This window comes from Candida oxycetoniae (genome assembly GCF_023343755.2).
Source record: "Candida oxycetoniae strain CBS 10844 chromosome Unknown scaffold2, whole genome shotgun sequence".
Lineage (NCBI taxonomy): Eukaryota > Fungi > Ascomycota > Pichiomycetes > Serinales > Debaryomycetaceae > Lodderomyces > Lodderomyces oxycetoniae.
Window position 1 is genome coordinate 1 of NW_026055369.1, and position 485,000 is coordinate 485,000.

At 37.5% G+C, this 485,000-nt stretch overlaps 178 protein-coding genes and 2 pseudogenes across 180 annotated transcripts in view; 102 read left to right on the forward strand and 78 right to left on the reverse strand. All coding sequences in view use genetic code 12, as the record gives it.

Moving 5' to 3' along the window:
- Positions 1-434: 434 nt before the first annotated feature.
- Positions 435-1,910, reverse strand: GWT1 (glucosaminyl-phosphotidylinositol O-acyltransferase; the record flags this gene model as incomplete). Its single annotated transcript, XM_049322412.1, has 1 exon — positions 435-1,910. The coding sequence occupies one exon, from the start codon at positions 1,908-1,910 to the stop codon at positions 435-437; it is 1,476 nt and encodes a 491-aa protein (XP_049181441.1).
- Positions 1,911-2,408: 498 nt separating this feature from the next.
- Positions 2,409-4,085, forward strand: SPO7 (Nem1-Spo7 phosphatase regulatory subunit; the record flags this gene model as incomplete). Its single annotated transcript, XM_049322413.1, has 1 exon — positions 2,409-4,085. The coding sequence occupies one exon, from the start codon at positions 2,409-2,411 to the stop codon at positions 4,083-4,085; it is 1,677 nt and encodes a 558-aa protein (XP_049181442.1).
- A 362-nt stretch (positions 4,086-4,447) lies between these two features.
- KGF56_001304 (uncharacterized protein) lies at positions 4,448-5,752 on the forward strand (the record flags this gene model as incomplete). The annotated part of the gene is made up of 1 exon (XM_049322414.1): positions 4,448-5,752. The coding sequence occupies one exon, from the start codon at positions 4,448-4,450 to the stop codon at positions 5,750-5,752; it is 1,305 nt and encodes a 434-aa protein (XP_049181443.1).
- A 94-nt stretch (positions 5,753-5,846) lies between these two features.
- KGF56_001305 (uncharacterized protein) lies at positions 5,847-6,179 on the reverse strand (the record flags this gene model as incomplete). The annotated part of the gene is made up of 1 exon (XM_049322415.1): positions 5,847-6,179. The coding sequence occupies one exon, from the start codon at positions 6,177-6,179 to the stop codon at positions 5,847-5,849; it is 333 nt and encodes a 110-aa protein (XP_049181444.1).
- A 759-nt stretch (positions 6,180-6,938) lies between these two features.
- MKK2 (mitogen-activated protein kinase kinase) lies at positions 6,939-8,468 on the reverse strand (the record flags this gene model as incomplete). The annotated part of the gene is made up of 1 exon (XM_049322416.1): positions 6,939-8,468. The coding sequence occupies one exon, from the start codon at positions 8,466-8,468 to the stop codon at positions 6,939-6,941; it is 1,530 nt and encodes a 509-aa protein (XP_049181445.1).
- Positions 8,469-9,046: 578 nt separating this feature from the next.
- Positions 9,047-11,677, reverse strand: RFC1 (replication factor C subunit 1; the record flags this gene model as incomplete). The annotated part of the gene is made up of 1 exon (XM_049322417.1): positions 9,047-11,677. The coding sequence occupies one exon, from the start codon at positions 11,675-11,677 to the stop codon at positions 9,047-9,049; it is 2,631 nt and encodes an 876-aa protein (XP_049181446.1).
- Positions 11,678-11,999: 322 nt separating this feature from the next.
- On the reverse strand, positions 12,000-13,508 carry KGF56_001308 (uncharacterized protein; the record flags this gene model as incomplete). The annotated part of the gene is made up of 1 exon (XM_049322418.1): positions 12,000-13,508. The coding sequence occupies one exon, from the start codon at positions 13,506-13,508 to the stop codon at positions 12,000-12,002; it is 1,509 nt and encodes a 502-aa protein (XP_049181447.1).
- Positions 13,509-14,881: 1,373 nt separating this feature from the next.
- KGF56_001309 (uncharacterized protein) lies at positions 14,882-16,657 on the forward strand (the record flags this gene model as incomplete). The annotated part of the gene is made up of 1 exon (XM_049322419.1): positions 14,882-16,657. One exon carries the CDS (start codon positions 14,882-14,884, stop codon positions 16,655-16,657), a length of 1,776 nt encoding a protein of 591 aa, XP_049181448.1.
- A 1,619-nt stretch (positions 16,658-18,276) lies between these two features.
- Positions 18,277-23,286, forward strand: KGF56_001310 (uncharacterized protein; the record flags this gene model as incomplete). The annotated part of the gene is made up of 1 exon (XM_049322421.1): positions 18,277-23,286. One exon carries the CDS (start codon positions 18,277-18,279, stop codon positions 23,284-23,286), a length of 5,010 nt encoding a protein of 1,669 aa, XP_049181449.1.
- A 74-nt stretch (positions 23,287-23,360) lies between these two features.
- Positions 23,361-24,725, reverse strand: PZF1 (Pzf1p; the record flags this gene model as incomplete). Its single annotated transcript, XM_049322422.1, has 1 exon — positions 23,361-24,725. One exon carries the CDS (start codon positions 24,723-24,725, stop codon positions 23,361-23,363), a length of 1,365 nt encoding a protein of 454 aa, XP_049181450.1.
- A 1,419-nt stretch (positions 24,726-26,144) lies between these two features.
- On the forward strand, positions 26,145-27,693 carry KGF56_001312 (uncharacterized protein; the record flags this gene model as incomplete). Its single annotated transcript, XM_049322423.1, has 2 exons — positions 26,145-26,191; positions 26,310-27,693. 2 exons carry the CDS (start codon positions 26,145-26,147, stop codon positions 27,691-27,693), a joined length of 1,431 nt encoding a protein of 476 aa, XP_049181451.1.
- A 297-nt stretch (positions 27,694-27,990) lies between these two features.
- Positions 27,991-29,412, reverse strand: KGF56_001313 (uncharacterized protein; the record flags this gene model as incomplete). Its single annotated transcript, XM_049322424.1, has 2 exons — positions 27,991-29,287; positions 29,378-29,412. 2 exons carry the CDS (start codon positions 29,410-29,412, stop codon positions 27,991-27,993), a joined length of 1,332 nt encoding a protein of 443 aa, XP_049181452.1.
- A 950-nt stretch (positions 29,413-30,362) lies between these two features.
- Positions 30,363-31,628, reverse strand: KGF56_001314 (uncharacterized protein; the record flags this gene model as incomplete). The annotated part of the gene is made up of 1 exon (XM_049322425.1): positions 30,363-31,628. The coding sequence occupies one exon, from the start codon at positions 31,626-31,628 to the stop codon at positions 30,363-30,365; it is 1,266 nt and encodes a 421-aa protein (XP_049181453.1).
- A 279-nt stretch (positions 31,629-31,907) lies between these two features.
- HIS3 (imidazoleglycerol-phosphate dehydratase) lies at positions 31,908-32,582 on the reverse strand (the record flags this gene model as incomplete). Its single annotated transcript, XM_049322426.1, has 1 exon — positions 31,908-32,582. One exon carries the CDS (start codon positions 32,580-32,582, stop codon positions 31,908-31,910), a length of 675 nt encoding a protein of 224 aa, XP_049181454.1.
- Positions 32,583-32,995: 413 nt separating this feature from the next.
- On the forward strand, positions 32,996-34,396 carry MDM10 (Mdm10p; the record flags this gene model as incomplete). The annotated part of the gene is made up of 1 exon (XM_049322427.1): positions 32,996-34,396. The coding sequence occupies one exon, from the start codon at positions 32,996-32,998 to the stop codon at positions 34,394-34,396; it is 1,401 nt and encodes a 466-aa protein (XP_049181455.1).
- Positions 34,397-34,633: 237 nt separating this feature from the next.
- On the forward strand, positions 34,634-35,704 carry KGF56_001317 (mitochondrial 37S ribosomal protein bS1m; the record flags this gene model as incomplete). Its single annotated transcript, XM_049322428.1, has 1 exon — positions 34,634-35,704. The coding sequence occupies one exon, from the start codon at positions 34,634-34,636 to the stop codon at positions 35,702-35,704; it is 1,071 nt and encodes a 356-aa protein (XP_049181456.1).
- A 107-nt stretch (positions 35,705-35,811) lies between these two features.
- KGF56_001318 (uncharacterized protein) lies at positions 35,812-38,724 on the reverse strand (the record flags this gene model as incomplete). Its single annotated transcript, XM_049322429.1, has 1 exon — positions 35,812-38,724. One exon carries the CDS (start codon positions 38,722-38,724, stop codon positions 35,812-35,814), a length of 2,913 nt encoding a protein of 970 aa, XP_049181457.1.
- Positions 38,725-38,932: 208 nt separating this feature from the next.
- On the reverse strand, positions 38,933-41,596 carry KIC1 (putative serine/threonine protein kinase; the record flags this gene model as incomplete). Its single annotated transcript, XM_049322430.1, has 1 exon — positions 38,933-41,596. The coding sequence occupies one exon, from the start codon at positions 41,594-41,596 to the stop codon at positions 38,933-38,935; it is 2,664 nt and encodes an 887-aa protein (XP_049181458.1).
- Positions 41,597-42,397: 801 nt separating this feature from the next.
- Positions 42,398-43,936, reverse strand: KGF56_001320 (uncharacterized protein; the record flags this gene model as incomplete). Its single annotated transcript, XM_049322432.1, has 1 exon — positions 42,398-43,936. The coding sequence occupies one exon, from the start codon at positions 43,934-43,936 to the stop codon at positions 42,398-42,400; it is 1,539 nt and encodes a 512-aa protein (XP_049181459.1).
- A 1,188-nt stretch (positions 43,937-45,124) lies between these two features.
- Positions 45,125-45,862, forward strand: KGF56_001321 (uncharacterized protein; the record flags this gene model as incomplete). The annotated part of the gene is made up of 1 exon (XM_049322433.1): positions 45,125-45,862. The coding sequence occupies one exon, from the start codon at positions 45,125-45,127 to the stop codon at positions 45,860-45,862; it is 738 nt and encodes a 245-aa protein (XP_049181460.1).
- A 67-nt stretch (positions 45,863-45,929) lies between these two features.
- Positions 45,930-47,318, reverse strand: KGF56_001322 (uncharacterized protein; the record flags this gene model as incomplete). The annotated part of the gene is made up of 1 exon (XM_049322434.1): positions 45,930-47,318. The coding sequence occupies one exon, from the start codon at positions 47,316-47,318 to the stop codon at positions 45,930-45,932; it is 1,389 nt and encodes a 462-aa protein (XP_049181461.1).
- Positions 47,319-48,161: 843 nt separating this feature from the next.
- RPS8A (40S ribosomal protein eS8) lies at positions 48,162-48,773 on the reverse strand (the record flags this gene model as incomplete). The annotated part of the gene is made up of 1 exon (XM_049322435.1): positions 48,162-48,773. The coding sequence occupies one exon, from the start codon at positions 48,771-48,773 to the stop codon at positions 48,162-48,164; it is 612 nt and encodes a 203-aa protein (XP_049181462.1).
- An 842-nt stretch (positions 48,774-49,615) lies between these two features.
- KTI11 (Kti11p) lies at positions 49,616-49,882 on the forward strand (the record flags this gene model as incomplete). Its single annotated transcript, XM_049322436.1, has 1 exon — positions 49,616-49,882. One exon carries the CDS (start codon positions 49,616-49,618, stop codon positions 49,880-49,882), a length of 267 nt encoding a protein of 88 aa, XP_049181463.1.
- A 3,995-nt stretch (positions 49,883-53,877) lies between these two features.
- Positions 53,878-55,842, forward strand: KGF56_001325 (uncharacterized protein; the record flags this gene model as incomplete). Its single annotated transcript, XM_049322437.1, has 1 exon — positions 53,878-55,842. One exon carries the CDS (start codon positions 53,878-53,880, stop codon positions 55,840-55,842), a length of 1,965 nt encoding a protein of 654 aa, XP_049181464.1.
- A 1,529-nt stretch (positions 55,843-57,371) lies between these two features.
- VPS35 (retromer subunit) lies at positions 57,372-60,263 on the forward strand (the record flags this gene model as incomplete). The annotated part of the gene is made up of 1 exon (XM_049322438.1): positions 57,372-60,263. The coding sequence occupies one exon, from the start codon at positions 57,372-57,374 to the stop codon at positions 60,261-60,263; it is 2,892 nt and encodes a 963-aa protein (XP_049181465.1).
- Positions 60,264-62,794: 2,531 nt separating this feature from the next.
- PNG2 (Png2p) lies at positions 62,795-65,992 on the forward strand (the record flags this gene model as incomplete). Its single annotated transcript, XM_049322439.1, has 1 exon — positions 62,795-65,992. The coding sequence occupies one exon, from the start codon at positions 62,795-62,797 to the stop codon at positions 65,990-65,992; it is 3,198 nt and encodes a 1,065-aa protein (XP_049181466.1).
- A 185-nt stretch (positions 65,993-66,177) lies between these two features.
- On the reverse strand, positions 66,178-67,029 carry KGF56_001328 (tRNA splicing endonuclease subunit; the record flags this gene model as incomplete). The annotated part of the gene is made up of 1 exon (XM_049322440.1): positions 66,178-67,029. The coding sequence occupies one exon, from the start codon at positions 67,027-67,029 to the stop codon at positions 66,178-66,180; it is 852 nt and encodes a 283-aa protein (XP_049181467.1).
- Positions 67,030-67,261: 232 nt separating this feature from the next.
- Positions 67,262-69,178, reverse strand: CNT (Cntp; the record flags this gene model as incomplete). Its single annotated transcript, XM_049322441.1, has 1 exon — positions 67,262-69,178. One exon carries the CDS (start codon positions 69,176-69,178, stop codon positions 67,262-67,264), a length of 1,917 nt encoding a protein of 638 aa, XP_049181468.1.
- Positions 69,179-70,819: 1,641 nt separating this feature from the next.
- On the reverse strand, positions 70,820-76,678 carry SPO72 (Spo72p; the record flags this gene model as incomplete). The annotated part of the gene is made up of 1 exon (XM_049322443.1): positions 70,820-76,678. The coding sequence occupies one exon, from the start codon at positions 76,676-76,678 to the stop codon at positions 70,820-70,822; it is 5,859 nt and encodes a 1,952-aa protein (XP_049181469.1).
- A 767-nt stretch (positions 76,679-77,445) lies between these two features.
- On the reverse strand, positions 77,446-78,873 carry LAS1 (rRNA-processing protein; the record flags this gene model as incomplete). The annotated part of the gene is made up of 1 exon (XM_049322444.1): positions 77,446-78,873. The coding sequence occupies one exon, from the start codon at positions 78,871-78,873 to the stop codon at positions 77,446-77,448; it is 1,428 nt and encodes a 475-aa protein (XP_049181470.1).
- A 919-nt stretch (positions 78,874-79,792) lies between these two features.
- On the forward strand, positions 79,793-80,956 carry KGF56_001332 (uncharacterized protein; the record flags this gene model as incomplete). The annotated part of the gene is made up of 1 exon (XM_049322445.1): positions 79,793-80,956. One exon carries the CDS (start codon positions 79,793-79,795, stop codon positions 80,954-80,956), a length of 1,164 nt encoding a protein of 387 aa, XP_049181471.1.
- A 566-nt stretch (positions 80,957-81,522) lies between these two features.
- On the forward strand, positions 81,523-82,581 carry KGF56_001333 (uncharacterized protein; the record flags this gene model as incomplete). The annotated part of the gene is made up of 1 exon (XM_049322446.1): positions 81,523-82,581. The coding sequence occupies one exon, from the start codon at positions 81,523-81,525 to the stop codon at positions 82,579-82,581; it is 1,059 nt and encodes a 352-aa protein (XP_049181472.1).
- A 519-nt stretch (positions 82,582-83,100) lies between these two features.
- Positions 83,101-86,930, forward strand: KGF56_001334 (annotated as a pseudogene). The gene is made up of 3 exons: positions 83,101-83,949; positions 84,708-85,485; positions 85,879-86,930. Coding segments are annotated over exons 1-3 (2,679 nt in total).
- Positions 86,931-87,330: 400 nt separating this feature from the next.
- Positions 87,331-89,403, forward strand: VPS33 (tethering complex ATP-binding subunit; the record flags this gene model as incomplete). Its single annotated transcript, XM_049322447.1, has 1 exon — positions 87,331-89,403. The coding sequence occupies one exon, from the start codon at positions 87,331-87,333 to the stop codon at positions 89,401-89,403; it is 2,073 nt and encodes a 690-aa protein (XP_049181473.1).
- A 1,815-nt stretch (positions 89,404-91,218) lies between these two features.
- COX8 (cytochrome c oxidase subunit VIII) lies at positions 91,219-91,524 on the forward strand (the record flags this gene model as incomplete). Its single annotated transcript, XM_049322448.1, has 1 exon — positions 91,219-91,524. The coding sequence occupies one exon, from the start codon at positions 91,219-91,221 to the stop codon at positions 91,522-91,524; it is 306 nt and encodes a 101-aa protein (XP_049181474.1).
- A 439-nt stretch (positions 91,525-91,963) lies between these two features.
- Positions 91,964-94,303, reverse strand: KGF56_001337 (uncharacterized protein; the record flags this gene model as incomplete). The annotated part of the gene is made up of 1 exon (XM_049322449.1): positions 91,964-94,303. The coding sequence occupies one exon, from the start codon at positions 94,301-94,303 to the stop codon at positions 91,964-91,966; it is 2,340 nt and encodes a 779-aa protein (XP_049181475.1).
- Positions 94,304-96,314: 2,011 nt separating this feature from the next.
- IDP1 (isocitrate dehydrogenase (NADP(+))) lies at positions 96,315-97,607 on the forward strand (the record flags this gene model as incomplete). The annotated part of the gene is made up of 1 exon (XM_049322450.1): positions 96,315-97,607. One exon carries the CDS (start codon positions 96,315-96,317, stop codon positions 97,605-97,607), a length of 1,293 nt encoding a protein of 430 aa, XP_049181476.1.
- A 3,482-nt stretch (positions 97,608-101,089) lies between these two features.
- On the forward strand, positions 101,090-103,348 carry KGF56_001339 (uncharacterized protein; the record flags this gene model as incomplete). The annotated part of the gene is made up of 1 exon (XM_049322451.1): positions 101,090-103,348. One exon carries the CDS (start codon positions 101,090-101,092, stop codon positions 103,346-103,348), a length of 2,259 nt encoding a protein of 752 aa, XP_049181477.1.
- A 620-nt stretch (positions 103,349-103,968) lies between these two features.
- Positions 103,969-106,437, forward strand: KGF56_001340 (Golgi transport complex subunit; the record flags this gene model as incomplete). Its single annotated transcript, XM_049322453.1, has 1 exon — positions 103,969-106,437. The coding sequence occupies one exon, from the start codon at positions 103,969-103,971 to the stop codon at positions 106,435-106,437; it is 2,469 nt and encodes an 822-aa protein (XP_049181478.1).
- A 70-nt stretch (positions 106,438-106,507) lies between these two features.
- On the reverse strand, positions 106,508-107,708 carry KGF56_001341 (2-(3-amino-3-carboxypropyl)histidine synthase; the record flags this gene model as incomplete). The annotated part of the gene is made up of 2 exons (XM_049322454.1): positions 106,508-106,514; positions 106,573-107,708. The coding sequence occupies 2 exons, from the start codon at positions 107,706-107,708 to the stop codon at positions 106,508-106,510; spliced, it is 1,143 nt and encodes a 380-aa protein (XP_049181479.1).
- Positions 107,709-108,235: 527 nt separating this feature from the next.
- Positions 108,236-109,885, forward strand: KGF56_001342 (Hsp90 cochaperone; the record flags this gene model as incomplete). The annotated part of the gene is made up of 1 exon (XM_049322455.1): positions 108,236-109,885. The coding sequence occupies one exon, from the start codon at positions 108,236-108,238 to the stop codon at positions 109,883-109,885; it is 1,650 nt and encodes a 549-aa protein (XP_049181480.1).
- A 39-nt stretch (positions 109,886-109,924) lies between these two features.
- On the reverse strand, positions 109,925-111,346 carry KGF56_001343 (uncharacterized protein; the record flags this gene model as incomplete). The annotated part of the gene is made up of 1 exon (XM_049322456.1): positions 109,925-111,346. The coding sequence occupies one exon, from the start codon at positions 111,344-111,346 to the stop codon at positions 109,925-109,927; it is 1,422 nt and encodes a 473-aa protein (XP_049181481.1).
- A 1,158-nt stretch (positions 111,347-112,504) lies between these two features.
- On the forward strand, positions 112,505-112,963 carry KGF56_001344 (uncharacterized protein; the record flags this gene model as incomplete). Its single annotated transcript, XM_049322457.1, has 1 exon — positions 112,505-112,963. One exon carries the CDS (start codon positions 112,505-112,507, stop codon positions 112,961-112,963), a length of 459 nt encoding a protein of 152 aa, XP_049181482.1.
- A 191-nt stretch (positions 112,964-113,154) lies between these two features.
- On the reverse strand, positions 113,155-113,885 carry RHO3 (Rho family GTPase; the record flags this gene model as incomplete). Its single annotated transcript, XM_049322458.1, has 2 exons — positions 113,155-113,672; positions 113,855-113,885. 2 exons carry the CDS (start codon positions 113,883-113,885, stop codon positions 113,155-113,157), a joined length of 549 nt encoding a protein of 182 aa, XP_049181483.1.
- Positions 113,886-114,322: 437 nt separating this feature from the next.
- Positions 114,323-115,198, reverse strand: KGF56_001346 (uncharacterized protein; the record flags this gene model as incomplete). The annotated part of the gene is made up of 1 exon (XM_049322459.1): positions 114,323-115,198. One exon carries the CDS (start codon positions 115,196-115,198, stop codon positions 114,323-114,325), a length of 876 nt encoding a protein of 291 aa, XP_049181484.1.
- Positions 115,199-115,710: 512 nt separating this feature from the next.
- On the reverse strand, positions 115,711-117,116 carry KGF56_001347 (glucose N-acetyltransferase; the record flags this gene model as incomplete). The annotated part of the gene is made up of 2 exons (XM_049322460.1): positions 115,711-117,005; positions 117,104-117,116. 2 exons carry the CDS (start codon positions 117,114-117,116, stop codon positions 115,711-115,713), a joined length of 1,308 nt encoding a protein of 435 aa, XP_049181485.1.
- Positions 117,117-118,812: 1,696 nt separating this feature from the next.
- KGF56_001348 (proteasome regulatory particle lid subunit) lies at positions 118,813-119,061 on the reverse strand (the record flags this gene model as incomplete). Its single annotated transcript, XM_049322461.1, has 1 exon — positions 118,813-119,061. One exon carries the CDS (start codon positions 119,059-119,061, stop codon positions 118,813-118,815), a length of 249 nt encoding a protein of 82 aa, XP_049181486.1.
- A 235-nt stretch (positions 119,062-119,296) lies between these two features.
- Positions 119,297-120,160, forward strand: MRPL10 (mitochondrial 54S ribosomal protein uL15m; the record flags this gene model as incomplete). The annotated part of the gene is made up of 1 exon (XM_049322462.1): positions 119,297-120,160. The coding sequence occupies one exon, from the start codon at positions 119,297-119,299 to the stop codon at positions 120,158-120,160; it is 864 nt and encodes a 287-aa protein (XP_049181487.1).
- A 22-nt stretch (positions 120,161-120,182) lies between these two features.
- KGF56_001350 (uncharacterized protein) lies at positions 120,183-120,992 on the reverse strand (the record flags this gene model as incomplete). The annotated part of the gene is made up of 1 exon (XM_049322464.1): positions 120,183-120,992. The coding sequence occupies one exon, from the start codon at positions 120,990-120,992 to the stop codon at positions 120,183-120,185; it is 810 nt and encodes a 269-aa protein (XP_049181488.1).
- A 1,677-nt stretch (positions 120,993-122,669) lies between these two features.
- On the forward strand, positions 122,670-123,659 carry CKA2 (casein kinase 2 catalytic subunit; the record flags this gene model as incomplete). Its single annotated transcript, XM_049322465.1, has 1 exon — positions 122,670-123,659. One exon carries the CDS (start codon positions 122,670-122,672, stop codon positions 123,657-123,659), a length of 990 nt encoding a protein of 329 aa, XP_049181489.1.
- A 314-nt stretch (positions 123,660-123,973) lies between these two features.
- Positions 123,974-124,405, forward strand: KGF56_001352 (uncharacterized protein; the record flags this gene model as incomplete). Its single annotated transcript, XM_049322466.1, has 1 exon — positions 123,974-124,405. The coding sequence occupies one exon, from the start codon at positions 123,974-123,976 to the stop codon at positions 124,403-124,405; it is 432 nt and encodes a 143-aa protein (XP_049181490.1).
- Positions 124,406-125,873: 1,468 nt separating this feature from the next.
- CYT1 (ubiquinol--cytochrome-c reductase catalytic subunit) lies at positions 125,874-126,740 on the forward strand (the record flags this gene model as incomplete). Its single annotated transcript, XM_049322467.1, has 1 exon — positions 125,874-126,740. One exon carries the CDS (start codon positions 125,874-125,876, stop codon positions 126,738-126,740), a length of 867 nt encoding a protein of 288 aa, XP_049181491.1.
- Positions 126,741-127,838: 1,098 nt separating this feature from the next.
- Positions 127,839-129,506, forward strand: ITR1 (myo-inositol transporter; the record flags this gene model as incomplete). The annotated part of the gene is made up of 2 exons (XM_049322468.1): positions 127,839-129,006; positions 129,085-129,506. The coding sequence occupies 2 exons, from the start codon at positions 127,839-127,841 to the stop codon at positions 129,504-129,506; spliced, it is 1,590 nt and encodes a 529-aa protein (XP_049181492.1).
- Positions 129,507-130,217: 711 nt separating this feature from the next.
- Positions 130,218-133,121, forward strand: CRK1 (cyclin-dependent serine/threonine protein kinase; the record flags this gene model as incomplete). Its single annotated transcript, XM_049322469.1, has 1 exon — positions 130,218-133,121. One exon carries the CDS (start codon positions 130,218-130,220, stop codon positions 133,119-133,121), a length of 2,904 nt encoding a protein of 967 aa, XP_049181493.1.
- A 330-nt stretch (positions 133,122-133,451) lies between these two features.
- FTH1 (Fth1p) lies at positions 133,452-134,723 on the forward strand (the record flags this gene model as incomplete). Its single annotated transcript, XM_049322470.1, has 1 exon — positions 133,452-134,723. One exon carries the CDS (start codon positions 133,452-133,454, stop codon positions 134,721-134,723), a length of 1,272 nt encoding a protein of 423 aa, XP_049181494.1.
- Positions 134,724-138,110: 3,387 nt separating this feature from the next.
- Positions 138,111-140,297, forward strand: KGF56_001357 (ferric reductase family protein; the record flags this gene model as incomplete). Its single annotated transcript, XM_049322471.1, has 1 exon — positions 138,111-140,297. One exon carries the CDS (start codon positions 138,111-138,113, stop codon positions 140,295-140,297), a length of 2,187 nt encoding a protein of 728 aa, XP_049181495.1.
- A 1,827-nt stretch (positions 140,298-142,124) lies between these two features.
- KGF56_001358 (ferric reductase family protein) lies at positions 142,125-144,257 on the forward strand (the record flags this gene model as incomplete). The annotated part of the gene is made up of 1 exon (XM_049322472.1): positions 142,125-144,257. One exon carries the CDS (start codon positions 142,125-142,127, stop codon positions 144,255-144,257), a length of 2,133 nt encoding a protein of 710 aa, XP_049181496.1.
- Positions 144,258-144,363: 106 nt separating this feature from the next.
- KGF56_001359 (sulfiredoxin) lies at positions 144,364-144,747 on the reverse strand (the record flags this gene model as incomplete). The annotated part of the gene is made up of 1 exon (XM_049322473.1): positions 144,364-144,747. One exon carries the CDS (start codon positions 144,745-144,747, stop codon positions 144,364-144,366), a length of 384 nt encoding a protein of 127 aa, XP_049181497.1.
- A 1,075-nt stretch (positions 144,748-145,822) lies between these two features.
- KGF56_001360 (ferric reductase family protein) lies at positions 145,823-148,156 on the forward strand (the record flags this gene model as incomplete). Its single annotated transcript, XM_049322475.1, has 2 exons — positions 145,823-146,943; positions 147,307-148,156. 2 exons carry the CDS (start codon positions 145,823-145,825, stop codon positions 148,154-148,156), a joined length of 1,971 nt encoding a protein of 656 aa, XP_049181498.1.
- A 1,956-nt stretch (positions 148,157-150,112) lies between these two features.
- KGF56_001361 (sugar porter family MFS transporter) lies at positions 150,113-151,768 on the forward strand (the record flags this gene model as incomplete). The annotated part of the gene is made up of 1 exon (XM_049322476.1): positions 150,113-151,768. The coding sequence occupies one exon, from the start codon at positions 150,113-150,115 to the stop codon at positions 151,766-151,768; it is 1,656 nt and encodes a 551-aa protein (XP_049181499.1).
- A 210-nt stretch (positions 151,769-151,978) lies between these two features.
- KGF56_001362 (25S rRNA (adenine2142-N1)-methyltransferase) lies at positions 151,979-152,989 on the reverse strand (the record flags this gene model as incomplete). The annotated part of the gene is made up of 1 exon (XM_049322477.1): positions 151,979-152,989. One exon carries the CDS (start codon positions 152,987-152,989, stop codon positions 151,979-151,981), a length of 1,011 nt encoding a protein of 336 aa, XP_049181500.1.
- Positions 152,990-153,700: 711 nt separating this feature from the next.
- MAK5 (putative ATP-dependent RNA helicase) lies at positions 153,701-156,100 on the forward strand (the record flags this gene model as incomplete). Its single annotated transcript, XM_049322478.1, has 1 exon — positions 153,701-156,100. One exon carries the CDS (start codon positions 153,701-153,703, stop codon positions 156,098-156,100), a length of 2,400 nt encoding a protein of 799 aa, XP_049181501.1.
- A 217-nt stretch (positions 156,101-156,317) lies between these two features.
- On the reverse strand, positions 156,318-157,637 carry ERF1 (translation termination factor eRF1; the record flags this gene model as incomplete). The annotated part of the gene is made up of 1 exon (XM_049322479.1): positions 156,318-157,637. One exon carries the CDS (start codon positions 157,635-157,637, stop codon positions 156,318-156,320), a length of 1,320 nt encoding a protein of 439 aa, XP_049181502.1.
- Positions 157,638-161,207: 3,570 nt separating this feature from the next.
- On the forward strand, positions 161,208-164,675 carry CTF1 (Ctf1p; the record flags this gene model as incomplete). Its single annotated transcript, XM_049322480.1, has 1 exon — positions 161,208-164,675. One exon carries the CDS (start codon positions 161,208-161,210, stop codon positions 164,673-164,675), a length of 3,468 nt encoding a protein of 1,155 aa, XP_049181503.1.
- Positions 164,676-164,788: 113 nt separating this feature from the next.
- On the reverse strand, positions 164,789-166,285 carry KGF56_001366 (uncharacterized protein; the record flags this gene model as incomplete). Its single annotated transcript, XM_049322481.1, has 1 exon — positions 164,789-166,285. The coding sequence occupies one exon, from the start codon at positions 166,283-166,285 to the stop codon at positions 164,789-164,791; it is 1,497 nt and encodes a 498-aa protein (XP_049181504.1).
- Positions 166,286-166,512: 227 nt separating this feature from the next.
- On the forward strand, positions 166,513-167,130 carry KGF56_001367 (uncharacterized protein; the record flags this gene model as incomplete). The annotated part of the gene is made up of 1 exon (XM_049322482.1): positions 166,513-167,130. One exon carries the CDS (start codon positions 166,513-166,515, stop codon positions 167,128-167,130), a length of 618 nt encoding a protein of 205 aa, XP_049181505.1.
- Positions 167,131-167,185: 55 nt separating this feature from the next.
- KGF56_001368 (uncharacterized protein) lies at positions 167,186-169,531 on the reverse strand (the record flags this gene model as incomplete). Its single annotated transcript, XM_049322483.1, has 1 exon — positions 167,186-169,531. One exon carries the CDS (start codon positions 169,529-169,531, stop codon positions 167,186-167,188), a length of 2,346 nt encoding a protein of 781 aa, XP_049181506.1.
- An 825-nt stretch (positions 169,532-170,356) lies between these two features.
- KGF56_001369 (putative acireductone synthase) lies at positions 170,357-171,082 on the forward strand (the record flags this gene model as incomplete). The annotated part of the gene is made up of 1 exon (XM_049322484.1): positions 170,357-171,082. The coding sequence occupies one exon, from the start codon at positions 170,357-170,359 to the stop codon at positions 171,080-171,082; it is 726 nt and encodes a 241-aa protein (XP_049181507.1).
- Positions 171,083-171,433: 351 nt separating this feature from the next.
- RAD23 (Rad23p) lies at positions 171,434-173,083 on the reverse strand (the record flags this gene model as incomplete). The annotated part of the gene is made up of 2 exons (XM_049322486.1): positions 171,434-172,672; positions 173,018-173,083. The coding sequence occupies 2 exons, from the start codon at positions 173,081-173,083 to the stop codon at positions 171,434-171,436; spliced, it is 1,305 nt and encodes a 434-aa protein (XP_049181508.1).
- Positions 173,084-173,425: 342 nt separating this feature from the next.
- Positions 173,426-175,453, forward strand: RAD7 (UV-damaged DNA-binding protein; the record flags this gene model as incomplete). Its single annotated transcript, XM_049322487.1, has 1 exon — positions 173,426-175,453. The coding sequence occupies one exon, from the start codon at positions 173,426-173,428 to the stop codon at positions 175,451-175,453; it is 2,028 nt and encodes a 675-aa protein (XP_049181509.1).
- A 69-nt stretch (positions 175,454-175,522) lies between these two features.
- PRP39 (Prp39p) lies at positions 175,523-177,712 on the reverse strand (the record flags this gene model as incomplete). Its single annotated transcript, XM_049322488.1, has 1 exon — positions 175,523-177,712. One exon carries the CDS (start codon positions 177,710-177,712, stop codon positions 175,523-175,525), a length of 2,190 nt encoding a protein of 729 aa, XP_049181510.1.
- A 233-nt stretch (positions 177,713-177,945) lies between these two features.
- Positions 177,946-179,703, forward strand: KGF56_001373 (uncharacterized protein; the record flags this gene model as incomplete). Its single annotated transcript, XM_049322489.1, has 1 exon — positions 177,946-179,703. One exon carries the CDS (start codon positions 177,946-177,948, stop codon positions 179,701-179,703), a length of 1,758 nt encoding a protein of 585 aa, XP_049181511.1.
- A 484-nt stretch (positions 179,704-180,187) lies between these two features.
- On the reverse strand, positions 180,188-183,322 carry MSB2 (Msb2p; the record flags this gene model as incomplete). The annotated part of the gene is made up of 1 exon (XM_049322490.1): positions 180,188-183,322. The coding sequence occupies one exon, from the start codon at positions 183,320-183,322 to the stop codon at positions 180,188-180,190; it is 3,135 nt and encodes a 1,044-aa protein (XP_049181512.1).
- A 4,441-nt stretch (positions 183,323-187,763) lies between these two features.
- Positions 187,764-188,357, forward strand: KGF56_001375 (uncharacterized protein; the record flags this gene model as incomplete). The annotated part of the gene is made up of 1 exon (XM_049322491.1): positions 187,764-188,357. One exon carries the CDS (start codon positions 187,764-187,766, stop codon positions 188,355-188,357), a length of 594 nt encoding a protein of 197 aa, XP_049181513.1.
- A 4,531-nt stretch (positions 188,358-192,888) lies between these two features.
- Positions 192,889-193,407, forward strand: KGF56_001376 (uncharacterized protein; the record flags this gene model as incomplete). The annotated part of the gene is made up of 1 exon (XM_049322492.1): positions 192,889-193,407. The coding sequence occupies one exon, from the start codon at positions 192,889-192,891 to the stop codon at positions 193,405-193,407; it is 519 nt and encodes a 172-aa protein (XP_049181514.1).
- A 2,498-nt stretch (positions 193,408-195,905) lies between these two features.
- On the forward strand, positions 195,906-196,250 carry KGF56_001377 (mitochondrial 54S ribosomal protein mL60; the record flags this gene model as incomplete). Its single annotated transcript, XM_049322493.1, has 1 exon — positions 195,906-196,250. One exon carries the CDS (start codon positions 195,906-195,908, stop codon positions 196,248-196,250), a length of 345 nt encoding a protein of 114 aa, XP_049181515.1.
- Positions 196,251-196,458: 208 nt separating this feature from the next.
- On the reverse strand, positions 196,459-197,208 carry KGF56_001378 (kinetochore-associated Ndc80 complex subunit; the record flags this gene model as incomplete). Its single annotated transcript, XM_049322494.1, has 1 exon — positions 196,459-197,208. One exon carries the CDS (start codon positions 197,206-197,208, stop codon positions 196,459-196,461), a length of 750 nt encoding a protein of 249 aa, XP_049181516.1.
- A 210-nt stretch (positions 197,209-197,418) lies between these two features.
- Positions 197,419-198,596, forward strand: KGF56_001379 (uncharacterized protein; the record flags this gene model as incomplete). Its single annotated transcript, XM_049322495.1, has 2 exons — positions 197,419-197,650; positions 198,106-198,596. 2 exons carry the CDS (start codon positions 197,419-197,421, stop codon positions 198,594-198,596), a joined length of 723 nt encoding a protein of 240 aa, XP_049181517.1.
- A 48-nt stretch (positions 198,597-198,644) lies between these two features.
- HSK3 (Hsk3p) lies at positions 198,645-198,929 on the reverse strand (the record flags this gene model as incomplete). The annotated part of the gene is made up of 1 exon (XM_049322497.1): positions 198,645-198,929. One exon carries the CDS (start codon positions 198,927-198,929, stop codon positions 198,645-198,647), a length of 285 nt encoding a protein of 94 aa, XP_049181518.1.
- Positions 198,930-200,223: 1,294 nt separating this feature from the next.
- On the forward strand, positions 200,224-202,542 carry HAP42 (Hap42p; the record flags this gene model as incomplete). The annotated part of the gene is made up of 1 exon (XM_049322498.1): positions 200,224-202,542. The coding sequence occupies one exon, from the start codon at positions 200,224-200,226 to the stop codon at positions 202,540-202,542; it is 2,319 nt and encodes a 772-aa protein (XP_049181519.1).
- Positions 202,543-202,744: 202 nt separating this feature from the next.
- On the reverse strand, positions 202,745-203,341 carry KGF56_001382 (succinate dehydrogenase cytochrome b subunit SDH3; the record flags this gene model as incomplete). The annotated part of the gene is made up of 1 exon (XM_049322499.1): positions 202,745-203,341. The coding sequence occupies one exon, from the start codon at positions 203,339-203,341 to the stop codon at positions 202,745-202,747; it is 597 nt and encodes a 198-aa protein (XP_049181520.1).
- Positions 203,342-204,714: 1,373 nt separating this feature from the next.
- On the forward strand, positions 204,715-207,678 carry KGF56_001383 (uncharacterized protein; the record flags this gene model as incomplete). Its single annotated transcript, XM_049322500.1, has 1 exon — positions 204,715-207,678. One exon carries the CDS (start codon positions 204,715-204,717, stop codon positions 207,676-207,678), a length of 2,964 nt encoding a protein of 987 aa, XP_049181521.1.
- Positions 207,679-207,874: 196 nt separating this feature from the next.
- Positions 207,875-210,094, forward strand: STT3 (dolichyl-diphosphooligosaccharide--protein glycosyltransferase subunit; the record flags this gene model as incomplete). Its single annotated transcript, XM_049322501.1, has 1 exon — positions 207,875-210,094. One exon carries the CDS (start codon positions 207,875-207,877, stop codon positions 210,092-210,094), a length of 2,220 nt encoding a protein of 739 aa, XP_049181522.1.
- Positions 210,095-210,789: 695 nt separating this feature from the next.
- On the forward strand, positions 210,790-211,359 carry KGF56_001385 (uncharacterized protein; the record flags this gene model as incomplete). Its single annotated transcript, XM_049322502.1, has 1 exon — positions 210,790-211,359. One exon carries the CDS (start codon positions 210,790-210,792, stop codon positions 211,357-211,359), a length of 570 nt encoding a protein of 189 aa, XP_049181523.1.
- Positions 211,360-211,662: 303 nt separating this feature from the next.
- Positions 211,663-213,249, reverse strand: KGF56_001386 (mRNA (N6-adenosine)-methyltransferase; the record flags this gene model as incomplete). Its single annotated transcript, XM_049322503.1, has 1 exon — positions 211,663-213,249. The coding sequence occupies one exon, from the start codon at positions 213,247-213,249 to the stop codon at positions 211,663-211,665; it is 1,587 nt and encodes a 528-aa protein (XP_049181524.1).
- A 331-nt stretch (positions 213,250-213,580) lies between these two features.
- SLA1 (cytoskeletal protein-binding protein) lies at positions 213,581-220,260 on the reverse strand (the record flags this gene model as incomplete). The annotated part of the gene is made up of 4 exons (XM_049322504.1): positions 213,581-217,135; positions 217,241-217,462; positions 217,949-218,946; positions 219,798-220,260. The coding sequence occupies 4 exons, from the start codon at positions 220,258-220,260 to the stop codon at positions 213,581-213,583; spliced, it is 5,238 nt and encodes a 1,745-aa protein (XP_049181525.1).
- Positions 220,261-222,469: 2,209 nt separating this feature from the next.
- On the forward strand, positions 222,470-222,835 carry RPS26A (40S ribosomal protein eS26; the record flags this gene model as incomplete). The annotated part of the gene is made up of 1 exon (XM_049322505.1): positions 222,470-222,835. The coding sequence occupies one exon, from the start codon at positions 222,470-222,472 to the stop codon at positions 222,833-222,835; it is 366 nt and encodes a 121-aa protein (XP_049181526.1).
- Positions 222,836-224,123: 1,288 nt separating this feature from the next.
- On the forward strand, positions 224,124-225,827 carry CDC55 (protein phosphatase 2A regulatory subunit; the record flags this gene model as incomplete). Its single annotated transcript, XM_049322506.1, has 1 exon — positions 224,124-225,827. One exon carries the CDS (start codon positions 224,124-224,126, stop codon positions 225,825-225,827), a length of 1,704 nt encoding a protein of 567 aa, XP_049181527.1.
- A 501-nt stretch (positions 225,828-226,328) lies between these two features.
- COX13 (cytochrome c oxidase subunit VIa) lies at positions 226,329-231,754 on the reverse strand (the record flags this gene model as incomplete). The annotated part of the gene is made up of 4 exons (XM_049322508.1): positions 226,329-226,710; positions 227,276-229,405; positions 230,658-230,797; positions 231,746-231,754. 4 exons carry the CDS (start codon positions 231,752-231,754, stop codon positions 226,329-226,331), a joined length of 2,661 nt encoding a protein of 886 aa, XP_049181528.1.
- A 1,802-nt stretch (positions 231,755-233,556) lies between these two features.
- Positions 233,557-235,014, forward strand: CAT1 (catalase A; the record flags this gene model as incomplete). The annotated part of the gene is made up of 1 exon (XM_049322509.1): positions 233,557-235,014. One exon carries the CDS (start codon positions 233,557-233,559, stop codon positions 235,012-235,014), a length of 1,458 nt encoding a protein of 485 aa, XP_049181529.1.
- A 2,416-nt stretch (positions 235,015-237,430) lies between these two features.
- On the forward strand, positions 237,431-238,066 carry KGF56_001392 (uncharacterized protein; the record flags this gene model as incomplete). The annotated part of the gene is made up of 1 exon (XM_049322510.1): positions 237,431-238,066. One exon carries the CDS (start codon positions 237,431-237,433, stop codon positions 238,064-238,066), a length of 636 nt encoding a protein of 211 aa, XP_049181530.1.
- A 2,265-nt stretch (positions 238,067-240,331) lies between these two features.
- KGF56_001393 (uncharacterized protein) lies at positions 240,332-241,585 on the forward strand (the record flags this gene model as incomplete). Its single annotated transcript, XM_049322511.1, has 1 exon — positions 240,332-241,585. The coding sequence occupies one exon, from the start codon at positions 240,332-240,334 to the stop codon at positions 241,583-241,585; it is 1,254 nt and encodes a 417-aa protein (XP_049181531.1).
- Positions 241,586-241,797: 212 nt separating this feature from the next.
- Positions 241,798-242,832, forward strand: KGF56_001394 (uncharacterized protein; the record flags this gene model as incomplete). Its single annotated transcript, XM_049322512.1, has 1 exon — positions 241,798-242,832. The coding sequence occupies one exon, from the start codon at positions 241,798-241,800 to the stop codon at positions 242,830-242,832; it is 1,035 nt and encodes a 344-aa protein (XP_049181532.1).
- A 19-nt stretch (positions 242,833-242,851) lies between these two features.
- On the reverse strand, positions 242,852-244,582 carry KGF56_001395 (mRNA splicing protein; the record flags this gene model as incomplete). The annotated part of the gene is made up of 1 exon (XM_049322513.1): positions 242,852-244,582. One exon carries the CDS (start codon positions 244,580-244,582, stop codon positions 242,852-242,854), a length of 1,731 nt encoding a protein of 576 aa, XP_049181533.1.
- A 309-nt stretch (positions 244,583-244,891) lies between these two features.
- Positions 244,892-247,156, reverse strand: PSP1 (Psp1p; the record flags this gene model as incomplete). Its single annotated transcript, XM_049322514.1, has 1 exon — positions 244,892-247,156. One exon carries the CDS (start codon positions 247,154-247,156, stop codon positions 244,892-244,894), a length of 2,265 nt encoding a protein of 754 aa, XP_049181534.1.
- Positions 247,157-249,159: 2,003 nt separating this feature from the next.
- On the reverse strand, positions 249,160-249,463 carry KGF56_001397 (uncharacterized protein; the record flags this gene model as incomplete). Its single annotated transcript, XM_049322515.1, has 2 exons — positions 249,160-249,338; positions 249,433-249,463. 2 exons carry the CDS (start codon positions 249,461-249,463, stop codon positions 249,160-249,162), a joined length of 210 nt encoding a protein of 69 aa, XP_049181535.1.
- A 1,577-nt stretch (positions 249,464-251,040) lies between these two features.
- Positions 251,041-252,300, reverse strand: SMT3 (SUMO family protein; the record flags this gene model as incomplete). The annotated part of the gene is made up of 1 exon (XM_049322516.1): positions 251,041-252,300. The coding sequence occupies one exon, from the start codon at positions 252,298-252,300 to the stop codon at positions 251,041-251,043; it is 1,260 nt and encodes a 419-aa protein (XP_049181536.1).
- A 958-nt stretch (positions 252,301-253,258) lies between these two features.
- On the forward strand, positions 253,259-255,142 carry PRM1 (pheromone-regulated protein; the record flags this gene model as incomplete). The annotated part of the gene is made up of 1 exon (XM_049322517.1): positions 253,259-255,142. The coding sequence occupies one exon, from the start codon at positions 253,259-253,261 to the stop codon at positions 255,140-255,142; it is 1,884 nt and encodes a 627-aa protein (XP_049181537.1).
- Positions 255,143-255,181: 39 nt separating this feature from the next.
- On the reverse strand, positions 255,182-256,897 carry TOS4 (Tos4p; the record flags this gene model as incomplete). Its single annotated transcript, XM_049322520.1, has 1 exon — positions 255,182-256,897. The coding sequence occupies one exon, from the start codon at positions 256,895-256,897 to the stop codon at positions 255,182-255,184; it is 1,716 nt and encodes a 571-aa protein (XP_049181538.1).
- Positions 256,898-257,599: 702 nt separating this feature from the next.
- Positions 257,600-258,403, forward strand: RPL37B (60S ribosomal protein eL37; the record flags this gene model as incomplete). The annotated part of the gene is made up of 2 exons (XM_049322521.1): positions 257,600-257,606; positions 258,135-258,403. 2 exons carry the CDS (start codon positions 257,600-257,602, stop codon positions 258,401-258,403), a joined length of 276 nt encoding a protein of 91 aa, XP_049181539.1.
- A 242-nt stretch (positions 258,404-258,645) lies between these two features.
- KGF56_001402 (uncharacterized protein) lies at positions 258,646-260,883 on the reverse strand (the record flags this gene model as incomplete). Its single annotated transcript, XM_049322522.1, has 1 exon — positions 258,646-260,883. The coding sequence occupies one exon, from the start codon at positions 260,881-260,883 to the stop codon at positions 258,646-258,648; it is 2,238 nt and encodes a 745-aa protein (XP_049181540.1).
- Positions 260,884-261,915: 1,032 nt separating this feature from the next.
- On the forward strand, positions 261,916-262,758 carry NEP1 (18S rRNA pseudouridine methyltransferase; the record flags this gene model as incomplete). Its single annotated transcript, XM_049322523.1, has 1 exon — positions 261,916-262,758. One exon carries the CDS (start codon positions 261,916-261,918, stop codon positions 262,756-262,758), a length of 843 nt encoding a protein of 280 aa, XP_049181541.1.
- A 987-nt stretch (positions 262,759-263,745) lies between these two features.
- On the forward strand, positions 263,746-264,450 carry KGF56_001404 (uncharacterized protein; the record flags this gene model as incomplete). The annotated part of the gene is made up of 1 exon (XM_049322524.1): positions 263,746-264,450. One exon carries the CDS (start codon positions 263,746-263,748, stop codon positions 264,448-264,450), a length of 705 nt encoding a protein of 234 aa, XP_049181542.1.
- Positions 264,451-264,598: 148 nt separating this feature from the next.
- Positions 264,599-268,675, reverse strand: GIN4 (protein kinase; the record flags this gene model as incomplete). Its single annotated transcript, XM_049322525.1, has 1 exon — positions 264,599-268,675. One exon carries the CDS (start codon positions 268,673-268,675, stop codon positions 264,599-264,601), a length of 4,077 nt encoding a protein of 1,358 aa, XP_049181543.1.
- A 3,364-nt stretch (positions 268,676-272,039) lies between these two features.
- Positions 272,040-272,438, reverse strand: KGF56_001406 (uncharacterized protein; the record flags this gene model as incomplete). The annotated part of the gene is made up of 1 exon (XM_049322526.1): positions 272,040-272,438. The coding sequence occupies one exon, from the start codon at positions 272,436-272,438 to the stop codon at positions 272,040-272,042; it is 399 nt and encodes a 132-aa protein (XP_049181544.1).
- Positions 272,439-272,602: 164 nt separating this feature from the next.
- KRR1 (ribosome biosynthesis protein) lies at positions 272,603-273,820 on the forward strand (the record flags this gene model as incomplete). Its single annotated transcript, XM_049322527.1, has 1 exon — positions 272,603-273,820. The coding sequence occupies one exon, from the start codon at positions 272,603-272,605 to the stop codon at positions 273,818-273,820; it is 1,218 nt and encodes a 405-aa protein (XP_049181545.1).
- A 2,007-nt stretch (positions 273,821-275,827) lies between these two features.
- KGF56_001408 (uncharacterized protein) lies at positions 275,828-278,011 on the forward strand (the record flags this gene model as incomplete). Its single annotated transcript, XM_049322528.1, has 1 exon — positions 275,828-278,011. The coding sequence occupies one exon, from the start codon at positions 275,828-275,830 to the stop codon at positions 278,009-278,011; it is 2,184 nt and encodes a 727-aa protein (XP_049181546.1).
- Positions 278,012-278,061: 50 nt separating this feature from the next.
- On the reverse strand, positions 278,062-281,697 carry GIN1 (chromatin-modulating protein; the record flags this gene model as incomplete). The annotated part of the gene is made up of 1 exon (XM_049322529.1): positions 278,062-281,697. The coding sequence occupies one exon, from the start codon at positions 281,695-281,697 to the stop codon at positions 278,062-278,064; it is 3,636 nt and encodes a 1,211-aa protein (XP_049181547.1).
- Positions 281,698-283,953: 2,256 nt separating this feature from the next.
- On the forward strand, positions 283,954-285,111 carry SAM2 (methionine adenosyltransferase; the record flags this gene model as incomplete). The annotated part of the gene is made up of 1 exon (XM_049322531.1): positions 283,954-285,111. The coding sequence occupies one exon, from the start codon at positions 283,954-283,956 to the stop codon at positions 285,109-285,111; it is 1,158 nt and encodes a 385-aa protein (XP_049181548.1).
- Positions 285,112-288,696: 3,585 nt separating this feature from the next.
- PHO84 (phosphate transporter) lies at positions 288,697-290,370 on the forward strand (the record flags this gene model as incomplete). The annotated part of the gene is made up of 1 exon (XM_049322532.1): positions 288,697-290,370. One exon carries the CDS (start codon positions 288,697-288,699, stop codon positions 290,368-290,370), a length of 1,674 nt encoding a protein of 557 aa, XP_049181549.1.
- Positions 290,371-291,760: 1,390 nt separating this feature from the next.
- On the forward strand, positions 291,761-292,411 carry DPP1 (Dpp1p; the record flags this gene model as incomplete). The annotated part of the gene is made up of 1 exon (XM_049322533.1): positions 291,761-292,411. One exon carries the CDS (start codon positions 291,761-291,763, stop codon positions 292,409-292,411), a length of 651 nt encoding a protein of 216 aa, XP_049181550.1.
- Positions 292,412-295,205: 2,794 nt separating this feature from the next.
- Positions 295,206-296,396, forward strand: IPT1 (inositolphosphotransferase; the record flags this gene model as incomplete). Its single annotated transcript, XM_049322534.1, has 1 exon — positions 295,206-296,396. One exon carries the CDS (start codon positions 295,206-295,208, stop codon positions 296,394-296,396), a length of 1,191 nt encoding a protein of 396 aa, XP_049181551.1.
- A 2,651-nt stretch (positions 296,397-299,047) lies between these two features.
- Positions 299,048-300,997, forward strand: KGF56_001414 (uncharacterized protein; the record flags this gene model as incomplete). Its single annotated transcript, XM_049322535.1, has 1 exon — positions 299,048-300,997. One exon carries the CDS (start codon positions 299,048-299,050, stop codon positions 300,995-300,997), a length of 1,950 nt encoding a protein of 649 aa, XP_049181552.1.
- A 1,107-nt stretch (positions 300,998-302,104) lies between these two features.
- On the forward strand, positions 302,105-303,136 carry GRP1 (Grp1p; the record flags this gene model as incomplete). The annotated part of the gene is made up of 1 exon (XM_049322536.1): positions 302,105-303,136. One exon carries the CDS (start codon positions 302,105-302,107, stop codon positions 303,134-303,136), a length of 1,032 nt encoding a protein of 343 aa, XP_049181553.1.
- A 38-nt stretch (positions 303,137-303,174) lies between these two features.
- KGF56_001416 (uncharacterized protein) lies at positions 303,175-304,455 on the reverse strand (the record flags this gene model as incomplete). Its single annotated transcript, XM_049322537.1, has 1 exon — positions 303,175-304,455. The coding sequence occupies one exon, from the start codon at positions 304,453-304,455 to the stop codon at positions 303,175-303,177; it is 1,281 nt and encodes a 426-aa protein (XP_049181554.1).
- Positions 304,456-305,164: 709 nt separating this feature from the next.
- Positions 305,165-305,503, reverse strand: KGF56_001417 (uncharacterized protein; the record flags this gene model as incomplete). Its single annotated transcript, XM_049322538.1, has 1 exon — positions 305,165-305,503. One exon carries the CDS (start codon positions 305,501-305,503, stop codon positions 305,165-305,167), a length of 339 nt encoding a protein of 112 aa, XP_049181555.1.
- Positions 305,504-307,121: 1,618 nt separating this feature from the next.
- On the forward strand, positions 307,122-309,347 carry KGF56_001418 (Zn(II)2Cys6 transcription factor; the record flags this gene model as incomplete). The annotated part of the gene is made up of 2 exons (XM_049322539.1): positions 307,122-308,481; positions 308,584-309,347. The coding sequence occupies 2 exons, from the start codon at positions 307,122-307,124 to the stop codon at positions 309,345-309,347; spliced, it is 2,124 nt and encodes a 707-aa protein (XP_049181556.1).
- A 763-nt stretch (positions 309,348-310,110) lies between these two features.
- Positions 310,111-311,079, forward strand: KGF56_001419 (uncharacterized protein; the record flags this gene model as incomplete). The annotated part of the gene is made up of 1 exon (XM_049322540.1): positions 310,111-311,079. The coding sequence occupies one exon, from the start codon at positions 310,111-310,113 to the stop codon at positions 311,077-311,079; it is 969 nt and encodes a 322-aa protein (XP_049181557.1).
- A 251-nt stretch (positions 311,080-311,330) lies between these two features.
- ARO7 (chorismate mutase) lies at positions 311,331-312,125 on the forward strand (the record flags this gene model as incomplete). Its single annotated transcript, XM_049322542.1, has 1 exon — positions 311,331-312,125. One exon carries the CDS (start codon positions 311,331-311,333, stop codon positions 312,123-312,125), a length of 795 nt encoding a protein of 264 aa, XP_049181558.1.
- Positions 312,126-313,363: 1,238 nt separating this feature from the next.
- Positions 313,364-315,748, forward strand: BTA1 (Bta1p; the record flags this gene model as incomplete). Its single annotated transcript, XM_049322543.1, has 1 exon — positions 313,364-315,748. One exon carries the CDS (start codon positions 313,364-313,366, stop codon positions 315,746-315,748), a length of 2,385 nt encoding a protein of 794 aa, XP_049181559.1.
- A 748-nt stretch (positions 315,749-316,496) lies between these two features.
- CCS1 (copper chaperone) lies at positions 316,497-317,255 on the forward strand (the record flags this gene model as incomplete). Its single annotated transcript, XM_049322544.1, has 1 exon — positions 316,497-317,255. One exon carries the CDS (start codon positions 316,497-316,499, stop codon positions 317,253-317,255), a length of 759 nt encoding a protein of 252 aa, XP_049181560.1.
- Positions 317,256-318,168: 913 nt separating this feature from the next.
- SOG2 (Sog2p) lies at positions 318,169-320,718 on the forward strand (the record flags this gene model as incomplete). The annotated part of the gene is made up of 1 exon (XM_049322545.1): positions 318,169-320,718. One exon carries the CDS (start codon positions 318,169-318,171, stop codon positions 320,716-320,718), a length of 2,550 nt encoding a protein of 849 aa, XP_049181561.1.
- A 251-nt stretch (positions 320,719-320,969) lies between these two features.
- On the reverse strand, positions 320,970-321,869 carry YMC1 (organic acid transporter; the record flags this gene model as incomplete). The annotated part of the gene is made up of 1 exon (XM_049322546.1): positions 320,970-321,869. The coding sequence occupies one exon, from the start codon at positions 321,867-321,869 to the stop codon at positions 320,970-320,972; it is 900 nt and encodes a 299-aa protein (XP_049181562.1).
- A 1,374-nt stretch (positions 321,870-323,243) lies between these two features.
- ZCF23 (Zcf23p) lies at positions 323,244-325,190 on the forward strand (the record flags this gene model as incomplete). Its single annotated transcript, XM_049322547.1, has 1 exon — positions 323,244-325,190. The coding sequence occupies one exon, from the start codon at positions 323,244-323,246 to the stop codon at positions 325,188-325,190; it is 1,947 nt and encodes a 648-aa protein (XP_049181563.1).
- Positions 325,191-327,021: 1,831 nt separating this feature from the next.
- On the forward strand, positions 327,022-330,114 carry RIA1 (GTPase; the record flags this gene model as incomplete). The annotated part of the gene is made up of 1 exon (XM_049322548.1): positions 327,022-330,114. One exon carries the CDS (start codon positions 327,022-327,024, stop codon positions 330,112-330,114), a length of 3,093 nt encoding a protein of 1,030 aa, XP_049181564.1.
- A 1,824-nt stretch (positions 330,115-331,938) lies between these two features.
- KGF56_001427 (uncharacterized protein) lies at positions 331,939-332,373 on the forward strand (the record flags this gene model as incomplete). Its single annotated transcript, XM_049322549.1, has 1 exon — positions 331,939-332,373. One exon carries the CDS (start codon positions 331,939-331,941, stop codon positions 332,371-332,373), a length of 435 nt encoding a protein of 144 aa, XP_049181565.1.
- Positions 332,374-332,509: 136 nt separating this feature from the next.
- Positions 332,510-334,486, reverse strand: KGF56_001428 (uncharacterized protein; the record flags this gene model as incomplete). The annotated part of the gene is made up of 1 exon (XM_049322550.1): positions 332,510-334,486. The coding sequence occupies one exon, from the start codon at positions 334,484-334,486 to the stop codon at positions 332,510-332,512; it is 1,977 nt and encodes a 658-aa protein (XP_049181566.1).
- A 314-nt stretch (positions 334,487-334,800) lies between these two features.
- On the reverse strand, positions 334,801-335,631 carry KGF56_001429 (uncharacterized protein; the record flags this gene model as incomplete). The annotated part of the gene is made up of 1 exon (XM_049322551.1): positions 334,801-335,631. One exon carries the CDS (start codon positions 335,629-335,631, stop codon positions 334,801-334,803), a length of 831 nt encoding a protein of 276 aa, XP_049181567.1.
- A 332-nt stretch (positions 335,632-335,963) lies between these two features.
- TAF145 (Taf145p) lies at positions 335,964-339,467 on the forward strand (the record flags this gene model as incomplete). The annotated part of the gene is made up of 1 exon (XM_049322553.1): positions 335,964-339,467. The coding sequence occupies one exon, from the start codon at positions 335,964-335,966 to the stop codon at positions 339,465-339,467; it is 3,504 nt and encodes a 1,167-aa protein (XP_049181568.1).
- Positions 339,468-340,156: 689 nt separating this feature from the next.
- GAP4 (Gap4p) lies at positions 340,157-342,153 on the forward strand (the record flags this gene model as incomplete). Its single annotated transcript, XM_049322554.1, has 2 exons — positions 340,157-340,540; positions 340,681-342,153. 2 exons carry the CDS (start codon positions 340,157-340,159, stop codon positions 342,151-342,153), a joined length of 1,857 nt encoding a protein of 618 aa, XP_049181569.1.
- Positions 342,154-343,049: 896 nt separating this feature from the next.
- On the forward strand, positions 343,050-344,357 carry DHH1 (DExD/H-box ATP-dependent RNA helicase; the record flags this gene model as incomplete). The annotated part of the gene is made up of 1 exon (XM_049322555.1): positions 343,050-344,357. The coding sequence occupies one exon, from the start codon at positions 343,050-343,052 to the stop codon at positions 344,355-344,357; it is 1,308 nt and encodes a 435-aa protein (XP_049181570.1).
- A 1,032-nt stretch (positions 344,358-345,389) lies between these two features.
- ADE4 (amidophosphoribosyltransferase) lies at positions 345,390-346,982 on the forward strand (the record flags this gene model as incomplete). Its single annotated transcript, XM_049322556.1, has 1 exon — positions 345,390-346,982. The coding sequence occupies one exon, from the start codon at positions 345,390-345,392 to the stop codon at positions 346,980-346,982; it is 1,593 nt and encodes a 530-aa protein (XP_049181571.1).
- Positions 346,983-348,207: 1,225 nt separating this feature from the next.
- Positions 348,208-349,218, forward strand: VRG4 (GDP-mannose transporter; the record flags this gene model as incomplete). The annotated part of the gene is made up of 1 exon (XM_049322557.1): positions 348,208-349,218. The coding sequence occupies one exon, from the start codon at positions 348,208-348,210 to the stop codon at positions 349,216-349,218; it is 1,011 nt and encodes a 336-aa protein (XP_049181572.1).
- Positions 349,219-349,862: 644 nt separating this feature from the next.
- Positions 349,863-352,859, forward strand: KGF56_001435 (importin-alpha export receptor; the record flags this gene model as incomplete). Its single annotated transcript, XM_049322558.1, has 1 exon — positions 349,863-352,859. The coding sequence occupies one exon, from the start codon at positions 349,863-349,865 to the stop codon at positions 352,857-352,859; it is 2,997 nt and encodes a 998-aa protein (XP_049181573.1).
- Positions 352,860-353,198: 339 nt separating this feature from the next.
- On the reverse strand, positions 353,199-354,245 carry HAP2 (Hap2p; the record flags this gene model as incomplete). The annotated part of the gene is made up of 1 exon (XM_049322559.1): positions 353,199-354,245. One exon carries the CDS (start codon positions 354,243-354,245, stop codon positions 353,199-353,201), a length of 1,047 nt encoding a protein of 348 aa, XP_049181574.1.
- A 1,426-nt stretch (positions 354,246-355,671) lies between these two features.
- On the forward strand, positions 355,672-358,299 carry KGF56_001437 (uncharacterized protein; the record flags this gene model as incomplete). The annotated part of the gene is made up of 1 exon (XM_049322560.1): positions 355,672-358,299. One exon carries the CDS (start codon positions 355,672-355,674, stop codon positions 358,297-358,299), a length of 2,628 nt encoding a protein of 875 aa, XP_049181575.1.
- A 17-nt stretch (positions 358,300-358,316) lies between these two features.
- On the reverse strand, positions 358,317-359,219 carry KGF56_001438 (uncharacterized protein; the record flags this gene model as incomplete). The annotated part of the gene is made up of 1 exon (XM_049322561.1): positions 358,317-359,219. The coding sequence occupies one exon, from the start codon at positions 359,217-359,219 to the stop codon at positions 358,317-358,319; it is 903 nt and encodes a 300-aa protein (XP_049181576.1).
- A 317-nt stretch (positions 359,220-359,536) lies between these two features.
- MTO1 (tRNA modification protein) lies at positions 359,537-361,597 on the forward strand (the record flags this gene model as incomplete). The annotated part of the gene is made up of 1 exon (XM_049322562.1): positions 359,537-361,597. One exon carries the CDS (start codon positions 359,537-359,539, stop codon positions 361,595-361,597), a length of 2,061 nt encoding a protein of 686 aa, XP_049181577.1.
- Positions 361,598-361,858: 261 nt separating this feature from the next.
- KGF56_001440 (uncharacterized protein) lies at positions 361,859-363,058 on the forward strand (the record flags this gene model as incomplete). The annotated part of the gene is made up of 1 exon (XM_049322564.1): positions 361,859-363,058. One exon carries the CDS (start codon positions 361,859-361,861, stop codon positions 363,056-363,058), a length of 1,200 nt encoding a protein of 399 aa, XP_049181578.1.
- Positions 363,059-363,105: 47 nt separating this feature from the next.
- On the reverse strand, positions 363,106-363,879 carry KGF56_001441 (uncharacterized protein; the record flags this gene model as incomplete). The annotated part of the gene is made up of 1 exon (XM_049322565.1): positions 363,106-363,879. One exon carries the CDS (start codon positions 363,877-363,879, stop codon positions 363,106-363,108), a length of 774 nt encoding a protein of 257 aa, XP_049181579.1.
- Positions 363,880-364,163: 284 nt separating this feature from the next.
- Positions 364,164-365,066, forward strand: KGF56_001442 (nicotinate-nucleotide diphosphorylase (carboxylating); the record flags this gene model as incomplete). Its single annotated transcript, XM_049322566.1, has 1 exon — positions 364,164-365,066. One exon carries the CDS (start codon positions 364,164-364,166, stop codon positions 365,064-365,066), a length of 903 nt encoding a protein of 300 aa, XP_049181580.1.
- An 81-nt stretch (positions 365,067-365,147) lies between these two features.
- Positions 365,148-366,809, reverse strand: KGF56_001443 (anaphase promoting complex subunit; the record flags this gene model as incomplete). Its single annotated transcript, XM_049322567.1, has 1 exon — positions 365,148-366,809. The coding sequence occupies one exon, from the start codon at positions 366,807-366,809 to the stop codon at positions 365,148-365,150; it is 1,662 nt and encodes a 553-aa protein (XP_049181581.1).
- Positions 366,810-367,183: 374 nt separating this feature from the next.
- Positions 367,184-369,112, reverse strand: SMI1 (Smi1p; the record flags this gene model as incomplete). The annotated part of the gene is made up of 1 exon (XM_049322568.1): positions 367,184-369,112. One exon carries the CDS (start codon positions 369,110-369,112, stop codon positions 367,184-367,186), a length of 1,929 nt encoding a protein of 642 aa, XP_049181582.1.
- Positions 369,113-370,112: 1,000 nt separating this feature from the next.
- Positions 370,113-372,491, reverse strand: GCS1 (glutamate--cysteine ligase; the record flags this gene model as incomplete). Its single annotated transcript, XM_049322569.1, has 1 exon — positions 370,113-372,491. The coding sequence occupies one exon, from the start codon at positions 372,489-372,491 to the stop codon at positions 370,113-370,115; it is 2,379 nt and encodes a 792-aa protein (XP_049181583.1).
- A 1,137-nt stretch (positions 372,492-373,628) lies between these two features.
- On the reverse strand, positions 373,629-376,031 carry ADE5,7 (bifunctional aminoimidazole ribotide synthase/glycinamide ribotide synthase; the record flags this gene model as incomplete). Its single annotated transcript, XM_049322570.1, has 1 exon — positions 373,629-376,031. The coding sequence occupies one exon, from the start codon at positions 376,029-376,031 to the stop codon at positions 373,629-373,631; it is 2,403 nt and encodes an 800-aa protein (XP_049181584.1).
- Positions 376,032-377,830: 1,799 nt separating this feature from the next.
- Positions 377,831-378,412, forward strand: COI1 (Coi1p; the record flags this gene model as incomplete). Its single annotated transcript, XM_049322571.1, has 1 exon — positions 377,831-378,412. The coding sequence occupies one exon, from the start codon at positions 377,831-377,833 to the stop codon at positions 378,410-378,412; it is 582 nt and encodes a 193-aa protein (XP_049181585.1).
- A 288-nt stretch (positions 378,413-378,700) lies between these two features.
- Positions 378,701-379,822, reverse strand: MRPL3 (mitochondrial 54S ribosomal protein mL44; the record flags this gene model as incomplete). The annotated part of the gene is made up of 1 exon (XM_049322572.1): positions 378,701-379,822. One exon carries the CDS (start codon positions 379,820-379,822, stop codon positions 378,701-378,703), a length of 1,122 nt encoding a protein of 373 aa, XP_049181586.1.
- A 1,502-nt stretch (positions 379,823-381,324) lies between these two features.
- On the reverse strand, positions 381,325-382,632 carry ERD1 (Erd1p; the record flags this gene model as incomplete). Its single annotated transcript, XM_049322573.1, has 1 exon — positions 381,325-382,632. The coding sequence occupies one exon, from the start codon at positions 382,630-382,632 to the stop codon at positions 381,325-381,327; it is 1,308 nt and encodes a 435-aa protein (XP_049181587.1).
- Positions 382,633-383,753: 1,121 nt separating this feature from the next.
- On the reverse strand, positions 383,754-384,596 carry KGF56_001450 (uncharacterized protein; the record flags this gene model as incomplete). The annotated part of the gene is made up of 1 exon (XM_049322575.1): positions 383,754-384,596. One exon carries the CDS (start codon positions 384,594-384,596, stop codon positions 383,754-383,756), a length of 843 nt encoding a protein of 280 aa, XP_049181588.1.
- A 215-nt stretch (positions 384,597-384,811) lies between these two features.
- Positions 384,812-385,528, forward strand: KGF56_001451 (uncharacterized protein; the record flags this gene model as incomplete). Its single annotated transcript, XM_049322576.1, has 1 exon — positions 384,812-385,528. The coding sequence occupies one exon, from the start codon at positions 384,812-384,814 to the stop codon at positions 385,526-385,528; it is 717 nt and encodes a 238-aa protein (XP_049181589.1).
- A 1,033-nt stretch (positions 385,529-386,561) lies between these two features.
- IRE1 (bifunctional endoribonuclease/protein kinase) lies at positions 386,562-390,734 on the reverse strand (the record flags this gene model as incomplete). Its single annotated transcript, XM_049322577.1, has 2 exons — positions 386,562-390,302; positions 390,714-390,734. The coding sequence occupies 2 exons, from the start codon at positions 390,732-390,734 to the stop codon at positions 386,562-386,564; spliced, it is 3,762 nt and encodes a 1,253-aa protein (XP_049181590.1).
- A 487-nt stretch (positions 390,735-391,221) lies between these two features.
- On the reverse strand, positions 391,222-391,914 carry KGF56_001453 (uncharacterized protein; the record flags this gene model as incomplete). Its single annotated transcript, XM_049322578.1, has 1 exon — positions 391,222-391,914. The coding sequence occupies one exon, from the start codon at positions 391,912-391,914 to the stop codon at positions 391,222-391,224; it is 693 nt and encodes a 230-aa protein (XP_049181591.1).
- A 2,353-nt stretch (positions 391,915-394,267) lies between these two features.
- KGF56_001454 (uncharacterized protein) lies at positions 394,268-395,611 on the reverse strand (the record flags this gene model as incomplete). The annotated part of the gene is made up of 1 exon (XM_049322579.1): positions 394,268-395,611. One exon carries the CDS (start codon positions 395,609-395,611, stop codon positions 394,268-394,270), a length of 1,344 nt encoding a protein of 447 aa, XP_049181592.1.
- Positions 395,612-397,220: 1,609 nt separating this feature from the next.
- Positions 397,221-400,325, reverse strand: KGF56_001455 (uncharacterized protein; the record flags this gene model as incomplete). Its single annotated transcript, XM_049322580.1, has 1 exon — positions 397,221-400,325. One exon carries the CDS (start codon positions 400,323-400,325, stop codon positions 397,221-397,223), a length of 3,105 nt encoding a protein of 1,034 aa, XP_049181593.1.
- A 1,071-nt stretch (positions 400,326-401,396) lies between these two features.
- PHO100 (Pho100p) lies at positions 401,397-402,374 on the reverse strand (the record flags this gene model as incomplete). Its single annotated transcript, XM_049322581.1, has 1 exon — positions 401,397-402,374. The coding sequence occupies one exon, from the start codon at positions 402,372-402,374 to the stop codon at positions 401,397-401,399; it is 978 nt and encodes a 325-aa protein (XP_049181594.1).
- Positions 402,375-403,214: 840 nt separating this feature from the next.
- Positions 403,215-406,052, forward strand: PEX3 (Pex3p; the record flags this gene model as incomplete). The annotated part of the gene is made up of 2 exons (XM_049322582.1): positions 403,215-403,257; positions 404,665-406,052. The coding sequence occupies 2 exons, from the start codon at positions 403,215-403,217 to the stop codon at positions 406,050-406,052; spliced, it is 1,431 nt and encodes a 476-aa protein (XP_049181595.1).
- A 251-nt stretch (positions 406,053-406,303) lies between these two features.
- Positions 406,304-406,798, forward strand: SKP1 (SCF ubiquitin ligase subunit; the record flags this gene model as incomplete). Its single annotated transcript, XM_049322583.1, has 1 exon — positions 406,304-406,798. The coding sequence occupies one exon, from the start codon at positions 406,304-406,306 to the stop codon at positions 406,796-406,798; it is 495 nt and encodes a 164-aa protein (XP_049181596.1).
- A 540-nt stretch (positions 406,799-407,338) lies between these two features.
- On the forward strand, positions 407,339-408,976 carry KGF56_001459 (uncharacterized protein; the record flags this gene model as incomplete). Its single annotated transcript, XM_049322584.1, has 1 exon — positions 407,339-408,976. One exon carries the CDS (start codon positions 407,339-407,341, stop codon positions 408,974-408,976), a length of 1,638 nt encoding a protein of 545 aa, XP_049181597.1.
- A 130-nt stretch (positions 408,977-409,106) lies between these two features.
- Positions 409,107-410,792, reverse strand: KGF56_001460 (uncharacterized protein; the record flags this gene model as incomplete). The annotated part of the gene is made up of 1 exon (XM_049322586.1): positions 409,107-410,792. One exon carries the CDS (start codon positions 410,790-410,792, stop codon positions 409,107-409,109), a length of 1,686 nt encoding a protein of 561 aa, XP_049181598.1.
- Positions 410,793-413,661: 2,869 nt separating this feature from the next.
- Positions 413,662-416,058, forward strand: KSP1 (putative serine/threonine protein kinase; the record flags this gene model as incomplete). The annotated part of the gene is made up of 1 exon (XM_049322587.1): positions 413,662-416,058. One exon carries the CDS (start codon positions 413,662-413,664, stop codon positions 416,056-416,058), a length of 2,397 nt encoding a protein of 798 aa, XP_049181599.1.
- Positions 416,059-419,810: 3,752 nt separating this feature from the next.
- CPH1 (homeodomain family transcription factor) lies at positions 419,811-421,841 on the forward strand (the record flags this gene model as incomplete). The annotated part of the gene is made up of 1 exon (XM_049322588.1): positions 419,811-421,841. The coding sequence occupies one exon, from the start codon at positions 419,811-419,813 to the stop codon at positions 421,839-421,841; it is 2,031 nt and encodes a 676-aa protein (XP_049181600.1).
- A 302-nt stretch (positions 421,842-422,143) lies between these two features.
- Positions 422,144-426,184, reverse strand: KGF56_001463 (uncharacterized protein; the record flags this gene model as incomplete). Its single annotated transcript, XM_049322589.1, has 1 exon — positions 422,144-426,184. The coding sequence occupies one exon, from the start codon at positions 426,182-426,184 to the stop codon at positions 422,144-422,146; it is 4,041 nt and encodes a 1,346-aa protein (XP_049181601.1).
- Positions 426,185-427,528: 1,344 nt separating this feature from the next.
- NUF2 (kinetochore-associated Ndc80 complex subunit) lies at positions 427,529-428,689 on the forward strand (the record flags this gene model as incomplete). Its single annotated transcript, XM_049322590.1, has 1 exon — positions 427,529-428,689. One exon carries the CDS (start codon positions 427,529-427,531, stop codon positions 428,687-428,689), a length of 1,161 nt encoding a protein of 386 aa, XP_049181602.1.
- Positions 428,690-429,414: 725 nt separating this feature from the next.
- Positions 429,415-435,122, reverse strand: KGF56_001465 (GPI8; the record flags this gene model as incomplete). Its single annotated transcript, XM_049322591.1, has 3 exons — positions 429,415-430,424; positions 430,698-432,606; positions 433,197-435,122. The coding sequence occupies 3 exons, from the start codon at positions 435,120-435,122 to the stop codon at positions 429,415-429,417; spliced, it is 4,845 nt and encodes a 1,614-aa protein (XP_049181603.1).
- A 359-nt stretch (positions 435,123-435,481) lies between these two features.
- Positions 435,482-436,543, reverse strand: LHP1 (Lhp1p; the record flags this gene model as incomplete). The annotated part of the gene is made up of 1 exon (XM_049322592.1): positions 435,482-436,543. The coding sequence occupies one exon, from the start codon at positions 436,541-436,543 to the stop codon at positions 435,482-435,484; it is 1,062 nt and encodes a 353-aa protein (XP_049181604.1).
- A 500-nt stretch (positions 436,544-437,043) lies between these two features.
- KGF56_001467 (uncharacterized protein) lies at positions 437,044-437,778 on the forward strand (the record flags this gene model as incomplete). Its single annotated transcript, XM_049322593.1, has 1 exon — positions 437,044-437,778. One exon carries the CDS (start codon positions 437,044-437,046, stop codon positions 437,776-437,778), a length of 735 nt encoding a protein of 244 aa, XP_049181605.1.
- Positions 437,779-437,882: 104 nt separating this feature from the next.
- Positions 437,883-440,603, reverse strand: IST2 (Ist2p; the record flags this gene model as incomplete). Its single annotated transcript, XM_049322594.1, has 1 exon — positions 437,883-440,603. The coding sequence occupies one exon, from the start codon at positions 440,601-440,603 to the stop codon at positions 437,883-437,885; it is 2,721 nt and encodes a 906-aa protein (XP_049181606.1).
- A 1,626-nt stretch (positions 440,604-442,229) lies between these two features.
- Positions 442,230-445,676, reverse strand: BBC1 (Bbc1p; the record flags this gene model as incomplete). Its single annotated transcript, XM_049322595.1, has 1 exon — positions 442,230-445,676. The coding sequence occupies one exon, from the start codon at positions 445,674-445,676 to the stop codon at positions 442,230-442,232; it is 3,447 nt and encodes a 1,148-aa protein (XP_049181607.1).
- A 539-nt stretch (positions 445,677-446,215) lies between these two features.
- SWD2 (WD-repeat containing protein) lies at positions 446,216-447,355 on the forward strand (the record flags this gene model as incomplete). The annotated part of the gene is made up of 1 exon (XM_049322597.1): positions 446,216-447,355. One exon carries the CDS (start codon positions 446,216-446,218, stop codon positions 447,353-447,355), a length of 1,140 nt encoding a protein of 379 aa, XP_049181608.1.
- Positions 447,356-448,421: 1,066 nt separating this feature from the next.
- Positions 448,422-455,207, reverse strand: KGF56_001471 (annotated as a pseudogene). The gene is made up of 4 exons: positions 455,190-455,207; positions 452,105-454,997; positions 450,143-450,938; positions 448,422-449,562 (listed from the first exon to the last, which is right to left on the reverse strand). Coding segments are annotated over exons 1-4 (4,848 nt in total).
- A 567-nt stretch (positions 455,208-455,774) lies between these two features.
- Positions 455,775-456,299, forward strand: ATP7 (F1F0 ATP synthase subunit d; the record flags this gene model as incomplete). Its single annotated transcript, XM_049322598.1, has 1 exon — positions 455,775-456,299. One exon carries the CDS (start codon positions 455,775-455,777, stop codon positions 456,297-456,299), a length of 525 nt encoding a protein of 174 aa, XP_049181609.1.
- A 1,262-nt stretch (positions 456,300-457,561) lies between these two features.
- KGF56_001473 (phosphatase PAP2 family protein) lies at positions 457,562-459,139 on the forward strand (the record flags this gene model as incomplete). Its single annotated transcript, XM_049322599.1, has 2 exons — positions 457,562-457,603; positions 457,664-459,139. The coding sequence occupies 2 exons, from the start codon at positions 457,562-457,564 to the stop codon at positions 459,137-459,139; spliced, it is 1,518 nt and encodes a 505-aa protein (XP_049181610.1).
- A 433-nt stretch (positions 459,140-459,572) lies between these two features.
- PIR32 (Pir32p) lies at positions 459,573-460,625 on the reverse strand (the record flags this gene model as incomplete). The annotated part of the gene is made up of 1 exon (XM_049322600.1): positions 459,573-460,625. The coding sequence occupies one exon, from the start codon at positions 460,623-460,625 to the stop codon at positions 459,573-459,575; it is 1,053 nt and encodes a 350-aa protein (XP_049181611.1).
- Positions 460,626-462,413: 1,788 nt separating this feature from the next.
- Positions 462,414-464,090, forward strand: KGF56_001475 (monothiol glutaredoxin; the record flags this gene model as incomplete). Its single annotated transcript, XM_049322601.1, has 2 exons — positions 462,414-463,079; positions 463,671-464,090. The coding sequence occupies 2 exons, from the start codon at positions 462,414-462,416 to the stop codon at positions 464,088-464,090; spliced, it is 1,086 nt and encodes a 361-aa protein (XP_049181612.1).
- A 407-nt stretch (positions 464,091-464,497) lies between these two features.
- Positions 464,498-466,893, reverse strand: KGF56_001476 (uncharacterized protein; the record flags this gene model as incomplete). The annotated part of the gene is made up of 2 exons (XM_049322602.1): positions 464,498-466,831; positions 466,879-466,893. 2 exons carry the CDS (start codon positions 466,891-466,893, stop codon positions 464,498-464,500), a joined length of 2,349 nt encoding a protein of 782 aa, XP_049181613.1.
- Positions 466,894-470,373: 3,480 nt separating this feature from the next.
- On the forward strand, positions 470,374-475,422 carry KGF56_001477 (uncharacterized protein; the record flags this gene model as incomplete). Its single annotated transcript, XM_049322603.1, has 1 exon — positions 470,374-475,422. One exon carries the CDS (start codon positions 470,374-470,376, stop codon positions 475,420-475,422), a length of 5,049 nt encoding a protein of 1,682 aa, XP_049181614.1.
- Positions 475,423-476,427: 1,005 nt separating this feature from the next.
- On the forward strand, positions 476,428-478,485 carry KGF56_001478 (ATP-dependent 5'-3' DNA helicase; the record flags this gene model as incomplete). The annotated part of the gene is made up of 1 exon (XM_049322604.1): positions 476,428-478,485. One exon carries the CDS (start codon positions 476,428-476,430, stop codon positions 478,483-478,485), a length of 2,058 nt encoding a protein of 685 aa, XP_049181615.1.
- A 1,164-nt stretch (positions 478,486-479,649) lies between these two features.
- Positions 479,650-480,642, forward strand: KGF56_001479 (uncharacterized protein; the record flags this gene model as incomplete). The annotated part of the gene is made up of 1 exon (XM_049322605.1): positions 479,650-480,642. One exon carries the CDS (start codon positions 479,650-479,652, stop codon positions 480,640-480,642), a length of 993 nt encoding a protein of 330 aa, XP_049181616.1.
- Positions 480,643-482,325: 1,683 nt separating this feature from the next.
- On the forward strand, positions 482,326-483,393 carry RBT4 (Rbt4p; the record flags this gene model as incomplete). Its single annotated transcript, XM_049322607.1, has 1 exon — positions 482,326-483,393. One exon carries the CDS (start codon positions 482,326-482,328, stop codon positions 483,391-483,393), a length of 1,068 nt encoding a protein of 355 aa, XP_049181617.1.
- Positions 483,394-483,808: 415 nt separating this feature from the next.
- Positions 483,809-485,000, forward strand: part of PUT3 (Put3p) — a gene marked incomplete at both ends in the record, with an annotated part of 2,748 nt that continues 1,556 nt past the window's right edge. Inside the window, one exon of the mRNA XM_049322608.1 lies at positions 483,809-485,000. This exon is cut by the window's right edge and continues 1,556 nt beyond it. Within this exon, the coding sequence (XP_049181618.1) occupies positions 483,809-485,000 (1,192 nt within the window).

Here is a 485,000-nt window from a genome sequence, read left to right on the forward strand (position 1 = left end):
ACGAGAATTCAAAGTTTTACTCTGGGCACTCGGTGGAGATACCTTGACAACTTTTAGCAATGCGCATTAAAAATAAAATATATTCCTCAACTCCGAATCGACACTATCAACACTATCGAGCGGAACGAAATAGTGGTGCAGCACTGACTAGTTACTATCGACACTATCGAGCGGAGCGAGATAGTGGTGCGACACTGACTAATTACTATTGACACTATCGAGCGGAGCGAGATAGTGGTGCAGCACTTAATAGCAACATTATTGAATCTCTCTCTCTCTCTCTCTCTCCATTTTTCTGCTTCAAGAGCTCACTTACTTTCAAACGTTTTACATTGGTGGCAGCTAGTGTGCTCCACTATCTCGCTCTGCTCGATAGTGGGTGGCAGCTAGTCTCTATATACATTCTATTCCACCACTATACAACTCCGACTATATTACAATTTCAAGTAGATTCTTTCATGGTTTAAAAATATTGCAATTGTACTCCATAAGATACTGTACCCAATTAAAACCACCAATGCCGCTGTATTCGACATTTCGAGCGTATTAAAGCTCATATTAACCAACCCAGTCAACAAGTTTCCCAACAAGAATATCAACAACCCATTGTTATTGATACTGTCCAACAAATAGGAGGACTCTTGTTTCTTGTGCGTTGGCACAAATTTATCAATCAAGTTGTATCCCAATAATAAAGTAGAATTATATGAAACTACCCAAAGAATATATGAAAAGTTGGCTAATCTTCTGCTAATACTAGTAACTGTAATAGACTCATTCACTAAATTGAAAACCACTTGATAAAAGACCGTTGCAAAGATTAAACCTTGAGTGGGGGTCACCGTTAAAAGCGACGACAACAACGACGTTTTTTTCTTTCTAGTAACAGTAACTTTAGTATTACTTATCACTAGTAGATTATTCTTTGTAGGATATTCAGTCAACACAAACGAACCAACAGACTGTCCAAACAAAAATATAGTAAAGTAACCCAAAAGCGAATAAATTCCTTCTTTGTTCATAGTAATCCAGTTGTCTAAGCGATTATCACTCATGATGATAAACTGAATAATATTTGTTTTCTTTAAAAGATACTCATTTACTAGGGCAAGCGCAAAAGCAACAACAACTCTAGGCACAAGATTCAAAATGGGATCAAGTATTCCTATAAATATTGGTAACAACCCCAAAGTAACGAAAAAATTCCAATGTACACCATACTCAGAAACGTGCTCTTGGTAATCCAATTGCTTCACACTGACAATTCTAGCAATACCAAGAACCAAAACCGGAATTGCCTTTATTGTATTGGTTTTAATGACATTTAAATAAGTCTTTACATCAAACCTATATTTGGTATGGTTTTTAATCAATTGTCTTGAATTGAATAGTCCCATGGAAAACACAAACGAGCCAACGCCCAAATCCATCATTGAGGTACCCCATGTTTCTACTTTTGCAAATCTACGTGGAAACACTTTAAAATCAACTGCTAATATAGACAAATTGGTTATTATCAACATGTGTGACCTATACGTAGTGAGGAAAGATTTCTTCGGTAAGATTGTAGAAACAGCTTCATGTTCTTGTTTAGCAGCAGCAGCAGCAGCCGATTCGTTTTTCCTTGGTTGCGTTGTATAGTGGTTTATTAAATATATAAACAATGATGGTAGTAGAATGGAATAGTGTAAAACAACTGGCCTGTTGCTATATATCGTGATGGCAGATAAAACAGTTAACACATTGATGATATAGTCATAAACAAGTGGTAGCTGTGATATAGAATCCTTAATAAATTTGTGTGCTAAATATGATGTCAATGCAACTGAAGTCACCAAGTAGATTTCTCCAATTGATCCTCCTGACAAATCTGATACAAATTGCTCCTTCAAATGTTTCAATGACGACATATGAGCTGATGATCACACACGTTTATGAATCGGCTTCTTTCTTTCTTGCTTTTCGTTTCTTTACCCTACTAACAGTATATGTTAAGAAGTTGTGAGGAATAACTTCACTGTGCTAATAGTACAAACCTCCTTATATTCTCCTCTCTTTGGAGAATTTTTCAGACATAAACTTCTTTTCCTCACGTGATGCTCATACATTCTTGTCCCCCCCCCCCCCCGTCTAAACTGAGCCACATCAGACAGACAGACAAAACTTTGAAAAAAAATCGAGATGAAACAGACAGACAAAATAATTCTCTTTTTTTTTTTTTTTTTTTTTTTTACTGAAGGAGAAAAAAGATTAATAAAGATGAGAGTACTATCATTGATTGATTACTTTACTTTAATATAAACCCTTTTTATCTTCATATTATTGATATAGAGACACTAATACTCCTTGTTGAAGATATTTGCCGCTTTCCTATTGAGAGTATAACTTGATATCATCCTTCAACAGGTATGACGAGTACAGCAGATCCAGTCAACAAGGACGAAATGGATGATGGTAACTATGTAACCGATCAAATGTCAAATAAGTCACATGACTCCATAATATCAGATAACCCTAATGACATTAGTGGGCACGTATCCAGTGCTAGTTCAATAGATTTGCAGCATAAGGGGAGAGTAGAAGATGAGATGTTTTTGTCGAGTGGCGATAATAATAATAATATTTCAGAAACCCCCAAATCTCCTCGTTTAACAAATTCAAAAGCAAAAGCATTTGATATTGGGACGCAATCCACTTCCAATAATGAGTTTGGGGTATATTCTGACTCTGATGATTGGGGATCGCAAAGCTCTCTAGACTTGCAAAGCGAACGAGAGCATCCAAGAAGGAATATTGGGCAACAATTACGTAAGTTGGCACGCAATCAAACCTCAGAAGAAGAAGAAGAAGACGAGGAGGAGGAGGAGGAAGGAAGACGAGGAGGAGAAGAAGAAGATGGGGAGGAGGAAGAAGATGGGGAAGAAATCAATGTATCTCAATCGGCAGCTAGACTGGCAGGAGAATCGGAAGCTGGATCCAATAAAAAGCACAAGGTATCTAGAAGAAAAAGGACAAAAGACTCGAAGCCAACATTTTCAACAGACAAGACTCCCAAAGGAAACAAGTCAAAAGAAAATGCAAATGCAAAAACAAATACACATGCACATGCACATCCGCTTGGTCCTCCTTCTTCGCCAAGGAGGAGAAGAAGAAGAAGCGGTAGTATACCAGATTCCGAGGATACACGAAATAGTGGTAGCGGGCTTACCAAGTCAAGAACTAAAACCAGGAGAAAGTCTCGAGAACCCAGCGAAAAATCACATAGATCATATGAAAAGCCTGGGATAGGATACACATCCATGTCTCCGTCTGGTAAAGTCTTTAGAAACTTGTTAATCTTGGAAGAAAGCATGAGAGAACAAGTTATTCAACAAAGAGCCATGAGACGAAAGTATTTGATATTTTTGTCAATCTTGTGCTCTATTATTGCCGGTTTGACCCATCACTTATTTTTTTTGGACAGTGCAGTATCGTCAACCGGTACCGTAAGGTTGATCATGCAGTTTTTTCTTATTTCAACTATTATTACATTGTTATTATACCATCTCTCTGGGGAGTATAAAAAAACAATTGTGTTACCACGGAAATTTTTATCCTCCACAAATAAGGGTTTGCGACAATTGAATGTGAGACTAGTGAAGATTAAAACCCCATTTACCGATAAGGTAACCGACTTGATACGAGAGGTTTCATTAACTATAGTGACTTTTATTTTAGAAGTTTTCCATAAGATCTCACCTGATTCCATTCAAAACAAGGACTCAAAGATTGAAGTATTCTTGGTAACCTGTCAATCACAATGTCAGCCAAGAATAGGTGTTACCGATGTCAAATTATTACTTAATGCCAGGGCTTTCAACATAGATATAAGAGAAGGATGGGAACTTTATAGAAGTGAGTTTTGGATAAATGAAGGTGTAAGAAGAAGAAATAACATGACTGCTTTTATCAACGGTTCAAAGTTGGAAAAGAGTAAACTTGTCAAAAGAAGAAAAAGAAAATCGAGTTCAATACCACCACAATCAATTCCATCAAAATTGAGTGAACAGAACTTGATGAAGTTGTCCTCTGGAGATGGTATATAAACGAACAAAAGTTAGAGTTGATAATCGCATCCTCAAACAGAGCTGGCTCTCTTTTTGAACGTTTGTAATGTCATCAGCTAACTTGTAGTGGTACATACATACCATACATACATACATACATATACGTATATAATATATATATATATATATATATATTAAGTGCATTTCATTGACAACCCCCTTAAGTAGCTTTGTAGATAAGGGGGAGAAGAAAACCCAAAAGAAAAAAAAAAAAAAAAAAAAAAATTCAGGTCATCGGGTCTCATCTCTAAATTTTTCACTTTTGGAAGCACACTGAATAACGTGCTTTGAAGAACGTGTTTAGAAATAAACTGGGTCAGAGTAACTTGTGAAAGCCCAAAATGAGTGAAGTGAAAGCCAAAAGACAAACTTCAAGGAAAGGCAAGAAAGCCTGGAGAAAGAATGTTGATATTCAGGACATAGAACTGAAACTTCAAGATATTCGAGATGAGGAGATAGTCAAGGATAGAAATTTAGAAGAAGAAGATTTTATAATTGATACCACACCAAGCACCCAATCTGTGTCGATAAAAGCGCCAAAGAAACTAAAAACTCATGAGATATTAGCAAATAAGTCCAAGGTACCAGCATTGTTAAACAATAGAACTAAAAACTATCATGGTAAAATTCAAGGTGTGAAAAAGACAGAAATGTTGAGATTGATAAGGATGCGTGGTGGGAAATATAAAGACGAGAATATAGAAATGAACAGGGTTGAACGGGATGGGTTGATAAATGGCGGTAACAAAGGTAATGAAGATTTATGGGGAGACGAAGGTGACTCTGAAGAGCCCAAACGAAAAACACCAAAGTTTAATAAATCTACTGCAGAGGTTACCAAAGCAACAACAGTACCAAAAACGTTACGTGAAAAGCCCATTCAAATAACTAAGAATGAACTTATTGAAAAGGTTGTACATCCCGGTAAGTCGTATAATCCATCTTTGGAATCATGGAAAGATTTGATTAATCAAGAGTATGGCATAGAATACAAAAGAGAGTTGAATAGACAAGCAATGGAGGAACATGAGTCAAGGATCAGGGAGTTAATGGTTATCTTGAAAGATGATATGTTGTCAGACGATGATGATGATGAAGATGAAGATGATGAAAATGAAAATGAAAATGAAAATAGACAAGAAGGAGGAGGAGAAAAAGAAGTAGTGGGGTGTGTTGAAGAAAATTATTCCTTATCTGTAAACAAGCCAAACAAACTAAAAATCAAGACAAGAACAAAGAGAAATAAAGAAGTTAGGCACAAACAGAGAGTTCAAATAGAGATGGAAATCAAGGATCTAAAGAAACAGTTGAAGGATTTATCCAATTTGGATACGATTTTACAAAAGCAACAAGAAAAGGAAAAACAGGAAGCAAGCAAGACCACGGGACCATTATCGAAGAAGCAAAGGAGCGAAAAGAAGAATAAGCTATTCAAATACACTCCAGTCGAAGTGCCTTTAGAATTGAAACTATCGGATGAGTTAACAAGTAATTTAAAGAACTTGAAACCTGAAGGAAATTTACTTTACGATCAAATGTTGACTCTACAATCAAGTGGGAAGATTGAAGCTAGAGTTCCTGTTAACCGTAAGAGGAAATATGCTAAGAAGGTGACAGAAAAATGGACATACAAGGACTTTAAATAAATGCATCTACATAAACCCCAACCTATTTTATCAACCTCTCCCTTGCTCTCTTCCTCTCTTTTTCTCTCACTCACTCACCCACTCTTTTCCTCACTTATGAAAAATTCCAATCTCCGAAAACGTAACCTCTAAATAACCTATCTCTCAAACTAAAGAATTGGCCTCTATATGGAGTGTCGTATCTTTGCTCAATCCGGTTCGCGGTCTTGAAACTTTCCGGTGCTATGGGCTCACTAGTCTGTCCTCGATATACTCCCGTTAGATAAAAGTCTCTCTGCATCATCTTTTGGTCCCATTGGTCTAAGAAATAACGATCATTCTTCCAACCGTTATCCCAATATCTAATGGCTTGCACACCATGACCTGCCAATCCGAAAAAGGCAGTCATTATTGCATAAGGGATTAGACCTTCAAAAGGAACTGGCATCGTTTGATATCTCTATTCTTTTACTTTTGGGGGGGGGGGGTTCGTAAAGCCTAGTCAAATTATACCGCTCTAAATATTCTCCTCTGAATACTATCGAGGTATATGGGGCGTATGTTGTATCTTGGTCAACACTTGTGCGCTATTGTAGCTTCTTCTTTCAATCCACTAAGATACCTCCTGGTTATACCTATGAAGAAAATTTACCTTTTCTCATTTTGATTGGCTTGTAAATAAAATTCTTACTTTAATTTTTTTTTTCGCTTGGTACATCGTACACTACCTAACATCAACAACACTATCGAGCGACACTATCGAGCAGAGCGAGATAGTGGAGCACACTAGCTGCCACCGATACTATCGAGTGAGATAGTTTAGTGCACTGACTAGCTGTCATCAACACTATCTCGTTCTGCCCGATAGTGTTACACTCTTCACTACTCTTCACTGACAAAAAGAGTTGAGGAAGTGAAAGAAAAAAGAAGAGTATGGATGAGAGAGTGTGTGTGAGGGAGAGAGAAAGAGAGAAAGAATGTGTGCGTCGGTGTCTGTATGTCTCTGTGTCTGTGTGCCTGTGTATCTCTGTGTCTGTGTGTCTGTGTGTCTGTGTGTCTGTGTGTCTCTGGGTCTGTATAAGAAATGATAGAGACTAAGTTCTTTTCTGTATCTTCATCAAATTATTTTGCATTAAAATGTACCCCAAAAAAAAAAAAACATAAAGGGTCTAACCAAAGATCTAACTCAAAGATCTGACTTAAAGATCTAATCATTTAGCTCCCATACAACTTTGACAAATTTGTCCATCTTTACTTTTTCTTTCAGTTGCAATAAACACCATTCGTCATGAGCTAGTAACTCTCTCGGCACTGGTCGTGCTTTACAATCTTTGATTAAACATCTCGAAATAAACTGTTTAAATTGTTTCGACCAATATATCTGGTCCTCTTCGCTATCTTTCAACGTCAACTCACTTCTCAGCACCATCTCAACAACCTCAATTGGTCCTAATCTCAAGTCTATAGGAAATTTTCCATTTGCCACTTCTAACATGGACATTCCTAGAGACCATATATCGCTTGTTATAGAATATGTCTTACCCGTTATTCGTTCTGGTGCCATGTAATATTGTGTACCAACAAAAGTGGAGGCTAAGGAATTGACTGCTTCTCCACTAACACCAAAGTCGCATAGCTTAACGTTTCCTTTTGAATCAAGTAACACATTTGACGGTTTTATATCTCTATGAATAATGTTTTTCAGGTGCAAGTAATCCAACCCTGATAGCATTGAACGTGCAATCTTTCCCAAAACTTTCTCATTGATTCTATTAGTTTGATCTCTTTTTAAGACTTCTTTATATAGAGAGTCTAATGACTGACCATCCATATATTCCATCGTGATACCAATCATTGATAGTTTTTCCAATAGAAAAGTGCCATAATACTTGACTATATTTGGATGTTGGCATTTTCTTGCAATTTCCAACTCCCTGATAATTTGCTTTTGTACTTGAGGATCTGAATCTGTAACTATTAGTTTTAGTGCAAAAATTTGTGTGGATGGTATTTGAGGAATGAGGCATTTGCTCACGGCTCCACCGTTGCCCTCCCCGAGTTTACAAATCTCTTTGATTTGATTGTTGTTTGCTAAAAAATGCCAGTCGTAGGGCGTTAGATTCTCCAAGTGGTGTTTATTTGAAACGGCAGAAGAGCTCGGGAGGTTTGGTGGTTGCTCATAATGAATGTGACTTTGCGAGTTCTGCTTCAACACATCATCAACACACGTGTTTCTTACTTCGTCATCCTGCTCAGACATCTCCATTGCTACATCGTCAACCAGTAAATCGGACGGCTCTGCTGGTGATACTACACTTTCGTCGCCAATCAGCGGTAGATCTAGTGTGGTACATGGCGGTGGTGGTGGTTTCCTCTTTAGTTTACCAGAAGCTGAAGAAGCTGTAGATTGTGCAGTTACTGGAGTTGTGGACGACGTCAAGGACGAGGACGAAGATCTTGAATTCGTATTATAGCTAGGTTGCGGTCTTTGTGGTAAGTGGTATTGTGCATTCTTGGTATACAAGTCGGCTAAAGCTGTGTTTCCTCGGTACGCTTCGTCGTCGTTTGGACTGATAAATTGGTCGAGCTGCGATTCAAAGATGCCGTCTTCTCGTGTATTCGACAGTAGTTTTGGTTTGGTATTATTGTGTTTTGCAGGTATTGAGAGCGAGGGAAGCGGTGTGCTATTAAGATGCTTCCTCGTATTAGGTATATTAAACATAGGTACTCCTGACATTTCTTGGGAGACTCATCTACACACGGGGTTTGATTGTATCTCTATAGTATGTAAAAATTTATTGCATCTATGTTTGAAAGGTGCTTTCCTTTATTTAATGTGTGTGTGTGTTTCGGAATAAAGCAATATACGCCTGACCCTAGTGTTTGGTGATATCGAGAGAGATCGAACGAGTAGATTTAATAAAATAAATTCGTTAACTAGAATCTTAATATATCACTTCTCTCTTTTACAAAGATAGTTAAGAAAAAATTAGTTTTTCTGATTTTCTATGACTTTTTCTCTGTACTAGTTCAGATTGCCGTAGCAGCAGAGATAACTGAGTTTACAACAAAATGACTTCGCATTAAAAGAAGGAAGAAGGTGCATAAGCCTTAAATGATCAAGGGAAAAAAAAAAAAAGAGAGACTAGAGAAGCCAAAGGCGACTCTAGTCGAAGGGATATTAAATAGAATAAAACTTAAAAGAGCCAGAAAAAAAAGAAAGAGGAAAGAGATCCTTCTTCAAATGTTGGAATTGATATCAAGTGTCAGTATCTTCTTTAAAGAGGTCCTATTTCCTTCTTCTTTGAAAAGGTTTTATTTCTTTGCTCTCTTTTTAGGTGCTGCCGTTTTAGTAGACTTTGATCTAGCTTCTGGTTTTTTCTTTGATGTCTTCTCCTTGATTAACTTGTCCTTTTTAATGTCAATACTATCGCTAGTTTCATCTTCGTTGTCATCCGGAACATCCTCCATGTCATCGTCAACTACTTCTTCGTAATCAACTTTTGTTGCAGATCTCTTGCCTCCAGTTGCCAAAGAATCACCCGTTTTGTAAATTACTGTTGGATGTGCAACGCTATTGTATTTACGAGTAAACATTGACTTACTCTTGACTCCCAAACATATTGTCTGCTTCAACATTTCTGACATGTTGTCAAGATCCTCCTTGGTAAGATAGTACTCGTCCATTATCTCTATAGTTTCGTCAATTCCATCATCTCCGCGCTTCTTGAGTGGAGCGTCCAACTTCTCCCACAATGGTCTTAAATAATCGAGACGCAATTCCTGTTTTGTTGTCGAGGTTTTAATCCTAGTATGATACTGCAACTCCTGCAATATTCTTTGAAACTTCAACTGCTTCGAATTTTGACCTAACCAACTACTGAAATTTAATCTCCCCATTACCGCGCCCGCGACTTCATACGAGGGCTTCACTGAAGACATTATACCGTGAAACGGTAACAAACTCCATTGCTGCTCACTTGATCGAATTAAAGAGTTTATCGAATCTGAAACACTAATGTCATCTGCGGCTTGTGCCACGTGTTTGAGATGGGAGCCAGGTAGTCTTGGCTTGGTGCAAAGATAGTTTTCTTGAATCATTAATGGTGCAAAATCAATGTCATTAAAATATAAATCCAATTTTTCATTGATATTTTGCTTGGGAGAAGTCCATATCGCCGATCCTAATAAACGATGTGCTATATCAAATGGTTTCAAAATAACTTGTTTTTTCCAACCCGCCCGAATTTCTTGGACGTTGTTGGCACCAATATCCTTCTGAGTTTTTGAAACTGTGGATAGCAAGTTGATCATTTGACGAATATCATTTGATGTAAGTTGCACCAATTGCCCAATTATATGAGGGTCTAGTTTTATTCCTTCTCTCAAAGCAATTGTCATCAATCTGCTTTTCACTTCGTTTTCAGAAGGTCTCTTAAATGGCAAGTCAAAAGTAACTCTATCAAAAGTCCTCATTTTGGGCAAAGATTTGTCGTTACAAATCAAAATCATTGGCGTGTTGGTAGTTCTGCAAAATTGTGATAAAGCCCCCGCTCCTCCATGATCACCACTCGACATCCCATCAACTTCATCCATAATCAAACATATCTTTCTGGTATTTTCATTCTTCTCAGCATCAGCATCATTGCGGTGCTTAAAATAGCCAGCAACGGAGGTATTATTCAAGACAGACTTGACATTTGCATTCAATAGTGACTTTGAACGAACGTCTGAAGCATTTTTTTCCAATACATCGAATCCAAGAGAATTTGCAACCATGTGTGCTGCTGTTGTTTTACCAATTCCAGGTGGACCGCTGATCAAAACAGCCCTAAAGTTTCCGGGATCATCCGTTCTGCTGTTTTTAAACCCTCTTGCTTTGTTATCAAACCAGCTGCCTAACCATTTTCGTAACTTTTCAACTTGACCCTTGTTACCACATAATTGACTAAAGTCTTTGGGCGCGTGTTTGTCAGTCCATAGCTTGTTTTTTGCAGAAATCTCTTGTTTTGGTATAGGAGGAAGCCTAGTTTGAGACCCAGTTCCATTGATATTTACTTGACTAAAAGAAACTGCTGCTGCTGCTGCTGCTTCTTCTTCTTCTTTCTCCCGTTGTTGTTCTCTCTTCGCATCCTCTAAAATTTTCTTTTCTTCTGCTTCGCGTGCCAATTTGGCCTTCTGTGCAGCTTCTCCTGATCCTCCATCCGCGGGCATTTTAGACAATAACTGCAAAAACCCATCTTCATCAATGGCCTTGATTTTCAATTGTTTGATTTTCTTTACTTTGGAAGGACCTGCATCTGCTCCTATGACTACAAGGCTAGTTTTTCCAGAAATAGATTTTGTCACTTTAGCTCCATACTGTTGAGCAATTTGTTCTGCAGTTGTTCTATCCAAAGAGGGCATTTGTCCAGTAAACACGATAGTCAACCCCGATAAACAGTCTGGTTGAGCCTGGGGCAAATCAATTGGCTCAGAAACTACTGTAGATTTCTGTTGAGCTTTTAACGCCATAAAGTTGATCTTTTCATTTTCATCAATCTCTGGTAATTCTGCATCGGGTACTGTGGCAAGGATCTCTGCAGCGGTTTTTACATCCGAACTCCTTTGTGTTTTACTCGAATCAGTAGTTTTCTTACTTCGTTTCGGTGAGCTTGTGATTGAATCACTTTGCTTTGATTCGTATTTGGAAGTTGTTTTTTGGGGGGATAACAGCGGTTCCTTCCTTTTTTTTGGCTTCTCGATCTCTATAATCTCCTCATCATCAAATTGAAAGTCGTCATCACCATCATCTTCATCTTTATCAACATCAATCATCACCCGTTTGGGTTTAGCCGACTTGCTTCTTTTTGCACTTGCTCGAGCTTCAATGTCCGCAGTATTAGCCTTACGCTTAGATCCTGCCTTAGCGGGTTTATCCTTGAAAAAATCCAGTATATTAACCATCTTGAGCTTGGCATACAATGGTTTTGACCAAGATAAGGATAAACCTTCAGATACAGTAATATATTCAAGAGTAATGAAGCGCGCGTTTCTATTGAAAGTTTTTTTTTTTCTGTTTTTTTTTTTTTTCATTCACAATTGGCTTTACTTTGCGTAAGAGAAGAAAATGTACATTATTGCAAGAACTTATTTAGACCAGACCGTGTTGACGACGCTATCGAGCAGAGCGAGATAGTAGAGCAAACTGACTAGCCCTCGATTTCTTTTTAAAGAAATTGCTTGTTCTAAGTAATTGCTTTTTTTTTTTTTTTCCCTCTCTCTCTCTCTACTTTTTACTAGACTCCTTTTCTAAATACTCCGTCCATAAAGACACAAAACTTTGTCGTACAGGAACTTCATTACCTTCGGAATCCAATTTCGTTTGGGCTCCACCCTTGGAAGTAGGTACGTGCTGTAAACCAGCGGCTATCTTTTGCAGATGATCCCATTCTAGCAACGCACTTATTAATTGTAATGCCTCGAATTTTTTTGAATCTCCCCTGGGGAATTGCAAGAAACTTATAATCACATTGGATATTAATTCTCGATCAACCAGCTTATTTGATCCATTACCTCCTTGTTTCAACATTGTCAATGCTTTTGTAAGATGTTCATTCAAAATAATAGCCTCGTGGCGTAATTTCCCTATTAGAAGCTGTTTGTTGTTAATTTCGTTTTTAAGCTCGGGAATTTGTGTCATCTCCTTATCTGCTTGAGAAAGCTTCTCTATAAAAGTGTTAGCCTCTGCTTTCAAAGTGACAATCTTTTCGTTTTGTTCATCAATAGTCTTTGCTGCCAACTTCACCTCATTTTTTAAAGCATCTATATTGTTTTCAAATTCCTTCTGGTTCTCTAAAATTATTGTTTGTAACTCTTTTACATTTCTTGCAGCCTCTTTCAAAGCTTTCTCGCTCGATTCTAACCTGTCCTTATAATCGCTAATTAGTTGTTTACTGTTTTTCTGCTCTAATTCAACTTCCCTTTCTCTTACAGTTAAATCATTGATTTCCTGTTTTAGTTCATGGATCTTTTTGGATAATTTTGAATTGGAATTTTCCAAATTGTATTTTTCATCTTGCAATTCTTCAATGGTCAGAGTATACTCTCGTCTCGTTTTTGTCAAGGTATCGTTTAATTTTTCGCATTCAATATTCAATTGGTTGTTCTCTTCTCGTAGCTGCGCTAGTATCGAGCGGTCTACTTTATTTTCTAGTTCACGGTGAAGTTGTTGTTCTAAATCTTGATTCCTCTTCTTCAACTCCTCTTTTTCCTTACTCAATTTCTCTACTAGCTCTGTTTTTTCTTCCAACTCAATTTCAGATTGCTTCATTTTGCCAAACACAGACTTCATTGTCGAGAGTCTGCTTACCAAATTATTATATGAATGCTGGATCTCATCCCTCTCTTTCTCCACTTGTTTTAATTTGAGGACGGAATCTGTATCAGCAGCACTCGGTTGAGGTTTTGTAGCGGTATCAGCAGTAGTATCGGCAGTAGCAGTATCGGATGCAGATGTTGTTGTTTGTAGTGAATCCATTTGAGCTTGAACGGATTCCAATTCCACGCTAGCAACCTCCTCCTCCTCCTCCTCCTCCTCTTCTTTCATTGTCTTTTCCAGCTCAGTATTTGAAGCATCTGGTTTCAAGCCTACACCGTTTTCGTTTGCATTTGAATTTTCCAGATCCCGCACTGACGCCGTGGTTTCTTCCTTAGAATGACCATTTGAAATGGTCTTTGATGTATTGGTTGAATTTCCATTATTAGTATTATTGTGTTTTTTCCTATTTTTGCCCATTCTTACGCAACCTTCACTTTGCAATTCTTAGCTCCCTAATGGTTTTACAATTCTGTATTAGTCCCCTGGGTTCAAGTCTGTTTCTTAGCTATCATGGGTATTCCCAAATTAAATATACCTACTATTCAATATTGATTTAATCTTTAATTTATTAATTTTTTTTTTTTTTTTTTTTTTTATTTGGTTTCGTTGTTAAGTTTTTTTGCACTAAAAATTATTCACACTTTTTGCAGCCGTTAAAGCAGCAATATCAAATGGAAAAAAAAATGAAAAATGCAACATCGAGCGACACCAAGAGCAGAGCGAGACTATCGAGCAGAGCGAGACTATCGAGCAGAGCGAGACTATCGAGCAGAGCGAGACTATCGAGCAGAGCGAGACTATCGAGCACTGACTTCCACCGACACACTCGAGGTGTAAGTTTTACGTTCGACACTACCTAGCTGAGCGAGATAGGGGAGCAGCAATGACTAGCTTCTACTCCATCATACCGTATAGAGTTGGTCTCTATATAATTGAATGCGACGCTAGTATTGTAAAGTAGAGCAGAGTTCCTTTTAGAGTTGAATGCGACGCTAGTAGTGTAATGCAGAGCAGAGTTCCCTTTGATATAATCTACGCATATCTAAACAAATCAGCCACATCAATTAAATCAAATTTCATCTCTTAATCAAAGTAACTAATTTTTCTGTACAATTTAGTTACTGTTTTAAAAACAATAGGAAAAAATGGTAAAAAATGGCTAGAAAATGGCTAAAAGGGGTAGAAAAAGTATAAGAAATAGATTTACTTGTCAATAAACTCATTATAAGAAAGTGTAGACAAAAAATACTGCTCTGCTCTCTAATGTTGTTGAGACATAATTATTTATTTTGTTTATTTCATTTGGTTTCAAATGGTAACAATCTTACCCAAATTTTTTTTCTTTCTTTTGCTTCTTTTTTTTTTTTGAACCCTGCTATTCATCGATTTAGTCGCTTAGTCGCTTAGTCGCTTAGATACTTTTTATACTTTTTTTCATTAACACTTTCGCTTGGACTTTTATTCGATGATGACTTTGATTGCACCCTTTTTTTTTGGCTTTATATCTTTAATTATTTCTGTATATAGAGGGAATTAGTTCACGTATCGCCCGCGGCGACCAACTCGTCTCTTACGGTGGCCTGCCTTACTTGAAGAGAGTACAGTTAATACTCGCCTTTTCGTCAAAAGTTAATTGCAAAAGAAAATATTATTAAAATAGGGGTGCACACTACAATTCAAAGGTATCTTTTGCTCTTTGACTTTGATCTCTCGTTTGCATTTGAGCTCTCGTTTGGATTTGCATTTGAGATTTGTGATCACAGTCACCCCCTCTCTTGGTTACGAGTAACATGTCATCGACAAATGCACATTTGGACTCGCAGGATGACAAAAAGGCAAAGGATCAATTTCAATTACATCTTCATACAGAAGAAAGCAGTACGTCACATGCAAACGTCAAGGAACAACAACAACAACAACAACAACAACAACAACAGCAGCAGCAGCATTGGCAACGTCAGCCGATGTTTCATACACCAATTCAAAAATCCATACCGAGCGGTCAAGCTACAGTGCGACGACCTTCACAAACAGATGCATCTATTCCTTCGGTATCAATCCTAAATGAGTCCCAACAAAGATCAGTCATCCCTTCTGCACCTTCATCTCCCCAAAAGCAAATCACCGATCCTGGTATTTTAGCATTGTTGGGACCGAATATTGCTCATTTCCCTTTTTCCGAAGATGCCTTTGTAGAAACTATGAAATTGAGAGCTGAGCAAGAACGAACCAAACAGGAATACTACAAGGCAGAACTTGCAAATAAAAACTTGAACATTATTCAGCATGCTATTCAAGCCCAAATACCAACTCATTTAATCCCACACTTGTGTGTTGGTGGCAGCACCCCTCCAGTAGATTTAAATTACGAAAGAGAAAGAGCCAACTTCATAGCAAGAAACTCGGCATTTCCTCAACCCCAGCAACAACAACAACAACAACAACAGCAACTACCACAGCAACAGCAACAACAACAACAACAACAACAACCGCCACCATCACTACAACAGCAACAGCAACAACCACAATATGCATTACAGCCGCAACAGCCATTTATTCCACATGCTACACAAAATGTACAAATACCGCTACCGCGGGAAGAACATCCAGAGGTTATGCAAGGTCAAGGACAGCAAGATTCAACACAGGAACAAAATGTACTGGGTTTTCGATTGTCTCAGTTTCCCGTAGCTCAAAAACAATTGGGCAGCGCATTACAACGCGATCCATACAATTTGAATCCAATATCTCCCATTGGTTTCAAATTTGGAGGTGGAAGCACTAGCACCTCTCAGAGCTCCCTCTCCCCTGCTAAAATTGGAGCCGCTGCAGTGGCAAATTTGGCCACACCAACTGCACCATTCCGGCGTCCCTTGTTATCGTCATCCAATTCTCCTGCAAAAAAATCGCGAGGTCATCAGCGTCACAACTCTATGCCGGCAAATATGTCAATGACGTCCGGTGCTGCTGTCAGCAACAACAGCAGTTTAAGCAAACAGCGCCGAAATGTTCACAATACCCAATTCCCCAATAGGCATACCGAATCGGGGAATGTAGCTGGTACACAATTGCTACAGTCTCCACTTGGTGCAACATCAACTTTGCAAGTAAGACCAATACCAGCACAGCCTTTACACAAGCAGAACAAACTGTCAGTTCAACCGCTGCAAGAGTCAATGACTTCGTTTCAGCACATTATTCAGTTTCATCATTGGAAACCCGAGGGTGAAGATCATCCTAGTGCCAATATGCAACTGCCTGCATCTAAACGGCACAAGACAATGTCCAAAGAAGAAAATTCAGCATTACCTTCAGTGACTGGAAATCACTCAAAGACTATAAAAATGGAAAAGGGTTACCAGGACGAAGTGAAAAATATTGAAGATGGAAATGACGACGATGACGATAACCCCGATGCAGATTTATCGGCGGACACCACGATGTATTGTGCTACGACTAGTGAGCAGAAAACCGGAACAGACGCACACCCTCCATCACAGGGTCATTCTCGTCAGGAGCTGAATATTGGTAGATATCCACATAATATTTTATCGACAAATAAGTGATGCACCCGCAAAAAAAGGCAGCACAAAATCATAGCACAAAAAGTTACCCTTTTTTATATATATATATATATACTTCATCACATTTCGTTTCTTGCTTTGGGTTTGTTTTGTTTTTTATGGCATTTACGAAAACATTTTATTGGGTTTATTTTTCTTTTATGGCATTTTACGAAAACATTTTATTGGGTTCAGGTTTTATATAGGTTCTTTTCTCTTTTCATTCATTCATTTTGATGGCACTTCAGTAGACCAATTTATAGAAATATTAAATATTTAATCCAAGTACTTCATTTGTTCCTTTTTTGATGGCTGCAAAAAAAAAAAAAAAAAAAAAAAAAAAAAAGAATTGGAAAAACAGATTACAAAAATAGAAATGACACAAACAAATTATCTCTTTTTTTTAAAAAAAAATTTATTATAGTTATATTTTCGCAACAAAATAATGTCTTGAACGATATTTACCAAAGTTTTCATTACATCTTAGTCCCTCTGTAATATGTTAATGCATTTAGATGTTTTTCTGCAAGAATCTAAACAGTGATATGGGTGAGGGTAACAACTTGCAAAGCCTTTTTTTATATAAGGAGTGAGAAAAAAAAATAGTGTAAAATTGGCTCGAATTTTGGACAAAAAAGAAAACAAAATAAGGAAAACCAAGCAGACTTTATTTAATTTAGAATAAAAAGTAAAGATCTAAAGTAGTGAAAAGCATTTCAAAACATAGAAAAGTCTTTTTCAGACTTTATTCAATGTAGAATAAAAAGTAATGGATCTAAAGTAGTAAAGAATCCCAAAACACGATAGAGTTTTTCTTCTAGTGTAGTAACAAGCTACAAAGTGTTGCTCGATAGTGTAAAAAAAAAAAGGCTATTTTGAAAAAAAGATTAGTTACTCCCAGACAGGGAATTGAACCCTGGTCTACCATGCGACAAACGGTAATTCTAGCCACTAAACTATCTGGGACAAGTTGTTGACATTTTCAGCTCTTTGAAATAGTCAATACATGAATATTGATCTTTTATGAAATTATCAATGAGCTAGAGATAACTGACATTTTCAATAGGTTAATTAACCTAGTTATTGAAGAGAGAATATATGTATTTATTATTAGAACTCATCCATTATCGACAATAGCAACACTATTGAGCGGAGCGAGATAGTGGAGCATTAACCGTTACTGACAATAGCGACACAATCGAGCAAAGCGAGATAGTAGAGCAGTACTTGATAGCAACACTATCTCGTTTCGCTCGATTGTGTCCACTCTCTACTCTCTACGTACTTCTCACTAGTGTCTACTCTCTACTCTCTACATGCTGCTCCACCAACTCGCTTCGCTCACTAGTGTCGCTTTTCTCTACATGCTGCTCCACCAACTCGCTTCGCTCACTAGTGTCGCTTTTCTCTACATTCTGCTCCACTAGCTCGCTTCGCTCCCTAGTGTCGCTTACATACTGTTCCACCAACTCGCTTCGCTCACTAGTGACAAAATGAGAGAAAGAAAAGCGCAGCTCTCTGAAAAAAAAAACAAACAGTATAAAACAAAAGACTATAAATCTTTATTTTGACATTTGAGTCAAACAATTCTATACAAGGCTCTTTTGCTGCAAACCAGCAAAATGACCTTGAAATATTTCACGCCCGAGGTGCTAGAGTATCGTGATTGGAATGGGAGTTGTGACATTTTAGAAGTTTTTGAGTGCTACGAAGTCGACAATTTGGAGAGCGAAGAGGAGGTAGTTTTGGTCTTCACCGAACTAATCATTTGTTATGAGGAAGAGTTTTTGAAGGTAGAGGAGCTAGTTGAATTTTTAAGTTCAGCTATTACCAATGATGACTTGGCAAGACTATTCTGTCAAGTGTTGAACTCATTTGCAATAACAGAAAAGAGTCGAGACTTGTTGTCAACATTGAGCAAAAAAGAGAAAATACTTAAGCAAGACACCATAGCCGCTTATGTCAGTACCGAGTTTATAAAAGAAGCAGATATAGTACCAACAGCTGTGCTAACAAAGACCTTAAACACGAGACTTCGCGATAAGTTGTACACCCAAAATAAATACAATCTTTTACATGAGGAGATTGAAGGGTATTCCAAGCTTGTAAATGAGCTACAAGATGTTTTTATTAGCGAAAATACCGATTTGCAAATAGACTACGCTTTACAGGTGATTGATAAATTGATTGGGCACTATAGCCTAGATCCCAATAGGTGCTTGGATTTGTTGCTCGAGGTATTGACAAATTGGATTTTCACGAGGACTGAATGCGCTGTGAAATTATTAAGAAAAAGTAGATGGTGGCCTATAGAGGAAAGCGACAACTCTTCAATCTCAACCTTGTCAAAGGGAGGCAATGCGGCAGCAGCAAAAATATTTGGCTTGAAGTTGATAAACCATTCCGATTATAAGGGATTATTGAAAAATATCAAGAGTTCAATAGTTGTTCTTATCAATGAAGGCTTTTTAAGTTTCGGATCCATCTACAAATATCTTCATCCCGACGATGATGGAATGAAAATTTTTGAAAACGAACATGATCGTAGATTACAAGAAGAAGTACTAAAAGCTGGGGCAAACGCACTTGCCCTTGCAGCTCCTCTTGCTGCTGACGACGAAGAAGGAACCCTGAATAAAAAGACTGCACCAAACCCGAGTGCCTCAAACTTGGAAACCAATGTCAAACTTCAGTTTTTAAAAGCATTTCTGAGCAGTGGACTTTATTGGCCAACAATATATATGTTGACACACTATCCCTTTCTTGCAGATGTGGACCAAGAGATTCTGGTCATATTGTGTCACATGTTTGAGACTATGCTAAATCCATTAAATGACGAACTCAGTGATTTCAGCAAGGAGGATATTCTTCAATCAACATGCGCCAAGGGTACCCATCTTCCGCGTCCATTGAATAATGTTTCGGTTGAACCACCCAAATTTACCGATACATCCAGTTTCAAGGTAACGCACAAAGATTCTCCTCAGAAAAAGTTTCATTATTTTTACACTTCATCAAAAAATCTACCAGTGATTAATAGTTTTGAATCCTTGTTGCAAGTTTCCCAAGAGTTTTTGAAATTCGTTGGCCCAAACATATCCAAGAGCACTACCTTATTTATTAAACTTTGCGATGTCGTAATCCATTTTGCAGATCAAGAGCAGTACAAAGAACAGGTTTTTCATTACTTTAGAAACTACATTTTTCCTGCAATGCCATTGATGCAGGAAAACTCTATTGCAATTGATAAGGCCTTTGCCATACTTGCCAAATACCCGGTGGAAGATAGATTTAGTGTTTATGGAGAGTTGTACAACAACTTAAGGAAGAATAATACATTGGTGAAAATAGCTTATAGCGTGGCAGAAAAATCCACCAAAGATGTATTGAAAAGATTATCAAAGGAGAATTTGCGGCCCATGATGCGAAGACTTGCAAAGATTAGCTTTTCAAACCCACTCCCCTGTTTATTGACGATACTACAGCAAATTGAAAGTTATGATAATTTGAATACGTTGGTGGTTGAAACCGCAAGGTATTTTAACGCATACGCGTGGGATAATTTGACGGTAGCCATATTGATTCGATTAAGCTCTGATAGAAGTACGAGCCACGGGAATGGGATGATAGATCGTCAGTGGTTACAATCGCTTGCTTCCTTTATCGGCAAGATTTGTCAAAGGTATCCTAAAGCTATCGATATAAGAACAATCTTGACATATATTTTGAAATCGTTTTTTATGGGTGATCGAACAGGGTTATTAGTACTCAAAGATATGCTTAGTTCAATGGGTGGTATTCAAACGACTTCAGACTTGAACTTGGAACAGATTAATATGATAAGTAGTGGCTCGGTTTTGCAAAAGGTTGTTTACCGTGTGATTGATGATGCAAGATACGATAGAATACCTTCGGGAAGCCAACTATTGAAATGCTTTATTGAGCTAGGTGCAGTCAACGAACTTGTTATATTGCTATGCAGAAGCTTGAATGACTTGATTTATGATGACGCGGAAAATCATTTGAAAGTATTAGCTAGCAGAGCTGACGATATAACGGAGGTACTACGGTTATTCATTACTTTAGTCGGATTCTTTGGCGATCAAGACATAGACGTTGAGCTATTGTCGATTGAGCAGTTGCACAAGACCTATGGTGTTCCCGTGGAGTGGGTATTTGATTTGTGGAGAACTCAAAAAAAACGTGAATCTTATGAGACTTTGGAATTGCAAAGCTCTAATATTTGCCCGAATGATTTCCCTGCGAGCTTGTTTACTATTTTCTGGTATTTGTCCTTGCAGGACATCAATTATTCAGCGCGACTTTATGAGGATGAGGCAAAGAAATTGGAGTCAAGAATTAGAGGGTTAAAAAATACCATAAACCTAAACCTGAAGGATCCAGATTTTTCAAGAGCAACAATAGAGCAATACAAAAAAGAAATTGAACAAAATAGGCTTTTCATTGAACAGTTGCCTAACGATAAGCTTCGTCATGAACAGCTAAATGAGAAGGTGAGCAACAAATTGATACTGTTATCCACTGATTGGTTCAAGGTCGAGAATACAGACAACACGATAAAAAGTTTTTTACAACATTGCGTACTTCTTCGTGCTGTTCATTCTTCGTTCGACGCGGTGTTTGCTGCTCAATTTATCTTTAAGCTTCATTACTTGGGCGTTGCAAATTATTCCTTGCTCGAGACTTTGAATGCGTTGATAAATTCAGATGTATTGTACAGGACATTACACTCTTCAACACCTTCTGAGGTAGAAAGCATTGGGTTTTTTTATGCACATATTTTGAAATCTTTGCAAGATTTATTTGATAAAGAGAGCTTTGAAAAGAAAGATGTCAATTTAGGGAAAAACTTTGACGAGTACAGAAGCTTGGTATATCAATATCATGCAGCTATCTTGAGTCAAGTTGAAAGAGCGTTTTTGCTTACTGATTACATGTTGCGAAGCAATACCATCTTGTTTTTGAAAAGTTTACTTGGAGTGTATCCGTTGGTAGAGGATCACGGAGAAAGAGTCGTTCATTTGGTAGAAAAAATATCTACAACTGACGAAAGGGACGACATTAAATTGTCGTCCGGTGCATTGTTAGGTCATGTGAGGGCAAAAAGCAGGAATTGGATTCCACTCTGGGACTTTATTCCAATGAGCGATGAACAAAAGCAGGAAATGATTGAGACAAAGGCAAGGTTGTCAAGAGAAAAGAGAATAGCTGAGAAAAAAGCAGCAGAAGAAAAAGCAGCCAAGGAGAAGCAAGAAAGAAAAGCAAAGGAGGAAGGGGAGTTGCTCAAAAAGAGAGCATCTGCCATTAATTACTCATCTACACAAGCTCCATTGAGTAGACCGATGTCTAGAAACACCGCAGTCAATTCAACTGGAAGATACGAGGAGTACCTTCTGAGTGATAAGAAAGAAGCACTACCTGTTAGTGGGAAACAAGACCCGCTACCACCAGTTCCTAGCGAGCCCAAGGCTGACAATGCAAAAATGACACAGACTCGCCAATTATCTGAAAACCATCTCAAATCACCAAAAGAAGAAGAAGAAGAAGAAGAAGAAGAAGAAGACAAAGAAAATAAGGAGAGCAAGAGCAAGGAAAAAGTGATGATCAATGATGATGGAAAGAAAGAAACAGAGGTTCCCTCAGGTACAATAAATGGCATGGTTGGTGATAAGCAAAAAAATACTAAAAAGAAAGAAGAGGTTCAAGAACATGATGTTGTCAAGGAGAAAGAAGTAAACTTGAAAAATGAGAATGCGGATAAGGAGGTTGTTGTGGACAAGGAGGAAACTAAGAATGACAACAATAATAATGTTGATGATGATACCAGGAAAGAAATCAGAGCAGATGAAATTGCAAATGAACAGGAGGCAGTTGCAGAACAGGAAAAGACCCAAAAAGAAAACCTTCCTGAAAGAAAAGAAGAGGAGACAGAACAAGCTCGTTCCATATCAAAACGAACCCCGCTCCCTTCTCAAAAAGAGACGATGAATCGCTCAACACGGCAAGATCATAATGATCCACGAGCAATGACACCGCCACTTCCTCAAGAACCAAGAGCAAGAACCCCCAATTCAAAAAGACAACCACCACCTCCTCAAGAAAAATTGGGCTCAAAAGATGAATTTTCATTCAGGTCTCGTGGAAAACACAAAACTTCAACGGCACCTTCAGTGCAATCCAAGGGTTTTTCAAGCATACCACCGCCGCCACCGCCGCCACCACCGCCTCCACCTACTTCTCTGTCTCAACAACAACATGGCGGAAGACGATCAAATTTCGGATCAAACTATAATCGTCACAGTTTTGGTGACCGTGAACAATCCGACTATTCTATATCAAGAACAAGATCATTTGAAGGAAGGCGTGGTAGGCTGAATATCACCAAGGGACCAAAGATCTCATCTCCGTATAATGATCGCAATGTTCAGAGGGGAATAAACCTGGATGATAAAGCAGATACGAAGCCCAACAACAGAGATAGAGATGCTGCGTATGAAGGTAATGCCAATGGCAGAAGGGCAAATGATACTGGACATAGTGGATCATACGATAATAAAAGAAGAGCTGAAAATTACGGTGGAAGAGGATATGATAAAAGAAGTAGATATTAAAGGAGTTTTCATATTGAAGGGTTCTAATTTTTTTTTTTCCCCCGTTATTTATAACAGCAGCATATAACATTTACTCAAGTATCTATTGTTCCTTTTAATTCGCTATCAAGCAATGCATCAAACACAGCATCGTCGTCATCGTCGTCATCGTCGTCGTTGTCATTGTCATCATAGTCGTTATCATCATCATTAAGGTTATAATTGTCATTAGAAAGTTTCACTTTCTTTTGAGCTGGTTCCGGGTCAGCTTCCTTTCCAGGAAGGGTCTCTGGTAAGTTATTTAAAAAGTTTTCAATTCTCTTCAAGTTTTCCTCATGCCATGTCAAATGACGTTTGAGATCGTAGTCTCTTGAAAAAGTCCTTCCACATTTTCGTTTTGGACAGATTAGTTTCTTGGATAAATCGTTCAGAATTAACTTGATAATATCTTTTTTCCCATCAAGCAAAGATGTATTGAGTGAAGTGATTGACTTATATGCTTGAGCAGTATCTGATCTAATGTCAGCTCCAAAACAGTTTTCTGACCCATTCTCCTCCTTCTCCTCCTTCTCCTTTTTCTTCTCATCAATAACATTATCAGTTGAAAAAATAGAGCCAAGATTTTTCAAATTAGCATTATTCGTTATCTCCTCGTTATTTTCCTTCTTTTTGAACGTACTCAATTTCAAATCGTCAGGTAAATTCCCATCGTGAAATTCGTTATAATGGGCAACCAAATCTAGCTTTTTGTTAAACTTACCTATATCACAGTAATTACATTGCCATGTCTTTGCTGATTCATCGTGACTCAACATATGCGATTGCAATCCTCTTTTTCCAACACAACCTTTACCACACTTTGCACACCTTAACTTTGGATGTTCTTGCTTAATATGAAACTGTAGAGCCGACCATGTTTTGAAATTCATAAAGCACCCTTGCTGGTCGCACTGATAAGCGGGAGATTCTCCGTGATGCTTCAATTTATGCTGAGCTAGTTTCGAAGGTCGCATAAAGGTCTTATCGCACACTTTGCAAGTCAAAGTTTTTTCATGAACAGAAAGTATATGATGCCTTAGTGACTGGTGCTTGTAGAAGGATTCATTACAATTTGGATACATGCACTTGAAAGATTTTGTATGGGTTATTTCATGTCTCTTCAAATGCTGAGCGGTATTAACGCCTTTTCCACACACTGAGCAGTGGAAGGGCTTTTCTCTCGAATGGGAGATCAAATGAGCATCTAAATGCGATTTACGAAGAAACGTCTTGTCACACTCGGGATACGTGCACATATAAGGTCTTTGCCCCGTATGTATCCGTTGATGCTGCTCTAAAAGAGAGGGTCTATTATAGGCCTTATCGCAATTATCAAAAGTGCATATAAACTTTTTCGGTCGGGTAGATGTTGTGGTTGTAGAAGTGTGGGACGTTAGCGATTGTATATCTTCTTCACTCATTCAAAATTACCTGTTGATATACTGAAAATCATCTACGGGGCAAAAGTTATAAACAGTTTTAATGAGATAATTGAAAAATTTAACCTGTATGAAAAACAATAAATTTTACGAGATGAGATGAGATGAGAAAGAAGAGAGGGAAAAAAACAAACAAAAAAAAACAACTGATTATCAAGTAACTTTTTGGATTTCGAAATCCATGTTGAGGGGCTTTGTACTGAAGAATCCGAATTGGGATATAAGTTTTTGATATGAGTAGTTGAGGGGGAACAAAGAGGAACGCGGTTATGTTTTGTTATAGGAGGCTCAACTTCTAATCTTTTTTTTTTTTTTAAGTTTCTCTTTCTTTTCCCCAAGACTGGGGATTTATGACCCCCTTTATATAATTTATTTATCGGTAGCACAATCCTAATTTGAAATTAGTATGTGTAACCTGTTACCTATCACATTTCCTAATCGGTCTAGCAAAAAAAAATGGTCTTGATATCTTTGATTAGCTTTCTCAAATTTGTTACATATAACATTTTTTCATTTATTATATATAGTCCTTACTTGAGCAATAGTATGGGTGGATGCAAACAAAACAACTATTACGAATAATGACCAGAACCTATCAAAGTGGTATCAAAGTCATCCCAATTAAACAATTTTTTTTCCTATGCTATGACGTAGGAAACATTAAGGAATTTCTTCTCTCTTATCAAGATGCCAAGTAAAGTGATTGTATTGTAAGCTACCGCCATTTTACGGCCATGTTATTGTTAGGTTACGGCCATGTTACTGTTAGGTTACGGCTGGAAGAAAGCTGCAGGTTGTTTACAACTAATTCCCTTATTCGGCGGTTCCCTACCCTTTCCCACTTGGGAACAGCGACTCAACCTAAATATCTGCAATGAGCTTGTTTTCTCCGATATATCCAGAGGGATAAAACAAAAAAAAAAAAAAAAAGAGTGAGAAAGACCAGCAAAACACACACTTTAACGTAAATTACACAGCTTTTTGCTATCCTCTAGCTAAATCCCTAAATACCCCCATAACCTGTTCCTCTAAACTCTCAAGAATAAATTTAAATTACTTGAATAAAAAAAACTCATTGTTACCTAATAACAAGTGGTAAACTTTACATGGAAAACTCGGCAAAAGTTATCTTTGAATTTGCGCAAAAAAAAAAAAAAAAAAAAAGCAAGAATTCATACATAGTCATACATAGTGTCTCAAGGGGAAAAAAAGATTGAAAATAAAAATCGAGGGATTGTTCACACCACGCACTTTGTTCGAGCAAAGTTGAGTCTGGTCATTTGATTGAACACCTATTTTCTGTTAAGCTTAACAACAAATCAGACCAATACTTGCACTTTTTATTTATAAAGCCCTTGCGCTTTACTAGTTAACACGATAATAGAGTAATTTTGCTTCATTATGGGTATTAATAATCCGATTCCAAGGAGTTTGAGGAGTGAATCAAAGTATGTAAATATAAGTCATCATTTTTTTTTTTCATTGCATTCCAGCGATCAAGATATCAAGATACCAAGCATATACTAACATGGAACCCCCCCATTCTTTTTTCCCCTTCTTTTAAAGAAAAGCAGCAAAAGTCTTATCATCTTTTATCAAACCAAACCAGCTTGCAGGGCCCGATGAAATAATCCCACCTAGAATATTAAAGAATGCCAAGGGTTTGGCTGTAATAACGGTTTTGAAAGCAGGGTTTCTTTTTTCGGGAAGAGCAGGCTCAGGAGTTGTTGTTGCACGTTTACCAGATGGACAATGGTCAGCACCCTCCGCTATAATGACTGCGGGTGCAGGAATGGGTGGTATGGTTGGTGCTGAATTGACCGATTTTGTGTTTGTCTTGAACACAAAAGCAGCAGTAGATTCTTTTGCACAGTTGGGTTCGGTCACTTTGGGAACAAACGTATCGGTTGCCGTTGGACCACTAGGTAGAAGTGCAGAGGCAGCTGGTACAGCCTCTTTAAGTTCAGTTTCGGCAATTTTTGCTTATTCCAAGACAAAAGGTTTGTATGCTGGTATCTCGCTCGAAGGATCAGCAATTATGGAAAGAAGAGATGCAAACAGAAAGTTCTATGGTGAGGATATCAAGGCTAGGGATATTCTAGCCGGTCGAGTGGAACCACCTCCAGCGTGCGATTCTCTTTTGAGGGTCTTGGAATCGCGAGTATTTAATAATAGAGAGGAATGGGACGACGAAGATTTCTATAACGACGACTACTATGATGATATCCCAGACGAGTTTTCCGATACAACTTCAACTTACTCGTCACCTAGTAGAAGTAGAAGACGTGGTGTATCGGCTGTGGGTAGACGCTCAAGCCGCAGAAGAAGGCAATCAGATAACTACTATTCAGATGAAGAAGATGATTATTCAGATGAGAGTGATGATTATGGTGGAAGAAATAGAAGAAGACCTAGTACACGAGCAACATCAACGAGAGGCTCCAGTGCAGGAGGCTACTCAAAGTCGAAACATGATGCATCATGGGAAGACGATGTATACGATTCGGGATATAATGGTAGATCAAGGGCAAGAGGAAATAGTGATGCGTATGACTCAGGATACAGTGGAAATACAAGAGCAAGAGGCAATAGTGATGTATATGACTCAGGATATAATGGTAAAACAAGATCAAGAGGGAACAGTGACGTTGATAGATTGAATGCAAGATTGGGAAATACAAGGTTGTCACCAAATAAGGGTAACGGAGCACCTTCTAGACCCCCAACCGCTTCGAAACCAAATTTTGGTGGGAGTCAAAAATCAAAAGCCAATGCATCTCAGGCTATTGCTTTATATTCTTTTAAAGGTGAACAAAGTGGAGACTTGCCATTTAAAAAGGGAGATGTTATTGATATTTTGAAGAGAACGGAAACTGTAGATGATTGGTGGACAGGTAGAAATAACGGAGTAACAGGAATCTTTCCTGCTAATTATGTGGAGTTGATTTAACAAAGAAGCTGATATGAAATTGAAAGTATGAAACAAAAAAAATGTAAAAATAAAAAGAGAGAGAGAGAGAGAGAGAGAGAGAGAGAGAGAGGATATGATAAAAATAGTCTTTTTGTATATTATTGGTGGTGTAATCAATAAAAGTGATTAATAGAGTTAGCTTTGTAAAATCCTCTTTTTTCCTTTTTCTACTGCAGCAGATAAACAAGGTCCTAGATATTCATGAGTTTATCAGCTAAAAAAGAAAAGAAACTTACATGGGTGCAAAATTAAATAGTCTAAATTTTCCAACGGTGTCTATTCTAATCTAAAAGTTTCGTGTAAAAGGTGCTCCACAACCACTTTTCCTTCGTCAAAAGTAGGGTCAGGATGTCTCACTACTGCTGCTGCGTGTGTCGCAGGAGTATGTCTTATAATAATTGGGTATTTATTCCACGAAAGTGTGTTCAATTTGTCTACTGCGTACTTCTGCAGTTCGCTTAATTTAATTTTGGGGAATTTTGCAGAATGCGACGCTCTCCAGCTCATGGCATCATACATATCTTCAACCAATGTTTCTTGTTCGTCTTCCAACTTATTCGAAAAGTTGGTCAAGAGTGATGTTTCCTCGTGGTACTCGTAAAGGTTTGCTAACTTGTTAGATAGATCCAAATCTTTGTTATATTTACGTAATCTTACCGTCATTTTGATTCTTTGAACAATCGTGGATATAATAAACGATAGTGCCCAAAATGGCGTATACACAATAACTGAACTGATTATTTTGAGCCATCTCAAACTCTTCCAAAACCAACTATAGTTTGGTTTCTCATTTACAGCTACTCCTCCTCCTCCTCCTTTTCCTTTTCCTCCTGCTGCTGCTACTTGATCTTGTTTCTGATAATGTAATGGCTTTGAATAATCTATAATTGTTGGCTCATACCCTTTAATATAATCGCATTTTATGTTTTCAGCTATTCTATTATACATTGAGTTTACTGGGTCTTCACTTGATATAAATGAAGTAAACCAAGAACACCTCTTATCGTTTAATACATTTGCATATAGCGACCTATATTTGAACTTCTTCAATATGGCGTAAAACTTTGACTTTGGATCGGCCATCCAAACAATCAACGGCTTTTGGTCTTTGCCGACTTTGTCCTTGAGGAAGAATTGCGAGCCTGTAATCAATAACATATATGGAGCCACTTTGTTGTAAATACGTACAGACAAGTTGTGGGTCTGTGGATTCAGAACACCTATATGCGGGGTGCAAATGGTAATGTAATTAATTGGTTCAATGTGGTTGAAATAGCCCAGAGCATCTAATAGTCCAATGGCATACCTTGCCAATAACCCACCCATTGAGTACCCAATAATGGAAAATTTAACAACCTTATTGCCGCTGTCACTAATGAGTTGTGTTTGTTCAAGTATTTCGTCACTTATCCTTTTGCCATTGATATCAATTCCATCGTATGTAAGGTATCCGGCATGGGTCGTGGTCTTGTATACAAGAATATTATCTCCCTTAGTGGTTGTGGTGGTAGCTTCAAAGTGCTCATTGAACTGTTTTTCAATATAGGCTAGATGTGACGAATTACCCCAAATTCTAATAAGCAAGTTAGTAACACTTCAATACACATTGCTGTGTTGCGGGGTCTCCTCCTCCCCCTCTTCCTTTTCCCTTATGTTAACATACCCGTGGACAAGTATTACTAAATGATAATCAACCATTTTCGTCTCTTTCGTCTCTTCTCTCTTCTCTTTCTCTCTTTCTCTCTTTCTTTTTTCTATTGACAACGAGCTTTTTTCTTATCTTTCTTTGACACCAGGATTCCGATGAAAAGAGAGATATTTGTCGCGTTTTTAAGATTTTCTGGTGGTTTCAAGGGTTTTCTTTCACGAGCAAAAAATTCGTTCCCTTCTCTGGTGGGTTTAAAAAGAAATAGAAAAATCAAGGGGGGGGGGGGGGGGGGGGGGGAAGACCCTTGTTTTTATAAATTTATATTTCAAAGAATTTCACCATTCTTGTATATTAATACAATTACATAAGTTATTACATAATTTTACCTTAATTCCGTAAAAAAAGAGATATCTTAACTGTACACTATAACTCATATTAGGTTTTGGTAACAGCTTTGTTAAGTACTAAGTGGAAACCGAGTATGGATTCCATTTAATACAAAGGAAAAGATTCTACAAAAAAAAAAAAAATAGTTGATTCAAGTAGTAAGCCAATGACCTGGTGGGCAATGTCTTGTTAAGAAATCACCTTGATAAGTTATGTTCTTGGTAACCTATTACCTCGGTCAACAATGCCTCATAGTAAAGTATCTGAGTTTTCTCTTTTATCACAATAACCCAAAAGTTTTCAACGCGGGAACCAAAAAAAAAAAAAAAAGAAAGTAAGTAAATTTTCAGTTTGTTTAACAAAATCATATGCATATAAGGTTTTTCAACTTAGAGGGGGTTATGGAACTAAAAAAAAACAAAAAACAACAACAACTAATACAAGGTGTTAGAGCTCTTGGTCTATTTATTGATAACAACATTTGTTCATCAATTTTGTTCTTATCATTTTGAGAGGCAATTCTTCTGTATTTAGGTCTCTATATATCGATGCTCCTCTAATTGCATTTAGTACTATGATCAGACGTTTTGGGATGAAAATGTGTGCAACTTGTCTATAAGCAACTTTGGATCAAGATTCCTGTAGCTACTCCCACATTCAACGAATCAACAATCTTGTCATTTTCTCCAAGTTGTGGTATACCAACTAAATAATCACTGGTCAACTTGATATTTGTTCTTACACCTTTTCCCTCGCTACCAATCACTAACATAACAGGAGTCCTTTGCAAAGCAGTCTTGAGGCTTTTCAAATCAATAAACTTGTTCCTAAAGCTTGACTCGGCGGGTTTCGCGCTAGTGGCAATAACAGTCCATCCATTTTTCTTAACATTCTCTAAAAAACTCAAACTTTTCTCTACTTGGTAAATGTTCATCAAATCCAATGCCCCCGACGAAGCTTTATTCGCAACAGGGCCCAATTTTGCACTCGAATGGCTAGGTATCACTACAAAGTCAACTCCAAAAAAGTATGCACTTCTCAATATAGACCCGATATTCTGGGGATCGGTAATTTCATCCAAGTATAACGCAAGGGGATATTTTTCTTCACCATCCTCTTTAAGGTTTCGACATCTCGTTACTTCTTCCACAATCACATCAGTGTCCCCATATTTATCCTCCACCATCAATGTATAGTCACGGTTTTCAGCACGCCCGACTTCCTTCACGTACGGCACAACTAAGGACTTGGTCTTCAACACTACTCCATTATGTACACCGTTTTTGGTAAGTATATTTAAGGCATTTTTATCCCGAACACTCTGCACTTTTACTCCATATTCTATTTTTGCTTTTTCAATGATACTAGAATCTTCGCAATTGAACGTATACAATCCAAAAATCAGACGCTTTCTAGCAAGAAGGACGGATTTGACCAGGTGTGTACCATAAACATATTCAAAAAATGTTCCATATGTTCCAGGCCTTATTGTTCCATTATCGGCCTTTCTGTGATTGTACATGATTTCTTGAGCACTTAAACCATCAAGATTACGTCTCCGTCTGCCAGATTCATCCATTGCATCCATTGCATCCTTCTCTTCCTTTAGTTTCTGTTCTTCGTGAGTTTTTTTCATTCCTCGGTACCTCCGTTGCCGAGCTATTTTTTCCTGCATAATTTTCCATCTCCAGTCACTCATCTTTCCATACTTCCTCTTGAAAAACCTTTCCTTGGTGATACCTAGTTCCTCCCATGGCTTGACTTCTACTTTGGTATATGGTAGATTCTTCTGAAACGACCTTGGTTCATTCTTTTTGTTAGGATGGTGTGGCTTCAAATACGGCCTTATCTCACTTGCCTGTAATAGCAATGAAATCATAGAAAACAGTCTTTGTTGCAACATAACGCAATTGGTCATTATTTATGTACAAAAAGGGAGATGAGATGAGATGAGATGAGATGGAGAAGATCAACATTTTTTCACCTGTTCATTTTTTTTTCTTCTTCCACCCCAGACCGATGCGATACTAACTTAATTTACAATTTTATTATTGCATATCTTAAATACATTCTCACCCCGTTCTTTTCTATTCTACTTTTGAAGATAAATAGATGGACTTGTGATAAAATAGATGGACTTGTGATAAAATAGATGGACTCATGATAAGACACCTTTGGTACTTGGCACATCGTCCTTTCCTGTTTTTGATATTGCCTCCTTTATGGCGATGGCCAATGCCTTGAACGCGCTTTCAGCTCTATGGTGATCATTAAGCCCTCTCAAACAATCAACGTGTATCGTGATTGCTGCCAGCTGAGCAAAACTTTCTAGAACATGAGGAATCATTTCTGTAGACAAGTCACCAATTTTTTCTCTTTTTAATCCTAAATCGACTACAGCGTATGGCCTATTGGACAAATCAACAACAGCTCTGCTCAAAGCTTCGTCCAAGGGTGCATATCCATGCCCAAATCTCTTTACCCCCCTTATCGGTCCCAAGGCATTCTTGAAAGCTAAACCCAAAGCTATACCAACATCTTCACTTGTGTGATGGTCATCAATGTGTAAGTCACCTATACATTCAACTAGCAAAGACCAGCCCGAATGTTTGGCCAACGCATGCAACATATGGTCAAGAAACCCTACACCCGTTTGAACATTTATAACTTGACCTCCACTTGTTTGTGAAGCGTGCTCCTCACCTTGAGCAACTTTTTCCAGTAATATTGACTTTGGAATTTTCACCGAACCTCCATCTAGACTTATTGCAATCTGTATCTTCGTTTCGTTCGTATCCCTCTTAATAAATGCCTCTCTTCTCTCTATAGACATTATAAATATTCAAGTCTGTCAATCCCTTCGAAGTTACTGAAAAGAATGTGTGAAAAATTTAGGGGTCCTCACATAACAGAAAAAAAAAGAAGCTTAATAAGATGAAGATGGAAAAAAAAAACATAAACAGATATAACTCATAAAGGAAAGATCAGCATAAACAGATACAGCTCATAAAGGAAAGATCAGCATAAACAGATATAACTTATAAAGGAAAGATCAGCTTGCAATTCAATTGTATTATAGAGAATACTAGAAAATCTATAGATTTCCAGGTGTGTTCAAAATTTAATTCTATCACAAAACACCCACAATTTATATCTATCTATCTATCTATCTTAATTTTTTTTTTTTGTTTTGTTCCCTCCCTACCCCAGCTTTTTCCCCGACGGAAAAGAGTAATGTATACCTATATGGAACATCTTCAGAAATGCTTTCTCAAGTCGACAAATTGGAATGAGGACAATATATTTTCAAACATAACAGCTACTTCTCAAGCGCTCCTAGATTTCCCTATACCCAATGGCTTTAAAATCGATACATCTTCCAAAACAACAGACTTTCTGGCATCTTCATTTACACTATCTAATTTCCATCAAATCAACGGGTCGATTGCTTATCTATACTCGCTGAAACCATTGACTAATATTATGGGGACAAAGGAGATTTCGTTGCAAGATGCTATTGCAGGCTTTAGAATGATTGAGCCATTAATGGTGTTGCGGAATCAAAAAGTGCAAGAACTGAACTTGAAGAAAAGAAGGTGGCACAATACCGAAAAGAGCAATAAAAAGCATCTGCTTTTATACGGGCGAATGTACTTTCCTGGATCCACTTTAGAGGCAATGATTATCAAGCGCATTACTGAAAATACTCAATTATTGATAAAGTGCGTGAACAATCCGCATCTAGATAAGAATGGAACTATGATTGTTTACTTGCAAAACAACACTGCGAAATATCTGCGAGAGCTCATATATTCCACCAATGAATCCTTGATTGGGCTCCGTTGTTTGTACAACTTGGGTAACAGTATAGCTAAAAATAAAAATCCCAATTTGATTCCCAAATTTGACAATTCGGTAGTTTCTGTTGGTACAGAGTTGTGGTTTGCGGCAAGGACGATGAGCCCGGGATTGTCCTCTGCGTTAAGGTATTCAACAAGATCAACAGCAACAGGTAAACCATTAACAATGACTCTTGCCGTAAACCCCATCCTTGGACACATCTCATCCACTTATACTGTGAAAACTTCGGTGGCTTCTACCTTTTGCTCCAAATACGACTTCAATTTCTTTTCGTATGCTAGTAATTTGTCCCTTGGCTTTGAATTGTACAGTTACGCACGAAAGAATGCTGCAGGGAACGCTATATCATCATTATCGCGATCGAATCACTACGCATTTGCACCACAACACATCAAAAAGGGGAAGAGCTTAGAGGAAGGACAACACCCTGTTCAAGTCAAATTGTACAAGCCTTATTCTAGTATCAACAACGATGCACGAGAGACAAATGTTTACAATGACCGGTTTCCTTCAAAGGTACCAGCAGTCATAGAGAAACGAAGTGAAGATCTCAATCTCAGAACCAATGAGACCGTTACTACTGCTTTTCAAAATCTAGTGAACGAAAGTGATTTCTCTAGTGTTTTGAAAGTGTCAACTAGTTTACGAGATAAAACAGTAAAATTGCTTTGGGAAGGCAGGGTTCAGGATTTCTTAGTCAGCACTGGTGTCAGAATTTCTTTGAACTCGCTAACCAACACGCCTGAACTCAATAAATTTGGTATAACATTCTCATATGCCTTCTAAGTGATGAGAAAGCCAGTTATAGACTTGTAACCAATAGAGATAGATTGAAGTGAAGTTTATACATAGAGGTTTATTAGAAGATTTAATGATAGTTAGCGGTAGCGCTTAACATTTGGTGAACGCACGCACAATTGGTTTTTTTTTTTTTTCTTTTCCAATTTTTCAGTTTGACTTGAGAAACTATGAAGGTTGTTTGAAGAACCAATAAGGAAATAGCACTTGTATAGCTCCATATAGATGCCGACGATGACGACGACGGCGATGTCGGCTAGTAGGGAGTTTTTTGATTTGATCAAAAACTCAAAATTGGCTCAAGTTGCCAAACCTCAGCTGAAGAGTATCAGAGGTAACTCAAACAAGCCTACGCATCAAACAATCTTTACACCATCATCAAGTGCACATAGATCCAATTATGGGTTGAAGACCATCTTGCCTAGCAAGATCGGGAAATCGTATATCTCGTTCAATGATATAGACAATCACAAGGGAATGCCAGATGTTGAGAAGAATTCAGGCGATCACTATACCAGATTGATTTTCCAAGAATTGGGTATGCCTTTAAAGAATCATTTTACTAGTCATAATCCGCTATTTCCTCAGGCGCACAATAAGAGCTCCAAGAAGCCGTACGATAAAACTTTGACAAATTGCTTGAATTTGGAGTTGAGAGCTAACCCGCGAGAGGTTGTAAAAATTTTGAGAAAGAATCCCAAGTTGTATCTGAATTTTAGGTCGTACGTTATAAAGAAATATCCGCAAGTGTATTTGTCCAACACTCCATCGATAGAGTTGTACAACTTGATTAAAGAATATTTGGGCCAAGCTGAAGATATTGAAAAGAGGAAAGTTTCCCTTGAGTCGAGAGCGCAACTTAAAAAGACTGAAGCGGTTCAAGGTACCGGTGGATTTTCATATAACCAAAAGGGTAGACTTTGTAATACGCCCAATGGGATTAGATACAATACAATTGCTCCAGGAAGGATTGTGGGTACAAAAGAGGCAGCAATAGGAGGTATGGTAGCAAGTGTAATAGACCGCTCAATAGCATTGCAAACGAATTACGCAAGGAACAGCCCTGGAAAACAAGAAAGACAATTTACATTACCGTTCAAGATCAACGAAACCGAGTTAGTTGAAGAAGGATCAGTAAGAGTATTTGCCGAAGGTATCAAGACTGGTAATTGGTCTGAAAATGACGAAAGATACCTTACTGCAAGGAATACCATGAATAGTAGTTCAGATAGAAGTAACTCTGATGATGAAAGTTTGGAGAGTTTGTTAAATTTGATTCTTCCAAAGAGATCGTGAGCCTACTGTTACTGAGTTTGTTCTCTCTGATTTCATCATGTATATATTTGTACATATATAGCAGAATAGTGAGTTTCCACAAAGCAAAAGTCAATGATTTATGCTTGTTACTCTTTATTTTCGACACTTTGTTCAATAATTTCATATGTTGCCTGATCTGCTTCAATGATTTCCTCTCTCTCTTTATCTGTTGAGTGGTGAATTGTAGAGTCAAGTTCTACCTTGTCCTTATCCGTGGTTTCAGGCTCCTTGTCACTGGTTTCTTCTAGATTCTCCTTGATACTAGTTTCCTCTAGATTCTCCTTGATACTGGTTTCCTCTAGATTCTCCTTGTTACTAGTCTCCTCTAGATTTTCCTCGTTACTAGTTTCTTCTAGATTCTCCTTGTTACTGGTTTCCTCTGGATTCTCCTCGTTACTAGTTTCCTTTCGATTCTCCTCATTACTACTCTCCTTTGGATTCTCCTTGTTACTGTTCTCTTCAAGATTCTCCTTGACTTTCTTCTTTTTCGGGTACTTCTTAGGTTCAGGTTTCTCTTGCGGTATACCAACCATCTTTCTCTCCTCATTTTTCAATTCAACTCTTGTATGTTCGGCTAACTCCTCATCAAGTTTGCCATCGACTTGATACCACAATTGATAAGGAGTTAGGCGTATACCAACATCCAAGATATGATTCATCTTGGCTTGTACTTCCTCTACGGATCGCACACTGTTTATCAAGATTGGTAAAAACTTTTTAGGCATTCCATGAATAGTAAATGAGACACTTGAATATAGATAAACAGGTTCCTCAGGTGGCTGTAGTGGTTTTGGAACCATAGATTTTTTTGATATTGGCCCCTTTCGTTTCTTTTTGCCCCGACGAGGAGGAGGGGGTCCACGTCTCTTTACAGGAGGAGCCGCTTGTTCCTCAAACTCTGCTGTGTTATTCTCTGGTTGAATAACGTTTTGCTCAGATTGTCCATCAACATTGTTCTTATTTGTTTCTGTGTCCACCATGTCATTTCCATTCTGAACCTTTTCTGCTAGGGTTCCAACGTCCTCACTGGAAACATCTCGGGATACTACTAGATTTCCATTCTCCTTCTCCTTCTCATTTTCAATTTCATTCTCAATCTGATTCCCATCCTCAACCTTTTCTGCTGATATTCCTACGTCTTCACTGGCAACTTCTTGAGCCGCCTTCTCTTCCTCAGCCTTTTTAGCTTTCTCTTCGTCTTCTTTTCTCAATTTTTCTTTGTAGTCTTTTAACGCTGCCTCATATTCATCAACTTTCTTTTGGTTATGAATCCATAGAAAGCTCATCAAGATATCGCTAGTATCTGAGTTATCACCATTTTCTGCATTGATCATGGTTGATGGTTCTAAAACTTCGCAAATAGCATAAGTTGGAAATTGAAATCGAACATTCACATTTTCTAGAAATTCAAACAAAACAGTTGCATTGACCAGATATTTCTCTTGAAATGCGGTTAGTTTTTGGTCTTTAGATATTTCTAATTTCGACTGTTTCTGGCTTTTATGATCCTTTTTAGTGTCAGTCATAACCATCTCTATTTTCAAATCGCTCTGGATATTTTCCTGAGAGTCAACAGCGGGAGAATCACTTGTTGATAGTTCAGCTGGGGAGTCCTCTTTTTGCTTGTCTTGTGGTATGGTATCAACCACTGTCTCCAATAGCTGTTGTTGCACAGGTTCTGTCTCCACTGACTGCTGTTGCACAGGTTCTGTCTCCACTGACTGCTGTTGTACAGGTTCTGTCTCCACTGACTGCTGTTGCACAGGTTCTGTCTCCACTGACTGCTGTTGTACAGGTGTCGTTTCAACCTCCGTCTCCAGGACGGATTCGTTTGTATCCTTTTCTTCTGCTGATCTACTATTTAGCTCTGAAGTTTCTTTCGTTTCCATATCATCTTGCAGATTATGCAAAGGTTCATCTAAATCCATTGGATCTTTTGCTGCGTCCTCAGGAATCTTCACTTTTTCAAGAAACACAAGAACTTCTTCATCTGCGTGAGGTGGCGCCCCAAGGGATTTTGCCTTTTCAATGTATTTCTGAAACAAAATAATCTCACCCACCAGCGCATTATTATTAGCTACCCTGTTCATCAAATCATTCAAAGAAGGATCTAAACGCGCAAGGTAATTTAGATTATCAATCATTAACCTATTTTCCACAATGCTCATATCAACAGACCTCAGTTGCTTAGACTTTGGAGTTTTTGCTTTTGCTTTTGCTTTCATCTTCTTCTCCCCTCCACTCAATTTAAAAGACCCCTCCTCTACTGTTCCCCACATAGCAGAATTTGAATTCGTTTTTTTCAAGTCAAGACTACCTTTTGGCGACAAGGACGTCCCACTTTCTTTTGGCTCGACTTTTGCTTTGGCAAGTAATGCTTCTCTCTTTTCAATTTCCCTCCTCCTCTTCTTTTCCTCTCTTTCCCTTGCATCCCTTTCTCGTTTTGCTCTTCTCTCCAACTTCTCTTTCTCCCTTTGCGCCTTCTTCTCGAGTCTTTCTTGTTTATTCCGTAATTTCTCCTTCTTCGTGTCACTTCTCTCGTCTTTTGCAATAAAGATACGTATTTCGAAAAAATGCACACCGATAGTCATTCCGCAGTCCACCAATTTTACCATTATATCCCTTGCGCTTATATCATTATTCAAAACACATGATCTACCAGCATAGACATCGTCTTTTTTCAAATGCAGCGGGACAGGCTTGTCCTGTTCGAGAAGCTTTTTGATATAGCTGGACTGTTTGACCCAATATAGCTGAAACATGGGACATAGACGCAAAATATTGTATCGTGATTTTATTATCGACAAGTAAAGTATACCTGTATCTTTAATAGTCAAGGGTTGGCTAATTGATGAAATTTGCGAGGTTGCCGAATACGACACAGGAAATGAATGCACATCCTCAAACGGACGAATTATTTTATGACTTTGCTCCTCTTGCTCCTTCTCAATCTCATCTCGTTGAGACGACGTGATCCTTCGTCTCACTCTAGGTGGCATTTTCAAGCGGTTAACTACAGTGAATTGAATTTGAAAAAAAAAAAAAAAAAAAAAATGAACCTAAAAAAACAAACTTACATAGCTTTTGATTCAATCCTGTTACTGCGTAAGAACTCCATAATGAATGTATATATTACCTGAATTTAGTATTGAGTTGATTTGTATAAGTTTTTCGTTTACGAATTTTGTTATACTATAATAGTCTTCTCTATAAATTCTCCTCTAAAGCGTCTAAACCTTGGTTGAATAATTTAATGATTGTGTCTAGTTCATATATCAATTTGGATTTGTTAGTAGTCGAGTCAACAAATAAATCTCCCTTGAAAGTCGGTACTAAGGGAAATGAAGTAGTAGTAGAAGCAGCAGCAGCGGCAGTAATTGCAGCTGCAGTTGCGGCAGTTGCAGCAGCAGTATTTGTGGAAGTTGTAGCAGCAGTGGTAGAAGTAGCAGCAGGTGCTGTAGCAGTGGTATTGCTACTACTAATACTAGTAGAAGTAGTTGAAGGCGCCGTTGACACACCATTTGTTGTCGATTGCTGAGTCAAACCCGTGACCTTGCTCAGTAAAAGACTCGTGTTAGTATGTAAGGGCGGATTAGGTAAACTGGTATTCAAATTGGATGGAGAAGGCTGTGATTTCTTTTGAGCCAGAATGCTATTCTGATGCGGTCTACCTGCAGTGATCGGAGGAGCAGACGCAGACGTAGACTCCTTCAATGAAGTTGATCTTTCAGCTTGACCATCATTTTTAATAGGAAACTGTAGTGGCTCCTTTTCTGTCACTGGTGTCATAGAAACTGACATTTGTGCCGCTTGAGCCGGATTGATACCAAACTGGTTAACATTTTCGTCGTCTCGGTGATCGTCTGTTAGAGCAGCAAGGGTATTGAGACTTGTAGATGGCGTTGGCATTTGAATAAAGCCGGGCTTGTTTCTCCTTGTTTTGAAATTTAATGCTGCTTGCCCCGAAGAAGAAGAAGAAGAAGAAGAAGTGGGAGGGGGGAGGGAGTGACTATTCTGCTGTGGTAATACAGGCATTGAATGCTGCTGAATTAATGTTGGAGGCGCTTGCGTTGGCGGATGCGATGATGATGATAACGACAATGTTGGTTTGTTTGGACCCTCGCCTCCCCCGGATTTGAAATTTATTGGTTGCAAAAGGGGATTAGAATTGTTTTGTAAGACTTTCATTTTTGAAGGTGAACCGGATTTCGAAACACCGCCTGTTAGGTTCAGAAGACTTAAGCTCGTAGGAGGCTTTGGTGACGGCGTTCGTATCGAGTTGTGAGTTGTATAAGGAGGTGTATGTGGAGCAGCTCCATTGGGGGAAGGCGACAAAGCAGAGGAGGTCGATATGCTCATCGTGCTTGAGTTTGTCTTTTTCCTGGGCCTATTCTCTATGGGAGAAGTATTCGATTGTGTATAACGGCATTCTAACATGCCAGATGCAGACTGTGTGTGGAGTAGTGCTGGTGGTTTATTCAACACAGAATGGTGATTGATAAGCGTTGATGATGAAGGAAAGCTCGATAATGCTTCCATATCGGGTATTTCAATTGTAGGCGACTCAGTCCCGTTGTCCAGGTTATTGAACATCGAAGGAGCAGTGAGAATCGTGTGATTGATTCGGTTCTCGTCTGGGTCTTCAAATAACATTTGTAAAGATCTAGGGATGTCTGCTGTCGATTTGGCAGTAGTGGTGTTTCCTTGACGGCTCAAAGTCTTTGTGCTATTGTTTCTACCAACTGTTGATGTTTCAGTTTTCAATGTGGTCAACGTTGGATAAGTATTTTCTTCATTTTGGGTTTCATTGTTATAATCTATTTTGCTCAAATCAATGTCATTCTCCATTATGTATTCCTTAGACTCAAGCGAATCAAAATCCCATTTAACTTGTATCTGATCATTGCCATCGTTAAATCCATTAACGTTGAATCCGGAAAGTTTGCTCAGAACAATCTCATCAATACTATCCTCTTTCTCGTTCTCTAAATTAAGGAAAACAGAGTCCCTTGAAGAATTTCGCTCTCTCCAAATCAAATACCTTGTGATAACTTCTTTGAGAATATTTGTTGAATAACCTTTGTATGCTTTTATTAGTTTACACCGAAACAAGCTATCAGCTGTCGGTCTCTCTTCTGGATTTTCATCTAAACACAAAGCAATGCACTCCTTCAATGCTGGCGAGTATTCCCTTCCCTCAAGTCTGGGCGGAGTCGCCTTTGATATTAGTTGCATAGCCCACGATGCATCTTTGTCACAATATGGTGGGTTGCCTGTGGCAATCTCGTATATAGTGATGCCCAATGACCATATATCGGCTTTGCTATCATAAGTCTCTCCTGATTTGATCACCTCAGGCGCCATCCAATAAGGTGTTCCCGCCATAGTTGTTCTTTTCTGTGCGTTTGACAGAATCTTTGCCGCCACGCCAAAGTCGCATAATTGCACGTTTCCTTCTTTCGATATGAGTACGTTGGCAGCTTTCAAATCACGATGTATCACTCCCATCTTATGTACTGCGCTCAATGTTAACAACAACTCCCTTGTGATGACTGCAATGTACTTCTCTTCAATGACTCCTGCCTTCAAGAGCGTTCTCAAGGACCCACCAGCGCAGTAGTCCATAATTATCCAAAGCTTAGTGTCTTGGAGAATAGAACCATGGTAATGTGTTATATTAGGAACATTTTTCAATTCGGTTAAAAACTGTATCTCTTGTTGGACATCAACAATGTCTTCCTCTTCGCTGTCTAGATTAAGTACTTTTATAGCATAAACCTCTTTTGTCTGTTTGTGATAAGCCTTGTAAACAACTCCAAATTTACCTCTTCCAATGACTTCCGTTCTTTTGTATTGCAGAATAGAACTCATTTAAGATGTACCAAAGAAACACCAAGTGATACCGATTCATAAAACCTGCCGAAATCACAACTATGCACCTCTCTTTTTTCTTTCTTTCTCTCTCTCTTTCTCTCTCTTTCTCTTTCTCTTTCTATCTCTCTTTCTCTCTCTTTCTCCTTGTTTCTCCTTCTCTCTTTGTTTTTCTATTTTTCTTGTCGTCTATTCTCAAATGGTGAGATCCGTAGTGCAATTTATCGTGTTATAACTGATTAGTTAATTTTAATAATAAAAAAGAAAACAATTTTGAAATCTATTTTGTTCTCGCTTTCGATTAAAGGAAGAGAGTCTTTGACAAAGTTAAGCTACTAGTGAGCCAAGCGAGCTAGTGGAGCACACTTTGTAGTGACCCTAGCGACACTAGCGACTCAAGCGAGCTAGTGGAGCGCACTTGGAAGCTTATTACGACCATTTGGCTGATACTCAAACCCGTGTGTAAGGATGCATTCAACCTCTTGTGTCGCTCGACAGTGTTGCTACAAAGTGTTGCTACAAAGTGTTGCTACAAAGTGTTGTTCCACTATCTCTCTTCGCTCCATAGTGTTGGTACATTGTTAAAAATCCAATGTACCGCGATATCTACTGGTCTACGGCTTTCCTTCAATCCTCATAGAAGCAGATTGTTCAAGGAAAAGAAACCTCTCAATTGTCTATCAAAGATCTGAGCAAGAGCGTCTGCCTCAACAGTCTATCAAAGATCTAAGCAAGAGCTTCTGCCTCAAATGTCTATCAAAGATCTAAGCAAGAGCTTCTGCCTCAAATGTCTATTAAATTTTACAAGTCAGGGGCGCCTTGTCTGAGTTGACTTAATAACTGATATTGTTCGTATGTAAGCAGTCGTCGACGATTCAAATGATTGTCAGCGTTATTTTGCATGTCTATTGTTGATTCTGTAGACCCATTTTCTTCACAGGTGTGATCATTGCTCGTGCCAACAAGTGACCGAATACTAGCAGAATCTCCCGAGTTGCTTATACTTTGGTAATTTGTTGAATCAAACGAGTTATCAAGCGATCCCGTGAGTGCTCTCGACTCCGACGAGCACATTTTTTTATTCAAACAAGAGTAGTCTTTTAAAGTCAAGATGTTGTTGTTTTCATCAAAAAATTGACCAAAAAGATTGTCTTCAGTTTGAGCTTCATGTCCACATCCATCGTCTCTTGCGCTATCCACGTCCCTCCCTTGAAACGCACTATCCCAACTCAATATGAGAACACCACATAAAACGCCAAATAGTCCCACTAGGATCCATGTGAACTGACCATAGGACATCCTATGATCAATGAGTAGCTTACTGAAATTCAAATCATTGATCAAGTTTACCAAATTGTAAACCAAAAAACACAAAGGATATAGCACAGCTGTAGTAATTTGAGCAAGACCTAAATTGAAAGCGGTCAACTGCAACCCCACAATCGCTAGCATCACCACGAGAAGCAAATATGGTGTAAGGTTGGTGAGGTTGGCAAGTTCTTTAGTACCTTTATCCATAATAGTTTCGACAATCACATCGATGAGGGACTTTGCGAATAAAAAAGTATGTGCAGTCAAAGTTCCACTAATGATTCCATAGTTGATGCCTTTCCAAAATTGATACTTGTTAAATTTGACAAAAAGTATTTCGTTATTGCCATTTCTTATCGCGTAATTTCGAAGACGCTGATGCGATTGTTCAATTTTCTTGTTCAAATAAAAATAGTTGACTGCTAGCAAAATACCCATTACCAAGAAGGTTGTTATAAACCAAACAAAAAAAGAAGCGTCCAAGAATTTGTGGATGATATCGTTGAACCTTTCATCTATGGGGACTTTTATAGGCGTATCTGGAAATGGCTCAACTGCTCCATTGTTGGCAATTGTAAAAGCTCCAACGGCAATGATTGCAGTTCCAAGCCACAACTGTTTTGTAAAGTTATCTCCAGGGAGTAGTAAACAGCTGAAGATGGAATTGAAGATTAGCCCGATACTCTGAAGCGGCGATAAAATGATGAGCGGCAATGTAGATATCTGAATTACTGATCCAAGCACATTGGCAACGATAAATAGTGCAAATCCAAAGTACCACATGCTTCGCCTGTATCTTTGGAGACGCTGCTGCTGCTGCTGCTGTAGTTGTAGTTGTAGTTGTTGCTGTTGCTGTTGCTGCTGCTGCTGTTGCTGCTGCGTGTTCTGGGATTGGCCATATTTTTCTGGAATCCTCAAGTGAAGTAAATGAGACTTTCTCTGTAACGTTATTCCTAGTGATTGAATTGCAGACGAAACGACTGCCACGGTGCACCCTAGTACTATAGCTGAACTTGAAGACTTAGGCATAATCTATTTTAGGGTTTTAAATTGTTAAATTTGTGTAAAATTGGACTTTTGAGTGTAGATTGGCATGTGTGATGAGAAGAATGAGGGGCGGTAGATCTTAGCAAAAGGACAAATGTACAGGTAATAGGTGCAGGCACAGGTAATAGGTAATAGGTGCAGGCACAGGTAATAGGTAATAGGTGCAGGCACAGCTAACAAGTAACAGATCAAGACAAAGTCGGTGGAGGGGAAGGGGGGGGGGGGATGTGTGTGGGGGAAGGGAAAGAATAACACATAGTAGTTGAAAAACTTTAATTACCCAAAACGTAATGAAAACAAAATTGAGGTGTCACGCATAGATTGACGCTACCAAACGTGGAGATTTCAGCCCCCTAATCAATACCACCTTGACACTATCGAGCGTAGCGAGATAGTGGAGCACACTGACTAATAACACCATTGAGCGGAGCGAGATAGTGGAGCAACACTTGGTACCTTGTAGCGACAAAGTTAGATTCGAGTGCGACACTATCGAGCAGAGCGAGATAGTAGTGGAGCAATACTTGGTACCTTGTAACCACAAAGTTAGATTAAAGGTCAAAGTTAGATTAGAGTATACATCTCTACACATCTCAATCTCCAAGTACACATCTCAATCTCTTAGTACACATCTCCTACCTTAGTACATATCTCCTACCTTAGTACACATCCCCCTTTTTTTCTCTTATTTCCTCTTAATTCACATGCCATTGTATCTCTTTCATACACATTTCTTTTCCATCTCCCTTGCTGTAGAGTATATAAGTAGTCACTGGCATCGCCTTCGACTCCGCTAGTGGATGCTTCCATAGATAACACATAATCTATGCGCTGCTAGCCTGAACAGATCAAGGTCACTATCGAGCAAAGCGAGCCTCCACTAGATAGTAGAGCGAGCCTCCACTATTTTGCTCTGCTCGATAGTGTCGATAGTGTCAAGAGCTAGTGTGCTCCACTATCTCGCTCTGCTCGATAGTGTTGATAGTGTCGATAGTGTCGATAGTATCGCTTTAAATAATGGGTGCGAAATTTTTTTATTAAGTTGACACGATGCACATCAAAAAAAAGTACTTTACTATGAGAGCACCATCTCTTCATTTCTCTTTTGTTAAAGACTCGGGAGAGTGAAAACATATATAGGTAAACAAACAACACTAGAAGGACCTAGTTATGAATAATGAGGAGATCATTTTCATTATAGACAAACTTGACTCCTCAAATGAGGATGAAATCTTACGTGGTCTAAATCTTTTAGATAAATATCTAATACGTTTAGTCACGGAGCTTGAAATATGTTCAAGTAATGGTGGTGGTAATTGTTTCTTGACTTGTGAGTTGGTTGAAAATTTTGTTCAACTACAAAATAATCCTGCTTACAATATAGCATCATACTTGGTTAGGATATACGACTGTAATTTATCCGATAGCAACCTTATTCTACTCAATAGGATGCTTCAAGGGTGCTTGTTATTGCACCATTCGTCGAGATCAAACTTCAACCATGGTAGAAATATGAAGAGAATTTTGACCAAACTCGATGAACATCGAGATATTCCAGCTATAATATCGGTCATATCAACTTTGATTCATATCTTACTCAAGAATTATGAGAATTATCGTAGTTTTGAAACCAATGGTGGTTGTACAAAGTTAATCCAACACTTGAAGTTGAATTCAATCGACGAGATACCACAACAGAAACCAAAAAATTCAACCATGTCGCCATCCTTAATTTCGAACCAACAAAAATTGAACTTTAAAATAATTGAGTTCTTAATGCTCTACATGATAGAGGAAACAAACAATAAAAATGGGAAATCAGTCGAAGAGAAGGCTCGGCTATTTAAACAAGACTTTCCAGAAATTGACTTATTAGTTGAGAACTTGAATGAATTAAGCAAACTATAAACCAAAAAACCGCCTATTTTCTATTCTATTCTACTCTATTCTACTCTATTCTATTCTATCTTCATTTTCAAAATTTCAAATCGTAATGTTTTGAAAACTCAGATTGTGCTTGCTCGATTTTTTTCAGTGAGTATCTTCTTTGCGGATTCGGCGTGGCTAGTTCACGAAGTTCTTGAGTCGTATTATTATTGTTATCATTATTCAGAATAACAGCGGCATAGGGTCGTTTATATGCTAAATTTGTCATCAGTTTTCTAGCAGAAAACAATGATTGCCCTTCAGCCTTGTCTTCCTTTAGCCTTGGGATAGGCGCGATATTGAACATAGAATAATCATTCAACTTGCGGTATTTAGGTATCACCTTATACGGTTCAATCTTATCGGCATCGTATTCCCTTCGTTTTAGAGTTAATTCAGCGTCTTCTTTGCCATCTACTGATAATGGTTCAGCAGTTTCAACCACCTTCAAACCAATAAGTTTACGCTGAGTTGAATTCAAAGGCAAATCCCAGCATTGATCTTGACCCTTGAGTAAAGTGAATGTGGAGATCAAAATGCAAATTATGGACGGCACCAAAATCAATCGCTCAATAAGTAACAAGTATGGACTATTCAACATCCGGCTGATTTGCTGATTCTCTTTTATCATTTGCACATAGATAGGTTGAGCCTTGAGCTTAATATGATACATTAGTATAATTTTCTCGAGTATTGACTCAAAAGATAATATCAATGAAAAATAAAGCAAATTTCGAAGTAGCATCTTGATGTAGTATTCCATATTAATTTGTCTTTTTATTGCCTGTTTGACAATTGGATTTTCCCACTCACCTGTAGGATTGTCAATATTTTGAGCCTCAATTAGTTCATCCTCTTGTAAATCGTTCTTGATACTTTCTATCACCTCTTTCATATCATGATTATTGGCGAAATAGGTAGAGCTGTACTGCTTGGGTGCCCTCGCGCTTGATTTTCCACACGGAAGGTTGACATTGGGGGGTACGAAATTTTTTATTTCATCGTTGAAGTTTTTCACACTGCTGCTATTTCGTGGTTGGTAATATAAGGGTCTATCGTGAATTCTGATTTCATGAGTTTTCATCTTTTCTTGTTGATTTTTGGCTCTTAAGCTTAATCTGGTTTGGAGAAGCTTGAAATCCACATCATGTAAAGAAGTTGAAATTGGAGTTGAAGTTGAAGTTGGAGATGAGTCAAGTTTCAGTTGAAGAACTTGCTGTTCCTTATTAGATGACGAGGTCAGAGATGAGGCAATTTGTTGAGTCAGCAGCAGCGTTTCAAAATGCATTCTAGTGGTTACATCACTGGGAAGCCTGGTTAAAGAATTATATTGCTTCTTAGTAGTTTGAGTATCGGACCTGGGATACGTTTTCTTGTACAGGTTCAACTTATCCAGAGCATCGTTGTGGAGTATACCAGGCACAAAGGTTGTAGACATTTCGTACCGTACTATGCTATCAATGCTATGTCGCCGGTACTGGTACTGTCCAATACTGATAATACTGTGCTATACTTCTACTCAATCTCTAATTTCGTGCTTCCATAAGAACCAACTAAAACCTTTAACTCGAATCACGTGACCTAAATACTCGTGATTTGTTTTTCTTTCTCATCTCGATGCAAATTGAAAAAAAAGTTTCTTATATCCACCACATTCTTCTTTAGAAAGGGGGTCTTTTAAAAAAGGAGGGTGTTTGTATGAAAATGTATGTTTCTAGAAGATAACTAAGATTTAATGATGAATAAAAATGTTTACACAGACCTGTACTGAGTGGAATTGGCAATTGCCATTTTCATCTGAAGGATAACGACATGCCTCTTCTGAATAAATCAATAAATAAAGTACTCATGATTTACTAACAAACCTCAAAAGTGGCTTCAGTATAGTTAGGTTTATATATCCATTTTCAATACAAGGCTCTTTTTTATAACGCTCAACACTTTGTTTAGTACACTTTGTAAACAAAGTTGTATAGACACTGTTTTTTACAAGTTAGCTCGCGTTAGCTTATATTTTCCCTCCTACAAGCATCGGTGACAGTCAATGTGCTCCACTATCGAGCAAAGCGGTGTAGTCAATGTGCTCCACTATCGAGCAAAGCGGTGTAGTTAATGTGCCACACTATCGAGCAGAGCGAGATAGTGTGTAGACACTGTTTTCTACAAGTTTTGTTCCTTAACGTTAAATCTTTTTCTTTTACTTAATATACATTAACAGATGAAACCCTAAACAAAAAAATAAATGCTACTATATTTTGGTTGTTACTTCTATCCCAATCATTTATTTCTTAGCGGTTAATCTTCTCAAGTAGAAGGCCAATTCTTCACCTTCTAAAATGTATCCATCACATCTACCAGATTGACCTGGTCTTGATGAAATGATAGCATATAATCTACCAGCACCGAATTGAGAGTCAACAGCTTGTTCTATAGCAGCAGCACCTGATCTTCCGGCTAACTTTCTTTCCAATTTTCTTGATCTTTTAACTTCTTCAGTTTCAGAAGCAGCTGGTTGGTTCTTCTTCTTACCTAAAGTAGCTCCGTAATGGTTTTCGTACCATTGTCTGAATGGTGTGGCATCAATCTGGACAACAGCTGATTTAGTTAAAGTGTTGGTTCTAACCAACTCGTTATTCGATGGATGGTAAACAACATTTGCAATTCTGGTCTTTTTAGCAACACCTTCAGAAGCCCATGAAAAGTTACCGGTTTCAACTCTCAAAGCTCTGAATTTTTCATTGCCACCTCTAGTTCTGACAGTGTGGATTCTTTTTGGTCCAATCTTGGTGTTAGCCGATTGTCTACCCAATTCAAACTTTCTCTTTTTTCTGAATTGGGCTCTTTTAGCACCTGTGGCTGATCTTTTGTGACGTGAATCTCTAGAAATACCCATATTTGCCTTGAAAGAAAAAAAGTTAGTATTCAATACGATATTCCTACAACAACAACACCCGCATATGTATTATCAAACATAGCTTGGTTAGTGATGACAATAATTAAACGTGGTTCTCTTGTGTTATGGTGGAATATACCCTTCTTTTCGACTTCCCATCTCACAGCCCCTTCCCCTCTCCACTTCATTGCTTCGCACTTTGTAAACTTTGTCAATACTATCACAATCGTAAATCATTTGTCATATCTCGAGTTCTTGGGTCTCTCCATGGCACCTAAAGACATTGGTTCCTTTCCATTGTTGAACAACATAGACGAGTTATAAGGGTTGTTGTATACACTTTGTTGTTGATAACATACACTTCAATATCACTGTTGTACTATTAAGAAGAATTTCGAAAACCAAATTAAAAACGAAAATTTTTTAATAAGGTGAAAAATTACTTTGTATGAAAGATTCCTTAAGAGATTGTATCCTTGTTAAGTATGGGCAATGTTTGTGTGCGACTATACTGAAAAATAAATTGGTAGCACTGATAATTGGTAGAGTTTGGAAGTATCCGTTGTGCGAAAAAAAAAAAAGAAAAACACACACACACACATACACACAGAAATCTTGCCATAGCTTGAAGAGATATTTCCGAGCACGTGCCGAATTCAAAAAGTATGGCTATAACCCTAATATTATTTGTTCTTATATTTAAGTTTTCTTTCCTCCTTTATTAAGGCTTTATATTGATTTCCGGATTTAAAAGGTTTACATATACGAGAGTCCATCGCGTTATTTGGTTTTGAAAAATAATAGGTTATACAAAATCTAGAGTAGATGAGTTACACTATATAATGGAAACTATATATGATGAGATAGAGATTGAAGATTTTACATTTGATTCTGTTACTCATTTATTCCAATATCCATGTCCCTGTGGCGATAAATTTGCCATTTCGTTAGAAGATTTGCAGGATGGCGAAGACGTTGCAGTTTGTCCCAGTTGTTCGCTTATGGTGAAAGTTATCTTTGATCCCGAGGATTTAGAACAATATGTTGAGGAGATTAGTACACTATCCAGCGACACTACTGAGCGAAGCGAGATAGTGAGCAGCACTTAGTACCTTGACGACACTAGGGAGCGAAGCGAGCTAGTGGAGCAGCACTGACTACACCGACACTAGGGAGCCGCAATGACTACACCGACACTAGGGAGCAACACAGTACCTTGCCACAACACTGACTATTTTGCTACAACAAGCAACACTATCTCGCTTTGCTCCCTAGTGGAGCAAAACGTTTTACATCGGTGGCAGGTATTGTGCTCTACTATCTCGTTCTGCTCGATAGTGTATATATGCTATATATTCATATTCATATTCATTCAAAGTGGAAACGAGTTTCTGCAGAGTATTATGACACTCCGCTCCTTGGCTTATTGTGAAGCTATTGCAATTTTCATTTTGAGTATTGACCAAATGGACGCAAACAAAACACCGTTTGCGAATTGCGCCAAGTGGTATCAAAATCAATTCAAATGCATTGCTTTTACTCTATCAAGCAATACTCAGTACTTTGTTACTACACTATTGAGCAACACTATCTTGCTTCGCTCGATAGTGTCATTAGTGTTGCTCCACTATCTTGCTTCGCTCGAGAGTGGATTAAGGGTACTGATTCAGTTTGATTTACCAACTACATTTTGGAGATATTTAATAGTTCATCTTAGAAACTACTATACATTTGCTAAGGATGGTTAACAAATTACAGGAATGGTCATTCATCGGCATTTCAACAAGACCCATTTTCTATGAGAGACAAGGTCAGTGTCTAAAAGTAACGAAAAGCAAAACTTTTTTTTTTTAAAACTCTTCAGAGACTTTGTTCGTTAAATAGTGAATATACATGTATCAGTCTAATTGAAACAATAGTGTTGAAACCTGTGTGGTTATGTTTCTATTGTTTAGTCACGAAATGTTTTTTTCTCCCATATATTCCTCCGGGTTATCAATCCAATGGTTGAATGAGCATGACACGGGTTTGACTCTTTTGTCAAAGAGACAACCCCCTAACGAACTTTTTACCGCCTAAGTTACAAATCGCATAAATATTGCGCCTCCCCCGAAGAATCGTGGAGTGCCATTTTTCAACTAGGTATACAAAGGGCGCTCACTAGTCAATACTGCTCCACACACTAACTAACTGCCCACTATCGAGCAAAGCGGGGGTTGTCTCTTTGAGAAAAGAGTCAAGCCTGTGTGATGCTGCTCCACTATCTCTTTCTGCTCGATAGTGTCCACTCTCTTCTCTCTACATACTACTCCACTATCTCTTTCTGCTCGATAGTGTTTACTCTCTTCTCTCTACATACTACTCCACTAGCTCGCTTCGCTCACTAGTGTAATGCTGCTCCACTAGCTCGCTTCGCTCACTAGTGTAATGCTGCTCCACTATCTCTTTCTGCTCGATAGTGTCACATAATCTGGGGCCAAGCAAGATGAAATACAGCGACGTAGCAGTTGTCAATTACTCACCCTTCTTTCTTTATAAAGCTTTATAGGCAACTCGTTTCACATTTATTAAAGATCAAGAAATTTGAGTTGTTGTTAGTTCATTTCTTTCGGGTATGTGGTATTTCAGAGTAACGCATATGTAAATGCACAACGTGGGTACACTACCCATACCTCTTATTACCAGAGCTTTATCTAATCTATAGATCTGCGTCATCCCATAAAGATGACGAAAAACTTTCCCACAAAGAAAACAACAAAACTAGATACTAAGAGAAGACAACTAAGAGAAAACAACAAAACTATAGATACTAAAAGAAAACTATAGATACTAAAAGAAAACTATAGATACTAAAAGCTCCTACACACGGGTTTGTTAACGGATAGTTACAAGTTCATATTACATATTGAAAAATCAAATCACATATTGAAGAATTATATTTACTAGTGTTGCTCCACTATCTCGCTCTGTTCAATAGTGTCGTTAACCCAATCAAGTATCAAAGGAGTCAAAAATGTTTATTTTTTTTTTTTTTAAAATACTCCCTGCGCTAAAATTTTTTTATATTACTTTGATTTTAATTCCCAGTTAATTGCTACAGCGGCTATTGCAACCCCCCTCTCAAAAAGACTTATACTAGCGTTTAAATCCGATCGATTTTATTATGCTGCATGTCTGAAAACATTAAGCACTTTAATATTTATTTTTTTCTTTGATCGAATTTTTAGATTCAGACAATTTTGTAAAAGTCAGTCAGTCTTTTGTCTGTCAAGCACTTGCAGGTACCCTGTCAAGGACTAGAAAAATATAAGAAACTAGATCATGAGATAAAACTTTTTCCATATAAAAGTCAACTAATATATCTATTCAATCAACAAGGGGGGGGGGGCTTGAATAGGGAAGTCCTTCAACAGCAAGTATAAACATGATTTTGTTAACATAATCTATTGATATAGCCTATAAACTCTCTCGAATTTACCGTGACTTACTAACATAAACGGTTTTTGCTGTTATAAAAGTAAACTCAGAATTGTCAATCATGAGGGGTAATATTATAGCGGGGTTAACCGTTGTTTCATCCCTTACTGCTCGTGGCAATACCTTAAAACGTATCCTACATATGCCCTTATAAAACCAAAGATTTTTTTTTTAGTGAGTACGGTTTTGAGCGTTTAAGATTCTGCTGAAGCTTGCATAAATTTGAAATTGGCGATTACATGACCAGTGGAATATTATTGGACCTAAGAAGAGTCTAACCTAAGAAGAGTCTAACCTATGAAGAGTCTAACCTATGAAAAGTCTAACCTATGAAGAGTCTAGCATTAAAAGAAGAGGCTAACCTAAGAAGAGCCTGGCATTAAAAGAAGAGCCTGGCATTAAAAGAAGAGCCTAGCATTAAAAGAAACTCGTGCGTATACACTTAAACCTCACCTGTGACTGTAGCCTATATGCCTGTAGACTATATGGCTGTAGGCTGTAGACTGTAGACTATATGGCTGTAGGCTGTAGACTATATGGCTATAGGCTGTAGATTCCATAGTTCTTTGTTTGAATTACAGCTCCCCCACTAATCTGTGTCTGAGAAACAATAGTCGGTAAAGTTTTAGTGGGCAAAGCTTTGGTGGGCGGCTAAGTGAAAAAAAAAAAAAAAATTAAATGCAGAATCTATACAATACACAAACTGCAAACAAGGAAAGCTTCCTAATTGAGAGCTTGTGGTTAATGACAGTAACTCTGTTGTTGGTTTCCCAACAGTCGCAGTGCATATAGGCTATTTAAAAAACGAAAAGCACATAGAGTAGAGCAAAATAAATATTGGGTATACCTCTTTTTGGTTCCTATATTTGAAGTATATATGTGTGTCTCTATGCCTTGTCTTATTTTTATTCCTAATTATTGATTAAACAAAATTAAACAAGGAACAAATTACGGAATTAAATTGATCACCATATTCCTTTAAAGTCATACATAACATTCTTGTAATAGCTTGTAACTCTGTAATCTTGGTGGCAAAAGACTGAAAAAAACTCAGTACTGGACTTTATATACTATTAACCCACTAAAACCCACTAAAAACCCACTGAAACATCCAGTTAAACCCACTAAATCACATGATCAAGGCTTAATTTCAACGAAAAAGTGAAAAATAAAGGACAAATAGTAAATAAGAGGAAGGATTTTGAGAGTAACAGAGCATAGCCAAGAAGCTTATAACAGCCAAAGAGCAAAGGATACATATCCAGCAGACTTTTCGAAGCCCTTGTCTCAGGTTGGTTTTGTTTTCCTTGCATCTTTTGTATCCATTATTTCAAGCAAGCTTCAAACAAACCATCATCAAGTTATTTAACCCTATCATTTGAACAAACCTGGTTGGGATACCTTTATAAGAGCTGGTCTCTTCATTGATACCATTTGACACATTTACACACTTACATCTACATCTACGCCTTACATCTACACACACCTTTATCTACACGCACCTTTATCTACACGCACCTTTATCTACACCCACTTTTATATTTACATCTACATACATACACGGGTTTGATTGACAATGTACGATAAGCCCAGCAATTTCCACTATACTCAGGGCAATCACGGCATAATGATATCTAATCATCAGCATCACCCTCACAACCCCGTATCGAAACCAATACACCCGCCGCAGCCGCCTCAGCAGCAGCAGCAGCTACCACCACAACCACCACAACCACCACAACCTATGCAATTGCCTTCACTTCCGCACCACGTTTCTACATACTCGTCTACTCCTGGTCAACCACTTCAACACATTTATACTACTCCACCACATCAAACCCAATTGTATCACTACAATCAGCCTGATATCCCTCCGGCAGGGTATATCATCCCAGCACGACCTTTGTCACAATACGAGCCGTTATCACAACCGCAATCTCAACCACAGTCGCAACCACTATCACAATCTCAGCAGCATCCTCAACATGCAATGGCCACAAATGAGGAATCCAACCATGGGAATGAATCATTGACTGTGTCAAATAGAAGAGGACCGTGGTCACCACTTGAAGACAAAAAATTATTGGAACTAATATCCATCTATGGACCAACTAATTGGGTAAGAATATCCAATAGTTTAGAAACTAGAACGCCAAAGCAATGCCGAGAAAGATACCACCAAAACTTGAAACCAAGTTTGAATAGAGCACCTATAACTCCAGAGGAAGGCGATATGATTGAAAAACTAGTTGCACAACACGGCAAGAAATGGGCCGAGATTTCTCGCCATCTTAATGGAAGATCAGATAATGCAATTAAAAACTGGTGGAATGGCGGTGCAAATAGAAGACGTAGAGCTTCAACTAATCCCGCTTTTACTACTTCAGATGTAGCAACTTTAGCCTCGACTGTAAAGATAAACGAAAATAAAAGAAAGTCAAGCTCAAGCAATAACAATGTTGAGATTGCCCAGCCGTTGAGTACAAAACAAGCTTCAAGCTTGCCACAACCACAACTGCAACCACAATACTCAGCAAGTGCATTACGGACTTCATCTAGTCTCTCCAACATGAATCATCACTATCAACAACAACAACAACAACAACAACAACAGCAACAACAACAACATCAACAACAACATCAACAACAATCACAACCACATCAACCACATCAATTAAGCCAAGTGTCGAATGCACCAAACCTACCACAAATTGCATTTAATACCTCCATATTTGGCAAGGCTATCAACGAAAAGACTCTTCCTAGTCTTCGAGATTCAATCAACAGAGCATCTGTTCCACCGCCTGCAACTATTAATATCCATTCTCCCAAAAGGTCATCCAATTCTAGGTCAGCCAGTTTTGATGTAAACTCATCGACATTACCACCTATTATTCAGAATAATAAAAGAAGATTAATTGAAGATCAATTCAATCGCCGACACTCAAGCGCTCATTCCATGTTAATACAAACGAATTCGAATGGCTCGCATATAAGTTTGGTGCATGCTTTTCCTTATTCCAATCAGTCTGTTAGCGGGAATGTCCTGCCTTCATATCATGGATCGCCATTAATGTTAAGCACAGCCATTTCGAGAAACAATTCCGTTAGTCATCTTGAGTTGATGAACAACAACAACTCAGCTAATGATGCATCCAGAAGATCTAGTTCGATTGCGTTTGAACTATTCCCCAATCCTTTGAACAAGAATGGAGATACTCTCTCGCATAAGAGAAATGTGTCACAAAACTCGTCATTCAACTCACCTCAATTAACTCCACTGACGAGATTTTCGGTTTGCTCCACCAATTCAATATTGGTTCCTACAACAACGTTGAATAACTCCTCAGTGACAACGTCACCGGCGCAGTCTTATAAGTACGAGCATGCAAGAAGCACTGTATCTGTGAATGAGCCAGTGAAGATCGAAGTGGACGAGAAACAGAAACAGAAAACAAAAGACATTAATGGGAAAGATGAGAATACGAGAATTTTACAAAAACAAGAATCTTCTTTTGAAAGGAAAAACAGCATAAATGATAGAGACAATCTGTCAGTAACTAAGGTATCCGTGTCTTCATTACTCGACTAGAGTCTAACTCAATAGAGAGCAATACAGAGCAACCAAGACATTTTACAATTTCGGGTTCTTTATCTTTGAGTGCGACACTATCGACACTATCGAGCGAAGCGAGATAGTGGAGCAGCACTGACTGGTCTGTAGAGAGAAGAGAGAGTAGATATGGACTATCTCGCGTTATTCGAAGATAAATAGCTGAAAAGAATATTGATTATTTTTTAAATGCTTATAGACACTATCGACATCGACACTATCGAGATCGACACTATCGAGATCGACACTATCGAGCGAAGCGAGATAGTGGAGCAGCACTGACTGGTCTTTAGAGAGAAGAGAGAGTAGATATAGACTATCTCGCTTTGCTCGATAGTCTATGCTCGATAGTCTATGCTCGATAGTCTATGCTCGATAGTCTCTGCTCGATAGTCTCTGCTCGATAGTCTCTGCTCAATAGTGTCGTTATTTTTTATTTTCACTTTTTAATATATATTAGTTGTCTATAGTGATGGTCAGTGTGCTCTATCTCGCTTCGTTTGATATAAGAGAGATTAGATATAGACTATCGAGCAAAGGGAGATAGAAAGAAAGTAGATATAGACTATGGAGCAAAGCGAGATAGTCTATAGTGATGGTCTGTGTTCTCCACTACCTCTCTTCGTTTGATATCAGAGAGATTAGATATAGACTAGCTTGCTTTACTCGATAGTGTTTAGTGATGGCCAGTGTTCTCCACTATCTCGCTTCGCTCGCTCTGCTAGATGGTCTATATCTACTCTCTCTTCTCTATATAGACCAGACAGTACTGCTCTTCTATCTCGCTTCGGCCGATAGTGTCGGTTTAGTCAGTGCTGCTCTTCTACCTCGCTTCGCTCGATAGGAGAGAGAGTAGATATCGACTATCGAACAAAGCGAGATAGAAGAGAGAGTAGATATAGACTACCTCGCTCTGCTCGATGGTCTATGCTCGATAGTCCATGCTCGATAGTCTATATCTACTCTCTCTTCTCTCTATAGACCAGACAGTACTGCTCCGCTATCTCGCTTCGTTCGATAGTGTTTAGTGATGGCCAGTGTTCTACACTATCTCGCTTCGCTCGATAGAAGAGTAGATATAGACTATCTCGCTTTGCTCGATAGTGTCGGCGTAGTCAGTGCTACTCTACTAGCTCGCTTCGCTCGATTGAAGAGGGACTAGATATAGACTAGCTCGCTTCGCTCGATAGAAGAGTAGATATAGACTACCTCGCTTCGCTCGATAGTGTTTAGTGATGGCCAGTGTTCTACACTATCTCGCTTCGCTCGATAGTGTCGGCGTAGTCAGTGCTGCTCCACTACCTCGCTTCGCTCGATAGTGTCGGTGTCGTGTCGCAATTAACGACATTGCCAAATTTTATGACGAAACAAATTTCACGATATTTCATGAACCAGAGGTTTAAGGGTTGGGATAGTAAGCAATATTGGTATAGTAGGACGGTTTGTGAGGGCAAAGGAGACAGAGCAAGGTATATATTGGGTAAAAAAAAAGCAATTTGTTATTTCCAATGGCATTGACTTACAAAGAACAGGATGAGATACTTCGAAGCTGCATGAGTAATATCAAGCATCAATCTAATTTGATGAAGAATGATTTGGATGACAATAAATTGTTACAAGCGTTGAAACACTGTTCTAATCTCCTCAGTGAGTTGAGAGTTAGCCTGTTGACTCCAAAACAGTATTATGAGATGTATATGATGGTGTTTGACTCCTTGGAGATATTGAGTGGGTATTTGTTAAGTAGCTATAACTCAAGAGTTAAACGCAAACCTCAAATCGAGAATGACAAGGCTTCAGACAAGGTTTCAGACAAGGCGAAGGAAAAAAGAAGGGAAAAGGACTCTTCTTCACAGAACAACAATAATATTGCATCTAGTGCCGCGGGTGCGTTTTTGGCTGACTTGTACGAGATTGTCCAGTACTCTGGAAACATCATTCCTCGTCTTTATATGATGATTGTTGTTGGAACAACGTATATGAAGGTCAAAGGAGCTCCAGTGAAAGATTTGATGAAGGATATGATTGAAATGTGTCATGGAGTACAACATCCCATACGTGGACTATTCTTACGATACTATCTATCACAAAGGACAAAGAACTTGTTACCTTTTGAAACAGCTGCTGATTTTAAAGAAACTATTGAGTTTTTGATTACCAACTTTATCGAAATGAACAAGTTATGGGTCAGATTGCAACATCAAGGTCACTCTTCAGAGAGGGAAATACGATATAGAGAACGTAAAGAGTTGAAAATTTTGGTTGGATCAAATTTGGTCCGCTTGAGTGAGATAATGGATAATTATAAAGGAGGCAGCGATGAAAACGGTGAGATTTATTCATCAATCAAGTTTTATGAAAACAAGGTTTTTCCTACCATCACCGAGCAAATTATTCAATGTAAGGATCATTTAGCACAAACGTATTTGGTTGATGTAATGATTCAGGTTTTTCCTGATGAGTACCATTTTGCTACTTTGGATAAATTGTTAAACCAGGTGTTTGCTAAATTACACCCTATGTTAAAAAAAACCGAGTTAATAACTGCTTTGATTGAAAAGTTTATCACCTATCACAAGTTTTCTGATGACATGTCAAGTTTGAAAGTAAGCGATGAAACTAATGGGGAAAGGGTTGACAATGGAGAAAGAGTAGATATCGATGCATATTTTGAGATATTCTGGTCTTTTTACGTAAAATTGAATGAAACGGATCCAGATTTACAACTACAAGACCATACTAAAGTTTTGCAATCGTTTATCAACTTCTCGCTTACTTTCAATCCTGAGAATTTTGGTATTTTGGATAAAATATACAAGTATGTTGCAGAGAATTTAGTTGCTAAGCTAGAAAAGGATGGAGATCAGCCGGAAATGCTTTTGCAATTATTGCTTGAGTCAGTTAACCATTTTACTTCAATAAAGACAATTTTAAATTTTGAAAACTTTTACACATTTTATGAAAAATTGGATAATGTAAATCTACAGCGAGAAATTTCAATAGCTATTATCGACAAGATTTTAGAGGTTCACAATGATGATTATTTTTCAACCCCAAGCGAAATAGATGGCATAATTAAGTTTGTTACCGTGTTGATGAAACAGAATGTCAATGACGATAAACTTGACACGGCAAAGGACTTGGGGATTACGAGGACCTTTGGAATAAATCACGGTAAAAAATTAGTTACTCCTGAATATCTTGAAGCTCAAGAGAAGGTGAGCAAATTAATCCAATTGGTCGATGACCCAAATGACTTACAAAAAAGTGTAAGTAATTTAATCTACTTGAGAAAGAAAATCCTGAACAAGAAATCAAACAGTTTGATTATATACATTTATCCAACGTTGATTTCCAAAATATTGTATAAATTGAAATTGATTGGTTATGCCAATTTAAGGTTAAAGAAAAAAGGGACTAATAAAACAGCTGACCAGTTTCTTATTGCCAATTTCAAGAATTTATCAGTGATTATTGAAGAGTTGTATCAAGTGCATTATGAGTATTCGTGTGAACAAATCTTGAGTTTATACTTGAACATGGCATCTGTTGCAGATCAATTGAAATTGAGTCTGATTAGTTTTGAATTGTTTAATCAATGTTTTGTCATATATGAAGAGAATATAGTGTTATCGTCACATCAGTATAAACCATATATTGAAACGAGTCCTTATGATTCGTTGACAAATGGATCTGTTCCTTATCAAGCAATAATTGTCATTGCTAATACATTGATTAGAACAAGGTATTTGAGTAAGGAGAATTATGAGAGTTTGATAACTAGGTTGACGCTATATGGAAATAAATTGTTGAAGAAACAGGATCAATGTCGTGCAGTTTACTCGTGTGCACATTTATGGTGGTGGAGTGAAGCATTGTTACCACCAAATGAAAAGTCTCCAACCACATCTACCGATATCGATGAAAAAGAAAAGGAAGGAGGCGATTTTGAAAAGGATAGTGAAGAAGGAGCCAAGAAATCAGTAGCAAAAGAACCAAGCGACGACCAACAAATCACTCTCTACCAAGATGCAAAAAAAGTTTTGGAATGTTTACAAAAATCGCTCAAGGTTGCAGATTCAAGTATGGATCCTTATTTATCCTTAAAGCTATTTATTGAGATATTGAACAAGTGCTTAGTTTTCAACGTATATGGAAATCCCATGATAGATAACCGATATATCAACGGGTTGATCAGTTTGATACGGACCAACATTGACAATTTACGCGATGAAGAAGATCAAAACTTGAATAACAAGGATTATACCAATACGGAAGAGGAAGATGCTGATACCGAGGCTGGAATATTCAACCAGAGTCAATTTTACTTTAATGAGACAGTGAAATATATTTCAGCTCAACAACAATTAGAAAATAGGTTTGCAGGTGTTTATGTATAGTTATAGTTATCAGTATCCTAATTATAGACACTCAACACTATCGAGCAGAGCGAGATAGTGGAGCGCTTTGCTCCCGTGGAGCAGCACTGACGATTAAGGGCTCCACTATCAAGCAGAGCGAGATTATTTTGCGCAGCTAATCAGTGATCTAGCTCTGCTCACTAGTCAGTGATCTAGCTCTGCTCGATAGTGCCACTAGTCAGTGATCTAGCACTGCTCAATAGTGCCACTAGTCAGTGTCGCGCACTGACGATTAAGAGTTGTCTCCATTGCAGAGTGATTTGTCATTCTGCAGCAGGAAGAAGTAGTTGCGGGAATAGGCACAAGCCTAATCGACTTATAAAGAGTAAAACATTCACTGATTCAATGTATTTAGGGGTAAGACTCTATACTAGTATCCCTCCACTATCGAGCAGAGCGAGATAGTGTCGGTGACAGCTCTATACTAGTATCCCTCCACTATCTCGCTCTGCTCGATAGTGTTGGTGACATCTCGCTCTGCTCGATAGTGTAAGTTGTAAATTCTCGGAACGAGTTCGAAGCGAGAAAGGCGGCGCGAATCGGATGAAAATACACAAAAAAAAAAGGGGGAAACAAGACCAATTTCAGGCGGCAAAATGTCTCATAAAAAACAATACAAATGTCATAAAACAAGTTTAAAAGTTCTACGACATGTTTAAGAAAAAGTCGTAAATTTATGAAATATATTCCGCAATTTGTGCATGATGGCGGATATCGTTTCCGTTTAGCTTATCTCCGACTATCGAGCGACACTAGCTGTAACCGACACTACCGACACTATCGAGCAGAGCGAGATGTCTCCAACACTATCGAGCAGAGCGAGATAGTGGAGGGATACTAGTATAGAGCTGTCACCGACACTATCTCGCTCTTTGTATGAGTGTGCTCCACTATCTCGCTCTGCTCGATAGTGTCGCCTCGATAGTGGAGGGATACTAGTATAAAGTGCATAATCGCTAGTATAGAGTGCATAATCGCCAGAGTCAAGTTTATCAAACAAGTTCTACTTAATATCCTAGAGGAGCAGAAGGTGACTACTTTATATCCTTCAGTTCCTCTAGTCTGCTCTAGTCTGCTCTAGTCTGTTCTACTTAATATCCTTCAGCTCCTCTAGTCTAAACTTTTTCTGAAAGCTGAATTAAATTGTTCTTAAACGACACCTTGTAAAGAAAAGCAGCTAGTAAGATACATATGGCTAAATCTAACATGGCTTTGATTAACGGTTGCCATGAACAGAGTAAGCTGATTATAGTGCCAATAGTAATCATGAATGCTATTACCCATCTCAGCTTTCCTTTTTGTTCACCTTCTTCCTTTCCAAAATAGTAGACACAATACACTAATATCTCAGTAAAGTGAAATATTAAGAGACTCACAGTAAATTGCACAAAAATGGCAGAAAGCAAAATATAATCTTTAATAGATGATGAATTGAAATCAAACTGTTTTATAGCAAAAGTAACCAAGAAGGATATTGAGTATAGGATCCAACATAAAATTACCTGGTTTTTTGGTTTCTTTACCAACCTAAAGATCATTAAGGCGCAAACCGAACTGAATATGGAAAATATAGGAGAAAACGCTCCAACATATAGTGGTACATTTTCCTCATGGGAGAATATCTTTGCAAGAAACCCCAGACATCCATAAAATGTTGCTACAAGCGAACTAAATGTAAGCAACAGCAATGTCCCTACCTCATAGTAAATCCAACGTCTCTTTGCACACAATTCCGCTATATCAATACCATAATCGAGTAAAAATGCCTCTCTCTTGGATAAGATCTCCTCTTTTGTCAGCATTATCGACTCAATAATTATTATAAAACAAGAAAAGCATATACCAAGAAAAAAAACAAAAAAACAAAAAAAAACTTGTAGACATTTCTATTGGCGAATTGATTGGTTCAATGTTTCGCTCCAGTTTTTTTTAGTTGTAAGAATGTCAAAGACTGTACCTATTATCCATTAGCAATGTTATAGCTGAATGTGGAACTCTACAAAGACTTTTAAACTGAGAACTCTACAGACTTTTACTCTACAGACTTTTACTCTACAGACTTTTACTCTACAGACTTTTACTCTACAGACTTTTACTCTACAGACTTTTACTCTACAGACTTTTACTCTACAGACTTTTACTCTACAAAGACTTTTAGACTGAGAGTTGCTTCATGGTTCTTCTCCACTTGACTCAATAAGCAAATGATTTTTTTTAGTTACCTTGGCATTTAAACAGTATCCATGTAAAATGTCGCACATTTTTTTCCCTCTATATATAACCCCTTTTAAGGTACCTCTAGATTCTCATAGTGTCTCATTTTATCTTGCGACATTATCTCCTACGTTAATGTCTCCCCAATAGTAAGCCCAGTTCCTGAGCAACCTTGAGTGACTAATTTATTAGGGGGTCTATTGAACTGGCCAGATTCGCTATATATAATTTTGCTAATAGCAAGCATTATATAAAATTGACCAGCTTCTATACCTTTTTCTCTCTCATCTTTAGATATGAGTTATCGTTCTAGAGACTCTAATCTTTGGAATATGTTGAAGCACGGTACGGTGAGAGCAGAATCAGAAGATGCTGATGCTGATAAGAGACTAGTAGGTGCTGATGATAAGAGACTAGTAGGTGCTGATGGCGATGGCGATGGCGTTGGCGATGGTGTTGGCGTTGCAGCTAATCTAGATGAAAGTGGCTCCGATGACTCCGATTCAGACGAAGACGTTGCCGAAAGCAAGCCATTGTTGAGAACGACATCGACTATGACCGAGTCGGAGTTTTCACCTGATGAAAAGAAAGAAAAGCCAGAGTTTATGGATTTAGAAGCTAATCCATTGAAGCCAAATGCAACTAATGGAACCCATAGGAAACGTTCAAATTTGAAAAGAAGGATTTTTTATTCTTTAGTACCTGCAATTTGTATTATTTGGCTACTTTGCAGTTTCTACAATCCTAAACACGGGTTTAATTGCAATAAAGTTGAGGTATTCCAGAACCCAGAAGTTTTCTTTAAAGCAATTTTAGACGTGGATGATGGCACGGTACAACATCCTCTGACCTTTTATAGAAATCTGTTGAATTTTGTTGAAACCGTTTTCGAATATGGAGAAGAAGCTAACAAGGCTAAAGAAATCCAAGAAGTTGCTAATCCATTTGTTCCAAGTCCAAGATATGGTAAACCTGTTTATAAAACTATTTTGCTTGATCGCCACTCATTTGGCAATTCATATGGACATCCCAAAATTGTCAAGTTTACAATTCCTCAAAATGTTACGTTCAACGCAGTTGTCTTGAATTTGTTAACCGAAATTGATGGAATTCAACACGATAGACTAGCTAATATTTTTGTCAATGGTGTTCAAATCTGGAGATCGTCAACAATCGAACCTAGCGGAGAAAAAGTTTTTAGTATTGTGAATAAGGATGTTTCAAAGTATGCTAAATTATTTGAAGGAAAAGATAACGAACTTTTATTTGAATTGAATAACATTGTTGATGATCATTATACCGGTGCTATCAATATTACGTTGGGTGCAGAGTTTTTCCATTTTGACCCAAAGCATCATCTTCAAGGGCACGCCGAAATTTCCCATATGAAGGGACATCATGGGAAAGAAGAGGAGCAGTATGGTTCTGGTTTGGTTTCCGACTCAGACTCAGACTCAGGCTCAGGCTCAGACTCAGACTCAGATGTAGAGGATAATGAGAGAGAAAGTCATAATAGAGAAGATAAGGAGCATGATAAACCACCTCACGGTAAACCACCTCATGATAAACCACCTCACGGTAAACCACCTCATCACAAACCACCACACCATGAGCCACCTCATGGTAAACCACCACACCATGAGCCACCTCACCATGAACCACCTCACCATGAACCACCTCACCATGAGCCACCTCACCATGAGCCACCACACCATGAACCACCTCACGGTAAACCACCACATCACAAACCACCTCACCATGAGCCACCTCATGGTAAACCACCACATCACAAACCACCTCACCATGAGCCACCTCACCATGAACCACCTCATGGTAAACCACCACATCACAAACCACCTTTCCACAAAGATCTCCGTCTTTTCAAGATTATGAGACCTGCGGATTCTATTCACGCATTAACCACTGCTGAGAAGGGTCACGCTCCGGTTGATTATCTTTCATCCAGTAGACTCAAGGTCAAGTTACCAACAGTTGCTAAAAATACAACTCGTTTACAACTTTCGGTCTTCACTTCGGGAAATGCGGGAGAAACGTTTTGGTACAATAATGTTGTTGATGAATACAAAAACATCTTTAAAGAAGAAGGAAATGAGTTTATTGGTAAGGGCCCCTTAAGATTGGTTAATGTTTACTTCAATGGCCAGAAAATTGCATCACAAACACCTGAACCTGTTATATTTACTGGAGGTATTTCGCCGGCATTATGGTCACCTGTTGTTTCCAATTCAGCTTTTGATGTTCCATCTATTGATCTTGATGTTACTCCACTATTACCATTCCTTTGGGAACACCAAAGTCCCGGTGACCAGTTTTTGGAAATCGAAGTAAGCAATGGATTAGGTGAAGTTGGTTTATCAAACACCACTGCGGTCAACGAGAACTGGATTACGTCTGCTAACTTGTTGGGTTTCCAACATCCAGACGTTGTTGACTCTTCTGGTACTTTAATCAATGTTGACCATTCAAATAGAGCCCATGTTTTCCCTATTGCGATTCCATTTTCTCATTCTTTTCAACAGATTGTTAATGGTATTTTCAGCGCCCAGCTCATTAGTAATTTGAGCTTTACTTTGAGGAACAACAAGACTTTGAACACAACGTTTAGTTCATATTCCAAGGGTGAGATATCAAATATACAGCATTACGCATTCGACGGTAATGTTCAAGCTCTTGTTCATGTTGGACATTCCTCCAGCTCGATTTTGATTCAGGACAATGATATTCCAGCATATCCGCAAAGCAGGAACTGTCACAAGAGGATACCAGAAAACATCATTCATTCAGTAAATACATCATTGAGCTATCCATTAGTATTGAAAACAAATACGGTGAAAAAGGAGGTTGGAAACGATGCTCAGTATGATATTGAGTATGATGTAAAAATTGTCAATGTTAAAGACTTGAGTATGAACTTTGACGTTGGCTTTGGTGATATTAATGTGAAGAGCATTCAAAATGGTACATCGAAATACTTTCTTTCTAGCGAAGGAAATCATGGATTTGGTAGCTTAACCTCGAGATACAAGAATAGAGTTAGTTTTGGCGAAAACTTTAGAAGGGGATTTAGAAGAAGAGTGGATGCTGTGAATGGGACAATTGTTGATGAGAGGTTAGATTTCGGTCCAGATAAAACCTGTAATCCTAACCGTCATCACTATAAATCCGGACACCATGATGATGGGTCGGATAAGCACCGTGCCAAAGGTGGTAGACATCATCCTAAATCAACACACCACAATCAACTAAGTAAAACCCAAAGGGAAAATCATCCTCAAGCTTTATTCCATATGTATAGGCATATGATTTTAGGAAACAACCTTATTCATAAAGGGGAAAGTGCCATTGATGTTATTAAGTCAGGTTTATGGAAGGATGATCCTGTAGAGTTGGCTTATCAATTGTCCCCAACTCTTTTTATCAATGAGAGAATTGAGTCAATCATAAATTCAAAGAACGTCAATGCTGAAGAATAGAAGGATGCTATTGTATGATTCTTGGGTATAGTAAGACTACTGCGTAACTTGCATTTTTGACAAGTGAGATATTTGGACTGGATTCTTTATATATATATATATATATTACTATATTTGTTATTGTTTAAGCTAATCAAGCCAGTAATATGGTTTGATTTTTTAGTTTTCGTTTTTTTAATTTCACTCTAGCCAAAACCAGCCCACTCAATAGAGAAACATAATGGCACTTCATCCTCAAACAACTCCTCAATAAATGCATCATCAACAACAACAGTATCCGCACTCTCTCCTACTCTATCTTTACTTTCACCTTGCTTACCCCTCTTTTCTCGAAACCCCATAATAATCATATTTTTCTTCACTGCAGTAGCTAATCTACCACCAGTAATAATATCATACATATCAGCAAACTCAAACTTGACAATAGAATACGAATGAAACCGTAATGGATCGCCAGGGTATAATACCAAATCGCCACCAAACCTCAATCCGGGGTTAATGTAAAAACCTTGTTTTTGCAAGAAATCATAATACTTAAAATCCCTAATGAGTTTAGCAAGTGGCATTCTTGATGCGGGGTTTTTGAGGTAGGCTTGTAAATATTGTTTTACATCAATCTCAAATGATTTTGCCAACTCATAATCTCGATCTATATCTGTGTTTGGTGTAGTTATCATCAGATCCACAATATTATTGCTTTTATTTTGCTCCGCCATGATTTTTCTTGATTTGGCACTTCTATAAGATAACTGGTCTATTAGCACAGCAACGTCATGCTTTAGCAACCATAGTGTTTCCCATACGTTCAATTTCAAGGGAACGGATAGAAACAAATTCTGCTGTGGGAACTGCGGTAGTGTTCCTATAAGTAATCCTAAAATGTGATAATTATTCCGAAGTTTTTTAATGTCATCAAGGTTGAATAGTAAAACTTCGGGATTGTAATTGGGGCTAACTACCGGTAGTTGGATTTTCTCGCATTTTTTTCCTTCTCCTGAAACAACAGTTAACGCAGCAGTGGTTATAGCATCTTCCATTACTTACCCTCCTTCAAAACTAGCTGAGTCTTTTCATCGATTCATATCGTTTCGATGCTTTTGATGGAATTTTTTTTTTTTTTGGTTCCAAAAGCTACCAAGTGTTCATTTTCTTTTTGCAGCCATTAATTAAATAGTACAACTTATTTTACACGGTTAGATAGATACATAGATATATACAAATAACAAACAGATTATCATTACTATTGAGTGACCAAACAGATTATCATTCCTATTGAATGAATTTACTCAAATCGTGCATAACCATTCCGGAAATTGCAGCTGATATAAGTGTAGTAATACCACCGCAAAATAAGGAAGACATGATACTTGAAGTAATATCTTTTGTTCTCGAGTTATTGGTTAGGGTATTCAAGACACCCAATGTAATTCCCAAACTACCCAAGTTGGCAAATCCACAACATGCATAAGTTGCGATCAACTTACCTCTAGAAGACATCTCATTATATGGAGCACTTGTCATTAGTAAATTGTAAGCGACGTATTCATTTTGAATAAATTTATAGGCAATGAGTTTTGTTACTATTAAAATTTCGTTCCTTGGCGTACCTAGCAAGAATCCAATGGGGTAGAACAAGTACGACAACATCAATTCTAATGTCAACTGGTGGATATTCCAGTAGTTACCAAACCATGTCAAGATACCGTTGCACAAGGCAACAAGGCCAATGATACACATACACTGAATCATCATTGTCCCCGCAATTCTCAAACCTAATGTAGCACCATCAGAAAACGCTTGCAAAACATTATGTGGCTTATTCTTCTCATCCGATTCGGCTTGTTCGCATTTAGGAATCATGACTTTCCCACTTGATACAGGTATTTCAGTTTCAGGATACCTCAATTTTGATACTGCTAAAGAAGCAGGTATCGACATAACACAGGAACTTACCAATGCCTGTGGACTTAAACCCAATCCAATGTAACCAACTAAAACAGCGCCAGATATAGTGGAAAAGCCAGATGTCATGATTTGATGTAATTCGGCTTTCGTCAAGTACGGCATCAAGTCCTTAATCAAAATCGCAGATTCTCCAATGCCAATAAATGGGGAAGCTGCCGCAGTCATTGCTTCAGCACCCGATACTCTCAATGTCCAAAAAAAGAAAAAGGCAAATTTCCTAATGGCCCATTGAATAACTCCAAAATAATACCAAATATGAACAAATGCAACAAAGAATGCCACTGCTGGTAAAACAGTGAAAAAGAAGTAAGGAAAATGAGCAATCTCTTGATTCAATAAAAATGCAACACCATCTTTACTAAAGCCCAATAGTTCTCTAGCCAATGTTGAAATAAAATTGAAAATATCATAACCACATTTTGTTCTCAATACAAAAATGGCAACAATAAATTGCATTAATAACCCACCAATAACTGTATTCCATTGAATCTTACTTGGATTCTTCGAAGTTACAAACAACCCAAATACAGCAACAATACAACCAAAAAAAGAAACGGCACGATCTTTTCTCTTGGAAAATTCAGTTTCCGCTGGAATAAACGTACCCAATAGTACAACTGAGATAAGTATAGCTGCTCCTGCAAGTAATCTTTGATACCTCTGCTTCAATACTTTTATGTATATGAAATCTGTCGCATAATCCCATACTAGTTTGGCATACTTTAATATCCAGTTTAATATTCTACAATAGAATGTGATTAGTCTAACCATAATCATACCCCAGATTACTGTGGGAATTAACCATTGGTGTCTGTGTTTTTCTTGTATGACTATTGATAACCACCATGAGGTAAAGAAACAACCTAAAAAGATGTGAAATGCTATTTTATACCACGGAAATCTGATTTTCATGCGTTGCCAAAATGATAAATGTGGTGTGACAGCACCATCATTGCTGTTATATTCACTGTTCCCACCACCACCACCACCACCACCACCACTTGTTGATTCCTTAGAGAGTTCACGAATAGTAACCTGATCTTGTTCACCAAAAGGGAGCTTTTCTTTATTCATTTCCAAATCAATTTTTGCAGGTCTATTATACATATCTTTAGTCTTTTCAACTAGTTCGGAATCACTCACTGCTTCAATAATTGAGGCAGTTGACGATATATTGTTTGGCTCAGCGTGTTGGAGCTGGTGAGCTTGTGGGGTAGACATTATCTATTCTTCTCCTTTTCTTAGTTTTTTTTTTTTTGGCTTTTATGGTTGATGTAATATCAGAATTTTACCAGTTAGTGGACTGATTGAAGGTAAGATTTAATATTATGCGTTAACAAGTAATATGACATGGACGGCTAAGTAGTATCAGCCATCTACAGAAAGAAAAAGAGAAAAGGAGAAAAGAGAGAAAAGAGAGAAGGAGAGAAGGAGAAAAGGAGAAAAGAGAAAGATACACAATGAATAAAGATGCCTTCTCATCAGACGATAAGAAAAGGTGTTTTTAATCTCATCTTGTATCAATTTTTTGATGCCCATACATAATTTGCCAGAAAAAGAAAAGGAAGAAAAGGAAAGTGAAAAATTTTTTTACCAAGCGATTGCCCTTGTATAGCTAAGAGATAAAAAGTTTAACCTAATGACACAAAACCGCAATGTTTTTCCATAAAAGAAATTACGGATAAAAAATTTCAACGGGTGTTGCAGAGATATTCCGAAGACAAGGTAAGATATTGATCCGGTAACGTTAGAAAATGTTGATCCCATACCTAAATATTAGATCACCATACGGTGATTGACTTATCCTCCCATCACAAGTTTCACAAGTTTCACAAGTCCGTGAAGACCCCCGGTACTAAATTTGCTTTTTCTGGAGAGGCTAAGACCTTTCAAGCCTCTTCTTTATATAGTAAACGTTCTTTTTCTTAAATATCTGTGCGCCGCTTGAAAAAAAAAATCATGTTTGGCGTTATTTCACAGATAAGAGCCCGCCCCCGTTTCCTTTTGACAACACCAAGAAAGTAATGAAACTAAAAAAGCTAATAAACTAATGAAACCAAGGAAAAAGAAAAAGGAATTTTTTGATACGAGGCAGATGGGAAAGTTTGTTCCATTTTACATCAAGGCAACAAAGGAAGGGGAAAAAAATTGTTTACCAAGGAAGAAAGAGACTTAGTTACCAAGGAAAAAAGAGACTTAGTTACCAAGGAAGAAAAGAAAGTCAGTTTACCCCGTTTGTTTTGCAGATGAGGAAATGAGATAACATACGCCTCGTTTCAAATTGGTCTTTTTGCTAGAGGGATTGGCGATAGCCATCGGGGCTTGTTTCCCATGATATATGTATATAGAGAGAGAAAAATACATAGATAGATACATAGATAGAGATACATAGATATTATAATATATATAGCGAGATGTTGCGGTTGATTACTCAAGCTAGTGGTGGCAGCTAGTGTGCTCGATAGTGTCGATCAGCCCTGGACAAGGCCTCGGTAGCACGACTAATAAAATTACTCTTTCCCATTTCGCTGCACACGAGCACTAAAATATAGTCACGTGATTATAATTGAAGTTTAGTGTTGGTGGCAGTCAGTGCAGTGTTTCTCCACTATCGAGCAGAGCGATAGTGTTATTATCGGGCAGAGCGGTAGTGTTATTATCGGGCAGGGCGATAGTGTTATTATCGGGCAGAGCGGTAGTGTTATAAAGTATTTCTCCACTATCTCGCTCTGCTCAATAGTGTTGCTCCCTAGTGACTAATTCAGTTTACAAACAATCAAAAATGATATATCATTTATTTATTGAAAATACAAAAAACAACTAAAGATGCTCTATTTCTCTCTTTTCTTCAATTTTTTTCTCCTATTTGTCTTCGTCACTGGCCTCATTCCTATATTTGTCCCTATTTTCAACCATATGCTTTGAATCTATAATATTTCCAATACCCATCAACGTTTTTGATAAAGCTTCCGTTGTACCAATAATTGGTCTAATTATTATAACAGGTGAGCTTTTCAATACAGTGATCAATGTATCTTGAACTGTTTCCTTACTTTCTAACTCCTTTACTAAATTAGTTAGTTGCTTTTGGGTCACTTTGAAATTTTTGCCCAACGATTTATAAGCTGATATCAAGCCTTGTTGAATTGATGTTGGTTGATTAGAGTATAAACTAATCATTTTTTCTCGATACTCCACCTCCTCCTCCTCCTCCTCCTCCTCCTCTTCTTCTTCTTCTTCTTCATCTTCCCCTTCTTCTTGTTCTTCCCCTCCTAATACATCATCATCATCGATAGCATACACATCGAATGCGACATCTTCTTCTTCTTCTTCTTCTTCTTCTTCTTCTTCTTCTTTCCCTTCTTCTTTCCCTTCTTCTTCTTCCCTTTCGTCTTTTTCTTCTCTTTTTTTGTTACTTTTACTTCCCTGTAAAATCTTATCAATATTGGTTTCACGATTGCCATTATTTGGAGGAGCCAATATGAAAATTGATTTGCTTAAAAGCTCCTTGTTGATACCACTAATTGAATCGTACTCATCATCTAACTCAATATTAGAATACAACTTTTCTCCAACATATTTGTTCCTTTCTTCATACTTTGATGCGGCTTTACTCAATATCTCCGAACTGATCAATATATTGTTAGTAAAGTCGGTACCATCTCCCACCTCAAATGATTTGTCAGATGCATCAGAACTTCTTCTAGATTGTTTAGGGACTCTTGCAGAAGAACCTTCACCACCTAATAGTTCTTCGCCTTGTTCCAAAAGAACTTGTGTACCGGAAGCTAGTTTCACACCCATATTAATAAGTTCGTAACCTGTAGTTTTGGCAAATGATTTTGTTCCCTTTTGAAGACTTCTCCAAAACCTACCATCCTTCTTATACTCCTTTTTGGAGATAACAACCAAGTTTCTGAATCCACTCCCAATGTTCACCACAGACCGAAGGGCGGAAACTCCCGAGATAATACCCAATACCTGTGTCAGCTGAAAGATAGGAGCCCACGTTGTACCCAATCCAAGTCCCAATTCAGAAAGCCCCAAAAGCCCATACAACTGAACACTTGGTAACGTTATACTTGATCCATCAAGGACAAAGAAATTGGCAAATTCAGCAGATTTCCCCGATCTTAATCCGACATAATCTACTTTTTTAGGTTTGTAATCAACTTTCAACTTTACTGGATCCATATTGAATTTTTGTATGTACAATATTTCATCGGGAGGTAGTTCAAATCTAGTATCCTTGAAATCAAAAAAACGAGTCAAAAAATCCAAAGTATCTTGATCAATGTGTAATCGCAATGGCAAAACAGATGCTTTGATTATAGCTTCGGTGGCCACCAATGACGGTTGAGGCCTCACATTCAAAATATTGATTTTGAACATACTGGTTCCAACTTCTCTCTCACCAAGAATATTCATATACGAAAGAAATTTGTTCCAAGTCGATGTAGGCACATTATCATATACATCAATTGTTCCTAAACTTACCTCGACCAAATTCAACAACTCGAATTTCATTTCAGGATCAGTTTTGTCGCGTCGTGGATCTCGAGTGGAGTAAACAACTACCCCAATATCAATATTCTTCAAATCTGCTAAAACTTTATGGTCCACGGACCTTCTAAGCTTTAAGTTCTTGTAGTTTCTTCCATTTTGTATATTCGCCTCCATTTTCTCGTCATCCTTAGCTTCTTCATTCTGCATTCGCAAATTAATACTCTTTGTTAAATCCGACCCATTGGCAACTTTTGGAGCACTTACATGTATGGATTGGAAAAGTGTTTCCTCAATCATTGACGACTTCCTTTCTTCGATGGGGGGTTTATCTGAGAAGGACGCAGATTGGACAGAAACCTCATCAACGTGTTTATGTTTATGGTTATTTTGCTTCAACTCAATGTTTTTTACAACCTTTCGTATAGCCTTCCTAGTATCTTTCCAATCATACCCATCATGCAAATAAAATTTCACTTTAGATAGATTCACATTGATCTTGAGCGGGTCCACTTTCTTATCACTAGAAATTATAGAGTCGAATCCATCAAAATGCTCTTCTTGAAATTCTAACGATTCTTCCTGTAATTGACTTTCATTGACAAAACTATCGCTCTCAATATTCAAATCGATTAGCGCTTCGCTAATATCCGTGTACATTTCATCATTCAAATCTTTTAGTATGTCGACTTCCTCCGAAACATTCACCCTGATTTTATCCTTGTCATCAAAATCATAAGGTAACTTGAGGTCATTCACCAACTGAAGAAATGTGTTTGTGGAATCGGCGCACAAATCTAATTGGATATCGTCAGCATTAATCTTCAAATCTATAATGGACAAGCTATCTCTGATACCCAACTCTTGATTTCTTTTTCTAACCTCTTCCACGTTTGTATTAAAAGTAAGCCCAACATGCGCCACATTGATAATTCCAATTTGTAAATACCCCATGTCCAAAATATAATCAACATGAGCAGTTTCAGGATCTTGCATAGTATTAGATTGAGCACTACTTCCATTAGTAGTAGCTGCTGTCAAGTTCTTAACATCGTCAATTAATAAAATCGCAATTTCCCGAAATGAGCTTTTGATATAAAACTGATTAGCAGCAAAAACAAAATCCATATTACCTTTTGACACTGTCAAAACACTCTTGCATTCGAGTCTACCCGGAGAAAGACCAATCATACAATTGTATAAAGTAATCCTAACATCAAATCTACTGGTTGTTTTCACAGGGTCCACAGTTTGGGGAGCGGTTTTGTCTATCAATTCTTCTTCAACAGCCTCAATTATTGACTCGTCTTTACCAAGAAATGTTAGCCAGAGGGTATAATACTCAAGTAAAAAATCATGACATGTTACTTCAAGTGTGGATATCCTCTCAGCCAACTTAAATTTGACCAAAATCAAAGGCAAAAGGGGTGGAGAAGGAGGAGAAGGAGATGATGAAGAAGAAGAAGAACTAGCTGGTAATTTTTTCTTGTACCTGGAAAGTAAATGCTCTGTAATTGAATCTTTTGAGCGAATTATATCCAATGAATGGAATGAACCAAGAATTTCCTGGTTCAACTTGAAAAAATTAATACCGCTAATCTCAACTTTGGCATCTCCAAACTTGGGTAATACCTCCTTCAATCTAATGTGAATTCTTTGAAGCATGATACTGAAGCTAGCAGTGTTGAGTCTAGTTGTTGTTGTTATTGATGATGTTGTTGTTGATGATATAGCTCCATGCGGGTAACCGCTGGGACCAAGCCCAATCCTTCTTTCCCTTCGTACATTTCGAATCGATGAGGACACATAAGATGACGAGTGATTGATCTTTACTTGTTTTTGATTCCTGGATGAAGTTGAGGAAGGAGAAGAAGAAAATGATGATGATGATGATGATGATGATGATGCCGTTGTTGTTGCCAGAGTACCTTCATTCAAGAACTCCAATATTTCATGTACAATGCTTTGTGTCTTCTTGATCATGATCTTCGATTCTTCTACAGAAGCCGTATAGCTGATATCCTGAATGTTTAAAGTCATATTCGCAGTCATTCGCATGGCGCGTGGAGTGATATAAATACGACTAGGATTGCTTGGTGCAGGTTGCACAAGTGCTGTGAAATCTTTCAGCGTAAATCTCAAAACAATATCATTTATACTAAGGATATTGTCAACTCTTTCTCCTTTGATAATTCCATTACATGTGATGGCAGGTATCAGCATTTCATTCTTGTTTGAATCATATTGCACCGGCAAAATGCGCATATTGAAAATAAAATCATCAGCCATGGCAACGCTGATTCCTATGGAAGCAGTTTGGAAAATAAGTTGGCTTCTTTGTGAGATATTTTGTTTTTGCATTTGCTGACGGGACCCACCTCGTTGACTTTGAAACTCACTCAAAGCATTTTTGAATTTTGTAAACTCGGTTATGGCTAGGTTAGCTTCAACTAGGAATTTTGTAATATTAGCCAAACCCTTTGCATTAAACTGGAATTGTGCCGTTTTAGCGAATAAAAATGTCAATTCCAATTCTGAATCCTCCTCGGCCTTTTGAAATACCTCAAATCTAAAATCCGCTTTTGAGAAAGAGCTAGATCCTGTGGCATTGGACAGAACACTATTGGGCGAAGCGGACCTCTGGGAACGACCTGCATCCCCTGGACTTTCAAAATAAAGAACTTTTGTTATTTGACCTTTGCTTCCATGGTCAATTGAAATTTTCTCTACTCCACCGAATAACAATAATTCGTTTTTGTGCTTCATATTGATATTCTCAAACAGAATAGTGGTCCCTTCTGTGCTTGAAAACTCGCCAGTCGCATTTATCGAAGACTCTGTGCTGAGGTTGAGACTACTTATTGATATTTTATTTAATAGTGGCTCATTATCGTCAGTTTCGGGATCAGTGTCAGTGTCAGTGTCATCAGACAATTTCCCATCAACTAAGTCATCTTCTTTTGAGTATTGGGGGAACTTTTCATTTTTGAGAGGCTGTTTTGAAGAAGAAGGAGAAGAAGCCATTGGTTTTTTGAGCTGCTGATATTTGATTTTCAATGTTCGAGTAAATCCAGCAAATATAGACACTAAAGTCGGTGTGATCAGGGTGGAGGCCAAATTTATTCTATCAATTTCTGCTTCCAAATTGTTAATGTTCTGTAAGCCTTCAAATGCAATATCGCAATTGTTAATATGGAGAATAGTGGGAGGTACATATTTCAGCTCATTGTGGCTTTGTTTATTGTCGATGGGACCTTCCGAAGCAGTGGGTTTTGGGAATGACTGCGAGGTGGCACTCATGTAGATAGAACTGGCTTCTTCATGGGTAAATACCATGCTATTCATCAAAGATTCTTCTCCGTAACCATCATTATCAAGAAGAAGAAGAAGAAGAAGAAGAAGAAGAAGAAGAAGAAGAAGAAGAAGAAGTGCTTCTGCTTCTTCTTCCATCTCTTTCTTCTGCTCTTCCTCTTCTTTCTCCTCACTAGGAGAGTCTCTACCTGTCCCCTTGCTTCCCACATTCACTATTGGTCTCAATGTCTTTAATTGAACACCTTGAATACTAATGGTTCGCGTTCCATTCACCGTATTTATAAATACTTCATCAACTTCAAGTAGCAAATCGGTCAGTTCAGTAACCAATTTCAAAGACAAGTTGGATATATGTATCTGTATTCTCAGGAGAGCCATTTCGACTGCCTTTTGCATAACACTTCCCAAAGTCGATGATTTATTTGATACAGTCGAGCTTCGCCTTCTTGCGGTGTTTGAAGAAGGCTGTGCTATTAGTTCATCGTCGTCGGTATCACTATCGCTGTCAACAACACCATCATCCTTCCTTTCTTCATTAGTCTCCAACATTATCGTATTTGCCAAATCTGCGGTACTTTGCGCTAACAGGAACTGCGACAGACTTTGAGAGATTTCCTTGTCGAAATCAGGCGACACCACTACTTGTGCATTTTTGATGTCGACTCTAACTCCACTGATACCAGAAACAGTTGTCAATTCCAAAGAGCCCAATTTGCCAAAGCGTAAGTTACATCCTGGAAGTTTCCCCAATTTTTCTGGATCAATAGTGACATCCTTCAATGTTATATTGTTCAAAGATACTTCTTCAAGATTGGGTAAATCCACCTCAGAAAAAAGGGAAAGCTGGTTCAATACGTATAGTAGAAGCCGCTTTTGGATATTTTGGGGGATCCATTGGGGACTCATTGAATGCTCATATAAATTTTATGCTATCGATGCTAGAAGGGGGGGGCACAAAAACAAAATGCAAATAATAGCTGGATTGTATAACCTAGGTGAATCTATAGGGCACAACCGTGAACAAGTCTAATGATATAACGTCAACAAAACCAAAAATGCAATCAAACCTTATCACTAAGGGTAACAGCCTTATCACTAGGGGCAACAGCCTTATCACTAGGGGCAACAGCCTTATCACTAGGGGTAACAGCCTTATCACTAGGGGTAACAGCCTTATCACTAGGGGTAACAGTTTTACCAATCTAGGGCAACAGCTTTATCAATCTAGGTGTAACAACTTTATCACTAGGGGCGACAGCCTTATTAATCTAGGGCAACAACCTTATCACTAGGGGCTATAGCTTTAAGTCAACAAAATTATCCATAAAAGAGCTACCAGCCTAGCTCTCTCTCCTTTCTTCAACACTCTATATGCCAATAAACTGCTGCTAGAACTATTTCAAACAGTAATACCTTAACCCTCTTGATATAAATTACTCATTGATAAATCAACTTTTCGTGACGTAGTCGACCCACAGTATTATGTAATGTAAGAATGCGCGCGAAAAAATGTTTTCCAAATTGATTCAAGGATGATAAGGAGAGGGATAAGGATGATAAGGAGAGGGATAAGGGTGGATAAGAAGAGGGATAAGGGTGGATAAGGGTGGATAAGGATGAATAGAGATAAGAATATACAATGATTGATATAAAGGGCAATTTTGGGGGCTCTTTTAAGAAGATATACCAAATGGTGTTTGCTTCCAATCTTGATCTTGATCAAACAAAAAGATTCTTTTCTCAATCTTTTGTAATTTTTTGTTATAATCTATATCGATATCCTTTCCATCTATATCGATATCCTTTCCATCTATATCGATATCCTTTCCATCTATATCGATATCCTTTCCATCTATATCGATATCCTTTCCATCTATATCGATATCCTTTCCATCTATATCGATATCCTTTCCATCTATATCGGTATCCTGTTTCCTTTTTCTTGGATTCTCCTCGGCTAATAGCTCATCTAGTGAAGGTGGTAGTTTGAAATTTTGCCTTGTTTTCTCTAGAGCTTCCCATTCTTTAGCTCGTTGACAAACTTGTTCAATCAAGTTTTTCCCGTAGATTGGTTCATTATTCTTGATAATATTGGACAATAGTAAGAATAATTTTGTGCTCGGCATCGGCGTGTATTCCTTTAACAACTCAATCTTGTCTATCAAGAAATCAACAACTTGTTTAGTAACTGGCAAAAGTTCCTTTGATGTGAGAATATATTCAACTAACTCGGGTAACCATTCTGCTAGCTGCGCTGTTTCCTCTTGAGACAATTGTAAAGCAAATCCTAGTCTTTTAAATACTCGCTTATTGACATTGCTTAGAGGCTTACCATCAATCAAATCAACAATTTTCTTGAAAAGTTTAATATTAAACTGTAATCCAAAAAGATCAAATAATGGCTTGTACAATTTTTGAAATAACGGATTATACTTGATATTCTTGCTCTTTAGTTTATCACGGGGGTATATTATAACAAACTTTCTAATCATGAGTTCTGCCAAAAGATCAGCATCACGAAGATTGAGTTTTTGTAAATTTTCAAGGCAATTCTGTATGGAGCTTGCGTCACTGTTATCCTTAGCAACTAGCGGTGAGTTAAGATCAACTTTTCTAGTCTTTTTATACAATTTCAAATTGTCATAAACCAGAAACTGCACTATTAAATGCTCGTAATCAACAATTCTCCAATTGACAACTTCGCTATATACGTCGATTTCTCCATCTCCATCAAAATTGGTCTTTTGTAAGAAATTTCCACTATTGACATGGCACCAATAATGATCATATAGCCAATTCAAGGCTCGTTTGCAACCAATTCTGAGCATCTCCAAAGTGGGCAAACTCTCATGGGTTCCCATATGTCTCAATTCTACAAAAAAAGAAGGTAAATCCAACTGTTTGGCCAATAATTGCATTGGTACAGCAAAGCTAGATTGCTGGAAAGGATCCAACAAGCCATTTACAAATCTAATCAATGCCATAGTATACGATAATTGTAAAACATTTGGGTCCATATTTGGACTTTCTTCATCAGTAATTAGCGTCGACGTCAATATTGATGTAGCTTCGATCCCATGCGGTAGCCTCCCCCTGGTCATAAAAACTTTTACTCTCTCAATAGCATCCTTACGATGATCCTGCTTCTCGTCAAAGTCGTAAAACCAATTCTTCAACTGCGAAAGATCCTTCTCCGATCTATATGTTACTACAACAGGGCGTGATTTCATTTACATTTACATTTACATTACTCCTTTTATTCTTATTCTGTTTTTTTTTTTTTTGGCCCATTATTTTTTTCAATCAAACCCGTGAGAGAGGACAAGATGTATCTAGAGAAGATAACTACTCGTGGTTAACCATTCAACTAACAAACTCAATTTGATTGGCAAAAGTAATTGTTGGTTGCATAATGGTTGCTCTATATAAACATGAAGACTGGGAATATGTATCCCTTCTTCACATGAAAATGTCATCTCGTCTTATCTTTATCACCTCTCATCTCATCTCATCTCATCTCATCTCATCTCATCTCTCTTGTACCAAAAAAAGTAAAAGAAATTTTACTTACTGAGTAGTTCTTAAAATGGTAATTAAGTCACATTAAATTCCGTTACTACATCTTCTTTAAATTCCGTTACTACTTGTCCTTTAAATTCCGTTACTACTTGTTCTTTAAATTCTGTTACTACTTGTTCTTCCCGCTGTACATTTGCCCCTCCTTCCCTCCCCTCACGTTTCAGCTTAGCCTAGTAGTATGGAGTTAACGATGTGTTTTTTTTATTGTTAACTCCGGTTGGTCTGGAAGAAAAGGGAAAAAAAAAACTGATTTGCGGGGGAAGAAAAAGGAAGAATAAATTTGTCACAGTCTCTCTCTAACAGTGTGAGTATATATAGATATATACATATATATATATATATATATACGCATTAAGGTTATTGTTAGTGGGCGCGTCTTGATTTGTATTGTGTGAGAGTCGTTCAGTTTGTATAGTGTGAGAGTCGTTCTATTTAGGCAAGATGATTGAAATGTTAACTAAGGAAGAAAATCCGCTACCAGATTTTGAAGAAGCATTAAGAGTTATCAAGATAGATGATACTCATTATGTAGGGGCTCACCCATTGCGGCTCCCAGTATCTGCAGGAAGAGGTGTTTATGGAGGTCATATGATTGCGCAATCGTTGCTAGTGGGTATCGAGTCATCGCGAATTAGTGAAACTGGAGAATATATGGTTCCTGATTCTTTTCATTTATATTTCATAAATGCAGGAAACTGGAAGTGCCCCATGGAGTATACCATAACAAATCTATATGACGATGGGTTAATTAGCAAAAAATACATCATTGCTTCGCAGCGTGGTAAAAACAGAACAACTTGTTTAGTAACTTTGCGGAAAGCGGGTACCAAGACTTTACACTCACACTCACACTCACACTCCTTTGATGAAAGTATACCTCCACCGGCACTACAAGCAAAGTACCCGAATCCAGACGAGTTACATCAAATACAGCATACGGATTTTGTAAGAAATGCTGTTGGCGACGAATTCTTTGATCATAAATTATGTCCCGAAGAGAATAAGATGGCATTTTCCGATAGATGGGTTACTGTCTTTTCCGGGTTAACAAATATCCCTGAACCGGGCTCTCTGCGTGAGAAAATAATCGATATCTACCCTGATGCTCTTGGCGAGCTCCACGAAGTTGAAAAGGATATCCTTCGACCAAAAGATTCTCAATCTATAAAGAACCCTATTTTCAATTTTATTGGTTTGGCTGATATCTCGGATTCCGCATTCATAACTACAATTGCACGTGTCTTGCATTTACCGTGGACTCCCTCTTTGGAAAGGGATGAAACTTATGATGCTACTTCAGATGCTACGTATATTGCAAGATCAACACTAAATGCAATACATATTTTCCATTACAATGCCATGTCGTTGGACCACCACATATATTTCCACAACGATGAATACGAGCCGACTGATGGATCAGCGTTTGATGTTTGTAAAGATTGGCTTGCATTTACTTATCAAATGAAGAGATTGAGTAATAATCGATTGGTTGCACGCGGTTTCATATTCAACGAAAACAAAAAGTGCATTGCAACAGTTGTACAAGAAGGCTTAACCATTATGTTTGATGGTATTGGAAGCACAGCTAATAAAGCTCATTTGTAGCAACCCACCAACGTTTGTAGCAACCACCCACATTTTTTACACGCTTCTTTTACTTTTATAAATAGATATAATAGATACACATATGTGAAATACATATGTGTGTCTTGTTGTTCAAGAAAGTGGCAGTGGCAGCTAGTGTCGATGATGGCTAGTCGCCCTGCTTGACAGTGTGCTCCACTATCTCCCTCTGCTTGATAATGTCATTAGTCAGTGTGCTCCACTATCTCGCTCTGTTTGATAATGGTTTTTTTCGTTCCACAGAAAGCGGACTTCTTATCTCGTAAAATATTTTCCGTTACCCTTTTCTGTTCCTGTCTTTTGTTTCCGCCTTTCCTGTTTCGGTTACTGTTTCTGTTTTTTTTTTCCGTTGGAATTTTTAAATCCTCGGTAAAACTTTTTGGCTACAAAACACAAAACCGTTTATATGGTATATATATATGAAATGCTTTTCGATATCGGGATCAAAACTCAAACTCATTCTACAAAACTTTTTTGCCTTCCTTTTTTTACTGGTTCTTTGGTGTAGGTTTGTTTAGGTGTGTTTGGAGCTACTAGTTACAAGAGAAATGGATAAATTAAAGAAAGAAGTTTACAATGAGGATAATCCAGTTGCCAAGATGGAGGCCAAGGCTTCTGTTAGATTTATTAGGGATGAGGGCAATAAAGTGATATATGAAGGCGTATACCCTGTTGAGCCATTTAGAGAAGATGCTAGAGGCACGTATGGAGGAGATTTCATAACCCAGGGTTTAAACGCATGTTGGGAATCAGTAGGAAGAGGCACTTTTCAACCACACTCATTGCATTCATATTTTGTCAAGCCAGGATCAGTTGAAAGTAATTTGAGATGGGAAATTTTGAAAATTAGTGATAGCAGGAATTTTTCCAACAGATTGGCATTGGCTTATCAAATACATACAAATCAATTGGTCTTCACATTGCAAGCGTCATTCACAAAGGAAAACGATTTGAATAAAAAGGAAGAAGATTATCTCAAATTATTATCATCAGGTGGTGAAATTAAGGCAATTCCCTTCCACTTTAAAAGAAGTCCCAATAAAAGGTTTTTTAAATATAAAGATCAGATCGATGACCTTATGTACTTTGAGCACACCAATAACAATATAGCCCATGCTGTGCCATTGGAAATATTTCAGTATACCAAGAACTTCAATATGAAAGATGCGGGAAACGAGGAGCTTGCCCTTTTTGTCAAAGTACTAGATGACTACAGTTTGGGTAAAGATCAAACAAGACAGAGTTTTCTTGGCTTGGCTTTTGAATCGGATGCCTTGTGGTTAGCAACACTTGTGAAGGCTATTGGTTTACCCTTGGGAGCAGACGACAAGGATTTTTTCCGAGTAAGCTTAGACCATTCTTTATATTTCCATGACTTGAATTTCGATTCAAGTAAATGGTTATATTTGGATTATAGATTTTTAAGCATGGGGAACAATAGGATTTTAGCAGTGGTCAATTTTTATACGTTAGAAGGTAAGGCAATTGCTACTGCCGTCCAAGAAGCTTATGGGTTTTTACCAAAGCAGATGATTGAACGGTCTCGTAAGTTGCATGAAAAGTATAATTCTGCAAGAAATGAAGTAACTGAAAGTGCTAAATTGTAAGTGAAAAAAAAGACAGCTACTAAACTATAAGTGAAAAACAAGATAGCTGCTAAATTATAAGTGAAAAACAAGATAGCTACTTAGTTGAAAGTAATGGAATAGCAATTGCGATAGGTAATTTAATCAATTTGCTTTCTTTAATTTTTGCTTTCTTTATTTAAAATATTATAGAAGACCCAATTAATAGAGTAAATGAAAAATGAAAAAAAAATGCTCGCGCAAATCACCCAATTTTTGAGTTGTGATTCTTGTCCAACAAGAGCTAGTCCTTGTGGCAAAAAAACTGGGTTTTGTACCTACAAGACTTGGTTTCAATTATATGGAACTTGTTTGAAGTTTGACTGTTACCGTTACCTTCTCTTTTCTCTTCTTTTCAATAAACCGAGGAAATTTTTTTCGCTCTCCACAAAACGGCAGAGAGGCAGAGGAAAAAAAAAAAATGGGTTAATCAACATGGATTATTTCTGATATCAGAACCAACATTAATCTGTTAGAGATAAAAGGTTCACTTGGAAATAAATGCCAGTACCCAAAACCAGGAAAGAGTATCCGCCAGTAGATATTAAAGCCCTATTTGATGTTCAAGAAACGGGGTCTCACACATATGTTGGGGTCAAGCCACTAAGCAAGCCAAGTAAACAGAGTAGAGGTGCATATGGAGGTAATATTGCAGCACAAGCAGTCTTGGTAGGTATTCGATCCTCGCCACCTGGATTCACGCCAAATTCATTGCATTCATACTTTATCCGACCAGTCAGTGATGCGTTGCCGGTGACCTGGAAAGTAGAGGAAATATCCAATGGTCGGACTTTTGTTAATCGATCGATTCACGGTTTGCAAAATGGCGTGGTTGTTTATACAGCAAATATATCGTTAACTTTGCACAATTCAACTAACCGTTCCGGTCATCGGGATAGGAGCTTATTAAACTTTAGCCCGCCACCAACGGAAACCATGAAACAGGAAACAGAGGATTTGCCGACATATTACTTTATTGAATCGTCATTTGTTTATCAAAAGATATATCCGTTTCAAAATGATGACAAGAGCGTATCGTTTTTAGTACGATTGGGAATAACCGATGATGCTAAGTACAATAGACCCTTGATCAACAGTGATGAGCAGTTTAAATATGTAGGGGTAACCGTTTTCACCGATTGGATTGCACTTGATCTATTGTTGCCACATTTGGATATTGACATCAGACCCAAATTCCAAGCTTCTATTGACCATTGTGTATACTATCATGAGGATGATTTTATACTTGACCAATGGTTTATCTATGTTTTGAGATTGAATTGGGTTGGTAACGATCGCGCTTTGGTTACTGGTGATATATACACTATGGACAAAAGACACATCATAACGGTGGTGCAGGAAAGATTATTCGTTACTAGTGCAAAAATATAAAAGTTACATTACTTGCATATTAAAGATTGAATTCTTATAGTATTTAAATTTCTATCAATAGAATAAAATAATTGATATAATAATAACTGATATAATAGTAACTGATATAATAATCATGTAAAAAGGTTTAAATATATGTATCCCATTTATTTTTGGCGAAAAACAGATTATTTTTGTACTCTTTTCTCCTTTTGGAATTTTACAGCGGAAAAGACAGAAAAACACAAAAATGTAGTTGGGATGTGAAAAGTCGTTCAGTATCCATTGATTCAATTGTAGGTTTCTTTTGGGTGTTTCTTTTTTGGGTATTTCTTTTTCGGGTGTTTCTTTTATTAGGTGTTTCTTTTATTAGGTGTTTCCTCGTTATAGCAATAATTCGTTTAAACTTTCTTACTCTTTCTGTCACACTCTCACGTGATGAGGAATGAAATCGTAGGACTCTTTTGTGGAAAAAATATGGAATTTACTATAAAGTTTCTATGGCGTTTCATCGGCTGTAATGGTATTTTAAAACCGTGGTTTTGTATGGTTTTATTATATGCATATGTATATTTATCTCTGTACATATAAATATATATATAAATATATATATATATATATAATTTACATGTAATCGATATTTCAGCTTTCCATTCTACGGAGTCTCAAGACCCAAGTATTCACCTGATTTCGGCATGTCTAGTCAAAACATGGTAACAGCGCTGATTTCCAGACAGCCCCACCAACTTACTGAGGTGGATATAACTCGTGAGATTGATGTCGAGCAAATCTCCGAGTTTCAGTATCGTGGCATAAAGCCCTTGAAGAAACCATCTCAAACTCGTCGCGGGGTATATGGGGGAGCCCTATGTGCTCAAGCAGTACTTGTTGCTATCAGGTCTTCACCAGCCAAATTCAAACCACACTCGATTCACACTTTTTTTGTCAAAAAAGTAGATGAAAGTTCAGTGATTGATTGGAAAGTTGAGAAATTATTAGATGGTAAAACATTTGCAAATAGAAGCATACAAGGATTGCAAAACAATGAAGTTGTCTTTACAGCCAATATATCATTAACTACAAAAAACTCAACCAAGCCAAATAAAGACGGATCAATGCCATTTGGATTTCAAACGACTCCACAACCGGAATTGAAAAACTACGATTCCAGTAAATTAAAACCTTATGATAACACAAATCTTCATTTATCAGTAAGGTTTTTCCCAGAATATACTACCAGTGATGTCTACACCTATCTATCCAAGTACGGTGTTGACGGAGAAGAATATATAGCTCCAATACCACTGGAATATAAATATGTCGCATTTACATGGATAACAGATTGGATGAATTTGGAGACTTTGTTAGGAAATATGGGACACCCGGTTGATCCGTTGTTCAATGTGTCCTTAGACCATTCCGTATACTTTCATGATGATGATTTCGATGCTACAAAATGGATAGGCATGTGTTTACGTACAACTAGACTAAACCATAATAGAGCGATGCTTTTCTGTGACTTGTACAATGACAAGGGTGTACAAGTCGCAACCGTAGTTCAAGAACGTCTTTTTATTGGCGACTACAAGCCAAAGTTATAGACAAATACACATATTTATGGAATCTCATATGTCCAATCTAATCTCTTATACATCCAATCTCTTATACATCCAATCTCTTTTGTCATTTTACCTTTGTTGATTTCTCCGTCAATAATTTCCAAAACTCGGATTTATATTTTTCTCTCTTTCTTTTTTTTTTTCCGATGTTCCGTTTTGCGGGGTGTCGATTAACTAACCGAACCAGGGAATAACTAGAACCAAGTATTAAAAGCCATACTTTTACTTTGGTTATTTGCAAAAGACACAAGGTTCGTATTACAATAAGGTTGAAATTTGAGGATGATAGAAATAAACTACAAGCGAGGTGAGGTTGTTGACGTACAAGAGGAGTTTGGTGTTGTTGAAATTGGCAAGAATAAGTTTGTGGGAAAGAAACCATTAACAAAGCCACATGCCGATTCAAGAGGAGTATACGGTGGAAATCTTATTGGTCAAGCTTTGCTCGTGGCTATGAAATCGGTAGATCCGGAATTCAAACCGCATTCCTTGCATTCGTATTTTGTTAGAGCTGCGAGTCCAGAGCAGCCTGTTGAATGGCAAGTTGAAGAGATCTCGTCGGGGAAAAGTTTCTGCAATAGAACGGTTCGAGGTTTACAAAATGGGTCTTTTGTCTTTTTTGCAAACATCTCATTGACAAAGCGAAACTCATTTAGGGAAAGTATGCAAAAATATGAGGAACATCATGCTAAGATCCAACAAAAGGCTAAAGCTGAAGATGATAATGACGAAGAAGATGACGACGACGATGATGATGACAAAGGTCCTACAAAACCGTTTGGCTTTCAAACGCCTTCGCATAAATGGCTCAAAGAACGTGATATAAAGGAATTGCCAGTCTCAGCGATTGAGTCGAATTTGTTGTCATATTTCAAATTTTTCCCAGAATTTTTACATTTAGATTTATCAAAGTACGAAGACGAAATACCTGTGGCAGAAAGAAGATTGGCATTTTTGGTGAGATGGGGTATAGACGATGAACAAGGTTTTAACCAGCCATTGAAAAACGTTGATGAACAGTTTCAAGTAGTTGGTTTGGCCAATTTATCAGACGCATTGTTGTTAAATGTCCTATTGAGAGTGCTCAGAATTGAAGATGTACAGTTGACAGATTATCACAAAACATTTTTTGGCGTTAGTTTGGATCACATTTTGTACATTCATGATGACGATTTCGATGTAACTCAATGGATGGGATACTGTTTCAAAGCTATACGATTCAGTCATGATAGAATTATCATGGAAGGTGAATTATATAACCACAAAGGTACCCATATTGCAACAATCATCCAAGAAGGTCTCATCAAGTTTGAAGGAAAAGAAAAGGGTGCTAAGCTTTAGAAAAGGGTGCTAAGCTTTAGAAAAGGGTGCTAAGTTTTGGAAAAGGGTGCTAAGCTTTAGAAAAGGGTGCTAACCTTTGGAAAAAGGTGCTAAGCTTTGGAAAGGTGTTTGGTTGGTTCCTTTCTTTTTCAATTCTTTTTTAATCTTTCTTTTAGAGCAGTATTCATTTGACGTTAGCCATCGCTTTTACTTTAATTTGGTTAGCTTTCCGTTTTATGTAGGTTATTTATCTCTCATCGGGGGCCCGATATTGTACCTTGCACCGTTTGATACTATACGCGCGAGAAATTAATTTGAAAAATTATTGTACTAACTAACGATATTGCCGTATAACGTTACAGGTAAGTAAACCCCCGTGTGTGTGTGTGTGTGTGTGTGTGTGTGTGCTTTTCCTAAAGCAATGACAGAAGAGGACCTGCAGCCAGATTGGGGGCGGTTTAATGAGGGGACATTGAGTAACCTACTTGATCAACTTGATAGGATATATTCTTCCAATAATTTGCTTGTTCTCGATCCAGTACTATCGCCATTACTCAATCGACTAACATCTTTTCTGGTGATAAAGGAACACGGGAAATGTCAAAACGTAACATGGCTAGATGACGAGTCGGTTGTCATACCGGCTAATGTTTTATCGAAATATTCGAGTTTGGTCTTATTGATATCCGAGTCGATAGAGAACCTTGCAAAGGTTAAAAAGTGCATTCATGCAATCCAGAAGAACGTACATGCGTTGAAATATTATGTTATCGTTAAAGGTTTGACTAGATCTTTCTTATACCAAATCAATCAAGCATTCGATGGTATTAACGAGTTTGATAAAATTTTGAGCTTGCCCGATTTGTCCAAACCAATTGCCATAACATCAAAAATTAAAATATTCAGGTGGGCCAATGAGCCAATATATACAGATGGCACATTTATCACTGATTCTGGATACCTCGCAGGAATTGACGACTACTTTGAAAAACCTTTGAGACAAAACAACCAATTAACAGATGCCTTGGTGAAATTGCTATTTATGGGCATACATCATGGAGAAAAGCATCGTCATTTGTTTAAATTACGAAACGTATATGGAAAAGGAAACAACTCTGAGCTACTTATAAACATGTTGATGAAATCAAAAATCCCGAGCTTTTTGAATGAGCATATGTCACAGACCGAAATTGAATTCTACAAAGATAAACTACACAGTAACACAGATTTGGTTGTTCTAGAAAGAAATCTCGACTTTTTCCCTGTGCTTTTCAACCAGTTGAACTACCATGGTATTGTTGATGATATGTTTGGTATAAACTTTGAAAATATTGTCAAAATAGATAAAGAAGTGTCAAAGGATTTATCGCGTGATGAATTGTACAATCAAGACTTGAAGCACTTGAATTTTTCAACAGTTGGTGCAAGATTGAACAAACTTGCCAAATATATCAAACAGAGATTTGAAGACACGGGGCACAAAAATGACCCGAATATAAGCGAGATGAAGAACTTAGTTGCAACTTTGGGAACTCTATCGGTGCAGCAAGATTTGATAAAGAAGCATACAATTATTGGCGAGAGCATTGTTGGCATGGTTGAAGGTGAATATGAGAGGTTTTTGGCATTTCAAAATGATATCTTTGAAATGGATTATAAACTACAAATTTCCAAGCTAAAGTCCTTCATCAACGGCAACTATCCTATTGAAAATTTATGGACTATTCTCTTACTAATAGGGTATACCAATGATGGGATTTTGAATAAAGATATAGAAAAAATATCTATGGAGATGCAGGATAACTATGGGTTAGAAGCAGCTTTATCTTTGCAGAAGTTGATACATCTCAAATTGATAAGAGTGATCAATGACTCAAGTAATGACTTTTTTACGTCGCTTGGGTTGACTAGTCAGAAAAAGAAAATCGCAGTGCAACAGTCTAGCGAGGAAGATGACGGTGATATGGGGATAAGTGGGGGCAAAGACGTATTCAAGAGCAATTATACATTAATTAATAAATTTTGGAACCTACATCCATTACAGGAGGATGAGTTTGACACCAAAGAAAGTACTTTTGAGGCATCCGAAAGCAAGCAAGAACTGACATCTCTTATGAACTTATACCCAACACCATCATTCACCCTACCTGGAAACACGGTCCCCTTGATCTATCGATTGGTTGAATCTCTATATTTTCGGGACTTTTTGAAATATAAACCGACAAACAACATAAAGAGAAGGCCCAATTGGGATAATCTTGGACTAAATGCCATGTTTGCGGGAAAGATGGTGGATATGGATTTAGAGAATGCCAATGACGACAAGCTGAAATATTTGATTATTGTTGTAATTGGCGGCATCACCAGAAGCGAACTTACTTGTTTGAAATATTTAGAGGAAAGGTTCAAAAGAAAAGGGACACCAAAGGAAATTATAGTATTGACCAGTGGAATTATCAACCATCATAAGCTATGGCGGTATCTAGACCAATAGATCAAGATTCAGACAAGACAAAAAAGGCACCATTAAAGAGTCTAGAAAAAGGCACCCTCAAAGAGTCTAGAAAAAGGCACCCTCAAAGAGTCTAGAAAAAGGTATTGTCTTGGTGTCTCTTGGGAATAGAAAAAGGCACCCTCAAAGTGTCTCTAAGAGTCTCTCGGGAGTAGTAAAAGGCACCCTCAAAGTGTCTCTAAGAGCCTCTTGGGAGTAGAAAAAGGCACCATCGAAGTGTCTCTTCGGAGTAGAAAAAGGCACCATCTAAGTGTCTTTCGGGAATATAAAAATTCCTCGTCAAAAAGTCTTTTGGGAGTAGAAAAAGGCACCCTCAAAGTGTCTCAAAGAATCTTTTGGGAGTAGAAAGAGGGCACCCTCAAAGAGTCTTTTGGGAGTAGAAAGAGGGCACACTAAAGAGTCTCTCGGGAGTAGAAAAAGTCCTCATCAAAGTGTCTCAAAGTATCTCTTGCGAGTAGAAAAAGGAACCCTCAAAGTGTCTCTAAGAGCCTCTCGGAAGTAGAAAAAGGGCACCCTCAAAGAGTCTTTTGGGAGTAGAAAGAGGGCACACTAAAGAGTCTCTCGGGAGTAGAAAAAGTCCTCATCAAAGTGTCTCTCGGAAGTAGAATAAGTCCTCATCAAAGTGTCTCAAAGTATCTCTTGCGAGTAGAAAAAGGCACCCTCAAAGTGTCTCTAAGAGCCTCTCGGAAGTAGAAAAAGGGCACCCTCAAAGAGTCTCTTGGGAATAGAAAAAGTCCTCATCAAAGTGTCTCTCGGGAGTAGAAAAAGGCACCCTCAAAGTGTCTCTCGGAAATAGCGAAAGGCACCCTCAAAGTGTCTCTAAGAGTCTCTCGGGAGTAGTAAAAGGCACCCTCAAAGTGTCTCTTCGGAGTAGGAAAAGGCACCATCAAAGTGTCTCTTGGTAGAAAAAGACACCCTCAAAGAGTCTCAAAGAGTCTCAGAGTCTCTTAGTAGAAAAAGTCCCCATCTTAGTGTCTCTCGGGAATAAATAAACGTATATTCATTGAGCTCATATATATTGATAAAAGGAGCTAATGCGACAAAACCCCCCATTGACATAGATACAACAGCAGCCTGTCTTGGTAGTCTTTTCCAGTACCAAAGTCGTCATCTACTCTCATGTGTGTGTGTGTTTCCCTCCCCCTATGCCTCAAGCCGCATCCTCAGCATCCTTTTGCTGCTTCAATTGAGCATAGAATGCTTCTCTTTTGGCAACGATTGGGGTATGTTCAGTATACCAATAAAAAGTAGCCAACGAGAACCCAACAACAAACGAGAGGGTAATATCAGTTATAATCTTCCTTTTCAATGAACCTGTAATTGGTGCTAACGCCATTGTGTATATATATCCTAAAAAACTTTGCTAATTTCTACAATATATCTATATAGATATAAACTCCAATACCTTTTTTTTTTTTGGTCCTTCTAATTGGTGACTTGGTAACAAAAATCCATCCATCGCTAACAAAATCTTTCTTAGCCGCTGTCTCTCTCTATTTGTCTCTCTTTGTCTCTTACTTAAGGCGCGCTCCCTAACTTACTAAAGGAGAAAACAAACCAAAGAAAAAAAAATCACCTTATTTGAAATGACAAAGTTGCTACCAATTATAAAACTACTAACCTATCGAATACTATTGGCTATAATTGATATTTGTTTTATTTTGCACTACCCTCTATATAAGAAGTCGAAAGCCAAGTTAACAAGATAAATATTGATTGGTAATTATCAGATAGCCAGTAGGTTTATAGACAAGAACAAGAACAAGAACAAGAACAAGAACAAGTTTGTATTCAGTAATGTTCTCCAGATCGCTTTTACAGAGATGTGCTAGATCTCCAGCCCAGCAATTGACCCAAATGATGGTGCCAAAAAGATCCTTCCAAAGGTCAGCTATGTTGTTAAGTGGAAATTTATCGGAAAAGATTTATGGTGTTCCTCAAGAAGGTGTTTATTCAAATTTACCTTTCAAGGTTAAAAACAGAAAGTTTATCCCATTCGCAGTATGGTACTGGGGCGTATTGGGTTTTTTCTTTGCCTTTCCATTCTTGAGCACTGCATGGCTGATGTACAAGTCCGGTGCTTTGAAAAGATCATCGGCTTAAAAATGTTACCATTCTATCTTTGTAACAACGTTTGACCATTATTTGCTTGAAAATGTTTGTAACAACGTTTGACCATTATTTGCTTGAAAATGTTTGTAACAATGTTTTCACCTTTTTGATATGTTTTTGACAACTCTTACTACGTGGAGTGAAGAGAGAGGGAGAAAGAGAGAGAGAGAGAGAGAAATGGTGTTCACGAGTCTTGTGGATGCGTTATATTTATTCAACGCTGTAGGAAAATATATGATGCTAAGTTTATTTTGAAAGCTACTTTTTTTTTTTATTAGTAAATGGATAATTTTACAATAAACTGATTTCAAAATTTCTATTTGTTCATTAGTCATGAAATGAAAGTGAGGGAATATGTCTGAATGGGACGAGTGGTGAAATGTGCTAAACTACGGTTTTGGCATTAAAAGCTTAACCCACATTCCAACATTCAATCATCAAATTTTACTCTTTTAATTTGTCTCACATCTGAAGATTCTCTAAGGTCTCTTCTCTTTAAACAAGACCTAAGTGGTGGGTCTACCTTTTGAGGTATGCGTGATGGTGGTGGGTCTGCTATCGTTTGAGGTATGCGTGATGGTGGTGGTGATGATGAATTGTAAAGTGCAGGCAGATCAATAGCTTCCAAACTCGAGTCCAGCAAAGGTACTTGATGCGTAGAGGATGGAGGAGCAGGGGGGAGTGTTGGTGGTGAGCTTGGTTTAGTGTTGTCTTGTGCTCTTGATTTATAATCACTGAAACTCATTTTTTTCTTAAAATTGAGTTTGTCAATTGATTTGGCGTTATCACCAGCTATGGCAGATGGAGTGGAAAGAGATGTTCTTTCGGAGCCCGGGATAGTGTGGCTCGCATGTGGAGGGGTAGGTGCACGAACTGGGAGCACGTCTGTTGAGTCTTCAACTGCATCATCTGTTTCAACTTCCTGAAAACTCAAAGATGGCTTTGTTGCAAGCTTGTGAGGGCCATCATTCTCAGCCCCTGTTAGTGAATCGTCTTCTTCGTCATCTCCTCCTTCTCCTAGGGTAGATATTGCGAGCCCGTGGTTGAAGGTGTTAAACTCAATATCGTTACTGCCACTTTTTCTTTTAGTACCAACGATTGTTGAGACTTCTTTATCAGTTTCAGTATTTGATTCTTTCTGCTGAACCTGATCTAATAGAGCTGGACCAAGTTGGCTCTTTTTTGCTTCCACTATCTGTTGAGATAATGGCGGCGCTTCGCCTTTTATTCTCTTGTTTGAATCTGATAAAAGTCGTAGTTCTTTGACTCCACCGCTTTCCTTATCACTATCATTATCCTGTTTCTCAGAACCACCTGTGCCAGTTTGATCCGCCATAGAAACTTCAACTTCGTGTGAGCTTGGATTTTGCGTGTAAGAATTGTTCTCAAGTCGAGGCGATAAATTTTCTTTTGATTGGCGGCTGATTACTTCTTCATTGCTAGAGTATATTTTCTTATCTTCATCATTTCCTGTTGAAGCTGCTATTGTTGTACTACTCTCAGAGACTGAACCCAAAAGTGACATGGGCTTGTTTTCATTCGAAGCACCAAATAAGCTACTACTCCTTGTACCCCCTAAAAGCCCCAACAAGTCTACTTTGGGAGTTGGTGCGGTACTCTGTACATCATTAGTTACTTCTTCAACTGGTGACACATCTTCAACTTTCTTCAACGGCTTACTCTGTTGAATCTCCAACAATTCAAAATCTTTATTGTCTGACTCCTCAATGTTGACAAATACAGAGTCAACAACAACTTTTTCTTTGCCAAAATTTTTCACAACCAGTTCAAAATCGATTGATGATTCCATTGGTATGAAAAACTCCTTTTTGGGTTTTGGATCAATATCAACCTTGAATTTTTGTAAAAAATCATCCAATTTGGCACGGATCTCAATTTTGTTATCGCGTTTTTTCATCTTAATTTTTATCTGAGCCAACTGTCGTCTTGTTTTCTTGACAAACTCTTCTTGTTGTCGCCTTTGATCATCTAGTAGTTTACGAACTTCCTGTAATGTTACATAGTATTGTGAGGCATTATCACGGAAATTAATCAACCCAGATGCTTTAAAAGTTGTTGTTGGGTTTTCACTCAAAGGATCAGGTTGGATATCTTGCTCAATCAAGTCAATTGTCCGATTTATCTTATCTATACAGTCATTCCCGATCATTTCAAATCTGCGGATTTCACGCTTTTGGTTCCTAGTCAAATGATCCTCTTGAAACGTCAATTGATCTAATGCCTGGTTTAGATAAACCACATATGATAATAGTTTTCTACCTTCAATTAGTAAATCTTCCGGAGTTAGGTTCAACCCTCTTGACAAGGCCAAATTGTCTTTTCTCAATAATGCTTCTGCTTGCACTAAGAAATTGTCTATCCTACTCAACTGGGTCTTATCAAATCGGCTTTTTTCTCCACCTTCTCCGTACCACATATCTTTTAGTTCCTGTAATGCTGTTCTCATCTTCTTATCTGGTTTCAAATACTGGTCTCCAACACTCGTATAGGCATGACAAAACAAATCATATATCTCGGCGTTAAATAGCAAATCATAGGGGTTTCCAACTTCTACGCAAAGATAGTGGATAAAGTACATCACCCATACTTTCCGTTCGGGAGGGGAAATGTACAATTTGCGTTTGATGGCATCCTTTATTTCATTCGCTTGGTCAACATACTTTACTGCAAGACCTGCCAAATGGCTAAGAGTTGATGTTTTAATTGATAAATGTTCAAGTTCCTTCTCAAAGTGTTCCAAAGCTGACATATTAAAACGTTTGTTTGTTTGTTTTTGTTTTTTGTTTTTTTCAATGACGCAAACAATATTTGACAAAAAAAGTTTTGCGACAATAATATCTTTTTCTCACCGCCCCCCTTTGTTTCCACCAATACAGAAAACAGCGCCGGTTTGGGACTCTTGCACCTCCAATGTATCGTCTTTCTTCAGAATGTACCTTAGTACCTGTCCTCCTTGTAGAGACAAGTATGCTTCTCGTCTGGATGAAGAAGAAGAAGAAGAAGGGGGTAAAAAAAAATAAAAAAAAAAAAAGACAAAAACACAAAAAAGTTATAAAAGAAAGTGTTTTACAGGCTCTGTTGAAAACTCTTTCTCTAAGGGGTAAGTTCTCTTGATGATGGTATATGTATATACGTATCAAGTCAGGAGAAGGAGTTACTCAGCTCTGCTGGAAACTCCCTTATAGTAGAAGAACAAAAACTAATAAAAAACTATTTCAAGAGATTTTTTCAATAAGATATTCTTTTTCTTTTTCTAACTGGTAAATCCCTGTCACTTTCTCTAACTGGTAGATCCCTGTCACTTTCTCTAACTGGTAGATCCCTGTCACTTTCTCTAACTGGTAGATCCCTGTCACTTTCTCTAACTGGTAGATCCCTGTCACTTTCTCTAACTGGTAGATCCCTGTCACTTTCTCTAACTGGTAGATCCCGGTCTCTTTTTTTTGTATTATTTTCGAGACCAATATTATTGATACCTATACCTGTGGTCTTGTTTTCGTTGTTGTTACTAGTGAAATGTGCCCCAATTCTAAAAGGAAAAAGAACTTCTTTTGAGAGAAATCAGATTTTTTTTTTTCTTTATTAAGCATTTCAGAATTTTTGCATCCATACATATATATATATGATTAGAACAAGCCTTTTATTTCCTCCTTCTGAAGCAGCACTGACCAACACTATCGACAAACACTATCGACAAACACTATCGACCGACACTATCGAGCAAAGCGAGATAGTGGAGCAGCACTGAATATCTTGTTACAACAGATAGAGAGTAGAAAGAGTAGATAGAGTAAATAGATAGAGTGTAGATAGTGAGAGTAGTGTTGTCTTTTCACTCTGCTGGATAGTCTTAGTGTAGTTAATAGACTATCGAGCAAAGCGAGATAGTCTATTAACTTGAATGTATAGTATGTCTATTCAGTGCTGCTCCACTATCTCGCTTCGCTCGATAGTGTCAAAAACAATTAGTTTTTGACAGATAATTGAAATATTTGAAAACTGTGTTTAATATCGGTTTGGCCATTTAACTCCTTTACAAAATAGTGGTAAAGTGGGGTCGGTTTCCCCTCCCCCAATATCACCCCGTCGCTGTGCTTGATAGAAAAGGATCCTAGATTCTAGATCCTTTTCGCTAGTCAATGTGCTCCATTAGACTATCGAGCAGAGCGAGATAGTCTATTGACTACACTAAGACTATCCAGCAGAGTGAAAAGACATCACTACTCCTCTCTACACTCTATCTATTTACTCTCTCAACTCTCACTATAGACTATCGAGCTGCGCCCGATAATATATATCTACAGAGAGAGAGAGAGAGAGAGAGAGAGAGAGAGAGAGAGAGAGAGAGAGAGAGAGTATTTAAGACAATATATATATTTATTTAATCAGTAATATAAATCAATAAACATTCTATGAAGTAGCTATAAAGATTTATGTTAATTGGTTGTTATAATTCTCTCTCTCTCTCTCTCTCTCTCTCTCTCTCTTTTTCACCTATTCATGTTTACCTAGTAGAATGCCCCAATGAGTCAAAGTTAGTCTTATAATTTTTGGCCGTTATCGGCGAAACCACAAACTGATTTTTTTTTCTCTCTCTTTTCATTCTCCAAAACATCAATCTCTAATCGGATTTGAAATTTTTCAACCATAATCTCTTGCCAAAATCTTGTCAAAAAAAGAACCCTTTCCCTTTGTTTTTTTTCTGCAACGGCTCTCTTTTTTCCCTTTTATCTTTGGAGTTCAATTAGTGTAGCTAGAATATGATTAGTGTAACGGCTATGAATCGTACTGCAATGTTGCTGAGACATCTTCGCACATTCTCCACATCATCCAAACTTGCAGAAAAGATCAAAGTAAAAAATCCAATTGTTGAATTAGACGGAGACGAAATGACAAGAATAATCTGGCATAAAATCAAAGAAGAGTTAATTCATCCTTATTTGGATGTTGATTTAAAGTACTATGACTTGGGTATTGAATCTCGTGATGCGACAAATGATCAAATCACTATAGATGCAGCTCATGCTATTCAAAAATATGGTGTTGGTGTCAAATGTGCTACTATCACGCCAGATGAGGCTAGAGTCAAAGAGTTTGGATTGAAGAAGATGTGGCTCTCGCCAAATGGTACAATCAGAAACATTCTTGGTGGTACTGTGTTTAGAGAAAGTATCATAATTCCGTGTGTTCCCAGATTAATTCCTGGTTGGGAAAAGCCAATTGTTATAGGTAGACATGCATTTGGAGATCAGTATAAAGCTACTGACTTGGTTATCAAAGAACCAGGTACTTTGGAATTACGATTCACTCCGGAAAATGGCGGAAAAGTTGAAACTCATACCGTATACAAGTATTCCGGTGCTGGCGTTGGATTAGCCATGTATAATACAGATGAATCGATTCGAGGTTTTGCTCACGCATCATTCAAAATGGCCTTGAACAAGAACCTTCCATTATATATGTCTACCAAAAACACCATCTTAAAAAAGTATGATGGTAGGTTCAAAGACATTTTCCAGGAAATCTACGAGAATGAATACCAGCAACAGTTTGAGAAAAAGGGTTTATGGTACGAGCATAGGTTGATTGATGATATGGTTGCCCAAATGATCAAGTCAAAAGGCGGGTTCGTTATGGCGTTGAAAAATTATGACGGTGATGTTCAATCTGATATTGTTGCCCAAGGCTTTGGTTCATTGGGGTTGATGACTTCAGCATTAATGACACCAGATGGATCAGCTTATGAGTCGGAAGCTGCCCATGGCACTGTAACAAGACATTTCAGACAACATCAACAAGGCAAGGAAACCTCAACAAATTCGATTGCTTCTATTTTTGCATGGACAAGGGGTCTTGCTCAGCGTGGGAGATTAGACAATACTCCCGAAGTTGTTAGTTTTGCAGATAAACTAGAAAAGGCAACTATTGATACTGTCCAAGAAGATAGAATAATGACTAAAGATTTAGCTTTGGCAATGGGCAAAACTGACAGATCAAGCTATGTCACTACTACTGAATTTTTAGACGCTGTGGCAAGTAGATTGAGGAAATGAGATGGTGTTATTCTAAAAAAAAAGAAAAGTAGTAGCAAACCTTTTTATAATGTTGTTTATTTCAATAACTACACAACCGCTCTCAATCTCTGTTGCTTTTTAATAATATGATTTGAATGGAGCTGGTATAATAGGTAGACTCCCGACTCTATGTCTCTTTCTTCTTTTGGGGAGGTGGGAAGAAGGGTATTTTGCACAAATCGCATCGGAAAAACTTTTAACCGCGTGTATCTGATTATACTGCTAATTGTTTTCTATCTCGCTTCAGATTATTTTACAGCTTGCTACTCCTTTGAAGCTGGTGTTTAGAAACTTACAGAGTAACACTATCGAGAAACACTATCGAGAAACACTATCGAGCAGAGTGAGATAGTGTTGTAACAAGCTAGAGAGATTTTCTCGATTGTGATGTAACAAGCTACTGGGTGTTGCCACACTATCTCGCTCTGCTCGATAGTGTTTCTCGATAGTGTTTCTCGATAGTGTTTCTCTGTATGGGAGAGTGCGACCCCGAAACAGCAAGGGGGAAAAAAAAAAGAGGATACGATGGTAAACCATTTCGGTGATGGTGATGTCAATAACCATACTTTTTTTTACTAACTGCCCCTTTCCCCCTTTTCGTCAATGCATTACTCTCGACCAGGCCTAGGAAACTGAAAACCACTAAATGGTTTTGGAAATTTAAATAAGGATCAACCAAATTACAAAGTCGTTTTGCCCTACTCAAATTTCAAATTTCACTTTCTTGACCCAGAGTAGTCAGTGCTGCTTCACTGTCCAACTCTCATCACCAATGTCTTGCCTGAAAAAAAGGGGGGTTTCAAGATAAGACAAGTTTTTTTCATAGTTTCCATGCTACCATCTTTTAAGAGAACTATTTATTGTTTCGAGGAAGATGCATATACTTGCATTACGCAAAAGAAGTAAGATCGGTAAAAATCTCAAGTATACTTTCTCGTCATAGTTTTTCAACGGCATTTAAGTGTTCTAATCAATCCCTTTGAAAGCAGTAGAAGCTACCGATTTTCTGGGTTATTTGTATTAATAAGCCAATTCCTCAACCTTGTTTTTTAAGCCATATGAATGATTTCAAGTACATTTTCTTTGTTTGTTTGTTTGTTTGTTTTGCTTCATTTTCAAGAGTATACGTATACGGTTTACATACAAATTTGATGCTTATCGCTATTTATAATGCATGTGCCAATATGCCTTTCTTGAAGATATAAAGCAAATCTGTTAATCTAAAAAAAACAAACCAAAAATAACACACTAATTTTATCTAGAACAAGTATCAAAACTCTTTTTCTCCAAACTCTTCAAGCCAAGGTTCTACGGGGTGTTATCAACAAAAACAAGAGCGTAACACAAAAAAAAAAAGAAATGAAAGAAAGAAAGAAAAGAAAAGAGAAAAAAATGTATTATTTGCTCAAACATTGCTACTTCCATATAACCCCTTCTGATCGTGTAATTTTTATCTTGCAGATTAAGCAAGAGAGCAAGAGAGCAATAAATTGAGGGGTTTAAGTGTCGAATCAGAGTAAAATGAACGAGTCCTAATAAATAAATCAAAAAAAAAAATCGGAAATGGTTTAATGGCTCGATAAAATTTTTCTCATAATTTTCATTTGAAATAATAATAATAATAAAAATAAAAATAAAAACAATATGGTAAGGTTGATCTATGAATCAAAAAAAAAAAAATTGAGAAAACTTGGGGATTGGAAACTAAAAGAGCCATGGAACAATGGAAGTCTCAATCGACGTGAATTCCATATTGTGGATTATAGATTATAATCAGTTAAATGCGAAAAAGAAAAAAAAAATCAATAGAGATATACGCCACGCTACTTTATACCATCTTTCTCTCACACTTGAAATAAAGACGTTTGAAGTTGAATTCATTCAGCAAAAAAGTTTGAAGCATGATTTGTCTATCTTCTAGCTAGAACATCGTTGAAGTTCAACATCAAAAATCTTTACCGTTGTCACCTTCTGACATGAAGGAAATCGGAAAGGTATTTTTCTGTGTAGGCAGCAATTCACTTCAGCCATGACTTATAATACACTAAACTAAAAATCTAAAAATAAAATAGAAAAAATAAATGAGACAATTGTCAAAATTTATTTTTGAAAACAACGCAAGGGAACACTTCAATGTCAATTAGTGATTCTCGAACCGAATTCGTGTGTGTATCTTTTTTCAAGAGAGAGAGAGAGGGTGCAAAAAAAAGAAGATTTCATGAGATAATTTTTGAAAATATTTAAGGAGAAGGGTGAATTGCTTCCTGTTTTTTTTCTTTTTCATTACCAATCGATTCTGAAATTTGCATTGGTTATTAGGAAAATTAAACTGATCATGGTTCAACATTTGCTTTCACCCTGAATCTTTTTTTTTTCCTCTCGTTCTTGCTGCTTTGATGGATAAGAAATGCTACTTGGATTAAAAGAATACAGTTGGTTAACTTCAACTACTGAAATTCCTCATTTACCCCCTTAAATCCGTAGAAACCCAATCTAAACCAAACTTTGGAAAGAGTTTTTTTTTTTTGACGTTTTGGATAAAAATGTTTTTTTCCTACATATGATAAACATTGGTTTAAACCTGATTATTGTTATTATCTAACAACTCAATGGAAAAGAAAGTCCTGTACATCTAAAACAGTTGTTCAAAATGATATTTTTTTGGCTTGTTCTTCCTCCCTAGCCCCTTATCTGCCCTTACTTTAACGGTGCAAATATCCATACCTTGGTGCATGTTTCATTTCCATTACAATTTCAAGAACTTCATATATTAATAAATCAAATGACTGACTAAACGGGTTTCTCTTTTGTTATTCCAGCAATCATATATCTGCACGTAACACCATTCCCTTGTTTTTTTTTGGTTCTGTTTTTTGGATTATCTTTATCTCTACTTACAGCTAGTGCTTAATCTATATTATGCATCTGTACGTTATTAAATGACCTAAAAGGGGCCCACCGTGGGTAGTCCTCGGTTTTGAAACCTGTTACAAAAAATAAAATAGTCAACTCTCACACAAAACCACCCTCTATCTTTATTTTGTACAGCACAAAAAAATGGTATTACTATATTTTTAAAGAGATTGCACAAAACAACGGTGTACCGGCTGCTACCACATGTCTTGGTAATTCTAGAAAATATACTGTGCACAAAAGCAGCCTTTATAATACGTCTTTTAACACACTGAACATTTGCATTTAAATTTGATTTGCAACTAAATCTGAATTGAATATATGTCATACAATGTCCACCCACCCCCCTCCCCCTTGGTTTACTAGACTTTTGGACAATATAAAAACTTCCTTTTGGTCCAAATTTTCTTAAAGATATATATAAAGAGGCATTAAGTTTCAACAGGAAGGAAACTGGCTTATATTCGTTTTCATTTCTTTCACTACTTTACATATTTGTTAGATGGTAACAGCTAAGTTATCCTGATTATTCTAAAGTATATTCGTAGATGATACCACAAATTCGATCTCAGCAATGGTCCAATAACAACAACCGTATCAGTTCTCCATCATACCCATTACCTTCAATATCTCTGTCTCTTAATCATTCACTTGCAGAGAAAGATGCATTGCCAAAGCTTCCACCTATACATTTTCTCACAGAACAAGCAAACTTTTATAGCACACAGCAACAGCAACAACAACAACAACAACAACAACAGCATGTTGTTGTTGTTGTTGTTGTTGTTGTTGTTGTTGTTGTTGTTGTTGTTGTTGAATTACAACTACAACAACTACAGCCGAGCGTTTCCCATCGTCGGTTACCAATAAAACCAAATACATACTCTATTCTCTCCCATTATCCTCAAACTACAGGACACACAAGTACCTCACCAAAAGCTTCATCATCATATATCGGGGAACAATACATATTCACACAATCTTCTCCTACTTCGCCAATATCTCCCGTCTTTTCTCCATACCAAGTGCAACAAAATCAGCAATATCAACAATATCAGCAGAATCATCAATATCAGCAAAATCAGCAAATCCAGCAAATGCAATTTCAACATAAACTAGGGAACTACTCACAAACACCACCACCCTCACTACCTCTTCCTCTACCACAACCTTCTTTTAAAATGACAAGTCATTTATCTTACCTGTCAAATACTGATCACACAGCATTTCAAGCGCCCTCGCCTAACGTACCACAAACAGTGTCTCCTGTAACAAGCACCAACTCATATCTGGATCAACGAAGAACGAAGAGAAAGTATACTAAAGCAATTAGTAAAGGCGGTTCCAACTATTCTAGATTCCATTCCAAATCCACTGCCTCTTTATCTTTTTCACCTCCATCGCAAAATTACAATAAAAGAAAGCCTAGACAAAGTCTTGTTGTCGATGAAGAGGCAATTCATTACCCAATTCATAAAGATGTTTTATTAGCCAATGTTCCCAGTGCAACTGTTGAACAATTAAACACATTTATTTACCCCAGGATTGAAACCAAAAAATATTCTACTTCAGCTATAGACCCTGTACGAAATTTCCTCACTGTTTATGAGTACGTGGTGAATGATCATTGGATTATATGGGATTATGAAACGGGATTTGTCCATTTAACAGGAATTTGGAAAGCTTCTCTTTCAAGTGTTGAGGATTCCAACCATGCCATACCATCAGCTAATCATTTAAAAGCCGATATTGTCAAATTATTGGAATCAACACCAAAAGAATACCAGGCATATATCAAGAGAATCAGAGGTGGGTTTTTGAAAATTCAAGGTACTTGGTTACCTTTTGAATTGTGCAAAATACTAGCACGAAGATTCTGTTACTATATTAGGTATGCTTTAATACCTATATTTGGAGTTGACTTTCCTGAATCATGTCTCGATCCAAATGAAAAAGGGTTTGGTGAGTTGAAGTTGGATGATTTAACTGATTTTGAGCAAGATTTGTTGCCCAAACCTGTACCACCGCCTGCCTCAATTGCATCACAGAATGAATTGGCTCAACAGGCAGCACTTGGATCACCCCTTAGCCTTGGAAAGAAGGACAATGATGTTCAACTTGGTAATGGTGAAATTCCAGTAATGGGCATTTTCCATTCGACCCCGCAACCACAAGAAAGAAAAGATGATGATGATGATGATGATGATGATGATGATGATGATGAGGGAGAGGGAGAGGGAGAAGAACGGCGGCGGCGGCAGCAACAACAACAACAACAACAACAACAACAAAAGCGAATTGACTCACTGGAAATACCATACCACCATTACCAATGCAATTCAGTAGGCAGTGAATCTTTGCAAAAGCCAGCGACTCCTTCAACTGGCAATATGACGTCTGATAATGGTGAGGGAAATAGCTATAGCGACTTGCTTGAAATAATGAATGCTTCCAAATGTCTTCAATCTTTAGGTAGAGATTGCAAGATTCGAAAATGCAAGAGCCTCTCTGAGATTTGTACCGAGAGAAAGATCAATGATAATAACAATAATAATGATGACGATGCAGCTACTGAAAATGAAGATGAGGAAGATATCAATTATACTGTTTTGCTAAATAAGAAACTTTACAATGATGCTACTGGAATCTCTTCAATTTTGTTAGCTGCAAAGTTGAAAGAAGGCAATAATGATGCCTCCTTGCTGCTTGACAAATACCTAATCAACAATGAAAAACTTGATAACCCAAGACCGAGTATGAAAATCGGTGACTTGACTGCTCCACTAGCGAGCAAAGCAAGCTTGTAAAGAGGTACTCAGCTGGTTGAAAGAAGTGTTGGTGGCAGCTAGTATGCTCCACTAGCGAGCAAAGCAAGCTTGTAAAGAGGTACTTAGCTGGTTGAAAGAAGTGTTGGTGGCAGCTAGTATGCTCCACTAGCGAGCAAAGCAAGCTTGTAAAGAGGTACTTAGCTAGTTGAAAGAAGTGTTGGTGGCAGCTAGTCAGTGCTGCTCCACTGTCTCGCTCTGCTCAAGAGTGTCGATACTGTCGATAGTGTCGATAGTGTCGGTGGCATCTAGTATGCACCACTATCTCGCTTCGCTCGATAGTGTCGATAGTGGCGATAGTGTCGATAGTGGCGATAGTGTCGATAGTGAATTGAAACTTGTTTGTTTGGTTAATCTTTTTTCTTTACGCTCTTTACATTGGTGACATAACCTAAACATAAAAATCAACTCTTCTTCTTCATCTCTTTTCACTAACAAGAAAGAATCTTTTTTCTCTTGTATACGGGTTTGAAAAACTTGGTGATATAATAAGAATAGAGCTAGCCTCTTGTGAAGCCAATTTCTTATGGAGTAGAGCTAGTTTGTTTATATAGAGCTAGTTCGTTTATATAGAGCTAGTTTGTTTGACGTTTTATGGGACAATGGACTTTATAGAATTTGATACATTCACAGCTAACGATGATACTTTACCACAACCTCAGCCGGCATTATCACTCCCTATAGCTTCCAATTTAGAACTGCTAAGTAAAAGGTTGACTAATTTCACATTGGCCAATGCCATAAAGACAAACACCTCAAAGGAGAGTGGTTTCACCACAAACACTCAAAAGGAGAGTGGTTTCACCACCAGCACTCAGCTTCAAGACGGTGGTGGTTCAATGGACAAATATGCTCAAATATCCCTATCCTTATTGGAAAATAGCGCCGATTCTGGCCTCCTCGAAAAAGACGAGTCCCTTCCGCTGACCCAACAGAATCATATTGTTGATTCGCTAGGTCCAAGACTAGCAAGGGTTTTTAATGAGACTATGAGCGATGCCACATTGAAAGAAATATTCACAAACATTGAAGAAAACGCTGAAAACGACGATAGGGAAACGTATTTCCAGAAATTGGTCGAACCGGGCTTTGAAGGAACAACGGCAAGAAAGAAACTAAAAGGGAGGATAGAAACTGATTTAATCAAAAGTCAATCTCAATTATTGAAGGATTATCAACCGATGATCAAGCAGTTGAAAGCGCTTGCATTGAGGTTGAAAAAATTGAATGACTTGAACAAAGAAACAAATAATAAATTAAATAAAAATCTACACTCCTTCAATGACTTTAATGTCAAAGTGAATGAATTGAATACAACAAAAAACCTCGTTGAAATTAAACAAAACTTGTTGATTGCGTTTAAAAAGAAGTTTACGCTAACAGAATATGAAGAGGTTATCCTAACTTCGGGCGACTTGAATCAAGAATTCTTTCAGGCATTAAGTAAAGCTGAAACTATTGTTGAAAATTGTTCAATTTTGCTTTCCGAAGATAACCTTCAATTAGGGTTGAAAATAATGTCCAAGAATAACCAAATTATAAACAAAGCAGTTGAAAGGACAGTAACTTATTGTAACAAGACTTTGGATAACTTATACTCACTTAATTCCAAATCAAGACTACTCACTTTACACGAATGTTTTAAGTATCTTAAAAAGAGACAGAATTATCTTTCAATTATTGTGGATAAGTTCACTGACTCAAGATCAAAAGTGATATTGGAAGAGTTCCATCAACAGATTCAAGAAAATCAAGAGCTAACTAGTAAAGCACCTCCTCTGTCTTCGTCTGCTTTATCTTCTTCTGCTCAACAACAACAACAACAACAACAAAAAGTACGTCGACGCTCGAGTGCAAAGGGAACGGGTTTATTCTCCAACGCCGATGCTCGGCCTGTCTATATGTCGGCTCATGACCCTGTACGATTTGTAGGTGATTTTTTAGCCTATATTCACTCACTAGCAGTCAATGAATCAGAAACTATAAAAAATATATTTACAATGGGAAACGATAGTGATCAGGAGTTTGATGCCATAATTCGAGAAATTACAAACAAGATTTTGAAATCCTTAGCACGTCCAATAAGGTCTAAAATTGAACAAATAATCTCAACAGAGATAAAGTTAAATACAATTTTTCAGATTTTCAACTTGGTGGAGTTATATTCAATGATGTTTGCTAAGCAGTTGAGCGAGTCTGATGATTTGGTTGAAACAATGAAAAAGTTAGTTACAAGTTGCCAGGACCGTATTTTCTCCATTGTTTCGAGTAAGTTGGCCACAATTGGCTCTAGCAATCTGGCGAAACTTGAATTGAATCTGGATCTAAACCCGCCGGAATGGATTATTTCTTTTTACAGCGAAGTGTTGCACATGATCGACCAAATCATAACGCCCACTATATTGAATTTATCTTCTGGGGATCATGAAAAATTTTTGAATCTAATTATCAACCAACCGATTGCTATATTCAAGGAACATGTGCTCACCTGCAATAAGCAATTTAAAGATAAAAGAGATTTGTACATTATTCAGTTCAACTTTTTGGACCTCATACAGTCGAAAATTATGCCGATTTCTTTGTTATCCGATAAAGTTTTGGAGATAAATGACATGAATTTGGAATTGACTAGTAAGATAACAGAGTTGGAATATACTACTATCCTAAAAAGCACAGGCTTGTTTGATTATTACAACATTGTCAATATGATTTGCCCCTTTAGTGATGATTTTTTTGAGGTTTCCATTTATGAACCAATGAAAGAGAACAAACTATACAATGCTGAGCAGTTGGAACTTGTCAATGACAAAATACAACAATACTTGCCCAATGCAATGATGGACTTGCAACAGGCTTTGCTAAAACTCAACTCCCCAGTCACTGTTGACGATGTGATCAACAATGTCTTTACAGCCTTTGTGAAATTTTACAAAAAATTGAATATTATCAATGAAGAATATTTACAATACTCCTTCACTTGGTCGGATTATGACTTGGCGACGATGTTGGGTATTGAGGACCTATATATAAATGCTGTTTATGTTGAAGAGGAAGGCAACATCTCCTCGTGATTTGGAAGTTGTCCTCTTCCATAACCATCTTTTGAGTAATAATCCATTGGATAATACGATTCACTCCACATTACGTCCTTTTCGAGCATAACCATTGCCTCATATGGTGTTAAAAGTGGTTTATGGAAAGCATACCCCCAGTCAATAGATAATCTTGGACAAGCCACTTGTACAAATGCATCAATATCATCAAACATTGCTAATTTCTGGGGAAATATCTCACTCAAGATAATCTTTACAACTATTATACCTTTTTCTAACAATTTTTCCTCTAATTTTGTCAATGTTACTGGGTTTCCTTGTCTTCCCAATGCACCTAAAATCAATCCAATCTTCTTGGCTCTTTTTGAAGTAACCACTGCGTCTTTTCTTACACTAGTCATTTGCTTTTGATCGTAGTACTCTCTAGTGAATTTTTGACTATATGGATCATATCCAAAAGCGGGGATATCTGGATTATGGATCATCGAGCTTTCAAGGTGAAATCTTCCATCTCCAACATATATTGTTGCTTTAATGTGCTCTTTATTTAACCTCACCGACGTGCATCCTAATAACTCACCTTTTGACAATGGTCTAGTTTGAGGTGGGATTAGATAAATTGGTTTTTCTGCATCGTTTTCCAAGATGGACTTAACACTGTGTATAGCTGGATTGAATTGTATTGTTCCAAATATGGCAATTTGAGTCCCTCGGTCAAAATTCCTCTTTATTGTTTTGACAAGATGATCTTCGTTTATGTTGATAGTGACAAAAACGTATAATACTTTGATCTCGGTGACATCAATAGGCACAAGACACGAATGAGCATAATGAACTATAAAATCGCAGTCTAAGGAGCGTGCAGTAAAATCATCAATACAACAAGCACCATATGAAACATCACCCATCACTACGGTCTCAACTTGGCAGAATTCCTCAAGAATATCTGAAATGATGAGTGAAAATATTAATAATCCCTCGGGCATTTGCAAGGCTACTCTTTTTGCATTCTGTTTCCTGATATTCCATATCGTCTTGTGTATCTCAAAATTGTAATTCGAAGGTAGTAGACTTACAGCTTGGTTGATATCTTTGTCGTTTAATATGTCTTCTGGGATCTGGTTTAACACTCGTCCTATATGCCGATTGGGATTTACTTTCTTAATAACTGCTTGATCTTGTGACGGTGATAGAGTTGTGGGGTCTGATAAGGAAGTTGTCTTTTTCCCAACAAACCTCCTCTTTGCAATTTTTGGTCTTTCATTGGGCGCCTCGTCAATGGGACTCATAACTGATTTTTAGAGATGAGATGAGATGAGATGAGATGAGAAAGAGAAAGAGAAAGAAACAAGAGTTTAGTAGAAAATGCAAAAAACTTTTCTTTTAATAACTTGCCCAACACATTTTGATTATATGAAAGGCCCCAAAAGTAGCCTCACCAAAGTGACTATCAGAAAATGAAAATAAGCCGATATTTACTAGCTGTATGATAGTTGAAGCGGTCATTAGAGGTAAGTAAAGAGAAAAAGATAAGAAACGTTGAAAATGACCAAAAAGAGAGAAAGAGAAAAAGAGAAAGGCCTTTAAATAGTGTGGAGGAAACAGGTGGATACTTCACAAAGGCCCGATTATCGCCAAAGGGCCCAGTAATCCTCATGAACTCAGCTGTCTTCATTAACTTATTAACTTGGTGATCTTCTTCAACTCAAGGTATACATTGGTCACGTGATGCTCATCGAGCTCATCGCCAAAAAAAAAAAGAAAGTCTGGAACCGATTTGCCTAAAGGGTCATTTTTCATATCATCATCCAAAGTTATGATAACCCCATTCTTCACAATAAGTCAAGATGACGAGTTTGTATACGTTGATGTGAAGATTCTGCATATACGGTTCAGTGCTTCCAATATAGAGATGGTTATGGAGGGGGAACTTTTCATATTTTCGTTAGCACCATACTATTTACGGTTGAGACTACCATATCCGTGTGTGGACGATGAGCGCGCAAATGCAGTGTTCGACTCCAAGTCAGAATGTGTGAAAGTTAAAATACCAAAGGAAAACAAAGGACAATTTTTCCCAGATTTAGACTTGACAGCCAAGTTGTTGGCCAGAACAAACGAACCCGGGAACTTGCACCAGCTGCTGCTGGTGCCGCTGCCGCTGCCCAAGAAACCATTGATTGAAGAGTTGGATGTAGACAATCAGATTAAAAATCGTCAAGCTGAAAGAGATTTAGAAGAAGGAGAGAATTTTGATTGGGAGGTAAAGCAAGAAGTGCCAAGGAATCCTACTTTGGAAGTGGGAAGAGGTAGTGGTGATGATGATGAAAAAGACGAGGAAGGTATAACTCTCAATATCTCATCTGGGTTTAAATATGGCTTCAACAATCAATATGACGGTATTATTGGAGTCAGTGTTTCCAATGGAAATGACATCAATAGTCTAGGCGATCCCGAGGCAACCCCAGCAAATGATAGAATTATAGAGCGATTGATTAAAGAGAATATTCAATTTGATCCAGAAATTTATGCAGCCGATTATATGATGGAAAAGTATCCAGTTGAAGATGATGATAAATCATTTAAAGAGATTTTGGAATGGAAAGATCCTGCGGCTCAGGAATATGTGAAGTGGTATGCATCTCAAGCAGAATTACATGAACAGGAGCGAACTGCAGTGGTACCGGTTGAGTTTACGAAGAAGGAGCATGAGCAGATGATGAATCTACCTAGAAGATCGTACTTGATAGAAGACTCATACAAGCGGGAAGTACTAGTAAGTATGTGTTGTCTACTTTTTGCTTATCATTTTGATTTGAGAGAGACTGAAGGTGAACATAACGTTGAAAGTGCTTGGACAGTAGGCAAGATTGCTCCACAGTTTTCTTTTTTGGATTCGAAATTGATCTTGCAGAAGCATGAGAATCTCTTGAAATCGGCGATAATAACATGTATAAGAAGAGCAGTCACACTTCCGCTTCATAGAAGTTTTGAAATGTGCAAGAAGGTCTGGCTCGACGTATCCTACATTATCCGGGGGGGCAAAAGGTTAATTCTCAAATCTTTATTGGGTATGAAAGAATTGTTCAGATTTCATAGTATTTACTATGTCTATGATAAGATATGGTTAGAAGACTTGTGTTCGTACTTGATAAGTGAAAATGTCACTGAGGCTGAACTAAAAAACCTCGGTTACAAACTATGGTGTCAGTTGTGCCAAGTAAACGAATCTGAAATAACTTTTGAAAAGATTGCGAATGAGAAGGAGGAGGAGGAAGAGGAGGAGGAGGAGGAGGAGGAGGAGGAGGAGGAGGAGGAAGAGGAAAAGAAAGTAAAGGATGGACATGAAAGTATTGATAGTAATAAAAACGAAGAGGTGACGATTGTGTTGTCTCTTGAAGACATCCACAAAATGGTCGAAGAGCTGTATATAAATATTAGAAACAGTTGCGGTGAGATGAGATGAGTATTGTGTTGTATTGTGTTGTGTTGTTGTTGCTGCTGCTCATTTGATCATATAGCTAAATCCCCGACCAATTAAACCTCTTAGTCTTTTTGGATTCAGTCTCGCATAAACCACCAATGTAGCGAAACTCAAGCTAAATGCCAAAGATTCGAATCTCAAATTTTTCATGGTTGGCGTGGAATCGAAAAAAGTGCCTAATGCTTTAGGAGCTAGAATCATAAGCAAATCACTTGTTCTCTTTCCAGTCTCAAACCAAATCCCCATACCAGCCAAGGCAGCACCAATTCGTGGACCAAGTAGATCCCAGAATTTTTGATCATATATGTTTGGATGATAGTTTCTTACTAAACAAATACAAGACCATTGGATAGTTGTCAATGAGCTTAAAAAGAGAGAATATTTCACCGTTTTTATTAGCATGGCAATAGGACTTGCATACAATTTCTTTACCAATATGTATACAAACAAGTTGATTGAACCATAGAATTTGAGGGCCGTTCTGAATTGCATCATGAATTTGTAAAATGCATTTTGCAAACAACTTTCGCTGACAAACTGATGTAACACCACGCAAGGTAACTTCTCCTGAATTGTCAAATCACCCAATTTTGGATCTTTTGAGTACTTTTCTGCAAACTTGATAAAGTGGTCCTGGTGGGAAAGTTGAGAGTTGGGTTTATAATCCAAATAACCATCACGCAAATATCTCATTCCCGCTAGCAAATCCTCGTCAATATGCGACATTTTATTCAACCTTTTCAGGTATGATGGATTCAATTTCTCTGTATTAAAGAACCAGGCATCCATTAAAAAATAAATAGACAGCATCACCAATAAGGAATCGATTACTTTGCTTGTTCTACTTGGTAAATCAATAAATTTTGGAACAGTGGACGATATGATTGTGTCAAGAGCCTTTGTGACTAGAATAAGAGTCCAATCAAAAGTATAATATCGATCTTTTAAAACACGTTGCTTTTGAAATTCGGGAAAATTCAAAAGAGAAGACGTCAAAGCCGCTAGGAAACTGGAAACAAATGGAATACTCCAAGTGTTTTGTTCATTGCAAAAGGGAATAAGGATCTTGGTAAATAAAGGGTTCAAAACATTCATGGTTGCAGTTAGGCGAATTAAAAACATGGAAAGTTTATCCGATTTCAAGGGAAGTATCAATGTCTGTGCAATATCTCGAGGTAGATTCCTCACTTTTAGCTCCAAGACGCTGGTTGTTACAACCCTAAATAGTTTCGGCAACACTTCACTCAAGTACGCAACGGAAAAGATAAATATTGTGGATCTTTGAAGGAAAATAGCTTTGAAAACACGAATCGAGCCTTTCGAGATGCTTCGGATGTTAATAATTAGTCGTCTCACAAGTGCCAACACTAATGCCCTCTTTTTAACGTAAAAGTTGCGTAATATCTTGAAAAACAAATCATTCTTGTACCTGTAAACATTCATAGCTATAACGGGCTTTCTTACTTGTCTTGAAGACCTTACATTTGTCAACAAATAATTGAAACCAAACAAGTTGCAATTTGTTCCTTTTATTGTATTTGTCATTTTTTTTATTTTTTATGTTTCACTTTTCATATTTCCTTAATAAGTAATGGCTTTAATTACATGCATGTATATTTTTGATTTTGTGCAAAATGTATGGCTTTCAGAGAAAGTTGTGTTAGGTATTGTTGATGTAGAAGGTTTATGCTACACAATTTATAAGGCCCAATATCTCCCAAAAAGACTGTTTGTGTGTTTTATAAAGATGTTTCTATAACTAATTTAGATGTGGGGGGGGGGCAGAAGGATCCTCTTTGTATGAGAGATGGAAGTCAAAAATCGTATTGTTTTTTTTTGTGCAGGTTCAGGTGTGTTGCATTATTATTGTTTTTTTTTTTCTTTTTTCGCAGCCAAGTGCAATAATTTAATTTACGAGTAATTGATAGCTCCACTATGGAGCAAAGCGAGAAAGTGGAGCACACTAGCTGCCACTGACACTATACACTAGCTGCCACTGACACTATAGATAGTGTCCATCGATAGTGTAACTAATCAAAGTTGAACAAGAAGAACTTTCAACCAAATTTTCTGATTCAAAAAGTAAAACTTTAATCACAAGATTCTATTATAAAAAATTGGTATAAATTTGACTCAAAGACAGCATCTATTTTATAATCTACAATATTTCAGCAATACTCTAACCAAAGCAACTTTTGTTTGTAATAGAATATTCAACCTTCAAGTATACTAGGTGTTGTTTTGATTTCCATAAACAATCTCTTTGTGATTGTCAATAATATCTTTCTATCCATCAACTTCAATACTAGTATAGGATGACAGAAATAAATATCTCTATCAAGGACTCTATATTGGCAACAAACAACATGAAATTGCTCTTATGGCCAAGTTGGTAAGGCACCTCACTAGTAATGAGGAGATCGTAGGTTCGAATCCTGCTGAGAGCATTAAAAATTATTTTTTTGTCTCATCTCCATCAGCCTTCTTAGTTGATTTTTTTTTTTTCACTATGTCTCCTCAATTTTACATCTTTATTTCAAAATAAAAAAAAAACTGAACCATATTTGGACACTTGTGAATTGGGCACCTGTTTTTATCATCATGCTGAAAGAAAAAAAAGACGACGACGAGGAGCTTCGTAAGTTATGGGAACAATTCCAGGATTCTAGCGATGCCCTCGATGAGAAACGGAAGCAAGTTATAGAAACAATCGACAGGAATACAGGTTTAAACGACTACCCATGTAAACTATCCATAATGACTGCGTTAGACGAGCTCATTGGATGTTTTGCTTTGGGAGGACAATTCAAACATTATTATAGATACGGCTCATACGATTTGTGTGAGAAACAACGAAAGAAGTTTTGGTTTGCATTGAAACATGGGTCGTTATTTGATCAAAAAGACAAACAGGTGGAAAAGTTGAGTGAAACGGAGTTAGAGAATCAAGTTCAAGTGCAAGAATTTTACAAAAAGAGACTTTTACAAGAGAAAAGTAATGGAAGTTCAGAAGATGTATGGGATGCTAGGGAAGAAGCAAAAAGTTATCCATTTAGGTGAGACGAGACGATGAATATTTAATCTTTTTTTTTTTCTTCTTTTTCCTTTTTTTTTCCTTTCCTTGTTTTTTCTTTCTTTTTCAACATCGTTTTACCTTTGAATAACAATAGAAAAAGGGTACGTTTGTTACATTTGTTACTTATTACTTTGTTGCTTGTTGCTTGTTGCTTGTTGCTTGTTGCTTGTGCTTGTTACATTACAACACAGCTTTTCTTTCTGGGTTCGTTATCATTTGCACCTTTTGGTTTTGCATTAAGTGCACACCTGGCTGCTTCTGAGAATGCTTCGTTAACACCTCTATTCTTCTTTGCCGAGCACTCTAGGTATCTCAAAGCTCCGATTCTTTTCGCCACCGCTAACCCTTCGTCGTAAGTAATCATTCTTTTCTGTTGTGACGACGAATATGGGTTACCAGAAGTTGCCTGAAAATTCTCGTCGCTTGTGTCCTCGTTGTTTCTTAAATCACATTTCAATGCCACCAAAACTAGCTTGACTCCTTCACAGTGGTCGGCTATTTCACCTACCCACTTTGACTGGACGTTTTCTAGTGAATCTTGAGAATCCACTGAAAAACACAACATTATACAATGCGTATCGGAATACGAAAGTGATCTCAACCTATCAAACTCCTCTTGACCAGCTGTGTCCCACAATGATAGTTGCACCGATTGGCCATCAATAAATATATCGTGTACGTAATTTTCAAAAACTGTCGGCTCGTATACTTGAGGAAAGTAACCTCTGGTAAACACATTCAAAAGGGAGGTTTTTCCACAAGCACCATCCCCTAGAATCACTATTTTTCTATGAACTTTTCGTCTCGTGTTAGCATAATGACAAAAGACGTGGTGGGAAATATATATATTCAAAAAAGAATGGGCATATACATACTAGTTTTAGGAGCACTCCCACAAAATGGCATTATAAATTCAATGAATAGTACTGGATCCTAATGGGACCAAACGGCGTGGTCAAAAGAAAAAAAAAAAAAGAATACGGGCTCTATCTCTTATTCAAAAAGAACTGTTTTACTGAAACAAAAAATCTGATTATTCAACCTGATTAATTTTTTACGTGGTGTTTACTTTTATTATTTTTTGGACTTTTTTTTTTCTTTACTTTTTTGTGGTTAATGTTCCGCATGTGGATTAATCTTGGATGATGCCACACAGGTTGAGAAAAATATCTAGTGGAGCTGTATGTAGTGTCCCCCCCCCAGACATAAAGATTGGTGCTTCTTGTGGAAAGTCTACCTGAGAGTTGAATAAATATGACTTTACAGTGTTTTATTTCGAGCAAATCCATAATATATATATATATATATATATATATATATATGTGAATAGTAATTGTTTAGTATTATTTTTTGTCGATCAAGTCTTCAAGGTACATTGATGGCACGGGAGGTCTAGGTCTTATATCGTTTTGGTCAAGAGCTCCTTGCTGGTGCGGAAACTGACTTTGAGCGAGCGAGTAGTCGCTGTTGTTCATCTCGTTATCTATATACAAACTTGGCACTAGTTGAGAGTGTCGGTTCGAAGCAGGTGACGGATTCGACAAATTAGACGTTGATCCGCCAAATGCCAAGTTTGTTAACGACTGATTGTATGGCGCTTTGAATCTCTTTTGTTGCATAACCTCGGCTGTTGGGGAAATGAACATTTTGGTTAAATCGTGTTTTGAGGTTGGGGCAGCGATTTCTGACTGGTAAATGGTAGAATTATCGCCTGCCTGCGAACCACCACCGACACCTTGGTAGGCAAATGATTTATTCAACAATGGTAATTTGGAAATGGAGCCTGCTTGATGATGATTGTTTGAATATTCATTGACAAAATTACTAAGCGTCGAAGTGGGGGTAACCTTAGCAAACCCATAGGCATTGTTATTATTATTTTGATACTTCTCGTACATATGTCTATCGTATGCACTAGTTCTCTTGGCCATTCTAGATGCACTCAAGGAAAGAATCAAATGGTAAAGTATGAATCCAAGTAAGATCAGCCCAACAATAGCTCCTACCGCTATAAACACCGTACCTGATGGATTGTTTTGCCTAATTATAAAAGGATTATTGTTATTTGGGGGCACTGAAACAACAGGTGTAGTGAACGAACCTGAGTCTGTCAACGTGGGCATATCCATCGCAGGCATACCCGTCGTACTAGGGCCATCATCTCGTTTGGTCAACATTGTTGTAGCTCCCAGAAGGATAGTCGCCACAGGATCTCGCATTTATACTTGCTTGTCTAACTTGAAAGCTGATGAATCTTTGGCTCACTCTTGAACTAAATGATCCAATATATTCTCCTGATTCCTTTTGGTCCTTTCTTTTTTTTTTTTTTTTTTTTTTTTTTTTTTTTTTTTTTTTTTTTTTTTTTNCCAGTTTTTTTACTAGTTGTTGTTGACCTAATCTATGATATTCTTTTTTTTTTTTTTTTTCTTTTTTTTTTTTTTTTCTTTTTTTTTTTTTTTTTTTTTTTTTTTTTTTTTCCGATTCGTTTCTATAAATAACATGCATGTTGCTGTACTGCACAATATTTGGATCTATGATCTATACAAAAATGCAACGGTATGACCACCGAGGCAGCTAATAAAAAGGGAAGGGAAGGCGGGTGTGGGGAGAAGAGGAGGGGAAGAAGGGCCATGGCTAACAAAATAAAGACAAGACAAGACAAGACAAGACAAGACAAAATAGAATTTATCAGCATCCTCATACTGTTGTAGCTTTAAATGGACAATCAATTTCACCCAGCATACCACAAATCTTTTCTACTCACCTCGAATTGAGTCCTAAACCAGTTCCATATTTCAACACTTTCGCAGTCTTCTACTAGTCGCGGCTTATAGTTAGGGTACTTGATATTGTACTCAGTCATGTTCCAACTCTTGCAAAAAATCTTTTTTGTATTATACGGATATTCCTTTTCGTGCTCCTCCCAGGGTTTTGGAATAGGACTATCGGAAAAATGCACCAATTTGATCTTGGACAATATTTGCATTGGGTTCCACCCTTTGTTAGATTGCTTCTTGACAAAAGGTAGATATTGAGGCTCAGCCGTAAAACGCCCGTGCCATTCCTCTCGAAATTCTCCGGTTAGAACTCCATATACTCTATGTGGTAAAATACCAACATTCAAATGTCCCTTGTGCAATTCAGTATCCAAAAATTTATTCAAAATTTCCATATCATAATCGGACAGTTTTCTCAAATTCTTTCTGTTTGTAAATCTCCAATACCATGGATTATACACGTATTTCATGATCTTAGTAAATAGTCTCTTTGATGGCTTGACTACCATGATATGATTGGCAAAGAAATTATCAACGTTGCTAAACTTGTGCAGATCATACAACAACAGTGGAAGCATTTGCCAATTATTTGTTGTTGATAGATCGTAGACTAGTTTTTTCATCTTTAGCCTTTGCCTTCTTTCATCTGGAATCTCAAATTTCTGCTTGTACTTCAAAGGCGGCGCTTTTCCCTCTACAACGTTGTTCAACCAATATGCCTGAGGCAACGCCAAGGTGAGTTCCTGAGGTAATTTGAACAACTCATCTATGTGGCAGTTTCTACCAACAGGGTCTATGGCACCACCTTTAATCGATGCATTAACAAACATGGAATCAGAGTCGAAAAACACAATTCGTTCAAAATCATCTTGATTGAAAACATGCAATTTTGTAAAAGACGCCGCCCACGGCGAATCATCCATATAGTTTGTCTTAAGTAACGGCGTAGACCTCAAGGTTATGTTGTAATGGTTTGCCACTAGGTACAATTGGTTCCACACATTACTAGAATAATATTGAAGTATCTCATCAAATAGTATAACCAAATTAGGAATCTGCGTCTTTGCATTTCTTAGCTCAACAAAGTTCAAAATTGCTAAATTCAAGTAATCGTAGTTTGTTGCATATTGCATATAAGCTAGTCGATCAGTATTCTCCAATGGGAATGTGTCGTAATAATTGACCACCTCCTCCGGTAGAATTTTCAAATGACGTTTCAATGCGCTATCATTAGTAAATGCATTCTGATCTTCAAAAAGCGTATGTACAAGTACAAAATACGCTATAACAAAAAATGAAATCTTAAACTCCCAGTTTTTCAACAATGACTTCCAAGTATTACCATACTCATTCCTTTCATGCTGCATTTTATCAACCCTGAAACCCTCCTTCCAATCACCTCTTTCTTCCTTTCCTTTTCCTTTTTTTTTCAATTTCAATAAAGTCCGAATATTTTATATTCTAAAACAAAATTGACAGAAAAGGCTAACTTTAAAAAAGAAGGGAAAGGTTGCCTCACAAGGGATGCTAACACACTTTTGAGCCCACTGAGCAAGTTCAAAGGGTGTTTAAGCAAAAACAAGACATGTTGTTGGGAAAAAAAAAGAACTGCGCAAACCCGGAATCGAACCGGGGGCCCAACGATGGCAACGTTGGATTTTACCACTAAACCATTTGCGCTTGTTGTGTTAAATTGTTGAGAATCATAAAACTATTAAGATATGTATAATTGCCCTTATGAATCTAGAACCGAGAAAGAGATAGTTTATCCCTATACCTTTAATTCATTTATTCTAGCAAAACTGTTTCCTAGATATAATTGTGATTAGGGATGTATAAAAAACTTGTGTTCCTGACTCATAACCACTACTCAAGTAAAGAACCCTTATTACGTAAAAACAATGGAAAAATCTAGTGAAAGATAATTCATGGAGGAGAATTTGTCCCACACAAAATAGATCAGAAAGTTTGCATCTTCAGCGGGAACTCGGTGCGGCCAAAGAATGATAGAGAGGCTTCCGACTTCAAGAGTACTGTAGAAGGAACCTTATGTAAGGATAGCCATCAAACAAAGGGAATGCGTATGGCGGCAGAGAGTTAGGAAAAATCTCTCTCTTTCTCTCTCTCTCTCTCTCTCTCTCTCTCTCTCTCTCTCTCTCTCTGAAAAGCTGAATAATAGGCGGAACAAACAATAAAGAAATAAACTGCAGCGCATGGCATCCATACCAATGAGTTACATTATCGGGCCTCTTGAGGCCCGATATAGGCCATACAGTTTCGTGTTTATGAAGCTGGTTCAAAATCCAGCGAATACTTTTTCTCATACCTCTTATCTTCTCTTCTTCATCTCTCTCATATAGTGTATGTAGAGACTGACTCACTATTGAAACCTACTGTGTAATTTTTTTCGGAAAGGTTGATGAAAATATGACCTACATTTCCTAGCCTATTAGGACAAATTTCTTGTATTCTTTAGCAAAGGTAAAATCTCGGAAACATATTACAAGTAGGTACACACATATCTGCCAGCAAACGAGAAGGTGAGATGGGGGAGGGGGAGTTACTCGCCACTCAGCGTAACTGATAACCCAACAAACATAGCAAAACCAATATCAATTGCAACCGACACTATCGAGCAAAGCGAGATAGTGGAGCAGCACTTAGCAGCTGCCACCAACACTATCTCGCTTCGCTCGATATAAGAGATACATGGCAAAAGTTGTAAAAAACACCTTTCAATGATACAGTAACAGCATGGTTCCAGTTTATCTCATTGATGATTTCAATACTCACTTCCGGCTCTTTACCTCACCAGTGCCACCACTTCTCTCTTTTTACCTCGCCAGTGCCACCACGTCTCTCTTTTTACCTCGCCAGTGCCACCACTTCTCTCTTTTTACCTCGCCAGTGCCACCACTTCTCTCTTTTTACCTCGCCAGTGCCACCACTTCTCTCTTTTTACCTCGCCAGTGCCACCACGTCTCTCTTTTTACCTCGCCAGTGCCACCACTTCTCTCTCTTTTTTCTTCTTTTGTTCTTGTATAAAACTAATCTTTTCATTTAGATTGGGCAGGTTTTTGAGACCTGAGTAACTCTTCCTTTAACTTTTGTGAAAACTGATCTTGATTATCATCATCATCCCAGTCCTGTTCCCATAAAATTTCTTCCTTTATTTTGCTATCGTTTGACCATTGCGTTACGTCTTCTGGAAAATCCTCAAACTCATCATCTTCTTCTAAAGATTTAATATTTTTACGATCCTCTTGTTCGGATTCAGAAACTTGATTCTCTTTTGCAGCTGACATTTTGGACTGTAGATTAGTAGTAAGTTTTCAACCTAGCTCTCTAAATTTGAATCTATAGCTTGGTGCTTAGTATAAAGGTTCTTTCTTTTCGTTTTTCTTTTTCTACAATCCACATTTTTTTTTTCTCCCTCTTGTACAAAAGTTCAAAAAATTTTCCACATATACTCAACCTTTGTCAAAAGTGCCTTTGCCAACAACTAGCTCATTCTTTTTTTATAGTGGTAGTGAGACAAAAATGCTTGGAAGGCTTTTGTTTCCAAAGATTCTTGCCTTTGAGATTAATACTACAAAGACGTTAGTACGAAACGTATCTTATTTAGGACGCTTGAAACCAAATGATGGTTCGACCAAAAATTATAAACGTTTAGGACGTGGACCTTCTTCAGGAAAGGGTAAGACTGCTGGACGTGGGCAAAAGGGTCAAAAGGCAAGAGGGAAAGTGCCCATTTGGATGGAAGGTGGACAGACACCCTACTTCAAGCAACTTCCCATGGTTGGATTCAGTAATAAACACAATGCAATGGATTTCCATGAAGTGAACTTGAGCAGAATTCAGGATTTATGGGACACGGGGAGAATACCTTTGCAAGCTGGAGAGACTTTGACAATACGAGTTATGAGAGAATGTGGGCTCATAACGGGCTCGTTAAAGGACGGAGTAAAACTTTTGGGGCTGTCCTTGGGTAAATATACTGTCCCCTTGAACATAGAGGCTTCAAAGGCAACTACTGAGGCCGTTAAAAAGATTGAAGATGATGCAAAAATGTCTTTTACAGCAAGGTACTTTACAAAATTGGGATTGAGAGCTCATGTGAATCCCGCCAAATTTTTATTGAAAAAAGGATATGTGCCTCAACAAGCAAGGCCAACCAGTAAGAAAAACATTGCTTATTATAGCGATTCTGAAAAAAGGGGATATTTAATCAAGGACAAATCGATACTACTTGAACCATTGGAAAAAGCTAGGGAAGAAACAAAAACGGCCAAACCGAAAAAGAAAACATCTAAATTCAAGTCCTTATATGAACAATTAAGCGAGGCATCTTCAATCGGCTACAAACCAACAAATAGAACTGTAAATATTCAAGAATTAGCTTAAAAGACAATTTGAAAAGCCATGTTCATTCCAAGTCAATGAACAAGTGCAACAAATTTTCGACAATTTCCTGCAACTCCGATAGCGTTATTGGGTGTCTCTTTGAACCTGGTTTCTTGACATTTGTGTCATTGTACTTTCTTAGCGAGAACAATGTTGCTCTTTGCGTCATCTGGTAAATCTCTTTTATTTTGAGTTTTTCATTAACTGACGTAGCCAGACTCACGGACAACCCACGGATCCTCAACCCTGACAGAATAATTTTGGTCACTGCGGTATTGATTTGTTCAGGCGTCGACAATACCAGCGAGTTTGAATGCTTCTTCTTCTCGTTCAAGATGAATGGATTTGGCTCTAGTCTTTTTTCCAATGCTTTATCAAAGCTTTTCAATATTGCTTCATTAGGGGCTTGTCTATCGTTAGTGATAAAAGAGTTTAAAGTATATTTCTTATTTGCTATGAATTCTTGAACGGTTTCCAAAAAATTGAAATTTATAGTAAACGATTTAACTTGCAGATCATCATAATAAAACACACTGTATTCACCCTCTGTAGCCCCTTTTTTTGCAAGAAGACCAAGACCAATTTGATTAATCAATGATTTCTGAACCAACTTTCTCTCGAAATAGTTGCTCGTATTAGTATTATTGGTAAATATTGAAAACGGACGGCTACTGATTAAATATACGGGGATCTTGTCGTAGCGAATATAGGCAACAAATGTTAACAAGTCTGTTTTAAACAGCGGAATTTCCTCTTTATTATCTGACCAAAATTGAATATCACCTAGACTCTCATTTTCATCAGCTAAGCGCGCATTAAACTTGTGATTCATATAATTGAAACTTGTAAAGAGGTAACCATGATGATGTGGAGATGAAGGAAAAAAAGATTTAAAAAATATCGACACTATCAACACTACACTATCGAGCGAAGCGAGATAGTGGAGCACACTAGCTGTCACTGACACTAGCGACACTATCAACACTACACTATCGAGCGAAGCGAGATAGTGAAGTATACTAGCTGTCACTGACACTAGCGACACTATCGCCACTATCGCCACTATCTCGCTCTGCTCGATAGTGGAGCACACTAGCTGTCACTAACACTATCAACACTATCGACACTATTGAGCAAAGCGAGATAGTGTAGCACACTAGCTGCCATCGATTTTCTTTTTCTTCTTTACTGTTTCGCAGATATATCTTGATATCATGTTGGTATATCACCAAGCAACCTATACCATACTCTTTCCATACAACCACATCATATTGATGAGCTCCTCACATTATATTCACGAGCCTCTCACATTATATTCACGAGCCTCTCACATTATATTCACGAGCCTCTCACATTATATTGATGAGCCTCTCACATCGTATTGATGAGCCTCTCATCTATATTACTACACTTGATTTTCTTATCTATATTTCTACACTTGATTTTCTTATCTATATTTCTACATTTGATTTTCTTTTTCTTGTTTATTCTTTTGCCTTTTCAGTATATATTGTCGATAGTGTCAGTGACAGCTAGTGTGCACTATCTCACTCTGCTCGATAGTGGCGATAGTGTCGCTAGTGTCAGTGACAGCTAGTGTGCACTATCTCACTCTGCTCGATAGTGGCGATAGTGTCGCTAGTGTCAGTGACAGCTAGTGTGCACTATCTCACTCTGCTCGATAGTGGCGATAGTGTCGCTAGTGTCAGTGACAGCTAGTGTGCACTATCTCACTCTGCTCGATAGTGGCGATAGTGGCGATAGTGTCGCTAGTGTCAGTGACAGCTAGTGTGCTCCACTATCTCGCTTCGCTCGATAGTGTAGTGTCGATAGTGGCGATAGTGTCCAAACAAAAAAAGTAGTGAAAAGCAGGTGGATTGGGCGATGCGTAAAGTACGCGCCATAAATACCGTGGGATCTCCAACTTATATGTCTTATTGATACTACACAATTTTAATTAATATACCTTATTAATACTACACAATTTCGCACCGGTTTCTCTCTCTCTCCATCTCTCTTTAAAATATACTACTTTGTGAGTCTTTGAAAAACATCTCGGCTCTTAAACATTATTACATTCACCCCCCCCCAGAGAAAAATTAGACACGACTAATTTTATGTCACATTGTAAAACAGAAATTTATGAAAGAACATGGTCGATATACGTCCACTTGTTTTTTTCTTCATTTTCTTTCGTATTTGGGGAAGACTTTAATAAAGAAGAAAAAAAGAAAAATTGAGTTTTGAAAGTATTAAGGTAACACATTAAAGCCACTAGGATAAAATTTTGAGCCTTGAAGAAAGATAAAAATTTTGGGCAGCCTTAAAGAAAGAGAAAAATTTTTCATCTTTGAAAGAAAAGGTATAAAAAGCAAAGAGAGTTTAGAGAGTGAGATAGAGAGAGAGAGAGAGAGAGTGAGATAGAGAGAAAGAAAGTGTGAGAGTGAGATAGAGAGTGAGAGAGTTTGGAGAGAGAGACACGGGTTTGATAGAAAATTTTCGAGGCAAAATGACTACTAGAACGAGAGTATACTCGATAGCCAGAGTATACTCTGATGTGAATAACACCAAGCCGTCAGAATATTGGGATTACGAAAACCATAAAATCGTATGGGGGGATATAAAGAATTACGAAATTGTTAGTAAAATAGGACGAGGCAAGTACTCGGAAGTGTTCCAAGGGCTAAATGTCTTGAACGATGAGCCGTGTGTGATCAAAGTGTTGAAACCTGTAAAGTTGAAGAAGATTTTTCGAGAAGTGAAAATATTGCAGAATCTAACAGGCGGGCCGAATATTGTTGGATTATTGGACGTTGTTCGAGATGAACAGTCTAAAATACCTGCGTTGATATTTGAAAAAGTCAACAATGTTGATTTCCGGGTCTTGTATCCGAAATTCACAGTCAAAGATATTCAATATTATTTCACACAACTATTAATTGCACTAGACTATTCTCATTCCATGGGAATAATCCATCGAGACGTGAAACCGCAAAATATTATGATAGATCCAATGAACAAAAAACTCAGATTAATAGATTGGGGGTTGGCAGAGTTTTATCATTCAGGTATGGATTATAACGTGAGAGTTGCTTCGAGATATCACAAGGGCCCAGAGTTGCTAATAAATTTGCAACAATATGATTACTCGCTCGATTTGTGGTCTGTTGGGTGTATGTTGGGAGCAATAATTTTCAAAAAGGAGCCGTTATTCAGAGGCGATTCCAATAACGACCAATTAGTCCAAATTGCAAAAGTCTTGGGAACCGATGGGTTGATGAGGTATGCAAACAAATACAGTATAAAGTTGAGCTCGGATTATGATGATATGTTGGAGAACTACCCCAGGAAACCTTGGAAAGCTTTTATTAGTAACGAAAACCGACATTTGATAAGTGAAGAGGTTTTGGATTTGATAGACAAGTTACTTCAGTATGATCATCAGCTTAGGCCGACAGCCAAGGAAGCCATGAATCATCCCTTTTTCAAGTTGCAGTAACTTAGAGCCAGGAAAGTATATATATATATATATAGGTAAAAATTAATTGTTTTCTTTTTTTTTCCTTTCTTTCTTTTCTTTTCTTTTCTTTTCTTTTCTTTTTGGAAGGAAGAGAGGGGTTGCAAAAGGATACCTTTTAGTGGGCAACCGTTACTTTAGTGAAGGTTCTGTGGAGTTAAATTTTGACAGAGCTTCAACAAGAAGTAGTGATATCGGAGTTGAGGAAAGGAGAGAGAGAAAAAAAAAATTAAAATATTAAAGAAGCAAAAAAAAAAAAAAACAAAACCATAATTAGTTTTACTTCAGCGCACCCCATGTCAGAAGAAGAGCCGCTAACGTCGAATGTGCGTCCCGCAACCGATGCGCTTATAACCGTGAGAATTATTAAATCCTTTCCTTATCGTAATGTGAAAAATCTAATAATCAAAGACATTGATTTGAAGAGCACAACACCTGCGCAACTTTTCACCAAAGTGATTACGGAAATAAATACTTTAGGAGCATTTAGGCCTTTTAGAAACGTAGTTTATGATTCGTTAAAAATATACTCTCAAGCGCATGGATCCAAGTCTATGAATTTGGTTATTAATTTTGATAACGACAAAGATTTGGTTCTTTTAGAAAAGGGGGAAAGTATATCGGATAAGGGATTATGGGACTTGGGAGTTCGAAATGAAACCGAGATCAGCATTTTCAATTGGGAAGAATATATCGAATATAAGAAGAATCCTAAAGAGGAATGGTAAACACTATCGAACAACACTCTCGAACAACACTCTCGAGCAGAGCGAGAGAGTGTTGTAACAAGCTACTGAGTGCTGCTCCACTTTCGAGAAACACTATCGAGAAACAATACCTCGCTCTGCTCGCTAGTGTTGTTACAAGCTACTGAGTGTTGCTCCACTATTACAGTTTATAGAGAGATTTGAAATGATATAAGCGATAGAAAAAATAAAAATTAAACACTATCGAGAAACAATCGCTCTGCTCGATAGTGTTGTAAGTGTTGTTCCACTATCGAGAAACAATTGCTCTGCTCGATAGTGTTGTAAGTGTTGTTCCACTATCGAGAAACAATCGCTCTGCTCGATAGTGTTGTAAGTGTTGCTCCACTATCGAGAAACACTATCTCGCTCTGCTCGATAGTGTTGTAAGTGTTGCTCCACTATCGAAAAACACTATCTCGCTCTGCTCGATAGTGTTGTAACAAGCCACTGAGTGTTGCTCGATACTAGAAGTTAGTTAAAAAAGACTCGAGTGAAGCGGGGTCAATTATAGACATTTTGGCATATAACAGTTATTCAATTTTACTAATTCGTATCAAAAACTTTTTTTCCTCACTTTCCATTCTATTCGCATTTCAATTGTTATGTATCGAGTTATTGTTTTTAATATAGTTGTGCTTTTTTTTTTATAGTGTCGTCAGTGTCAGTGTACTAAGTGCTGCTCCATTATCACTCTCCGCTTGATAGTGGAGCAGCACTCAGTAGCTTGTTACAACACTATCTCGCTCTGCTCGATAGTGTCGATAGTGGAGCAGCACTTAGTAGCTTGTTACAACACTATCTCGCTCTGCTCGATAGTGTCGATAGTGGAGCAGCACTCAGTAGCTTGTTACAACACTATCTCGCTCTGCTCGATAGTGTCGATAGTGGAGCAGCACTCAGTAGCTTGTTACAACACTATCTCGCTCTACTCGATAGTGTCATAATTACTGTCGCAAACGTTTTCAAGACACATAACTAACGACGTCTCTAAATTGTCAATAACGATTTTCTTTTTTTTTTTTTTTAATAGTAAGTTATTACATAATAATTTTTTTCCCTAATAACCAATAACAGAGCTTGTTTTATAAATTTGATAATTTTCTACCTATGAAAAATACCTGCAACTACCAAGTGTATTCAATAGGATGCCAAAAAATTCATTCCTCTCTCGATTTCTTTCCAACTAAGTTTTGAAAAAAAAAAGTGCTACTACGTTTTGTAGATATTGAAAAAGAAGCGGTAAAAGGAAGACCCATTTGCCATCAATAGTTTTCCAGTGCGGTACAAAAGCCCAGATATTCATCTCAAAAAAAAACGGAGCAGTGGTTTTTTCTTGTGCAACTGAGTTTATTAGGGGGTATCATACAAAGCAAACTTGTTTATAAACTTACTTGAGATATAAGGTTGAAGAAGTGACATTTTGAGACAAGGTTCATATATCAAAATCATGTTTAGATCGGCATTCAAAACTGCGAGCCAACCTTTGGTTCAGAAATTCATAGCTGGTGGTGTTGGTGTAAGCGGGTTGACTGCGTCGTATTTATTATACCAAGACTCAATGAGTGCTAATGCCATGACAGCGGCAGAACACGGATTGCATCCTCCGGCATACAACTGGCCACACAATGGTATGTTTGAGACCTTTGACCATGCTTCGATTAGAAGAGGTTACCAAGTGTATAAAGAGGTTTGTGCAGCATGTCATTCTTTGGAAAGAATTGCTTGGAGAAACTTGGTTGGAAGCTCTCATACCACATCCGAGGCTAAAGAAATGGCTGAAGAATTTGAATACGATGATGAGCCAGATGACGAAGGTAATCCGAGAAAAAGACCAGGTAAGTTGGCAGATTACATACCAGGTCCATATGCAAACGAACAAGCTGCTAGAGCTGCTAACCAGGGAGCTTTACCACCAGATTTATCATTGATTGTCAAAGCCAGACACGGTGGATGTGATTATATCTTTTCTTTATTGACCGGTTATCCAGAAGAAGCACCAGCGGGAGTAGTATTACCAGAAGGATCTAATTACAATCCATACTTCCCTGGTGGTGCTATTGCGATGGGTAGAGTTTTATTTGATGACTTGGTGGAATATGAAGATGGTACACCAGCTACAACTTCTCAAATGGCCAAAGATGTGACTACGTTTTTGAATTGGGCATCTGAACCAGAACATGACGAGAGAAAGAAATGGGGATTGAAAGCTCTTATAGTGCTCTCGTCATTGTATTTATTATCTATCTGGGTAAAGAGATTCAAGTGGACTCCAATCAAGAATAGAAAGTTTAGATTTGACCCACCAAAGAAATAGACAATTGTTTTTTTTTTTTTTGCTAGAAAGTAAAGAAAGAAAGCAACCAATCAAAAACTCGAGGAAAAATTTTATAAAGTAGTTGACACATATATGATGCTGCCCTTTCCAGAAATTTTTTATTTTTTGCAAAAATGTGAAATAAAAAAGAATCCTTTCCCTCTTCTGTAAAGAGGAAGAGGAGGGGAAAAAGAACAATCAGAACAGATCTTAATTCATATATATACATATATCTATCTATAATAGCGTACTCACTTGATTTGTATAATGTATGCACTAAAAAGAAAAAAAAAAAAATTTGAATTATATCATTTTACTTTATTTTATTTTATTTTTTCTTTTCGCTTTAAATTGTCAACACACGGGAAAATTCAATTCCTACATAATAATATCCAGTCACGTGATACATTATTGCCTTTTTTAGTTTTAGTTTTAGTTTTTTTTTTTCGGTCCGGCTAAATTTCGGTGAAACTAACCCTCCACACGACTAGATGATTTTCAATGTCAATTATACAATTTTAAAATCTGTAAAACGAGAGGTGGGTTTGTTAGATTAAAGGAACGAAATTATTCACTTGTTCCTCAATAAGTATACGCCTCTTTTCTATTCTTAAGTAGGTTATAGTTTTGTTCTTTTTATTTCTCTTTTTTTTTTCTTGCCCGCTTCGAGTGGGATAAATGTCATGCTCCCCCACCCTCCTCTTTAATTGATGCTCTAAAAAAGTTTTCGGCGAAATGTTGGCCTGAAAAAGGTATACCCACTTATTCTATTTTGAGACAGAGGGAGAGAAAAAAAAGAATGAAAATACAAGAAAAAAAAAACATATATAAAAGATATAAGAGTAGCAATAATAACAATTATTTCATTTGCTTCAATCTTTCCTCTTAACGAACATCTGTACGTTTTGATTTTGGTGGGTTATTAGGTTTTCTTGCTTACCAAGTGAAAAGTTCTTTTTCACTTTTCGTTCCTTATTTCTCTTACCTAAGACAAGGTTCCCCTTGTATACACTAGGCGGTACTAAGCAGTCCCCTTGAACATAATAGGCAGTCCTCTTACCACTAGGCAGTCCCCTTACACACTAGGCGGTTCCCATCATGAAATCAAATACACCATCCAAACCCTCACAGAGCCAGAACGAAACAAGAGTTTTCGAAGCAGATATTGCTAGTCTGTCTGCTTCTGTTGCATCAACAACCTCGTCAAATGCACTACTATCGAAATCAGGAATCAACACCTCTTTTGAGTCTACCTCAGTGCAAATCTCCGAGTCGGATTCACGACCTTCGAGAACAGTGATTGTTTTAGCATTGGTATCGTCGATTTCGGGGTTTATGTTTGGATATGATACAGGATATATATCTTCAGCCTTGGTTCAAATAGGGACAGACTTGTCAAATAAAATACTCACAAATGGAGAAAAGGAGTTCATTACTTCTGCAACTTCTTTGGGCGCTTTGCTAGGGGCAGTGATAGGAGGTATATTGGCCAATATGATTGGAAGGAAACGAGTTTTACTAGTTTCAAACGTTATATTTGTTGTGGGAACAATTGTCCAATTGGTCTCGAAAACTGTTTGGACAATGATTGTTGGTAGGTTTATATTGGGATGGGGCGTAGGAATTGCGTCCATGATTGCTCCTTTAATGTTGTCTGAGCTTGCACCTTCAAAGTATCGGGGCAGACTAATTGTGACAAATGTAATGTTCATCACAGGAGGTCAACTAGTTGCTTATCTCATAAATTGGGGATTAACTCGTGTTGCTCACGGATGGAGAGTATCTGTAGGATTGTGCATGGTCCCCCCCGTTCTACAGTTTGTTTTATTTTGGTTTTTACCCGATACTCCAAGATATTACGTAATGAAAGGAGACGTGGTAAAAGCCAAGGCCGTATTGAAAAAGATTTATAATAGTCCTTCAGAGGCTTTCGTGGACGCCACGATTGAAGATATGATGAATTCCAACTCAACTATTTCTGGCCATAGCCCATTGCACAAGGCTTGGGAGTCCATCAAAGTTGTTCACACTTCTCCCGGAAATTTTCGTGCATTGATTCTCGCATGTGGACTACAAGGTATCCAACAATTTACCGGTTTCAATTCCTTAATGTACTTTAGTGCAACAATTTTCGAAACAATTGGATTTAACAATCCAACAGCCGTGTCGATAATAATATCCGCTACTAATTTTGTGTTTACTGGAATAGCACTTTGTATCATTGACAGGGTAGGCAGAAGGAGAATTTTACTTGTCGGGATGCCGTGTATGTGCATATCATTGGTGGTTTGCGCAATAGCGTTTCACTTTTTGAACGTGGATTTTTCCTCGGGAGTTGAGATAGTTACAAGAGGCATAAATGGATGGGGGATTGTTGTTATTATTGGTATGATTTTATATGTGGCATCTTACGCAGTTGGAATAGGTAATGCGGCATGGGTTGGTGTTGAATTATTCGCAGATGTGAATGTTCGGTCTATTGGTGCAATGTATGCAACAGCTACAAATTGGGCAGGATCCTTAGTGATTGCGTCTACTTTTTTGACCATGTTGCAAAAGATTACACCCACGGGAACGTTTTCATTTTTTGCAGGTTTATGCTTAGTTTCATTCTTTTTTGTGTATTTCTTATTACCAGACACAGCTGGTTTAGAGTTGGAGGAAACTACAAACTTTTTAGCTAATGGTTTCAACGTGAACCAATCCATTGCATTATCGAAAGCACGAAAGAAGCAATCCAAATATGCAAAACCTGTTTCTGCATGAAACAAAGAGAGAGAGAAAGAGAGAGAGAAAAAGAGAGAGAGAGAGACCTATAGACCCCGATTCCTTTATTTATTCAAGCTCAACTAGAAAATGTTTGTTTTGTTGTTTTCCAATATTCAATTCTTCAAGAAAGGATTGCTCATACTAATTAAGTTTTGTATAGTTCTTATTTGTTTGTAGTGTAAACCATACTTTTTGAAATAATCAATTATCTTATATTAAGCGTTATGCATGGAAAAAAGAAAGAAAAGAAAGCCCATTTCGTGCCTATTTGCTCTCGAGTCAGTGTTGCACCACTTTCTGGTCCTGCTCGATAGTGGAGCACGCTGACTAATGACACTATCGAGCAGAGCAAAATAGTGGAGCACAATGACTAAATACAACACTATCACGCTCTGCTCGATTGTGTTGACTAGTCAGTCAGTGCTGCTCCACTATTTTGCTCTGCTCGATAGTGTCATTAGTCAGTGTGCTCCACTATCTCGCTTCGCTCGATAGTGTAGTTAGTCAGTGCTTTTCCATAATGTCACATTAAAGAACAAACGCTTTCTCAAGCATGGAAAGCATTTTCAATAAAGAGCGAAAAAAAAAAAGGAAAAAATGCTTATCAGAGAAATAAAAAATCGAGTTTGTAATTATCAGATGCCTTCTTGGTAAACAGGACATTCCACAAACCTCTAACCAGAGTCAAAAAAAAAGGTATAAGAAGGTATGTCAGACTACAAGAATCAATCTGCTACAGCTGATAAGGGTTGCGAACTGCTAGTAGTGGCTGATGGTGGGGAAGAAGAAGAAGCAGAAGAAGAAAAACAAAAAGTGCTAAGCGGCGGGTCGATACAAGAAATGTCAAGATTAAAGGACTATGAAATTATACATAAGTTAGGTCAAGGTACTTTCGGTGTGGTGCAGAAAGCGAGATCAAAGGAAACAGGAGAACTTGTTGCTATCAAACAGTTACTAAACCATCTGGCGAAAGAAGGGTTCCCTATAACGGCCATGAGAGAAATAACCATTTTGAAGCAACTACATCATCGCAACGTGATGAATATCAAAGAAATGATTTTTGAAGAGGCCCATGTGGCAAACCCATCGGACTTGGTATCGCAACGAGGATCTTTCTACACGGTGTCGCCTTACATATCCAGTGACTTGGTGGGCATTTTGGAGAATCCCAATATAGATTTGAAGTTGGACGAAATAAAATGTATTATGAAACAGTTACTCCAAGGTACACAATATATACACGAACAAAACTATTTGCATAGAGATATAAAAGCGGCAAATATATTAGTCGACAGTAATGGAGTTTTGAAAATTGCAGACTTTGGTTTGGCTCGAGTATACCATGGAGACGTACCACGACTAGGAATGGGGCCTGGAGGTGGCGAGAAAGCTTATACAGCGCTTGTGGTTACCAGATGGTACAGACCCCCAGAAATCTTACTTGGTGAAAGGAAGTATACAACCTCGGTTGACCTCTGGGGTATTGGATGCGTGTTTGCCGAATTGTTCACGGGCAAGCCGATTTTGGTGGGGAAAACGGACGCACATCAAGCACAGCTTATTTTCGAATTGGTGGGACTGCCCAAATCTTGGCCAGAAGCGGCAAAGCTACCGAATAAGAACGATTTCAACATTGGTTTGAATTGCAATCGAACCTTGGAAACGAGATTTGAAAAAATAATGCCCCCATCAGCTATTAGATTATTGAGCGGGCTTTTGACATTAGATCCGTTTAAAAGATTCAACGCGTTGGATGCGCTTGACCACGATTTTTTCAAAACTGAACCGTTACCATTGAGTCCAGAGCAAATGCCGCAGTTTGGAGAGTGTCATGAAATTGATAAGGAAAAGTTTTCAGCATTGCGAAACACAGCACGACAAACAACAAAAAGTGATCATTACGCTACACAAGGCATCACTGATGACCCGCGCCAAAAAAAGCGCTATGAGAAAAAGGTTATCAAGAACGAGGCGGGTGTTGCTAGTAATGAGCATTATGGGAACTTTCTGATTACACACGGACGAGACTCACCACGAGGATACAATGACCCCAATAACCAACACCGGTACGTTGCGAAGGAGCCTGTATCTCAAAATGGTTACAATTTCAGAACAAAGCATAATTATCGAGATGAGGGTGCTTCATATTACGATAATGAATATCACGAGGAAAAGGAATACGAGGGAGATTACGAGAAAGGCCATGAGTACCAGTCCGGAAGACTGAGGTATTCGAAATCATCTCTGTATGATTATGTTCCCAGGAATCAGCAGTCACTTGCACTGCGGCGGGGTCAGGGTACACATTCTAGATCGCTAGGATCCTCTTTTTATGATAAGCAGATGCGGTACACAAACCGGGAATCGACTCGAGATGAAAATTCACATGCACGATCAAGGAACCCTAATAATTACCAACCAGAAAGGGAATATATTTCAAGATCGAGAATGGATTTTCCTTCATTTTCAGGTAGAAATCGTTTTGAACAGCAAACAAGTAAATTTCCTCAAGATCCACCAGTAAGATCTGCTGTGGGAAAAGGAAAGATATTGTACAAGAGCGCTAACTTTGACACTGTAAGAAATAGACCAGAACCGCTGGTTGTTGATAGTGCTCTGCTGGGAAACCGACATGATGGCTATGAGTGGACAAACAAAAGAGGTCCATCCACTCGTATAGGTGTGACACCGCATGATGCTGTAAAATCTAAGGAGACTGACTTGGAAATCAAGGCGAATGATTTGCAGAGCAACAAGGATATAGAATATGGTTCGGAAGCAAAAGAAGGCTCTTTTGAAAAAACTGATACAAAGAACTCCTTTTTTGAACAAACTGAGGAACTTCGGCTGATGAATGCTAAGTCTGTAGACAAGAGCCCTCATTCACATCAAAAATCAGGAACAAGTGAAAATCAAAATAGATCTGAAGGGAAGTCAAGGGTAAGTACATTGACTAAGGATCAAAAACACTTTTCTGAAGCAGACACAAAAGCAAAGTTGAATGATTCTGAAGAAGTATTATCGGTAGCAAAAGGAAGCAGCAGGAAATATTCGTCCTCCATTGTTACCAGAAACAAAGCATCAGATGTTACCGGACTGTTCCTACCAAAAAGCGGGTCAGCACCATCGATCGATGAAGCATCAAAAAATGTGAAATCAGAAAATTCACCAAGCGTGGCCAAAACTACTTCATTGAACCCACTTACAAAGTCAACAACCGGTACTTCAGTAAGTTCGAAACTATATAATAACAAACTAGCGACACATACTCCTGATGGTATGCTGCACAAACCAGCAAGAACGGAAGGAGTTGTTGAAAATGATATAAACAAAAAGAGGTCCCGCCCAATCGGAGAAGAGCCATCTTCATGTTTTCTACAACAAGCAAAGAAAAAGCTAAAAGCAAGTGCTACTGTATATGTGAACAAAGAAACAGTTAAATATATTCTGGAGCAAGGCAGTGATCTAAGCGAGTCCGAGGAATCAGCTGAAAATAAAAAGAACACTCATCTTTTAGATGGATTTTTGAGAAAAGAGGAGCTTATGAGGGATCCAAATTTTAGAAAATTTCAGAATGAGGTTTTGAATTTCAATAAACTGGTGGATCACTGAAATGTTTCAAATGTGTAAATATATAACCCCAGTGTCTTTTTTGTTTTTTTTTCCTTCTTCTTAATAAAACCTTTATTTTTCTTTCTTTTCTGGAAAAGAAAATGAATTCCGATTATTAGGAAAAAAAAATCTAAGCCTTGTTAAAAGTATATTTCTAAACGGCCTTAAGAAAAAAAACCTATCTCGTTTTCTTATTGTCTTCTTTTTTTTTTTTTAATATTTTTCCCTTGTCTTTCACTGATCTTTTAGATAACTTTTTATTATGTTACTTTATTTTTTTTTTATCTATTCGATCAGATCCGTAAGCTTTGGCAACAACCACCTCAAAAAATGTCAACGCTTGAGGATTACTTTTCCATCAAGACATTTCTCATAGTGTTTAGGGAGTCCCTAGAGACGGCTATTATTATATCTGTTTTGTTATCGTTTTTGCATCAAACTTTCAAATCAACTGAAGAAGGCGCAAATGAGGTACCAGCTGATACTTCAAATCACTTGTATGAAGCAATAACCAACGAGCCAGTTAGTTCTTCAAATGAAATCAAAAAGGATGATGAGCTTTACAGGAATTTGCAGATGCAAATTTGGATAGGAGGACTGTTGGGACTTTTAGTTTGCATGTTGGTAGGATGTGTGATACTTGGTATATTTTACATTGTAGGAAAAGACTTGTGGACTATTGCTGAACATTATTGGGAAGGGACTTTTTCCATTTTGGCAAGTATAATTATATCTGTAATGGGAATAAAAATCTTACGAGTCAGCAAAATGCAAAAGAAATGGAAGTTCAAATTGGGACAAGCACTAAAACAGTCAAAGCATTTTGGTGGTACTCAAGATCAGCTGAATCACGGGGAACTGACGACATCCTGGATGGATAAAATAAAAGCATTGCTCGAGAAGTATAATATGTTGATTTTACCATTCGTAACCACTCTAAGAGAAGGACTTGAGGCTATTGTATTTATTGGTGGGATTGGAATTAATGAAGAAACCTCAATGTGGGCAATTGCAAACTCTGCGATTCTGGCAATAATAATGGGCTTTCTTGTTGGTTTTGTTTTGTACCGCTCTGGAAATACGTTATCATTGCAATGGTTCTTGGTCATATCCACTTGCTTTTTGTATTTGGTTGCTGCTGGACTATTCTCCAAGGGAGTATGGAATTTCGAACTACAGCAGTTTATCAACCAATGTGGAGGATTAGATGTTAGTGAGACTGGGCACGGACCAGGTTCATATGATATTGCCAAAAGCGTGTGGCATGTAAACTGCTGCAATGGAGAGCTTCAAGAAGATGGCGCACTTTGGATGATATTGGCCGCCGTCTTTGGCTGGACCAATTCTGCAACGTATGGAAGTGTCATTGGCTACAATGTATACTGGATAATTGTAATCATCACTTATACCTCATTATTATTTGAGGAGAAAAACGGATATTTACCAATTGTGCCCATATCGTGGCAATTGCAACGTATCACTAAACGACTGAATTTGTATAAGCCTTTGGACAGAAGCGAAGTGGTTGAGGGAAATGATGAACTTCAACGCCAAAGTTTAGAGTCTGTCGATTCGGGCACTCCATTACAACGGTCGTTTTAATTGAATAATCCATTAAACTTTGAGATTTGAATAGCTTAGCGCAAATATGTCAAAAAAAAAAATTAATCACACTGTGTTTTTTTCTTTCTGACCAACAACATCCAAGTTTTGGTTCTTGATGAGTGTTTGATTTTTGGGTTGGAAAAATTATTTGTATCCTACACTTTTTTATAGCAATGGTTGATAATCTCTATAAATCGTTTCAGCATGTTATTTCTACTAGTTTTTACAATAAAGAATTGGTAGAAATAAAGCGTGTGTGCTGTGTACATCTCCAATTTATCCCTACTAAACAAATAACCTTGTTTTTAATATTGCGAAATATTTGCTCTTTCCTACCGAGCCAAATGTGTAATAATAATAATTGAAGGTTTTTTATCGGCTGCTTCAAAGCTTTACAGTCCAATATTTTTTTTTTTTTTCTTTGAGCACCTTTTGAGAGGGACCCAATTGGCTTTGACAGAGTACGTTGTGACAAAGAATAATTTGTAACAAGTATTTGCTACAAAAGCGGCTTTCACCACCTGTTCTTCCCTCCCCCCCTCCTCCCTTTCCTTATTTCTCTCAATTTCCTCTAGAAAAAATTGGTTGTGCCTGGTATATTTTAAAGTAATCTAAATCTGGGATCGACAATTGGTCAAAAAAGTCTGCGCCTATTACCATAAAAAAAAAAAAGAGACGAGAGAACAATGCTATACAAAATACGTTCTAGACATTGTGATGTACTACCATTAAATGCATATTTTTTGTTGAAGATGTAGATTAATCTGATATGATCAAATAGTCATTTAGGTCAAGTCGCCTTGCTTAAATTTAGCTAAGTTTCCTGAATTAGTTTAAGTTTAATCACTTTTACATTTTTTAGCGCAGTATGGCGTTTTTCTTAATTAGAAGCTATGCATCGCATATTCTTTCATGTTTAATAACACAAAAGTCACATACGCCTTTTTTTTTCCACTCCCGTTCCGTTCCTCTCCTGTTCCCCTCCTGTTCCTCTCCTGTTCCCCTCCTGTTCCCCAACCGTTCCTCTGCGTCCCCTGTGTCCCTCTTCCCCTAACAACATACTTTTTCCCCGTGCGACTCCACTCATATCTCACTTGTGAGAATACCACTTGTACCTTTCGTTACATTTTTACCCACATTCTGTTTTCTTTTCCCTTTATTCTTCTCATACTGAAAAGAAATTTATTAAGCAATTTTTTTTTTGTCAACTCCGAAAGCTTAATTAATACTCAGAAAAAATATCAAGTGAAATTGGCACAAACTTTTTATTTGAGGTTTGGTTGCGAAAAGTAGTAGTTTACAAAATGATCTATAACAAACACAGTATACAAGGGGTTTTAGAAGTTTCTTTTTTTTTTCTTGACCATCATTCCCTTCATTTAGTTTCCTTGTCTGTATCTTAATATCATCTCTTGATTGAGCTTTTCTTCTACACTATCCCGCTTGCTGTCAATACTTGAACTCTTTGTTATCCACAAAAAAGTCTGGACTAATCAAAAAGTGTGACAGTGGCCATAGAGAATAAGAAAGCATTGAAAATGAAGGATTATTAGTTGTTTCACATTGTTAAGGTACGAGAGAGCCTTAATGAATAAATTGATGCTATTAATTTGGAGAAAATAACAATACAAAACGCCGGCAAATGCATCGATTGGTTATAACTCCAAATAGCTGCTTGGTTAATGTTGCGTTTTTGTGTGCAGAAGCATCTCAAAAATTTCATCTTCATTACAGATTCTTGTACTCTTTTTGCTGCTCATAACGGAAATTACGCAAAATGCAAAAATATGTTTCAAAAATATTTTGGCTGGCATTTCATTCTTAGCTGCAGTGTTCTTGTAATATATAGTTATCCTAGCTTGATACTACAACGCTACATGCTCAAGGGGCTACACGCATCGATCAAAAAAAAAAATCTTTATCTATTCCATCAGACAATTTCTTGGCTTATGTACATTACTGATTGATTATAATGATTCTTCACCCTTTATTTTGCTTCTGTTGCTAATTGCATTTGTGTTATAATTTCATCCAATGAGAAGTGCCTTGTTATATGGGTACCGGCTCAGTTCCGCATGTAGAACTGTTTTCCCTTTTCACAATGCGTTGAAAGATCTCCCATTTATCATATGTGATACTAATTTAGTCTTCCTAAATCGATTTTTTTTCATAACCAAGGTGGTTGGATTGAATAGTCACCTCTTTAATATAGAACTCATGTATAGTTTTTTTTATCACTTCATTGCCATGCAATACAACTTGGCAGACCAAAATCCAGAAAAATCTGCTCGTTGCACATGACTGCATAAGAACGCTCTTGTAATCATACTCAAGCGCTGTTTTCTTTGCCATTGAAAATTGCTAAATGCCTTTGTGAATGTGCTCAGGTTAACGTTATAAGAGAGAGGTTCATGTAGTAATTAGAAGGAGCATGCAACATGTATTCTCCATATGTATTTATTTTTTCATATGAGCTGTTACAAAAATGACCCAATCAAGGAGTAACAAGGTGCTCTTTATTGCTGTGTTCTGCAACAGCTATTTTTCTGGTTTTTTTTTTTCCATACTCTCCATTCTTTTGCTTGCAAAATATGAGCTGATACCAAGTCACATTCTAACAATATATCAAAGCATCCTTTTCTTTAAATGGTTTACAAAGGAACTTTTTGTTGAGGTTGCTTTCATATGCATGTGAAGAACAATGCTAATCATAAATTGAAAATGAAGAATAGTTAGCTCTGGCGTTTCCTTTCAAAACATAATAGTTATTCTAATGGGAAAAAAAATATTTATAGTTGATCTTTTAGATTACAAAAGTTTCATTTTGTGAAACTGTTTTTTGCAAAGTTTGTGTAACCTATAATTCCAATTATAATATTAGCCAGACACTCACATATTGAATTGAATATTTGACTGCAAAAAAACTTTCTTTAATCTGATTTGCTTGAACCATAATAGCGTGATACAAATGAGTTTTCTCTCTCTTTTCATTTACGATCTTTTAAGATATGATCAGCCCTTTAAAGTAAAGATACACCTTCTGTGTATTTTGAATAGTATTTGTTACAATATCTACTTCAACAAACTGAATATCGGTCTGTAACATGGCCCTGATCTACCCGCAAGCGAAACTTAAAAAAAAAAAAAAAAAAGAAAAAGAAAAGAAAAAAAGCACCTCCTCTATGGACTCAATTTCTATTGTTTTTAGTAAAAAATAACAGGATGTACGTTATTCCGGATGGCATTTTCATCCTTAATGAAACCGTCCAGATACCTATATAAATATGAAGGTTCCTACAAACTATTCGGAGGTAATATATGCATTAATCAATTAGCTTTCAACAATAAGGGCCCACTCCAAAGTAGCATTAGAAAAAACAGCATATGTGGTCAAAGTCGCTTTTTCAGTTGCTTTTGTTGGTTCAAATAGTTCCATATGTTGCAGCTTATGGGACCCCTTTTGCATTCAAATTGTCAAAAAGATATTATTCTGGCTGTTCATTGCAAATAAAAAATGAAGTGACAATTTGTCTGCCTCGTAACAGTACATGCACATGCACAAACCCCAACTATTTGGCAACGTTGGCTTCCTGCTTGGAATTCGCTGGAGGTGCAAGTAAAGAAAACATTAAGCCGTTCATAGATAGTTGTAAAGAAAATAATATTACGCTTCCAAGTGATTGGTTTGCAAATGCTATCCTTTATTATAATGAGAATGCCAGGTCAGCATCTACTATACCTAATTTCAACCAATCCAAAAAGATTGATTACCCCTTTGTTTTGAACAAAAGCATGACCCCACTTTACCAGGAATCATATAGAAGGTTTTTTGGTAACTACGATCATTCTTTATACTATGGAGCAGGTTTGCTAGGATTTTGGTTAGCTGTTATGGTTTTAGGGGGTATTGCTAACTGGAGTAAGATACTTTTCCCAAGCTTCACTAAAAAATTGACCAGTCCGGTAGTCAATTGTTGGAGAAAACATGTTACAATGCCTGCCACATTTGGTAAGAAGAAAATGCAAGACCAGACGTTCTTGAGATATTTTGGGTTCTTGATACCTTCGAGATTCGAATCTTTAGTGATTGCCTTGTTCTATGGAGCTACCATACTATGCAATGCACACAACATGGAAGCAATTGAAGGTGACCCAGTTTTCTATTTCAGCAAATATAAAGCAGAACTAAGATATGTGGCAGATAGAACTGGAATAACTGCAACCATGTTTATGCCATTGATATTTTTATTTGCCGGAAGAAACAACTTCTTGCAATGGTTGACTCGCTGGAATTACAGCACGTTTCTCGCATACCATAGACATACTTCTAGGGTCATGTTCATTTTAATAGTCATCCATGCGGCTTTGTTCTCCTATTTGGCGGGAGAGTATTATAGTTCATCAGTCATGAAACCATATTTTTACTGGGGAATCATTGCAACTATTGCTGGGGGTCTCATCATGATTCAAGCAATGTTGTTTCTCAGAAGAAGATGGTACGAGATCTTTTTACTCTTGCACATCGCATTGGCTGTGCTCTGGGTAGTCGGTGCTTGGTACCATCTTGTTGAAATGGGATATATACAAATGGTATACCCGGCAGTTGCAGTTTGGGCAATAGATAGAGTTGTTCGGGTTGCACGTTTGGTCAGCTTTGGGTTTCCCAATGCTGATGTGACATTGTTGTCGGACGAGACATTGAAGGTTGTTATTCCAAAACCAAGCTACTGGCGCTCGATACCAGGAGGTCATGCATTCATACATTTCTTGAAACCAACATACTTCTGGCAGTCTCACCCATTTACATTTACTGACGCTGTTGATAAGAAGGATTGCATTGTATTATTCTGCAAAGTCAAGGGAGGTATCACTCACAGTTTATACCAGTTGTTGGTGACTGCACCTGGAAGAACATGCAAGATCAGGGTTGGTGTCGAGGGACCATATGGTGAAGCGACTCCTGCCAGATACGCAGACACCGCTGTGTTTATTGCAGGTGGAAATGGTATTCCTGGTATCTACTCTGAGATAATGGACATTGACAAAAGAAGCACACAAAAAGAAAGGAGATCATTGAAGTTGATCTGGGTTGTCAGAGAATGGAGGTCGTTGTACTGGTTTTATGAGGAGTTAATGAGCCTAAAAAACACCAGTATCGAAACAACAATATACGTAACTCAACCATCGTGCCATGACTATGTTGAAAACTTTGCATACAAGCTTACCGCAATGGACGAGATATCAGAAAAAAGTGCCGACTGTTGTGAGAAACAAAGCTCGATAAAGGAAGTGACAAAACTTGAAGAAAGCTCATGCGAAGAGAAATCTAATAAACATTCAATTATTGAATCTACCAAAAGAGAACTATCACATATTAGTTTCAAAGAAGGAAGACCTGACATTGCTGAAATTGTTCCACAAGAGATTTGTGAATCCAATGGTTCTGTTGCATTCGTAACCTGTGGTCACTCTGTCATGGTTGATCAAATACGTTACTATTGTTCTGAAAATGTAGACAACAAAGAAAGAAAAAGAGTTGATTTTTACGAACAAGTTCAAGTGTGGGCTTGATTAGAAGAAACTTATTGCTTTTCCTTGAAGGGAAGAGTTCTTATTTATTATTGTAAGTTTCATTTATAGTTGTAAAGCGTTACTTTGTGTAAGCTGAAAAGAATAGCTTTTTGTTTTTTTTTAAAAATTTTTCTCTAAACCATAAATAAAATAGATGAAAAAGTTTTTTAGCATCATCAAAAGTCTTTGTAAAGACTGTTATCCTCTAGAAAAATAACTAAAAAGGCTTTACTGAAAATAGGGGTGGGGAGGTGGGGGGTGGGGGAGGCAAAGAAAGGCAGTGGAGCACTTGTCATTTAGTTTTCTTCTTGGTAGAAAAGGTTGACGAATATCATATGTATTGTATGTACTGTTTTCATAGCCGTAAATATAGCGACACCTCCCCATAACCTTTAAAAATATACAATGCAAGGAAAAAATTATTCTCAGAGTTACAAGATTCAAAATTATTAGTTTTCAGATCTTTGCTTTATCCCCCAACCTACAATGAAGTTCTCACCTCTAGTCAGAAACGATCTTCAAGATTGAAACTACTGTAAAAAAAAGAGTTGATTTCTACAAACAAGCTCAAACGTGGGCCTGAGTTGTGTGTAATTGTGGGCGAAAGGCTTTGATTGACTTTAAGAAATTATTTGCTTTCCAAATATTGAGAGTTCTACTTTAATCAGTTTAGTTGTATGTTTTGGTATCATTATCATTTTATTTTTCAATATAGACAAATCTCATCTTTCAAGTGAGAAAAATTCATCTTCCTAATGTGTAGCATAAACAACCACAATATATTACTAGTTATTGTTGATAGGACTCATCAAAAAGTCTTTGACAACAAATGAAACTAATGCAGTATTGAGCCCTACCGCTGTTCTAACTTGTACCATCATAATTTGCTAAGAGTTTGTACAGAAGGTTAACCTTTGGAGGTATTTTTCTGTACTCTACACGACTTTACCCCCTTGCAACATGCATGCATGCATTTTGCAACCTTTGTACATGACTCGCTTTACATACAAAAAATTGGTTGAGTGCATTACACCCTCATTTAAGTTAAGTCGAAGCAACTACTTTATTGGAGTTTTTCTTGATGGGTATAAACTACAAAAAGTATTGAAAAAGCTTGTATCTCAATTCAGTGTGCTTTTATTCAGTCCAAATTGCTTGTTAAAAAGTCTCTCGTTTCCTACTTTTTACTTTCGCAAAGGACTTCATTTTTATAGAGCAAAGAACTTCATTTTTATAGAAGAAATAAAATAACTCTTTTGAGTTGGACCATGGTGAATGTAAACATTGCACTTGAAAAAGCCATCATATCAAGCTTGACACGTTTTAGTGAGGAAAAATAAGTAATGTTTGACAACACTTGAATTTTTATTTTTCTTGTTCTTTTCTTTTTTTATGGGTTATCATTCAATTACCAAACTAGAGGGTGTGTGGGGAATGGGGGAAGTAAAAAAGGAGGGACCTGACCCAAACCAAGAGAGACGTTTTGTGATAGTGATAATGCATTTTGCTTACTATCGTAATATATACACCCACATAAATGTAAAATGTGACTATTATTCTAGATGACGAGTTTGTTGAAACTTTTGGCAATTTCTCATGGTTAAGTGTTCTCCTTTTTTTTTTTTTTTTGTTTTCTTATTATTTCACTTTTTTGGAGAGATTGAATCAAGTGTAGTTTTGATAAGACGAAATCTGGATCTCATTCACCATAAATAATGTTGAAACTTTGCTGTCACTAATGTTTTTCATGATGAAGGGCTCTAGCGAATCAATCAATCAAAAAAAATGAAGCTCATTTCATTGGCGGTTTTCTTTTTGTTTTGGAACATGCTACATGCATCGTTGAGAAACTTGGCGTATCCAAGGTATGAGTATATGAAATTTGCCTATGCTTGTAACTTACTAGTCAATGATAATGCTAGGTACTGTGAAAGCATATCACCTTATAATACAAACCATACATGCCTTTGCAACAATCCGAACTGGCTTGCATCCGTAATGGGTTGTCTTTCATATGGAGAAAAAAACACATCAAAGTATTTGAATGGGTTAATTAGATATTGTATGCTCAATGGTAAAGTTGAATTGTCACCAGAGCAATTAGCAATAGCGTATCAGAATTATCTTTCAAATACCAAAACTGTTACTACTACTGCCAACACCAACACCAATACATCCAAGATAATCGACCACCCCGTGGTCCTAAATTCTCAAGACAGCAAGTTATACAGAGATGCTTATGATAAGTTTCTTGGCAACTATGACGACTCGGTTTATTATGGGTTAGGTATATATGGCTACTTTACAGTTATCTTTATTATATCTTCAATTACTAACTGGACGAGGTATTTAAAACCAAGGACAATCCGAAAATCCACATCTCCTTTTGTTAACTTTATTAGGGCAAAAATTACTGTGCCAGCCTTGATTGGCAAGTGCAAAACCCAAGCAAAATCCCTTGGTCGAGTTGAGTTTCTCATACCATCGAGACTTGAAACACTTGTGCTTTTCGGATTCTTGATCGTTGTTGTTATTATGGTGTTCACAAATACAAACACTATCGAAAACGACCCTGTACTAGGTACTGAGACAGCTGCTCGCTTGAGATACGTTGTTGACCGTTGTGGTATTATGTCAATTATGATGATGCCGTTGGTTTTTCTATTTGCAGGAAGAAACAATATTTTGCAGTGGGTGACTAGATGGCAGTATTCAAGGTTTGTAACTATACATAGATGGACTGCAAGAGTTATGTTTTGTTTGATTATAGTTCATGCATTTGGCTATATTAACTTGATGGGCAAATTCTTCATGCATGAACTAACAAAGGAATATTTGCAAGCGGGGACATTGGCAGCAGTAGCTGGTGGAACAATGCTCATACAAGGATTGCTTTACTTGAGAAGAAGGTTTTATGAACTTTTTCTTTTGTTACATATTGTTTTGGGAATGGTATGGCTTGGGGGGATTTGGATTCATGTGAATGAATTGGGATATGCATCTTTTGTCTACCCAGTTGCAGCTGTGTGGCTTTTGGACAGATTTATTAGATTAGTCCGTTTGTTTCTTTTTGGCTTTCCCTTGGCGGATGTTACTTTGGTCTCAGATGAAACGGTGAAAGTGATTATCCCAAGCCCAAGATATTGGGTAGCAGCAGCACCACCTACCAGTTACGCTTTTATTCATTTTATTCGTCCCGCTTGCTTTTGGCAGTCACATCCATTCACATTTATAGACTCTGTTGTAGAAAATGGATTTATTCACTGTTATTGTCAAGTCAAAGGTGGCATGACTAATGGTTTATATCAATATTTGGCAGACCATCCAGGAAAGTCAGCAAAAATCAGAGTAGGAGTTGAAGGACCTTATGGAATTAGTACACCAGCAAGTCATGCCGATTCATGCATCTTTATATGCGGTGGCACTGGAGCTCCCGGTGTTTTCAATGAGGCGATAAGAATGAGCGATGTTGCTGCCCACAGTATAAAGATGGTTAAATTTATTTGGATTGTGAGAGAGATCAAATCGCTCCAGTGGTTTTTCGAGGAGTTACGGATATTATCAAAAACAAATATCCATGCTACTATTTACATAACGAGACCGCACACCTCTTGCAATGGTAGTGATTGTTCTGGCCCAGTTGAAAAAAAAATTGAAACCAAGCAGTCTGGGGAAATATACAGAGACAACGTTTTTTACTCTACAAAAACTAATAATAGTAATCAACTATCCTCAGAAATAGCCAGAAAGGAATTAAACCATATTAGGTTTATTGAGGGAAGACCAACAATTTCGAAATTAGTAGCTTTTGAAGTTGATCAATGTCTACATTCGGTGGCATTTGTTGCTTGCGGCCATCCCTTGATGGTAGACGATGTGAGAAGTGCAGTTGCTCAAAACGTGAACAATGCTGGCCATAAACGTGTTGACTATTATGAGCAACTTCAAGTATGGTCGTAAGTAAAGTGAAACTGAATACATACAAACATCTTTAACAAACTCTATGATTATTGATAAGTCCTTTATATAGAAGGAGGAAAAAAAAAAATTAAATAATCTATAGGCACTATTTGATATCATTGAACATTTCATCTACCGATGAACCAAGGTAGATTTTCAACGTTTTCCTAGTTGCTGGTAGAATTCGACATTTTACAAGTACTTCCTTACCGTTTTCCTTGCTAATTTTGTCATAAGCTTGAAATCGATGACAACCACCAAATGCAAAATAATAATTTTTGCCTTCTTCTCTTATTTTAAAAACATCAATTGGAGGAAGTTCTCCACCTGTTATATCCTCTATTTTACATGTAGCAGATTCCATGGGCACACCCTTTAGCGTGGATACCATAGCATCTATTTTCTGGTGATCTAGTACTGGTGGAATTGGGCGTCTTATTTCATGAAGTGGTACAAGTTCGTCTTTTAACCCTCTTGTTTGAATCGACATGGTGAATTACTTGTAAACCAATACAGAGAGGTATATTAAGAGATTGGTGCCATTTGAACACATACTTATATATATACATGTGCAAGCAATTTTGCCCTTATCTAACAATAATTGTAAGCAGATCAGCACTTCCAGAATTGCTACCTTATTAGTAAAGAAGAAAACGAGCGTGATAATCACGTGACATGTCTTAAGGGGGACTGAGACTGAAAACAGTGTAAACAAGGAGGAAGATAATGAAGAAGAAAAAGAAGAAGAAGAAGAAGAAGAAGAAGAAGAAGAAGAAGAAGAAGAAAAAGCAAGGGAGTAGAAAGCAAAAGTCTGGTTCTGAAATTAAGCCAGCCTTGCTGATTAATTTCCATAATTCAGGGACATGAGTAATGCAATACTGGATTTATGCCTCAAACACACACACGGGGTTGGACTCCACATCCCGATATTCGGGATTGGTAGCAGATTTTAATAAACTCGATGTGTTTTTTTTTTTTTGGGTTTTTTTTGGGTTTTTTTTTCTCGGGTATATATAACTCCGAAGCAACTACCAAAAAAAGGGTCCTTAATATGATTGTCTTTGCAAGATGACCTATAAATCCGTTAGCAAGTTATGGCCGATATTTGTGATATAGTTTTAATAGAAAGTTACCCGAGTGTAACAAGCTACTAAGTGTTGCTCCACCATCTCGCTCTGCTCGATAGTGATGCACACGGGATTTTATCTTCCTTTTTTTTTTTTTTTCTTCCATTTTTTTTATCTATTTCATCAGACAGATTTGTTGCACACTAAAACTAATTCCCTTACTATAGATCAGTCATATTTACTGCATGCAGTTTTTTCCCCTTCACAGGATATAAGCTCACCCCTTCGTTTATGGAAGAAGCTCTTTGATAAAACTTGAGGGAAAAACTTTTCTTTTTATTTTATTTTTTTTTTTCTTTTGTTGCTTATCTATTTGATCTACAATATCAAATGACAAATATTAAATGCAAAGAAATATTGTGACAAAAACCAACTACTTTAAATACACATTCTACATTAGCTTTTCACTGTTGTCTTTTTATTTTGGAGTAGCTTTCGATGTATGCCCCAGCACTATACGTTGCAATAGGGTTGCTAATTCTACTATTCCCACTTTCAATACAAATCAGATCCAAATCTATACTACATAATCGACTAAAAAAAGCAATCAGTTTATGCTTTCTTGTATCTGCATTGATTGCGATTGCGCCAGAAACTGCTCAGATTGGAGCTCCTTTCCATAAATACGGACAATCCAAAATTGCATTTTATGGATGTAACTATCAAATACAATTAACGAGAGCAAAATTCTGCAATGAAAATAGATCGTTTGAATGGTGTTATTGTAATAATTTTAATGCCTTTTCTACAATTGCTCACTGCTACAAAACAGGTCATGAGAGCCAAGTAGATTCCTTATTGACAATGTGTCAACAATACAATAAAACGATTGGTTTAGACATTTATCGGAAAGCTACTCTTTACTATGACACTCATGCAAGATCAATCGAAAATACTGCAAACACTTCCCTGTTGATAACCTTCCCCGTTAAACTCAACGAAACCGAAACGCATATATTTGAGCGTGCTTATCAGAACTTCTTGGGGAATTTTGATTTGTCGGTGAATTATGGGGCGTATTTGGTACTATATTGGGTTGCTGTCTTTTTTCTTGCAGCTTTAGGTAATTGGTCCAAAATCTTGTTCCCCGGATTACAAAAGAGATTGACAGATCCCTTGACTAACTGGTTTAGAAAAAGGATTTCATTACCTGCAACGGGGAAAAAAAACAAAGCCAATCATCACTCATTCTGCAACTGTTTGGATATGTTGGTTCCTACACGAGCAGAAACCTTAATTATCCTAACATCAGGTGTTCTTTGTGGTTATTTTTTTACAGCAAACATACTGTATGTTGAAGGAGATCCGTTATTCCATACTAAGACGCTAGCATTATTGCGCTACTACGCCGTTCGTGCAAGTATACTTGCAAGTTCCATGATGCCTCTACTTTTACTTTTCGGAGGTAGGAACAATTTTTTACAGTGGTTGACTAGATGGGACTATTCAACATTTATTGCCTTGCATCGGTGGGTGTCGAGACTTGTAGTGGTGTTGATACTCATCCATTCTGCAAACTACTCATTTTACTTGCGGTTGAACAAACTGATAGTACACAGGTATGTTTATTTTGGAGTTGCAGGAACAATTGCGGGAATAATAATAATGGTTCAGGGTCTTTTAGTACTACGGAGGAGATGGTATGAAATTTTTTTACTACTACACATTTTACTCGCCGCCGTCTTCATATTTGGTGCTTGGATTCATGTTGAAAACTTGTATTGTGTATGGTTCTATTGGGTTTCGGCTACAATTTGGGCGTTTGATAGAATCATTAGGATATGCCGACTTTACTCATTCGGGTTTCCATATGGAAAAGTATACTTGATGTGTGATGAAACACTAAAAATAGTAGTTGCAAAACCAAGAGATTGGGAAGCCGTGCCTGGAGGACACGCGTTTATACATTTTTTAAAGCCAAGCTGTTTTTGGCAATCACACCCATTTACATACATTTCTACTGAAAACGAACTTGTAATGTTTATTAAAGTTAAGAAAGGCGTCACTTTGGCTTTGGCAGAATATTTGAAAACACACAAAGATAGATATACACAAATAAGAGTAGCAGTTGAAGGAAGCTATGGAGAGACAACACCAGCAGGCAAATATGATAGTGCTGTATTTATTGCTGGAGGCAGCGGTCTGGCTGGTATATACTCCGAGGCATTAGATTTGACGAAAACGGAGTCTCAACGCAAGGTCAAATTTATATGGATTATAAGGGAGTACAAGTCGCTTTTTTGGTTTTATAAGGAGTTGATAGCATTGAAAGATACCAAGATTGAGAGTACTGTGTATATCACGCGACCTAGCATTCCTATAGAGCGAGAAGATTTTGAGCTGCGAATGGGAGTACTGGAATTTTTGGATGAATGTAACGAGTTGACTCCAGCGGCAAAACAAACACAGAAATACATCAAAAGCAATAGCCAATTTTGTCAAGATGAATTTTTGGATGAATGCAACGAGTTGACTCCATTAATTACAGCGGCAAAACAAACACAGAAATACATCAAAAGCAATAGCCTATTTTGTGATGATTTTTTGGAGAAAATAAAGTCTGAACTACGGCACGTTACATTTATAGAGGGCAAACCTGACATTGAAAAGTTGGTACAAACTAACATTGAAGAGTCAAAAGGCTCTACAAGTTTCGTTACATGTGGACACCCCGCCATGGTTGATGATATTAGAGCATCAGTTGTCAATAATATTGCCAATGATGGAAAAAAGAGAGTCGATTATTTCGAACAATTACAGGTTTGGGCATAGATCGACACTAGCGAGCGAAGCGAGATACACGACACTAGCGAGAGAAGCGAGATACACGACACTAGCGAGCGAAGCGAGCTAGTGGATTAGCATGTAGAAAGGTTTGGAGCGCTTCGCTCCCTAGTGGAGTAGTATGTAGAGAGGTTTGGAGTAGCATGTAGAGAGGTTTGGAGCGCTTCGCTCCCTAGTGGACCAGTATGTAGAGAGGTTTGGAGTAGCATGTAGAGAGGTTTGGAGCGCTTCGCTCCCTAGTGGACCAGTATGTAGAGAGGTTTGGGGCGCTTGCAAAAATTATTAGATTCTATCGAGCAGAGATGGAGCATGCAGATATTATTAGATTGCTATCGAGCAGATGGTGGAGCATGCAAACATTATTAAATTACTATCGATCAGAGGGAGTAAAAATAAAAATAACGAGGTGATCAGGTTCAAAGTGAATGGTAATAGAAGTACTGCAAAAGATGGCATGATTCAAACAGATACCTTTATACGACTCCCAGGAAATTGTGAAACAAAATCGAGGGCATCAGTAATCCGTCAAAGAACCAACAAAAACTCGAGGGACAGACCATGAGATGATTTTTTTTTCGGTTCCAACCCTTGGCAAAATCTTGGCTCCTAGGCTACTTGTCTGTATCTTTCAAAGTTTTATTTTTTTTTGGTCGCTTTCAAAAATTTTATTTTTTTTTTTGGTCACATGGTCTTTTCGTAATTACGGATTTTGAACGAGGCGCTTGATCGCAAGACCTAAAATGTAATGTAACAGCCTAACAATTTTGCATTTTTCTCACACAAAATTTTTCATTTGATCAAATCAACCCTTTCATTACTCAAATTTAATTCTGTTTTGAAAACTATTGCTAGCAATATGGTAAAATGTTGGATTGAGTTTATTAACTAAAAAACGTTACTTGATCAAGAACTAGAGGGAAATGAAAGAGAGGGAACGGCGGGGAGAAAGGAGGGGAGTGTTAAAATATACGTATATTTTTTTTTTCTTGTTTTTACTTTCCTTCTTTTCCTTCATTTCTTCTATCTTTATGCCAGACTTTACAGTTTTGGCTTTTGAAAGCTCTTTGTTGCATTGTGACTGACTCTCTTTTTTTATTTTTTTTTTATTTTTTCCGGAAAAAATAAAAAATTAAATTCAAATTAAATGCAACACTTTAGATTTTTTGTAGATCTTCCCACTCGTTGATGATCTAGAAAAAGGCTTCCTTTGGCTTGGAACTTTTCATAACATACAACTTTGTTAACTTAAATTATACATCCAACAGCAACAGTAACGGCAACAACCGTTAATCGTAATTGCAATCATGTCCCCACGCATGACATTTGTTTTGTTTTGTCGATTATTCCGGGGGAAAACATGTGGGGGGGGGGTGGGCCCAGTCAATGTTGAAGCCGTATTTTTTTTTGTTTTTTGGGGGCAAGACAAATAATTTACCCGGAAAAAAATTTTTTTTTTTTTTTTTTTTTTTTTTTGCAGCAATTTTTTTTTTTTTTTGTTGCAAGTGGAACATCTAGAAAACAAATACGGGTTATGTGTTTCATTCTTTTCTTTTGCTTACTGCACTTTTATTTTCGTTACTGCACTTTTCTTTTCGTTACTGCACTTTTTTTTTTTTTTTATCTTAGCTTTTGGTCATTTAGTGTAAGAGGTAAATAGGTCATTTAGTGTAAGACGTAAATTGGTAATGATCACCAGAGACGAGAAACTTGTATCGAGTGTTGTAAAAGAAAGAAGTAGGTGGTGTGTTTTTCTTTTTTGAAATGCCTGGGGAAACAAATATCAAACCAAGGTATAAAAACAGTGTTAAAGTTTTCTTCAGTCGAGTTTATAGCTTCATTCTTTTTCTTTCTTGTTTTTATTCTTTCAACAATCAAGTTTTATCAAATCGAAAAGTAATATAGTTTAGCTCTAATCCACTCATTCATCCCCTCACTTCAATAGATATGACTTTAGTGGAAGAGAACCAAGGCAAAGGCAGCCTCAATGATGGAGAAATTACTCCAAAGGCCGAGTCAATCACTAACAAGGAATCTCCAAGTTTACAAAGTATTTCTGATGACATTATTATCGACAAAACATGGAAAGATTACATCTTTATCACGATTTTATGTTTATTAGTCGCTTTCGGTGGATTTGTCTTTGGTTACGATACCGGTACAATCTCAGGTTTTGTTAATATGCCAGATTTCGTTGACAGATTTGGTGAACTTAACGATTCTGGTGAAAAGTATTTATCCGATGTCCGTACTGGTTTGATTATTTCCATTTTCAACATTGGTTGTTGCATTGGTGGTTTAGTGTTTTCAAAAGTTGGTGATAAGTATGGAAGAAGAATTGGATTGATGTTTTCCATGGTTATTTACGTTATTGGAATTGTTATCCAAATCACATCCCTGTCCAAATGGTACCAAATCAGTCTTGGCCGTTTTGTCACTGGGTTATCTGTTGGTACCGTTTCAGTCATTGCACCAATGTTCATCTCCGAATCCGCACCAAAATTGTTGAGAGGAACGTTGGTTTGTTGTTTCCAATTGTGTATCACATTGGGTATTTTCATTGGATACGTTACAACTTATGGTACCAAACAATTGAACAACTCAAGCCAATGGAGAATTCCTTTAGGTTTATGTTTCCTTTGGGCTATTTTCATGACTATTGGTATGTTGTTTATGCCTGAATCTCCAAGATATTTGGTTGAGAAAAAGAGAATTGAAGATGCCAAAAAGTCGATTGCAAAATCAAACAAACTTAGTGTTAATGATCCTTTTGTGTACTCGGAATTGCAATTGATCCAAGCAGGTATCGATAGAGAGGAATTGGCTGGTAATGCATCATGGAAGGAGTTGATTACAGGAAAACCAGCAATTTTCAGAAGAGTCATTACTGGTGTCTCCTTGGCCTCATTACAACAATTGACCGGTGTAAATTACTTCTTTTATTTTGCAACCACCATTTTCAAAGCTGTTGGAATGAGCGACTCCTTTATTACTTCAATCATCTTGGGTGCCGTGAATTTCCTTTCCACATTTGTCAACATTTGGGCCATTGAAAGACTTGGTAGAAGAGTGTGTTTGTTAATTGGTTCCGCTGGTATGTTTGTTTGTTTCATCATATACTCAGTTCTCGGATCAGTCAACTTGTACATCACCGACGAGTCTGGTGAGGAAACAACTGACTTGACTACAGGAAAAGCTATGATCTTCATTACTTGTTTGTACATCTTCTTCTTTGCTTCAACATGGGCTGGTGGTGTTTTTACCATCTTATCCGAAATTTATCCATTGAGAGTCAGAGCCAAGTCCATGTCTGTTGCCATTGGTTCAAATTGGCTTTGGGGTTTCCTTATCTCATTCACATCATCATTCATCATTAACTCAATCCGTTTCTACTATGGTTTTGTGTTCACTGGTTGTCTTGCTGTTTCATTCGTATTTGTTTACTTCTTCATTATGGAAACTAAAGGATTGAGCTTGGAAGAAGTTGACGAGTTGTATGCGCAACGCGTATTACCATGGAAATCATCTTCATGGGTCCCACCTTCGGCAGAAGTCATGGCTACTTCTACTGGCTACGCTAAGCCAGTTCACGAACACGCATAAAAGAAAAGAGAGGATGGTAAAAGGTAATTGAACCTTATCCACCACCCACCACCCCTTACTACTGTTCTTTTCTTTTTCCAACCTTTCTAATATATTAAATGTATATCTAAAATAGACAAAAACCCCGTGCATTATTGTTTGACATGAGTTTAATGAAAAGGATAAGTTATATTGAAACTTTGAAACCAAAAAAGGTTATTAATTAATTAATTATATAGTAATACAAAAATTGTTACCATTTGATCTTGAATGTAACTCTCTTTTGGAGAATCTTGCTCTTTTGAGTTTCCCATTCCAATCGAATAGCCAATATGCAACTTTTTTTGCTTCATGGTAAAATGTTTGTTCAAATCCAATTGATTCCATGATTTTCAAGAGTTGGGTATTATCGAAATATCTTGAATTTGAAACACAAGGGAGTGGTAATACCAAAAACAAACTACTCATAATCAGATTATCATCCTTGGGCTCCTTTAAAAACTTTGTTATCCTCTTCAACATCTTGCCTCTTTCTTCATGCGAAGGAACAAAATTAAGAACTAAGGAACACGAAATCAAATTGAATTTCTCAGTTTTGTTTTTTGGTAGGGGCCGCTTCATAAAGTCTTGTTGTAAGATTAAAGGATCCTGTGAATTCAAATCAATCTTGATGACGCTTGTGAAAATCCCACTTGTTGATATAGCGTTTCGAGGACTCAAACACCCAATTTCTAATGCAGTAACATCATTGCCTATCTTAAAGGCGTATTTCTCAGTGCGCAACCATTCAATTAATTTTTTTGAAGAGTCTCCACCTCGCTTACTGGTTTGGCCCTGGGCGGACGCTGTTTGATACTTTTCTATGCCTCCACGTTGTTCTATCTCGGAATCAATTTTTGCAAGAATTTCAACCAAATCTGATCTGCTCAAGGTACTATCAATTTTGTATATCTCATTATCACAATACTTTGCCGGTATCTTGAAACTGTTAAATGACTCCCTGTATAGTTTATCCTGTTTGATAACCTCGTATTTACACCCGCTAATATCATAAAACTGTCGTAATCGCGTTAATATCGCATGCTTATTCTTTTGCAATTGATGAAATCGTCGTATAATTTGTCGAGTCTGTTGAGGCTTGAGACTTTTCCCAGTACGTAAGCCACCACCATTATTTCCAGTAATTGTTTTTGCATGATGTAACAACCCCAATCCTCCTCCTCGTTTTCTTTTCCCAGTCATCAAGTCTATAAAATTAGAATAAGAACAATTGTATTATACTATCTCGTATGGAGAAGAGATGAACAATTGTATTATACTATCTCGTATGGAGAAGAGATGAGATGCTTTTTTTTTTTTCTCCTTTCAACTCTTATATTAATCGACTAAACTTGTTTCGTAAACCTTAGCAAATATATACATATATATATCTATATATATACGTATGGGTTTGACTTTCAATATACTTGATAGATATGTGGTCATCAAGAAGAGATTTTGAAACTATAACAGTTGTGATTACCTTTCTTATCCTATTAACATCCTCATTCTTACTTGGATGAAATATTGGGTGCAAAAAAAAAACCCCCGGAAAAATTAATGTTGCATTTTACAAAATGAGCCAAAAAGAAAACTCATTTAATTTTCTCCCAACCATCAAAAGACACTATATGACTAAGGTTTGCAGATGGGTCCGGATTAATCTAGCATTGTCAAAAGAAATAAATTGAACGTTTGAAACTAGATAATCATGGCTAAAGTGGCTCTTTCCACTTTTATTTTATTGTAATGATTAAGAAATATATATATATATATATGATGTCACGTGACTTTCACTTTTTTTTTCATCTCATCTCATCTCATTCGAGAAGAGAAGAGCTTTGTCAATGCTTCCACAAACAGGTTTAATTGCAGTAATATTTTTGGCAACGAACTAAGAGACTTGAGTCAAGAATGGTACAGAGCAAGGCTAACAAAAAGAAGAATCAGGCTCACAAGGTTGGCAAGTCTAAACGGAAGCCAACGTTGAAACAAAAACTTCAAAAGGAATCTAAAGTTGTCAAGATAAATGATCTAGCATGGAAACCAGTGGAGATACCAGATAATATGGGTGATTATGGTGGATTCTTTGGACTAGAAGAAATAAGTGGAGTTGATGTAGAGGTTATAGATGGGAAACCTCAATTAGTCATGAGAGAGGACAAAACAGAAAAATCCTCTACTGAGAAGTCAAAGGTTCTTAGCAAGAAGCTAGCTGAGGTAACTAGTGAGAATGAGGAGGAAGAGGAGGAGGAAGAGGAAGAGGAGGAGGAGGAGGAGGAGGAGGAGGAGGAATTCACCGGATTTGAAGATGAGTATGACGACAAGACAAAGGAAAATGGGAATCCCACATCATCTTTTGAAGATGATGAGCTTCGGTATAATGCCTTTGCAAATTTAGATCTACCGTTACCTGACGATAACGAAATCAACTTGCCTGAATGGGGAGAGTCTGAGCTCAACACAACATTAAGCCCCTACATTTTGAATGGATTATCTCATTTGAATTTCACGAGACCTACGCCTATTCAAAAGCAAACAATACCATTGGCCATAATAGGCAAGGATATAGTAGGTAAAGCCACCACAGGTTCGGGAAAAACATTAGCATACGGAATACCAATACTCGAGAAATACATACAATCATTGGATAAAGTCAAGGAAAATATCAGGAATAAAAAGATAAATCATCCAACAGGTATCATCTTCACTCCAACTAGAGAATTGGCACATCAAGTTGTTGATCATTTGAACAAGCTAGCACAGTACTCTCCACTTTCCACCAAGGGTATAGTCAGCGTTACAGGGGGACTATCAATACAGAAGCAGCAAAGGTTACTACAATTTGGACCAGGTATAATTGTTGCTACTCCTGGACGTATGCTAGAGTTATGTCAAAATGATCAAGAATTGGTGAGAAGATTAAGCTTGACAGATACAATTGTATTAGATGAAGCAGATCGTTTATTACAAGATGGACATTTCGATGAGTTTGACAAAATATTGGAGTTGTTTAACAAGACAAGACCAAGAAATGAAAAGGGTATGGAATGGAAATGGCAAACCTTGGTTTTCAGCGCCACTTTCTCAAGAGATTTATTCGGGAAATTGGATAAACAACAAAAGAATAAAAAACGCATCAATGAGAATTCCTTGGTACAGAACGAGGAGATTGTAGAGCTATTGAATGAAAAACTAAAATTCAAAGATAAGAAACCGGCATTAATAGATGCAAATCCAAAGGAGATTGTCTCTGGTCAAATCACTGAAGCGTTGGTTGAATGTGGTTTCCTTGAGCGTGACTTGTACTTGTACTATTTTATATTGATGTATAAAGGGTCTACATTGGTGTTTGCAAATTCAATTGATTCGGTAAAGAGACTAGTGCCATTCTTAAACAATTTGAAAATACCAGCTTTTGCAATACATTCATCAATGATTCAGAAACAGAGATTGAGATCATTGGAGAAATTCAGAGAAGCAAGTGAAAAGAATCAGACTGCTGTTTTAGTGGCATCGGATGTTGCTGCTAGGGGATTAGATATACCCAACATCGATCATGTGGCACATTACCACTTGCCAAGGTCTGCAGATGTCTACATTCATAGATCTGGAAGAACAGCTAGAGCAGGAAAAGAAGGTGTCTCGGTTATGTTTTGCTCCCCTCAAGAAGCATCAGGACCTTTGAAAAAGTTGCGCAAACTAGTTGCTAGCAACGCTTCTAGTAAAAATAGCAACAAGATCAATGTGCATAGTGATGTAACATTACTCCCTATTGAAATGGATATACTTTCTCAGTTGAAACCAAGAGTGGAATTAGCATCACGACTAGCTAATGCAAGTATTGCATCAACAGCAACAAGAAAAGAAGGTTCATGGATTAAACAAGCAGCGGAAGAGTTGGGCGTCGATGACCTACACGATCTTGATGATTTTGAAGATGATATCATAAAGAAACAGAGGAAAAGACAGGAAGGTAAACTGTTGACAAAAGAAGAACAAAAGAGACTTCGATACGAATTAAAAGAGTTGTTTGCAACTCCAATTCGGAAAAGTAGTAGGCGGTCATATATCACTAGCGGCTTACAAAACTTGGCTCATCAAATAGTTCAGGGAAACCATCATGAGGATGTTCTTGGTTACAAGAAAGTAAACGCCTTAAATGATTTACAAAAGAATGGGAAAAAGTTTAAACCTGTCAAGAATGATAAAATTGCAAAGATTGCCAAAATCAATGAAAGGAAAAAGAGCAAAAAGGATGCCAAAAGGGAAGCTAAACGAAAACAAGTAGAACCTTTAGTCAAAGATATGTAGGTTGTTAGAAACAGTAAAGTGATTAAAAGAAAAAAAAAAAAAAAAAGAAAAAAAAAACTCTATGTAATTTGTATGCCTCCTGACTCTAGCAACAAAATAATATTTACTTCTAATGCCATTGCCATTGCTGTTGCTGTTGTTGCTGCTGCTGCTGTTGCTGCTGGTGGTGCTGTTACTATTGCTGCTGCTATTTTAATTGATATGAGCGCTATTACCCTTAAATAAAGTCATCGTCATCATCATCGTAATATTCGTCTTCATCTTCATCTTCATCACCCAATTGATCAAAATTAACCTTGTATCTCAATACTGCACCGATACCTCCAAAACCTTGAACAAATTGAGCACCTTCAGAAGATCTATCAGAGACAAAATCCAATTCTGCACCGAAATTCTTGTAATTTTCAGCTAACCATTCCAAAAACAATTCCTCTTTCAAAATCTCCATATCTGTTCCTGTTTTCTTATCTTCTTGCCATGACTTATCTGGTAACTCTGGGTTAACATGTTTTATTACTTCTTCACCTTCAATATCTTTCAAAGTGTACCTTATAATGTTTAAGTTTTCATAAACTATTACTCTTTCACAAGCACCTAAATCCAATGCCTTTAATGTATCTTCAATTCCATAACAGTATTTCCCAGAGTCTTGAGAAATTTCTTCGAAATACTCATTTAACAATTTCTTCTCCTGGACGAATTTAACGTTTGCTAAAGTTTCAGCCGACAATTCAATAGCCTGGTTGAATCCATTTTCACCACCATATGAAATATCAACGATTTTTATAACTTTAGCTTGTAACCTATTATCAAACAAGTCTGACTTGGACAACTCAGTTTTGAAATCAGCAGAACCGGCAAGAATTAAACCTTTGACATTGACCTTGTCAGCAGTAATGAAATTTTGCACCGCTACTTCGGCAACTTTACGAACATAATTGTGTCTCTTTTCTTCTCTCAAACGCGAGAAACGTACAGCGGATTGACCACCTCTACCGTGCTTTTTTGGTAAATCTACAGTGAACTTGTGCAATACTTCTCTAGTATTACCGCTCACTGCACCAAACAAGGCACCATTACCATCCATTACAATAAACCCAAACCGATCGTCATTTTCCAACAACTCATTTAAAGCCTCAACGTGGAATTTGTTATCGCAAAGGTACAAGGAAGTATTTATAGGCTTGAATGGCTCAAAATCGATATTCAATTTCTTTTCCTTTCCCTCGTCTGTTATGACATCACCACAATACACCACCAACCCGTTTCTAGGTACACTATTATATAATTTCAATTTTTGTTGAGTAGATGTAATGGCCGATAACACAGATAGTCTATTAACTCTAGATTTGATGTTTGAGGCTGTACCGTACTCTTCAGTCAACATCTTTTGTATTAATGATATTTGGCCCTTTGGTGGTATAACTAACGAAATCATCGATGTACCATTACCTCTCGCCATTTCCAAAGATTTGATCAACTTTTTGACTTTCCAAATCTCAATGTTCTTTTCAGCTTCTGACTCTTGGCTTGACATTTTGAATATGAAACAATAAAAATATATATATATATATATGAGAGCCCCTTCTAAAATAGCCTCTTACTCCACTGGGTGTTTGAAAAGCAACCTTTGGAGCTACACTAACAAGAAAGATGGATCCTTCTTTAATAACCCGTTTGTTATATTTCCGCTACCAATGAAAATTTTAGTTACAAAATTTTTCACTTCTGCCGCTTCTCTTTTAGGCACGTGACTTGGTAGTGTAAGCAGTTCAGAGCCCTCTTTTGTTTGATTTGGTTTGAAATGATATGCTTAGAGGGAGGAAGGGGGAAGGAAGGGGGGGGGGGAGGGAAGAGGGGGAAGGAGAAAGGACTAGATCACGTGCCAAGTGCGGGTACAACACTATTGACCAACACTATCGAGCAGAGCGAGATAGTGTTGTAATAAGCTACAGAGTGCTCAGTATTGAGCAACACTATCGAGCAGAGCGAGATAGTGTTGTAATAAGCTACAGAGTGCTCAGTATTGAGCAACACTATCGAGCAGAGCGAGATAGTGTTGTAATAAGCTACAGAGTGCTCAGTATTGAGCAACACTATCGAGCAGAGCGAGATAGTGTTGTGACAAGCTACAAAGTGCTCAGTATTGAGCAACACTATCGAGCAGAGTGAGATTGTGTTGTAACAAGCTACTGAGTATTGCTTGATAGTGGAGCACATTGACTAGGGACACAACACACGACTTTAATAAAAATCACTGCAAATATATTCATACACTACCTAGTAAGACACTGCAAATATATTCAAATACTCTAGTAAGACACTGCAAATACATTCAAACACTATCTAGTAATACATACTGCAAATGTATCAAATACTTTCTAATAAGCTACACTGCGGCTTTATTCATACAGAATTTTTATTTTTTGACATTTCTCTAATAAAGGGGTTATTATTTAGAGGGCTAAACTAAAATGAAGTTGTTTCCACAAAAACAAGGAACTTTATTGCTAACTGGTAATGTAAAGCCACTATCGAGCGAAGCGAGATAGTGAAGCACTTATAAATATACTTGAATTTATATAGAGCCCCTATCGAGCCACCGTCGAGCCATTATCCGCTTCGCTCGATAGTGGAGCACTTGTAAATATACTTGAGTTTATATAGAGCCCCTATCGAGTCACCGTCGAGCCATTATCCGCTTCGCTCGATAGTGGAGCACTTATAAATATACTTGAATTTATATAGAGCCCCTATCGAGTCACCGTCGAGCCATTATCCGCTTCGCTCGATAGTGGAGCACTTATAAATATACTTGAATTTATATAGAGCCCCTATCGAGCCACCGTCGAGCCATTATCCGCTTCGCTCGATAGTGGAGCACTTGTAAATATACTTGAATTTATATAGAGCCCCTATCGAGCCACCGTCGAGCCATTATCCGCTTCGCTCGATAGTGGAGCACTTGTAAATATACTTGAATTTATATAGAGTCCCTATCTAGTCACTATCTCGCTTCGCTCGAAAGTGACTCATTAGTATAGTATCCCACACTATCGAGCCACTATCGAGCCACTATCTCGCTTCGCTCGATAGTGACTCGCCTCGTTCTGCTCGATAGTAGAGGTAACAACGCTAGGTCTGGGGCCTGTGTTACCGCTTCTGTTTCAAGATTGGCGCTACCGTAGTATTTAAATAAGCCAGGATAGCGCTACCATCTCCGTTCACCACCACTCTACTACCCCCACTGCCAGTACCCTACCACCCCGCTCACTTTGCTCGCTGTGCTAGCTTTGCTCTCGCAACACTATCGAGCAGAGCGAGATAGTGGAACACACTAGTTACCACCGACACTATCATTACCACCGACACTATCGTGTGTGTGCATGACACTAGTTACCACCGACACTATCATTACCACCGACACTATCGTGTGTGTGCATGACACTAGTTACCACCGACACTATCATTACCACCGACACTATCGTGTGTGTGCATGACACTAGTTACCACCGACACTATCATTACCACCGACACTATCGTGTGTGTGCATGACACTAGTTACCACCGACACTATCATTACCACCGACACTATCGTGTGTGTGCATGACACTAGTTACCACCGACACTATCGTGTGTGTGTATGACACTAGTTGTCACCGACACTATCGTGTGTGTGTACTCGCTGTTCGCTGTGCACACTAAGGTGGAGCTAGTAACTTATAGATCTGACTAGCTCGACACTATCGAGCAGAAACAATATCAAGCAAAAACCCTATCGAGCAGAAAACCCTATCCAGCAGAAAACCCTATCGAGCAAAAAACCCTATCCAGCAGAAAACACTATCAAGCAGAGCGAAATAGAGTAGAGTAGTATAGATTATAGAGTGTAGTGTAGTGTAGTGTTGTGTAGTGTAGATAAGAGAGCGTTTGCAAATATACTTATATTTTTATAGCAGTATTTGCATAGTACAATTAAATAGAATAATTTACATAGTATAATTTGCATAGTACAATATGTATAGATGTATAGAATAATTTATATAGTATAAATTGCATATTATTTTTTGCATAGTTTAATTTGCATACAATTTTTTGTATAGGATAAGTTGTATGGTATAAGTTGTATGGTATAAGTTGTATAGTATTTTTTGTATGGCATTATTTGTATAGTATAAGTTGTATAGATAATGTGTATAGAATATTTGTATACGTATAATTTGTAAAAGTATAATATGTATGGCATTATTTGTATAGTATAATATGTATGCGTTATTTGTATGGCATTATTTGTATGGCATTATTTGTATGGCCTTATTTGTATGGCATTATTTGTATAGTATAAATTGTATTGTACAACTTGTATGGCATTATTTGTATACTATTTTTTGCATACTATTTTAATTTCAGTATTCAATTGATAGAAATCTTTTTTGCAGTAAATTAAATTGGTTTAAGAACCCATTACACCCACTATCGAGCCACTATCGAGCCACTATCTAGCCACTATCGAGCGAAGCGAGATAGTGGAGCACTTGTAAATATACTTGAGTTTATATAGAGCCACTATCGAGTCACTATCTAGTCACTATCGAGCGAAGCGAGATAGTGGAGCACTTGTAAATATACTTGAGTTTATATAGAGCCACTATCGAGTCACTATCCGCTTCGCTCGATGGTGACTCTAGAATGATATATCTCTTATATTCTAAGTTGTAAGCTGTGTATATCCTCTACTTGTAATCTACATCTCACCTATATACCTTTCCCTCTACATCTCACCTATATACCTTTCCCTCTACATATCCCTAAATGTTACTGTTCCTCTAAGGTTAGTGTCAGTCAGTGGTGCTCCACTATCTCGCTTCGCTCGATAGTGTCGCTCGATAGTGTCGCTCGATAGTGTCGCTCGATAGTGGCTTGATAGTACCCTTATTGTCCCCGGTCCCCCGGTAGCAAAAAAACAAACTCGCCGCGGAGTTTGGGGAAAAAAATTAAACCAAAAAAAAAGGGACTTGAAAAACTAAATCTATTAGATTCTTTATACTCTTCTTTCTGTATTCCGCCATTACTTGAAAAAGAGGCATATTTTACTGGCTTTGCAAGGATGCTGGAAGAGAATACTCGACTGGGAGTAGAAGATATTGTTGAAAATAGACAAGGTACGTCGTCCCAACCCTCAACAACAATGTCACCGCCAAATACAACTAAAGAAGAAGAAGTGAGTGATGAAGGAAACAATGTCACCAACACCACTGAAACACAAGGGTCCCAAGCTGCAACAGAAGCAACAGAAAAGTCTCAAGCTGCAACAGAAGCAACAGAAGCAACAGAAGCAACAGAAAAGTCCGAAGCTTTAGGTGAAAAACCAGAAACTTCAACAGAAAAGCCAAAAGCGTTTACGATAAAGTATAAACGTCCTCGAGGTTCAAGAGCATGCACAGTTTGTAGGTCAAGAAAAGTCAGGTGTGATGCGGAAATCCACATACCCTGTACAAACTGTATCACATTTGGTTGTGACTGTATATTGCCAGAAATAAGAAAAAGAGGTAATCAAACGGGAGAATCAAAAGCAAAAAAACAAAAGTTGGCAGCAGCGGCAGCGGCAGCGGCAGCAACAGCAACAACAACAACAACAACAACAACAACAGAAACAGCAACAACAGCATCTCCTACTTCTACTACAAATGTTTCAGATGCAGCAGATGCTTCTGGGGAATTACGTGACTCTAATGAAACCAATAAGAAAGAACCCTTGAAAAAAAGTAAATCTTCATCAAGAGAGAAGTGGGGCTCAAAAAGGAAAGGCGTCAAACAAGAAGAGGGTCTAGCATCAGGGGAAGCTCGACATTCACAGGATTCTTCATCACATCCTTCCTTGCACCACTCTTCTCATCATCATAAGCAACTGGTCATCAATGAACCAATATTAAATATATCTCAAGTAAGCGTGCCTCCTTCTCTTACTTCAAACTACAAAAATAGACCATCCATGCACAAGAGGGAACTACTCACCTCCAAGATTAAACCATCAATGACTTTTCTAGGTTCAACTTCAGCTGGTGTTCTTCCACCAAACTCGGGAGGTAATCACGTTCAATTGACAGAGGATGTGTTTGAAGTAACAGACAACGGTCTAGATTCAGTGGAGTTGGAGATTTTGAAACTAAGAGGTGCATTTTTATTACCGAGCAAGGAACTCGCGACAGAATTGGTTAATGCCTACTTTGAACATGTTCATCCATTAATGCCTGTATTGAATAGGAGCTTGTTTATGAAAAAATTCAACGATCCAAACGATAGTCCTAGTTTAATGGTGTTGCATGCCGTTTTATTGTGTGGTAGCAGAATCTCAAAAAGTCCATTACTATTGGATTCTAACGGCTCAAGTAATATGGCAAGTCTCACTTTCTTTAGGAGAGCTAAGGCTTTGTATGAAATGAATTATGAAAGTGATCCAGTGTCTATTGTACAAACGGTTATTCTTATTGGTTCCTATTGGGAAGGACCTGAAGATGTCACCAAAAACTCCTTTTATTGGACAAGAGTAGCCGTTGGATTGGCTCAAGGTTTTGGATTTCAACGAGATGTCTCCAAATCCAACAACTTGACCATTCTGGAAAAGAGGCTATGGAGAAAAATCTGGTGGTGTTTGTTTGAAAAAGACCGTAACGTTGCTATTGCTTTTGGAAGACCAGTGGTTATTGATTTAAATGATTGTGATGTCCCCATGTTGACACTAGAGGACTTTGATGAGAACGACCCAGAATTAGGTATTGTTTCTCCATATCCTGTTAATGAAGTACACGCCTTATATTTTATTTATTTGATCAAGTTGGCAGAAATCACGGGAATTATTATCAAGCATCAATATAGCGTCAAGTCTGAATCTATGAAGAGAAAAAATGCATTTTCGATTATTGAGCATTGCGATATGTTGATGGGTATATGGTTCACTAATCTACCACCCCAATTATCTTTTTCCTTAGCTGATAGTTCATCACAAAACTTTTATGCTTGCTTGTTAAATGCCCAGTATTACAATAGATTATTCCTAATTCATAGATCTAATTTAATCAGAATGGCAAGATCTTCATCAACTAACCCGAATAACTACAAATATCCAAGCTGGGGTATTAGTTTCCAATCGGCAAGGATGATTTCAATTATATCGAAAATTTTGTTGGAACGAGATTTGCTCATTTACGTTCCAGCAATGTACGTGTACATAGCGTTCAGTGCATTGATTATGTTGATTTATCACATTGACTCAACAAACGCTGTTATTGCTTCAACTGCAAGTGAATCGTTATCTGTATCAAGAGCTGTATTGAAAAAGCTATCATTGTACTGGCCGATAGCCGGAGTCTTGATTAAATTATTTGACAAATACGCAGATAATAAAAGAAAAAGAGCCAGCGTGATTGAAAATGGTTCAAGACGCGTGGAGGAAAGGGAACAGAATCTTAATGAAAAGGATTCTTCAACTGGTCGTAGTAGTAGTTCAATAAATGCATATGGGGGGAACCAAATAATGCAACCTCAACCGCGAGCTCAAACACAACCGCTTATTGCACCTGCTCATCCACATTCTACTAGACAGCAGCACCAACCACTTCAACAATTTTCCCAAATACAGCTGAGACAGCCGCTTGTAAATACAAGGTATTCCCCTGACTCTAATACCTCTGGAGTTTCACCTGGAGGGAATACTTATAATGAATACTATTCACAACAATCACAACTTCAACAGCAGCAGCAACAGCAGCAACAGCAACAGCAACAGCAACAGCAACAGCAGCAACAGCAGCAACATCATCATCATCGTCACCATCCACAACAGTCACAGTCACAACCACAACTACCAACTGCCTTGCCAGTGCATGCATATTCTAATGTACCTTCAGTCTCGCCAAGAATTAGCAATTCTAGAACTCCCCAAATTGAGCAATTAATCCAACAATATAAAGTACCGATGAAACTAGCCAACGGTGATGGAAGTGATAAGCACACTTCAGATGCATCACCTTCATCATCAATAAAGTCATTCCCAGATATTTCTCTTGTCACTGAGAATATTCCAAATAAGCAAAACTTTTTTGAAAATTTTGAACCTACACAATTATTCCCTACGTTTAGTGTACCTGTTACAAGAGCACAATCACCAAGCAATGAGCACAACGAGAGTCATGATCTTTTCTACTCCATGGAATCTGCAACAAGTCCACGGCAGCCTGATCAATCAGATAACGCACAAAGACAACATGATCAAGAACATGATCAAGAACAAAAACAAGAACAAAAACAAAAACAAAAACAAGAACAAGAACAAAAACAAGAACAAAAACAAGAACAAAAACAAAAACAACAAGTACAAGTGGAGGGTGCCCAGCAGCAACAGCAGACTACGCACAATCAACCCTTGTCTCAACCAGTTCATGATGATGCACTTGTCAATCCTTCTACTCCGGGATTTTTGACTAATTTTGTTAATTCATCCTTCATCAATATGAACCTACAATCAGGAATCGATATGAATGATGATTTCAATTCATTTTTCAATTTCATGAACTAGAAAACAATGTACCTAAGGGTCAATGTAGTTTAGGAGGAAAACAAAAAAAAAAGGGATAATAAAGAAAAGAATCAAAAACAGAAGGAGCAGTTATCTATGTATCGATACTCATCTTACTTTTTCCATTGCAATTTTCTATTCCGTTTTGACATTCTTGTTCTTTTTAAATTTTCCAATAATTCTTCACGGCGTAATTTTTGACTATACCCAATACAGCTCTGTACCACGCTCTCGTAAATTTCATAATCCTTTCTTAATTCAGTTAACTGGTTCTGCCATATGCAGCTCATAGTTAATAATCTCTGATAATTCAGTCGAAGTTGTTCCAATTTCATATCGACTAAATCATCTTCACGAGATTCTAAATACTGTTTGCTTGAATTTTCCATAATATCAATCTCAAATTTTGATAGTGTTGCTGAGGTGGTTTCAAGAATTTTTGAAACAGCTTCAGATGACAAGTTCAAATCTTCAAATTTTGGAATAGGAAAATCCTTCCAGTTTATATCTTGCTCACTCATTGATCTTCTTCTTGCATGTATACCACCTCGACTCCCTGACCGTGTAAGGTGTTGTGATGTGTTAGTTGGTGATGACGATGATGTCAAGGTGTTGGCAACAATGGGTTTCAGGTCCAGTAACTCATCCAAGTTTATAGGTATACCCAATTTGATCAACAAGTTATGGCGAATGTCCAGTTTAATCCAATTGGGAGGTTGTAAATACGGTATTTCGGAGATTTGTTTATATATAGTTTTGACTCTATCGTTAGATAGCAATGACTCCAAAATATCACCCTGTTGCTGTTGGTGTGGTGGAAATGACTCCGAAATATCATCCTGTTGCTGTTGGTGTGGTGGCATTCTAGGACTTTGCTGCGTATTTTGTGGTACAACTATAAATAATTTGGACATGAGCTGTTCTAACCTTGTTTCAAACTCTGACTTGTTGGAAAATGCACTTTCGGGAATCGCGATTGACTCAAATAAGGTGTCCAAGGATGTAAATCCCAGTTCAAATGGTTGTTGTTGAATAGGTGGTGGAGACGGTGATGATGGTAGCTGTTGCAGCCGCAGACTCTCAAAATCGTTAAATTCGTCAAAATCCCCAAACTCTTCCTCTTCTTCTTCTTCTTCCACTTCTGCTTCATCTTCACATTCTGCTTCACCATCTGCTTCTGCTTCACCTTCTGCTTCTGCTTCACCTTCTGCTTCTGCTTCCCCTTCTGCTTCACCTTCTACTTCACCTTCCGCTTCAACTTCTGCTTCACCTTCTGCTTCACCTTCTGCTTCCACTTCTACCTTCCCTTCCCCTTCCTGATCAATCGCGTTGTTTTGATTGTTTTCTTCAAGCCCATCGAGAATGTCTCCATTTTCACCAGCAACATGACAATCGCTCCCCTTACTTCCTACCCTCTCCAAGTCCGTTTTTTCAAGATTGTTACTTGAGTCGCTTACTTGAACTTCCTCGTGACCCCCATTCCCATTAATGTCAAACAGCATATTCTCGTCTTCGCTTTGAGTGTAATTCTCAGCTACCCCTTCATCTGCCATATACAGCTTCAGCAGAGACCCTTCAAGTACTACCTCCTGATAACCTCCATCTGACATTGGTCAGTAATATATACAAGCCAAACCTATTACCCAACTGTCAATACCAATCCCGGCGTATCAAAATCTTACCAGGTCGATTCGTACCAGCTCAATACCAAAGTGCAATTTTATTTTTATTTTTATTTTTTTTTTTATTTTTCAAATTTCGCAATCATTTTTTTTTTTTCATTTCAATGCCAATGGATAACGTTAAGGTTAAGGTTGTTACATCGTAGACGAAGATAATGATGACACCAGTAGTTCTCTTTTCGATCGGAAACCCAGGTCCTTTAAACCGGCATTCAACAGGACACATGGTTTTGAAAGAGTTGATGGAGAATTATGACATCAAACAACCAGTAAATAAGAATCTCTACGCAATAGCTAGTAATGAAGATTCAAGTTTGATATTTGTCAAGTCAAATACATATATGAACGAGAGTTCGAAAGCGTGGTTGAAGTTGCGAGATAATGAGAAGATACCTACGGGAGCAATAGTCATTGTACTATACGATGATTTCGAAAATGATATACCAAAAGTTAAGTTATCAAAGTTTGGCAAGAAAAGCGAAAGTCATAACGGTATAAAAAATCTACAGTCTGTAATGATGCAAGACGATGGTGTGAGGTTCAAGTTTTTCAAATTAGGTATAGGGATAGGCCCAAAACCAAGTGGTGCAAATAAAGCAAGTATGAGTTCATGGGTCCTTTCGCCATTTACTTTGCAACAAAAGCAATTAATTGTCGACAAGAGCCTAGATTTGTGTATTACACACTTGAAGGAGATTGCCTCCTTAGATGGCGAAATTGACAACATTGATAAGTATAATTCTAGAGTTATAAAGAAAAATATACTGGAATAGTTATTATATCAAGTAGAGTCTTTATGTTTTAGAAAATGCACCCTCCTATTGTCTCTTAAAAAACAGTGTTCCGTCTTGGTTTCTTGAATGTTGGTGACTCTAATGCGTCACTTTCATACGCGTATTCTAAATCAAAATCCTCGTCGTCTTCTTCTTCTTCTTCTTCCTCCTCCTCCTCTTCGTCTTCACCCTCGGGGAAACTATCCAACATCTCCAAATCTTTATTAGTTATGCCAATTGTATTTTTGAACTTGGCTAAATCGTAATCGCTTGGTTCAAACTCGTCTTCATCTGAGTCCATCTGAATATTCATTTTCCTTCCTCTCATTGCTAAACTTGTAATTTTACGACCTTTATCAATTGCTCGTTCTATTGATGATCTATTCTTTATAAAGAGAATCTTGGGGTACATGCTTCTCTCACCTTTCTTCATAATCTCTTCCATCTGCTTTTCCGTGGGGTCCGACAAGATGTACCAGAAATCCTTTAATTTGTTTCTTGGCCATATTGTTATTGTGCCTGTAAAATTCTGTAACCAAACATTAGACCAATCTTGTTGCAAAACATGCGGTAATAAGTCGAGTGACTTGATAATGTGTAACCATTTCTTGATTTCCAACCTAAATAGTTGTTCCAAAGCCGTGGCAACAAACCCACCTCTAAATGAAGCAAACTTTTCACTTGCTGTTCTCCTTTTGGAAATAGAAACAGGTCTTCCCACTGTTCCCTTTGGTGCAAAGAAAAATAATGATATATGTGGATTGACTTGAGAAACAATGGTAAAGTTAACGTGGTAATATGTGTTGAGCGCATCAATTGGAATATCGGTTCTCAAGGAACCATCTCTCCATTTACTTCCCAATGAAAAAGGAACAATTGTTCCGTCTACTCGATTTTTCATCATCAAAACAACTGGATTTAATATGCCTGGAACTGCTGAGGAAGCCAACAATGCTGACCAGATAATACAATGAGGTGACGTTATGTCATTACACAAAATCACTGGCGAGTGTGGATCTGCTGGAACAGTGCTGATATTCAATTTCCTACCCGTTCTAACTGCTGCTTCTTCAAAAGTGGTTGACCCTCTAGTGAAAAAATTGGATTTTCTGGCCCATGCAACAGCATTGAATCTTGCTCCGGTTTTGATAAGCCTAGGAATCCAAATATACCATGGATCTTCGCATGCTGTGATCTTTCTTGCTAATTGAGGAACTAACAATTTCTTCAATTCCTCATCAGTCCGAGTACAAAGCAATGAAGCAATCAAACCGCCACCAGAGGTCCCTGAAATGATATTGGGTAGCAAATTTTGATCAAGTAGTGCCTTTCCTATACCGAAATGTGTGTATGCAAAACAAGCTCCTCCGCTCAAACATAATGCCGATTTACCAAAATTCTGCAGCACAGTTTTAAAGAATTTGTACTTGGTTTCCGGATTGATTTCGGTTGACTCTATTACTTGATCAATACATAGAACAACCTCCTTGTAAAATTCTTGAACTAACTTCTTAGTGCCGTAGTACATATGAGAATATAATTGGCGATTTTCGATACCAGCGAAATTTCGCTTCAAACAACTTTGTAACAACAACAACAATTCGCTCTTACTATTCTGCAGTCTTGCTTGTCTTAGTTTGGTTATCGTTAATTTCACTGTTTGTGAATCATAGTATGAGAATTTAGGGTTATCGGCCCATTTATTCAAACCAAGATACTGGTCCAATTTTTTTGCATTCTCAACCCATTCTTCATAAGTGTTGGAGTTTCTCAACTTATCTCTCAATCTCTTTCTTTCGCCTCTCCATGTGATAAAGTACTCCAGGAGGGCAACGTATACTCGTACGATGAGATATAAAAATGCTAATAGAGTAATCCATGCAAAGACAAAGATTAGAATTGGCCATCGTAGTAATGTAAAGCTAGCGCTACTTCTAAACTCATTTTGTAGTAACTTCACGGCAGAGTTGGAACTCGAACTTGAACTTGAACTCGAACCCGAACGCGAGCCCGAGCCCGAGCCCGAACTTGATCCTCTCTGTTTTTTGTTATTTTTGGACTTTGTCTTGGGAGACTCGAGGTCTTGACTATTAATAGGAAACCAATCATTCTTGGACGTGACAAAGTTTGGTTTTGTCGTTGGTATTGCTCCCAAGCCTGCTCCTTCGTCAATAAGCATCCGGAGATCCCCTTCTTCCTCCTGCTGGTGCTCTGTGCCTTCGCCGTTATTGCTGTTTTGGGAGAGAGCGCCCTGGACAATCATTTCATGCGTTGGCGTTGTTGGTGATGTACTACTGGTCTCATCATAATCTTGCCACACCAAGGCTTTGGCAAACTCACTGATATCGTTTTCATTTATGTAATCCTTTTCCTCCTCGAATAACGGAATCCGCTCTGACATTTTGCAAGGTCCCCAACTACTTAGCGTCTCAGTTTACCCAACTACCTAGTGTCTCTTACTACTTAGTGTCTCCTAGTTTATCCTACTACTTAGTGTCTCTTACTGCTTAGTGTCTCCTAGTTTACCCAACTACCTAGTGTCTCCTACTACTTAGCGTCTCCTAGTTTATCCTACTGCTTAGTGTCTCCTACTACTTAGTGTCTCCTAGCTCTACTCCCTTTGTTAAAATTGCTCCATTATATTTTTGTGCATCATCAATCGACTTCACAATTTTTTGTTTCTTAACAAAGTATTGGGTCACGTGATAGAAGAACCCTGTGGATTCCACAGCACGGAGATAAAAGTCAAATGGTCAACAATCTTATGCCGTTATTTAAAAAAAGCACTGATGCATTTTTACTAATAGCTTAATCTGGTCCTGTGATTATATTAAGAAGGTGTTAAATGAACTAAAGGAATTATTACACACACACACACATATACTCACTCACCTCTTTCGGAAATACGGGTAATTTTTAAAAGAAAAAAAACCACTCGCCTCCCCCTCCCTTGGCACGACAAAACCCCATGTTGTTGTTGTTGTTGTTGTTGTTGTTTTTTTTGGGCGGGGAGTAAAGGGGGGCAAGGGGCAAAAGGGGCGGGCAAGGGCCCTAAGGGGGGGCAAAAAGAGCTCTGGTCACGTGATGTCTCATAACGGTGTGTGCGTCATCTTTTATGTTTTTTATTTTTTCGCTCTCTCTCTCTCTCTCTCTCTCTCCTCGCTAGTTGTTGATATGGCCAGTTTTGTTCCACTAGCTCACTTCGCTCCCTAGTGTCGCAAGGAAGATGTCAATTGATACGGTAGTATTGGACATTGAAGGAACAATTTGTCCAATATCCTATGTAAAAGAGATATTGTTCCCCTATTTCGTCGCAAAACTTCCCTCTTGTCTAGACTCAATAGAATTTCCCTTGGATAAAGCATCAAATGATTTAGTAGTCAAGACTTTGACCCAGCTTTCACCCGATATCACCACTTCGGCAAAGTCGACTTTTGACTATCTCAAAAAGTTGGTGGATAACGATGTCAAGGACCCCGTCTTGAAATCATTGCAAGGCTTGGTGTGGAAACAGGGTTACCTCTCTGGCGAATTAAAGAGCCCCATTTACAAAGATTCAATTGAGTTTATACAAGATTTTCCAAATACAAGTCAAAAAAAAATCTACATTTACTCATCGGGCAGCATTAATGCACAAAAGCTATTATTCAGTCACGTTGATAATGGCGATAATACGATTGATTTGAATCCCCAATTGAGTGGATATTTCGATATAACTACTGCAGGTTTCAAGCAAGAACCTTGTTCTTATTCCAAGATTATCGAGAAAATCAACAAAAGAGGTAAACAACTGTCAATCTTGTTCTTAAGCGATAACATCAATGAAGTTAAAGCAGCAATTCAGGCAGGCATGCAAAGTTTTATCGTGGTGAGAGATGGAAATGCACCCATACCAGAAAACGAGTTATCCTCACACAAGGTAATCCACTCGCTAGCTCAACTCGATTTATAGACTATAAGCATCACTATCGAGAAACACTATCGAGAAACACTATCCAGAAACACTATCGAGAAACACTATCGAGAAACACTATCGAGAAACACTATCGAGAAACACTATCAAGAAACACTATCGAGCAGAGCGAGATAGTGTTATAACAAGCTGGAGAGCTTTGCTCGATTGTGTTGTAACAAGCTACTGGGTGTTGCCACACTATCTCGCTCTGCTCGATAGTGTTTCTCGATAGTGTTTCTCGATAGTGTCGCTGCTCGATAGTGTTGCTGTTAGAGCCTTGTCTACATCGACATCTAATTCAAAAAAAAAAAATAAAAAATACATAACTTTACTACTCTTCTTTTATTTTTACATATCCCTGAATAATATATCAGCAGCAACCTCTTCATTCTTGTCACAAGCCAAATAGACTTGTATTACAAGGTCGCGCTCAAATCCGAGCTCACATAATCTATTAATTGCATTTTGGTCCAGTTCAGATAATTGTATGCGTACTGTGCCTTCAGCATCAGCTCCCTCACCACTTCCACCACCGCTACCACCAAGAGCATCTGCATCATCACCTTCAATTTCAAATCCCAAATCTTCACCGCCAGCACCTAAAAAGGTCCTTATAAACTCTTCTGGGTCCTGTTGAATCATGCTTGCAATTTGTGGATTTGATGCAGACAATTGTTCCAATAACGGCTGGATCAACTCTGGATTCGATTGTAATGCTGCTCTTAATAATTGCATTTGTTGCTCATCACCGCTGCCACTGCCCGTTCCTTCGACACTCAGTACTGTACCAAGTGCCCCGGACTCTGCTGCTGCACTACCTGCTGAACGGTCACCTCTTCCTTCTTGTGCTGCTGCTGCTGCTGCTTGTTCAAATAAATTTTCTCCACGGTGACTCTCATCTGCATCGTCTTCCTCGTCATCATTATGCGTGGCATTAGCTGACAGTTGCTGCTGCTGATGCTGCTGCTGCTGTTGTTGTTGTTGTTGTTGTTGTTGTTGTTGTTGTTGTTGTTGTTGTTGTTGTTGTTGTTGTTGTTGACGAGGCTGCTCAGAACGTAATGTCTCCGGTATTCCAGTAATCAAATATTCAACTGCACGGTGAGGATTGTTAAAAGCCGCTCTCAATGCGGCTTCTACTTGGGGTCTATCGTAGCCCATTTCCATTATATTGGTAATAGTTGTTTCTCTCTCGCTTCCTAGGGCAAACGTAGATTCATCAGCAACAATACTAGCATTAGCGGTGGGATTAGGATCAGTCGTCATTGCATTGGCCGCTGTTTCCCCAGGTGCAATTGAGGCATCACGTGACGTAGATGCTGCAGGCTCTACCTTTGTCGAGTCTCCAGTTGATGCCGAAGCAGTCTCTAAATTAGTTGGAGTCGAGCTCAGCGCAACCTCAGGCACTGGTGGTGTAGCAGCAGAAGCCTTTTTAGTCTTTGAGATCATAAATATGACCGAAGATCCTTCCTTCAATTTAAATGACTCTAAACTTTTGTCATCGTGCAATACTTTTCCCGAGTATACTAATTTGATTTGCGACACATCACAATCCTTTTCCTTGGCCAATTTTTCCTTAGCTGACAAAACCTAAACAAAGTAACACGGGTTAGTTTTCTGGATACAAAGTGGAGCAACACTATGGACAAACACTATCGAAAAACACTATCGAGTGACACTATCGAGTGACACTATCGAGCAGAGCGAGATAGTGTTATAACAAGCTAGTCAGTGTCGATGGCAGCTAATCAGCGTGCTCCACTATCTCGCTCTGCTTGTAATAAGCCATTCAGTGTGCTCCACTATCTCGCTTTGCTCGAAGTGTCACTCGATAGTGTTGTAACAAGCTAGTCAGTGTGCTCCACTATCTCGCTCTGCTCGAAGTGTCACTCGATAGTGAAGCTAGTCAGCGTCGCGGATAAAACTTTTACATACTGTATCCGAAAGTTCAACATCAACTGGCACGGTTTGCTTCTTAAAGTCTTTAAAAATTATCTGCATTTTTACTCTTAAACGCCCCTTCGTTCTTAACCCTAAAATCTACCTAATAATGGTCAATTTCTTGCCACGTATTTGGTCTATCCTTCTTCTTATAGTTTATAGATGGGCCTTTTTTCAACTTTTTTTTCTTCCAAACTGAGGGTCAGCGGCTAATTTCAAAGTGGCAATGGAAAAAAGAAAAAAAAAAAAAAAAGTTTGTGACAAAAGTTGCATATGGTAGCGTTTGAGAAGAGGTGAATAACCCTCGGAGATATATATATATATAAGGAGTATTGAATTACTGCAAAATTTTCAATAATAGGAATTATCTTGTTTCAGAAGGACTTTATTGAGTATTTGGTTATGGCTAGGAGGTCTAGAAGATCAGAGGGTGTAAAAGGCCCTAGTTCGGCGCTTACTGAGTTTTTGAAAACTGAAGGTATTACAGATGCTTTTAGACAGAGACGTGAACGCGAGGTTAGATTACAAAGTGAAACGCCAGAAGCGCAGGGTGAGCCTGATGTGCCAGATGTGCAGGATCAAAATCGGCAGGCGGTGCACGAGGATAGCAATGAAGAGAATGGTGATCTTGGGGTTGCTCATGAGAGTCATACGTCGTCATCTAGACGGACTCCTACTAGATCCTCAAGGATACCTCAAACCCCTTCTAGATCCTCAAGGGTACCTCAAATTTCCATCGACGACGAGGAGGAAGACGAAGAAGAAGAAGACGAAGAGATCAAACAAATGAAAATTGCTGCGAAAAGGAAATTGAGAGCTGCAACACGCAGTGCAAGACGCGGTGCAAGACGCAGTGCAAAGCGCACGCGTCCGGGAAACAGTAGTAGTGATGATAGCGATAGTGACGATGACAACGATAGCAACTACAACCTGGATGAAGAAAACGAGTTGGGTGACGTCAATATGAAAAAGTTTGGAGAATATGACGTTTGTGTTGACTGTGGTGACAAGTTCGAGCTAACGGTGTTTTCCCGATTTATTAAGGAAAAGACTGGGTACTTGTGTGATTCGTGCAATCGCGTTTTAAGAGAAAGGGAACGCAAGGCAAAAGCTAATCAATTAAATGCAAGAAAGAGGAGAAAAAAAGTGGCACAGGCCTTGTTGAATAAAACTACTGTTAAACTCCCAAAATTGCAAGATGTTTGTATAAAGAAAATCACTCAGAATATTGAAGATGTTGATGCCTTGGGAGACATTGGACAGATGAATTTGAACAAAATCTCAAAGATACTATCCAAAAATAGGTCACTAAACGATAAAACCATTTCATTGTTCTTGTTTCCTGATTTGAAGAGTTTAGAGTTTTGGGATTGCTCAAACGTTAATTCCGATTCTTTAAACAAAATCGCGTCATTTTGCCCCAACTTGGAATCCTTAACCCTATTCATGTGCGGACAGTTGCATAATGATAATTTAGAATATTTCGCATCCAAATTAAAATACCTAAGTGCATTATCACTAAACGGTCCATTCTTGATTAGTGATCGTATGTGGCAAGCATATTTCGATAAAGTCCAAAAAAGACTTTCCAAGTTTGAAGTTAGAAATACTCATAGATTTGGTAATGAGTCCTTGATAAGTTTATTGGTATGTTGTGGAAAAGATTTGACATCATTGAAATTGTCACGATTGGACGGAATCACCTCAGCTGAGGCATATAGTTATATTCCCAAGTATATTTGCAATAATAGCTTAGTTGATTTGGAGATTTCATATCCAACCAACGAGGAACTAGTTACAGATGATTTGATCATTGAGATCTTGGCAAAAACGGGCGAGTCTCTCAATTCATTGAATGTCGACGGTTGCTCAGCATTAACCGAAAAGTTTTTGATTTACGGAGTAGCAAAATATTGTCGCAGCTTAACAAGCCTATCGATGAAAAATTTGGATCAAGTATCAAATGATGGATTTGCTGAAGCTTTTCATCAATTTTCAAAAATTAATGCTGGTGGACTACTTGAAGTAAACTTGATGAAATGTTCTAATCTCGGTGATGGGGCTATATATTCACTACTTGATCATTCATGTCATACGTTGGTTGAGTTGAGTATAAATTCCTTGTACAAAGTAACAAAGGATTTTTTGTCCCAAATTTTCACCAGTGATAAACATCAGTATAAAGCTGCTTTAAAGAAAAAATCACAAGAAGAAGGCAATATCGCATATTATCATCATGTGAGATTACCGTTATTGACATACTTGGATTCTTCTTTTGTTAGAGCTGTTGATAATGAGATATTGTCACTAATAGGAAACAGTTGTCCCAAATTGCAAATCATCGAGGTGTACGGGAACAATAGATGTAACGGTAGAGCCTCTTTCAACGAGGGTCTAATGGTAATTGGTCGTCAAACTGATGATCTTTGAGGTAGCTAGAAAGGCGTGTCTATGTATTTATGTGTGTGTGTGTTGTTTATATTCGTTCTACTTTTTCTCCTAGTCTTCTAAATATCTAACGGCAGATGCAGCTTTTTCAACGTTTTTAAACGTTGGATATGTTGGCACTGGAACATCTTTCTTTGCGAGGTCAATAAAGTTACTTTCTGTCATAAAATTATTTGTGATTTCTGGAGTTCCATCATGAAATGCGCCAGGATGGCCAGCTTGACTGGCGAAATAATCAAGCACAGCTTGATCCATTCCGTTCTCTGTTCTTGTTTTCGACAATTTGATTCTATAGTTATTTTTGGATTGACGGTTGCGAAGGGATTTATTATAAAAGATGGAATTTGATTGGTTCAAATCTTTTAAAATCATCGTTCTATCTGAATGACCCTTATTCAAGTCCAAAAGTCCCTTAACATTTGCTGATGCAAAGTCGTAATACCAATCTGAAAACGCATCCACAAGGGCTTTTGGTAGCTGAGCTTCGGTTTTGATAAAGTTATAAACTGTTTTGAGGTTTTGCAAGTGGCCTTCGTGAATGCCTTCAAACTTAAACATAAACTTCCAAAAAGCTGCTGATTTTTTAAGGCTGTATTCGTCATAGTACTCATTGAATAGATTTCTAATTCTGTCCCTGTCATTCTGACTCTTGTAAATGTTTAAGCAAGATACAACCACTAGAGGTACAGAGTCATCATTCAAAAACTTTGCAAAAAGCAAAATAAAATCTTCCAGGAGATCAAAACTGGTTGTATTCTCCTTCGCTTTAGGCTCTCCATTGGATTCATTATTACTTACTTTTAATTTTTTGGCTTTGCTCCCTTTTTGAAAGTAAATTTTAATCAAAGATTCTAGCACATGTTGGTATTTAGATGTACTTAGTAGCCTTTTCCACAACTTTAATAGTTCTTGTGACATCTGAATGTATGGTGATTTATAATAAACTTTCAAATTGCCACTAAACAATTTAATCCAGTCAAAAAGATACTCATTGGCCATGTCTGGTTTATCATTTTCCAACAAGAATTCCACATACCTTATCCGTAGTTCATTTTGGTCTAAAGGTATAAATCTGGAGTTGGCTCGCAAATAAAGTTCTTGTTGTAAATCAAACTTCCTATCGAGTGGTAAATTTGAGGAAGATGAGGAGGAAAACGAGGATGTAATGAAGTTGATATACTTGAGCCAGAGGTTGCTATCGAAGCAGTTCGGCACCAAGGCTCTTTCAAATAAATTGCAAACGAGATTAAATTGATCTAGATCATGTGATACTTCATAAGCACCGATTTCTTTGTCAATGTAGTTTATCCAAGTTTTCTTTTCCAATTCAATTTCTATTCTATCAGTTGAGAACTTTTGATTCATCAAGGATTGTTCATACTCCCAATTTGCGCTTACTTTAGCTTGTGTCGAAGCAAAAACTCCAGCAAAATAATCGTCTATAATCTGATGTTTTTCAATAAGAGATAGATCCTCAAGCTTTGGTTTACCAAACTTCTCCATGTACTCGCACAAGACATTTTCACTTATCAAGTTTTGTATATCAAAGTTCTTATTAATTTCTGAGAATTGGGTATAGTATTGAGCATATTGATACAAGGGGATCCTTATAACTTTGAGATATAGCTCCAATAGTTTGCTTGAGCTATTCTGCAGTTGTTTAGCAATGGCCGTTTCAAATTCAATGGCTTTGTCCCATATTGGATGCGAATTGAAATGATAACCATTATGCTCCAAAGCTCTTGTAAAAACAAATCTATATTTTTGCTCCTCCTCCTCCAAATCTTCATTCTTCTTTGTTGTTGTTTCCCCCTGATCCAAATCTTCATTTTTCTTTGTTGTTGCTTTCAATGCAGCTAGATAGTCCACCCATAGATCAACAGAATGAGGGAAATTTTCCACTGCTATTCTTAGGACATCTACCGAAGCCTCGACTCCTTCCATCTTGAACTCAACAATCAGCCATTTCTTCCAAATCTCTTCTAAATTGGGGAAACGTGATAAAAGGCTTTTATATACGTCTCGTATTTTCCGTTTGTGTTCATCCAGTAATTTGGATTGGCTACCATCAACTTGACTCGAACTTATCCATAAATCAAACGTACTCAATAGTTGATTCCATGCATCCATATTATTAGCATCCTCACTAAGAATGCTTTCTAATTCGCGCACCCGCAAGTCATTTATAGATCCCAAGTCATGTTTCTCCAAGTCATGTGGTAAACGTACCGTTAGCGACATAAGGAGCCAATACAATTCAATACAAACCTAGCTTCCCCCCGTGAATAACACTAGCTTCTATAACAACTCTCTATGGGTGCACTGAAAAATTTTTGAATTTTTCCGCTGTGATTGAAATTAGCCGCCGACTTAAACTCATCTCATCTCATTGCAGCTCATCTCTTCTTATCTCTTCTTTATTGCAGCTCATTGGACCTAAGGGTAGGTGGGTTTGGTTTTACAAGAGGGAAAAGATGGTTACTGTTGATAGGTCGGGCTTAGCGTTAACGTTTGTATCGCCGTATACGATCCCTGCTTCCAACCATTCGAAGCTATTATCGCTACTATTTTCAAAGGAGGAATCGAATGATTTTCAAAGAGAGTTGGAGCTGACCCCCCCATTTAATTTGAATCTTCCTATAGTGAGTCAATTTGATGCATCTGAATTAATTGAATTGAACAATACCAAAATCCTCAGTCAAACAGCTGCTGGACAACGAGCCCAAGTGACAAATAGAAACGAAGAATCTACTGCCGATATTGTCGTTGATGAAAACCAAGAGCCAAAATTGTACATTGATATCGAGTCAATACGACCGAAAACTTTGAAAGACCAATTATCAACTATAATTTTTAATAACTTCCCCAATTTGAAAAGCATCGTTGTTGAAAAAGTGCTACTCAGTCTAATAAACTTGAATGTTGATTTCGAAAGGAAATTCAATTGGTCAATAGTCAACTATGAGTTTGTTGACCTGAAGGTGATTTTTGTCAAATTTCAAAAACTCGAAGATGTAAAATGGTTTGTGGAAACGTTTTTGGATATGATGCAGGTTATCCCTAAAGTTGAGATTATATACAGCAATAAGCTTGACGAATTATTATCTGAGATAAAAGTACAGCCAGGTATCATTACTGATCACTTAAAGACCCAAATCAAGCTTATATTATTCAATTCCAAAAACTATGCAAGTTCAAAACAGAGAGGGTTTGAAGACCTAGATCAAGCTATGAGGTCTTACAGCAATTACAAGGTTGACAAAAATGACTTGATTGATGTTCCAAACGACATGAAGGAAGGAATCATACGAGATATCATCAGATTCAGAACTAAGATGTTGACCATTGAGAAAGAAAACCGTCAAAAACAAATTGAAACGGAGAGACACAAGACTAAACACAAGTTGAGTAAATTATTCGAGAAAATACAAGAGGCTGCTGCTGAGGCGCAGACAAAGACAAAGACAAAGGCCGTCGATGAGTCGTCGTCGTCGGCGACGGCGACGTCGACGTCAAAACTTGTTGAGGACGACATTGAGATACTAAACGAGCACGAGGAGTTGAATGATACAGAATACAATGCGATGATCAAAGCAGAAGAAACTGCAGAGGATACAAAGGAGTATGAACAACGTTTAGCAAAATTGAAGGTAAAGGAAATCAATGAAAGAGCGCAACTTTATCATGAATTGGAACTTGCCAACAATTATGAACCTCAACTCTTGGAAAACAAACTCGATTATATCGATAAGTTTAAGAATTATTACCAGAATGGACTTGCTACATTATATGAACTGAACTATAATGAATACTTGAAGCAGAGAAATGCAAAGAGATCACTAGAAGAGAAGAATGATGAGCTTGACGAGGAGAAGGAGAAGAAAGAAGTAGCAAAAGTTACTCTACCAAGTTTCAAGAAATCTAAAGTTGAACAACAACATGAAAGAGAGCAAACGAAAACAAAGGTTGAACCAAGTGAAGAGAATAAAACGATAGTAATAAATGACTTGTCTCCTGAACTAAAAGAACAAATCAAATCAAAAATAGACGATCTAGTAGAAGATTGTCTTGGTGTTAAAGATGATGTCCTTCTCGAAGTCATTTACCAAAACCTTCAAACAAATAATCTCAAAGGCAAGAAAACTTTGGTGAGCGATCTTGAAGAAGTTCTTGATGAAGATGCAGAAACATTAATCAACAATTTGTACGATTTCATAAACTCGGTTGCATAAAATTTGAATTTTTATATATATTTATATATATGTAAATGATGTCAACTCTTTTAATGTTTTTTAGGAAAAGGTATAGTGTACAGTAAAAACTATTCAATCTAACGAAACTCGAATAAAAAATCAACTTATTGTGGGGAAAAATTAAAAAAACGTCTTTTTGATAACTTTTTCTCTTTTAGTTCTTTCCAATTGTACAAGAGTAGCTCAATATATCTTATTGATGAATGCTGAAGAAAAATTTTGGAAATGGGTGGAATAAAAATGGACTGGATGAGGGGGGGGGGAGGAGGGCAAAAGGATTTCTGTTTCTATTAGTTTGAAAACCTTGTTGTTTTTTTGTTGTTTTTTTGATTTTGATTAAAGCCCGTTCTCATACAATCAATACTGATGCTTATCACGAGGATGGATACAAAAAAAAAACTAACTAGTCTGACCCCTTAAATGCCTTTCTTTTCTTTTTTTTTTTTGTTGTTGTTGTTGTTTCTTAATGATACCAACCTAATGAATTAGATGCTTGAACAGGCTCTGAAATATTTTCTCCGCCATTTCTGCCTAGTTGCACCATCGTTTCACGATCTGTATGGTCATCATGAACACTCATTATTCCACCATGGTTAATTCTTGAAAAAATTGCTGAAAATCCGGATCCGCTCTCAGTAGTCACAAGTGAACCTTCATCAGATAAGCAGAAATTCAGTTCTGAGTCACTCACGGGTAATGTGATATTCTTGTTACTCTTTCTGAATCGTCTAAATAGCAAAACCATCAAACTCATATATATACCACAACCGGCAGCTGCCCCAATGGTTATACCTGCTACTCTTCCTTTGTTGACTGATTCTTGGTCTGTGTAGGTGGCATCCATTGATCCATTAGGGTTGACAGTTACCCCATTATGTGAAGAAGAACTCGATGTTTGTTCACTGCTTTCAGCTAAACCAGTCAAGGATATTCTACTATCAATCAACGACGCTAATGTGTTCCTCGTAGGATCGGGATTTCTATAAATTAAAGAACCCTCAGTTGTAATATAGTGACTCAATGCACTGATACTATCCGTTGGGAAGTAAACCTCTGCAACAGTTATTGTGTAATCAATGTTTGAAGCTTGGTATGGTATCAACCGAATAACTGCAACATTATCAAATTTCTTGCTATCCTTGAATGGAAACTTCAAAACATCAGGCAAAAACAGGAATATTTGAGCTGATGTAATTGTATGATTAACAACAAACGGATAGTTCAATGCCGCTTTAAATCCAACAGTTATCACGGAATAGCCGTCAACAAAACTACCTGTGACTTCGGGAGTGATAGCTCTTGGTAATCCAGATGTGGAATCGGGTGTGGGTGACGCTTGCACGTTGTTTGTTTGTGAGGCAGTAAGTAAACCACTTGAAGGTGTTTCAGCCATGACCAAAGATGAAGGCAACCAATTCTTCGTAGACGAAGTAGAAGTAGTTGCGGGTGCTTCTGCTGCTGCCGCGACTGGCTCAGATGTCGACAATGAAGATGCGGGTGAGGAGGATGAAGATAAGTATTCGGGTGCTTTTGATACCTCAGATGGAACATCTTGTGAACTTGTTGACTCAGCTTCTGAAGCAGTAGTTGACACCGTGTTGTCTGACGCAGTGGTGTATCCAACTTGACTCGATTCATCAGCACTGCTTTCTCCAGTAGTTGTGGCAACAGATTGATCATCACTGGTGGAACTTCCACTCTCAAATGCAACAACGGACGTGCCTGTTTCAAATGCATCCGACTCAATACCCTCAGAACCATCTGATGATGTAGCACTGGCTTCAGTGCTTTGTAACGCATCCGACTCTATACTTTGAGAAGTGGTAACAACCTCTAACGATTCATCGGAAGATTCTGTTGAAGTAGCAGTCGCAGTGTCATCATCAGCATCGGAACCAATGAAAATGTCAGCGGAGGTCTCCGAAGAAGAAGATGCCTCAGTAGTAGTGGTGATAGATGTATCCAACGTAGCTTCATCTGATGATGCGCCAGAAACAGCTGAAAATGAGTCAATTGTTTCTGAAGAATCAGCAGATGCAAGAGATGTAGAAAGTGCGGATACTGTTTCCAAATCGGTTGAATCAGATAATTCAGTAGTGGTGACTTCTAACAATGAAGATGTCGAGTTGGTTGCTGATCCTGTAAACGCAGTTGCGGTATCTTCTTCTGGTTCAACAGGACTTGCAGTGCTGGCTAATGCAGAGTCCAAGTCAATAGTAGTACTTGAAGCGGCATATATCGATGAAAAGAAATCGGAATAAATCAAAGTAGTCTCATAATCAAAGGCGTCAGCCGTAGTGTTGACGCCTGTAGATTCGATAGAAGTGGTGGGAGCATCGATAATTGTTTCCGAACTTGAAAACGCACCAGATGAAACAAATTGGGATTCCATGCCACTTTCAGTTGCCCAAAAGAAACTAGTAGTGGCAAAGTCTTCGAAATCAAACGAGGTGGTACTGGATGCCAGGTCAGAAGCATACCACGAAGATTCTCCACTTGCTATTGCTGTTGATTCCAGAACTTGTTCACCTGAGGAAGCAAAGTCTGACTGGTAAGATGTCGGGGTAGATGTATAAAAGGATGAACCACTTTGAGTTTGTTCGGTATCGGATTCAAAAATATACAGCTGACTTGCTATTGAAGGGAAAAATGAAACTTCAGAAGCTAATTGAAGGGAAAAGGAATTAAATGAACTTGGGTATAAAGGAACTACTGTTTCGGACGAGTCAGACGAACTAGATGCAGTAGTAGTAGTAGTTGTAGCAGTAGCAGTAGCTGCTGTTGCACTTGATGATCCAGAAGCTGAATTTACCAGAGCACTGGTATAGGTATCGCCTCTTGATGAACTTGTTATTATACCTGTTTGTAAAGCAGACATCAAAGATGATAAAATGTAACTTGGTGCTGCAGCTGAATTTGAGTCAATGGAGGAGGACTTTGATGAAGAGTAACCAGTGGAAGAAACCGCTGTTGTTGATGGTTCAATTAATGAAGTTTCTTCAGATTGAAGTTCATTCACCAGAACCTGCTGGGAAGTAGTTGATGCAAGAGCAGTTCTTTGACGAGAAAAGATATTCCCTCTGCTAGTATCACTTCTAACAACTGTTGGTGAACTACTACTTGTCGAAACTTCACTATTCACTGGTGAATTGTATCGTATAGATTGCAGAGTTCTTGGTGAATTAACGGAACTTTGCGATATTGAATTTGGTGATGTGTAATCTTGAGCAATTGCTTGTGCCCGTTGTATTGATGGTGATGATGATGATGATGGTGACGCTACTTCAGTGCTGCTTTGAGCCGCCTCTAATGTAGTAGTTGGGCTGAGAATATTGTTTACAATTTCTTGAAATGAATTCAAAAATTGATTTGGTTCTTCTGATACTGATCTCGCTTTTATTGAGTTAGACAGTGTATTTATATCGCTCTCCAGGGAATATGTATTGGTTGCGGGTGACGCAGTTAAGGATGGTGACTCCTTCTTGCTGTTGTTATCCCTAATTTCCAAATGCTGAGGCACATGTAAAGCATTGGTTGAAGAAACGAATGAAAGCACATACACGGCTGAAGCGAGACTCAATTTTATATTTGACAACATTGCTTAAAATAGCAGTAGCTTAAGATTAAAATAGGAGGCAAAATGGGGTAACTGGGAGGTAACTGGGATGTAAGGGCAGGCAAATGGGCAAATGGGCAAGTTATTGTAATGAGTGACTATAGTTGGTAATTTAGTGAAAAAGTGGTGGTGGAGGATACCGATTAGATGTCTTATTTCCTTTTTCTTTAGTTGGCGTGGTTATAATAAAACGAATGAATGACAAGGGAAATAGTTGGTAATAAAGGGAGGAAAAGAAAAGAGTTCAACGAATTTTGGTGAATCTGATAATCTCTTCCCAAAAAAAATTTTTTTTTCTTCAAAATTTTTTATCACCACGGGTTTGAATGAGTTTCCTCCTTTTAGTAATGAAATCAAAAGTAATTCAATATCTCAAAGTGTTGGGAACGCTGAAATGGGGAGGGAAAAAAGAAGTTGAAATAGGAATATAAAAAAAACTGTTAAAGGGGAGCAAGAAGAAAAACAAACACGCACAGACAGGAATGGAAAAAGAATGGGTGACTTGTTGTCTATAAGTTGTAAAGTGACGACAAGGGATAAAGGGATCTTTTTTTTTTCTTACAATCTGTGAGTCTAATACTCTCTTTGTCAGTCTTTTACTCTCTCTGTCAGTTTTTCACTCTCTCTGCCAGTTTTATCTGTTGGTGGACGGTTCAACTTACAGGTTAGTTCGTTGGTTGTAAGGTTTGCTAGTTGTAGGGTTCGTTACCTGAGTGGTTGTTAGTTAAACAAGTTTGAAGTGAAGATAAGATGTATAAATAATATATAGGAAATATAAGAATTCGTATTCTATATATTAATTATAACCCTTGCCGATGCTACCACAAGTACATCAAAATTCAACTACTACACGAACAACAACAACAACAACAACAAAAAAAAAAAAAAAAAAAAATTAGAACAAATAAGAGAAGAAAAGGCAAAAGAAGAACTAGAACTCTTGATCATCTCAGAGATACCGCGCGCTCCCCTCTAGAGTTGTAGCCCTTTTTCCTGAAACTGTAGCCTTTTTCCTGAAATTATAACCTTTTTCCTGAAATTATTACTTTTTCCTTCGTAAACAAAACAAGTTTAAATAGGAATAAATCACTGCAAAGTGTAAAATTAAGCTTCTCTTTTCTGCTTGATCGTTTTCACCTCAAAGTCTCAAGCCATACCAGCAATATTTTTATTGTACAACCTTATACCCAAGCTCCATTAGTTATTGTGGTCAAAAAGTATCAAATGATAAACACTATTTATTTTTACCCTTACCCATAAAAGGAAGAAAATAACTATAAGCTTTACACGAGACATAAACAAGCGCGTCTAAATAAATAAAAAAAAATATTTAAGCTTCTGTATTTTTTTTTTTTTTATCACTCTTTACATTTTCTCTGACACAACCACACACAACCGCACACCCACACCCACACCCACACCCACACCCACACCTCTAGTAATGACATTTGGTAGCGTTTATATTATCATTAGGCTTTTTTGTTTTCCATTCCTTCTTGAAACGAGCTTTAATGTTCATAATAGGCAATAAAAATCCAAAAAAAAAAAATTCCATCGTGTAAATCTAATGGATCTGGAACTAGAACCTGGCGGATTCAAAAAGAATAGATTATGAACTGGCAATTTTCAAAAAGAATAGGTTATGAACTGGCGAATTTCAAAAAGAATAGGTTATGAACTGGCGGGTTTAAAAAGAATCCGTTACGAACTTGAAAATCGTTGTTACTTGTGATCAGTCACGCCTCAATCATGGCATACTCAGGTATAAATCAGCCTATACCCTTTCCTTTCTCAATTGGAAAAACATCCTCAACATATTATTTTAAAACTTGTAAGTAAAAAAAAAAAAAAAAAAAAGCTTACTTTTGCAAGTCCAAGTTGTCAGCGTCACTCTTTTTACTGGGCATACACTTTGTATGAAACACTTTTATATAGGCGTGGCGCTAGCAAGACCTTCACCATCGAGTAGAGCGAGATAGTGGAGTAACAATCTAGTCAGCGTGCTCATGAAACTCGACACTATCGAGTGGGGAATTATTAGCTGGCATCGACATAAAACACTTCACTATCTCGCTCTGCTCGATAGTGGAGTAACAATCTAGTAGTGTGCTTCAGGTGCAAATAATGGACCATGGCATGATCTTTTTAAAGAGTGAGGAAACACTAGACACTGAAATCTCAAAGTAAAGCGTTAAAAAAAATTATTATTAAAGTTGGTTACAAATTGATACTGTCCAACACGCGGTTATCTCAAGCGCCAACGCCAACCATGATTACCACTATCTTCCTCGGATGACAAGAAACACAACTTGAATCTCTTAATATAGATAGAATTTGTATGAAAACAGAAATTACGGTGGAGTGCAGAATATGCATAAATACAGAAATTAAAGTGTTTGCAGGATTTGCAAAAATTTAAAAAAAATATATATATATATGGAGGAGCTGAGGGGATGGAGGATTGGCCTTAATGGGAATAAGAACCTTGATTTGTTCATTTTTCACACTAACTAAGCCTATTCAAAAGTAGTGACCTTTCCCTTCCTCTTACGCCTGCTGTTTCGATACTCCTCTAATGTGTATGACCAAAGTGGTTCATTTATCGTCAATGTATTTGACTTTACAAGTAAACCATTTATGATTACGAGGTGAAAGGCTTTTACTTTTCCAAAAAAAAAAAAAAAAGAAAAAATTTGGACTTGTTTATTTTCCGTTTTTATGTTTGTTCCCTCCTCTCCACACCTAAATGATGCACGAGGTTGATACTATATACTGCTCTATTAGAACAATCTACTCAGACACTATCGAGCAAAGCAAGATGGTTTCGTAACAAGCTACAAAGTGTTCTCGAGCAAAGCGAGATGGTTTCGTAATAAGCTGCAAAGTGTTCTCGAGCAAAGCGAGATGGTTTCGTAATAAGCTGCAAAGTGTTCTTGAGCAAAGCGAGATGGTTTCGTAACAAGCTACAAAGTATCCTGATAATCGAGGATCATTTAGATCTATATCCACTAGCTCGCTCCGCTCCCTAATGTCGGGTTTGTAAATTCTTTCTTGACTCTATTGCTGCGCCTCGGTTTTTCTGTTTCTTTTTTTTTGGTACTAAAACTATGAGTTTATTTTAAAAGACCCTTTCTCTTCGTCAAAACATCGTTCAAAAAATGAATGTTGCCATGCAAATAGTCTCAATTCAAGCAAACTATTTGGTAAACAATAAAAAAGAGATTATGGTTTGTTTGGTTTTTCAGTTTAACGAGTTGTTTATTCTAATTTGGCAAACACAATTACTTACTTGGATGCACTGAAATTAGCTCAGATTCAAAAGAAACTTGAGTACAGCTCAAAACAAGTTTGAACATTAATCGCTACCTCGATGTATAATGGTTCAGCCAATAAAATACTGACATCAACAGGCCTGAACACCCGTTGCTTGAGAATTGAATCTGGACATGTACTGTGTATACATTCATTATTAAAAACGTTTTTTACCGAATCGGGTATTTGGTAACACAAAAGAATAAATGAAACATGGAGAAAGTGTTGGTAAATTTTGGTGCTTTTTTTTTTCCTTACTCATTTTTGCCAAATGAGTAGTTCAAGAAATATATTGAATCCTGTTAAACCAATGACAATTTGAAAATACTCGCTAAACTTTTTAACTATTTCATTTGCTACAAAATAAGAGTGAAAAGAAAAAAGAAAGAAAAATCGTTTATCTGCGTATCTCTACGTATCTATGTCTTGACTTGATTTGTCATGTTCTTTGTTGAGAGAAATTTTCTTGTCTTGGTCTTTTCTATCCGTAAATTTTTCATCCCTATAACTCGAGGAAAAGCTTCTTTCACTGTTTATTTTCCAAATCCATAAAAGAGGAATTCGCCGTCTAGAATGAATTACTTTCGCGGTTGTCATTGTGATGGTAGGTTCGGCAAAAGAAAGAACCCAGAAGTTTATTGAAACCAGAAGTTTATTGAAATCAGAAGTTTATTGAAATCAGAAGTTTACTGAAACCAGAAGTTTACTGAAATCAAAAGTTTATTGAAATCAGAAGTTTACTGAAACCAGAAGTTTAGTGAAACTTTTGGTATTCCTCCTGTATGGGACCATTGCGCAGAACATTAAAAGCAAATGCTCACTACTGACTTGTTTGCAAACGAGTTGGAACTTAGACAGAAACGGTCTAGTTGGTTACACCTAAATTCAAATCCCAACCTGTTAAGCAAACACGTTTTCTCACTTCTACTTCCCTCTAGATTATTTTCAATCCCTCTCTTCCTAGCCATCTATTATACAAGACGCCAAAATACGACCCGCTACTAATGTGTTTCAATATTTTTTTTTCAACAATCATGCAAAAGAAAAAAAAAAAAAAATAAGTAAAATGACATTATACGCCACAACTCTATATACATCTGTAAAACTATAAATGACCACCACCAACAAGGGCAACGACTCCTATATTAGCAAAAGTGGCAAAAATAGCGGTAGCAGTAACAAAAAAAGTAGTAGCAGTAGTGGCAGCAGGCTACGCAAATTGGACAAGCTAGTTCTAGATCAATCCTCTTCGGCATTACTAGACGAAGAAGACCAAATAGAATACATCAAAGAATTGAGTATATACAACCAGGAGCAATACTCTAAACGCAAAAGACAATTGATTTACCTTTACATAATTGAAATAATTACAATCACCGTAATTTCATTGAAATATCGGAATGCTGCGGCCGATTTGGATAACTTGACCAGTTTATTGCTCTTGTTGAACATTTGTTTGAATATAATTACTACAATTGAACCACCATTTCAAATACGCAAATTACACAAATGGATCACTGTAATAAGTGGTTTGATTTCTCTACAAATAATATGGATGGATCTTACGAAGAAACAAGTTTACTATTTTGCCGTACTATCTAGTTTGAATTGGAGTTTGCCAATTTTATTCAAGTATTGGTTTCAAGAGATTGGTGAATCAGTAGAGGATTTGAATCAGTTAAAGTACAAGTACAAGAGTGCGTGAAAATGGAGAGATATTACAAATACATAAATATGTATTGTAGCAATAGTGTTTTTCCAGAAGTTTAATCAATGGGGAATACGAAAATATTTGAACGACTTGTCCTTGATAAAGTGAAACCTAAAGAAAAGAAAATGTCTCGTTTCTCTTCTTCTCTCTCTTTTCAGACCTCCTGTCGATAGTCTAACCGGACATGAGCAAACTGGAAAAGTAGAACCAGAAATAAATGTATAATTAAAAGAGATCTATATCACATCTAAAGTATGCTTTTTAAATGTCAACTTGAATAAACACTCCAAACTAGTGTGACATAGGCATAGAAATGCGACAAATGGTTTACAAATGAATCCGCTCTATATATCAATTATACAAAGACAATTAATCAAGACAGTTGATAAAAAAATATTAATCATGTGCCTGACCGAAAATACAGTTGTTTTTTCTTCAATATGGTTATAACAACTGATCTAATATGATTTTCAATTTATATACTAGTTTAACAATTTAGATAAGAGCATAAAGTTTCCTTTACCATTCACACCAGTCCCCTCTATTTTCTAATAATAAAAGTGCGTTTTTATCAGAAAGGAGAAAAAATATTTTTGGGGTGTTCTATTTTTAGATTTTTGACGCATTTGTCCCTAATAAGCATAAGGGGCTATATGGTAATCTTTTTGATCTTTTTGATTGTTTTCTGCACTCCATCTTTTTTTTTTTTTGGCATACAGAAAGGGAGAGAGAGAGAAGTATACTGATTTTGGAGTCAGTTTTTTAAAGGGCCTCTCTTTTCTTTTCTCAAGCTGTTTTTTCCGAATGCCCCTACCACACTATTGGTTGCTTTGATTTTCAATATCTTTTCTTTTCATTTCTTTTCCATCTTCCTTAATTATAAATCTATCGATTATATTAGGTACATATAATCACCTCCTCTTTATTTTTCGGCCCTGTGAAATAATTAATACCATTTTCCCCTCTAAAGAAAACGAGGCAGTGAAGATGGATAAGCAGGGAGCTTTTGTTGGTCATACGTATCTAATATATTGAAGTTAACATGTAACGGCATAATGAGTATTTGTGCTCAAATTGTACACACTACTATATGTATACCTTTGCATTTATTTCTTTTAGATACCCAGGCGCTTATTTAGTTTAGTTGCAAATTTAGTTGGAATCATAGCGTAATATTACAAGAAGCGCAAATCATCCAACTAAGCTTAGAGGGCAAGTTCAAGAAAAAAAAATGGACTCTTTTTATTGTACATACGAAAATAAATAGTTTCAAAATCAGTCATACACTTTTGTCAACTAGTTCTAATGCGGTATTCATCCCTCATCTAGGAGTAAGAGCAACGAATTGTTCATAAAAACGCAGGGAGAAAAAAAAAATGTTATACAAGTACTGCGAAAACTATCTGTTTTTCAATGAATGATATTTTTTTGTATTGTTTACTATTACGGTATTTCCCTTTTCTATCATATTCACAAACAAAAGGGAACAGGAAGGTGAAGGTGAAGGTAAAGGTAAAGGTGAAGGTGAAGGTGAATAGGAATGAAAAAGGGGAAGGGAAAGACAAGTTGGCCTTTTTTCCCTTTTTCCTTATTAGGAAAGTCGGAAGTATAGAGTAATATACAGTAGGCTTTTCTTTTACTATCTTCCCTCCCCTTCTTGGACACACACTCTCTCCCTCCCACTAGGAACTAAGAGTGAGAAATTTACTCATGCTTGGCTTAATTAGTTGTTGTTTTCTTGATTCAGTGACTTTTTCGGCACTAAAATACACACCTTCAGTAAAAGAAAGAAAGCTAAAGACAATCAAAGAAAGCGCGCTGCTACTTGATTGATTATGTATGGCGAGAATGATATAGATGTAGGAAATTGAGGAAGATGTGAAGAATCGGAACAAAGTAATTTTCATTTATGTAAATAGCATTTCGTCTTTATCCCTTTCCCCCAAAAAAAGCGAAAAATAAAAAAAATCATTACCATCCTTTCCTCTTTCTCCCATTTACTAGAGCTTTTTTTTTTGGGAGGGTCGTTTTCATTATGTGGAGGTCGAGATTAGTAGAAAAAAAAAAGCTTCTCATTTATAAAAGTAAAAAAAAAAAAAAAAAAAAAAAAAAAAAAAAAATGGGNAAAAAAAAAAAAAAAAAAAAAAAAAAAAAAAAAAAAAAAAAAAAAAAAAAAAAAATCAGGTGGTCACAGCGTGGTTGGAATAAGATGTTATCCTTAACTTTTGTTTTAAACTTAATATAGTGCATTTTTAGGCAATACAAAAAGAAAACGTGAGAATGAAGAAAAGGCAAAAACGGAAGATATGATCAAGAAAAGAGAGTCAAGACAATTGAATAAAAAAAAAGTCAAGACAATTGAATAAAAAAAAAGTCAAGACTGAATTGAATAATCAAGAGCAAACTAGGTAGGGAAATAAAACGTTGGACCGTTTGGGTCTGCCTGTAGGTTGCGATGTTGGTGGTACCAATGTCGGCGAGGGAAAAAAAATATATATATACATATGTATAATATGTATGTTACTATATTGATTTCTTTTTTTTTTTTTTTGGTACCTATAAGATATTGAATCTAGAACGAAATTGGTACTCCGTGGTGTGGAGACAGTGATTAGGGCGAAACAGGCATAATTTTTGCCGAGACGTTTCATCCTGAGGAATATTTCCGTCTGGTGTTAACCTCTGGAAATAATACGGATATTTTTATTTTGTTGTTCGTTTTTTTATTTTTAGAGCTACCTAACCACGTGTTGCAGAGAGGAGCAAAAAAGATAGACAGACCTATTATGCACATTGGGGAGGTTATGCAGTTATAAGAATGGGGAGTTCGGGGCACGAGGTTAAGGGGGTAACATGCGTGTTTCTACCCTAGTATGTGACTAACTCAAAATTGTGAAACATGACATGGCGTGGCCTCGTTCTTCCCAGGGCCATTATGGCAATGAGTTTTTTTTCATTTTTTGGTAAGCCTACTTTTGTTGTGATAACTTCCAATTAAAGGAAGAAATATTTTTACTTTTGATTGTTTACTCAAAGCACATCAGAATGAGGGGATGATATGATAACTTTTCTAGACTTGAATTTACTTGAATAATGAGGAGACTACCACTTCTGAAAGACTCCTTGGCTATTAGTGGAGAGCTTTCTGATTTTTTTTTTATTGCTTGCTAGACACAAAATAGTGGTAATAATAATAAAAAAAACGTCACTTTTGGCAAAACTAAACTTTGAGTAAACGTGCACTACCCTAGATAAACGCAAATATTGCATATTTGCAAATTCGTAGTAGGAATGAGAATGAGAAATGAAAAAGTAAACGTAAACGACAAACGAGGAGAGGGGAGGAGGGGAGGAGGAGGGGGAGGAGGGGACTTAAGAGTAGATGGTTAAAATGGTTTACAGGGTGTTTCCAAGGCGTTGTTTTGATAAATACTAATCACTAAATATTTAATTTGGATCACCACCATGAGAAAGAAGAAAAATGAAAAGGAAAAATATGTAACGATGTCACCACTTGCACTCTGTTCGAACCATCTTTTTTTTGCCTATAAAGGTTTTTTTATTTTTTTTTTTTCTTATTTAATAAATATTTATAAGCGATGGTGGTGGGTCTACAACCGACTTAGTGGGAGGAGTAATGCGCGGTCTGTGTAAGTGCAAATCCCGTGCATAAAATGAATTTTGAAGCAAACATGAAACTCAAAAATATCGCTTGAACATACATATGCGATCTGGACTTATTCCAGTTCAGTTTTTAATCTTGCAACTGAAAAACAAGGGACTAAACAAATAACTGGGGGACTCTTAACCGTATAACGTTTCCCACTGTGATTTGCTACTACCACTATCACTCACTTATCACCCTCAACCCCCCCCCCCCCCCCCCTCCCCCCTCTCCAGTACTGCTTCGTCCGTGCACTTTTTCCTCTTCTTCTTCTTCTTCTTCTTACCTTGGTCCTAAGTCCTTCTTTATTGTAAAACTTTTGCTATTGGCACTAATCCACAAAAGCCAAAGCCGAGATTGAAAAACTGTGGTTTTTCCGTTTTGTGTACTCCACTCAACCTAAAGTAGGCAACAATTCATGACCATGAAAAACTTTATTCCTTTAAAAAAAAAAAAATAAAAAAAAAAAAAAATAAATAAACTATTACTCATTATGGCTTCCCCCTTTGCATATTGCATACTCTAGCCATAGTAAACGAGCATATGGTAGCATAATACCAATTGAACTTGTATAAAGTCTAGTAAATATCCCTCAGATTTATGAAAAACTTTTCAATACCTAGTTTTCTATCATTTTCTTTAATTCAATACCGACTTACCTCCAAGAGTCATTATACAAGCGTTACCTACACCCTTTCACAGACCATTCTCAGGTATAGGCTTTTACTGCTATTGCATTTTAACTTCAAGAAATCCGTGAAGTACATACACTTTTTTTTATACACGTTTCCCTACCTTTATTTTTTTTTTGTTCATTAGCATTTCATAAACTTTTATACACATCCACATATATACGAATCAATGTCGGACTTTGCATTTAACAACTACTGTATACACTGCGACAAATTGTGTCCAACAAATCTGGTGTATTGCTCCGAAGAGTGTAAGATGATTGAATACCAATCATCACTAGATTCGGCCACCACCAATGCCAATACAACAGGTACTACATCTTCATTGACATCATCTACAACGTCGTCAGCTTCGTCAGTACGCCTATCTAATCCTTCAACGTCGGATCTTTCTCAAACTTCGTCGGAATTAGTCTCTCCCTTGTTAACACCAGCCTTATATTTGCAGCAACAGCAGCAACTACATTTGGGTCCAGGATCATCGCCATTCATGCAGACACATTTAGTTGATGTCGAAGGCAATGACGATTATTCCGATTTGAATTATTTTGACTTGAATTACTCTGTAAGGTCCAATATCAATTATACTCAAACTACAAATAACTCTAGTGACAAGAATGAAAAATCAACAAGTGATTTGTTGAATTCAACTTCACACAATTATAGAAAATGGTTGACTGCTTTGTGAGTGTCGGTTGGTACTATAATACATTCACCACTAAAAAAAAAAACTACAGTATATTTTTACACCCACGGCTACACTACAATTATTTGTCGTAGTCTTTATCAACGGAATACCGTTTTATCCGTTTTATCTTTTTTTTTTTTTTTTTTTCCTAAAGATTTAAACAAAAGTGAGAGATGGCTTGGCTTTTGGTTAACTAAGTTGATTTTGATACCTAACAAGTCTTTTTTTCACACCAGTATATATATATAGGTTTACAAAAAATAAATGTAATACATGTTTATTTTCAATTGATCTTTTACCAAAAAAAGAACACATCTTTTGTGCGCAATCTTTTCGTAGTCTTTGATCCACTGTTACATAACCAACCAAATTTCTACACTATCCACACCTTATCAGGTCAACATCTTATAACTCGTATTAAGCTCCATAATTCGGTTTTCGGAATTTATGATGTGTAAGTGCATAAAGCAAAACCGGGAACGGTATCACAAAATAAATAAAAAAATTGGAATGTCTAAAATGAGCTTTAGTGATAAAAAGCAATGTAATGAACATGGCTGAAATATTAGGAAAAAAATCTGCTCATAATTTATCCGTCCCATACAGGACACGGGGGGGGGGGGGGGTATACGTCCCACCACCGACCCACGACACTATCGAGCAGAGCGAGATAGTGGAGCACATGGACTAGTTACGACATTATCAAGTAAAGAGGTATAGTGGAGCTGCCACCGACACTTTCGATCTACACTATCGAGCGGGGCATGATTTTCTGCTAATATGGGGCGTGTTTTTCTATTAAGATGGGGCGTGTTTTTATATTAAGATGGGGCGTGTTTTTATATCAAGATGGGGGCATGATTTTCTACCAAGATGGGGCGTGTTTTTCTTTTTTTTTTTTCGGCCCGGTTCTTCTCAGGATCTTCTTTAAAAAATTATGTCTAGTTTTATTAGAGAATTTTAAAGCAATGATAAATTTGAATATCTAATCACATAACCTCTTTACTGTTTTATAACAAGTTTCTCATTAAATACCATGTCTCTACGAAAAAATAATGGAATATTTTTATTTAAGTCGCTTGTTCTACACAATACACACACACTCTTTTTCTCTCTCTCGATAGTGTTCTAACAAGCTACAAGTGCTGCTCCACTAGGGAGCGAAGCGAGCTAGTGTCGCCTAGTGTTGCTACTAAGTGTTGTTCCACTCACTTCGATCACTAGTGTCTCCCCGTGTGAAATCAAATAAGCTGAAACACGCAAAAAAAATTTTTCAAAAGGCTTAAACATTTTGACTCTTAAACGGTTACAAGGATGCAATATTTTGACACAATGTCTCTTGCATATACTGCATACCTCTATCAACTAAATAGGAATACCCGTTTCAACCAAGTTGATTTCAAATAAATGTACTTTTTACAATAATAAAAGTCCTTATAGAAAACTCAACTTGTCTCGTATTAATTCCCTATTCTTGTCCAGTTTACTTTTATTCCCACTCACCATCAACGTCAAATTGCTTCAGTTTTTACCCCTCAAGCCTCCTTCTTTTTGGTTCATAATCTTTTTTTTTCTCTCCACCGATCAAAAAGAACAAAAAATATTTTAACCTTCTATTGCATGAAAGAAAAAAAAAAATCTGGAATTGCTGCAGATCACGTGTTATGTGTTATAAGAAAATTTTTCTATTGTTTTTTTTGACATATTTTATCCTTTTTAGTAAAACTAAGACGAACGAAATTGGACCAGTTATTTTATTAAGTAGCAGAGTAAAGTCTGATCTACTCGATGTATTGACCACTATTGACTAGTGGATCATACTAGTTGTCACCGACCCTGGCTTTAAGGATATTGAACATGTCTTTTAAAGATATTGAGCATGTCTTTTAAAGATATTGAGCATGTCTTTTAAAGATATTGAGCATGTCTTTTAAAGATATTGAGCATGTCTTTTAAAGATATTGAGCATGTCTTTTAAAGATATTGAGCATGTCTTTTAAAGATATTGAGCATGTCGTGTTTTTGGTAGAAGAATAAAAGCAGCTTGACAAAATTACAGCTTCCTTGTAGTAGAAGTCTTCAACGATTTACAGCTGGTTCAAGGCCGTCCCCCCCCCTCTTGGCGTTATATCACAATATAGTAGTTCTTACAGACTAATACAAGGTTTACGTGCTGCTCCACTATCTCGCTTTGCTTGATAGTGGAGTGTTGATAGTGTCGATAGTGTCACTAGTCAGTGCTGCTCCACCATCTCGCTTTGCTCGATAGTAGAGTGCTGGGTGGCCTTGATATTCTTCTTGTCTCGCTTGAGGCCGTTCATGTGGTAGCGCCACGGTAGCACTGAATATTTTTCTTTTCTCTTTTCTCCCACCACTCACCGCCCAATGAGGCGCTGGTGGAACAAAATTTTTCACGCTTGATATAAAGAGAAAAGCAAATTACTTTGGATTAGTTACTACAACAGCAACTTTGCAACCCAGTTTTACACTGATCAAGTATGATTCCCTCATTAGTTAGATCAGGAGGAACTATATGGAAATTTACTCCACGCATCACATCAACACAGCGAGCCAAGTTGCGCAAGAGACTGTTACAAGTCGATGAAAACATTGAACAAATATATCAAGGGTTGATTCAATCACAGCCCGATAAAAATGATGGCGATAAGACTGATCTGGCCAAGATCAATTATTTGAAATTCGAATTTCCAAAGTACAACGACTTGGGTAAGAAGGATCGATTTTTCACCTTTAATAGAAATCTGAAGGACTATAGAAAACCTGTGCAGCGGGTACCGAAATGGACAAAATTGTCATTTAGAGAGAATCCGAAATATTTCTAAAATAGCTTGATGAGGAGAGAAGAAAGAGTGAGGAGAGAAGAAAGAGTGTGTGTGTGAGTGAGAGTGAGTGAGTGAGTGAGTGAGTGAGTGAGTGAGTGAGTGAATGAGTGAGTGAGTGAGTGAGTGAGTGAGTGAGTGAGTGAGTGAGTGAGTGAGTGATTGAGAGAGTAGTTATACTGTATATACGATAAGAATTTTGTTTCCATATTCATAGATTGTCCCATATGTAATCAGCAATATATTTTTCTGAATACTCGGGTTCGATTGTGATGGACGTAGCATATTCGCCGTTATCTATAATAATGACATCCTTTTCTAGTGGAACGTCAATATTCTTATTCTCCTCCTCCTCTTCTTTTTCTTCACCAGAAAGTGGGATCTTATCAGTATCGTTGTTTGTCGTTGCCAACCGTATCCCTAATTGTCTATATAAACATATCTTTTGAATCTCCCCATCATTTTGCAATATTTCCTCCTTCTCGCCAACTTCCAAATCAGGGTTATTCAACTCTTCTTGTAGTACGTTCAATTCTCGATTCAAGTTATTTCTCCTATTTGTCAAATTTGCAATCGAAGTTTGAATGTCCCTTGTCTCATTGATTATCCGCATTCGTAGATTCTCTAATTCATCCAACTTGATTTGTATCACTTGAAAAATGTTTCCCGATTTATCTACTTTGGTAGGGAGTTGATAGTCGCTAATTGCCGAGTTGGCGTCTATCAACTCATAATTATAATCATTAATCTTATTCAAAAGATTTATCTCCTTGGTCTTTTGCTGGATTTCATAACTTAGTCTTTTATTCGAGTCTTTGAGTATCTTTAACTCACGCTCTCTTTTCAATTTGGTATCGTTTAGTACGGCCTCGACTTGTTCTATAGTTTGCGACTCAACATCCAAGTTCAATTGCTCTATCAATCTTTGTAGTTTCTGGTCAGGGGTATCTAATAAACTCATCGCCAACAGTATGATGTTTTTCCACCATAAAGTATAATTCATCTTTACTTAGTTGTTCCAATATTTTTTGTTTATGTTTATGAAAATGACAGCGCTACCAAATACCACCACTTTTCTATTAAAGGGAAAAAAAAAAAGTAGGAGAAAACCAAGCTAATTCATGATACTAAATCATACGTTTTTTCAACAAAACACCAAAGAGGATCACGGATGAGTTACTCTAGGCACGATAAGAAAGGGTTTTCCGATGTTGAACTCCACACAAATCCCAATTTGCCAAGTTGGATAATTTCACCAAAAGAGGAAAAAGCCATTTTTGAAAGATGGAGAAAAAAGGCATTTGCCCTGTGTGATGAATTGATTAAACGATATATTGAGTGCAGTAACCTGTATAAGAGCCCACTCGAAGCAATGTCCAAATGCAAAGAGGCGAATGCGGCAAGTATGAAGTGTGTTGAGCAATTTCAAACTAGAGAGTGTTTAGAAGAAGAACGTGATTTATTTATTAAGGAAAAACAAGAAAAGAAGAGATTGTACAAGTTGCGATTACAACAGAGCAACACTATCGAGCAGAGTGAGATAGTGAAGCACACTGACTAGCTTCACTATCGAGCAACACTATCGAGCAACACTATCGAGCAACACTATCGAGCAGAGCGAGATAGTGGAGCACACTGACAAGCTTATTACAACACTATCGAGTAACACTATCGAGCAGAGCGAGATAGTGGAGCACACTGACTAATTTATTACAACACCATCTCGCTCTGTTCGATAGTGTCGATAGTGTCTTTAGTGGAGCACACTAGCTGTCACCTACATGCCTTTACAGTAGCTTTAATATGTGTCTATGGAGTTATGGATATTGGGTGATATACGAGAGTTTTGTAAATATAGTCATAAATAGGGTAACTTTGAAGAAACAGACATTATCGAGCGACACTATCGAGCGGAGCGAGATAGTGGAGCAACACTCAGTAGCTTGTTACAACAATATCGGGCAGCACTTAGTAGCTGCCACTGACGATCGACACTATCGACCCGAGCGAGATAGTGGAGCAATGACTAGTCACAACACTATCAAGCGGAGCGACTCAGTAGCTTGTTACAACAATATCGAGCAGCACTTAGTAGCTGCCACTGACGATCGACACTATCGACCCGAGCGAGATAGTGGAGCAATGACTAGTCACAACACTATCAAGCGGAGCGACTCAGTAGCTTGTTACAACAATATCGAGCAGCACTTAGTAGCTGCCACTGACGATCGACACTATCGACCCGAGCGAGATAGTGGAGCAATGACTAGTCACAACACTATCGAGCGGAGCGACTCAGTAGCTTGTTACAACAATAGCGAGCAGCACTTTGCAGCTGCCACCGACTAGCGACACTATCGACCCGAGCGAGATAGTGTCGATAGTGTTGATGTTGCTCTAGTTACTAGATTCTCTTATTGCCTCGTCATCCTTGAACGATTCCTCTTCAAACACCCTGTGACTAGCCATAAACAAACTAGCCTGAAGTTTTCCCAACATCTGGAGACTTTGATACTGCTGAGCAGTTGTTTTCAACAATTCATTAAAATCCGATACATTTGCATGTAATTGAGCAACTTGAGAATTCAAATGGCTTAATTGTCGTTGAGTTATTGTTGACGTGGATACCTGTATACTTGGTCTAGAGGCTCGTTTGGGGGAGCTCTGTTGCTGAGACGACATTTTTCAACCCCTTGATCATAAATATAACACTATCGAGCGAAGCGAGATAGTGGAGCAGCACTGACTATACGGTTGATAAATCTCTCTCTACTACAAAATCAACTCACATTTTGCATTGTTGATGTCTTGATGAAAGCGAGACACAAAAAAAGACACGCCGAAAAAAGACACCGGGAAGAAACACCGAGAAGAAACATCGAGAAGAAACATCGAGAAGAAACACCGAAAAGAGTTGCCGAAAAGATGCCGAAAAAAGATGCTCATTAATCACTAGAGTGAAAACTATTGATTTGGTCAATATTGTGCCAACCACATCGTTTGCTCGATTCACGATCGAGTGACACTATCGAGTGACACTATCGAGCGACACTATCGAGCGACACTATCGAGCGATACTATCGAGCAGAGCGAGATAGTGGAGCAATGACTAGTCACAACACTATAGAGCGACACTATCTCGCTCTGCTCGATAGTGTCGATAGTAGAGCACATTGACTAGTTACGACACTATCTCGCTCGGCTCGATAGTGTCGCTCCGCTCGATAGTGTCGATAGTCGGTGGCAGCTACTAAGTGCTGCTCGATATTGTTGTAACAAGCTACTGAGTCGCTTGATAGTGTCGCTTGATAGTGTCGTGAATAGTCATTGCTCTACTATCTCGCTCCGCTCGATAGTGTCTCAAATTTTTAGTTTCCGATTTTGTCGTTTGTTTTTTCTGAGTCGCTCCGCTCGGTAGTGTCGTGACTAGTCATTGCTCCACTATCTCGCTCCGCTCGATAGTGTCGCTCGATATAAAGGTATTAAATATCCCGGGAATCACATTAATACTTAGCATAGTTTATGTCAAACTTTACATTTGGTACGAGATACAAGATTACACTTTTTCCATTTAAAGCTCATTAAATTACTTCTTCTATAAAGCTCTAGAGTATTTCAAAAAAGGTTTCCACAACAGTTCCCACAACGGTTTCCACAAAGGTTTTGCCTCATAACTCAATTTTTTTTTGCCCATTTTTTTTTACAACACACCCCCATAAAAAAAACTTGCCAATCGTCAAGTTGAAACGTAAGCTCAATTTCGGTAAATTTCCAACTACCTTTCTTTGCAACATTTTATAGCTACTGTTTTTTCCTACAAACCGTTTTCTTGCAACGGTTTTTTGCAACGTTTTTTTACAACTCAATTTCTGTGCCTATTAAATGGAAATTTCCCGTGTCCTATAATAGACTATATAGTACGGTACGATAAAAATTTTACTCAGCTAATTGGTGCTGCAATTTTCGGGCCTCAAAGATGGACCACAAAAATTCAGTGTCAAATCAGGCAATACCAATATCATCACAGGCACAACTATCAAGTAGATTGTCAGCTTCGAAACTGGTAACAACAATACCGTCTGCAACACCAAATGCAACACCATTTGCAATACCTGCAACACCAAATGCAACACCATTTGCAATACCTGCAACACCAACTGCATCTGCAATACCTGCAACACCAACTGCATCTGCAATACCTTCAACACCGTCTACTATCCCTATATCCAAGAGTCTAGCCAAACACCCAACCCCCACAAACCAGATATTTCAACAAGTGATGCCCCTGGCCAACTCAACTGCTCCGCGATTACATCCAGCTCCCAACAACACTGTGTCAGCAAAACTAAACACTAAATCTCATATACAACCTGCTCCCTCAAAGCAACAACAAATACGGCATCATCCTATTGCTCCAAAGTATACGAGAATTCAACCAGCACTTGCTCCAAAACGCGTCACCGCAGCACTCCCACAACAAACAAGTAGATTCAACCCCATACCTAATGGCAAAATATCCCTTTTGATGAAACTGAAAGTACCAGCTGGTGGACGGCATCAAGAGTCTGCTTCTTTGAATACGTCAAAAAAATGGGTATTACCGCCACGTCCTCGACCCGGAAGGAAACCAACTGCAGGGGAATGCGATAAAACTGTTAAACCACATGCTAGTAAAAAGAAAATAAAAGTTGACACGGATAATAGCGTTGCGGCAACAGGTGTTGGTGCTGCAGCAGAAGCACCAGCACCAGCACCAGCACCAGCACCAACACCTGTTGTGAAATTGGAATCAATAGAGAAAACGAATATGGTCCAACTAGTAAACGCACCAGAGACTAGAAACTTCATCACAAATGTGAATAAAGCAGTAATGATTTCTGAAGGTCTTCAAAATGGACCCGGACCTGGATACGGACCTGGATCTGCACCTACGCAGTTTGGTAGCGGAACTCCAGCAGTTAAGGAGATGGCCCGGCTTTCCCAGATCAATCACATCGATAATACTACTGCTACTACAACTGCCAACGTATTGAGGCCAGTACAATCTGTACCAAGCACAAGTCCAATCAAAGTGAAATCTGAGATAAAGACGATCCAGCAACCTATACAACTAAACCCTTCAACTCTTCAAAATGTTCAGAAATTGCCCACGCCACCACCACCAACCAAAATAAACGATCCAAATGTCCAAATGATGGACTTGAAAAGATCTTATTTATCTAAATTGAAAGAACAAGAATTGATGCGGAATTATATTGAAATATTAACTAATCAAATTAAAGAATTGAGCTTTGTTCAAAGCGGTGTAATCACATTCGATGCTTTGAAAACCAATGCTAAATATAGCCCCAATGGCATGAGCTCTAAGAGGCTTACTACAACATTGACCAATTCAAGAATCGATCAATTGGATATGATCAACAACTTGAATGATTTGAATAAGTTTTTAAACTACTTGACGAAATCATCAGATATAATCAAAAGTGTTCAAAAGCAAGCAAATTCTGTGAATACATCAGAATCAATAAATCGTCAAATCGATTACTATTTGAATTTAAGAAACACATTAAAAGCGATGAATAATAAAAAAATGAACAATTGTGCGGTAAATGCTAACAGCAAAGAAAATAGCAAGGGTGAGTCTCCAACTGCCACGGCAACGACAACGGCAACGGCAACGGCAACGGCAACGGCAACGACAACGGCAACGACAACGACAACGACAACGAGGACAACAACACCAAATTCTTTCCCTGTATCATCATCTTCTTCTTCTTCGTTTACTCCGGGTTTATTGCAACCTTCCAAAGCAGCAGATTTGTTCAATGATTCTACGTTTGATTACGATATGGAACTACAAACCGCAACAATTGCAGAATCTCCTGTTTCCTCGATCAAGACAATGGAGAATATGAAGAGCAATAGTGATGTTTCTAATCAAGTAAATGAAATGGATATGGACTTTTTTGTAAACGAAAATGAATTTTTAAATCGACTAGTTTTGTATGATGATTATTATGACAATGACGATATCAATGTGAAGAAGGAAGAGATGGAATTGGGGAAAGTTGAGATACATGATGGGATAGCGGTAGACGAAAGGCAACGAGGAGAAGGAGAAATAGGTAATGATAATAGGGACATTTCTGTAGAGACAACTTCTAGGCAGACGAACCTTATCAATAACGAAACGATTACAAAGAAGAAATTGAAATTCAACTGTGGGTTTTGTACAAAAGATACTCCGTGTTTATGTTTTGATTCTGATTTGGAATTAAATAGTTTACGACAATGAATGGGATTAGGGTATATATGGGAAATTAGGATAGGCATTATGAACGAATAAACGAAAATAAAGAGGCAAAAAAGATGTATTAATGAGACATAATAGTTTTCAAACTGTAAAAAAAATGTAATTGCATTGGAATCATTCTACCTAGTAAAACTCTTTCCCCCCTCCCCTTGTGGTTTGCTTTTCTTTTTTTCTTCTTTTTAAATTAGTTCCAGAAGAAGGCCAAATAGGTACCAATTATAGCTGTTGCACCCAACACGGTATAACCGGTTCTGTAAACACCAGGAATAGTCAACTCTTTACCGAAATCCCAAATAAGGTGTCTTAATCCATTACCGAAATGATAAATAAATGGGTAAGCACAAACAGCTTTAATGCTATACTGCAAAAAAACAGGTAAACTTGTAAAAGCAGAGACCAAAGTGTTTGTGTCGAATGGAATTCCAAGTATTGAAGTAGCGGCAAAAGTGCATGTCAAGGCGTAGAAAGCGCCAGCCATTGCGACACCGGTAATTCTATGGAAACTAGACATGATCCATGTTAATTGTGGTTGATAAATTTGCAAATGTGGTGATACAGGTCTATTTCTGCGCTGAGCTACAAGTGCCTCTTGTTCTTCATCCGATGTTGTTTTCACGGTTGATATAGATCTCCTAGACAAAACAGTAGCTGTCTGAAATAGTAATGATCTATTTATCAATGATATTGAAGCTATACTTTTAGGTCTTGACAAATTTAACGCATTTCTCGATACCAAGCCAATAGTCTGCTTGTTTAGCAAACCCACACGCGATATCATCATTTTTATCCTTACCTTTTACCCTTTGTTCTTGTACTGGAAAAGGAAGAGAGATAACCAAAAAGATTTTATCTTAATCAACAATACTCTCATAGTTGGTTATCCCGGGGAAGAGGTTTTTTTTTTTTTTCGGTAAACGCTGAGCCAGATTTCAGCCAATCATATTCTTTTAATTTTTAATTCACGCTACAGACGGAAAAAAGAAAAAGAAAAAGATAAGTGTAGTGGTAGCGCACGACACTATCGACACTATCGACACTATCGAGCGGAGCGAGATAGTGGAGCAGTATGTAGTTTCAATCATTTGACACTATCGAGAAGAGCGAGATAGTAAAGCAGTATGAGTTTCAAACATCCGATAAGGAGCTTGTCTAAGGAGCTTGTTTAAGGAGTCAGGTTATTATTCTACAGACACTAGGGAAAAGTCAGATTATTTCAAGTGTTTTTCACTATTATTGTAAACTGCGAATAAAGGGAAACTATTTTTTACATATAAAGTTCTAGAGCAAGAAAGAGGCGAGCTTCAATCCTTTTGTAATTGTTCGATAGCAATATATTAATAATAACACAACTGTGCAATTTTGCAAGTTGTAGCTGTTCAAGTTGTAGCTGTTCAATTTACATGTGCAATTTATAGTTGTTTTATAGCTGTTCAATTTATATGTTCAATTTATAGCTATTCAATTTAGAGCTATTCAATTTATATGTGCAGTTTGTTTTATTAAAACTTTGGTCTCTGTACGATTATGTATGGAGTGTTTTGATTAAATGTCGTTAATGCAGTAAAATGTCTCACGATAATAAAAAAATGTCGGTACGCACAAATTATTGCTTTCCAACCCTTTCGAAACAATTTGTGATTATATCTCTTACTCCAAGACAGGTGGAGTCGAGAAGGACAAATTGAGAATAACAAGCTGATCATGAGTCGAGAATAACAAGCTGATCGTGAGTCGACAATATGTCGACAATACGTTTAGAACAAGTCTGTCGAGAATGTTGAGTAAAAAGAATGAGGCAATATAGCGAGTTTTTAACTGAAAAAAAATGTGAGTTTTAGTCTGCTACCCAGTAACAGGCCAGATAGACAAGATTATAAAGCTTATAAAGGAACAATACAAATTTGTTTCTTTATATAAAGAAAGTGCTACATATGTCAGATATATAACATATTGCAAGTTTATGAACTATACACACACACACACACATACACACGCACACAGACACACACACAAACTCAAGAAGCCTATATAGATAATATACATATAGACATATACAATTTTTCTCCCTTTACACACAAACTTACTTGGTGACTGAGACGACACCCACAGGCGTCATCTACTCACAAAAGACTCAGAGCGAGGAATTGGAGTGCGATGATACAAGTAAAATCATCTATTGCCACGAATAACATCGGGAATACTAGCAAGATCATCGACAAGAACAAAACTACCGCTGCTACTGCTACTGCTACTGCTACTGCTACTACTAAACCAATAAACACAACAATATCAGCTACAGAAAATGGCTCAGCTATACATGGCGACACCAAAAACAATATACTGGATAAGGATATCTCATACAAAGAGAACCACACAACATCTAACACAACATCTAACACACCATCTAACACAACATCTAACACAACATCTAACACAACATCTAACACAACATCTAATCACACAACATCTTGTCAAGACCACACAACATCTTGTCAAGACCACACAACAACTAATCAAGACCAGACGATAGATAACCCTGACGGTCAACAACGGCATATTCATTTCAATTCAAGGAAATTACAAGCGCAAGGACAACTTCCCCTGCAGCCCCAACAACAACTCCCATCTCCAACGTCGTCTCGCCATAGCCGAAATAGCAACGAATCAAGCAAAACATCCGGCTCAGAGAATCAAAACTCAAACGACAACAAGACTACCGCCAACACCGCCAACACCACTACCAACACTACTACCACTACTACCACTACTACCACTACTACCACCACCACCAATGCACACGATCCCCAAAACTCAGTAGGTAGTAAATCCGATTTAATGTTTACCAAGAAAGACCTAAGTAAATCTCGCACTCAATCATTTCAGTCAGTTTTATCGATTGCATCTTTAAAATCCTTGAAACAACAACTGCAGCAGTCAACTATGGTCAACAACATACCAGGTAACTCCCAGGGTGAAGCATCGGGGGGGCAGCAACAACTACATCAGAGTATTGCTAACCACTCTCAGCAGCTCCTGAGAACTAATTCCACTATCATCAATTCCAGAAATTTCCAATCTTTTATACAAGCACCGGTATTATCAAGTATAAACAATCTAAATCTGACTGAAGATTTGCAAATTGGTCAGCAACAGTCATTTGATGATAAACCGTATCAAGATGATAAAGCAAAAAGTGATACTCTTAAGTCCTATGAAACAAATACAGATGACGACATCAATGATGGATCTAACGATGAAGAGACTTTACAACAGCAAAGGAACCTTACATTGAATGCATTGAAGAAATTGACCCTATCCCCGAGACCAGTTACTAATCCAGATGATTTTATTCCATCTAACGTAGAACAACATCAACAACAACAACAGCAGCAGCAGCAGCAGCAACAACAACAACAACAAAACTCTACAACCAAATCAAAAGCACAAGAACCCTATCAGCCAGCTGAGGTAGACTTGTCATCATTTGCAAGTCTTACCAGACAGCCTAAAGTAGCTCCTTCAAAAGTTGCGTCGCCTCAATCCTCCTCAAATAGTCAGCTGGACAAAATTGTTCAGCCAAAAGTTGTTAGCAGACAATCACTACCTACTACGTCACCTGAGGGAGAACAAACGGATACAGAATTCACAACAGATCAAAATATTAATCAATACCATCGAAACTTGAAACAACTACAAATGGATGCTTTTAATAGACTGCAAGTATCGCCAGAAAAACTCAACCAGGTTGCTGGTCAGGCACATGCTCAACAACAACAGACGCTATTGCCACAATATCATAATTCACAACTTCTCCACCGACAAACCATGCAGCAGGGTGCTTTCTTTTCAAATATATCACATCAAAATCAAAACCAAAGTCATAGTCAAAATCAAAATCAAAGCCAAAGCCAAGGTCAAAGCCAAGGTCAAAGCCAAAGCCAAAACCAAAATCACAGAGTTCCTGCGGCAGTTGTTCCACCTCATGATTTGAGCACCAAAAGAAAGCCACTGAATTTGGCACTACATACTGTAGGTCACCTTCAGCATCAAGTTACTCAACAATCGAATCAGCAACAATCTCCGGCTTCAGCTCAAGCGCCTCCTCAAAATACCAACCAGGCAAAATATAGAGCAACACAACACCTACAGCAAATTAAAGGTTTGCGGAACCCAATGTACATTCCAGCAGTTTTAAGAATGACTCAGAATGGAAACTATACTCCCGTGAATCGCTCATCTTCAAATTCTCCTGAAACCACGCCAACATCACCAAACAAGAACGGCAACAACAATAATAATAACAATAACAATAATAGCAATAACAATAATAACAATAATAGTATTAACAATAATAACAGTACGTTCACTCTGGACTATAATTTGGAATCGCATTTGCAGACATTTGATTTAAATTACAACGCTTCATCAAGAGCTTCAATAAGGTCAACGGACTCTACGATATCTGTAGAATCAGGCAGCTCACCAAAATTTGGAAGCTTTAATACATTGAACAAGTTTCTAGGTACTGCGGCGTTAAACAAAAATCACGATTACTTATCAAAAGCTCCACCTACAAGAAGACATTGGTTGAAAGATGAGAATGTGACCAAATGCGGTATACCAAATTGTCAGAAACAATTTAACTTTTTCGAAAGAAGGCATCATTGTAGAAAATGCGGAGGTATTTTTTGCAACGAACACACATGTCATTATTTGTACATTAACCACATGGCCCAATTTACTACTGGCGGTAGAGGAACGTTGTCCAAAGTTTGCGATAATTGCATTAACGAGTATAACGATTTCATTCAGCAAGAATTTGGTGTACGTATACAAAATGTAAAACTGCCGTCGCCAATAGATCTGAAAGTAGGAGAGAGAAATAATACTACGTCTCAACAGCACCATCACCATCACCACCGCCAGCAGCAGCAGCAGCAGCAGCAACAGCAGCAACAACAAGAGGAGTTTTCGTCACATCATTCAACAGATGTTCCAAAACGTACGCAAATACAAAAATTTAAAAATAGTTTGGCAGCCGGAGGAAACAGTACTGGTAACAGGAATGAACAACCAGTTGGAAGTGTGCCTGCAAATTGGAGCTGGAGCTCTTTTTAACTTATTCTTTTAGTACCTTTTATGCTCTTTTCTAATAGTTTATATTTAATAGAAGTTTTTATTAAAAACACATTTGCCATATTACACGACTCTGAAAAATTCGGGAACACGAGTTTGTAAAGAGTCTCCCCTGTCAAAAACCTTGAGACTTGATACGATACCAACCTTTTGAAGGACTTTGTTTCAATCAACGAGAATGAATGCACAGTCGTCAGCAGCCCAATTGAAAATAGCGGGCATAGATGTTCAGCTAATAAGAACTTTTCTCAAGGTAGTTATATTGATCTCAATAGCTGGTGCCGCTATATCATCACGTTTATTCTCAGTGATCCGTTTTGAATCGATTATCCATGAGTTCGATCCATGGTTTAATTTTAGAGCTACTAAGTACCTTGTGACACACTCGTTTTACGAGTTTCTCAACTGGTTTGACGATAGAACTTGGTACCCCTTGGGGCGTGTTACTGGTGGTACTTTATACCCTGGATTGATGGTTACTTCAGGTGCAATATGGCACATTTTGAAAGACTGGTTCAAATTGCCTGTTGATATTAGGAATATCTGTGTTATGTTGGCTCCAGTATTTAGTGGACTCACCGCTATCTGTACTTACTTTCTCACTAAGGAAATGAAGGATTCTAATGCAGGGTTGTTAGCCGCTATATTTATGGGCATTGCTCCTGGCTATATATCAAGGTCGGTTGCTGGATCTTATGATAACGAAGCAATTGCCATTACCTTGCTTATGGCCACTTTCTACTTTTGGATCAAGGCGATGAAATTGGGTTCTGTTTTTTTTGCTACTTTAACTGCTATTTTTTATTTTTACATGGTTAGTGCTTGGGGTGGCTATGTTTTCATTACCAACTTGGTTCCATTACATGTTTTTGTATTGTTGTTAATGGGCAGATACAGTCCCAAGTTATATACTGCTTATACAACATGGTATGCATTGGGGACTTTGGCTAGTATGCAAATTCCGTTTGTTGGATTTTTGCCAATCAGATCAAACGATCATATGGCCGCTTTAGGGGTTTTTGGATTATTGCAGTTAGTTGCGTTTGGGGACTATGTCAAATCCAAAGTTCCTTCAAAGCAGTTCAAATCCTTTTTGATTGTGTCTTTGGCTTTGGTGTTTGTATTGGGCGTTGGTGCATTATTTGGATTAACTGCAATGGGGTTGATTGCTCCGTGGACAGGTAGGTTTTATTCATTATGGGATACAAGTTATGCCAAGATCCACATACCTATTATTGCCTCGGTTTCAGAACATCAGCCTACGGCTTGGCCAGCTTTCTTCTTTGACACTTCGATATTGATTTGGTTATTCCCAGCAGGTGTTTATTTGTGTTTCCAAGAATTGAGAGATGAACATGTGTTTGTTATCATTTACAGTGTTTTGTGTTCATACTTTGCTGGCGTTATGGTTCGTTTAATGTTAACCTTAACTCCAGTCATTTGTATTGCTGGTGCCCTTGCCTTATCCAAACTATTTGACATTTATTTGAATGTAGTTGACATCTTTACTGGGAAAACAAGTGGCAAGTCGAAAACAAGATCAAATACTACAGCTACTAGATTACCTATTGCTCAGTTGATTTCAAAAGTTGTTGTATTGTTGTCGTTTGCATTTTACTTGTTTTACTTTGTTTTGCATTGTACTTGGGTAACTTCAAATGCATATTCATCGCCTTCGGTCGTTCTCGCTTCGAGAAACCCAGACGGTTCACAGCATATCATTGACGACTATAGAGAAGCTTATTACTGGTTGAGAATGAACACACCGGAAGATGCCAAAGTAATGGCTTGGTGGGATTATGGATACCAGATAGGAGGTATTGCTGATAGAACTACACTTGTTGATAACAACACTTGGAACAATACACATATTGCCACCGTTGGTAAAGCAATGGCATCCTCAGAAGAGGTTTCCTATGAAATATTGAAGCAACACGATGTTGATTACGTGCTTGTGATTTTCGGAGGATTCTTGGGTTATTCTGGAGACGATATTAACAAGTTTTTGTGGATGGTTAGAATTGCTGAAGGTATCTGGCCCGATGAAATTAGGGAACGAGACTACTTTACAGAACGAGGCGAATACAAAATGGATAAGGATGCATCTAAAGCAATGAAGAATTCATTAATGTACAAAATGTCGTATTATAGATTTGCTGAAATGTTTGGTGGTAGAGATGGTATAGATAGAGTGAGAAATCAGCAAATTCCTGCAAATGACCCTCCACAACTAAGCGTTGTTGAAGAAGTATTTACATCAGAAAATTGGATGGTTCGTATTTATAAAGTAAAGGACTTGGATAACGTTGGTCGTACTTTAGATCAAGCTTCAAAATTTGCTTCAAAGACAAAGAAGAATAGATCAATAACTAGACCAAATCTACCAGTAAGGGAATAGATTGTGTAAGCAAAGAGTATAAAAAAAGAATAATAAATAAAATGTATAGAGAGTATAATGAATTAAATTAGTTATTATCATTGGTTGCAAAATATAGAAAGCATAGAAAAATTACATTTATAACATTTATAACTATTGAGATTACTTTTTTTTTTTTTTTTTCTATGCAAAATTGTGCAAATATTTAGAATTAAAGGCACTGCAATAGACCGTGGAAGAAAACAAACCAAAAGCGTTTCAGCTAACCACACTGTCAGATTCATAACTTAGCTGCAGCATGTGGGTAGAGCTACTGTAGGTTGAGATAAAGTAAAAAGTAAAAAAAAAAAAATGACGCCAGCTACAGGATTCGAACCTGCGAAGGAAAATCCCAATGCCTATCTCTCTGCTGAAAAGCAAAATAGCAGGGCATCGCCTTAACCACTCGGCCAAACTAGCGACTTCAAAATCCTGTGAGTCAAAAAATACTTAACTACACAACTATAATTTAAACCCTTCACCCTGCACCTGGCTCCTCCACACAAAACCTCGGGTTTAATTTTTTATTTTTATTTTTAATCATCCGATTTTCCATTACCCCATAAGAATAGCCGAGTAAGTAATTAGTATTTGTATATCATTTTTCCTCAATAGAGAAGAAACACCGATTTTACATTTCCATTTAACTATATCTTGTTTTAGTTTTAGACAGCGATATGGCAGGATTATTTGCGTTAGAAGACCATTTGGTGTTTTACAGATCATATCATTTCAACAAAACCAATGTCACTATTCATTTAATTTGTATTCCGATAATCTTATTATCGGCAATTACATTTTTAATGCCAGTAACATTTCCTAGGATTTTTGACAGTCCTCAATTTAATTTGGGTAACTTTGTTGCATGGTCATATGGGTTGTACTACATTGCCTTGGATTGGAAAGTTGGTTTGCCATCGGCTACAATATTAGTCACCTATGCTCATTTTATTAGAAACTACTATTCGTCATTATCAGCAAACACAAGTCCCACATCGGATTTTTTCATAAAGTGTGCAATTGGAATACACGTAGTTGCATGGTTTGCGCAATTTTACGGACACGGAATTCACGAAAAGAGGGCACCTGCTTTATTAGATAATCTTTTACAAGCCTTGGTCTTGGCTCCATTTTTCGTTGCTTTTGAGATTGCGTTTGTTTTAGGATACAAACTTGATTTGAAAAAATCAATGGATAACAGAGCTGGAAAGATTGTAAGGGATTTCAAGGCAAAGGGGAAGAGATGAGAAAAGAAATTGGAGGAGAGGGAAAGAGAAAGAGAGAGGAAGGCAGAGGAGGAGAGAGGAAGAGAAAGGAAGAGATATTATGGTATGAGAGAGGAAGAGAAAGGAAGAGATATTATGGTATGAGAGAGGAAGAGAAAGGAAGAGATATTATGGTATGAGAGAGGAAGAGAAAGGAAGAGATATTATGGTATGAGAGAGGAAGAGAAAGGAAGAGATATTATGGTATGAGAGAGGAAGAGAAATCATGGTATGTGTATGCGGCAAAAAGGTTGCACAAGTGAGAAACAAGTAATCGAATTGAAATTATACATGTGTATTCATGAAAGATTCATATTTACTTTTAACTTCGGGCTCACATAATGAAACACCCTGTAGTTGGTTACCGATGGTTAGCCAACCAGGTCTCGTATTGTGCTGTCTGCCAAATATTTCAAGCTTTCTTGCATGTTTACCAACCATTCTCTCGATGATTTCATAAAACTCGTCAGGTTTGTGCGAAGTTTCTCTAGTATTACTGACAACTACATCAGTGTCGATTTTCGAATTGAGCCAAAGTGGATTGCCCTTCAATCCAACTAATAGGTGCTCTTTTGAATGGTTGAGCCAGTGTCCCGTTCTCCCAGTAACAATCGTTCTTTTCAATTGATTTAATTTTATCCATATCATTTCATCACTAACACTGTAACCCCATTTAAGCAAAGCACGACGACCAATTTCAATAGACCGGCCAGTTACCCATAACATTATGATTCCTTCGTCTTGTAACGCATCCATGGGAAGGGCTAATAGCTCGTCATCTTTGCAAGTACTGTAAGGTAGTGACATGTGGATATCCCAAGCTGGATCTGAGATTATTGCTGCAAACTTCCCCAATATCTCAAATGGTAGAAAACGAACATCACAACTGATCCATTGTGGCTGTGTCACTGGTCTGAATGATTCAGTGAAACATTCACCTAAAGTATAGTCTGAACTGGCACTACTCGATCGTTCCTTTGTTGTAGTGGCTGCAGCCATTGACTTCACAAGTGGATTCAACGTGTAATAATGGAGATATCTACATGTTTTCATTTTGTGGCATGTATCCAAATATGAACAATCACCTAAATTCAAATCCGTATGGTTATAAAAAATCGGCAAAAAATGAATTTTGTTCATTGAGCAATGATAAGCATCAATATTGAGCAGATTTCGTGATTGGTATATTCTATGGTGGACCACGCTTTCAGACACCAACTGTTTGGAGTTGTTACCAGCAAGGTCTTTCCTATTGAGCCCAATATTGGACAAGCTAATGGAATGCTTTGAATCGTTGCAGACTAAAGGAAACGGCAAAGCCGTAGTATTCAAACGAGCCCTCCTTTCACCCAAAATCGTCCGCGCCGTTGGTCTTTCTAAGAATCTTAAAACTAAATTCAAGGTTAAAAAATTTGCCTTGTCGAGATTCACATTGCGGGGGTTTTCCATATTGAGAAAATTGAGTAATGTTTGAGAGTTCATAAATGACGGCGATGGCGATGGCAACGGCAATGGCAATGGTGCCAAAGACGACTTTGAACTTGTTGTTGCATCCACATCCAGCTCTTTTTCATTATTCAACTTTCTCTCGAGAATTGCCAAAGAATCAACACTTATCCATTTCAAACGCCTGGTCCCTACACCGGATACACCCTTGTCAAACTCAAGTGCCGAGCCGCTGATTTCGTTGAATTGAAGTAAATAACTCTCAAACTCTTCTTGTGTGGGTACACATTCCTCAGGGTTGCAAAATTTCTCAAAGAGTAAATATATCTTCCAAAACTCGCCATAATATGGCCACTCAAGAAGTTGATCCTTGCTTTCCAATAAGAAATTGACAAAAGGTTTGAAGCTCAGCAACTCATAAATCATAAAAGACGTCAAATCAATGGCTCTGTTCTCAAACTTCCGCTAAGTTTGGTAACCTATCAGGTGTGTACCTTTCATTTGCCTTCTCAAATTCTTGCAACACATTTTGTTATCTATCATATTCCATACTGTTTTTGAGTGTTTCTACAAATGTATTAATAGCGCTATCAAATTTTTTTTTTCTTCTTCTTCTTCTTCTTCTGGATTCACTACAAGCATACTTCTTATCCTCTGTATATAACCTTATATCCTCTACACTATATCCTCTACGTTACATGAAAGAGCTAGTGTTAAGAGCTAGTGTCCCTATACTCTACATAACTCTTGCTTTTCTCTAAGAGCCAAAACCGAATGGATCGTTTGGCGTGGCTGCAGCAATATTTGCTCTTTTCCCTGTTTGTTGGTATTGTAATGGAGCGTTACCAAACCCCATTCCAGTTGGTTGCGATTGTAATGGTTGTGTATTAAATCCTTCAAATTGGGATTGTCCGAAACTAGTCGTAGGCATTTGCAATGGTGGTGACCCAAGGGAAGTGCTTTGAAACATATTTGATATTTGATTTATGTTTGGTTGTTGCTGTTGCTGTTGCTGTTGCTGTTGCTGACCAAATTGATTAAACAGGGTTGGCTGTTGGCTGAATTGATTGAATTGAGTAGGCTGTTGGCTGAATTGATTGAATTGAGTAGGCTGCTGACCAAATTGATTAAACTGAGTTGGTTGTTGAAATTGGTTAGGTGGAGGCTGACCAAATGAAGGCTGTGGAATCACATTCTGGTTCAAAGACGCTTGGCCAAATGAAGTTGTCATGTTACCACCGGTAGTTGTGTTCCCAAAAGATATCTGTGGCATCATCGTTCCACCAGTTCGTTGTTGCTGTCCCAAACTAGTATTGGTGTTCATAAACCCACCAGTGATTTGTTTACCAAAATTTGATTGTGGAACAAACCCACCACCAATTGGACCTCCTCCTCCAGTTCTCTGAGCCGTGGGTACCAATGGGGCCAAAGCCGGAGCTGGAGCTGAAGCTTGCCCAAAAGACGTTACTGGCAAAGCCCCACCTGTAACTTGTGGGTTCTGATTAAATGAGGTGAGAGGTAATGCACCTCCAGTAATTTGAGGATTTTGGCTAAATGTGGTTTGAGGCATGGTAACATTGCCTGTTTGCAAAGGTACAAAGCTTGGTTGAAAAGACTGAGAAACTCCAAATGTTGTAGGTGGAGGAACAGCTCCCCCAGTCCTTTGCTGATTGAAAGTGGACACAGGTTGCAAAGGAAGAATTCCAATTGTGATTTGTGGCTGAAGTCCCCCTGTAGCTTGAATTGGCACAAAGCCCGTTGGTTGAGCAATAATGGGAACAAAACCGGTTGGTTGTGCAGGTAATAATCCCCCAGTTGGAATAGCAACCAAACCAGCACCTGTCCTTTGCACTGGTATTAATCCACCAGTACGTTGCGCTGGGACCAAGACTCCACCACTTCTAAGTGGCTTGGATGTAGCTTGAGATGAAGAAGTTTTTGTTGGCTGAAGTGGTGGCAACGAAGGTGTTTGGTTAGCGGTATCATTCTTGTTTTCCATTGGTTTGATATTCACAAGATCAGACAAAGAACCAGTATATTGTGCCGTTTGAGGTTGAGGTTGAGGTTGAGGTTGAGGTTGAGGTTGAGATTGTGGTTGCGGTTGAGGAGAAGGTTTGAGAAGATTTTCGTTAGACCTTGCTGCCGGTTTCATGGCCCAGGCGTTATCTTCATTGTTTCCCTGTTGAACAGTGGTACCTGTTGCAGGAGGAGACTGTATTTTAACTGGTGATGGTAATGCGTCTCTGGTAACTTTTGACAACTCTGTTGCAGAATTGTTCTTCAATGCACCATTACTATCGATGAATAAACTGCCAGTCAGAGATTCAGGTTCTGTAGATTTCTTTCTGTCAAACTTGTTATCCAAGTACTTCATAACACGAATAATATCTCCTTCTCTCAATCCCAAGGTTCTAAGTAACGAAGGAGAGATATCCTCTAAAATATTTTCATCCATTTGCTCACGCTCAAAATTAAGCGTATAACGCTGACAGTTGCCCACATCGACACCACTCTCAAGGAAAAAATCAAACCAGTCATATGCAGGTGCCGCTGCCCCATTGATTGAGGTCCGTGTATTACTGCGTGATCGAGAGGATCGAGAAGGATTAGAAAGGTCGTTAATAGCCGCAGTAGCTGATTGTCTGGGTCTATAATCCTGACTCGACGTGGCACCTGATTTTGATTTCGATCTTGCTCGTTTCTCCATTTGTCTTTGCACAATTTCCTTGTATTTTTCTAGTGATCTATCCGTAATCTTTTCAACGTATTCTAAATCTTCGAGTGACAATTTTTCAGCGGAAACGGCAATCTTTACACCGTTTGTCTTGTGCAAGTGTATTTTGCCTTCAACATATCCCAAAAATTCCGCTTCAACTTTAAAAGTTCCAGTACTATCTATCCAAGTTCTTACTCTGTGGAAGTTTGGCATAGATTTGTCCAGGTCGTTGCTAAGAGCTCCACGTTTTTCTCTTTGTACCCTGTCCTGTTCCCTTACTTTGTCCCGTTCCTCTCTGTTTCTATCACCGCGGTGATAGTTTTTATCTCTGCCACTCATCAACTTACCCCTCGATGATTTCCTTCTCATTGAACCATCAGTTAATTTGTCAAGATTTGATGTACCGATGATTTCAATATATGACGATGGAACTACTCCTTGACGCTTAGTTTTGATGTTTTGAACCATCCACCAATCCTTTGACTTGGACTCATCAATAATGTAAACTTCTTCGCCCTCTCTACAGTTCAATTCATCTTCACCTTGTGCTTTAAAATCATAAATCAAACGCCCAATTTTTTTGTTGCTTCCTCCTGTACTTGCCTGGGAAGCTCTTTGAACTTCTTTCAACCCTTTTGCTTCTTCTGCTCCTTTCAAGTCTCCCAATATCGCGGTTATCGCGTCAGCAACGTCTTTTGTTCCAGCGTGCAATTCAACAGACTCTGTTGGATTTTGCAACTCTAAAAACACGTGTTTCTTTTCACTACTAAAGCTTTTCAAATCTTTTATTCTCCACTGATTATCCAAATGAGAAGCCGATCTCAACCTGAGCTTTTTTGGATTAAACACATTTGGTTTAATGATAATCAAACCATTACCAATTGAGACTTTAATGGGTCTCTTTTTACGACCATCAACTTCATCAATATACCAAGTGAAAAATTCTCCATCAAACGTGTGCTTTTTGTCTGTCGGCTCAACAATTTTTTCATTTTCTTCTCGCCTAGTAGAGCCAGAGACATCGTGTCCATTAACAGCTGGTCTTGAGGGCATTGGGGGTGGACCATCATCATCATCATCATCGTTTTCTTCTTCTGCTCTATCGTTGTTGTTGCGGTTGTATCTCGTGTTGGAAACTCGACTTTCTTGTTCGGATCGACGCGGATAATCCTTTTGTGGTGTTGGAGGTGGATACTCATCCTCCTCCTCCTCATCGACAGATTTCACTGGGCGTGGCGCTGTTATTGGAACACGCCCTGGTAGCTCTGGAACCTGCTCTGGTTGTTGTTGTTGTTGTTGTTGTTGTTGTTGTTGTTGTTCCTGGTACAGCTGACTTTGAAGCTCATTATTTGTAGTTGCCATTTGTTGCTGGGGGAGAGTAGTCTCCGAATGGGCACTTTTCCCAGTTTCAGAGTGTAATTGAATATAATTTGACGGTATAAACCCAAACTCTTGTTGAGACGAATCGCTCACAAGAATCCAATCGGGGTCCTTAGTATCATAAACATTGAATGTTGCATTTTCCTTAAATGAAAGCTCCTCTTCAGTTTGCTTGTCATAATCGTACAATGCAGTCGCTTGTTGTATAATCGGTGCCTTGAAACCTGTAGTTAGTATCAATCAAGGAAAAAAAAACACACACACACACAAACTCTTCCCCTCCTCTCACCTTTGCTTGTAACGCAATCATTTCATACATACTGTTTCAATATAATTGGACGGAACCAATCCAGAAGGTTCGTCTACAATTTCATCGCCTGTGGCTATAACTCTCTTTTTCACTTTCCACCAATCATCAATATCAGACTTCTCCAACAAGTATAGGATATCTCCCTCTCGAATAGATAACTCCTCGTCCGCCTGCGCATCGTAATCAAATACAGCTCTGTAAACGCCAATGTACATCGACGACATGGCTTTCCACTTTGAAAGTGCAATCTACAGCAACCTTATTTTGGTGAATCTGAACTTCTTTTTTCGGTCGTTTCTCTCGTCCTTTTTTGATCTTTTCTCTCGTCCTTCTTTGATCCTTCTTTGATCCTTTTCTGGAGGTTTCTTTTTTTTTTCTCTTGATGTTGTACAATTCGTTTGACCGATTAAAAGTTACAAATGATGAGAAATTAAGAGCAAGATAAATGCGAAAATTTTATAGGAGTATTTTATTGTTGATTGATTTCATTGTGGTTTTCTTTTTTTTCTTTTTTTTTTTTTTCTTTCCTTTCTATTGATTCATTATTCTACATATGGTTACACCGGTGATTAAGAATAGAACAAAGGTGCAACATTAATTGGAGTGGCTTTTACCACCACCACACACAATTTGGTGAATAAATGTATATATTTCTAATTGACCCTATATAAAGGTTTATCAAACCCAAAAAGAACAGCCTCGATATTGTTCAAGCTTACTTCGGCAGTGTGTTTGTAATTCTCAATGACCGAGGAGCCAATATGAGGAGTTAATATAACATCCTGTCTATTGAACAAGCGAGGATCTACTTTGGGTTCTTGTTCAAAAACGTCCAAGCCTGCAAAAAGTATTTTTCCTTCTTCTAACCCGCTAACCAATGCATTCTCGTCAACAATAGAACCTCTCCCTATGTTTATAATTCTAAATGGCTTTTCCATAGTGTCAATCAACTTTTTATCAATCATGTGTCTAGTGGACGGAGAACCGGGACAAGCTACTATAATCAAATCGGCGAATTTTTTAGTTTCTTCAATTGAAGCATGAAATTGGACCTGATACCCCAAGCTCTTTTCCTCTTCCAAACTTAATCTCTTTCGTTTGACATAGTGTATTTTCATCCCAATACACGCCAATCTTACTCCAATGAGTCGACCAATATTACCGAATCCTACAATAACAACATGATGGTTTCTAGGGCTCAAATTAGGTCTCTTGCAGCATGCTTCTCCGAACAGGAATCCAGGAACAAACTTCATCAAGGGCTTCCCATTTACTTGATCAAGTTCTGCGTTAAGCAAAGACGTTCTAACGGTACCCGTATGTGAATAAAGTTCACCATTAAAATTTTGCTCGTAGATTTTGAAATTCCGGAAACTTGCAATGGTATTGTAAAGAACTAAATCGGAAACTGCTTCGAATGCAGATTCCGATGGAACATTAGTCAATAAAATCCCTCGATTACCCAACTCTTGCACGTCAAAATGGTCAACTCCAATTGAACATGTTGTTACCACCTTTAATCCCTTTGGCGCATATGTGATAAGCTTGCCTCTAAACCCACCGATAGGTGCAAATCCGGCCCATCCGCAGTAAATAGCTTCGACATCTTGTAACTTGTCCTGAAAGTCTCTTATGCACTTCTCTAAAGTAGTTACTTGATAAAATATGCATTCAAATGAAGCTTCAAAATGCCTCATCAAATCCACTTCTGGATTCTCTAGAAATAGTACCTTGAGTTTCTTTGTCATATCGTGGTCTCTTCAGCTAATTTCTTAGAGTTATAGGGGAGTCTTTTTGACATTAATAGTTCTTAAATATATATTCTGATTTAGCAAGTTTCTATTCAATAAGCTGGATCTTTTTTTTCTTTTTTTTTTTTTTAATTTTTCAAATAAAGTAGCGCCGAGCGTCCTTCCCTTCAATAACCGTTATAAAGCCAAATTTGGAAGCTTACGCGGCTTCCCAGTATTTTGGCCCTCATATTGTTTTTTGCAAAGAGGAGCGGGATATGACACCACAATTATAACAATAGCAGCGAATAGGAAATTGAATTTGACTTATGACTTAGCCGTACAAGCAAAAGGTTGCACATGCTTTACAAGAAATGGGTGCGATACGTCAGATCTAGTTAGGCTTTGCGTCTTGTTTTGTAACACGTTTCCCTTTCATAAGACATTGCGGCGAACACACACACACACAAACACATACAGATACACATACACATTGAACTCTTTATGTGTACTACTTGCGCATTGAACTTTTTATGTCTACTACTTGCGCATTGAACTCTTTATGTCTACTACTTGCGCATTGTAGTTGCCCTCTATTGGCTGGTATAGATTTTGAAAGAGCTATGCACAGAAAAACGTTTCGCTGCCTTATAAAGATTTACTCTTATGTTCTTTTTTTTTTTCTTTTTTTTCAGTTCCTTAAATAACGTACGTATTGATTTTTTGTTAAAGCTTTACACATGAGCTATAAGCAATAAGCCATAAACTTTTTCCTTCTTCCCTCCCCCTCATTTCAAACAATTCTTATTATGCACACGCTCTCTTTAATGACCCATACCTGGCTCACCCAAATACTTAGTTTTGAGAACTGTACCGCATCTCCAGCATCTTGACAATTTACCTTCTTCTACTTTCATCCAGTATGGCTGATGGTCAAGCTCAGTGGTTCCTTTACATCCAACATATCTGTATCCAATATAGGTTGGTACTAAGAATGGGTCATCCAAAGTTCCTTTTCCCTCGGTAATTGGCATTTCCATGTCAAAAACATCTACACCTTCTCTTTTACCCAAAAGTTCCAATCTCTGTAAACCCGTAGCTTGATCATAATCGGTTGGAATTGTACCAGGTTTGGCACCAGGACCAATCAAGGACAGTGCTCCGGTAACTTCGGACAAATCTTTAGCACTCTTAACTTTTGTCTCTGCTTCAGTTCCTACAATGGTGGTTTTATTAAGCAAAATCCTTGATGATGACAAGAATCTTCTCTGACTGGCAATTCTAACTGTACGTGAAATCATTATGTCTTCTAAAAAATAAATTGGTTAAAAACAAAAAGAAAAGGCTGTTAGTATAAGGTGAAAGTTATGATAACGGTCTGCACATTGCATGATTGTAATTATCAACAATCTGAGTGGAAGTATGAAAAGGAGTGAAGGGGGGGGGGGTGGACAAGAAAATCCAATTAGCACTAGTGAGCTCAAATGAGTATTATTGAGTCTCGCTTGATATGCCATCCTGTTACATGCAATTCCCCACGCAAGGTATCATTGATATGGTCAATTGCAGAAAACGGCCGAGGCAAGATGGCATGGGAACAAGGGTAGGAGGAGGAATGCTTCCAAACTTCAAGTCCAATTATTATCAATTATCAAAGTAGCAATGCACTAGTGGGCCGTTGAGTCGTAGAAATAAACACATACGGGTCTATTTATTAAGGTTGAATATATTGTAAAAGTAGTGACGAGGATGGGGTAATAGTCTTTGGGTTTGTAAGACTTCTTATAAAAAAGTTGCAAGTAATAAGAGGTTTACAGTTTTGATTGTAACAAATTATAATCAGGTGGTTTTGGTTTTTCTTTGATTTTTTTTTAATGTACACTTATTGGCTGGTCCAGTATCGGGTAGCGCATACCATACTAGGCGCGCAATTTTCACTTTTCTCATCGGTCGTTTTAGTAATGAGAATTGGACCTGAGTTTATGATTAAGGTAAGTCTATCTTGTGTAGAAAAGACTATATCTTACAAGAAAGACTTTCTCATGTAGGAAAGACTTTTTCGTATAGGAGACTTTCTCATGTAGGAAAGACTTTTTCGTATAGGAGACTTTTCATTATGGGCAAAAAACTTTTATTGTTCAGAGAAACAATTAGTTAGAGGAGAGTAATTTTTGAGAAAAAACCGTTTGGCTTTGATAGCATTAAGCTCTTAGATAGATAAGCTTATAAAATTTCATTGCAAAAAACCGTATTGTTGGCTATAAAGAGTAAGCCATTTTTTTTTTTTACATTGCTAGTTACAAGTACTTGTCTTGAAGTTGTAGTCTCGTCATTGTATGTAGGATTCACATAACTTGTCAATTTCTACTCTACAAAGTAATTAATTTTAATCTATGAACTTGTCAAATTTCGGGCAAAGCAAGATAGTGGAGCAACACTTTGCAGCTTGTTAGGGACTCTTTGAGACTCTTTAAGACTCTTTTATGACTCTTTTAGGACTCTTTAGGTACAAGTATACTCTCGATAAACTAAAGCTTAATCTAATATCAATAATCCCTTCTTCTACAGGTGTCTAGCATTTCCAATAAAGAGTAGAAGGCATAAAGAGTAGAAGGCATAAAGAGTAGAAGGCATAAAGAGTAGAAGGCATAAAGAGTAGAAGGCATAAAGAGTAGAAGGCATAAAGAGTAGAAGGCATAAAGAGTAGAAGGCATGATAAAGAGTAGAAGGCACAATAGAATCCTTAGGTTTATGCTTTTACTCTAGTACATCACATACACTCAAGATAGAGCTGTAAACAAAACCACTCCTTTATTTAAAATCATAGGGCTATAACCACGTAACATCTAAGTAAAAAAAAGCTACCAGAAATTTTGTTGGTAACCGCACACCATGGTTGTTTTTTTTTATTATTTTGGGGGAACTTGATGCCTTTACACAGCTTAACGATAAATGTGGTAGCGTTAGAGTATAGAGAGCAGTAAGCGAAATTAATCCTACTAAACAAAATTTTTCAAGGTATTGCAGATTTACATTTTCCTTTCTGTTTCGATACATCAAATTAAAAAGTATGTTGTTCATAGCAAGACGTGATGAATGATGATATGTTTGGGAAATGTTGAATGATAGTGGGACTAGAGAATGAGAGATGAGGGAAGTAACCCCCCGCCTAGAAAGCAAACGAGTGGAAAAAGAGAGGGACATAACTCTACACCATTACCCAGTAATTCAAATTAAGAACAAGATTCTACGTTGGGATTGATTCTATGAGAGACGATTTGTGAGCGACAATTATTGGAACAACAACTTATAAGCAATTATCCTCTGGCATAGACGTCTCAGTTGTCAAAATCTATGAGAGTACAATTTGCATCAATAATAAGTTTGAAAGTTTCAAGTTTCAACATCAATAACAAGTCTGAAAATTTCAAGTTTCAAGTTTCAACATTCCATATGCGTGTCATCAGCTTTTGTCTCTATTCAGCACAATACTAACGAATTTTACAGAATATGCCAAAAAAGAGAGCTTCCAACGGTAGAAACAAGAAGGGTAGAGGTCACGTCAAACCAGTCAGATGTTTGAACTGTGCTAGATGTGTGCCAAAGGATAAAGCCATCAAAAGAGTCACAATTAGAAACATGGTTGAAGCAGCTGCAGTGAGAGATTTGTCGGAAGCTTCAGTTTACGCTGAATATGCTTTACCAAAATTGTACAATAAATTACACTATTGTGTTTCATGTGCTATCCACGCCAGAATTGTCAGAGTCAGATCAAGAACTGATAGAAGAATCAGAACTCCACCTCAAAGAAAAAGATTCAATTCTGACAAGAAGGTTTCTCCACAAGATGCTGCTAAGAAAGCTCAAGTAGTTTAAATCGAATTGAGAAGAAATATTTAGTATCAATTGTGTATAATAACTTTTGTAGAAAAAAGAAAACTTTTTATAAGAGGACTGTGAGACTATCGAGCCACACTATCGAGCGAAGCGAGATAGTGGAGTAACACTTTGCAGCTTATTAAGGACTGCGACACTAGGGAGCGACACTATCGAGCGAAGCGAGATAGTGGAGCAGTACGTAGTGCCCCACCAGGCCTCTTTAACGACTGCGACACTATTGAGAGACACTATTGAGAGACACTATTGAGAGACACTATTGAGAGATACTATTGAGCGAAGCGAACTAGTGGAGCAGTATGTATCCCCCCAGGCCTATGTTGCTAGTCGTTGCTTCTAAAAGGTTACAAGAAATAGTAACCTCTAACAAGCAAGCACCAGAAAGGACTCTTTAGGACTCTTTAGGACTCTCGCTTCGCTCGATAGTGTTGATAGTGTTGATAGTGTCAGTGGCAGCTGGTGTGCTCCACTATCTCGCTCTGCTCGATAGTATCGCTCGATAGTGTTGAAAGTTAGTGTCAAGAGTTAGTGTCAAGAGTTAGTGTCAAGAGTTAGTGTCAAGAGTTAGTGTGCTCCACTATCTCGTTCTGCTCGATAGTGTCGCTCTCGCTCTGCTCGATAGTGTCGATAGTGTTGATAGTGTCGATTGTGTCGTTCAAAAAACACAGCATCAACAAAAATCTCTGCTGTTTGAAAGCACTCACGCATAACATACATTCCAAATCTAACCCCCCTTATTGGTAAGAACCAACTTAAGATCATCACTTAATCGAGAGTCACCCTTTTTTCTCTCAACTTTTTTCCCATCTCAATAGTTCCGTTCGACTAAACGCGGTTCTCTCATTCTAAGAACCAAAACCCATCCTTTTATTAAGCTTTTCTTTACGTTTTTTTCCCTAAACAAGTTTAGGCATCGCCGCACAAACTTCGTTCACGATATTTTAAGCCTTCATCACAAACTGTCACCATCGACATCTTAACTTTAAAAAAAAAAAAAAACAGCCAACCAACAAAAAATAAGGAACCAACAGAAAATAACTAAACAAAAGAAGCTAACCAAGCAGAGCTTCAAGGATATACAACACGGGTATTACAGTGATTACTTTACTAGTTGTTTTTGTCTGCTTTTTTTTTTGCCTCGTAAGCCAAGAGTCAATTCACACCACTTTTTTTTTGTTTTTTTTGGTCAAGATTTTGTTAGTATAAATTTTTGTAAGGTGTTATCGTTACAAATCAATAAGATATAAGAGGACCTAGAACCTAGAACATGACCGCTGACGAGGCTTGGAAGTTTTCTCAGTGTTTCGGAGATAAGGGCGATACGGATAATATCACTGAGGCCGATATAATATCGACGGTAGAGTTTGATAGTACGGGAGATTTTTTGGCTACTGGAGACAAGGGCGGACGAGTCGTTTTGTTTGAGCGAAATCAATCCAAGAAGAAACACAATTGCGAATACAAGTTTTTCACCGAGTTCCAAAGTCATGATGCTGAGTTTGACTACTTGAAATCGTTGGAGATTGAAGAAACGATAAACAAAATCAAATGGTTGAAAAGCTGTAACGATTCACTTTATCTCTTATCGACAAACGATAAGACTGTAAAATTGTGGAAGATCCAAGAACGACAAATCAAATTGGTTTCGGAGAATAACCTTAACGGGATGAGCCACTATACTAAAGATGGGGGATTGTCGTCACTCAAGTTACCGCAATTGCAATTACACGATAAGTTGATATCTGCTCAACCAAAAAAGATTTATTCAAATGCTCATGCGTATCACATCAATTCCATATCGGTTAATTCCGACCAAGAAACTTACTTGAGTGCCGACGACTTGAGGATCAATTTGTGGAATTTGGGTATTTCCGATCAATCCTTCAATATTGTTGATATCAAACCAACAAATATGGAGGAGCTAACTGAAGTGATAACTAGTGCAAAATTTCATCCTTTACAGTGTAATTTATTCATGTACAGTTCGTCAAAGGGAACAATAAAGTTATCGGATATGAGATCGAACTCATTATGTGATACTCATGCCAAAATCTTTGAAGAATACTTGGATCCGTCATCACATAATTTTTTCACTGAAATCACCAGCTCAATATCGGATGTCGAATTCAGTCACGATGGTAGATACATTGCTCTGAGAGATTATATGACAGTAAAGATTTGGGATTTGGCAATGGAAAGTAAACCCATAAAGACAATAAATGTGCAAGAACATTTGAGAGAACGATTATGCGATACTTATGAAAATGACGCAATATTTGATAAATTTGAAGTTCAATTCAGTAGTGATAATAGATCTGTAATGACTGGTTCTTACAATAATAATTTCATGATATATTCTAATGCTGTGCCACATAGTGGAGGAGGTAAGCTGGTATACAAGTCTTTGAAAAAGAGGAAAAAATTCGAGAATGGCCATAGTCGTAAAAGAGGAATCGGAAAGAACGAGGATGAAGACAATCGTCAAGAAGAGGACGAGGAAAACGATGACGAAGACGACGAAGACGAAGGGGGAGTAGGAAGAAGAAAAAGAGAGGGCGGAGGAGGAGGAGGAGGAGGAGGAAGAAGAAGAGGAGGAGAAAACGGCGATGAAGAAGAAGAAGAAGAAGATGAGGACGATAACGAAGACGAAGACGATAACGAATCAGACGAATTAGATAATGAAATACCTCCAAATAAAGACTCTCCCAGTTCACAATCGGAGGACGAGGAAGTTCAAGAAGAAATTATTTTACAAGCAGATAAGTCAGCTTTTAAATCTAAGAAATCAGGTCACCATCTAATGAGAAGAAGAATGATGAGTGGCAATGGATCTCAACTTGGAGCAAGTAATGGACGAGAATTTGATGATATTGATTTCAAGAAAAATATACTTCATTTATCATGGCATCCTAAAGAGAATTCAGTCGCTATTGCTGCTACTAACAATTTATACATTTTCTCTACTTTGTAGAGAGAATTGCAAAAGGGAAGGAAATGGAAAGGGAATGGGAAATAAAGTTGTAGTTGTATAGTTGTGTATAAATATAGAGGTAAAGAAAAAAAAAACAGCATTGAGAACTATGTTTCCCAAACTATGAATACTTGCACCAAAGATGTTACTGCAAAATTTAAATAACATATTTGTAGAACGACTTTGTAGAGAAGAGCAGAGCGAGATGGTGTAACGCTATCTTACTCTCCACTATCGAGCAGAGCAAGATGGTGTAACGCTATCCTACTCTCCACTATCGAGCAGAGCAAGATTGATGCTGCAATTTCGAGCCTCCCTGCTACCCAACAATTGCACTTTGTATATCATTTATTTTCCATTGCTAAAGAAACACACATATAAATATCTGTCACACATATTCTTCTTCTGTTCCTCCTCCTCCTCCTAATAAACACCCCCTGCACGTCAATTAACATGTCAATGAGCTCTTTGAACATATCATGAGCTCTTTGAACATTTCAATTAGCTCTTTTGGACATGTCTATTAACGTCGGAATTCCAAAACAAGGTTTTGTCACCATCACCCCAAAAGAATGGCTTTGATCTGATATTTTGATACTCATATTGGGTAGGCCATTCATCATCAGATAAATGTCTTTGATGTTTTCTGTGCTCAGCGTGGCTCATTTCAACCTTAGCAACCGGGATGGAAACCAATAAAATTGCTGGAATAGCTACAAGATAAGTCATCTTCTTCCATAAATTGGTAATTGACTCGGAATGATGGACCTTCTCTTCGTATGCCTTGATGAATTTGGCTCCTTTTTCAGGATTTGGCTTGTATGCTGGCAGGTTTAAGAACTTGGATGGCGCATAATGAGATGCAAATCTGCGGAAAGTGAATCTGGGAACAGTGGCTCTGAACATCGTTGCTTAGTGGGGGGAATTTGCTTAGTTACCGACTTCTAATAATGGTGTTCCTATTAAATATATGGTTTTTTTTTATCGCCTGCTTAGTGTCACTCGTATTTTTCTTTTCGCATTTCGTCCGCTTTTCATTGGACATAGTGCAGTCGTGCACAAAGAACAAAAGATATAATAAAATCGACTGATCTTTGGTGAATTTAAGAGGTGGCCAAACTCTACCCCCTTATATATGGCTATTTGTATAACCAGTTATGTGTATATAGCCAGTTATGTGTATATGTAACTATGTATATATATATATAACTATTCATGGGTATATATAGTCGGTGGCAGCTACCAAGTGCTGCACCACTATCTCGCTCCGCTCGATAATGTCGATAGTGTCGATAGTGTCGATAGTGTCGATAGTGTCGATGGTGTACTAAGTGCTGCTCCACTATCTCGCTCCGCTCGATAGTGTTCATAGTGTTTTGTCATTTTGTTTCAATTTATTTTTATAATTCTCCCATTCCAACCTATGATACTCCAATGCCGAGTCGTACCTATAGTTCAGCTCTTTTACATAATTAGTAAAGAAATCATGTCTCAAATTTCGTCTCTTGTTGAGATTAGTGCCCAACTCATTATCAACAAAAAACAGACTTGGTTTCGCTTGTTGAAAAATTCGATATAGCTCTTCTTGATGCAAGTTTGTGACATTTTGGGTAATTAGAAACTCCTTCATTATTGGTTTTTCCTTAAATAAAAACTCATAGTATTCTTCATCTGTTAGATTAACTTCTAATGGGATTTGTTTTTGTGCATATTTCTTCTTTTCTGAAACATTTCCCTTGAATATGAAATCGGCCATGGGATCCTTCAACACCCAAAGTCTCAATTTGGGTATAAAAATGTGCCTTTTGTAACTTGTATCAGTTAGTGATTTCTCCTTATATTCTATCCGAACCATATCTTCAAACTTGGAAGGAATATAGCCATATTCGCCTTCAACTAGCGATAGTCTTAATGGGTTCAATTCATCAAATCTTGCAAAATGGAAATTACGGCAATTGTAAACTTGTAAAAAGGTGTTTCTTTCAAATTCGGACATTTTTTTCTCAAGCTTCTTGTTTCGATCCCGATCCCATCTAGTGCCTTTCACCAAATGGTCATATCTTATTGGTGCTTTGGTATCACTTAATGCCAATCCAGTAATATCAACGTAAAATCCGGTATTCATATCGATAAACCTAGCATCGATATTGTTTCTTCCATTCCCCCTAACTCTATGTGAGATAAATGTAGAAGAATCTAGAAAATACCTACCAAATCTAATCTCTTGATCCAAGTCATTACCAAAATCAACTACTATAGTTTGATTAAACAACCGTGATAATTTGTGTAAATCTTCAATTGGCATTTGCACATCTACATCACCGTCCCACGGGAATTGCATGCCATTCCAGTACCACGATAAAAGCGAGCCATGAGCTACCCAAGCTGATAACCCATATTGATTAGTGAATTTTAAAAATGCAGTTACTAAACCATTTATTGAAAGCACATGTTGCTCAGATCCATTAATTATATCATTGATAAATCTCCAATCATAGTGACCTCCCACAAAAAAATTTGGTTCACTTTTAACGATATTTGCTTCACGAAAATACTTGGGTGGATTTTCACAAGTAATTGACGCCTTGAGAGAATTGAGGTAATTCAAATCTGTTTGATTTAGCTTGTTTTTAATTTTTTCTAATTGACTAATCTTCTCAACAGTCAGGTCAGAAAACTGGGTTTGATCAAGGTGTTTCTCATTTGGCAATGTGATGAAATCAGGCTCTAATTTGCGACTCAATTTTTCAATTTCTTCTCTTACATTTATTTGTCCCGATTGGAAAAGCACAGAATTATGCAATTTTTTCCGTTCTTGTTGGTTTACATTAATTTGCATTGACTTGTTTTCTGGTAATAATAAAGTTAACGATAACGGAGATTTCATAAAATCATAAAGATAAGATTTGGCAATGATTGGTCTTAATTTTTTTGTGTTTCTACCAGAGAAACCAAAAATGTGGAAGCCAGTGGACAATTGATCTTGTTTGAACTGCAAAGAGTCATTTAAGCTCTGAACTCTTGATATGAAAAAGGGGTCATGATTCTGAGGCCTGGATTGAGGTGTTGATAAAATTGAATCGAGTTCGAAATCATTGATACAGTATGCTTTAGGATCAAGTGAATCATCCTTTTTCTTATCTTTTTTGATAACAGTGAATTGTTTACACTTGTCTTTCTCTAGTTTGTAGAAATACTCATTTAGCACCGACATATCACAGTAGTCTGACCAATGGAATACCGGTATTTCCAAATCTGTGAAGGAATTTTCATTGATATATTTCAAAAGTAGGCCAAATGTGAAATTTGGATCATATTGGTGAAAGTCGGGTATTTCTTCTCGTTGGGGAATATTGATGATATTATCTAGCCCATTGCCACCGTTGGCCTTTAAATTTTCAATTTCTTGCAAAATCTCTTTAGCTTTATCTATCAGTATTTTGTCACCATCACCATTACCGGAATTTGTTATTTTTTCCTTTATATAATGGTGAAAACTTGAGTCAAATTCTCTAGATTGTTTGATTTTAGATAGCGTTGTAGCTGATGTTTTTGATGGGAGTATATACCGTAACAAACTTGCATTTACCTGTCCAATTTCCAGCACATACTGTTTGGTTGGTGAGATTTTGATCAATGTTAGTATTAGAAGATGGCTTACTATTATTATTAGGAATAATAAAACCCCTCTAGATTTCCTCATTAAGAAAAAAGACTAGTTGAGCGGTAGAAACTAAAAAAAAAGAAAGAGAAGGTAGATTGGAAAAACCCCAGGAACTTCTGAATCTTTTTTATTTGAGGATATATACCTAGACCTTTTAGAGTTTTTTCACCCAACAATGGTTGATTTAAAGATGGGCTCAAACAAGTTTGTACCTGCTTATTGATTTTTCAAACATGTCTTACAAAATAGATCTGCAATAAAATATATTCTTGACGACGGATGGGTGAAGAAATATTAAAGTCTTTGCCGATTTTTCCTAATTGGGTAATTGGCCACGCGAGAAAAGAATTCAATTTTCATTAAAACATCTTAGCTAATATAATACCAAGTTATTACCAAGAACTAATGTTAACAAGACTCTTTAAGAAAAAATAGTCAAGCTTTAATGAAAATAATCAAGCCTTCATGAAAATAGTCAAGCCTTCATGGAGATAGTCAAGCCTTAATGGAGATTGTCAAGTCTTGGTAAAAATTATCAAGTCTTGGTAAAAAATATTCTCATGCCTTGGAACAAAAATGAACTTTTTTTTTAGTCAATCTGTAGGATGTGTAGTTTCTGGTGTACTACACCAGCATATAATTTTAGTATAGTCTCTTATGCATATGCTGGCTGTGTAAATTGGCTTGTATATTTGCTGTGTCGTTGGCTGTGTATATTTGCTGTGTCGTTGGCTGTGTTAAAGCCCAAACTGTTGAGAATCCTTAATACATGTACTGTTGTCGTTTTTTTCTTAACTACTGAGTAGCTCCTTATGTGATAGTTTACGTGAACTGCTTTTAGTGTTTTTTGGTTAAAAGCCTCACTATCGAGCAGAGCGAGATAGTGTTGTAACAAGCTAGTGGAGCAACAGGTGTCAGTGTGTTACCAACACTATCGAGCAGAGCGAGATAGTGTTGTAACAAGCTAGTGGAGCAACAGGTGTCAGTGTGTTACCAACACTATCGAGCAGAGCGAGATAGTGTTGTAACAAGCTAGTGGAGCAGTAGTCAGTGTGTTGTAAATGTGTCAGTGTGTTATACAGCTGTCAGTTGTCAATGTCGAGTATATGTCCATGCTGAATGATGCATTAACTAGTCCGAAATTATGAATCAACGAGTTGTAGCACTAGGGAGTGAAGCGAGCTAGTTGGGCAGCATCCAATGGAACAGCATCTAGTGGAGCAGCATCCAATGGAGCAGCATCTAGTGGAGCAGCATCTAGTGGAGCAGCATCTAGTGGAGCAGCATCTAGTGTCCTTTTTGCATTCTCAAAGAGTCAAATTATGATGTATGGTTCGGAACTCCTTTTTGGCTAAATTATAGATCTCCTTTTATAATTATATAATATATTATTTTTAATCTGCAAAGCGAAGCGAGCTAGTACAGCAGTATATCTACTATCGAGGAACGAGATAGTAGATACACTCTGCTCTCCCTACTATCGAAGCGAAGCGAGCAAGTGGAGCAGCATCTAGTGTCTCTCCAGGCCTGAGACATTAGGGAGCGAGCTAGTAGCAGTATTTAGTGTCTCTCCAGGCCTATGTAGCTAGTCAGCTTGCTCCACTTTCTCGCTCTGGTCGGTAGGGTTGGTAGCAGCTAGTATGCTCCACTATCGAGCAGTGCGAGATAGTGTAGCTATTTGGATAAACCAGATTACCATAGTAGGAGGGGGAGAAGATGAAATTTGTAACATAAACGGGGATGCAGCTACACTATCGAGCGGAGCGAGATAGTGTTGTAACAAGCTACAGAGTGTTGTTCCACTATCGACACTATCAACACGTTCAAGCAGAGCGAGATAGTGTTGTAAGTGGTAGCTACTGAGTGTTAGCTACTGAGTGTTAGCTACTGAGTGTTAGCTACTGAGTGTTAGCTACTGAGTGTTGCTCCACCATCTCGCTCTGCTCGATAGTGTCGATAGTGGAGCAACACAGACTAGCTGCCACTGAGACTATCTCGCTCTGCTTGATAGTGTCTACAAAGTGTTGCTCCACTATCGAGCAGAGCGACCAACACTACACATTCATAGAAACAAATTATTAAACTATCGAGCGAAGCGAGATAGTGGAGCATACTGACTGCTACCGACACACTACCCTCTTCATATATCCACCCTCTTCATATATCCACCCTCTTCATATATCCACCCTCTTCATATATCCACCCTCTTCATATATCCACCCTCTTCATATATCCACCCTCTTCATATATCCACCCTCTTCATATCGCTCGATAGTGTTAAAAGTTAGTGTGCTCCACTATCTCGCTCTGCTCGATAGTGTCGATAGTGTCGATAGTGTCAAGAGTAAGTGTGCTCCACTATCTCGCTTCGCTCGATAGTGTCGATAGTGTCGATAATGTCAAGAGTTAGTGTGCTCCACTATCTGGCTTCGCTCGATAGTGTCGATAGTGTCGATAATGTCAAGGGTAAGTGTGCTCCACTATCTCGCTCCGCTCGATAGTGTCGATAGTGTCGATAGTGTCGATAGTGTCGATAAACGGCTGATATCTCAAGGAGATATCGGAATATTTTCAACTTAGAAAACACAAAAGCTAAACCCCCTAATTATGATGACAAACTAAAGCCAAGGTCTCGATCCTTTTTTTTGACACGTGCACACTAAAATAACAAAAGTATGATGTGTAAGTATGTGCATAAAAAAAACAGCAAGCGATAAAACAGAGCAGCTGTGGTTAGAGAGAGGGTACACAAACACTGGAATTGAGCCGACATGGTCAGACTTTCAAATCAAACAGAGCAAACATAACTCAATAGCAACTATATTGCAACATCTGACCATTCAAAAATGTATGCCTATTCAATAAACTAACCTTTTATTAAACTAGTATCACCTAATCTCTAACCCAGGTATCACCCAATCTCTAACCCAGGTATCACCCAATCTCTAAACCAGGTATCATGTACTACCAATTGCTTATATTATCCGAGGAATTTTACTAAATCAATCTCTTCACATGTCCATATAATCAAACGCGATTTAAACTTTAGTTGTTATTTTTTCTACCCCAACCGAAAAAAAAAAAAAGGAAATCAAAAAGGGAAACCCAAAAAGGCTTTCCCCGCCTTTGAAGAACAGCCAATCAATTCGGGTTGGTTGGTAATGACTACCGACACTAGTAAAGTATACACCATCCGCTTGTCAAAATGATTACAACCACAAGAAATGCTATAGAGATGCTTAAAGGGAAGTTTGCTACTGAGTAACAAGAGCAATCCAAAAAATTATAGTCTGACGTATCTATCTTATTGTCTCTTACTTGGTTTGTTTGCTCTTTCTTTTTAGGGGTATACGATGATAGCAGACGGGTGTACCAATTTAGCTCAAGATTATGGTTCATACACAATTGGAGCCTCACTTGGCTTACTCGGCTTACTCTATTTAGGCATTAAATGATTTTTGACCCAAAAGTTTTTCTAATTGTGGTACGGTTTTCCGCTTTTTGAATCTTTTTTTTTGTTCTGGATTCCAAATTTGATTGATAATCGAAAAAAAAAAAAGAGACCTGGATGAATGGGTAAGTATAGTTAGGGGGGTACCATGCACCCGCGCTTCTAACTTGCTGGTAATGGCCACATTATTTATAGCTAATACCTCAATGACTTCCCCTCTGCTCGATTTGTAATACAAGGTGACACATTAAATGCAATGCCTTTACCCAATAGTGCCTTTACCCAATAGTGCCTTTACTCAATAGTGCCTCTAAAATTGGTTTTCAATAGTGGCTCTAGAATTGGTTTTCAATAGTGGCTTTAGAATTGGTTTGTCGGTGGCTTTAGCACTGGTTTGTTAATTAAGGAGTAATGAATATCACTCCCTCGCTTTTTTATTTCTTTTTTTCATTCTTTTTATTTTTGCCCTCCCCACCCCACACAAAAATTGACATTTAAATATCCAGTAAAATTTCGTTTAAATTTCATTACCAATCTCTTCTCTTCTTTTTCTCTTCTCTTCTTTTTCTTGTTACTCCTTTATCAATAGTTTTTACTGGTTTATTTCATTAAAAATGGCTCCAACATTCACCAATTCCAACGGTCAACCTATTCCAGAACCATTTGCTACTCAGAGAGTCGGCAAACATGGTCCTTTGTTATTGCAAGATGTTCATTTAATTGACTCCTTGGCTCATTTTGACAGAGAGAGAATCCCCGAAAGAGTTGTCCATGCTAAAGGTTCGGGTGCTTTTGGTGTTTTTGAAGTTACTGATGATATCACCGATATTTGTTCTTCAGCCTTTTTAGATACTATTGGTAAGAAGACAAGAACCGTTACAAGGTTTTCAACAGTTGGTGGTGAAGCCGGATCAGCTGACTCTGCAAGAGATCCAAGAGGTTTTGCTACTAAATTCTATACTGAAGAAGGTAATTTGGACTTTGTTTACAATAATACTCCAGTTTTCTTCATTAGGGATCCATCAAAATTCCCACATTTTATTCACACTCAAAAGAGAAACCCAGAAACTCACTTGAAAGATCCAAATATGTTTTGGGACTATTTAACTTCAAATGAAGAATCGCTTCACCAAGTTATGATTTTGTTTTCAGACAGAGGTACCCCTGCTTCATATAGAGAAATGCACGGTTTCTCTGGTCACACTTATAAGTGGTCAAACAAGAAGGGAGAATGGTTTTATGTTCAAGTTCATCTTATTAGTGACCAGGGTATCAGAAATTTGACTAATGAAGAAGCTGGCCAATTGGCTGGTTCTAACCCTGATTTTGCCCAAGAAGATTTGTTCAAGAATATAGCTGCTGGTAATTATCCATCATGGACTGCTTATGTTCAAGTTATGACTGAAGAACAAGCTAAAAAAGTTCCATTTTCAGTATTTGACTTGACCAAAGTCTGGCCTCACAAGGATTTCCCATTGAGAAGATTTGGTAAATTAACATTGAATGAAAACCCAAAAAATTATTTCCAGGATGTTGAACAAGTTGCCTTTTCACCAGCTAATACTGTTCCTTACCAGGAACCATCAGCTGATCCAGTCTTGCAATCAAGATTGTTTTCTTACACTGATACTCAAAGATATAGATTGGGTACCAACTATACCCAAATTCCAGTTAACTGTCCAGTGACTGGTGCTGTTTTCAATCCACACATGAGAGATGGTTCAATGAGTGTCAATGGAAACTTGGGTAGCTGGCCAAACTATTTGGCTTCAGACAAACCACTTAACTTTAGAGCTTATTCTCTTCAAGAAGACCAAGAAGTTTGGGAAGGTGCAGCAACTCCATTCCACTGGAAAGCTATTCCAGAAGATGCAAAACAACCTGCTGCATTATGGGAAGTCTTGGGTAGATATCCAAACCAACAACAACATTTGGCACACAATGTTGCAGTTCACGTAGCTGGAGCCGATGCTAGTATTCAGGATAAAGTGTTTGCATACTTTGGTAAAGCTAGTCCAGAATTGGAGAAGTTGATTAAGAAGGAAGTCCTTGAATTAAGTCCCAGAAAATAAATGAATGAAGTACATTTGTTTTACTATATCATACACACCAGCAAATCCTCGTTAGAAATGTGATGATGATGATGATGATGATGATTGCTTAAAGATTTACCAAAAAAAAAAAGAAAAAAAAAAAGAGATTTATATTTATTAGATAGTAAACTTAAATTTAAATTTTAACTTTATACATATGTTTTAAAACAGATTTCTCTAATCAATGCCATCTTTTTTATAGGCAATAGATATCAATTCAGAGAAGGGAAAACTACAGTTGAAATCGACATTTGAAGAACTTGAAGAAGAAGGAAAAAAAATGGTTTCATTAAATTTTTCATTTTATACACACCAAATATCTCATCTCAACAACTTACTCACACTTTAATATATACTTTATTTATTCTTCATATTTCGTTGTGGTGATGCCCCTGCTGTCGCTGTGTAGGTGGTGGTGGTGATGCCGCTGCTGTCGCTGTGTAGGTGGTGGTGGTGATGCCGCTGCTGTCGCTGTGTAGGTGGCTTCTCTTCCCTCTCTAAAGTCTTGTTGTATTGCAACTTGGACAAGAACATCCAGAACCACATTTACAAGCAGCTCCACAACATGATTTATCCAATTTAGATTTTGAAGTTGATGCAAAAGATTGCGCTACTGTTCTTGATGACGATGAGTCGTTTTGGAGAGCTGATGAAATGTTAGTTTGTCCACGTTCTGCACACATTGTTTTAAAAACTTAATCACTCAACTGTATCTGATGTGTTATATAAAATTGGTGTGTCAATCATAGAGGTTCTCGATAAGCTATTTATAAGAGTTTTGTTGTTTAGCGGGAGTGGAAAATAGATAACGGATATAGTTACCTTATTTGGTAAATTGTACGCGCTTAGATAAAAAAATATATATACAATTATACAAGTAAAAATGGGTTGATTTTATTTTTAAAGCATTTAGGAAGATAGATAAAGGTATGGGTTAGAAGGAAAGATGAACACGGTAATAAAAATATTTGATAGGATCTGGGGTAAAGAAATTGTATTGTGAATTTGATCATCTGTTATATTGGTCCAGTGTAGGACTATTCTATTGGTTGGAAAAAAAAAAGAACTCTTACTGGCTATAAAAAAAATATTACTTACTATTACGAGTTATCTACCTACCCTGAGGTAGTGTTTTAAGAATAGCAATACCATATAGATAGGTTGAAGTCTTGTATGACAAGCGTCCCTTGTAAGGTACTCCCTACGGTTTTATTTTTTTCAGTTTAAAATAAGACCAATTCTTGAACTGAAAAAAAGAATTAGAAAGATTCACCAGAGACCAGAGGAATGTTTACCAGAGAGCAGAGGAATGTTTACCAAATAGCAGAGGAATGTTTACCAGATAACAGAGTAATGTTTACCAGATAACAAAGTAATGTTTACCAAATAGCAGAGGAATGTTTACCAGAAAACGCGAGGCTTCGCTACACCCTCTATTATCTCGTCTAGCTGGACGTAGTTTTTTAAAAAAAGGAAATAGGGGTAAATGATCTAGTATTCTGATTTGTTCCTCTTATTCATAGCCAAAAGAGCAAATCCCTTTCCTTCTTTGTTCCTCACGATACCTTGCAATTGTAAACATTACAAAGCTAGACCCATCAACCTTCGGTCTCAAGTAGAAGAATCACGCTTTTTTTTTTCTTTCAGTCATGAAAACTAAGCCTGCTTCTGCATGGCTTTTTTCAACCCTTTTTTTTTTTTTTTTTTCAGGGCTTTTTTTCATCTCCTGTTCTAGTTTGAATGTTGCCGAATGTTCCTTATTCCAAATGTGTCTTATTATGAACCGTTACTATTAGCCTTGACATGGTTTGCACCGATGTCTTGGGAATAAGGCGCGTAAACTCTATTGATTTAGTATTGTTTTGTTGAGTTTTTCTTTTCTTTTAACCGAATATAGTAATTAGGGAATGCTATGATCTCAATCCCCCTAATGGGTAAAATTGCTAATAAGACACACTATCGAGCAAAGTGACAGTGACTAGCTGATCCACAAAATCGATTTCCTGTTAGATATATCTTACTAAACACCTAAAATCTAAACTAGACAAACCTTTTGTCTTTGACTTGTTTCTCTTCATCGGTTCGCTAGCAATGGACCATTTGGAAAATTACACGAATTGATACTCCACATGCATTGAGGCTTATAACTCAAGTCATTGCAGTTTTTCGTTTTTCGCGTTTTTACCTATGTATATATATTTTACTTATTTAAGAAAGCAATGGAATGAGCCTTGTTCATGACCTATGTATGAGTTGGGTAGGTGTGCTCTTTTTTGTAGCCTCTCTATAAATAGGTTAATAAATCTCCAAGTTGTCCACACACACCCGCCCCTCATTCTTGTCAATTTTTTCTTTCCCTCAATCAACCCTAAGCGTTAACTTATATTACAAGAAGATGGCTGATTTATTTTCAGATATTGGTGCAATTGTTTCTGCAGGTGTTGGAATAGCAACCACTATTGCTTCAAAGGGGGAAGGTATATTCCTTACCGTTACATCAGACGCCGAGGGTGCATGGCATACAGCAACTAGTGGTGTTGTAGTTCATTTTGATTCTATAACCTCAAAGGGTGCACAAGAATTTGAAATTGTTACATCAGATGCCGCTGGTGTCTTTAGTACAGTTACTCAAGGTGCCGTGAGTGAATTCTCGATAGTTACAAGTAAAGGTGAAGGTGAATTTAGTTCAATAACTGGAGGTGGGGCAGCAGATATTTCTCGCGAGTCATCAGCTACAAGCACCCCATCGAGTGGCTCTTCAAGTGAAGCCAGGAGTAGCTCCGAATCAGCTTCTGAGACTTCCTCCTCATCTGAGACTTCCTCTTCATCTGAGACTTCCTCCTCATCTGAATCAAGAAGATCTACAACTAGTGCAGCAACAGCTGCTGGATCATCATCATCAAGCTCATCAACTGCAACAAACACATCTAATTCCAAATCTAGTGGAGTTGTCATTGAACCAATTAATTGGAAAAAATCAATTGCTATTGCTGGTTTAATTGGCTCATCATTTGTTTTTAGCTTGTTGTAATAGAGCACCACTATCGAGCACCACTATCTCGCTCTGCTCGATAGTGGTGCTTGATAATGTATGTATAGACAGTGTTGCACCACTATCGAGCAGAGCGAGATAGTGGCGCTCGATAGTGTATGTATAGACAGTGTTGCTCCACTATCTCGCTCTGCTCAATAGTGGCGCTTGATAGTGTATGTATAGACAGTGTTGCTCCACTATCTCGCTCTGCTCGATAGTGGCGCTCGATAGTGGCGCTCAATAGTGTTGTTCGAAATAGGCTTTGACAGACGAATCACCTAAAAACCCTCTTTTTTTGCAATCAGTTGCAAAATAAGAACCAAATTAAAAAAAATATTTTACCAAATTTTTGACCAAATTAAAAAAATATTTGACCAAATATTTGACCAAATTTTTATTCATTTTGGTTTAAAACGATACTTTTATTTTGTAATGCACCCCTTTTTTAATATTCTTTGCCTTGGCCCTACCTACACACGGGATTGATAGACATCTCACCTTTGCCTTGCCTATTGTGTTTTACACACAAGGCAAGGCAAGTGCCGAAAAGTTTTTTAAATAAAAACTAATTTATCCTTCTGTGTAAAATGATAAAAGGTGTTATATGTATTACGCAAACTGAAATATCACATTTCCGGGAAGAACACATGTGTTGAAAAAGATGAAACAAGAGAAACAAGTGTGTGTGTGTGTGGGGGGGGGGAAGGTGGAGGAAGAGTGCTTAAGAGAGAGAGGAATAAACAATAGACCCAATGAATAGATGTGAATAGGTTATAGCAGTACATTATCTAAATTGATCCAAGCCGTTTTTCAATAATGCTGGAAAAAAAAAAGGCCATGGGCATCTGTGTAATGATGATTCGGATTTGTAACATACATATCATTACAAGCTCTTTACATATCACTACAAGCTCTTTACATATTACTGACATTATTGTCAGCATTACCAAAGTTGATACGGGATTCACACTTACTGTTGGATCAACATTTTCTATGCTTTGATTGTGAAAAGCAATACAATCAAAAAAGAAATCCAAAAGAAAGAAAACGCAAAAACAAAAAAAAAAAGATAATAGAAAAAAATAATAACACAATTATGTAAGATGAAAAAATTGAAGTTGCAGCTTTTGAGAATGACAATGATTAATTGATTAAAGAGGGTCGAGTCAGAAAGAATAGTTGAAGATGGTATAGAAAAAGGGGAAGAGCTAGAGAAGCGGTAGATTATACGGGGGGGGGGAGGAGGAGGAGGAAAAGGAGGAGGGTGGGCTATTGCCTTATAAACTCTATTAATATGTGAGCAATAATACTCACCAAGTCAAGTCAAAGAAAAGAAATTTTCTCTGACTTGGTCTCTACAAAGTTGACATTGTCAGAGAGTAACAATTCCGCAATATCTGTATATTTACCAGTTATTACTGATACATCTGTATATTTACCAGTTATTACTGATACATCTGTATATTTACCAGTTGGTTACTGATATATCTGTATATTTGCCAATTATTACTGATGTATTTTTATAATACACTAATGGTTCCAAAAAGCTGCATTGAAAAACTATTTATTGTAATGGTTGGAAAAGGAAGGGGGTGCAACTAGACAAGAAGCAAGCGTCCACATTTCATTTGAAGAAATAACAGTTTTCATATCTCTTTTTTTTTTTTTTTGAAAAATTTGTCAAAAGGGTCAGCTTTGGACTGAGTCTTAGTTTTCATCTTTTCTTGTATACTTTGCAATAATACTTGGCTAAGACTTTGGTTTCAATACCCGTCCATCGTATAATCCGTTTATTAATAAACCCAATCTTATAGTACACCAAGTTTTGAATCCATTATTGAATTCACCTTTGAACAGCCCACTTTATACTCTAGGGGGAGGGGGGGAGGCTATATCTCAACATCTTCTTAAAACAAAGAGAAAAAGAGTCTCTAAAGAGCCTCATTGAATACGCAACAACCTCCTCAAACAGAGCCTCTAAAGAGCCTCTTAGCATACGCAGGAACCTCCTCAAACAGAGCCTCTAAAGAGCCTCTTAGCATACACACGAACCTCCTCAAACAGAGCCTCTAAAGAGCCTCTTAGCATACACAGGAACCTCCTCAAACAGAGCCTCTAAAGAGCCTAGTTAGTGTGCTCCACTATCCCGCTCTGCTCGATAGTGTCGATATCCATTACCATTTTGGGAAACTTGTGCGGCTACTACAGAAGAGTTGATTTTTTCCATTCACTTTAAGCTGAGAGAGTTGAAAAGTAAGCAAGATGCATAGAAAGACTTCGATAAGTTCGATAACTTTGTCTGATCCAATGTCCAAACCGGCAAGACTTCAAGTTGATATAAACTCGGTATCAGATAACGAGAAGCCGCAGCAAGTTGGCGGTCAGGTGTTTAATATCTGGTATCTCAAGTGGTCAGGAGGTGATTCATCAGTAACGAATTCCTTTACCAAATCGAAATTTAGAGTTGATATATCCCAGGACCAAGGGTATACTAAGGCAAGAGAAGATTCACCCATATGTTTATTTTTTAGTCGAGGATGTTGTTATCGAGGGTCAAACTGTAAATATTTCCACTGCTTACCTTCGCTAGTTCAGTATAACAACTCCATGAAGGATTGTTTTGGAAGAGACAAGACAGCAGAGTATAGCGATGGTATGGACGGCGTAGGGTCCTATAAAAGAACAAACCGAACGCTATATATTGGCGGTTTGCAAATGAAGCCTAATTTAGACAAATTGATAACCAAAAGTTTTCAAGAGTTTGGCACCGTGGAGAATGTCAAGGTCATATATGCCAAAAATTGTGCATTTGTCACTATGAAACTTGAAAGTGAGGCTCAGTTTGCAAAAGAAGCAATGGATAGACAATCGTTACAAGCGAATGATTCCAATAGTAGAGAAGTGCTACATATACGATGGGCTTTCCAAAATCAAAAGTTTCAAAATTACCAAGAAAAGCGAGGAATGGAAGAAACGGCAAGGGAGACGACAGGTAGAAGCATAATGAATCATAATTCTACAAAACGAATAAGAACAAGTAATGATCTGGGTGACAAATCTGCATCGTTTTCTGGTGGTGCTGAAATTGAAGACTTGGAGGAGGAGGAGGAGGAGGAGGAGGAAGAGGAGGAAGATGACGATGACAATGATAATGACGATGGAGAAGTGGTTATGGTAGAACAAAAAACTTCAAATGGTGAAAATGAGACAGCTTTAAAGTTTATAAGAAACAGAAGCGACGACGGCATTCCCTTCACCAATGGTAGCAATAATAACCACAACTATCACTATTCTAACAATAACAGACATTTGCAGAATGGAAACACTAACGAAATTGACGACTCTACCAAAAACAAACATCATATACGGACCGGGTATAAAAACGTTAGGGGAATACTTCAAGAGTCAACTTTAAAGGATATTGATCGGATAAAAAAGAAGCTAGTATTCAAAAGAAGCGAACCTTTTTTAATTAGTGTATTGGGTAACTATTCAAGTGATGAAGATGATGATTGAAACACATAGAAACAGCACATTCCAATCAACCGATGTGTGCTTTATAGGTGTAACAGAAACTATAGCGATGTATATATAAAATCGTTTGTGCGAAGTTATTTATTATTTCACTTCCAAGGCGATGGGAGCAACTGAATTCTACATCTCTCCCTCCCTCTCCCTTTCTTTCTCTCTTATTCTCCCTTTCTTTCTCTCTTATTCTCCCTTCATAGATGGTTGGGGATCATGTTGACTTGCAGAACCAATCTGCACTTTTCAAACCACTTTTAATAGGCAACACCCAGATCGATAACCGCATAGCTGTTTCAGCAATGTGCACATATGCCGCCGATCCTCAATCACATACGATAACCAAATCTCAGCTAGACCACTACATCTCCTTAGCTAAACAACAACCAGGATTGATAGTATTTGAAAACATGTCGGTTAGTGACCTTGCAATTGCCAATAAATGCGATTTAGCCTTATGGAATGATGAACAAGCAAAAGAACTAGCACCATTAATTGATGAAATACACGAATTGGATGTGAAATGTTGTATACAATTGACTCACCCAGGAAGGAAATCAATCGTTGAGTGTTTTGCACCTACGTCTATTCCTTTTGATAAAGATCTGCTATTACCCGTTGAATTGAGCTCACGGCAAATTGAACAGATCATTAAAGATTTTGTGAATGCTGCTAGAAGAGCAGTTACAATCTGTCATGTTGATTATATTGAGATTTCTTGCTGTAATGGGAATCTACTACATCAATTCTTGAGTCGGCAAACAAACCAAAGACAGGACTGTTATGGTTCTGAAGACATTGGCAAAAGAGGGCTTTTTTTAATTGAGATGATAAAAGCAATACGAAAAGAAATGGATATTCCCATCTTTGTTAAATTGGCGGCCTGCGATAACTTAAAAGAAGGAGAATCTATAGAGGATACGTTACAGTTGTGCCATTGCTTAACTGATATCGTAGATTTGATTGATATCACATCTGGTGGAATATCACCAGATTCCAAATCAAGATGGCTTTTGAATCAAGACAAGTCAATACCCGGTCAAGTTCCCTTGGCAGAGAAGGTGAAGAACAAAATCGGCAATCGATGTATTGTAGGTTGCAGTGGTGGCTTAAATCGAAATATTAAGGAACTCGAATTTTTTGTCAAACTGGGGAAATTTGATATTGCATTTATTGGAAAGGGATTCATTGAAACTGCACAGTTGATGCAACAAATTATCACACAAGTTTCATCATGATTTCTTTTTTACTTCGTTCTTAAACTGAACTAATGCTATATCTATACAACCATTCAGGCAATTTCTTACCTCCTTTTTTCAAAAATTTCTTAAGTGGTATGAATATATTTGAATCGTTATCATCTAGAAATGTAAAGCTTTCACCATAGTTCCCGGCTCTCCCAGTTCTTCCAATCCTATGAATATATTCGTCAAATTTAGAACACATTTGGTAATTTATAACAAGACTCACATTAGGCACATCAATACCTCTAGCTGCAACATCCGTGGCTATTAATATAGGAGATTCATATCGTTTAAACTCCTCGAGTGCTTCTTCTCTCATTTGTTGAGATTTGGATCCATGGATTACAACATTGTGCAAATTATTATTCTCGAGTTCCTGAGATAATGCTTCACAAACATGTTTGAAATTGGCAAATATAATAATCAAGGGCTGACGAACGCTTCTGTTGTGCTGTTGAATAACTTTTAATAGTTTGCTCACTTTAATGCTTTCAGTTTTTGGTGATCCAAGATAATCAAACTTCTGGTCAATGTTATCCAATGCTTCACCCGCACCGCCAATGTAAACATATGCAGGGTCAACTAGATAACTCTTGGTGATTTTCTCAATAGGTGGTGAGATCGTAGCCGTGTACATCATGGTCAATCTTTTCTCCAAATGGAATAGCCTGCCATCAATGCTATTTACCAAATTTTCACTCTTTGGTAATTGGTTGATTAATTTATTCAAGTCTTTTTCAAACCCCATATCAATCATTCTATCAGCTTCGTCCATTACTAGATAGTAGCATTTACCAAAATTCAACATTTTACGATCAATTGAATCTAATAATCTCCCTGGGGTACCTACTACAATGTGTATACCTCTGCCTGAACTTGAATCAATTTCATTTATCGTATCCTGGTACTGCCGACCTCCTATTATTGACATAACATTGTACCCTAATTTACAACAAAACTTTTCTGCTTCTTTTGCAATTTGTAATGCCAATTCTCTAGTAGGTGCCAAAATCAAAGCCAATGGTTCATTCTTAATTTTTTCATATTTTATATAGTTCAAATCAATATTCTGCAAGTAATGGAAAATTGGTAATAGAAACGCCAAAGTTTTACCACTACCCGTTTCCGCTACACCAACCATATCCCTTTGTTGTAGACTTATTGGAATACTTGCTCGTTGAACAGGTGTAGGCTCAACAAATCCAAATTTCTCAATAATACTAACAAGCTCCAAACTTAGCCCACTTTCATTCCAGTATCTGGCACCATGAGGTATATTTTTCCCTTTTGTAATTATCCCGTAATCTTCATTAAATATCCGCCAATCTCTGTCAGTCATTTGTGCTAGCTTTTTCAGTTTCCAATGCGTATTAGCATCATCTTTGAGTAATGGATCATAAAAAACACCATCATCATCATCATCTTGATCGCCAAGTCGCGACAATTCATTCCTTGTCGTGTCCTCTGTTTCGTCCCAGTCAAACTGAAACTTTCTTGATCGTAATTGACCAGGTTGCTTTGACGCTTGCGGAGTAGGAATTGTTGAAACCTTCAATGCCTTACTCAGACTAGATACAGATTCAGATACTGCATTCACCGGTTCCAATTCCAGTTTCGACTCCGGTTTCGGTGATGGTATATACTTATTCTTTTCAAGTTTCACCCTTTTGGATTTATGAACATACTTGGGAGTAATAACGTCTTGTTTGAGAAGATCATTAATTGAGATTGGTCGTTTTGACATGTTTTGATGAGTTATACAAATTTACTCCCAGGGGGTTTTTTTTTTCAACTCCATCGCCATTTATTTTTCCTTCCACCACGAAAATGATTTACCTTCCGAGAAAGTCAATTCCAACACTGGCTTTGAGGAGGTAGTTACACGTATAGATATATAGAGATATATATGTTTATGTTTATATAGCATGTATTTTTGTATATTAAATTTGTATCGTATTTTATCTTGTCTATAAAAACGCAGTGGTACGATTCTGCCTTCCCTTATATTCCTACACAATCCATTTTTTTTCTATTTTGGCTTTTTTTTGACTTTTCATTTCATATCCTTCTTTCCAACTTTATTGTTACCCTTAGTGACAACATTAAATCCATAGAATGAACCTTTAATCTCATTTTTGATATGTTCAATTAGATTCAAAATATTAATCAGGTGAAAATAATTTGGTGTTGGTAGATTTTCAAATTCTTCAATTGAAAAATTCAAAATTTGGTCATTGGTTAACTCATATTCCTTTGGGATTTGATTCTCTTGTTCTGACTTGGCGGCGGCGGTGGTGGTGGTGGTGGTCATGGCCATGGTAGTTGCTCTGCCGGCATTTTTGGCATCCATTGTTATATACAATTGTGGTCTATCAAATGGTAAAACTGCACACAACCATATTCTCGTCTTGTATATCTTGAACAATTCTTTAATCAACCCTCTAAAATCAATCCTCTTGAATCCGGCAAAATAATAGAAAATCAATTTTTTAAAGTCACATTGGTATTCAACATTAATCAATGTTAAATTCGTATCTAAATTTAGTTCCTTAATCTTATTATAACAAGTAGTAAATGCCTTTTTTTCATCCAAAAACTTGCCACTGATCTTGTGAACTTCCTTGGGTGTAGCAAATCTCAATACTTGTTTAGTAGGCAAAGAAATAATAAACTCGTTATCTTCATTCAGTTGTGAATTGATAATTGCAGACGCATTCATAGTTGATGGATGCGTTCCTCCATGGGTCTTGGTTGTTGTGGTTGAGCCTTCAGTTATAGTCAAACTTTTCAAATGTTCCAATTTCTTTGAGAAATTGAAAAGTATAGCAAAGTTGAGGTTAACTAACGGTTCTACAATCATCACCATATCTTTACCTCTATCACCATCAACAATTACCAAATCGTCCTTTTGAAGAAAAATGTTGGAGTTGTTTGGGTACGACAACAAATCGAGTTTACCATTTTTGTTAATGACTAAACATAATATTTTGTGGTTAAATGTTAAGTTGTTCAAATTCTTGATAAATGTTACTAGTTTCACAATTACTGGTTCTGTCAATAAATTGTTCATCTTGGTGACAATGTCTAAAGTGATATCAGGATTTTGAAAATATTTAATAATCTTGGAATACAATTGTTTTAGTTCTTGTGAGGCAACAATATATTGATCCCTGAGCAAAAGTCCATTTTCCAATTTAATTGGCTGGCCAGCTGGAACAGCAAATTGATTCTGCAGTTGTCCAAGTGGAGTACTCTTGAGTGGCTGGAAAAAACGCTGCTGTTGCTGAGGTTGTTGCTGAGGTTGTTGCTGAGGTTGCTGCAGTTGAGGTTGGGATTGCTCTTGTTGAGGTTGGGGTTGAAATTGCAGTTGTTGTTGCTGTTGAGGCTGCAGTTGTTGTTGCTGTTGTAGGGTAAAAGATTGATTGAAGATGTTTTGTTGTTGACAGTTTGTGGAAGTTTGACTGTTATCTTGGAATGGGGAAAATGCATTGCCGATAGTATAAGAAGGCATTCCGCTCTGACTCTGATTCTGACCCTGATTTTGATTCTGATTCTGATTTTGATTCTGATTTTGATTCTGATTCTGATTTTGATTTTGATTTTGATTCTGATTCTGATTCTGATTCTGGCTCATAGCTGATGGATTAAACGGAGAGTTATATGGATAATCCACCAACAGACTCGGTCTTCTTAATTGAAATTGGTTGAATTTCGATGTAGATCTCAAATTCATTTCAGCAAATGAACTGCTGATATTGTAATTGTCATTATTGTTCAATTGAATGTTCTTTGTTTGGAAATTGTTCATTATTGCATATGACGACAAGTCTCTATTGTTGCCACTATTGCCATTATTGCTGTTGGTGCCATCAGTATTGCCAAAGACATTTGGAGACTGGGCATTCAACTGTCGTGTCGATTGATGATTGGTAAATGCCGAATTATTGAAGAAATTGTTCCTCGTAAACGATTCTGCCGCATAACTTGGCCTTCTTGATGATATGTTTGAAATTCCACCTTGAAGTTCCTCTGGTAGACTGAAAACGTCTCTGAATTTATTGATACTATAGTATCTGGATAAATCAATCTGTGGTTTGTCACTTAGATCTGTTAATTTGTCAAACAATATATCGTTGAAATTGTATTGGTTTAATGGGTCATCTAAGGGGAAACCAAAGTTGCCAATATCGTCAAACCTTGCACCGTTTGTATTCAACTCGTTTGAAGCATTTGCATTGTGGTTGGAGTTTCCTTTTGAATTGTCAATTTGGGGCAGACCAACCAAATTGTCTCCGTTTAAAAAGTCGGGTAGATTCATTATAGATCTCTGGCTCTAACTTAAACACACACGGGCACTTGCTCTGACGACTCACAGACTCTAACTCTGACGACTCTGGCTCAACTCAAGCACACACAGGGACTCACTCGGTCTAGTCTCAACTATTGTATCCTTTGCCTTCAAGCTCTTGCCTTGTTGACTCACAGACTCTTGCTCTAACGACTCACAGACTCTGGCTCTGACGACTCACAGACTCTTGCCTTGTTGACTCACAGACTCTTGCTCTGACGACTCTGGCTCAACTCAAGCACACACAGGGACTCACTCGGTCTAGTCTCAACTATTGTATCCTCTGCCTTGCTGGTAAAGTCCTTTTCAGTGAAGCTCTTTTCCCCTATAGGCGGTTATAAGCAAAGAAAAATGAAAGTGATCTAACCTATATGGATAATATTCCAGAATGAAATAAAATAGACTTCTTAAAGGATATATAGTACATTCGTATATAAGAAAAGAAGGAGAGTCAAACTTTTTTTTTCAAATTATACAATTTTTTTTTTGGTGGTGGGGGTGGTGTCGCGGCGGCGGCGGCGGCAGTCGTGGTGGTGGGTCGTAGTAGAGTTGGCGTTACGGCAAGGTCGTCCTAGCGCGATGTGCTTGCAGCAAACTAAAAATGGTGGCGTGTGTTTTTTTCTCCTGCTTTTTCTTTGTTTTGTTTTATTCATTGACTAAATGTTTTTTAGATCAGGTTGATTTTTAGTTGTCGGGAGTCAAATGTAAATTACACGACTTGGTATAATATTTGGCCCCCTCAAAAATGAGGCGAGAAGAGGGGGAGAGAGAGGGGGAGGGGGCGAACGGGGCAGTAACATTCCTTTCTAGTATAATCTAGCACAATACTTTTCTTCTCTAATGCAATACTTTTCTTCTCTAATGGAATACTTTTCTTCTCTAGTACAATACTTTTCCTCTCTAGTACAATACTTTTTCGTTTCTCAGCCGCTCCGTAGAAGGAAAAAAGAATAGGGTGTACCATATCGTATCATATTATGTCGTGTTTGCCGCACTAAAATAAAGCAAAAAAAAAGCCATAAAAAACAATGGAGATAGAATGATAGGATAGAACTATAGGATAGAACGATAAAAGATAACGGTACAAGATAAAGGTGTAATAAGGTAAAAGAGTCACTCATCATGGTAACAACATTTATAGTACAACACATCACATAAAGTAATTTAAGAGCAATTTCTTGTTCAATCTCTACAAGTGACAAGTGCAAAAATATAAGCAAGGATTAAATTTTTCACGTATGATTTGATTTCTTATACGCATGACCTTATTTGGTAATAAAAAAGATACGGTAAATCTATATACTTTTTATCACACATTTATAGATCCAAACCCGTCGAGCGAAGGGAGATAGTGGAGTATACAAACTCTGGAGTATACAAACTCTGGAGTATACAAACTCTGGAGTATACAAACTCTGGAGCACACCAATTCTGGAGCACACCAATTCCGGAGCACACCAACTCAGGAGCACACGGGTTTGATTGCATCCTTAACCACCATCCAACTCCCTTAACCTTCTTTTTCCACTTTATTTGTGCTTCCTTATGCATTTTTGTCTTTTCCACATGACTATATATCATTTTGCATTTCATGCTTCCTCATTTGAATTACATGTCTAATGTGTCTTGTTTGTCTTGTTTGTGTCTCATTTTTTATGTCAATTTCCCCATATTTTTCTATTTTTACCCCTTGTCTCATTAAAAGAGTAAAGTTCAATAATAAATAAACATTGACATTATAAACTAAACAAGCCTAGAGTAGAAATTAAAACATAGATACAACATATACTCTAGCAATGAAATCTCTACCCATTCTCCAAAAAACCCCAGCTTCTCAAAACTCTTCAAAACTCTCAAAACTCTCAAAACTCTTCAAAACTCTTTTCAAAACAGCTCTTCTCATTAAAACAATTCAAATTCCCTTTTTCAAATGCTCAATAGTGATTCTACCAGATTCTCTAATTTTCTATTCTCTATTTAGAGCTGCTTCTCCTCCTGTAACCTTGACCTGCTTTTGGTGGATAGCTACCATGTCCTTCAACATATACAGCTTCATCAGCATCTAATGGTTCACATGTGCACCAACATTCCTTGGGCGATGTATCCATAACTTCGCTTATATGATTACCACATCCTGTCCATGATTTATGTTCTATTTTCATGGGAAAAAAAAACCAGTTAGTTGATTATCCTTTACATAATAAAACTTGTGTGTATGACGACAACGAGAACGACAGAATACATACGACAAATACCACAAATTTCAGTTTTACACATTGTTATTAAAATTTAATCTCTCTCTAAATAATTACAGAAACAAACAAAACCAAACCCACCATGTCTAGAGACCCCAAGGAACCCTAAACCCTTTTATACCTGTAACTCAATCCAATAATACCCTATGAAACGAACGAGAAAAGAAAAAAAAAAAAAAAAAGGTGGAGTTGAATGATAAGAGATTACATAATAATACCTTTAACTAAAATCAAGAAACTCCCCAAAGAGACAATGGAGATTAAACTCCGGAAATTAGTTGAATATCTAGTGTTATCTTTGATCTTTGAGAAAAGAAACATTCGATAATAAAGTCAACCTCTCCGGGCCGATAAAATGGCTAATGAGAATAGCTTGTGATATAGTAGAAGGACTATACCGGAAATGCAAATATACCGATACAACTTGCCGAATAGTCAAGCCTCAAGAAAGTTAGCTAATGATTTCTTTACTCCGAGTTTTTGCGAAACCTTTAAGGTATAAATTACGTCAACAATATAACATCTCTCTTAGTGTCACTTCTTCTCTTAACTTCTTCTCTTGGTGTCTTTTTGGCTCTTCTTTTCTGCTCTTTCTCCTTTTATTGAGATCGGATGGAAGGATGGACAATAAAAGCCGCCTTATTTTTCTTTCTATGCGTTCTACAAGAATTTTTCTTTAATTTTTTTTTTTTTTTTTCTTTACTGGGAATGCGATTTGGCAATAATACTTCAAATACAAAACCCATAATCACACCATTTTTATTAATAATTTACTTGAATCTGCGAGTCACCAAGTTAGCTAGTCACTCTTATTGCGAAACACATGAAACAATACTATCTGGGGTAGATTTTTCTTCTTTTTTGGTGTTTTTTTTTTTTGTTTTGACTTCTTCTTATAATCAATGACTCCTAATCGCCGAGGAAGGTAATATCAGTATTACATATTGACTAATCGTTTACTGCAAATTCTAAATCCCTATGTAAAATATAGTTTGATAGACACTATCGAGAAGAGCAAGATAGTGCCGATCGATAGTGTTGGTCACTGTGTTCCACTATCGAGTAGAAAGAGATAGCGGAGCATCACTTGGTAGACACTATCGAGTAGAACGAGATAGTGGAGCATCACTTGGTAGACACTATTGAGTAGAACGAGATAGTGGAGCATCACTTGGTAGACACTATTGAGTAGAACGAGATAGTGGAGCATCACTTGGTAGACACTATTGAGTAGAACGAGATAGTGGAGCATCACTTGGTACACACTATCGAGTAGAAAGAGATAGTGGAGCATCACTTGGTAGACACTATCGAGTAGAACGAGATAGTGGAGCATCACTTGGTACACACTATCGAGCAGAAAGAGATAGTTGGACGCTATCTCGCTCTGCTCGATAGTGTCAATCGATAGTGTCAATCGATAGTGTTGGTCACTGTGTTCCACTATCTCGCTCTGCTCGATAGTGTCGGTCGATAGTATAAAAGAGACTATTTATTTATATGGAATAACTAGATCCTTTTAGCTGGTCAGTGCACTCCACTATCTCGCTTCGCTCAATAGTGTCGCGATAATGTCGCGATAGTGTCGCGATAGTGTCTCTAGCCACTTCTTCCTCCAGTTTGTTGATAACTCACATCAACACAATCCTCATTATCCAAACCTAGAGATTCAGGAGTATCTGTGCCTTGAACTCTGGCACCATCTACCCAAAACCTCAACGACTGAATATCTTTCCCTACTCTACTACAATATGCCTCCATAACTTTTTTCATTGGTGTCCTTGGCTTAATCTTGAAATACACAGCGGCTTGATTCCTCTCACGTACTTTAATATTAACACGTTCTCTTTGGTACTCTTCCTTAACTGGTGCATCGGCCTTAACACCATCTTCTTCCTGTGTTTCTTCTGATTCGTCTCCCGCACCTCCAGTTTGTTCAATGCTCGCTTCAATAATATCATCATTATCTAAACCTAGTGAATCCGGGGTGTCCTCGGGCTGAATCCTAGCCCCGTCCACTAAAAATCTAGTCGATAAAGGGTTTTTCCCATGCCTTCTACAATAAGCATTCATGACTTTTTTCATCTTCGTATCTGACTTGATTTGAACCTGAATATTATTATTATCCTTGTCAGTTACACGCAAAATAAGTACGCGAGCTCCCCCTCCCCCTCCTCCTTCCTCTTCTTCTCCATTTTCCGATTTTACAACAGTTTCCGGTTCTCTTTCATTCTCCCCACTAGCCTGGGTGTTTTGATTCACTTCTTCGTCACTTGCTTCTTGGAGCTGTTGCTGTTGTTCTTCTACACCACCACCAAACTGTTGTTCTTCTACACCACCACCACCAAACTGTTGTTCTTCTACACCACCAAACTGTTCTTCTTCTACACCACCAAACTGTTGTTCTTCTACATCACCACCACCAATCTGTTGATAGCTCACATCAATAAGATCACCATCTTCCAAACCTAGTGATCTTGGAGTATCCTTAGGTTGGATCCTAACTCCGTCTACAAAAAACCTCAATGTTTCGCTATCTTTTCCCTGTCTTCTAGAATATGCATCCATGATTTTCCTCATCTCAGTAGTGGTCTTGATCTTGAAAAACATCTCATCCCCATTCCTATGTGCTACTTTTAAATTGATTTGCTCAGCTTTTTCTGGCTTCTCTTCCAGTTTCACTTTAGCTACTGTTTCTTCACTATTCCCAACATTGATATTTGCTTGCGCTGTATCGCGAGCAGATACATCAGTCGATTGCTGCTCAGTCTGCTCCGTGTGTTCTATACCGGTGTCAGTTTGTTGGAAACTTGGTCTCTCTTGTGCCTGTGCTCCTTGTTGGTCCTCTGAATCAGACATATTCACGATGGCAATCTAATCATAACCAGCACGTCTAACCTTTGTCTTCTCTGTTTCTATTTCGTCAATCCCCTCGGTTTTTTCAACGAGCTACCATGTGTAAGGTCGAGCGACACTATCGAGCGACACTATCGAGCGACACTGTCGAGCGAAGCGAGATAGTGGAGTATAGACTACCACTGACATGGTCGAGCGAAGCGAGATAGTGGACCATAGACTGCCACTGACAATATCGAGCGAAACTATCTCGCTTTGCTCGATAGCAGAGCATAGACTGCCACTGACAATATCGAGCGAAACTATCTCGCTTTGCTCGATAGCAGAGCATAGACTGCCACCGAAACTATCTCGCTTCGCTCGATAGTAAAGCATAGACTGCCACTGACACTATCGAGCGAAACTGTCTACGCCTCAATCTCTACACCTCACTCCCTAATACACCTCTACTCAATTATACCGATACACCTAATACCTAATACTAGTACACCTCTAATCAACTACACCTCCCCTTTACACTTCTACACCTAATACCTAATACTAATACACCTAATTACTCAATACCCAATACTAATACACCTCACTACTTAGTACCTAGTGTCGGAGGTAGTCTATGCTCCGCTATCTCGCTTCGCTCGATAGTGTCGGTGGCAGACTATGCTCCACTATCTCACTTTGCTCGATAGTGTCGCTCAATAGTCTCGCTCGATAGTGTTAGAGGTAGTTTATGCTCCGCTATCTCGCTTCGCTCGATAGTGTCTCATCTTTGCTACAAGCCCTTTACCTTTTTCTGTTTCATTTTTGTTTCACTTTTTTTTTTGCACCCAAAAAATTCCATTTGTCATATATATGATCAATTATCATCAAACAAGATGGAAAGCCAATGGAACTGGAACTCCCTCTTTCTATGGAGTAGTTATTGTACGTATTGTGTACTCCTGCTATAATACAACAAAGAGAGATGTTGAGAAATTACCTTGATCTTCCAGAAATTTACACACAACTCTATTTCAATCAGTATACAATTTTGTTACTTCTCATATTAATCAAATTGATCATATTGAGAAACTCACTAATCAATGCAATATCCAAGCAATTGATCGACGATTCAGTATGTGACGAGAACAATATTCAACAAGTCTTGAATGCGGTTCATCGTACAATAATGGATGGCGTTGACAAATTGAAATATTCAGGTATCGTATCTATCGTGCTCATCATTAAAACCATTCGAGTATTAACGGTTTTTTTCATTGATTTGTTCTTGGGGACCTATATTTGTCTTCTTAGAGCTTTAGTCAAGGGAACTACAGAATTTGCGTTTGATGCGACGGAATCAGTAATACAAGCAGTGAATGTCACTATTGTTGAGGCAACAAACCAAATAGAAGAAGGACTACAAGGATTATCGAAATTCATCAATGATTTAGGCACTGGGGTTGATGCTATATCGCAAATATTCACAGGTGGTGGTGGTGATACATCAAACGCAAACCAATACGAGGACAAAATCAATTTGACTCTAGGTAACTTGAAGAATAAAATAATGATACCTGGTTCGGTATTGACTGAAATCGAACAAGCTAAAAATGTAAGCATGAAGGAATTGAACGATTTGAATAATCATACGCAAACACTCATTGAAACACCTTTTAACGTGATTATTAAGAATCTCGATGCTATCAAATTTACCAACTCGTCAAGTAACTCATCAATTAACCCACTAAATGTAAAAGGTACTTGCATGGAAGCAGTAAACGTTGTTAAGGACTCCCAAAATGTTTTAGTGAAAACAGTAGAGATTACAAGCCAATGGCTTTTTATTGCTTTAGCTTGTATTATCTTAGTGTCGCTATTATATGTCTTGTATACTGAACTGTGCCATTGGAAGCGTGAAACTAGATTCATTATGGAGAAGGATCTTGATGCTGGCGAAGTAGGTTTTCGTAATCAGCAAAATATATATAACAATCCCGTGCTTTATATCGTGGTCAAGAGGTGCGGAATACAGCTAAATGAACGTTCTATTTGGATCTTAAGTTACATGTCGAGTAGGTTGGCCAATATCGTTCTCATCTTTGGATTAATGGGTATTATCTCGGTTATTTTACAGGTTTTGTTGATCCATTTTCTTAAACAATCAATAAATGGCGAAATCACTAAAATGGATAGTGGTACTAATAACTCTGCTACATCAAAGGTGGTTGTTTCTTATATCGCGTCAATGAATAACTACATGAATACCACTGAAGCTAATTTGAATAGTGAGCTATTTGGAGAAATCAAAAGTACTTCAATAAAGATAAACAGTACAATTTCGGAGTTCCTAGATAACTTGAGCACAGCCATTCAAAGTATATTTGGAACGACTGTGCTTGCTCTGGCATTGGATACTATTGTTTACTGTACAATTGGCCGCAAATTGGAAAAAGTGGAAGAAGGGTGTACTTGGCTAGTTGATAATTTACAAATCCAAATCCCATCTATACCACCAGATGTACAAAAAAGCATTGAAAGTGTAAGTTTTATGCAACCTCAAAGTATTATGTCCAAATTAAACTCCATGATTGCAGTTTATAAGGATTCAATACGATTAGAGTTGATCATCAGTCTTGCATTCATAGCAGCGTGGTTATTACAACTCATTATTGGCTTAGTAATACTATATACCCGACAGCGTAAAGATGCCCAATTTACACCGTTTGGCACAAAAAAAGCACTTAAAATTGGTTGTCCTCAGCCATTGAATGAGAAGGAAAAGCAGCTATACGAGTATCCGTTATCTGAACCACCCGCGGGAGGGTACGTGCAAACATCATCAAGTTATTACCCACTGCCGCCATAAAATATATATATCGATATATATATATATATATGCTTACTTTTACTTTTTGATTGGTGCTGGTTTCTTCCAATAATACTGCTTATGAGTTCTTCTACAAGATCTCAACCCACCGTGCCCCTTAATATTTGAAACCAATTGTTTTCTGTTTTCATCATCGTCGTTTTCAGGAACATAATAATACTCTTCATCTAGTGGTTTACCTGCAGCATCTTTACCTTCACGATAAATTATCCCAACACATTTAATATTATGTAAAACGGTTCTTATTTGCAAAAGTGACAACTTCAAAGTGGAGGCGCTTATTGTGTTCAAAACCGAAGCTGGAGTTGAGCTTAGTCTTGAAAACGCAAGGTGGTTTATCAAGATATTATTGATTTCTGAAAGGTTTGGAAGGGAAAGAGCAGATTCATCAAATTCTGGAGTTGATGGCCTTGATTTCTTCTTTTTTCTTTGTCGTGGTTGTTCGCGCTGTTGTTGTTGTTGTTGTTGTTGCAGTGTGACTTCTTGAGAGTCATTGTCTTTGCTACATATTGATTGATGTTCGGCTGGACGTTTTTGCGAACGGGGTTCTTCGGAAACTGCTCTCCTATTTGTGACGTCAGCTAAAGCCAGCTGGTTTGATGGAGTCAAAGAGCGTGGTGCATCAGTTTTGTCTTCAAAAATGCTAAATGGCACAGCAGCAGTAGCAACAACGGGTTTTGGATAAACAATTTTGACATTTTGTTCTTTGCTAGGTGTTTCAACACACTCTATATCTTCATTAGTCTCCATCACTTCAATTGCCGGTTTTAACTTAAAAGGTGTATCTGGAAGTGAACCACTACTCAACACTTTGTTTATTGGCGTCGATGTCGATGTCGATGTCATTGTCATTGTATTCTTCTTATCAATTAATACCAACTCTTCCTCCTCGGTTAATTCATCGTCTTCCTCGGTTAGGCATTCTTCAACCTCGCTTGGATTTAATAAAACAACTTGTTTCGAAAGTTCTAATAACACGTTTTCAAATTTGGGCAATGTGATAGTTTCATTTTCGTGAATATAAAACTCAGTATGATTTGCATCTGTTTCGATAGTGAGGCTCTTGCACTTTGAGGTGTCCAATGGTTTCCCACTTTTATTCTCCAATACCATGTAGTGGTTTTCTAGCTCGGTTGCAAGAACATAGCAAGGTTTTGGTATAACTATTCCAGTTCCGTTGACCCCGATACATTTTATTACCATGTTTTGCGAATCATAGGTCAATTTGAGATGTTTCCTTGATATATGGGTATCCTTTGAATTTAACTGAAACTGACATTTACGTGCTGATCTGCCAATGAAAAAGCTACTGCTATCTGACTCAAAGGGGATTCTCAAAACCGCTTTATCTGGATTCAACACGTTAAAGTCCTTATTGATGCTTATAAGTTTTTTGGTGGTTTTTTTGACTTTGTCTTGTTTGCAAAATAGAGCGGTAAATTGCTGGGGCTGATGGGGCTGATGGGGCTGATGGGGCTGATGGGGCTGATGGGGCTGTTGCTGCTGCTCTTGCCGTTGTTGCTGTTGTTGTTGCTCATATTTGGTGTTAGCGGCTCTAGCGGGCGACGAGGAGCGAAACAACGACGAGGAAGGATTAGGTGTTGGATACTCCTCATTTAGCGACTTCTCAGGAGCCAATGTGGCTAATGCAAAGGAGTTCTTTGTCTTTACCACTTCTGTATCGACATCATGAAGCGGAGACGATGGTGGAAATTGATAATTGGAGTACAGCATAATATTCGAAACAGCTTCTTTGTTATCTATCTTCAAAAAAAAAAGGGAAAACCAGGGAAACCTCTTGTAAAGCTCTTGTAAATCTCTTGTAAACCTCTTGTCTCTTTTTCTTCGTTTCCTCGTTTCCTCTTCTCTTTTCCTCTTTTCCTCACAAAATATAGTTTTTCAACTTTGAATTAGGTGTTGTTGTATAGTTTTTCAACTTTGAATTAGGTGTTGTTGTATAGTTTCCACTTCTCTATTCAAACTTTCTCGTGTTATTGTTTACATTTTTCATTTTTCAGTTAGCCGCTGTCTTACCAAAGCACGCACGCGTCTCTTTGCACCAAAACAAAACGCGAAAAAAACGCGGGAAAAAATCATAACATCACGTGATAGGGTTGGTAACACAATACTTTTTGTTTGCACGTGGTGCACGTGCAAACTTGTCTTTTTTTTTTTTTTTTTGAAAAAATCAACACGACTCCATCTCACGACCTGCAATGTTTTTTTTTCTCTTCTTCTTCTTCTTCTTCTTCTTCATTTACTACTTCAACTACTAACAGTTATTACATAATACAGATAGTGGAATATATTACATAATCTATTACCTAATCTTCCTGAAGTATCTCGCTGAGGAAGTTTGTTAAGAAAAAAAAAAAATTTCAAGAGAGAGAATTTTCACTATTTCCACTAGAGTCTGTTAATTGAATATAAGCAAAAATGGGTAGTATGTCTTTGTCTAGAGAAGTGTAGTTGGGGTTTACATTCAGTGTAGGAAGGCGTACGAGAAGAGGGGGACCGAAATGAGGCAGAGAGGAAAGCAAATGGGGAAGAAAATGGGAAAGAATATGGGAAACAATATGAGGGAATGAGATAAGAAAAGAAATTGTATTTGAATTAATTGTCGTCTTGTATGAGTTGGGGCCTCTCCCCCCTCAGGAGAGAAATAGTACATTAAAATGCTTGTACCACTGAATGTAGATCCTGACACGCTAATGGAAGTAGATGCTGCTCCCAAATGGAAGTAGATGCTGCTCCCAAATGGAAGTAGATGCTGCTCCCAAATGGAAGTAGATGCTGCTCCCAAATGGAAGTAGATGCTGCTCCCAAATGGAAGTAGATGCTGCTCCCAAATGGAAGTAGACGCTGCCCCCAAATGGTAGATCCTACTCCCAAATGGAAGTAGATCCTTCTTGCAAATGAAGGGAAAGTTCCCCCCCCCCCAAAGGAACATTATACTAACCCCGTTTTATAGAAGGTACACCATCATTAGGTAAAAGACACAACAAGTCACACACTTTATGTAACAGATGTGGTCGTCGTTCTTTCCACGTCCAGAAAAAGACTTGTTCATCATGTGGCTACCCTGCTGCTAAGATGAGATCTCACAACTGGGCTTTAAAAGCAAAGAGAAGAAGAACAACCGGTACTGGTAGAATGGCTTACTTGAAGCACGTGACTAGAAGATTCAAGAACAATTTCCAAACCGGTGTTGCTAAACCCCAAACCCCAATTGCCGCTTAAACAAACCCGCTACAACATCCTCATTTACTACTACATTAACTACTAAATGTCAATTTGCCCATCAAATGATTCACTTGTTTTTTTAACTTAGGCTTTTTAATAGTTTAAAGAAGTTTTCATTCTGGATCTCAGAGAAGCTTTAATTGGAAATGCACAACTGTACATTATTGAGAAAACTACAACTATACTGGTGTTTTTCCGGTATTTCTTGTTTCTTGTTTCTAAATTGTAGAAATCTGTATCTATATATTCATTTCTTCATCATCTTCATCATCATCAATTGCATTGATGTCGTCGTATTCAGGATTCATGTTGAAATAGAGATTATCTGCTTCCTCATGGTTCACATATCTATTTAGTACTTCTCTTGCCAACTCCACTGTTTCGTTATCATAAGGTATCTCTAATCCATTGGAGAAGTTACTCTCAATGTTGGCAAGATACCTGCCCAGATAATCTTTTGTGCTAACATGATTAATTTGTCTTGCTCTGGTTTCGCACCATTCATTAAAAACTGGAAGCTCGTAGTACCCCTTAGTTCTTGCTTTCTTTAGCAAGTTATAAGCATCAGAAGATAACGAGTCTGTACCAAATGCTATCCTCAGAAACACAACAAATAGTTCGTACATGGTTTCACTATACATTAGCTCACTAGCTTCACGGAGATCCTGGGTCAAATAGTCGATAATCTTGACTAGTATTGCAATTAGGTAGAGCTTTGATCCTACTAGTTGCGATCTAGGTGATTTTGTAACTTCGCTCTGCTGCATCCCAATAATCCTCACTAGTGATTTGAAATGATCCTTATCATGCAAAAACTCAACTGTTTGTTTTGTGATTATTAATGATACCAATAGCTCGGCCACTCTTATTTGAAGGTTAAGTAAGTGGAAAAGATGGTTATCTTTTTCTACCTCGGTAATCTGCTCTGTTTGGGTGTCTATATCACGAATGGGTTGCGGAATGCATACAACGTAATTATTGAGCCGATCGTGTTCTTTTGGCACTGCCAAGTCAACTATTTGCATATCGGTGTTATTACCAAGAATCCTATTCAATCCGTAAAACCTGAATCCTTGTTTGATGGGTATATCGATTAAAAAGACTTTGATCAAAGAGGAGATAATCGTGGTATCCATTTCACTGTTATTGAATGCAAAAGTATCATCCGTAATTGATGACTCTAGCATTTCAACAATACTATAGACTGTATTGATTTGAACATTAGATTTGAATCTTTCGGTGTTTTGGGGTAAAAAAACAGAAACTAACTTGGTCGACAGGACTTTGTTCCAAACTTTTATAATAAACCCGGATTCAAACTGAGCCGTTAAGCTCAAAACCTTTTCCGTTGTATCAACTAATTCAACTAAAAGTAACCTTTCAAGTGCTGTTATTTGTAGCGGGTCATAGTGTTCATGGTACACGTCTCCGTCAATAGTCTCCTCTAAGTTCAGATTGAGCAAGTACAGGTATTTAACGGCCCATTGCGAAAGCGTTTCAATGATTTCAATTATTAGTTTTTGAGTCACTGCTACTGGTCTAAAGTTTATTGCACAGTGCACTAAAGATATTAGGAATGGAATGGAAAGCACTAGTCTATTAGACATAGCCTGTTTGGTGATATCAATAATTGAAAACACAAACTTTTCAATAACCTCGTCTAATCTCAATTCCCTCATACTCATCAAAAATTCCAATAGGGCGAATGAAACCGGTTGTTTCTTTTTAATTCGAAACCCATAAAGGGTATCCAACTCGAAATCATAACAGATTTTGCTTAAATATTCAAAAGAAGATCGTTGAGCCCCAACAATGCAATATTTTTGAAGATGATCAAACAAAGTCAAAGTTTCATTTTCAAATTTTACAACTCTTTCAAGAGGAATTTCTCCTCGGGGGTGAAAATCACCAGAAGCAGTTGAACTCACCTGTAATGTTGTTTGTTGCTCTTCATTTTGCGATATATCAATCTTTCTCTTCTTGTGAGATGTTGCTGTGATAAGCTCATTTTTAAGGAACTTTCTGTCATCCTCTAATTTGTGTACCACCTCCTTTAGCGCCTCGGTTTCCGCCTCTTTACTCTTTTTCAACGCTTCATAAGATCGTCTCAAATCAGCCAACTCATCGCGTTTTGAGTTTTGGAAACGCAAAAACTGGGCTTTCAACGTAGCAATCTCGCCATCTGCTTGAAATAGTCTTGCTTGGATTTGCGCATTTAAGGGTATCTCTTCTAAAATTTGGGACGTGGGAGCAGCAGCAGAAGGAGCAGCAGGAGCAGCAGAAGGAGCAGCAGCAGAAGGAGCAGCAGGAGCAGCAGAAGGAGCAGCAGAAGCAGGAGGAGGAGAAACTACTGTTTCGACAGGTGCCATTCCGCAGCTAACAGATTTTGGTGGAATTTGAGTTCGGCCCGTTAAGTAACCTTGTAAGATCTCGTCATCTTCATCATCATTGGCAAAATCGCTATCTGAGTCGGGCATTTGAAGACTCTATACCATCTCTGTATAATTCCCCGTATCATAGATCATATATACCGAGCTGAAAAATTATAAGCTCGGAGATAATTTCCAATTCGGCGAATCGCTTGAAAAATTTTGTATACGACGCGACACTATCGAGCGAAGCGATAGTGGACCACTAGCGCTAGCGCGGAGAGCTCCAGGCTTGGCTAAAACTGGCCATAAGAGCACACTATCCATCGACACTATCCATCGACACTATCCATCGACACTATCGAGCGAAGCGAGATAGTGGAGCAGCACATTAACTAAAGCACTCACATCAACTAAAGCACTCACGTTAACAAACTATTGTTATAGTAGAATATATATAGCCACTCGGCAAGAATAGATTGTAAATACAAATTTTATGGACACAATTCCTACGATAATGATTCTGTTCACCCCCCAACTTCCTCTGTCTTGTTTAACCTCTATCTCTTCTCTCATTATCTACACTCTCGCTATCTACACTCTCATCATCTACATTCTCTCTATCTACACACTCTACTCTCACTATCTACACTCTCACCATCTACATTCTCACCATCTCTTCTCTCACTATCTACACTCTCACCATCTACATTCTCACCATCTCTTCTCTCACTATCTACACTCTCGCTATCTACACACTCATCATCTCTTCTCTCTATCTACACACACTCTATCTACACTCTCACCATCTACATTCTCTCTATCTACACACACTCTATCTACACTCTCACCATCTCTTCTCTCACCATCTCTTCTCTCACCATCTACATTCTCTCTATCTGCACAACTATCGACTAGACTCGTTTCACTCGTCTAGTCTCTCTCTTTCTCTTCTCTCTATCGACTAGACTCGTTTCACTCGTCTAGTCTCTAGTCTAGTCTCTAGTCTAGTCTCTAGTCTTCTCTCTATCGAGTCTATCTCCTTCCAAATGAAAAATGTTTGTTGGAAAAAAAGAATTTATATTTTTCACTTTTATCCAAAGCTCATCGAGATTATTCCTCCTCAAAAGATATATGATTATGGCAGACAAGACTAGAACGGAAGGGCACACGGAGGAGGAAGTTGATTCAAGTAACGGACAAAATGTCAAAGACTCAACGACAAAGTCGCTTCCACCATCACAAAGATCAGTACCTCCTACATCACAAAAGTCGATACCTCCTGCATCACTTATACCAGTACAACCAACTCCACTCACCTCTCGAGACAAAAGTACTCAAAGATTGGTAGTAGTGTTATCCCAGGCATGTTTAGAAACGTATAAGATGAACAGCGGTGGTCCCGGAGGCGATAGGTTTGCTTTATTGAATTGTGATGATCATCAGGGTTTGTTGAGAAAAATGGGAAGAGATATAGCTGAAGCAAGACCAGATATAACACATCAGTGTTTGTTAACACTATTAGACTCGCCCATAAACAAAGCCGGCAAATTGCAAGTATACATCCAAACAGCAAGGGGCGTGTTAATTGAAGTCAATCCAAGTGTAAGGATCCCCAGAACATTCAAGAGATTCTCAGGATTAATGGTTCAGTTGCTACACAAATTAAGTATTAGGTCTGAAAATTCCAAGGAAGTCTTGTTGAAAGTGATCAAGAATCCAATCACTGATCATCTACCTACCAAATGTAGAAAAGTTACTTTATCGTTTGACTCCAAGGTTGTAAGAGTCCAGGATTACGTGTCTACCTTAGATGACAATGAGAGTATCTGTGTATTTGTTGGTGCCATGGCCAGAGGTAAGGATAATTTTGCTGATGAGTTTGTTGATGAAAAAATCGGATTATCTGACTATCCACTATCGGCATCTGTTGCTTGTTCCAAGTTCTGTCATGGGTGCGAAGACTTGTGGGGGATCTACTAATAATATATAATGTGATATGGCGTATATAGAATAGCGACGCTATCGAGCAAAGCGAGATGACACTATTGAGCAAAGCGAGATGACACTATTGAGCAAAGCGAGATGACACTATTGAGCAAAGCGAGATGACACTATTGAGCAAAGCGAGATGACACTATTGAGCAAAGCGAGATGACACTATTGAGCAAAGCGAGATGACACTATTGAACAAAACGAGATAGTGGAGCGCGTTAACTAATGACACATTAACTATTGACACATTAACTGATTTATCCCTTGGACTCTTATTGTAAGCTATTACAAATAGATGACACTCTACAATCAAAGACTAGACGAGTGAAACGAGTCTAGTCGATGAAGAAAGAAGAGAGAGTGGATATAGACTATCGAGTAAAGGGAGATAGTCTAGCTTTGGTCAATAGTCTAGCTTTGGTCAATAGTCTAGCTTTGGTCAATAGTCTAGCTTTGGTCAATAGTCTAGCTTTGGTCAATAGTCTAGCTTTGGTCAATAGTCTAGCTTTGGTCAATAGTCTAGCTTTGGTCAATAGTCTAGCTTTGCTCAATATTTATAGAAAGAAGAGAGAGTGGATATAGACTATCTCGCTTTGCTCTATAGTCTAGCTCTATAGTCTAGCTCTATAGTCTAGCTCTATAGTCTAGCTCTATAGTCTAGCTCGATAGTCTCTAGCTTTGTTACTGTTCCGTATCGAGAAGTCGCCGGAAAAATGGCCATTTTTTTTTTTTATTTTTATTTTTTATTTTTTCCTTTTTGCAGCCATTCTTTATTGGCCTATTCTTTTTTCCGTATGTTCATTATAAAGAGAATAACTCTTTTATAGGATTTAACCTTTTGTCATTCCAACTTCTTTGCTTTTCATAAGGACATAGCTAACCAAAAGGGTTAATTGATTCAAGATAATTTTGACGACTGAGGTACGGTACTAGGGTATAAAAACCAAAAAACCAAAAAAAAAAAAACTACTCTTGATGAGTAATCTACTTCTGACTGCTGCTGTACGAGGCTTAACATCTTCAATAACATTGGGCACTGTTATTCTTGAACTGCTCCATCTTAAAAATTTACTAGATGTCAATTTTTCCAATGCTTCAATAGAGTTACTCACGAGTCACCCTTCAGCATTCTACATCCGTCAAGATAGAAAGAATAAATCCAAAACGGTCAATGTGTTTAATGGTGCAGGTGAGCAGGTTTATACGTTTGAACGACTTTCTTCGCTGAATCCAGTTTGGAGAATGCTTACTTTCCCACAACGACAAGAAATTGCCACGATTAAGATTTCATTTGGCGAAAGGTCGATCAATTTCCATAATAAGCCCCGATTGAACCACAGAAGGACATTCTGCGACTGGAATTTGAAAGGCAGACATCGGTCATTCTATTTAAATGATGGTGCAAAATATTCGTGGAGTTCTTCAAACAAATATTTAGAGAGAATTATCAATCCTAACGGCGGATTGGAAGAACAAAGAGTCAGAATTGCTAAAGTAAAATTAATGAGACAGTTCAAATTGGATTTCGAAGTTTTGGTTGATGAAACAAAGATTGATGCTGATTTGGTTTTGGCTACTGCGTTTATATCTATTTTCACACAATGGGGGTTTGGCAATTTTACAGATACTGTTGGTGCTACTTATGTACCAAAAGCTTCTGAAGAAACTCCAAAACAATAAGAAAGGAACTTGTAGAGAAAATTACAGTGGGGAATCGAGAAAGGCAACAAGATTTCATTGCCATATTGCCAACGTTGGAACTAAAAATAAACTGTCTATTTTGTCTTGTAAACAAAATGTTCTTTTTTTTCTTTTTTATATACTCTTTTTACTCATCTATAACACCTTCCTTTTGTAGCACCTTTTCAATTTCGCTGAACAAAGTATCTGTGGTAACTTTCGAACCTTTAACTCTGGCACATATGATTTCTGATTTCTGATTCATGTCCTTGGGCACAACCCTTATTCTAAACTTGCAACTTTTCAAATCAAATGAATTGTTTTTGGAAATCGAACCTGTTATGGTATAACTATATGGATCGTTTTTCAAATCTTTTAAACCAAAGTTGGCCCATGAATTTAATAAGGCAACTAATGCAGATGACATCTCATCCCTTGGTAAAATGGTGTTGAATTTGCGTATCTCAGATGGCGTAGGAGAATGAGAGGATGATGAAAACCAAGTGAAAAATGAATGCTTGTATTTTTCATCATCGGATTCAGATGGTGTAGGAAGCTGATCATTAACATGTACACCTGGATCTGTCGATTTCTTGTTTCCCCATGAAAACTTCCTAAAGAATGAACCTTTTCTTGACTTTTGATTTGTTTCGGTGTGATGATTCGTTTTATCATTCAATGGTTTTTTTGTTGGTATATGATGTGGAGGGGGTGCTGGAAGGTGCGACTTGTTAGTATCACGCACTTTCGACATTGGTTGAGAGGAGAAACCTTGCATACCAGTATTTAGATTGGGCACTAACATCTCCGGACCAGGCATCGACAGTCTTGTCTTGAAATTCTTATGACCAGTGGCTGATGTTCCATTAGCTAGTGCGTCAATAGAAGACTTTGTGGATTTGCCATCTGGTAATTTGATCTTGTCAAAAACATCATCTGTTACGCTAGAAGTGTCGGATAACATCGATTTATAATGACCCTTATTACCGAGAACATCATTTCTACTGACAAACGTATCATCTTGCTCATCTGTAGGTAAAGCAGGTACTTTTGAAGCAGGTCTTACGCCTGCACCGCCGCCACCACCATACCTTTTTGTAGTAGAGGCTCGAGAAGCTCCTCTATTTTCATTCATAGAGTCAAAATATGAGTTTCTCTTTTTAGCCAAATGTTCATCAAAATCCATAACCGAATGGTTTTCGTATTCACCATCCTCATATTCATTTTCATCTTCTTCAGGTAATCCAACTTTATCTAGTCTATCAGCAAAACTAGTGCGTAAACCTGGAACTGTAACATGGTTATCATATTCCTCAGACACATGTGATTCAATAATTGAGTTCAAGTCCCGGTAGGATTCCTTTGTCGAATAAATGGAAAGAACCGATAATCTCTTATTCGAGTTGGTAAAGTTTCTTGACTTTCTTGTAACGTTTGGAATTTTAACACCGCCAATCAAGGTCTTGGGTCCTGTGTCGTTGGACTTGGTGGTTTCATTTTTAAGATTCAATTGGCTGTTGAGTAATCTTGATTTGCGTATCTCACTCATGTAGTCATCGGTAAGATTAGATTCATCAACTTCTGGTTCAGGCAATTTGAAAGCACCATTTCTATTATAATAGCTATCTTTTGACGTTCTTTTCTTCATCTTGCTTTCAAAATCCCCTTCCTCTATAATATCATCCATCACAGAAATCATAGATTCCTTATTAATTTTCTTCTTGGTGCTAGCTTTCTTGTCATCATCACCACCACTGTCACCACTGTCACCACCACCACCACTCCTTCTTCTTTGCTGATCTCTCCATTCATGTTCCAAAGCATCTTGCGCTCGTTCAATTTGCTCATTATGATGAGCTTGATACAAGGGATCCAATTTCGATACTGGTCGTCTCGTTAAAACTGGAGTTTGTCTTCTCCTTGACATTAATGGTTGACTAGCTGATCTTCTTTTGAGCTTTCTCACTTCTTCAAGAGTCAACTCATCCGAAGCTGAAGCTTGAACACCCTCACCTTCAGAAAGCGCTCTTAATGCCCCCACATTCTTTGATTGACGTTTTTGCATTTGTTGAGATTCTCTGTCTGCCGTTATATTTTGGTCACCACCATTACTTGGATCACTATCGTTTTTAACTATAATGCTCAACTTTCTAGAGCTCAAAAGTGACTTTCGATTTTGTCGTTTTTTCTTTTTTTGCAACTCCTTTCTAGCCTTTAGTTCAGCCTCATGTTTCTTTCTTTCTATTTCCATCAATCTTTCGTATTCTCTAGCCTCCAATTCCTCAGGATCAACTAGTTGCTCCTCATTGGCATCGTACTCTTCTTGATTGAAAATTTTGTCACACAATGCTGCAAAAGTTGCCGAAGTTCTTTTTGTTTGTTTGTCCATATATTCCCAATCATCTTCACCGGATAACTTTGCATAAGTGGACAACAATTTCATTGTTATAGAATTTCTCATTGATGCCATCATTGATTGTCTTTTTGATCGTCTTTTGTTGTTATTTTTTACAGGAACCAATACTGAGGAGCGCTTTGATGGCGAAAGTTTTACTGATTGCATCAAATTTGGCGATTCATCAACAATTGGATTTTCCGCCACTTTAGGTAAGCCCATTGGTTTATCTATATAGAATGAATCTTTAGATGGCAATGAAGGAGGTATTGATTGCTTACTTTGTGCATCAACAATTTCGTTGTAGATGTTTCTTGGAATGGCTTTGAAAGCGTAATTGTCCTGCATTTGCCTCGATTTATTCGCCGTCGCTGCTGCTGCTGGTGAATGAGCTAAAGAGGCTCTCTTTCTGGGGGATTTTCTTGGAGATTTTCTTGGAGATTTTCTTGGAGAATTGTTTGCCGAAGAAGCAGCAGACATTCGCAAATGATGAGTATTTCTATTACCAACAACACCGGTACCAATACCAATACCACCATTTGCACTTGGAGCATTTCTATATTGGAAAGAAGTTGGTCTTGAAACACTAATTTGACTAGCACGTTTTTTCTTTGGTGTATTTGATTTCCCAATAGATCCGCTTCTGGGCATTTTATTATTGAAACTATGTGATCTTTTTGTTTCGTTAATTGCGTTAGTCGTTACCTCATCACTTGAATGTCTATATCTCATTAACAAAGCGTAAAAAGTCTTTTCGGGATTTGAACCATTTTGCAAAAGAGCATTAACAATTTCTTCTTCTGATCGGTCATTCCATAAAATCGACAAGTTTGATAAAATTTGCTTATCTATATTTTTCACAGAACCGAGTGATTTATAGGCAGTTTCAGGATGAGGCAATGATTTTTCGCTAATTAAATCCTCATTGGGAATTGGATATTTGGTCAATAATGGATGCTTGAGTATTTTTGCTGTAGTGATTCTTTTCGCTGGATCTACATTTAACATTTTGACAATCAAGTCTTGTGCATATTGACTCAATTCATTAACGGGCATTTCGTAATTTCCAGCTTGTACTTTTAACAACAAGTTTCTAATATTTTCATCATCAAATGGCAATCTTCCTGTTAAAAGAGCAAATAATATAACCCCGCATGACCACACGTCTGAAGCGGCACCATGGTATTTCAAGCCACTAACTATTTCAGGGGCGGCATAATGAGGCGACCCACAAGAAGTTTCCAACAATTTCCCATTGCTTTCCAATGCCGCCATACCGAAATCTGCCAATTTTACATTCAATTGTGCATCTAGCAATAAATTTTCTGGCTTTAAATCTCGATGACATATCCCTAAAGCGTGACAATAAGCGGTACCTAGTATTATTTGTCGGAAATATTTTATAGCTTCTGGTTCTTGTAAAGGACCTCTTTCTACTAACAAATCAAATAACTCACCACCTTCGACATATTCCAATACGAGATAAAGAGCTTTTGAAGTTTCCCACACGTCGTATAGTCTGAGCACGTTTGGATGATTTAAAAGTTTCATTATAATGATTTCACGTTCGATACCATAGGGTAATCCTTCACCACCGTTTTTTTTAGAAACGTTATTATTGCCATTTGCGTCATCTTGTAAGTCTGATTTCGATACGACTTTGACGGCGGCTTTCTGGCCAGTTATTTGGTGCGTAGCTAATAATACTCTACCGGTAGCACCTCTACCCAACGTTTTCCCCAATTTCCAGGGTCCAATATTCTGAGGATGGTTATAATTTGAAACCGAAGCGATTGACGAGCTTATTGAGCCATTCCTTGAATGCAGCATCTGACAAACAACAACAACAGGAATAAAAAAGGATTAACCAAAAAAAAAAACGGAAAAAAAAACGAAAAACAAAAATAGGGAGACAAGCAAGCCGATTGATTGATAAAGCAAAAAGAAAAGGGCGAGGCAAGTCAACAGCAGCAAAAAAAGGAAGAAGGGAGTTCTGTTGGAGTTGGCACAAATTTTTTTTAGGTATATTTTGCAAGTGCTTCACTTATCGAGCAGAACGAGATTCGTGTTAGCACCCTACCTCAAGCTGAATCAAAGGATATAATGGGGGGTTTTTATCAAACTTTTCTTCTTCAAATTTATTTGCCCAAACAAATTTTTTTCAATGTAAAGCGAAAAGGTAAATATTGAACACCTTGGCACGACCGTATAATGAGTGAAGGTCCATACATCAATAGATAAATGAAGCAAGACGCGCTTTAAACTTTGACGCGTCTTTTTTTTTAAATTTTATTTTTTTGATGTGAAAATTGACACGAGGGAAATTTTTGTGCCTTTTGCCCCCTTTCGTCTAATGGTAATTTAACCTAATTGGGTAAATGAATGATGTGCGTGGAATTAAACGGTGCTGCTACAATAGACTATTGAGCTAGACTATCGAGCTAGACTATCGAGCTTGACCATCGAGCTAGACTATCGAGCAAAGCGAGATAGTCTATATACACTCTCTCTTCTTTTTATGAATATTGAGCAAGACTATCGAGCAAAGCGAGATAGTCTATATCCACTCTCTCTTTTTTCTATAAATATCGAGCAAAGCTAGACTATCGAGCAAAGCTAGACTATTGAGCTAGACTATCGAGCAAAGCGAGATAGTCTATATCACTATCTCTTCTTTCTATAAATGTTGAGCACAACTGTAGTACTAGTTTGCAGCTAGACTAAACTATCGAGCAAAGCGAGATAGTCTATATCCACTCTCAGCTAGAGTCAGAGTTGCAACTGTACTACTAGTTTGCAACTAGACTCATGGTGCAACTGTACTTGCTAGTTTGCAGCTAGACTCATGGTTGCAACTGTACTACTAGTTTGCAGCTAGACTCTTGGTTGCAATTGTACTTGCTAGTTTGCAGCTAGACTCATGGTGCAGCTGTACTTGCTAGTTTGCAGCTAGACTCATGGTGCAACTGTACTATTAGTTTGCAGCTAGACTCATGGTTGCAATTGTACTTGCTAGTTTGCAGCTAGACTCATGGTGCAGTTGTACTTGCTAGTTTGCAGCTAGACTCATGGTTGCAACTATTTATTATTAATTTTTTTTGCAGGTTTTGGTCTCTACAGTCGCTTACAATTTTGATAGGCGACTCTCTACTCTACTCTACTCTGCTCTCTAGACTAGACGAGTGAAACGACTCTACTCTCTACTCTCTCTACTCTCTCTACTCTACTCTCTACTCTCTCTACTCTACTCTCTACTCTCTCTACTCTACTCTCTACTCTCTCTACTCTACTCTCTACTCTCTCTACTCTCTCTACTCTACTCCACACTCGACTATTCTACACCACACCATTCTACACCATTCTACACCATTCTACACCACACTATTCTACACTATCTCGCTTTGCTCGATAGTGTTTCTACTCAACAGTGTTCTCTACTCGATAGTGTTTCTACTCGATAGTGTTTCTACTCAATAGTGTTCTCTACTCTATTTAGTAGGGTAAATGAGTAGAGTAGAAAAATAATAGAGTAAGGGCGTACAGAATATAGAAATAGTAACTTTGATAACAAATTGAATCACGTTAATAACAAAGAGTAACTATGATAACAAATCGATTTAAAGTAAATGACTAAGATAACAAATTAATTTAAAGTAAATGACTTTTTGCAACGTATTTTTTTTCTATACAGCTTAATAAAGTTGCCGCAACTGCAGGGGAAGCAAACCTTTCAGCTCTACTATCGAGCGAAGCAAGATAGTGTCGGTGATAGCTAGAGTGCTCCACTATCAAGCAGAGCGAGCTCTCTTTTTAAAGATAATAAACTATTGTCAAGGCCAAAAAATATCTCTGAACCAATCTGTATAGCAAATCTGTAGAAACAAACTTGTACGGCAAATCTGTAGAAACAAATCTATAGAAGCGAATTTGTATAGCAAATCTGCGATGGGCCTGTAACGAGCTAGCCTGTGATGAGTCTGTAACGAGCTAATTTTCAATGAGCCTGTAACGAGCTAGCCTGTACTGAGCCAATCTGTATGGCAAATCTGTATAGCTAATTTGCAATGAGCCTGTATGAACCGATCTGCGATGGGCCTGTATGAGCTAGCCTGTAATGAGTCTGTAACGAGCTAGCATGTATGAACCAATCTGGGATGAGCCTGTTACGAGCTAGCCTGTACTGAGCCAATCTGTATGGCAAATCTGTATAGCTAATTTGCAATGAGCCTGTATGAACCGATCTGCGATGGGCCTGTATGAGCTAGCCTGTAATGAGTCTGTAACGAGCTAGCATGTATGAACCAATCTGGGATGAGCCTGTTACGAGCTAGCCTGTACTGAGCCAATCTGTATGGCAAATCTGTATAGCTAATTTGCAATGAGCCTGTATGAACCGATCTGCGATGAACCTGTATGAGCTAATCTGTGACGAGCCTGTATGAGCTAGCCTGTAAAGAGCCTGTATAACAATCTGGAATGAGCTGGTAATTTTACAACTCTTTTGAAGCTCCACTATCTCGCCCTGCTCGATAGTGGAGAACTAATCAGTGTAACAATCAAAAGTGATTGCACTAAATAGAGACGTGGTTGTAACAAGGTATAAAGTGTTGCTCCACTATCTCATTCTGCTCGATAGTGTCGCCTCCCGGCACTGGATCATTTAATCTGAACCTCCTCCTTCCATGCAATCCAAGCAAAAGTCAAACAAATCAGGACTCCATTGCCACTATATAGGGCTAACCCATAAACAAAAAGTGAATGCTTTTGCAGCTATTATACCAGCCTCTTAACGAAAGCGCAATAAAATTGAAACGCTATCGATCAACGATGCTAACCTTGACTATATGCTCTAAACGACAAAGATAAACAAGTCCAACGACACTAGGGAGCGAAGCGAGCTAGTGGAGCAATATTAGTATCAACACTAGGCGACACCAGGGAGCAATATTAGTATCAACACTAGGCGACACCAGGGAGCAATATTAGTATCAACACTAGGCGACACCAGGGAGCAATATTAGTATCAACACTACTTTAGGGGAACAAAGCGAGCTAGTGGAGCAATATGTAGTGTCCCCCCAGGCCTTGAAAATGAGATAAAAGCAAAACACCAACGAGCGGTATGGCAAAGAAGAGTAAGGCACAGGAGAGTATAGCATTAACACAGTAACAGCAACAAGACATTGTCCCATTATCAAAGACCAATGCCATCTAAAAGTTCAATCTGCTTCTTCAAATCCTCATTGACCAACTTTGTCTGTTTCCTATGTTCCTGGTCCTTCTCATAATCCTTTTTAATCGATGCAAGCACTTTTAGCTTGCCTTTTACATCCTCCGTTATATTCTGCTCCTGAGTAAGGAGACCCGTAATCTCATCAAACTCCGAACTGTCTCCATTTAGTCGCCTTAATTGACTCTTTATTGCTTTTGATTTTGATTTCAGAATATGTTTATTTGAACTTGTCTTGTACTGCTTACCCTTGGGGTTGACTTTTTGTACTTTATTTTTCAACATGGCTTTACTCTTTGACCCACTCTTTAGCCCGCTCTTTAGCCCACTCTTTAGCCCACTCTTGGGTTTACCAACTGGCATGGCTATTGTCACAAATGCCTGATGATCTATAAGGAGATTGTTCCACACAAAGAAAAAAATTTGTGAAAAAAAAAAATCTTTGATAGCCGCCGATTATCTCATCTCATCTCATCTCATCTCATCTCATCTCATCCCATCCCATTTTCACCCCGACCCTATACGAGATGCCCTCAACACACAATCGTGACAAACCATGGGATACGCCAGATATAGACAAATGGGCTATTGAGGAGTTTAAAGAAGAGCACAATGCGTCAGGTCTACATTTTGCTGAAGAGTCTTCATTCATGACCTTATTTCCAAAATATAGAGAACAATATCTTCGGAGCATATGGAGTGATGTAACAAAGGCTTTGGACAAGCACCATATTAAATGTGAGTTAGATTTAGTTGAAGGTTCGATGACCGTAAAGACCACAACAAAGACCTTTGATCCTGCCATAATTCTAAAAGCTCGTGATTTAATCAAGTTATTAGCTAGGTCAGTACCATTCCCTCAAGCAGTCAAAGTATTACAAGACGATGTTGCATGCGATGTTATCAAGATTGGAAACTTTGTCAATAATAAGGATAGGTTTATCAAAAGAAGACAGAGATTAGTTGGGCCTAACGGTAATACCTTGAAAGCATTGGAATTATTAACCAAGTGCTATATTTTGGTTCAGGGTAATACTGTTAGTGCCATGGGACCATATAAGGGGTTGAAAGAGGTAAGGAGGGTAGTGGAAGATTGTATGAAGAATATCCATCCAATCTATTACATTAAGGAATTGATGATTAAGCAGGAGTTAAGCAAGAACCCCGAGTTGGCAAATGAAGACTGGTCAAGATTTTTACCAAAATTCAAAAAGAAGAATGTTGCAAGAAAGAAATTGAGCAAGAAAGAGTTTAAAGAGAAGAAGGTTTATACACCATTCCCACCATCTCAACAGCCACGTAAAATTGATTTACAAATTGAGAGTGGTGAATATTTCCTTGGTAAAAAGGAACGGGAGTTGAAGAAGATTCAAGAGAAACGAAGCAAACAGGAAGAAAATAGTGAGTTAAAGAGACAAGAAAGAGCTAAACAATATGTTGCGCCTGAAGAAGATAAATATGAGAACAAATTGACAAAGAAGGAGGAGAAGGAGGAGAAGAAGGAGAAGAAGGAGAAGAAGGAGGAGAAGGAGGAGAAGGAGGAGAAGGAGGAGAAGGAGGAGAAGAAGGAGAAGAAGGAGAAGAAGGAGAAGAAGGAGAAGAAGGAGAAGAAGGAGAAGAAGGAGAAGGGAGAGAAGGAGAAGAAGGAGAAGAAGGAGAAGAAGGAAAAGGATAAAAAAAGATCACTAACTAACGAAGATGAAGAAGCGCAAGTGTCACGTGATCGAAAGAAATCTAGAATGTAGAACAACCCAGACTCTAGACAACAATCGATAGTGTCACTAGTGCCACTAATCAATACTGCTCCACTATCGAACAGAGCGAGATAGTGGACTGTGTAGTTTTAGTATAAGTTTCAATGAATATCAAAACTTTGTCGTTTTTAAATTTTGCTAGAAAAAGGAGCTCAATTTATACAACATGTTTATTGACACTATCGACACTATCGAGCAGAGACTAGACGAGTGAAACGAGTCTAGTCGATAGTAGATAGTGGAGAGAGACTAGACGAGTGAAACGAGTCTAGTCGATAGTAGATAGATCAATACTATCGACACTATTGAGCAGAGACTAGACGAGTGAAACGAGTCTAGTCGATAGTAGATAGATCAATACTATCGACACTATTGAGCAGAGACTAGACGAGTGAAACGAGTCTAGTCGATAGTAGATAGATCAATACTATCGACACTATCAAGCGGAGCGAGATAGTGGAGCACAATGACTGCTCTCATTACTCTATCGAGTGACGCTACACACTAGCTGCCATCTCTACTCTATCGAGTGACGCTACACACTAGCTGCCATCTCTACTCTATCGAGTGACGCTACACACTAGCTGCCATCTCTACTCTATCGAGTGACGCTACACACTAGCTGCCATCTCTACTCTATCGAGTAACACTACACACTAGCTGCAATCTCTACTCTATCGAGTAACACTACACACTAGCTGCCACCGTTACTCTATTGAGTGACACTCCTTACACTAGAATTCTTCCAATATCGTTAACAGCCTTGCATTACTTTTTCACAAGTGTCGATAGTATTGATCTATCTACTATCGACTAGACTCGTTTCACTCGTCTAGTCTCTGCTCGATAGTGTCGATAGTATTGATCTATCTACTATCGACTAGACTCGTTTCACTCGTCTAGTCTCTGCTCAATAGTGTCGATAGTATTGATCTATCTACTATCGACTAGACTCGTTTCACTCGTCTAGTCTCTGCTCGATAGTGTCGATAGTATTGATCTATCTACTATCGACTAGACTCGTTTCACTCGTCTAGTCTATGCTCGATAGCGTCAATAGTCTGTCTAGTCTCTCTCCACTATCTCGCTTCGCTCGATAGTGTCGGTGTCGATCACGTGAGTAACGGTTCACACAAAATCCCTACATGCACCACGTTTCATGTATTTTCCCAACTAGGAAAGTCACCTTCCAAGTTTAGCCCTAAAAAGTTTGGAAAAAGGAATAACATAAATATACGAGGCTGTACGATGCACGTGACACATGTACGCATTCATAAATAAAGAAAACAAGCGTGTCTTTTTAGGTAACCAACCAACACAACAATAAAAGCTTACAAGCATAGGAGAGTATAGGAGAAACAAGAAGAGGAACAAAAACACAACCGTACAAAGGGAAAGAAGCTATAGGCCTTACGAGGATATCTTTGCCTCTGAAAACTCTCATGAAAAGCCCAAGGGGTGCTCTCTCTCTCTCTCTCTAAAATACTTCATCTCTTTCCCAATTTGAATCTAAAGTATCCCAAAACGAAAATGTAAGCGCCAACACACAAAATCAAAATAAAAAATAAAAAAATTTCTGTTTTTTTATATCGATAGCTTTTCGCATCCGCAATTGTTAGTTATAAAGTATTTTAATTAACGCGAGACCAAAAGTAATCAAGAAAAGGTCAATTTGAGTAACCAGGAGACATCTTTTTCAAGAAGACATTTTCTAATTTTCAATTTTTTTTCGTTCATTTTGTCTCATCTTGTGGTTGTGTTTGTACCTTTTACCCTTTGCTACTAATTCTAATTCTAATTCCAGTTCCAATTCTTTTTCCCAATCGTCAAGTCAATAGTCATCTCAAGCTCTAAAACCAAAAATTTAAAGAAGAAAAAAAGACAGCCCAATAAGCGAGTTCTTCCCTTTACGTTGTCATTCAAAGCTGTTCCCCTGTCTTTTATTTTCACTAGATCCCTTTTTTTGTTCTTGATTCCATGCATATTGAACTATAATAAATGTCAACAAGATTGGATCAAATCGTGTCGTTTGTTGAAGAAATAGAAGCACGTTCAAACCAATTAGTAGAGACTGCTTCTAAATCAGTAAACCTAGTCAATAGTTTGTCCAAGATCAACGAAAGGCTACTTTCAAATGATAATGATTTAGAAGAGATTAAATCCTTGATGGATTTGAATAAAGCTTGTTTAATCGAATTGAACGCACTCAATGAAAAATCCTTTTATTTGGAGTCAAACTTACATTTCAATGACCACATTACTAATCAAACATCATTCGAAAATTTGACTCAAGAGTATTTCCATGTGTTGAAAAAATTGAGTGTTATTAATAGTAATAGTGGTGATGTTAATGATAATGATGACGATAATGATGACGATAATGATGATGATGATGATGATAAAATAGGTAACAACCCATTTCTTGAACGTATTTCATTAGTTGAGAAGACCAAGAACAATACACAGTCAATTGAGAAAGAGGGGTGGAACCATTCATCTACACCATCCCCACCTGATCTCAAAAAGATGATTTCAATATCCAATTTACGATTAAAGCCAATGAGATGTGCTTCATCTACTATACAAACAACAACAACAACAACAACAACAACAACACTGGAACCAAGAGCAATATCTAAAAAGAAATCTAGATACAGATTATCAAGCATCTATAATATAAACCCGATAGCATATGAAAATACTGTGAATACCACCACCAGCTCGTCAGTGGCATCCTCACTTTATGACGACGATAGTGATGGAATGATGCAGAATAGTTTATCCAAATCTTATAAAACATTGGAGTCCCATCTAATGAATAACGAGAGCCCCAAAAATGATATAGCAACAGAAGAGATAACTTTCAATAAGAATGGGGTTCCTATACCTATTCCATTTGAACTGCAATTTTTTAGACATCAACGATCGAATTCAGTGCCCACTACATTATCTACAACAAGCATGAAAACAAGCGACCAAACTGAATTGCTAAAGGAGTTTGATTGCGAAGATGATTATATACGATTCAATAGGTTGAAACATTTCATAAGCATGGGCCATTTATCAAAACACATTGACCGATATCCTGGAAACGGAACTGAATATCCTGATATCAATTTGTTCCATGCAAGTACACCTGAAGAAAACCAAGAACATCGACAGCACCTGGAAGCCATGTTTGATAACTGTGACGTTTGTTCAGTTGTTTCAGATGTTTCATATTATTCACCTAGCAAACAGAGAAATCATACTTCACATATCGTATCGGAGTTGGACTCCGATACGTTTGAGTATTATTTGAGAAAACTGGCAATTGACTTGGATGAATTGGTCCCCTCGCTATCTCCACCATTACAGCAACCCCTAGAGCATCCTACCACCACCACCATCACCATAAAGAGAGGTTCAAAATTTCATAATCCTGTTGCGTCGACAATAGGTCCTTCCCATATAGCATCACCTACTTTAGACTCAGGATATCAGCCGCCTATCACTCCTACTAGTGAATATTCCAAGAATGAGTACTCCTCCAAACGACTACTTAACGAAGTAATATCACGAAGTCCAGCAGAGGCACAAGCAATCATGCCTATGACCATCTTTTCGGACTTTTTCTCAACTACACCACCTCGATTAAAGAAAACTTTTAAACAACCAATACCTATTGGAAAAGATAACCTTGGTGAGCCACCATCATCATCATCATCACCATCACCACCATCACCACCATCATCACCAACTTCTATACCGTTTTTAAATTCCCTAACTACAAAATCAACACCATCAACAGCAACTACTGCATTTTCATTTTCTTCATTGCCATTTCCAATATTTAATACTCCTCCTCGTAATAGCACAACTCCAGCATCAAAAAAGCCTCCTCCAACTTTAGCCAAACCATGTAAACCTTCAACACCACAAAAAATTCGTGATTTGAAAAGATTGAAACAATTCAAAAAGAGCCTACCGATCCTGATCACTAATGAAACTTACTTGAAAAGAATCCCTAATAGACCTTTCGGTTGCGGATATAACCGTACCGATGGGTCATTTTCAAACTTGACGATTTTACAAAATAACAAATACATAAAACATGGCGATGCTTCAATATTTAATAACCCGATAATGAGATTATACAATGAAGAAGGTTTAAAAAAGGCATTATCCGAAAGCATTTACTAGGAAAAGACTGCATTGTTAGTCGAATGTATTAGTTTATATATTTTCTATATTTATATGAATCCAGAGGTGGAGAATACTGCCGATGATGTAGAATTTCGTTTGAAATTATTCAAATCTCGCTCAATTTGTCGTTGTTTGCTATTTCTCTTTTCTTCAGGGTTACCATTCTTCAAATGATTGGATTTCTTTGACATGAATGTAATTGAGGCCTTTGAACCTGAAACAACTTTATATTGTTTACTTATGGTGACTCCCGAAAAATGTTGTTTACCATCTTTGATGGTGATGCCTTGTTGTTCTTGGAAAGATTTGAACGATTTCACAATAGATGGTTTTTTGAAAACTGGCATAAACCCATCATTCACATCATCATCATTATCACAAGTACCATCACTCGTGCACTTATCATTATCCTTTTGTGTATCTTCATCTACATCAGTATCACCATCGTCGATGCTTCTTTTTCTTGATACTTTTCCTAGATTAAGCGAACTACGCGACTTTAAGGCATTCATGTCAACCAAATCGTCTTCATCTTCAGAAAAGCCGTGTTGGATATTTGATAACTTTTGTATTTTTTGATATTTAAGCTCATCATCATCATCAAAAACGCTTTTATGGAGAAACGACAATTGTTTTTGTACAAACGACTGCTTTATCTTGACTGTTTTCTTGATTGATTCCTTTACTTCGTCCTCTTCGTCCTCTTCGTCGTCTTCTCCCTCATCCCCGTTGCTGTTTTCAACTTCACCGCCTTTCTCTTTTCCAAACGGATTGGCAATTTCTCCTTCTTTGTCTTTTTCTTCATCGTCATCGTCATCGTCATCTTCATTTTCACTATCAATTATGATAACCTCATTTTTATCTTGTATAGTTGCAAAAAATGCCTTTGATTTCTCATTCTTACTCAATGTTTGTAATTTCTTATTTTTAAGTAGTCTCAGTTGCTGTTCTTGGTATTTTTGTTTTCTATAAGCAGCTAATAACTGATCCTCTTCATCACTCAATTCAATATCCAATCCATTATTAGCGACTCGTTTAATTAATCGATGGTTCTTTATATCATCAAGCAATTTTTCCAATTCCTTTTGATCTTTGATTTTATAATCTTCCATGAATTTCTTTTTAATTGCTTCATCTTGCAAATCAATATTGAAATCATTATCAATCATCTTTTCATCTTCGGAATTAGCAACATCACTAAACTCGCCATCGACTCCACCAAGCCCCTTCCATTCATCTTCAGATTCTTCTGCTTCTCCTTCAACTATATCTTTTAACCCTCTCCTCTCCATTTCTTTCCTCTTTTTCCGTAATTTTAGTTCTTTTATACGCAATTTTTGCTCATATTCTCGAAGTCTCTGTTTCAACGCTTCTTCTTGCTCTTGTTCATCTTTCTCATTCATCTCATTTTCATGTTCTTGGTCAACTTTTTCATCTTTAATTTGGTTTAATTTATTTCTCATAGCTCGACGACCTCGTGATACTTGTGCAGGTGTAATCACATCATCATCATCATCATCATCATTGTCTTCTTCTTCATCATCATCATCATTGTCTCCTTCTTCTTCATCATCTATATGTTTTCCACGATTAATAATCTGAGTTTCGAAATCGTCCAAAGTTGTAGAGTCTACCTGAGTAATAGCATCCACTTGTGTCTGTTGAGTACCCTGAGTTTGTGGAAGATCTTCAAATTGAGGTAATTTTGGTTCCATTTTGGCATTTACTTCATGTTGTGTAGATATGAATGAGTCTTCTTCTTGTCTTGGTTGTAAATTTTGGAAAAGCTCATGCAAATTAGACTGGCCGATAACCAGAGTTTCTTCCTCCTGACTTTGATCATTGTCTTTAGCAACTTCTTGATCGTAGCTTATTTGTGAAATAGGTGAATGATTATTCCTGTCACTATCTTCCTCCTCTTCCTCCTCTTCCTCCTCTTGCTCACTCTCTGGAACTTCAGAGTCAGCAACTTCATCAAATTGCATTTCCTCCTCCTCTGATCCCGAGTAATCACCCTTTGTCTTTGCACGCAACTCCTTCTTCCTTAGTAACGCTAATTTGGCTCGTTCTTCCAACTTTTCCTTTTTCCTAATATTTCTGACCCTCTCCATTTCTCTTTCTAAAAGCGACGTCATCGATTCCTCCTCTTTTTCAAACTCTTCTCGTAAAGCGTAATCAGGATCGTTAAGTTTATGCACTTTCAATTGATGAATGTTTCGTTTATGCAATTGTTTTAAAAAATCATTATTTTGTTTATTACCATAACTTGGGATTTTGGCTCCTTGTCCTTGTCCTTGTCCTCGTCTTTGTTGATTGCAGTTTTGGTATTTCTTTTTAGAATACTTTTGTCTAATCATCAATTTCTTTTCCTTGGATAGTTCAGGTATGATATCCAATTCGTTACCACGATTCGTCATTTGTGTTTTGTAAAATTGGTTTCTAATTGGGGAAGAAGAATGACCAACTTCTATATCTGAATCAGAGTCCAAGGTTAATCCGCCATGAACAAGATCTTGTTTCAACTTGTTGATATACGTTGCAATTGGATTTGTTGGGGTTTTATGCTTTTTGAGCTGGAAAAGATCATAAACATTTTCCTCTTGATGATCTTTTACTGGTGAAGTTGTAGGGCTTGATTTTAGATAGTCTCTACCTCTAGGAGAAGATGATTTTCCTCCAACTTTTGAAGAAACTTCTTCTTCGTCCTCGTAATCGTGCATCATCTTCTTTTTCTTCTCCTCTTCTTCCTCATCGTCTGAAAAAGCACTAAGGAATCTATCCTTTGTGAATACTTGTGTACTTTCAAATGCCGGTCTAATATCGATTTTTCGTTTTTGTATGTTTATAAACTCTTGTGCTTTCTCCAATTCCTTCAGCGATATTCCATCACTTTTCATGTGTGAGGAAACTACAGTATCGTTTGCTTCATTGTTCAAGTCATTCTCCTCATCGGTGATTGTACCTTTTGAAACATCTTGTTCTAGAGCTTCTCTTTCTCTAATGAGCCTTTCTTGTCTTTTTTGCTCAGCCAATGCAATTATTCTTGATTGTCTCTCCTCATTGGACAACAAAGGAGTCTCGTTTTCCTCTTGGGGCAACAAAGGAGTCTCATTTTCCTCTTGGCACTCGTCGTCTGAGACAAACAAGTTTGGCAATGTCTTATTAATTGGGATGACTTGTGTTGGCTCGAGATTTGACAGTGTTATTTTCTCGATTTTTGCATTTATGTATTCACTTTCGTCAACTTTGAGTTGCGGTAAGAATTGAAATGAAGGAGCAATCTGTTCCACCAGGTCAGAATCAGCACCATCGTCAGCACCAGTATCACCACCATCGTCAGCACCATCGTCAGCACCACTGTCAGCACCATCGTCAGCACCATCGTCAGCACCACTGTCACCACCAGTATCATCACCACTGTCAGCACCACTGTCAGCACCACTGTCACCACTTTTTGGGATAATTTTTTGAGTTTCCGCTAGATCGTCTTGATACTTGCCTTCCCCTTGTAATCTACTCTTGATCCTGTTCAATATACTTAGATCAGGACCAGTTGTTGTTAAATGAAAAGTTGGACCTAAAAGCGATACATTCTGAGTAATTGACTGAGATTCGTCTTGTTTTGCTTTTACCGTAAACTCATATGAGTTTGACTGATCTTCAATCTCATTTAGCAAGTCCATGGGTGAGGGGGCGAGGGGTTCTACAGCTACAACTGTATGAAAGGACAATGGTAATAGTTGATGAAAGAGTTTTCCAACGCGTTTCGTTTTTGTTGACATTTTTTTTTTTGGCTTGCGACGCGTAAAAATTTAGGTGACGCGTCTGAAGATGAGATGGAGATGAGATTGAGATGAGATGGAGAGGAGATGGAGAAGAGATAGAGAAAAGATGGAGAAGAGATGGAGAAGAGATTGAGAAGAGATTGAGAAGAGATTGAGAAGAGACGGAGAAGAGATTGAGATGAGACGGAGAAGAGATTGAGATGAGATGAAGAGGAGATGGGAAGATGATGAAGACAACGTATATGATAGTAAGAGAAGGAGGAAAAACAGACAAATAGTGACAAGTAAGTATATAGGCAAGTAGGCAAGTAGAAACGGCACGTTAGCTTTCTATGAATACTCTGTATACATACATCTTTTGCGAATAGTCTGTATACATATAGCTTTTAGAGCTTTGCGAGTACTCCATTACCATATAGCTTTTGCGAGAAGGCACATAGGTATCACGTAATTACTCAACAGCCTCACGTGACTACTCAACACCACTATTCAGTGCTGTTCCACCATTTGGCTCTGCTCGATGATGTTTGCTCGATAGTGTCGCTCGATAGTGTCAGTAGTCAGTGCTGTTCCACCATCTCGTTCTGGGTGATAGTGTCTGCTCGATAGTGTCTGTCAGTGCTTTTTCACTATCTCGATCTGCTCGATAGTGTCTGCTCGTTAGTGTCTGTTCGATAGTGTCTGCTTGTTAGTGTCTGCTTAATAGTGTCTGCTTAATAGTGTCTGTCAGTGCTTTTTTACTATCTCGCTTCCCTCTATTATGTAATTCTTTCTACACCACTATTATGTGACTACTCTACACATTTCACACGTGACACTCTACACAGTTTTTTACATAATTTTTTAGCATCTCTATTATGTGATTACTTAATACCCTTTTCACGTGACTCTCAACACTACTATTCAGGGTTGATAGTCTCCCTCCACTATCGACCAGACTCGTTTCACTCATCTAGTCTCTCTCCACTATCGACCAGACTCGTTTCACTCATCTAGTCTCTCTCCACTATCTCGCTTCGCTCGATTGTGTCGCTAGAAAGTGTTGCTAGAAAGTGTTGCTCGAAAGTGTCGATAGTCTGACTGGTCTCTTTCCACTATCTACTATCGACTAGACTCGTTTCACTCGTTTAGTCTCTCTCCACTATCTCGCTCTGCTCGATAGTGTCGCTCGAAAGTGTCGCTCTATAGTGTCGATAGTCTGTCTAGCCTCTCTCAACTATCTACTATCGACTAGACTCGTTTCACTCGTCCAGTCTCTCTCCACTCGTCTAGTCTCTCTCCACTCGTCCAGTCTCTCTCCACTCGTCCAGTCTCTCTCCACTCGTTTAGTCTCTCTCCACTATCTCGCTTTGCTCGATAGTGTCGATAGTGTCGATGGTGTCACACGTGCAAGTCACGTTTTCTTCCATCATCAATTTACATCCATAAGCCAATAATAACAATACCAAATTATAAATGCCACGAGTTTATTTGAACCATACACGAAATTGTTTTGAAAAAATTAATTTACTCTTTTAGGCTGGGCGGGTCTTTAATACTCGTGAAAATTTACATCGTTTACAAGTACTTTATAACACATATAGGTGAAAAATAATGTTGGGTGAGAAATGAACTAATACAAAAGCCGATAATCCACATCTAAAAATGAACCTCGCTTTTAGAAACACGAGAGGAAAGTGCCACTTTTTAAAAAGAGTATATACAGTAAAGATTTAGAGCTTCAGCTTTGCTATCCCCCATCTCAATCGCGGCATCTTGTTATCATTGTAACCCTCCTCCTACTCCTCTTCCTCCTACTCCTCTTCCTCTTCCTACTCCTCTTCCACCACCTCTTCCTCTTCCTACTCCTCCACCTCTTCCACCTCTTCCACCTCTTCCACCTCTTCCACCTCTTCCACCTCTTCCACCTCTTCCACCTCTTCCACCTCTTCCACCTCTTCCACCTCTTCNTTTTCCTATTTTTTTTTTTTTTTTTTTTTTTTTTTTTTTTTTTTCATCGTTCAGCGCTGTGGATCATCGCATTTCACATAAATATATATATATATATATCATATTCCTTATTGAATTTCTTCTTTTTAGCACGTTTTTCTTAGAGAAGAGGTTAATTTCCTAGGGTGAGTTATTTTCATAGGGTGAGTAAATTATAAAAATACAATGACTACTTCTGGAGAAAGATTTTTTTTCACGTCAGAGTCAGTTGGCGAGGGACATCCCGACAAGATCTGTGATCAAGTTTCAGATGCTATCTTGGACGCTTGTTTAGCTGTTGATCCTCTTTCCAAAGTTGCATGTGAAACTGCAGCTAAAACAGGTATGATTATGGTATTTGGTGAAATCACCACCAAGGCTCAATTAGACTTTCAAAAAATAGTCAGAGATACTATTAAACACATTGGCTATGATCATTCTGAAAAAGGATTTGACTATAGTACATGTAATGTGTTGGTTGCAATTGAACAACAATCCCCAGATATTGCTCAGGGTTTGCACTATGAAAAAGCCTTGGAAGATTTGGGTGCCGGTGATCAAGGTATTATGTTTGGTTATGCTACTGATGAAACTGATGAAAAGTTGCCATTGACTATTTTGCTAGCCCACAAATTGAATGCTGCTTTAGCCTCAGCTAGAAGATCTGGCGCATTGCCCTGGTTAAGACCAGATACCAAGACTCAAGTTACTGTTGAATATGAAAAAGATGGCGGTGCAGTTATTCCCAAAAGAGTCGATACTGTTGTTATTTCGACTCAACACTCTGACGATATCTCAACTGAAGACTTGAGACTGGAAATCATGTCTCATATTATTGAAAAGGTTATTCCTGAACATTTATTAGATGACAAGACTGTTTATCACATTCAACCATCAGGAAGATTTGTTATTGGTGGTCCACAAGGTGACGCTGGATTAACTGGTAGAAAAATCATTGTTGATACTTATGGTGGATGGGGTGCCCACGGAGGTGGTGCTTTCTCGGGTAAAGATTTTTCTAAAGTCGACAGATCAGCTGCATATGCTGCTAGATGGGTTGCTAAATCATTAGTTAACGCAGGATTAGCAAGAAGAGCCTTGGTTCAATTTTCATATGCTATTGGTGTTGCAGAACCATTATCAATCTATGTTGATACTTATGGCACCTCTAAATACTCATCTGACGAATTAGTTAAAATCATAAAGAAAAATTTCGATTTGAGACCAGGTGTGATTGTTAAAGAGTTGGATTTGGCTAGACCAATCTATTTCAAGACTGCTTCATATGGACATTTCACCAACCAAGAAAATCCATGGGAACAACCAAAGAAGTTGAAATTCTGAGCAAAGAAACGAAACAAAAGAAAAAAAAAATCAACCACCACCGTTTAAATCAACGACCAAACTAGATAAAAAAAATTAACCAACTCATAATCTCATTTACAGTGAATCATCAACTGTTCACTCAATAACTAAACAAAAAAAAAAAAAAAAGAAAAAAAAAACTCACCAATGCATCATGAAACTATCATCACTTTACGAACTTTCAATGTTTCCAAACCTTTTTTTTTTTCAATTTAATTCATGAATTAATATGTTTTTTACTTAAATTTTACAAAACAAGCTTATATATATATATAGACACATACGGGTCCTCAACGGACATTTTGGGATTTATAACTAGACTTTGTATAGATAATCAAATGTATGCAAAATCAAAAATGAAAATCAAGAGCGGTGGAGACTAGTCGAGGAGGGAGACTAGTTGAATAGCGGAATGTGCTGGATTCAAAAGACTAGTCGAGCAGAGGAAGACTATTTGAATAGCGGGAGGTGCTGGATTCATGAGACTAGTTGAATAGCGGAATGTGCTGGACTCATGAGACTAGTCTTGCTCTGCTCGACTATAGTTGAATAGCTGGAGGTGTGGGGGGGGGGGTACTTTCCATGATAGTATATGATCACGTGACCCATTAGACCAAATCGTACCACGTGACATACTTGTTTATTCATTTTCGCTAGTCAGCGTGCAGTGAGAATATTGACTTTTGGGCAAACCCAATTTGATCTATGTCATGTACAATGAACAGGACCATCAAAATAAAACAAAGCTCTTCTCGTAAAAAAGAACAAAGATCAAACTACTTTAATATACACGAACCACGATTCTACAATTTTTTTTTTTTTTTTTGCAGCCAATAACGAAATAGTACAAAAAACCAACAGCGTGAACAGAACCATCTAACGATGTTACTACTAGTAACGTACCACGCAGTAGAAGCTAAAACGTGGTAAGACAAAAAGACAATAGATTTGTATTTATTCGACTTTAAGCGATAGCCGCAAACCATACAATTTGTATAAGAACTATACATACACATGGGTTCCAAGTACTGATACATTATGGGTTCCAATATGGTACAGATTCTGTAAATTGTTTTTACTATTTACCACGTGACTCGCTTATTAGTCAATATCGTGTAATAAAATCGTGCAAGACTGGCCAATTCCTTCTAAACTAAATGCAAAGAAAAGTAGATAGGTTGAGGAACACGTGGGGAGGTCCATTTACATTTGTTATTGGGCCACTGGAAAAAATAAAATAAATGCACACCCTAAAGTAAAGACTACTTTAAAGTTTATGCAGGCTTTACAGTTTAACTCGATATTGCTAGTACACGTGGCAACCACCACCAACCCTGCATTACTGGCTTTGAGCCAAAACTTTAAATTATCAACTCTTGTAAATGCGACACTATCGAGCAGCGCTGACGACACTATCGAGCAGCGTTGACGACACTATCGAGCGAAGCGAGATGGTGGAGCAGCGCTGACATGCACCAACACTAACGACACTAGCGACACTAGCGACACTATCGAGAAACGAGCATAGATACTGGTTAGTAGCGATGAGAAACGAGCATAGATACTGGTTAGTAGCGATGAGAAATAAGCAGGGAGGCTAGATAGCAGCGATGAGAAACAATCATAGAGACTACTTAGTAACTGCTTTTGTCTAGCATAGATGTTAGTTAGTAATCTTTTTCTAGCATAGATGTTAGTTAATAACCTTTTCTAGCATAGATGTTAGTTAGTAACCTTTTCTAGCATAGATGTTATCTAGTAATTGCCTTTTTCTAGAATAGATGTTAGTTAGTAACCTTTTTCTCCCCCATTTTATCCATAACCACTTTGTCCTAACTATTCCACCTATTCTACGCAGTTTAATTTGCTAATGAATTTCTGTCTCACATTTTTAGTCGTAGTGTCAGTGTCGCTAGTGTTGGTGGCAGTTACTGTGCTCCACTATCTCGATCTGCTCGATAGTGTCGCTAGTGTTGGTGGCAGTTACTGTGCTCCACTATCTCGATCTGCTCGATAGTGTCGCTAGTGTTGGTGGCAGTTACTGTGCTCCACTATCTCGCTTCGCTCGATAGTGTAGTGTCTCTATCTTTTTCTTTTTTCTGACAGAAAAAATATTTTTAGGAAATTATTTTCCATTTTTTTATTTTTTTATTTTTTTATTTTTTTATTTTATTTTTTATTTTTTATTTTTTTATTTATTTTTTGCCAGGGGTTTTACCAGTAGATTTAGAGAATAGTTTTTCTGGGACCAGATGATTCTTGATTTCTTGGTATCTTCCCACCATATCAATTAAACAGTCGGAGTACTAAAAGAAAACTCGTTCTTGACCGTTGGATCTTGAAATTTTTTTCTTGAGTACATTTTGACAGGATCCTTAAGGCAATTTTTGGGGGAGGGCAACAAAAAATAAAAAAAAAAAAAAAAAGAGTAAGAAGCTGCAAAAAAAAAAGAAATCCAGAAACAAGTTGAAAATTTAGAAACAATAGTAAAGATGTTTCAGTAGAAAGTGAAAAGGGGATGCTAATGGTCTTGCTCTCCCCCACTAGCTGCATTGACCACTGGTTCCAAAGCAACTGTTTTTTTACCTCCATATTCATCTTTTTGCTCCCATATTGTAGCTTTATTTTTCTTTTTGCTCTTATATAAAAGTTTCATTTGTTTTTTTTGTTTTGTGAATGCGGCCCACGTGTGTACCATCTTTTTTTTTTTTTTTTTTTAATTTTTTTTTCTATGAGATGAGAAGCCATTTTAAACAAACGCCTTTGACTTGATACACCTTTGATTTGATACACCTTTGAATTCGAAGCAAAAAAAGACTACTTTAACACTTGAGCTATCTAAATAAGATCTCTAATTCCACCTAATTTCACCTAACTCTCTAGCCCTCATCTTTTTTTTTTTTTTTTTTTTTTTTTTTTTTTTTTTTTTTTTTTTTTACCAATAAACACTATTAACTTTTTCTATTTTCAAAACCGTTTCTTTTTGCGGAAACTATTAGTTGAAAAGCATTCTAGACATCAAAGGTTTGAAAAGCATTAGGAACCCCACCCAATTGCCAACCAAGAAAAGTACCAATCTACCATAGCCTAACAGGATATGCGCCCATTTGGAACAAGTGTAAGGCTCTGAGTTTATAGAGACTTGACAAAAGTTTGTACTGAAAAACTCATCATATTGCCAGTTTTGTTCCAATTTTTCAGATTTAGTCTAAAAATTTAATTTACTTTTGCATAAAATGCCTTTTTTGGCCTGCAGGCGGTTTAAATATAGGTTTTTGTACAACGAGCAGTATATAGTACAATAATCCATTGCTCCATTATACAATGAAATAATGCTAGCACAGGTCCATTCTAAGAACACCCCCCCCTCCCTCCCTCTTTCTCTCTTTCTGGTTGAAGTATATAAGTTCATTTCTAAATTCCCATTATCATTTTTATATTCACAAAAGTTCTACTTAATTCGTACTCTTTTCCTGGCTTCTCTTTTCTTCCTTCTGACTCTTCATCTCCCTGTTCTTTTAGATCAAGAAAAAAACAAAAACCATTATTACATAGTTTGTTGATATGGTTGATGCTTCACAGGAAATTGAACATGGTTATCATGAAAGCCATAGTGGTGGTAAAACAGCATTCAAGGATTATTTGGGTAAATATGCCCATATTGAGGATCCTTTAGAAAGAAGAAGGTTAGCCTTGGAAGATATCGATAAGGCTGGTTTTGGTTGGACTCAAATTAAGATGATTATGATTGCCGGTGTTGGGTTTATGACAGATTCTTATGATATTTTTGCAATCAACTTGTCGGTCAATATGTTGCAGTATGTATATTGGGCAGGTAAAATACCCGACTCGACAACTACATTAATTAAAGTTTCCACTTCTGTTGGTACAGTTATTGGACAAGTTGGATTTGGTACAATTGCCGATAAAGTTGGTCGTAAAAAGATTTATGGTTTAGAGTTGATTGTGATGATTTGTGCTACTATTATGCAGTGTACGATTGGTGATTCGCCTGCTATTAGTTTTGTTGCTTGGTTTTCAACATTGAGAATTATTATGGGTATTGGTATTGGTGGAGATTATCCATTGTCATCGATTATTTCATCTGAATTCTCAACCACAAAATGGAGAGGAGCAATTATGGCAGCTGTCTTTTCAAATCAAGGTTTGGGACAAGTGTTTGCTGGTATTGTTGCCATGATTTGTGTTGCTGGATACAAAGATCAATTGATTGGTTCCAACTCGGGAGAAGAATGTCACAATGATCACAGGTGCAGAAAAGCTTGTGACCAAATGTGGAGAATTATTATTGGATTTGGTTGTGTTCCCGGATGTATTGCATTGTACTATAGATTGACCATTGCTGAATCTCCTAGATATGCCCTTGATGTTAACCAACACGATCAAGTTGAAAAAGTTGCTGATGCTGAAGCCGCCATTGACCCCTCTGCTCAAGAAATTGTACCACCAAAGGCTTCATTCAAAGATTTTGTTTCTCATTTCGGTAGGTGGAAATACGGTAAAATTTTGTTGGGAACTGCAGGTTCTTGGTTTATGTTGGATGTTGCCTTTTACGGTTTAGGTTTGAATTCAACTACTATTTTACAAGCTATAGGATATGCTGGTAAAAAGAATGTTTACCACAAGTTGTACGACTCTGCAGCTGGTAACTTAATCTTGGTTTGTGCGGGTTCTTTGCCAGGTTATTGGGTTTCTATTGCAACTATTGATTTCTTGGGTAGAAAGGTTATTCAAATTGGTGGATTTTTCATTTTGACCGTTATCTTGTGTGCTATGGGTTTCGGATACTATAGATTAGGAGACAAGGGATTATTGGGATTATACGTTGTTGCTAGTTTTTTCCAGAATTTCGGACCAAACGTAACAACGTTTATTGTTCCAGGTGAAGTTTTCCCAACAAGATATAGATCTACTGCACATGGTCTTTCTGCAGCTGCAGGTAAAGTTGGTGCAATTATTGCTCAGACATGTATTGGTACCTTGATTAACCACAACTGTCCAGCCGATAAACCAAATTGTTATTTGAATCACGTTTTGGAAATCTTTGCATTATTTATGTTGCTTGGTATATTCACATCATTCTTGATTCCAGAAACAAAGAGAAGGACATTGGAGGAGATTTGTGAAACATGCCACGATGAAGTTGATACTACAAAATTAGGTAGAGATAGGTACACTACACAAGAAGAATCGTATGATTCAGATCTTAAACAGTAAAGTCAATTACTGAGGGGAGGGGAAATAAGTTAGAAGGGAGTTACTGTTGCTATTGCTAGAGATGGTGTTGCTAGTATCGGTTTAGTCAGTGCTGCTCCACTATCGAGAGAAGCAAGATAGTGTCATGGGAGTTACTGATGTTGTTGCTGGTAACGTTATCAATTGTTATTTCAGTTCGTTTATTATTAATTATATATAGGTCTTTATTTTTTTATCATTGTTAACTTTACCTTAATAAGAGACAACTTTTAGATTATAAAGAAGGTTTTGTAAAAATCACTATCGAGAAGATACTATGGAGAAGATACTATGGAGCAGACACTATCGAGCAGACACTATGGAGCAGAGCGAGATAGTGGAGCATACCGATACTTTGTAGCTTGTTACAACGCTATCGAGCAAAGGAAGCTAGTGAGCACTTTGTAGCTTGTTACAACGCTATCGAGCAAAGGAAGCTAGTGAACACTTTGTAGCTTGTTACAACGCTATCGAGCAAAGGAAGCTAGTGAGCACTTTGTAGCTTGTTACAACGCTATCGAGCAAAGGAAGCTAGTGAACACTTTGTAGCTTGTTACAACGCTATCGAGCAAAGGAAGCTAGTGAGCACTTTGTAGCTTGTTACAACGCTATCGAGCAAAGGAAGCTAGTGAACACTTTGTAGCTTGTTACAACGCTATCGAGCAAAGGAAGCTAGTGAGCACTTTGTAGCTTGTTACAACGCTATCGAGCAAAGGAAGCTAGTGAACACTTTGTAGCTTGTTACAACGCTATCGAGCAAAGGAAGCTAGTGAGCACTTTGTAGCTTGTAACAATACTATCGAGCGAAGAAAGCTAGTGTCGCTGCTCGATAGTGAGCACTTCGTAGCTTGTAACGACACTATCTCGCTCTGCTCGATAGTGTTGCTCGATGGTGGAGCACTTTATAGCTTTCTACAACACTATCTCGCTCTGCTCGATAGTGTCGCTGCTCGATAGTGTCGCTGCTCGATAGTGTTGCTGTATGATTTTTGGAATCAGTGTTGGTGGTAGCTTTTTTAGGTTGATGGAAACTGGTGAAAAAAATGTAACCAAAGTGAGAAGGGGAAAAAACAAAAATAGAAAACGTGGATCTAATTTTTCAGATAGATAGATAGATAGATAGATAGATAGATAAACGGGTATATAGACGGACACACGGAGCGAGAGACAAAGAAACATAGAGTTAAGTAGATAGGAAACACTTTCGTTTTAGTTCAATAACCCAATGCTGCAGCTATATCTCACTTCATCTAAATTCAAATCATTCTTACCAGACTGGATCATCACTTTCTTTTTAATATTCGTATTCTTTTACGTCACTGAACGCTGGGAACCGTTTCATCGGCAGTTTTATATAAACGATGCGAAACTAATGCACCCATTTGCTACCCAAGAACGTGTTACCGATAATCAATTGTACATTTTGTCAACACTAATCCCAATGATTGTAATAAGCATTCTTTCATTATATCTAGCACCTACGAATTTTGACAAATTGCATTTGTTACAAGTATCCAATTTAGGATTATTATTCGGTGTAAGTGCAGTTTCCGTGTTAACCGATATTTTAAAGTGTTGGATAGGCAATCCAAGACCTGATTTCATCGACCGATGCGGTCCCAAAGAAGGCACTCCATTGAATGTCTTGTTTAGTATAAGTGATCAAATATGTACATCACCTTATGGCGCCAAGTATTTATCTGATGGGATGAAATCTACACCACTGGGACATTCGTCCATGGCATTTGCCGGATTGGTATATTTATCACTTTGGTTAATTGGTCAATTCAAATTGATCAACCGTCAAAATGAACTTGATAATAAATTGGTATTTTTGATTATTGTATGCTTACCAATATTGTTGGCTTCGTATATTGGATTGAGCAGGACTCAAGATTACAGACATCATTTCTTTGATGTCTGCTTTGGTAGTGGTTTAGGTATTGTTTTTGCTGTTGTTTCGTATTTCAAATATTTTAGGACATTGAGTGACTCGAAATGTAATGAACCTATAGACTACTAAGAGTGATTCAAAAAAGAAAAATTATAGATTTGAGATTAATAGATATGGCATGTTGTATTGATACCTACTGGGTAAATACATTTTGGTCCAATTTGACGAGTCCACTATCTCGCTTCGCTCGATAGTGGAGCAACACTAGCTCTTGAGTGAGGCAGTCTCTGAGTGGGGCAATCTCTGAGTGAGACAGTCTCTGAGTGAGGCAGTCTCTGAGCGAGGCAGTCTCTGAGTGCTATATTGACGACACTCATTTCCACTTTGTATGAATGTGAATATATAAAGATATAGCACATACATATATAGCACATATATATTTATCAATGCTAAACTATCTAGCGAAGCGAGCTAGTACTAGCCAGTGGCAGCTACAAGGTGTTTCTCCACTATCTAGCGAAGCGAGCTAGTACTAGTCAGTGGCAGCTACAAAGTATTGCACCACTATCTAGCGAAGCGAGCTAGTACTAGTCAGTGGCAGCTACAAAGTATTGCACCACTATCTAGCGAAGCGAGCTAGTACTAGTCAGTGGCAGCTACAAAGTATTGCACCACTATCTAGCGAAGCGAGCTAGTACTAGTCAGTGGCAGCTACAAAGTATTGCACCACTATCTAGCGAAGCGAGCTAGTACTAGTCAGTGGCAGCTACAAAGTATTGCACCACTATCTAGCGAAGCGAGCTAGTGTCGATAGTGAGTTGAAGTGGTGAGATGATTTTCTTTGAATGAGTTGCTCTTAGTAGCTTGTTACATTACTATCTCGCTCTGCTCGATAGTGCTGTCGCACCAAACAGCTTTTCTACTCAATGTTGCTCCTCTATCTCGCTTTGCTCGATAGTGTCGCTCGATAGTGCGTTCGATAGTGGCACTTGGTAGCATTCAAGTAATAAGATTTAAATAGAATCTCCAAGAGAATATTAGATTCGATTTAAATCGAAAAATCAACACTATTAGATTCAATTAAATTCGAAATCGAATCTAATTGTTTGTAAATTATTTTTTTCCAGAACCGAGGAAACCTCCATAAGATTGATACCTTGATGATTTACCCGGTTGAAAATACAAGTATGAAAAGTACTTGCAATAAAAAACAAAAGCAGAAAAAAATTCCGTTTTGGGTTCTGGTCAATCACAAAACAATAAAAAAAAAAATTTAATGTCTTGGCATTCTTTTGTTCAACATACAGGTGGAAAAAGACTTGCTCTCAATAGCATTGTTGGCAGTAAATGATGAGCTTTCTTGTTGGCAGTAAATGACGAGCTTTCTTGTTGGCAGTAAATGATGAGCTTTCTTGTTGGCAGTACACGATGAGCTTTTCTTACTTGCAGGCAGTACATGAAAATGCCTCTTCATACTATATACTGCTACGCGTATCGAGAGAAAAGGTTGGATCAGTTTTACTAAATAAAAAGTATTTTAAACTTATTATAGATGTCTCCATGTGGCACTAAGAATATTGTTGTTTTTTGTTTCTTTTTTGTATTCCTTTTTTGCCTCGCTTGGTATCTCTAAATTACACGGCGCAAAGAATAATTTAGTGATCACACGACCCAATTGAAATCTGGGGGCGAGGGGGCGAGGGGGGCGTAAACATTTACACAGGACTCACCATCACTCGTGTGAGACTTAGTCTCACTTTAGTAGGCGCGAGGCGAAGAAACAAAGGAAAACAATTTTAGTTGAATCGTATAATCAATTAGTAATATTAATAGTGAATAACGTCTTTTTGGAGCTAGCTCGAGAAATTAGAGGTGGCAGTTAGTATTGCTCGATAGTGTTGCTCGATAGTGTTGGTGGCTGGTAGTGTCAGCTGGTAGTGTCAGCTGGTAGTATCGGCAGCTAGTGTTGGCAGCTAGTGTTGGCAGCTAGTGTTGGCAGCTAGTGCAGCTAGTGTGCTCCACTATCTCGCTTCGCTCGATTGTGTTCAGATTTGATTGCAAAAAAGAATAACCAAATTTGCTCAAATCAATGTGTAAGAGCAGGCGAGGATAGAAAAGCAGGAGGTGAGGGGGGGTAGGGGTTGGTGAGGGATGGGAATAGGGTTATTTACTGTAAATCAATGCGCTCTTTTGGGTCTCTTGACTGTTTCTTTCCTTCCTTCCTTCCTTCTTTCTTGTCTCCTTTAATACTTTGTTTTTCATTTGATTGCACTTTTTAATGCATTTTATCCCTCTAAAGCAAGTTGCTACCCCATATGTACCCAGTGCATCTCATTCCTTTGCTCTGCTATCCAATTGTTGTTGTTATTGCTGTCAAGTAACAACGATGTACACGCAAAGTCAAACACTTGCATTTTATATTTAGTAACTAACTAAATTGCCGCCACTACAGCAACTAATGTATGCCAACAATAAAACCTTTTTGCTTCTTATTGGCTACGTTTGCCTTATCCTTTGCCCTTCAACTCCCATTCAACAAGTGTAAACGATTCAAGCGTGAAAAGTATTTCCTTTCCATTTTTTTCACCATACTTTTGCATCTAGTCTTTTCGATCCTTCTTTTTACCATCTGGCATCTGGCATCTGGCATCTAGCATCTGGTTTTGCCGAGTCATCTACACACACAAAACAAATGGGGATACTACAAATCGTAGCCAAACCTCTACTATTCGTCTATCAATTCCTTTTTAGAGTCTTTTGGTCAGGCTTGAACCAACGAACACTATGGCAGTTGATACTAAATTTTTCAATAAATTTCAGTCCCGTTTTCATTTGGCTCACAATATTTAAAAATGCTGGAATAATCCCCCATGGAATACGACCTGAAATACACGTCAAACTACCTTATAGACTAGATTCGTACATGTTTGAAAGTCTAGGTGGTAGTATCTTGACCATCTTGTTCAGTTTAGCAGTAAGCTTTTTGCTATATCTAGGAGCTTACAAACAAAAGAAAAAGTCTATAGCTATTAATAGTAATGGTAAGCTATATGAAAGAGAGAATTCAACTTCCGTGGAGTCATTTTTAGGGTCAGCGAGTCTGAATTGCGGTGGTTCATCGTCTGAATCTTCGTCCAATATTGAAATGGTTAGCATTAAAGGTGGTGATATCGAAGAAGATAAACAATATGAATTTGTAAAACACCCGCCACAAGAATACAATTTTCAAGCTGACCCTTATCATAAAGACTTGACATTCTTTCCAACGACTACAACATCGCAAGTCAATTTTGCAGCAATGACTATAAATGAAAAAATTACCACAATGATAAAGAATTCACAGCATACAAAGTCACTTCCTTTCAACTCGTGGTACCTTGCACCAAGCATCCTCCTTGTATCATCCTGGTTTATTTTAAATTTTGTTTATTACCTAAAAGATCCTATATGTACTTGGAAAGATTTACTTGCATGGACATCGTATGTATTAGGACACATTACGGTACCTATAGTAACTGCGGTTTGGTTGTATGTCTTTCATGCGCCAGGAGTAGTCAAATCGTATGGTTTTGCATTAGGTTTCCAAAATATATGTGGTGTTTGCACCCATTTGCTTTTCCCCTGCGCGCCACCATGGTTTATCCACATGTATGGAGAGGATGCGCCAGCAGATTATGAGATGCTCGGGTATGCTGCTGGATTGATCAGAGTTGATGTTGCATTAGGCACCCACTTGAATTCGAAAGGATTTCATCTTTCGCCTATAGTGTTTGGGGCTGTCCCTTCTTTACATTCAGCAATGGCAGTAATGACTTTTTTCTTTGTTGCTTATTATTCAAGATGGGTTTTTGTCAAAGTTTTATCATTGAGTTTTGTTGTTGTACAATGGTGGGCTACAATCTATTTAGATCATCATTGGAGATTAGATTTATTCGTTGGAATGGGTTATGCCACATTTTGGTTTACTGTGATTTATTGTTGGAGATTGAAAAAGTGCAATGAAAAATTCATCCAGCTGAGATTGAATTATGAGTTTTTAGCTGGCGGAAGTACCATGGGAATGAGGGTATTTAGAAATACAAATTTTCAATGGTTCTTTGATCCATTGAGTTGAAGCACTATCGACACTATCGAGCGAAGCGAGATAGTGGAGCAATACTAGCTGCCACCGACACTGACTACACCGGTACTAGCTGCCACCGATACTGACTACACCGGTACTAGCTGCCACCGATACTGACTACACCGGTACTAGCTGCCACCGATACTGACTACACCGGTACTAGCTGCCACCGATACTGACTACACCGGTACTAGCTGCCACCGATACTGACTACACCGGTACTAGCTGCCACCGATACTATCGACACTATCTCGCTCGGCTTGATAGTGCTGCATTCTGCTCGATAGTGCTGCATTTTACTCGATAGTGCTGCACTCTGCTTGATAGTGCTGCACACTAGCTACCACTGGCACTTTAAACAAAACACTATCTCGCTCTGCTCGATAGTGTCTATAGTGTTTCTCGATAGTGTTTCTCAATAGCATTAGCTGCCACTGGCACCTTAAACAAAACACTATCTCGCTCTGCTCGATAGTGTCTATAGTGCTTCACACTAGCCCACTGACACCTTAAACAAAACACTATCGAGCAGAGCGAGATAGTGTCTATAGTGTTTCTCGATAGTGTCTATAGTGTTTCTCGATAGTGTCTATAGTGTTTCTCGATAGTGTCTATAGTGTTTCTCGATAGTGTCTATAGTGTTTCTCGATAGTGTCTATAGGAAGGAACAAGAAAATTTAAATAGATAATAACAAAGAAGAAAAAAACACGATTTTGCAATTTGCAACATTTCTATTCTATAGTAGCTAAATGCTTTTGATCAATGTAGGGACAAAACTAACCAAATTTGTTTGAATACCGGGAATAAAGCTACATACATGGTGGAAAATGTGTTTTTCCCATTTAACCAAACCCGTGTTGTAAATGATAATACATTTTTATTTCCCATTTCGGTTAATAAAGCGGCAGCGGATGCGACTATTGCAAGGCCGTGGCGGGCAAAAAAAAGAGAGAACAAAAAACTATTTTTGAAAAATGTTTTGTCACAGGAGTGGACATTCAAAGCCATGTTTGTCTCTTCAAAAAAAAAAATTTTCAGTTACGGTCAGTTCTTATCTAAAAAAATTTTTTTTTCAGTTACGGTCAATTTTTGTTTGTCTTTAAAAAAGTTTTTTATTTAGTTACGGTCAGTTTTTGTCTGTCTGTATATAACAGTCGCGTGCAGTTTTGTCGCCAAGTAAAGTATTAGCAACAAAAAATTTTCATTCCCACTACAACACGAAAAAGGAACAAAACGCCCGTTTGAATTAATCATCAATGTACTCCCCTTGTTCATTGTACTCTTCCTCATTGTATCCCCCCTGTTCATTGTACTTCCAACACTATACACTTATTCTTAAATCACTCTTACTGTAACAATTGCTTAAAATACTTGTGCAACCTTTTCTGATCAAGATGAGTCGTGTTTAGTCCTAACCTCGAGCTATTTTGTGTCAGTTGCAAAAAAAATAAAAATAATAAAAAAAAAAAAAAAAAAAAAAAAATTGCATTCGTCTCAAGATGCAAAAGACGAACAAGTCTCTTAGACGGGCTTGTAGATTGGGTTGTTGATTACTTGGATACAGCAATTAGAGCATTGTTACCTTACAAAACTTAGTCTTTGTTACTACCATTTATTTGTGGTGGCTATTTTTGCAACTCCGAAAACTTTAAGCGGCTGAAAGAAAAGATAAAATAAACATGCACTACATTAAAAAGAGATTACCTTGTTGTACCTACATCTTTTGTTTCATTTGTTTTTGAGTTTGTTAACTGGGGCATACACAGGCGTCACATTAATTGTTTACATCAACACGTCACTGATAGGCGATAACACTGTACTTTGTATGGTCTCTTATGTATACATGTCTTGTTTTACAAATACTACCCTGCAGTAAGACTAGCCCAGGGCACACATTCATTAATCGAGTTAGTAATTTCTTTAGAGTGATGCATGAGACTAAGATTTGACAGTAGAATATTGTAAATTATATCGTTATACCTAATGGTAAGCTTACATTATTCCACAGGCAAACAATACCCATTACCAAGTAAAAATTATTCAAAACTAAAACTTGATTCTAAGCAATCCAAATAATTTCGTATATCCCCGATTCCTCTCTACATTTCTTTTCCCGCCCGAGTCCCTCGCTCCCTATTGCTCCCTATTGCTCCCTTTTCTCTTAAACCCACCATCCTTTGCCCCTTTTCTCTTAAACCCATCGTTTGCCCCTTTTCTCTAAAGCCCACCATCCTTTGCCCTTTTTCTCTAAAGCCCATCGCTTGCCCCTTTTCTCTAAAGCCCATCGCTTGCCCCTTTTCTCTAAAGCCCATCGTTAACCCACCATCGTTTGCCCACCATCGTTTGCCCATTTTATCTTATTTTTTTCCCAGTGCCATCGGTTTTTCATTTACCAATAAACAAACTTTGACCATTTGTTTCATTGCAAACTGTTTGTTTTATTGTCGAGCAACACTTATAGCTTGTTACAACACTTATAGCTTGTTACAACACTTGCAGCTTGTTACAACACTTCTAGCTTGTTACAAAACTCGTTATTTTCCTTTACACGGGTTTCCTTTATTGCCAAAGTTGCTCGTTGCTCGTTGCTCCTTTATAGCCGCACCTTTAGCATTAAAGCTTTCCCAGTCTGTGGTCTACAATGCACAGCCAGGTTTATCATCTTCGAAGCCTACCGGCATTACAGGAGAATCAAAAGTCATCGCCACTATCTAGTGGGAAACTTGGTAACGTTAGGAATGCAAAAATCTCTACTAGATATTTGAGTAGAAGACTAAGAGCACTCTTGCCACTTTTGCTCCTAATACTATGTTTTTACAAGAGTTTTAGAATATACCTAACAGCTGAGATAGATCCAACATTATTAGAGTACAATGCATTGGTTCAACAAAACCAATCTTTGTTTAATCCAAAGGATATAGCTTTGGATGTGTACAACTACTTGATAGAGCAACAACAGCTTCAGCTTCAGCTTCAACTACTGCTACAGCTACTGCTGTTGCAACAACAACAAAAACAGCAAGTTTCAGATTCCACTTTGAAAATAGGTACCGACAAAGGTATATACTTTCACTGGGATGACTGGGTGGATTTAGATATAGCAAAACAATACTTGACACTCGCAAGATCTGATCTGTCTTTAGAAACCCAATGCGATGCATCTTTAATTAAATATGGAAAAGTAAGTGGTCACTGGTTGGAAAGCTATAACACCAAAATCAATAGAGGTGCAGTCAACTTGTATTGCCTAAAAGAAATACCTGAAAAAGTTATAGTAACTACCGACAAATGGTTGATAGAAATACCGGTTATCGCAAAAAGAAGATTTGGTACTCTAAAGAGCAATCAGGTCCAATCAAACCAATTAATTACCAAGCTCAATCAGATCAATACAACAAGCTTACCCCAATTCAGATCTAGATCTACCACCCATTTACAAAAAAAAATTATGATTGAACCAGAAGAGTTTATCTTTAAACCAGATGTCGAAATCTTTGCTTTACAAGAAAAACTCAATAACCAAACAATCTCCAAGAAAGAACTCGAGTATCTTGAATTCCTAGAATATTCAAATAACCACCTTGTAGATTATACAGATAGATACTTTAAGTACCCTTGGATATATAGCGATATTATTCAAGGTAATGCCCACCACATGGCTTACCCATTTTTCAAGAGATATATCAGCGACCGGGAGAGACAAAGTGTGTTGCATCACATGGTTCGTGCTTGGTTTCAATTTGCCGAAACTAATGGATTTGCAAGCTGGATCAACTATGGAAGTTTATTAGGCTGGTCTTTTAATGGCGTAAATATGCCATGGGATACAGATATTGATGTACAAATGCCCATTGCTCAATTAGATAAGTTGGGAAGGGAATTTAACAAAACTCTAGTCATGGAGAATCCAAAATATGGCAATGCAAGATATTGGTTGGAGATTTCTCCTACATATATTAGACAAGGTAACGGGAAAAATCATATTGATGCTAGATTCATTGATATCCATACTGGATTATACATTGATATTACTGCATTATCGCATACTGAAGTACCACCACCTGCTAAACATAACATGCCTGATAATTTGTCAACAATGTTGGTTCATTGTAAAAATTGGAATTGGCATACTTTAGACGAATTGTTACCTATAAGACATACATATTTTGAAGGAGCATCAGTATATATACCAAACAAAGTGAACCAACTCTTAACAAACAAATATGGCAAGGGAGCATTAACTGACTATAATGTCTACAATCATAATTACCAACCAGATATCTCCATGTGGGTCAGTGATCGTATTTGTAAAGAAGCGCCGAAGGAGGAAGTTTCAAGGTTCAATAGGTGGCAGGGGTTGACCAGAGCAGGTGCTTGTAACTCACCAAAATTACAAGACGAGTACAAAATAATTAGACAAAGTATTCGAAGGCACTATGACTTGAATCAAGATTTGGACTCTTCGATATATTACGATATCGAACAGTTGGAAGACTTGCCTATATCGAGAAAGGATTCTTGGGATTACTACAATGATATCAACCAAGGCTTAGTTCATGATGACGATTGGTTTGTTGAAAAAACAATCTAATTGCGACACTATCGAGCAACACTATCGAGCAACACTATCGAGCAACACTATCGAGCAGCACTATCGAGCAGCACTATCGAGCAAAACTATCGAGCAACTATCGAGTGAAGCGAGATAGTGGAGCATTGATTGCCACCGACACTAGGTACTAAGCAGTGAGGTGTATTTGTTTTTTTCTTGCTGCAGCTCACTTTTAATACTAACTTTTAGCTAAAATTTGCAACCATTACTTGCTAAACTAGACTTATTTGTAAATTTACAATCATTACTTGCTAAACTAGACTCATTTGATTCCATTTTCCATCATTTTTACTTGTATTTTTCTTCTCTGTTAATTTTGAATCATAATCTGTATATGTAATTTAATTTATAGATTTTATTTTATTTTCTCCTTTCAATTGAGACACTATCGAGCGACACTATCGAGCCAAGAGAGATAGTGGAGTATAGACTGCCACTAACACTATCCCGCTTCGCTCGATAGCGGAGCATAGACTGCCACTGACACTATCGAGCGAAGCGAGATAGTGGAGCATAGACTACCTCCGACACTAGGTACTAAGTAGTGAGGTGTGTTAGAATTAGGTATTAAGTAGTGGGGTGTATTAGTATTAGGTACTAGGTGTAGTTGATTAGAGGTGTATTAGTATTAGGTATTAGGTGTAGAGGTGTAGTGTAGAGGTGTAGTGTAGAGGTGTAGTGTAGAGGTGTAGTGGTGTAGTGTAGAGGTGTAGAGGTTAAGATGTAGTCAGTGTGCTCCACTATCTCGCTTCCCTCGATAGTGGAGCAGGTCCTTGCCGCGGCACTGCTCTAGCGAGGTGCAGACGCGCGCACAAAACCGGATTATTTATTTGCTTTGTGAAAAATTTCGCCGAATTTCAACTTCTTAATCTCGCGCTTAATATCATCACCATTTGAACTGGATGAACATCATCAAAAATATGAATATAAATAACCCGCCAACCTTCTCTTCCATTCTTTCTTTGTTCAATATTTTTTATTTTCTCTTGTTCATCTTTTTTTTTTCTTCTTCTTTCCATTTTAACTGTTGGGGCTATCCTTTGTAAGTTTCCAGCTTTCTTCTGTTGACCTCCAGCTTCTTTCGTAATGCCAAAAGTATTTATTACTGGAGCAACGGGGTTCATAGCCCAGCATATTGTCAAGATTTTTCTTTCTCACGATTATGAGGTAATTGGAACTGTTCGTTCTGCTTCTAAAGGTGAACAACTTAAACAGTCCACTATCGAGTACCATCATACATCGAAATTCTCTTATGAGATAGTTGCAGATATTGCAGCCCCCAGAGCCTTTGATTCGGCATTGGAAAAGCATAAAAATATCGATTTCTTACTCCACACTGCAAGTCCTTTCAATTACACTACAACTGAACCGGAAAAAGATCTAATTATCCCCGCGATCCAAGGTACCAAAAATATTCTTGAAGCGGCTCATAGTCATTGTTCAAAATTGAAGAGAATCGTTTTAACATCATCGGATAGTGCCATATATTCCAATGTTGATGAACGTAATAATAAACTATTTTTCAATGAACAGAGTTGGAATAACGTAAAGTACGCAGATGCTGTAAAGGACGCAGTTAGTGCTTATTATGGATCTAAGAGTTTTGCTGAAAAGTTGGCATGGGAGTTTATCGCTATGGAAAGACCTTGCTTTGATCTAGTTTCGATTAACCCGTCCTATGTATTTGGACCCCAGGCATATGTTTGTGATGCTAGAAATTTGAATGTATCAAATGCTTATATTGGCGATTTATTGAACAAGAAAAAGGGTGTTACAAAAGAAGATGATTTTTACAATGAAATAGGCAGTTTTATTGATGTGAGAGATGTCGCTAAGGCTCATTTGTTTGCAGCAGAGAATAAGGAAGCTAGTGGTAGAAGATTATTCATGCGAGAGGGGGTGTTTAGTGTACAAATGATGCTTGATATAATCAATGAAAATTGGCCACAGTTGGGGTTGATTACAGGAAATCCGGGTAATGGTGAAAAGGATGTGAGTGTTTTAGCCACGATTGATAATAGTGAAACCAAAAAATTCTTACCGTGGAGTTTCATTTCGTTAAAAACACTGGTTATTAATACAGTTGAACAGATTTTGAACAATAACACACGGGTTTGATTTTTCTTTTTCTTGTATATCTAATCTAATCTAATCTATCAATACTCTGTATGTTTATTGTAGGTTATAAACGTGAATAATATTCCCAAGTCATAAATAGCCTTTAAACTACCAGCAATAATAAAGGTTATCCATTGGTATCCATCCTTTGCCATAATTCCAACAATACTAGGACCGATAATCTGGGCCAAAGTCTTGACAACGTTAACAAACCCAAAAACAGCTGTACGATCTTCATCGTCAACCAATGTGGCTAAGAACACATGCTTTGGCGCAACATCCATCGATTGTAGTAGTGATCTAGCAATAAGTATCACTAAAGTGGTTTCCATAGTCAGTGGTAATGGGATCATGGCAAGGAGAATAGACGCAGGAAGGTGAGTTCCTGCCATAGTTATTACAGCACCTAACCTCTTTGTCATCGATGTTGAGCCAAGTGACGTTAATCCACTAATTATTCCAACGGTGAAAAACACCGAGCCCAAATAACCTGATGAGATGTTGAACTTGGCCTTCAAATAAAAGGATATCCATGATAATGGAGTCAATGATGAAGCAAATGAGTCTAATCCAAAAAGAAGGGAGATTTTGAATATTATCATACATGTATGAGATGATAAGTTTTGTGGAAGGAAGTTAAATAGTAGTCTCTTCTTCATAACTGGTTCCAATGGTTCATCTTGAGTTATTTCACTTTCAATCAACCTACTTGTTTCTGAAGGCTCAATGTCACTATTATCATTGATTTTTGTCTTTGAAACTTCAATATCGGGGCTAATAAAACAACACAAGATAGTACTAATCACAGCCAACCCAGTATACACCCAAAACACCGATTTAAAACTTTGCAATTCAATGAAATTGCAAAATTTTTGAGTTAAATCAATAATAAACCCAGCAATGAATGCACCAAAAGCACCGCAAAACATTCCCAAGAAAGTATACCATGAATAAATATCTGATCTGTCCTTACTTGAATTACACAATTTAGCAATCGAGCTTTGTTCGATAGTTCTAAAGGGACCAACTTCACCTCCCGAAGGAGTCAAGATTCCCAAAAATGCAACAATGCAAAGTATATAATAATTTTCAACAATGCTAAATACCGCTCCAGTGATAACCATAAGCACACAACATAATAAAAGAATCTTTTTCCTGCCGATTTGATCAGTTATCAAGGACAAGTAAAACGAAGATATCAAATCTCCCAAAAAGGTAATAGTCATGAAGTAGCCGATATACGATTCCAGGATATCAAGCTTTTTCAAATAAAGGGCCAATATCAACGAAGTCGACCCAAAACCAATGAGTCTAATCATACGTAGTAATATAATTATATATACATCATTTTTGGCGTTTCGTAAGGTATGGAGTCCAATCTCCTTTTGGAGAAAGCGCAAACCCTTGATAAAAAGGGACATTATTAACAAACAACGCACACACACACGTACACACACGTACACACACACACACACACAAAAGTTAAAGAGAAAAAGAAAGAGAATCTGAAAAGATATCTGAAAAATCTAAACCTGTCAAAATATCAAGAATAAAAAGATCGAAACCAAAAGTCTCTAAGGAAGAGATATTCCCTACATACTATTCAAAAAAACAAAAAAACTTGTAGGGCTTTGATTTCTCGTAAGGTGCCGAAAACAACAACCAATCCCCATAGTCGGCATAATTTATAGTTAAGACTACAACAACGCTATCCGATCATCTTCAATCCTTTTTTTTTTTTACTGATGGTGTAGGTGGTGGTTGGGTGGCTTATGGCGTTATAACCTTTTATCACAAGGTTTATTTTTTTAATTTTCTATTTGTGGTAAGCACGTGACCTAATTTATAACTCGGGCCGATATATAAGTCTTGTGTGTAACTCCTCTTTTTCTTTTCTTTTTTTTTTTGACTTCTTTTTTCTCACAATGCCGAAAAGGGAATAAAAGAGACGGTAGCGGAAAAGCGTTATGTTTTATTAACTCGAGCGGTAGCGCAAAAGCTTTATATCCTTATAGACTTGTTTTGCAGCTATGCATTATTCTTTGCCATGGTAAATCCGTACTCAGTCAATAGGAAACCATTCGAATGGGAACCATAACTCAAGTATAGTTGATCTTCAGTAGTAAGCTCCGTAGTTGTTGTAATTTGAAACCCCTTGCCGTCAATTTTCAAAGTACAATGGTCGTCACATGAATGATTGATAAAGTCAATATATGGTGCCATTGTGAAATTATCCAGTTTGTCGTAGACTAAAGGCATCAATTCAAAATCACGCACTGACTGAGCGAAATAGTGTTGTAACAAGCTATCTGTGTATTTGTCCTCGTGCACTTCAAATGGCACATATACATGTTTATCCAATTCCATCTTGTTGAACTTGGAAATGTGGTTCAACACGGTGGTATAGTTTAATAGGAAAGCATGAGGGATGTGCAACACTATCGAGCGACACTATACACACGGGTTTGATAATTCGTGTTTGCTGATATCGGATATTGCATAAATACCTCTGCCTGAACCTTTCACGTCTTTAACAGTAATCTTGGGCAAGATATAAGAATGACTAGACGGTTTTAAATCGTCCTCTGTACATCTAATCCATTCAAGTAGAGTCAAGAGCTTTTGTTGAAATCTTGCATTAAATTGAAACTCATAAAATCTCATAAAATCTCATACGACACTAGGGAGCAAAGCGAGCTAGTGGAGTAGCACTTAGTAGACACTAGGGAGAGAAAGACCACACTAGGGAGCGAAGCGAGCTAGTGGAGTAGCACTTAGTAGACACTAGGGAGAGAAAGACGACACTAGGGAGCGAAGCGAGTCTAGTCCATAAAGTGTAGATAGAGAGACTAAACCAGAGACTAGACGAGTAAAACGAGTCTAGTCCATAGAGTGTAGATAGAGAGAGTGATATATATATAAAGAGAAAAGTATACAGATCAATGGTCTAGAGAGAGTAGAGTTGTTTTCTCGTTTTGCTGGGAAATATAAAGAAAGAAGAGAGAGAATAGATAGAGAGAGAGTAGATATATAGAGAGTAAATATATAGAGAGAGCAGATATATATACTAGAGGGACCTTTGATAAAGGTATATGGGGATCTTCATAAAGCGTAGAGCTGATAGCAGAGCAACAGTTGAAGAATGTAGGTGTGTGTTTGATAGCAGAGCAACAGTTAGTGTTGCTACAAAGTGCTGCTCGACTAGCTTGTTACAACACTATCGAACAGAGAGAGATAGTGTTGGTCTATAGTGTTGGTCTATAGTGTTGCTCAGGGTCGCTTCGCTCCACTTGGTCGCTTCGCTCCGCGATAGTGTCGGCGCTGTTTTATGTCAAGATGACAGCTTACACAAAACCGAAAAAAGTCGTACAAAACAAAAAAACGGAAATGTATCAATGCATTACTAGTAATAAGCTAAACTGCGTATATGCAAGAGTATGATAAGCTTTTTGTTGACATAAAACTTTTTCCACTCATGCTTCAAGTGAGTGAGGATGTAGGTGATAACAATCCTGATGGTAATAATACATGATGCAGGAGCTAAAGCACAAAAACTAGACACCCTTTACAAGTACAAATGTATGGAAACAGTAGGTGGTGCTTAATCCTAAAACAAAAGTTGTGTCAAGTATATGCGTTGGAACTTTGGTTTAGTAGTTGATATTTATCATCTGACAGCTTGTGGCAAGTTGAAATATGCAATTGTTGCCGACGGGAACCCCTCAGAACATTTCTTTGGGAAAGGGGGCTATAAAATATGCATTATTGTCAATAAAAATCCAAGATTTCAACGCAAAATGCAAAGCTTTTTATAATACAACAAGAGACAAAGATAGAAAGCGTTAAATCCAAGTGGCCTAATAATTTTTGTATTTTTTGTTGGTTTTGCTTAAAATACGGGTTTGAACTTTTTTTTTTTTCAAAATCAGTAGGGACTTGTAAGGACAAAGCTTGCAATTTGGATGGGAAAGAAGCAAAATAGACGATGAGTTTGAATAAAACGAGGGATGAATCATCTTTGGTTGTGAATGGTGACGTTGGTGACGTTGGTGAGCAGGACAAAAAAGTTGGTAATTGTCTTTATCTAGAGTTGTTGGGGTATCAACCCCCTTTGCAAATTATTTCTAATGATTTGTTTGTTTATGGGATGTTTCAGCTGGAATTTATACCACAACTTATAGAACCACACTTTGATACTAATACCCTGTATCTGTATGATGTGAATTCGGCCTATGATTTTGCGCCTATGGCAAATTCCCTGCTGAATATGTATTTGCAGTTGCCAGAAGAAGTTGTTGTTTCAAAACAATTTAACTTGGACCAGGCTCAAGAACCATCCTCCTCCTCCTCCTCCTCCTCCTCCTCCTCAACATCAACATCAACATCAACATCAAAACCTCTATCATCAGACAATTTTATTAATCCGCAGTGGTCACAACCGTTACTGTTCACAAAACTGACCAAATTACAACGGCCAAGACGTGCGTGCCAAGCATGTCAAACACGAAAACTCAAGTGTGACAGAAGCAAGCCATTGTGTCTGCAATGTAAGTCGAATGGCACTAAATGTGTATATAAGTTGTTTGCACAATTTAAGGAGGATGTCGAGTCTCAGGGAAAGAGATTTGGCAGAGAGGGCATCAATTCAATAAATAAGATAACCACGGATGAATTTGTACTAAGGAGTAAACATTCACATTACCAACCAATACGACATCAAGGAAATTTACAATTTGTCAATGTTTTCAATGATGATATAACTAAAACGCTACATAAGCCTATTTTATTTCCTGCTCTACAGACTTCAATCATACCCTCGGACGTTTTATCTCTGAGCCATCAAGATTCAAGCATGCTTGATTTTGCAATAAAATATTATGTCGAATTCATATCGCCTATTTTAAACCCATGCGGATACGATACTATACAATATAAACGAATCCCATCAAATAAAGGGAAAGAGGTAAAACATATGACAATTGAGCGAGGGTTGGATTTGGGACTCTTGGTGAAATTATCCCAAAGTAACCACTGCTTATTCTATCTAATGCTCGCATTAGGTTCATTCTATTTATCCAAAAACGTAGATACTGATCAGGATCAAATGTGGGAAGAGCGAGCTTTTGAGTTTCATAGAATGGGGTTGGTCAAACTTAATCCAATTTTGATTAGTCTATCAAAAAATGAGACATTGAATGATGAAATTTCCATTGTCGATACTTTAGTTGCACTAACACTTCTCATATTGTTTGAAATGGTCAACAATTGCAATCCTCGATGGATCGTATATCTCAGATTAACCAAAAGAGTACTCACATTAGTGGATTTCAAAATTCCTACAGATGGTTCTAATTGCACACTTTTTAAATTTTGTCTAGAATTTCTTCATTACCAAGAAACAGTAGGCCGAACCGCTTGTCAGGATACTAGTTTATTATTCAATCAAGTGGATATTGATAACAATAAACCTGATCAAGAGACAAATCAGATTAGTCTTGTTAGCTGGATGGGATGCGATCGTGGCTTAATTCAAGTTATATCTGATATTACTGATTTATCATTTGAAAGGTTCAAAAAAACAGTCACCGAAAAGGAATACCTTCAAAAATGCAACCAATTGAAACAAATGTTGGAAGAAATGAATATCCATATGATGGATTTTTATTTTTCTTCATCGAATGGAGAGCCTCATTCAGTATCTGATCAGTTTATGGGATTTGAAGAAGAAGAATTTTATTTGCTACTATCATATGAAATTAAGAGAATCACCACTGAATTATATTTGAACTGTTGCTTACTCAACATGGGTCCCGAAGATGAGCTGGTTGGTAAACTAGTGAGAGAAATCTTCAAGCTATTGGAAATTGTTATTTTGCAACATGATTACAAATGGTATTCAACATTAATTTGGTGCATATTTGTAGCAGCTTCGGAGATTTCCGTCTTGAGCCCGAGTTGTGACGAAATGAGGTTTTCCACATTGAAACTACTAGCAAAACTTGAAACTAATACACTTGGTAATATCAAAAGAACAAGAGAAATTATATTGGGGGTATGGAAGAAACGAGATTTGGATAATAGTGATTTACATAGCATGGGAATGATCAATATCCACCATAGGAAGTTCAGAAAAAGGAAAAAGTTATTGGGATTTGAAAATGATTGGGAAAAGTATATTGTTGACAAAGGTCATGGCATAGCATTAGCGTGAAATGAGAATCCAGAGGAGTAGTAATAATAGTCGTGGTTGTTATGACTTTATTAGTTAGTATTGGTACTTTTAATTTATTATAGTTGTATTTCAATCTATTTCCTTTCTTCCATATCAGTCGTAGTTGGGACACTATCGAGCAGAGCGAGATAGTGGAGCAGCACTGACTACTCGACACTATCGAGCGAAGCGAGATAGTGGAGCAGCACTCACTAGTTGAGACGACACTGACTACACTAGCTGCCACCACCAACCTGTTGCAAGAAAATCGTCACTTTTCTCTCTAGTTGAGACGACACTGACTACACTAGGTAAACCTACAAGGGCTAAAGTTTATAGAAAATTCGGATCTAATCTTCAAGTACTTGCTGATATACCTGATGATTTTTATAATTATTGTACTATTAAATTAATAGATTATTTTGAATCATGTAGAGATATATTCTTAATATTAAACATTCTACCACCGGCTTGTTGCAAGAAAATCGTCACTGCTTTTCTCTCTACACTCTATCGACTAGACTCGTTTCACTCGTCTAGTTTTCTTTCTTCCATATCAGTTCTACTTTTATTATTGGTCCATTTCTTTTGCCTTTTTGCACCCACTTTGTTTTGATGGAAAAAACTGCAAGGGTTTTTTTCAACGGTTCGGATTATCGGATTATCGGAAATTCAAACAAACCGGAATTCTTTATTTGCTCTTTTGGTTTATTTGATTACCTTCAAGTCAAACCTGTGTGTTGTGTTGTGTTGTGTTGTTAGTATGCTTCGTCTTTTCGAATCGTCATTATCAAGAGCACCTCTCGTGAGGATTTGTCGCTGCGGCTATGCAACCTCGGGAGACTACCCAATAGACCATCATCAGAGATTAGATTTACATGAATGGCCCACTAGCGCCAATCCAACACCCTATGAAGTGTTTGGGTTGTCTTCTAAAGATATGGGGATGTCGACATTAGAGCTAAATAAGATTCTCAAAGACAAGTATGTGAAATTTGTCAAGATATACCACCCAGACACTTGTCTTGAAATAACGGATGCAAATGGCAAGGTGTTTTCAAAAGAAATGAAACGTAGGAGGTTTGATATTATTCAAGAGTCATATGACATCCTCAAGAATCCAAGACGAAGAGGAGCTTACAATCGATATCAAACAACCAGCTGGGAACAGCAAGGTCCATACAAAGGACCATACGGACAACCATATACCAAGGAGAGTTTTGAAGCATATCGAAGAGCTAATGCTCATCGAACAAGGTACAATTTTAGCAACGACGAAGCTTTTTGGTCTGCTGGCACATGGAACGATTATTATCAAATGAAATACAAGAGGCCACCTCCAACAAGGGAGGACTTTGAAAAAAACAAGTATAAGATTCTTTGGGGTGTCTTGGCTGTAGGTGCATTATCCTTTGGACTTCAGGTAATGAATGCTATTGATCAAACTAATCAGTATCTCTTGAAGACGCACCAAATGAATTTGAGATCCTTGAAGGATATGAATGAAAGTTACGAAAGTAATGGTGAGGGCTTTTCTGAAGTGGGGAATTTGAAGAGATTCCTTATATCTAGAAGGAGTACCATAAAACTGAAAAGAGACAAGTCCAATGAGGATAACGAAGAGAATATCGAGCCTAGTGACAATGATTTATTGATAAAATATGCTCAGGGGCGAGTAGATAAATGGGATAGACGGGAAAACGAGCTTTCCGCTAGAATAAGAGATGATTAAATCCGGATGTACATACAGTAATCTATAATCAATAAGCTGTAGAAAGAATAGGTAATTGTCTATCTATCTCTCCTCAAACCTTTCTTTACCTTATATCAAAACCTTTCATTATTTTTTATTTCTTTCCATCCAATTTTTTTTTCTTTCCCCTTTTGGACTTTCCTCTAGATGATTAAAATAATATAACCAGGTATTCTCCAATAAGATACTAGAAGAGATATTCGAAAACAAGTTGGATAGTGATGGATTTCATGAAACCAGAAACGGTGCTAGACTTGGGCAATATTCGTGCGGCCCTAGTGCGGATGGAAGACACGATTGTATTTGATTTAATAGAACGATCACAATTTTTCAGTTCCCCATCAGTTTATCAACCAAATAAGTTCCCCATCCCCAATTTTGATGGCAACTTTTTAGAATGGGCATTGTTGCAAATGGAATTGGTGCATTCTCAAATCAGAAGATACGAGGCACCGGATGAAACTCCATTTTTCCCTGAGAAGTTGATGAAACCAATACTACCACCAATTAATTACCCCAAGATTTTAGCTAGTTATTCTGATGAAATCAATGCTAATTCGGAAATTATGAAATTTTACGTTGAAGAAATTGTACCCAAGGTAAGTTGTAAACAGGGGGATCAGTTGGAAAACTTGGGATCAGCTTCAACTTGTGATATAGAGTGCTTACAGGCTATTTCCAGAAGAATTCATTTCGGTAAATTTGTTGCTGAAGCCAAATATCAGCAAGATAAACCGTTATACATTAAACTAATCCTTGCAGGGGATACAAAGGGAATTGAAGATTCAATAACCAATAGTGCTGTAGAGGCCAAAATCTTGGCGAGATTACTAGTTAAAGCAGAGAGTTATGGTATTGATCCTTCATTGAGGTATAGTCAGAATCGCCAGAACAAAGTGCAACCTGAAATCATTGCTCAGTTGTACAAGCAATGGATTATACCACTAACCAAGAAAGTAGAAGTCGATTACTTGCTAAGACGATTAGAAGATGAAGATCCCAAATTAATAAATCAGTATAGATAGGGATCCCCATATAGATAGACCAAATAAATTTTTTTTTCCAATGTTTAACAATTTGTTTGCAGCTTTACCTAATTAGGACATGATTGCAGACACTATCGAGCGAAGCGAGATAGCGGAGCAGCACTGACTAAATTACCCTGACACTAGCACTGACTAGATTACCCTGACACTATCGAGCGAAGCGAGAGCTGCTCCACTATCTCGCTTTGCTCGATCCTTTTTCTGTTTTGGAAATTCAACTCATTATTATAGCTTGAGACTTGACCAAATGATTCACGTATTTGAGTCTGAAAGCCTGATCTTGACTATCAAGCAGAGCGAGATAGTCTGTATCTCTCTGTATGGTCTCTTTCGACTAGACGAGCAAAGCAAGTCTAGTCTCTATAGAGTCTGTATCTCTCTGTATGGTCTCTTTCGACTAGACTCGCTTTGCTCGTTTAGTCCTTCTTCACTATTTCAGAGACAATAAGAACATTATATATAAAGTCAACACCGACCACAAAAAATGTGATATTGTGGCTTGGCTAATCTACCAGATTACAATTTTCTCCATAGAATACTAAGTATGAAGAAAACTTTATAATCTTACTCACCAAAATCTGGGAGAAACGTGGGTCTGTTTTGGTGGGGGAGGGGGAAAAAAAATTATAGGTTTTCTCTTTGATACATACAAAAAAATATCATAGATAACACATAGTTGGAGCTGATTCAAACAAGTAAAACACTATCTCAGATTTATCTTGACCACTTGTTGTTGCTTATGAAAGTTCGGTCGTGTGTGAATTGAAATCTCTAAGCCAAAATTAAAGAAAAATACACTCGTGGGACCCTCCTTTGTTCACAATTGTTTCTTCCATTTTTGGTTCCAAAGAATAAAATAAAACAAAAAAAAAAAAGAAGAGAGATTTAAAAACGTGGGTGGTTTTTTTGCTAGATAGTAAACCACAACACTTGCCCAATAAGCTAAAAACAATTTAAAAAGAAGAGATATCAATGGGGTCGAATTGACACGCGTCTACGAAACTCAAAAAGACCTTGTCTTCTTACTATTTCACATTCTCTTTTCACTTATTATAAATATCCTTCAATTATTCTTCAACTTTATTACTCTACTAGGAGTACTTCTTTTTTTTTTTCCTCTTCTTCCTTTTCGCAGCCATTGAAATTATATTCATTTACTTAGAGTTGATTGACTTTCAAAGTAAAACTAGAACATTATTTCAATAGTAGCGTAAACTATGGTTGACTTTTCATTTGATTTGTACCCATGGGATATTTCAACACTTCAAGTTTTTACCTTGGTTTCGTTGATCTGTGGTCTGGTTTTTTTTGCTGCAAAAGTAAATAAAACTGTTTATTCATACTTGGTGTTTTTTTGGGCTGCATTTATTAACCCTTTAATATTGAAGAAAACAGTTAAAAAGGGGGGTAAAGCTAACCAACAAAACAATCTTGAGTTATTTTACAAAACTCAGGCTCATATCTACGATGTTACCAGAACTTCATTGTTAAAAGGCAGAAAAGAATGTCTTGAATTGGCGATTTCACATTTGCCAAAAAAGAAGGATATAGTATGGTTTGATATTGGAGGTGGTACTGGCTCAAATATTGAGTATATGGATAAAGTTAGTAGTATTGCCAAAAATTTCAAAGCAGTTTATTTAATTGATCTTTCTCCATCCTTGTGTGAAATCGCTAGAAAGAGAATTGATAGTCATCAATGGACCAATGTACACGTTATCATTGCTGATGCTTGTGACTTCACTGTTGACCACAAGACTGCTGATTTGATTACTTTTTCTTATTCATTATCAATGATTCCAGCCTTCAATGCCGCCGTTGATAATGCAGTTTCTAAATTGGATAAACAAGGTATCATTGCTGCTGTTGATTTTGGTATTCAGAGCAATGCCACAAGTTTGGGAAGAATCAATACCGTTGGAGGGCTAGTTAATAGAAACATTCCATGGATTTTGCGTAATTTCTGGAGAATTTGGTTTGAAACAGATCACGTATTCTTAGATTCTTCAAGAAGAAACTATTTGGAGTACAAGTTTGGTACTCTAAAATCATTTAATGATTACAACAAGAGAATGGGCAAAATTCCATACTATACCTGGATCGGTTGTGACAAATCAAGATCTTCTACTATCTTGAATAGACTAAATTCTTTAGCTACCGAGTCTCCATACCTTGCACCAATCACCACACCAATCAGTACTCAATTATTGAAAACACCAATTTCAAAAGGTCATGAAGCTGCACTTACCAATTTGCAAAAAAACCTACCATTTCCTTCGATGTACTATCAAAAGGAAGTTTGGAGAGTTTATTATGATGAATTGAACCCTTTGTATGAACAGTTCAAAAACCAATACATCTATGCATTTACGTGGGAGGATCCAAGAGAAGATAACAAGATTTTGAAATTTTCAAGTAATGATACGGTTTTGGCAATTACATCAGCTGGCGACAATATCTTGAGCTATGCAGCATTACCAGACCCACCAAGAAGAATTCACGCAGTCGACTTGAACCCATTCCAAAACCATTTACTCGAATTGAAATTGGCTTGTTTCAGAGTTCTTGATCAAGAAGATATTTGGAAAATGTTTGGTGAGGGGCGCATTGACAATTTCAGAAAGATATTGATTAACCAATTGGCTTCTCATATGTCATCGCATGCTTTCCAATACTGGATGGACAAAGGTCCAAAAGCTTTCAGCGGTAAAGGTCTTTATGACACTGGATCAACTAGATGGGCCTTGAGGATTAGTAGAATGATTTTTAAAATGTGTGGCGTTTCTAATTACGTCACGGCTTTGTGTACTGCGACCACAATCGAGGAACAAAAAAGAATTTGGAGAGACCATTTGAAACCAAAAATGTTCAATCCTGTTGTTGGCTCTTTGTTGATTGGTAATCCGATTTTCCTTTGGAAAGCATTGGGTGTTCCTGTCAACCAGGCCAATATGATGGGTCCATCCGTTTTGAACTATGTCATTGATACTTTGGAGCCATTAATTGAAAGATCGTTAATTAAAGATGACAACTACTTTTACTATTTGTGTTTGACGGGCTCTTACATAAGAACCAATTGTCCGGATTACTTAACGACAAAGGGTTACAAGAGGTTAACTGGACAGAGGTCAGTTAGCGGAGACATACCAATTGACAACATTCGTATACATACCGACACTTTGAACGACGTGTTTGCCAGATTATCCTCCAAATCAATAACCATTGCTATTATAATGGACCATATGGATTGGTTTGACCCAAATGGTAAAGACGCCATTAATGAAATTAGCGCAGTTAAGAAATGTCTTGCCAACGGAGGTAGAGTCATGTTGAGATCTGCTTCGAAGCATCCTTGGTATATTGATACTTTCCAAGAAATGGGCTTTGATTGTCACCCAGCAGCTGTTAGAGAAAGCGGTACAAGTATTGATAGAACTAATATGTATGCATCAACATGGGTATGCACAAAACGTGAAATTAAAGGAGAGAGTGTAGTTGTGGAAGAAGGAGAAGTAAGCGATGAAGAGGAGTTCATTGCAAACTCCACTGATTTAAATCAATTGGATGCTAGTCGTCGTAGGATGAGCAGTTTGAAGATCTAGTAAAACGCTAATTCAAATTCGGTTGAATTTGTTGATTAAACATTTTGTTCAACTTGAGAACTTTGATAGATTTGAAGGAAAAAACAATAAGAACAACAACAAAAGTTAGCTCGACACTATCGAGCAGACCGAGATAGTGGAGCAATACTTTGTAGCGAGTGCATAGCAATACTTTGTAGCGAGTGCATAGCAATACTTTGTAGCAAGTGCATAGCAATACTTTGTAGCAAGTGTATAGCAATACTTTGTAGCAAGTGTATAGCTAATTAAGGAAAACGGAATTACATCAAAGGTCTTTCTCTTTGTATGATCGTATAACATGATTATCTGTAACTACACCTTGTGCTTGCAATTTCTAAAGAGCAGAGCGTTGAGCACACTAACTAGTTGTCACCGACTAGCTGCATATGAAGAAAGAGGGTGAGAGAGGTGAGAGAGGTGAGAGAGGTGAGAGAGGTGAGTAAGGTGAGAGAGGTGAGAGAGGTGAGAGAGGTGAGTAAGGTGAGAGAGGTGAGAGAGGTGAGAGAGGTGAGTAAGGTGAGAGAGGTGAGAGAGGTGAGAGAGGTGAGTAAGGTGAGAGAGGTGAGAGAGGTGAGAGAGGTGAGAGAGGTGAGAGAGGTGAGAGAGGTGAGTGAGGTTTTTTTTTTTATCTTTTTTTTTTCCCAGTTGTATAAAGGCCCACCATTACCACAGTTTATTATAGATCAATTTTGTAGAGCAATTTTTTGCTTCTCTGATATACACAAGAATGTCTGTAGACCCATTTGAGATAGTGTTTGCCGTTCCTATGGAATGCGGGGCATGTGTTGAGTCGATATCACAAGCATTGAAACCTTTAGAGGGCGTAACCAAGTTTGATATAGATTTAAACAAGAACTTAGTTACCACTGAAGGAACTATACCACCGAGCAGTATTGTTCGGGCTATTCAAAAAACCGGAAGAGACGCAATTATTAGAGGCACAGGAAAACCTGATTCTGCCGCAGTATGTATATTAGAGTCATTCGACGAAAAGGATTTCAAGCAACCGGTGAAAGGCTTGGCTAGAATTGTTGAAGTATCCGATGGAAATAGTATAATTGATTTGACGGTCAATGGTTTGCCACGAGGCGTGTATTATCCTTCAATACGATGCTCGGGAAACATATCGCAAGGTGCACTATCTACAGGTGGCATTTTTTACAAATTAGACGCTATCAAAGTGGACCAGCCATCGAATTTGACGACTACTATAAATTCGATTGGGGCTGCACTTATTAGCAACAACAACAATGAAGAATTGTTTTTTGGTCAATCATTTTTAAGTGCCAAATTGAGTGTTAATGAATTGATTGGAAGAAGTATTGTATTGTCCAGGTTACAAGATAAGGTCACCTCTGACTCCTTATGCGGTGTGATTGCTAGATCCGCTGGTGCTTGGGAAAACGATAAACAAGTTTGTAGCTGTAGCGGTAAAACAGTTTGGCAGGAAAGAACTGATGCAATAGCTAGAGGAGTAGCCGTCTAAGAAATTGTAGAGTTTTATACAAAAATAATGTGTGGCTTAGAGTGAGATGAGCTAATAACAAAAAATCCCCTAACAAGAAATCCCCTAAAAAGAAATCACCTAAAAAGAAATACCCTCCTCCCCTCCTCCCCTCCTCGCAACTGTTTTGCATTCTCATTGCTTCCCGCTTAAGCTTGGCGAGAAGACGCTAACATGTAATTTGTAACTTGTTATTTATTACCACTTTTTCATTGTAAGCGAAAAATAAATCCTTCACAATAAAAGAAGAAAAATTAAATCATTTTACAAAGTGAATACGAATATTTCACCTAATCTATTTTAGCTTCCTATGTATTAAAGGTGTTCTGCACTAGGGGATTAAGGATTGAGGACTAAGGACCAAGAATAGAGGATATAGGATTATTTGTGCTTTATTTATACCCTATAGTGAGAAGATAGAGGACCAAGGATAGAGGATATAGGATTATTGGTGCTTTATTTATACTCTATAGAGAAGATAGAGATTAAGGACCAAGGACCAAGGATAGAGGATATAGGATTACCAGTGCTCCATTTATACTCTATAGAGAGAAGATAGAGGATAGAAGATAGAAGATAGAGGATAGAGAATAGAGGATAGAGAATAGAGAATAGAGAATAGAGAATAGAGGATTACTTGTGCTTTATTTATACTCTATAGTGAGAAGATAGAGAAGATAGAGGACCTAGGATATAGGATTACCAAGGACCTAGGATATAGGATTACCAAGGACCTAGGATATAGGATTACCAAGGACCTAGGATATAGGATTACCAAGGACCTAGGATATAGGATTACCAAGGACCTAGGATATAGGATTACCAATTGTTGTTCCACTATCTCGCTTCGCTCGATAGTGTCTTGATAGTGTCACGATAGTGTCCCGCTGTAGTCATGAGTCGAACTCAAATCTTATCGCTATTAAGAGATCAGAAGGAAGTCATCATTCAGCAAAAAACAATCAAGCTCAATGCAATATCTTTCCCTTTCAATATATATGATTTATTTGAAACGATTCATGAGTACTTGTACTCATTTGATCCACCAATACAACTCGAAAAATTGTCTATACAAAGCAATGGGATCACCGAGTTACCGTTAAATATTCATAAAATTTCAAGGTATTTAAAATATCTAGATTTGCATAATAACTCGCTAACAGAAGTAGCTGATAGCTTCTTTGAAAACTTTCCCAGTTTGGAAATATTGGACTTGTCGTCAAATAAATTTTCATCCTTCCCTGACTCGATAGCCTCACTACATAATCTAATAGTATTATCAGTCAAGGATAATTTTATCAAATTTGTGCCACCAAAGGTAGGCGAGATGAAGCATTTGAATCTTATCGAGCTTTTTGGGAATCCATTGATAATACCGTCAATAGAGAAGATACGAGCGTTGCAACATCAAAGTGTGGACCTAGAATGGGTCGAAGAGTTGAAGAAATATTTGAAAGCTAATGCAACACTTATTAAGCAAGGCATAGAGGAGGCGAAACACGGTGACATGTTAGCGGACTCCCAACTGACTCCCATCCACGATCTGAACAATGTATCTCCAGATACTACCCCTCCAAGGATCACTAGATCACTAAGTATGGGCGATACATCAAAAAGTAAATTGTCTAGAGCCTCAAAAAGAATGGGGTTGGTTATTAAGAAAGCGGAGGAGAACGGCTCTTGTGAAAATTTGGAAGAAGACGAAGATTATCAAGATTTCAATGGAAATACTAATCCTCCACCACACAACACAGTACGTTCTGCTTCAGCAGCAGAGACTACTTTTCAAATTTCTTCATCACCTTCAATACCGATCTCATCAACTACATTATCAATAGCGACAAACTCTACCGCCGACTCCCCGCTGAAGGGCCATGATCCACATAGTGCAAAGAGTAGTAATAACTCAAGTCACACAACTAAGCCTCTAGTAACTCGATCGCGATCCAATACATTTAAGGAAATTGACCAGATTTTGGAAAAAAGCGAAAGCGTGGATACTGAGCACAAATCAAATGCTTATTTCCGAAGACTTTCAACTCTTCAAGAACAACCATTAGATGAAAACGACAAAACGAACAATAATCACTTGGAACCTAAAAGTACACGCCATAATTCTGAAACAAGTTCTAATCTTCAAATTCCAGTTGTTCAGCAGCCGCAAGCGGTACAGCGCTCAAATGCTCCCCCCGTCTCAATCGAAGGATCACCAACACGAGTCTCCGCGTCGGCTAGAAAGTATCCGTGTTCAGTGCTAATTAAAGTATCTAGAAAAATCTTGTTTGCATTTAGTGAGTTACATTCCTCTATACGGAGATTTACTGGATTCTGCACTGACAAAAAAGTAGCAATGAAAATGGTGTCACTTTTATACACAACAAAATCTAATATTGACACCCTTGTGGAAAACCTAGAGCTTGTTGAAGAAAATGGTGGTAACTCAGAAATTATTGCACAAACACTTCATACTTGCATTGCCTCCTTCAAATTGATTATGAACTTGCTACACGAAAATATAGGCAAATTTGTTAGTAAAATCGATGTTTGTTTTATAAGGATGTTGTACCTTTCAGTTTTTGGGTCATTCAATGAGCTACAAAACGCCTTTAAGCTACTCTCGGTTAAACCAAATGCACAAAAAAATTTGGTGACTGAACAAAAGCAGAAAATGTCTATCAATACCAATGTTGGAACATTATTTGATGAGGTGGATGAAAAATTGTACACTGCAATCAAATCTGCATGCTTTAACGCTCAATCTATTTTTACAGAGTTGAACAAAGACGTTAATCGGGGAGCCTCAGAAAATGCAGCTGCAGTGCTGCCTACAATTGCTGCGAAAATTAAGGAGCTCACTAATCTATGTGCACTTTCTTTGGAAATTATAAAAAGGCTCACCACAAGATTGGTAACTATTAGGAACAATGCTCTGCAAACCACGAAAAAAATGTTTGTTGAAGATGTCAATCAATTCCTTAAATCCATTGTACAAATTTTAGCAACGGTGAAGGGTATTGTTGTTGATCTACCCATTTTAGAGGATGTACGTGCTTCCATGTCTAGCTTGACAAAGACTGCTAAGGAAGTGACATACATGTTGGAGATTTCATCGTACAAGGCATTATTAACAGAACCAGCAAACGCTGCCACATCACAAACGTCACAGCAATCACAAAACCAGCCATTATTCACACCTACTGCAGCGCATGCTCCTTCGTTACCTTCAACGGCTACTTTCGCCACGGGACCTGTACCTCCAAGGTCACAAATCAAAGCACAACCGAGCCATTCAGTTTCTAATCACCAAGAATCTTTGGCGAGTTCTGTTTTTTCGATGAATGGACCACTGACTGCACCACCACAATCTATGGGACAAGCGCTTGCTAAGCATGGGATAAACCCTTTCGATAAGTTGATTCAAACAAAGAATGAAGGTGAAAATTGATAAATATCGAGCAGAGCGAGATAGTGGAGCAGCATTGACTAATGACACTATCGAGCATAGTGAGATAGTGGAGCAGCATTGACTAATGATACTATCGAACAGAGTGAGATAGTGTTGCTCGATAGTAAAGCAACACTTTGTAGCTTGTTACAACACTATCTCGCTCTGCTCGATAGTGTTGCTCGATAGTGTTTTGCATAACACACTCTTTGTCTCTTTCTAGTTATTTTATCTATCTATATATTTATCACCTATTTGTTTAAAAGTCTAATGGTCAATTCAAAAACGGCAAAGGTTGCACCATTTGCTGGGGCAGCTCTCAAGATGGTAGGCAAGAAACCTTTGTAAAACCCTTTAATTCCCTGTTTAGTCCAAACGTCACGTATCACAGAAAGAGAAGATTTATACTGCGCTGCTTTTAAAGCGTCTGTTTGTAATTTTGACTTGATCACATCAACGGGGTAAATTGCAATCCATAAACTATACCCACTCAAGCCACCATACAAACATAATTTCCAAGGTTTGATTTGAGATCTGGTTAATCCACTGTGATGTTTCAAATCTTTGGCAATCAAGGCTTCATATGTTGCAAAATATATACCCAATCCAACAGACTCCCTTACTAAACTTGGTCCCAAACCTTTATAAATTCCTCGTATACCATCAATTTCATATATTTTCTTTGCGCAATGCAATGGACCATTAAAAGTCTTTTGTGTTCCAGTTTGAGTTTGCAATCTTATACGAATATGTTCAATGGGCGACGCCAAGAACCCATTTGCAAATCCTGCAACTGCACCACAGTTGAAGTAATTGATTAAACTCAACGAATGACCTTGTAGTTTTCTGTCATAGTACCGTTTCATAAATTCATTGACTGAAAACTGAACAGATACACAAGCTCCAACACCAACCAAAGGAGTCAAAGTTCCCTTGTAAAATCCTGCAAACCCTTCGTTTTTTATCAATCGTTTGATAACATCTATGGCGCCGGTATAGGTTCCCTCAGGAGCTGACTGTAAGCGGACTTTAACGGTATCAAACGGTTGGCCCACTAGAACTTGGGCAATACCACCCATAGTACCGGCAAACAAGTCTTTAAGTACTTGTGCATTGCTCTCAATTTGCGGCTCTTCTAATTCAATTGCCATTTTCCCTAACAATGCAAGACCGACAAATAGAATAATATACTTCCTGAAGGCTCCGTTCCCCTGCCCTGCGTTTTTATCTTCTTCTTCTTCTTCTTTATCTTTTTCTTGATCTTTTTTTTATCTTGATCCTTTTTTTTTCTTTTTTTTTTGCTTCTCCTAAATTATTTTTCATCAAACTTGTTGAGCGCTTAAACTAAAAGGAGAGGGTTATATTAACTCAATCTCGTTCTCTTGCAACAAGAGAATAAAGAGGACTACTTTTACATGTAAGCCTAGACGTTGCTATTAGAGTTATTGAGTGTTACTGAGTTAGTCAAGAGAATAAGAAATGTATGTAGAAGCTAGTTAGTGCTGCTCGATAGTGATCTCATCTCATTTCATCTCATTTCATCTCATTTCATCTCATCTCATCTCAATCAGGATTAATAAATTTGATGATTTTTGCCTCTATTTTTTTTTCTGTTGATGTTGAAACAATAAGGTTTAAGTTTTCTGTTGATTACATGATCATTTCTAAACTCTCTCTCTCTGAAAAAAAAAAATTGGTCTTAATTCTCAGTAAGGTTTCCCCAGATCCTCCTCAAGTTTGTGCTCCTATTATACATGAGCAGAAAAAAGGTAAAAGTATTTAAAGAGCACTTACAAATCTATTTAGAGAGCACTTTACTAGTTAGCGAACACTTCACTTTAACACTTTAACACTTAGCACTTTAACACTTTTCACTAACACTTGAACACTTTAGTACTTTTCACTTGGATGATCTTTCTGCCTTCATGCGTTGGCGGAAAAAGGCTAAAAAAATCCAACCAGTAGGTGGCTGCATCATCGGAATTGTAATTAATTACAACTAGGTGAAAAAAAAGATTTACTTGGTGTATATATATTTTTTTTCATTAGTTGATTTGAACAATTAATATTAGTGAGACCAATTTCACTGCGGGAAAGTTAGTGTTCTTTTCTCAAGTTCTCGTCAATTCGACACTGTCACTATCGAGCGAAGCGAGACAGTGGAGCACTGGCTACATCAACACTATCGAGCGAGACACTGGCTACATCGACTATCTAGCGAGACAGTGGAGCACTAACTACATCGACACTGACTACTTCAACACTGACTACTTTGACACTGACTAGTGACAAATACCCAGAGGGGTTGGTTTATGCACCATATAGGAGGCTACCTAGCAAGGACACATTTTACGAAAAGCTTGTAATATACAATGACGAAGCGACTCACACCGCAAGAAAAGTCTAGCAGGAAACCAGCTAGTCGAGCGTGCAAATTTTGCCATGAAAAACATCTCCAGTGCTCAAATGAAAGACCATGCAAGAATTGTGTAAAACGAAATATTGCTGATCTGTGTCGGGATATCATGCGAAAACGAGTCAAATATCTAACAAACTCAAACAAGGATGCATCTCCCTCTACCACTTCCCCATCACCATTATCAAAAGTTGTTGAAAAACAAGTTCTTCCGTTGTCGCAGCTGCTGAGCTCATCCTCGGTTATTGTTCCACCCCACAATAATTTTCCTACAGCTATATCCGTTAAACAGGAGAATCCTGAACCTTTGACTCATCATATTGCCATTGCACCAGCCCAGCAGCATGTAACGTATTGTCCAGTACAAGTAAACGAAACTAGTCATCTAGCACCTGAAGTGATACCAATTAATGAGCATAATGGATTGGAAGCAAACAATCCTCCTCATCATCATGGATTGGAAGCAAACAATCCTCCTCGTCATAATGGATTAGAAGCAAACAATCCTCCTCGTCATAATGGATTAGAAGCAAACAATCCTCCTCATCATAATGGATTAGAAGCAAACAATCCTCCTCATCATAATGGCTTAGAAGCAAACAATCCTCCTCATTTTGATTCTAATGATATTACACTTAGCCCCGCCAAGATTTTGGAGGCAGACTTGCAATTTCATACAAACACTATGCTTGATACAACCACAGATGTGTTGAATAAGCTATTGAACGACCATTATTATGAAAGTGACGGCTTTTTGCAATCGGGTCAAGAACTGACACCTTTCACCCAGTCTAATACTACTAATACTAATGCTAATACTACTAATACTACTACTACCCTGACAGCATTACCTGTACAACACAACTTCAGCAGTAACAACAATAATATTCATTTCAATTCTAATTACCTCAATGAAGAGTACCTAATGTTGGGTGATATCATACTCCATTCCAAACCATCTTCACCATCGCCTTCAAATACAAGTGCTTCCGAGTACAATACAGTATCTCCTTCGTATATTCGTAATGTTGATATTAACAATTTTCACCAGTCTAAAAGGAAAGTTGTTCAGAAACTAAAGGACTCGCGTCCTTTCATTTCTTTGGGATTCTCAAAGGATTCTTCAATGAGTTTGGATAATTTAAATAATATGGCAAATCAAACAGATAACTTGTTGGATAATAATGTAACTTCAAGAGGAGCCAATACTGTGCCTAAAAACAATGCAGGCTTGTCAAAAACCAACCCTATTATTGATTTTGGCGCAAAGTACTCAATGGATTATGTTTCACCCTTGACCACCCATCATATTTATCAAACTGTTTCGGATATTTATTCCAAAGAAGTTTTAAACTTTGAGTACCCCAATTCCTACCATGCTTTAACGCACTTTTTAAAGAAGCGTTTTCTGGGGAACCAACTTTCACCAGAAGAAAAAGCACAAAAAAGACAAAATCTATTGGTAATTCTTAAACTAATTGCAAGCTATAGACCTACATTTATAAGTGCTCACAAATCATTATTGAAGCCCCAAGACTTGCTTTTTTTAGAAATGAGTTTCCAGCGGTGCTTGATCGACTATGAGAAACTAAGTCAGCTTAATTCTTCACCGACTATTATTTGGCGTCGAACTGGAGAAATTGTAAGTATTACCGATGATCTTTTGAGCCTATTGGGATACAAGCTTCTGGACATTTTGTCGAAAAGAACATTTATTATGGAAATCATGTATGATGATGAGTCAATTGTAAAGTATTTCCAGTTATTCAAGTCTGTTGCAGTAGGAAACTTGCATTCGAGTATAAGTACGAAAATAAAATTGATCAAAAACCATAATGAGAAAGGAATTCATAAAGAGGGAGAACAAGAACATGCCCAATCGAAAGAAGAGGAAGGAGAAGACCGTGACTCATTTGTATACAACGTTGGGACTAATGAATATATCGAATTTTGTTCGGTCTGGACCGTAAAAAGAGATTTGTTTGATATTCCGATGTTGATAATAGGACAGTTTCTACCAATATTTCCCGCAGGCGACGGTGTACGTATTTACTGAAACAAAACCAAAAAAAAAAAAAGAAGAAAAAAAAAAAGGAGGAGAATAATAAAGTAGACCCATCTGTCACAATATAGACCCACAGGGCATTCAAAAACAAAAGTCCGTATACTTTTCCTTTCCTTGATTTCTATTAATCTATGTATAGATCTCGTAAAAGTTCAATCTCTATCTTCATTTACCATCTCCACACTCTACTTTCTCTTATTTCTACAGTCTATTTTTTTACTAAAAAACGGAAAGAATGCAAATCAACGGTATTTTTACCTACTTAGAAAAGCTGAATAATCCCCCATGCGTATATACTACTGCTAATTTTTTTTTTATTAAAAATATCACCCTATTCCTTTAAGGTCTATATCGTCAATAAATGGAAAAATCACCTTATCAATGAGTTTAATTTTTCACCTTTATAACCATTGTTGTTGGAGTTAATATGATTGGTCCTTAATATTTTTCTTATTGGTAGCACACAAAATTTTGCAGTCATTTCATGACGTGATTTAAAAACATGCAACAATAATTTTTTTTTTTTTTTTTTTGCATCCATTTTCTGGTATGATCTCCTTGCTTGTGGGTGACTGAAAAATACAAGGTTTCTTTCTTATGAATATATATGTATATAAATCTTCCTCTTTAAAAGAAAAGCAATGTTTAAACGCTCTCTTATATCTTTACTGGTGTTAAACTTGTTAACTTAAATACTCACTTATTTATTAAACCTATTCAATACTCACTTATTCCTTACTTATTCATTTTTTTTTCTACCTATTCAATAGTTACCGATAGTTACCAATTTATTCACTGATACTTATATTCCAAAAGATGTCTGCACTTGCTTCAATTACTCCAAAAAGAGCCTTATTGATTGGTGGTGTTTGCTACGGCAGTTGGGCGATTTATATGGCCAGAAATTACTTTAAAAATTCAAGCGTAAGGAAAATCTACGTCGATGCAGATAACGAATACTCACATGTACATCCAATGAGGCATATTCAATACGACGGTAATCTCCATCTCGAAAACAAGTAATACATTGCAGCTTTACCTTTGAGAATTGCCGTTTTTAGCCGTTTGCTGATTTTAGTACATGATATACAAATACATAATCATTTGAAGAAAAATTCTCTAGTATTTGCAATCTCTCATAAAATACAAAACTGACGTTTCTTGATCAATATTTTATTTCTAATCGTCTTTAGCTCTATGCATTTATCAGAAGTGGAGCCGCTTACTAATTACTTTCCGAGACACATCTCGTATCTAATTTTGCGTTTCCGAGTGTTTTGGTCAATTTTAACAGCATTCGTTAGTAGCATGCAACTGACCCACCAACACACACCAATTATTGCTTTCCATCCTTCTAAACCGAAAGATCCCTTGCTATACTTGACAGTTATTGACCTAATCCCCTATTGCCTTTGGCTCTTGACCTAATCCCCTATTGCCTTCAACTCTTGACCTAATCCTCTATTGCCTTCAACTCTTGACCTATACCGCTAATTGCCTTCAACTCCAGGTCTACCATAGGCAAGGCCATCCTACCATCAACAAAAGTCGTGCATCCATTGCATGTTTTTCTTCCTCTTTTGGATTTTTTTTTTTTTTTTTTTCTTTTCAGATTTGTATGCAGCTCATCTCAAGATTCATACCGATTGCGAAAACCAAGCACCATAAGATTGGGGAAATGAAAATTTCTCTAGATACTGTTAACAAGCTCCAGTTAGACCTGTCTTGTATTCGGAACATATGTATTCTAGCTCATGTTGATCATGGGAAAACAACCCTAAGTGACTCATTACTAGCAACCAATGGGATAATATCCCAGAGAATGGCAGGCAAAGTACGATATTTGGATTCGAGAGAAGATGAGCAATTGAGAGGAATAACAATGGAGGCTTCTGCTATTTCTTTGTACTTCAAGGTAATGAAAATGCCAAAGGATAAGGAGGAGGGGGGGGAGCTGCAGCAACAGCCACAAATAAAAGAGCATTTAATCAACTTGATTGATTCTCCTGGTCATATTGATTTTTCATCTGAAGTCAGCGCATCGTCTCGATTATGCGATGGTGCGATTGTTTTAGTTGATGCTGTAGAAGGGGTTTGCTCACAAACAATTAATGTGTTGCGCCAATGCTGGGTTGACAAATTAACACCTCTACTAGTGATAAACAAGATGGATCGGTTAATATTAGAGTGGAAAATGAGCCCACTCGAAGCCCACCAACACATCTCGAGGCTAATTGAGCAAGTCAATTCCGTGATTGGATCATTTTATGCAGGAGACAGGTTGGAGGACGATTTGAACTGGAGAGAGGCGGGAGAAGTTGGAAAGTTTATTGAAAAAGATGATGAGAATTTATACTTTATGCCAGAGAAGAATAACGTTATATTTGCGTCATCTATTGATGGCTGGGCATTCTCAATAAATACTTTTGCTAAAATATACCTGAAGAAATTGGGGTTTTCACAAACGGCATTGTCAAAGACTCTCTGGGGTGATTTTTACTTAGACATGAAAAATAAGAAAATTATACCAGGGAAAAAATTGAAGAGTAATACCAACTCGAAACCATTGTTTGTGTCCCTAATTCTAGAGCAGATATGGGCAATATATGAAAACTGCATTTTAAATAGAGATCAAGAAAGATTGGAAAAGATTGTAGAAAAATTGGGAGCAAAACTTTCTCCTCGAGACTTGAGATCCAAAGATCATAAGGCATTGTTGAACCAAATTATGTCACAATGGATACCGTTGAGTCATGCTCTTTTGGGTGCTGTTATCGACTACCTCCCAAGCCCGAAAGTTGCTCAACGAGAACGAGTTGATAAAATACTAGATGAGACATTCTACAATTCGGTAACATCGGAGAAGCAAGGAAACGATTTAATAGATCAAGGTCTCGTTGACGCAATGCGAGAGTGCGATAGTTCAGATCCAGAAAACCACACTATTGCATACGTATCCAAGCTATTATCGATACCTGACGATGAGTTGCCAAAAGAAATGAGTTTTGGAAGTGATGCTACTGCAGAAGAACTAAAGGAAAGAACACGAATAGCAAGAGAATTAGCAAGGAAAGCGTCTGAGGCTTCTGCAGCAGCTCAAGAAGCAGCAGCGGCAAGCCAGCAGGAGAATGAGTTTATTGTTAAACCCAAAAAAAATGCTTTTGAATGGGAATTTGAGGAAGAAGAAGAAGAAGAAGAAGGTGAGGATAACTATGCAGAAGAAAAACTGGAAACTTTGGTTGGGTTCTCGCGTGTTTATTCTGGAGCTTTATCAAAAGGTCAAAAGTTGACTGTGGTTGGTCCCAAGTATGACTCTTCTTTACCATGTAATGATACCAGAAATATTGCTCAAGTGGTCAACGAAGTCGAGATTAAAGATTTGTTTTTGATAATGGGACGAGAATTGGTTAGAATGGAACGGGTTCCTGCGGGTAATATTGTTGGCGTTGTTGGTTTGGATCAAACAGTTTTGAAGAATGCAACCATTTGCTCTCGATTACCTGAGGAAAAATCTTATATTAATTTAGCCTCGACGTCTACTTTGATCCACAATAAGCCAATAATGAGAATAACACTAGAACCAACCAATCCAAGCAAACTTGCTAAACTAGAGCGGGGATTGGACTTACTTGCAAAAGCAGATCCTGTATTGGAGTGGTATATCGATGACGAATCTGGAGAATTGATAGTATGTGTTGCTGGTGAGCTTCACTTGGAAAGATGTTTGAAGGACTTGGAGGAAAGATTTGCTAAGGGATGCGAGGTTATTGTTAAGGAGCCAGTCATTCCCTTTAGAGAAACATTGGCTGATAATAAGATAAATCAGGAAAGATTACAGGAAGCGAAACAAGAACAAGAAGAAGAAGAAAAAGAAAAAGGAAAAGAAAAAGAAAAAGGAAAAGAAAAAAAAGGGGGTGAAGCTTTGGATGAATATGAGGATAGCCTTGTTAATTTGGAGTTTGAAGTATCCCCGCTAAGCTCGGAAGTAACAAAATTTTTGATTGAACATGAGAGTGCAATTAACGAGATAAACAAGCAAGACAGAAACAAGAAAAAGACCGAGTTTATTGAACTGGGCAAGAAAAACTTTATGGAGAAATTGAAATTGTTGCTTGAGGTGGAGGAGAAGAAGGAAGACGAGAAGAAGTTTTATGGATTCAAGAGTGCTACAGAATTTGTCGATAACATCATTACATTTGGTCCCAAGAGAATTGGTCCCAATATCTTTGTTGATGGAACAAGTAAACTCAAGCATTTGTTTTCTGATAAATTGCCAGACAAGAGATTTGAGTTTGAGAATAACATTTTGAACGGAGTACAGTTAGCTCTAAATGAAGGGCCTCTCGCGTCGGAGCCATTACAAGGAATCCTTGTGATATTGAGAAAAGCCGAGAAAAATAAGACTGATGAAGATAAACCTATGAACCCAGGAAAAGTTATTAGTCAAACCAAGAGCTTGATCCACAAACAATTTTTAATGAAATCTCCCCGTTTGTTACTAGCAATGTATACGTGTGAGATTCAAGCTGCTGCTGAAGTCTTGGGTAAAGTCTATGCAGTTGTGCAAAAGCGTGAAGGTTCAATTATAAGGGAAGAGATGAAGGAGGGCACACCGTTCTTTACCATTGTTGCCAGGATACCAGTAATACAAGCATTTGGATTCAGTGAGGATATTAGGAAAAAAACTTCTGGAGCAGCGAGTCCACAACTAGTCTTTGACGGGTTTGACATGTTGGATATTGACCCATTTTGGGTGCCTCACACGGAAGAAGAATTGCACGATCTCGGTGAGTTTGCCGAAAGAGAAAATGTAGGAAGAAGGTATATGAATAGCATAAGGAGAAGAAAGGGTTTATTTGTAAATGAGAAAGTCATTAAAAATGCTGAGAAACAAAGAACACTAAAGAAAGACTAACATATGACATATGTATTTACGACTAGAGGAGCCGAAGGATATTACATAGAGGAGCCGAAGGATATTAAATAGAGGAGCCGAAGGCGACTCTAGTCGGGGGTATTAATAACAGAATAGAGGAGCCGAAGGATACCAGGTAGAGCCTTTGGCTCCTCTAGTCGAGGGATATTAAGTAGAGCAAACTAGAGGGGCCGAAGGATACCAGGTAGAGCCTTTGGCTCCTCTAGTCGAGGGATATTAAGTAGAGCAAACTAGAGGGGCCGAAGGATACCAGGTAGAGCCTTTGGCTCCTCTAGTCGAGGGATATTAAGTAGAGCAAACTAGAGGGGCCGAAGGATACCAGGTAGAGCCTTTGGCTCCTCTAGTCGAGGGATATTAAGTAGAGCAAACTAGAGGGGCCGAAGGATACCAGGTAGAGCCTTTGGCTCCTCTAGTCGAGGGATATTAAGTAGAGCAAACTAGAGGGGCCGAAGGATACCAGGTAGAGCCTTTGGCTCCTCTAGTCGAGGGATATAACGTAGAACAGAAGTAGAAAATATTACATTTGGCCAACTGGGATAGGTACTTATGTTGTTGCTATGACGACGACGACAAACCCAGGCTTGATCGAGGGGATTACGATGTGAATGAAGTTAATGATAGCGATGACGAATAAATATACAAAATGCCTCCTACTCGTCGTCACCTTGAAGTAGTGGAGACAGGTGTCTCCTCCATATAGGAGCCAAAAGGGTTCACATGGCAGCAATGGCAATTCATACGAATTTGCTTTTGAGTATGGCCTTAATGAGCACTTACTAGCTTGTTACAACTCTATCGAGCAGCACTTACTAGCTTGTTCTATGACAATAGGGAAAAAAGTTTTTACTAATGAAGACCAACACTATCGAGCGTAGAGAGAAGAGTAAAACAAACATAACTTGACATGATAAAAGAAGAACAAGGACCGCCACAACCACAATGACCACCAAATTAGGTTTTGTTCAAGGTTTACAAAACCTAGAGACAAGGATACATAATAGTTGAAAACTTAGACAAGGATACTTAATAGTTGAAAACCTACACACGGGTTTGATTACATCCTTTTCGCTAGTCAGTCTCGCTACAAAACCAAGTTTCCACCGTTCCCGGAGATTGATTCCAAATGACAATTGTTGTTTGTCATGTCAGTACGAAGCTGTTTTTGGATGCAAACCAACGCAACTTCTAAAATTAGTTAGTTTAACTAAAAAAAAAACATCACTAGATGATGGAACAAAGAAAGTAAAGAAGAAAATCCTCTTGTAAGCGGTAAGTCTATATACGCCAATAAGAAAGAAATAAAGAAAAAAAAAAAATACTTTCGTAACTTGACAAAAACAAGGGATGCTATTACGAACTACTAGGGGTTGATTGCAATCCCTAGCAGTATTTACAATTTGATAATTTTCTCACCAAGACCTAACTCGGGCGGGAGTGAGCTCAGTGGTAAAGGTTTGTTTGGTTTCTGTCTTGGCTCAAGTGCATTTACTTTGATTAAACATTATTTCAGAAGAAATAATGACCCCTCTCGCTTGTTCCTAATTGCAAGAAAAAAAAAAAAGAAAAAGAAAAAGAAAGGCGATAGAAAAGCAAAAGAAAAAGAAAGAAAGCTATGATTTAAAGAATGTGAGCTACCAGTTAACTTAATGAAGCTTTAACCTTTAGATATAATACATTTTGAGAAGGCGATAATATAGATAGATATATATATATATATATATATAGAGGCAGAAAGTCTGGTCTGCGTGCAGAAGTGTAGTTCTCTACCTTAGCACCTTTTGTCTTTGCTGGTTGGTGGCCAAAATGTTTTCTCAGAGCGGCACTAATACGCCAGTACCTAGTTCTAAGAATAACGCTCCTCTTCCGATTCACGATACGATTTGCGAATCGATAACTTGGGTTAATGATTGGTTTTCGCCTAGTTTCATCAATGTTAACACGGTAAGTTTTTCTACAGAAAATCAAGCAGGAAATGGGTCTACTGACCCCCAGTTCATTGGCAACAATACTGGTCTGTCTTTGCATTTGAAAGGATGGTTCAAGACCAATCAAAATCATAGACAAGACACACTTAAACAGGCTCCAATTAATAGTTGCTTTGATTTGACATCGAGCAAATGGAAGTATCTCAAAACTACAACAACAAATGAAGATGTTACCGATAGCGATGAGTTGGATAAAGACACAGAGCTGGTTAAAAGAGAGGATACGGCTGCTGACTTTGGAAATACAATTTGAAGCACAATTTGTTTTTTCAGTTTGGTTTGGTTTAACTTGATTTGGTTTGATTTGGTTTGATTTGGTTGATTTGGTTGATTTGGTTGATTTGGCTGATTTGGTTTGGTTAATCTAGTTTGTTTTATTTTCTACGCATCTATTCATCTTTTAACTTTATAAAAATCAAACCTTCTCTAGCAGTTTGGGTTTCTATCAACAATTTCTCTGATTTTTCAAAATCCCATGATTCTTCTTTGGGCAATCGACTTAAATCTAAAACTCCGTCTTTTTCTAGCTTTTGGAAATTACGTCGAATGTGCTGGAGCTTGTACATTTCATTGGGACTGCCAGTTTGACAACATAAAACAAACAAGGAATTTGGAGGAAGCGTATCATAAATCATTTCTAGCCTCAAGTTAGTTCTTCTGCGAGCGTCGGAAATATTATGATCTAGCTTCCCGTCATAAAAATCACACGGCAGCCTCCAATTCAAATTATACTGCAAATCCCTCAATTCTGTAATAATAAAATTGGGGGGATTGGACGCTTGCTCTTGGATAATCTCTACTATTTCGTCATCATTGGTTACTGTTTTGGTAACTACAGGATCCTCAGTGACGCTTTGCTCTTTACCATAGTTTATCAAGAGGTACTGTTGTTTTTTTGCTTCGTTTGATGAATTACCAAGACGCTCAAATATTGAAATATCCTTTACATTGGTTCCAAACAATCTGCCTTCAAGGATTTTCATCTTTACCAAATCCAAACAAGCTGTAGCATCCTCAACTGGAGAATGCCCCTTTCCATGTTCCTCCCCACTCTGAATTTCCCTCCCAAGATAGGTCTTGGCTAACCATTTCAATGATGGTTTCGAAGGAGGACCGCGATTGTGCTCGTATATGACTGCCGTGTCAACAATTCTATCGTGTACAATTTTCATAACTTGCAAGTCAGATTCTAAAGAATGTCCCACTAAAATGTCCTCACTAGAAACTTCTTTCATGAACAATTCTTGAATGTCCCATATTGTAGTTGTGATATCTTGCAATGATTCCTCAGTAATGCCAGAGTAGCGAGTAACATAATCAGTAATAGTCTCAACAGGTCTTACCAATTCATCAAAAATAATCTTACCTTCAAAATCAATCAACGATATACGAGTCAACACTTTTAAATCATCTGCTTTACAAAACTCACAGTCTAATGCAAATATTTTGGACTTTCTTTGGTGAGGCCGTGTTTGTTGCCATCTTTCATCTATCAAAGTAATGGGGTAGTCATATTTGTGTAGCTGCTCCTCAGTAAGCAAAAGATCCTCAATCGTTATTTTCTTCTTTTTCAGTTCGAAAAGTATTGATTTTTTTTCCTTTTTTGATAATTGTATTTTAGTTATCGTGTCTATCGGACTATACACCGAATCCTTATTTCCCGGTAAACTTGCTCTTATGCAAGTGGGAAAATTTTTAAAAATGAATGGCATCTCTTCAGCTGAAGTCAAGTGCGAGACTGGCAACTCTAACAACGATGAACTTGTACTATTATCTTCTTTCTCAAAAGCAAATCCAGGAGCGAGACAAACGCATACATTCTGTATCTTTCCGGGATATTTAACCTTACACCATTTTATCCTGGAACCTGTTGGTACGTTAAAAATCTGTAGTATCAATTCTCTCAAATTCCTAAAGGGAAATCTCTTTTCTTTGTCATTATCTTCTAGAAACATTGATAAGCTAGGTTTCGCCAGATCCTTCTTGGACTTTCGTTTCTCCTTCTTTTGCGGAGGCTGTATTGCACTTGTTCCGTTAAATCGATTTGATGATCTCCGTCTTTTTTGATGAGCAGTCTCCTTCTTGGGACTTGAAATATCAGTTACATTGCCAGCTAGAGCATCAAATTTCTCAATTTGTTCTTCCTCTTCCTCTTCTTCTTCTTCTTCTTCTTCTTCTTCTTCTTGCCCCTCCACTGCAACTGAATTCAACGATATCGCCGAGTCTCTTCTTTCTTTGAGGTACGCCTCATCGCCAGTTATCAATTCGTGTATTTTAAGTTTTGCCTTTTCGCCTTCAATGTCTCCTTGGGAAATCGATAGCCGAGCAGTGGTGTTGTATAACAGATCATCCAATCCCAGCCCCATCACATACAATTAGCAAAATCGATGAATGGGCTAAGAATTGCCGTAGAGTATAAGCATCAAACCAAAGTAAAAGCATTTTTGCACGTCGAAAAAAAAAAAAAGAACCAAAGAGTTTGAAAGCGAAAGAATTCGATGCCTTAGAGTGGAAGACCTTAGGGAGTAGAGGAGGGGTGGCGGAAGTGGCGGAAGTGTAAAGAGAAACAGATAGGGAAGAAGTTTGTATGACGAGCAGTATCATATTGTAGAGGTGGAAGAAAATGAGGGAAGTGGACTTGTGATATGTGAATGCAAGGGTAAAGGGGGTCCCCCAATGGTTATGAAGCACTGATTTCATCCAAGTTCAAAACCTCCTGTAGAAACTCATTCATTGTTTTTGGTACTTTCTCCCTAGCTATGTCTGACTCTTTTGGCTCGGGATTTTCGTCATATTTACTCAAGTAGTTTGCCAAAGCTGAAACTTGTGAGTTCTTTTCAGATATTTGTGCTTCGTATTCTTGATCTAACATTTCCAATACTTTTTCATCACGAATTATCCCATCTACTCTATCATTATCTGGCGAAATGATCACCGATTTCCCATGTACAATTATCCTATTCCAACTATCCCAAGAACTTGGGATGAAAAGGTCAAAATGAGGCTCACTGCCTGTTTCGCGAGCCTCTACATAGTTGGGCTGCACTTTAACATTTTCTAGATCAATGAGCTTGTCTATACTTTCAAGTGATATCATTTTCGAGTAAATTTCTTTATCTGTAGATACGATTTGGCAGTGATGTTTTAGGCTCAAGTACCTTATCAACTGAATTGTCAAGGTTGATTTTATTGAGTATGTTGAGATAAACCTCCGATTAACGACAATGGTCACATTCTGCTGAAACAAAATGGTGCCCAATTGGGTCTGCTGGTATAGGAACTTGAAAAAATCGCATATCTCGTTCAAGGTATAAAACTCGTACACTATGCTCACGTTTGTTTTTTTACCGAGAAGTTTGGCAATGAATGGTTCTAAAGTCAATGGGTTGTTGATGATATATAGCACCTTCTTTTCATCCTCAAAGCATGCAACACCTGGCGTCCTATTGTGTAGTAAAGCAAATATTAGTTTTTTTGGTTCAGGTCTGGTAATAAAGTTTTCTACACCCATCTATAGGGATATAGGTAATGAAAGTAGCTTAACTAGCAGATTGACTAGTGGATTGACTAGCATATAGTGATAGGAGATATCGCCTAGTGACAGTGATACCCAATAGTCTCTAGTGACAGTGATAGCAGATATTGCCTAGTGATATTAATACCCAATAGTCTCTAGTGACATTGACAGTGATGGTTCATTTTTTCATTTGATTCCTCGAGCGGAAAAAAAAAAGCATTGAACAACATTGAGGATTAAAAGTACAAGGTTGGGAGAAAGTTGTTAAAGACCATTTAGACAGTAACCAATAGCTGACCCTTGCCTCTTTGGAATAAGAATTTAGTATGGGGCATAGTATTGAAGAGGATGACCAAATCGATAGCGCATTAATCAGCCAATATGTAAACGGCAACGATATACCGAATGATCAAATTATTGATACTATTCTTTCGGAGAAGAAAACTTTACACGCCGATGATGCTATCGACTATGAGGATATTGACGAGCTAGCCGATGACGAGTTGCCCGAGGAGGAAACCTCGACAAAAACCCACGTTGGCGGAGAAAACAAAGAGGGAGTTGCTGCTGGCGGTGATGGAAGTGATGACGATGATGACGACGATGACGACGACGACGATGAGTTTGAAGAACTTGTTACAGATGCTGCAACAAGGGAAACGAATGTGTTTGACAGTTTAAACGGAGTTGACGAAGGGAAAGCACAGGCATTTGCAGAAGATCAATTCGATGAGATATTTGGCAATATGGACGAAGTAGATAACGACCATTTCAACAATCTCGAGTCTAATCAGTTGATTGAAGAGGAGGACCACGGCGAGCTAAACGGCTTGGAAGCTATATTTAAGAAAGAAGAAGATGAGGAGGAGGAAGAAGATGAGGAGACAAAGAGGCGAAACGAAGAAAAAGAATTACAGAGAAAGGAAAAAAGAGCAAAATTGATTGGTGTAATTGAGAAGCTAGAAAAGCGACGAACAAAGCGAACCATCAAATACTACTTCCCCACATACTCGCGACATAAGTTTTTAGACTTTCACAGACTTTTTGCACCAATACCAAAGTACTATAGATATGCCAAGCCGCCGATTTGGTTCAACAAAATTCGCAAGACATTAGTCCCAATAAAACAGACTATAGAACTAGATGTTGATCAAAGAAAAGTGTTTAAGCAAGCTTATTCATCAACCAGCAATCCTCGTAGGAATAATAACATATCAACAATAACTCAATCAGATTTGGAATTCATCAGAAACTTTGAACAAAAAAGCTCCTCAATAGACTCATTCATTAAGCGACTGGAGTTTTTACAACGCGATTGGCTAAACGATGATAGATTTCAAGATTTTTCCAAGGATTTGATCTTGTCAACAACAGATTGGGATGACGATGCTATTTTGAATGCAGGAGATAGCACTTATTCAGTAAAACCGATTAAACCTTTAGATTTCAGATACTCTTTGGAAGAACAGGAAAACCTATCTGATGAAGATATTTTCGATGGACAAATCAAGGTTGATAAATTAAAGCTAGATATGAATGATCCAAACTTGTTGTTTGTGCCGGAAAAAAAGAAATCACAAGCCAATGGACTGCTCAATCAGACAAAAGCATCATTATTGGAGACAAGGTTCAATATATCCAACGACGACGAATACGAGTTATTGCGAAAGAACTACAATACAAAACAACGTTCACAGTTGAGTAACTTGAACATTGAACATTCAGTACCGGCGATGAGGCTACAGACTCCTTACTACAAAGTGAAACTTTCCAAGTCGGATGCGAGATCTTTCCATAGGCCAACATTCAACATTAGACCAGGTACGTTGATGAGCTTTGTAAAGTTGAAACTAAGAAAGAGAAAAAAGGACAAGGGCAAGTCATTACATGAAGTGTTTTCCAAAACTACTGATCTCACTTCTGTGGATACAGCTAATCTTGTTGCTCTTGAGTATTCCGAGCAGTACCCACCTATTTTGTCTAATTTTGGGATGGGTTCTAAATTGATTAATTATTACCGAAAAGAGAGAGCTGATGATCTGTCGCGACCAAAAGCGCAAGTTGGCGAAACACACGTTTTGGGTGTCGAGGACAGGTCGCCATTTTGGAACTTTGGAGAAGTGGCTCCTGGTGACTTTGTGCCGACCTTGTACAACAATATGGTACGGGCGCCGATTTTCAAACACGATGCGAGAAATACAGACTTTTTGTTGATTAGCTCACAAGGAGCGGGGTCACATCAAAAATTTTACCTACGTGCTATCAACTTCAATTTCGTGGTAGGTAATGTCTTTCCAGTAGAGATCCCAGCACCCCATTCCAGAAAAGTTACCAATATTTCAAAGAATAGGCTAAAGATGCTCGTTTACAGAGTAATGAACTCCAAGGGTGCTCCAAGAATAGTTGTTAAAGATGTTTCGAAACACTTTCCAGAACAAAGTGATATGCAAAGTAGACAGCGGTTGAAAGAGTTTATGGAATACCAAAGACAAGGCGACGACCAAGGGTTTTGGAAAGTGAGAGGAATGGATGATAATATCCCTACGGAAGAGGAGATTCGAGCAATGATCACTCCTGAGGATTCTTCTTTGATGGGAACAATGCAATATGGACAACAGTTTTTGGAGGATAACGTCACTTTATTTGGAGATGATACGAAGAAAATGGTAAAGAATAAGGAAAAAGAAACTGATAAAAGGGAGGATTCTTTAGAAGAGTTAACTCCCGAAGAAGAATCAAAGAAGGAAAAAGCCAAGAAAACCAAAGATAGTGATGCAGAAGCAGATCTTGAGGAAGAAATGGCACTTTGGAACTTGTCAAGAAATTTTGTTGTTGCGAACCAGACTAAAATTATGCTTCAGTTGAATGGAGAAGGTGATCCAACCGGTATTGGGTTAGGCTTCTCGATGCTCCGTGCATCTCAAAAGAACCCGTTTAAGCCATTTTTCCCACCGCCCCCAGAAGTTGTGCCGAAAAGTAATGCAGCTGCCCATAACCAAAAAATGTACGAACAGGAAATCAAAAGAATATGGTATTCACAAAGAAGCTCGTTAGTTGACCATGGACCAGATTTCGATTTGCAACAGATCTACAATGAATATAAGCCAGCGGACCATGACCAATACGCTATGACTAAACTTGCTCAGGAGCAAAGGGACTACGAGCAATCACAACCGGGAAAGCAGGATGACAACAATAAGATATTGAAAATCACAAGGCGCGTACGTGATAGGAATGGAGTATTGCAGAGAAAAGTTGAAGTTATTAGTGACCCCAGGTTGATAAAAGCGTACATTAAGCGCAAGAAAATATTGGAGGATGAATTATTGAAAAACGCCGACGTTGATGAAATCTTGCCTACCAATGACAAAGAATTGAACAGATTGCGTCGTAAGGCTCTTGAAGAAAAACTTGCCAATTTAGAAAAGAGAGCTAAACAAAACAAGGCTAAAAAGACACCAAATGATGCCATCCATGCTGCGGCTGCGGCTGGTGCCACCATTATTGATGCAAATACAGTCATGATGCCTGATGGTACTTATGTTATTGGTGGAAAGGGTATTGGGAAGGGAAAGAGTACTACGCGTAGATGTAAATCGTGTGGCTCTTTTGGACATATTAGAACAAACAGAACCTGTCCACTATATAACCAAATGATTGCCGGCTTGTTACCTCCGAAATCTAATGGAAGTGGTGCAAGCGGTGGAGGTTCATCTCCCGAACAGTCTGAGAATAGTAGAGATGATCAGAATAGCCCTATAAGAAATGCTGACGACGTACATCGTTCTGCGAGTCCTTTAGCAACTGCATCTCCATTAAACTTTAGCTAAATGGAAGCAGAAAGCAGGTTGTAAGTGGTGTATAAAAACAGGACATTAATGTACGAATGAAATTTGAATTGTTTTTGCACAAAAAAAAAGATTACTTACTTTTCTCTTTCTTTCTTTTTTTTTTTTCCTTAGTGAAAATTGAGATTATTTCATATAAACTAAAACACATTGTGTTCTCAATAATTTTTTATTCTACTTTCATCTTTACTTGAAGATACTGTAATTGTTACAAAAAAAGGCCAGAGACTCTCTCCATAATATAGAAGGGAGCAAAAAATGAAACAAAAAAGGAATCTCTTGATTCCGTGATGAGTATCTGGGACATAACTCACAAAAAAAAAAAGTCCAGTTTAGTACCAACCAACTGACAGGAGAACAAAACAAAAAAAATAGAAAAAACTTTTAGTGTGGTGTTTTGATTGCAAAATCTTTATCTAATTTCTTTTTAATTTCTTTTTTCCCTTTTTTGCAATTTTCATGAAACCACAGTAAATTGGAAAAATTACCAATAAATTAAATGGGTGAAAAAAGGAGTCGTTCAAGTTGGGAGTAGTTTCTACTATCATTAGTGAAGAAAGTATAATTTTCACTACCAAGAATATTTCAAAGTGGTTGATAAAAGACCGTTTTGAGAGTAGTCAAGGTCAAAAAAAAAATATAAAAAGGACACATAAATTGATTATTACTGAATGGTGATATTTGACAGGATAAATGAAAAGGAGGATGTCTCCTTGAGACCCGATAGTACCAACGAGAAAACAGCAACGTTATCTCAATCGCATTCTCATTTGTATGGAAACTCTACTGATTCGACTGAATCCGCGCTACCAAGAGTATCATTGAACTCGTATTCAACATCAACAGCATCGGTTGAAACTCTGGCTAATAGAAGAAGACTGTTCTATCAACGTTGGATAGACTCATTTAAACCGATAAATTTGGAAGATGACGGTGTGGATACACTGCGACTAACACCATTGGAAAAGTCCATCTTGGCATCAGCAAAGCATCCTTTAGCAAGAAAATTGAAAACAAGACATCTAAATATGATCGCTATTGGAGGTAGTATTGGCGTATGTATAAAGAGAGACTGCAAGAGCAAGAGGCATTGCAAGAGCAAGAGGCATTACAAGAGCAAGAGGCGCTTTCAATGTACACTTTTTTCTTTTTCTCTTTTTTTTTTTAATTTTATACTGACATTTTACCATCATAGACTGGATTATTTGTTTCTTCAGGATACGCTTTAGCTAGAGGTGGTCCAGCGGCTGTCTTGATTGGCTATATCATTGTTGGGTATGCTGTATTGACCATGGTTTACTCCTTAGGTGAATTGTCAGTGCAATTCCCCGTTAGTGGTTCGTTTAATGCATTCTTCACTAGATTCATTGATCCATCGTGGGGGTTTACCTTGGCGATAATGTACTACTTGAGCTGGGCTATCTCGTATCCATCTGAGCTCATTGCGTGTGCTATGACAATTCAGTTTTGGACAACGTCTATCAATCCAGCTGTGTATGTGGCAATAGTTTGGGTAGTCATACTTGTGGTCAATTTTTTTGGTGTTCGAGGTTACGGAGAAGTTGAATTTGTGCTTTCAATTATCAAGGTTCTCGCAGTAGTTGGTTTCATTATTTTGGGCATCTGTATCACGTGCGGTGTAGGAGACCAAGGGTATATTGGAGGTAAATATTGGCACGATCCGGGTGCTTTCAACCATGGCTTCAAGGGAGTTTGTTCTGTATTTATTAGTTCAGCATTCTCGTTTGGTGGAGTTGAGCTAGTAGCACTTACCGCTGCGGAAACCTTGCAACCCAAAATCTCATTGAGACGTGCTACTAAGCAAGTGTTTTGGAGGGTTACGATATTTTACCTTTTGACTTCGATAGTTATTGGATGCTTAGTACCTTATACAAACAATGATTTACTCAATGGCGAAGGGATTGCTGCTTCACCCTTTGTTATTGCCGTAAACCAAGGCGGCATCAAAGTTATTCCGCATATAATGAATGCGGTTATTGTTGCAGCTGTTATATCTGTTGGAAATTCTTCGGTTTATGGTTCATCGCGTACCTTGGCCTCCTTAGCTGCTCAGGGCTTGTTACCCGGTATTTTTGGATATATAGATAAGGAGGGAAGACCATTAGTAGCGATACTACTTTCATCCTTACTAGGGTTGCTAGGGTTCCTTGTGGTGAACAAAAACGAGGATGCTGTTTTTACATGGTTCTTTTCCGTTTGTTCGTTAGCTTCCTTTTTCATTTGGTTGATGGTGAATGTGACTCATTTGAGATTTCGATATGCTCTTAGACGTCAATCGAGGTCTACTAATGAGATCATTTTCAAATCCCCATTGGGGACGTGGGGTTCATGGACAGGATTATTCTTGTTACTTTTTATAATATGCGTTTTGATCTGGGTTAGTGCTTACCCGATAGATGTCCATGGCAGCGATGTGGTTTCCTTTTGGCAAAGTTGCCTATCGTTGCCATTATTGATATTGATTTGGGTATTGCACAAGACGTATTATAAGACCTGGAACCAATTGTGGATAAAACTAGAGGATATTGATCTAGACACAGGTAGAAGAGAGGCCGACCTTGATAGATTGAAGCAAGAGATTGCTGAGGAGAAGGAGAAATTTAGAGCAAAACCCTTCTACTACAAGGTGTACCATTTTTTTTGCTAGACTAGGAGAGGCAATGGAAACACTTGACAAATGTACAAATGCTCTTTCCGTCTTGCCATAAGCTTTGCACATTCAAGTTGAAAGTCTGGAGGATATAGATCTAGACACAGGTAAAAGAGAGACAGACATTGATACTCTTGCTGGTAAAAGAAAGACAGACATTGATACTCTTGTTGGTAAAAGAGAGACAGACATTGAGACTCTTGCTGGTAAAAGAGAGACAGACATTGACTCTTGCTGGTAAAAGAGAGACAGACATCGAGACTCTTGCTGGTAAAAGAGAGACAAATACTTATTGTCTTGCCATAAGCTTACCATGTACAAGTTGATTCTTACTCAAAATTCAGCTTTCTAGTGGTGGCAGCTAGTGTGCTAGCTGCTCCACTATCTCGCTCTGCTCGATAGTGTCAGTGTCGTGCACAAACCGTTTCTTCTTTTCCTCTCGCTCTGCGATTTCAACGAATTAAAGAAAAGTTTTCCTCTTTCCTTTCCTTAGATAGTAGTTTACAATCAACACACATATACATATACCACACCGTACCACAGCTCATTGTTATTTTCAGTGGATCAATCATACACGTCTTTACCCCACGATCATATCATTAATTTCTATACATTTCCAAGGGCTTGTTGTTTATTTGGGGAGAATCCATTTATTTTACAGAGTCTTTTTTCTAAAGGTACCTTTTGCTTTTATTTGACAAGCTAGCAAAAAAAGTTTTCCTTGAGAGAGCTACTGCCACTACCAACTGTGACGCTTATATCACATCACACGAATTTCATTTTATCTGCTCCCGCTCCCTTACCCGGCTGCTTGCAAATTGCGAAATTTTTTTTTTATTTTTTCTTGCTGCTGCCGCCGCCGCCCCCCTCCGCCCAATTTTTTTTGAACCACCATGTCAGGCGAGAGCGACGATTGGAAAAAACACTTGAATGTCCCACAAAGGGACACAAGGCCACAAACTGAGGATGTTTTAAATACAAAAGGGAAGTCATTTGAGGATTTCAACTTGAAGAGAGAATTACTAATGGGTATATTCGAAGCTGGATTTGAGAAACCTTCTCCTATACAAGAAGAATCGATACCTATGGCTTTAGCTGGTAGAGACATACTTGCAAGAGCCAAGAATGGTACAGGAAAAACCGCATCATTTATTATTCCATGTTTACAAATAGTCAAACCGAAATTAAACAGGATCCAGGCTTTGATACTAGTGCCTACCAGAGAGTTGGCTTTGCAAACATCACAAGTTGTTAGGACATTGGGCAAGCACTTGGGTATCCAATGTATGGTTACCACAGGTGGTACATCATTAAGAGATGATATTGTTAGACTAAATGACCCTGTTCATATTTTGGTAGGAACTCCAGGTAGAGTATTAGATTTGGCATCCAGAAAAATCGCCGATTTATCAGATTGTCCTCTTTTTGTCATGGATGAAGCCGATAAGATGTTATCAAGAGAGTTCAAAAATGTAATAGAGCAAATTTTAGAGTTTTTTCCCCGGGATAAACAATCTTTATTATTTAGTGCAACTTTCCCAATAACAGTCAAGTATTTCATGGATAAACATTTAAATAAACCTTATGAAATTAATCTCATGGATGAGTTAACATTGAAAGGTATATCGCAGTTTTATGCCTTTGTTGAAGAGAAACAAAAATTACATTGTTTAAATACATTATTTTCCAAATTGCAAATCAATCAATCGATTATATTTTGTAATTCTACAAATAGGGTCGAACTATTGGCGAAAAAGATTACTGAATTGGGGTATTCGTGTTACTATTCACACGCCAAAATGCCACAACAAGCAAGAAATAAGGTGTTTCACGAGTTCAGACAGGGCAAAGTTCGTAACTTGGTTTGTTCGGATCTATTAACCAGAGGTATTGATATTCAAGCAGTTAATGTTGTTATTAATTTTGATTTTCCAAAGAGTGCAGAAACTTATTTACATAGAATTGGTCGTTCAGGAAGATTTGGTCATTTGGGTTTGGCTATTAATTTGATGAGTTGGAATGATAGATACTCGTTGTACAAGATTGAGCAGGAATTGGGAACTGAAATTAAACCTATCCCTGCAGTTATTGATAAATCATTATATGTTGCCGAAAATGCTGAAGCTGTACCCAGACCATTTAAAGCGGAAGATTTGGCAAAGAATGGTAATAACGAACAGCATTTGTATGTGAAGCAATAGCTGGGGAGACAAAGAAAAGAAATGGATCATTAAGTGTCAAAGAAAAGTAATGGATCATTAAGTGTCTTTTTTTTTACGATTGAGAGGGGGAAGTTGTTTTTTTTCTTTTCCCTCTCTTTTTGATGAATAACGAAATGAAGGTCATGGCATACAATTTTGTAAAATGATTATTATTGAAAAATGAAAAAAATTTGAAAAAAAAGAGAGAAGAAGATGAAGAAAATAAAGGAGATGGAGAGATGGAGAGATGGAGAGATGGAGAGATGGAGAGACGGAGAGACGGAGAGAATTGATGTTAATTTGTTTTATTAAAAATGTCATATTATGAAAAGAGAGAGATAAAGTCATAGAGAGAGTGATATATAATCAGAGAGAGAGAGAGAGAGAGAGAGAGGATGAAGTTAGAGAGAGATAAATTAGAAGGAGATATTGTCAGTCAGAGAGAGAAAAGAAGTTGAAGTTTTTACAGTTTTTTTTACATGCTTTTTTTACGTTTTTGAAGTGGTCAAAATGAAACAAAGAGCTTGAACTATATGGAAATGGACTTAACGCGGTTCATCAAAGATCAATTTTTTACAATTGCAAAACCAATCAAATTTTTTTTTTTAATTTTTTTGGACTTTTTTTTTTGGCTTTCTTTTTTTGCTTTTTTTTTTTTTTTCAGAAATCAAGGTTGAAGAGTCATGGGTATATGATTATGGTATTGATGATGGTTTACTGAGTTGTTTTGCTAGAAGTAGATTATAATTTGTTTAACATTAAGTATTGTAATTGTACATGTTTTTCATTGTTGTTTTTATCTATTTTTTTTATTTCGTTTTCCAATTTTATTTTTGTGTTGGTCTCATCTCATTTTTCAAGCTCATCGGATTCGGTGATAAAATTTTTGCATTTTCTCATACAGTTGAAGATCCATTTTCCATCTCTCTTTCTTTCTTTTTTTTCTTTTCAAGATTCCTTGGGAATACTTCAACCGATACTGTGTACTACTCGGATAGCATTTTATAAGCAGGTAATAGGGGGAAAACTAAGATGTGTGGGATATTGGGTATTGTATTAGCCAACAAACAAGTCAATGTTGCGCCAGAATTATTTGAAGGTGCCATGTTTCTTCAGCATCGTGGACAAGATGCCGCAGGTATAGTTACTCTGGGTAATAAAGGAAGATTGTACCAGTGTAAAGGAAATGGTATGGCCAGAGATGTGTTTACACAGAAAAGGATGCTGAATTTAGTTGGAAATATGGGTATTTGCCATTTGCGTTATCCTACTGCGGGGTCGAGTGCCAGTTCCGAAGCACAACCGTTTTATGTCAACAGTCCCTATGGTATATCATTGAGTCACAATGGTAATTTGGTTAATTCCAGCGAGTTGAGGAACTATTTGGACGAGGAGGTTCATCGTCACATCAACACCGATTCTGATTCTGAACTATTACTAAATGTTTTTGCTGCTGAATTAGACAAATTCAATAAAAGTAGAGTTAACAATGGCGATTTGTTTACTGCCTTGGCCAAGACTATGGGAAGAATCAGAGGTGCTTATGCTTGTGTTGCCATGTTGGCCGGATATGGTATTATTGGGTTTAGAGACCCCAATGGTATTAGACCTTTGTTAATTGGGGAAAGAGTAAATCAAGATGAAACAAAAGATTTTATGTTAGCCTCTGAATCAGTTGTTTTGAAGGCACATGGTTTCAAAAAATTCCGTGATTTGAAACCTGGTGAAGCTGTGATTATAAAGAAAACTGGTGAACCTGAGTTTAACCAAGCTGTCAGCCCCAAAATTTTTGCGCCAGATATTTTTGAGTATGTTTATTTCGCCAGGCCAGATTCTGTATTAGATGGCAAATCCGTATATCGATCAAGAATCGAAATGGGTATGAAGTTGGCCAAAAAGATTCAAAAAACCATGCAAGGTGAAGATGAGATTGATGTTGTGATACCAGTGCCCGATACAGCGAGGACAAGTGCCTTTCAATGTTCAGTGTCTCTTGGTGTTCCATATAGAGAAGGATTTGTTAAGAATAGATACATTGGAAGGACGTTTATTATGCCGAATCAACAAGAACGAAGATCATCAGTGCGCAGGAAATTGAATGCCATGGACTCAGAATTTGAGGGAAGAAATGTTTTGTTGGTTGATGATTCTATAGTTAGAGGTACCACTTCAAAAGAGATTGTGGCAATGGCCAGAGAAGCGGGAGCCAAAAAGGTGTTTTTTGCCTCATGCTCGCCACCAATTAGATTCAATCACATTTATGGTATCGACTTAGCCGACACCAAAGCCCTTGTTGGATTCAATAGATCCGTAGAGGAAATTTCACAAATTATTGGAGCAGATAAAGTGATATATCAAGATTTAGAAGACCTCGTTGAATGTTGTAAAACTGGACAGGTTGACGAATTCGAAGTTGGCGTTTTTACTGGGAATTACATTACGGGTGTTGAAGATGATTATATCCAAGAGTTGGAAAAGATTAGAGCTCAAAATCAAAGAATAGAGGAATTTCAAAAAAGCGGTGGTCAGAATGGGTTTAGTGTTGACGCATGTATCGATCAAGGTGATTTGATCGATGTTAAAGCAGATGTTGATATTAGTATTTATAATGGAGGCGACCATTGAAAAAAGAATGAAAAATTGCCCATGGATTTAAGACATTTTCAGTTCTGTATTATCCTTTTATTATATAGGTACGACATAATTAACTACGACACACTATCGACACTATTGAGCAGAGCGAGATAGTGTTGTAACAAGCTGCTGAGCGACACTATTGAGCAGAGCGAGATAGTATTGTGACAAGCTACTGAGCGACATTATTGAGCAGAGCGAGATAGTGTTGTAACAAGCTGCTAAGCTACTAAGTGCTGCTCGATAGTGTCGCTCTGCTCGATAGTGTCGCTCAGTAGCCTTAGAGATTGTAGCAAGGTTCATCCACTGTGGTCTCGAAAATTTAATGCAACTAAACTAAAAACTGCCTTTAAATACAATCTCCTCTTCATATCGCCGCGATAACCTCAAATAAGTTAATTGGCGCGCATAAACATGTTGCGAAACTAACATTATTGTTACTATTGTTGACAATACTTCCCAAACAAAAGAAAAAAAAAAAAAGAAAAACCTTTCTTTTTTTGTGTGTAATACGGGCACGTGATAAAACATCCTCCCCTTCTCTACTGCGCGCAACCACTGCTGCACACACTGCGCACCTATCCACCTGCGCACACACTGCCCTGAATTATTAACGCCCCCCAGCCTCCAGCCCCAGCACATTTGGTAGCATTACATTACAACTAAACGTGCATTGTATTGTATCGATGGAATCAAAATTTCATATACTGGGCGGGTAATGTTGAGCGCGTGTAAATAGCTACTATGAATGTTTACGGATTTTTTTTCTATTTCACTTACTGACTACTGACTACTGAATACTGACTACTGAATACTGAGAGTTTGTGTTTGTCTATGTTTGTGTTTGTTGTTTGGCGTCGTCGTTGTCGTCGATATTGTTCGTCCTAATTGTCTTTACGCTATTATCTCTTTTGCTCTCAAAGTGAAAAAAAAAAAAAAAAAAAAAAAGAAAACTAAAAAAATGAAGAATCTTAGATATATTTTCCTTATTTCTTCCCCCTTCTCTTGAACAGGAACTTACAGATCTTGGTTAAGAGATTACAAGAGGTTGTTTTTTCTTCTTTTTCTATTGTCAAACCCGTGTGTGTAAAAAAACTGCTCTGGCAAAAACCAGTATATGGGAATTATTCTGTTTTACTTAATCGGACAGACAGTATATATAATAAAGAAAAAGTTTTTTAGTAATACCAACATCAGCTCATTATCAGTAAACAAGATGGAAAAACCTAGCACACCAAGTAGTCATTCTTTGGCCAGCTCCATCACCAATTCTGGTCCCATTTCGATCTTTGCATATTGTTTGTCATCGATCTTGATGACAGTTACCAATAAATATGTTCTTTCTGGGTTTAACTTCAATATGAATTTTTTATTATTGTCTATTCAGTCAATTGTTTGTATCGTGACTATTGGCAGTTTGAAAAGCTTGAACATCATCACCTATAGAGAATTCAATAGAGATGAAGCTAAGAAATGGTTACCAATTGTTTTATTGTTGGTTTGTATGACATATACCTCAACGTGGGCCTTGAAGTACTTATCGATCCCCGTTTACACGATTTTCAAAAATTTAACGATTATTTTGATTGCTTATGGTGAAGTTTTATGGTTTGGGGGTAAGGTCACGACAATGGCATTGAGTTCGTTTTTGTTGATGGTTTTTTCATCGGTTGTTGCTTATTATGGCGATAATGCTGCAGCAAAGACGATTGATGATCAATATGCCATGTATTTGGGATATTTCTGGATGATGACAAATTGTTTTTCTTCGGCTGCGTTTGTTTTGTTCATGAGGAAAAGAATCAAGTTGACAAATTTCAAAGATTTTGATACTGTTTATTATAACAACTTGTTGTCTATTCCAGTTTTATTGGTTGCAACATTTGCCCTTGAAGATTGGTCGTCAGCAAATTTAAAGAAGAATTTCCCATTGGAAAACGGAGCCGCAGTTTTTATTGCTATGATTATTAGTGGTGCTTCAACAGTTGCGATTTCTTATTGTAGTGCTTGGTGTGTCAGAGTAACATCGTCAACTACTTACTCGATGGTTGGTGCTTTGAACAAATTACCAATTGCATTAAGTGGGTTGATATTTTTTGATGCCGCTGTAAACTTTTGGTCAGTTTCTTCAATTTTCGTTGGGTTTGCTGCCGGGTTGGTATATGCTGTTGCAAAGCAAAAACAACTGAAGGAAGCAGCTCAAAGTTTGCCAACTACTAATAAATAAATCAAAAAAGCAAAAAAACATTAAAGACTTTGGAGAGAAACACCTTGTCGCAAAGAGGAGCAAGCATTTTTAGAGACAGAGGGAAGAAAAGAGAAGCATTACTTGTTGTTTTGAAGGAGTGGTGAGATTAATGTTGGTTTTGATGAATGTTGGTTAGATGTTTATATCAGTAATAGAATTTTTTTTTCCAATGATGAGTTATTGTAAATTAAAATAAACTAAAAAATGGCATCAGTTGAGATATAGACACAACTCTATTCCTATCAACGTATCCCCCCCCCCACCTGCGCCTCGACCAGACAAGTCCCAATCTCATCTCAACAACTTACTTTGCTTTTACTTTGCTTTTACTTTGCTTTTACTTTGCTTTTACTTTGTTCACAGTTTGTTCACAGTTTGTTCAGTTTTGATTTCGCACTCAGTGATTTTTTTTTCTCTCTCTGTTTCTCTCTCTTCTCATCATCAAATTATTCTTATTTGACAATATTATATACTTTTAACAAAGTCAATTGGACTTTGGCAGGAGGATACAAGACGAGCTTAAAGAAGGTTAACAGGAAACTCTGGCTCTATACGAAATATTTGGATAATTTTGCCGCTTTTTTGCTCAATAATTTGTTTGCTTTTTCCTTTTTTAATCAAGAATGTCTAGTCAAAATTCATTAGAAACGATTCCCAAGATCCTTGAGCAATCATTGATTTCTCAGCATTCAAAATTGGCAGAACAAACACTAAGATCAATTGAAAATGAGGTGGGGTTCTCAATTAACTTGCTTCATCTAGTTGCTTCCAAAAACCTATCTGCTTCTATCCGATTGGCAGCAGCGTTATATTTTAAGAACTTGGTGAAGCGTAAATGGATTACCGAAGATGGCAATAACTACCTCCTACCATTAGAAGATGTGCAAAAAATCAAGCTGGAAATTGTTGATATTATGCTCAAATTGCCAAGCCAGCTACAACTACAAATCGGTGAAGCAATCACCTTGATTGCCGAGTGTGATTTTCCTCATAACTGGCCAAATTTGGTAGATACCTTGGTTGAGAAATTGTCACCTACAGATTTTGTTACAACAAAGACAATCTTGCTAGTGTCACATTCCATCTTCAAAAAATGGAGACCTTTAGTGAGATCAGACGATTTGTTTTTAGAAATCAAGTTGGTATTGGAGAAATTTGTCGAGCCTTTTTTACATTTATTTATCCAGCTAGATAAACTAATCGACGAGCTGAAAACTAATGAGGCCCAGTTGATTATATATTTGGAAAATATGTTGCTATTGATGCAAATTTACTATGATTTTAATTGTCAAGATATACCGGAATTTTTTGAAGACCATATGAATGAATTAATGGCCATAGTTTACAAGTACTTGAACTACGACAATTCCTTGGTTTTGAAGAAAGATGAGGACGAAGAAGTGGATGTGTTGATCAAATTGAAAACATCCATTATTGAGTTGCTATCATTATATGTGACAAGATATGCTGACGTGTTTGACCCTCTAATCCAGACATTTATCACAGCTGTTTGGGATTTGATAAACAACTTTGCTACGAGACAATCTAAATTTGATTTATTGGTGGTTAAAGCGTTGAATTTTCTCACTTCTGTTGTGAAAATACCAAACTATCAGTCAATTTTCCAAAGTGAACTGTCAGTAAACGAAATAATAGAAAAAATTATACTACCTAATATTATGCTAAGACAGAGCGACGAGGAAATGTTTGAAGACGAGCCTATATTGTATGTTCGATCAGACCTTGAGGGATCCGATTTTGACTCAAGAAGGAAAAGTGCAACTGATATCTTGAGGGAGTTGAAGGAATTGAACAGCGAATTGTTGACAACAACAGTCATGAAATACGTCAATCAATTTCTTAGCCTTTCAGCATCAGACTGGAAAAACAAAGATACAGCCATATACTTGTTCAGCTCGTTGGCAACCAAGGGTAGTGTAACAAACATTGGAGTAACATCAACAAACGTGCTCGTTGACGTTGTGGACTTTTTTTCCAAAAACGTGGCCAACGATTTAGAATCTTTTGACGTACATCCAATCTTGCAAGTAGATGCTATCAAATATATCTACACATTCAGAAACCAATTGACAAAAGAACAACTCATTGCTACATTACCGCGGTTAATAAAGCATTTGACCGCAAAATCCCACGTTGTTGTATATACTTATGCGGCCATTACAATTGAAAAGCTACTTTCAATGACCAATTTCAGTCAAGACCATAAACCACTTTTCAACAAAAGCGACATTGCATCGTTTGTTAACGAATCGTTAACCAACTTATTCAACTTGATTTTGTTGAATAGTAATTTGTCGCCTGAAAAGTTGGCAGAAAATGAGTTTCTTGTTAAATGCATAATGAGGATTTTAGACACTTGCAAAGACTCATTCAATGAAAGAACTGCAATTATTGACCAGTTGCTTCAAATTTTGAAAATCACTGCGAAAAACCCGTCGAATCCCAAATTTACGCATTATATATTTGAGTCGCTTGGACTATTGATCAAATATGGCGCACAACAGGACTCCAAAAACATAAACCAGTATATGGAACATATTATACCTGGCTTGTTGAGTATTCTCAGCGAGGATGTTCAAGAATTTGTTCCTTATTCATTCCAAATACTTGCTTTTTTGTTGGAAAATTATCCCAAGTCAAGCGGATTGCCACAAACTTATAAACCTTTAATCCAGCCTTTGATGTCACCATCCGTTTGGCAATTCAAGGGAAATATTCCTGGAATTACAAGACTATTGATTTCCATTGTAGAGCACGATCCAAGCTTATTTATTGATGCCAATCATTTGACCCCATTGCTAGGGGTGTTTCAAAATTTGTTAGCTAGTAAAGCTAATGACTCATACGGATTCGAATTGATTCAAAGTATTCTTTTGAATATCCCAATGCAATCAATGCAACCATTTTTGAACAATATTGCCAGATTATTTCTCACCAGATTACAAAAATCAAGAACGGAAAAATTTGTAAAGAAATTTGTTGTATTTTTTAGTACTTTAGCAACAGCAAACTTAAGTGATGATGTTCAATTCATCAACAGTGGTGCTGTTAGTGGTGGGGATTTTGAAATCCAGTTGGTTGACTCTGTACAAGCAGGATTGTTTATGCAAATATTCAATTCATTCATGCTCCCTACTTCATCAGCATTGGCTAATTTACAAGATAAGAAAATCGTTAATATTGGTCTAAGTGTCTTCCTTTTGAATTCCACCTTCATAACAAACTACTCAACGTTAGTTGTTCCTACAATTGAGAAATTGGTTAAAAACTTGACATTGTACGAGGGTATTTCAAAGGGAAACTCTACTTCTACATTTGGTGCTGGTGCTGGTGCTGGTGTTGGTGCTGGTGTTGGTACTCTGGCATCATCCTTGGGTGGTATTAGTGATTTTGATTCAGATTTCGCAGTATTTGGGTCAAACTATTCTAAAATTGTATCAATTGCCAATGCGCCTTTTGATCCCTTGGCTAAAATAAAAAATAACGATTATGAAACTATTAGACTGACAATTGTATCAAATATCAAAAAAATCAATGTATCATTTTTACAACAATTAAGCGCAGAAACTCAGGAACTGTTGAAACAATTGGGATTTTGAGAGGGTCGAAGTTTATCACCACTCAAGTAGAATGCATTTGCATACAAAACCTATTAACCAAAGATGAGAAATGAAAAAGGAAAAGAACAAAAAAAAATAACACAGTATATAATACATAGTCCAATATAGCACTAAGCACTAAACGTCAAACACCAAAGTACTCCACGTAAAGGCAAAAATGCAAAACAAAAGGAAGAAGAAAGAAGGTAATGGGGGGAGGGGACAAAGACTATAATTCTGGGGGGGGGGGACCTCAATAGGGTTGTTTTTTGTTTCTTTTCAAGAAAAATAGAAGTCATTTGTGCAATAAATATGCCCAGTTGTTATGATGAATGTCAGTTATTCCGGATTTTCCTGACCCATGTTTGTTTGTGCATTGCAGTCAACATTGTCTGGTAACCGAACGTTGGCGAAATCCACATCAGTAGCACCTGATATTGTATTTGTATCATCAATTCCATTCTCTTTTACTTTGTCTCTTGAGTCAGATTTGTTAGTTTCTGTTGGTGCCACCTGCTTGTTGTCCGGTACGCTGTTATCGGTTTTCTGCTCTTCAACGTCACCGTTTTCTAAATTCACCTTTGTTGCACCTTCTTCTGCTTGTTCTTGTTGTAATTTTTTCTTCTTTTCTAATTCTGCAATTTCACTAGCTGTCAAGAATCTACCACCTTGGCCTCGAGGTCTTCTCATTGCGTGTTTGTGTCTTGATTCATGCAAGTATGGCTTCCTTATCCTGGCTATTTTCAAACTCTCCTCCAATTTAGCTCTTGCTATCCTTCTTTTTAGTATTCGATGATACTGTTTAGCATTTACATAAAATGGTTGTTCTCCTACAGTTTCTCCTGCTGCAGCCTCAGCTTCTTCTTCTTCTCCCAAAAACCCGCCCGTGTGGTCTGTTGAGTTAGACATAGGTATTCCTGTCATTGAGCCATTATCATCGATTTCCGGTGGTGGTTGCGACCCATCGAACGTTGCTTGCGATGGTATTGTTGAAGATGATGGCGCCGTGGACGGGTGTTGTACCTGGCCCTGGTTGTCTATCAAATGGTGTGGAATCATTTGGTGCTGGTGCTGGTGCTGGTGCTGGTGCTGGTGTGGCTGTGTATACTGAGAGTGACCCTGGACTTGACCGTTTTCGCGTTGATACTCGACATTTTCAAAATATGTCGAAGACGTTGTGCTTAAAGTGGGAGAACGCTCTTGATGGTAGTATACTGGTGGTTGTGCCAGGTGTGGCGATTGTGGCATAGCGTGCATATGCTGTTGCTGCTGCTGATGAATAGGATGCTGTTGCTGCTGCTGCTGCTGTTGCTGCTGCTGCTGTGGTGGTGGTTGGTGATAGTTTTGAGAATTATCGTATATAGCGGATGACTTTAACGACGTCATTCTCCGATTATATCAACCTCAAAAAAAAGGGAGAAAAACAAGGTTACGTCAGGTTAAACTAGCAAAATAAACTAGCTGATAAGTTGAAATAACAATTGGGTCTTGAAATAGTCGATGAGCAGCAGCACAATATAAGACTAGATGGATATATATATATATTAAGTATAAGCTAAATGCTTTAAACTTTAAATAACTGAAAATTTTCTGTTTTCAGTTTCATTGCCTCACACGTTCTTTTTTTTGGTGACTGCGAAAAATTTGGACTCGACCAAGTGCGACCCCGGCATCACTAAACTATTGACACTATCGACACTTTCAACACTATCGAGCAAAGCGAGATAGTGGAGCAATAGTGTCACTGGTCAATGTACTCTACTCTCTCGCTCTGACACTATCGAGCAAAGCGAGATAGTGGAGCAATAGTGTCACTGGTCAATGTACTCTACTCTCTCGCTCTGACACTATCGAGCAAAGCGAGATAGTGGAGCAATAGTGTCACTGGTCAATGTACTCTACTCTCTCGCTCTGACACTATCGAGCAAAGCGAGATAGTGGAGCAATAGTGTCACTGGTCAATGTACTCTACTCTCTCGCTCTGACACTATCGAGCAAAGCGAGATAGTGGAGCAATAGTGTCACTGGTCAATGTACTCTACTCTCTCGCTCTGGTCGATAGTGTACAGGCTCTCTCACACTCTACTCCATATCTGTTTGTACCAGTAGGAGCCGAAGCGACGCGGATATATACCAACTGTATAATCAATTTACATTGATGTTTATACTCTCTCCAACGCTGTTCCACAATTTCTTTATACCAGTAGGAGCCGAAGCGACCCAGATGTACAGGCTCTCTCCAACTCTACTCCATAATTTATTTACACCACCGCCTCAGCTCCAACTTTTGCTTACCCTCTTTCAACTCTACTCCATAATCCAATTGCATCTCCTTTTCGAGCTCTACCGTTTCAATTTCACATAATCCTCCCTCACCATCATTATCCTTTTCACAACTATCTTCTCTATTCAATCTATGTAAATGCGAGCAATAGCGGAGTCAAAAACGGCGCAGGTGCTCCATTCTATAATGGTCACTATCGACACTATCGACACTATCGACACTATCGAGTAGTACTAACTCGCTTCTACCAGCGAAGCTAGTCAGTGTTGCTCCACTATCTCGCTCTGCTCGATAGTGGTGATGGTGTCGATGGTGTCAAAGCTCAACTCCCATCGACGCTACCAAACGTCTCTTTAACAAGCCAAAAGTGAAAAATTCATACGATATCAACACCTAGCTTCAACACGAAACCCCAAATATATTACAAAAAGAAGAATTGACGGTGGTATGGCGGACGTTTCCAATCGCGTTAATGCGTCTCTCTCCTCGGGAAACACGACAGAGCTTTTGCTAGAGGATGTGGACAATATGTTTGTTCAATGCAACGTTTCAGAGATTCAACAACTATCAAAACTGTACCGTAGAGTGATTTCAACTACAAAAACTGACTTGCACAACTTGGTTAGTGCAAAGTATCGAGATTTGATCAAAATTGCTGAAGACATAAGTGATATAAACCAGAAAACTTTGCATATCGATACCAATTTGCAAGAGTTGTCATCCAAACCTTCAACATTTGTTTCCCCATATAACAACCAATACCACATGTTTGACACAATTGTTCGTCGTCAATATGCCAAAACTGCCCAGCTAAATTCAAGACATATAATAGTCAAAAATTTGTTAAAGAACAAACTTGGCAAACTCAAAAACACAATCGCTTCGGGATTTTCAAGCCCCATTTTATATACATCCAGCCTCATACATTTTGTCAAGTTACTCTACACAATCGAAGTAGTCTTCCAAGATGTATTACAATCCAAAAAAGAAAAAGATTTGAAATCTCAAGTAGAGAGTATAAAAGGTAATTTGAAGACTTATCTCGAGTTTGAAATTTCTGCCTACAACGTTTCAGAATCAATATTCACGTCAAGTGATAAATTCAATACAAAGCAAAGAACTATACAGGACAATTTCATTTTGAAAACCAGTTTGCTGGACCTTAGCAGCTTAGTGGATGAGATGGAGGATGCAAGCTTGGAGACATATGATGATGCTGACGATGACAGTATCGAAAAGGGCAATAATTTCGATGATGATTTACATACTACGAACGATAGTGTAGGCAAAAACTCCCTGGCACTATGCAACTATCTTGTTTCTTATACCATGTTGATGTCCATAACTGATTCAGAAGAGGTAAAGCATTGCTTTTTTGAGTTGCGCATAAAGTACTTGCTCAATGCTCTTATTGGCACAAATGGAGATTTGGTCAATCAATACCAAGTGCTAAAATACTTGGAAAACACATGTTTGTACATTGAAACTTACTTTGATAACGGATCAAGTGACTATTATAAAACACTTCAGGCTCTTAATGTGCCCTGGGCTGCTACCGCCGTGCTTAGCTATAGAGACTGGTACGAAGATGCGGTAGTAAAGCTAAAAGCTGTGACGAATGCTAACTCAATTACTGAGAAAAGTACAGAAGGATTGTTTGAAAGAGTATCTGAAACTGTAAGCAACATAATAAACTTTGCCGGAGCTGGTACAGAGGGTGATGATACAAACAAAACATTACCTTCTTGCATAATTATCTTTATCAGATTCATAACTAGTCTACGGAGAATAAAGGAAACTTCTAGTGTTTTAGGAAAAAATTCGAAAATTGTGCAAATTACATCCAAACACAATACAGTACTGAGGTTATTTTCAAACTTGACGGCTGTCATTAAAGAATGTCTCCAAAAACATTTGGCAAGATTAAACTCCGAGAATGGGATATGGGGAACAGTGCAGGGTCATCTAGAGTCATGCGGAACTAGTACCGATACTTTGGAACCTCTTGATTTCCGACCAGAAACAGTTAATTTAATGGATTATGACATTGATACTTATATGGAACAAACCATTGCTAAGAAGGGTAGTCAAAGAGGATCTAACAACTCATCAACTGATGCAATTTGGGCACTACGAGATTGGTTGGCTTGTTTTGACAATTTGAAACAGATTATTGCTCTTGTGGATGCTGCCCCTACTACTAATGCCGATACTGATAATGCTCCCGCTGAGGTCGACTTTGTTCCAACCACGGATATATACCATGCCCTTTTGCCTTTATGTCAAACTTTGAAAAAGGAAAACTTGAAATGGGGAGACTTTTCGGCGTCTGTAATCGAGGAAAACTTTAGATCAATGACCAAAGATGTGGAGACATCCTTAAAGAGAGAGATGATCAGATTTGTAACCAACATAAGCAATTTAGAGAACAATAGGGATAACATCGATCAACTAATTCAATATGTGGGACTTTTAACCAGCTTAAAGCTGGCATCAGCATCGATATCTAATATAGATATTGTGGATAAAATTGACTCTGTTTGTGAGAGTACTTATTCTAAGATTATGGACAAAATATCTGAAAAAAGATTAGACGTAATAATTGAGTTGGCGGTTATCAAGGCATTAGAAATTGACAATAGTGCTGATACACCAACTCGTCCAATTTTGAGTCTAGCACTGGAGATTTTCCTGTTTGCTCAGGAGCTTTTGAAATTTGCCCGTGTTTTACGAAGCAGCGATGCTGAACTATTTTCAAAAACTAGTACCTTGAATATTTTTGTCACTGTGAAGAATAACTGGTTAAAAGAACAATTATTTAACAACAAACTTGAAAAAGCTTTAAAGAAGCTCTCACTGGAGAAGGACAAAATGAACAGAGACAAAGATGATGGTTCCAATGTAATAGCCATCAACAACGATTTGCCAAATAAATTAGCACCCCTGAAAGCCCTTCAATTATTAGCCAATTTACACTATTTGTCGCTTTTCTACTCGACTGAACCTTTGGACTTGCATGCACAATCCGAGTTGATTTTGGGGCTCTGTGATGAGGAAGAAGTAGGAAATAGTAAACTAGAGGCAATGCGTACAGGGGTAGAAGCATTTTACAAATCAAGAAAAAATTTGTACTTACCGCTACTGCTACTGCTATAAATTAACCTCAGTTTAGTTTAGTAAAGATAAATTTTTGATCCCTTTTTTGTAAGTTCTTTTAAAACTTCAACTGTTTCTGCAATGTCCCAAATGTTTTGTTTTTTCTGATCAAGATACGAATTATCAACAATAATAATCTTGATCTCATCTTTTCGCAACTTGGAATCCTCGTTGTTCAATACTTTGATCAACCTACCAGGTGTACAGCATAAGACCCTCGACCTAGTAGACTCCACTAGCTTCAAATCAACTTGCAATTTGTTTTTATTGATTAGTTTAATCGAGCCTCCGTTCAAATCTCTCGTTGCTCTATACACATCACAAGCTCGTATGGCCGACATTGACACTATTGCAATAAATTTCCTATCCGATAGTTTCTCATTATCTTGCTCTTGTAAATTTCGGGCTTGCTTCTTTGATTTCCCCAGTTTGCTAGGTAACATATTTTTAAACCTGAGATTTATGTACTCACTCAAATTATCCAACGTCCTAGGTTTTGTAAATTCAGAGATTGTTCTTATGTCATTCTTGCTAAAGTAAAGCTCACTTAACTCCAAAGCGGATAACTGGGTGTTTTTTTTGGTGATTTTGGAGTTTATGAATTCAGCAATTAATTCGGTACTATTTTCCATTGCAATGTTCCGTTTCTTCTCGGTATCCATTTCCATCTTTTGCTTTTTCTTTTCTTTAAGCTTTGAAGAGTCTCTTTTACGTTTGCGCGGTTCTTCATCTTCGGACTTGTCTATATTACCACTATTTAAGGTTCCGGCTTGAAAACTATCAGCCTCACCGACCTCGCCGACTGCTTTGGCCTCGTTTACCTCTGTTTCACCATTATCATCTGAGTATTGAACATCATATTCTAACCCATCATCTAGATCGTCTGCTTGTGGTTGGTGAAGTACTGGTGGTGGAACCATTGTTGTATATCTTTTCTCCTTTTTGCCTTTTCCTACTATATCTTCCTCTGCTCCCTCTCCCCTGGTGCGTTTAAAGTAGTAAAATAGATCAGAGATGGGATGAGATACCTAAAAGGATTATTATAGCCTGAAGCGCGATGGGCATCGCATAAATAACGTCACGTGCTTTACACGTGATTGCATCTTGACACAAAATCGAATTTCTTTTTTATTTTTTTTTTTTTTTTTTTTTTTTTTTTCAACCATGTAAAGAAAGGTTAATTCAATCTATAATAAGCCTTTCTCCACAATTCGCTATACTTCCAAGTGTGGTGAAAATGTTTGTAAGATTTAGTCCGGCTTCTTCTATTATACCGTCAAGAGCGTTGCTTTTACGGCAGTCGCGTTCGATAGTACTAAATGCTGATTTAGCTGCAAAACTTGAAGAATCTCAGCTTCATCCTGTAATTGTGATTGGAGGAGGCCATGCTGGCTGTGAGGCTGCTACGGGCTCTGCGAGATCAAACACCGCTACTACACTAATAACGCCTGACACAAGAAAAATAGGTACCGCCTCGTGCAATCCCTCGATGGGAGGAGTGGGCAAAGGAACACTACTACGAGAAGTGGATGCATTAGATGGAGTTAGTGCTCGAATAACTGATAAAGCCGGTATACATTTTCGAGTATTGAACGCCTCAAAAGGTGCTGCAGTACACGGTCCGCGTGCTCAGATAGATAGAAAAATCTACTTGAATGAGATGCAGCGCGAAATTTGCAATTACCAGAATTTGTCCATTATAGAGAGCCAAGTTGAGGATATAATTGTTGAGCCTAAGATATCAAAATCAAAAGATCAATCTGGCCGTGGTTCAGGAACCGTAAGGGGCGTTATACTAGATGACGGTAGGGTCTTAAGATGTAGCAAAGTTGTTGTTACCACAGGGACGTTTTTGGGCGGAGAAATCCATATTGGATTGAAAGCATTTCCATCGGGGAGAATGGGAGAAAAAGCTACATTTGGATTGTCCAAGACATTTCGCGAAGCGGGATTTAGATTAGGCAGACTAAAGACCGGAACTCCGCCAAGATTGTCGGCAAGGACTATAGACTATACTAACTTGGCTGAGCAGAAATCTGATTTCCCACCACAACCGATGTCATACATGACCGATAAAGTTGATCTTGAAGAGCACTTGGTCAAGTGCCATCAGACTAGAACAACTCCCGAGTTTCACGATTTGGTTGCTAAGAATTTAGAAAAATCGATACACATTAGAGAAACGGTGAAGGGACCTCGATATTGCCCTAGTATAGAGTCCAAAGTTATCAAGTTTCCTCATAAACAGTCTCATACTGTTTGGCTTGAGCCAGAAGGTCTAGACACTGATTTGGTTTACCCAAATGGTATATCTTGCACAATGCCTGAGGACATTCAGGAAATGCTTGTGAAAATGATGCCTGGTTGTGAAAATGTTAAGATGATTCAACCAGGGTATGGAGTGGAATACGATTACGTGGATCCAAGAGAGTTGACAAACACTTTGGAAACAAAACTTATTGATGGGTTATATTTAGCGGGACAGATAAACGGAACAACTGGATATGAAGAGGCTGCGGCGCAGGGTTGTGTAGCAGGAATCAATGCGGGTCTCTCTTACCAGGGGAAGCAAGTATTGGAGTTGAAGAGGTCAGACGGGTACATGGGAGTATTGATTGATGATTTGATTACTAAAGGAGTTGAAGAGCCTTATAGGATGTTCACATCACGATCAGAGTTCCGCGTATCTTTGAGATCTGATAATGCAGATAGAAGGCTAACTGAGCTTGGTTACAATATGGGAGTAGTAGGAGAATCGAGATATAGACATTTTACAAAGGAGATGAAACAATTTGAGGAAATCAAAGAGCATTTACAGAACTTGAGACTTTTAGGGGCAGATTGGTCCCCTGCAGTAACTCGCTATCCATCAGTGTTGAACCACAGCACTCGAGTTGATGGATGGAAGTTGTTATCGTACAGAGGAGTCTCAGTTTCAGACTTGTTGCCTCATATGGCAATCTTCACCAACAACAAGATTCCGTCTTGTTACAATCATCTTACAAACAGATTGAAGAACCGAATTGATGTTGAAAGTGATTACGAACCTTTTATGTCTAAAGAAAATGCTCATTTAAATGCATATAATGCCGATGAAAATTTACTATTACCAACCAACTTTACCTACACCAATACAGGGAATTTGAAAATCTCATATGAAGCTTGTTCTATCTTGAATACTATTCAGCCAAAGACAATTGGTCAAGCTAGAAGAATCCAGGGGATCAACCCAACTGCAATTTTTGAGTTGTTGAAACTAGTAAGAAGCCCACAAAGATACTCAGCTACGATCAACTAGCTAGTAGTGCAACTCTTCTCTTCCTCCAAAACCCTCCTGTAGATATACATATATATATATATATATAGTGGTAAACTTTAAACCCATCTATGTATAAACTGCCTCTCTGGGAAAGTGGCTACCAAGTGTCTGAAATATCGACAAGCTCTAAAGCTTTTTTGTTTTCTTCCCCTGGCTGATACCAAAAAGTGTACTTCAATTGCTTGCTTGCTGGGAAAGAATACCAAAAAACCTGATAGGTATACGCCCGTTGAAGGCAATATGTTGAAACATAAGGATGGGGAATCTTTCAACTTTCCTAGTCAAGAAGGATCAATAGATAATGGAGACAACTTGTTGACAGCGTTGGTATCTGGATGTACAGCAGCGGCTGTTACAGCAACTTTAACCTACCCATTCGACTTTATCAAAACCCAACAACAAATCAACAATGAGGCGTATATGCGAAAATGGAATATACCTGGTAATTTTCCCAGTACCTTGGGCCAAATGTACAAAGGTGGAAGTGCGTTGGTATTAGGGTCGGTAATCAAGAATGGAACAAGATTGATATCGTACAATTGGGCCAGTAAGTTTATGGCTATTGACTCTCATCACGGGCAAACAAACAAAACAACGGCACCAAGAATAGTTGTAGCTGGAATAATGAGTGCTACTATAGAGACCGCGTGGCTAGTTCCTTTTGAGAATATCAAAATCACCATGGTCCAAAATCAGTCGTTGCAAAATGAGTTGAGAAAAACAAAGGATATTGGCTATGATATAACTGGAACCAAGCCAACCCACTCTCATCAACATCAGCATCACAAACCTAATAAACCCATATTTGCTAGACAATACGTTTCTCCTAATGCCTACTTTTCGGCGGATATTTTAGATCAAAGGTTAAGACAAAAACAACGGTTTCCTCCTCGAAAGTCAGCATCATTGACTCAGATTGAATCCTTGAAAGCATACTACAACCAGCATCCTTCTTTGACGTTATTTGGCACTGTTAAGGAAATGTATAGCCTAAAGGGAATAAGAGCGTTCACTGCAGGTACTTTTGTAACATATACACGGCAAATTGCAATTTCCTGGGTTTGGTTCTCATCATATACAGGTATGCGCCAATTGTTTAACCCTCATCAGAACGATAATGCATGGTTAGGTCAGAAAACTACGACTGTCCAGCTGCTTTTTTTGCATGTGGTCTCTTCGCTCTCGGTGATTGCTGTAACACAACCACTTGATGTTGTTAAAACACATATGCAACTGAAAAATGGGAAAGCTCTTTATAGAGACTCGTTGACTACAGCATACAAACTCTTCCTTCATCAAGGACCCATGGCAATGTTCAAGGGAGCCTTGCCAAGGTTCCTTAAAATTTTGGTCAGTGGTGGCATGACTGCAACAGTATATTCGTACGTAGAGGATGTCGTCAATGCAGCTGGCGGTCAAAAGATGTTTAGAGATGATTAAACAAACAAACAAACAAACAAATTGAACAAATTGAACATTATTATTTATTAGAATTCTTGATATATAGGAATTAGAAATTTGCCGCTTTTGTGAAGCACACCATTGAACGATTTTGCTAGCAATCCACCTCCGTGACTTGGCTGACTAAAAGCAATTTGATTTCTTGACAACACTTTCCCATAAATGGAATTCTTCAATACGCAATTTAGTAAAAAGCGTGCAGCTCCATTTTGTCGCCATTTTGGTGCAATCCAGATTCTGGATATACCAATGCATACATTTTTGATGGTTTGATTTGGCACCACAAATTGGGTTTCGTGTACTAGCCATTGCCCACAATTAATGGTATCAGTCGTACATACTCCAATAGCCTTGTTCTCAACCACAAGGACAAACGCTTTGCTATTTTCGAATTTCTCTGACCTCCACTGTTTAGAGTCATCGCAAGCATTTAGTTCTCGATTCACCATTTTGAGTAATTGCTCTACTTTTTCCACTTGCTTTTTGTTGCTCTTGTCAATAGTCTGTACAACAGCTTTCTTCGTTTCTCGCTTAACCAGGTTCTTCAATTGACCAAGCTTGTTAGACTTGACAGTCACCACTATATTGTACGTTTCCAACACTGCTCGTGTAGCAAGAGCGCTAGGCCAACTAATACCATTGCTAAACTCTGTGTGATACCTCCTATGCATTGCAACATCAGTTGCAATCAGTGAATTATACGTCATTCCACAAGTGGGACACGTTACCATGGTGTTGTGAATCGGTATCGCTAAAGTTGACTGTACCTTTCGTTTAGGCTTTTCATTAGAAAGACTCATTGTCATATCATATTGAATAGGAAAGTCAGAATCTTTGTCCAAAATTCGGTTAATATCTAGCCAGTTTAACGTTAATTAGCCACCGCCTACTTACACCCAAAGCCGTACACCACCTTTGTATGCCACTTTCGTATGCCCACCACCTCTGCTTGTTTATCACTGTTGCTGTCGCTGTCGCGTTAAACATTTAATTTTTCAATTTTTTTTCATCTCCTTCTTTTTCAATCACCCCACAAATATCAAGAAGACTTTCTCAGCAAAGAAAGCAACACGGCGACAACTCAATGGCATCTGAATACGTTAATCTTTTACCAAAAGATGGGAAATGGAGACAACAAATTACTGATTTTCTAAGTGAAGATGTTCCTTCCTTTGATTTTGGTGGGTTTGTAGTTGGATCGAAACCAGAAACAGCTTTCTTATACATGAAACAAGAGGGTTTAATTTGTGGTGTTCCATTTGCAGCAGAAGTATTTAGACAATGCGAGTTACAAGTGAAATGGCATTTTGACGAGAAGACATATATACATCAGAACGAGCTTGACCAAAGTAATGGTAAAATTGTAGTTGCTACTGTTACTGGAGCAGCTAAGAATATACTATTAGCCGAAAGAACGGCTTTGAATTTATTAGCTAGAGCCTCCGGTATTGCTACACAGTCATATATTACTAAGAAGCTTGCTGGTGAAAATGGGTACACCGGAGTAATTGCTGGTACTCGGAAAACTACTCCGGGATTAAGGTTGCTTGAGAAATACGCAATGCTTGTTGGAGGAGTCGACACTCACAGGTACGATTTGAGCTCAATGGTTATGTTGAAAGACAATCATATTTCCTCAACAGGTAGCATTACACACGCGGTACACAAAGCAAGATCAGTTTGTGGATTTGCCGTGAAAGTAGAGGTTGAAGTTAGTTCTGAAAAAGATGCTAGAGAAGCCATTGAGGCTGGCGCCGATGTGATAATGTTGGATAATTTCAGAGGAGATGAATTGAGAAAAGTTGCTCAAAGTTTGAAACAATATTACAGTGGCTGTAACAAAGCCTTTTTGTTGGAGTGTTCTGGTGGCCTTACTTTAAAGAATTTGAGCAGTTATCTCTGTAATGACATTGACATCTATTCAACTTCATCAATTCATCAAGGAACAGGCATTATCGATTTTTCATTAAAAATTCTTGCAAACTAAAATAAAAGAAAAGAAAAAAAAACACAGAGACAAGTTTCTTGTATATATATATACTCTTTTGTATATATTTATTGGTTTTTCTCATCGTATCGTGGCAACACTCGAAAGTTCTATACTTTGAAACTCTCTTTCGTTTTGTATAAGGTTATGGATGTTTTGCAATATCTGCGTTCTTTCTTCATCCAGTTTCTTTGAAAGCTCTTCATCACCTTGATGTGCATTTTCGTCATCAAATTCTGAACTATTTGAAACAACCCAATTGCCAATCAGTATACCAGAGAGGCTTGTTGATCCACTGGCTAAACTCAAGTCCTTGAGCAAATCAGAATGTCCATGATGCATAGATTGAGACTCACCATGCACAATTGACTCCTCCCCACGCGCCAGTGTGTTTTTCCTGCCAAAACAGCGAATTGCACGTATATGACTATCTTTACCTTCTTGATGATTAGCCAAGATAAAGAGTTTAACCATAAAACACTTTAATACTCCGTCGTTTCTTATTCCATTGAAAATTATATGTGACCAGCCAATTGGCTGATTGAAATTTACCGTGCAAACTTCAATCAAGTCCCAGCCTTCACTACTTCCAGCCATGATTTTGATTTTACTTGGAGTATAACTTTCGTCTAGTGAGTAATTTGTGAAAATCGATATTCTTTCCAAAGCAACTTTTTTAATAAATTGAATGGTAACGGAATGAGGATTGCTTAGATTATTATTCATAACCGCAGAACTATTAGGATTACTGTTATTGCTTCCATTACTGCCATCACTTTGCCAATATGTTTCTGGGTTATCGTCGCGTAATTGAGAAAGACCAAAACCTGGTTTGTAAGTGGATAGTTTCCATGTGGCTAATGCAGATAAGTCAACTAGATCAAGACTTTCCAACTCTTGCAAACCTTTTGTATAATATACCTTTTGGACCTGTTTTAGACTAGGCTGCGATTGAGAGTCGTCTGCTTCGTCTGCTTCGTCTTCTTCATCTTCTTCGTCTTCTCCTTCCGCTACCACCACCTCCTCATCCTCATCCTCATCTTCAAATTGATGATGATGATGATGGCGGTGATGGCGGTGATGGCGATGCTGCTGCTGTTGTTGATGACTTACACTTGAAGCAGTTCCATAGCTAAGCACATCATGATCAAATTCACCTTCGTATTCTTCTTCCCCTCGTACTCCTACTCCTTCAATGCCGCGCTCTTCCACCACATCTTCTTCCTCTTCTTCCTCTTCTTCTTCCTCCTCCTCCTCTTCATCTCTTTCTCCTTCCTCCTCCTCCTCCTCCTCCTCCTCCTCCGCCTCCTCCGCCTCCTCTTCCTCTAGTTCATCTTCACCTCTTTGAAAGTGTCGCAGTGAGGTTTGCCTCAGCAGCTGCCCAATTCTACTGAAACTGCCATCGATATGGTCTTCATCAAACTCATCATCCTCTTCAATCAGTTGCATAAAACTATGATGATGACGGCCAATGTGCTCTTCATCTAATGAGCTTGAAATAAGAGAATGTCTAATCTCTTCAGGAGTAAATTGAGGTTGGAGCTGAACTTCATGCTGGACTGGGTGTTGGGTAATATCAAGGTAGGCGTGCACTGGTGTGGCTGATGAAACTTCTGGTACTGGTGGGGGCGCATTTTGATCTTGAGCTTGTAGCTCTTGTTCGTTTATCACAAGCACATTGCTTGTATTGGGAGTGTTACCTTGTGTTATGCTAGGCCTATCAAAGTATCCTGATGAATCCATACTGATCAAAATATTCACAAAGAAGAGTGTAAAAAATAAGCGCGAACCAAAGCCAAAAGCATTTGAAATAGAATTACTACGAACAACCCGTGCGAGATGCACACTTCACGAGTCGCACATGGCGGGGGGGGCCTTCGCCACCAGCGCCACCATTGCTCGAGACTAATAAACAAGAACACTTTAAAGAACCATTGACAACATTGTTTAAGGAGAGGTTTCAAATTTCTACGTAACTTTTTTCTTTTCAGTAATGGTCATTACATTATAAATAATCACAAGTCTAAAATCAATCAGTTCAAAAATTCAACTTATTCAGTATACAGATTACCAATTCACTCATACTATTCTCTTATTCTGCAACTTTTTTATAATTGCTAAATTGTATCCGAAATTTCCTTTTGTTTTGATGCCAACTCGTCTGCTTCTTGTTTGTCAACTTCTTCTTCTTTCTCTCCTTTTTCTTCTCCTTTTTCTTCTCCTTCTCCTTTTTCTTCTCCTTTTTCTTCTCCTTCTCCTTTTTCTTCTTCTCCTTCCTCTGCCTTTTCGGTTTCGGCTTTCACCGTATCATCTGTTTTCTCATCACCTTTTTCCTCATCACCATTCCTTGTATGCGTTTCTTTCTTTTCCTCTTGCTCAATAGTAACTACTGGTACAGCCTGTGTGACTTCTGAAACTCCTGCAACTTCCGATTTTGCAGAAGTTGCTGTTTTGGTATCCTTACTCTCCTCATTTATGGCCAATTCTTCAAATTCTTTGTTTACTTTATTATCAACAACTCGCTTATCCACTGCTGTAGCAGTCTTCCCATCAATTATAGTTTCCTTAGGCACTGAAAAAGAACTCGAGCCCTTATCCAAGGACACTAATGGACTGGACACTGCTGGTTTGTTTCTATTAGGTGCTGTTAAACTAGTTGTTGACGAATTGTTCAAATTGTGAGTTGATCCATTTCTCGATTGGCTTGAAATAGGACTATTTCTTCCCGACCCATTGGTAGCCACTACTTTCTTATTATAAACTCGTTGTTGCACCGGCTGAAATACTGTTTGGAAATTTTCACTCAACCCATATCTTTTCAACGCTCTCCTTTTCAATATCTCAATATAGCTTGGTCTTCCTCTAATGCCACCTTTACCGAATTCTTTACCATCTCTATCAAAGAAACTCAATTCACCTTGAGTTTCGTCCTCATCGCCAATCATATAATCGCCGTCTCTTTCTGGAGAAAGGTATCCCAATTGTTCTTGATATTCACTTGAGTCTATTAAGAAATTACCTTCTTCTAAATCACTAACAAATGTATAAATAAAATCTTGCAAATTTTGAGCAACAACCAACTTTGTATCGAAATCGCGTCCAAATAATATAATTTGACCCCAAGTACCCAGTGGACCGGGACTCAAATCCATTCCAACTTGATTTCCAATGTTATCTTTGAGTAGAACAACCCATCCTCTATGGTAGTAATAAGGCTGGATTGAGTTTGGAGGAATTGATCTCTGGTTATTCAAAAAGGTGTTTGTACTTGTGGATGTTGATGCTAATACTGGTTTTTGTTGTTGTTGTTGTTGGAGCAAACTGCTGGTACCTTCTTTTGTTTCGTTTTCTAAATGTTGCTGTTTTTGCTGCTGCTGCTGCTGTTGTTGTTGTTGTTGTTGTTGTTGTTGTTGATGTTGAATTGCATACTTTTGTCTTTCCAATCTCTCACTAACTTTATTCCACATCATGTTTTCTTCAATTATACTTTCCAAATCCAACAAGGCTAATCCCATAATCAATCCTGTAGGCTTTCCTCCTCTCAATTGACCATCATGTCTCTTATAAAACTGCCTAAAATCTTCAGGTAGACTATTTGAGCCACACTTCAAATCTTGTAAAAACTCGTTTAAATCTGCTGTTGTAACCCCATCATTCAAACTATCATCCAACTCAGGATATTCTTCGTCAATCCAATGTTCAATTCGATCCCATAACGAATCTATTGAAGGTAAAGGAGGCAACCCATTAGCGTCAAAGTTTTGTAATTGCACGTCGTATTGCCGAGCTTGATTAGACTTTGTACCTGGTCTGTAAAACGCGGCAGAAGCATTATTGTTATTGTTATTATTATCAGATAACGAGTGAGTTGACGAGTTCAAATCGGCATTCAATTGTAGCGTTGACCCTCCAATTTGTGAAATGGACGAGGATAAACCGGTATTTTCAGACTTGTCATTAGACTTAAATGGTGAATTATAGGATGCATAATGATCATTGGTTGTTATCGAATGGATAAATGCCTTGAAACCGTCTAAAACACCCATTTTGTTTTTGGAAAACCTTGAGAAACCCTCTATACTCAACAAAAATATAAGTGATCTAGAATATCTTTCAAGCTTCAACCGCAATAAAAAGGAAGAAAGAAAAAATGTATGTGTGTGTGCGCGTGTGTGTGTGTTCCCAATAACCTGCTAATAAAATAGAACCCACTCAGCAAAATTTCAACCTATAACTAAAAGTTCTTCCGCTAGATTAATAATAAATATCAAACAAAGTAATAAAGAGCTTTTGCTTGTTTAATAATTGACATTAAAAGAGAGAGAGAAAAAAAAGAAGAAAAAAAGAAAGAAAAAATTTAGAGTGCAAAAACTTTCGCGCTCATACAGAGGAATCTAAAACCATACAAGGTGAAATTGAAATGGTGAAATTGAAATGGTGAAATTGAAATGGTGAAATTGAGATGGTCAAGTTGAAATGGTGAAATTGAAATGAACAAGTTGAAATGGTGAAATTGAAATGAACAAGTTGAAATGGTGAAGTTGAAATGGTGAAATTGAGATGGTCAAGTTGAGATGGTCAAGTTGAAATGGTCAAGTTGAGATGGTCAAGTTGAAATGGTCAAGTTGGTTTTATAAAATGGTGGACTAGGCTAGTAATATGTAGAGAATAGTTGTAGAAAGGAGGCGAGCGGTAGAATAGTTTAGGACTAATATACTAGTCTATTAATGCGTGCGAAAACTCTAGCACTCAAAGATACAGAGGAATCTAGTGTCGATAGTGGCAGTTAGTCAGTGAAGCGACTACACCTATACACCACACCTGCTAGTGTGCAACACTATCGAGCGAAGCGAGATAGTGGAGCATTACTGACTGTCAGTAAAGCGACTACACCTATATACCACACCTGCTTGTGTCGATAGTATCGGTGACAGCTAGTGTGCAGCACTATCTCGCTTCGCTCGATAGTGTGCTCGATAGTGAGTTTAAACAACCTACAAGTTAAACTAGAGTCATCTCACAAGCTTCCTGTTCATTGTGTCTTGTCTATTTGTTCCCGCCAAGTATATACTCCCCTATAGTTTCTCCAAAAAAATCCATAACTAAATCACGATCTTGCAAATTCGTCAACCTATCAATATCATTTATAAGCTGAAAATTGATTTCATCAGATACTTTGGAATCATGCTGGTACAAGGGATTATTCAATACTCTATTTCTAATCCAATGTGCGGCTGTTGGAATCTCGCCACTAGCTCTTTGCGAAATCAACATCAAATAATATTTCAATCTCACTAAATTCGAGGCACATTTGACATCTTGACAATGTTGGCAATCTGGTGGTATCAATTCGGTAGCTATAAACTTGATCACAATTCTAATCAACCCAAGAAATTTGCCATCTCCACCATTGATTAGTTCATTTAGTGTGTATCGCTGATCCAACCCATTATCATCAACGTCATTAATTTCTTCAAGAATCTTGCCGGTGCACCCTTTGGTTGGCTTGGCAATTGAGCCATTCATACTACCATTCATACTACCATTCATACCACCATTCGTACCACCATTCATACTATAGGGCTGAGAACCACCAATATTGGCCTCTCCATTCAACCCTGCTAAACTCGAGCTTGAATTATACCCGTTTAAATAAACTGCTCCTTTGCTCGACAAGGTATCATTACCCTCGCTAAGAAATCTATCAAACCAAGAAAAATCATACCCAATAAAGTCATGATAATCTAATTCCCAAGAATCTAACGATTTGAACCAAAACTTCTCCTTTATAGCAGAATCCAAATGGTGAGCTAAATCCATATCTAAATCAACCTTCAGTAATGGCACATAAAAATTAGGTTTGAATCTCAATATGGCTTTGGATAACAAACTCATAAAAGTCAGATACGCTGCATTTTCAAAATCAGTTATTTGAATCTCCATCGGTCTAAATTCAACCCTCCAACCTGGCTTATCAGTAAAGTCAATCTCGCTATTTGCCGCCGTTTGCTCATACAACGCAGGTGGTTTAAACCTTATCGTTTGCCAATTTGTACTCTGGATGTTTTCAAAATGGTCATTACTGAGCTTATTGTCTTGATGTATTCGTTCACCAAAAATTACCAAAGGATCTCTAATAAATAAATGAGCAAAGTGAGTAGCTAAATATTTATCAAAAAGGCCCAGATTTTCATTGAGCAACCGGTCATATACTTTCTTGTTTATTGGTGCATTCAAATCACTGTACTCCTCCTTGAAATACTTTGTATCATACTCGCCATCGCCAAGGTAATTGTCTACTGAACCATACCTTGATTTGGGAATATGTTGAATTGGCTTACCATCCTTGGTATATAGATCATTCAAGTCTCCATATTCATTCACTCCATGTTTGTTGATGTTCAAATCTTTATTGCCATCAATATCTAAACCGCCAAACAAATGGTAGCCCCTATACGGATCTTCTCCCTTTTCAATAAAAGTACGATCATCAACAGCTCCACAAATCACATTCCACCTAACATCTTGATCAACCAAGTATCCCTTGAAAATAGGTGCCGCGGCACTTAGACTCAACATAATTGGAGCAATTGGTATCAACGAATCATACAAATACCTAGCTTCGCGAATGTTTTTAGCTTGCATTGTTATCTGTAAGCAACTTGAACCCATTCCAAATCCCATAGAATCCATATATACATATCCTGGTTTTGATGCACCCAAAAATGGTTCCTTATCACTTTTAAACAAATGTCTGTTGTGTGGTATTGAATCATCCAACAATTTAGTGTTTTTGTCGGGATAAATGGGTAAGTTGATAGCAACTTTGTGACCTTTACGCTTTCTAATGTTTGCTGTTAAAGTGGGGAATCTAGCGTGTCTATTGATGATCTCGTCTGGTAAAAAAAGGGACTGTGATGCTGGTCCTATGGGATTTGCTTGAGGCGAGGTGAAATTGGGACATCCCATTCTTGGAAAACTAGTCAATGTTAAGGGCTTGACATTAGAAGGTAATTCCTCCGAGCTCAATTTCCTCCTTTTTATCATATTTTCCTCAACATATATATAGTCTTCTAATTTCTCTCCATTATAGGGCCTCAATGGGGTTCCCTCAAGCATATACCTACCATATTCAGGATGAAATGAAACGTTATATTTCCTCGCTTTAAGCAAAGATTTTGTCTCGTCATTCAAATCGTTCAACACGTAATCCTTATCAATTGCCAATTTGGCAGAATGGTGCTGCCTGTCCAAGTCAACCAACATGTACTCCACTTCATCTCCCCATAAAAACTCATCATTATCTCTATTGCTATGCTGCTTGAAAATATTAATTAGCTGAGTTATACCATTGTTGCGTACATGCTCGTTATATTTCTTCGATTCATGCCAGTCTAACGGTGTGCCCAAAGAAAGTAGCCCCATAAGTGCTTATCACTTCTAATGTCAAAGAATCTTGGAGGATTGAAAATTGGAAAAAAAAAAAAAAAAAAATTGGTATCAATACAGAGCAGCGCTAAAGGGAGAAAAATCTTAGCAGCAACAACTAGATAGCGGGTAATTCAACCTCAAAATACTGAAGCCAAACTGGAGCTGGAGTTAAACCTTAGCAAATCACGACTTTTGAGTCACAACTATCAGGTCGTATAGTGGATCTAATGTTGAAATTCGTTTTCTTTTAATCTCTCTCAATCTTCAAAAAGAAGGTTGGTTTAAAAGTACATTAGCGGTTACTAAAAAGAAAAAAAAAAAAAAAAAGAAAGAAAAAAAAAAAACAATGAGATGAGCTTGAAAAAAGGGTAGATTGCTTACTGATAAAATGGAATTGCGATTGCTTTGAGTGAATATCTCCGCTGATTAAAGAGATGAAGAGATATGGTTATTGAGTGAACGTTCTAGTAGGTGGTTATCAAGTGAACGTTCTAGTAGGTGATGCTTGAACGAGAAATCTGAAAGTAATCATTGAAAAGAAAGCAAATAAATGAGAAATGATATAATTAGTAATCACGGCTTACCATATTTATCAATGTTAAAAAAAACTCTTTTTCACTAAAGTTGTGTTCCCAAACTCTTTTTCACTGTAATCGAGTTTCTAAACTCATCTTTACCGCGATTGTGTTTCTACAAACAGGGTTTAGCACGAAAGGTGTAGGTACCAATTGTAAGACATTAATACCGACGTCTCAATTGCCCATGTCCTCTCACGAATCACTGTGATAATAAATTTACATATGGTTTATTATGCAAGCAATTCTTTTACTGTGGCACAAGGATTCTTCTTCAACAAGATGATTTATTTTATTTTTTTTGTTTTCAAATTAATCTCGTTTGTGACATTGCACGTGACATTGAACAAAGGGTTTGCCAGGGGGGAGAGGAGGCAGATATATATTTTCTATTTGAAACAGATTTACGAAACTACCATCGGAAATAGAAAACCAAAAACAGTAAGTGGTGGATTTGTGCATGGTAGCGTCTTATTTCGATTTTGAAAAGAGGAAAAAGAAAAGAGAGTTTGTACATGGTAGCGTACTGTCTCTTATTATTGAGGGAATAACTCTTTTAGTACATTCCCTCCACATTAATCACTACACATCCCTTTTCTTCTGTTGTTGCCATCTTCTTCTTCTCCACTAGTTCACCAATAACTAAAGCCCCTTGTTCTCCAGAGGCTTCTAAGTTCTGTAAAACTTTCTCTACGTTGGCCTCTTCAACAATTAAAACCATACCGATACCCAAGTTGAAAGTTTTTAAGATATCGTCATATGGCACTTTACCCTGTTTACCAAACCATTTAAAGATTTCAGGTACTTGCCATTTACTTAAATCAACTTTGGCTTGTAAGTTTTTGGGTATTGCGCGTGGTATGTTCTCTACTAAACCACCACCTGTAATATGAGCTAATCCTAGTAAAAGATCTTGCTCAATACTTGGCAATAACTGTTTAACGTAAATCTTGGTAGGCACTAATACTTCTTCACCAATTGTTCTACTAGGGTTCCATGGTGCTGCTGACGTGTAATCAAAATCACTAATCTCAATAATCTTTCGAACCAACGAAAATCCATTGGAATGGATACCGTCTGATTTTAATCCAATAATAACATTACCTTGCTTCATTTCCAGTAATTTGGGTAATAACTTGTTTTTATTATGAACCGCACCAACAGCAGTACCATTTGTATCATAATGACCTTCATCATACATTCCAGGCATTTCAGAAGTTTCCCCACCAACTAATGCACAACCAGCTTGTATACACCCATCCGCAACCCCTTCAACAAATTGCGCTGCTATTTCAACATCTAATTTGCCTGTGGCAAAATAGTCAAGGAACATTAGTGGCTCGGCACCTTGTACCACCAAATCATTGACATTCATAGCAACTAAATCAATACCAACAGTATTGTGGATATTCATAATCTGAGCAATTCTTAATTTGGTACCAACACCATCGGTAGCAGCAACTAGTAAAGTATCTGCCGCATCATAACCAGCAGCTCTCAAATCAAACAACCCACCAAATCCACCAATATCTGAATCTGCACCTGATCTCGATGTCGACTTTACCTTGGCCTTGATTGTTTCAACTAGCAAGTTACCATTTTCAACAGAAACACCAGCATCAGCATAAGTAACTTTTTGGCTCTTGTGCTGGTATTTATCAGCATCACGAAAAGCCCTGTGGGCAATATCTTTTCTGTGGTATTTCTTGTTGAATGAGACATGGTCAACACCAACATATGCTTTGTTAACCGATTCTTTCAATGTATCAGCAATTGCAGTAGCCGCAATAACTCTGCCTCCGCTTGTCACGATTTTACCATCATCCTTTTCACTTGTACCTGCATGGAAAATGAAAGTACTCTCAGGTAATGGCTTTTGAATGGTAATTTCATCTCCTTTACCATATGATTCAGGGTACCCACCAGCTGACATTACAACAGTTGTTGAAAACAATGGCTTGGTGGCAATTTTTACGGAATCTAATCTATGCTCTGCTGCAGCTAACATGACTTGAGCCAAATCGGTTTCGTCGCTTAATAATGGTAAAACGGTTTGTGTTTCGGGATCACCAAATCTGACATTGTACTCCAAGACTTTTGGTTCTTTTGATGGTGTCAACATTATACCAGTAAAAAGAACACCCGTCATTGGGAATCCGTCTTTTCTCATTCCATCAATCGTTGGCTTGATGATTTCGGTGTTGATCTTTTCTAGTATCTCCTTTGTTGCAATTGGTGCTGGGGCGTAAGCACCCATGCCTCCGGTATTCAAGCCTTGATCACCGTCACCAATTCTCTTGTGATCTTGTGCTGCGGGCAAATTATAAAAGGAGTATCCATCTGTAATTGTCAAAATACTCAATTCATCTCCTTCAAGGTATTCTTCAATCACAATCTCATTACCTGCGTCTCCAAAATGCTTTTCAACCATGATTTCACTCAAGCCTTTAAGAGCCTCTTCTTTGGTTTGTGGTATCAATACCCCTTTCCCTGCGGCAATTCCATCCGCTTTTAATACAATCTTGTAATCCACTTGTTCAACATGCTTTTTGGCTTCTTCATAACTTGTAAAATTCTCATACCTTGCCGTTGCAATATTGTGCTTTTTCATAAAGTTCTTGGAAAATGCTTTGGATCCTTCCATTATAGCAGCTTTGGCACTAGGACCGAAAACAGGAATACCAACATTTGTGAATACTTGTGTAATACCATCAATTAAAGGCTGTTCAGGACCTGGCACAACCAAATTGATCTTGTTATCAAGTGCAAACTTTTGTAATTTATCAAAGTCCTTAATAGATGAGCCAATTGGCACATTGGTGACTTTAGTGGATTGAGTTGTAGTTCCCCCATTACCTGGTGCAACGTAAATGTGGTTAACAGTTGAAGATTGCAATAGCCTCCAAACTATGGCGTGCTCTCTACCACCATTTCCAATTACAAGAATATTCAAGGACATCTTCTCTCTGACAACGTTAAGCCGTGGACCTTCAAACCGTTCACCGTTTAAGGGTTTAAGAGTTTTGTCTTTAGCTAGTGAAGCAGGCCCTTCTTTTTTTTTTTTTTTTTTTTTTTTTCTGATGAGTTGATGTCTTGTTTCTCTGATGGAACATGTTAGAGAGTGCATCGCTACAAAGAAGAACCAAAAGTTACATGACTTGCAAATGCAGTGAAGCAGTTGACAAGTTGACAAGTCTAATGGTTTGTCGGTTCAGTAATTTGGTACTAATTGAAGGTGGTAATCAAAGGTTCTCCTTATTGTAATAGGGATTTTTCATGGATCTACTAAATAAGTTCACATAGAACTCTATTTACCATATTGTTTTTTGCTTCCTTTTTTTAGTGCGAAATTTTGTTAATAATCATATGGACTTGGACTATGTTGGTAGAAAGTGCATGGTTCAAATCCACTTTCCATCTTTAGTGGAACTCCACTTTTGATAAAGATTAAGTGTTGCTTCTTCTTCTTCTCTCTCCAAACTATGTCTATTCAAAGTTCAAAGACAACTAAAGCCCAATGAAAAATTACTTTTTTGTGTTTATATGTGTAGTAATTACTGAAGGACATACGAATTACACATTTGTCTTCTCTCTTTTCTTGTTTTTTTTTAATCTACACTACATGGTGCTACGAACCAATCAGTAGATGAGCCGTGTAGAGAGGGAGAGAAATGATTGAACTTTTAGTCAAAGTCTCAATTAAATGATGCCATCAAGATTGAAAAGTCAAGCCAAAATACCATGAGTGATACAAATTGTGCACTAAAAAAAAAAAAACAAAAATAAAATACAAAAAAAAAAAAAAATGATTGTACGATGCTTTGGTTAAAGGTAATTGTAACGAATACCTACCTGCATTGAAAAGTAAGTTTGACCGTTTTTACTGTTCAACTTGCAAGTATATTCTGATCGTAAAAAAAAAAGAACTGGTTGATTTTCTAAGCCAGTTTGCAATATAATGTAAGCATATTTACATCTAAGCTCTTAATTTTCCTCTCTTTAATTAGGATATAAAAATTTTCACCCCCTTTGTAGGAAAATAAGCCAATCAGATTTGGGTATCCTATTTTTAAATTTCTCGCATTACTATATCTTGCATACGAGCTATCCCGAGTCAATTGATTTTAATGCAACAAAAGCCTCCTAAGAAGGGGGCGGGGAGAGATGGCACATATAGTATAACAGCTGATATAATCACAACGAATTGGTTAGAGAGATGAATTACATAGAGTTGACATTGGGCACAGACATACATCAAAACTTCCCTCAAAACAACTCCTTCCAACTCTTCTCAACTTGTCTCAGAAACTCATTTTAAACCGCCTCTCTCTCCAATACCCCAAATGCACTGACAGCTTATAAGCGAAAACTCTTTGACATTTTATCATTGGTTAAGAAAATTCTTCTTTTTTTTTTTTTAGTAAGTCTTTTGTACATTTGTTTTTATTGTGTCATAGTTAAATTGGAAAGAAAATTACTTTTTTTTTATCTATTACATCTAAAGTATCTACACTTAAGTATTAGAAACTAATATGCACTAATCAATTCTCTCTGTGAAACGCATTAATCTGTTCATCCCCTATGCATTAAAAGAGGGAGAGCGAGCAAAGCTACATATATAAACAGAATTACATTTCATTCTTTATTGTGAGTCTTCCTAAACTCTTTATTTTTCTTTCTTTCTTTCTTTCTTTCCTTCTTTCTTTCATTTTCTTGCCCCAAACAGAAAAGTCTTTCTAGTTATTCAACTTGCTTCAAATGGTCTCATTCAACACCGTCTTAAGTTTAGCCTTGGCTATTTCTACTACATACTCCTTTTCTCTCTTACACGATGACCAAGGGTATGCTATTTTACCACCAACTGAAAAAGTGTTAGAGTACTTAAAAGAAGTAGGTAAAACGGAGTCATCAAATCATTACGAAGTTGTCAATACCGTTCATGAAGATGGTGAAATAATTCAAGTTAATTTACACAGTCACGAGATGAAGAAAACTGGAAAATACAAACACAACTATGACAATTCTTGCTACAACAATAGATCCAAAAGAGATGCTGTTTTCAACAAGAGAGTGATTGAAGATTTAGAATTAAAACATTGTTTTAATGAGGAGTATGAATTAGAAACTTCTCAATGTGGATTTGACTTTGTTAGTTATGATGGTGCTACTAATTGTACTTCAGACTCGAGCAAATACTCCTGTATCTTGGATATTATGAAACAGCAAGATGCTACCAAGAAACTAAAAGATATGGATACTGTGCCAGCTCAAGTGAGGTGTTACCACGACTTGTCAATTGCTCAAAATGACGAAGTCTATGGTGGTGCTTGTTCCAACTAGTGAGTGAAGGAAAAAAAAATAAAATAAAATTTGTTCAACCCAATTTAATAGGGTTTATCTACCGACTTGGCAAACAAAACCTTGTTACATCCCTGACTTCTTGATATATATATATATATATAGGCTTTTAATGTTTAAAACAAAATTTACTCAAAATACAGATAGCAAAAACATTCTTATTCTCTTCAATATGTTACAAATAATTCTCTTTCTTTAGAAAATTCTATATACAATAACATCATGTCATTACTACTCCTATCCTTCCAAAGTTCAAGTTTCACAAAAATGCTAAATGGCAACATCACCACTGCCAATTATTCCCTCAAACTTGTAATCCTTGTCACTTGGTACTTTGACTTGATCACCCTCAGAAGTGATTGGCGAGTACAAATAATATGCCAATAAACTATTGATACTTGCTCTGATTTGTGCCTCTGTTATACTTGACCCAATACCTTCACCCAACTTCTCATTTCCAACAAATACACCGGCAAGGAATTGTGGATGCGCCGATAACCTACCAGTTTCAGCAATCAATCTTATTGATAATGGTTCTTTCAACTCCAATTTATCACATAGTCTAACCAACTCAGCAACCGGTTGACTAAACTCAAACATTTCCGTTAATGGAATTTTTCTCGATAAAATATGATCCTTGATAAACTCTTTTGCCGCCTCCTCATTGCAGTGTGTATATATACCACCTATTATCGACCTCACTGCTGAGGCATATGCGATATCTTCTTGTTTCCAATTTTGTTGTCGTGGACTCAGACCAGCCACTTCTTCAATTCCTGAAATTCTGATTTTATTATCTTTCTTTTCATCATCCATGTATCTCAACCGTCCATATTTCAAAAACTCAGACTCTTGACCCAAAAAACGATCCAATTTCGATATTTCATCAACTTCAATACCCCAACTCCTGCCCATACTCAGCAACGATTCAATACCCATCAATGAGTCCACTGCAGCATTATGTATCGACATTGGCAATCTTGGATAGTAAATCAATAAGTACTCAGTGACATAATAACTTAATAATGTTTTACCGATTGTGTTCAACCCAAAGTTATTAGCCAATCCGTCACTCTTTGATGTTGGAAGCATGTTGAGACATTGTGATAAAGTGTTTAGTTTGAATTTGGAACTCAAATTTAGTCTATTGTGTAAAGTCACTAGTAAAGGAGACTGCTCTGCCGTAGACTCTGGCAATCTATGAATGAATAGATTTGACGTGTACTCGTTTGAAGATGCAATATGGCCATTCAGTATCAGTGTAGATGATGTTTGAGTGTCAATGCTCTCTTGCTGGGTTCTGGTTGATTTGTGGAGAGAACATACCGTTGACCTTGAGTTTAGTAGTGCTGTTAAACGAATGTTGGAAAAACGGGTTATTTGCCTCAACATGGTAGACATTGCCTTATTGCTTGTCTTCTTCCTACGTAATTTGCCTGTCTTCTCCAGCCTCCCCTACGTGATTTACCTTGAGGTTGATATTGAAAAATTTTTTTTTTTTTCCTTCTGCCTTTTCTTTTCTTTTTTTCATTAACAAAATAAAGAAGTTTTTTGTTAGTGGCTCTGGAAATAGGGCACAATGTTGGGAGACAAGAGGGGGGAGATAAAGGAAAAGATTACGGAGATGGGGGATACGGAGGAGAATAATCATCTACTTTTATTGCCAAAATGCCTTTGGGATTTGGAGGGGGGGGGGGATAGAAATTGAAAAATGGATATCAGAATAGCACAGAAGGAGCTACCTAATGTGTATATTTATACACTATCGAGCAGAGCGAGATAGTGGAGCTACACTGATTATACTGACATCACCTCTACACCTCTACACTCTACACCGACTACACCTCTACCTCTACACCTCTACACCTCTACACTCTACACCTCTACACCTCTACACCTCTACCTCTACACCTCTACACCTCTACACCTCTACCTCTACACCTCCACCTCTACATCTCTACACCTCTACCTCTACACCTCCACCTCTACACCTCTACACCTCTACATCTACACCTCCACCTCCACCTCTACACCTCTACACCTCTACACCTCTACCTCTACACCTCTACATCTACACCTCCACCTCCACCTCTACACCTCTACACCTCTACACCTCTACCTCTACACCTCTACATCTACACCTCCACCTCCACCTCTACACCTCTACACCTCTACACCTCTACCTCTACACCTCTACATCTACACCTCCACCTCCACCTCTACACCTCTACACCTCTACACCTCTACCTCTACACCTCTACATCTACACCTCCACCTCCACCTCTACACCTCTACACCTCTACCTCTACACCTCCACCTCTACACCCATTGCCAAATTGCTGCGAAAAAAACCTTATTGGTCGTGTACAAACCCTCATAATTTTTCAACCAACCAAATCGGTTAGGAAGTAAAGAAAGGGAAAAAAAAGGATATGTATATATGTATATCATGTATATATGTATTACTTAAATAGGTTTAGTTGATATATATTATACGTATTTCACACAAATTATGGCTCATGTATTACCATTAAATGTGGCGGCAATTGGCGCAATGTCGTCTGTTGCTATACTTTACGTTTTGATCAAATCGCCGTTAAAGTATAAGTGGGTTTCAGAAAATAGAATAAGTCCAAAGGCTGATTTGGCGTTTAGGAATAGTGCTGAGAAATGGTTAGAGGATCATAAAGGTTCGCGTTATTGATGAGAAAAAGGGGAATAAAGGCCTTTATTGGTGGAAAATATAGCCTTTGTTGGTGAAGAGAGGGCCTTTATTAGTGAAGAGAGGGCCTTTATTGGTGGAAAATATAGTCTTTATGCTTTGAAATAAAGCAGATCTCCACTATCTCGCTTTGCTCGATAGTAGGTGTATATTTATGTCTAATATCTAAATGCTACGTGCTTTTGTTGTTTTCGTCCTTTACAAGTTCATTCAATGCAAAAACGGCTCGATCTTCATATTTCAACTGAACCCAATCGCTCTCCAACTTGATGAAGCACCACACCCATCTTCTAAATATCTCCAAGATTTCAATAATATGATAGCCAAATGAATAAACATCATAACCAAACAAAAAAGTTGAAAAAATGTGTAGATAACTAATCTTTGTATCCAGTCTCAACTCCTCATTAATGATGAATAATTTCAAAACCCAAATAAACCGAAGTAGAAAATCGATGCTTATCGCTAATATATATACAATGTTGGGATATGCTTTGTAAGGTCTTAATACACTGAATTTCTCTCTTGGATTTATCACTTTGTTAAACAATTGTAAGTGCCAGTCCATTTTAATATCCCAAATGAAGGAGTAAATTGAGTTCAATGCCGAGAGAAAATACCACCAATGATTAAGGTTGGTCAAATGTTGAATTAAATCTCCTGAGTCTCTTTCCTCTGCCGATGAGCTCAATAATCTATTCTTGATCAAAGAATTCACAACGAGCGGACCAAACCCAGTTGAGTACTTGACCAAATTCAACAAATGCTGCGGTTTTTGAGTAATTGAATATTCGTACCAACATTGTTTGATACGAATAAAAATGGGTATGCATAGTACCACAAACTCGAGCCTAAAGTCATATGCACTTGCCTCGCCTATACAGTAGCACCATACAAACAACGCAAAATCATTCAAAACTTTTCCAAATGAAACTAATGAATCACTAATCAAAATGTCGTTGGCTCTCATAGACCTAGAATTGATCGAACCACAAAGTATTCTCTTCATTGTAGTGAATACTCTTATCTGGCCTGGCGTGGCGGCTGTCTTGTAAAAAAGCTTGTAAAATAGATGAGTAAACAGTACTAATAGGATACTATAATATATCATTTTCAAATCTTTTCCATAATATTGTAAACCTTTAAATATTAACCAACAAACAAAATTGAATATCGAAATACTCCGAAGAGTAGCCCAAATACCTTTGATCAAGCGTAAATTTTCCTTGCGGTCAGCAGGAATCGTGGTTGCAAACTCTCCACTAGACAATACATGGTTATCAAGTTGGGCATAATTATGCTTCGTGTAAGACAAATTCAATAGTTGAAGAATGTTTATCGATGAAGACAAGTTATATAGTAAAAGGTTAAGCATAAACCATAGCGTGACTCCCAATTGAACTAATAGTAGTATCCTAAATGGCAAAGGTAGAAAGCTACTAAACATGAGCGCTTTGGTCTCTCCTGGAGGCTCGTCCATTTTCTTATTGCATCAATGAGTTACACCTATCAATTCGTACTTTTCTTACTTTTCTCTCCTTCTCATACTCTATCACTAATGGGTTTTTTTTTTTCATTCGCGCGCCTTTTGTGGTCTCAGATGAGATGGTGATAGACATTGCACAGTAAGAAAAGGTAGAACCGGTATATTTATTACTTTAGCTTTAGTTTACATCTACTGTTGTAAAGGGAACTACATATCTAACAGGCTTTGATGAAACTGTAAATGTACTATATATGGTAAAAGGCTTTGATGAACTATAAATGTACAATTTATGGTAAAAGGCTTCAGACGTGTCTTTGAAAAAAAAAAGATCACGATTTAAGTATGTTGATAATCAGTAAATAATTTCATGATTAGCATGGAAAAACATCATTAGCCCTAGATAATAAAAATATACATTTTCTTACTTCATCAAGCCTTTTTCAATAGCAACAACATAAATAAATCTACGGAAATAAAAAGGGTCAAGTTAATTGGAAAATTCGTGTATTGAAATGAAAATTCTACCTGAATTAAAGTTAGTAAAAATGTTTGAAAATGTTTTCAAAAGGCATTACGGCCTCAATTCCAGACCACTTTTTTTTTCTCCCCCTGTTTCTCCTATATTGATCAGAATTTTCAGTGTTTGGCTAATAATCGAATCGGTCAGCGTCCTGTAAAAAAAAAGGATCCTCCGTTTGGGGCGACATCTTTGTCATCATTATAAGGTGAAAATGAGAAGGAAAAAAAAGCCACTAGCTCGCTTCACGCACTAGTGGAGCAGTAGAAGGCCTGGAAAAAGGACACTTAATGTAATATATCCTGTAACTAAAAGCTACTAGGCTCTAAACATACAATTGGTTCTAATTAAATGTTGAATGTTGAGTATTTTAAAAGGAAAAGAAAAAGGTCAATGAACCTGAATTTTTTTTTTCTTTCTTTCCTTCTTTGGCTTTTTGTTCTTTAAGAAAAAAAAAAGGCTCATCTCATCTCATCTCATCTCATTGCTGAAAAATTAATTTTTCAAAAATGTTACCCGGATGAAAATCTAAAACCAAAGAGTTTGCACCAAATTTTCCTGAGTTGAGTTGTTCCTACTTATCCATTTTGATCTACTATTATTTCTTTCCTCGGAGTTTCCCCTTTATCTTTTCTTTTCTATTGTTTTCTCGACGCTCAGCTTTACTCAAATATCTAAACTTCTTTTTGGGTTTCTTATCCTGCTTTGATGATGGTTTCGATACACCACATAGCACGGCATAATTCTTAGACCTTTTAATGGATTTTTCCAACACTTGGTCAGATTTGGCAAGATTCACGTTATTGGCTTTGGCAATTGCTTCTAGATTTCCATTGTTCATATATGTATTATCTATTGGTTCTATCGTAACGGTTGTTGTTTCGTCATCAAATTTCACACCATTTATGATAGGTTCGTATACTTCTGTATGGCGTAATAATATTCCTTTCAAGGGTTTTGACTTACTGCCATCATCACCTTCAGCTATTTCTTCTTCTTCTTCTTCTTCTTCTTCATCTTCTTTTTCTTTTTCTTCTTCCTCGTCAAACCCACTCCACTCTACACTTTCGCCACCTTCACTGCTTTCTCCCTTTCTCTTCTCTTCTTCCTCTTCCTCATCCTCCACTTCAGAGTCAACGAAATTACCACTAATTGCTGCAATCTCCTTGACTTTTGCATTAAATTCAGTCAATTGATTTTCCAAATTTCTCTTCCTTTCATCACGCAATTGCTTTCTCTCCTCTATCCTTGCCAACCTTTCTTGCTCTTTGATATACTCTTGTGCCTTCTTTTGTCTTTGCACTTTTCTTTTGTGAAACCCTGTAAGGTATTGATAACGTTTCTCCTTATCGAATGTCACTTCTTCAACCAGATGCTTCTTGGACTTTCTCTGTGCATAGCCCTTACCCTGTGTAAGAATCTCCCTGTTGTTTTTAGCCATTTTCTATCCTTTCACAATAGTAACCGGTGGTTCTAAAAAGGAACCAGTGATTCACCAAGGAGATGATGAGATGAATCGGGAGGAGAGTCGCGGCAAAGAAAAAAAAAAAATAAAAATTACTAAAGAAATGAGGAAACCTAAAGCTTCTAAAGGTTAAAGGGAACTGGCGAATCTTTGACTTATACCAAGCTCCGAAGTCCCTTTTTGAACAAAAAATGGAGAATATTGAGAATGTTAAGCTATTCTTGAAGTCGCTTGATAGTTCTTTAGCACAATACGAACATGCTCTACAGCCATTACTCTCCAGGACAATTGATGAGCATTTAGCTTTAAAGTCAACAAATATAGATAAGATCCAATTTTTGAATAATTTCCAATATGTACTCATATCTACTATATTTTCCTATCTCAAAGCAATTGGTGTGGATACGGATCAGCATCCTATAAAAAAGGAGCTAGTCCGTATCAAGAGCTACATGTTGAGAGCCAAGGCTCTTGATAAAAGAGCAAGTGGTGGCCAGCAGAACAAGAGTAAACAAGAAGAGGAGGAAAAAAATCGGGAGAATAAGGAATACTTAACAAGGACATTGGGTATAAAAAGTGGTGTTGTCGGTATGGTGAAAGATACAAGTCCAGCTATCAGTACTCAAAGCTTTCAAGGAATTCACAAAAGATTTAAGGATGATGATGAAGAAGAAGAATCGGATGATGGGTTGGAGAAGCAGCAAGAGGAATCCCCAACAAGAGAAAACGACGTGAAAGGGAAAAAGAAAGCCAAGGACAGAAAAGATGTAGGAACAACCACAAACAGTGAAAATACAGTATTGTCTGTTTCTAGTCTGGCGAGGAAGAAAAAGCATGATAAAGCAAAAACGAAAACGAAAACGAAAACGAAAACGAAAAAACTGGGAAAAGTAACCAAATCACTTTAGTGAAAGGAGAGAGAAAGCAGCTTGTACAAAGAAAGCCACCTTTTTATTTATTTTTTTGGCTATAGTACTTGACAAGGACAATCCTAATTAGGTTTTTTTTTTCTTTTAATTTGATTATCGAAGTGAAGCTCATAAACTTTAGTGTTTACTCTGACTTCTAGATTTGCAATAGAAACTATCCTTAAGTTAAGAGGAATAGTTTCATTTCATTACTTTTACATAGCCATAATATCAATCGTACTTTCCATGGTAATTTGCAAAATGCTTCAATGAGTTTCTTAAAGCGCGACCATTCTTTGTATATCTCTTTTCTTATTTAGAAGCACCTTAACCCAAGTCTTTTTACATGTAAATGCCCATTCCCACAACTGCCCAGCTGCCAAATACATGTGGGATGGATTCTACAATCCAACAGGTGTCAGACCCAGATAAAGCCAAGCTAGTAAGGTACGGATACATCCTACTAACCCTATCATGGCTATTATTTATAGTCACCATCAATTCATTTTTCCAACTTTGGAAATTCGTTATATTCCCACTAAGGGACACGACTCAGATATACCATAAGCTATACTACTGTTTTGAGATTTTGGACGAGTTGGTATTGAAACTTTGGTGTATTTACGTAGTTTTTTGGTGGTGGGCTCTTATATCTTGGACTGGGTTGAAGTTGTTTAGACACTCAAGAGGTATTCAAAGATAAGGAGAGAAAGGGGAGTTGACAGAATTGGGGGCACATGCAAGTCATATACAAAAATATGGATAATATACTCAAGTAATATATCCAAAAGGTTCATCGGTCGATAGCTCGTTGCACAAGGCATCGGGTATCAAAAATTCATATTCTTCTAGTTGTAGAAAAAGAAAAAACTTTATGCATTTTAATAATAGTTGTATATAACGAATGATTTATCAAAGAATTGAAAGTTGTAAAGTAAACGTGTTCCGTTTACTTGGATGCAATAGAATCGTTTTTTTTGTTTGTTTTTTTAATTTCTTATTTCTAGTTTCTAGCTTTCTTTCATAATTCCCATTAAAAGTAAAAGAGCTTTATCTCATACTCGTCTTTCAAATTTTGTTCGACAAAATAATACAACTCCATCAACAAGTTTGGGAATTTGTCATTGAAATACTTGTAAAATCCATCAGGGAAAGGTCCTATTTTAGCTTGTAACGTCTTTGGTAGTTCATCATAATGACGTGATTTATTCCTAATTGCTCGAATCAAATCTGCTAGTTTTTCAGTTTGATACATTCTGTAAGTGCCCAAATTTTCAAGCAATTCCAGGTCTAATGATTTTCTCCAATCTAGTTGGTGTACTTTGGAAGCATGAGATTCCAAATTGGTTAATAGTTCACTGGGTAGTTTTCGGTTAACTCGATCTATCGTATCGCTTATCTTGATAATGAATTCAAGACGTTTATGATTTGACCAAAACAAGGGATGTTTCAATATAGTTGTAGTATTGGGCCTTCTCCTAGGGTTCGCGTCAATGAGCTTTGAAATCAAGTCAATAGACTCAAATTTATCATTAGGACATTTTTGCAATAACATTTTCAAGCTGTACTCTCCTTTTATAATGTTTCCCTCACGCATGTACCGATCTCCAAATGGGTGGTGGCCGCCAGTTAATATGTAAAAGAAAACGCACCCCAAGGAAAATATATCAATTGCCTTGGTCAACCTTTTGCCTGAACCCGTAGACGTAGTAGCAGAAGAAGAAGAAGACGATGAATCTTGTGCACCGGCTCCTCCATTGGAATGAATTGATGATATGGAATCAGTCGATATCTCCGTCAAATCATGATGCAAAAGTAACTCTGGTGCTCTCCAGCCAGATGTTCCAGAAGCGGCATATTGCGTTGTAGCCCTGAATGATGATTGATCATTGTCTAGCTTCTTGCACAAACCAAAATCAGAAATCAACAAACGGACATTGTTTTGCTCTTGAGTTTGCTCTACACTTTTATCCTTCTTTGCTTGCTTGTTTTTCACATTTGAAACTAATATGTTTTGAGGTTTAATGTCTCGATGAACAATCTTCAATGAATGTAGATAATGTAATCCACTAGCCAATTGATAAAGTATGTCGTTTTTCCTTGGAATACACAAATCGACTACCTTTTGTGGTTTCTCAATGATATCTTCTAAAGTGCACAAACACAATTCTAAAGCAATGTACAAAAATTTCTCCGATTCTGAACTTTGGGAGCAAAAATACCTAATCACATTTGGGTGGTCATCTGATTCTTGAAGCAAGCGCACTTCATGATTAGCAACATCATAGAAATCAAGTAACATACGCTTAACCGCAACTGGCCTGTTCTCAAACGAGCCTTCAAACACTACAGTTCCATGAGACCCGTAACCTAAAATCTTGTCCGATATAATGAGGTTGTTTTCAATTTGAAGCTTCTTTTTCGTTTTTGATGGAGGTAACGGAGTACTTTTAATAAGACTCTTGGTAGCTATTATGTCCTCCTCTTCGGCAGGTTTGTCTGCCTTGATACTCTCCTCTATGATTTCTTCGGCGTTTTCTTCAACATTTCCGTTGGAATTGTTGTCATTATTGGATTTGTTCTTGTTAATATGTCTACCACCTCGCTTTCCACCACGACTTCCCCTCTTTCTTTTCTTCTTTGTTGCTGGTTCTTCTTGATTGGTAGTGGTGGTGGTCTCGCCATTCATATCTCCATCTGCCTTTGACTCTACTTCTTTGACCTCATTGTCCTCAGAAGTAGACCCGTCCTCTGAATTTTCCGGTTCAATGATTCTAACTTTCTTCTTTTTATAAATAGTATTCTCTTCACCGTTTATTTCCACCAGATTTCCATTGACTTCCAGAGTCTTTTTGGTTTCAAAATCAAGATCTACAATTTTCTCACCTAAAGTATTCATAACTTCCAGGTTATCTGTACGTTCATCTTCCAGCTCATCTTCCAGTTTGTCTTTCAGTTTATCTTCCAGCACCTTATTTTCAAAAGCATCAGTACATATGGCTGCCTTCTCTTCCATTTCTGCCGCCATTGCTTCATTTTGGGCACTCATATCACCATCGATTTCCAAATCCTTTGTAACTCGAAATTCTCCAAATAATTTCTTTACATGCTTATTAGATCGACCAAAGACCATGACCAAAATTAGTACAACCAATAAAACACCAAGATCTTCAAAAATTCGCTTGACAATGGCAGCAGATCCAAAATTCCCAATTGAAGAATCAATTGGCTCATACTGTTGAGCGTCATTATTTTGAGCAGGCTGAAGCATAACAATATCTGATCCAATGGTTGACACTTTTGCAGGAAACCTAATTCCATTCACAATATTCGGAATGGTTTGCATAGGCTCGTCTTCCAGTGATTCTCGAGTCTCCTCTCGACCATCGCCAATACGTTTAATACCCAAGGATGAAAACCTACGAATAGGCTGATACGACGTTTCACTTGATAACTCATTCACCTTATGAATTCCGCTGATTAATTCTTCTACTTTCTCCGGTTTCTCTTTTGCCAACTGATAATTTGTAATATAGTTACTGTTATCATCATAGGCATCATTGATTCCAGCGTAGTATCTGTTTAAAATAGCTTGGTATTTTGATAACGGAGCACTCTTGATTAGTGTCGGATAATTTTTGAAACTCATGGCAACCCACTGATTTGAATCTGATGTCTTGTTAAGGAACACCATATCGTTGTTGTTGTTGTTGTTGTTCTGCTCGCCTGTTTGCAAGTCATTCAATACTTTTAGAGGATGCGGTAGCAAGATGTAATCATTGGTCTTGTCGCCGCTGTAGAAAACATCAAACACATTAACTGCAAGCGCTGGTAATTTGCTAATCCATATGGGCGTGCCCATATCTTTATTGATAGCCAATAACGAACGATCGTGAAATGGAGTAAAGTAAAGCTTGTCCAACGATTCTTGATTTTGCATAATTAAATCATTATCAATGTTGTTGGGAACCCACTTGGAGTATGTGACATTCCAGACGATATTACTATTTGTTTTTGAATGAATACTCAACTCATATGTGGTTTTGCCAATCATGATGGTATCTTCATTAGCAGCATTCTGATTAGGCGGTAGTGCGCTTGTGGGAACAGGACATGCTGCTGCTGCTTCTTGACCAAAAGACGATTTGATTTCACCTGTATGTATGTTCAAATTATACAAGGATGTTCTTCTTGTACCTGTGTATATTTTGTCGTCGCCACTCAAGGAGAACGGAGACTCCATGACGAGGGTTTTAATGCTAGTTGGAAGTTTATTGAGCCCAAACATTGGCGTGAAATAGAATAGTGTGCCATCTTCATAGGGTTCAACAAACCAGAGTATATTAGATTGTGTTTTCTCACTAGATGTTGTATTTTCGTTTGAGTTATTTGTTTGCACCTTAACCAAAGGTTCATCGATAGGTAAGGTCCAGATAAGCGAGCCTGTGCTTCGTTCTAATCCATGTAAGTTACCATTTACATCGCTGATCAATAGTAGGTCCTGAAGCTCGCAATCATCAATTGATCTGAATTGTAGCGGTAGTAGCGATGATATACCGCGATTGGTATCATGATTATTCAAGTTTTCTAGTAGTAGCCTTTGCTGTTGCTGTTGCTGTTGCTGTTGTTGTTGTTGTTGTTGTTGTTGTTGTTGTTGTTGTTGAAAAGTAGGAGGTTTTAATGGAGGTTGGGGTAACTGAGTGTGTTGGGGTCGTGATTGTTGTACCAACTCATTCTGGTGCTGGTCATATTGGATAGATTTTGCCGTTAGTCTCTCTAGTCGTGGTGAACAGTAAACCAAGCCTATGAATATTAGGGATATAAAAGAAGTAATACAAGATATCAAATGCATTCTTCAGTCTTGTATCTACCTTCTTCAGTCTCAAAATGCCTCTGTCTACCTCTTCAGTCTCAAAATGCCTCTGTCTACCTTCTTCGGTTGCCTTTTGTATCTACCTTCTTCAGTCTCAAAACACCTCTGTCTACCTTCTTCAGTCTCAAAATGCCTTTGTCTACCTTCTTCAGTCTCAAATGTCTCTTCTATCTACCTTCTTCTACCTTGTATGGAAAAAGAAAAATTTTTCTTCTCTCTATTTTTCAAGACGGATAAATTATTGGAGTCTAGTTTCAATATTGGTTACGAGTTGGCAAGTCTAAAGTAAGTGAGTACAGTTTGATAGGTCACAGTGAAAAATTTTGTGAGCATTTGAATCGACTGAGAAAAAAAGGAGGCCCGCGAGTTTAACGTCGTGGCAAGTGGACGCTCCAACCAGGGGCTAAAGTGTGTGTGTTTAAGTGTGTGAGAGAGAATGTAAATGAGTAGTATAGTAAAGGAAAGCAGGAGAAAAAAGATATTTTTCCTTATACGTCATTACCATTACAATTTTTTTCTTTTCCGTTTATCACCTTAACTCTCAATCTTGAATTTATCTCTTTTCAAGGAATTGATAGATTGTTAGCAAGGGAGGAATATATTGTCGGTAAAAGAGGAATTGATTGTCAGTAAGAGAAGAATATATCGTCAGTAAGAAACTAATCGCATTAATTTTCTATAGCAAAATTAAGAGAGGTTACAAGGTTATCTACTTCCTCTAAAAATAGAAAATAGATGTATATAAAATAAAATAAAATAAAATAAAAAAAAAAAAAATTCGTCACATTATCATACATAAGTTAACTTCTAAATAACTCATTCATTCCTTGTCTAAACCTTCTTCTGTTACTTCGCACTTCATTTCATCAAAGATATCGGTCGTTCTAACTTGGCGTTGGTCGGCAATTAATGTTACCAACTGTAAAGCCACATCCTTCAATTCATTATATTTTTTCAATTGTTGAATGTGTTTTTTAATGATCACTTCTGGGTGTTGATTGCCTTCTAATTCATGTATCAAAGTGCGACATTGTTGTTTTATCTCATCAAGATTCTTTTCCTTTAAAGAAATTCGCTGTTGTTCTTCAATCGATACTGATTCTCTTGCATTTTGAGCTGTACTTGTATCTGTATCTGTGTCTTTGTCTACAGTTGCAGCTGATGTCGTTGTATTAGGAGTAATAGTAGGAGTAGTAGTAGGACTTGTGTCAATGCCAGCATTAGTTGTAGATGGTGATCCTGACGAAGAAGGAGGAGGAGAAGATGGTACTGCCGCTGGTACTGCTGTTGATACTGCTGTTGGTGCTGCTGTTGATACTGCTGTTGGTGCTGCTCTTGATACTGCCGTTGGTACTGCCGCTGATACTGCTGCTGATACTGCCGTTGTCACTACTGTTGATACTGCAGAGCGGCTTTTACTATTATGGAGCTGTGACGTAGATGAGGATTGTAAAATATCCAATGTTTGATCGATTAGGGTATTGTTTGTTTCTAGTACTTTTGACTCTGTCATTGTAAAGGTATGAGTGGCGTGTGTGTGTGATGTATAGACTTCTGTGTATATTTTGTATATAATTACAAAAATGATAACAATATGTAAAAGTTATAAGGTGTCAAATTAAAGGTTGGTCTGCCAACGGGAGTACACTCGAGTAGGAGGAAGGGCGTACGTTGGTGGGATAGCGAATTGGTGGTGATGGTAGTAGTACCAGTAATATCTCTGCCTTCACTTTATGTATGTGTGTGTGTTTATCCAAAATCAATTAAAATGGTGAATTCTATTAAAAAAATATATATATATATATTCAAAAAAAGAAAAACCTTATTTCTCCCCAAATGTATATTTACTTCCCTATTTGTAGAAAAAAGGGGATATTCGTTATCCTATAGATCCCGAGATACAGTAGTGGTTGATTTTTTTCTATGTAAATTGACCTTTATTATATAGTATTTTTTGGTCCAGAATTGGTCTACTCTTTTAATCACTACACTTACTCTTGGAAAGGAAAAAAAAATGATAGATAATGAATATATTTGTTCGGGTAGTTTTTTTTTTTTTTTTTTTTTTTTTTTTTTTTTTAAAAATTTTTTATTTNAAGATAGAGCGCAGGGAGGAGTAAGATGTGGAGTTTTTTTGTTTTTTTTTTGTTTAACAATTTGCTGAGAAAGTCAATTATCAAAATCTCTCTAATTTTTTTTTCATTTAGCAAAAAAATTGGATAAAACTAGTAAGGTAATGAGTATGTGGATAGGTGAGTGAGTAATATAGAGTGATGTGAATTAATGAAAGTGCGTATTTAGTGTATTTGTTACTTTAGTCAATTGCGTACGTTTTCAAGTTTAGGAAACGTTCAAAGGGAAAGGCATTATTATGGTTTTTGAATTGGGACACATTTTACCACATTTATAGGATAAGCTCAAAATTTGGGGATTAATAAACCACTACAATGTAAAACATTTACCAGAGCTCAGTTAAGTTACTAGTAGGTCTTTGTCTTTTCCCACTTGGTTCAAACTTGACTTATCAAAAATATGTCAAAAAACTTGAAGATGCACAATTGACTAAATTATACGATTACACTCAATAAATGTAATTCTACTTTAGTTGCTTACAATTGGTTTCATATTTTTTTTTCAACTAATATAGGCAGGTAGATAGGTGTCGTCCACTCCATGTGGCTGGTACTACAGGGAGAAAAAAAGAAAAAAAAACAAGAGAAATAAACAAGGCTATCCCTCATTACACGTTTCGTAACTGCTTGCCAATATTGTAATAAGCTCTCGGACAACTCGTCATTATTCATATAGTTATTATTCCCAACTGCTTCTATTTTAGTCTCTTTTTTTTTTTTTTTTTACCAAGAAAGTTCTACACGGATTGACAGGGAGAGACAAATTAGTTTCATAGAGTACCCTGTATTATGAACATCATCACCACTTTTCTTGCGACACTATCGAGCGACACTATCGAGCGAAGCGAGATGCTCCACTATCTCGCTTCGCTCGATAAGTATACTTCTCCTGCTCCACTATCTCGCTTCGCTCGATAAGTATACTTCTCCTGCACCACTATTTCGCTTCGCTCGATAAGTATACTTCTCCTGCACCACTATTTCGCTTCGCTCGATAAGTATATATCTCCTGCACCACTATTTCGCTTCGCTCGATAAGTATATATCTCCTGCACCACTATTTCGCTTCGCTCGATAAGTATATATCTCCTGCACCACTATTTCGCTTCGCTCGATAGTGGTGCATTGACTAATGACATAGTATACTTCTCCTGCCTCCTAAATTTGGCATTCATTTTTTCAGATTGGGATATTTTTTCTTTTCTGTTTATGCACTGCCAGCCTTTCCATTTTAATTATCGGGAAAATAGTACACACAAGAGACTCTCTCATACAATAGAGTTGTCCAATTCGTTATGCTGCATGGGACGAGAGACTCTCTCGTACAATAGAGTTGTCCAATTCTTCAAGCTGCATGGGACGAGAGACTCTCTCGTACAATAAAGTTGTCCAATTCTTCAAGCTGTATGGGACGATGCTGGACGAAACAAAAAAACAACTCATCTCTACCATCCTCACATGCAAATTAAAGAAACAAGAAAAAAAAAAGACTAAAGACAGCCATTTGTTTTTAGAGTTGGATATTATCAGTAATTAATGTAATGCTATCATTACTCGAAAGGGAAAAAAAAAGGAGTTATTGGGATATCAATTAGGTTGATAGTTAAAAAAAAAAAGTAGGCTACAATTAATCATTAAGCTTTAATCAGGAGTAAGCGGTATCAAAAATGAAGAAGTTGCTAGGAAGAAGACATCAAAAAAAAAACAAAAAAAAACCCAACAACAAAGAAGCGGTTATTGAAGAACCATTGACGGTGAAGGAACAGCAGGTAGTTCATTCTTCATATTTTTGGCAAAACTAGGATTTACCTTATACTTATCAGTCATTAATTTATAGCCTGGATTATTCCCATTTGTATCATTATATTGATAATCCTTGTAGTTTTCCAGGTATCGAAAATAGTTTTGGTTTTGGTTTTGTTCCTTTTCCTGCTGCTGTTGCTTAAATTGAGAAAATGACTGCTTTTGTATTTGAGGCAGTGTAATTCTGATGCCATATGCTTCTGATTCATACTGTTGTTGTTGCTGCTGTTGCTGCTGTTGCTGTTGCTGTTGCTGCTGCTGTGTATGTAATACCGCGTCCAATTGAGCTTGTGGTTTCCGCTTAATTGCTTGCGCCTGTTGTTGACGTAATTTCTGAATCGAAGCATTCAAATCGAAATCCCCCCCTGACACCGTTCGCCTTTTATATCCATTTACATCAGCGACCCCATATTGGATTGGTTCAATAGTATAATTGAGATTAGGCGGTGGTGTGCTAGAAATTCTATACTTGGGAATCGACAATGGCTGTGGTGGTGGTGAATTAGTATTACTAGCGTTGCTATGTGGATATAAGGTTGGTGACCCTAGAATTGAATTACTTTGCTTTCGTTGTGTGTTTGCTCCAGAATTGGAGTTTGAGTTTAAACTTAAATTTGGGTTTGAGTTTGAGTTTGATCTTGACCTTGAAACTAAGGAAGTGAATGATGGCTGTTTGCGCAATACCTTTTTGACTTTTTTTGCTTGTTGTGGTGATGAAGAAGATTTCATTTTTGTAGTAGTGGTAGTAGTAGCAGTTGCTGCTGCTGCTGCTGCTTCTGTACTATTCTGAGTACTGGTAACTACTGATTGACAAATTTTCAAAAACCCAACAAAGCTAAATAATATCAGATCAATATTGAGACTATAGTTACTATGAATTGGTTTTGAATATTTGGCACCCAAATTATGCAATTGTAAATTGAAATCTCCAAAATTGGGACTTACTTGTGATATAATTGGATTAACACTTGATTCTATTTTCTTCCAGTTACCTTCATATTTTTTGAATAGTATACTATTTAAAAATCCAATATTGTTATTTGAACCATAAAAGAGCCAGAATTTTGCACCAGAAGTTGCTAACTTGACGAGCCCTGTATTTTGAAATAATGTGGATGTTATGTAGTTTAGTAGGATAAAGTACAACCAATAGTTAAGCAAGAACTGATACGATTGGTAGTTGAACTCAATTGTTGGGTCGAGTGCTTTGATTGTGCATAGTATGGGAACTAACGAAGTTAGAGTATTGAATACTAAATCTAGAATATTGAACATGGGATAATTCTAATAAAGAAAAAAAGAAGGCTATCCTTGTATATGATAGTGGTGAAATAAATACTTTTGTCTATATATATATATATATATAATTATTTGTTACTACTTTGCCATTAGCGGATAGATTTATATCTTATTTACATTTTACATTTGGTGTGTATAATAGATGTCATTCTCCCAATCCTTTGTTACTGTATTCACTCTCAATTTTCATTCATTCTCTCTATGTACAAAAATTTTCTATTTCTTCTCACTTTGTGGCCTCTCCCCAGCAAGATTTTCTTTCCATTATATTTTTTTTAAATCTGTACCAGGCCTTTTTCTTTAGTTGCTCTACCCGAAAAGTTCCTTCTTTTCTTTGTTTTTCTCGTTTGTTATGGATCTCGCATTTAACCTTGCCTGCCTAATTATACTAAAAGGTAAGAGATGCCTCCTATTAAAAATTTCTAGCATTACAAAAATGGTTCGGGTACAGGACAAAAAAAAAAAGAAAAGTGTTAATGGCTGGGTATTTTGTTCCATTGAGAAAGAAAATAGCAAAAAAAAAAGAACCGCAAAATGGGTTTGGGGTTATGTGCCAGTAAAAACCAGGAGAGAAAAGCCGATAGAAAATTATTTGGTATTGTAGTTTCTATATGGAACACAATCCCGAAGAAGAAGAGGAATGAAGAAGAAGAAGCTGCAGAAAGCGTCCCCCGTGGAAAGAAGGGAAACTATTGTAAACTCTTTCTTTGTCCTCTCATGCTTCTCTATTGCGCCGCCTTTGACTTCGCCTCTAGCTAAAGAGAATAGAAAAGATGATTTGTTAAGGAAAACTTGTATTAAAATTAGATGGTAACAGTCATTCCGTAGCAAGACCTTTTTTGTTTTTTTTATTGGAATTTATAAGCCTGTTTGTTTTTCCGAGACGTACAAAATTTGTATGAGGAGAAAAAGTTAACTAAACTGAAATATTTTGGCTAATCAAGAAATGATTGCGTTAGTTAGAAAGAAATGATTGCGTTAGTTAGATCCAAAAATGTTTCAACGGTTTCACACTTTGAAAAAGAGCTGATGATTTATCTAGGTCACAAATTAGGGCAGAAAAGCCAATAAAAAATTCATCTTCCTTTATCTAAAATAAAAAGAAAGAACTTCAATACGCTTATATCTTGGATTCAATGATTCCTGGAAATGATTCCCGATTGCACACAATACCTTTTTTTTTTTATTGTTTTGTTAATTTTGCAATCTGTAGGTAATATAGCTACGTCCATGTAACCGTTTGAGTAAAAGTTAAAAAAAAAAACATATACTGGAAATACATATTTGAAACAAAAACTCAGTCTCCTCCACAAATGAACAGTTCAACCACTAAATCATTAAACGGTCACTTCTTTCAATTTTCCAAGAGTTTTTGATTCCAACACCCTGGAATTTAGTTGGGTGGGGAGTAAAAAGCTCATTCTTTTTTCTTTTCCTCTCTCTCTTTTCTTTTCCTCTCTCTCTTTTCTTTTCTTCTCTCTCTCTTTTTTTTAGAATAAAATTTTAAATGGGGTTAAATGGTTTAAAAAAAAAACTACTACTTTATTCTTGTTGATTTCTAATTATGATTCAATTGTATTCTTCTCTACTGACCCATTCTATTTATCCTCTTCAGCAACTTGTCTAATTCCAATTTGGTCACCTTGAGCAATTCCTTCAATTCCTGACCGGAATATTTCTCCCTCAACTCTTTATCTGATAAGTTATCAAAATTGTCACTAAAGAAGGCAGCACTCGATAATCTACTATTATCGGTATTACCTTTAAATTCCTTCCCAAACTCACCATCGCTTCTAGATTCTAGCCAATTCCAAATATTGATCTCTTGTTGGCGTTGTTTCCTCTCATTTGCAAAATTTGTATTGATCATTGGAACAACCAAGAAATCCTTGTCGTTGATTTTGATTCTTGAAGTGTACGCATTTGAAGGCAAAATTTCAAACACTGCCTTTTGTGAACTACCAAAGCTGAATATTCCTCCGATTTTGTTGAAAATGAAAATGGAAAAAAGAAAACCAATCAAAAAGATGACTGAGCCAACAATAGTGTTGCTCAACATTGGCACTGGAACTAAATCGCCAACAGAATCAATCAAGTTGATGAGTTGTTGTGCTATACCAGGCGGTGTCTTTTGCTCTTCAATAGATGGTTTCTCTTCCTGTTTCTCTTTCTTTTCAGTATTCCGTCTGGCTTTAGTAGATTTCCGTTTTCCAGAGTCACCACCAGTACCACCTTTCTTTCCTCCTTCAGCAATAATATTATTTAAGGTTTCAATCATCTCTTTCATACTCTCCTTTTGTCCATCAATAGTACCTTTCTCAATGGCTCCCTTGATCCATGATTTCCCATTCCATTCTATCGACGTAGCAACATATAATTTGGTCTGGTTCTTTTCTGCCCAACTAAAAAATAGCTTGGTCTTGACCTTGAAAGAATTCCCACTGGGAACATCTGGTGTTTGTGTAACTTGCTCAACTCCATAAACCTTATCAGGATTATACTCAAGAAGATTATCATCAATAACACATTTGGTTTGTTTGGGTCCTATGGGCCCGCTAAGTGGCTTGGTATAAGTATAGTGTCGACTTTTACTATCTGTACTCAATGCATGAATTGCAGATTCATCAATATCAAAATTTTTTTGCTCCTTTAATATTCTTGAGAAATACAGAGTTTCATGACCAAATAGTAGTAGATAAACAACTCCCGGTGGTGCTTTTATAATATCCTCAGCAATGAATGTATCTCCTGAATCCTTAACGTACCCATTTTCCGTAGGCGCGTGTGTTGCAGGTCCAACTATAGCAAAACCCTTCCATTTCTCTCCACCATCACTAGCTTCACTTCCATCTTTATCCTTCTTCTTATCCCTCTCCTTCTCTTTTTCCTCCTCGCCGTCTCCTTCATCCCCCCCATTGCTCTCGACTTCCTCCTCTGTTCCTGCAAGCAGTATATTATCATCATATTCATCTGTACCGCCTGAAAATTCATCATCAGAAGATTCTCCACTATCAGTAAGGCTTCCCGCAGACATGATTGATGATTTCGAGCCAGCTCTTATCCTTGTGGTTCTCAATTTATTAGGATCAAGATCAGAATTTTGCAACAAGACTCTATGCCAAATACTGGTAATTAAGTCAAAAGCTGTATCCCTACTCAAAATAGTCGCAAAAACGTATTTTTGGTGCAAAGTTCGTATAATCATACCATTGGGAAATAATACTGCTGTTGATTTTTTCTCAATCTGTATAACTTCTTGCAACGGAATCATGATATGGGTCACCCAGCCTAGAATATTGGAGTTGAAACATATGTAGTGATCACTTAGATACATTTTCCCCTGGACCAAGATGTCTTTAGACAATGCACAACTGAAATCAGCAATCAATTTTTCAGACTTGGGAATTTTTTTAAACGCATGATGAAATTCTCTATTGGCTTTTCTTGATGCATGTTTAATCTTCTTACTGTAATCTATTGTATGATCTATTTCATCTGGTTCCGAATCTGAATTGTCACGAGACTCACCATCATCAAGAGTTCCCCTCAGTTTACCTTCGCTTCGATTTCTTGTGTTGTCTTCAGAATATCCATTTGCTGATAATTGTGAGGTCCTTCCAATGGATCCACTTCGATCTACTGCTGAGCTCAGACCATTGATGGACCTTCGATGTGCTCTTTTCGTGTCCACCCCATTTGCCACTAGTAGCGGTTGATTTCCTTGTGGTACGGTTCTATTGGTCGCGTCGGGACTGAGTTTCCTCTTGATGCTTTGGCTTCGCCCGTCATTTGATGATAGCATTGAGGTTTGACGAGATGGCAATCGAATATGGTTGTGCGTACTATTTTCGAAATCCGCCAACGACAAGTCCCCATTGCCCAAAGTGTTCAAAGGAGATTCCCTCACTGGTTCAAACTGAACATTCAGCGCAGGGTTTGAATTAGTACGAGCCAACCCCGGTTGGTTTGTTTCTCCAGCAACCACATTTTCAGTTGATTCTTGACCGTTATTATCGGCTGTTGCCTCTCCTCCACCAATAAACTTGCTTTCATCATGCCTGACGGATTTTATCAAGTTGTCCAATTTGTTGGCAAACAGATGTTCCCTTTTCTTCTCCTTAGTCTCCTCTGGAATCCCTGAAATCATTTTATTAGCAGCTGCAGTGAATAGCGAGGATAAAAATCCTCCGGAATCAGATCGTGTAATATGTTGCTCTGCCAGTGAAGATGTGGGCGCTGCTACTGTACTTGTTGCTGTTACTGCTGCTGCTGTTGTTGTTGTTGTTGCTCCACCACTACCAGTTGCAGACGAGGCTGTGCTGTGGCTATGGTTTAGGACATTATTGCTCAAGGAAGAAGTAGACGAATGTTGCTGAGAACCCTTGTCTGGAGCATGAAGATAATTTCCATGAATTGCATTTGAATCATTAGAATTGTGTCTCATTACAGCAACTGCAATTGCAGGATCTTGATTTATAACATCACTATTTGCTTCTTCTTCTTCAACATCGTTTCTTTGTCTTCTTTCCTCATGGTCGACATTCTCTATTGGCTGGTTCGCAAATGTTGCTGTCGCCATTCGGTTGTTTAACCTACCAGAATAAATTGGCTTTGTATTCTTTGTAACGTTGGGTTTCTTTGGATTTGGCGATACTACCCTATTTACTGTACTAGATGCAGGTCGTGCCATAATTAGAAAAGAAGGCCCAGATTTTATCGACTTGTCTTCCGACTCTCTCGGAGAGTAACTCATGAATAGTCTACTTTGTGAGCTCTCCCTCGATCTCTTGAGAGAATTTGTAGAGGAGCTTCGGGTATGGCGATGACGGTGCTGCTGCTGCTGCTGGTGCTGCTGGTGCCACTGCTCTCTCTTCTCTTGGCTCAGACAAACTTCAAGTTGCGACTCCTTCTCCTCTGGAACCAGTTTTTTCCGTCTAAGCAATAATCGCAATCCCATCTTTCTTTTTTTTTTTCCCCCTTTGCTTCTTACCCTTGCCTCCCCTCCCCCTAAGAGACTGGGGGCGCAAATCTTTTTTTTTTTTTTTGCAATTAACCAGAATTATTCAATTTTTGTAGTGGCTCTAGCAAACACGCCACCTTGACTCTTTGGAGAGAAGAAAGAAGGCAGACAAAGAATAGTGAAAAAAAAATAGTTTACTACTATATCAATTGAAGAAAAGGATCAAGAAACAATTTGGATTTGGATTTGTTGAAAAAACACAAATAAACGCTATTTTTTTTTTTCAATTGTCTATTAGCCACTTGTGATCTTTCCGACTTTTCCATGAACTTTTTAATTTTTTTTTCTATCTTGCATTAAATTGCTTTGACTAAGTTTGGATCTCTTGTTCACTTTATGTGGGGGTGTAGAGGTTATTAGGGGGAAGGGGGCTGTTTTACGGGGGGAACAGATAACATATAGATATGTTGTTAAAGACATACAAACTCTCTACCTGTCTCTATTACGCAAGATATGGGTGACGTTTTGCAGCCAAAAAATAAATCATTTTTCAACGGTTATGACACTATCGAGCGGAGCGAGATAGTGGAGCAGCACTAAAAAGGGCAAAGGGCAAAGGGCAAAGGGCAAGGGTAAAAGAAGGGGGGGTACTTAATGACGAAACAATTTTATACGCTTTTGAACTTTGATTATAAACAATAACGAAAAAGAATTGAAATTTGTTTTTCTATAACTTGAATCAACCATCAACTAGCTGAATCTTTTCTTTTTGCCTTTAACTTTCTTTTTTTATTCTTCTGCTTACTCAAGAATACCACCCAATAATCCTTTGACTTGGTTGGTTAATCCCAAGTTAGCATCGTAATCGATTGAAAAAGAGGAAACTGCACTTTGACATTTGGTATATTCAACAACAAAGTTTTCTGATGGTAAAGAGCAATCACCATTGTTACAAACAGTTAACGCGTTCCACCCATCTTGAACATAGTAAAATGAGTTTGAAGTAGCGTTGTATTTCAAATCTGCACCTGAAGCATATTCACCAGTCAATCTAGTAAACACCCATGTTGGATCAGTACATGATTCATTCAAGTAACCAACGGGTGGGAAGTTAACATTCAAACCAACACCAATTGGCAAAACTCTTGGATTTACACCTTGAGTTTTGAACAATTCATTAACAAGTTCAGTAACCTTGATTGCATAAATAGTTGCTGGCTCTTTTGTGTCATCTAAGTCCAAGCTATCCTTGAAAAATGAGTTGTTGCCGTTAGAACCACTAAATGCAATCGCTGGCAAGTTTCTGTAAATGGCATTGTATGTAGCTCCTATTGTTCCACTCAAAGTAAACATACCGGGACTCATATTCAATCCTTCGTTTGGACCGCTAACAACCAAATCAATTGAGACATTGTTGAATTTTTCTGGAAGAACATACTGCAAGGCAAAGGCAATTGACGAAGCTGGAGTACCATTGAAATACCAAATATGGTCATCATCAGCCTCATGACCAAAAGATGGTGCTCCTGGTCCTGGATATCCAAACTCTCCTCCCTTTCCTTCAAGTGTTGGGGACGTTGGAATGTCAAATTTACCACCATAGCCCGATCTTTGTGATACTGGGGCAACTAAGAAAACATTATGGCCAGCATCTTTTAATTTATAGTAGGTGGCTCTAATGTTAGTAGACTGCCAGCCATCATCATTGGTTAAAAGGATATTTTTGGAAAAAGCCACACTTGCAATGAACAACAAGAGGGAAGTAGCTAAAAACTGCATTTTGTACTAGAGTTGGAAAACAGGTTGTTAATAAAGATTGCTTTATGAACAAACCTGTAAGCGGGGTGAGAGGAAATCTGTCCCTATATATATATAGAGAATATTTCTCACATTGCTTATTCCATATCACCAGAAGGCTAATATCTTTACACTCAGATATTGATATGCACTTATCCATACGCTTGAATATTGATAGTTTCCAATTAAACTCTCGGTCTCAATAATGAGATTTACAGTGTTTTTTGCAGCATAAATACTGCATATAGTCTTATTACAGCAATAAATTAAGAGTATACACGGGTGCGTAGATTTTATTTAACCAATTAATTAATTTTGACAGGAACTGTTGCACCCAACGTGGGCGAAAGTTGTTTAGAAAATGACAACAGTACTTCTTTTTGTTTTTTTTTTTAAGAAGATAGAGATGTTTTAGTTACCATAACCTTTATAAATCAAAAAGTTCAATAAGAAAAAATGTAGTTGATAATTTTATCCTGTCAAAGCTTTTGGCTTTTTCCGCTTTAATATGCGAGTCATTTACTAGCGTACGGCATTAATATATTGTATATTGCATTTTAAAGAAATCGATAAAGAAAAGTATTTCTAGAATACCTATCAAACCCGTGAGTTGAATTCTTTTTTTTCAAAATACAAGCTGTTTCACGCTAACTTCATTTCTACCAAATTTGATGATAAGGTTACAATTGTTTTCCACGTTTTTGCGCAAAATAATTTTTCTATTATTGTAAAAAGAAAAAAAAAAAACAATATTAAACCTCATTGGGATCCAATTGGTTGGGTACAGTTTTTCATATCTCTTGGTTTTTAATCTCTAAAATTATGCAAGTTGCTAGAGTACGATATGATGCTTTTACTTGTGTAGGTATGAGTTTGTATTTTTTTTTTTTCCATTTGGTACAGGATTTCTCCTTTTCTTGACACACAACCTCCCCTTTTATCAAAATTGGTCCAGTTTTTGATCAAACTTGGAAAAGGCTTTAGGAGGTTTTGAGTTTTTGTTTACTTTTACAATAAAAAGAAAAATTTGACTCGTAGTCTGCGTTAAGTAATTGGGATTTAGCAGTTCTTTTCGATTCGGTAGAAAACTATGGAAACATTTGTAGAGATGGTTTCCAACCACAAAATGAATATTTATTCCATGACCACGAGGTCAATTTACACTATCGAGCAGAACGAGATAGTGGTGCGCACTAGCTGCCACTGACACTATCAACACTATCGAGCAGAACGAGATAGTGGTGCACACTAGTTGTCACCAACACTGACTCAATAAATCGGTTGAAATTCCGACTACCTCTATTGATAAATCGGTTCAAATTCCGACTACCTCTATTGATAAATCGGTTCAAATCCGGACTACCGTTATAAATAAATCGGTTCAAATCCGGACCATGGCTCTTAATCCGATAAAACTGACTTTTAGTCAATTCAATTCCAAAAAGACAAAAGCTCTTGCTAGCTCCCTGCTGGCTAGTAAGAGTGAGTGCTGCTCTACTATCTAGCGAAGCGAGATAGTGTCGCTGTTAGCTAGTGACAAGGAGTGCTGCTCCACTATCTCTCTTCGCTCGATAGTGTCGCTTGATAGTGTCGCTCAAGTAAAAATCAATAAAATTATTTGAAATGATGCAAAAAAAAAACCACGGTTTTAGTTGGTATTCTTTGAATGTAACTGTATAGACTTGATAAAGAATTAAGAAAAAGAATAATGAGTTTATCAATACTTGTTTTACATCATATCTCAAGATACTTACATATTTTCTCAACTTCTATATATATCAACAAAGATTGATCCACGGCTCAAAAACTATGATCTCAACAAGTGCCGCATTGATCCTCTATCAAATTCAACTCTCTACCACAAAGTATAAATCACCCCCCCCCCCCCCCCCACTTAGTAAAAAAATCATAGTATGAAATTCAACATCATATTCTCTTTTGTTATCAACCGAAAAAATTTAAAGACAACGAAAAAAAAAAAAAAATAAATAAGAAATAAAAAATGTAATATGAAGACTACTTTTCGTTGAAGTTGTTGGGGTAGAAGGAAACACAACTGGATTGATTAAAACAACACAAACTGGATTGTTTTTGGTGCTGTCAACTTTTTTTTCAAGTTAGCTAATACTTTGACACTGCAGGGGGTAATAGCTATTACTTCAAACAGGATTTTTCAAGCTTGCATTAGAGATGGCAATATTTTCTTCTTTAGCTGGTTTTTTCAAGCGCAACAGACGAAGAATTTTTATAACAAGCGCAGTAACTGTTTCAGTCTACTTGCTCATTAATGAGTTTATTGTCAAGAAATTCAGAAATTATCAAAATGCTTTAAGGCAGGAGTTGATGTTCAAGCAGCAGATTAAACAACGGTTCATACAAACTCAACAGGATTGTTACTATACTATTTTAGCATTGCTACCAGTTTTGGCTGGTCCAATAATAGATGCTTTACCGGTTGAGCTCATTACTCAGGCATTGAGAATGAAAAAAGGTCAACAAAACCAGTCGCGGCAACAACAACAACAACAGGAACAGCAACAGCAACAGCAACAACAGCAAGTGACTGGCGGTAGTAATAGCGAATTGACAGCCGATAATCTAAACTTGTTAGATAACAATAACGACCCCGAGTCGAAATTGTCGGTTTATATGAACAAGAGCAAAGTTGAGTTGTGGAATTTATTGAAAATCAAGACAATCACACGTACGCTTACATTGATGTATTCTATTTCCGGGTTGTTGTTGGTGACAAGGTTACAGTTGAACATATTGGCAAGAAGATCATACTTGGAGTCTGCTATATTGCTTGCAGGCGTCAAGAACCCCAATAACGATATCGACCCTCATGAAAACTACATCATAGAGCAAAGCTATCTTTCATTGAGCTGGTGGTTGTTGAATAAAGGATGGCATAATTTGAGCTTGTTAATCGAGGCAGTTGTCGTGAAGAAGTTTGAGAATATAAACCCAAAAACTGAATTGGGAGTTGTTGAATTTGAAATGGTTTTATCTGACATAATTGGCGAGATCAATGCCAACAACAAGGAACACATCTTGGCCAATTTGTTCCCTATTAACTACCCGGATTTATTAGAAACAGTTTTAAACACCAATCCCGATTTGATACATCATTTGGACATCCCCGACTCCAACTTGACCAAACTCATTAACGAAACAAACGCAATCATGTTGGACAATAGCTTATATTTCTTTGATTTGTTGAACTCGCTAATTATCACCGATTTACAAACACTAACTTGTAATCTTTCGGCGAATTTGGCTAGTAACATGTCAAATAGTTTGGTCATGTCGGGAACGTTACCGGAACAAAGTGAGAAAATCACAGAAATTCCTATAAAAGCATTTAAATTGGCCAGCTTTTTGGCACAGTTATCGGTACAGAATGGTATTATGGTGAACAATGATGATGTAAGAGACAATAGAAATGCAGATGCAAATGATGATGCAAATGATGATGATGATGATGACGATATCAAGGGTATACTTAATAGTCTAAACAACATGGAAGGATTTGAGAGTAATAGTGGTAGAGGAGGTTCTCGCTCTGATGAATTGAGTGGAAATGTGTATATAAATACATTGGATAACTTGGAGGAATTGGATGATTTTAGTGCAAGTATATACTCAAACTTTGAATAAATAACAACAGTGTACTATATATAGCCAAAATGATTGATAGAATGTCAAACTGATATTCCTTTTTTTTAATACTAGTAGAGATTTGTTACTTTGCTTCAAGAAAAGAAGAAGAAAGAAAAAAAAAAAATTGCTTGACTAAGGAAAAGTTGAAGTGATTTTTCTCTTGTCTTGTTTTCTTTTTGATTATGATTTGATTAAATACCTTTTAACTTGTACTTTCTTAGAGCTTTTCATCAACTTTAAACACAGCGATGTCTGCTCCAAAAGTCATAATTATATCTTCTGATGAGGAGAGGTTCCCAGTTGAGCAAAAAGTGGCTGAAAAGTCGATCTTGATGAAGAACATGATTAACGATTTGAACCCCGATGGATTAACTGAAGATTTCGAGATCCCCACACCAAACGTCAGAGCCAATGTGTTATCAAAAGTGTTGGAATGGTGCGAGCATCATAAGAATACTATTTTTCAAGATGACGAGGACGAAGATGCTAAAAAATCTGTTCCTGTTGAAGAGTGGGATAGAAATTTTTTGAAGGTTGACCAAGAAATGTTATACGAGATTATATTAGCTGCTAATTACTTGAATATTAAACCGTTATTGGATAGTGGTTGTAAGATGGTTGCTGAAATGATCAAGAGTAAGAGTCCAGAGGAGTTGAGGAGAACTTTCAACATTGTCAATGATTTTAGTCCCGAGGAGGAAGCAGCTATTAGGAAAGAAAATGAATGGGCCGAGGATAGGTAAGAAAGGAAACATCTTGTCTTTTGAGTTTAGTTGTGTGTAGATATAAAGGTAATAGTTGTAAAAAGCTCTATTTTTTGATTTGTAGCCAAAAAGGGGAAAACAAGTATACTCAAGAGAGTAGTTTTTTGGTAGAGAACACTGATTCTAATCTACAATGGTATCAAGGCCTTAGGGTCTAATGTCAATACTATAAAGCCGCCCACCAAAAAACCCAGATAGTCAAGCCCAGATAGTCATACCTCCTCCCTATGTAGGCAAACTCAACTCGACTCAAATTGTCTTTTCCCAGGCAAACTCGACCCAACTCGACTCAAACTATTTTAACATTGACCCCAATTGCAATGGTAGCTACACATTTTTTTTTGCAATGATCTTTTTTCGCTTGCACCTTAACAAAGTGTTGCACATTAATTTAGCCATCATTTTTTTTTTTTCACAACTATTTGAATAAGATAAAGTCCATGTTGAAGATTTTGACTATTTGTTAGGCCCATTAAGTGTGTTTTTGTATTGAGCTGGTAAAAACAGAGAGATAAACAGATGTCCTCATCAGAAGCTGACAGTTTGGCAAATGGAGGTGCTGGAGATGCTACTGCACAAGCAATAAAGCAAGACATTGAACAAATGTCAATTGAGGAATTAAATAACTACCAAATTCAAATATCGACCGAGTTCAAAAATTTATTGAGACAGTATCTCAAGTCACGAATGTCACGAATAAACAGTATGATTGAGAAATTGAGCAATCTGGTCAAACTAGCCACTTCAAACGAAAAAAGCTGGCTCAAGATTTATAATTTTGAGGTGGAAACCATAAATAATATAATGACCAATACCGAGGATTTGATTATGGTTAGTAATGGTACCATACCTTCAAAGCCAGATTTGCTAAAAAATTTAGATGAATATGAAGAAGAATTGAGAGAAATTTTCTCAAATTTGCAGCTGCCTTTTGATTTTGATGATACTTTTAAGTATGACAATGAAGAATTGGCAAGACAAGATAACGATGGTACTATGGCTAATGAGAACCCAACTCTCCTATCCCAACTCCCATTTCCCTACTTGTTCAATCAGATCTTCCAGCCTCATAGAAATAACCTAAAGAGCATTAGCAAATTGAAGGACTATCAAACAAATTTGATTCGAAATAATTGTCGAAACAATTCAACAATTGTATGGAAACAATATCTCGATAGAGTCAAGAATAAGCAAATGGAATTGATACAAAAAGTAAACCATGAATTGAATGAGCTTTATAGAGATTATAATATGTTGAATCAACTGCGCAACGAGGAGCTATCAGATCGATATTACTACCGATCATTGGTATCCCCCGATTCAGTAGCCAGTCATCGAAATAGTAAAGTAAATGTCACCACAGCTCATGATTTGGATGAATTGATGAAAAATAATTGTGACTCAAACTATATTGATAGGAGTAACAGGTTGTTACCAAAAAACGATATTGAGTTGTCTTTTATACGACAAGAGATACGAGGTAAAGAATCTAAAATTAATAGCATACATAAGAGGATAAAGAGAAAATACGATGATACGTTTGGTGGATGTTTGGAAGATGATGTGCAGCAGCAGCAGCAGTATGATGATGATGATGATGATGATGATGATGATGATGATGATCTAGATGAGGATATACGCTTGATTAGAAGTACAGTTGCTGAACAAAAGGGAGAAACGGAGGTGGCCAATGAAACAGATGTAGAGAGGGATTTAGAAATTCGAGGGAAAGTGATTGACAAAGAAAATGTCGAGGAGAAGCAAAAGGAGAAGGAAAAAGGACTTGCTGATGTCCATGTAAAGGTTGAAGATGCGGGTGTTATTAATGAAGGGGAAAAGGAAAAGGTGATGGAGGAAAAAGATAATAATATTGATGATGATATGGAGGAGGAAGAAGACGAGGACGAATATGAGGACGAGGACGACGATGAAGACGAGGACGAGGACGATGAAGATGATGATCAGTATGACCAATATTACCAGTATGACCAGTATGACTACATTGATGACGATTTTGAAGAAAACATGACGCCCGCAGAGAAGGAAAGCCGACAAATTTACAAAAACGTATTATTTCAAGAACAGCTTGTATCTACCATGCCATTTTACAACATGCCCAAACTCAGTTCTTTTCCACAGTGGGTTGAGAAAACGTAAACTTATAGACAAGAAGAGGAATGGTGGAGTAATTTGACATACGAATCGCTTACTATATATATGTATGTATGTACATATATTATTATTAGAATTATTATTGTTATTATTAAAAAACGCTATGCAATAATACTTAGTCCTTCTCCAATAAAATACTTGCATTTTTCAAATTAGCTTCTTCAATGGTTTTATCTAGATTTTCAATAAATTTAAAAGACTTGTTTGAACTGATAGAAAGGGTGAACTTATCATTCATATCTAATCCATACTCTGTTGCATTTTCTTTTAGTACAAATTTCAACCATTCAAATAATATCAAGATATTGTCATTTAATCTTAGTTTTCTTACAAGTCTTTTCCCATTGGGGAATCGTACTTGTATACGCGTTGTGGGATTCTCAGAAGGTTCTTTGTGATCAATAGGTTTAATGCTTTCAAAACGATTATCGTCATCAGTCTCAGCGACAAAAGTCAGAACCACCAGCGGCTTTAATGGTTCTTGTGTTATTTCTTCACCACCATCATCACTATCCAATACAATTGCATTTTCCTTGGTTTTCCCATTATTATCCATTACACTTTGTTTCAAGGCCAAATCAATTTGTTGTTCCTCAGTCAATCTATCGAGATCGATTTTTTGTTCATGTTTAACTATTGGATTTTTGGAATCGGGTGCCAATGAAAACTCGTCGCTGAATGCATAAACTTCCTCCACCCATTTTTCCACTTGTGGCACTTTTCCTTCTTCCCATTTATACACTCGTTCTCCAGTTAATGGATCGAGAATTGCCAAATGAGGGAATCCGTCAACATTATAAAAATTGACATACGATTCTCCATCAAATGAGTCCCTTTGATACTGTAAAAAGATGAAATTTTCTCGAACAACTTGTTTGATCCTGGCGTTTGACCAGAAATCACGATTCATAACCTGTGATTGAAACTCAGTAGAGTCTTGAATATTTATGAGGATCCATTTTTTCTCCTCCTTAGCTAAACTCCGTGCTTGATCCAAAGTCAACACGCTTATTATATCAAACGGAGGTCGGAAAAGATTAGCTAATCTTCTCTGTACTGAGTTCAATTGTACGCCTCGCGCTTCCCTTGCTTGCCTTCTTCTTCCATTGATGATGTTTCTCCTTCTACTTAAACTGTAACTCTCCATATCCATTTCGCCATCTTCATCCTCATTCTCATCTGAGTCCAAAATTTGAATTCGGCGAGACTGAGAAGTTCTATCATCAGCATCTTGGTAATATTCATTGTCGACGTCGTCATCGTCATCGTCATCGTCATCATCATCATCTGCTTCCTCTTCTTCTTCAACCGCACCACCGCTATCATCATCATCATCATCTATCTCTTCCTCATCATATGCATTATAAGAATTAACCAGGCGTGAGTTATTACTACTATTGTTAGAATTGAAATCAAAGCCTTGATGGAATATTCCCTGCTGTCTCCGTCCGAATAAGTCGGCTTGTCTATTAATTGCACTTCCAAACCTGGGAAACGAATCTACCAAGGTTTCATGTCGATGTACGTTTGCATCAGCTTCTCGTACATTATTAGTTTCTTCATAAGCCTTTTCTTGCAACTGTTTAGCGTAAGCTTCGTCGTCATCTAGGCCATGCAGCATAGAAGTATAACCATTATTATTGTTGTCACTTGTCTTCAGCTGGGAACCATGTTGACCAGATTCCATATATAGCGTCACAGCCATATCAAGATCGCCAGCTGTAGCTTCTAAAATTTGTCTTGCAATTGTTTCATCTTCACACCCTGTTACTGCAAGAAATGTAGGAATCTGCTCGTCCATTATAAGAATCGGATAAAACTGGGAAAGGGGAGAAGGGGAGAAAGGAAGAAAGGAAGAAAGGGGCGACGGTGAAGCTAACAACACAATAGAAAAGAAGTTTCAACCCAATAGTAAGTAGATTATGATGAAAAAAAAAAAAAATAAATAAATAAAGAAGAAGAAGCTATGTATTTGATTATGTCAAAAAGAAGAAGAAGAAGGAGAAGATGAAGAAGATGAAGAAGAAGAAGAAGATGATGAAGAAGAAGAAGAAGAAGAAGAAGAAGAAGATGATGATGATGAAGAATGGCAAAAGGTGGAGAGGACGTGGGTACACGTGATACACTCACGTGACCTGCCACACTATTGAGCAGAGCAAGATAGTGTTGTGAAAAGCTACTGAGTGCTCCACTATTGAGCAGAGTAAGATGACACTATCGAGCAGAGCAAAATAGTGTTGTGAAAAGCTTCTGAGTGCTCCACTATCTTGCTCTGCTCGATAGTGTTGTGACAAACTACTGAGTGCTCCACTATCGAGCAGAGCGAGATAGTATTGTGACAAACTACTGAGTGCTCCACTATCGAGCAAAGTGAGACACTATTTCGCTCTGCTCGATAGTGATGTCTCCTCGATAGTGATGTCTGCTCGATAGTGATGTCTCCTCGATAGTGATGTCTCCTCGATAGTGATGTCTGCTCGATAGTGTTTTGTAGCTAAGGTATTTTCGCTCACTAGTGCCGCTACTCTCTACATACTGCTCCACTAGCTCGCTTCGCTCCCTAGTGTCGACAAATAAGCACTATCTCGCTTCGCTCCCTGTGTCGACAAATAAGCACTATCTCGCTCCGCTCGATAGTGTTGTCTCTATACCGGATTGTAGATTATAATGCTTATTTCCATGGTGGGATTTTGGTACAGATAAAGATAAGGATACGAAAAAAGGTTATGTGCACTTTTGTTATTGATAAGCTTTTTCTCATTTTGCAAATTCCAAAAGAACTTTCTTTAGGAATAATAGGAGAAGTAAATAGTTGGAAAAGAAATAGTGGAGCACTCAGCTTTTCACAACACTATCGAGCAGAGCGAGATAGTGTCATCTTACTTTGCTCGATAGTGGAGCAACACTTTGTAGCTTGTTACAACACTATCTCGCTTTGCTCGATAGTGTTGCTCGATAGTGTTGCTCGATAGTGTTGCTCGATAGTGTTGCTCGATAGTGTTCGATTTGGTTACATTAAACTATATATAGATATAACTTATCCTTACATAGTTACCAATTATTTATATTTGTTCCCTTGTAATCTCGGATCTTTTTTTAATTCTTTCATTACAAAGAAAAACAATTTTTGATGAAACACACTTGGTAGAGCCTCAATTATTGTTTTACTCCTTTACTCCTTTACTCCCTCTTTCTCTTTCTTTCTCCCTTTAATTGAATTGATTTCTTTCTTTTCTTTCTTTTCTTTCTTTTCTTTCTTTTCATTGATTCTTTCTTCTTCTTTAAGAATGAATGCCCCTTTTTCGAAAAAATGTTAATTACCACTGCGCACGACCCCCTCACCCTCACCCTCACCCTCTCTCTTATTCTCTTATTCTCTTATTCTCTTATTCTCTTATTCTCTCTTCTAGTAAAGGATCACCCTTAACTATATTAAGAGTGATGCCCATTATTTTACCTCTTTGTTGTAAAGATGCACATACATTATGGAAATGGAAATGGCACATACAAAATTTATTTTAGCCACTATAACTAAATATCCCCAGTTTTTTCCCTTTCTATCTCTTCTTTTTTTCTATTTCAACTCAACATCTTGGTTAACTCATTTTCTTTTGTCGTTTAGTACTCAACATAAATAGAACATCACAGTAGAGAGGCGCATCACCACATAAGCTCATAAAAACAGAAGCACTAACACAACAAAACTCACTTTACACTACTCATTACTCATTACTCACTAGACACTAGACACTTTACACTCACACTACTCATTCACACTACTCATTCACACTACTCATTACTCATTACTCATTACTCACACTACTTATTTACTCAACATCACCCAATTTTCCTTAGAGCATTAGAAGTTTCGAGTTTCACAACACATCAATCTTACTTTTCCCTTACTCCACCCCACCTCATTCCCCCTTTTCTTTGAAATAGGAAAACCCCATAAACTTCAATCTTCTTCCATCCTCAACGCACCCAACGCATTCACCAAACCCCCTTTGGCACAATACATCATCCATATTTCGACAATATAATTAGCCACACCGCCGCTACTGTGTAACATTCTCATTTACCACAATTTTCTTTACAGATACTTTAACAAAGTGCTACTGTGTACCCATCATCCCATTCACGCTTAATTTTTGCATCACCGTTTATTGAACTTACAAACTTTACAAACTTTACAAACTTTACAAACTTATAACATTTATGTCCAGTTAAAACTCTAAAACTTATCAAATATTTGACGAATTCAGAAACTTTCCCCCATTTAAATACTTTTGTCCACTTTCAGATACTTTACCCACTTTCAAATACTTTTAACAAACTATTTCCACATCTTAAGTTACCAGCTTTTTTGTTTTTTGTTTTTTTTGCATTTATCTCAGTTTTGAATTGGTTCATCACCATCGTGGTCAACTAGAAAGAAAAGGTCTCAGCTACTAAGGTCTCAACTATCAAAGGAAAGGTCTCAGCTACTAAGGTCTCAACTATCAAAGGAAAGGTCTCAGCTACTAAGGTCTCAATTAATAAGATCTCAACTAATAAGGTCTCAACTACTAAGGTCTCAGCTACTAAGGTCTCAACTACTAAGGTCTCAGCTACTATCAAAGGAAAGTTGTTTTTGACACCACAACACGAGGTTTTTTGTTTTTCGGGCTATGGAGCAGTTTGAACTATACGAGAAAGGCGAGCTACTAAGAGACAGGTATTTAAAAGTCAGCGATATTAGCGAGGGGTCTTACGGTATAGTCTCTGTTGCCAAAGACACAAAGAGAAGTAATCTACTAGTGGCTGTTAAATTTATTTACCCCGTTGACTACAAAAAGAACCTGAAGAAAGATTACAGTTTCACAAGTAGACCTTCTTCGAGTCCTGCACGTTTGAAGTCACCTCAACAGCAAAATGGAGTGACTACCATTAAACAAGGGAAAAATCAAGATACCAATTCTATTTTCAATAGTGTATTGAACGAAGCTCAAAAGGAAATCAGAATACACGCAATCCTAGGTGACCACCCAAATATATCTAAACTTTACGATCATTTTGATTCCTGTTTAGTTTTGGAGTTTTGTTCAAGAGGCGACTTGTACGAAGCTATTCATAAGGGTAATGGTCCTGAAACAACTCAAGATATTAAGGATGTTTTTTTACAAATTTTGCACGCGGTTGAATATTGCCATTCAAAAGGTGTTTATCATCGGGACTTGAAACCCGAGAATATTCTTATTGCTGAGGATTGGAGTATTAAGATTTGTGACTGGGGTTTGGCAACAACAACCAAAATCGTTACCGATAAAAATGAATTTGATATTGGGTCAGAGAGGTATATGGCCCCGGAGTTGTTTGATAGTGAGATTGATTCTTATGATGCTTCCAAAATTGATATTTGGTCAGTAGGAATCATATTGTTGACATTGGTTTTCCATAAAAATCCCTTTCAAGTTGCCAATTATTCGGACAAGAGGTTTTTGCAATTTGTTAATAATAGGGAGGCGTTGTTTGACATTTTTTCAACGATGAGTAGTGATTTGTTCCCAGTTTTGAGGTTTAGTTTAACAATTGATCCTGACAATAGGGATTTAAAAGGTCTTGAAGAGGAGTTGAATGCTTTGAGATTTTTCACGATTGATGAGGAGTACGAAGTCAGTGACTATGAATACGACGAGGAGGAGGAGGAGGAAGAAGAAGAAGAGGAGGAGGAGGAAGACTATGGTTCGTTTGATGAAGATAATAGAGTACATGTTTCACATATGACTACGCCTATACCTACATCCATAAAGATTAGAGTTGGTACTGAGGATAGTAATAACAATAACAACAACAGCAACAACAGCAACAGCAACAACAACAACAGCAGCAACAGCAACAGCAGCAACAACAACAACAGCAACAACAACAGCAACAATAATAATGATGATAATGATAATGATAATGTTAACGCTTCCCCAAATCAACTGGGAAAGTTTGGTTTTAGCTTGTCCAGATCGGTTGATGAGATACCTCACAATCACCGAGCAGATGCTTTACTATCAACCAATACTAAATCCAAACCTATTCCAATTAAGACCCTTGACTTCAAGTTTATACGCAATACAAGAAAGCCATTGAATGTTGCATCGTATAATCAAACTTCCAACATTAATGGGAAATATGCCAACAATAGTTATAATAATCGTCTTAATTTCCATAGGGAGGATTATTTTACACCAAAGTCTGTTTTCAACCATTATATGGACAAGTATGGGGAGAAAAGAGGACACATGGGCTTAAACAATAATATTAATGGTAATGGTTCCTCTGATTTTCCCAAAAGAGCTCCATTACTTCGCAGAAAGAGGACTTGGAAGCAGAATTTTAGAAAAAAACAACGCCATGCTACTAGTAATAAGATTTACGCGATTGGTAATGGAACCTATACTAGTGGTCTTCCAAAGAGTATACCTAAAGTATCTGAACAAGCTTTAAACGATTCTCACAATCATCAACTGGTAAGGGGAAGAAAGTCAAGGCTGTACTCTACATCTAAGTTGAAAAGGAATTTTCTTGGAAATGGGAATACTAATATGAACGGGTTTAATTTCCACTCACTGCCACGTTCTGCAGTCACTCCTGGTTCTAGTGTGATATCCAATTTATCTAATTCAGGAAAATATATTCCACCCTTTTTGCGCTCGCCACCCAATCCAGCTCAGAAATCACCACATATTGGACCATTACCTGAGGAGCTCGATCATTTGTCTTTGGGTAACGATTATGATGAAGTGTTTCACTTGGAAGATGATTTCGATGTTACTTTTGACCAAAAGCTAGATTTGGAGGATGAGGATGTCATTGGTTGCTCCTCTAGCGGTGAGCTTGATTCTCAAACAAAACATCGACCAAGCGATGCTGGAATTTTTCTGATGTCTACTGGACAAGCAAAGTCTTCAAGTACTTCACCTACGCAAACATCAGCCAAGGATTCTGATGATCAAAAGTACGTCCCTCCATTTAGACGCGGATCTATTTCGCAACCAATTAAGAAACAGTTAATTGTTGCTTCTAGTTTAAAGTAATGGTTTCCACAATAAAGGAAAAAGAAAAGCAGGAGGTTTTTTATTACAAGGGAATGCTCTTTCAGTAAGAAGGAAAAAAAAAAAAAAAAAAGAGTCTTTGAACCTGAAGATGTAGATGGTGAAAGAGGTTTTTGTTATCAGAGAAAGACTCCCAGTAATTGCATGGAGAAGGTTCTATTGAATTAATCTATTTTGAGAATGATAACAATTTTATTCACCCGTTTTAGAGTATATATATATATATATAATGTGACATATATATAGATATACCTTTTTTGTACGACCTCCTAAATGATAATGATGAATAATGTCTTGATGAAATGATTATAATACAATACGTAGATAATGAATTTAATCCTCTTTTTTGAACCGAGTCCTCTTGTGTAAATCGAGTCCCCTTGTTTAAGTTACAGAGCCGCTCGAGTTGTAGCAGCTTTTGAAACCGTAGCAGGATCAAGATTTTAGTCGTAAAATTTCATTTTTGGTGCAGCATTGAAAAAAGAAAATGAGAGTTTTACAAATGAAATAAACAAATGTGGAGATAGGTAATGGTTTACTAGTTAAGGAGTTAGAAGGTACTTTTACATTCTAACATAGATGAGAGGTAGGGAGTAATGGTAATCATGTAAAAAAGTGTGTTTCAGTTTAAAAATTTTAGTAACTAAAAATAGTGAAAACAAATGACGCTATTGTTTTTTGTTGGAGATTTCCCTTGTTTTAAATTACATTTTATATCTGAGAGATCTATATTATTTTTTGGATTGAGCTATCAATGCCAAACTCGACCCTTTCGATTCTGTAATTTTTAGGAGATACAATGGCTGAAAAGAAGAGTTTCGATCAATTGACTGAGCTGGTAACATTTTTAGCTTGCGAGGTTAAGTTGTAGATGGATGAAAACCATTGCAAAAAATCACTAATGACTAGTAAATGCTATTTTTTCAATCTTACTGCAAAGTGTATAATAATAATCGCAAAAGGCTATATGTATTTTTTTACTTGTGTTTGACATGCACTATTGTACACACAATTGTACTATCACACAACTGTACTAGTATCACCAACCAGCACGAGGTTGTTCCACGCCTCCTCTATCTCTACCACCAGCGTCGTCTTCAACCTCACTGGTGGATCTAATGCCCAATTTCTGGGCCCTTCAAGAAAAAAAAAAGGGCTCAAATTAAAAAGCCATGTGGTACAATGAAACTATTGTCCAATTGTATTGCACAGTAGAAACACTATTTTGAGAATTAAACCAAAAAGAGCGTCAGAACTAAGAGGAGAAAGAAAAGATAAAAAGTAGACAAAAAACTAGTTTTTCTATAGACTCACTGGCCAGGCCAGTATATTGAATAGTTACTGTAAATAAGCTGATTATTTGTATTGTTATCGTTAACAAACCCTTGTCTTGAACATCTACAAAAGGAAAAGCAAGGCAAAAAAAAAAAACAATTAGTTTATGCAGGTAACACATATGTACCTTTTAGTTGATTTAATCAGTATAAATCTTGTCAAAAAGTGTTTCTAAAGAAATAAAAACTATAATTATAACACTAGTGGTGAGATTTAGTTGGTAAACTTCAGTAATGAACTTTTAGTCGGTGAGCTTTAGTGTGACCAATTTAATGTGCCAATAATTAGGTCTTTTCTGACACAGATACGCCAGTTCATTCATGTCAACTTTTATCAACTTTGAATATTTTGTCAACTTGTTCAACCTTTGATGTTGAATTAAACATGAAGAAAAATTTCCTATATGTAGGCCCAATTTCCTGGGCATCGCTCGTAACTATTCAAATATAAAGTATAAGCGGTTGGTTGTTTAACATGTTTCATGTTTTTGTTTCTTTTCAAAACATGAAACATATAATCAAGATGGATTTCTTTACAATGACAGATTCACATATGAAAATGAAACATAATGTTTAAGAAAGATGTATATAGGTTTGGACTTGTAAAGATATTCAAATACATATGTATATATATATAGAGAGAGAGAGTCAAGTTTGTTTCAATTGGAAACTTTAAAACATTCCTTGCAAAGTAATAAAAAAAAACAAAAAAAACGGCAAATCCTTGTTCAACAAAATCAACCCCAACTTAGTCATCCCTCCCCCCCCCTCAAAGGAAAGAAAAAGAGAGAAGTGCACATAGATTTTTGCTCTTCTACTTCTTTTTTTTTTGGTTTTTTTATTTGGATATCAACTGATTATCAATTGGCATTCAGTTTTCAAGGTATTAATTGTTAAACCCGTTTCCATTAATCATTGAATAAACTAATTTATTCAAATAATTAAAATTTTAATTAAAATTTCTTTGTTCTTTTATTTAAAAAGAGAGTGAGAATTTTAATAAAGTACAAACACAAAAACTGCAACCTATAGTACAATTATTTTAGTGTGCTAACTAGAAAATTTGGTACACGATACAGGATACTCTCTCCATACAACATTAGTTCTACGGTATTATTCTCAAGACGGGAAAGGGAACAGATAAATTCACACGAATCTTTTACTACCGTAGGATTTCCACATTCCGTTCCAGCCCAGCTTCTTTTACAAGAACCAAAACAACTGGCAAAACCTAACAATTTTTTTTTTTTTTCATTCACTCATTTATTCATTCATTGACTTGTCTTACTGACACCTTTCAATTCAAACAGGCGTTTACTCATCCCACTCTTTGAGTCCGCTGTTCAAAAGAAAAAAGTTCTGTTTATTTTACCCAAGCCACCTTTTCCCCATATATCAAGGTTGAAAGCTAAACTTATCAATCCAACTTTCATTCATTTGAATATATATATATAAAAATTTTTTTTTTTCCCAAATTGTTAGAATTGTCCTTCTTTTACTCCACTGCAACATATTACTGCCACATAATACTGCTACAATTTACTCAATTGAATAGAGTACTCTTTTCCGCCAAGTAAAGGACTCACCGAAAAAGAACCAATCAACAAAGAATTTTAGAAACGACTTACATATCTTGGGGAATTGGAAACTGAGAGATCTTTATATACCTCGATATAAATAAGTTTTGATATTTCAGCTTTCAACATATTTGAAACCAGATTCCATTTTGATATTTTTACTTTGTTTTTTTTTTTTTCCTTCGTTTCTTTTCTTTGTTCCAACCAAAGGTGAGTTTCATCTTTTATTTTATTTTTCCCAGATAATTGAAACACTGGTAACTTACATGTACTGTTACTAGCAGAGCAACCAATAACAATAACAAAAACTACTATACTACTGTGCTATTACAGCTACTACTGTTCCACCATTTTTGAAACTAGCAGATTGTTTTGTTGCACAACAATTATAACTCCCAATTGAAACGAATTTATTGATTTGTGTGCCGCTTTTTTTTTCGCAGCTTTTGCTTTTTCCAATTAATCTCCCTATATTCACAAAACAAGTAAGACTGACCACGACAAGCTTCAAGTTCTTGTTCTTTTTTTGTTTTTTTTTTTGACCAGGAACAACAAACAACACATCCATCCTTTATTTTTGGTTTTCTAGAATCTTGGTAATTCAAAATCACTCACATAACGTAACATCGATAAAAATTCAAAGAATCACCACTTTGGAGTAGTGTTTCACTTATACTATAGTCACGTGACTAGACACAAAAGGAAGAGATTCGAATCAATCAAAGCCGTTTTTACGCAAGGTGACTTTTTTTTTTCGTTTCTTTTTTTCAATTTTTGTTTTGTTTTTTTTTTTTTGTTTTTCGCAGCCAAAACTACTTGCTAAATGTCAACTACTGTTTTAACTAAGGAAAGCAGGATTCTGGCACGGAAACAAGTTGACGAGTCGCTACGTCTTATAGAAGATTTGAAGTTTTTTTTAGCTACTGCACCGGCTAATTGGCAAGAGAATCAGGTAATTAGAAGGTACTATTTGAATCATGATGAGGGATTTGTCAGCTGTGTATTCTGGAATAATTTATACTTTATAACGGGAACTGATATAGTGCGATGCATAGTATACAAGTTTGAGCATTTTGGAAGGAAAATCATTGATCGGAAGAAATTTGAGGAGGGGATATTTTCAGATTTAAGAAATCTCAAATGTAATGTTGACGCCGTTTTAGAGCAACCGAGATCTGAGTTTTTAGAGTTTTTGTTCAAAAATTCATGCTTGAGAACTCAGAAAAAGCAAAAAGTGTTTTTTTGGTTTAATGTGCCTCATGATAAACTAATGGCTGATGCTCTAGAAAGAGATTTGAAAAAGGAAAAAATGGGTCAAAATCCAACTACAATAGCCCTTAGGGAACCGGCCATTGGCTTTCAATACGATGAAAGTTCAAGTTTGTACAATCAATTAGCAAAACATATGGAAAATCAATTACAAAATGACTTAATAATGAGTCCTGAAAGTTTAGATCTGAAAAAAATCGATAATATTAGCTTGCTACCTCAAGAAAAACAAAACGAGGAAAGTGATAGGTCGTCTCCGGAATACATCTCCACAACAAGAGGTAAAGATGACTATAGTTTCCTCAATGAAGCAACTCCTCAGCAGTATAAGAACAATTCGGATTATGAGGACGACGATGACTTCCCGTTAGATTATTTCGATACAACTCAATCTTCTGATGGATATATTAACTTGGACCCAAATTTTCAAACTGGTTATTATTCAAGTATGGTGGATGATAACTATGCCAATTTCATCGACCCGACAATCTTTTTGCCCAACTCAAGCTTTCAATCAACCTCTGCCGCTGCCAATACCAATACTAATGCCACTGCCACCGCTAATGTTTCTGCCAATCAAGTTGCTTTAAACGACGAATATCTTATAGAACAAGCTCAACCTTTGAAGACTCCAATACTACCTCCAATGTCCACAAGCTCTCTACAACCCAAATCTTCAACAGCAAAAGCATTTGCGTTTCATAATCCCAATGGTGGGGAGGAGCTTTTCTCATTTACTCAAACATCAATTACTCCTTCATTTCAGCAGCCCGTACCGCCTAAATTCCAAAGTAATATAAAGACTCATCGACAGCAACCTGTAAAGACCGTACATCAATTTCAAGTTGCTTCACAACCACAATATCCTTATTACGAACACCTTCAACAGTATGCAACAGAATTACCCATAGGGTACAGCAGTAACATGATCCATCCTGATAACGAGCTCTGGACCAACCAGACAGTCTTTTCTAATCAAGCTGCTGTCCCCGTTGTCCCTGCTGCCTCAATGTTTGATCCGTCTGGTGGGTATACTCAGAATTTATCGCAACAACCATATATGATGATAAACGACCAAGACTTGATGACTTTTCCATCAATGAATCAGACTATGATGATGGCGGTGCAACCACTGCAACCACCACCCTTGCCACAGCAACAGCAACAGCAACAGCAACAACAACAACAACAACAACAACAACAACAACAACAACAACAACAACAACAACAACAACAACAACAAGCTCAACAACAAGCTCAACAACAACAAGCTCAACAACAACAAGCACAACAACAACAAGCACAACAACAACAATATCAGCAAGCACAATCAGTACTTCTGAATTTTCCGTATCAGGAGATCTCACTACAGCAACAATTAAGTGCGAAAATGATGAAAAAGAAAAGGCAGATGCAACTGCAACTGCTACAGTTTTCCAAAGCTGGCTCTGTGATTACTGGAAGAGGTAACGGGGGCGGCGATATAACGAAAAAACCTCATTACGAAAAAGAAAAACACCATCTATCTTTGACGGAAGTGGTCAATTCAAAAGCAACAAGGGTTAGAAATAAAGAGGAATGTTGATTAACTATTCAATGAATATTATGCCTTGTGTTTTTCAGCTGGTTCTGCAAGGTACAAGAAGAGACAAAAAAGGAGGAAGACGCAGCGGGGGAAGCAGAATTGGAAAAGACTTTGTACCCGAAACATGATTCATTTCATTATCGATTAAATTATCTTTCTTTTTTTTTTTTTTAATTTTATACTGCATTACAAATACATATACATATACATATACATACACATATATATACATATACATATAAATATACATATATATTATTTCCATACACTCTCTTTTGGATTCTCCCATGTCACTGGCACATTTATCTCTGACTATAAAATTCAATCAACCTTTGTTGAGATATCGAATACCTTCCTTTCATTTTGTTCAATATTTGTTTCAGTTCTGAAGTTAAGGAATCGTTTCTTAATAAACTACTATAGCACATTGTTGCCGAGCGTCTGTAAATGACTTCACTCTTTGTGAATAATTTCCCCAATATATTGTCTAACCGATACAATTTCTCTTCATTCAAATCGGAGTCTTCAATTAATATCTTTGCTAGAAAATTTAAACACATGTCCAGTATGCTTATCGACAAGTTTTTCTCCTTTTCTAGATAATCTAATGCAATTTTGGCAAACGATGATTTCGTTTCAGTGTGATTTATATTTAAAATGATCTCATTCCATGCAATGTATAATTCGCTATCGAGTTTGATATTGTAGCAAGTATGGTAAAAGATATTCCAAATTTGATTCATATCTATGCTTTCATCATATTTGAATATTTGTCTGAGAAGGTATAATCCACTCATGATCTGATCGTGATTCAATTTTTTTATGTTTTGAAAGTATGCCAATAATCCATTGGTTAGTTTGTATTTACCTTTAGTCAAAAAATATTCTCTAAATTCGAAATCCGCTGTCGCCAATGGCTCCAAAGTTTCTATTATTTTCAAAACTGGCGAGTCCTCGATATTTTCAATACCAAAAAGATTTGATAAATCAAAACAGTTTTTTTCAAATTGATCAATATTCGATAAACCTAAATTTAATGACCCCAATCCATAAGTTAGTCTCCAAAATTTATAATTATCCCATGTCTTTTCACTTCTTGATGTAGGTTGATATTTATTATCTTCGTAGATGTTAATCTTTCTCTTATTGGGCAAAGGGTTCAATGGATCAACTTGCTCTATAATTGCTTTTAACGATTTCAAGTCGGCTGATTTCGACATGTTTTTGGTTATATGCACTTGAGCAAGATCGGTAGCTAATGAATCTGGCTGCTCGACAGTGGTGGTAATCCCGTGACTTTGAGGGAGTTCTTCAGCGGCTAATGATTTAGCAAGTTTCAAAGGATGTGCACCTACAAATGGATCATTCCTAAGTGTAGCCGCAGCAGCAGATGATGATGAAGACGATGAAGACGATGATGCTGATGCTGATGCTGATGCTGATAACGATGACAATGAAGAGGAAGGTTTTTTTTGGTTAATGCTTTTGGAGAATTGAGTTTCCTTTTCGCGAGGATTCAATTGGGTAAACTCGAAAACAGATTTATTCAATGGTTTATCAATAGCAACTGCGTTATCGACACCAACGATTAGCTCAATCTCTTCTCTCAAATCGATTTCGGTATCTTCAAGCAACAGGATGAACCTACTGCTATCTATAGTATAAAGTTGACAAAATAATTGTTTCAATATATCATAGACCTCAGTACTTTTGAATACAAGAACCAGTCTAAACAATTCACTCAATAAATCTCCAAATTGTACATCAGTGACTACTATCTTTGTTAGCAAAATCAGAAGAAACTCTAGAACCAGCTTGGCGATTTCCATCTGGTATGCGGATATTTGTAATTTGAGATTGTGACTGCCAACAATTTCAGGAGAGTCAACGGTACTAGCAAGCAACTGCAAACTGGCTTGGAAAAAAATTGGCACTTCAATACATGAGGTGATTAAATCCAAAATACGCTCATCAGACCCCTTAAAGACCAAAGCACAAATCCGAACAAAATCGTCGGTTGTGAAAAGCTTTGAGGATTTCTTGAAAACCAAATCATTGAATGTTAGCAATGGTTTTAGTAAACTAACATCTTTTTCAGAAATATACTTTAGTCGACTTTTAACCACGTGCGAACTTGTAAAATCCTCATTACCTATAATGGCGTATTTCAATAAATTCACTCCTTCCATTATATCACCAGAATTCCTTGACGACAAAAAATCAACAATGGGATCCCTTTGGTCAACAAAAAGCTTGGAATTATCCATAATTGGCTCGGATAACACAGTACGATTCCGTTCAAGTGAAATAACACGATCTCCATGAAGTGGAGATCTTGTCAGAATTTCAGTTCTACTTCTAAGTTGCTCCCTTGCACTCGTATTGTTATTGTTGTTATTGTTATTATTATTATTATCATTAGCAGTAATTGTAGTGGTAGTTGTACTACTACTAGAGTGGTATGTACTTTGTGGAGTCCAACTCGATGCTCTAGGGGTGGGTCTATTTCTAAATTCGTTTTTCTCCAATTTTGTTTCAACTTTTGATACACTTCTTTGTGGCTTAGGCAAAGGATTGGATGGTAATGCTCTTTGTGTAGGTTCATAAGTGGTACCAGTACGAGAGGATGGCCGGCTATACCTAAGCTCCCTATTCTTTTCCAAAATTTGCTTCTTTAAAGATTGTCGAGATGGCTTTGTTGTCAACATCTTGGGGGTTGTTGCTAGGACCCCAAGCTCCTTTTGTGATCTTTCCAATGCTTTTATTGTCATTGCATCCAACTTCTTTAATAACTTATCCGACTCCTCTGGAAATATCCTGGAATAGCACCAATAACAATCCTTAGACACTTGTCGCACATTTGGATTTGCATCTTTGAGCAATTTCGTCAACAACTTATTAGTAGATTCTATAATAGTACTCACATGATGCCCAAAAAACGTAGAATCCATACCATATCTCAAGAGTAGTATTTGCAACCAGATCGCGGAATATGACCTTGGTTGAAAATTTCGTTCCTCCATTGCAGTCATCACTTTTTGTACTAGTCTTTGGTTATATGGCAAGTTGGCAAATAAAGCTGCCGTTACCATATTAGCATTTGTTGAGGTAATATTTTTGGTGGAAAGACAAAGTTTCATCAATGTTGGAAATATGAGTTCTGCAACAGGCTCAAATTCGGCACTTAGTATAATGGCGCATTCCTTGATCAATTGGCAGCCATGTGTACATAGAGTAGTTCTAAGTGAGCTAGCTCCCTTGCAAATCCCCGTAACAAATGAACGCAAGCAATTCAACAAGTCACTAAGATATTCGTGAGGAGCATTTCCTCGCAAAATTTGTCGAGCTTCAATTATCTTCTTTTCTCGCATTTTCCAATTTGACTCTGTTTCTTTTCCTTCAAAGTAGGGTTCAAACGAGTCAAATATATTGTATAAATCCGTCAGCCCTTGTACTTCTTGCGCACGCACGCTTTTTACTAGCTCATAATTAACTTTGTTCAATAAGACAGAAAGACGTTCCTCAAAAGAGAAACCATCCACGCCATCGTCTTTATTCGACGATAACAGATTGTCGCGTTCAATTTGTCCCTGGATATTTGGAGCAAGATTTGTTGTATTTTGTCGAGACAAAGACAGCAAGTTGCTCAGAGATGTTTGTGGAGGTAGTATCCTAGAAGCAACTGCGCTTGAAATCTTGTTTGTTTCAATTTCTTCTTGCAAAGCTTTCACAAGGTTGGCATCTTTTGAATTAGAGACAACTGTACTGGTTAATTCTCTTACCGCTTGTAATAAAACATCATTCAGTGTATTATTGGCAACAAGTTGTAAAATGTGCGGGATAAAAGACATAACATTGAACTTCAAGCTAACTGTCTTCAAAACTTGGTTCATCCATCGGATAGACTCTATAGCTATTTGCAAATTATTAGCTGTTGTTGTTGTTGTTGTTGTTGTTGTTGTGAATGATATTTTCATTAAGGCATTTTCAACGTCATCTGGTGCGCTAAGCCAATAATCCTCAAGCGCCTTCTTAGCAGCGGCAGTACTACTAGTTCCCTTGAATTTGTTGATAATAACAGGAAGGATCAAGAAACTTTGATCCTTTAGGATGTTACCGGATTTATCCTGAACGCTGATACGCTTAATCAAATATGATAATGAGTTGAAACTGACATTCAGTATTCCCAACTCAGGAACCTCCAACCCTTTCATTATAACTTGCAAATAAAGCGGCACTTGTGTCAAATCAATCATATCCTTCTTAATATGGGTCTTGAGTGTTTGAATATGTCGTAACTTATCCTCATTATTAAAACTATCTGATGTAAACACCAGCATCATCTCGCTAGACAAGGGGCGAAATTCTGTCATAACAAAACTGAGTAACCCTTTCCAAGTATTTATATCTCACGTAACTGTTTTACTACCCTTTGGTTGCACTCACGGAAAGTTGATGATCGTTTGTATGCAATTGCTTTATTATGATCCCTATTCTTAACAATATAATATGTGTTATGTCAAAAGAGTTTTTCGCTCTTCAATTTCAAAACAAATCGCAAACACGCGAAAAAATGACAGATGGGGCAGAGCCGCACGACGTCAACTCGACGCGTTGGTCGACCGACACTATCTCAACACTATCGAGCAGAGCGAGATAGTGGAGCACATTGACTAGTTCAACACTATCGAGCAGAGCGAGAAAGTGTTGTTCCTATTTGGTTGATACGTATTTTCCTTCTCCTTAGTTTACATTGTTTTCCAGAGAACAAGAAAACAGAGTAAGAAAACAGAGAAGATGAAAAGAAAGAATATAGTAGAGAGGATGTAGCAGAAAAGATGAATAGATAGTAGAGAGTTGAAAGTAGAGAGTACACAGTAGAGAGTACACAGTAGAGAGTACACAGTAGAGAGTACACAGTAGAGAGTTGAAAGTAGAGAGTTGAAAGCAGAGAGTAGAGAGAAGTGATGATATAGAGAGGAAAAGATGAATATAGGAGAGAAGATGAATATATAGCAGAGAGTAGAGAGTAGGAAAAAGCAGAGAAAAAAAGAATCTAGTAAAGAAAATAGCAGAGAGAATATAATAGCAGAGAGAATATAGTAGCAGAGAGAATATAGCAGAGGATAGCAGAGGGAATATACCAGAGGATAGCAGAGAGATGAATATAAAGGATACAAGTTCATCATGTCTCCTCTCCTTCTCCTTCTCCTCTACCTTCCTCTCTTTATCCTTATCTTCTACCTCTACTTCTAACCTCCATCTGTATTCTTTTCTTCTTCTTCTTTTCTTCTTTTCTCTCTAATCTTTTATTCATTATATTTCCCTTCTCTTTTTTATTCATTGTATTCCTCCCTCTCTGTATTCCTTTTCTTTTTTTTCTCTTTATATATTTTCCTATTCTTTTATTCTTTATTTACACTAAACTCTATTTATATTTCCTTTATTTATTTTCCTTTATTTATTTTCCTTTATTTATATTTCCTCTTGTCTTTATTTCCTTTATTTACTTTCCTCTTGTCTTTATTCTTTCTCTTATGCTTCGAACGGATAACTTCCCCTTACTAGATACTCAAGAAATCACCTCGTGTTTTCTTGAATGCGACTTTGATGTGAGCCTTGAGCTAGTCAACAAGCCCACAAGCGCGTTTATGATGAATCTATGCACCGTGTTTGTAGAGGTGTTTATGGGAATAGATAATATAAGGGAAAGGGCATCTAAGGATTTTGCAACAGAGGTATCCTCTGTCGATAAATCCTCTGTTGCGCTTGTTGTGCTATTCACCTTCTCCTCCAAGTTTTTTAAATCAATTGGAGTTTATGACTTGACGATATGCGATCTCAGCAGACCCGACCCGATAAGAGTTAAAAGACTCTTATCGGCTGTGGTCAACTTTATGCGATTCCGTGAAAAGATTTCAGTGGACCTTGAGCCATTGGCTATAGAGGCGGAAAACACAGTGAAGGGGGTGAGGGACTTACAAGATGAAGCTACCCGGTTGGCCACCTTGATTTCTGAGACAACTGCCAAAATACAGTATGGTCCAGAAGGGAAGCGACATGATATACAGTATGTGCACAACTACAACAAGAAACTAGAGGCCAAGTTAAGGAACTTAAAAGGAGAGCAGGAGAGGTTGACGCGACAGCATGAGGAGTACAAGTGTGAAAAGAATGTATTAGCAGAAAGATTAAGGGATGTGACATTCCTCTGTGATGAGGCACAAGCTCATATTGAACAGATGAAGGGGCTACTCAATACTGACATTGGAGTTCTCACCAAAATCATTGAGGATTTGAGGAGTGAGGCAGAGACAAGAGAGCGAGAGTGCACTTTATTTCAACAGCAGTACCAGAATATTGGAAAGACTATTGACTCAGTACAAGTATGCAAGGTCAAGATGAGAGAAATCACTAATTTAGCAGAAGAGCTTAGAACTGTGTTCCAAATGCACGGCTCTGAAGGAGTAAAGCTTATGAAGGCTAGAGACCATATGCACCAGCTCCAACATGACTCTGACGAGTTGCAGAACCAGATTGAGATCTCTCAGAGTCAATTAGAGAAAATGTCCAGAAAGTATGAGGATCTTATAGTGCAGCAGGAAAAGAGACAGGTTGCGTTGCAGAAGCGATTAGATGAGGCCAAGACATTTCTCGATGAGACATTTGCTTCACAGTCTCATCAAAGAGATGTGCAGCAAATCACTATGAATGAGATTGCGCAATTGCAGAGAGACACTGAGCAGATGAGCGAGGCATTTGAGAAAATGGTGAAAACTAATCAACACAAACTAACTCACTTAAATGAGGCTATAAAACAATACATGGAGGGTCTAAGAAATAAATAGATACATAGCTATCATCTAGCGCCTCCTCTATCATACTCCCCTATCATACTCCCCTATCATCCTACCCTCTATCATCCTCCCCTATCATCCTCCCCTCTATCATCCTACCCCCTTTTTTTCTCCTCCCCTTTTGTAATCCTCTTACTTGTTGTGATCATAGACGCTACAAAACAATCCACACCCAATAAAAAACATTCCTCAATGCATTGATAAACTCCTCTAATATCATCTCCTGCACTTCCTTTGGAAGTGCCTGGATCATCTGCGAATTGGAAAGGAGCGACACCACATCACTGCCTATTATATTTTTTTTTATATAGGATGTCCCCGTTTGTGTAAATATGAGCTGCACTATAGTAACAGAAACTATTGATTCCAAGCTCTTCATAAAGTTCATAAACACAGTAACCATAATCAACGCTTCTAGAGTATCCACCTCTAATTGTGCACTCAACAAAGGGCTCTGAAACTGGAGACCAATTGAAATCCCAGAGACTACCATAGCCAAAATCGGCACCCCTAAGCCAGTATCTCTACCTACTACCCTAGTGAGCTTCACATTCCATAAAGATGGAGTTGCACAATGACGACTCTGGAAAAATGTAGAGGTATAAAGCAATGCGACCTAGAAGGTCTCGATTACTATAGAGGAGGGAAGAAGGAAGAGGTAAAGCTATGAGATCTATAAAGCAATGCGACCCAAAATATCTATAACCTATCAAGTGTTAACTATCTGCTTGCAGTTTTCTGCGGTTACTCAAATTTTTTATAGTCGAAAGGATATCGGCTGAGTTTTCCTCTACTAAAACGTTTTGAACGTTACCAAAAAAGTCTGTCAAAAGAACGTCATGTACATCTCTTTCAAACAAATCTGTTCGTATTCCAGGGTTCGAGTGTACATTTTCAAAAGTGAAAACCTCAAACAACTTATCCATTGTAATTTTGGAATTGCGGTCAATTTTCTCAAGAAAATCCAATGCATAGTAAGTAAACCGGTCAATTACAGCAACACCAATATCCATATCTGAATGGTGACTATACGAACTTTCATCTATTCGCGATGACCCCACGCACAATATATTGGGAGAGTAAATCTTCTCGTACATCGTATTGGCCTGGCATGTATCAATCATAAAAAAGATCTCATTATATCTCTTCTTCTCGTGCATCTGCTCAAAGGCATCGGCAATATCATAAGCGCTAATCTCCTCGGCATCTTGAAACTTCAAAAATTCATTGCCCCCGTGCCCAGTCAAATAGATTAGTATATTTGAGTTTTCGTCCGTCAACAATCGCTTCGAGCGCGGCTGTTCGGGACCCCACCTATCAGTTAGCAATCTTATAAAATTCTCAACTGTAACTTCGTAGCCCCTGTAGTCCACCTCAACACTGTCACCATAGAGATCTAATGCTTGATCCATATTATTGAAAACGGTTCCGGGGAACGCGTTCCTCGAATTACATGCAATATCATCGGCTTGCATCAAGATTATTTGAGAATCCGGTATACCTAACCTCTTTACGGTACGATAGAAACTAAGCGCATTGGCCATATGACGATAGTTGAACCAAAATCTTGATGTCGAGACCAAGACCGCCCAATTATTGGTATGATTTGACTGATTACCAAAACTTTTCGGTACCTCTTCATTTGCAACTTCAGTAATAGTCTCGGCTATAACCAACCCCGATACAAGAAACGGCGTAAGTATGGATAATAACCTCATCTTGGAATCTCAAATCTTATCTCGGCCCTAATAATTTGTATACATCAGAGAGCGTTTGCTTACAATTTCTATGTCTCTTTTTCAATGATGAACTTTTTTTTTTTTCTTTCTTTTCTTTCAATATATATATATATACACCCCAAAAGGGATCTATCTCTATACACTTTGACTCCGAGTCGTTGCTTCTCTTTTAAGCTTTATTATATTATTGACTATCTGATAAAACTTCATGTTCTCATAATCGGTTTTTCCTTGATATCTTAAAGCAAAAAATAACCTACAAACCATTGCTTGTCGCTCTTTCAGTAACACTTCAATAAAATATTTATGAACCTCTGGAAAGGACATCTTGGGTTTCTTAAATTTGAAGTAATTCTCTATTCTTGGTTTCATTCTTGACAAAAGCCACACTGCTTGTCTTGGAGAGGCCTTTCTTGCAAAATTGTTGCATTTTTCCGCATACACAGTGTGCTCTTTAAAGTCCTTTTCCAACTTGCGCAAAACCTCCAACAAGTTCCTTCCTTCATAAAGAAGTTTACATGAATTATCATCATGACTGCACTGATATAATTTGAACACATTGGTACTTGCGAATCTCTTTAAAAGGAAATAAGTATCGTCTTTCCCAAATAAGCCCCAAGTGTAACCGTTCGATATTGCTATCCACGGTAAACGGTTTTTAAACATTACTTGATTGACTAATTCGGTATCTCTAAACACTCTGTCAGGTATCGAAAATACGTCTTCTTCTTCGAGTCTCAATACTTTTCGATTATGAAGTTGCAAGATCCTGGCAATGGCTTGCGTTCGACTCTTGGCCGATAGATGTGCATCATTCAATATACCTCCTCCTTCATTTTCTTCCTCAATCATCATCTCCACTTCCTCTTCTTCCTTGAGGTTTTCTTTCTTTTTAAAGGAAATTTTTTCTCCCTCCAAGGTTGCTTCAACATCAATTCCCTCAAGTGTGTTACCCACCAAGTCCACAATATGACAGCATGTTTTGCCCTCGTGCAACCTCAAACCTCTCCCAATCATTTGAGTCAGAAGCGTTCTCGACAAGGTTGGTCTGGCCAAGATTATCGAGTCAATGTTTGGTATATCGGTTCCCTCTGTAAATACCGCAACGTTGCACAATATGGGGATCTTGCCCATTTTGAAGTCTTCAATTAATGCAGCTCTCTCAAATTTGGCTGTGTTTCCCGTAACGTACTGTGCATCTATTCCTTGCAAATGAAATTTAGAGCACAAGTCAATGCAATGCTCGATATTGACGCAAAATATCAATGTACTTCGACACTGTGTATTTTCTTTTAAGCGCATATAGGATAGCACTATTGTCTCGTTGAAGTCAATCTCTCCCATTCTCTGATACAATTCTCTCAAATCATAATCTTTTCTCACTTTGGCAACACTTTGCAAATTCATTTCTTCAACTTTGGCTCTATGGATCTTGGGGTGTGCTAGCTCTCTCGCTTGTATCATGTCCACCAAAGACCTCTCATACACAATCTCATCAAAAACATGGCCCAATGCCCGTTTGTCAAGTCTCGCCAAAGTCGCAGTAAAGCCTATCACGCTTATATGCAGCTCTTCTTTGCGAGCGCCAAAGTGGTCCAATATCCTTAAATACGATGACGCGGGTGCATGGTGACATTCATCAATTATAATGCTCTTAAACTCCAAAGGATTGAACCTCATTAGCCGCTTGGTCATACGCAATGTCTGTACAGATGCAACCACGACATTATCAGTTTCTTGTGACTGAAGCGGGCTCAACTCGCAACCTACTTGATATCCGGGATTCATTGCCCTGATTTTCAATACTGCTTGCTCTACCAATTCACGCGTGTGCACCAACACAAGAACCTTATATCCCGATCCACAATCCATTGGTTTGAGGTGCTTGATCAAGTTTGCAAATATGACGGTTTTCCCACCACCCGTTGCCACAACTACCGCTGGTTTTCGAACTCCCCTTTCCAAGGCCGATAAAACCTTATCAACGGCATTTTGCTGGTAGTCTCGTAATTCAAACCTTGGTTTCACATCAAATAAACTTTCCAATTGCTGGTTTTCTGGCAAATGGGGGTCGGCTATGAGACTTGCATTTTGCTGTTCTTGAGTAAGGGGGGCCATTGTCCCCATACAAGTTGTACTTGTAGTCGCATGGTAACGGTTTACTAGTATCTGATCATACCGTTTGTTATAAGAACAATACCGAAAAACCCATGACGATGAGCGTCGAGTTATAAACCGTGTGGCAATACGACCAATAAAATATTGTGTATCAAAGCATGAATGACATTTCATAGGTGATAATGTAGATAGAGTCTATTCTAAATCGAGTCAATTTTGTGTTATTGTATATGTGACCCCACCTGTAAGTATTAGCTTTTTTACAGCGACAGACCCGACCAGTTCGACCAATGCTTGTAATCCTCTGTCAAGGATCAAGTATTAGAGTATCACGATGGGCAAACAAAACGGGGACTTTATATCCTTTTCCCCAAGCTTGATGCGTAATGAAAAAATTCAGTTTCACGTTTGTTTTGAAATTTTCCCACTCTGAAAAATCGGTGAAATGAATTTGTTCAAGGATGTAGCTTAGAGAATCAGAGGTGATTAACAGATATGTTCCTTTTTCTTATTATTCTTTTTTTTTCAGAGGAAACTGTATAAATAAAGAAACTGTACAACTAACTGGTATATATATCAACTCTAGATCTCTTATCAACATTGTGGTGGTACAATTCCTTCTCGCCGTCTACTAGTGTCACAGATGTACTAGTCTCTGAATTCAAATTTGGAGGAAGGATACTTAATACAATGTAATTCCCATCATCAAAATCAACAGATCTGCTTGGTCTTATAAACTGGCCGGGGTTCACAACCACAACACCCTTGACTACTTTTGCAAATACTTTCAATTCTGATGGTAGTATAATAATATCAGGTAACGAATCTCCCAATTCTGTCAATCCCAAGTAAGGCATCTCCAAAGAGGATCCACCTGTTGTTACTTCTGATAAAAACTCGCCAGATGCTCCGCCTCTTAACTCTGCATCGTTGTCGGGCTTGGTATTAGCAACGGAACCAGGGACCACTGGATAATATCGTCTTTGATCAAATACATGTTGTATTATCCTTTCAAATCTGTTATTGGATATAGTGTCATCATTGCATTTGTAAACGTCTTTTAAATCCTTAAACACATCGAGATTTGATGAACCTATCAATATCTCGTTTAGTGCAAAACTAGATGGGTTTGGAAAAGTTTTTACATTTTTGGGAATTTGAAATTTCCTTCGGTCAAAGGGCCCTTGTGGATATGAACAATGACTAACACAACTATCCTTTAAGGATGGTATTAAAATTATTTGCATTTTGGAATCTATTTTCTTTAATATGGGTGTGATTAGTTGTGTGAAAACCTCGTCTAAATTTCTTGGCTGCTGCTGTTGATAATGATGCTGATCTTTGCCAAAGCTAAAGTCACCATCTTCTACTACTTTATTTGTTAGATCGATGAAAGGACCATTCAAAATAATCACATTTGGTCGAATATCGGTATTTATCTTTTCTACCAAGTTCTCTAGTTTGGAAAAGTCTAGATTGTTCTGATTGGAGTATGGGCCAGATGCCACTAAAATCTTCATTCCAGAGTTATTTTGAAAATCTTCAACTTCGGCCAATTCGTCTTTGGTAGAAACGGGAGTTCCCAATTGCGGTAACTCCATCACTTCTTCTACATGGAAAATTTTACCTGTTGGATTCTTACCTCTCAAAACAACAATCTGTCCAGGAAAGAAGGAATACCCGCTCAATGCACTAAAATCCAAGCCAACTCTTTGGCCAATTCCCGATAATCTTGAAGTTTCTAAAAAAAGTGAAGAGCTGTTCAAAGTTTCTTTGTCGTAGCTTGGCGAATCAGGAACAATTCTCCCACAGCAGAGTATATCAAACTGTGAGCTAACACATGGATTTCCAAACTGTAGATCCAACGATTGGTTGTGTTTCTGGTATAAATCGGCCATAGTATCGATTTGGTCATCAAGCACATCTGCACTTTCAAGCAACTTCATCTGCATTGTACGAAATTTGTATTTTGCAGGGTCAAAATTTGCTGTTATTCGTATCGGGTTGTGTTCAACTTTTTTGCCAAAACCATCCATTTCTTCTATATGCGGGTTTAATGTCTCTAAGAGTCTATGTGATTCTCTTGGCTGCTTTATCGGAGAAGAGTTGAGAATATTGCTGTTGCTGTTGTTGGTGGTGGAGGTTTCGTGCTCTTTAATAGGAGATGACGCCTTGTTGTCGCTATTATAGTCCATTTTTCTTCTCTTCAACTGAGGAGTACCGGGACTACTATCATAGCTGCCACTATTTAAATTTTTCGTAACGAGTGGTTTTCTTACACTTGAACCTACCTCCTTAATTGTTTTCTTCAAATTCGGGGTAAACCTACTATTAGAAAGCTTTTTTTGCAAAAATTCATGAAATTTGATCAAATTCGACATATTGAGCTCTAAATCATCTTGGACTTCTGCTACATTGAATGACTCCCATTCCAAGTAAAGTTCCTCAACATCAAGATTGAAAATTTGTGTTAAAGTATGCAATTTGTCGTACTCATCGTCGGAAAGCTTGGTAGATGGACCAAAAGTCTTAACCACTTGGCCCAGAAATGTCCCTTCAACAGTCATAAATACTTTGCTAATGCTATATTGACAATTACTCCTACTAATGATGGTAATATCTCTTATAGTAAAGAGAATGGGAAAAAATGAAATGTATAAAAAAAAAAAAATATTGAGACGCGTCTTGTAAAATGGTAGCAGAGAAATGAAGAGTTTGGTATCAATCAACATAAGATGATGGTTGAAGAAGGAAGTTGAAGAAAAATAGTCTTATTGTGTATATGGACAGGAATAGTAAAACATGATTACAGGGTGAGTGTTTTGGGGGAAGTTTCTTGGCTTGGTTGTAAATTAATTTCACATTTTCTCGGCTAGGATTATTCTTGTTTGTTAGTGGGTTCATCATTCTCTTTCTGTTGGGGTAATTAGTCTTGTTCAGGTGCGCTCTCTTTAGTAGCATCATCCTGTTTGCTCTCTTTAGTAGCAGCATCCTGTTTGCTCTCTTTGGCATCATCCTGTTTGCTCTCTTTAGCATCATCCTGTTTGCTCTCTTTAGCATCATCCTGTTTGCTCTCTTTAGCATCATCCTGTTTGCTCTCTTTAGCATCATCCTGTTTGCTCTCTTTAGCATCATCCTGTTTGCTCTCTTTAATAGCGGCATCTTGTTTGCTCTCCTCTTTTTCCCCCCCTTCTTCTTTTACTTTTTCAAGAGGTTTTTCCAATTTGTCTCCTTCCTTTACTTCCTCTTTCCTCTTTTCATAAACCTTCTTTCCCTTGTTCCCCTTTTGCAACTTTTTCGCCTTATTTTCATTAAAGCTATTGCGTCTTTTAGTCACCTCATTTTGGCCAAATCTTTTACCACTCTCTCTCATTTCTTGGAATGTCAACAACGACATTTTCTTCAAAAGATCCTTCTTATCAACTTCTTGAGACTCTTCTGAGGAAAGTATACCTTTTTCAAAGGACAATTCGACATTCTTTACCAAGTATTGAGCATCTTCCTCAGTGCTGAGCTCAACATCAACAACTCCGAAAAATTCCTTCTTGGCCCTAGTTTTTATCATCCTAATCGAACAAAGCTTCTTTTCCTTTGGTAGAAATGGAAGAATCTTTTCGTTAAACCATTTCTCAACCTCGTCTTGCGTCAACTGGTGGGGAAATCCTTCAATATGAACAGTATTCTTTTTCTTGGTGCTCTTCACTTCGTTGATATCCTTCAAGGGGTCTTTTCTCTTGATCATATCATTATTTGAAGATAAAAGTAGCTTTTCGCTCTTCTTTAACGCATCAATAACCCTCTCCTCAGGCCTATATTGTTTCATTCTTCCAAATGTTAAAATCGTCTTCAACTCAACCCATCCATCATTGGATTCATAAATCTTCCATAAAAACTTATCTTGTTGTAAATTGGAGTCGGAAAAGTAAAATTCAACTTGCTTTCTGACTTTTTCATCAAAGTCTTCACCCTTGTATACAAATTCTGTCATGGTAAAAACTCTTTCTATCTGGCAATGCTATCAACAAATCCATGTGTTCTTACTGAATTCTTTTTTTTTTTTTTCTTCTTCTTCTTCTTCTTTCTTTCTTCTCGCTGAAAAATGAGATGAGATGAGATGAGATGAGATGAGCATCACCATAAAGAGAAGTCGATTATAACTACGAGCGCAGTTGTATATGAGCCACAAACAGCAACGCTGTTTCTTTCACCAAAGCTGTACTTCATTGTAAGTTATATAGATTCCAATAACTCTACATGCGTGCAAACGGATCGCTCACTTACTCAGCTTTACCATTTTTGTTCAAACAACTCTGTTCCATATCCCTTGTCTTTTTTTTTCTCTCCTTCTCTCTAAACCAATGCTGAAAAATATAAAGCTGAAACATATATATATATATATATATTGCTTTACTGGGGAAGTCTATGCTTTGTACGCGAGTAAAATTTTATCAACGCACACTTGCTCGAGTTAATCTTTCCACCAGCAGAATGTCTAATAATTATCCACAAGCCACTGAAAGTCGGGCTCGTGAGTTGGCTGAGAATTATAATGCAATCCTATCCAAAGTTGATAAGCTAAACCCTAGTGTTCGGTTGGTTGCTGTATCAAAGTTTAAACCATCATCCGATATAATGGCTTTGTATTCCATTGGTGTACGTCATTTTGGTGAAAACTATGTGCAAGAACTTGTTGCAAAGTCTCAGGAGTTACCCAAGGACATTTGCTGGCATTTCATTGGTGCACTACAACTGGGGAAAGCAAAGGATTTGAGTAATAAAGTTGCAAACTTGTATGCAGTTGAAACCGTTGATAGCTTGAAAAAATGTAAGCAATTGAACAATGCGAGAGCAAGAAATGACGGCGAAGTGATCAATGTCTATTTGCAAGTAAACACTTCTGGCGAAGAGCAGAAATCAGGTTTCACAAGTGAGGAGGATATGCAAGAAACAATTGAGTACTTGACCAATGATCCGGAGTCCACAAAGTTGAAATTCCAAGGGTTGATGACAATCGGGTCTTTTGCCGAGTCTACAAGCGGTGAAGAGAATCACGATTTTAAAAAATTGCAAGAATTTAAGGAGAAACTAGATAAAAAGTATGACTTGGATCTTCACTTGAGTATGGGAATGAGTAACGACTTTGAGCAGGCTATCAAACAAGGTAGTACCAGCGTCAGAGTCGGATCCTTAATATTTGGAGCAAGACCAAAGAAAGAAACGTAATAAAGAAGACGTAAAGTTGAATAAAAATAAAAATAAAAAATAAAAAATAAAAAATTAACAATAATATCATATGAAGTAATTTTTCAAGTTACTTTTTATACGAACTAGATTTTGTTGAATAACTTTTTCAATCCATTCTTTGTATTCTTGGCCTCTTTCTCAACTTTGTTTGTTGTTTTTTTCGATTCTGATGCATTTTTTTTACCCTGTTTTCCAGTGTTTGCTGATGACGAAGACGAATTCTTGTTATTTGAGCTTGTCTCAGCGGTGGAGTAAAAAGAGCTTTGCTGATCACTTTCGTCTTCATTGAATTGACCGCCACCAAAAACGTTTGTCGCTTTTCCTGATGTAGGGTCTTCCACCACACCAGTAGCAGTAGTAGTATTGCTATCTTTTTCATTGTTTTCCACTCCTTCGTGTTTGTCATTTGACAATTTCGACGCACCAGCTTGGTCATCATTAATGTGCTTGTTGTTGTCAATTGTACTATAGAATTTGCCACTTTCGGGACTTGATTTTGATTCAATGATGCGATCCCCGAGTTCTTTATCTCTGTTGAGAGAATCGTAATTGCCTCTTGACTTCAGCTTGGTGTTCTTCTCGACTCTTGCCAATTCGGCTTGCTTTTCTCTCAAAATTTTCTCCTTCTCAGCAATAGCTTGGGCCTGTTCTGAACGTGAAGTCACTTTAGTTTCTGAATACTGAGCAGAAGTTGAATATCCTGACTTGTTGCTATCAATCTTTTCTGCATCAATAGTTTTGTCTGCATCATTACTTCCATTAGTAATAACTGGAGATTGAAAGTCCATTGTACTTTCTGGCGTAAAATGTTTCCAATCTGGACATTCGCGCACCTTGATTGTTGGTTTGACAATATTTGAGTAATGGTCATGTCTCAATTTCATATCATTATCAACAAAGTCGTTTTCCCACTCAATATCACTCTTGAACAAGTTGGACAATTTGTACAAAACATAGCTTAAAATCAAAAAACAATGTTCTGAGCCAAACATCAACAACACCAATAATAACGACGACGATACGTGAACACTGGCATTATCAAATGTAAATTGACCCATTGACTTTGGAGGAGCCGTACCATGGCGATAGAAGGCAGTGATCACTGGCGAAATAATCGAGCCAAGCCATGTCAACAAGAACAAAGCCCAGTTCCAAGGATGAATAGAGTCCACTCTTTTGGGAATAGGCGGCTTGAAATATCTTCCACTAAGCAACTTAAAGTTATCCAATTTAAATATCAAGATATCAAAAAGCAACGAGAATAATGGCGCTAACGGCCAAACTGGGCCAAATATAATCAAATAACCATATTGCAAGATTACACTTCTAAAGTCATTATCAACATTGTATTCAGGTAAGCTCATAGATGCCCTTACATTATGCAACCAAATAGCTTCATAAGGATTATCATTTTTTACTTGCAATTGGGGTTTCTTTTGAATATAAGTACGCACATATTTTGTAACATGGGTAATGATTAATGGCAAAACATACTTTAAGAAAATTTGGATAGCTTGGTTAGTGACAATAAAGTAAAAATACTGAGCGTTCAATCTACCCTGGTTGATTTGGAAATTTCTCTGATTTTTCAACTTGGTCAAATATTTGGTGTAAAACCTATTTTCACCAACATATGAGTTTATTGTCAATTGTATATCACTCAAATGGGGTCCAACTAAGTGAGCAAATGGTAAATACAAAAAGGAAGTAATAATCAACGGCACATAACTCGTCAAAAAATTCAAGACAAACTGTTTCACCAAGATTGAATTATTCTTGCTGAAATCGTTATCGTGACCTTCAAACTTGATAACTACTTTTGTGACAGCATCGTAAACAATTGTCAAGATTGGAACAAAAACTGAGATTAATACAGTTGGCAACAAAGTCAATAACGATTTTCCTGGCCCATCATATATATCAGTTAAAAAAATTTCGATAAAAAAACATCCCATCTGGTAACTGATCAATATAGCAACAAAAACTAAAGCGATTGGCACAAAAAGTAATTCCTTGATAAATCGCAATCCTGAGCTGTTATCCTTGTGGAAATAAGTTGATCTTTTTTCAAATTTCTTGTTTATTTGAGCCAATTCTGAAAGATGCTCTTCGATCAAGTAGCTATTCTGAACACCCCACAAGTTTGTCAAGTACTGTTCTCTTCTATGCCAAAACGTAATGAAAAAAGTGCCCCATAATAAATTTACAAAAGTATAATACAAGGAAAAAGTATTGGTTTTCTTGAAATATTGAATCAATCCCAAAATTGACAAGCCACTTATCCAGTACATATAGTACTTCAAAAACTCGAAATAAAGGGCAATTTTAATACCATAAACCTTTTTGATCTTATTTGTTGAGAATTCGGTTCTCGCGAAATTGGCCTTCAACTCTTCGATTATATGTGTGTCATCAAATGCATCGGTTATGGGCACAATACTCTCGACATTTTTCCACATTCCCTGGCCCGGTGTAACGCCGCATCCGCCAAGCTCGGTGCCGAGGGTCAAATACAGATAGACGATTCTGAATCTAGCACTTAAAGACTCGATTTTTGAAGTTACTCCAAACTCATAATTTTTGATCAAATCTTTTTCACCTTGCTCAATATAAGTATCTGAAGAAAGTTTGATAAAAATAAGCAAATGATCTGGATCTCCTGGCCTGATTGTCGCTGAAAAGCCACTGTCATATAGCTTCTCAATAACTTTTGCTAGCTCTTGCTCACTTGACCCCTTGCTTCTCCCAATGGGGTAGTAATAGGAGATGTAAAAATCAGGTTCAATTTCTTGAAGTGGTAACATTTCCTCTTAGCAGCTCAATATATTACCTCTTAGTTGCTCCTAGCAGGGCAATTGGTTTTAAAAGTTTGGTTTCAAAGGAAAACTAGAGAAATAGCACAAAGGAAGAGGAGAAACTCGCTGGTAAAGAAAGAATATAAATCTTTATAGTAATGGAAAATTATGGCGATAACATGATTGAAATATTTCAATCACACACATTTTCCCCAGACAAAAAAAAAAAAAAAAAAAAAAAAAAAAAAAAAAAAAAAAAAAAAAAAAANCGCAAATTGCAAAAAAAAAAAAAAAAAAAAAAAAAAAAAAAAAAAAAGAAAAAGAAAATTACAAATTACAAAGAGCCAAGGGGAGCCTGCCTAACAGAGAAAGCATTGAAAGAGATAGTAATTGAGGAGACAGCAACTGCGGAGATAGTTTCAGAAAGAGATAATAAACTTGAAGAGCTGAAATGTCCACCCTTTGGTGTTATCGGGTAATATAAACACCTCGGATGTTTAATTCTTTAATGTTTTCACTTTTATTGCTTTCTTCTTTGATGATTCAATTTACCCAATTTGTAAATTTCCATATTAAGGCAATTAAGTTGAAGCAAACGAAAATTAGTATTCTCTTGAGAAGAAAAGTTTAATGTAAAAGAAAAAGGTAAAAGGTAAAAGGTAAAAGGTAAAAGGTAAAAGACAAAAGTATAAAGAGCTCTATTCAACCACGAGCTTTATACGAAAGTCAAATTCCATCTACAACGTCTGATTATCAATTAAGACCTGAAAAAACGTTTGTACCTTTTTTGCACCCACCATTTCTAGCCATGTCTCGGTATGCGTTATTCTTTTTATCGAATGATTCGATTCATTGAGTGCGAAAAAAAAAATATGACCATTAGGTAATAAAAAAAGAAAAAGTTTCTAACCATTGCGTTTGCATGTAGTAGTTTGACTATCCCGTGACACTATCGAGCAGAACCAGCACTCTATCGAGCAGAGCGAGATAATGGAACAGCATTGATTATCAGGGTGGTCAATATATGCTAATGGAAGGGGGAAAGCTGTATATGTATGATCAAAGGAAAACTGTTATGTATGATTAAAGGAAAACTGTAAAAGTATAATTTAAGGCAACATATGCTAATAAAAGAGAGAAAACTCTATATGTATGATTTAAGGCGAAAGATTTATTTGTTCGCCCCACTAAGCCATTGATTTCCCTCGCCCCACCAAGCCATTATTTTTGTTCGCCCCACTAAGCCATTGATTTTGCTCGCCCCACCAAGCCAAAAAAATAAGAATAAAAAAGATTTCTTGAAAAGGTGAAAAATGGCACTATTTTTCCCCTGACGCCTAAAAAAGAATAAACTACATTAAAGGCGTGTTAGTACCAGCTAGTGTGCTCCACTATCGAGCGAAGCAAGATTAAAATAAAGTGTTTTTTTCCTTGATAGATCAAAGAGTGTAGATAGATTAAAGAGTGTAGATAGATTAAAGAGTATAGATAGATCAGAGTGTAGCTAGTCGGTGCTGCTCCACTATCTCGCTATGCTCGATAGTGTCACTGTAGTGTCACTCGATAGTGTCGATGTCACCTTTGAATCTCTCTTATTCTTATTGAGAATATAATCAAACGCGTGTATGTAAATGTTTATAAACCTACATACTCTTTCGGTATCGGTCTAAATACTCGGATTTTACCGCTCTTCAAATTACCAATCTTATACAGCTCTTTCTTGATAACTCCTGAGCTGTCTTGTTCAAAAACCTTAAATTTGTCCTTATTAGGATCAAAATCATAAATCACACCAGTAAAGCAATCTCCAAGTGTTACGGATTTGTTACCCATCAAGCTCTTGTGCGAGTCAAATTTCCCATTCTTGATCCATAGTATATCACCCAGTTTGATATCATCAATCTTGGACACATTGGAGTTGTTAAAATTCTTGTATATCGTTACACCAAAAGATTTGTTTCCAATCGGCGATATTATCTTGTGTTTCAATTGATTTGACTCAAATACAAAATTGACCAACTTATCTTCTAGCTTTTTACCAACAAGTTGACTAGCCAAATTCACAATAATCGGGCCAAAATTCTTGTGTGCAATATCCAACAAATCCTTTCTCATTGGAGGACTAGGCTTGACAAACTGGTTAACTAAATGTATTGTATTTTTGGGATCTTGTTCTTCAAACTCTAACTCAAACACCAACTGCGATAAATCGTAAAACAAAATATAGTAATCACGGTAGTTTATAATTCTACCACCTCGCTTATGAATTCTATTGGAATCAATCTCGTATATAAGATCAACTCCAATTTTGGATGTTAACGACTCAGGTAGTTCATTTTTCAACCACCATGTGGATGTGGATTTGATATTAGCAATTTCAAAATCCAACTGTTCCAATGCCGTTTCTGCTTGGTTTTGCTCGCTTCCTTTGAGTGACCTGGTTCTTGTAACGCCAGACTCGGTGGATTTTCTACCATGCAAAGAACCAACAGAAGCTCCTGTTGATGTTTGCATCAAAGGGGGAAAGTGATCCGTTGCGGCTCGCTTCGGTGGTTCTCCAATAGGAATAGGAGGAGGAGCATTGCTGCCAGGAATTGGAGGTGGTGGTGGAGGAGCTCTCATTTTTTGATGCTGTTCACCTACAGAGCCCAATGTCTGAGAACGTGGAATCTGGCGCTTTGGTGAATAATCATTAACTAATTCAAGCACTTCGCTCTCCTCGTCCTTTTCAAAGGAACTGAAACCTTGGACATTGTTTTGTGCAACTACATCATCGTTATTATCATTATCATAGTCATTGTTATCGTCATCGTCATCGTCATCGCCATCATCATCATCATCATCATCACCGGGTTTACTTGGTAAACCTCTTACTTCCCGTCTATGCGAGTGCACCAGTGGAACATCTTGTAAGTGACTGGGTGATGCTATAGACACGTTTGTGGGTGCCCGAGAGGGAGGGCTGGAGCCTGGAATGGGGGGTGGTGGAGCACGCGCATGTTGAGGAATTGGTGGTGGTGGTGGGTGTTCACGTTGACGAACTCGTGGAGAAGCAGGAACAGGTGGAATAGGTGGAACAGCATGAACAGGTGGTGCTGGGGGTACATGTGGAACAGGTGGAACAGAGCCTAAGGGAGGTGCATTTTTTGTTGTAGGACTTTGATGGGTTGGAGGATGAGGCGCGCTTTGGTTGAAGACATATTGCTCATTTGGTAAAGGATTAGTTCCATTAGAATCTCTATCAGGCGTTGGATGACTCAGATGGGTAGTTGCATTTAGCTTGGTGTATTCCTGAGACTTGGCTATATCCGATAGATCTTCATCTGCCTCGTATCCAGTACCTTCAACTTCCATAGTTCTATTCTTTTTCAATCTAATTGGCAGATTTTCCCCATGTTCGTCTGCTCCGCTATCGGAAATGTTCACATGTGATTGTTGATACGAGTCAGAAATGTCGTTTCGGGTTATCACCTCTGCTTGATCCGAGTCAGACGGTTCATCGTCTTCGGCCATTGACGAGCTTTCTTGAGTGAACTTTGGTTGAGGATTTTGGTCAATACTGGGTATTGAATGCTGTTCTGGATCAAGAGTTGGCACTCTATTGGGCACATCGGGAAAAGGTGCTTCAACAAGGGGTGGCGACTTAATCTGCTGATCAAGAATGTGATTTTCCTCCTCCTTTTTCTCCTCTTCCGTTTTATTGTCATTGGCTTTTTTTGGAGCTTTAGTTTTCTTGACTTTGTCACTTGGGATACCAGCTCCAAATGGTTGTGGCATGCCCATCATTCCAAACATATTCCTTCCACCAGAAATTTTGGCCATTCTTTCAACCAACTTTCTACGTTTGAGCTCTTCATCGTCTTCGTCCTCCTCATCCTCATCCTCATCCTCATCGTCCTCGTCGTCGTTGTTGTCATCATTTTTTTCTTCCTCTTCTTCCTCTTCTTCCCCCTGTTGTCCTACTATATATCCTTCTTCTCCTTCTCCTACTCCTTTTCCCTTTCCCTCTCTTTGGTCATCCTCGCCTGTTTCGAGTTGTCTCTTCTCTTTATTACCCTGTAGCTTTTGGTCATTAGAGAATCGACGAACTGCATGATCAAATGGTTGCTCACTACCTGGCTCTCCTATGGCAACTCCTGCACTATCGATAGCTGCGTCTCCAGGTTGAGTTTCGTGGCTTTTTTGTTCTTTCAAATGTTTTAACCTTTCTTTTTCTTCAGCGTGTTTCTGTTTCCTCTCTTCTTTCCTCTTCAAAGCTGCAGCTTCTCTTTCGGCCTCCTCTTGCTGCTTTTTTTGAAGTAAGGCGATTCTTTCTTTCAAAGACACCTTAGGACCAGCCTCTTCCTCTTCTTGCTTACGGTGATCTTCAAAAGTGCTACTCCTAACAATATCCTCTGCTGGCTTAGACTCTTCGACTGGGTGTGCGACTAATCTAGAGTCGTCTCTTGGTTTGATTTTGGGGACATAAGAAGATGGTGATGCGGCAACAAATTGTTTCTTTATACTATATGGATCTGCTGGTTTTGCCGATGATGTATGAGGCATTGGTACCATTGGCGAGTGATGTTCTTCAGATTTGAACATAGGTGCATGTTTTGTCGGGAAAGTTTTGGACTGGTGCAAAGAGCCGCTAGCATCTGAAGGCGCACTGGGGGGTTCTGCTTGACCAGTAGAGACGCTAGCATTTGAAGGCGCACTGGGGGGTTCTGCTTGACCAGTAAAGCCGCTAGCATTTGAAGGCGCACTGGGGGGTTCTGCTTGACCAGTAGAGCTCGTCTGTTGATTATCAATTGCCGATGCACCTTCATCTTCCCTTTTTGGCACTTCTTCCTTTGGTTCTTGTTTTGGCTCCTGCTTTCTAACGGGTCTATTCAGGACCGGGATTTGCGGCGCAAGTAATATTTCCACAAAATTCTTAGGAAACATTCCAGTCTTGTTGTCATACTCCCCGGTAAACCATTCTTCATTCTCTATTGCTGTAACTGTAATGATCTGACCCGTTGTAAAGTTCAAATCATCTTCATAATCGGATTTATAATCAAAGATTGCTTTAACCTTGAACGGCACTTGCGGTTCGGCCATGTCGAATCAATAAGAATAGATATATATATATATATATATATATATATATATACGTGTGTGTGTGCTTGATGGAGAATAATAGAAAGCTTGTGATTGTTTGGATTGACTATAGAGACCTTGTGATTGTTTGCTGTTGTTGTTAATTGAGTTGATACTTGATATGAAATAAAAGTTCTTATAAAAACTCTATAATAGGAGAACACATACATACATATATATTACATAGAGTGAGAGAAAGAGAGAGAGAGAGAGAGAAATAGGTAATCTCGGAATTAATATAAAATACCTTAACTATGGGGAAAATCAACATGCCTTAGTTACAATGGTTTTCTTTAAGTAGTGCGAATCTCGCGCATTTTTCCGGGCATATTTGGCAGAGGATGAAAAAATTGAATAGTCTGGGTATTTTAGGTAGAATAAAGGGACAATTAGAGTAAAGGAAGAACAATTAGAGTAAAGGAAGAACATTTTAGGTAAAACTCCTTGGGCAATATTTTTTTTTTTTTTTGGTTTATTGCGTCGAGTCAGAGTTGGTTTACATGACATCTATACACAATGGCTCGAGGTCACAAAATGTATCTAATTCCAAAAAGTCCAATTCTACCTCAAGTAGTGGCTCATCGTCGGCTCTACATATAACCCAGGATACGCTAGCTTCTTGTAGAGAAACCAAGTTCTTTAGCTATCACCAAGGTGCCTCAATAACGTCACTAGATTTCGATAATTCCGGTCAGTATTTAATATCGGCTGGTGTAGACAAATCTATCCAGCTATATGATTGTCACAAAGGTATCCATTACAAAGATATTCAATCTCAAAAATACGGAGCCCACTCTGCGCGGTTTACGCACGAGGGTCTCGATTGCTTATATGCCTCGACTCCCGATTCTTCAAGTGCCACGGAAAATAACGAAAACTCGATACGATATCTCTCGTTATCGACAAACAAGTATATACGGTATTTCCAGGGACACAAAGCCCAGGTGAGCAATATTGAGGTTAACCCCATAAACGATACATTTATGAGCTCGAGCTATGATGGAACGGTAAAGTTCTGGGACTTGAAAACTTCTTCAGCCATGGGTAGTATCGGTGCTGGACAAATTACCGTAGCTGGATATGATCCAAGTGGAACCGTTGTGGCTATCGGAAAGCAGCCTACAAATATTGCGTCAAAAGTGGGCAAGCTCGAGCTATACAATCTAAAGACTTTTGATAAGGGACCTTTTCAAAGTGTAGAGATTTCTTGTTTGCCAAAACAAGTATGGAACAAATTGGAGTTTTCAAATAATGGGAAATTGATCTTGATATCTACCGATACTTGCGAACACTACATTTTGGATGCGTTTCTGGGTAGAGTATTGGCCGTTATACGACTCACATACAGAAGAGACGATAAGTGGATGTCTACCAAATACCCATACTCTGGCTGTTGCTCCTTTACCCCATGCGGCAAATATATACTAGTTGGTAGCCCCAAGCATATAATCCATATTTTCGATTTAAACGATTTAAAGTCCGATTTAGAAAAACCAGTAGTATTTTCAAGGTCAGCAGAAGTATTGAAATCATCTCATGGTTTACCCAAAATCGTGACGTTTAATCCAAAGCTATTTGCATTTGCATCGGCCGACTCTGGCGTCTCCATCTGGCAGCCTCAAGAAAACCAAACTCTGTAATTTCCAAGGTGAAAAAAAAAAAAAATGAAAAATGAAAAATGAAAAATGAATAGTATAGAAAAGTATGTAACAATATACTGTTACATATATATGTATATATAGCTGTATACGAGTGCATAAAAGTATAAAGGCACATTGGTAAAGAATCCTTGAATGAGTTCTTTGCTAGTACGTAGATTCTTAGAGAGATGTACAACACTTTTTCTGGAGACTAAGAAATGTCGATATGAAAAATCAAGATTGAATCTTCAACGTAATGTACCGGGCATTGCTAAGTCTAAATACAGTTTCTTGAGAGCTACACCTAAACCGCCAATTCCCCTTGATCCAAGTAAGTATACACCAAAATTGGAAAATTTCCAAAGAGAAACTTTACCCAATGACAAGTCGGAAATAAGAGGAGTCGACCTTTTGATCCATCAATTGATGATCACCAAATTTAAGCCAAAATTTTACAAGCCACTACTTCAGAATGAGTTCTTGTTGGTGCAATTTTTCCCACGAAATCACCTTGTGAGCAATTATCGGAAATCCAATATCTCCTTTGTGTTTGTTACTTGGGGCATACCAACGATGAATGATGCGATTTTGGAAAATGCACGGAAAAATTACAATGGTCGGTATAAAAAATTGGCATTTTTTACCTCTAAGCCGAGCCCAACACAGTCAGCTTGTGGTAGAACAATTTTGAAAAAGGTCCTTAGACTGCTTTTCGTTGAGGCATTGGACACTGTGAGGAGTGCTTCCAACATAAACAGAATAGCTGGCGTTTATGCGTGCTATATTAAAAAGGTGCCAGTGAATGAAGAACAAAAGCAATTGGTAAAAAAAGGATTCGCTGGGCTTATTTCAAAAATCGCAACAGATACTAATCTTTGGAAGGAGTTGGAGAAAACAAGTAGCAAATCAAAGGAGTTAAATGTTTCGAAACTAACAAATAAAATAAAATCACATTATGAAGCTGGTGGAATAATTGATCCTAGACCACGATTCCCCTTTCTAAGACAGATCAAATCACAAAAAAAATCAAATTTACAAACAAAAAAACTTAAATCTAAATATGCATCTAAAGAATCGTCATCCATGAGGGAGGCTCCGTCTGATACTTTTTCCCACCGTGCTCGAGGCTCATGGAATGCAAATAAATACTAGAATTCAGTATGTAATCGTTCTCAAATAAAGAACGATTGCATTCACCACAAATGGACAATTTTCGAGAAGCAATGTGTTGAGAATGCAATTTCTTAAGACTCTCTAGTCTCTGTGAAAAATTAAAACTCTCATCTAAATCAACGATGATCTGTTTCAAATCCAAAAACTGCACTACTTCCTCTAAATGACTATTCTCAACTTTTGCGCTTTGCAATTTGGCAAACTGGGGGTATTTTTCAAAAATTCGGGCATATAACTCACATTCCAATTCACATTTGAAACGGTAAGTTTTGGCTTCTAACCCTGGTTTATAAAACTTGTCATTTGATATAGGATGACCCAAATTTCTCAAGTGGATTCGGATTTGGTGAAATTTACCAGTTATAGGTTGACACTTGACTATGCTTTGATCCAACCTTTCGTTATACTCAATTCTTTCAAATAAAGTTGTTGTATTGGTTTGTAACTCTGCCAAGTTAGTCGGTATAATGTATCCATTCATGTTGATTGAAAATGTTGGACTGGTGTATCGCAACTTACCAGGTGGGAACTTCCCGTCCACTCTGGCTAAGTAAATCTTTTTCACCTCCAGCAATGTTTTGTTAACAAATAAGTTCAGAAACTCTACTGCTGTTTCCTTATTTTTGCAAAATATTAATACCCCACTAGTGACTCTATCCAACCTGTGACACGTCCATATAGAATCTAGTCCAAACGATTCTTTAACTATTTCAGATAAACTATTGTAAAAATAATTTCCCGAGGGATGTGTCGGTATACCGCACGGCTTATCAACAACAATAATATTCTCATCTTCAAACACAGTCTTGATTGGTCCATGCCATTGTACGTTCGGTTCATGTCGGTGCTGTTTATAATATATCACATCCTTCGCTTCAATTTTCCGTTCGGACAATGCTTCCCATCCTTTTAGGCAATAGGAAGGTTGTGCCGTGCCTACATTATTCATCACATATAGATTTTTGTTAACAATATCTTCTTTCAATGCCTTTTCTGAGTCTCCAAAGTCATTTGTAAACACTTGAAGTAATGTTCTTCCCACCCATCTTTGTTTGACATTAGTTCTACAGTTTACATAGTACGGTAAAACTTTACGAAGTCCATTTTCATAGACGTATACGTGCGCGATCACCATCCATCACCACCACCTCTTTAGCTAGTGAGCTAAAGGAGGTTTATTAGAATGAAAAAAAAAAAAAATTTAAGAAGCATTTGGTAGCGATAAACTTGCAGAAAACCCAGTCCTTTTTTTTTTTCCCAACCAATCTCCACCCCCCAATATCTACATTCAAGACCAGACCTAACAAAAATGTTTAATCTAACGGAAGAAGAACTGAACAATTGTATATACTAAGTAAAAAACCTGATTTTTTTTCTTTCTTTCAATCCTATTCTCTTTGGTGTACTCAGGAGCTCAATGGGAGTACATTGGCTCTGTTTTGGCCAATGATATTTCCTGGAGGATCATATTCGCAAACAATATATAATCCCCAGTTTTCTTTTTTACAATTTTTGTAAGCACATCCGACTTTAGTTGAACTCTTCCAAACAACCTGTGTAAAGTGATCATAAGTATTTTGGAGTGAATAGTCGTATTGCTCTCCTTCAACGTACCATGCTTCAACTGCACTTGGACCATCGGGATAACCAGCTGCCAAATTTTCCCCATATTGACCATGTGTGTGTGTTAGGATCCCGGAACAGTCGTAATTGTCAGCATTGTTCTTTGCATAGTTGTATGTATCTACATCCCATGATAATGATCCAGCTTGGTGAGCTGCTCTATCTTTATTGTGGGCATCTAAGATGGCAGTAGCAAACGATGGATCGATACCATCACATTGACTAATCGCAGCATAAATATCTCCATTTGAAGGGGTCAGGGATGATGGTTGTGGTGTGTAAGTTGAAAAGGAGGATGAGGATGTTGGAGAGTAAATGGAAATTGGTGTCTGTGCTGATGAATCAATAGGAGAAGAAGCAACAGTAGCAACTGGCTGAGTTGTGGACGGTGCGGTCGATGCAGCAGCTGAAGTATTTCCTGATCCTAAGAGTAGCTCACCCAATTTTGTCCAAAAACTAGATCCATCACTGTTTGAGGAACTTGAAGAGGTTGTAGAGGCTGACGAATCCCCACCAAATATTTTACTCAACCATTGTGCAAAGGTATTGGTACTACCCGATGTTGAATTTGGAGTAGTAGTAGCAGCAGTAGCACCAGCACCAGCAGAAGTACTAGGAGACAAGGCTTGTAAAAAGGAATCCCAAAAACTTGAACTTGTGGTGGCTGTTGCTTGTGTTGTGGAAGTACCAGTTGGTGCATTATTAGCTGCTGTTGCCGCCAATGTGTTTGCAGCTACTAGACCCGTACCTGTTGGTATTCCTGTGCTCGAGGTTGAGGTCGAAGTGACTGTTTCCCATATTGTTGTTAATACCGGAGCAGGTGCACAATTTATAAGTTGCAAATAACACACAAGTGCAACAAAGAACTTTAAAGAGCTCATTGCTGCGCTTTGCTATATACTGGATGAAAAGGAAAAAGTCAAAAAGAAAGTTTAAACAGATATTAAAGAGAGATATAAAAAAAGCTTGTTATCAAGGATATTTTGCTAGAAAATTAATCTTGTTTTTATAGAACAATCGATTGCAAAGTATAAAGTGTCAAGGGTTGCAAAATTCATTCCTAATTGGGAAATTTTTTTTCGACCAAATAGGAAAAATCGTATACTGCGTAAAAAAGAACAAAAAAAAAAAAAAAAGAAAAGAAAGAAAGGAAAAAGGCTTCGATCTTAACTATAATGAGAAAGTATAGTTTGAGGCGCCAATACACAAACAATAAGTTACATTTATCCGCGTAGCTCCCTGTTGATTTGCTATAGATCAAAAAAAAAAAGTATCCTAGAAAGAGAGGAAAAGAGTGAAAGGGGGAAAGGGGTGAAAGTGCGGGGTTTACTGAATTTACCAGACATTTTGAAGATTGAGTGGCTCTACATTTTCTTGACGCTACCTTACTAACGATTACTCGAGGGCATATCCACTCAATAAATTTATTCACAATGCTACCCCTCTAGGGAAAAATAGTTGATCAAAGATCAAGTGTTGCAGAAAAGATGGAAATATTTCATTGTCCCTTTGCTGGTATTCTCTTGCTCTATTGTATGGATAACTTTTAACGTAGATAGAAAATCTAAAAAAGAATCTACAAAAATATTTCAAAAAGTTTAATACACAAATATATTTTGTATTTTGCAATAAAAGAGTTTTATTCGATAGATCACAGCTAAACAAGGAAAGGAGAGGGAGAAAAGCATTGAATTTTCAAACTATCGGAACACATTGAAAGATGGGGACTACATTTTATCGATATAGTTGATTAAGTGATAGTGTGTGCTAAAGAATTAACAATTTTACCCATTTACGTTTTACCTACGAAAATTTCTTTTAATGTCAGACTCACCACTTCCGCAACCCCTTTTCCTGTGCAACGTACAACAATCCTTACATCTTTTCCTATCTCGTCCAATATCAAGAGTTTAACTAAAACCCCGTGGTTAGACTTTTGAGTATGTATGATACCCGCGCCACATGCATAAACTGCACTCTCAATTTCACTGCCAGTGCCAGTACCAGAAACATCTGGTATAACGCCAAAGCCAAGCCTGAACAAGGTTCTATTTAGGGCTGCTTGGTCTTGTCTGTGCGCCAACTGTACTGATACTGTTGACTCGCCATCAACGACCCCCAAGTGTTGTCCTATCTGTTGCCATCTTCTATCAAATACATCTATACCTTTTAAGGGTGTTGGAGTTACTGTCTTTAACAAGGATACTGTAAACTTCAAATTCAACTGGTTGAATGAGCTACCGCACATAAATGTTAAGGACATAATAGGACTCTCATCTTTCTTGATAACATCTCTTACAAGCACATTCATTTCCATTTGTGTTTTATCTGAAACAGTTGACTCTGGTAGTTGCTTTACCTGAACTACATAGTTGGGATTACTTTGATTAGTTAAAGACTCTACATCAAGGCTGAGCCCGGTGATGTTTTCACCAACAGTTTTATGAGCATTGTTAATAATGGTGAATTTCATAGTTAACTCAGCATTGTTTCTCACAATTCTATAAGTAATCTTCATAAATTGATCATCATAGAATATACCAGCGTCGAAATGAAGCATTCTTTGATATCCTGAGTACCAGTGTTTAGACAAGATTTTCGAAAAGGTGTGATTTTGTTCATTTTCATTGCCGTTGGCTATATTTTCAGGCTTGCTCTTTATGTTTCTTGCTAAAACAGCAGATTTTGATCTAGTGAGTCTATGGAGGTGGCTGCCAACTACACCAAGTCGACTCATTAAAGGACTTTCCTCTTGGTCAAATGCTGGTATACCTTTAACAACAGATTTTGCTAGTCTAAAGTCGGAATGCAATGTTGAAAGTTTCAAATACTCGTATGCCCTAGTTTGAATTTCAAGATCTAGAGACTGAGTTTCTGCTTCAAACAAATCAATAATTTCAGGAACAAAGTCAGAATCGGGGAATTTAACAAGAAGCTTCAAAAATGTAGTTAAAAGCATTGCTCTTGTCGATAAAGATACTCCAAAATACGCCTTAAAAAGCAAATCAAACTGAATCAGTACCCTTAAATCGTCAGCGTCATCCACTTTATCTCCAAATTCACCAAGAATAAATGCGGCTATCTTGATCATATTCTCTGATATAGGTGGATGTGGGTGTGTTTGATCGTTTGCAAATGGTCTTTTCAACAAATTGATGATTATTTTACATGCTTTCTTTTGAATATCATCGTTATTAACTACAATCTGTACTATTCTTTCCCATATCTCCCTGTCAATAATTCCAGCTTCATTCGAAGTTGATAAACCGCTGCCGCCACCACCTATTGATAGCAATTTAAGCATTGTAGTGACGTACCAGGTTGAGTCTGTTGCAAAAGTTTCTGCCAAAACCGCAATCTTAATGGATAGTTCACCCTTCAATTGTATATCCGCATGCTGGTAATAATCAAGCAAGTGATTGACCAAAGTCGTATAGTTTTCAGTGTTGCAAATGGTATATAATAAATCCAACGCTTTTCGACGAATAGAAACATCCTTGTCATTGAGTAGTCTCATAAAAAGGGGCAAATGTTCATCAAACTTATCCTTTGAAGACAAATACGACGATTTCAGTCTCCCTGTAAGTTTTATCAATGCATCGAGAGCCAAGTATCTAGTGTTTGTGTCGTTTGAAGTGATCAAAACAAGTAATGCATTTGACGCGCCGTTTATTGCGTCTGTGGATGCTTCTAAAAATACAGCTAGCGATACAGCTTGAAACAATATTGAACTTTGAGAATTCCTGTTAGGCAAGCCCTTTACATGCTGAGAAGCATTTTGAATTGATTTTGATACCACTTGACGCAATTCGCTAACTGTGTTTGCGTCCATTTGGTCGATACTCAAAATCAGGTTTTTGTCCTTATCAACAGCCACGAATGCGCTCTCCACAAATTGCAATAGCTTCACAATAAGCCAAGGAGCCGGGGTGTCATAGTAATAATACTCTGCAGGGCACTCATCTTTTACAACCAAAGCGAACAATCTATGTGCAATGGAAGGCATTATTAATTTCATCACTAAAGGATTGAGTGTCACAATTAAACCAAGTAATGGAATACTTGCAGTTACAAGACCAAGATTTGTCGACTCCTCGATAATTTTAACAAGTCTAGGGGTCCAATTTTCATTTTTGAGAAGCACCTCTGGATATAGTTGCAAGAGCGATTTTAATGCAATGGCTGCTTTTTGTTTCACTATTGGCTTTTGTAGTGGTGAAGTCAATGATGCATAGACCATATCAATAAGCTCGACCCATTTGCCAGAATTGGAATCACTGTCATAAACTTCCACGCTAGTTGCTGTAAAACATGTGGCAATCATTTGAATAGCCAAACAATTGACCTCTTCATTCTTAGACTGCAAGTCCAGTATTAGATGCTCATGAATTTCTCCCAATATGTGATTCAAGTATTCCTTTGGTGTAAACAAGGTTTTCTTGCTAATCTTTTCATTGTTCAAGAGTATTGAAACAGCGAGATAACCCAATTTCTTCTCGCTGAATATGTTTGACATCAACAACTCTTTCGACTCTCGAAGTCCAAAGTCGACGAGGTCCGAATTGCCTAGAATATATACATAGATAAGCTTACAAACATATTTCTTTTTTTGGTACCCGTTCAATGTTGTCGATGACTGAAATTTGGAGCGTATGTTACTAATTTCGTGAGTAATCTTCTTATACTCTTCTTCTTGATCTTTCGAGTTTCTTAGATCAACAATGAATTGGTTCAACCCTTTCATGGGTCCTTTACTTTGACTTTTCAGCATTCTGCAACCACGTGTAAGACCCCCTGATACCGAACCACCTATAAAACCCTTGATACCAAACCGCTTGTAAAACTCCTGATACCGAACCACCTATAAATCCCCTGATACCGAACCACCTATAAAACCCCTGATACCAAACTGATACCGAACCCCGCTACTGTTTGGTAAATCACCCTTTACTCACCGACTGCCCTGGTTGTTTTTTTTTCCAATTGTTGAAAAATAATTGTCCCGTTAGGTTCAACTCCGAAATAAAATATTCCTTACCCTTTTAATCGAAATCATTTTTCTCTTCAGTGGGAATGGCTTCGCGTTTTCTAAACCTCAACCGAAAAATAAGTTGGAAAACAAAAAAAGCTTCTCGTTTGTTTATGGAACCATAGCTGGAAGAAACTAATGATTTATGCATATGGGAGTTTGTAATTAATCAAGGATGATAATTCAAGAATGTTGCAAATTCTTCTTTATTGAACTTTCCTCTGGAAAAAGTCACCGTTCATATTTTTTTCTTTTTTTTTTTTCAGATTGCACATATAGTTGCTCCCTTATTAGACTAGTTGTACCTATAGAATCTATCTGTATGTAATCCTTGCCCCATATCTCGTTAACACCAACACTGTATCCATCGGCGTGGGCCCCCTTGACTCTTAATTTAGTCGTGTACATCTCTACAAAAATTGTTTGTAAAATTTCATTGGTTAAGCTTGATAAATTTTTCGGCGGGCCACTCAACATTAATACTGGCTGGAAAAAAAAAAAAAAAAAAAAGGTTGATAGTCAGGTATATATTTTGGGGTATCTTGTTTGCCAACTTTATATATATATATATATCTATCTATTCCCTTACAAGTCATGTCCGCTGTTGCTCAACAAGTTGCTAAGAAAGTTGATTTTAACAAGATCATCAAGAGTTTGGGATTAACCGGCTCAACAGCAGCTTCATTACAGGCATTCAAAAAGAGATACGATGAAGCTAAAAAAAATTATATAGATTTGCAAGCTCAAACAACTGAGATTGATTTTAACCACTACAGATCAGTATTGAAAAATAGTAAGGTTGTTGATGAAATTGAAAAAGCTGTTACATCATTCAAACCAGTCACGCTCGATCTTTCCAAAAATTTGAAAAACATTGAAATTTACGAACAAAAGGCAATTGAAAATGCTAAATTGACTGAAAAATCGGTAACTCAAGAGATTGCTCAATTACAGGCTACTTTGAAGGATATTGAAAGCGCTAGACCATTTGACCAATTGACTGTTGACGATGTTGCCAATGCTACCGATGTCGATGCCAAGGTTACATATATGGTAAAGAATGGTAAATGGAATGTTCCTGGTTACAAGGAGAAGTTTGGTGACTTGGCTGCTATGTAGAGAGAGAGAGAGAGAGAGAGAGAGAAAGTTTACCCGTTTTTATATAATAATAGAAAAGAAAGAAAAAAAAATGAACAATAATGATGATAATGGTATTTTGGGGTTGTTAAAGCCATCGATTCAGCTCTTTATTAAATGATTTAATACCGTCCCTTGTCTTGTGACATATATGCGTAAAGGAGTCTAAAAAGGGAGGAGGTAATTTGCTATATTTTTGAATATCCAGCTTTGGATAGTAGTCAATTGGGGGGAAGATGCCATGGTCATACGTTGCATCATAGCTCAATACTATTATCGAGCAACGGTACTTTCTAGTAATTTGCCTGAGCAAGATTGAAAGTTTGTGGTATAGGTTCAATTGCGGAGTATATGTCTCGAAACCTAAGTTTTCATAGTTATGGTCGTTGAGTATTTGCAATTTCCAGTAGAAAACAGATATATTGGTAATGATTAACAGTTTTAGCGGGTTTTGAAGATTCAATATAGTTTGGTTGGTGAATTTGAGGATACCTATTAGTATTTTTAATAAATCAGAAACAGTTTCTGCAATTACTAGAGAATAATTGATGTTGTTATCTTGCAATTGTGGGCTCTTGTCTTTCCCACAAGATATCACCAATGTCGTGCTCTCGTCCACCATTACATTATGGAAAACAGACACTAACAATCTCTTATTTTCTAAAAGCACCAAACATGTCTCTCCCAGATTTATCACTTTGCTCCCTTTATCAATCTCTATTCTAGATTGAGGGAAAACCACGTGATCAACTAATTTGGATATCTTCATTACTGCGCACTAAAATTCAAATCTAATTATAACCATCTCACCATCTCACCCACAGTGTATAGATTTTTAGTTTTTTTCCTATAATCAATAATAACGGAGAAGAAGAAGGGGGGCAGGAGAAAGAAAAAAAAAAAAGAGGAGACAATCTAGTATTTCCAATTGTGTTACCTCTAGAAAAAACATACATAACTATAGTATACAAAGTTCAAGCACAAAATCTGGCTCTACAGTTTTTCCCAAAATTTCATACCTGATAGATCCTGTGCCTGCCAACCACTTTGTATGTATTAAAAGCAATTGCCAGTTAATTTTTGATTGTTTTTTTTTCTTTTCTTTTTTTTTTTTTTTTTTTTTTTTTTTTTTTTTTTTTTTTTTTTTTTTTTTTTTTCGTTTATGAAATTTTTAGATTTTGTATGCAAATACCCGCCCTGCAATTACATCTTAGACCCATCTAATAATTAAGCGAAGATAGATAATGGCAAATATGGCACTTAAATCGGTTAAGCGAATAGTCACGGTGGTTGGTGTATGCAGATTCTACCCCATACTCAGACGGATCTTGAGTCGAATATTACAGCCGCTAGTTAAAATATCGAGTATCTTCAATTTTTGTCTTTTTAGGTTAACAAGTGCAATTTTAAGTGAACGCACGGTACAAGAATTTGGCAAGGAATGGTTTAAAAACTTTGCATTTGTAATGGGGTGTATATTATTCACCGCCTTGGTGAATTACATTCCTCGCCCTGAGCATATCTTTTACAAGTTTTTATACCGGTTTGATACTTATTTTTTTGATGTTTGGAAGCAGCCCGTTGGGTCAATAACTGGGTTAATTTTGACATGTCTTGGCTCGTGTATTCTTTACCATGTGCACTATAGAATCGACGATGGTTTGAAACTACCTCACCATCATCATCATCATCATCATTCGAACCAGATATTCAAATTAAAACCTTTGCAGATTTCCACGGTATTGACTAGCCGTGCCAGTGGCTCTGTTGTTAGTGGTTGTAGTGGTGGCGGCGCCAGTGGCTCTGCTGTTGGTGATTGTAGTGGTGGCGGCGCCAGTGGCTCTGTTGTTGGTGGTTGTAGTGGCGGTTGGGGTGGTTGTGGTGATGAATTATCGTCTGCTATTAGTTCGAGACCGTCTACTTCAACCACTGGCTCCTCCACATTATCTCCTTTAAGTGACATAAATAACAACTATATCATCCCTGACGAGGAGATATTTGAACTAAGCTCAAAAATAAATGTCGACTACTTTGGCTCCCAGATTGTATCTGGCGACAAATCAACAATACAAGATTATTGGAGAAAAATGCCTGCAATACTACTATTATTGGCATGGTTTATCTTGAACATAGTTTACAATTTCAAACACCCAGTTTACAAGACCAAAAATATCGTCGCGTGGGTGTTTCATGTTCCCGTCCACTTTATTGTGCCACCAGTTGCTGGACTTTGGCTATATATATGGCATGCGCCAGGAGCGCTTCAATTGTTGACTTTATGTTTGGGATTCCAGAATTTTGCATTGATCTTAACCTATTTGGTTTTCCCCAATGCGCCACCTAGTTTTATTAAACTATACGGCGACAATAAGGTACCAACATTTGATATGATTTACAGTGATGGTCAAGCTTCAGAGGACAAAAAATTTTCATTCTTGCTTCATAAGGCAATTTACTATGCCACCCCACACAAATTTGCTTCTTTCCCATCATTACACTCAGCATTTGCCTCTTTGATTTGCTTTTTTGTATGCCACTATTCAAGATGGTCATGGTTTAAACTTTTGAGTCTTGTTAATGTAATTGGACAATGGTGGGCCGAAATATATCTAGATCATCATTGGAGAATCGATAGCTTGGTTGGATTAATCTATGCCATTATTATATGGACATTAGTGAAGGATTGGTATAAAAGCTTAGCTGAAATCGATCTCAAGTTTAGTAAAGCAAGAGCCTCTGGTGATTATGTAAATGGAAGTACAATGGGTATGCGTTTATTTTGGGGAACAAGACTACAAAGCTTTTTTGATCCACTAGCTTAGCTTGATAAATGTGCTACCTAATGGTATTAAAGGAGAGATGAATCATTATATAGTATATATGTCCCTTTTAGTTCAACTCAAGCAAAACAAAGTTCCTACATTTCAGTTCTAGAGAAATTTATGTATATTTTTTTTTTACCAGAATAAGAAGCCAAAAAAATGCAGTAGGTTAGAGGCAATGTGGATGTAAGGTAAATGACCATATGTTGGATGAGGGAAGATGCTCAAAATGAAAAAAAAAAAAAAAAAATAGAATCCCATCAACCAAAAGCAATAAAACAAAATAAAACGGGGAAAACATAAAAAAAGAATATCGAAAAAAAAAAAAAAATGGATGAAGTTTGTCCTCTGGTAGTAGGAAATTGTGGTTGTGATGGTTATGGTGGTGGTAAAGATGGGTTGTTGTTTTTTTATTGTTTTACCCGCCTCTTCCTTAGCATTCAATTAATTCAACCACATCCAAAGTGACTGGGTGACATTGGAAAGCAATTGGTTGGTCATATAAATTGTAGAAATGACCAGAAGCACATTGATAGAATTTGGTAGAGTTACCTAAAGCTAATTGTCCATCTTTTGTGACTGACCAACCTGCAGCGAAAACGGCACCATGTTGTGGAACAGGGCCATCGAATTGGAACTGGTGACCAGAAACAATACATCCGATTCTACTGTCAGAGTCTCTCAAGACTGAATCTTTCAAAGTCATTCTTAAAGTGGAATTGGTATAGCAGGCAACGGAGTAAACAGGTGATACAAATTCATCGGAAGTTTCTCCATCATCTTCTTTTTCTTCATCCTTTCCTGCTTCTTCAGAGTCTTCATCATCTGATGATTGGTCTCCTTTCCATTTCTTGTTATGTTCACGATGCTTTTTATTATGAGCACGATCTCCGCGATGTTTTTTACCATGTTTACCACTACGGCTTTTACCGCTTTTACGTTCCTTTTCGTAAACTTCGTCAACTGTCTCGGTGTTTGGTTTCTCTGACTCTGCCAATGACGATTCATCTTCAATATTGTCTCTCTTTAACAAACCCCCTTCGTCAATAAAATTATCATCTTTATTCTTAATAGGTTTCTTTTTCTCACCTTTGAGTTTTTCTTTATCGTCAGGACAATTCTCGTCATACAACTCCTCATTTACCTTTTGAACTTGTCCATCTTGGATTTGTAAAATGATATCCTTTGTCTTTGTTGGCTTTGGTGCTGGTGTAACAAAACTAGTTACAACTGTTGTAGTTAAACTTCTTGCAATTGAACTAATCTTGGGTTCCTTTAAATCCCCGTCCTCGTCAACAATATAGGGATTCACAACTATTCCAAATGAAAAAGGTAATGTCTTGAGACTTCCAGGTAAGAAATCGCAACTTGGCTTGTAGTTGGTCCAATCTTCACCTGATGCAGGAACATAATAACCTTTGATTGTTGGAAACAAGTTTGTAGTAAGAACCACAAGTGGTAATAAGACTGAAGATAATTGATGCATTTTTTATTATTTAATGTGGTAGTAACGAAGCTTTTCTCAAGTATGCTATGCTCTAAGGGGGAAAAGAAAAAGAGAAAAGAGCAGTGGATAAAGAGTTTTTTAAAAACTAGTTGTGAAATCAATGGGTATGTTTTTTTATATCTACTTGAGAACGGCTGCGAAAAATAAAAAGAAAATAAAATGTACTCTATTGTTTGTAACGCTCGTATTCTGGCACGCTACCTTAATTGTTGCAGGAGAGAAAATTTGATATACCTGAAAAGAAAGTTTAGTAAGCAAAGAAACAACTTTATGAACAAAGATCACTTGGTAAAGGAAAAGATTTTGTTGAAGAAGTGTAAGTAATAAGTAAAGGAAAAGATTTCGTTGAAGAGGTGTAAGTAATAAGTAAAGGAAAAGATTTCGTTGAAGAGGTGTAAGTGGTACTTTGTTATTTTAACCTACCTTTTCAGTAGAGTCTCTAATTTTCTTTACCTTGGGAAAAAAGAAAGGCCTTGTTTTCTCTTTTTAAAAAGAAAAAGGGGATTCCAGCTTTTCGTAAAGCTGAATACTATGGTAACCATATTTTGTTTGTTCAAATACCTTCAACGCTGTCCAGAAAAAGAAAAATAGGCCTTGTCCTCAACTTTGCTTTTCATCTCTTCCAAACTCGTAATTCTACCGTTTCATAGTTGTACTCTTGACTATACCGTCTCATAGTTGTACTCTTAATTGTACCGTTTCATAGTTGTGTTTGAAACTGAGCAGTATGTCAAGATAGATCATTACTTGAAGCTGCCGAGTATCCACAGAGGACCAACAGGAAGAGCAGATCCCTAGCTAAGTACAGGGCAACACTAAGGAACAAAGCGAGCCAGTGGAGCAACACCTGGTACCAACACCAAGCAGCGAAGCGAGCTAGTGGGGCAGCACTGACTGCTCTGGAGCTGTTACTAACTTAGTTGCTTTAGAGTATTTAAACCCGTGTGTATAGCGACACTGTCGAGCGAAGCGAGATAGTGGAGCAGCACTGATTAGCTACACTGACTAGCTGCACTGACTAGCGAAAATAGCTCGCTTTGCTCCCTAGTGGAGCAGCAATGACTAGCTTGTTATAACACTATCTCGCTTTGCTCGATAGTGGAGCTCGCTTTGCTCCCTAATGGAGCAGCAATGACTAGCTTGTTATAACACTATCTCGCTTTGCTCGATAGTGGGGCTCGCTTTGCTCGATAGTGGAGCTCGCTTTGCTCCCCAGTGGAGCACTGACTGTCAATGACACTGACAAAAATAAATAAAAAATAATTATATATGAATATGTAAAAATATTCTTATATATAGCACTTTGCACTTATCAGTTAGCACTTATAAAGCACATATATTTATGTGCTATATGGTATGCTATATGGTATGGACTATGTATTTTCAATGGGGCAACCCGATGAGGGTGATGACTTGGGTGACAGAGCTACGATGATGATGTCTAGGAGATCACTATCTTTTCAAGTTATGCAGAGAAACTCAAACTTGCTCCACCAAAGGAACTCTCATATCTACATATTTATCAACAATGTTATAAAGTATGTGTCTTGGCAGGATATGTTCTTTACTTTAGGAGTTACACTTATCATCACACATATCATCTTAAACCCTGTGCTCTTGACTGTGGCCCCATTTGTGTTGGTATGCACCAACACATTGATTCCACACTACTTAATTATCTACAAACTGGACAACATCATTTCAGAGACTCCTATAAATAGTTATTCTATCCCCAGACCAGTTCCTTTATTCAGCAAGGAGTTCTTTATGAACCTAACAGATACTCAGAACTTTATGCAGATCCACATCTGGCTATATGATATTCACCTTAAATTATTCTCAGATTACTTGTACTTTAAAAGGGAGGACATATCTTCACTAGTGTTAATTGGATGTGTTTTGGTAGCAGTGGTGAATCTCACCACTGTTCCCATATTGGTGCCAATATTGGTGAACCATTTCTGGATTGTACAATTATCATTAGTGTGTTTAGTCTGGTTGTTCATTATCGGGATGCATCCACACTTGAGGAGCAAGCTTCTCAAGTGGATATACAATGAAGAGGTAAGGGCAGCACTGCAGAGTACTCTTAAGAGGGTGGAGGATACATTGGTATCCCTTTTGGTCGAGGAAGCAGTGGTACCCGCTGCTTCTCTTGTTGAGATTTATGAGTTGCAAAAATGGGACCCAGCACTAAAAGTGTGGGTGCCTCTAGGGTTTTCTGATGATTTCTTTACTACAAACACAGTATCACGCAAATGTCAGAAACTTCATAAATGCGACTCTTTAAAAGAGATCAAGCCGCCACTTGGGTACATCTATGTGCAACCGCAGTGGGTGCTAGACATCCAAGTACAGTGGATTGAAGAGAATCTTTTGCAGGATGTGGTGATAGCTGATGAGAATGAGAAATGGGTATATGATATAGGGGATGTATATCGAAGGAGGAGGTGGGTCAGAGAAGCGACACTATCGAGACTATCTACTCCCAATTCTACCGTCTCATAGTTGTACTCTTGACTATACCGTCTCATAGTTGTACTCTTGATTATACCGTCTCATAGTTGTACTCTTGATTATACCGTCTCATAGTTGTACTCTTGATTATACCGTCTCATAGTTGTACTCTTGATTATACCGTCTCATAGTTGTACTCTTGATTATACCGTCTCATAGTTGTACTTCTAATTACATCTCTATTCCTTACCTTGTTCCCCCCACCTGTCTTCCAATTCCCAAGTCGAAGCAATCAAAACCCATTCAATACTGATTACACATGTGCAGCAAATATACACGACTTTTGGTAAAAAAGAAAAAGAAGATTCAAACCAGTTGAGATATCAAAAAGACCAAAAGGGTGCTTTAACCAAGTCTAGAATTTCCACAGGGGTCCCTCTTGCACGTTAAAGAATGTTTAAAAAAGCATTTGTGAATGCGAGAATTTTACCTAGAACAACACCAAGGCTAGTAAGTACTTACGATATCCATTTTTTAGCTCCTTTTACTAACGCCAAAATTTCAAAGACTCCAACTATTACTCAAACCCGGTTCATATCAACAGAAATAAGAGATGCAATAACCCAAGCTATAAATGCCTCGCCTGTAGTTCTTTTCATGAAAGGAACACCCGAGTTTCCTCAATGTGGGTTTTCAAGAGCAACTATTCAAACCTTGGGCCAACAAGGAGTTGATCCTTCAAAATTCGCTGCTTATAATGTGTTGGAGGATCCTGAGTTGAGAGATGGGATAAAGGAATATAGTTCATGGCCTACTATTCCTCAACTTTATGTTAACGGTGAATTTGTTGGTGGATGTGACATTGTTTTGAGTATGGCTCAAAGCGGTGAGTTGGCGGAGTTTTTGGAGAAAGAGGGTGCATTGATTCCGGCTGAGGATGAAGGGAATCAAGTGGAAAGTGCTGATGTAAAACCAAACAGAGAATAAAAGAGAAGGTGGGAAGAGATGGAAAGAGCATGCTCCAAATGCAGATGGTAATTGCGAGGGGTGGCGCATCGTTTACCTGCATAATAGATGATGGCGGTGCGCGCATCCATCTGCCCCTCCCGAGCGGCAGGGGATTGTTATTCTACAATTGTGTGTTTCTCAAGCACAAATGAATCACAACAATTGAAAATCCTTGTATTTATTTTAAAAAAAATGAGAACCTGTCTAGTAAATTTATAGTGCCAACCCAAAAATGCCTTAAAAAAGTAGATCAAAATAATGCTCTACCATCCCAATGAAAATAAAATATACAAAAAACCACCAAGTAAATATATCGTTGTGAGAACCACGCATTTTCTATACCTTTTGTTTTCTTCTTCTTTTTTTTTCTCCCTTTTCTTTCCTATTTACTTCTTTTCTAATCCTTCGGCTTCTTCAACCGTATGTATGCTTATATTTGAATTACAACCAATCGATCCACCATTTCTTTTTACTGATGATTTCCGTCTAGCTAATAAATTAGAATCATTCATATTCATGGTAAATTTGTAATCTCCATTTATTCCTGAGATAATTGATGACGATCTAGTTTGATATTCAGTAATTTCATTATCCAGATTTGAATTGGTCGTTGAGTAATCATCCTCCCCAGCTTCAGCTGCTATTTCATCTTGGAAAATCTTGGATGCTGCAAGCAGTGCACTGGTAGTAGTAGTGGTGGTGGTATTAGTATTAGTGTTACTAGAAGTGATACTTTTGCATTTTGTAATCATTCGAGGGGTTAATTGTAAGCTAGCAATTTCATCGTCCAACTCAGAGATTTCCTCAGCAAAATCATCTTCATCTTCCTCTTCCTCTTTATTTGCATCAATGTCAATCTGTGATCTATCTATATTGAACACGTTCTTGAAATTGAGTTGAGTAAGATATGGAGTACGAACATATTCACCATGCTGAGAATGAGCAGAGCCATTACCAATTTGCATTTTACTCTGCTGCACCACTCCGTCATCATCATCATCTTCTTCTTCTTCTTCTTCTTCTTCTTCATCTTCATCTTCATCTTCTTCATCATCGTCTTCTTCTTCATTTATACTTTCAATAAATTGGGACGAAGTCTCATCGAATTTTCTACTACCTAACCTAGCTGGGTTATCAAACACGGTTTTGATAGCTCTAGCACGAGGTGATAACACTGCTGGTTGTTTATACACAGAAGTGACAGCTAATCCTTCTACTGTATCGTTAATATCTTCAATGTTACAAACTTCGTAAGCTTGTTGAAAATAATTGCTCGATTCTGAAACAGAATTTACATGTATTCCGCCGTTGTTATTTTTGATGCTGCTGCTGCTGTTGTTGTTGTTGCTACAATCTTCACCTCCCTTAACCCAAGGATGTTGCCAAATCTCTTCAATTGTAATTCTCTTTTCAGGATCAACATTCAACATTTTGGAAATTAGATCCTTGGCATCATCACTGATCTCATCCCACCAAGGTTGTAAAAAGACAAAATCACCATTTATGATCTTCATTGTCACATCATTTGTTTCATCATCGTAAAACGGTGGGAATCCACACATTATAGTATATAGGAAACAACCCAAAGACCAAATATCTACCGCTCTTGAATAATGATTCTTGGATTTTTTCAAGCAGTTAAAGCTCAGGTAACAATTTTTGGAATTACATGTAATGACTTCTGGAGCAGTATAACCTGCTGTACCACATGGTGTTTTTAGTGCAACATTGGACTGATCATAGTCATCAACCAATTGCTTGGCAAGACCAAAATCGGCCAATTTAATCATTCCAATTGTACCCCCTCCTATATGTGGTTTAAATTCTCCTTCATCTACCTTTGAATCGTCATCGGATTTACGCAAATGCTTCCGATATTCTTCAGTAGATCTGGGATAGTAAGGTATTCTCTTGAATAGCAAGTTTTCCGGTTTGATATCACGATGGACAATATTTAATCTGTGCAAGTTTTCGATAGCCGATAGCAATTGCTGAAACACATGACGTGATAACTGTTCCGAGAAATATGTATATTCAATGATTTTATTGAATATTTCTCCACCATTACAGTACTCTAATATGAGAAAACAATAATTCTCAGTGTCAAAGGAGTCAAGTAGTTGTAATATATTAGGATGATGGACTCTTTTCATGATTTTGATTTCATTCCTTATATTGAGAAACTGCTTGGGGGACAAATGTGCTTTGCTAATGATTTTGATCGCAACAGGTGTGTTGTTGTTTGAATCAATAGCCTTGTAAACAGTTGAAAATGCACCTTCTCCGAGAACACCAAGTAGTTTAAAATTGGAGGGTAGTTCAGGATACAAATGGTTTAACGAGGTATCAAACGTGAATGATGTTGATAGGCAGGTGTCTCTTTTTAGAGTTTCATCTTTGGAAATGGTTTTCGCTTTTGTAGCCGTAGCTGTAGCTGTAGCTGTAGCCGTAGCTATTGTTTTTGGTGATGTTGAGACGTTCATTATAGAATGGTTTGTATTGGCATTTGATACTACTATTCCTTTCTCCTTCTGCCACCCTTCTTCTTCTTCCTTTGCTTCTTTTGCTTTTGCTTCTCCTTCAGCAAAACAGGTCAAGTTTGGTGACGAATAATGTGCAGATAAGCTGCTACTTTGTTTCAACTTGGAATGTGTTGTAGTAACAGTTGTTTTTGAAACCGAAGTTGTGGGATAATTTGTATTAAATAGTTTCTTGAAATTCTAGAATGACAAAGTTGTTAGTAAATACTTGAGTGAAATTCTCGTACCAGTTCAAGTGTCATTTAGATAGCGAGCCCCTCCTCCAGTTTGCATTTGATAAAAGGAACCTTCTTTTTATAAAAGAAAATCCAAGTAAAAAAAAAAAAAGAAACAAACAGCTGAACCAAATAGAAACATCATGCTATGTATCTAATGTCAATCAACTCGACTTTCTGTTAGAACGATGAAAAAAAAATTTTTGCAATATGGCGCACTTGTTGCGTAGGTGAGTGGGTCAATGGGTGGGTAAGTGAGTGGGGGGAGTAAAACGAATATGCGAATATGCGAATATGTGCAATTATGGGCCACTACTAATGCATAATAAAACTCAAATCTTACCAGACTCAAACTTGTCCAACTTTCCCTTTTCAGATCAACATCCAATATCGAAAAAATTGGTAATGCATGTTACCTAACATAACATATGCACTTAGCATATGCTAAGTGCATACGCTATGGTTAAATAGCTCAGCAAGCGTAACCCAGCAAGCTTATGTTTGTCTTAAAGCATGCACACTGTACAGTTGGTAGTGCAGTTTAGTGAGGCAAACAAAAAAACAAAAAAAGTCGTGTAAAATGCTCGGATGCGGGAAATCGAATCGAAGGGGAGTGGCACAAACCAAAAATAAAATCTCTTATCATATCTTGCTTGACCACTTTAAAAAAAAAAAAAAATCGGAATCGTATACAGGAAAAATTAAAAAAGGTTTGATCTCTCGTTAGCTTCAAAGAACTATTTTATTGGCTTTTGGCAAAGTTGATTGAGTTGTGCCTAATCGAGTAATCACCAAGTGGCACAATTGTTTTATAACTGATTTTGAAGCTGCACTCGAAAGTGCATTCACAATGCATCATATAACTTATAGTTATATATGTATTGTGCCTTAATCTTTCCACTTTTTTGTGATATGTAACATGTCTCTATTATCAAATGACCTGTTTGTTATGGGAAAAAAAAAAGTAGTGCAATTGTATAATGCTTAGCTTAGGGGAACCGAAGCGCCATATTGGTAAGAATCTTGCAATCCAGGATGAGCAGATTTGAGTGTTTTTCAAGTTAACTTCCGAACCGGAACTCTTCTTAACTAAAACCTTTTCTGCAATACAAATAGATAGTTTCTTCTTATATTTGGAGATTCAACTAATAATGACAAATATCCGAATTGGCACAAAAAAAAAAAAAAAACAAAAAAAAAAAGATTGGAAATAGAGGTTGAAATACATACATCAACTATTGACATAATGGATATAGTAATCTGTTGGTTTTGAAATCAGTAGCTATAGTTATTTGTTAAATGAATTGGAGGGGGGGCGGGATAACTTCTTGGTCAATTAAACATGGATCAAATCCGTTTGTAACGAATATTCTTTCTCGAAATAATGATTTCCTAGGTTTATAACTGAAAGTAAGTGTAATAACAAGAACAAAGAATCTATTTCTAAAAAAGCTTTGACGGGGTTGTTGATTCGGTATATATAGCAAGATAATAACCAAGCATATAGAAATACTTATCTGTTGTTAATTATGTAGTTTTCCACCAATGAGCCATATAGAGTCCGGTTTAGTTACCAGAGCATCCTATTTTTGTTAGTTTAGATGTTGTTTTTTTTTTTTTGTTTTTTTTTTTTTCCACTTATAAATCTGCACATACATAGAATATCTGTTTTCGTTTGTGCATTATTTTTAGTTCATCTGAGGGGAAACAACTTTACTTTTATGTAGCACAAGTGCACTACTTTTTAGTCAGAAGAAGCCCAAAAGGGAAAAGGTAGTGTGAATTAGTAAACAACTAGTAAGTAAATAGAAGGGGGAATAATTGACTAGCATAGAGTAGTTGCATTTCACTTGGGAACATGTAACAAGGTACACTACTCTACCCTTTTTCTCGCTAACTATCTACTATTATTACTAATATTCAATGACGTCATATTTACAAATGGACAGTTTTTATTATCAAGGAACAAAACTTGAAAAGCACCTTGTTTTGTTGATTGTTTCTCAGTCTTAAGCTGGGGTCAGCTTGTACTTGTCTCAGAAACATAATAGATGGAATTTCAATTTTGTCAAGTAGTGAGTATATACTCTTTGTTTCAGGGCATCTTGTAGGTGGGAAAAAAAAATCTCTTTAATTGCAACTTGTTCGACACTATTGAGCAAAGCGAGATAGTGGAGAAACACCTTGTATCATTGATAATTATTCGCAGTATACCTTTTCGTATTGTCTGCTTATTATTGTCAGTGTATTGTTGAAGCAGATATAGGGGAAGAAAACGAAAAACAGTAGAAACTGATAATGCAGAGGCAATGGAAGAAAGGGGGAGGAAAAGAGAAGAATGAAAGTGAATGAAAGTAAATGAAAGTGAATGAAAGTGAATGAAAGTGAATGAAAGTGAATGAAAGTGAATGAAAGTGAATGAAAGTGAAGAAATAAGTGAAAGGAAAGAGAAGAATGAAAGTAAAGAGTGAAAGAAAAGAGAATTCGGAAAGAGAGGAGATCACACGGGAGTGGCAGCTATGACTAGCTGCCACTCCCTAGTTCTAGCTCTGCTTGATAGTGTCGGTATTATTGCCGTTGTTGTCTATTGTTATTTCTGATACTCTGTTGACTACTTTGGCAACAACAACCGTGTGTGTTTTTTTTAACTTTTTACCCCACTTGCCTTTTTGACTGATTCCCCATCTTTTTTCTTGACTTTTGTTTCACGTGAGTTTATTACACCTCACAAGTGTTGTAAACACACCTATGACAACCAACCTATACTTGGGATATTAATACATCTTGAAACAGAGAGACAGAAAACAAAGTGGGTTAGAGGGTTTGACATAAGAATTTTCTGTTTTTTTGATGAGGTCAAACCGCCACTTCCTCTCTCCCTCTCTTTTCACTATTTTAGAAAACATTCTTGGATCTTGAAGAAAAAAGAATTTCTGAATCTCCCCTTTTTTTTTTTTTTTCAAAGTAGATCTACAACACAAAGAAAAATATAAAGTGCCCCTTACTTAATTTACTCAATCAAGACACCACAAGATACTACAAAATTCTACAAACCAACAAGATGCTATTATCGGTTGCATATAAATCAATCTAGTTCTGTAAACGATCTACATCAACCTAGTTCTGTAAATAATCTACAAATAACTCTAGTTCTGTAAACAATCTACATCAATCTAGTTCTGTAAACAATCTACATCAATCTAGTTCTGTAAACAATCTATATGAATCTAGTTCTGTAAGTAATTTACATCAATCTGGTTCCCCTCTTTCTAACAAGATCATTTCTTTTTCCTACTTGCACAACTTTAAAGCTCTGTCAAAAACTGTATTAGTATGACCATAAAACCCCTCCTTTTTGCTAATGTTGTTTTGCAACCAAATTGTTGTAGTGCTTTCATGTGACAAAGCATTGGGTAGCGCATTTTTTTCAATCTCATCCCTCTTCTCTCTTAAGTTAAGGAAAAAAAAATCAGTATAAAAAGTGTTGCTAAAAACCGAATATAAAAAATGGCAGCCAACTTTATGGTAGACGATTCAACCTTGCAAGATTCAAAGCAAGTGCAGGTTAAAAGAAGAAGAAGAACTAGTAGTAGAGTCTTGGCGTCTCCTTCGATCAATGTGGATTATCACGTGATTCAGGAACTCAGCAATGTCTTGACTTGTCTTTCAGGAGAAGTTGATATTCAGCAAGTGGTTTCATTTGTTGAAAAAGATTATTTAGGTAAGCTTTTTTCTATATGGTCGTACTATGCAGCGACAAACAATCATAAGGAGCTTGTTGCTATAACCAACCAGGTGAGCTCGTTGATCAGCATCATAAATGAAAACAAGTTGCTATTTCATTTGCTGCAACAGAAAATCGTTGCTGCATTGCAGGTTTTCTTAACCAGCTATACAACAACCATTTATCGTGCATTGAGCAGCTTGAAACCATCCTTGGTAAACCCAAATATCAGATTATTAGACAATATCATCAAGTACGATCCAGCACTAGTTGAGACCTTTTTAAACAACTTTGATTTATCACTTGCCGTACTACCCAAATTAGTTACACCCAGTAAAATAGAAATCGAACAAGGAGAAGTAAATGATTTGTTTTCAATTCGCAGTAATTTTATCAAATTTTGGATATCTTTATGCTCAAACGTCCTGTCTTTGCATCGACTCGATTTGTTGATTAATCATCCAAAGATTGTCAGAAATATATGGAAATATTTGCAATACGACACTTTAGACTCGATTCACAATTTGATTGAATTTCTCAATAAGCATGTTCTTGACGAATTGAATTTCAAAAAATCAGAAAAGTGCAAGATTTTAAATGACAATTTCATGTTTAAAGTGAATGGATTATTCAATTCCATTAAAGATGGCTATTTTATAGAGTTTATGAATAAACTAACAATGGATTTTAAACTGGGTATAATTTTTCCAAATGACAAGTTTTGGAATAAAGAGTCAAGTTTGGGTGTCATTATCGAAGTCAATTATAAAACTTTTAAAGTTGCCAATAAATTGATTTATACATTGCTAACAAGCTTGAAACCCACAGACTCAAATCAACAATTACAATTCATTGTTAGGGTTTTGTCCAGTTGTCAGGAACTAGTTGCACCATATATGGAGTATATAGTTCAACACGGCGGTGGGTATCATGATCCTTCATTGACGTCATGGTGGATCTCGCACACTTTACTATACACAAACATTTTGCAGATACCAATACCAACACCAATTACAAAATTTTCCGAATCCAATAATCTGGAATTTTCCAAGTATGATGCTAAACTTATTGCACAAAGTATTAATTTGGCACCCCTACTGAAAAGCGCATTGGTCAAGGGTTTGCAAGCTAAAAAAAAATTAATTGTTCAATTAACTTTACAGTTGATCCTTTATATGCTTCTCAAGTTGGAAAAAGTTTTGCAAATTGTTAATGTTTCAAAACAAGAATTGATAGATATTGTATTTGACAAGCTTCCTGATATTTCCATTATTACGCAAGTTTTGACTTTGGATTCCAAAATAAGTCAACTTACTGCTTTAACTGTGATTAGCAAGTATGATTCGTTAATGCCATTATTAGCAAATAAAAGCTCGTTACAGAAACTAGTTTCAACGGGAATCTCGCATATCATTGAGAAGAAATTGCAAAATTTGAAGAGCTTTGATTTGATTGTACTTGACCTTTACATGAATTTACAAAATCAAGATTTCAAATGGTGGAATAAAATCAGCAATGGTCAATCTAATTCTGATTCTAATTCTAATGCTAATGCTAATTCTTTTTATACATTGCTTTTAAAGCTAGCATCAAGTTCCAATATCTCGTCATCTAATTTCGTTCAAAAGATTTACACTTTACTAAACAAGTTAAGTGAAGAAAAGATGTTTTTTAATGAAAAATTATTAGTTACTCCTATTATGGCCTTGATATACTCGGTTGAATCAAAGTCAGAAATGGATCAAGAGTTTTGGAATATGTTGGATGAAACTATATCGAGATGTGTACGCACTCCATACAAGTATCTTGATGCATCACGTGAAAAGTTTGAAGATACAAGTATATTTGTAGTAGCACTCGTTGAACAGTTTAAATATTTAATCAACAAAAAAGAAGAAGAAGGAGTAAATACTAATGAACGCGGGGCATATTTGAACTGGTTATCATCATTTGCCAAGTATTTGGTTATATTTGGTGCTTCAAAATCAGCAGTGAAATTATTACTTGAGGAAGTTGACGCCAATTTATCAATTGACGACTTTGTTGACTTTGGTAGTCAAAGTTCTCCAGTTGATAAGGATTCGTCGTTTTTGGAAATTATTTATAAATTATCAACAGATCAGTTGATTCAATCACCCTTGATTTTAGAAAAGAAAATAATTTCATCAAATCTAGATTATGTTGCTTGTTTAAGCTTGATCCATATGGTTATCGATAAGACTACACCGGCACAGCAATTAATCTCGATTTTATTCAGCAAGATTTGGAATTTTTTAACCAGTTTGGATAAAGATGCGATAAATTACTTTGTTTCTGATTTGATTTGGACTCCATTATTTGAAAGGTGTAAGAGTAATAATGAGAATGCCAAAATGGCATTACTAATTTACAATGAGATATTGCAGAATCTTCCACATGCTGTGACCACCCAATTCAGTCAGTTTGTAGTGAAAAATTTGTTGATTGGAGATGAAAGTTTTGTTCCATTTATTTGGACAATTGAAGACGATGATCAAGTATCTGATTTGTTAAACAAATCAAACACAAACGAAGCTATTTTCAAAGCTATGATACCTCATGCTGTAAAGAAGCAGTTACCACTCAGTATTGATCAATTTTGGAGGCTATTTGAAATGGGAGAAAGAGACTCTTTACTAATTGATCTAATTGATAAGGATTTAATTGTGCTTGATCAAACACAATTGGGCTTGTTAGTTGATAAGATTAGCAAACAACCAAATTTTTATTTCCTATTGCCTACCTTGATCAAGAAATGGAAAACCGTAGCAATTGATTTAATTGATAAAGAATTTGCAAACTCTGATGATGATGATGATAATTATAGCTTAAGGTTGTTGATTTCATCTTCAATGATTCAAGAAGGCATGGAAATACCCCTGGCGTATTTAAAACATAGTTTGGACATTATTAAAAACAAACTCAATTTGCAAAGTTTGGATGGATCTCAATGGTCTTGCATATTGATTATCTTATTATCAGAAACAGATATTGACCAAGAGCTAGTGGGCCATGTTTTAGAATCTATCCCGTTCAAACATACTTTAAACCCCCAGTTTATTCAGTTTATTTCCAAAAAATTTCTTGACAAGCAGGTCAAAACTTGGTTAAATAAGTGCATGCTTTATATAACAAAGAAATTCACCGAACTGGACTCAATGTCAGAGACTTTTAATTCCTTTTTAATTAGCATGGGTGAATATTTCTTTGGCTCTAATATCTGGTCCGTTGTTGGTACAAATATACTAAATACACAATTGGAAGCTATTCTTGAATCCAAATGGGTTGCAAGTGAAATATACTTACAATACATTATCAAATTAATTTTGTGTGCTCCAAAGAATAAAATTGATTTTCTAAAAATTTTCCAAATTGCATTAAACACATTCAGTTTAGAGGAGTTACCAAATAAGGATAGTGTAAAGACGCGGTATTATTGCGTTGTAATAATTTTCCTACTTTACAATTTCGATCATCTGAAACTATCCAATTTGACCAATTTGGATATCATATTGGAAAAGTATCAAGGGTTGAACAGAGCTGAGGATTGTATGTTGAAATTCATTCTTCAAAAAATGGAAGGCAAATTGGCAGTTTCTTGGATAAGTAAAGTTTCCAATTGGGTATTTTTGCAAGAGGAGGGAGGGTCAACAACTGAATTGGACAAACTTGTGACAAAGACAAATGGTCAATTCACGGTGAAGTTGAGCAAAAGTATAATTGAAAACACTTTAAACAGTGTGCAACAAAGCATGCTGCTCGATCTAAGTAAGCCTCAAAGCGCAAGAGTAGAGACATGGAAAACCATTCAAGAAATGGAATTGAGCAATTCCCTTGTTTCCGTTGAGAAACCTGCTTATGATGCTGAATTTCTTTTAATGATAATCCTAAACAACGAAGAGTTGTTGAAGTGTAAAAAGAGGGAAGAAGATGCAACCATTACTTATGCATTTAATATTAAAAATTTAGTGGACTCTGGATTATTACAATTTCTTATTGCAGATCTTGCAAATGAGAAAAACTTATCGGTGTCCAAAATCATATTAAACAAAATCATAACTTCAATAGATGACGAAATTAATCACCAATTTAAAGATAAGAATTTGATGAAAGTTTTTCTTTCTTCGATATTATTTACTTTGTCCACGTATCATAGCAGTAGCACCACCATAGAAACAGAGACAGCTCATCAATATAGGCCATGTGGATTAATTTGGTTTGTTTATTCTCAATTTGTTCCTATTTTGGCTAATCCTGGACACTTTCTCTATGAGAAAGTATACAGGTACGTTCTTTCTCATCCAAGGCTCACACCGAAAGAATTACCATTATGGAATTTGATAACCCACCCACAAGCGGAAGGTAGTGAGTACTACTATAGAGAATTGAATTGGATGATTGAGAAAATCACTCAAGGTACAAACACAATTTCAGATCTATTCATATTGAAAATTGTACAGATTGAAACAATTTTGAATACACTTAATTTGAAGTATCTTAATATGAAATTGAAGACTGCTATATTGTTATTCATTTATAAGATTCAACAAATTGATCAAGGTTGTGATTTATTGATTACAAGGTTCGGCATGCTCAGTAACTTGGCTTTAATTATTGACGATTTAAATCAGAGTGGTAACGGTAATGGTGGTGATGATGATGAAGTGCAAATTTTCGATCAACAGATTAAAAATGATATTCTTGCAGTATTGTGTAGAATCGAAATCAGTGTTAGTCAAAGTCAGCGTGTTCAAAAATGGACTGGTGGTGATTTGAAAAACGGTTTGAAAAGATTACATGCCTCTATATCTTAGGGACTTAAATAGATGAGTTAGTCAATCTAAATAATCCATTATTGATAGAGACACTTCTCCATCAACGATTGTGCTTTGAATATTGCAGGAGGAGGAGGAGGAGGAGAAACAACAAAATCGATGAAACCAGGTCTTGAGTCACGTGACTCGCGCTTTCATTTTTCTTATCTTGATTTAAAGAAAAAGGAGTATATATAATATACGTTTTTCAATTCTCTCGAGGGTGTCTTGATATTGAATTCACCATTGAGCCAGGAGCTTGTAGAGTGACATGTCGGTATGTTTATTATTTTCCGCCTCCTCTTGAACTACAAGAGATTGATACTAACCAAGTTCGGCGGCCTTTTTAAAAAATTTTCCTCCTTTACTTTATGGCTTGCTTAATTGAAAATAGTTAGGTAAATTAACTCACTATTCGATTGATCTCGTACTAATTTCAATAATCTTAGCGGGTATTCATCGGAACACGGGATTACAATTTGATACTCTGCATTTCAGTAGTATCGATATACGTCGTTGGTTTGGTAATTATTTGTCGTTTGGTGAATTGTGTTACGATAAAGTTGTTATAGCATTGAAGATGACGGGATATTTTAAACAACTGAACTTATATTTGGATAATGTGAAAAGAGAAGGTGCTGAATTTTTGAAAAAGCTGACTGGGAGGGATATCAATGATTTTCAAAGAAAATAGGGAAATGCCCTGAGTTTAGGAACAAAGGTACTGTAATCTGCTGATAAAAAAAAAAGAGGGGGGAGAGAAAGTATTGAAGGGGGGGTTATGGTATTGAGTATGCTACATATCTGCCGTAAACATAATTGGATTAGACCCTCATTGATGAAAAGTTGGCCTTGTTCGAGTTTACCAGTTGATCAACGCTACTCCACAAGTGATGAAAGCGCTTTAAGGCGAAAATGAAAAACAGAGAGACAAAAAAATAAAGGTTGATTTTTTAGATATCGCTTTTCAATACAAAAAACTATATCTCTATTATACCCTTCAACATGAGCTTATTTGAGAAATTCAACGATGCCATAAGAAAAGAACAAGAGGAAGACATTGCTCAAACAAATTTGTATATCAATGCATTCTCGCCCAAAAAATTGGCCCAATTAGGTCTTGCGTTAATCAACTTGAACCTTGTAAATATTAGAACCGGTATAGGAGGCAAAACTATACTAGAACTACAAGTAGATAATGCCGTGTCCGATGGGGAGTTGTCCACGAGCACAATGAAGACTGGGGATATTGTAAAGATTTCAAAAATGGCTAAATCTCAGAAAAAGTTGAAAAAGGGAGCTGATAAAGGGAAAGGGAAAGGAAAGGAGAAGGAGAAGGACACAGAGGAAGAAGATGAGTTCCTCGAGGCTGTGGTTGCAAAAGTGACAAATAAAGTGATTACTGTTTCTGTGGATGAATCAACAAGTGATGATAAAATTCTTAGTTATTATAACAACACAAATGATCTGGCGAGGTTATGGATCGTGAAATTGGCAAATTCCGTGACTTATAAGAGAATGATATCTACCATGAACAAAGTGGGTGAGCTAAAGGAATCTCAAAAGAATGAAATACACCGAATATTATTGGGAGAGAGTAAAGTTAACTTTTTCGATAATGCTCAACCAATAAATTTTTTTAACCAAGGTTTAAATGATTCACAAAAGAGAGCTATTGACTTTGCTATTAACAAATCAAACATTTCTATAATATTTGGGCCTCCGGGTACTGGAAAGACAATGACCTTGATTGAATTGATACAACAATTGACCGAACGTGAAGAAAAAGTACTAGTTTGCGGTCCATCAAATATATCAGTTGACACCATATTGGAAAGACTTGGTGATAAATACAAGCCTGCGGAGTTGATACGAATAGGACACCCGGCGAGACTTCTACCGGTGAATCTTCAGCATTCATTAGAAGTCTTGTCCAAGGATTATGGAAGAGACGTTATCAAAGATTTGGAGAGTGATATTCAATCCGTATTGAGCAAAATTATAAAGGTAAAGAGATATTCGGAGAGAAAGGCGTTATATATGGAATTGAAATTGTTGAGGAAAGAACTTAAACAAAGAGAAAGGAAAATAGTACATGATTTACTCAACGGAGCTAAAGTGATATTGGCAACATTACATGGTGCTGGTTCTCATGATATAAAGAAAAGTGGCGTTCTTTTTGATACTATTATTATTGATGAAGTTTCGCAATCTTTAGAACCTCAATGTTGGATACCATTATTGATTAACGATCAGTTTAAAAGGTTAGTTATTGCAGGAGATAATATGCAACTACCGCCAACTGTAATGCTGTCTAATAAAACCGTTACCTCTCTTTTAGAAACGACACTATTTGATAGATTAGTCAAAGATTTGGATGGGGATAGATTTAAGATATTACTTGATGTACAGTATCGTATGAATGACAGTATCATGAAATTCCCCAGTATGCAGCTTTACCAGGACAAATTGAAAAGTGCCGATTTAGTGAAGGATATTGCATTGGTAGATTTACCTGATGTGGAAAATAATGATACTACGTTACCGCAATGTATCTGGTACGATACGCAAGGTGGTGATTTTCCTGAGCAAATAATGGATTCAGTAAAGGGAGATTCCAAGTACAATGAAATGGAACTTTCTGTAGTTGCATCGCATGTACTGAAACTATTGCAAAGCGGAGTTAAATCAAAAGATATTGGAGTAATTGCACCATACGCTGCACAAGTGCAATTTTTGAAAAAGAAATTAGGACCAGATAATTTAATTGAAGTTAGTACAGTTGATGGATTCCAAGGAAGAGAAAAGGAGGTGATAATCTTAACTTTGGTAAGATCAAATGATCGTAGAGATGTTGGTTTTTTAAGTGAAGAAAGAAGATTGAATGTTGCAATAACCAGACCAAAAAGACAATTATGTGTGATTGGCGATCTACAGTTAATGTGTGAAAGTGGCGAAAAGTTTTTAAAAGAGTGGAGTAAATATGTAGAAGACGGGTTTGAAGATGGTGGATCTGTTAAAGCTTATGAGATCATCTATCCTAACATAGCAGAGTACCTGTGATTTTTGACGATTATTAGCTTAGCTATCAGTTTTTCGTTTTGTCGATTTGCCCCATATTTGGGTAGCGCTGTGCATAAATTTATTAAAAAGAAACGGTCAAGGTCAACAACCCATTGGAGTAGAGAAAGGGTATCCTTTTCTTCGGATGAGCAAATTGGTCAACAAACGGATTTATAATACTTTTTAGAGTGTGAATTTCTTTTATTAGTTGTTTGGATACAATCTCGTTCATACCATTAACATTACATGCATGTGTTTTGGTTAAATCAAAACAAGACTTACGAGCATCTGCAAGTACCTGCAGTTTCTACCAATATATACTAAGGTTATACAAACTCTCCACTCTTGCCGTCTGTCATCTATCACACTCTCCTCTTTATGGTTATTTTTTTTTCAGTTATAGAAAGTTGATGATAATTATTATTTGTAAAAGAGTGGCATCAAAATGTATTCACGTACAAACAAATGAGCAATAAAATAAACAAAAATAAAAATAAACATATACTGAAGTCTTTCTCTACAAGAGTATGTAGAAACCATTTTTATGGAGTTGCTATTGAATAGAGGGGTTTGATGTATTGGGAACTGCTAAAAATTTGGAAAAGCACGTCAAAAAATTGTAACCAGTAAATAGTTTTCGTTTAAACACTGAGACCCAGAACCGAATTACACGAAACAGGTTGATATTACTTGAAACTCAGTGCCATTTTTTTTTAACTTGAAAACTAACCTTTTAATTTCACTCAATTTCCCTTTTCGAACCAATTATATAATACGTTCAAGACCCAACTAGACGATGCATTTTTCCAAAAGAGGACGAAGACTTTCATCAAATTTCTTGGTCTAAACAACATACCCAATATATTTTTTTTTTATTAAAGATTTTTTTTTTTTCTTTTATGAAAGAATCACCAACAAGGAAACCGAAAATACTGATTTCTCTTGGGGCATTCTAGGTTTTTTTTAGACTCTTGGGTAATATTTTTCATCTCGTTTGTATTGTGTAGTTGTTGCTGATGTTGTTTTAGATTTGTCTTGTTTATTTATATATCAACTATTTGCACAACATTTCGTATCAATTATGGGTTCTTTAGAAAAGATTACTACTGTAACAATACTATCCTTTGTTTGTCTTATTTTTGACATTTCCACTCGCTTTTAGTAATGAAAAGTATCATATATCATATTGTGCTACTTGCAGCATGTCTAGAGCCACTTGTACAGGCAGAAACTGTAGTTCTTTTCGATACCGTCTATGTGACAGTACTGAGGTCAGCTGTTTATGATGAATCGAGTACTTATTATGTTGAACACACCGTTTATCCTGAGAACCCGGTGGACACTCCTGTTGTTGTAGCAGATGATTACCAAGCAACAGAGGAGATTCCCGAAACTTCTATAGCCGAAGCCCAGCCGCAAGAAGAAGAAGTCAATTATGCACCCAGTGCAGAGCCTGTCCCTGAACCAGAAGTAATTGCTGCACCCGAGACTGCGCCGGTACCAGAAGTAATTGCTGCACCTGAGCCTGCGCCGGTACCAGAAGTAATTGCTGCACCCGAGCCTGCGCCAGCACCAGAACCGGCACCTATAGTGCAAGCAGCTCCTTCTCCTGCTCCTGCTCCCCAAATAGCTCAAGTTATCACTACTGTATTAAAAGTTGAAGAGCCACAAGCTGCTCCTGCTCCTGCTCCTGCTCCTGCTGCAGTAGCCTCTGCCCCAGCTTCAAATAACAATGACGACTCTTCATTTTCCAATGCCATATTGAGCGCACATAACGCAAAACGGTCTTTACACGGGATTGGCGGATTATCATGGAGTCAGGAACTCGCTTCATATGCTCAAAGTGTTGCCAATGGATATGACTGTTCAGGATCATTAAGGCATACTAGTTCATCATATGGTGAGAACTTGGCGGTTGGCTTTTCATCAGCACAATCAGCTGTAGATGCTTGGTATTCAGAAGGTAAAAATTACAATTATAACTCAGCATCTACATTTAATCATTTTACCCAGGTTATATGGAAGGGATCAACACAATTAGGATGTGCTTATAAGGATTGCAAGTCTAGAGGATGGGGATGGTATATCATTTGTAACTATAAAAGCGCAGGTAACTATATTGGCCAAGGGCGTCAAAACATTGTGCCATTACTTTAATACATTGCCATAATTGTGTATACTAGATAATTGTAGACTGTTGTATAAATGTTTGTATAGCATAATTTGATTTGATTTCTCTTTCTGAATTAAAGGAGAAGAAAAGTATCACAATCGAGATGACATAATTTCATGTTGTAATGTGTACCTTACTTTTTTTTTCTTTCATTAAAAACGGTTGATCAAGATAAAAAATACACATTTAGGGTGAAACTTATGGGCAAACCATCATTTTCTATTACGCCAACACAATACTCAATACGAAACGAGGTGCTCTAGATCCCGTATTAACTATACACTACATTGCAATCAGAGAAAGCTTATAGCCTGCGAAAAAAAGAAGAAAAAAAAAATAGAGAAGCATTTAACCAATTTCAATAACCCGCAGTTTGAACTGGAATGTTGGTTTCTCTACAACACAACGAATCGAGATTTTAATAACATTGTTACAAAGACTTTTTAGCATTGTTAACTCACTAACAATAAACACAATTGTGTTTATTGAAACATTGGGACAAAGGTGGAATCAAAAGAGAACGTAACATCTACCATTTTGTATAGGCTTTTATGCTCTATTATCTTACAGTCAGGTTTTCTGGGATCATCAATATTTCCTTGCTTGTTCCACAAACTTGTATCAACAAACTTTGAAGCAACTATGTGTCACGTGATATAATAAAGGGGTTGGTTTGAAAACGCGTTTGAAATTCTGTAAGGGGAAAAAGAAAAACAGAATTAGTTTAGACGAGAAAAGAATAGTTTATAACCACGAAAAATGATTAAAAGCATGGCTCTAAAAGGCTAGACTCACTAGTGGTTACTCACGCTCCCCCCGATTGCGTGCCTTTAATTTCTTACTAACACTCCACAAGCTCAGTAAGATAAAAGTGTACCAAAAAGATGGTATCCAGCACCGAAAAAACCATGCATCACTAAAATTCCCAAACTAGGTTTTAAATGAAAAAAATAAGAGAACAAAAGGAACTTTAAATATAAATGTCAAAGATTCTTTATGAAGCAAAACAAACCTTAATGTAAAAGATTCGTTTCAAATGGCATCTGCCAGTCTATAAGAGATGGTATCAATCCTCTTTGCACTTTCTGTTGTTGCACCTCTTTTCACCGTCTTTTATCTCACCTCTTTCTCACCAACTTTTTTTATTTTACCTCTTACTTTCACCACTGCCTGGTTCCATGCAACATTAAGGCGCGAAAAAATTTATAAAGTTAAAAAAAAAAAAAAACTCGAGAAATTACACTCCTTTCGTAATTAGGCTATAAGCATAAAGCAAAACAAAATTCACGCTTGTTTAAAAAAAGAACAAAAAAAGGTTTGTTCTCTAGGCTCCTTTTTGCTTGGCCTAGGTCTTATATTATCATATATAAGAGGGTCTAGGTGTCCCCTGTTTCATCTCTTTTTTTTTTTTTTCTATTTCTCTGATTTTTCCTATTCTATTATTTTTATCAAGCTCGTTCGTTCCTTGAGGTTTAGCAGTTAAGGAGATTTGAAAATTCCAACTATTTAGTCATTCCTTTAATATCCAATTTACTTGTTATTTTTAAACTCGACTTCAAACCACACAAACCTCGTCGCTCTCATTCCCAAAAGTCCGTCCCTATATTTTTTTTTAGCTTGTATACTTTCACTTACACTTTGAAAAAAAAAAATTACAATTACGCGTTATGAAATTTGCATCTATTGCAACTATTGCTACCACTTGTCTAGGCTTTTCCTTAGCTGGAGTGATCTACCACACTCAAACAATTCATGTTACTCAATATGCCACTGTAGCTGCAGGAGAGCAACCGGCTGAGTCGGTACCTACTCCCACTCCATCTACTTCAACCTGGGTGTTTTCAACAAATGTCTTGGGTCATGAATTTTTATTCACTAGTGTAATTGATGACGTTGAGAACATTTCAGAAGATTTTGTTACCTTATATTATGAAAATGCCATTATCAAAAGTGGAGACTCGCTAACTACTGAATCTAGAGTAGTTCAAGTTAACCCAACTACTTTGGTTACTTCGTTGATCACTGAGGACCCTGTCGCTTCTTCGCCAGTGGCTGAAGAGGCTGTTGAGTCTGTTGCTGCTGTTGCTGCTGCTGCTTCGCCAGTGGCTGAAGAGGCTGTTGCTGCTTCGCCAGTCAGCCCAGAATTGGACCAAGATGCCAAAGCTTCACCGCTTATTGCAACCTTTAGCGTTGATTCCCCTTCAACGCCTGTTTCTACAACCCCAGTAATAGTAGCTCAAACTACCACTTTGGAACCAAGTGCTTCTCCAAGTGCTTCTTCAAGTGAAAATTCAGATTTTGGAAATGTCCAAGACGTTTCCTTTGCAAAGGCTATTCTTGACGCACATAACAATAAGCGTGCTCGTCATAACGCTCCTGCTTTGAAATGGGATCAAGCCGCTTATAACTATGCTCAAAATTATGCCAATCAATACAGTTGCACAGGAAACTTGAAACACTCTGGTGGTAAATTTGGAGAAAACTTGGGTGTTGGCTATCCCGATGGTCCTTCTGTTGTCAATGCCTGGTATCAAGAAGGAGACTCCTACAATTATAATGCCGCTAACGTTTTTGATCACTTCACTGCTACTGTCTGGAAGTCAACCACAAAGCTTGGGTGTGCTTACAAAGATTGTAGAGCTCAGAATTGGGGCTTATACATTATTTGCTCTTACGATCCTGCTGGAAACGTTGTTGGTAGATCGAAAGAAAATGTTTTACCTTTGAGTAACTAAAAGACACTCGAGCAGAGCGAGATAGTGTCGTAACTAGTCATTGTGCTTCACTATCGAGCAGAGCGAGATAGTGTCGATAGTGTGGTAACTAGTCATTGTGCTCCACTATCTCGCTTTGCTCGATAGTGTCGTTACATCACTAAATGATCCTTTTTTTTCTTTTTTTTAGTATTTTATCTTACAATCATTAGCAAGTCAAATAATTTCATCTCTAGTAACTCTAACAAGATTTTATCTCTACAATCTATAGAAACTTTAAGAAGGTTTCGACTAATTAAGGTTCTCCGCTCTCTCGCGGGGTACTTGATAATTTTTTTTTTCTTTTTCCCGGCTCGAGGGTGATGTTCTGGGGAAGATCAAAAAGAAAAAAAAATACTCATTACAGGGTTAATTGATAAATGTTTTTTGATAAGCGATGAGCAAATCCAGTACATTATCGGTAGACATTGTGGAGAAAACAGTTCAACCCCGACTGAAAGTGACTGACTCTTTATTAGGGACAGATACAAAAGCTGAAATTAGGGACACAATCTTGGGAAATGTTTCTGACACAGGTACTAGTATAACTACTACTGGTTCTGGTGCTGGTAATGTTGTTGGCGCAGATGTTGGCGCAGATGTTGGTACAACTGTTGGTGCAACACGCCAAAGAAGAACAGCTCTAGCGTGCATAAGATGCAGAACTCGACATATCAGGTGTCCAGGGGGAGAACCATGTAAGAAGTGCCAACTAGCGAAAACGAAATGCGAATACGTTGAAGCAGATAAAAAGATTGTTGTTTCAATGAAGTATCTTTCCAAATTACATGACGATATTGCAAGATTGAAGAAAGAGAATTCTACCTTGAGAATAGATTTGAATGAACTCAAATTTAAGCGTTCAGAGAACCTGTCTGCTTCTAGGCACCACCAGTTTAATCAACCTATGATCCCAATACATGCTACTGGGACGACATCATCAATACAAAGCTGTGATGTATCTCAGCCACAATTTTCGAATAACGCCAGTTCTGAAGTGATCAACCCATCATTGGACAAACACGGAAGGCTCATACAGTCAAGAACAGGAGAGAAAGTTTACGTTGGCTCGTCTTCGATGACTCTATTTGGATTGGAAATACAGAATATGGTGCCTTCTTTCCTTTCAAGCACATTGCTTACTGATTTTAGTGATGCATCTCCGACAAGCTCGCTAGACTCTCCACAAGCCGCACACTCTGTGGATCCATCTCACACACATCAGCAACTTCCTATGCCAACAATTAAACGAGAAAGTGAGATTTTGGAGAAAGAAGGAAACGCTTATAAGATAACGCTTTCTAAAACAAACACCAGACCAGGATTGTCCATTAATTTCTCCTTACCATCTTTTTCATACGCGATGTTGTTGGTGGATACTTTTATAAACTACAACGACGGTTGTTTCTATTTTTTCAATGAAGGTTTGGTTAAACAATTTCTAACAAATGTATACTCGGGCAAAATGGAGGAGAATAAAAAAATCTTGCATCGAAACACCAATCAAAATATGAGCGTTGGCACTGAAGGAAAGGGTACTAAAAAGCATGAGGATGATTACACGATACTAGAAACAATTTGGTTTTGCA